General features: G+C 39.0%; 1 protein-coding gene across 2 annotated transcripts; it reads right to left on the bottom strand.

Moving 5' to 3' along the window:
- Nucleotides 1-121,527: 121,527 nt before the first annotated feature.
- Nucleotides 121,528-533,072, bottom strand: EPHB1 (EPH receptor B1). Of its 2 annotated transcripts, none has more exons than XM_063306816.1 (16): nucleotides 532,632-533,072; nucleotides 409,713-409,777; nucleotides 367,643-368,324; nucleotides 244,221-244,376; nucleotides 226,769-227,104; nucleotides 202,546-202,727; nucleotides 200,086-200,248; nucleotides 192,465-192,573; nucleotides 190,131-190,195; nucleotides 182,921-183,043; nucleotides 168,257-168,504; nucleotides 167,418-167,633; nucleotides 158,707-158,856; nucleotides 155,378-155,571; nucleotides 153,738-153,893; nucleotides 121,528-121,920 (listed from the first exon to the last, which is right to left on the bottom strand). In XM_063306816.1, the coding sequence occupies exons 1-16, from the start codon at nucleotides 532,702-532,704 to the stop codon at nucleotides 121,653-121,655; spliced, it is 3,186 nt and encodes a 1,061-aa protein (XP_063162886.1). In that variant the 5' UTR covers nucleotides 532,705-533,072; the 3' UTR covers nucleotides 121,528-121,652. The 2 variants fall into 2 exon arrangements, with proteins under 2 accessions (XP_063162886.1, XP_063162887.1); XM_063306817.1 differs by lacking the exon at nucleotides 121,528-121,920 and adding an exon at nucleotides 152,501-152,686.
- Nucleotides 533,073-576,716: the final 43,644 nt, after the last annotated feature.

Genomic DNA, 576,716 nt, shown 5'->3' with positions numbered 1-576,716 from the left:
CTGACATTTACTGTTTCAGTGTAGTGAATACATCACATGAAGGCAGCATCTTTTCTTTTTTCTTTAAAAAAAATCTGTATAACTGCAGAGTATGAATGACATTTGGTTTCAGGTATTATTGTGTAACATTGTCAATGAAACCAAATCACAATGAGGACAATGCTTCCTTTCTTCATTCTGGTGTGTTTGGGGCTTTTTTAGTTCTATCACCGATGACATGTCATATAGTCCTGCACTTTATGTAGTCCCTATTGTCCAAATATGCCCCCCCTTCAACTTCATGGGAAAAGATAAGGAGATATTTGAGGTTGGCCAACTCAAAAAGCATTCTAACTAATAAAATAGATAAATTTATTTTTATTTATTTATTTTAGATATATTTTTATCACTGCCCATCTCCCTCATACGGGGGACTCTGGGACATTCACAATAAAACAGTTTAAAATTAATAAAATCATAATAATATCATTAATCTACAAATATCTATATCAATAAATACATATAAAATGTAATGAGATCCAAGTAATGGGAGATCTAATACCACCCAGAGGGGAGCAACATCGGCCTCAGCAGGACTAGGGAGCCAACCAACCCCAAGAGTGGCTCTTCCTCTCCCCACTCCGGGCATGGTGACAAAGGCAGGTCTTCAATCGTTTCCTGAAGTCCAAAAGAGAGGAGGCTAGCCTCACTTCCAGGGGAAGGGTGTTCCAAAGGGCAGGAGCTGCTGCAGAGAAGGCCCGCCTCCTTGACCCCACCAGATGGAATTCTCGTGCAGATGGGGTCCACAGCATGCCCTCTCTGCATGAGCGGGTGGGACGGGTTGATGTAACGGGGATGAGAAGGTCCCTTAGGTAACCTGGACCCATGCCATGTAAGCCTTTAAAGGTGGTATCCAACACCTTGAAATGGACCCAGAAGCAAACTGGCACCCAGTGCAGCTCGCGCAGCAACGGGGTAATATTTGTTGATCTTGGAGCACCCAAAATCGCCTGCGCAGCTGCATTTTGGACCAGCTGTAGCTTCCGGATACTCTTCAAGGGTAGCCTCATGTAGAGCGCATTACAGTAGTCTATATGGGAGATGACCAGGGCATAAGTGACCGTTCGAAAGGCCTCTCGCTCCAGGAAGGGATGTAACTGGCACACAGCACATTGTGCAAAGGCCCTTCTGGCCACGACTGCCACCTGCTCTTCGAGCAGGAGTCATGAGAGAGGACCCCCAAGTTATGCACCAGGTCTGTCTGGGGCAGTGCCACCCCAGCCAAGACTAAAGATGGCAAGTTCCTTGGAGCAGAGGGGCCATTAACCCACAACCACTCCATCCTACCAGGGTTCAGCTGAAGCCTGTAGTTCCCCAGCCAGGCCCCTGCAGCCCCCAGGCACCTGGAGAGGGCAGTCACAGCATCACTTTCCCCAGGATGGAGATATATAACTGAGTATCATCAGCATATTGATGATACCTCATCCCATGGAGATGGATGATCTCACCCAGCGGTTTCATGTAGATGTTAAAAAGGAGAGGAGAGAGTACTGACCCCTGCGGCACCCCACAAAGGAGGGGCTGTGAGCCCGATCTCTCCTCCCCTATTAACACTGACTGGGACCAGCCCTGGAGGAAGGAGGTGAACCAGTGTAAGACTACGCTACCCACCCCCAACTCCCTGAGCCGACCCAAAAGGATACCATGGTCGATGGTACCAAAGGCCGCGGAGAGGTCAAGGAGAGCAAGGATGGATGCACTGCCTCCATCCCGCTCCCGCCAGAGATCATCCATAAGTGCGACCAATGCAGTTCCTGTCCCATATCCTGGGCTGAAACCTGACCAAAAGGGGTCTAGATAATCCACTTCCTCCAGGATCCTCTGGAGCTGCAGTGCCACCACCTTCTCAACCACCTTCCCCATAAAGGGGAGGTGAGAGACTGGATGAAAATTATCCAGCATGGTTGGGTCCAATGATGGTTTCTTGAGGAGGGGGCATACCAACGCCTCCTTAAAGGCCACCAGAAATACCCCCTCCTGCAAGGATGTATTTGCCATCAACTGGGCCCAACCACACAGCACCTCCCGAGCTGCCTTCACCAGCCAGGAGGGACACAGGTCTAATTGACAGGTGGTGGCATTTACAGTCCAGAGGATCTTGTCCACTTCCTCAGGTCCAACAGGATCAAACTGTTCCCAGATAACTGGGTAAGTACACTCCCCAGGCATCTCCCCAGACTCCGTCCCATGCTTGGAATCCAACTTAGAGCGAATCCAAGTGATTTTATCCTGCCGATGCCCTGAAAATTCCTCAGCACAGCCCCATAGATGATTTTCCGGATCCCCTTTCCCCAACAGGGATTGGGTGACCCTAAACAGGGCCATTGGGCAGCATTCTGCAGATGCAATAAGAGCGGAGAAATACTGGCATTTTGCCACTCTTACCACCACAAGGTAGGCCTTAATCGTGGCTCTAGCTTGTGTCCCATCGGGTTTGGTCTTTGTCTTTCTCCGGCGGTGCTCCAGGCATCTCTTAATCCTCTTCAGAACCCTGAGCTCCTCCATGAAACACGGGGAGTGTCGGGTTCGCTAGGATAAGAGAGGCCACACAGGCACAATCCTATCCAAGGCCCCGGCTGTCTCCCTATTCCAGGCAGCAGCCAGGGCCTCTGCTGGACCATGCAGCAGATCCTCGGGTATAACCCCCAGCTCCCTCTGAAACTTGTGCTGCCCCACTCTGCAGGGAGGCAGGGCCCATTCAATTGGTCCACCCGCCGGGGGTGGACCAATTGAATGGGCCCTGCCTCCCTGCAGAGTGGGGCAGCACAAAAGAATCTCAAGGCCACCAGGGCGTGGTCTGACCATGACAACAGGGACAGATTTAACTGTTCCCTCAGATCACATTGCCACTGCTCTGACAAGAAAACCAAGTCCAGAGTGAGGCCACTGTCTCGAGTCAGGTCCCAACTAATTTGGGACAGGCCCATGGCTGCCATGGTAGCCATGAACTCCCGAGCTGCCTCCGAAGCCTGCCCCAGGGACCTCAAGTTGAACTACCCCAGAACCATAAGCCTGGGGAACTCCACCCCCAAACCTGAGACCACATCCAGCAGCTCAGGCAGAGAGGTTGCTATGCAGCAGGGAGGCTGGTACAGCAGCAACACTCCCAACTGCTCTCGGGCACCCAACTTGAAAAACAGGGTCTCACAACCAGCTACTTGTGTAGCAGTGCCCCTGAAGGCCACTAGAGACTCTCTGATGACAACTGCCACCCCTCCTCCCTGCCCCGGCATCTTGGCTGGTGCCAGACCAGAAAGCCAACCAGGCACATCTCCGATAAAGCCACGCCCCTTCCGGGCCCAGCCAGGTTTCGGTCATACACGCCAGATCTGCCCCCTCCTCTGTGATCAAGTCACATATGAGGGGAGCCTTGTTGTTCACTGACCTGGTGTTAAGAAGCAGCAGTCGGAGGCCAGGGCCCCTATGAGTCTGCTGTCCGGGGCCTGGGTTTAAGCCTGGAGGGTCAGAACATGCCACAGGTAATAAACACCAGGGGCATCTTCTTCTATGATTACTCACCCTTCGGCTTCCGTCATAACACCCCCTGCCCATCACCACCTCGATGGTGAGGATTTTCTATCTAATGTAGCAGTAAGATGATTCCCTTAGATAAATGAGTTTCTTCTAGAAGATTTTGCAATGAGAGAAAAGGCATATCAAACACTTTCTATTTGGCCCAATATACGTGCTAATGTTTGTCATGAAAACCATTTAATTTCAAAATTGGATTTTTTTCATTACAATGTCACTATACCATTTAAATATTAGAAAGGAAGACTGTTACATAGTCTTAAGTTAAAACCATATTTAGGAAGCTGGAAAAATAGCAGTTCATATTTAATTTTTGCAGCAGGACAAATTTCCATAGGTTTCCCCACCCATTGTTTATACACACAAATCATGATGTTTGTCTGATATTAGCTTAACATGACTTGGTCAACTGTAGTTACTTCAATAGATTGCGATTAAGTAAACCATGCCTTAGCCGGATGAGTCAACCTAGTCACTTATAGAAAAGCAGGTTAAATCATATACAGTGTATATATTCTATAAAATTGAGGTTTATGTATAATAACCACAAATTCTAATAAATATTAAATAATATTTTTCTTCTGGATATTTTATCCAAGAGTATCTTGACCCACTATATTGTATTTTCTCCCTCCTTCTAAAATATTTCTGTATTTTCTATTCCACTTTTGGTAGCTATTACATAGCGAAAGCCCCCATAGGCTCTTCTGACAATTCATTAATCCAGAAAAGGTGTGCATCTGCAAAATTCTGCCAGGATATGCATAAAAAAGGGAAAAAAAGCGGCAGATAACAATCTATGAATGGCTTAACTTGCTGAAAATCACTCAGATCCTCTCCTGCTTTCAAATCTTTTCCCAGCCTTGATAATGATCTTGAAATTCTAGTTTTTCAAAAGTCTATTGTTGTTACAGACCATTTGGTTTAATGATTTATTGTACTTAATTATTAAGCAGATAATAAATAATAAATAAGAAGAGAAATGTTATGTATTGCTAAATGAAGACATCACTTACCAGGAAAAATGCTTTAAGAGAAGCTGTTATTCAGAGCTGCCAGGGAAATCTATGCATTAATCAAAAAATGCCTTGGCTTCTTCTTCTTCTTCTTTTTTTTTTTTTTGGCAAACTCCCATGGGTGATTCAAGTGCAGCTTCTATCAGTAGTGAGCTCAAACAGACAGCTGGGAATTCAGCCCTAAGGGAGAAGCTGCTCAGAGAAGAAAGGCAGAACCATGTGTGCATTTTCTCCTTTTCACAGATCTCTAGGGACCTGCCATTAGATACATGCAGGTAGCTTGGGTAATATAGAACTGGTATGTGGGACATAATTTGGGGTGGGAAGTAAAAGCACTCAATGTGCTGAAACAGACAGAAAAAAAAAGAGAAATGGATGTTGAACATAGTCTTAATCCTGTTCAGTAGCTCCTGATGCTATACCACAATTGCTAGTAGTTTTGGATGTTGCCTTCTTAACTGGAGATCTGAAAATCCTCTTGCTGAATGGTGGGTAGAAGTGAAGGCTACGTCAAAACACACTGGGAAATTATTTAATTGTATGGAGAACTGCTAAACTATATTTAAACCAGGGAATGAGTAACCTGAAGCTCCTGTGCCCTTTTTCTGTACCTTGTGGAGTCCACTACTGATGGAGTTGCCCCCCCACCAAAAAAAGATAGTGGTTCCCATCATTTCAGATTATAAACAGGCATAAACTGTTACATAAAAAGTTCATAATCTTTCAGCTTTTCTACCCCAAGATTCCTAAATTAATTTGTGCTTGAGGAAACTCTAATAATAGGGACTGTGATTGGACTATGCTGCTTACCTTTTTTAGATGGTTCTATTTTATTTAACAGGATTTTAAAATGTGGACTACAGTTACTGGCTATATGGGAAACAGAAACTAAAAAAAAACTTGTTTTACTTTTATGCTAACCGATGTAATATTTGTTTCCAAAATTATTTAATGCTTCCTCAGAGTCTTTCTCTCACTCCCTTGCCCCCAAAAAACTTGTGATGAATTATGTGGGGAGAAAGAAGCAGGATTCATTTCCAGGTCAATTTTTTTTTTCATTTAATTAAAGGCCCTTTAGGTACATGAAAGTACATCACTGTATCATGAATTTTGTAGTATTAGGACATGTACAGTACATTACTGTCCTGCATATGTCTATTTAGAAGTAAGTCTCATGGATATAGCATTGCACCCAGAATGGCTTCACACACATATTCACACTATTTCCCTCTCTCTGTCTCATAAACATATACACCACACATAAAATTGTGATTTGTTATAGCAAATTAAATACCACATGAATGAAAATAGTATGACATGAACCATTGCTAGAATAAAATATGAAAAGTTATTAATTAGTATTCACATGTTGCATCAACAGCAAATGCTCATTTATATAAACAGGCCAGATTTTGGGATGACTACTAGAATAGGATCTGGGCTGCAAACATCTAGATGACCAATAGATGGCAGCAAAGAGGTACTGAAAACTCTAATAGACATCCAGGTTTTTTGCAGCCCACATCTGCTAGCCCTATACCAGAACCCAGAGGAGGAGTCTTTGAAGAGATCTTTATGTTTGGCTGCAAGCTAACATCCTCTGAACACCCACTTTCCAAGCTCCAAATTCACCATACTATATTATATGGAGGTTACATTTCTATTGGGAAAATAAGATGCAGCACTTTTGAATGCTTCCCCCTCACCACATAGATCAAAGCAGATATTATGCTGATTGCACTGAAGACATCTGCAGAAAACCATACCTCCTAATCACTGAAGCACACCTGTGTACCATGTTCCCAGGCCAAACAAGGTTGCATAGTTAGGGTGAATGGATATAATGAGTATTGCCCTCTTACCTCAGGTAAATGTGCAAAGCCTCTAACTATATAATTTATAGAGTTTAATGTTTTACCTTTTGGAAATCACCTTGCAGGTTTTCAACCATGGCTTTTCTTGTGGCACTTTCTCATCATTTCCTTTGTGAAGAATTAAATAATTAGATCAGTGTTTCTCAACCTTGGCAACTTTAAGATGTATGGACTTCAACTCCCAGAATTCCTCAGCCAGAATTCCCCTCTGATTTAGATTAATGCCATGTTGAAATTCGTCTTCAGATTTCTCAGAGGTTTTTGTTCCTTGTCCCTCTCTCTTTTTTTCCTCTATCTTGTTCTCAAAGTGTTTGAGAAGTTGTTTTGAATTTCTCTTGGTATTGTTTTTTAGAGCTTATTTTATAGTTGGAGATGCTGGAGAGTACTCATGCTGGTGTTTTCTCTTTCACAAGTTTTCACCACCCTAAAAACCTCCTTTGCTGCCGCACTGCCAATCTGAAGAAGGCCCATGAGAAAAGGGCCCTCCAGTGGTCTTTCCTTGGGTTTTTAAGCCTGGAATCCAGGGATACTACAAACCGCTAGGAAAAAAAAAATATTGTACAGTGGAACATTGGACATTCACACATACTCTTTGGCCACCTGCAATTCAATACGTGCAAGAACACCATATTTGATTCATGAAAATTTCACCAAAATTGTATTCCCCTTTGAAAGTAAATTTCTTTTCATCATATTGAATAAGAATTGGTAGGGAAACATGCAAGCTTTAGTTTAGATCAGAATGTAAAATATTTGTTTGCTAAATTAACACTGTGAGCATGGAATGATGTGCAAGCAAGTTGAACTTGAAACCTTGGCAAGTGAACATGCTGAACACCAGCAAAAAGTCACTAAAGAAACTAATCCACAAAGGGTATTCTCCATGTTTTAAAATGATGTTTCTTATTAAGCAACCCCAAAATGTCCAGTAATTATTAAGGCCTCCTATATGTGAGGTTTCATCCAGCTTCTGACTCAGAAAAGGAAATTCATTCTGAGTCAGAAGGGGAAACAGAAATTTACCAGGCAGAAACTGGGAAAGAAAAACCCAGAAATGACTCAGCAGTGTGGGAGAAGTTACAGACGCTGATTGGCCAGTCTTTGGAGAAGGATTTGAATCCTCCAATCAGTGCACATGAAAGATATGCAGAAAAGCACACAAAGGAGAAGGCAGCCCTATTGGCTGCAGAAGGGAATAGGTGTGCAAGGGATCAGCATAAAAGGCAGACGTGCTAAGAGCAAGCTGCCGGAGACAACCGATCCTTCAAACTCACAGCTTTCATGGAAGAGTCCTTACCTGCAGCGGAAGCCTCACCTGTAGCCAGAGTAGAATCAGTGCCAGCGTCTTCTACCTCCGAGGAACTGCCTTCTATACTAGCTGCTCCAGAGGATCCTTTCCCTGCTGCCTCTGCCAAGCACAGCCTCGTGTCCAGCTCTGGACTTGCTGCCACGTTCCAGCATGATCCAGGTTTGCACCCAGCCTTGCTCCTAGCTCCCAGTTGTGCCTAGGGTTTCCAGTCCAGTCCAGCCATGCTTCAAGCTCACAGCCTTGCCCAGAATCTCCAGTCCAGTCTAGTCGTGCTTCAAGTTCTTAGCCTTGCCTAGGATTTCCAATCCAGTCCAGTCCAGTCCAGTCTTGCTTCCAGCCCGCAGTCTTGCCTTGAGTCTCCAGTCCAGTTCAGTCTTGCTCCTGGTTCTCAGCCTTGCCTAGGATCTCTAGTCCCATTCAATCTTGCTTCCAGCTATCAGTTTGCCTAGAATCTCCAGTTTGGTCCAAACTCACTTCTGGCACTCAGCCTTGCCCAGACTTTCCTGTGCAGCCCAGCTTACTTCTAGAGACCAGCATGGCCCAGACTCTCCAGTCCAGCCCAGTCCTGCTTCTAGAGATCAGTGTTGCCTTGACTCTTCAGTCCAGGCCAGCCTTGCTCCTAGAGGTCAGCATGGCCTTGGCCTTCCAGGCCAATCCGGCCTGTCTTCCAGAGCCACGTCCTGTCCATTGGCTCCAGTTTGCTCATGCCTAGCCTCCATGTGTCAGCTCAATCCAATCTGTGTGTCAGCTCACAGACCCTTACCTCCAGTTCCTGCCTTGCCATGCACTCTAGTTTCATCAAGCTCAACAGCTTTGATCAGCGAGTCAGTTGAATTATGCCCTGCTGTTCTGCCACAGTTTGACCCTGCATCATTGCCTGTTTTTCCATTATTGCCTGGATGGTCTTGAGTGGCATAGTCTTGCCTTATTATTCATCAAGACTTTATTATTGTAAATAGTTGCTTTTAATAAAGAGTTTTGATAATAATTCTGTCTGGCTGCCTCATAGTCTGAACAGGACACTATATGTAAATGTTCAGAGAAACTGGAAGAATTCAGAGATAGATTTGATTATGTCAAAATGATGAAATGTGTGTCAAGATGTAGTAATCATTAAAGCCTCCTATATGTAAATTTTCAGAGAAACCAGAGGAATTCAGAGGTAGATATGATGATGTCAAAATGATGACATGTTTTTCATGATGTAGTAATACAAGATTCGCCCCTTATGTGCTTGCATGTGATACTGCAACACAATTATGAAAGGGCTGAAGTTTGTGTCATGACATGTTTTATCACTTGGCCATTCTTGCTCCATTCTGCAGATCCCCATACGAGTAATGTAGTCAGTCAGATAAATTTGGCTACCTCAGCCTTCCCTAACCTGGTGCACATGAGATGTGCCTGTCTATACATCTCTTAGTCTTGGCCATATTGGCTGTGATTATTGGATTTGTAATCCAGTTTACCTGGAGACCACCAGAGTGGGGAAGAGTGGCATATAAGAGTGGAAGCTGCTTAGCCTCCTCATGAACAAGTTGCTAAAATCATAGCAGCAACTGTCAATTTCTAACCTACAAGTTGAGTCTCCATGTTTTCATGTGCAAGCCTATGTATAATAACTAGACATAAAAAAGAGGCCAGATATGTGGAAAAGATTTTCAGCCTTATGTTATTATTACTGAATCCTCAATTGCGAAGTTTTATCTGGAGAGGTTTTCATCCTCCTAACTGTTCTAAAAAAATGTTCATCCGGCAACCGCTGCTTTTTTTGTAGTGGGAAAAAGAATAGCAATGAATTTGCTAAACACATCCTTTTCTTCTATCCCTTACCCAGTGCTTCTCCTTACCCTGTAACTAAAGAAGAAACAGTGATTGCAATATAACATACAAGTTGCTTCTAAAGGGTATGACTGAAAGTGGAGACTCTTTTAAATGAAATCTACCAAATGTTTTATTGTCTACTTGTTGTTTCTGCTTAGAAATGAAGATGTTAGGGGCTAAATCTTCATTTACAAGATTGTCATCCAAAGCAAACACTGATCTTTGCTGATAAGTCTTCTGGCAGAAAATGCAACCAAGTCTTTGTTCTGAGTCACTTCTATTGTCATAGCTTCCTTCACAGTAGCAAATATGTAAAACTATCTTTTGCCAAAACCAAATTACTCAAAATCGCATTTCACCTTTATTTTACAATAGTATTGTGATTTAGCCATGATAATTTGGAACACACTATATCATATACAAATCCAGAGTGCAGATATCTGAAATTGTTTCCTTGCCCAGAAGAAATCTGAATCTGTTATGTTCTCAATATTTCTGCATTTAATCAGATCAGACCTTCATAGTTATCATTCTGCTTCTTTCATCCTTTTGATCAAAATTCCTTGTGAGTAGACACTCACTTGCAGATTATCTGGTCACATTAGACCTTCCTTCTTCTTTAGAAAGCCAGGTGGCATCTGTTCCTTATATCCTCATGATTTTCCCTCAATGTTTACACTGTCATTTGTGGCTAGAATATATTATCTTTGCTTGACTTTATGGAAGCCATTAAACCTAGAGAATAAATCTTGTGAGAATTATACTCTAGGGCAACCCTTCCTAATCTTGGGCTCCTAGATTCCCATTATCCCTAGCAAACATAGGTACTAGGCAGGGATGATTGATCTTGTGGTCCAACAGCATCAGAGGATACTTTAGGATAGTTCAGTATAGCCTTCTTAGAGTAGATTAAAACAGTTCTTCTTTTGTCCAGAATTGGTAAGCTTAAAGCATAATATGAAATATGAAATTGCTTCTCTAGGTTAAAGTATCTCAAGTAGTTAGGCTGGGGGAGAACTTCAGCTCAAGATGAACCCAATATCTAACTCACTATAATGCAACTCTGTATGTTTTCAGGAGATAATACAAAACAAATAGCAACTTTTCTTTCAATGGCATCTGACAGTCAATATTACGCCACCATAATATTTTCATTCATGATGAGGAGCAGCACGTAAGGGAAAGGTTTTTCTCCCCTACTGGAAGGAAAGAAAGTAAGTTTCATGCCGCTGAACTAATCTTCTATCTCCGCAATAAATGTTTGCATATTTAAATTCTCTCCTGAAAGCCCACCTGTACAATATTGCCTATAAAGCATCTGATTGTAATTAAGCAGCTGGTGTGTTGCATTGTTTATCTATTGTACCACTCCTAACAGAATTGCTTAACTGTGATTGTATTCTTCTTCTTGTTGAATCCAGTTGGTGCTTGTTTCTCCACATGGTGAATCCTCTGAACATTTCCATGTCCCCTTGTTTCTGGCAATGAACCACTTAATGATTACATAATGCAAACTGCAATCTTACAATAATCTAAATCAGAGCACCATAATTCTAAAGACCATGTGAAGGAAAATATAGCATACAACTGGGAACTGTGTGTGCCAGCTTTACTTATTATACATATACTTGTGATAGATATGTTGAATCAGTCATGCATATAACAATACGTAGTTTGGTGGCAGAATGCTAAGCAACACAAAGTTATTTCTTTGTGTCATCAGTGAGGTCCAGTAAAAATATAAAAAGGCAAAACCTAATCAAAGTAATTTAATAAAGAATATTTTGATCTGATAAAAGGAGTCCCAATTAACTGAACACGATATTTTTTTACTTTATAAACTAATATAGATTACTTAAAATGATTGTGAGCACCATCTTAAAAAATACATTCTATAAGAAAATGATGAATGCCTTTTTTTAGAGAATGCCTGCTGTGATGCATGCATGGATCGTCTGCAAATGTAACATGCTTCTTTCCTTAGAATGATTGTTTTTTACTAAATTGTGCAGATTTAATTAATTAATCAAATAAACATGAATAGTCAAATAGCTTCCCCATCCAACACTTGATAAGAGCTACAACAAAAACTAAACCTCTGCAGATCATATGGAATCTGCCTCAGTGAGGTACTTCATCTTGCAGAGAGTGGTAATGCACCTCAACATAAGGAGGCACCTTCATCATCACTGCACCCTGATGAAGGTCAACAAAACATCAACAAGGCACTTGGCTCTATTGTTAGGGGCTTTTGTGCATAAGCCAAAGATGTAGAAGCTGCTGTTAGAAATGACATGACTGTTCTGGTCCACTGCAATAATTTCTCAGAGGTGAACACTGATGAAGCCTTTGACAAGAAAGCTCCCCATCAAATATCCACACAGCCCTGAGATAAATCACATTTCTTTAATGTGGAACATATTGCCATAGTGATAAAGATCCCATTGCTTGTTATTTGCGTGAGGAGAAGGAGAACAGGTCCAGGTAGCAATGCTATCCCCTCAATAGCTGGATATCTGTAAAGATGTGCCTCCATATGAGCAGTAGCTTTCATGTAAACTAATGTGCAAGTCCGGGAGAAAGAGGGCTACTCTTGGCATTTGAGTGGCATGTCAGGGGCTACACTCCAAAGAGGTGGGTGATATCAGAAAAAACTAAATTTGATTTGATGTAATGTAACTTGAGTTACATTTAAAATATTTCAGTCCTTGCATTTAATTATTTTTCACTTCTGTCCCATTAAAAATTGAAGTTTGGCAACAACTTCTGGAGGGGATCACAGCCAAGAGTTTGGAGAAAGGGCAGAAACTGCATGCAAACCTAGGCCACAGTTTCTCCACATGAAGCAGACCATTGTCTGTTTGGCAGCCTTCATTTGTGAAAGGCATGCAAAAGAGAACCTACTTTATAGACAACCCTGCTCTATATGGGAAGACTAAGTGAGGTGGGCCTAGCATGGCATAAAAGATTAAAGATCAACAGGATGAGTGCTCTTCTGACTTCTATATATGAACTCTATATATGGAGGAGCACATGAAAAGAATTTCTTAAAAATCTAAACTCTGTGATATGTGTGGGATTTATCAGTCATTTATCCATAGAACTGCAAAAGACAAATTGTCTCAAACAGAGAGCATAACACAGAACAATCATTCAGTCTTAAAGTGCAACAACTGGTAAATTTGCTATCAACAGTGTGTTCTTCAAATCTGGGAAGACTCTGCTGACTATGTAACCTTGTAACAATAAAGGGGATGTCACCATGACATACAGACTTTTTTTTTTTAATTTAACAATAAGGTGATTTTTCTTTTTTGAGTTCCCTGCATCATGTGACAATATTAATTAAATGCATCTCTGACCTGCTGGGTTCTTTAAATATTTGCAGTTCTCCACAGCACTGTTTAGTAATGAAATGAAATTAATGAGCTCATTAGATTCCGCCTTAATCTTTCAAATATAAACATGACAACCAGCCTCTGTCTTCTTATTCTTCCTCTCCTTGCAGTGAAATGAACTTCAAGAAAGCCAGGCTAATGCTGGAATAATCTGCTATATCAGTATTTCTCATCCATGGCAACTTTAAGATGTATTGACTCCCAGAAACACTATGCTATATGAGCAACCAGGCATGGCTGCAGTCTAAAAAAAGTTGGGGATTATGTACTGGAATTCTAGCACTTTCAGGATTCCATGCTACTATTTAAGTATTAATACTTTTTTAAGCCTCCCTTTAAGTGTTTTGCCTCTCAAAGATAGCAAGCCTACAGTGAATTCTGAAAGAAAATGGAGTATAGCGTGAACTAGGAAACACTGAGATCAGATGCCTAATCAATACAGATACAAATGCCATTTTCAGCCATATAAATGGACTTGTTTGTTGTAACTGTAATCACAGTTGCAATGTTGAAATATAGCTACCAGGCAAATTCAAGGGAAGATAGATTATTTCAATGACTGTTAGTCATGATAACTTCTAGGAATCTCCCAAGTCCAGTGGAAATGGCTGAGTTCACCATGCCAAATCTCAGATGTGTGGGCTTCAACTCCCAGAATTCTCAAGAATATCTGGCTGGGAAATTCTGGAAGTTACAGTCCACACCATTGGACGGTACTGGGTTGGCAAAAATTATGCTAAATCATAAAGTGCTTTATTTGGTTTTGGCTTATTGCTATGAACCCAATGAACCTAGAATGTTGGCTTTTCCAACAAAACAAGATTAACAAATCATATCTTAGTATTAGAATTTCTTTTAATTGTTAATTAAAGTTAATTGTTCATTTATTTACTTAAATACAAGTGGTTTCCATCAAAATAAAAGCAAGACAATCCCTGTTCTCAATATTATAATCTAAAAACACATGATACCAAGAGGATAAAGTGGGAAAAGGAAAATAAGAAACAGGGTAACCAATACTTAATGTATCTTATAATTGACTAGCAATGGGGAAAATGAGGACCCAAGTTACACACCACTAAGAGCAAAATGTCCTCCTGCCTTTCCTCCCAGGTGGGTTGGTTCCCATGCCCTCCAAGAGGAGGGAGACTCCAAATTAGCTGGTAATAGAAATAGCAAGTACTATACTATATTTATATAGTACAAGACATGGTACTAGCATATGCCTATGGTCTATGCACAGAGTTTACAGCAGTGATAATGGGAGGCAATATCTGAAACAAATCTGAATATTCTGTTATCATGTGGAGTAAGCAGCAATGCTGCTATTGAGTTGTGTTTGAACTTAGTGCTTCAGAAATAACTCTGCCTATGCTGTGTTACAAAAGTTCCAAGCTAGAAGATAAAAAGGAAAGAAACATAAAGCTGCTAACGATGAGCAATCTATAATCCTTCAAGGAAAACATGTGCATAACATTTCTGATGCTTCAGAGATGAACGCTGCACTTGCTGTTTCCTGAAAGAATCTGGCCTATTGAACTGAAGTTTGTGAAATTATTATTCATAATCTCCAAATCACAGCATAAAACAAAAACAACTCATTCAGTTGGGGAACCCATTTCTGGAAATCATTCATTCATTCATTCATTCATTTATTATTCACATTCCTATTACCACCCATCTCCCCCCAAAATTATAATAGAAGGAGGTTTGAACATTCACTGACTTCTTTTTTTATATAAGTTGCTCATAGACTAGTGTCACAGTGTGAAGCAGAGAATGTGTTAGATGGGCACATCTTGCAGGGAAGTAATCCCTGTTTATCATAAACTTTTTTTGGTTTGCTCTATATCACTGATATAGAATTACACAACTGCACCTCCCCTGCCTTTTTTTTTTTTTTTTGTACTCCTGCATTAGAATTGGGAAGTAAGTGATCATTATTGGTGAAACCACATGGAGCAATCTCTTTTGCTTTTCTTCAAGAATATTTATCTTGTTTCATATTGTTCCCACCCCCAACTCATTCCCAGCCCACCCCCAATGCAACATTCAAGAAGGAACTATTTTCCATGATTGGTGAATCTGCCTCAGTAAGAAAAAAACTGCTATAAACCAAGCAAAGCTGTAGCTCTGCTTTACTGGTTAATGTCAGCACTTCACTTCATTTCACATTGCTGTTGCAAATATGTGTGACACTCAAATATCCAATCAATTGGTACCCTTTCAGAGATCTGAACAGCCACGGTAATTGTTGCAACTGTTTAATATAATTTAAACTGATGCAAACTCTGGAATGCTTTGGCCTGTCCTACGATGATATTGCATGAAATTATTAATATTCATGGCTAGCACATGAAAGTGGCTGGGAAAAACAAGACAGTGTTAACTTGCTTCTCATTTTCTTGTCCTTCCTCCTATTTTTAGGAACATAGATAGGAAAATAACTAGGAAGTCAATAAAGAAGTAAGTTACTACATTGCTTAGGAAGAGAAGATAAAAGCAGTCCTGGTATGTATCTTTGATATTGCTTCAACTACTGCCCTGGACACATTATTTTTCCTCTGAACACATATATTTAATGGCAGACATGCAAACATCACCCCCCACCACGTGACTCTAACATCCAGCAGCTCATAAAAAATAAATTTCACCAACTGTTCCTTTTAGTTATTATTATTTTTGTGTTGTTGTTTTCTTCTCCCTAAATCAATAAGTCAACCATCATGGTCTAGAAGAAAGCCCAAATTCCTGGCTGTTTTTTGCTGTTTGTTTTTGACATTAGAAATAAAACAGTGAGCAAGTAAGTCTAAGCAATGTTACAGAAAGTAAGATTAATGAAGGATTCAAATTAAGCAGAAACAACCCCCTCAGTAGTACATAAATATATATGCACTCATAAATGGATTAAAAGGTATATCTGTGTCTGTGTGAATACAGGGCAGGATATATGCCTTATCAAAATAAGAAAGCAGGTGGAGGAAAGCTGACTGTGGAAATTCAGAATATGGTTTTATAACTGAAGTGCATTTTTCTCTTATTGGTGCGGTTTCCCAATTTGTTCAATAAATCATTAGTTTTTTTTAATCTGATATGATTCCTATGCTGCATTTTAAGTAAGATTTATGGATATGGGAACTGCAGAATATACAGAATATAAATAATCAGGTAGAGTTGTGGCTTAGCTATGCCTACTAAGGCTGTTAAGTTTATCAAGGGTTCTACTGGCATTCCAACTGTGTTAGGAAAACTGCATTTTCTAGACTCATACAACACAGAAGTTGGAAAAGAAGTTCAGATGTAACCAGTTTGTATTACTTTCTCTCCAGCTAACCCAATCCCTAGCCAGCAACTCATTTTTAATATTAGCAGTAATTGTATTTTGAGCAGTCAGCCCTGGTGTCTTTCTAGCCTTCAGCAAAGATTCATTGACTGGGACTACACAATGTCCAATGGAATGAGATTACCATCTCATTTTAATGTGTTCCCATCTCACTAGAAATTGAAAATGATCACATATGGAAGGATAGTTCAGGTTCATTCCCTTGCCTGGTGAGATAGTTTCTATTTAGAGTCTAAATAGAATAGTAGGATTTTTAAAAGTTATTCCTGCTTGACTTGGAGTCAGAATTGGTATAGTCCATGCGGGGACTTCCGTATATATATGAAAGCTGAGCAAAGAGGTCTTTATTCCCAGCCACAGCTTTAAGTACAAGAGCGATTGGCAGATTCCCTCAACTCCTGGATCCTATCTTCTCTATGGAAGAAAGCAACTTAGGGGGTCAAAAGGGAAATTGTATGAGAGTTTTGGTTGTTCATACCAGAAGAGAGAGGACTGAAGTATCTTTTGTTTGCTTTCTGATAATGGCTGAAGTATAGAAAAATGAAAGGCACTGCCAGACTGCTTTTTGCTGTCCTTGTAGTCAAAAGTTCTTAACTTCTTTCTCATTTGTGCAATAGAAAGTAGATGAGATTTAGAAATTATTATTATTATTATTATTATTATTATTATATTATTATTATTAATTATTGAATTTACATGTTGCCTGACTCCCAAAGACTCTGGATGGTTTATAATTGTTAAAAACAAAGAACAAGACAAAAAAACACAAAAATAGCACAAGACAAAAGAACAGCGATGGCAAAGACAACAAATCCAGAGGGGAACAAAGAGGAAGAAAGGGGCATCAGTCATCCTTGCCAAAGGCCTGGGTGAAGAGCGAAGAGCCAGATCTTCAGGGCTCTTTGAAATTCCTATAGGTTGGGAGCCATTCTCAACCAAACATTCTTTTGCCATTCATATTGGGGCAAGGGTTGTGAAAAGCCAGCCGTGCAGCCAGTCTAAATGCTAGACAGGACTGAGTTCCAATACACACTCAAGGCATGTGTATTGAATAGCACAAATGCTCAGGAGAGTCCCTCAGCCTCTCCCCTCACAGGTAAAGAAAATGTATTGTTCCTTTAAATGCAAAGGCAGAACTCCATGGACACAGAACAAAAAGTTTCTGCCCTGAATTGGGAAAACAAGTGGAATGCACTACCTTCCCAATACACCTAGGACCAAGCAGCTGCTTAACACAAAGAAAGCTAGATTCTCAGAGTTCTATTAACTAGATGTATTGAAAGGAGTAAAATGGGTTAGGTTATAGAGCTCTTGGCAACTGGATACATTTATTTCAATATCTTTATCATTAATTTTGTTAGGGCATGGATTCCTTGACCACTTAATGATGGTGGGAGAGGAGGTATTTGTAATGCTGGTGGTTCCACCAGAAGATTGGCAAGAAGAAGTTGAGTAGTGGTGTGTATCTTTTTCCATTAGGTGCTTGGTACATAGAATTCTACAGGATTTTATATTTTCATGTAATGGTTCAGTATTGTGGTGCAGAGTGAAGCAAGCATTTATTTTAGTCACTAAAGGGTCATACTTGAATTATACTTTGTTCTGCCTTGTCCTTGATGTGAAACCTGTGTAAAGCAGGATGATCTATCTCATGTTCAATCTAATTAACCTTGAGAAACATATAATCCTTAACTCTAAGATGGTCTCATTGCCTGGTATAAACAGAGTTGATGGTCTCATTCTTGACAGGAATCCTCAACCTTGAAGGTCTCATTCTTGGCAGGAGGGCAAAATATTCCAAGATAAGATAAGCTTGTTCTTCATAAAATCCAGTGAGATGAGACCATTGAAAAGCAGGTGTGCTTAATTATGGGACAGAGTCTATATAAGCATGTCAGAAACCCCCATGGGATAGAACTTTGATGCAGACCTAACTGGGTACTGGATGTTTGTTGGTTTTGAAGGGGTCTGCCCACCATTATCTCTTTGGAGTTCCCTCAATGGCAGAAGTGAATTGAGATCTATCTTTTTTTCTCTTGTTGTATTCTTGTATTCTTGAATATGTTTAATTGTTGTCATATGTTAATACTTCTTGATTGCTATCTTGGGTTATATTATATTCTTCAGTATTCCTGCATATTCTTTGATCGCTGTCTCATGTTATGTGATTATGCTATTTTCTGATACTGCCTTGGAGTAAAAGCTTAAGTATTCATACTGGTGTGGTGATTGCTTCTGAATCCAAAAGAACCTGTGAACAAACTTTGCTGATCTGGCAACAGGGTAATATGCTATTATCCTGATAAAGAAGGATTCTGCACATATTCTAAACTTGTAATATTTTGCAAACTGCCATCCTTTTTCCCAAGCTCTAAGAAGTCAATTACATTTTTTTATACTCCAAGTAGAGTCTACTGAAATCAAGGTTATTTTTTCTTTATTAATTTATTGAGATCTGATATATAACCTGAAATCCATCTCCTTCCTTTTTTTAATTTTTTTTAATAGTAAATTTTATTAAGATTCAAGAGAAGAATAAAAACTACAGAAAAACAAAAACCTACAAAGAAAGAAAAAAAAAACTAAAAAGGTGCAGAAACACCTGGCTTCTGACTTTTAACAGCAAGGATATACAAAACTTTCCATAATCAATCTCTTACTCTATATTAAACCAAAACACCACATTATTTCTATAAATCATTCCACTTTAATACATAATAAAAATCACTAAGTACAGTTACTCTTCCCCCTTATATTAAAATAAAGAAAAAAAAAGTTCATATAAACCTCCTAAACATCTTTCTCCCCTCCAAAAGATAACACCTTTTTAATTAGGGGCCTGTTACACTCAAGGACTGATTAAGATCTTTTTGCCATGTAGGTTTTATTATATTTGTATTTTTACTGTATTTGTATTGTAAGGGTTTTGAATTTTAATCCTGTTTTACTGTAAGCTGCCCAGAGTCCCCCCATAGGGGAGAGATGGGTGGTGAATAAACTTATAAAATAAATAAAATATTCCCTTCCTACCACGATTCTATGTGTTTCTGTCTATTCTAATAAGAATCAAATTAAAAAGCACCTAAATTGTCTGCTATTATACTTAATAATACAACAATTTTAATAATCCCAATCTTAATAAACCCAAAAACCAAAGACAAATCAGAACAATAAATCCAAATCTTTAAAAGCAAATAGCATCAACCAAACCCTAAAAGCAATCCAGATAAACATTCTATAACCCTTATCCCACTTAAAAATAAACCAGAGCAGTTACATATTCCCACAAGGTGCACAGAGCTTTTCTCTTGAAAGAAAACAGCCCAACTGCCCCCCTCAAAGATTCCAGGTTCTTTTCATGGCATTCCACCAGGAGATCAATTTTACTTATGGTTTGCAGGTCACTCTATCTCCTTCCTGAGATCAGAAGCACCTTGCATTTTGCCAAGACCATCATGTCATGAGTGCCGTTGAGCTGAAGACATCAGCGCAATGGCACACATGACAATAACGAGGAAACAGGGGAAGGGGCTCAAGATAAGCAGCCATCAACTCACAAAGACGAAAGAAGAAGATACAATGGCTAAGCGGATCGCGAGGCACACCCAAGCTGTTAGCGCTAGTGCAACGGAGATCGCCCAGCTGACAGCAATCACCGGATGAATAGGGAAACTGATGATGGGCGATCCCGGAGCGCCAGCGGGGCCTCGCAACCCCTCACCTACCGGCAAGACAGCATGTTGGACAAAGGGGGGGTGACGTAACCTCGAGTGAGGGGGCGCTGACCGGCGCGGGGTATTTAAACCCCGCACCGGCGCGCTCCTGTCACTCTCAGCTTTTTTCTACAACTGTAACTACGCTATGAATAAACCAGAGCCTGCTTCATCTGAACCAGTGTCTGTGTGTTACTCGGCGGTAGGCAGTGCATGACACATCACATGCATTTTTGCAAATTGGGTTTCATATATCATATGTTTTGAGTAACTTTAAAAAACTTTGATTATGTTTATGCCTTGTCAGATTGATGCACCTCCCCAAAGTGGGAAGGAAGGCCTGAAATCACTAGTTGCATGCCTTTATGCTGCCAGGCTATATGGTTATATTATAGAAGTTATTTTATTCCCCACCCCACCCCCCATTTTATTCACTATAAGAGCAGTACAGTTTGTGAGAGCCCTATCATGTTCACAGACTGGGGTTCGGGGAAGGCTGTCAGGTGAGGCATCCCCTGGAAGATAGGTGGCAGCATCAGTAATTACCAAGCAGCTGCACCAGGGCAGGAGACAGGATCAGGCTTTGTGGATCCTATAGGCTTCTGGGAAGAGATAGGAAATCTCCAGCCTTTCACCGTATGAGCCCAGTAAGGGACTTTTGGGCTGCTTTTTAAAGTGTCTAACTTTTTTTTGCACTAGATTTGTATGTGAGATGCAGTGTGTCAGAATTCAGAGAAGTCAGTGCAGGAATATTCAGTTTCTAGTTCTTTAATTTTAATTTTTTAAAAAAGAGTTTTTCAGACAGTAAAATAGTCCCAAACATTTATCTATCTATTCCAAATTTCAGGAAGTCAGGTTGTTGGGCGAAGGAAAGACAATTCTTTTGTGAATGGTTTGTCAAGGGCAAAGAATGGTGAGAAACCTCAGAGATTAGTTCATTTATCTTTCCCTTTAAAAAGTCTCTGAACTAGTCAAGTAGATAAGACAACCACAACATTTATTCTTACAACTTCTAAGAATGAGAGATGAAAACAGTGAGGTAAACAATGGCTAGACAAAACTTTTCCACCTAGTCTAACCTCTTGATTTGAGACCAGATCTGCCAGTCGCTGAAGCCAATACTCCTCTCCTCTACACAAATGTTTATAGAAGCAAGTACCTGTCCTCAATTCCTGGCAATGAAAACAAGCATTATTGTCACTCATCTTGTCCCTCTTCCTTCATCACTTATAATAGCCTCTTCAAGATGAATTGTAAAGTTTATAAATGTTCATCCTTGCCTAAAGCTAAGGGCACAGAGAGTTAAAATGAGAATTTAGTATAGTGATAGTCATCTCTCTTGCTATAGGGATAGTAAAACTTGCTATAAGTTTGTTCCTGGTGTACACAATGGTACTTTTTCTCTGAAACTTCATAAATAATTTTCAGAACTTAACAGATGTAAGCAGAGCCTAATCTGACTCTGACATCATGAAAAAAACAATATAAAAACAACTTATACTATGGCACTGGCTTAGTGTAAAGATGCTTGAGAATTCCACCTTCACAAAATGCAAACAGATTTGATCAGCATCCCATCACTCAGATCAATGTGTAGATGAGTTGCATTGATCTGAACACAGGGATACATTTCATGACAAGTTTAAAAACTATTGCTACTACTTCCCTAGGCCACAACAGCATGAGCCAGATGTAAACAAAGGGCACTTTAAAACTGTTTCTTTATTGTAGTGAACCTCTTCTGGTGAGTAACAGTTATGAAGCTGCCTTCCTTCCTTCATTTTTAATGTTCTAATTGTCCCACACATTTTGTCTCATCCCCTCAAAAAAAAGTTCTAGCCATTTACTTTTCCCATACTAGATAATGGGGGTTTCAGAATCTGGGAATGAGTCAGAATGGGTTACCATTTGGACTCACACTGGGTGTATTAGACTACCTTTGGAGCCAAGGATTGGCCCCTGTGCTATTCTAATTCTTATGTGTTTAAGTAGTTACGTGTTGCTATGAATATGTTAGTAATGACAGCTGGTGTCAGTCTTGCTTTAATTAAAATAATGGGTGATCCCCCCACTCCCCCACATATTCTTTTTAATTGTTGTTAATTGTGGAAATCAGGACAAATCCAACAATGGTACATACAGAGGTGAAGATCATAGGTTTCTTCTGATTGCCCTTTAGTTGTCACCCTGATCTCTGCTTTGTAACCCTAGGGCTGCACTTTAAATCTCATTTGCAATGCTGAGAGAAGTGGGACCAAACCTTTTGAAAAATCAGTTATAGCACATCTCTAGCACAGGCAAAAAAGAACTGTGACATCCAATTTCTGGAGAAGGGGAAGCATAACAGTAATTAAATTTTCTGATCTTGTTAGCCAATTTCTCCAATCACTGCCCCAGAACTGGAGATGGGGAAGAGAGAAGGGACATACTTGCGTCAGCAACACTGGTGAGGCAAATTAGGTTTTCACGGATTATTGGGTTAGTTCCACTTCTCCCACTTTTTAATTTATTTGTCTGCATGTTCCACAGAGCTGAAAGGCTGAGAAATTTTCCCTATTTTTTTTAAATTAAATTTGGGAAGGGGGAATGATGAAAACTTAGAAAAGGTAGGAGAGGTATGTTTGAGGATGGGAGGATGACAGACAAAAATCTTTTTTTCGCTAACCTCTTTTCACTTGCAACTTATATCGTTGTTTTGCCTTCAAAAAGAGGAGAATCTTGTTAAAAATGCTATTTAGAACTGACACCATTAGAACTGACACCACTGAGTCTGTGGACATTTTCACCTGGAAATATCTTCTCAGTAGTGATATGATTTAAAAAATTAAAAAGATTAAACTAGACTAATGTAGTGAAAGGAAAGTCTGATTCTGTAAAGAACAATATTGCATAGGAACCTGGAATGTAAGATCTATGAATCAAGGTAAGCTGGATGTGGTCAAACATGAGATGGCAAGACTGAACATCGACATCTTGGGAATCAGTGAACTACAATGGACAGGAATGTGCAAATTTAATTCAGGTGACCATTATATCTACTACTGTGGGCAAGAATCCCTTAGAAGAAATGGAGTAGCCCTCATAGTCAATAAAAGAGTGGAAAAGCCATCCTGGGGTACAACCTCAGAAACGACAATGATCTCAGTTCGAATCCAAGGCAAACCATTCAACATCACAGTAATCCAAGTCTATGCCCCAACCACTGATGCCGAAGAAGCTGAAGTTGACCACTTCTACGAAGACCTACAACACCTTCTAGAACTAATACCAAAAAAAAAAATGTCCTTTTCATCACAGGTGATAGGAATGCTAAAGTAGGAAGTCAAGAAATAACCGGAATAACAGGCAAGTTCAGCCTTGGAGTACAAAATGAAGCAGGGCAAAGGCTAATAGAGTTTTGTCAGGAGAACATGCTGGTCATAGTAAACATTCTTTTCCAACAACACAAGAGATGACTCTACACATGGACATCACCAGGTGGTCAATACCGAAATCAGATTGTACTTTGCAGCTAAAGATGGAGAAGCTCTATATAGTCAGTAAAAACAAGACCTGGAGCTGACTGTGGCTCATATCATGAGCTTCTTATTGCAAAATGTAGGCTTAAATTGAAGAATGTAGGGAAAACCATTCAGGTATGACCTAAACCATATCACTTATGAATATACAGTGGAGGTGATGAATAGATTTAAGGGATTAGATCTGGTAGACAGAGTGCCTGAAGGACTATGGATGGAGGTTCGTAACATTGTACAGGAGGCAGTGACTAAAATCATCCCAAAGAAAAAGAAATGCAAGAAAGCAAAGTGGCTGTCTGATGAGGCTTTACAAATGGCTGAGGAAAGAAGGAAAGCAAAAAGCAAGGAAGAAAGGGAAAGATATAAGCAACTGAATGCAGATTTCCAGAGAATAGCAAGGAGATTTAAGAAGGCCTTCTTGGATGAACAATGCAAAGAAATTGAGGAAAACAACAGAATGAGGAAGATCTCTTCAAAAAATTGGAGATATCAAGGGAATGTTTTGCGCAAAGATGGGCATGATAAAGGACAAAAAAGGCAAGGACCTAACAAAAGCAGAAGAGATTAAGAAGAGGTGGCAAGAATATACAGAAGAACTATACAAGAAAGATCTTAATGTCCCTGATAACTATGATGTTGTGGTCACTGACCTTCAGATGGACATCCTAGAGAGTGAAGTCAAGTGGGCCTTAGGAAGCATTACTATCAACAAAGCTAGCGGAGATGACAGTATCACAGCTGAGCTATTTAAAATCCTAAAATATAATGGTGTTAAAGTGCTGCACTCAATATGCCAACAAATCTGGAAAACTCAGCAGTGGCCATAGGATTGGAAAAGGTCAGTTTACGTTCCAATGTCAAAGAATGTTCAAACTGCTGCACAATTGTGCTCATTTCACATGCTAGCAAGATCATGCTCAAAATCCTACAAGCTAGGCTTCAGCAATATATGAACCAAGAACTACCAGAAGTACAAGCTGGGTTTCGAAGAGGCAGAAGAACTAGAGATCAAATTGCCAACATTTGCTGGATCATGGAGAAAGCAAGAGAGTTCCAGAAAAACATCTACTTCTGCTTCATTGACTACACTAAGACTTAGATTGTGTGGATCACAACAGACTGTGGCAAATTCTTAAAGAGATGGGAGTACAGGACCACCTTACCTGTCTCCTGATAAACCTGTATGTGGGTCAGGACGCAACAGTTAGAACCAGACATGGAACAACCGATTGGTTCAAAATTGGGAAAGGTGTACAACAAGGCTGTATTTTGTCACCCTGCTTATTTAACTTATATGCAGAGTACATCATGAGAAATGCCGGGCTGGATGAATCACAAGCCGGAATTAAGATTGCTGGGAGAATTATCAACAACTTCAGATATGCGGACGATACCACCCTAATGGCAGAAAGTGAAGAGGAACTAAAGAGCCTCTTGATGAGGTTGAAAGAGGATAGTGCAAAAGCTGGCTTGAAACTCAACATTAAAAAAACTAAGATCACACCATCTGGTCCCATCACTTCCTGGCAAATAGAAGGGGAAGAAATGGAAGCAGTGACAGATTTTATTTTCTTGGGCTCCAAGATCACCGCAGATGGTGACTGCAGCCTTGAAATTAAAAGACGCTTGCTCCTTGGGAGGAAAGCTATGGCAAACCTAGACAGCATATTAAAAAGCAGAGACATCAGCTTGCCAACAAAGGTATGTATAATCAAAGCTATGGTTTTCCCACTAGTAATGTATGGCTGTTAGAGCTGGACCATAAGGAAGGCTGAGTGCTGAAGAATTGATGCTTTCGAATTATGGTGCTGGAGAAGAATTTATGTATTATTCAAATTTCTTTTACCGCCCATCTCCCCACAAAGAGGGGGACTCTTAAGAGTCCCTTGGACTGCAAGGAGTCAATCCTATGGGAAATCAACCCTGACTGCTCAGTGGAAGGACAGATACTGAAGCTGAAGCTCAAATACTTTGGCCTCCTAATGTGAAGAGAGGATTCGCTGGAAAAGACCCTGATGCTAGGAAAGACTGAAGGCAAAAGGAGAAGGGAACAGTAGAGGATGAGATGGTCAGATAGCATCACCGATGCAATGAACATGAATTTGAGTAAACTCCGGGAGACAGTGGAGGACAGGAAGGCCTGGCATGCTATGGTCCATGGGGTCATGAAGAGGCAGACATGACTTAATGACTGAACAACAACAACAATGTATCTTCAACGTTCTGCTTCTTTGCCATGTCTTTTCAGAATCAACATTTCAACCTCTAAGATATTTCTTAGGAGTCTCTAAATGTTGTACTTTTTTCAATAGTTTCTGAAACAAAAAATGATATTACAAAACCACATAACAGAAATATCATCATCATGTTTATTACAGCACTAAGGCCAGACACAATAAAACTATACAATAGCAACAATCGTACATACATACATACATACATACATATAAACAAAAGCAATTAATATACTACAATCCAAAATTAATTAAGAATGAAAATACAGAATGAAAGTACAGAAATGTAAATGAGAGCAGATGGGTGGGGACAAGTTTAATAAATTAAATAAATAAATAAATAAATCATGTGTGATTATTTAAGACTAAATTGGGAGTTTCCTAAAAGTAATTTAGAATCTGTTGTGTTTGAAATTCTGTGATTTAAGCCTTCTTTTAAACAAAAAAATTAAAGTGATTGCTTTAGGAGCCTTTGGTATAGGAAACTTTGGCATACTGCATTTCACATTATAATAGTAAAAATTAACTATCTAGTATGTTACAACTGATATAGTGATGTGTTTCTTGGAGCATAAAAGATCCAAGATGAAATGTAAGATCAGCAATGAAATTTATTTGAAAAAGTTACTATGATATAGCCAAAGATATTTTACAAGTTTGTTCTAGGAACAAACATAGAAATAAGAATTAAAATCAACTTTGTACACTAAGATATATTAAAGAGGGAGGTCATGATCCAATAATGGTAATGCATATACAGAAAATGATTTTTCTGATTTGTTTTTTTTTCTTGCTGCTGCATCTGAAGTTTACTTGTATGGGCTAGCCTTCTTCTTCTCATCTATTAAAGCAGCAAAAAGTAGTGAGGCAGCCATATTTACCTCTTGTCAGGGTTAAAAGGGTCTTTAACAAGAGCCATTCCTGGGTATCCCCTTCTGATACATCTGTTTTTCTTTGCCTTTCCCCACCAGTTTCTTTCTCTTTCTACCCCCATTGCTCTTTTTCTCTGTGTGTTCATCCTCACTTCCCTTTAACCAGGCACCTCTACTTTCTCTCTTTCAGTTAACCAGGTACCTTTGCTCACATGCCTTTTGTCAGAGATCCCTTGCTTCATACTGCAAAGCAAAGCACAGCCTCTGTAAGAATGTCTTGGACCCCCAAAAGGACCCACTGGGATGCTAGAGAGCATCTGGCATGGGAAAATTCTTTTTTTTTTTCCTGGTAAATGGGTGATTTGTGATTAGCATTTGGGAGCATTTTATGAATGAGCTCACCACATGTTCTCAAAATCTCAGAGGTGTTTCTGGTTCCAAAAGGTTGCCCACCCTTTCTCTGTAGTGCATCCATTGAAAGGGGAATGGGAGGGTGACAGGAGAGAACCTTTATTGATTTACTGTAAATATATGTGTTACTAAACTTGGTGGTCTGGCCCTAGCAGTACTACTGTCTATTATAACTATTACCTTACCTTAGAAAAGCCACATCTTCCCTGTTGTAGGGGGAACAGAGAAGAAATGCTGTAGAGTTGTTACAGTCAAGCAAAACTATTACCTTACTGTGATGAATAAGAAGAGAAAATGTGACAGGCAAGGTTACCTCAGTTAGATTTCAGAGCATGTAGATATAAACTTCAACTTCCTTTCCCCATCATTTTTGTATGGAAACGCTTGAAAGCTGGCACCTCCTGAGCAATGCCTGGAAGCAGAATTTGGGTTTTTTTGTACCGCTACCCTGAATTTAAAATTTCACCCTTTGGTTTTGTTTTGAAATAGGAAATCTGATCCTAGTAGCTACAAATGGCTGCAGACTGCAGTTCCGATTAGAGAGGCCCTGGCTGTCTACAACTACAGTCAAAACCAGGGAATCCTAAACTGTAGCAGAGTGCATGAGAAAAAAAGTGAGGAGAAAGAAGATACACCCTATTTAGGTTTGGAAGCTAATGGTTTTACTCTACTTTCAGCAGCATTAAGGACCAGAGAATGAGGCCATTGGGAGCAGTAGATCACATTGTCCATGTGTCTGCTATAAGGAAGGAGAAATGCTCCAGATTTTCAAGATGCATTTGCCAGAAAGTTTAGCAACTGAAGTTCAGTTTGACCTCTGAGTGCTTGTCAGCTCTATGGGAGGAAGCAGGGAGGCTGGGCATAATTGCAACAAGCTAGTAATTAAAAGCTTTTTAGCCTTTATGAGTTCCCAGCTCACAAAGCTGTGGCAGGAGGAGTTGTTTTCATTTTACCTCATTATGTCTGGAGCAGTGAAACCGCAATGAATATAAGTGGGCTTTGCCAACTGTTGTCGCTTGTTGAACAAAGGAGGCATCAGGGATGTGAGCAACTGAAACAGAGTTCGCATAAATGTTTGGGTTGCAGGCAGAGATTAACTGCCACCAGGAAGCAATTTGCTAGGGTGGGTGGCAGGGTGATGGAGACAGTGAAATAGAAATTTAGCTCTCCAGGGCTATAGATTGGCAGTCCCAAATCCTTAGGCCAAATCAATAGCAAGCACAGTTGATATTGTCAAAATAATGTGCTATCCACCTCTGCTGATCTGGAAATGTTAACCATCAAGTTTTGGGAGCAGAAGCAAAAGAGAAATAAATCTCTCTATGATTGTATAAATGACTTATCACATAGAGAGAAAGCAGAATAAGCAGAGTGATTTGCATGCTGTTGTGACAATAATCACTAGGAGGCAAAATGATCTATAGTCTCAAATTGCTACTCAGCATGTTCACACCCTCCCCTATAAGTCTGTCTTCTTTTGTCTGGTGAGCTGAAGCAAGTTCTCCATTAATTTTCAAAAGATCACTATTGAATGAGTAGTGATTATCTGAATTTGTATTATTGCCAAGATGCAGGGCAGCATTAGGGTAAGCAAATCAGAGAGATTTCTACATTTTATGTCACTTCTTCCTTTGTCATGTGGAGATTTCAATTTATACTGCATTAGACACTGAATTGTTTGATCAGCACTGGACAGTCCTCACCATACAATTGCCAGGTTAGGTCCCATAATGTTCTGGAAATTTCATTACAATATCACTTTGAAGTGTTATGGGAAATTCAAAATGTATTATATGTCATAACTCTCTGAAATTCTAGAAAAATTAAAATAATGGTGTCAGTATCAATGGGCTATGCTAAACAAGATAAGAATATTTCTGGGTTGTCTGAATGGTATTTTGAAGCTGTGCAACAACAGCCAAATTAAATTACTAATTATGCTTTTGGATGCAACTCCCATATAATCTAATATATCTAATCTAATCTAATATATATAATATAATCTAAAGAGTTCCCCATTGGGGGAGATGGGCGGTGATATAAATTTAATTTAATTTAAATAAATAAGCAAATAAATAAATAAATAATCTTCTCTCCTTTAATTCCAGGAGAGGAGCAGCAGACATGGGGGATTTAGACTAAACCATATTCTTGAGAACAGGAGAGAAACATCTGAATAGGACTGTAGCTTTAATGCTGGGGAAGAAAGAATTATGCTCTACTGAGAGGGATTGTTCTAAGGTTAAGGAGAAGGAAGGAAGGAAGGAAGGAAGGAAGGAAGGAAGGAAGGAAGGAAGGAAGGAAGGAAGGAAGGAAGGAAGGAGTCACAGAACTGTAGTGCTGGAAGGAATGACAAGGATCATCTAATCCATCTCTCTGCAACATGCAGGAAATAATCCAATGCAATGTCAAATACATTATCCTATGATACTGATTGATTATATGCCATCAATTGTCATGAGTAAGGATGGTGAGCAGGGGACTCCCATCCAGGCTGTAAAGTGCATGCGTAGCACTGAGGAATTAGGTGGCCATTCCAAGAGACACAGATCGGGCCTGCCTTAACCTTTGGGGTTTATATGTCTGGGTTTTTCCCACGCTTCTTCAGTTTGTTAGGATTTTCTGTTATGTAGCAGTAATAAACACTAGAGACCTATTCCTTGTCTCAGCATGATTCCTGGCTGTTAGGACATCAATTTTGTGTCAACTCTCAGTAAGCACATAGATTTTTCTCAAGACAATCTGTCCCCAACCTACTCCTTCAGATCTTCCAGTGGTTCATTTGAATATCTTTTCCAAGGCCTTCATGGCTACTATACCAAGTGTGGCATATTTCTTGGCTGCAGGTTCCTTTACTGTTGACAGTTGATTCTAAGAGGCAGAAGCTATCCACCACTTCAGTATCATCACTGTTAATTCTAAAGCAAATTATTGTAGCTGTTGTTATTACTTTGGACTTCTTTGTATTTAATCTTAGTCACACTTCTTCACTGTGCTTCTTGACTTTCATTACTAGAGCTTGCAGATCATTTGTATTTTCAGCTATCAGGCTACTGTTATCAGCATAGCTCAGGTTATTGTTTCTTCCTTCAGTTTCAAAATGATACTCATCTGTTTCCAGGCCAGTATCTTATGATAGACTTAGGTGCAAACTCCATACCCTATGAGTAGAGATCTAATTCTGTAATTTTGGTTGAAATGTCAGGCAGATACAGAATCTGGTAGAGCCTAGAATAGCAAACAATTTTCATCATGCACAATAGTGGCTGACTATTAGACCATCACAGAATGAATGAGAACAACCTGCAAAACAACAGAAATTATCACATGTGACCAAAACATGGCATCTTTGTGTCATGCAATAGATTAGTGTTCCATGAATATATGAGAAAGCTTAGCAGCTGCTGCAAAAATTTAACAAAATCTTGCAATGCACTTCAGTATGATTTGATTCCAGACCCTCAAGCAGAATTTGCATATTGAAACACTGTTTTGAAACATAAAACTAATTATGTTATCAGCAGAAGTTGGCACTGAAAAACCAGTGTTTCCAAGGCTCTTGAAAGCAAAACAAAAGTCAATAGAAAAGAAATTCCATAGTATTGGGGCCTCTACCAAGAAGAGTCTCCTCTTGTCTTTATCAATTTAGTCCATCATAATGGCAGAAATTCAAGAAAGGCCCATGGGATAATCCTGAATGGCATTAATCTATTAAGAACTTGCACATATACATGTTAATTTCAGTCTTAAGGCCTCAGTGCTACTCCTGATGTTGCAACAATTGAGCAGCAAGACTGTTACTACATTAATATAATCCTAGTCCTATTCTGAGTATCCAACACAAGGCGGTAGCACTCAGAAAATGTGAGGCGAGACACTTTATCAAAGAGGTAGAATCAAGAATATTTTACTTCTCACAATTAAGTTGTGACTGATACCAGGCAATGGATGAACCTGGAAGAGATCTACCCAAGTTGTAGTCACACAGAGTCAGAATGTTTATATGAATAAGGTCACTGATGGAAGACACCTTTTGATTAGCTGACTTTGCAAATATTTATACATAATCCTTTTGCTTTCAGAAAGCCATTGGGCAAAACATAGCAAGATATTTCAGAAAAATAGCATGCTTATAAGGAAGGAAATTATGACAGGCAAATGCATTCTGATTCCAAAATAACAAAAACACACTTGCAATGACTTGCACTGGATATAGGAGCTCTGTTATAGTAAATCAAGGCAAAGAATTTACAGCAAATTAATGAAACTAATTTTCTGACTGGAATCATCTTCTGTGAATTATCATGTCCTTACTCATTAAATAAATAATCTGTGTCTTCCAAGACATTAAGAACACATCATAAATTACACTCCTTCATAAATAGTTTCTGCATGGGATAAATATATCATAAAAACAGAATATAAAGGAGTGGAATACAAGTATGACAGAGTCCAAATAGTCAATGTAAATAACAGCAACAAAAGAAGAGGGCAAAATCAGATAATTGGAGAAGAGAATTGTCATAGATAGAGACAATTAAAGATAGCAAGAACCAAATGAGAAGACATGGATAAAAACAAAAGTGTGTGTGGTGAGGGGGGGGGGGCGTTTGACAAAACCATGCAAGTCATATGTCAATGAATAAATCTGATAGGTTGGGGTGTTTAGAAATAAAAGTTTGGTGGCTAAGATCTTATTTGGACGGTAGGGACAAAAATTGCTGCTGTTGGATTAATATGTTGGCATATTAATCCAACATACTTGGCAGATACATTGGTTTGACATAATATTGAGCATCCTGGTTGTCTTTTGACTAAAGGTGGTTTGTCTCCAATAATAGCAGCCAATCAGGAATGATCAGTCAGGTTCAGGGCTATTTTAATGCAATGTAATTTCAGCCTAAATAGTTACATTAGTTTAAGAATAAGTAAGTAAATACGTAAACACAAATGAAAATTTAAAAATGCAAGTATATATAAGTATGTGTGTGTGTGTATACAGACACACAGATGTATATTACAAAGGAAACCTACCAATATTTTATTTCTATTTTGGGCCTTTCTCTATTTAATTTAAACACATTATTGTTTTACAAATATTTGCAGCAAAAGCAGAGAAAATTGGTAACTATAATGTTAAAATGTTGCTACAGCTACAGATACACAATGACTAGTATCTAAACTTGCAAGCTTATCTATAGGTTTTTCACAGAATGTGATCACGATGGCTTGTGGCTCAGTTATCACAATGGTCTTCCCTACATCTGATCTTCAGAGAAATTATTCTACATAGACATGCCTATGGAGAAACCTAAAGCAACTATTATGAAATCCCTTTTACCTATGGAGGTTTATGAATCTTATTTAAGAACATATTTCTCATATGTAGGGAAACTAACAAAGCTAATGGAAACCTACAATTGCCCTCTCTGAGTTGATTTTATACCTTAAAATGCACCCAGTGTTTTTCCTCTGTGAATTTCAAAGAAAGAATAGTATGGGAAAGCAAAATGTCTTTCTGGAAAACCTGTCCATCACTGATCTTCCCAGCTAGATACTTAGTATGGTTTCCTAGACTTTTGGAATTCCCCAGAAAACAATTTGAACACAACTGAATTACCAGTTTGTTGACTTTCCCATGAAAAAACTTTGGTACATGGTATTTAGCACAAAATACTGCTGAATGTAAAGTTGCTGCTGCTATTGACTTGTATTTGCTGGTTTGAGGTGAGAATCTACCAGCACACTATTGCTATTGACTGGTTGCTATTCTTTACAGGAATGCAACCTTGGCATCCAGTGGATACAATTGGTGGCTTTTTGAATTTGTTTAATACCCACAGGGTGGCACAATATGCCAAGTACCAAAACAGCTTTGAATCCCCCAAAGGACAACAGGAGCTGACAAAAGGTTGAACTTCTCAAAACCGTAAATCTAAATTTTTAAAGACAAATAACATCAGTCAAATCTTTAAAGCAAACCAAATAAACATTCTTCAACCCTTATCTCACTTCAAAATAAACCAGAACAGTTACATATTTTCAAGGTATGCACAGAGCCTTCTTCTTAGGAAAATCAAACAGCCCAGCTGCCCCCCTCCAAAATTCCAGGTTCTTTTCATGGCAATCCATCAGGAGATTCACCCTACTTATGGCTTGCAGATCACTCCCCTAGATTTCTCCAACTCCATTATCCAATCTTCATCCAGCATCTTGACAGAAATCCCAGTCTCAGTCTTAAAAAAAACCTTTATATCACTCTTAGATTCCTCAGTTTCATCCACCACATCCCCAACCTGATGGCACATTTTAGCTCTCATATTTTCCACAGTGTTCTGGATATCTTGCATAAAAGTTTGATAAAAGTCAGAAGATACATGTTTGAAGTCCTGGTGAAGGTAAGAAAGAATCTGTTTGAAATCCTCCATGTCTCACGCAGTAGATTATGATGCCCCCTAGGAACTTAATCAGCAAAAGTTGAAGATATGGGAAAGTTCAAAAGTTGTTTACACAAAGTGAGAGTGAATAGCAGACTGTTCTCAAAGGAAAATTAAGACAGCTGAAGGTTCAAATCAGCTGATTCAATGTGTAGGAAAATGCTAATATCTTAAAATTTAATACAAAAATAATAACAGGAAAACAATTACTTATTCAATCTTTGAAATTTCCTGGCAAATAGAGGAAGAAAATGTAGAGGCAGTGAAAGACTTTGTATTTCTAGGTGCGAAGATTACTGCAGATGCTGACTGCAGTCAGGAAATCAGAAGACGTTTATTTCTTGGGAGAAGAGTAATGACAAATCTCGATAAAATAGTTAAGAGCAGAGACATCACACTGACAACAAAGGTCCGCATAGTTAAAGCAATGATGTTCCCCATATGTTAATATGGCTGCAAGAGCTGGACCATAAGGAAGGCTGAGCAAAGGAAGATAGATGCTTTTGAACTGTGGTGTTGGAGGAAAATTCTGAGAGTGCCTTGGACTGCCAGAAGATCAAACCAGTCCATCCTCCAGGAAATCAAGCCAGACTGCTCACTTGAGGGAATGGTATTAAAGGCAACAATGAAATTCTTTGGCCACATAATGAGAAGACAGGACACCCTGGAGAAGATGCTGATGCTAGGGAAAGTGGAAGGCAAAAGGAAGATGGGCCGACCAAGGGCAAGATGGATAGATGATATTCTAGAGATGATGGACTCATCCTTGGGGGAGCTGGGGGTGGTGACAACCAACAGGAAGCTCTGGTGTGGGCTGATCCATGAAGTCACGAAGAGTCAGAAGCGACTGAATGAATAAACAACAGCAGAGCCCAGTCTGCAGACAGCCATCAGGAAAAAAGGAAAGGTGAAGCTGTCAAGGACTGATAGTGAAACATCTGAAGGGGTGGGGAAATACAGAGTACCAGGCAGGGTATCTTCAGAGGCTGTAAAGTTTGGAAGGGAGCAAGGAGGGGAGTTTGTCTGTTCTCTCTTAGTTGATTTGCCTGCATATTTGAATAAAGGGACTTTCATGTTGGAATGGAATGCTCCATTGTTAGTGTTTCTCTTGGTCAGTCTTTTCCAAACTGGAACCTCTTAGATCCATTGGGATTACAAGTAGCAAGCAACTACAAATTCTGGGAAGTTGGGGAAGATGGCAGTAAGTCAAAAGTAGGGCTACTGGTCTAGGATGCAAAAATCCAGACAGCTACTAAATGACAGCAAAGAGTTTGTTTTCTGTATATCTTTGCTGCCATTCAGTAGTAAAGCAGATTTCTCTTGCCAAGATATGGTAGCCCAAGGACATATTTTTTTCTTAGAGGATGTTTAAACATTGGTATTTACCAATTGCAGAACAAGTTCCCAAGTTAATAATACATTATTATGTGATTATTTTTTCTAGGCCTTTGACAATATTTTGAGCAAATCCACAAGCAATATTTGGTCTAGTGGTTAAGCCAACGGGCTAGAAACCAGGAGTCTGTGAGTTCTAGTCCCGCCTTAGGCATGAAAGCCACCTGGATGACCTTGGGCCTGTCTCCCTCTCTCAGCCCAACTCACCTCACAGGGTTGCTGTTGTGGGGAAAATAGGAGGAGGAAGGAATATTAGGTATGTTCCCTGCCTTGAGTTATTTATAAAAATAATAAAGGTGAGATAAAAATCTAGAAAAAAAGATAATTTATGGTTGGCCACATCTACAGTGGCAACCAATCTGTAACAGAGCCCACAACACATTCATAACATCCCAAATGTGCTTCCCTGATCAGTAAGATTCTTACTGGATTCTTTTACACACATTTTGTATTTCCACCAAGAAGCAGGTGTGTTTCACATCTGCCCAGAAACTGGAACTTCTATAAATTCCTGGAAAAGCAAGTAAGCCTAGCTGGGTATGAAACAAATTTCTTTCTCACAGCTTTATCATTTTGTACTATCTGTCAAAATGATGACAGAGGCCAACCCAGTGGGAGATGCTGAAAATGTTGCTGTAACACCAGTTGTTTTGCATGTGTTTCTTTTGCATAATTACCCCCTTGGAGCTAGTGATCGGGAGGGTTTCCCAGGGGTGCCTGAATCCAATATGGTGACTCTCGGCAAACTCACAAGCTCCGTACCAAAGGGCTGAAAGGATTTGGAAAAGGGGCCTTGTGCTCAACATTTTTATGTTCTTGAAGTCTCTGAGCAGAAAAAGTTAGCTGCTTGTGAAATCCCTCCATCTGTGATCTTATTTATCCATGCTGCCAGGGCTATTTGTTTTGTTTCAGGCTGGAAAGTATGCTGGGATCAAGGCTTAATTGCATTGTTTGCTGAATTAATTGTTTTGTTTGATCTGCCTTTCTCTTGGGATGCCTGTGAGAGCAGGATGATTTGCCTGGCACAGAAGAGAAGGGTGTTTATTTTTTTCCCCAAGGGAACAAAATACAGGGATACACAGCCAGGAATGTGGAGAAAATCATTATGAATCCCCTCAGTTAATGAATGTGTACTGTAAAGCTCAACACCATGGGAAAGATGTACAGATCAGGGCATAAGAGTGGAAAGAAAGGCTGTGTGTTCAGATTAACATTCAGGATGTGATATAAATTGATTTTTTTAAATAGCAGGAGATAAGAGTAATAATTGTGGCAGAGATCCATTCTCAATAACCTTGATGATGAAGTTTAATCCCCCCTTCTTACACACACACACAGAGACAGACATCCCACTACACAAACATGGAGCTTAGCAGTTTTATGCCTGAAATCTATGAAATATGTAATTAGAAAGGAAGAAATACTTTCTTCAAAATGTTGTCAAAATACTACAAAAAGGTAAATACTACAAAAACAGAATAATTCTTATTAATAGCAGCATAGAAGGCAAGTACTTTTAGTAAATTAGTTCAGATTTTAATTATACTGCAATTAATAGTTTATTAAAAGGGCTAAGTGATTTTTCAAACAACTACTCTTCCCTCTATCCCCCAGTCTTCCCAATAATTAGAAAAATTGCATCTCCGTTGCAAAGAGACTTTCCTATGTTTTTTCCCCACACTTAGCCTATGTCACAAACATATTTTCATGTTAATTCGGAGAACTTTCTTTCATTTATATAAATGACAATATTAGTATTTCTTTGTTGAAAAATGTGGCTATTTGAGGCATTGTGTGCACTGTGAGAGATTACAGACTCTGGAAGCCAAGACATTTGGTTTTCATCTCAAACCTTCTCATTAATTGGCTGAGTAAATGTACAGAGCATGATTTCTAGGAACCAAAAATTTGTGAATTCAGCCCTAGGAAGAAGACAATGGCAAGCGATTTCTGAAAGATGCTGCCAAGAAAACTGCAGGGGATAGTCACCATGGTCAAAAGTTACTTGAGGGCACAAATTTGATTTTTTTGAATTTGACTGAAATGATAACATAGTTGGCTTCTCAAACTATATTTTCACTGAGGACTTACTACCGATATCATAACATGTTCCAGAGATCCAGACTTGATGGCCTAGAATATACATTTTTCACACCATGGATTTTCAGGGATTGATTCTTAGAGCTTGACCTAAGAGTGAATCTGAGCATGTGCAAAATGTCATTCCCCCATCAAATGAAATGAGCAGTCATTTCTTCTCCCTCAAAATTCATCTTAGATTAGGAATGGGCTAGGTAAGTAAAAAGACTTATTTGAATCCCAGTCCTTTTCACTGGCTTGAATAAACTTAATTTCCAAGAGAAAATCTAGCTCACAAGAAGTCAAATGTTGCCATGGCCTGATTCCACTCCCCTAATTTTGTGCACAATAAAATGTCATAATTGCAGAGGAGTTGAATGATAAACACAACTATTTATTGCAAACAGCCCAGAGTCCCTCTTTTCAGGGAGATGGGTGGTGGTGAAATTTGGAATATAAATAAATAAATAAATGAAATAGAGCAATAACATTAGAACAGGTTTTAACAGCTGCCTCAGACTTTCCATACATGCCATGCAAAATTGTCCAGTAACCAGTAATTAATGAGTCAGTCAAGTAATTGCTTTCTTAATTCCCAACATCAAAATTCATATTTAAGGCAGAGAATGCTGATTGGGCGACATATAAGAAAAGCAGTCTGTTAGGTGACACCATTACATATTCAAACAGGCTTTGGAATAATTTCTCAACAAGTGAAAAAAAATTGCTTGCTTGTATTCTGTCTTGCAATGAATTAATGTCATTTTTTTTTCAACATACAGGGTAGAAGGAACCTTAAGAATTTATTTAACTGGCTCTTTGTGCCATTCTTAAAATGCTGATAATATGCTGTTTGAACTCTAGATATAATTATTGAGACTGGTCTTACACCCCCTTTCCCCTACTTCCCAATAAACTCAATCCTAGTCCTTGCTATATAAATAATAGGGCTGTGAAAACTTTGAAGAAGTGATTTGATTTGATAAAGCTTTGATCAAAACACTCCATCCAAGCAGATTCACAGATTGAAGCAGGAACCTGCTTTAAACAGCACATTGAATCAGGTGGCTTTGAAGCACTTTGCAACTTCCTAAGGGCTTTCTATAGTTTCTGGAGTTGGCAACACATATTCAGTTTTGCAGCCAATTCTGAATCTGGAGAATGTTGGGTTGGATGGAGAGTGGTGTGTTAGGCTGTCTGACCCTGACCTGAGTAGACCAGAAGAATGTAATGAGCCATTAAACTGATTAGCTATCAGAGCTCTGTGGAGGTAGCAAGGCAAGGCTAACACTATTTGGGGCTTCATTCACTTTCTCAAGTCTCAACATTTTTTAATTTTTTAAAAATTTAATTTTTAAAATGAATTTAATTTAATTTCACAAACCTCTGCTGTCTAGGCCACAGTCATTAAAACTTGAAGTTCAACACTGCCAGCAGATACCAGCCATGAAATCCAGATACCAGTATGTCAAAACCTCAACTTTGATCTCTGTAGCAGTAATGGAATGTTAGAACTTGTTTGTCTGTGTTACATGCAAGAACTAGCCTTTTCAGAAACTAAACGATAGGGAGCATATTATGGAGTCCTTGAATCCACTTGCAAGTGTTAAGAAACTAACTAACTAGACTGGGACAGGGAATGATGTAACCCATAAATTTGCCACGTGTGGAATGTTACAGTATCTAGAAACAATGTCTTCTATTGTTTAAATTTGCATGTCTAATCAATGTCTGTTATTGTTTGATTAGTTGCTTTCTGACACATCACATATAGTGAATGTATGTATCATTTGTTTCTGTACCCTATATAAAGACTTGACCCCCCCCCCCTTAATAAACACTTTTCACTTTGCCTGAAGTTCTGGTTTGTACTGTTGGGTAGGGGGTGAAAAAGCCACTTGGCAAAGGTATTGAGCGTTTCTCTCTCAAATTTCAGGGACTAATTTCTTTTCAGCTCCATGCCAACTTGGGTGCCTGAGTTTTAAAAGTAACAGAAGTATCATGTGCTCTTTCCTTTTCCCTCTGTTAGAGTTTTAATTGGCAGCAAGTATCCTTTTCTTGTCAAGTCAAGCCCTATCACATTCTTCTTACACAGGGGACATTCAGAAGGAAGAGACAAAAAACAGAAACTCTTTTAGCAGATGAATAGTGAAATTTAACTGAACCCCCTGCAGTAGGTTACTGGAGAACAGAGCACCATGTGTTATGCTTCATTTCAGAGACTGGCTTTTTGCCTCCACAGCAAACATATAACGAAAAGCAATGAAGTGCTATGAAATGTCTAATTTTCCAGATGAAATGGAAAGGAGGAATAAAATCTATAAAGAAAATGAGTTGTGATGCAGAGACAGCAGCTGGAATTAGGGCTGCCCTTCAATGGGAGAGTACATGCTGTGGATTCAGAAGACCTCAGGTACAGTTTCTGGTTGCTCGAAGAGAAAATCATATGCTTGAGAATCCAGAGAGCTGCTTTCAACCAATGCAGACAACACCAGGCTTTGTTAAATGGATCCCAGTGTGTTTGAAACAATGTAAGGCACCTGCTGGAGGTTACAGGCTCACCTGATTCCACATACTGCTTCCCACTATGGTCAAGCAGGCACCACCGAAAAGTCCATGAGCAGGACTTCAAGACAAACTGAGTGTTTGATGATTTTCAGCAGCATACCATTTTTTTAACCAGGAGACTCTGGTTGTAAACCTCTCAGAGCCCTCCCTTTGGGGGCAGATGGGCGGTGGCAAAATTTGATGAATAATAAAATAAAATAAAATAAAATAAAATAAAATAAAATAAAATAAAATAAAATAAAATAAAATAAAATAAAATAAAATAAAATAAAATAAAATAAAATAAAATAAAATAAAATAAAATAAAATAAAATAAAACAATCCTAACTAAAAAAAATATTTCCCAGTATAGGATTGTAACTAGAATGAAGACCTTTGATGCAGGATAAAGTTCATGCCTCTGTGAACCTTAGTTGTTATTGAGGCATCCAGCATAGTTTCTTTGCAATACATTGGAGATTATGCCATGTAAATTATCTACAGTTGTTGACCAGCCTGGTGCAAACTGTTCTTGGAGATAACATTTCTGGCCACCCCTTAATAGATAAATCTTTCTCACTTTGTGGTCCACGAAGCCCTAAATTCAAGTTCTAATATTACATGAAAGGTAGAAACACCTGGAGAAGATGCTGATACTAGGGAAAGTGGAAGGCAAAAGGAAGAGGGGCCATTGAAGGGCAAGATGGATGGATGATATTCTAGATGGACTCGACCCTGGGGGAGCTGGGGGTGGCAACAACCAACAGGAAGCTGGTCCATGAAGCCACAAAGAGTCAGAAGCGATTGAATGAATAACAACAGAAACACTCTTATTCTGTCCATTCTCATTTTAATTATACTACCCCCCTTAATTACCTTTTTCTAATGAAAAGACCACATGAGTTTTACACTTTTGATATCTTTTCTTTGGAAGGTTTTAGACCCCAGCAACTGGTGTCTGTATCATACATTTATAGCAGGATACGTATACATATTGTATATCCATATATGTATTGCAACCACTGTATATGACATTATGCCCTGTAACTCAAGACTGATTTCTTCAGATTTCTTCTTTTAGATATGAAAGATCTCCTTTCCCCCCAATATGCACCCCCTTAGATTATCAATTTCATTTATGAAACTGTTGTTCTTTACAGTTTTGTGAGATCTAGTGGAGCCCACTTGAAGACAAGATTTTTTTTATGAGAAGAGTAGGCAGTTGGTAAAAAGCCAGAATAATTGGCACTGGAAGTGTATATTCACAGAAAATTGTCAGAAAATGCAGGTGTCTTGTCACAACCACAGAATTCTCCAAAACTATGTAGAACAGCACAGGAGAACACCAGAACCAAAAAGATGACTATGAATGAATCACTCTCTTTCAGTATAACTCACCTCACAGGGTTGTTGTGAAAAAAACAGGAAGTGGGAGTATTTGGTATACAGTACCAAATCAGTTGCCTTGAACTGATCAAAAGAAAGGTGGGGTAAAAATCAAATAAATAAAACATTTCTAGTTTGCCTTCTCTTATGTTATCCCTTCTTTTCTGATATTAGATAGTTTTCAATTTCTTGTGGAATTCATTTTTATGGGGATTCAGGAGAAGCCATGATTGTTTTCAAAAAGGAGTAAACATTAACAATGCTCAAAGTACAGTGGGACAGTCCCCATAGCAAATCACAGCAGAAATCCTAGGACGTTTCACTCAGCATTGCTAAGCTTGGCCACTAGACTTGAACTCAGCTAGAAACTCTGAGATAGCAATACATTTTACACTGGGTCCCAAAAGATGACATTGCTTAATTGAGGGGACCCAGAACACTCCAACTGTTACCAGCTGGGAGAGACTGCAGGAGACAGGCGGTCTCACAGATAAAAAGGCCCCATAATGTAGGGCTTTATAGGTGATAACAAGCACCTTGAATTGCACCCAGAAGCCTACTGGTAACCAGTGCAGTCTGCACAGCAGGAGCGTCACGTGGGCATGCTGAGGCAGTCCCACTGCTTGCCTTGCTTCATTCTGGACCAGTTGCAGTTTCCAGGTAGTTTTCAAGGGCAGCCTTGTGTAGAGCTCATTGCAATAGTTGAGCCATGAAGTGACAAGGGTGTGAGTGTCTGTCTGGAGGGCCCCCTGTCAGGAAGGGGCCCAATTGGTATATCCAGGTGGAGCTGTGCAAAGGTCCTCTTGGCACAGCTACCACCTGCTTCATATGGCATACGGTGCTTCATTTGGTTTTGGCTCACCATGCTGTGAGAAACCAATTATTGCAGTTTTAAAACTATGATTTATACCTTAATGTGTTGTGTGAAAGTCCAGTTTGATTTGTTCAATAAGCTAATTAAGCAAACCTGACTTATGTTTGAACATAACCATTATCTTATGCCTTTTTACACAATGTCATGGATTGTATTTTGCTCCAGGTGAATAAATTTTCCTTTAGTGGGGTTATATATACCATAATATACCATAATAACTGATCTGCATATATTTTACTATTCCTAATTTCTTCTGCTGTGAATTCATTTTGTGGATCTATTCTAGCACTCCTTCTGTTAGAACCAAAAGTTAATTTAAACAATTTATAGCTGTTTTGGAACATAATAATAATAATAATAATAATAATATAACGATAATACACTGTACTTCTTGCACTTCTTGCAGTGAATGATCAAAACACTGTTCAACATCTTAATTCTTAGTTTACAGAAGAAGGATGTCAATGAAAACAACCAGATGAAGTAATGCTTACGCAGTCATGTTTTATTCTTCTTATGCTCTACTGAAAATGATTCTCCAGAATGAGAAGCAAGCTGGAGTGACACTAAACCTGTTTTTAATGAAAGGGAGCAATATCTTTTAAAAAACATTCCTTCATCAGCCTAGCAAAGTGCATTCTTGAGCATTAGATGGGGAATAATTTAAAGCCCTTTAATAAGCAAGTGTCTCTTGAGACTTATGTGCTCAGTGAGATCTTTTTTTATATAAAGAAGAAAAAGAAATTCTAGCTCCTCCGGCTGTACATGTAAGTTCAAAACCCTGCCCTCCTAATGTTGCAGAAAGCATCCAAACTGTCCAGGCTCATGTAGGATTGCAACTGACTTTTATTAGAAATGAAACTATTAAATTCTGGTACAGCTCTATTGAGAACTGGAGAAGGAAATGTTATAAACCAATGGGTGGATGTTACATCTAATGGGAGATGCATAGTTTGTCTGGCCTGTGTCACCTCAATAACCAAGCTTTTTTCCAGGGGTATTGTGCTACATTTTATGAGCATTTGGAGGAGAAAGATGCTGAAGTACATGAGAGAAATCACCAGAGAAAATACACATCCTCCTCTATGTCTCTTTTGTAAATATTATACATTTCAGGGCCTGACAGTATAAAAAATGCTGCTCACTGAGTGCTAGGTTATTTCCCAAAATCTGGCACTTTCAATTACTGAAAAATAATATTTCACTATATCCTCTCCAAATTTCAAAACCAAGATAGTTAAAAGAAGCAAGGCCACTATATTTTAGGTTATAAACAATATTTCTACCCATTGCATTTCAATTAACTTCAATGTTTATTTATTCATAACTTAATTTCTATCCTGCCCTTCTGCTTGTAAAAAGAGCCAAGTCTGTTTAGGCTAAACTTTAAATTTGGCAGTAGGTCCCTGGTAGGGAAGGGAATCAGTATGAAACATGGCTTCAGTGAAAGTGTGCCAGGCTACTTACCTTCAAGCTCAGAATGAACGTCGTTATTCTGCAGCAGTTTACTCCAGGGTTCTCAAGCATTTTGGGAGTTGAAGGTTCAAGAACAGGGCGTGGGTATTTTGGCAAAGTGGCTGAAAATCGAGTACAGGATTGCCAGAATTCTACCAAATATACAGTATTCTCTGTTAGAACATTCAATACCACTTTGACTTACCCTTGTCCTTTTTCTTGGAAAGTGGAGATATTTCCAAACAGAGCATAGTGATGCAGCTACTCATTTTATTTTTTTAATAAAGCTTTTGAAGCCCATTTGGAACCTAGAAATATTCTTTGAAATAAACATGATACTAGAAACTGGTGCCTTGCAGCATGTCCATTTCTTTTTACATTTCTTCATGAGTTTAAAAAAATCAATTATTTCTAAACAGGTGTTCATTATCATATTGGTTCCTCCTGGTAACCATAGTGGAAATCCTATCTGTACTCATATTTAAGCTACCCAGGTTACTTCCTCTAGCTTACCTAGGACACTGGCATGCAAACATTTTCTGGTAAGAACTGCACTCTCTAGAACAGTGTTTCTAAACCTCAGCAACTTTAAGATGTATGGACTTCAACTCCCAGAATTCCCCAGCCAGCTCTAGAGGCCCCATGTCATAAATAAATTGCCCATTAACTGCAATGAGATTATTGTATGCACAAAGATGGAAAGATTTGGCACTACCCACAATGGAGAAATGGTTGGTTGATGATGGAACTTGCTGAGACAGCTAAATTGACTTCTTTGATCAGAGAAAAGACAATATCTATGTTTATTGCTGACTGGAAACCCCTTATGGACTTTTTGCATAAAACAGAAAAAAATGAACGTATGATTTATGGTTTTGATGCTTAGACAGGATAGATTATAGAAAGAAGAGAGTTATGTTGTAACCATAGAGTAAGAGGCAAATTTACACTTATAACTGCAGTAAAGAAGATTGGAGACTACTTCTTTGTATCTTTTTTTCTTTTCTATTTTTCTTTCACTTTTTCCCCCCATTTCTTGCGGTTTTAGCTTTCTGATTTCTTTCTTTTTCTTACTTTATAGTTTGGATTAGTTTTCATCTTCCTTTTAAAAATATTTAATAAAATTACAATAGTCCATGTATCCAAAAGTAAAAGTGGGTGATGCCACCTTCTCGCCATCTTTCTGATAACCTTTTCCTTCACCACTGCCACTGCCTCCCCATTTTCCCATTGTTAGGGAAGCAGGATTTTTTCTTTCATGTAGCATTTGTGATTAGGCAAAAAAATCACATGAACTCACTCTAAAAACACACCTCTACTACACAAAATGCCTTAGTGACATCTTTTTTCCCCCTGCAGGATTCCAGTATTGCTTGCCATAATATTATCCCCAGCCCATGAGTGAAACAGCCTTAAATCACAGAAGTAGTAGTAGTAGCACAGCAATACAGTAGTATTTTCTGCCACAACTGACAACATCCAAGGGCAGCCTCAATGTATGTGAAATCTGTTGAGCATTTGTCTCTTATTACTTTGGAGGGGATTCAGGTGACTGCAATGAGTGAGAAAAGAGGCAATAGAAGCAGGACAGAGAACATCAATGGGGAGAGCAAATCTCATGCCCATTTAGTTTTCTGCTAACTCAAGGACGGATGGAGAGCATTATGACTCGGCTGTGGGAAGGCCATAGGTTGTTTGTATATATATTTCAGAGGACATGCTTTACTACATCCAGTTAAAGATGTGGCCTGGGAGCCACATCCAGACGCCACAATCCTTGAACCCTAAGGCAAACGGTTTACTGAACAATTTCACCTCTCACCTAACTCCTGGAACCTAATACCCAGGCAAAGGGTTGAAACGTTTTTTAAGCTCTGAGAAACAAGGTAATATCCAGAAGTGGACCAGGTAGACACCTCCCTGATTCACTGCAGTATAAGAAGGGAGAGGGGAGGAGATACAGCACAATCAGACTTGCAAGATTCTGTTATTATAGCCAATCTCAATAAAGGTAGTTCTAGTCTTCCAGTGCAAGGGCTCACTGTGCAGAGAGGAAAGCAGAGCAAAGGTGCTCTGTAAGGCTCCTTGCAAGAAAGGAGCCATGCCCTTCCTAATAAGCAACACTGGAGTTGCTTCTTTTTAAGAAGAGCAGCCAGCTCAAGCCTCTCCATTGGAAACAACCTACTGTTAACCCAGACTCTGCGTGCCTTGACTCCTGACTTTTAATCCTTTGACTTTGGACCTGGACTGGCTGATGAACCTTCTGCAATGTGTGGACCATTGGACTTTGCTTGATCACTCTTGCTGTTTTGGATTTAGAATTCTTGTAAGACAAGCTTGCTGGACTTCCAGGACTTGTTTTCCCCACTGTGTGTGCATGTGCATTTGTATTCACATTTTCTTTGCTGCTTGATTATTTGTTTTACAAACTTATCAGTAAAGTTTGCAACCTCCTCTCTGTGTTTGTGCATGCTTGGCCTGGGACAGGACAGCAGATCCAGCACATTTGCCCAACCACAATAGCTGCAGGAGCTGGAAATCTGGCAAATCTCACTTCCCAGTACCCAGCATCCATTCCACTGTTTCCAGTCACCTGCACAGCATTGCCAAGTTTCTTCCCTGTTGACCTTCTACCTGCTTCTTCCTTGCTGACCTTCCACCCACTCTCCTTTCCTCTCTTCTGACTGCCATGTTCTCTGGGCCCAGTTTCAGCTATCAAGACTCATCCACTATGACTGCCCCTGATTATCCTATCTCTCCCAGATATTTCTCCATTCACAACACACCCTCTGGTCTTTCACCCTTCTTTTCCACAAATCTCACTTTCCCCTAACATTTACTTCTTCAACCAATTTAAGTATCCCTTCCTTGATAAATTGAGAATGAAGTTCTCATTCTCATTCATTTACTTTCAGTTCCCTTCACTTTCATTTCAACCTCTTGAACTGAGTACCTTCTACACTGCACAAAAATTATAGCCAAAGAAACCTGGGAAAACTTCATACTTTTTCAGCAGACACAGCCCCCTCCACCTTTAAAGACATCATCAATTAGGACAAACCTGAAAGACATTAGGTTGAAAAAGGCTGATGCTATAGAAAACCAGGTACAATCAACGGTGGAATAATTAAGCTAGGATCTTTTTACCAGATTGGGCACTTTGGATTATCTGTGTGTCATACTTAATTTAGAGATTCAGTGTTAAAGAATAAATATCTGTTTATACACCTACTAACTCCTGTGGATGGTTTTAAGCTAAAATACAACCTAGTTAGTCTAGTACCTAAAGTCTTGGGCTGCAAATGATCTTATGGGGACTTACAGAGGGCACTATTGTAATGATTGCCTATTCTAAATACCATCAGACTCATAAACAGGATCACAAAGATATCTGATTTATTAAAGAATAGTATGCAGGTTCACAAAGAAAGCTGAGAATGGAAAAAGCATGCCAAATGCAAACTAAAAACCCTCGGTACAAACGAGATCCCTCCCCCCATAGAATCTTCCCAGGCTCACAATCCCAGGTGCTCCTAACGGCTTCTGATGGTCCACGGGAAAAGTCCTTGAGCCAAGCACATAACCTAAACACATTCCATTGAAACAAACACAGATACAGAGCTTGGCACAAGGATTCACAGCAGCTCCCTCCCAACAGAAACGCGCGTCAGCACCATGGCATGTGAAACGTTACGATGTACAGTACACATTGAAACAGTGAACATGACAACTATGCTGAGTAGGGGGAGCCACAGAAAGTCTTAGATTTCCTCCTCCCCATCTGCTGCTGCTGCTCTGAGTAGGTTGTTTCAGCTGAGTGTAGGGCAGGGCTTGTCCTGCATAAGATTGCTATACTGTAAATATGATTATGCACAAACTCTGACTGTTGCATGTTGACCACTTTTTCATCTCTTGAGACATTGTTTTGGACCTGTGAAGAGACACTTGACATCATTTAACTGATTTTATTCTCCAAAAGAAAGGTAGAAAATCAGGTGTACCCATGGGGTTGATACAAAGAAATATTTTCCAGATCTGGATATGATACAGCACTATCTTGTTATGGGATAGATACAAGGAAGCATAGGTTGGTCAGAAGGTACAAAATATGGAATAAATGTAATCTTAAATGGTAATTAATCTTTCTGCATTTGTTATCTCAGCCGTTCATTCTTACATCAGTATTCTCGGTAGCTAGCTCAAATGAAGCTGAGGCAGAACAGAGAATGTGGGTTGGTGCATCAGTTTTCCTATGGTTGAAGATGGAGTCTTCTCTCTTGAGTTGATCAGCTCACATATGTTGTTGCATTGTTCCTCCAACAATATCTTTTATAGCTACTGACCTGGAAATATATCACTGTGTTTCATTCAGTTTATTGACAATATCATGCTGCATCCATGCCAGTTCCCTTCTTATTGATTTCCTTTGTGATACTAGTTTCTCATAAGTTTTGCCACAGTTAGACTGAACTACACTTTTGTATATGCTGCTGGGTAGATATAAATGTATGGGTTAATGTATGGGCAAAGTTATTGCAAAGTGCACAGTTTTAGATTTAAATGCTCGGTGGAGCCATTACATCAGCAGGCTTTTCTCTCTTCACAGGGCATATATTTTGGAGGACTGTTGTTTTTTTTTTAATTACTTTTCTTTTGCTTAAGTAAGGCTTCCCCAATCTGGATGCCCTCCAGATATGTGGACCAACTCTACAGAACTAAAGGGTATCCATGGTGAAGAGGTTTGCTTAAGGAATCTGGGCCGCTCTGCAACTACACCATCTTGTTCATAAAATTTTATTATGGGAGAAGTAGGAATGGTCCAAAACCATTTTCAATTTGTAGGGTTCCCCCTCACCCCCACTCTTTCTGGGACACTTTCAAACAACCAGTTTTTCCAATTTCCACTTTTCTGAATCCAGTTAAAAACACACCTGAGACTGATTTTGTCTGGGCTGACAATTTTCCGATCTATTAGGACAACTGGCTGCTATGAGCAGAGAGATGTTTATATGGTTATAAGTCTGCGGAGCTCACAGAGACCTGCCATTCAACCTCTACTTGCTATTCTTACCAGTAAATTAACACAGAGAATTGCCATCTGATTAGTCCTTCCGTTCTAATCAATGACCTGCTCCCTCAGTTTTGCTGATAAATACATATCCATTCTCATCTTTACTATTATAATAAAATAAAATAAAATATAAAATAAAATAAAATATGCTAACATTTCTATGGTTGCCATGGTGGCAATTCTGCATGGCTGTCAAGACTCCTTCTGCTGTTAGTTATGAATTTCCTTTACCTAACTATGCCAACCCAATGCTATGATGGGGGCCCAGGAGGTTGGAGGCAGGGACTGCTAAAAGTCTTTTCCAATGAATGCAGACCCCTCCTTAAGCACCATCATTTTCAGAACAGCATTCACTTCCCTGAAACTACATTTCTCCATCCATGGATATAACATCAGTAACGCAGGGATATATTGAAACGGCTTCTAATTGCAGGCCTGCTTGTAATGATGACACCATGTGAGAGTGTGGGGCTCACCTTGTCAGGTACCAAGACTGCACTTTCATCTGGAAAACCTGTCTGTTTTTCAGCTACTTCTTCTGTTTATTATCATACGAGACACACACAAATGCACACACACTTCAGTGAAGAAGGGAAAGATGTAATAGCTCATAATGCCTTTTGAATGCTAGCATTAGGAGGCGTCTATCTGGAAGTAACCTAAAAAAGCAAAGACTGGTTCCCTCAGTAAGATACTTCAATGCAGCAATGTTAATTTATATCAGTGTAACTTGGGGTATAATATTTTTTACACAAGGACAAAGGGATGAAGAAGGAAATACCTCTGACCTCAAATGTCCTGATGGTAGAGGAAGTAGGAGGAAGCTAGCAAGCAGGCAATAAAGCTGACAAATCCTTTTTTATGATTCAGGGAGAGCAGCTGCGATTGAGGCTCAGTGTTTAACATAAACAGGGAGAGAGGAAGCAAGGAGAGAAACAGCAATTAACAATTATCTTTCCTTATGAATTAATTGCCCCGTTTATTTTGGGAAAAAGATGCTCAAAATTCATGACTGCTTAGTTTGGAGTGTGGAACCAGCACTTCTTCCAATTGTCCCCTCCCCTCCTTGTTCTCAAACTGTGGCAATTATTACATGATGTGATGGATCAATCCTGGGCACACACACTTTTTAAAAATGAAAGAGGAGATACATATTTTCCTTTGCTTCTTGTCTTCCCTAAAGAGACCTATGAGAGTAATAATAAAATGGCACTTAGCTAGAAAAAGGATATTGTTCTCTCAGGCTGGAAATAAGGTCCATGCAGAGGGCCAGATACTTCTTTCATCAATTCTTCTAAAGCAAAGTGGCCTCAAGAGACCCATCTCAATATCCCCTTGGTGATGAGGAAAAGGAGTACAAGGTCCTCTACAACAGCATGAAATTATTTGGATTTACCTGCAGAGCCTAAGTTTGTTCTTGAAGCTGAGGTGCAAAAATATTTGTTTATAACCTTGGACCAAATGTTATGCCAGATCCAGTGATCCTCATTCTGCCCTCAGACATTCCTCATTTAGTCCTTTAAAAACAAAATTTCAGAACACCTCTTTTTGCTTGTTGATCGGCATTAAACCATACTGCTGTTCGCATTTACAGCCTTTGCACACAGCAGTTCCTGTATCCCAAAAGTGTATTCCGCTTAGGTTGTATAGCAGCTATATAGCCTAAAATTAACATATTCAGGTCCTAGATATTAGTGCGCTTTGTATAGGCATAGAAATATATTCCTTCTTTCTTAAATGATATTTAACCTGCAACTTGTGCCAAGCTCAATGTGGTCTGAATTCGGTTAAAACACACATACACACACACACACACTTCAAACCTAACATTTTCAAATCATTATTTGTTAAATAAAAGCTCTTGCACAGCATTATGTACATGAGAGAAAGCTGTAGCAATCTGCAAATTTTATGTTAAGCAGAGATCAAAGATACATAAGGTAAAAGCTTTCCTGTACAATCTAAATGAAAGGTCCTGACCTTTGGAAAAATGTAAATATCAGTGCATGATTTGAGATGGAAAATAGAGAGTGAAGAAAGACTAAAGAGGGTTAATGACAAAAGATTATATATATATCAGAAACTTTGTTTTAGAAATCAACAATTTCATTTCCTAGTCAATTCTTCCCTTCCCTGCTTTCCTCACTCCCTCTCTGTCCCTCCCATGGCTGATCATTCTGCATATCAGTTCTATTCCATACTCTGTGGAGTTCAGTGAACAATGTGGATTCCAATATTTAGCGTCATTTTCTTACAAACCTATACATCCAGTTTATTCCTAGGCTCAGTTCAAGGTGCTGGCATTAATCTATAAAGAGATTCACAGTCTGGAATAAGAGTACTTGCCATATGTTTTTATCTTAGTATATTGAGTTCAGAGTCCCAACTCAAGGTGTCTTATCATGCTTGCTGATGAAGAGGCTTGAAGACTCTGATTTCCTAAATGGGGGTTCTGATCAGAACATGTGTTAAATTGGATGGCCTCCCAAGCAATATGAGTCAAATCACTCTTCTTTCCAAAATTCTAGGCAAGGACTGAACAAAAACTCAAGATATGTCATTTTCCCTTGCCACATTCACCTCTGTAGCTTTCCAGCTGATAAAACTACCTTTATGCTCCTAATGCTTATTTCTACCCTCTTGTCCAAACTGCTTATCCAGTGTCTGGATATTATTTTTGCTCCAGTATGTGATTTGTTTTACTTCCTATTTATTCTCACTTAGATAAAGATGAATGATGATGCTAAATGTCTTTTACCACTAGAATAAAATAAGTTGTTAGCCATGAATACAACAAGGAATATCGTTAAAGTTCTATGGTTAAAACACCTTCATATTGTGGAAGGTTCCTGAAGCCTCATGTATCTTGTAGAGTTGAGGGCTGAAGGGAACATTCAGGCTTGATAAAGAAAATCTGTTTCCAATTTTTAGAGCTCAGTGGAAAGAACTTCAAAAAATTATGATTAGCAGAATCAGCTTTTAGACTTGTGGAATGGCAGGCAAAGTTGTTTTGGGGCAGTTGCTTTCTAAAATAAAGAAGTTCAGTAAGAGGGGGAAGGTATTATGATTATGATTATTGGTATTGCTTCAATGGTTTTGAACTGCTTTGAAAAATGAAATTTATTTCAATTTTTAAAGTATAATTCTCCAAATTTTCCAATGCAATTCTTCAATAAAGTGATTAAATATTTACACTAGCAACCAAAACTGAGGATATATCAAGCAAAATTACTTAAAAGTGAGGGTATTAAGAAAAATATTTAATGGAAACCTTCCAAGCCAGACGCGGTGGCGCTGCGGGTTAAACCGCTGAGCTGTCGATCGGAAGGTCGGCGGTTCGAAACCGCGCGGCGGGGTGAGCTCCCGTTGCTCGTCCCAGCTTCTGCACACCAAGCAGTTCGAAAACATGCAAATGTGAGTAGATTAATTGGTACCGCTTCGGCGGGAAGGTAACGGCGTTCCGTGAGTCATACTGGCCACATGACCCGGAAGTGTCTATGACAACGCCGGCTCCAAGGCTTTGAAACGGAGATGAGCACCGCCCCCTAGAGTCGGACACGACTGGACTTTACGTCATCGTCGTCGTCCAAGCCAGAATTCTCAGATTGTTTATTAAAATGAGATGAAAGGACATTGCAAAGAGAGATGTGTCCATCATGGATGTGTCCATCTAGATAATCCATGTCTAGAAGATTTTGCAATTACTGTAGGTATCTTTCATGTCATTTCATTTTTCTCTTAAGCTCATTGTGCTTGAGTTGTCCCCAGCCCCCAGCCCTACACCAATGAACTCATCTTAAAAATGAATATAGGGATGTTTTCCTGATAAAGCAACCTAAGTATCCAACCTATACTCTGTCTCTTGCCCTTCCTGCTCCTCTGATGTCCTGTCTGAATTTTCCCAAAGGAAGCCATCTCATTCCTTTCATTATACATCTTGATCTTTCTCCTTCCATCCTGCCCCCTTGCTCCTGATTCTCAGACTGCTTAGAAGAGAAGGCTGAGGTGAGTGAATAATTTCTTTCAGAGATACAAATCCATCATGCAGCCAGTGATTATTTGAAAAAAAAAAAAAAAACCTGCACAGCATGCATTGGATAAATTAATGTAGCCTCAACAGCCTTAATTTGTCTGGTCCCAGAAGAGTTATAATGAGATGTGACTCAGAAAGGGAAGGTACATGGAAAGCTGAAGGAGGGCTTGGGTTAATATATGCAAATTGACTGGCATGTAAATTACCACAAAGTTAAAAATAATCCATTGCATAAGAAAGAAGCCCAATTTAAAAGAGTTGTTCATTCATTAAACTCTTTATTTAGATGTCTTGGGTTTTGTTTCGTTTCTTCTAGTGTTTCACTTTTGGGAATGTTGAAAAAAATTGATTTCTTTCTATACATTGTCTCTGCTGATAAGGAAATGGGTTGGCAAAGCATATTCTCCTACTCTAGACTTAGCTGCTTTCTAAAAGCACACCTTTGCTCAAAGCAGTAGGATTATCTGTCTCCTATACTGAGATTTGAATTAGAATTCCTATGTGATGGGAGAAGCCACTCAGGAATCATAAAATTTTCAAAGTAGAATTTGAATTATAATGTTTTTAAAAAATGCCTTTACATGGAACTATTCTGTATTTTCAGTCCATAAGGAAATGGAATGGCTGGGAAGACAAGCTTATCACATCTTCCTGACACTTCTTGCATGAACCCAGTCCATTAATAGCATTGCAAGAAATGCAAATGAACCTTTCAAAAAATATGACTTGTTTTTAAATAATATTTTAAAAAATGCCAAAGAACTGTGCCTTCTGGAACTTCTAAAATTTCAGCATAAATCATAGTTTTAAATCATGCTGCACAGCAATGGCTTCTGAAATTTGTCTGCTTCCTACCCTAGTGGCACAGTGGTGATACAGCTGGGTCTGGGACTTACAGCCAAAATAGAGTGTGATGGTTGCCTTATTCAGAAAAAACACAGACTCACCAGCCAGGGCTAAGGATATCTGGTTTATTAAGAATAGAATGCAGACACGGAGAAAGATGGGAATGAGCACATGGCGTGCGAGGTAGCCGGTAAATACCCGTGGTGCGGACCTGATCCTTCCCCACCCCCCATTGTCCCAAAGTCCTGACCGACGGTGAACCCGGAGTCTCGATGGGCGATCAGGGGGCGATTCCGGAGTCTCGATGGGTGATCAGGGGGATTAGTGCTGATTACCTCTGTCCTATTCCTGTGTCCGGAGCAGGTGTGTCCCCCGTGGTAATGCAGAGATGTCAGGGAGATAGGATGATGGCTTCCCAGGTCAGGGCAAAGGTATGGCTCCTTTGTCCTTTATCTGTATTGTCTTTCAGTGCTTATGGGATTAGCACTGATTCTTTCCTCCCCACTCCCCTTCACCAGAAAGGCATGTTCCCCGTTGTGATGTATGTATACATCACAATGGGGGACATGACATACTGCCTCCCCAAAAACTTTAAGGTGCCGGTTTGGAAGGATACGCTGCATGGAAGCGTGTGACTAGCCATTGCGCTGAGATATCCTGGGCATGCACCCACTCAGGGTGGGGGAAATGTCTCCAGCGGACCAGGTACTGAAGGGTGCCCCATAGCCTTCGGGAATCTAGAACCTCCTTTATTTCAAAGTGCTGCTGCCCATCGATCATGATGGGAGGAGGCGGGGGGGGGTCATTATGCCACTTTGAGGAGGTAGCCAGTTTCAGTAAGGCACAATGGAATACCGGGTGTATGCGTTTCAAGTTGTGTGGCAATTCTAACTTAAAAGTTACCGGGTTGATTATTTCCACTATTGGAAAAGGGCCAATGAACTTGGGGGCTAACTTCTTTGAGGGCTGCGGAGACTTAATGAATTTAGTGGAGAGGTAGACTTTATCTCCCACTTTGAAGTCTGGCTGTGCAGCCCTGTGGTTGTCCGCATAATGCTTGTAGGTTGCTTGGGCTTCGGAGAGAGCCAGCTGAATGATTGGCCAAACGATGGCTAGCTGAGCAGCCCAGCCATCTGGGGAACAAGGCGGGGTAGCTGGCTGTGGCAACTCCGGGATCGGGATGAAGTCTTGTCCATAGACTACCTGGAAGGGGGTGTGGCCCGTGCTCTGGTGCACTGCATTGTTGTATGCCACCTCAGCAAAGGGGAGTAAATCTACCCAATTATCTTGCTGGTAGCTTATGAAGGAGCGCAAAAATTGCTCCAGGGTGGAGTTAAGGATTTCCGTAGAGCCATCCCTGTGGGGGTGCCAAGCAGTGGACAATGCCTGCTTGGTGCCAATCAACTTCAAAAATGCTTTCCAGAATTGTGAAGTAAATTGTGTACCCCTATCTGTGACCAAGCGGGAGGGGGTACCACGTAATTTGTAAATGTGATTTAAAAAGAGGCGTGCCAGCTGTTGAGCGGAGGGAATGGGGGCGCATGGAATAAAATGGGCCTGTTTTGAAAAGTAGTCCTTAACCACCCAGATGACCATTTTCCGCTGGCTGGGTGGCAAGTCTACGATGAAATCCATCGAGATTTCCTCCCAAGGGTGGGAGGGGCTTGCCACCGGCTGCAATAGTCCCTGGGGCTTACCCACTTTTTGCTTGGCCATAGCGCATGTAGGGCAAGCAGCGACATAATCTTTTACATCCCTCCTAAGTGTAGGCCACCAGAATTGTCGCCTTACCAGATGTAACGTTTTTACAAAGCCAAAGTGCCCTGCCGTTTTGTCATTGTGAGAACATCTCAGAACCTCTGCTCACAATTGCTCTGGCACGTACAGGCTATTTTGTTTCCAGGCCAAATCATTTTCAAAAGAAACATTGTTTTTATTGGTTTGCAACCATGTATCCATTTTTAAGGCTTGCACGAACTGCTGTTGCAATTGCGATGAAATTGACATGCGTCTCCCTCCCCTTGCGGGTGGTTGTGCCGGAGTACGCTGCATTCCAGTTTGGCTGCACGTGACAGCTTGGCAACCCAGCTGTGTGTCGGTCCACACAGTACCTATAATGTCTGATGCCTGACTGGCATCCTGGGGCTGCCTAGAGAGAGCGTCAGCTAAGAAGTTCTTTCTTCCCGATATGAACTTCAGATGAAAATTAAAGCGGCTGAAAAATTGAGCCCAGTGAACCTGCTTGGGGCTGAGGTGTTTCAGGGTACTAAGCACTTCCAGGTTTTTGTGGTCCGTCCAGACCTCAAAGGGGCAAGTGGCCCCTTCCAGGAGGTGTCACCATGCCTCTAAGGCAGCTTTGACAGCAAAAGCCTCTTTCTCCCATACATGCCATCTCCGTTCTGTTTCAGAGAACTTGCGGGAGAGGTATGCGCAGGGCTTCAGCTGATCATTTGGATCCCGCTGAAGCAAGAGAGTCCCAATTGAGAAATTGGAGGCATCTACTTGGACTACAAAGGGCTTGGTGGGGTCGGGGTATTGTAGAACCGGTTCGGCTGTGAACAGGCGTTTGAGATGATCAAAAGCCCTTTGGCATTCAGGTGTCCAGTTAAGTAGCGCTCCCGGGTTTCGTGCCTTGCGCGTGTCTCCCAACCCCTTGGTGCGGAGTAAATTAGTTAGGGGCAAAACGATTTCTGCTAGTCCCTTGATGAACCCCCTGCAAAAATTAGAAAATTTTCCTGAGCACCTGCTTAACCAAGCGTTCGTGCTCCTCTTCAGTCTCAGAATATATCAATACATTGTCTAAATACACAAGGACCCCCTTGAACAAGTGTTCGTGCAAGACCTCGTTGATCAATTGCATAAATACCCCTGGTGCCCCTGCCAAACCAAATGGTAATACTTTATATTGGAATGATCCCAGTGGGTAATTGAAAGCCGTCTTCCACTCATCCCCCTCCCATATGCGTATGTGGAAATAGGCTTCTCGCAAGTCCAGTTTAGAGAATATTTTCCCCTTTGCCAGATGTGCTAATATGTCTTTGATTAGGGGCAAGGGATATTTGTTTGATATGGAAACCGAATTCAATCCATGGTAGTCCATACAGAATCTTAATGTCCCATCCTTTTTTTCTCTGAACAACACTGGGGCTCCAACTGGCGAGTTTGCGGGCTCAATGAAGCCTTGTGCTAAGTTCTTGTCCACAAACTCCCACAATGCTGCCAGTTCTTTCTGGGTCTGTCCTAACAATGACAGGGTCATTGCATAAATTTTTGGCTTTGGCAAGGGTGTGTTGGGGACCAGTTCTATTGCACAGTCAGTCTTTCTGTGGGGTGGGAGTTTGTCTGCTTTGTTCTCCCCGAACACATCTGCAAACTCAGTGTACTTGTCCGGCAAGCCTTCCAGGGCCGCTGCAGCCAGATGTGTGGTTGTAGACGCTGCCCTCCCCACCACAGCACGGGGAATTCGGTCCCCTGTAGGTGCTTGGTAGAAGCCGTCTGCAAACGTGATCATCCTGGTTTCCCAATTTATGTATGGGCTCCTTTGTACCAGCCACAGAATGCCTAAGATGATTAAAGGGTGGCCCACAGGTGCCAAGACAAATTTCAGTCTCTCCCGGTGGCTGCCTAACTGCAGCGCCACTTCTCCGGTGAATTGGGTGACCAGGCCCCCTCCCGCTGCTGAACCGTCCAATTGCATGAACACTATGTGGTGCTGAAGTGGAAAGCAGGGGAGATTTAAATCGGCAACCACGTCCGGGTGCATTAGGCACCTAGAACAGCCCGAGTCTATTAGGGCCCAGACTTCAACCGACATCTCAGTGGAATCTAACTTAACTTTTACATACAGGGTGGGACAGTTGGCACTCACCCCGATGTCACTGCACCCATTCTCCTCCTCCACCTGCCCTCCGGTGCTTCTCAGGGCAGGTGGCTGGCGTTTCCCGCTGGTTCTTCCTGGTCGTTCTCCTCCTCTTCACTGGAGTAAGGTAGTTCTTTTGCTCCGATCTCTCCCCTGGCCGCTGCCATCTTTTTGGGCCCTATGGGTGGTTTGCCCGGCATTTTTCCTGGCCTGTCAACTACCTTTGTTTTCGGGCATGCCGCCACTTTGTGGTCCTCTTTCCCGCATCGAAGGCACTGCCCCTTGGCGAACCATCGCTCCCTCTCCTCTCTCCAGGGTTGGGATGTTGGCCTCACCGGTCCTGCAGCGGTTCGGGGTCCCTTTACCGTCGCCATTTGTTGTGCCGCCCTCTTGGCTTGTAGGAAGGTTTCCTGGGCATTTTCCGCCTTACCGGCCAGCTGTATCCACTTGTGTAAAGTGTTTGGGTCGTCTCTGCATAATGCCCACCTCAGAACGTCCAAGTTCAGTCCCTCTTTGAAACGTTCAATTAGGGTAGACTGCGACCAGTCCACCACCTTTCCAGCCAGTGCTTTAAAATCCATGGCATAATCTGCTACAGATCGTTGCCCTTGGCTGATTCCCCTTAGGGATCTCTTCTCTCTCTCCTTTTCTAAGGGGTCTCTGAAGTGCAGATTTAGTGCCCAGAGGAACTTGTCGAATTCATTGAGCTCTGGGGCTTCTGCCTGGCATAGCTGCACATACCAGTCAGCCACCCTTCCTTTAAGTTTGTTAGCAATGGCATTAATTTTGCCCTTTTCTGAGCGGAAATATGGCCCAAATTCTTCCATGTAGTTCTTGGCATTTGTTAGGAAGAAGGATAATGTTGCTGGGTCCCCGTCAAATTTGACCCCAAAGTCTTTCACCCCCACTCCTGGTGGGCTCCAAACCACATCTGGCCGTCTGGACGTACCTCGGGCTGCTGGGGTTCTCCGGTCTCGGTGGGGGGATTCCCCAAGCCAGACTCTGGGCAGCATTGCCTCAGGTTTGTGCTGGCTCCAGCCTCTTCCCAGCGGTCGCGTCTCCAGGGTGGGAGGGGGGGAAGATGACCTCCTGGCGGATTCTGCGAGGTGAACCCTGCCCGGCGCTGCCTCAGCCTCCTGCCATCTCCTTCCTCTCCCCGGCTGTCGTGTCTCAGGGGTGTGTGTGATGAACTTCTGGTACCTGGTTCCACCTCACCCCTTCCTCGGGATTCCCACGCCACCGACCATCTCAGGAACAGCTGTTCAATTGACTCCAGCCTCGCCTCCATTATCCTCAGCCTCTCAGCTGTCTGGGAGCCTTCCTTGGTTCGTCCGATCTGGTGCCTTCCCTCGGCTCCTGCGATCGTCGAGGACAGCAGGTCCCATGGCTTCCTAGATGCCCCGAGCGTCCCTGGCAGGGATCCCGGCGTCTCGTCCAGGGTGACCCACTCACCCTGCGACTCTCTGGTGTCCTGCTCCTTCTGGCCTCCTCCTCCTCCAAGCTTGATCTCGAACCCTCCTGGATTTCGTACCGTCTGGGAATAGTGTTCTCACCGATTGCCCATGCCGTGGAGTTGGGTGCCCCGTCGCCGGTCCTCTGGTAGCCACCTCTTCGTGGGTTGAGTCTTTCCATCGCCAGCTTTGATCCCTCACAGACGAAATCTGGAATGGTGCTAGTGGAAAATTTTTTTTTTGATTCCCGTCTTTATGTGATGGTTGCCTTATTCAGAAAAAACACAGACTCACCAGCCAGGGCTAAGGATATCTGGTTTATTACGAATAGAATGCAGACACGGAGAAAGACGGGAATGAGCACATGGCGTGCGAGGTAGCCGGTAAATACCCGCGGTGTGGACCTGATCCTTCCCCACCCCCCATTGTCCCAAAGTCCTGACTGACGGTGAACCCGGAGTCTCGATGGGCGATCAGGGGGCGATTCCGGAGTCTCGATGGGCAATCATGGGGATTAGTGCTGATTACCTCTGTCCTCTTCCTGTGTCCGGAGCAGGTGTGTCCCCCATGGTAATGCAGAGATGTCAGGGAGATAGGATGATGGCTTCCCGGGTCAGGGCAAAGGTATGGCTCCTTTGTCCTTTATCTGTATTGTCTTTCAGTGCTTATGGGATTAGCACTGATTCTTTCCTCCCCCCTCCCCTTCACCGGAAAGGCATGTTCCTCGTTGTGATGTATGTATACATCGCAACGGGGGACATGACATAGAGTCCCACTTCAGAACTGCCCCTCCAGAGAGCAGTAGATGATGGGACAGCAGCAAATAGGCTCAGTGTCAGCATCTGGGCTGGCATTAGCATGCCAGAGATCACCAAGTATTGAGATAGATAAATCATTTCTTTTAAAGAGTAAACTTTTTACAGCTAGATGAAGGCAACTCTGTTCATGGTTACAGATGTTCATTTTATTAGTTTTATTTAAAAATACTAGCTCTATATATTATAGGATGGTGTTTATTTCCATGTAGTTGTCTTTAGCATACAGGGATAAAAAAACAACATCAAAACCCTATGTTATTTCCATAGCAATACAGATGCCAAGATTTAATAGTATAACACTGTACATGCTCAGGGAATTTATTTTTTTCAGCAGGGCTGCCAAACTGCTTTTTGACTGATTGTTGCTATAACATATCAGAATGCAGTACCAGTTGTAAAGTATAAAGTGGTAGAGAGGCTGGGAAGGAGAGCTGAATGTTAATTGTCTGCTTCACAATTGCAACATTATACATGGCTGTCTAAAGGAACAGCCCATAATAAAAAGAGAATCTAGAATGGCCTAACTGCATTGTGGCTGCTGAAGCTGTCTGGGTACTCATGAAGTTCTCCATTCTCTCTCAGATCACAAATTGTCAGGGTTTCTCTATTGGAGCCAAAGGACACTTGTGCTCTCTGGGATACACTCTCTCTCTCCCCCACCCCCCACTCTTTAAGAATTGGCTGCAGAAAAGAGACAGTTCTATATCTACTGGTGTTTCAAATTCAGAAGCAGGGATATGGTTGTAACAATGTGCCTTGTGTGCAATGTGTAAAAATGCTTTGTGTGTCCCTCAAACCCAAGAGATGCTGTTTATATAGGCCAAACAGAACTTTATAATAATGATTTATTTATGTTTACTTCTTATGTTCATATCAGAGGCAGATAAATGTTTAAAGCCCAATTTGAGGAAAGGTTTTGAAGATCACATTCCAATTCTAAGGAGGCCAAAGTTAAACTGGAGTTAAACTAGAAACAGCTGGTGTCAGATCCCTCCGATCAAAGGATTCACAGAACCCCTTATCGGAGCATCTGCCATCAATGGCTTAGACTCTTTGTCGCCAGATGGGAGGGGGTGTGAAGTTGGAGTGTGAAGTGTATTATTATGGCTACACTTTCATGATGGTAGACATCAAGGACAATGGCTTGAGATACACCAGGAACATCACCGGTGACATACTTTTGTGGGAAAGGGAACCAGTTAGCGGCAGGTAGTTTTAAAATCTAGGTTTGAGTGGGAACTCTCCATTCGCAGCTTTACCTCTGTACTATTCATTTCGCTTCATTAAAACAGTTAAAGGGTCCCAGCCTTCTGGCTGTTATTGTGTGAATGCTCGAATGAACAGGTGCTGGCAGCTGGTCTGCAAAAGGGCCTGTCCTAAAATGTGCAAAGACATCAGTACCTTTTCTCTGTATGCCTCCTTAGAAGGAACTGAGGGCATGACTTGTAAATACCACTTCCTTGCATATCAATTGCATATAGTTCCTCCTGCAGGCTATCTCATAAATGAGCAAAGACATGAGTTGAAAAAGCCATGCTATGTGCTTATTTAGAAATTATTCTGACTAGATTCAGTGCAGCTTATTTGCTGGCAAGCCTGTATAAGAGTTCAGCCTTCTTACAGATAATTAAGCAATAAACTCAACCACACAAACAACATTGCAGCAAGTTCTCTCATGCCCTTTATTTCTTGTAAATACAAATCTATCTGTGGAAGCACTTTTACTTTTGTATAAAAAGTTAGGATACATCACTATTTGCCCAATGCAATTCTATTTGTACCTATTCAGATGTTAGTACAGCTGACTTCAGTGAAGCTTATTCCCAAGAAAGAGGGTACTGGAATTGCAGCCTGCTTAAACAGAATTAAAACAAACAAGTAGAATCTTCATTCCCCCATCTCACTCACACACACACACACACACACACACACACAAATACCATCAGGAAAATTGGATTTATAACTTGTTTCTCATGTTACATGCATCAGAACTTTATCAGAGACAGTTGGACTCAGTCAAAATTCTTTCTGATCAGCTGATAACCTTGGCTTACATCAGTGTTTTCCTTTTTCCCCAATGGTCCATAAGAACGTCCACAATTTCTCAGACTTCAACAATAGGGTCTTCCTCAAAAAAAGGGAACATATCTAAATGCTACAGTAGAAAGTGTAGGAGAGGAGAAGCTCAGGATTAAGACAGCTTTTTCTTTTAGTGCCAGGCAGATAAATTCTATCTTTTTTAGTTGTATTTCAATTTGATAGAATGGAATTTGCTTTAAACATCCTTTCAAAGAAAAAGGGAAATTCAGAGAAATTTCCCCAAGTTTTGTGTCATGTTCTTAACCAAGGTATATGTTTGAATGACCTGCCTTTTATTGTACAGTTCTCTCTTGAGATTGTCTATCTCCCTGACTTCTTATGCTTCAGTTAAACCCCAAGAGAAGGTATCATAAAGAAGCTCTCATGAGTTTTAGGTTGTTTTCTTTTTCCAGGAGCAGTGCCACTGTCGCTTTAAGGAGAAATTCTGGCCTTAAGAAGTTGTTGGACAATTTCTGTTTAGGAGAACCCATCCACCAAATTTTGCTTTGAGTGGGTTCTTACCAGAAAAATAAATCTCACCCAGTTTTCCTCCTCTTGAATAGAGCTAGAGATCTGTACTGAACTGCTTCTCATAACCACTCTGGCTGTTCATGCTTTCCTCATTCGCCCGGCATACAGTTGGTAAAACAAGCCACAATTTCAGAGATAAAACCAAAACTAAAACCAAAACCTGAGGTATGATTTTGTATGATGAGCTATTTGACAAACTAGAATAAGAAACCATAGTTTGAAGATTTTGTTGTTTATTTGTTTAGTCGCTTCCGACTCTTCGTGACTTCATGGACCAGCCCACGCCAGAGCTTCCTGTCGGTCGTCAACACCCCCAGCTCCCCCAGGGATGAGTCCATCACCTCTAGAATATCATCCATCCACCTTGCCCTTGGTCGGCCCCTCTTCCTTTTGCCCTCCATTCTCCTTAGCATCAGCATCTTCTCCAGGGTGTCCTGTCTTCTCATTATGTGGCCAAAGTATTTCAGTTTGGCCTTTAATATCATTCCCTCAAGTGAGCAGTCTGGCTTTATTTCCTGGAGGATGGACTGGTTTGATCTTCTTGCAGTCCAAGGCACTCTCAGAATTTTCCTCCAACACCACAGTTCAAAAGCATTGATCTTCCTTCTCTCAGCCTTCCTTATGGTCCAGCTCTCGCAGCCATATGTTACTACGGGGAACACCATTGCTTTAACTATGCGGACCTTTGTTGTCAGTGTGATGTCTCTGCTCTTAACTGTTTTATCAAGATTTGTCATTGCTCTTCTCCCAAGGATTAAGCTTCTTCTGATTTCCTGACTGCAGTCAGCATCTGCAGTAATCTTCGCACCTAGAAATACAAAGTCTTTCACTGCTTCTACATTTTCTCCCTCTATTTGCCAGTTATCAATCAAGCTGGTTGCCATAATCTTGGTTTTTTTGAGGTTTAGCTGCAAGCCAGCTCTTGCACTTTCTTCTTTCACCTTCATCATAAGGCTCCTCAGTTCCTCTTCGCTTTCAGCCATCAAAGTGGTATCATCTGCATATCTGAGATGTTTCTTCCAGCGATTTTAACTCCAGCCTTGGATTCCTCAAGCCCAGCATGTCGCATGATGCGTTCTCCGTACAAGTTGAATAGGTAGGGTGAGAGTATACAGCCCTGCCGTACTCCTTTCCCAATCTTAAACCAGTCCACTGTTCCGTGGTCTGTTCTTACTGTTGCTACTTGGTCGTTATACAGATTCTTCAGGAGGCAGACAAGATGACTTGGTATCCCCACACCACTAAGAACTTGCCACAATTTGTTATGGTCCACACAGTCAAAGGCTTTAGAATAGTCAATAAAACAGAAATAGATGTTTTTCTGAAACTCCCGGGCTTTTCCCATCATCCATCGGATATTGGCAATTTGGTCCCTAGTTCCTCTGCCTTTTCTAAACCCAGCTTGTACATCTGGCAATTCTCGCTCCATGAGTTGCTGAAGTCTACCTTGCAGGATCTTGAGCATTACCTTACTGGCATGTGAAATGAGTGCCACTGTTTGATAGTTTGAACATTCTTTAGTGTTTCCCTTTTTTGGTATGCAGATATAAGTTGATTTTTTCCAATCTGATGGCCATTCTTGTGTTTTCCAAATTTGCTGGCATATAGCATGCATTACCTTGACAGCATCATCTTGCAAGATTTTGAACAGTTCAGCTGGGATGCCGTCATCTCCTGCTGCCTTGTTATTAGCAATGCTTCTTAAGGCCCACTCAACCTCACTCTTCAGGATGTCTGGCTCTAGCTCACTGACCACACCGTCAAAGCTATCCCCAATATTGTTATCCTTCCTATAGAGGTCTTCCGTATATTCTTGCCACCTTTTCTTGATCTCTTCTTCTTCTGTTAGGTCCTTGCCATCTTTGTTTTTGATCATACCCATTTTGGCCTGGAATTTACCTCCAATGTTTCTAATTTTCTGGAAGAGGTCTCTTGTCCTTCCTATTCTATTGTCTTCTTCCACTTCCATGCATTGCTTGTTTAAAAATAATTCCTTATCTCTTCTGGCTAACCTCTGGAATTTTGCATTTAATTGTGCATATCCCCCCCTATCACTGTTGCCTTTTGCTTTCCTTCTTTCTTGGGCTACTTCTAGTGTCTCAGCAGACAGCCATTTTGCCTTCTTGGTTTTCTCTTTCTTTGGGATGTATTTTGTTGCCGCCTGTGTTGATCCTTAGAACATCGGATTCGCCGTTCACCACCAGCACTGTCGGCCAGTAGCCGTCCTTTCGGCTTTGAGCTAGCTGCGTCATCACGTCTGGGGCTAGTTGAACTCATCCTCTGTTCCTCCCCAGTAGCATTTTGACCATCTTTCAACCTGGGGGTCTCATCTTCCAATGGTATACCGACATATCTCTGGTTGTACTGATCCATTTAGTTTTCACGGCAAGAATACTGGGGTGGGTTGCCATTACCTTCCCCAGGGATTGCATTTAGTCTGACCTCTCCTTCATGACCTTCCCGTCTTGGGTGGCCCTTCACGGTTTAGCTCATGGCATCATTGAGGTGCTCAAGCTCCAGCACCATGACAAGGTAACGATCCTTTGCTGAAGAGTTTGAAGATAGAGGTTTGTAAACCATGATTTCTGCTATATTTTGTGATATTATATCAATTTTACAACCATAACTGTGGTCACAGATCTGCTTCTAGAAGCCAAAGACCCAGTGATAAGAATGATGAACAAACAAGCAATGAAAAGGAATAGGATTGCTTTACTCACTGTGAACCGAAATAGTGTTGGGTAGCAAACTATATACAGCGGAGTTCAATATGTTGTTTAAGCTGACTTAGGAAACTCTCCCATTCATTTTTATCTTTTTATGAAATGCCCCAATAATGCTATCTCTGTGTTTATGTTACATTCACAAACTTACTATATGTTGAAACTCACTTTAGGTCTGAAAGCTAAACCTGTTCTGATTAGATCACATCTGCAGTCAGTGACAAAAATATATGTATATTACAAAAGTTATACACTTGAGACTCAGTTACCATTCTTTTTTTACTAGACAATATTCTGAGTTAGCCTTCTCATTCTAGCTATCATTTAATATATTTCTTCACCACCCTGCACCAAAAATAATCCCAGGGAGTGAAAAAGAGTGAATAGAATTCCAATTATGAATTTTCTGCCTCAAACCAGTAGGGCCAAGAAAAAGATGTGTTGTCACTTATTTGATACCTGCAGTTTTATAACGCAGCAACCCACATTAGAATTTCAGTGTTCTCTTATTTATGCTACCTCTACCAGCCGGACAGTGACAGAGATGCTATGTTAGCACATCTCTGCCTCACCTGCTAATAAGCTAAGGATTTTATTACTGTACCAGTTAATTCCATCTCTCTTGAGAAAACCTTTCTTCTGTCCTGTAAGTGATAAGGGCTGTGAAATTCATAAGGAGACTGAAGAAGTCTAATTATAGTAATTAGCATTGCTAATTTTATTTCAGCTATAGCCCTAAATCAGTGTACAAACAGAATTTTTTACTTGCAAACATTAGGATCTAGATATAAAGGGAAGGTAGAAATGAAACTGGGAATTAAGTATGAGCCATTTAAAATTGACTTCTATATGCAGATAAAATAAGACCACTATCCTTTAATGTATAAAATGAAAATAGGCATATGTAAACTGCATCAAATTCCGTTGGCATAGCCCATTAAAGAATTATGCAAATACAACCATTAAAAAGTACTTTTACTTAAGAATAAGGAGAAATATGGTAACTATATTCAAATATCTGAAAATCTCCATGTAGAAGATAGAAATATATCATTTATAGTAAATACTACAGTAGATATAGGACAGATGCCTGAGCATGCATTGACTTTCTCAGGGACGGAATTAGAACATTTAATCCAACTGAGATAACAAGAGAAGATATTTTAGTACATCTTGAGAGACTATACAGTAATAAATCACTGGGTCCTGATAGCATCTAGGTGAAGGTCCTTAATAACATAAATGTAATTTTTTTTGTTTATTAGATTCATATTCTGCCTACCCTGTAGAAGTTGAAGGAATGTATGCAGAGCTCCCTCTTCGTTTTGCTCCACAACAACCTGTTAGGAAGGTTGGGGTGAAAGAGAGTATAGTAGGGCCATTGTCACCCAGTAAGCTTCTATGACTTGAGCCTGTCTCTTACCCAATCCTAATTAAAAAAAGGGACAATTGGGAAATTATAGGGCAATCAAGCTTAACGTCTGTTCCAGACAAATTGATAGAAACAGTAATGAAAGAAAAGATAACTAGGCACATAGAGAACAAAATTTGGTAGAGAAAAATCAGTATGGATTATGCAGAGATAAATCTGATTGGGGGAAGGATGTATGAATGGATGTATGAATGGATGTATGAATGGATGGATGGACAGAGATGGCCCCACTGACACTTGGATTTTTTAAAATGTTTGACAGAATTCCTCATCAAAAGCTCTTAAGTAAGGAAGGAAAGTGGAAGGAGGACCACCAATATTCAGAAACTAAGGATTATGGTGAGTTTTGCTAGGGAATACAAACTCTGTAACAGTATTTTATTATCACCTTCGAACACCTTATCCTCTATTTTATGGAACATCTTGTCTCTGGAGATTCAGATGTTGCCTTCCTTGATAGTTTTTTTTTTTTTTGGGAGGGGGAGGCATTCAAGGAGTCTTCCATAGAGCTTTTGGTTGCTGAAGAATGAAGTCGTTCTAGATGCCAAGTTTTGTTTTGGGGTGGGGCTGTTTTATGATTTAATGGCATTTATATGGTTTAATTAGCCAGGGATTCGTGTGAAATCAGCAATATAGAAGTACAATCAATCAATCACTTAATAAAGGCCAATCTTTTATATTCTTAAAGAAGAATACAAAGCTATGAACAATAATTACACTGAAGGTAGAAAGTCAGCAGGGAAAGGGTTGTTTTTCAGTTCATTGCATAGGGTATCAAATGTATTACTGTCTATCAATTGGTCATTAGTCATGAATTTGTGCTCAGTGAAATAAGCTTCTGATTGTCATGAACCAAATCTATTCCCTTGAAGCCAAGGTGACTGGAAATGCCCAGAGAGGCAGACAGGTTTGTGGATGAAGCCTTCCAGAATTGATGTAACCTGTTCCATGTGCAAGGACAGCTAGACAGACATAGCTCAGAGTTTGCAATGGATGAATAAGAGTGGTGCCAGGGAGAAGGATGCTTTTGTTAGACACTGGGGAACATTTGGGGACAAAATGAACCTGTTCAAGAGATGGGTTTCACTTGAACTGAAATGGAACAAGCATGGGAGTACACAACATAAAAAAAAAATAGGCAGATTTTGAAATGATTCTTGGGGAAAGTCAACAATGCTCGGTAGCATCCAGAGAGAGCCAGTTTGGTCTAATGGTTAAGGCAGCAGGCTAGAAACCAGGAGTATATGAGTTCTAATCTCACCTTAGGCATGAAAGCTGGCTGGGTGACCTTGGGCCAGTCATTCTCATTCAGCGCAACTCACCTCACAGGGTTGTTGTTGTGGGGAAAACAGGAAGAGGAAGGAATAGGTATGTTTGCCGCCTTGACTTATTTATAAAAATAATGATAAAGTTGGGATAGAAAATTAATTAATTAATTGATTAATTAATTTCAGGAGATTATAGATATTGCAGTTACTACCATAAGATATAGGACTAATGTTAGCAGTGGGATTATAGGTGATAATACCCAGCAAGGAGATTAAAGAGACCAAAAAATTGTTAAAAGAGGGTCATGCCAATGATTTTTGGAAAAAGTAATGCTGTATAGTTGACAAGTCTAAAAATCTTCAAGCCAAGAGGGAGAAATCAGAATATATTGATATAGTAGGCAAGATTTACACAATCTGAAGAGAGACCAGAGTTTAAGTATTGGGCATATTAGTGCCCAATCTATTCAACTTCTGTATGGCCAAAGCCTTAGGCAAGCCAGATTTCTATCTTCCCCAATTTGTGGGCCTCAATGTTCCTATCTTGCTAGATGCTGATGATGAAGTGATCATTTCATGTACTCCAATTGACCTTAAGAGAGCCATAAAAGCTATAATCCAATACTGCAGGGAGAACATGTTGGTCATTAACCTGAAACCATAATAAAAAATCCCCCCCCAAATTCTTTATGGGGCAAAAGTGGGCTGTTACATAAATAGAGGGGAAATTGAGAAAGTGTAGGCTAAGTTTTTAAGGCTATTCTTTCTGCCCTTAGATGCCTACACTTTGCCATACTTAGACTAGAGATTGGGAGGAAATCTTGGAAACAGACAGTTAGTTATTAGCTTAAGATCAGTTTGATCTTTGACTGTACAATTAATAAATAATAATAAAGATCCAGTTTTTTTCCCTTGGGTTTAGTCCAAATTGTTTTGGCAGATAAACATCTGTCAAGGTAGAAGGCTAAGATGGGTAAATAGCTGCTATCTTGTGGGCTTTTGGTTCCTTACCTCTCTAGGATATACCAGGCTAATTAGATTCTCCTGCAAAGAATCAAAGATATGAAACACCAAAACTACATGCATAGGATATCATAGAATTAGGCTTGGGCTAAACATTCTACCTGGAAACCAGGAAACCATTTAACAGCATTCACCTTTCCAGAACTACAGAAAGAGTTTTTTTAGATCTAGATGTCTTCCCATCTGTGTTTTTGAAAGGTAAATACTTTAAAATTCTTCTAGACAAAAAAACATGCCTGTGTGAATCCAGGGAAATTGAATCAATAAATCACATTTTATTATCCTGCCCTTTTTATAAGTATTTGTGGTTAAAATACATTAGCTCCAGACATAGGATTACCCAGGCAAATTGGATGGATTTTACACTATTCTGTTCTTTTTGGAAGTAACGTAGCACATAACTCTCAGGGTAGCCAACTTCAGGAGTGACCTTTGGGTGACCAAGGAGGAAGGGATGTTCACCAGCCTGTTTGATAAAGGCCCAGACTGGACTGCATGGCTGACTGGATCATCTTGTGATCTGGCACTGGAGTGGTGAGGGCAACACCACTGTTGATCAGCTGTTCAGCAGCATATGGTGCTGGAATGAAGGCACTGCCATTCAACTGTGGAAAATTAGGTAATGTGGCAGTGGCTATGGCAGAGATTTAAAGTGTTAAATCCAGTGAGTCCCAGTGAGACTGGAATGGTGGGGGATGGGAGGGAAACTGTTGTGGTATATGTATGGATGGGGATGGGGATGAGGATGCTGCCTGTCTGGAACTAAGGATGTTAAGCACTACAGAAAAGCATCCCAGAGAACCAGATTAATTAACTGTTTGAGTGGCTGTGCTATCAGAGTGTGAGATGGGGTCTTTGATTTGGGGAAGGGATGGTGGAGGGCAAGGCAGGCTGATATATCAGTCAATAACATAATGGTGGTGATGGATAGAGAGAGATATGGTGGGAGACTGAGGGCAGGTCACTCTCAGGAAAGGTGGTTTTGGTGTTTTCTACTGGTTCTGTATTTCAGCCCCTCTCTCTGCTCTAATGTCTGGTCACTGGACTCTCAGTGGCCCAGGCTTTTGGCTACTGCTACTGAATACTTTTTAGATTTGAAATTAAGAAACAAAATGATGTTTCATGTATATAGAATGCTTAGTGTCTCTCTGGAAACATCCTACCTAACTTCTGCAAATTTTGGTATTGCAGCATTTACAATGCTTCAATAATACATATGATGTAGGCATGCTCCATGGAATCTTATTCCAGTCTAATGTAATCCTATCCTGCATTAATATTGTCCAAGAAAACTCATAAACATTTACAGATATTCATATACTCCTACATTATTTTTAAAATGTATCATGAGTGGTCTCATAGTTGCTAAGAAAGTTGTCTTTAATGCTAATTTTTCACCATCTATCATCCAACAGACTGAAGTCCTTCCTTTTATTTCAACAATGAAACAGGGATATTATCCCCATCAACATCTCCAAGATATTTACTCAAATATTTGGACAGCATATATTGAAATATAAATGGCACTACCTCTTATTTGTTAGCCCAAACTGAAGTTAATTTTCCCAATCTGATGTAGGTAAGTGTAGATGTAGACTTTTACACACACACATGTGCATACACACACACAGAGGTATATTTACTTTTCCCCTCCACCTCTCTAAAGTGAATGATTACCATGCATTTCTGTTTGCTTGTATAAATAACATAAATGTGGTAGTCTTTGGAATTTTAATGTTAAATTTAAGTATGCATATTGAATTAACTCCTTCCTACAGCTTATGAGCTTTGAATGTGTGTTGAACTAGATTACTGTTAGTGACTCAAAAATAAATATTCTTCAAATAGCAAACTCAGTAGTGCCTAATGTTATTAAAAGATTATCTGAGTCAGCTTTTGACAACATATGTGAATACACACAGGACTGTGAGAATAAGGGTATCTAGCGGTAACTGAGTTCTTAAATGTAAATGAAAGCTACATTCCTGGGATCTGGTCATCCAACCTTGCACAGAAACAGACAAAAAGTGTCAGCATTAGGTTGGCAAATATAAATGGCTCAAATTCTATATATTTCAGAAAACAAGCATATTTACCCCAAATTTATCCAAAACTCTTGAATTTAAGAGATTCCCCTTTCCCAAAAGGGAGAGTAGGCAGGAAAAAAAGAAATAAAGAAATATACAAAAAACTGGTGTAGTGCCAACTACTTTTCCCATCTTTTCAACCTAAGATCACCAGCTCCATCTGAAACCAGTCCTGGAATCTGCTCTCCCCCAGTAATGTGTGCATATTACACATCTGTATTAATGTGTGGCCGCATTCCCAAATAGGCTAATAATAATAATTACAACTACCTTAACTACCAATTGAAATTATTTCCCTGTAAAATAAAGTAGCCCATATATAAAATTAATTGATCTCTCAGCTATATATACCAACCATTCTATCTCTCATCAACCATTCTATGTATTCTTTCTCATACACAGAAGCATACAAGTATGCATGCACACATTCCCTTTCTTCCTTCCAATAGAAACAGCAAGAGAGAAGAAGAAAATAGGAGGGAAATTGGGTAAAAGAAAGGATTGGAAAATAAAAGGGAAAAACTGATTAACAGTTATAGCAAAGAGGGTGCATCTGTTGCCAATACCAACAAAGCCTGCTGGTCCCCTTCCTGGGACCTGCACCTCCCCAACCTTTTACCGATGTTCTAGAAGTTGCAGTGTGGCTATAACCCTAGACAAAAAAGTTCCATCCAAGTAAACAATTATACTGTTACCACCCATTCTTGATTGAGGAGATGCTATCCTCTCCCCTAGAATCTGGATCAGCCAGCACAGGAAAGCACCTTTCCCCAGGAATAAGGTTTTAAAGAAATGGCTCCAGTTTTCCCTTTCAATCAGGATTATCATGTCCAAATCAGTTGGAAGTCCATGGTGCTAAGGACAAAGCTCCAGACTGGGTAAAGAACTTTTATTTTAATAAAGGCTACAAAATAAGAAGATGAGAAACTAGGTTAGCTGCCCTCAGTAACATGAAAGATAAATCTGCATACCAACATTAGACATCATTTACTGAGCAAATAGAGAGTAGAAACACAGAAAATAGGAGCAAATAGAGCAAAGCAGCACTGAAACAATAGAAAAGATCCCTCACTTGTCAACCAGTACTTTTCATGCCAGCTTTATCATACTGGATTCAGTTCTCTCATGGCTTTTTAAGTATTGAATCTGAATTCCAGATCCAGTCAGGAAAATTACATCTACAGTCTTCTTTGCTGCTTTCAGAACTTTCCTGCCCACCAAATTCCCTGGGATAAAGAAACTTCTAACTCCTTCTCTCCTGAGATCCCACCTCCTATCTCTCTCTGGAAGAGAACAGGGACTTTAAATATTTTATGAGTTGCCAGCAGGTTGCAGCTAACCTGCAGACTCCTAGAGCCACCACAGATAAAGACAAAAGAGAAACCCAGATCGTATGTTATAGAAATAATTGAAATTCACTAAGCAAGCAGTCTAGCAAGGGCTAGACTTTAAATTAATTCATGCTTTTCAGTTATGATACCTATGCCCACTACTCAGTCACTTGTTTTCAATAGCATCTTCTATTACCACCAAATATAAAATAACCTTGTCCCTGTCCCAATTTGCAAGTAATAATTTTAAGCAGGGATTTGTTTTCCTATCTGGTAAATTCCGTAATTGTCTAGCATCCCCTATCATTATTGGCTTCAGTTATTATTAAAGTCTAAGGAGAGGAAATCACAATATTATCAGAGAGTTATCATCCACATCTCCGGCTACTACCAGGCTACTACCAGGTTTTCCAGTCATTGTTAATTACCCAATTCAAAATACTTAAATCCCAGCTTCGAAGTCAGCATTCATATAGCACTGGAAACAAGTCAGATCTGTGTGACCACCAAAAGAATCAAACCATCATATAATAATTTGTTCATACAATTGCAGCAGCAGCAAACCCACAACATTGCTCATAGTTGTGTGTAAATATAGTGTTGGAAAATATCTAGGTGTTTTAAACTTGTAAGGGAGAGGCTTTATCAACTACACTCTTGCAGATTAGATGGTCCTGTCTGAATGGTGGCTGTTGTCCCTTGTCTGTGATCCGCTGCTACTGTTTTCAGACATTCCAAAACAGAGAAATTGCGCACGTCTTACTGTTATTATCATTCAGAAAGTAAAACTGCCTTGCCTTTGACAAATCCAGCTCGCTATTCTTACAAGCATGTAAGATACCATGTGGAAAATAGTGAGAGTTTGGCAGCTTAGCCAAGATGAGAGAGGATGCTAAGTGAAATATGGGCTCTAGCACTCAGCACTAGGTTTAGTAATCTAGGGCGCAGCAGGTGACTATTTTCATAAACTAGAGCACCCTCCCAGGACCTCATAGTGGGACTGGGAATCAGGAGCCTTTACAGCTCAGAGCACAAAGCTATGATATGTGAAATTCTCATTTTACAAGGCTGCAAGGCAGCTGCTAGAGACACCTTCAGTCACCCCTCTGCCTGCTATTAACTGAATGGCTGGCTTCATTAACTCTGGCAGGATCTCCTTCTTTCTGCTGAACATGACTATTAATTTATGCTAATACAAGGATATCAAAGATGTATAGAGAAGATGCAACACAGCCCCCCACCCACCCATCCAGTATAAGCCTAATTTTGGGAACCACAAAACCATGTTTTCTAGGGGCTAACTGCATTTCAGCTGTAGCTTTGTTTTTTTATCCCTACTGGTACTGAATAAACAGCTAACTAGAAGCTGGACATGGTCAGTATTTCAACTCTAGTTTGATTCTACAACATTCCTAGTTCCCTTGGCTACATAGAAGGCTTCCACTAGAGAACAGTTCTAGGATGCAGATGGCCAGAGTTGACAAACCACATCCATCCTTGTGTTCTCCTTTCAGTAACCATTCAGGTATCCATTGTAGCAGGTTCTGAGTGTGCTTCCAGATAGTGGACCCAATAAAACAGCACACTCATGAATTCTGGAGGCAATATAAGCCTTGCCATATGGCAGTCCAGGAAGCCAGGGCCACAACTAGCGAGGGGGGGGAGTGGGGCATTTGCCCTGGGCGCTGCACTGGGGGGTGCCAAAATGAGCACTGGGGGGCGCCAAAATGGGCGTGGAATCCATGTTTGACACAGACCCTAGTTGCGGGCCTGCAGGCAGCAGACCAGAAATTAGGATCAAAACAATTGGCATTAGTCAGGGTCTTTTAGCAGAGGTACTTGTCAGAGCTGTTACTCCAGGAAGATCCCAGCCTAATTTGTGAGAATTATTTAGACAGGAGATCAGGAGGGAAATTGCCTTTAGACACCCCTTTGCTGATGGATGATTTGGCAGCAGGCTTAGCTAAAATAAATTTCATAGGAGCTGAAAGAGATTCTGCTTGGGAAATCTCTGGGGAATCAGCTCTCGAACATAGGACTAACTTCTGTGTTACAGCAGGTTCTAAATTTGTAATATGTAGAAATGATTCATAGATCATTGCATAGTTACCCCACTACACCACAATTCATTTGTTTCCATGCCAGTCCCAATGTACTGTAAGCCCAGTCTGTTTTTTTTTTCCTTTATTTTGTCCTACTAACTTCAGATCACAAATACTTTCTGAGTTTGCTACTGCTATCTGAATGAGTATAAATGCAAGCTGAGAGGCAAGGGACACTGCTGTTAAGAAGTCTCACCAATGAAAGAACAAAGCACAGAAGAAATGTATTCAGCTTGATGCAGAGGTGCAGAAGAAAGGAAAAAATCCGGTTCCCAATGTTGCAGAACAACTGGAAATTGTTTGCTGCTCACAATATACCAGGCACTGGCTTGCAGTTACCACCATATGATTGGTGGAGATATGATTTATAGCAGACACAAGATCTAGGTCTTGTTTCTCAACTTTGGCAACTTTAAGATGTGTGGACTTCAAATCCCCGAATACCCCAGCCAGCCTGAAGTTCACACATCTTAAAGTTGCCGAGGTTGAGAAACATTGATCTAGGTGATAAACCTCATAAATGAATATTCTATCCCAAAGCTTTCAGATAGTACTATATTCTCAAGAAATGAACATAGTTACCAAATTGATGCAGGATTATGCAGCAGCCCTGGAAATATCCATGTTTCTTTTAATTTATGCTCAATGCCACAGCATAGCTTTTGGGTTCTGAACAGTTACTTCTTAACTTCAAAATGGTCTCATTGCCACCTGGTATAAACAAATATTCCTTAACTGTGGTGGCAGGAATCCTCAACCTTGAATGTTGATGGTCTTGTTTCTGGAAGAAAGGCAAAGCATTCCAAGATAAGATAGGCTTGCCCCCCTTGTCCTTGGCAAAATCCAATGAGATGAGAGCACTGAAAAGTAGGTGTGCTTAATTATGTTCAGGGCCTGGGATGGAACTTTGATGCAGACCTAACTGGGAGGCTATTGAGTGTTTGTTGGCTTTGAAGGGGTTTGTCTACTGCCATCACTCTAGGGTTCTCTGACTGGGAAAAAGGGCATGATATCTTTCTTTCTTTATATTATTGTATTCTTCAGTATTCCTGAATATTCTTTATTACTCTCTCATGTTATATTATTATGCTATTTTCTTATATTGCCCTGAAATAAAGCCTTAAGTACTCATATGGTGTGGTCATTGCTTCCAAATTCAAAAGAACCAGTGTCTCAACCCAGGTGGGCTATGGACAGAGAAATCCATTGAGGACACAAAAAGAGCAGGGGGGAAAAAAGCATGTTTGTTGTTCTTACTGCCCCAAGGTAAGTCCAGAGAAAGGCTCTTACTGTACCTATGCCTGGATATTGAATTGATATTGGGGGTGAGATATATATATATATTAATTCTTCTTTTTTAGTTTGTATCATATGTAAGCTACTCAATTTTTTTAATTGACTGGCCTATAAACTGCAGCAATAGATAAATTCTTATGAACAAACAACTTCCAAAATTAAATCAGCTTCCTGATCTGGCTATGAGAGACCTGGCCATTCTCAACATGGTTTTCATTACTGTTCAGAGAAACAGTTGTTGAAATCCTGATACTATTTGTGGCAATCCTGGGGGAAGAAGTGGAAGAATGTGAATTCAGCTTCTAGAAACCACAAGCATATGGTAGCCATATTAGACAGTTGACAGCCTCTGAGTAGGCAAGAGTGACATTACAGTCTTATCCAGTCTTACTTCAAATCCTTTCTATCTTTTTACAATACTACAAGCAATCAAGAAAAATCTTGGCCTCCCTTTTCTCACTCTTCCTCATTTTGTGCAATGGTGACTGTTGCTTTCCTTCCACCTGGCCCATCTGAACCCAATCTCTTTCTAATCCTCTTGGCTATCCAAGTCTCAAATCATTTTCAATTGATCCATTGGATGATTCTCTCATAGGTAAAAGTCCCAACTTCTTATTGGTTGGCCAAGATGTCAAGTTATACTCTGGAATTCTTGGCACCCCATGTCTTCTTCCTTCTAATCTTGCTAATTCATGAATAGTCTGCTGGGGTGAGATGACTCTCCATTTTGCAGGTTCCCAATACTCTTCTATTCCTCTTTCCTTCTTCTACTTTGCCATTCCCAAGGTGGCATCCTATATAAGTTTCTGAGCAAACTCTCTGGCTATTCTTATTCTTTTCTCCTCCATTCTATCCCCTCCATTCTGTCCCCTTCTCACCACCTTACCTACTTAAACCTGGGTAAACTATAACCTGGTGTATTTGGTTAAGACATCAGGCTAGAAACTGGGAGACCAAGAGTTCTAGTCCTGCCTTAGGCACGAAGCAGGCTGGGTGACCTTGGGCCAGTCACTCTCTCTCAGTCCTAGGAAGCAGGCAATGGCAAACCACATCTGAAATCTTGCCAAGAAAACTGTAGGGACTAGTCAAAGCAGTCGCCAGGAGTCAACACTGACTTGAATACACATACATACACATGCACATGCAAACACATACACACACTATAACCTGGAAACAGCAGGTATTACAGGAAAGACTGCCCAGCTCTTTGTTCTTATTTCCTTTACATCTTGCTTTTTAGCTTAACATTTTAACCTTTCATGCCTTGCACCTATTGGAAGGGGACTTTGGATATACTGAAATCAAAAGACAGAGAGAATCCGTATTTGAACAGAATGTAACCTCTGCAGGCTTGCCCAGCAAATGACCTTTTCTATTGATTATGATGGATAGTGAACATAATGAACTGTATGATGAATACTCAGCCTAATGAAGTACATACAGTATAGTCCATCCTAATACACAGCTGCATGGAAATGCAACAGCATGCTAGACTGGTCTAAAACAATGATGTGCCAAAGACCAGGAGAAGAACACAGTATGCCTGATCACAGTATGCCAAAGTACCAAGAATCAGGACACAGATGGTCAGAGTCAACATTCTTAGAATGTAACTTACTGTAGATAAAGAGGAGCTTTGTGTGTAAGCTAGGAAAAATATGTGAAGTGTATAAGAGTGTGCATGGTGTGTTTAAGAATGTCTCCATTCTATAGCTTGCTATTTGTTCATTGCTTCTTCTCTTCTACTTCTTGTGCTATATTATCCATACTAGGAAATCTTTCTGAAATCTTGGAACTACAAGATAACTTTTAGTAGCTATCTAATCTAATTACTAATTTAGATAACATCTCTGCTTACATTAGTTAGGAAAATCATGTTGATATGGAACATGTATTGTACTTCTAATTAGTCATGCTGGAACTGAGAAATGTATTAAAGGAACAATTGTATTCAAACTTTGATTCAAACTTTGCAATTGTTGAATGAACTGTATATTGTTGCCTTATGTGGTGATTGTGCCCATCAGGGACAAATATTCTGACAGAAGAGGAAATAAATTCTCTATGTTTCCCTCTCACAAGAACCCAATTTCACTGCAACTGTTGGGTTGCCCAAACATTATCATCCTAAGTCTATGATTTGTACTTAAGATCTAGAAATTCTCCATCAAATTTTCTTGGCCATTCTGGTTGGTAATTGTGGTAACACAGAGAGAGTCATAAAGATATAATATTCATGTTTTATTTTCTATTCCAATATAAGGTATATCAGAACCATTTTTAAAAAGTCTGTCCAAATTTCCATCAATGTCTATGTTTAACCACATAGGATTAAAATAAATTTGGTTCAGATAGATGGACAGGTAGATTCGTTGTTTTTCCAGGCACATGGCAGAAGGATTTCTCCTCTAGTTCAGAGTGAAACCCTTCTTAACCTTCCAGGCACTCCATAGCAAATCTCAAAGTGACTGTTTTGGAAAAGTAGAACTTTAATAGCACCACTGAGTAAGAAATTGTAGAATTCACATACATCAAAAGGTTTCAGGCAATATTACAAGGTCTCAACATACACAGTGGATTCTCAACACATTACAACTGTTAATTTATAAGGTTCTTGTAATCTGTCTCACAGTCTAACCTGCATCTGCATAACCAATTTAACTTCCCTTCCCTTTCCCCCTCCCTTTTCTACCCACATCATCCCAGTTTAAATCCTACATCAGTTTAGCTACTCTGTGCATCTGATGAAGTGACCTATAGCTCACAAAAGCTTATGCCTTATAATAAAGTTTGTTAGTTGGAAAAAGTGCTACCAGATTCTTGATTTATTCTCCATCAAGTAATTGGAAAAATAATAAAATGGTGCACTGATGGACTTAGTTTTTTAAAAAGTCCAAATTTATTTAGGGAAATAACATATTTCAAAACCAGCAACTTTCAATTTACAAGGCAAGTATTACAGCTATTGTGTTATTACAGAACTCCTGGTAAAGGTAGCTCTAGAGACCAATGGGGCAATTAAGAAAGACATTTTTATTTTAAAGCTGGTTGTTGTATCCACATACATGAGCATTCTGATGCTTTAACGTTGATTATAAAATGATTTATGTCCAGTAAGTCCTGCCTCCAGGAAGAAAAGCAATTGGAAACTGCTTTCCTGGAACAGCAAGGTGGGAGGGCACAATAGAAGGGGAGTTGTCCAACAGGATATCATGGTAACCTGCTATCCAGATGCAATACTTTTCAAGCTATCTCCAAGGTGTCTCAGTCTGCACAGGATTTTTTAAGAAAACTGACTCAGAGTCAAGCCAGCATGAGCACTGGATAGGATATGAGCAGCTTAGGAGTACAGTGTAATTATGTCCAAATAAACACAAAAACAAAACAAAAGAAGATCCAGAGAAATAGAAAAGAAATACATTTTTCTGTGGTACTGAATCACTTCAAAAATATATTGACCCAGCAAGTAAATTATATCTCAAGTGGCCCAATAGGGTTTTAAAGTCAAGGATAAACTTATGAGTATTCATAACATCTGCAGCTATGCAAGCTTATAAAATGTTACAGAGCTAATCATGCTTCAGTGTACAAGTTGATCACCTGGGGAGGGATTTCTTCTTTGCATACCTGAATAGAAATATTATTGTTACAGTTCTTACAACAAATTCATTTATTTGCCTCCCTCTGAAATATCATAGGTATGACTAGATGCTGGGAATGCCAGTAAGGCTCTGACCTTTTACTTCAGTGGAAGAAAGGGTCAAATCCAAAGACAGGATGCAGATCTAGGTGGTTGACAGTTTGTGTACATACAGCCCACAAAGATCACCTCTTCATTTCCTGAGATGCAGTATTATTTTTCTCTCTTTTTTTCCTTTGTTGTTCATGACACTGAATCTAGGTCTATAAAGTGAAGAGTGAAGGCTATGAGAGTGGGAACCTGCATATGTTTTAGGCTGCATCTACATGTGGCCATAGTGTGCCTAATTATCTCCAGAAAGTGTAAATTTCAGTCCATGCCTCTTGGCCTAATTTTCATGAAAAGAATGCTGGCTTCCTTGTTTTCCACAGCACAGAAACTAGGTATTAAAGAGCTCTGTTGCCTTATGCTCTCAGGTATGACAAACAACCAAACTAATTGTGTTACCAAAAACAGCTAATTTTTTTTGTTCAAATACCAGCTGTGAGAGTCAGGATTGAGACCCTTCAGCATTGGGCCGCTAGTACATGAGGAGGGGGCCTTAACTCTCCACCCCTTTCATGCCAAAGTCCTAATAATAATTTTATTAGGCCTAGGCATCTGGGACTTTCAGTTGGCATCAATTTGGGTTCATGGACTAATAGCATCTGGTAAATAATGATACTGACAGAAATGTTGGCCATCTGCCTTGCCTACTGATTTATTTATCTAATTGTGATTACTGCACAAGAGACCAAATACTGTGGGTCTTAACAAAATAGATTTTATACCAGATTACATATATAATTCTGTCTGCCCTTAATAAACAGATAAACTATTTAGCGCAGTCCTGCAAGATATGCAACATTCTTATGGACCTTATAGTATGCCTGTGAAAGACTTGTAATTCCTAGAAAATGTCAAATAAAGTTATGCAGGGCTGGCCTGCTGAGGAAGTGACCATAGATCTTGAATATCGATTCTAAATCTAACATATTATTTGTTGAATCCCCCTAGCTCTAATGTATTGCCAAAACTTACACCCCATAGAAACAGGGTCTCTGTCTTAGCATTCCATAAGATGTAGGTAATTTTGTGAATAAACAGACATTTGAAAGAAATCTGAGGACTTGGCTTTTTCCAGAAAGATTTACATAGCTGGAAAATAGAAACATTCCTTCTTGGAAAATATTCCATAATTATGCATCATAAAAATAATTAGGTTATGGTGAATTAGTACAAATGTTTACAACAAAATTGCCATGCACAACATTATGGGTAATAATATGCTAATTGCCGCAGAATCAAAAGCTGATTATGTTACAGCAGTATCAGAAATTGCCAACTCTGTGATTCTAAGCAAGGCTTGGTACTTTCTATAGCATCTGGGAGACAAAGAAAGAAAGCATCCAGCAGACTGACCCAAGTGGCAACCTGGCAAGCCTTCAAAGGCATACACTATTGAAGAGGGAGACAGTTTGGTGTAGTGGTTAAGGCATCAGGTTAAACACTGAGAGACCAAAATTTCTAGTCCTGCCTTAGGCACAAAGCCAGCTGGGTGACCTTGAGGCAGTTACACTCTCTCAGCCCTGGGAAGCAGGCAATGGCAAACCACTTCCAAAATCTTGCAAGAGAACTGGAGGAATTTGTCCAAGCAGTCATGATTCGAAGGCACCAAAAAAAAAAAAAAAAAACAGTGGCATCAGAAGGCTTCCTATATCTGCCCACATGCTAAAATTATATAGTAAACAATGTAAGATGTAGCCATTTCAGACATTTTCAGACAACTAGCTCAAGCAAATATCTACTTTGGGAGCAACTTTTCTATTCTTATAAACAAAGACAGTAAAACCTCAATTAATGGAATATTTGGGGTGGGGAGTGGTGTCTGTTAACTCAGAATGTTTGTTAAATATAATTATTGCATGAAAATGACTTTAAGTGATGTAAATGATATAAATTAACAAAAGTTGAAATGTCCTGCCCATTACAGAAACAATGGATTTGTCCTTTGTTTGGGAGTAAAGTCCAAACAAAAATGTTATCCATTAATTAAAAATCTAGTTAAAAATAATTTTTATTTGGATTTGCTATTTCTTTTCTAAATTATTGATTTAAAGTTTTTCACATTGTAAAAGTCTTCCCCAGCTTGAGGGGATGTCTTACTGCTAAAATTCCCAAACAGCATGGTTGGTAGCCATACTGGCTGGGAATTCAGGATTAAATAAGCTTTCAAAGAAAAAAAAGTATGAAAGAATGAAAAAGTATGAAAAAAGTATGAAACTATGAAAAAAGTATGAAACTATGAAAAAAAGTATGAAAGAATGCTTGTTTTTGATAACTGTTTTTTTTAAAAAACAACCTTGTTTGTTTATTTTTTGGTGGGAATTTATGGTTTGAGAATTTAGGCCTCCTATATCTGAGCTGCAAAAATCCAGATGACCATTAAATTGTAGCAAAGCAATCCATACTGTACCTCTAACTCCCTAGTAGCCATCTGGTGGCTATGTAGATTTTTACAGCCTTGAGATGGTAGCCCTAAAGATCTAGAAGAATTCAGTTTGTAATACCACACACATAAATTTTGGGCAAAAGTGAAGGAAAAGACAAATACCATGGAGTGGGCAGATGTTATTACAGGTGGTCCTTGTTTGATAACCACTTGTTCAGTGACCATTTAAACTTACAACAGCGCTGAAGAAGTGGTACTTATGACCAGCCCTCATACTTACTTTGGGCTCAGTGTCCCCACAGTCACATGATTGAGATCCGGGTGCTCAGCTTGCAATGACTATGTCACAGCATTACGTGGTCACATGATTGCCTTTTGCGACCTTCTTTGCTAGCTTCCTATAAGCAGTCAATGGGAAGGCCAGCGGAAGGTTGCAAATGACAACCATGTGCTTAACGATAGCAATTAGAAGTGCCAGAATTTCCATAGCTAAGCGGCATGGTCACATGATGTCATGCTTGACAACTGTGTCACTTAGTGACAGAAATTCCGGTCACAATTGTGATTGTTAAGTGAGGACTAGCTGTATTTTCATTGCCTTCCATTGGTTCCTCAAGTTACTATAGGATGAATATATCCTATTAGTATTATAATAGGATGTTTATATTTATATTTGTACTGTGTTATATTACATTACATTACACTACACTACACTACACAACATTACATTAATATTACATTAATATTATAATATATTATATTAATATTAATACTAATAATACTAATAATAACTTTATTATGGTCTTTGACCAGCCTTATACTAATATTAGTATGTAATATTAATGTTGATAGGGAAATGAAAGTATTTGAAAGGCAGTAATTATTCAGATTCTTGAAACCATTCAGAAATTTTGTTGGGAGGGTTTTATTTGCATATACATTTCAAAAATCTGGCAAACTGTTTTGGGAACTCCATGGGTGTATAGGATGTCGCCTCTGGTTTAAGTTAGCAATTCTATACATGTTTGGATTAAATGTAATTAGTTTGAAAGTCACGGTATAGAAAAACAATCATTTCAAACCCCCCTAGATTCCAGTGCAGAGATTAGAAACCAGTTCCACACAGATGTGAAGTGAGCGTTTGGAATGCATATTCTTATTAAAATTTGTAGATAGTGCCCTGGGGAAGGAGATGTTTGTTATTTTCCCTCATATGTTTTAAAGCCTCTGCCATCATCAGTATTTCAGATACTCCAAGACAAAATGCATAAATTAGGCCGAAGGCTTTCCTTACTCATAATCCAATTAAAACATACACACATTCTGAACTGGTAAGCAGCAGCATTTTAATAATGAAACTTCTTAGGTAGTTTCTGCACAAAGCTTTTGAATTCCCTATTTTTTAACAATAAGCAAGCAAGATATTCCCCAACTACCTGTTCTCCTGACACCAAGAACACAGATTTCTGTTCCTAAAACTGGGTCATAAATCCTCTAGATTTATTGGATCACAAATCTCATGATTCTGAGACAATGTACATAAAGCATGATGCCTAGGAATTATGGGAGCTGTAGTTTATTCATTTATCAAATTCATATGGCCACCCATCTCACACAAGGTCACTCTGGGTGGTGTATGATAAAACCAAGAGTTAAAACCATGTACAAAAACCAATTAAAACAAATGTAAATAAAAAACAAGGTGACAAAAGAGAACAGATCAGGATATTGTCACATCATGCAAGATGGACAGTGATGAAATTTGAAATATAAATAAATTAAATAAATTAAACATAATGCATCCAACGTATGGGCTCACTGTTGGCAGGGGGTCCCCAGGCTTGCTGGAAAAGCCATGTTTTAAGGGATTTCCAGAATGTCACAAGGGTCAGGGCCAACCTTATCTTGTGGGGGTGGGGGGTGGGGGTGGGGGGTGGGGAATGATGTTCCAAAGAGTAAGTGCCACAGCAGAAAAGGCTCATGTCCTAGACCCCATCAAGTGCAATTCCTTGGCGGACGGGACTCACAATACGCCTCTCCTGCTGGACCTGATGGGATGGGTAGATATAACAGGGGAGAAGTGGTCTGGTCCCATACCATGTAGGGCTTTAGAGGTCAAAAACAGTACCTTGAATTGGACCCAGAAGCAAACTGGTAAGCAATGCAGCTCATGGAACAGAGCTGTAACATGTGTCCTCTTAGGGGCACACATAACTGTCTGTACTGCTGCATTTTGCACCACTTGAAGCTTCCAGATACTCTTCAAGGGCAGCCCCATGTAGAGCACATTACAGTAATCCACAGTTGAAAGCACTTGAAAGGGCACCAGGTTGGAGAAGGATGACAAAACCTCTTGACATTGTTTGCAGTTCATAATCCTACTCATGAGCTCTATTTTAGTCCTAGTTCTTAAGACTATGTAAATCCTTTGAAGACGATGCCTCAGAACGCACAGGTGCAAGTACAAAGCACATCTTTTCACATGGTTAAAGAGCAACCCTGTTTTCCAGACTTGTGCATGTATGCATCTTGCACACACTTGCAGACATATTGGGAGCAACTACCAAAACAGCAATGTAAGCCTGGATTAAGTCGTCTTAACAATTTGAAATATGCTCTTATGCCTGCCAAAGCACCTCTTTCAAAGGGTTTCCACAGTCCTATCAGTTGTCATGTTTGCTGAGATAATTGTTGCTGATCTTACTTAATCAAAGGACTACATAGAGAGATGGTATGACTGAGGATTTTTAAAGTGAAGCAGATAAAAGATTTGTCATATGATGTATGAGTAAGAAAATCTCTGACTCTCATAACAGCACAGCTAGGTTTCTGTAAAGGAAATTAACTGGCAGTAAATTAAAGAGATAAAATATAAAGTATTGATTCATGCAATATATAATTATGGAATTATATATTCAGTGACATACACAGGTTTTGTAAAATATACGACTAGATATTGTGTGCAAAATGTACAAATATATAGCAAACCATGCAGTTTCAAGGCCTGTGATTCAGAAATCAGTGTAGTCTCGGCAAAAGTAGCTGGGTACGTCAAAATGTTACATAATATCTTTCTAGGAGAGCAAAATAGTAAGATGATTCCTTTTGTGCCTATGTAGATCTCAGTGTTCAAAGACATCAGCATGGAGGATATTGAGAAGGCAGGCATAAATTAAACTATGCCAGCCAAGGCCAAAGGCAGGATCAAAAATAGGAGACCACTTACTTATTTTTTGTACTCAAAAATATTCAAGTTATATCTCAATCTTTTTTATGTGTATGCTCTTTTCATGCAACTTTTCTTCTTCTTTTTTTAAAGGCTAGGGGCTTCAAACCTAGACATGTCTGGAAATCTGAGAGGATCTGCAGTCTTGAGAACATTATCTGTCCCTATTCCGGCATTTCTTGTATCACATACCAACTATTCTCAGCAAATCATCCCTGTACTACCTACTATGATATCAACTAAAACTGGCTAGCTTCATACATTGCAGTACATCATAAACTGGTCTGATGGATTTTGGCTCAGCATTTTGTATGAAGCCAGCCATTATGGCTTGTAAAGTTAGTTAAAATGAACCCAGCCATTATGATTTATTCAATAAATCCTGGTTAAAACAACCCTTGGCTTAGCACAGTGTGTGATCCCAGCCAACACATGGAATGATGGAAGACAAATCTACAGCACAGACAGTGCTTAGATCACCACATAAATCACAAGGCTACCCAGTTCTATTTGGAGATAAGGCTTTAGGAATTATTAAATGTAAGAATGATAGATTATATTCATTGTTTCATTATAATCCATTACAATTATACAGCAAAAGGAAGCAAAGCTACATTTCCTGCCTACAAATCTAGAAATATGAGGATCCATGCAAACTAGCCATTGTAAGTCTCTATGTTAACCTAGGGTTAATTCCAATATTAACTTTTTCAACACAATGGCATGTAAATTTGTTGAGTGCTGATCAACCACATGTCACACATTAAACAATGCCTTTTCCTATTGCAGCTAGCCTACACTGAGCACCCTGAGTGGAGATGGGGTGGTTCCACAGGCTCTGAAGGAGGTGGTGGTCCATCCTAGCCAAACCCCCCAAGAAGAAGGCATTGCTGTTAGACCACTTTTGTCCTGTCTCCAGACTTCACTTTCTAGGGAAGGTTGTTGAGAAAGCTACAGCTGCAGAGAAATGGATTATCTGGAACCTTTTCAGTTGGGTTTCACACCTGGGTACAGGACCAAAATTGCATTGATTGCACTTGTGAATTACCTCTGGCAGGAGGGCAGGGTGATAGATAATTTATTGATAGATAGCTTGGTGGGGAGGGGGTGCCTATCCTTGCTCTCCATGGCCTCTCAGCAGCCTTCAATACCATTGATCATGGTATTTGGCTGGCGTTGGAGGTGGGAGTTGGGGGCACAGTGTTATGCAAGTTCTCCTCCTTCCTCCAAGGACAATTCCAGTCAGTATTCATGAGGGAAAGAGGTCTAGCTCACAGCCTTTGCTTTATGGTTTGCCTCAGGGCTCTCCTCACTCCTGTTTAACATCTACATGAAGCTACATCTACATGGGTGAGGTAATCCATCAGCATGGGGTGATAATATGACCTACGTTGACAATACCCAGCTTTGCATCTCTGCTCCTGGATGACCAAATGACACAGTGGAGGTTCTGCCCTGGTGTCTGGAGGCTGTAGAGGTCTCGATGGGGAACAGCAGGCTTCAGTTCAACCCTAGCAAGATGGAGGAGCTTTGAGTTTTAGGGTCATTTAGATCCTGCTCTGGATGCACTTGCAATACCCCAAACAGAACCAGTGCACAACTTGGTGGTCTTCCTGAACTTGTGGCTCCTGGTTGAAGAACAGGTGGCAGGAGGGCTTTTGCACAACTCTGTCTTGTGTACCAGTTGTGCCATTTCATGAACTGGGTGGCTCTGCTTATGGTCACACATGCCTTAGACACCTCTTAAGTGAATTGTTGCAATGTGCTCTACAGGGGGCTGCCCTTGAAAAGCAGCTTGAAGCTGCAGCTGATGCAAAATGTAGCAGGACAGGCAATTATGAATGCACCTTGTGCACATGTTACACTTCTGTTCTGTGAGCTGCACTGGCTTCTAGTGTGCTTATGAGTATAATTTAAAATGCTAGTTGTCACTTTCATGGTATAGGGCCAGGTTATTTGTGGGGACACTTCTCCTTGGTTGTTTCTACCTGTACCATAAGATTCCGCACGAAAGGCATGCTGCGGGTCCTGTCAATAAATTAATATTATCTTGGAGGACCCAGGAAGCATGCCTTTTCTATTTCTGTGCCTGCCCTATGGAATACTGTTCCTCCTGAGACTGATTGGCCTCCGCCTGCTGGCTTTTGGTCTTAAGATATGGATGTGTTCCCAGGCATGGGAGTATTAGTTAGAGCCTGTAGTATGGTTATTATTTATTAGATTTTAAAAAGCTAGCATGCCATAGTGGTTGATACAAATAGAACTGGTGACACCCAGGTTCACAAGCCCACTTCACCAAAAAGTTGACTTTTAGCTCAGGCCACCTTACAGGGTTGTCATGAGTTAGGGGACAGAGCTATACAACCATTCATGTTCCATAGAATGGTAAAATATAAATATAACTTAGTGAAAAAAATGGGAAGAGAACACACAATTCTATAATAATATGTTCTGCAGGTTGTAACTGCACTTCCCCCCTCCCCCAATCTTTGAACCATTTCTCCCTAGGAAATCAGTTAGTGATTTAATAATTCATTTTCCTAAATATTGTCCTCTGGAGAAAGAATAGCCTGACATTGGTGATGCAATTCAGCAGCAAGAAATGCAGCCTGAGGGTGGAAATGGAGTATTTGGTTACCATTCTGACAAGCCATGAATCACAAGTGAGTGAAATTGCTCTGGGGCCCCTTGGCCCGTCAGTTGACAGCCCCTGTTTGGTAAGCCTGCGGTCCTGTAATTCGGTGCTCTGCTGGTGCTGGGCACAAAAGCAAAGAGTGTGATGTGCAAATTGATGGCTATTGAATTGTCAGTGTGTACTGGCTGCTAGCCATAGATTAAGACTGACTGTTTTCTTTCATAGCTAGCACGGGCAGCAGGTTTACTCAGGCATTCTTGATGGATTTTTCCCAGTTGTCAGGCTAGTGAAGTGCCTCTCCCTTCCATAAGTCACCCAATGCATTTTCTTCCTTAGACGCTAATTGATTCTCCTCCATCTGAGCTTATAGAAGTTCTCATTAAAGGAGTAGGAGCGATGAAAATTGGATATGGCTGAAAATCCTGAATCAGGTTTTCCTCCTGAATTGTACTCTGAAATTACCACTAGGAAGAAAGGCATATGGGATACATTAATCTGTTCAAATGTTGCTGTTCATCCTCAGAAAAAGAAGAGGACAACTGATGCTGGACTTGCGATAGGTGACTGAATGCTGGCAGAAAGGGGCCTTTGGGCCTCATCTGGAATGACTCTTCTTATATTGTTATTGAGGAAAATCAACCAACAGAATTGGGGGTTCTCTGTCAATTCCACAGGGCTGGATCTGCTATTTATCTGCTATATATACCTATTTATTAGGTATAAATCCTTCAGGAGCTCAGAGTAGTGTACATAGTCCTCCACCCATTTTTACCTATACCAACAATCCCATGAGGTAGATTGGGCTGGAAGAAGCTAGTCCAAAATTACCCAGTGAGTTTCCATGACTAACAGCAGACTTAAACTCCCCAGTCCAACACCTTAACTGCTATGTCACATTGGCCTATTAGGCAGGATGAGACAATTGAGTCACAGATGCTGGGAGTAGCTGGGAATCAGTTCTCAGCTAACCTTCCCATACTCCTGCCTTGCCTTTCCATTCCCCAATCACTAACATTAAGTTATCTCTTCATTGGAAATCCTGAGAGCTTATGTGGAATGAGAGGAAGGCTCACTACTTTGACCTTCATCATGAGAAGAAACTTTTCTGAGTTCCTCTGCAGTAGATGGGAGGTTTTTTTTTTCCATTTTATGTTCCTTTAGATTTTTTTTAATCTCAAGGTTATTGCTTCCCCCCTGCATCTCTGAGATTCGCTGATTTGAATTATTATATTTTCTTTAATCAGAAAATTGATATGCATATCTACCATTCACATATGTATACATGCAGAGATGCATATATGTGTGTACACATGCATGCACACACACACGCACACACGCACACACACAGAGCAAGGTAATCTTTAACATGGAATGTAAATAGGATATTCTTGTAGCTAATGAAGCAGAACCAAGTTTAACACAGATACAAAAGAATGGCATTTAGAATTTGTATTTTTTAAAAAGTCACTTACAGGCTATTTGTTCCGGGAGGAATGGAAAATGTACCATTATTCCCTCTTCTCCACTACGGTTAATGATAAACTTATCATTATATTAAGATACATTGGTCCTGAAGTGAGTAACTGTTACTTTCTGTTACATAATATATTTAACATATATGTATTCTTTATGTATTTACTACAGATGCTACAAATCCAGCTGTGATCAGAGGAGAAGATTTCAGAGTTAAGGGTTTGAGTTCCTTTAGATAAGTAATGGCTTTTGAAAATAAATCTGGATGAAATCTTAATTTTAAAGGCTAGTTATCTCATAAACCTATGCTTTGGAAAATTGCCTTCCTTCAGGGATGTTTTCCTACAGATTTTCCACATCAAAGAGGATAAGGGATGGAGATAGACATACTGGAAATACTCTCATCTGCAACATGGATTCGCTGGCCATGAGGACATTAATACGTTAGTCTTTAGCCTTCTGGAGTGGTGTCTGCTACATAAGTATGGTTGGTCTCCAGGGCACATTAATTCAGTACACCATAATTTTTCAGAGCTCAGCCTAAGAAAAGGGTTCATAGAAGCAGGGACAACAGACTGCTCTGTCTATTTGCTGTATTTATTGTACATCCTCCAAAGAGGATTTTAGCCTTTGAGTTGAATCCTATAAAAGCAGAGTTGCAAGATCTTTAATTGTAGTTACAGGGCTGGGCTGTGGGTATATGTATGTGGGATTATCTCAGATATTTACCTTTTGATATCATATATCTATATCTATATCTATATATCCCTTCCTAGGCTCCTGGACTGGTCACCAGGTTGTTGGTTGACATATAATCTCAAAAGCTTTTATTCTGGAACTGTAGTGTGACATGAAATTGAAGATTTTCCCACTTTCCCACTTTGAAGGAAATTAGTTTTCAGCTTCCATTTTTTCAGCAATATTAAGATGATACTTGATAATGTGTTTTTAAAAATAATAATAATAATAATAATGCATATTTGAATAAAGGGAGTTTCATGTTGGAATGGAATGCTCCATTGTTGGTGTTTCTCTTGGTCAGTCTTTTCCAAACTGGAACCTCTTAGATCCATTGGGATTACAAATCCCAAAATTTGTAGCAAGCAACTGAAAGTTGGGGAAGATGGCAGTAGGCCAAAAGTAGGGCTACTGGTCTAGGATGCAAAAATCCAGACAGCTACTAAATGACAGCAAAGAGTTTGTTTTCTGTATGTCTTTGCTGCCATTCAGTAGTAAAGCAGATTTCTCTTGCCAAGATATGGTAGCCCAAGGACATATTTTTCTCTTAGAGGATGTTTAAACATTGGTATTTACCAATTGCAGAACAAGTTCCCAAGTTAACAATACATTATTATGTGATTATTTTTTCTAGGCCTTTGACAATATTTTGAGCAAATCCACAAGCAATATTTGGTCTAGTGGTTAAGCCAATGGGCTAGAAACAAGGAGACTGTGAGTTCTTGTCCCGCCTTAGGCATGAAAGCCACCTGGATGACCTTGGGCCAGTCTCTCTCTCTCAGCCCAACTCACCTCACAGGGTTGTTGTCAGATCCCCCCAATCAAAGGGTTCATAGAACCCCTTATCGGAGCATCTGCCATTGTTTCCTTCTCAATGGGTGTAGACTCTGTGTCGCCAGATGGGAGGGGGTGTGAGGTTGGAGTGTGAAGTGGATTATTATGGCTATGGGAGACATCAAGGACAATGGCTTGAGATACACCAGAAACACCACCTGGATGGGAGGGTGGGTGACATACTTTTGTGGGAAAGGGAACCAGTTAAGGGAATGTAGTTTTAAATCTAGGTTTAAGCGGGAACTCTCCATTCGCAGCTTGACCTTTGTACTATTCATTTCGCTTCATTAAAACAGTTAAAGGAACACAGCCTTCCTATTGTTATTGTGTGAATGCTCAAATGAACAGGTGCTGACATTAAGCTGCGAATCTTTGTGTTCAAAAACTCTTCCTGAGAAAGTAACTCAGCTGAGAGGTAACAAAGCATGCTGAAACACGGGAAATCCCAAAGCAAAGCAGCCGTCACCCCTGCTGTCATTGGAGAGGACAGTGCTGTACGCCAAGGTGGTAGAAGAGAAAATTGAGTCGGAAGAGAGCTCAGGAAGTGGGGAGAGTGAGTGTGAGACAGAACCCCGACTCAATACAATGGAGTTGGAAAGTGCGCTCCTCTCACTCAATTTCATACGAGGGCCTCAGACTCCAAGCGTGATAATAGAAGACCCAGGGATGGGACCTTCACAATCAGGTGCCAAGGAAGAGGAGGGAAGAGCCCCTCCACCTCTGGAGGCACAAGTAAGGGTGCTGAGCCCAGGATCCCACAGAACGGGGTCAGACCACAACGAGACACCACAGGAAATGTGGGGATTAGAGGCGAGGATGTCTGCTATGGAAGTGGTGCTGCAACAGGTGTCAAAAACCCTTGAGACCATGGCGTATCCTTTGGCGGAGATTTTGACCCAGCTCTCCAGAGTGGCATCACCCGACTCGCGAGGAAGGCACCACACCCTAACCCCAACCCGAGACTTCGACTCCCCTGTGAGGCGCCGGCAGAGCAGAGGCCACCAGGAGAGCCACAGCAAGTGGGGGAGAGCTGCAACCCGTGAGACACCTGCAGTGGCCCCCAAGGAGATACAAGTTAAATTCAATGGCGATCCACAACAGCTGGCATTCTTTTTGACCAATGTGTCCATCTATATGAAGGAATATGGGTCCTGCTTCCCCACCGAGTACAAAAAGGTGAGCCAGGTAGGCGCAAGGCTTTGCGGAACTGCGGCGGATTGCTATGTGCAGCTGCACGATGCCATGGCCCCGGAGATGAACAGCCTGCGAGATTTCATGAGGGCACTGAGGGAGCAGTTCAAAGACCCACTTGATAAGACGAAGGCGAAGGCGGCCATCCAGCAACTTAGGCAAGGGGGGAAAGTGTGGCAGAGTATGCCATGGAATTCAAAGCCCTGGTTGTTGTGGGGAAAATAGGAGGAGGAAGGAGTACTAGATATGTTCGCCGCCTTGAGTTAATTATAAAAATAATAAAGGCGGGGAAATAAATAAATAAATAAATAAATGAGAGATAATTATATGGTAAATTGTCTGTTTAGGACCCAGATTGAGTGGAATGAGCTGGGCTGCTTGTATCTTTCCCACTGACCTCCGTCTAAAGCACCATAATTGGCAATGAGAGTCTTCCAATGGCCCAACCATTTTACGCCAATATTACCTCTCCTGCTGAACGAGGAGGGAAATCACGTGTGTTTGTGTGTGTGTGTGTGTATCATCATCATCTTCATCTTCATCCTGAATCAATCCATTGCAGGATGAAGCTTCTTTGACTGCCCAAAGTTGCTGTTTGACTGAGATGGGCAGTGACAAAATTTGAAATATAAAAATAAAAAATAAATTAATAAAAAATAAAATTGAAGATCATAATCTACCATGGTCATCCAGTGGGGGGGGGTGGTAAATAGATTTTTTTTTTTTTTAACTTCCTGGTCTAGGACTGAGAGACAGAGTGATTTTAGCTGAGGAAAGGCTAGACCTTGGGTCTCCCCACTCCTAATCCAGGGCTTTAACTACTATATCACACAGGCACACATTTTCAGTACATTATTTTCAGAACTATGAGCAGTGTGGTATGGTTGATAGATAGCTTTTCTGTGGAGAGGCTTAACAGAAACTAGAGGCATGGCCTCCTTGTGTTGCAATGCTCAAAGTTTTGTTTTCTGGCAGAGGCACGCTGGCATGTTACCATCTGCTGTGCCCTGTTCCTTACGCACCAAGACTCTGCGGTCAGCTCCCAGCAGAAAGTTAAGACAGAGGTAAACTGGTATTTGAAAACAAGGGGGGACTCTCTCCATCCTAATTAGCAGCAGGTTGAGAAGTTCAGCAGTGTGGGTGAAAGGTCATTTTCCCAAAGGCTTTGCTCAGGATTCCAAAACACCCACTTAATTCAAGCAGCTTAGCACACAGAGTCAGACTAGAGCAATTGTGCTGTTTGAATTTCCCTAAGGATGGTTTAAACAGTACAACTCTTAGAGAAAGATTATTGCAGGAGCTTTTTTATTCTGCCACCTTGGAGCAAGAGAAGGTGGAATATAGATTGCTCCAGAAGTGCTCCTTCTTTGTGCCTCTTGCATTACAAAACAATAATTTTATACTTTTATTGGGACACATTGAAGCATTTTAAGAACTAAATTCATCAATAGTTTCTTAGTTTTTAATATTTTATGTCATAATCCCAGAACAGTTTTTCAGGATTTGGATTTTACCCAGATCAGGTTTTACTTTAGTCCAGCGTTGACTATATACCTTCACGAAAAAGAGAGTTAAACATTTTTTTTAAAAAAATCTGAACTAACCTTACCCCTTACTCATATAAGGGGAATGAAATCACTATTTCAAATCACAGAATCATAGCACATCAGTGCTAAACATTTAGGCTGACTTCTAAAGTTACATTCTCTTGGTTCCAGGAACCAAATCACCAATATTCTTGGATGACCAATCAATATTCACGGGTACTCAACCTGGCCTTTTAAATTCTTAGACTGATGCTTCATCCAACTGGAAAAATAGAGATGGTTATCTGGAGGAGTAGCGGGTGTGGTGTGGGTTTGAGGTAGAAGAATGAAGAGTTGGAGGGATGGATTTGTTTGGAGGTTCAGATTTAATTTGCATGTTTGTTAGTTAGGGGACTCAGTCTAGGTAATTTTTCCTATGTGGTGAGGGAGACTTACTGGACCACTGGAGGAAGTTGTTTGGTCTGCAGATGGAAGAAGTGAGCAAACCTGGAGTGGAGCTGAGCAGTGGTGATGGTGATATTATGGTGGGGGCAAAGTGTGCTGACCACCTCTGTTGGAGAGCAGCTGGCTAGAGATAGTGGGGTAGCAGCAGTGACAGCAACAGATGGACCATGGCCTCCATCACTGCCATTATTGGATGTATTCTTAGTGAGGAGTGGAGCCCTGGCAGACTGGCTGCAACAGTGGGATGGCAATGGAACTGGAAGAACATCAGAATGGCACACCCACTGCATCCAGGAGCCACAGGCTGGAGCCAAAATAGCAGCAGCCACAATGGTGGGAATGGAATGGGGAAATGAGGCATTTTCTGTCATCCAGGTCTGCAGTGACTACAAAGGAGAAGAGCATTGTAGCCAGACTGGAGGCAGGAAGTGATCTTTGGGTAGACCTTAGGCCTTGTGATGGTTGCCTTATTCCCAAAGAAACACAGAATCACTAGTTAGGGCTAAGGATTTCTGGTTTATTGGGAATAGAATGCATACATGAAAAAAGACGGGAATGAGCACATGGCGTGCGAGGTATCTGGTAAACACCTGTGGTGCGGACCTGATCCTTCCCCACCACCTATTGTCCCAAAGTCCTGATCCGGAGTCTTGATGGGCAATCAGGGTGCGATTCCGGAGTCTCGATGGACGATCGGGGGGGATTAGTGCTGATTGCCTCTGTCCTCTTCCTGGGTCCGGAGCAGGTGTGTCCCCCGTGGTAATGCAGAGATGTCAGGGAGATAGGGTGATGGCTTTTCAGGTCAGGACAAAGGTATGGCTCCTTTTTCCTTTATTTGTATTTGTCTTTAAGTATTTGTGAGATTATCACTGATTCCTTCCTCCTTCCTCTCCTTCCCCGGGAAGGCATGTTCCCCGTTGTGATGTATATATACATCACAACGGGGGACATGACAGGCCTTGACTTGAGACTTTCCAGAAAGGGGAAGTCCTCCCCAAGAAAGCTGGCCACAGTGAGCAGACTAGAGGGCATAAATGGGCTAGCAGAAGGGGGAAAGTTCAAAAAAGTAGGTCTCTCACTGTTACATGGGTAAGCCACAAGGGTGCCCGAGAGGTAGCCTGTCAACAGAGAATGGAATGAGGGGCATTCCCTTACCTGGGAGTCAAGCAGGGGACTGGAGACTATGGTTGTTTGAGGCCCACTGTTGCAGGGTCTCAGGTGGTCAGGTGTGGATTTTAGAGTTGGGTGGCCCTTTGGGTGGGAGTCAGGGGAGTGATGATAGCTTGACTCACGGTGAGAGTGTAGGCCAGATAAGGAAGTTCTCAGGTCTTCTGGGAAAGTATCTCTGTATTAAACTGGAGGGACTAGGAGGTGTTGGAGGTGGGTTTTAAGTATTTGGTTAGGGGATCAACTTCAGTCATTCACTGGATGGTTGATTACATTTCTTGATTGGTGTGAATGATGATTGTGTTTTATGGAGAGAACTGGGAGGATATTGTATAGTGTAATGGGGAATACAGCTGCTATATCCCAGGAGTGTTAGGCCAAAGGTGATATAGTCGGAGTAGACAGGTAGGCCATTACAGGGGAAGGATGATCTCCTGTTTGGTGACAATCTCCTCTTCTAACCCAAAGCTCCATCCTATGGACTTGATGGGTCCATTTATTGGAGCACCTGGCCTCAAAGTGTTGCTGGTAAAAAAACCAGATCTATCTGTAATAAAGCTAGGCCCATTCATGATTTGGTGCTGGATACAACCTGGCTGAATGAGGACAAGATGATGTCACCCTTTTGGAAATCTGTCCAGTCAGGTTTCAGGTCCTATATAAATCTCAACACAAGGGCTGGGGAGGGAGGCATCTATCATGAGCCTTTGTCTGTCCCAGTGTCGCTATTTCCAAAGTGGTGGAGTGTGACTGCCTTTATATTAAGCTGGGCCATAGGGACAAGCTAGGGGTCCTGCTGTTATACTGGCCACGCTTCTGCCCATTCTGGATCCCTTCCTGGATTCCTGGACTGGTCACCAGGTTGGTAGTTGAGTCTCCTAGCCTGTTGGTGTTAGGGGAACTTCAACCTCCATATGGTGAGGGTTGAGTCTAGTAGAACCCAGGAGTTCCAGATAATCTTGGACTGGACATGAATAAGTGGCCACATATTAAATCTTCTTTTCATTTTGGAGCAGCTGTTATGTAATATGGATATTAACATCACTCCTTTGTCACTGTGTGATCATTTCCTGGTCCAGCTGTCCAAGAATCCACAGGGGCAAACTCATTCCAATGGTCTGCCCTAAGTGCCCCACAGATTAGAATGGTTTTGGAAGGGCACTTGGGGATTTTCCCATTTATTTGATGGCTAAGTTCATTGAGGGCTTGCTTTGCTGCTGTCAACAAGAGGCATCTCAGACCTTTGACAAAATCTCTCCTGAGTGGCCTCTCTCTATTGGCTGATGTTGAGTGGTCCAATGGTTTTTGGATGCCTTCCAAGAGATGAAGTGATGCCTAGCACATAGGCAGAGGAGGTATTTCTTGCTGTTTGGGCCTACTGCATGGAAATTAAAAAGGCGAAGCATTCCTACTTCTCCTCTCTTATTGCAAACTGTTGTTCAGCGTCCTTATTTAGGGTGGCTAATTTCTTTTTGGGAAGGAGCCAATTGCAAGACTATTGGCTACTGTGACCAGTTACCACAGCATTTTTGCCAGTAAAGTTGCTCGAGTTTTGACTTCATGTGGGCAGGCTCTAGAGTATGTGAGATTTTGTGACCTTCGTGGAACTGGCTTGGGTGCTCTCTAGAATGGGATCCTTGCCCCTCTTGGCTTGGAATTGTATTTTTTAGCTGTTCAAGTTCTCTGACTATAATTAAAAATAAATTCTGATAATTCTTCCTTACTTGTAGTATGATATATCTAATTTCAGAATCTAATCCACCTGAGCTAATCATAGTATAAGTTTATAAGTATGTGTTTATTGTTTTGTCACTGCAACTCTGAATGATGACTTGAATGAATAAAATACCTTTTCCAATTTGGGATCTCCAGAGGTGTTGAATTTCAGTTCCCATAGATCCTACTAAGGGATAGGCTTGTAGAATCTTGGTGTTCCTATAAAAAATTACTGATCAACTCAAGTAAACTCTCCCACACATACAGAACAATTTGTTATTAAAAACTCTATTCCACTCTTTAATAATGTTTTTACATATATTATATTCCTGTGTATTTAAAAGCCACAGGATGATCGCTTCTTTTGGTTGAAAGTTTAAAAAATGATGATTCTACAATTGATTATCATCTATTAAAATATATCTCAAAAACTACATTAATTATTAATACTAATGTATTAATGTACATTTCAATGTACTAATAATTTGTACATTATTTTTATTATATCTTTCTGCTCTCTTTCTTCAAAGAACTCAAACTTATGCATAAGCACACACCTATTTAATTCTCACAATATGCATGTGTTTGGTAAGATAAAATGAACATGCCATACTGGTTGTGTTCACACATGTACAAGCTGATGACTGAATTAAGCCTTTCTGTGGATTCACACAGTACATTGAACTATATAGTAATCAAACATACAGTACTGAGTTTACAAAACAAAGTAGCACAAACAAAATCCTAAGGTTTCACTGAACCAAGCTTAGCATGTGTGTGAATACTAATTCATTAGATCTCTGGCTGATCTGCCATAATATCACAACTTGGCAAGCTACTCTTTGGCATGGTTTCTTAATGTTCATGGCTATAATCTGATATGAGAGACATGCATCTGCTCACTACTTAGAGATATATAGTAAGATCTTCACTACGTATTTTAATAAATAAATAAATAAATTTAATTTAATTTAATAATAAATATTTGCTTGCAAGTAAATCTTCTGCACCAGTAAGGCTTAAACCAGGATGGTGCTTATATAATTACAGCCTTAAATGTTAGAGAGTGTAGAGAAAGCTGTACCCTGAAGAATGACAATTCTGGCAGCTCTCACAATAGACATTAATAAGACATCTCTAAAAGGTAAGAAATGTTTGAGGAACACCTTTGTGAAATACTGATAACTCCTCCTCTTGTCAGTTTTAAATGGCTCTTGGTGACTTACATTCAAAGCTACTTTTAACTAATGCTGTAATGCTTTGTTTTGGGGTTCTGTTTTACTGCTGCTGTTTTTATGAGATGTTATAAGCTGCTTATAAATTATTATACAAAGTGTTTTGCGGTACTTTAAATTGCTGTGGTGTCACAGTGTGAAAATGTAAATCTATATGTGCCTATGAAAATTAAATCCCATTGAGTTTGGGGGGATTACTCTAAGGTGAGTGGGAAGAGTTTTCTTTTTAGCTAACATAATTACAAAGACCATATGTCTGAGTCAGGATAGAGTTTGGTGAATGAATAATTTATTTTTAAAGCATATACTTCATCTTTCTCCTTTTTAAAAAATCAAGGTGGCTATACCGATTTGGGCATATGTGTTATTATTCTGAGTATTTTCAGTTAGGACTGTATGAAACTTTCATTTGAAGGAGATTCAACTGAATCAGATGCCTTTAAATTGCCTTAGAACAATCTGAAAATGGTTTGGAGAGCTGATGGATTTCCTGGCACTTCCTAGTTTCCTAGAGTTTCAAACATCATTGCAACTTTCCTTCTATATAAAAGAAAACCAGGCAAAGTGGTGGGGAATGAATGGTGTGATGGGTTATCTCTGAGTAGCTGCTAATAAGTTTCATTACATCCGCAAACCCTACCTGGGGAAGTGCTGTTCTGTTTTTCACTCTTCTGATAGAATTTGTTTGGACAGATGCAATTGAAATAAGTGAGAAAGAGAGAGCAGATTTATTTTGCTACTCTGTTTTGATCTGGTTTGCTATTTCCTGTGTGTTTCTCTACCTTTGCCCAAATCCATGGACTTTTATTTTTATATTTCCTTAACTTTCAGTCTATTTGTCTGATCTGTAATATAGTTCCTGTTAGAATTTGGACTCAGTCTGTTCATTCCTTTTCATACTCTGTACTACCGAACCCCAATAAAAAGAAAAGGAAGAAAACTGCTTTATTTTCTTTCACCTACTCTCTTGTTTTGTATTTTGCTTCATAGACACTGGGGGGAGAGGAGCAAATGACAAACTGTGCATGAAGTTATTACCATGCAAACACCATAACTTTCATACTTGCATCAGATGTTGGAAAACAAGCATGTAATGGAGACATCTATACGATGATGTGCCTTCACATGTGTCATTTTGGCATAATTGTGGTTTACTACAGTTGCTACTGGCCCTTTTCAGTGCATATATATAATTGCAATAGAATATTTGCTGTTAGACAGTCATATGTAACGGGCTATTTTTTATATAAATTGTGCATTATTTATACAATAAAGAAAACATACAGTTTTCACATTTTTTTTAAAGGGAGCTAATGCAGGCATTTTGATCCTTCTCTTCATTAGCCTAAAGCTCTATTTTGATTCAGTTCAAATTTAATTGTGTTGTTTTCAAATCTCAAATTCAAGTAAAGCCATGCTTCCTTTACATCTTGAAATTAAATCAGATATTGACTGATTCACACATCCCTACTTTTAATTCCATTTTAACAGTTCCTTTTATTTATTTATTTATTTATTTATTTTTTATATTCAACATCACCCCAAGGGCCTGAGGTTGATAGAAAATGAAATTCAACTTTAAATAAATATGATCAGTTCAGTATTAGATATAATGTCCATTGTTTTCAATGGAAAGTAGAAGCACGTAGAGTTCCTTAGCTGTGCCTGCTGTCTTTAGGCTACCCCTGGCATTTGTGCAGTTACTTGGTGTCACGAATTTTTTTTTTCCTCAACAAACTCTGATGTAGGGCCATCAGGACAACCTGTGCAATAAATCATTTTCCCACCAAGCCAACCGAATCAATGTTTTCCTAAGCAGGAGTGCTTCACCAAAACAGATACTGAGCCATATTAAATAGACACACACACATGCACACACAGCATAAGAAGAAAATATTTCTGATTATTAATGAGCAAAGTTGCACTCCCATCCTAGCCTTTTCCTACTTACTCTTTCCTATGGGAAACACTTTTCCCCCTAAGGCAACAATTAAAGTTCCATCAATTCAACTGGCTAATATAAATCCTGTTTATTGTGATTGTTTCTCTGTATGCTGGACATAAAACAAAAGGAAAATCAATCTGACGGGTGTGTCTTGATGACTGTGCTTTTGACTGTTCCTTTTGTTGCTAGATGAGGCTATTGGTACAATTGCTGTATATTAATGCATCAGTGTTGTCCAATTAACCCACGGAACATGGGCTTGCTGGAATTTGCTGGGTCTTTCTTTCTGAAACCTCTCCCTCGATCAATATTTGATGAGGGTAATTTCAAAGACTTATTTAGTATGATCTCCACATAAGGAGTCCTTCAGAGTATTTATCACATTGGAAGGATAATTACATTCAAATCCTGAGACACTGTTGCTAGGTTACAGCCGCTTGCCATTCCTTCAGCTTTTGTGTATTCAGAATTCCATCCCCCTCCCCCTCGCTCCTCCTCTTTTGCACAGATTCTTTCAATATTATATTAAAAGGAGGAGGAGGAGGCCTTACACGTAAGCCAAATATCCTTTTAATGGAGAATATAGGGTGCTTAGTGCCTCCAAAAGACTATAGTTGTCCACACTGGACAACCCCAGTTTCTAGGGGAGGAATCCAATTTGGGAGTGAAGGGCTGTTGAATGATGTTGCTTGAGATAGATTAGGGAAGTGGCAGAGTGATAAAAAGGACCTATTGCCCCCTTGCTTAACCTTTCAGAATGCTTTATTGGGAAAAAAAACAGCACTGTATTTTCAGATGTCACTTAGCTAGCTCTCAGGATTTTGTTGATTTCCACCCTTCTCTCTGGGGGGGAAAAAGTCCCTAGACCAGTCATGGCAATAAAACTGGCAGTTGAACCCCATGCTATTGAGCAATGCAGACAGCCTTGGCTGGGCCATACATTAAACTAAGACATGATGTAGTTTGGTTGGCTTTGGCTTACCATGTGTGAAGCCAGCCACTTGTGGCTTATTCAGCTGATTATGGCATAACATGGTATGTCAACCCAGTTTATGTCTTCAGTGCTATTTTGAATGTCCTGACAATCTCCTTTATGAATCATGCACTTGTCAGAAAAATGTATGTCCAGCTGAGAATATTATAATTAGGTCAAATCAATCCATGGTGTATTATAGTTTCTCTCAAACTACAAATTAAATCCATGCTTTCTTTCAACATCCATATTATAATCTACATTTTGTCACATTGTCCAATAACTCTATTGCAACATTAAAAGAAATATGAAATATTATAGGTAACTAAATTATAATTAGGTTAGGAAGTACTTAACAGAATGCTTCATATGGAGGTGATTCATAAATACTACATTCCTCAGGCTCCATGGGGCAACTGTGTTTTTTTGTTCCAAGCTTAATCTATGTACATGCACATAAATTTCAAAGTAAAAGTAATTCTAGTGAGTAAAAGGGAAGTCAGCCAAATATTGGCTATGATTGCCAGAGGAGAAAATATTTTGAGTATTAAGGAGATCAAATTAAAATAGTACTCAGCTGAAACAAGAATTAATTTTTGCCAATTGCAAATAAACATTTCTCTTCCACTAAATATATTTGAGAAAGATTTAAAGAAAGAAGGTAGGGGTGAAAGCATTCACATATTCATTGCAAACTCTAATCCTAACCCTATTTCCATTCTCAGTTGGGTTTGTGACATTCATTACATGGCCAGTGCTGATTGGCAAGCCACAGTGTTGTAATGTTCATCACACCTGATTATGACATCTACTGATAGGCTGAAATCTTAAAGGATAGAAGGAGAAAGCACAGTTTTACTTTCTCAGTTGCACCAAGGATATGTTCTGGACAGTGAATAGATACTGGACAACTGTGAAAAACATGAACAAAGAAATAGGTGGAAGAAGATGTCACTTTTTCAGTACCAAAAAAAGTTGCTTTTTGCTAACTTTCAGCATAATCTTAGTTCCAATGTGACTTTCTCACAATCTTGGAAAGTTTTGTAATACATATTACTTCATCCACATTTTATCTCTCCCTGTGCTGCCAACTGCTATTCATTGCAGATTGTTAACACATGGCTTAATATGAGATGAAGCTACCAACACTGTATGTGCCTCTGGGATCCAATTTCATGCAATATTTGGACAAATGCTTGCCCACAGATGGAAACACTGTACTGTGTAGCTTATGCTACTTCTTGCGTGTTGGGTGCCTTTTCACCATTTACTGTGTCTCAATATGTTTAGGCCTATTTTTATAAAAAAAAAACCATTTCTTTGGATGCATAGAGTTTACCAGAGGTTATTTAGATTTAAAGCAAAATGATACTTCCTTATAGCCTTGTAAGATGTAGCATGCATAATATGGTCAGTGTGCTGACCTTGCTAAATAAATCTTGCCTCTATTGGCTCAGAAAAAATGTTGTGAATGTTGTATTCTATCACAGCCTTCCTCCAAATGGCTGCCCTCCAAATGCATTTAATGCCAACGCCCATAATCCCTAGCCAGCATGGCTAACGGCTGTTATTTCAGATGACATATTTCCATTAACCTACCTTTAAATAACCTAACTGAATACCTTCGTTATATCACAAGATTATTCTGGAGACCAGCAATATATATGAAAAACTAATTATAATGCTTCATAATCTAAATATCATGTCCTCTGCTGGCTAAGATAATCAAGAAAAATAACAATCCGTCTGAAAAATAGGATGGAGGCTTTTCAGCAAACATTTCCAGGAAGTATTATTTTATTCACGAGGTGCCACATGCCTTTTGTTCTCTTTAGGGTTTTAAATAATAAGGCACACTGTACAGTAGGGAGTGTTATCACTAATCCCCAGTCAAGTTTGAAATGAGCTTACAAACTGCAGCAGGCACTGTGGGAACAGCAATTATGCTAACAGCAGCAGCTACCAAAAAAGAAAAGAAAAGGAAACATGCTCAGGTATGAATTCCCCAAGTTATATGGAGGGCAAACGTGACTGCTGTCCATTTGCAACAGGAATGAAAAAGACACCCACTCTCCCCCAACACACGCACATCCTTGCATGCCTTTGTACATAAACTGAGCCAAGAGAGAATGGATTCAAACTGAATCTATTAGTTTACTTTCCAAATCAATCCTTTTGCTCTCAGTCTAATTTCTTCACATCCAGTTGAGATAGGACACCCATTGGCATTCATCATATGCAAGCACGATGGAAGGATGTGGGGTCAACAGTTCGATGAACACTGAAGGGAAACTGTTGCTGGTTGGCCATGCAGGAAAAATAGCTTTTCCTTTTGTTTTGTTGCTTGGCTTCCTCATATTTGGAGCGAGTGTTGTGGTCTGGCTTCCAAGCAAAGGGATCCCACTGGAAAGGAATTAGGCTATTCTATTACTGTAATTCCCTTGCTTACATTGTATAAAAGAGTCCTAAAACAGATGTCTTGCACTCTGCTTTTGCACCAAGGCTAATTGCTGTTGTAGAAATGCTAACTTATATATGAAATGGTCAGGTTGTCTGTGCCTTTACAGGATCAGCATGAGATGAAGTGCATTGACACACAGGGCGACAGCACTTGGTCATCCTTGGTTGATCAGAAAAAGGGCTCAGCAGGGTCAGGTATGGTTAGTATTTGTTTATTTATATCTACAAATTTTATTAAATGTTTTAAAAAGAAGATTAAAAAAAACTGACAAAAACTAATATAAAGTAAAGAAAGAGAAGAAAGGAGAAGAAAAAGAAAAAGGCAAAAGTGCAAAAAGAAAAAAAACAGAAATAGAAAGAAGTTTCTGATTTTCTTTGCAGCAAATACAAGAGTGATTACAAAATTACCTCTTACTCTTTAGTTACAAAAAGAAAAGCTCTTTATTCTATTATCTAGATTTTTTTTTTCTAATCATCAAAACTACAAATCACAAGTTCATTTTCTTCTGTTTCATACAAAAAGTCTATAAGGGATTTCCAGTCAACAATAAATGTAGACATTGTCTTTTCTCCAATCAGGGAAGTCAGTTTAGCCATCTCTGCAAGTTCCATCATTTTCATCAACCATCCCTCCATTGTGGGTAGTGCCAAACCTTTCCACTTTTGAGGATATAATAATCTCATTGCAGTTGTCATATATAAAAACAAAGTTCCATGATTTCTTTCTAGCTGTCTGTCCATTAGTCCCAAAAGAAAAGCCTCTAGTTTCAATTGTACATTAGTCTTTAAAATCTTCTGAATTAGTATATGTATTTGTATCCAAAATTTTCTGGCTTTTTTACACACCCACCAAACATAATAAAATGTCCCTTCATGTTGTTCGCATTTCCAGCATAAATTCAAAGTATCTCTATATATTCTAAACAATTTTCTTTTTCTTTATCATAGGAAATCTATTTAGGAGGGAAATACAAAATAGCTGTACGATGTCTTTTGGTGGATCATGGCAAAAACTACATATTTGGAAGTATCCTTAGTCAGAGTACTCTCACAGAGACCAATGGGTTTTAATCTCATCAATTTCAATGTGTTGATTCTCAGTTATACATGATCATCCCAGTATAAGCATGGCGGGATTTGGCCATTTCAGTTTTCTTGATTTCTCATGTGTCCAGTTTTAAGTTCATCATGTCTATTGCTGCATTTGGAATTTTAAGAAACCTGTATAAAATTTAATGTGCTTTTCTGGTGCACATACATGCTAATATATTGTTCTATACAATTTTACCAAACATGCACATCACTGCAAGTAATTTTCTACAATGTAAAGAAGTTTACTTCTAAAACTTTCTTCTCATTAATGTGTGAATTTGTACAGTTTCCTCTAATATAAACTTTTTGCTTATGATTTTGTATGGAGAATCCCATCTCAAAATTCTGAAACATTCAAATATCAAAAGAAAATAATCAGTTGTCCTAATTTTTGGAAAGTGTAAATTTAATAAGTTCTTCTGAGAATTCACAATGAATGAAATTCTCTACTTCCTCAACTTCAATACAGCCAGTTAACCTCTAGTAAGAATTGAGCTAGAAGGCATTTCAATCATGTTGGAAAGTAAATAGATGCATATTTCTTGGCTACACAGTATAAAAGGGTTCTGTTTTGACTTCCGGACACAACGATGTGATGGATGCTGTTTATCATCTGAGAGAATGAGAACACAATAAGACAAGAGCATGGCCAATAATTCAATTTACAGCAGAGGCTTGTCAAGATTTGATCTGATGTTTAACTCTTCTGTTTGCAAAGCTCTTAGCTTTCATTTTTGCAAGAGATTTGCAGATATAGACTCCTTTTCTGATGTGTGGAAAGTATTTGTAACCATGCCTGCATTCTGTAACTTGTTTTGCTTGCTCATAAAACAAGACAGGCAATGTGGAAATCAAGAAATAGTTCTGGCCAAGACTTCTGCTGCAACAATTAAATTTTTGTTTTAAAAAGCACATCTTTTTAATTTCATCCTGACAACCTTAATCTTTACAGTTCTCTACTTTAGCTGTGTATACATTGAGTTCTAGAATGGGCAACATGATGCTCTTCAAATATTTTGTACCTCAGCACCCATGAGGTCCAGCTAACATCGTTAATAGCAAGAATTTATGGGAAGTGCAATGAAAACTTACAGAATATGCAAGATTACCTTTCTCTGATTTAGATGGCATAAATCTCATTCTTTGTAACATCAGCAGGTCTCAGCATCAAATAAAGTTAGATCAGCTTACTGAAGCAAAGCCTTTCTTTCTGAAACTGCAATGCTGAAAAATCAGGTCCCTGAAGGTGCGAGCCTTGGCATCTAAAAAGTACAGTCCACTTTTTAGCATTCTGTCATAAATAGATTTTTAAGAATGTAAGTGATTTTGTGTCCCTCTATTTAATAATTTATTTTAATCCTTATTTCTATTATGAAGTTTAATTATATATCATAGTCTACTAACTTTTTTTAATAGTAAATTTTATTAAGTTTCAAAGAAAGAATAAAAACTACAATAAAAAGAAAAAACTACAAAAAAGAAGAAAAACTAAAAAAGTACAGAATTTTTTTTTAATTTACAGGAAGAGGTGGCTTCTGACTTTTAATAGCAAGGATATACAAAGTTTCCATAATCAATCTCTTATTCTATATTAAATCAAAACACCACATTATTTCTATAAATAATTCCCCTTTAACACATAATAAAAATCACTAAGTACAGTGACTCCTGCCCCTTATATTAAAATAAAGAAAAAAAAAGGTTCATATAAAGCTCCTGAACATCTTTCTCACCTCCAAAAGATAAATCATATACAATTATTCCCTTCCTACCACTGTTCTATACATTTCTGTCTACTATAATAAAAATCAAATTGAAAGGCACATAAGTTGTCAGCTATTACTGTATACTTAATAGTATAACAATTTTAATAATCCCAATCTTAATAAACACAAAATCTTAATAAACACAAAAAAGGTAATTCAGAACAGTAAATCCAAATCTTTAAAGGCAAATAACACCAGTCAAATCCTTAAAGCAAACCAAATAAACATTCTTCAACCCTTATCTCACTTCAAAATAAACCAGAGCAGTTACATGTTCCCAGGATATACACAGAGCTTTCTTCTTAAGAAAATCAAACAGCCCAGTTGCCCCCCTCCAAAATTCCAGGTTCTTTTCATGGCGTTCCACCAGGAGATCGACCCTACTTATGGCTTGCAGATCACTCCCCTAGATTTCTCCAACTCCATTATCCAATCTTCATCCAGCATCTTGAGAGAAATCCCAGTCTCAGTCTTAAAAGAAACCTTTATATCACTCTTAGATTCCTCAGTTTCATCCACCACATCCCCAACCTGATGGCACATTTTAGCTCTCATATTTTCCACAATGTCCTGGATATGTTGCATAAAGTTTTGATAAATGTCAAAAGACATTTCTTTCAAGTCCTGGTGAAGCTCAGAAAGGATCTGTTTTAAACCCTCCATGTCTCATGCGGTAGATTATGATGCCCCCTAGGAACTTAATCAGCGGAAGTTGAAGATATGGGAAGGTTCGAAAGATTTTACACAAAGTGAGAGTGAATAGCAGACTGTTCTCTAGGGAAAGTAAAGATAGAAAGCTGAAGATTCAAACCAGTCGATTCAATGTGTAGGAAAATACTAATATCTTCAAATTTAATATAGAAATAATAACAAGAAAATATTATTTACTCAATCTTTGAAATTTCCTTTAGAAGAAAAACAAAATCCAAAACTTAAAAAATAATTAAAAAATAATCCCAAAAATAACATTAAGCACCAAGAGGACTGGTTTCTTCCTTGCTGTAAAAAGCCTATTTTGGGGTACATATACTTAAAAAAAAAAACAGATTGGTGATTTAGAAATGGGGTGGCTGGACTTAGTGTCTCTTTAAGGCTACAGCATGGCATGAAAATGGTGATGTCCCTGCCTCCCAGGTACTCTTACCAGTCAAAAGCAAAACATGATCTTCTGGCTGCAAGCTGCCATTTTGGAGGACAAATTGGATAATTCCAGGTATTCTCCTTAATCCAGAGAATGTTTGGGTTTTAGGAAAGCCTTCCTGAGCCCAAAAAAGTTGCCGTCTGCTGCACCCACCAAGCCAGCAGGCGTTGCTGTTCAGTCTGCCATTCCCACTGGAAGCCATATTTTGTTAACTTCATATTTTGCAAGTGTGTCATAAAATAGTAAGTGGGGTTATCAGGGCTTGCACAAACTGTAGGCAGCCCTAAATAAAACAGGAGTATGCAAAGCTGGCCAAAGACATTCTATCCACATGATGAGAGTTTCCCTTTTCCTAGCAGCAGCAAACAGGGAGATGATTGTCAGCATAACATATGTATTAATGGTTCACATTAACTTCAACGATTTATGCAGGCATTTGTGTACTTATGTGTAGAACTAAAGGGACACATACACTAGCTCCGCATCCAACATCCCTGTGAACGCAGATGCTTCAGGCGTCTTTCTGCTTCTACTATGAAGGACTATAGGGGGACACAGGAAAGTTCATATAAACATGCTTAAACTCTGCCATAGAAAACATTAAAATAGCAGAGTTCCCAGGCACAATGACACATCCCCTCCAGTAGGCGTACAATCTCCTTTCAGATATTCATTCAATAAAAGCAAGGTGATTGTTTTTTAAATGGCCACACATGCACAAACATTAAGAGCAGGGGATGATATATATGCCTGATCCCCACCCCTATCAGCTGCACATGAATTCATATGCATATTATCAGTCTTTCACTTACTTGATAATCTTACAATAAGGAGTCTAATATAGGTTTCCCACTAAAATACAAATGCAGCTTTTGAAAGTGCCATCAGCTTTTAGAATGTGACATAAGATCTATGTCAACATGGCCAGATAAAGAAATTGCAGTCATATTTAATTGACATGCTAAGCTTGATTGGATTTTATCCTGTTTAATTTTCCTTTTTCCTATGATACAGCATGTTGTGTAAATTCAGCCTACAGTATTTGGTTACCTAATGATTCAATGTATCGCACAAACCTAGAAAATAGATTAACTCCATAACTAAGTTACAATGCAGTGTGAAGCCAAACTAGAAATAACCACAGGAAGTCAAAACTCTCCTAGTAACCGAATAGTTTCTTCTATATTCTAGTGGCAAAAACGTGAAGTCCATTTCCTTGTCATCTGAATAGCAGTGGTAAAGTCAATAAATTAGCATTCCAATGGGCTGATAATGACAGCCAAGCTTTCATCTATTATGTGCTTCCAGCAACAACACACTGAAGCACCAAGCTATTGTTTTGACAGCATCATATATTTTATAACTCCATTTGGCTGCATAATGTGATTGTAGAACATCAGGAAGGAGGAAACATAGGAAATATTGAACAAGTAGCTACACAGAGAAACTGAATCTGCATGGCCTACCTTATGTTAGACCAATTTCAGCAAACTGGTCTTTGTTGTCATACGCAATAAAGCCCCCCCCCCTCTCATATATGGGAAAATGGTTTTATTACGCATGAACTTTTGAGTTGCCTTGGGGTTAAAGCAAGTTTAAGCCCTAACCTTGCCCAAACTTTTCTACTCAAATATGAAGTCAGCTGATTATTACACAAGGGTTCTGTTCCAGTTGGAAAGCAGCTCTATACCTCTGTCAGCCTATGATGTCAGCATTGATTTTGAGCTTGGTCTACTTATTTTTGGTTTAGCTGTTGTGTATTTGAAACTTCAGTGAATCTAGCATTTTTCTTTGCAACATTTAAGAAACATGGAAAATGTAGGCAGTCCATTTTCCACATTAGCGGTACCCTTGAACTCAAAGTAACCATTACTTTCTCCCTCCCCCAACAGAATATATTTAGTTTAGAATATATCTTTGGGGAACTTCCATTTCAAGACAGTCAATCCCAATAAAATTAATAAAATTAAAAATAAACAAGCAAACAACTCTTTCCAGTTTTGCCAAAGAGAAGGTAAAACAGAGTTAAGGCATTTTATTCTCAACACTTATACTGCCTGCTCCCTTCCTTCCACAGCCTGAAGATGTCCAAGAAATATTTAACATAATCATTTGATGACCTATCAAAGTCCTTGCCTTCTGCAAGGTAAGGGATCAGGTAAGGGATCTGAGAAGGAAGGGGAGACTCTAACATCACATCCCCCTTTCTCACCTGCTCCCCATTGGAGGGCCCCAAGAAGGGGCTTCTCACCCTTCCTGATCCTCCTGGAATGTGGGGTCATATATGTGGACCCACTCCATCAGAGATGCAGCCCAACTATTTGCTCCTTTGCCTTTCCCTTGGGGAATCTGCAGAATGAAAAATAACTGTGTCCCCAGGAGGATATAATATTTGGCAAAGCCAGTACAGAAGATCAATTGCACTGACTGGAGATGGAGGATTCAATGCCCAGCACTTCGAGCTTCCATCCCCTCCAGTGCCTGGGCCATCTACTGTAGCTCTGATGGCTATGAGAGGTATGCAGTTTGTGACTGGCAATTCAGTTCTGTGGGGAATTACAATATGAAGTTGAGAATGTTGTTGTCTGACTCCTTGCTTCTCCCCCATAATTAGAAATATCCTCTGAGGAATTTCTGTATGTTAAGAGGAATGAACGATTGTCCATCTTTTCAAAACAGGAATACCAGTGCAGATCCTTTAACCCTAGGGCTACCATATCTGGGCTGTAAAAATGTAGGCAATCACTAAGTCAAGCATAGCCTTCATTTTTCTCTATCTCATTGCTGGAATCTAGTTGTCATCTGGATGTCTGCAGCCCAGATACAGTAGCCTCACCTTTCACAGCTGAACCATATAACTGAAACTAGGATCATGAAATCTATCTAGAGGTTTAATATTGTTTGTCTGCATAATTATTTATAGAATATAATAGGGAGGATAAGGATTTTTCAATGCTTTCACAATCTGAGAATATAAAAAAGGAAGATGTTTGTAATAAAGAAAGTGAACCAATACAATGCAAGGCTAAAACAGCATTTTAATAATAGAATTTAAACTCCTACAAAACAAAAACAATACATTTAGGGAGGTGGATCAAAATCTGACTAACTTTCAGAAGGTTAAAGCTTACTTTTGCTTATGAAACTCTCACATTTCCTGACCCCAAAGCCCTGAAAAAAATGCACAAATTGCTTTGTGAACAGTCTTAAACCAAGCAGCTATTAGTATAACAGGCAAGAAGTGGGTGGTAGCTGAAAATGCCCAATGTAGGAAGGAGAGAGGTGGGATTAACTGAGATAATCTCTTCTGATTAATTATAATGTACCTAGAGCTTTTGAAAGTACCAAGATTCACATACAGTCTTGATTTTGTTGTTACAGCCAATTTTGAAATAGGTCTCTGTCATTTCCATTTAAGAGAGAGGAAATGAATCTAAACAGCAGAGCAGCTATCCTCAATCTGGCCCCTTCCAGATATCATGGGACTGGATGCTAGCAGCAAATTCTGGGTTGTGTAATCCCAACACATTTGAAGGTTCTCAGTCTGGGATTTGGCTAAAAGAGGTGTATATGTTTAGGTGGATTTGTCCTTGGGCCCCTAAATTCAGCAGTAGTTTCCCTTATAATAGCTTAGGCTGGAGGAAATAGTAGTCTTTATTTGTGGGCACATCCCTGTTATCATCTCAAAGCAAGAAAGCCCGGACTATCAAACACAGAATGGAGTCTGGAATGTGTGGCAGAAAATCCTGTCTCTTTTCCATGTCCTTCCTATCCTGGTTATCACATCTCAGGAATGGAAGAACCCAGGAAGTCTGGTAGAAGCAGAACACTCTTTATGGATCAGTTAGCATCCAGGCTTGGCTAACGCCAGAGGATATTAGAACTTAACTATGATGCAATGGTATAACCATTACTTTACATGAGGGAATCTATGGGAGCCAGTGTGGATTACTGCAGTGTTTCTCAACCTTGGCAACTTGAAGATGTGTGGTCTTCAACTCCCAGAATTCCCTAGCATGCTGGCTGGGGAATTCTGGGAGCTGAAATCTATACATCTTCAAGTTGCCAAGGTTGAAAAAAACTGGATTAGAGTCTGAAGGCTAAAAGGCAATCGGAGACAGAATGCTTGCTGTCTGGAATTTAAAGAACTACTATTCAGTTATACAGTTTTATTATATATACTATGGGGGTTATAAGAAAGGCAGGCCAAAGACCCTGCACATGTGTATGCATCTACAGCCACAAACTTCATTACTACACTTATTCCATCTGTCTCCATCACTAGGAAATGGTTTTTCCTATAACAACCTTTTCTATATTCAATTTAGCCTCATCTTACTTATTTTCATTCCATTTTTCTTCATTCCCTTACTTAATAGTGATTTTTTTTCCTTTTCTGCCTTTAAATGTAACTTCCCTAACCTGTTGCCTTTCAGATATTTTGATTTACAATTCCCACTGTCTCAGCTAACAGAGCTGTCATTCAGGAATGATGGAAATTGGAGTCCTAAACATCTGGAAGATACCAGGTTCAGGAATACTATCATAAAGCTATTTTAATTCTTTTATATTCTGTTTTTTGTCATTTAAAATATCTTTATCCCAATCAATTTTAATACTCTTACCCTTGATTTTTTTTTTATATCCCGCCTTTATTATTTTTATAAATAACTCAAGGCGGTGAACATACCTAATACTCCTCCCTCCTCCTCTTTTCCCCACAACAACCACCCTGTGAGGTGGGTTGGGCTGAGAGAGAGGGACTGGCCCAAGGTCACCCAGCCGGCTTTCATGCCTAAGGCAGGACTAGAACTCACGGCCTCCTGGTTTCTATCCCAGACCAAACTGGCTGTCTTTAAACTTATTCTTAAACTTAATTCTTTAAATTTATTCTTTAATTCAAAGATGTCTGTGTGTGTGTGTGTGTGTGAGAGAGAGAGAGAGAGACATGATTGTTGGAGTAGTGATGATAAGGAATCACACTAAAAATTAATTTCTTCTTAGAATCTTATAAATGTATAGTAACAAGGGTCACACACAGTGCAGACTTAATTAAGCAAATCTGCTTCCAGGTTGCTTGGTAACCTGGTGGACAAAAATACATCAAACCAAAGATAAGTTTTGTTATTAAAGTAAGTGATGGATAGTGTGCTGTTTTCATTCTGCAACATGCCAACCCTGATCTGCTCCAAGACCTTTTCCAATTATTACGCTTATGCTTTGGAATGTGGCCCACTTTGCTTCAAATGCAGATAAAATTTGCCAAGTTCTGAACTGACTGGGTTTATCTTTTTTTATTTAGATACTCTGCTAACAGTACTATGAACATGAGTTCCCAACTATCTGCATCGGAATTTTCAAAGGAGGCAGCACAAGTGAGTGCTAAGCTGAACATTGTTTAGTTGCATGGTCATGAACAGCTCTTAATGTAAAGAGATTTCATTGAATCAGATCAGGAAGGAGAAATTCATAGTCTTCTCCATTCTGCCACCCTTTTTCTCAGAGTTGAAATCCAGCACATGTGATGGGTGTTGGATTGAGGAATACTGGCCTACCAAATGAAAGAGCTTGAATGGATTTGGTAAAGTCATATAACATCCCCATCAAGTTTTTTGACATACAGCAGCAATTTGGCTTCGTCCAGCTATCACAGTTAGATAAAATCACATCCTTAACCATCCACACTTTCATTAAAAGACTAGATTTAACATATCTTTCCTCAAATTATAGTTCACCTGAGTAGATAATTAAAAGACTATTAAGGAAGATACATTTTCATATGTAATTATACCTACTTCTCATGTGGCAGCAAGATTTTGGAAATGTTTGCAAAACCGCTTCCACTGTTGATTTTAGCAGTGCAGTAATTGCCACTCTATATAAGGTTTGTTCTTTGGTAACAAAAATGCCATTTCTCAGGAAGTAAGAACCAGAAGATCAAAATGTAATGCCAGGTTGATGTGGCTTCATTCACTACAATAGAATTTGGATACCTAAGGCATAAACTGAGCTGATTGGCCACTTATAGACTCACTGAGCTAATTAAGATGGGCGCCAAAGCTGGTATTTTCATTCACCCAAGGACTATGATGATGAAAAGAAGACGGAGACTGCTTAGCATCTAGGGCAACAATATTTCTTTTTATCTTAACCCTCTGTGGATCACAGCTTTAGTATTCTCATCATTTGCAGGCTATAACCCCTATTTAAATTGCAAGTTCACCATACTGGTAGCCCATGATGCAGAATTACTCTGTCTGCTTGCCGTGTGATGTACTGTCTCATACAGAAGCACTAAAAGAAGTCTATGCCCCTATAGAGCTGAGAATCTCACACTATGACAAGATTTCAGAGGAGGGAAGAACAGACAAAAGAATGGGCTGGCCCAGTGGGAGGCAATTCTCCTGCCAAAGGTTCTCATTATCAGATGAAGATGGCTTCTGTACTTGTAGCTAATAATAAAGATTGCTTCTAAAAATATGGTTGAATAAGCTCAGAAGTGGTCTGGGGGGGGGGGGGGTCCTTCTCCTTTCTAGTTTGCCACTGGAACTCTGGGAAATAATTCTTTCATCTATATTTCCTATCTGCTGGAAGGGCTTGTGCTAAAAAGAAAGCCATGTGGATGACTGTAGTTGTTATTGACTTCTCACTGTAGAGATGCAACTCCTGCCCACTGTGAAGGGGTAAATTTTAATAAGCCTCATGGCAAAATGGTGCAACAGCCAGCCAAATTAAATGCCATAATAAATACCAGAAAAGTTTGTTCTGACAGAATATTTGCAATATGGGATAAGTATGCTCACAATGCTCACCTAGCAGTTTGAAAACATGCAAATGTGAGTAGATCAATAGGTACCGCTTCGGTGGGAAGGTAACGGCGTTCCGTGTCGTCATGCTGGCCACATGACCACGGACGGGTCCTTACGGACAACACCAGCTCCCAGGCTTAGAAACGGAGATGAGCACCGCCCCCTAGAGTCGGACACGACTGGACTTTACGTCAAGGGAAACCTTTACCTTTACCCTATGCTCACAATGCCTATTAGGATAATCGATTCCCGGCCTTCCCAACCTCTTTGTTCTGGTGTGCTGGGATTATGCCTTCCAGAATTCCCAACCATGATCACTGTTTGAAACAATCTAAAGAAGTACAGTCGAGAGTCGGATGAAAGCATGAAACCCCTCATAAAAGCCTGTACAGATGCTTATTCCATGTCTGTGTTGAGAAGACAATGAAATGCATGTTGGGCCAGAGGGTTTCTTCAATTAAGATAATGAATAAGACAGCTAAAATGAAAATGGAAGACTCTTTTCTTTTTGCTGTTTATTAGTGTTTTACTCTACAACTTATCCAAACTATCTGGAAACACCATACTGTATAAGGATGCTTTTACTTAATAAAGCCATACCCCCTTCCCCTTTCTCTCCTTCTCTCCTTATACTAAGAGATACATATAATACAGAGCTTTCCTTTGGAATGCTGCTCAAAAATTAGCTGCTGCTGTGCCAGCCTCTAGCTCTGGGATAAGAGAGGAAATAACTGGATCAAGGTGTTTCATATGAGGCAAGTAAATGCATCCCCTGGGCTTGCAGGCTCTGAAAACAGCTGTTGTCCATGGGGGCTGCCAAACAGCAGCAGGTCACTTGGGCCTCCTTTCATTAAGATGGTAATTGAAAACCAGTCATAACAATGGAGTCAATATAACTGCTTTTTCTCACAGCATGCGCAAGAGGGGTATGCAAATTCCAGGGACACAGCTATTGCCACACTCCACAATTTTCATTGCATACGCATCTGTAGATACTCAAGTATGACTTGTACTTAAGTTCCATAGGGTAATAGCAATCAGCTCCAATAAAGAGTTCAATCTGCAGGTGTACATGCAGGAATGACTGGATAAATTAGAAATTCATAGTGGAAGAAAGTGTGCTTCATTTGTCTGATCAATTAAATGCAGGATCTCTGTCTCTGTCAGCCCCATTAGGTAGACCAGATCAAGAAATCAACTCCACATGAAGGCTAAAACTATTTTTCTTTTTTTTTGAGATTGTCTATAATATTGTGAACCTCCCAGGGTCCCCCAGTGTGGGAGATAGGCGGTAATAAAAAATATGATAGATAAATAAATAGATAAATAGATAAATAGATAAATAGATAAATAGATAAATAATAACCGAATCTTTCAAGTCTGATTGTGCTATACCTCCTCCACTTTCTTATACTTCAACAAGTTAGGGAGATGTCTGCCTGGGCAACTTCTGAATGTTATCTCATTATAGACATAAAAAATGTTTCAACCTCTTTTGCATAGGTAACAATTCCTACATATCTCTGTCAAGGTCATCTTCTTTACTCTCTACAACCTTTACGGCTGTGTTGAGCCTGGAACACTTTAAAGTGTGGCCCCTCAATACATTGTAAATAAATGAACAAAATAGGGTACAGATCTGCATGCATTTTGCATATGCTAATTTAAATGTTCAACATATTTCACTTCCCAATAACTATTTTCACTACTGTCATTCCATTTATCAGATTCCCCTCACTAGGCAGGGAGGATCTTTCATAACTACAGTATAAATCACATGTAGTAAGCAGGTTGAGGGCAAATATCTGCAAAGAAGGAATCTCTCAAATAATTTGATATGATTCATTAAATATTCAAAATGGGGGCTATTTATTTATGGATGAAACTGCAAAAATATTTTACCCATCAATCAATCTTAGCAGAAATCTACTTAATAGCAATACCAGAAAACCTGCTATAGACCTTAGCTTCATTCATTCTAATCCTGAACAATTGGAAGCTAAGTATGTACATGGCAACAGCTGTCTCCCAAACTCTATAGGACATGTAACTGGCTTCAACCAAAAGCCTTCACAGCTGCCCTTCAGATTATTCCACAGAGGGAAATCATAAATATCCTGGATATCCTTTTAGGAAACTTGCTTTCCGTAAGACTGACTAGTTGCCTCAACTGCTAGTTCACAATCAATCAACAACACCATGCCCATACCTTCCTAATTCTATCCTGGAGCAAATAGTTTATTTCCAACAAACAGCTCTTCCACACCATTTGCCAAACTTGCAGGTTACCTTTAGTATAATATGTACACATTTAGGAATAATTAGTGTAAGTTCAAGAGAAATGCTGTACATCTCACTACAGCTGAGCCTTGGGGCCACTCTAGGGCCTTTGCAGCCCATGGTACCCAAATGGCCCCTCAGCCAGTAGCAGATGATGAGGCTGGCAGCAGAAACTATGGTATCTTCTTTTTAATATATATATATATATTAAAGGGGCAGTTGGCTCAATATGAAGATAATTATAGATACTTATTTGGTACAGTTATTTTTAAAGCATTATTTTTGAGAACTCACAAATAGCCATCCAAAGGGGACATACACACCATGTATGACCATTATGTTCTGGAGTTTTACTTATTTTGTTGTCTAACTTTTACTTATTTCATTTCCTTATTCTCACTATAATATTAAGGGCTGTTGGCAGCTGACCTTTGTGTCTCCCCAAGTGCTGTTAAGATTTGTTTGTTTGTTTTTAAGATTTATAAGGGCACCCAACATAAACAGTGTGACTCTGGGCAACATCCAGCATAAAAACAAACAATAAATCGAAGAAGGAAAAAAACCCCACATAATAATAAACAATACAATATATAAACAGAAAGCTTTGAGGCCATCATGTTCTTTATCATTCAGCTAAATATGGATTGATATTCCTTTCAAAAGGAAGGGTGGCCTTCAAAAGAGAAAGCAGTTTCTGTAAGCTAGGTATCACAGCCATACGAAATAAGTCTACCAAAGCTGATTATAGACAATATTAAAAACAAAACAAAATATAATGTCAGAACAGACATCATAATAAGGATAGTTGAAAGAGAGAGAGAGATGAAAGAGAGAGATAGAGACACTCAGTTAAAAAAGAAACTTATTTTTAGCCACAAATACTGTACAAAGTATTTGTCAAATACAGAGGTAAGCAGGGTGAAATCTAGACTTTCAAATGAGTTTAAATAGGTTTAATGTTGTGTTATGGCTGCTTCTGGACAAGTGGCATCTTACATCAGTACTCCATGAAAATTCTCTGTTTGTTTTGCCTGATTGAGAAGAAAAAATCATATTGGTTACAAACTAGGTAACATACAATATGGTCTATCTTTTAACTTGTTGGAATTAGTACAGGACTGAATGCACATTCAAGTGCATAGCCTCTATTGATTTCCAGTAAGGTTTAATAAAACTTTCCTGCAGGAAAGTTGCAGCTGCTTCAGTATGCAACTTTTGATCCAGAAATCAATCTGTGTGTTAAAAACAAGGAACTACACAGAGTGCCAATGTTCATTCAAAGACTGCCACTACACACAGGTATATACTTTACCAGCCACACAGCATTTCTCCTACACACACACACAAATACACAGACATTCATTGCACTATCGTACCCTCAATCTCCACTCCAGGGGTCCCATTCACTCTAAATATTGTTGTTTTAATACATTTCTGGAATCTAGTACTCTGTCTCTGCCAACCATGCCAGTTAGTTACTTGGGGAGATGATTTTTTCAGCAATGTGTGTTGCAGTTTTTGCTGTTGATGGCTGCATACAACAAAAAGTCTGCCCTATATCACAGATGTTCACTTTGCCTACATAAAACCCCCTAGTTAAATATTCTCAAGTCTCAGTCTATTCTTTCTGACAGGCAGAACTCTCACACCCCCTCTGCAGAAAAGTATGCCTTACACAAATATCAATGATATATACTTTGGTGCAATTTTCTGTCCTAATTTCTGTTTTTATTTCTAATCTTGATTAGTCAGCTGTAAGAGGACCCATATTGCATAAAACGATGCCACAGTGCTGCCTGGTCAGATCTGTATGTGATGATGTTTCTGAGAACAATTGAGAATATGGCATTCATTATTGCAAAAAGTCCTGTGAAATTACTAAAGCTGGAGGTGCTGTTCACTCTTCTCTCTACCCACACAGGTTCACTGTTGCTCTATGCCATAATCTCATTTGTTCAGTTTGACATGCTGTATGAACCCAAACTGTGACTAATAAACCATGTTTTATGATTTAGCATGTAGTACAAACCCAGATAATTATGATTTACTCAATGAACCATGGTTCAAGAAACCACATCCTAGTGTGACCTGTAACTGCAGGGAGGGGAAGTGACATCACATGTGATGTGTCATGACATCATCACACAAAGGATAGAAATTACATATATTGTTTGTATTACAACATCATAATGCAAATGATATCATTCCTGTCATTTGTTGATGATGTCATGACACATCACATGTGATGTCACTTCCCCTCCCTGCAGTTACAGGTCACACTAGGACGTGGGTTTTTTTTTTTTTTCTCTCTCTCTCTCCTCTCTCTCTCTCTCTCACACACACACCACTTAGTCCCTCCTTGGAGGAAGAAAGCTGCTTTAATTATTAGTGAAATACTACAAATAGTCAAAGCAGATTCCCCACAGAGACACTTTCCCTTCAAATTGGCAAATACTTTTTGCCATCAGACCATATTGTTCTAATTACAATCTAACTGCCAGCCCTACTTGGTATACTTTATGTGTGTGTGTTTGTGTGTGGTGTGTGGTGTGTGATGTGTGGTATGCAGGAAAAGTGGATTTTACTGTAAATATGTATTTTATCTTACCCAGAATCTTGCTTCTCTTCATTATAATTTTTTTCCTGAAGAGTTGCCTGATTATTTGGCAAATGCAACAGAACCAAACATTGGAGGGCAGAAAAAATGATGGGCAATTCCAACAAAGCTTTCAAAAAGCTCACAGATGGTTTTCAGACTACTTAATTTTCCAAATGGACTGGCCTCTGTCCATTGTGCCTCTAGCATGAACAGGTTTTCTCTAAAGCTGTGCTACTAAGGTGAGAATGTTTTATTTTTTAAAATCAAAATAAGGAGATTAAAGTCTTCTGTAGGGTTTACAGTTCTTGGCTTCAAGGGAACTCTTGTTCATTGAAAGAGTCACATTTTGTGACTACCTCATCTTTGCAAATACGTTTCAGCAAACAAGTTGATCCTCATCCTTTTTAATCTACTGCTGACTAGAACTTAAGCTGGGAAAGCCTAGGCTGATTGCAAACTGGCAGACAAAGCTTACTTATGCAGCTGCCATTATCTAACTATAAACAGGATTAGAGATTTTCTGTAATCAAAATCTGAACTAAGGCAGTTCAAACATTATGACAACTACAGTAGATGCAGTTTGCAGCCTATATGAATGTTACAAGCATCTTTGCATTATTTCTGTTTTTAAGAAAGTATTTTATATTAGCATACATTTGTACATACTATTCTGTTCTAATCAGCCATCCAGAGTAGCAAAGTCTATACAGAGATGTATGATGTAATGAATTCTGATCAACAGAAACTGCTTTAGAAACTGCATTGGTTATTGAGTAGAGATATCATTATTTCATTATCCCCTGTCTTAGAATATGAACATTATTGTCCCATAATCTTTACCAATGAGCATAATTGGTAAAATAAATCATCCCCATTACATCCACCCATCCCACCTGATCATGCAGAGAGGGCATGTTACGGACCCCATCCGCAGAGAGTTCCATCTGGCGGAGTCCAGGAAGCGTGCCTTCTCTGCAGTGGCTCCTGCCCTTTGGAACATTCTTCCCCAGAGATAAGGCAGATTCCATCTCTTGCGGCTTTTCGTAAACAACTAAAAACCTGGTTTTGCCACCTCACTTGGGGCGGAGGGGAAGTAATCACTCCTGGAGATGGTTAGCACCCTAAATGGTCTCTTAGACATATGTGAGCGATTTCCAACTAGCATCGTCATCTGGATTGCATACTGTATTTATTTTAATATTATATTTGTATTTATATTTTTTATGGTATTTTAATGTTTTATCCTGGTTGTAAACCACCCAGAGTCCCCCCTTTGGGGGCAGATGGGCAGTGGCAAAAATCGATAAATAAATAAATAAATACTCTATGAGCTCCAGTTCAGAATTTAATTTGAATCTGATAAACCCCCCCACATGGGTTCTACTCTGGCAGCTGTTAGGAATAAGCTTTTGCGGTCTCCTTAATATACCTGATTATTAATTTATTTATTGAGTAACATTTATAGCCTGCCCTAGGCATAATAGACCTGGGTAGCACACAACATAAGAAATAAAAATACAAAGTAAAAATACAAAGTAAATTCATCCAATCATTCTTCAGTACTTTATTATGATGGTGTCTCAATCAGGTTGGGTCAAAGGCCTGGTTGAATAGGATTTTTTTTCATTTGCTTATGAAAAGAAAGGATGGTTTCAGTGATGTGCACCTCCAAGAGATGAGATTTCTCTAAAGTGGAGGCTATTACACAAAACCCTATCATTCACACCCTCCAAGAAAAGTGGGGGTACACCCAACAGGCCCTCATTTAATGACTTGATTCAAGAGGAAGATTCAACTTTGGTAAGCAGTTGCCTGATGTATCCCAGCGTTGAGCCATGTAAGGCTTTGTAGCACCAATATGAATTGGGCCTGGGAAACTCCTGGTAACCAGTGCAATGCAATGCCTTTAAAATAGGCATTTTTCTACACTGGTGGGATTGTCTTGTCACCAATCCCATCACTGCCAGCTGCAACTTCTATTCCAAAGGCAGTCCATATAGAGCATATTACAGTAGTCCAACTGAGTGATGATCAAGGCATGAGTTACAATTGCCAAAGGATTCTGGTCCAGATGGGTCCATAACAGGCGAACCAGCCAAAACCTAGCCATAGTTTCTTCCTGCTGTTTGAACAGGAACACTGCATTAACCTCTATTATAATTGCCAGTGTTTGCAGTCCAATGAAATATTAGTTGTTGTTTTTTTAAAAAATCAGGCAAGAGAAACCCCTTGATACAGTTCTGCAAATATGAGCTAGATTCATTTTTAATTGTTAACATTAGGGGCAGGAAACACAGCATCTCAGTCTTAACACTGGTTCTGAGATCAGCCTATTTATTATTATTATTATTATTATTATTATTATTATTATTACTATTATTATTATTATTAGCCTGCACCTGAACTAATGCCATTCATTACTAACAAATAAGCAAACCTGAAATATAGCAGAATCAAATCTGGCAAATAACCATCCATATATTAGATGGCCCTGCAATCAGAAAAGTGTGGGTATATACATACATGCAAACTGCAAATATGTTAAAAATATAGAAATACTGCATGTAAGTAAATCCAGTCATTCAACTCCTAAAATCCTTTATTTCTTGGCATCCACAATAATCTAATCCATACACTTCAGACACATCCCCTTTCTTATCTGGTGTATGGGTAATCTTAGAAGGTAGGAATGACCCAACATTATTTATTTTTTTAATATTATCCATGTGCAGGCAATAAATAAGCAAAGTTGCACCCTATGGACATTAGTCTTGGCTTTCCACTGAAATTCAGCACTAATAATTTCTAGATCTATATAGGTTTTAACAAACAATCATTATCCCTTGACATTCTCTTTTTTTGTTTTTTTTATTATTGTGGTTAAAAAATACACTAAGATTATTTCATTTTTTATTGAGTGCAATTTTATTTTTAGTACAATAGTTTTGAAAGTTACTATTACAAACGTGGACAATTTTGACACAATCAATGAGTTGAAAGAGAAAGGGGGCAATGTACAAGAGAATGCAATCCTTTGCAGATATCTCATTGGCTATGTACATGACAGGACCTCTTTTGGCTGGAACCGTGCATGTGACTGCAGGTTGACTCCTGTTGTCTCTGCTCTTCAGGCCAGAGCATGTCCTTGACACAAGAGCCTGACAGCATCCCCAGGAGATCACAGCTCATCTGCAGAGCATCATGGCTACCTTGCCAATGGAAATGGAGAAGGGGACTGCAGTGGTAAGCTTGACTGTCCAGACTGGCATCTTTCCATATACTTCTGACATCAAATAAAGGCATAAAAAGATCCCTAATGATAAAAAAAAATAGAAAAATAAAGAAATAAAGAAAGTTGTGGAGAGTGTCCATACTGTATGGGTCATCACTCATTTACTCACTTTGTAGAAGACAACAGAGATTTAACCTTACCAGTTCTAAAAAAAGAAGCAACATTTTCATAATAATTACTTAGTTTAAGGATGGATACATTCATTAACTAGCTTATTTCATTTGAAAAATATAACTTTTTAAAAGAAAAAGCTTTTTTTTTTAAAAATGTAAGCTTTTGTATAAAGTTCAAATGCAATCCTCAAAGACTAGTAGTCCCCAGGGCCACAACTAGGAGGGGACAACCGGGGCATGTGCCCCGGGTGCCGCACTGGGGGGGCGCCTAAATGAGCATGGGGGGGCACCAAAATGAGTGCTGGGGGGACACCAAAATGGGCACAGAATCCATGTTAGACCCTAGTTGCTGCCCTGGTAGTCCCTTTCTCTCATATATAGTGATTTGGAATGGGGGGATCCATGGGTGTGATAAAAGTCATAAAAGTCAAGATGACAGGTGGGATCATGCAATCAAAGCTCCATGGCTTGTTTACATGCCTGCAATGCATATGGCACACATGAAAAAGGGGTGGGGTTTTGATCTCACAGTCATGCCTGTCATCTTGACCTCTTTGATCCCTCTCCCTTGCAGAGACCTCTGATTCAGAAGGTACTGTGTAGCCATCAATAGCTCAGTTCTGCACAAATCAGTTTGGTCTCCTTTTAAAACAACCTAAACTTGGGACCATTACTGATGGCACTGAATTCCATTATTTAACTATGCCCTGTAATGTGTAAATTCAGCTGCAGAATCAAATATCTCAACTAAATTCTCAGGATAACTTTTTTTTAAATATATAATAGGCCTGGAAAAGTTGCAGTACAGGTACACAGGAAATTCAAAACGGCTAAGAAGTCTGTTATCCTTCAATTTCTGATTAGCTGATAAGATCATCTAAACTTAATATTATCAGTTAACATTCACATTAGTGGAACAATAGATTCAGAATATAAAACATTCAAACCTTCATACATTTCTACTCACATACATTTTAAATGTTCACATTTAAATGACCCCCTGATCTAAATCTTCATCCTATATACATAATTACTCAAGCTACCTTTTCATTTTGATTGAGCAACATGAATGGTAACTCTTCTGAGGACCACTAAAGAATTAAAGATATTCCCCAATCCATATCCTGTAAAAGTGATCCCTCCAACTAAATTTTGTACACTTTTGTTCATTGCCTATAAAAGAATTCCTGTCAACATCTAATATCTCAGGTTAGAGGAAAATGTCCCCCTTTGACAGTTTCTGTTTACTATGGAATCCTTGGTGCTCTCTGAGCCTTGTTGACAGTTTCTGTTTACATCAATTCAGCCTCTCTCCCTATTTTCAACTTTATTATCCATTCCACCTGAAACAAAACAATTATGCTTTTTAGGTCATTCTTATCTTACCCTATATACATTTTCCACGAATGTACTATTAGAGCAATCTATGAAGGGTGAATATTATTGCAGCCACAATATATCTGTTCCTTGGCTACACTGATTTGTTAAAATGTCAATTTGTTAGGAAATTGGGGAAATATATAAACGTTGTCATTGGTTTTTTTTTCCCCTTCCCGTTTTCTGTTTTGGAACACTATAGTTTTGCTTGACTATCCCTCCTCTGGTTTTATGCTGGACTGAGGTAATTACCCCTGGCCTCTACTCTAAGCTCAAGATTAGCACTAGCTCTTGGAGATGTTTGCTGAGATCTATGCCTTTAGGTAGGAAAGTTAATAACAGAAAAATTGACACCTCTATTGCCCCAATGCCCGCATGAGCCATTCGTTTAATAAAACAGGACTTCCTTAATGTTGCAGCAGTAATAACTTCTGTCCAAAGGTTGGCTCTTTCCCTTCTTTGCAATTCTCTCACAAATTGCTCAAACTGCCTATATTTTACCAAAAGCTCTGCAGAGCCTTTGTTTCATTTCTTAATGTCAAACTCAGAGTGGTCTTAAAGGTAAACAATAAAAAGTTTAAGAAATCTGTAGTCAGCTTTAAAAATCTGAAGTCACCACATGGCTTTTATTTGTGCATTAAATGGGGATGAAAGAATATCTACTCAAAAGCACAGTAAACAAAAGAAGGCACTAGCGACATGCCACTTGTGATCCAATAATCTAAATACTGTGCACCCATCTGTTTAGTGGAGGAGTAAATTTGTTTTTGCTGCCTGACTGTGGTGGGGTGAGGATAAAAAAAAACATGGACAGGAGAGGTTGGGAAGCACATACCAGACCATGATCCACATTTCATTAACAATCCCCTTTAGGGAATGGCCATAGCTCAGTGATAGAGCACATATTTTCCAAGCTCTCAAGATCAATCTGTGGATAGTACTGAGACAAACTCCCCTGTCAGACACTTTAGGCAAGTCTAAAGAGATCCAACAGTCTGTCTAAGTCGAAGACAGCTTCCTAGCAAAGGAATTAGGCCAAAATGCTGGGACAATGTAAAATGACTGCTCTCCTCCACAGTGAGAAATGGTATAACATCAGCTTGCAGTAGAAACTAGCAGTAGTTAATACTGAAAAGAGCAACACAGAGAATGCCTATCACCCTTGTTGTAAAAGAGAAGTGCAACCCAGCAACAAAATCCCATTATTTCATGGTACATGAGGCAGGGGGGAGGGGTGGCAAACAAAGATGCTTTTAATATGCAATTGTACTCAGAAATATAGTTACCACATTAGATAAGGCAACCGGCTAGAAACCAGGAGACTGAGAGTTCTAGTCCTGCCTTAGGCATGAAAGCCAGCTGGGTGACCTTGGGCCAGTCACTCTCTCTCAGCCCAACCCACCTCACAGGGTTGTTGTTGTGGGAAAAATAGGAGGAGGAAGGAGTATTGGGTATGTTTGCCACCTTGAGTTATTTATAAAAATAATAAAGACGGGATAGAAAATAAATAATAAATAAATAAAATAGTGTAGTGATTGACCACTATGTCCCCTTGGCTAGTCTTCTATAACTAGGCTGGCAGTACAATTGTGCTGGAACTTACATTCCACTATCCTGACTTATTGAAACTTCAAAATGTCTCTGCTGTGCCTGACATTTTGCATCTGTTAAAATTAATCAATTTGGGGAATCAAATCATTCTTTCAAACCTAGATAGTAATGAAATTTTTATTTAGTAATCTTGAATTCACCAGAAAAAAAAAAAATGAAAAAGAATGGAGGGTATAGACCAGACAGAGAAAATCAGGGAAATAGAAGTGAAAACTATCTGACAGAATACATGCACAAACCAAAGTTAAGCAGACAATATTGCTGTCCTAAGCATATTAAAAATGAATGAAAGCTCAGCTGAAATCAATGTGATTTACTTCTATATTTTAGGGGCAGGGAATAAAGAAGACCAGAGAATGTACAAGAGTACTAGATGAAGAAATGAAACGAAAGAAACATACAGACCAATTCTATGCACCCTATATTTTAATAAACTAAATTTCCCAGTTCTGTGCATATTTATTGGGAAGAGAAGTACATGTAATTAACTGAGTTACTTTCAAATACCCATTTATGGGATTACAGCCATAATTATCTACTCATAAAAAAATCTGTGATGGGATGTGTATAAAGCTGGAATCCCTGAAGGTATAATTTATATTTAGAATTTGAGGTGCATAAAGATATTACAAGTAAGGACAGATTTTTTTTTTCTTTTTCCCCATTAAAATGGCATCCAGGTATACTCAGGTATAATACTGCCATGGGGGTTATATTTGCCTGTGGTTCCTTAGCAGGAATATGTTGATCTTTATGTACTATTTATATATATATATATTTAATTTAGAGACCAGCCAATTCAAATACCTTTGGCAGCTTTCACTTTGAAAGCAAGAACAATAAAAATTAAACAGATCACAGACATCCAGAACAGGACAGAAACCAAACCCAACAACAAAAAACAACCTACAGGGACTCAACAGCCACACTACCCCAAGGTCTGGGAGCACAGCCAGATTTTCAAAGATTTTCAGAACATCATTATGTCAGAGCCATATAGATCTCTGGGGGAATATTAATCCAGAGGGAAGGCACTGTGACAAAAAAGGCATGCTTCCTAAGTCCCAACAGATGATATTATTTAATTGAGGGGACCTGGAACTTACCCACTCTGCCTGATCTTACTGGACATTACCAGATGGGCTAATTACAGCTAATCTTCACAAAAGAGTCTGATCAAATCTCTACCCATTATCGTGTCATCAAAGTTCATCAAATGTGTAAGGTCCAGTTCTTACTCCAAACATCTTGAAATTAGAAATCTGACACAGGGAGACAACAGAGAGGCAGATATAAACATGTTTTAGCCTTTGTCACAGTGGATACAGGGAACAAATGACTGTACCAAAGATTTAACAGAAAATGGATTTTGAAAAGGTATTTGAAGAAGGAAAAAAAAGTCATCATCTGAGTGTTCTGGGAATAGGTATTAAAGAAATTTTCCACAAATGCTTCAGAGAACAAATTTAGGTCCTTCCCTCCCAGTGGATCAATTGTAGGGCCAATCAGCATGATAGAGTGATGAAGGTATTGGGTTAAGAGTGGGAAAATCAGGTTCAAGTCCCACTTCTGCCACTAAAATCCACTGACTGACTTAGCCCTGCCAATGTGTGTTAACACAACCTCCTGTACAGGACAGGGTTGTTGTTGCTGTAGGGAAAAAGAGGAGTGCTGTATTTGCTATCTTAAATTCCTAGAACCAAGGTGGGAAATATTTCTAACAAATAAACATAATTTTTTTTGGGGGGAAAGACCAGCAGTAAATAAGGATGTGTTAATGAAGGTAACTGGAGGAAGACAAAGACTGAATCTGACCGAACACAAGCTAGAGCCGCTATTAAGGCCTACCTTGTGGTGGTAAGAGCGGCGAAACGTCAATATTTCTCCACTCTTATTGCATCTGCAGAATGCTGCCCAATGGCCCTGTTTAAAATTACTCAATCGTTATTAGGTAGGGGAGGCTCTGTCTCCCACCTACAGGGCCGTGCGGAGGAATTTGCTGAGCATCTGCAGGGTAAAATCGCTCAGATTCGGTCCAAGTTGGACTCTAAGCATGGGGCAGAGTCTGGGGAGATGCTGAGGGAACGTACTTACCCGGTTATCTGGAAACAGTTTGATCCTGTTGGGCCTGAGGAAGTGGACAGAATCCTCCGGATTGTAAACGCCACCATGTGTCATCTAGACCCATGCCCTTCCTGGCTTGTGAAAGCAGCCTGGGAGGTGACATGTGGTTGGGTCCAGGCGATGGTTAATGCATCTTTGAGGGAGGGAGTGGTTCTGGTTGCCTTTAAAGAGGCACTGGTATACCCCCTCCTCAAAAAGCCATAGCTGGACCCTACTGTCCTGGACAACTTTTGTCCAGTCTTCCACCTTCCCTTTTTGGGGAAGGTGGTTGAGAAAGTGGTGGCGTTACAACTTCAGAGGATTCTGGTTGAAACGGATTATCTAGACCCCTTTCAGTCAGGTTTCAGGCCCGGTTATGGGACAGAGACTGCATTGGTCGTGCTTATGGATGATCTCTGGAAGGAGCGGGATGGAGGCAGTGCATCCATCCTCGCTTCCCTTGATCTCTTAGTGGCTTTCGATACCATTGACCATGGTATTCTTCTGGGATGACTCAGGGAGTTGGGGGTGGGTGGTGTGGTTCTGCGCTGGTTCACCTCCTTCCTCCAGGGCCGGTCCCAGTCAGTGGTGATAGGAGATGACAAATCCGACCCTCGACCCCTGCTTTGGGGGGTGCTGCAGGGTTCGGTTCTCTCCCCTCTCCTATTTAACATCTACATGAAACCGCTGGGGGAGGTCATCTGTCACCACGGGATGAGGTACCATCGGTATGCTGATGATCCTCAGATATATATCTCCATCCTGGGTGAAGTGATGCAGTCAATACCCTTTCTCAGTGCCTGGGGGCTGTGGGGGCCTGGATGGGGAGCAACAGGCTTCAGCTGAACCCTGGTAAGATGGAGTGGTTGTGGATTGATGGCTCCTCAGTATCCGGGAAGTTGTCATCTTTAGTTCTGGATGGGGTTGGACTGCCCCATTCAGAACCCGTGCATAACTTGGGGGTCCTCCTGGACTCACGACTCCTGCTAGAAGAGCAGGTGGCAGTCGTGGCTAGGAGGGCCTTTACACAACTTCAGGTTGTGCACCAGTTATGCCCTTTTTTGGATCGAGATGCCCTCCGGACAGTCACTTATGCCTTGGTCATCTCCCATATAGACTACTGCAATGCGGTCTACATGGGGCTACCCTTGAAGAGTATCCGAAAGCTTTAGTTGGTCCAAAATGTGGCTGTGCGAACAGTGATGAGCGCTCCAAGATCAGCACATGTAACACCTCTGCTGAGTGAGCTGTATTGGGTTCCAGTTTGCTTCCAGGTCCAATTCAAGGTGTTGGTTATCACCTTTAAAGCCCTATATGGCATGGGGCCAGGCTACCTGAGGGACCATCTCATCCCTATAACATCAACCCATCCCACCCAATCATGCAGAGAGGGCATGTTGCGGATCCCGTCTGTAAGAGAATTTCATCTGGCGGGGTCCAGGAGGCGGGCCTTCTCTGCAGTGGCACCTGCCCTGTGGAACATTCTACCCCCCGAGGTGAGGCAGGCCCCTTCGCTCCTGACCTTCCCGAGGGGCTTGAAGACCTGGTTTTGCTGCCTCGCCTGGGATGGGAAGGGCAATAGCTCTTCCTGGGGATGGCTGGTGATGTAGAGTTCTCCTGATGGAATGGAAATCTCCCACTTGGATTTTATATTTATATTTTTATTATTTTAATAAAATTGGTGATTTTATGATGTCAGGTTTTAAGGTGAATTTTATTGTAAACCACCCAGAGTCCCCCTTTTAGGGGGAGATGGGCGGTGATAGAAATGTGAATAATAAATAAATAAATAAACATATGATACTGAGTTTTCAATAAAAAAGGAGTATAAATTTTGCAGTGTCATATGGGAAGAAGTATTAGATTGAATACAGAGAGGGAAAGTAAGAACACTGTAGCTGGTTTCCTGGCCAACAGAACAAAAGGTGATATTGATACCAGGATAGTGTTGTTTTAATTGATTATTGTAAACCGCCCAGAGTCCCCCGATGGGAGGAGATGGGCAGGGACAAATTGGACAAATAAATAAATAAATAGTACAGCTTCAGAGGAAAAATGAGAAATTTAGTTTCAGACATAAGAAAGTATCCCAATAGAACAACAGTGAATTACAGAACCAGGACTGGATGGAGAAAAGTAGCTTTGAAATAGGTAGCTTTGGTTAAGTATCTTTAACATGAAGATGGTGCCCAAAGTATTGGCCTTTATGTCACTTAGAGACAGGCTGTAAAGAGAGAAGGATCAGAACAAAGACAACCCTCAGTGTGTCACAGTGGAGAGTGCAAAAGAGACAAAGTTTGGAGACTCATGGATAAGGGAGAAAGAGACAAAGATAAACTATGGTGATAGACAACATGTGCGAGGTTAGTGAAAGAGAAAGTAACTTTGTTTTCTAGTAAGTTGGCAATTTGAGACAGTCCCATACTGTTGTGTGGCAGCCATTTTCTAAGAATGCCCATGACACGCTTTCATAATTCCAAATGTGCCCATGCCCTTAAAGATTGGGAACTTATTGTAAGGAGGAAACCTAGATGGTGCTTGGAGGTTTAGCACCAACCTAGATGGTGCTTAGAGTTGAAGAGGTTTGTCTGAATATAGGTAAATTAGTGGGGTATTTTGTTGGAGGAAAATTCTGAGAGTGCCTTGGACTGCAAGAAGATCAAACCAGTCCATCCTCCAGGAAATAAAGCCAGACTGCTCACTTGAGGGAATGGTATTAAAGGCAAAACTGAAATACTTTGGCCACATAATGAGAAGACAAGACATCCTGGAGAAGATGCTGATGCTAGGGAGAGTGGAGGGCAAAAGGAAGAGGGGCCGACCAAGGGCAAGGTGGATGGATGATATTCTAGAGGTGACGGACTTATCCCTGGGGGACCTGGGGGTGTTGACGACCGACAGGAAGCTTTGGCGTGGGCTGGTCCATGAAGTCAGAGAGTCAGAAGCGACTAAACGAATAAACAACAAGTGGGGTATTTGAAGTATTTGAATACAGAAGGACAAAAAGCTACAGAAGAAAAAAGTGAATATATGATCGAATGAATGATAGGGCTGATGACCGGGGGGAGGGGGGAGGACTATTAAAAAGCTGCACAGAAAAGAAGTTAGACTGAAAGTGACTTACCCATTTGCAAAAAAAAAGAAAAGAAAAAAAGCTCTGTAACACAAAGAGTGTACAGGTAGTCCTTGCTTAACAATCATTTGTTTAGGGACAGTTCAGACTTACGACGATGCTGGAAAACTGACTTACAATGCTGGAAAACTGGCTTCCAGCAAGCAAAATCAATGGGGAACTGCATGATTTGCTTAATGAGCACGTGGTTCACTTAATTACTACAAAAAAGATAATAAAATCAGGTCAGATTTGCTTAATGACTGCTTTGCTTAGCAACCAAAATTCTGATCCCAATTGTGGTAGTTAAACGAAGATTACCTGTACGTGTGTTTATGTATGTGTGCATGTGCACAAGTGAGAATCGATTGTATTTAATATGCACACATGAGAAATTATCCTGATTTTTTTTTAAATGTTCCTTGTTGATAGCAATAGCTGAAACAGTCAAAAATAAAACTTAATGGATTTCAAACCTATATCCTGGACAGTACTCTTCCTGTGGAGAGATTGCAGTTGAGCTAATAGTGATAAAACCCACATTATTACAATTTACTTGGGAGTAAATAACCCAATGAAAGGATAGTGTGATTAACACATTGTATAACATTTAGGCCATCCGGCAATTCCTGCTTCAAATTTCATGGAACAAGCAACTTGGCAGACTAGACACAGATGTTACACTCCAACATAAAGTCAACATGGTTTCTTCACTGCAATAAATTACAGTGGAAGAATGGAAACACAGACTGAAAATGTGTCTCTGCATATGGAGGCATGGTAGGAAGGATGCATTAGCTAAAAGAGGGGAGAGGGGAAAGGTGGGACAACCCTATCCCTGGATAGTTGTTCTAATAATGTCTTCTCCCTGGGGAATCCCAGTTGTCAACAGAGTGCAGAGTCATACGCGTAGGGAAGATAGTTTGTCAGCCAACATGATCTCAAATGGGGTTTTGATTCCCTGAACAGAAGGAGACCATCATGCAGTTAAAAGTTAAAACAGACTGTTAGCATTGCTCCCGTGCTATGTACAAGACAAAGCTTGTCAATTTTCAGAAGTATTTGGGAGGGGGAATCCAAAAGCAATGCTATAAAGACACAAGTCAGACACCAAAGGAAATTTATATAGATGGAACATTACCCTCAGTGTGGCTTCAAATTCCTTTCTGGTTTCGCTATACTGAATGATGACATTTCAGAGAGATGCTGACTATGTATTTAGCAGATGGTTAATTTAATCCTTTTTAAAAGAATGATGAGCCAGGGAGAATATGTCCAAGTCCAGAAAGCATATGAGCAATGGAATGAAAAACCAAACCCATGATTTTCTTAAATACCTACATGAGAAGGCCATACCATAACTACTCAACTGCAAACTATTTCCAGGTCATTTCAACCCAACCTGCTTTTCCCTTTTTTGACCTCATCAACTGCAGATCAGAAACTCAGCAGCTCATTATTGTCAGGTGAGGAAACGAAAAACTAGACTGAGAAGCAGGGAATGTAGGAGGCAGGCAATGTCTACAGTGGGAGAGGGGAAATCCCACCCAGTGCAGAAGCACAATGCGAAAGCTAGCTTCTTCAGATTGCAGAGGAGTCAAACCTTTTTGTTGCTTATAATGAACTAGTGTTGGTTTGAGCTGGGGCTGCACATTGGACCTAGGCATATTCTGCAGCATACATGAGGTGCAGTCCTCAGGTGATAGATGTGGTGAATTATTCCAAAGACAAGCTAAACAAGCTCCTTGCAAAGTATCGTAATCAAGATAAACAAAATGCACTAGGATTACAGTGGCAGGCCATGTCTGTTCTCCACAATATGGATCTTGCCTTGCGCATAGGGTGTAAGCTTTGGGATTCCAATATGATGCATGGGGATGTTTGAGTACTTTGATTCCCTGCCAGGATTTATAACTCTGCTATTTTTTTTCCATTAGAAAAATCAATTAAAACAAATGGGAAAGCAACACAATGCAAAGCAAAGTGTGAATTTCCAGCATTATCTTTATTTCCAAAGATCCCCTGGGTCCCATAAACTTAATATTAAATCTAATATGGGCTGTAGTCCATCTGTCAGTTGGAAGTGTGCCCACCTGCCTAGGAAAAGAACAAAAAAGCAGGGGTAATAGGGTGTATCCTGCAGGCGCAGGAGAGCTGGAGTGGGTAGCATGTTGCACTGTAGTAAGTCAGGGCTTTGAAACTGATCATAGATCTCATGGCATTCATTGTGGGAATGGGAGTCCTGCTCACAAAATTTCAAATGTGCCCACCAACCAGAAAACTGGGGACCTTGAAAAGGTGCTAATCCCTTGGCAAATTCAGTCTCAGGCTATGCAAATGTGAGAAACACGGCTGTAGAGGTACCTCCCTCACCTCACTTTCATCAAAGGCGGCCTATATCCTTATAGAAAAATATGAAGAAAAAAAACAAATTAAACCTATTAAAAAGACCTTTCTTCGCCTCAGATGAGCCTTGTTCATTCAACTTTTCTGCAGCCTCTAAATCCCTAAAAATATCATTACTGAGGATGCTCAAGGCAAAAGATATAATGATTTTGATTTAATAGATCAGCAGTTGTTTATTTTTATATTTGATTTATCATACTGAAGCAAAGGTTACCAAGGAAGGAATTGTTATTCGAAATAATATAGCACTTCCAAAGATTACACATGATCAAGCTATTCATTTAGCTCATTTTTCTCTCTTCAGGCAATTATAAACTTTAAAAAAATCTATAAAGCTCCAGGTCCCAATAGTTACCTTATTGAATGGTATAAGACAGATATAGGTACATAGATTACTGAAGGTCTATAATGACAATTTTTTGAATAAAGTTTTTGCAACTTACATAACTGATTCTGAAGGCTGGTAAAGTGTCTACTGACTGCCAAGTTATTGCCTGATTTCTTTATTAAATGTTGATGCCAAAGTTGATAGCAACTTTGACATGTAGACAGATGATACTATTTTTAACAGTCCATCCAGTGCAATCTGGCTTTGTAAAAGGGGAACAAGCCTCAGACAGGAGATTACTGTATTTAGACAAATACAGGTAGTCCCCAACTTATGACCATTTGTTTACCGACCGTCTGAAGTTACAATGGCATTGAAAAAAGTGACTTATGACCAATCCTCACACCTACAACCATCACAGCTTCTTCCATGGTCATGTGATCAAAATTCAGGTGCTTGGCAACTGGCATGTATTTATGAAAGTTTCAGCATCCCAGGTCACACAATTGCCATTTGCAACCTTCCCAGCTGGCTTCCAACAAGCAAAGTCTATGGGGGAAGCCATATTTGCTTAACAACCATGTGATTCACTTAACAATTGTGGCAAAAAAGGCTGTAAACTCAGGTATAACTCATTTAATGACCAACTTGCTTAGCAACAGAAGTTCCGGTCCCAACTGTGGTCATAAATTGAGGACTACCTGTAGACAGAGATGTAACACATGAGTGCACACACACATGCACACAGACTCAACATGTTATTTTGTTACACAGAAGAAAATGCAGATCTTTTCTGTAGTTGCTGCTGATAAAGGGGTTGGAAAGAATTTCAGAAGCTACATTCTGCATATTTCCCCTACCTTGCTTTATTAATTGGATTAAAATGTATTATTATAACCCTTCAGCCAGTTGTTACAAATTGAATTATTTCCTCATCTATTATGATACCTTATGGAATTCCTCAAGGATGTCTTTTACCTCATCCTATATTTAGCATGATGCTGGAACCATTGACCTACCTTATCAGGTAATCAAAGGACATTATGGGCATAAATGTGACTGGAGTACAATTTGATCCTTATTCACATGACAGTTACAGTTCACAGTAATAGCAGTCTGAAAATTCCTGTAAACTTTTTCTTAAAAAAACAAAGAATCATGACCCAATAAGGGTATACTTCCATGGTAAATTATCAGAGACCATCACTTTTAATGGTTGTTTGTAGAATATCAGGATGGACAAGTACTTTCACTTTCCACTCCTCCTTCTTTGCTACTAATTATGGGTTCCCCATGCCCTCCCCACTCCAAGTAGGTCTGTACATATTCCTGAGATTTCCAAATGCACTATCATTTTATCTACTCTATTTTTCAAATTTTTAAAATGTTGCTTTTCATTCTACAGTACTTAGTATATGTATTTGTAAATAAAAAAGGATTTGATTGAGGATTCCTGCAACATAGGCATTAAAAAGTAGTTTATATAAAGATTTCTTAAAATTAGCAATAAAGAGACAAGGTGGAAGCTGCCAAACTGCAAAGCAAAACAGCTGTCTCCAGAATCATCCTTATTTCCAAGAGTGCTCTTGGAGAGGAGGGGCAAGACATCTGGCAAACTGAAGTTTTGTGACTGGCCACACCAGCCAGGAAATCCTGTTGTGAATAGGCAATCTCCCAGAGCAGTCATCTTCTTTGAGAAACCACAATGTGCTTTGAAAAAGGTTAAATGTGCTCACTGACAAAAACCAAACAAAAATAAAAAACAAAACAAAATCTGGAGATGCCACCATAATCCTGTCAATCTAGCCGAAGGCCAGAATTACTGTATATATGTTAGTTTTTCAGGCAACCCCTAAGTGTGTTTGCAACATAGGAAAGCTCTAGGAAGCAGAATGGAAATGAGAAAAATGGCAGACTGGACCCATCCAAAATAGCACAAAACATGGTAAAATTAAGGGCTGTAGAGAATACCATGGAAACATTTCTTAGTGAATGTGTGTATAGAATATAAGTAGAATAAACAAGTGGTATTGCTACAGACTGCTTGGCCAGTTACACACATACACATACATATTCCAGTTATGGATTCTGCCTACAGATAATGTTAAAAGAGTAGAAACACAATAAGCTCCACATTATCACAATGACTCATTGCGTGCTAATTTTGTCTTTGGAGGCTACAACAGAAAACAAGGCTCACAAATAATCTGTTCTTCCCATTAAAGCTGAACAGAGTTTTTGTTCCTTCTTCACAATGATTTGCTGTTTCAACCCACACTAAAAAAATTCATATGTTCTAAACTAATATTTTATGAGTTCCCCTATAATAACATTTTCAGATTATTATTATGCTTTTGGAGATGACTACAGTTCACATTCCTGATAGTCTTTGGAAAGCATGATTTGCATTTTAGATAAAATAATCTCCAGGCTTCCTCCTTCTGCAACATAGTTCTTGGCATGAGCTGTATTTCATGCTGTCAGTTCCACTCATTGCTAATTAGCATGGAGAATTGCAGTGATGTTAACCATCATTTTCATCCGTTCTTCCCACCTTCAAAACAAGGGTTTGGTTGCCTAATGAGGCTCCTGAGGGTAATCAGAAAGGCAACAGGACACATTCATTTACGGTGTAGCTCAGCTACACCGGGGCTATCATACCCAAAGTGAAATGGTTCTACGGTAAGTGAAAATTACAGACACAGGGTGCCCATGGCAAAAAGGGTTATAGTGCAATACTACATATGGAAGAGATGTGCTGCATAATATGTGCAAACAGAGCCTATACATGGGAAGCTTGCTGGCTGTTTGTATTGCTGCCTCGAATTTGGTGATTGGGTCCCTGTCACACTGATTTTTTTTACTGCAAATGAAATAAATGTTCATATGTTCAAAACTAAGTACTTAATGACAAACATATCTTGCTTCAAACTGATTAAGAAAATACTACAGACACTTACTGAACATAATAAGGAGATGCTATTTAATTTTAATGTCTTCATACTAGAATATACTGAGCAGGGATAAATAATAGGGCTGTGCTGTGATCTGGTTTAAAGGTAATTCAATTCACACATGCCTCACCTGTTGACACGTTAAATCAATTATGTATTTTCTGGGATTGCATAAGCCCAATAAAGCACACATACTTTCAGGAGCTAGTGTGAGGTATGATGTGTGTGCCCCTGGTGCTCTGAATTATCTTTTCCCCTTTGAATCAGGATCTCTGCACAGCCCCAACAAATATTCCTTATATAGAAAGCAGTCGTGGCAATTCTAGTGATACCTTCTAGACAGCTGATGTTTATGGAAAACTTGGAAGTATTTCCTTTGATGTTATACTGAGAGAGGGGACATTGATTAGCAGGCATATTACTTTTTGTGATCTTATACAGCTCATTTCTCCCTCTTGTTTGAGAAGTAGGAGAAATTAGCCAGCAAAATACTGACAAGGAATCAGTCAACTGTGCCATTTTCTTCATTAACATGATGTTAAGATAAACACGGTGACGCGGTGGCGCTGCGGGTTAAACCGCTGAGCTGTCGATCGGAAGGTCGGCGGTTCGAAACCGCACGGCGGGGTGAGCTCCCGTTGCTCATCCCAGCTCCTGCTCACCTAGCAGTTCGAAAACATGCAAATGTGAGTAGATCAATAGGTACCGCTTCGGCGGGAAGGTAACGGCGTTCCGTGAGTCATGCTGGCCACATGACCCGGAAGTGTCTATGACAACGCCGGCTCCATGGCTTAGAAACGGAGATGAGCACCGCCCCCTAGAGTCGGATTCGACTGGACTTTATGTCAAGGGAAACCTTTACCTTTACCTTAAGATAAACACATCTGTGATTTTCTCAGATGTCAATTATCTAAACATCACCTTCAGCATTTACAGAGGCCAGAATCTGCCTTCCCATATGATAAGGACAACATATAGTCAGGCTCTCAATGACAAGTAAGAGATTCTCCCATTTGTCTATCGTTGTTTTGGAAGATGGCTTGTACTGTATCTTCTCAGGTAACCATCTCTCTTTCTCTCTCTCCATTTCTTCTACTCTTTCTTCAGATTTTCCTTTTTCCTTTAGAAACTAATGTGAACTTTTAGATTCTGCATGCATAGCTACTGAAAAATTGAATAAAAGTGACTGAATACAAAAACAAAACTGTTGGGGAAAAACTTGCTTCTACAGCCTGCCAAAGAACAAGCATTTTTTCCTGACCCATGCACATGCATCCATTCTAGATATGTAACATTTTCACATATGCAAGAACCAGAGCTTTGAAATGATAAATCTGTTAAATCTGATTTGTTTCAATTTTTTCCAAAACTACATCAAAAAACAAACACCACCAATATGTCTAATAAATGCATTTTTGCTGGGGACACTTGTATGCACCTCTTCTGAAGTGCATATCAAAATCCAAGAAAGTATAAATGTTAAATGAATGAACTTGGGATCCAATTTGGGAATGATCTTGGGAAATTCTCATTAACTATATTCACATTAAAATACAAACCTAGCAAGCTGCTGATCATGCCTTTTCTGCATACAATTTAAATGAGCATGTGCAGTTTGAATGACTGTTTCAAGCAGTATTTCCAACAGAAATAGGAAGGAAAACATATGATGTGCAGCACAGGCAGATAAAAGCATTGTGTGAGTGAAGGAAAAAGACATAAGCAGATGGAAGTGGTAATTAGACAAGCCTAAATGTGGTAATTATTTAAAGATCTATATGTACAGTTGGTTTGGGAAACTTCTGGCTTCCATTTGTTTCTCTTCCTTATACTTTAGTCCCTTGGCCTTTTCCTAGGAGATGGCCTATCTTCTGTTGTGTACAAACAGCATCCAAATATGGCATGAAACATGAATAGGACATTTTGTTTTATTTATTTTTATTTAAAAAATTTATTCCAAAGTTCAGAGAGCTTTCAGTTTCTTTTAAAAATGCTTTGAAAGACTGCTTGCTTGTTACTGGAAAATGTCCATATTGGCAAGATTTTATGAAAGAGAGTCACAAAATCAGATCATGATATGTAAATAATAATAATACTTCATAGATATTTTGTTCACTCAGCTTTCAAGGGAACCAGAAGCAAGGTGTCTAACTGGAGTGCATGAATCTAGGGTTAACCTCTTATTACAAAACCAAAGCCTGTTTATGTTTTACAAAGTGATCTGCTTGCTACCAAACCACACAGGCACAACAGACCCTGCGTGGAGAACTGGTATACATTTAGGTTTATTTGCTACAGTTTGAAAAGCAATTCTAAAAAGGGAACCCAAAGATGTGACAGCTTTCCAAGTGAACACATTGTAGTTAAAACTTATTAGGAGCATTTAGAGATCAAGGGGAAAGTCTACCTTGCATTCTTAAACTGCAAATGTGTAGCCTGCAGTTGCCGATCAACATCAATAATTGTAGTAATTCACTCAAACCCATAATGCATAAATGATGCTCTGTGTTCCTCTCCCTGCCAGCTGGAAAACTCCTACAGCATCAGAATCAGCTACAGCCTGCAGTTTCTCTGCCAACATATTGTATTACAAATGTTGTTCCTCCAAACTATGGGAAGTCTGCTGAATTGTAGTCTTTGACAATAGCTAAGTATCAAGTTATGCATCTGTTTATCATAAGCAAAAGTACCATGGTCTTGTAAGAAAGCTTTGTCCTTATGAAATATTATAAAAGTAATTCTTCTGTATGGGATTTTCAAATATTAATTATCTAGTTCTTTACCTGTGCCTAATTTTGCTCATAAAGATAATAGCAAGGATATAATTATTGCTTTGTTCCTTATTTACTTGTAACTAGAAGAATAAATGATGCACTTTTACATAGCATTCCTGAGATGTTATGGCACACATATTTGGGACCTATTTAAAGAATGGCTAAGAAACAGTCATTAGAGGGTAATGCTATGAGCTTCAGATATTCTTGAGGTTTCATGTCTGTGATGTTTCCCACAGGCTGCTGCTGCTGCTGTTGTTATGGTTAATCGCATAGTCAGCCAGATGTTTAGACTGGATTTGACATTTTTGTCCACCTATCAAGTTATTGTTATTCCAGTTGATCTGCAAAGTTTGCTTGCATTTTAATTGCATTTATTTTTATGTTTAAGATAGGTGTGTTTATATATATATATATATATATATATATATATATATATATATATATATATACACATACACACACACACACACACATACACACACACACACACACACACATAGTTACATAGTGGTTTAATGAAGGATAAACAGCAGAATTGTGACCTAACAAGATAAGGAAAGTCTCCTTTGAGCTGACCAAAGCTTAGCTAAATTTTAAAAAAGGAAACACTAAGTGGAACATTCCATGTAGAGAAACTAGAACTGATGGAGTCCAGATACATGTTTTAAGGGAATAGACTGTAAGACTTGGGAATTTAATCAGGAGAACAAAAGATTATTCAGAATTTTGATAGCAGCAGTAAATAACTAATGAAGTGTCATACTGAAAATGAAATAAACCTGTTTTCTTTCGCTTTTCAGGACATACTGTAAGTAGATGCAGTGGGTAGAAAGTAGGTGAAATAACCTAATGGTTAAGAAGTAGAAATGTCTAGCTTAGAAAGTAAAAATCTCTCTCCCTTGCTGGAAGCACTTAACCAGATGCTGGATGGCTATTCATCAGGATGCTATAGGTATTATTTGCATTGCAGATGTAGCACCAGACAGAGAGTTGGACTAGATAGCCTTCAAGATCCCTTACAACTTTATGATCCCAGGAAATATATATAGGGTACACTGAAAGTCAAGCCCCATACTGTAGTCCAGTCACAATAAATAAATGAATTCATAAATGATCATCCTGAGATTCAGTTGTGTGAACACCTGGAGAGCTTCCAATTTTATCTGCAAGAACTGCTCAAAGGATACAGTGGGAAATATCTGGGCATGAAGAGAGCATTTCTGTTCCAAGGTAAGAAATGAAAGCTTCTAGACACTGAAGCTCTAATTGCTTTATACTGCAAGGACATTATGACACAAAGGCCGCTGCATAAAGCACCTTACAACTTATGCATCATGCCTGTCACGGGCCAGTGAGTTGCAAAATCTATTGCAGGAAATAATCCTGTGATGATGCAGCAATTATCACAAACTTGCATTCACTATTTAGGACACTGGAGAAGCCTAATCCTTTGTATACCCAAGAGTGACCCATCAGTAGAAAGCTGATGTGATACAAAGAAAAAAAAAGACAATTACATACAGCCCAAGGCTGCTGCTGCTGCTGTTACCTACAGAGCAGGATCCTGGAGAGCTTTAAAGCACAAAAGAGGAAAGAAAAGGTTTTTCTCATTTAAAAATTGGTACATTAAATCCAAGGAAACCTGACAGGCTGAGAAATAATAGCCTGAGTTTACTCTTATTTAAAAACTGGCTGCCTGCTGCTTTTGCTGCAATCACCACTCAGGCTTTCAGCACAATTTCAAATTAAATATACATAAGTGCTTTCAAGAGCTGTTAATTTGAAGGTCATTAAAGAGCATAAAATATATTCCCTTTATTTATAAAGAGGCACACGATAATGCTATGCATATGGACTCCTCTCCCGGTCCCTGCAGCATTTATTATCTCGGATGTGGAAAAGAATGACTTCCTTCAGACACAGATATCACAAAAACATCCCCCCACACACACACACAGTCGCACACACACATGTACACACCCTTTGCAAGCATCCACTGCTCAGCCTTTCCTGGATTTCGAGCACAAGGAGAATGAGAAAACAGCAGTGTAATATGTGCATTTGATACAGGGGAAACCCTCCAACTCAGGGGCAAGCATGTTGCCTGGTGTCAAGGTTCTAGCTCCACTTGGCACATTCTAGTCAGTGCCTTGATATACTGCTCTGTAACAAAGCATCTTGCCTGCCAGGTCTGCCTTCACCTACTTCTGAGCTGTGCTTACAGGGTTGCTGCGCTCAGTGGAATTGTAAACAGCCATTTAACGAACACTGCACAATCGGTGTCTATCGGTAAGGGGCATTTTAGCACTTTGCCTAGCCACTCAGCACAGGTTTTATTCTGGCTGCTGTAAGACTCCCCCTGCCAGCAAAGGGTCCACCCCTGACCTTCCTTCTGCCCCCGTCTTGGCAGTGGCAGCCCCTTGTGGCCACCTCTCCCAACCTCCTTGCCCTTCTTTTCGCTTCTCTTTTGCCACAGCTGTCATTTTCTGAGATAAATTACCTGGTGCTACAGCCTGTTAGCATTCTCGCAGCATATCTGCTGCACAGGAGGAGGGAAGGACAAGGTTGAAGTGGGTGGGGGACGAAGAGGAGATGGAATAGATGGGAAAAATAGGCCATTGCCACAGAAATGCAATTAAGATGCGTTTCATAGATTTAAAGACATGAGAGAAAATAAGGCAAGTTTAGTCAAAAGGGATACAGAAAAAAAGTGAGCTTTACAAATAGATAAACTGATAAACAGGAGAAAAAAAATGACCATGCCAATGTCACATCTTGCTAGTTATGGAATCTCAAAATATAAAACAATTATATTTGCATGGTTTTCAATATTAATAGCTGAATATTATTAACTTGAGAATATAATCAGATTGCTATTAACGCATCTTACTAGGCTTCAGCAGCTACAGTATATTCTCAACTACTCTAGAGAATGGATGTTGGACTAGATAATTACATGTAGATCACAGACCAATAGCAATACTGTACATTGGAGTTTAGGAAAAAATCTATGACATGAAAGTATCTTCTTTCCAGACGTTTATTTATTTATTTACTCTCCTGCCTTTTTTATTTTTATAAATAACTCAAAATAATTCAAGGCAGGGAGCATACTTAATACTCCTTCCTCCTCCTATTTTCCCCACAACAACAACCCTGTGAGGGGAGTTGGGCTGAAAGAGAGTGACTGGCCCAAAGTCACCCCGCCGGCTTTCATGCCTAAGGCAGGACTAGAACTCATAGCCTCCTGGTTTCTAGCCCATTGCCTTAATCACTAGACCAAACTGGCTCTATTACAGTAGAAACAAAACAAGAAAAAATAAGTATGTAGCAAGAATGTGACTATTTATTACTTCACTTTTCCCAGAACATCACATGAGAATTTGGGCTTTAAAATGAAATATGGACATGCATAGAAGATATGGCTTTTTTCACAGTAGTCATCATAGTATGTATGATTCAATAAATACTGTAGCAACCTAGCAGGGTTTCAGCGGGTATTAGACTAAATATAAGTTAGCATAGCTTTACAGTCTCATAGTGTTTAATACATCCTAGTACTTCTTATGTCCATTTATAGTTAACTATTTTAGTTATCTATAGCATTCAGACCATTGATTGTAATTTTATAGGTCTCTCCCGGGTTTTAATCCCTGTACTTTGTAATTTTACATTAACATTTTTATTTTTACATCATTTTATTCTATGATTTTTTTAAAAAAATTACTTTTATTTTAGAGAGACTGTTATGTTATTACTTTTATGCTGGTCCATGACCAAAATAAAATAAACAAATACTATAGCCATATTTATAAATGAGTCGAGTTTGTCTCCTAAGTCACATTTTCTCAGAAATGTTGTCTTCCTGTAACATGTCCTCAGATATCAATAGACCAACTTAGTTCTTAGTCCAACCTTCATAATGATACCATACAGTCAGTTAATTTAAAGAAAGGATGTCTTGTAGTAGAAACATTTCTTTGCTTATTTTAAAACATATTTTATATTGCTCTTTAGTCATATTCCTAATAGAATTTGCAAGAACAGCCAAGCAATTTAAAAAATAAAGCTAAAAACAAGCCAACAGATCTTAGAACAGGCACCATCATGATAATTATCTCCAAAACTCTGAGAAAAATTTTAAAAAGCCTTTCTCTAATGCCAAATACTAGACATCAGATGAAACTGTAACTTGGGTGTTACCTCTAAAAATGCTCAGTCTTCAGTATCCACCTGCCAGTAATGGTGGGGAACACTCTAGGAGGCCCTCAATTGGACAGCTTAATGTATGATAAGGTACAAGCTAGCTTTCACTTCCTTAAAGATTCAAAAGGTCAAAATCAACACTTTTTATTGATCCTGGTAACAAACTATGAGCCAGTGCATTGGGCAAAGCATGATCAAAATATGATCCTAAAATTCAATCTCAATTATTCAACATAGTTTCATTCTGAAATAGTTTTCAAAAAGTCTCAAAGGTATCCTCATGTATAGTGCATTAAAACAGCCTAGCACCAAATATATTATAGCATATGTCTGAGGCCAGACAATCTCTATTAAGGCAGGATTGTAACTTGTAAACCACTCTAAGATCATAAAAGCACTTCATGCCACAGAAACAACCTGTGGCTTTAGCAACAATATTGAATCAAGACACATCCTCTAGCTGCTTCAACAATACACAGTACCTCTGAGTTATCTGAATTGATATTTTGTTGATTGATCCTCATATAGTCCATTACCACAACTTAGTATTGATTTAGCTTTCTACTACTTTTTATGAATTTGATGAAAAAGAGTAGATAGGAATCAGAACTGAAAGATCTAAAAGAATCAGCCTTGTCTCTTTCTCAGCATAAAAGCCACAGCACCAAAATTAGGTCTGAATGACATGTTCTACCAACTCCATTTTGTTCATCGGTTTCTAAAATTGTGCAGAAATCACCCATATAAGCAAATTGCTCAGGGAGACAATTAGAAACCTTGATTGATAAGGGTCCAAGGCAGTGCACATGGCCAAGAGAAAGTGATTAGTCCAAAGTAACTTACAGAGTTCTATCATATGTGGTATTGAACCTAGGCCTCCCAATCCAACACTTTTACCACTATACCACATAATTTTCCAGATTTAGAATAGGTGATATGTTGGTGACTTAAGATGCCAGCATCCATCCTCTTCTCCTTGCCAGACAATCTTTCCACACTGAAATCTTACTACGCCACTGTTTGTGGCATAAAGTCTGAGTAATAACCCACATCCAAGTTTACTCTTATCAGCTGACAAAGGCTCTCATTAAAATTATGAAAATCTTAGGGTCAATTCACATTAGCATTATGGCATGTACAGTATGTTTTGCAGCCTAAAAGCTGCTCACCTGAGACTACATGAACACTTTGTTTCTTGAAGTTCAACTTCTACATTTGTAGAAGAATTTAGCTCTGACCTTGAGAAAGGGGTGTGGAAAAAGAAGTGTTTACTCAGTCCCAGGAAAGCAGAAAGTATGAGAAAGAGACTCAGAACAGCCCCGCCTTGACCTTGTTGTCCTTAAAAGGGGGCAGTGGAGCTGTTGGCTTTCAAGTTTCTCTTTAACAGACCCTACAACAATAAAGTAGCATTCTAGCAATCCCTGGGGTGTCTGTTTCTTGACCAGGCCTATCTTTGAGGCAGACAAGACTCCACATCCCTCACATACTTTTGGTGCAGAGAAGTAAATCCCACTTTACTCAGCACAGAGCACAATGTTTTAAGCAAACATACAAATAAGTATACAACTAGGATAAACTGAAGAGTAGAAAATAAATTATGAATTAATATGGAATGGCCAGGCACAAAGAAGGGAGAATTGGTCATTCATCTCAATAGCCATTTGGACCTGCCTTCTTCTGTGGGGCACAGAAAGAAGTAGTCCTCACAGTAATGCACACACACACATGTGCATGCACATGCGCGCGCACACACAGAATTTACATTGAATAGTGAGCAATATGGCAGATAAGAAAGTCTTTAAATAGGAAAAACCAAGGAAACACAAATTAAGTTATTGGTATAATTGAAATAAATCAGCAGTTAGCAACTTTCAGGCATTGTGCACTATCACACTATTTTGCATGAGTTTATGGCACACTTTTTTTAAAAAAAAGGCTGAAATATCATTAGATTCTACTTTTTCTAGCTCAAATTTCCTAAGTTTGATAGTCATACCCAACATTTTGCAAGATTTATGGTGAAACAATATCTTAATCTCATGAAATTTGGTGACCTTGTAAAATTTCAGCCGTTTAAAAAATATTTTTATTTTTGGGATCCCAGAGATGCCATTTGAAGATCTCATGAAACCACAAGTAGCACATTGCTAATTACTGGAATAAGTGCAAGACAAATGAAACCTACATTTCTTTTCTTCTCCCTAAGTTCCTTTTTAATTCAAATAAGCAAAACCTACTGTATATTGACTATCTTTTTAGTTTCTTTCTAGTTCGGTAGTTCTGGAAGTGACAAAGTATTTATAGATGACTTTAGGCATAGACCAGCCATTCCCAAACAAATACCTTATCTACATGACTCAGTAACCACAGATGGGAAAAGTCTTAGCAGCCACAATGTGAGGGCATGAGTGGACTTAGTTTGCCCCTATCTTGGCACAGATGAAGCCTGCAATCATGTTTTCCTGCTCTGCTTCCCAAATGGTGTTAGAAAACATGCACCAACATGAGTCAGCATGCTGTTTCTTTGCTGCATTTTAATTCAATCTAGGCAATCTCTGCACTCCTACCAATTGCTTCAGGAGCAGCTGGCATATACCCTCCCCTTTGGTCAATGGTTGCTGTCCTCCATGGGCATGTTTGGGATGTCTGCATCTGAGGAGAAGAGCATAACCATGTAAAGCCTGGATCCAACTGTGCTTTGCAAGGTAAATCTCAGGCATTATGTGGATTCCTTATCTATTTCTGATAAGTGTGCTCTGACACACCGGTTCACCAGTTTTTATCTGCATGTGAAACTGGTGTACCAGTGGTTAGGGCAAGCAGCAGCTGGTCAGAGAAAACACTAAACCACTGTACTTTTTTCTACCACCAGTGAACCATGAAATGTTACACTTTTTAAAGATTCCCTAATGGATCAGTGAAACAATTGACTTTTCTTTTTACCAGGTGAAACCAGCAAGACTACTGCCAGGTTTCCTTTCTATTCCAAATGGGAACAAGAAAGGTAATATTGTAGGGTTAATTTTTTTTTCCCCCCCAGTGGTCCACTGGAAGATACAGTACATCAGAAGGGAAGGGAAGTATCACTATGTACACAATACAACAGGAATAAATGCAATGCAATGTAGTAATATAAAAGTGGATATATTGTATATGCAATGTGTGAAAGTGAGAACATGGTAGCGTTAGTAAGTATGAAAAGAACTTCTTTAGGTATGTTCAAAATTAAAAGGAAAGAATCAGTATATGCGCTGCCTAATGGCAGAACAGGGATAATACAAAACTCAGTTACTTACTTCTTCTTTGGTTCAGTTTTCTCCTAAAGAGGGCATGTGTTCCACTAAGTAACTGGGAGGAGCAGGATTGAAGCCTGAGACTGACAGAATCACGGTCAGAGAAATATTTACTCTGAATAAATTTAAGTCTTCAGGGTCAAGTGAATCACATCTTAGGATACTGAAGAAATTCTCTCATGGCCTGGCTGAAACTTTATGCATTATTTTTGAGAAATCCTGAAGAGAAGGACAAATGTCCTTATCTTCAAAAATGAGTGAAATGAGGATTCAGGGAATTAGTCCTGACACAGTGATAAAGATATCTGGGAAGATTCTACAGGAGATCGTAAAGAAACTGATCTTGAAAATAATATAATAATCACTGGAATTCAGCAAGAATTACTGTTAAGAATTAGTCTTGCCAGATTAAGCTTATTTCATTTCTTAATTGGGTAACTTTCTTCCAAACTTGTGGAAGTTCTGTAAACATGGTATCTTTTTATTTCGGCAAAACATTTGGTAAAGTATTCCATGACATTCTAATTAACAGGATAGTTCAGTGAGGGTTGGATGGTGGGACAATTACATGGATACATAGCTGACTGAAAAGTGCATTTATCAATGGATCCTCATTGAATTGGAATGTGCTATTGACTGGGGTGCCACAAGATTCAGTCCTGGTTCTATGCTCTTTCACATTTTTATTAATAATTTGGATGAAGAAGTGGAGGAAATGTTTATCAAATTTGCAAATGATACAACATCGGTTTGGATAGGTAATACCTTAGAAGACATGCATTAAAAATGAGAAATGATCTTGATAGAGAAATGTGTTAAAAATAGCAAACAAACAAAGCCAAATATATATATTTTTAATTTAGGACACTGAAACAAAATGCATAGATATAGGATGGGCTTAGTCATTGTACTTGTGAAAAAGACAGTTCTTGTAAAAATAGGTCTTAGAGAAAAAGATCTTGCACTGGTAGTTGATTGCAAGCAATATGTTTCAAGAATGTGATTGCCTGCAAAATAGGCAAGTGTATATGAAGGCTGCATCAAGAGAAGTATAATTCCTCCCCATCCCCCCAAGAAAAACCCAGGAAAATATAAAAGTTCCACTTTATTCTGCACCAGCGATACTACACCTTCAGTATTATGTCCAGTATAAACTGGAACAGGCCTGAAAAAGGCAACAAGGATGACATTCAACAGGAATCAAGTCCTATGAAAGGAATTGCAGATGTTTAGCCTTAAGGGAAGAGGTAGGATATGATAGCATTCATTAAATAGCTTAAAGGTTGCATGCAGAAGGTCAAGACCTGTTCTTTGTTCCAGAGTGCAGGACATAGATTAATGGATTTAAATTATAGGAAGGCAGATTCCAGCTGAACTTCAGAAAAAAACTTCCTCAAAGTAAGAGCAGTTGGACAGTGGAGCCAATTTTGGGGCTCCCATTCACTGCATGTGTTAAGTGGAAGCTAGCAGTCATCTGTTGGGGATACTTTTGTATGGGTGAAATTTTTTAGCCATTACTATTACATATTGAATTTGCCTTTTTCCCAAATTAGGATGTTGTGATGAAATTATGCTTCCCAAAGGATGTAGAATACTAATTGCTGCCTATGGTGGCAGGTGTATATGACTAGGTTACCATGTGCTAGAGGCCAAAATGGGCATTTTCCTGTTAGCACCAGATAGATAATAAGGTGATTGCTCTGTTTCTTCTGTGAAAGGCTAATAAATTTCACAAATGTGATGAAATAAGGCTTCAGAGCTATGAAAAAATGTCATGCATTCCATTAACTAAGTAGTCAGACAGGTAAAATGTTATGTTTATAAATTCAGCCATCATAGTCATGCTTTTCATATTTTTTGAATTTATTGTAATAAAAGCAAAAGTCATAAAACACGAGTGCAAAAGCTCCTTCAGCCTACCTTGTGTGAATTTCAATGGACCTGTATATAAGATTAATATTCAGAATACACCTTTTCCATGCATGTTGCATTTGGTTTGACAATATAGCTGAATACTGATTTTTGCACACATTACTCCGAGGGATTCAGGACTAGTTATTGGACAGGGCTCTCTCGTGTTGTTAAACAAGGGACTTTCTCTCTCTCTTTCTCTGCTAGTCTGGGGAGGCTATGCAAGATAAAATATATTCCTATTATTTTGCATCTTGTTAGCATTTACTAACAAGGGCAGCAGGGAAGTTTTTGGGCACAATAAAACTCTAGTGACATAAAAACCAACAGCAACAAAAAAACATTAGGTAATTTGCCACAAATGAGGTGGCCCCTCCTATCGCTTTTGTTTTCTGCAGACACAATATTGCTCTGGCCTATGTCACATTTTCAGAGCATCACAGCCTTGATAAGGAAGCTCATCTAGAGGTAAACATTACATGACTTATCAGATGCACAGCAGATCTAGTGAATCTTGCTTACTATGAAGCAGGGAAAGGCAACTGTAATCTTTGAACTGCATGTGGCTTCCCAGAGGCTTTTGGAGAGCCTCCAGAGAACTCTCCTAAGCTGCTGCCTAATTTACATTACCTTCAACTGCTGGTTTCTGGCAACACTAAACATGTAACAGAATTTCCCAGAATAGTTTAAATGAAATCTTTAAAAAAACCTTCTTTGTACAAGCCATTTCTGCTTCTTACTTCCTGCAACCTCTCAACAAGTCATAGGCAGAGACATAGAGGCACACAATGCCAATAATAGTGTTGATGTTGCTGTGCTGAGATGTGCCTCTTAATGTTCAGATTTACTGTAAGAAAGAGTTTGTTTTGATGGTATTTCTGGTTTGTCTTGATGCTACATAATAATTAGCAATAGCAGTGTTAATTATTTTCTGTTACCTATTTTTATTGCATTCTGAAGCCTAGATGGTGGCTCATACTGCCTGATGTGCAACAAGCTGCATGGGAGTTTTCTTGTAGGGTGTTTTCTTGAGATTTAATTGAAATGTGGGAAGCCAGGGAAGCTGCAGACCATGGAGGCATGACAGTACAGTACAATGAAAGACAGGATTTACATAAATAAATCTGGCCACCTCACAATAAACCAAGTGCAAGGACAATCATATTCCACTCAGGAGAATTTCAATAACATTTGTTCTTTCTCTGGTTTAAAAAATTAGAAAGAAGTTCTCTTTCATGAAATTGAATAGCAACTGGCAAAAAAATTTGCAGGACATTTTTCTTCAGGATGCCAGTAAATAACGCTGATAACAATGACAACATTAACAATGAAATGTTGATAGTATGAATTATGACAATATTATTGAAATGAAGGTAACTATAATACCAGCAGTATTATAAAATTAACTGTAAAGATAATAATGATGCTAACCACAATAGAAACCATGATGATTAGTGATTATTATCCCTTATTTTGGTCCTACCATTTTGGCCCTGTTTACTTCTTGGAATATAGTCCTGGTCCCCAAAAGTCTGCCCACCTCTGCTCTAGAGTAACTGGAGAAAAGGATTCAAACCAGATGTGATCCATCTTCTGTGAGTTAGAAAGGGTAAAACCTGTCTTTCCCCAGTTGCCTCATTTTTAAATTCCCTCAGTATGGAATGTAAAATAAAATAAAATAATAAAACGAAATCCTTTACTGGTGTGCCAATGCTAATTGTTTACTTCCTGTGGGGAAAGACATGATTCAGAAATAAAGCAACCGATGGAGGAAAGAAGTAATTGATCTAACCTGTAGAAGGGTCTAGAGCAACAGTCACAAATTCAATTGCGTGCTACTGTATATAGATAAAATAATGCATAATTCAAGCCCTGTTTCAGCTTCATACCATAAATTATAATCATTAGCTTTCCATGGAATAACTCAAATTAATTCTGACTGGTCAGCATTTTATAGCTGCAGAGCACGTAGCTTCATACGTGTTATCCAAAATCTCAAAGTAACAATAAAAGTGGATAGACCTTGTTAGATAGACCAGACAGTATGACTCATCCTATTTGGAACAGTGGTAGGTTCATGTTTCATTAGTCAATCCTTTCCAACCTCAAATACAATGATCAGCTCACTGCTGAGTTTTGGTAAATATTAGATCTGCCTATCGCTAAAATAAGTGTTACTGGGCACAAGACCTGTTCCACCAAATGTCCTGCCACTCTTTGTTCTGGTCCTTGATCACTTTGAGGAAGGGTGCTCAGAGCCAGCAATTTCAGAGTTGGGGGATTCTGAATGGTCCAATGACAAAGGACCAGAACAGAAAATATTAGGATCATCTTCATAGCATCATTCAACTTTGAAGTAAATAACATTTTTAGTTTCCACAATGAGGGTGGAGTGGCTGCAACAGCAATGCCTACCCTAGGAAGAAAGATTGGATGTGCCCCCCCCAAAAAAAGTCTGCGCAATGCTCTAATGCAGGGTTTCTCAACCTTGGCAACTTTAAGATGTGTGGACTTCAGTGCTGGCTGGGGAATTCTGCGTGTTGAAGTCCACACATCATAAAGTTGCCAAGGTTGAGAAACCCTGCTCTAATGTAACAGAGATACAAGATATTGTAGAAATAATCTGCTTGGAGGCAACAACATACCTATATTTAAGGAACAAACACTTGCACCACAGACTCCTCCCACATCCTACACTTAAGTGTTAAGACATATATATGAAACAAGCATGTAGGGTATGAGGGACAGTTCCTCAGCTTAACTCCATAGCTTTGCTTCAGCAATATTCATGGCAAGGAAGCCAGGTACAAAAGTTCTTGATCTCTTGTAAAGGAGTGGGGAGCCCTACTATAGGCAGTGGGCACTACTATCAACCCTCTCATCAGTTTCTTATTTGACATTGGTTCTCTGAGATGACCTAATAGATTGTTTCTGATTCTGAAAGCCAGAATTCAGGTTGTCCTTGGAAAAATGGATAAGTAGCCATTGATGCCAACCGTTATTTATGTTCCTTAGATAGTGGCAAGATTAAATGATAATATATCCAGCCTAGGAAAAAGCCTCCCTGAAAGATAATTGCTTTGCATAAACTCTCCACATACTCCATTATGTGGGTTGGCAGAAGAAGAATACTGCTTTTATTTCATAAAGCCCTCTGAGATAAGCAGAGAAATTCTGTTTTAAGTTATATATTTTTAAATATAGAATGGCACTAGTAGCTTAATTAACAATAAAATCAAATATAGAAAAAGAAGAGCTGAATACAAGTTAGAATGTTAAGGAAACAGTGAGAAAAGACTAGTAAGAAAAGGGTGGGCAGGGGGACAGAAGTGGTACAGGAACCTACCTCTGATGCCATGAAACCAAAATCAATATACTGTATATCAAAATCCTGAGGTCCAAATAATGGAACTAAAGATCTCCAAGCCATCCTTTACAGGTCACTGGAGGACTAAGCATTCTGCTATCCAGTTGCCTTTACAGTTGAACATCCCATAACTGTTCTACATGAAAACCTTGTTGCACAGTGCACTCTTCTGCTTCCTTTCTCCTTAGAAATTCATTTGCTTTCTTTTTCTCTTTTCATTTCCCAATACACACATTCCATGCACAGTTGAACTAGACAGAAAGCAAAGCACAACACTTCTGTCTCCCAATGGATCCCCAAGTTCCGTGACAGTGATGGAATTCTCAGCCGTCAGTCCAACTTGATTGTTTTTTCTTCTGTTATGGACAAGCTGTGAGTGACTCCACAGTTAAGGTGACATACAGACGCTTGCGGGAACATCTTTTTTTTTTTCCCATGAGGATATTTTTTCCCTTTTTGCAAAAAAATGCAAGCAAAAGAAAAAAACAGGGTTTTCTATTGAAGGTACAACTCTTCTTCAATATGAAGACATTAACTGGATTGGTCTGGATCCCCCATGCAGTGGTCAGTGAAGTCCTTTGTAACTGATGGCACAATGCCTTGATGTTCTTATAGTTAACTGTAGGGACTGTTGAAGAACATTCTCCATAGTTTATGAGCCAAAGAGGGAAATGGGTTGATAAGAGTGACTCTGGAAGGAGAACTAAAGAAGAGAAGGAAGGGAATCTGACTGCTGAAGATTGTTGCTCTGGGTTGCTTCTTTCTTCTCCACTGGCCTCTTGACTACTGCTCGCTGGTGGTGGGATTGAAGTCTCTTTTCTTCCCAACACACATTGGTTTTCTTCACCTTTTTTAAATATATGATTTGTACATATTTATACTTATTTATATGCTGTTTCCCATGGCATCAGTAAATGTGCTTCTGTTGGTGTGAGAAACATAATTTGCCACTTAAAAACAAGTTCCATATATTCTTTGTCTGCAGCACATAAGAGTTCTCAGACAATTATCCAATCTCTACAGACATCACACTGCCTTGTCAGCCTCCCCTCCCCTCCCACATCCAACCCTCCTCTGTCCTCCCCTCTTTTTTCCCATTGTTGTAAGAAGACACGAAGCATCATGCCATCGCAGTTGGTGACTGGCTCATCTGTACTCTCATAGACTGGACACTGCTCAGGATCTTCTTCTGGTGTCCGGCTAAAGTCACCCCTATTCTTAGAAGATCTCTGCAAAAGATAAGAGACAGGATCATACTTGTGGAGCAGAGGCCTTTGTCTCCTCTGCTTATATGGACAAGATACATGAGCTGGCAAATTCAAAATGCAGTTGCAGAAAGTGAAGCCCAAGATGAGCAATCAGCACTGATAAAAGATGTTGAATGAATGTATATGTGCATGATTCAAAAGAATATTTTTTCTGAAACCCATAACAAATAGATGCTTAAGTAAAGGATCAGGGAGTTTGTTTTCCTTTCCTTGAAGATGCTAACTTCCCAGGTATCTTGAGATGATAAGCTACTCTGTTGTTACAAGAGAGGATAATGTAAGCAAGGAGAAGAATTTCTGAGCTAAATTAACTGGTCACTACATGAGTCCTCTGTATTAAATGTTAGAGTTGTTGTTATCACTGAATGAAAGGAACAATGTGAGACACTCCCCAGTTTATGGACTCAAATTTCTCAGAGATCTGCTTGGAAGCTGGCAGCTTATGCATGAATACTAAAAACTATAAGGTGCTGACTGAAGAATTTGTGAAGATGCATGAGACTGATGGATATACAGTATGGTGGATGCAAGGAACCTGTGGGAATTTCCAGAGCACAAAAGGATTATGGAGGCACATAGGCCTACAAAGAGAAGCAAAGGAAGAGTGGGAAAGTGCTTTTGGATGGAGGCAGGTTGCCTTGCAAGTTATGAATGATCTGCTTTCCTGATTTTTATATGTATTTCTTGTCGGTGATTTTTTTGGTATTAATTCCAAAAGCAGTTAATAATAAATGAAGCATCGATTAAACAGTTTAAATAAATCCATCTAAACAAATCAAACCAAAATGATAATAAAATCCATTTAAGAGACAAGCATAAATCAGTTAATTTTCAAAGGCCTACCAAAACAATAATAAACAATATATTTCTGCCTGTTTTCAGAAGATTGGCATGTTCCTGATGCCAAAAATCCTGTCTCTGATCCAGAGTTAGTCTGTTGATGAAAACAAAAGCTGGATCTCATCTTCTTCCATCACTGAAGCAAACAGGGAAATGAGAAGGTGCCACTTACTCTGATGTCATTTGTGCAACTAACTGAAGGGATGTGAAGCCAGCAGTTAGAAAACTGTCTCTGTACTGATTCATTTTGATGGCACTCAGCCAATCTTCTACTGAGGTAAAGGCAGTGAAATCTGGAATGGAGCGATCCAACAGTGGCTGAGAAGGCCTGGAACAGAAGGCAAGCAATGGGTCAGAGGGAGAATTATGGGATTTAATTTAGAACAGAAATATAGACAGTAAAAGTGGAGTTGTTAAATTTCATTTTAATGTTTAATCTAAATGTTCATTTGAGTCTCTTTCTACTAACTTTCCTGGTCCTCTGCTACAGTTCATTTGAACTGAAGCAAATCTGGTGTCTTCTAGGCAATACTGTGGCTATTATGAACTTGACTGTTTTGCCACCTTCATGAAATTTGGCTCATTCTACCTCCTAGTTCCTAGGCTTCGGCCTGCCTAACAATTGGAAACTTTTTCAAGTAGAAATATGACTTGATGGTTTTGCATCTCCCCTTTTTTCTTTCCTTGCATATGACCAGACAAATGCACATAGATTTAATTAATAACATTGATTTGGATGAGGGGGGACATTGCAAGCAATGAGATTTGTTTCCTTTTGGTATAGAGTGGTGATGATGACCCAAAGCAAGTCAGGGTGCATCAATAAATGTTTCTTCCTTAAACATTATATGGAGTGGGTTTTGGGGGATTACGAAGCAGAAATGGTGGCAGTGAGAACATGCATGGATTGTATCAGCACTGGAGATAGCCTGACTGATGCATATATTGATGTAACATCCCCTTGCGTACATACATACATCCAGAATTACTTAATTGGGAGTTGAAATTACAGGAAGGACTCAGAGTGTATCACATTACAGTATTTGCAATCAGTCCAGAGCACTCAGAGACTTTTGCATATATGGAGTTATTTGGCATCAAAGGTTGAATTTTCTATACAGAGATAGGTATTCCCAACCATTCCTATTCCTCAGCTGGTGAGGGAAGGAGAGGATATAATTTGATCCCTGGATGCTTCTGGTTTAGTCATCTAGCATTGTGAACATAATTCTTCCTGTGGGCAAGTATTGGGCTTTCTTGCCCCTTTTTTCTCCTGCAGGAAATGCAAGAGAAGGGCAGAAAGAGCTAAAGAATCAGCAAACCGTGAGTGAAAATAAGGCCAAATTCACTGAATACCGACTTGCACATAATTCAGATTTGTCTGCTCTTTTTAGCTCTCATCTTATAATCATAATCTTGGTCTTATAAAGCTTGAATTGATTAGGCAAACTGGAATGAGCAAGAGTACATTTTAATCAGTGGAACTGAAGTAAATGCACAGTTATTTGATTGTTGATAGTTTGGGGATTTAAATGTTCTTTAATGTTACTGTAATAGCAGCTGAAAAAGAAATCCTGGTCATTTCTTGCAACAACAATTAGAAACTTTCATTAATTAAAACTATAAATTTTCTAATGCTACTTTTTCAGAAAGGAGCTTTGATACTATGCACATTTATTTAAATTTAACTGATTAATTAAAGAAGGATAACTGATCCTCTAAGAATCCTTTAACTAGCTACAGTTTTATTTGCAAATCTCAGTATGGTGTTTTAGCCCTAGTTAAAACATAGGAACACATGTGGAAACTTACACAGCGGTGATGGTAGCCATAGTTTTGAGGCTTGCTGGATTTCGGATCATTTTATCTAAAGTGTTAACTATTTCAGCAAAGCGTGGCCTGGTGTTGCGGTCTTTCTGCCAGCAATCTAACATAAGTTGGTGTAGAGCGGCTGGGCAGTCCATGGGTGGAGGGAGTCGGTAGTCTTGCTCAATTGCATTAATTACCTATAAAAAAATATATGTCAATGTATTAGAGAGAAATATAAATCAGAGAATCATTGCTGTTAAAGTAACAGTTTAATCAGAATGTAAGTCTCTTTAACCATTGCTACATATGTATAGCCTTCCATATTTATTCACTCTGTAGTAGTTTTTGTTTTACTTTCTTTATATTTGTCTGCAATCAGGAACATAAAAAGATCTGAAAGTTCCAGGATTTAATATTCAGTTGTGTTCTCCATCTTTCTCAGAATGTACTATTTATCAAAGGTAGATTTGTTGTAATGGTATGTGGGAAAGACCTTGAGAGACAGGGTGAAGAGATGCTGTCCAGGGAATGGTCAGATAAGAGACAGCATAGCCTGCAGCTGGATAGTGGGTGGGGCAAGAGACTCAGAGGAGACTCTCCCTAGTTTCCTAGGGCTTTAAAGAGATGGCAGGACAACTGTACTTTCAGACTTGCAAGATTCTGTTAATGTAGCTTTACAATATAGTAGAATTAGCTTATCTGGTCATGTTTCCTGTCTGGTCTACCTGGTAAGGCTGACACAAAGGTAGATTTGTTTCCTCCATGTTTGAAATCAGGGGTATGTCCCAGCAGCTACAAAGGTTGAATCCCCAGCCAAAGAAAGAAAACAAAATAGGTAGTATCTTAATGAATAGCATGATATACACACACATGCAAACTTACCACAGAAATGTCAGTGAATTTTACATGTGATTCAAATTTGGCATGTTTTATAGACACGCTTCTTTCTTGCTTATTTTATTTATTTATTTGTATTTCAAATTTCTATCACTGCCCATCTCTCCCCAAAAGGGGACTCTATTTATACAATAATGGCAATGAGATGGAACTCTGATCACATTGTTGGTTGTGTTGGTAGCAACTACCACGTGGGATGAATCATCTGAATTTGGACCATGACACAGAATCCTCTGTAACTGCCAAGATCCTGATCATAAGTATCTCCACTTATGACACTCATTCGCTCTAGTAGGAAAACTTGCACTGGCACCAACAGGATCTGGATCCGCGTACATCCCAAGGTCCTAACCACAAGCTGGAATAAAGCTTTAATAAGGATTTCTATCATTTGCTTATCTGAACTGACATATGGACTATGGAATATTTTTAATATTGTGAACTCAAAACTAGATTAAACCAGCTGGAATTCCAATTCAGTGGTCCTACCCTTTGCACTCCTACCTTCTTTACTCTCAAAAATGGAGCCCTTTTTAAGTTGCATCATTTCAGCACACTAATGGCATGCAATCAGGGGTAAAGGAAATAGTTTGCCCTCTGCACATAAGGAGCGACAATATAGTGCTGGCTCTGGAGAAAAAAGGGTATTCAGAGGTTAATTTGACTTCTGTTGCTTCAAGATAAAGGCAGTCCCTTCCCTGTTAGCAGCCACTACACTAACTGTTTCTGCCTAGCATGCTGTAGTGCAGAACTTCATCAAGGCTCAGTGTCTAGCTGATAAAGTCTGTGAAATATTTCAAAAGCCTACCGGGCTCCTAGTGTCCAATTAGCACACATTGGCTCGCTTGCCTTTCCAGTTCCTCTCCACTTCTCTGTTTCTTTCATCTTTGACACTCTTTCTTACAGCAAAAGTTCAAGGGGAAAGAAGCAGCAGCAGCCCAGGGTTTGTATCTCCCAGTTAGTATTGCCAAGGGTGTCTCCATAGCTCAGCGTACACTGAGGCTGGAGCCAACAAGTTACGTCTGAAAATTGCTAGTATGTAAAGCACATATACTCACCATGCTCAGTGTGTTTTAGGTATTACAGACAGGGGTGTTTTTTGAACTGCACTTGTACAATATACAATTACTATATAGTGTACAGGTAGTCCTCGACTTACAAGCACAATTGGGAACAGAACTTCCATCGCTAAGTGATGCGCTCATCGAGTCGCTCCCAATTTTACAACCTTTTTTGCCATGGTTGTTAAGCAAATCTGGCTTCCGCCACTGACTTTGCTTGTCGGAAGCTCCCTGGGAACGTTGCAAATGGTGACCACGTGACCCCGGGATGCTGGTTCCATTGTAAATACATGCTGATTGCGAAGTGCCCAATTTTTTTCATGAGACTACAGGGATGCTGCGACAGTCATAAGTGCAAGGACCAGTGGTAAGTCTTTTTTTTCAGTGCTGTCATAACTTTGAACAGTCATGAAACAAATGGTTGTAAGTCGAGGACTACCTGTGATGCATGGTTGGCTGCTAAATTGCTAATGAACAGTCATCTTAACTCTAGTCTTCTTTGCAAATGGAAATGGGACTACCTTTTTTTCCCCCAGCCATTAAGGCAAAACTGGGCTGTTCAATCCAAAACAGAATGAACTCACTGATTGCAAAATTGCCACACACCTTCTTCCTTTATGGTAAACTCAATTAATGCTTGACAGGAATTTATTATAAACCAGAGGAGCCGTAGGCCAATGATAGAGTACACATTGTGCATACAGAAGGCCCAGAGTCATCCCATATGGGTGAGAAAGCCTAACAGAGTTCACACGCCTTGAAAGTGCACTTGGATGGTATCAAAATAAAGGGGAAAAATGTGCTTTCTCATAATGTAGCTAAGGATGACTTAAGCCTGTCTCATTCATCACAGGGGAACAAGATGGAGGCAACATCATGGCACATGGTAGAAGGAAAAGAAGTTTCAGAGGTGTTTGTGCTTTAGTTAACGGAAAATGGGGAAAGCCCTCATACTTCCACCATTCTTTCCTGAGCCATTACATCAATAACTAAAAATAACTTCTGTATTCAGAAGTGCCTGCAAAACAAGCACTGGGGACCTATAACAGAAAAGGATTTTTAGCATCCTATAGGCAAAGGTCCTACTTAATATGGATGTGTTTGGACAAGTTGCTGGACTAAATGGATCCAAACTCTTCTTTTCTTCCTGTATGAGAAGTCTGCCCTTAGACCAGGCAGAAATACATCTAACATGCTGAGGGGGAAAAAAGAAAATGTATTGTACAAGTATCTGCTGTAAATTTCCTCCTAGCTACACGGGTGTATTATTGCAGTCTTCAACATACAGGTGTTTAACAACAGTGCTATCTTTCCACCACCACAGAAATCTGAGGAAAGTTTTACTGTGATGTGCAGAAGGCATCATAAACTTACATCTTGGTTGGACATATCCCAATAGGGTCTTTCTCCAAATGACATTACTTCCCACATAACAATACCATAACTCCATACATCACTGGCGGAGGTGAATTTGCGGTAGGCAATAGCTTCTGGTGCCGTCCACCTCACGGGAATTTTCCCACCCTGGAAGAGAGTAATCATGAAGGCAGGAGTTAACTTCAAGCAGTGGAATATACTGAGGGTTCCCTGTATAAGGTTTCACGTATTTAATAGGTACATATTTATCTAAATTGATTGCAATTTCCAAATATGTTCAAAAACAGCATAATCTGAAACTCAGAAGGAAAGTAATTCAGTTTTGTGATGTGTTCCACAGGTAGGGCACACTTTCCCCTCTTGTCCCCTCTCTCTCTTGCATATGAAGGCAGACATTTTTCAAATATTACATTTATACTGATTAACACATCAACACCAACAAATTACACTGGATTCTCTTTAGGGGATTACTTCATCAATACTAGTACCAATGGCAGATTGTTAGTGTTAGATACATGATCCCCATCCACCAAATTGTTTTTTCATGGTGTAGAACATAGAAGGGAGCACCTACTTCTTTCCATCTCTGCTACTGCTACTGCTTCGGCTACTACTATGTATATTTGCTTTTTGCTGCTGGGAAATTAAATTTAAAAAGAGGAGCTTTTTGCTGCAAAAACATTACTAGGCCATGATCTAATGATTTAAGGGAACTGAGGTTTGACCTAACACCATTTGTTTAGTTTTGAGTTTGACCTTAGCTATTGTACTTTGTAAATCATGGTTTGTATCTTAGCATATTGATCCAAGGCAATTGTGATTTAGTAAATAAATAATGGTTAAGAAAAATATGGTTTAATGCAATATGTGACACCAGTTATTTTCTAAACACAACTGAGTTACACATAATCTGCTCTATGGAGAGCAGGAAAATGTTTTCTAGTAGCAATTATGATTGTTATTCATTAGATATATATCCTGTCTTTCCCTTAGGAGTTCAAGGTAGCATATATGTCATTCCCTCCTACATTTTTTGTCTACGTCCCTGTGAGGGAAGTTGACTTGCAAAGAGAGTGATTGGTCCCAAGTCCAGTGAGCATCTCAGGAGAAGCTAGCTGGGCAATGAAGACTGGTTATTGACTATGGTTGGCTTTTACAAGACTTTGATATATTCCCAGAAATAATCCTAGAAATTATAGTCATGTACAAGTAGCAAATGGTTTCCGTGAATCATAATTTCCAGGGTTTTGTAGATAGAGACAAAACAATTCAACTGGTTCAAATTATTGTAATAATGCAAGCCCAAGAACAGAGCTTGGTTCATGGCGGTAGCTAATATGCTTCATTTGTTTCATGCCAGAGACACTAGTATTTTCTGCATGAGAAAAGAAATTAGCATTGTGACATTTATTTCAGCTGTGGTGTTCAGCATAAACAGTAGCTAAGCTAACAAAATCTCATGCTTATGAATGCCAATGGACAAGCAAGTGTTTTGGAAAGGACAGCATGTTTCCTACAGAGAATACGTAGGTGAGCTCCCACTTCTAGGCCCAACAGCAGACGTCAAACGCTGACAGCAACAGCTGTTTCCTTGCACCTCTTTGCATATCAAGTAGCCACAATGGTCTTCAGGGTTTTATCCTGAGTGACACTTCCTCACCCTTGGCTGTTTGGTATTGTGAAGCACGAATACTTTTTTTGCTTCTGGCACTTTCCCCTAAGAAAGATAGCAAGGGAAGGGCAAGGAACTGGGGTTGCCTTTGGCACATATATGACAGCTCATCACAATTTTGTGAGCATACCAGATGAAGCAAAGCAATTGTTTCAGTTTCTCAGTTTAAAATTATATATTTCCATTGATATGAGGTAACTAGTACAGGTACCCTTTCATTGTACTTCAGAATACATTTCTAAACACCAATCACCGAATGAACACATCTCATCAGTATTAGAAAGGAAAAAAGAATACCTGTGGCTTGAATGAAGTGCCAAGTAAGATGACTGGCTTCTTTGAACCATTTTTTTTCTAATGCAGAAACTAGCCGTATGCGTTTATACATTGCATTATACTATAATGTGCTTTGCTTAACTGGTTTGATGACTGGTGTGACATTGCTGTCATTTGTAAACCATGGTTTTAGCCTAATATTATCTCTCTCTTCCGCCCCTGCATGTGCTGCCACGTATACAATTGTATGTAAAAGATTAGGTATCTCTGGTCAAATGGTGTGTTTCACTGAATCCCTCAGGGGGTGCGGCGGGAAGTGAAGCTGAGAAGAGAATGGATATTTCAGCAAGACAGCACTGAAACATGCCCCCAAATCAACTATGAAGTTCTTATAGGAAACAAACATAAAGGTTTTTGAATGGCCTTCATAGTTCCCAGTTATGAATATTATTGAAAATCTGTGGGAAGATATAAAGATACCATAGGATATTTTTCATCTAGAAGACTTCTTCTCCTAACAGTCAGGAACCATGCTGAGACAAGGAATAGGTCTCTAGTGTTTTATTACTGCTACATTAGACAAAAAATCCTAACAAACTGAAGAAGCGTGGGAAAAACCCAGACAGATAAACCCCGAAAGTGAAGGCGGGTCTGTTCTGTGTCTCTTTGAATGGCTGCTCAACTCCTCAGTACTACGCATGCGTTTTCCCCCCTGGATATGGGGCCCCTCCTGCTCACCATCAGTACTCATGACACTTCTGCAAGGAAGAGTACAATGCGAGAATGGGAAGACCCTTGGCTAACTACAGGAAATGTTTGGAAGGTCTTATTTCTTCCAAAGGAGGTGTTACAAAGTAATGACTGAAAGGGTGTCCAAACATTTATACCCACCACAGTCACTATTTTCTTATTTTGAATCTGTAAACAACTGAACATAAATGGTAAGTATGAATTCAAATTTGCAGAAAGATTGTACCATTAGCAGTTATGTGAGCTCCTGTTCACTGACGGATACATTGCAACATACAAGTTGACCGGGGTGCCTAAACTATTGCATGCAACTTTATCTCCTTTTACAAGAGAAAGGGTTTGATAGGGTGGGATGATGGTTAACAGGCATAACTGATGAAAGAGATGGCAGAAAAACTGAATAGTAGGGGAGCTGGATGGGAATTTTTTCTCTGATCAACAGAGACTTTTCATATATTCAGAGTTGTTACCAAGCCTAAGTAAAGGTAAAGGTTTCCCTTGACGTAAAGTCCAGTCGAATCCGACTCTAGGGGGCGGTGCTCATCTCCGTTTCTAAGCCTTGGAGCCGGCGTTGTCATAGACACTTCCGGGTCATGTGGCCAGCATGACGACTCGGAACGCCGTTACCTTCCCGCCGAAGCGGTACCTATTGATCTACTCACATTTGCATGTTTTCGAACTGCTAGGTGAGCAGGAGCTGGGATTAACAACGGGAGCTCACCCCGCCGCGCGGTTTCGAACCGCCGACCTTCCGATCGACAGCTCAGCGGTTTAACCCGCAGCGCCACCGCGTCCCTGTTACCAAGCCTAGTTCTGCTGAATTGCAACAGAGAGCAAGAAATTTTTTCCTACTGTCAGGAGCTATGTTCCTGAGAATGGGAAGAATGTATAAAGGATTGCCTGCAGACACTGCCTGGGAGAGAGCCATGTCAATCTTGTCAGAAGATTACTTGTGGAGGGCTGTGAAAATTAGACTCACAGCCCTTCCCCATTGCTTTACCAAAGTGCTGTCCATCAATTCGGGAATCAGCAAAAAATGATACTGGCATGAAATGTGCTGTCCCCATTGTTGATCCCTATCCTGTCTCTATTGCCTCTGGTCCCACTCACTGCAGTCGCTGAACGTCCCTCCAAACCAACAGGTGACAAAGCCTAACAGATGTTACACACCTTGAGGCTGTTGTGATACAGTGTCAGAATAAGCTTTAACAGCTAAAAATAACCTAAGGCTGTCTTATTCATGAGCTAGAAACAAAATGAAGACAATGTCAGGAAAAATGATATAGCCAGGTCAGGTTTGCATTATAGTTACAGGCAAGAGGGGAAAGATCTGCAGGTTGCTCATTCCTTCATTACCATTAACTAAGGAACAATATGAGAAGCAACCTTTGTTTCTCAGCTGATCTGTTTACCCACCCCAACAGGAAACATAACTCTGCATTTTCACATCCTATTTGTGCCATCATAGTCAATGGGTGCATATCATATCACCTTGAACAGACTGAGCACCAAGGAGAAATGAGCAGTAGTTAATAGTGGTTGGCTTCATTTTTTTAATGACCCTGCTTTCACATCAAACATTCATGCCACAATTAAGCTTAATGTGAAAGGAAGGGGAAACAGATAAAATAAAACATCGACTCTGAGAAGAATTGGTTATTTTGGTTTTCATCTCCTTTTCAACAATGGATGGCAGAACAGATTTGGTCACTGTAATAAGAGTTCCATTTAAAAAGAGACATTTGCTTGAAGGTTATTTTCTCTTACCTTTCCCCCCAGAGCAGAATTATGAATCTACCAGGGGAAGCAGTGATGTAATTGCAAGCACTGCATCACTTTCCAGCTGCTTGAAAGGCCATTTGGAGCATAAATTAACAATAAAAATACAGATGAGAAAAATCTGCTTTTTCTCCAGACGTAGGAGAGGCCCTATCATGTTCAATCTAGGCAGCAAGCAGTGGACAGTTTAAGCTCACATTGATTTATTTAAATGGGCTGCAAACACAGCCTGGAGAAGAAACAGAGTTCCTGGTTAAGCCATGGATGGCTGGTTCACTGCTGATATTCTCATTGTAAAGCAATATCGCTCCAGTGATGGCAAAGCTACCAATTCCACTGATAAAACTGGGGTTTGGGGGGGAGCAATGACATTTATGCCATCTGGCTTCTCCTTTTCTTCTGACTTGCTATTTTAGTTGTTGGAATTTAGTCTGCAAGATATAGTGGCATCAGTTATGTGCTTCAGTTTCAATTTAGACAATGCCAAGGGTAAATGCCACATCAAGTTTCTAAACTTCGCACAGCAAGGATCTCCTCTTTTTGCTAACTGAACTGGTTTAATAGCTGTGCAGAATATACTGAGGCAAAGATGTGTTCAACTGAGAAGAGAATTCAGGACTGACATATCCTTCCAATTATACCAAGGAGGCACAAATTAAGTGGCTTTCTATAATTCTGCAGGGCCCCAGTGAGGTACTCTCCAGCCAGTGAGATGTAGTCATTAAAGTTTGGACTTTTCAGATTATCTGCCTTTAAGCATATGTATGCAGGAGAGAAACAGATTAGATGTAATTAATATAGAAAATGAGAGTAGACTGATTCCTTGGAACTGCTCCAGGAAGAGGATGAGAGATTGCCCACATGTGCTCTGGACAGGTACACCTCACAAGGAGACGGCAGGACAGCAAATTTCTGCAGATTTGAGCACTGGGAGATGAAGGGATTGGCCATCTTGCTCACAACAGCAGTGGAGCCGTTTAAAGGACACTAAATCCGCAAGCCTCACTTTATAATCACTTTTGGAAATTGCCTATTAACCACCTTAAAGCTATTAGACACCTTCAGAATGACAAATCTGAAAAGTCATTGGGTGAGTTTATCTTCAATTTTGAACAAAAGAAAAAATAATTATAAGCTTAGGAACTTAAAGAATTTGGGAAAAAAAACAGCAAAATGCTAACTAAGATTTTGATCTAAGAAAGTTTTAAATGGATTAAGGGTGCAGAAAAATTTGGAATATTAACATTTATTATAAAATTTTGGAATTAACGATAAAAATAGTTTCTCATGGGAAACAGACTTATTTTGGCTATCCTGGCTATTTTAAGTCATAACAAAGTTACTTTAGAACCTGGACACTAGAGGGGACTAAAGATCCTAAGCAGAAAGAAAAAAATAAATAAAATACAAGCCTGTTCTTGATGTCAGTTAACACTGGGACTTACAAAATGACACAAAATGTTGTAACACTGGAAACATTAAAGGAGATCTTTGAAGAATGGAGCCAGAAATTAGTAACTACAATATTGACACTGTCAGTAATGATGTCTGCTTCTATGGATAGGCTATGTCCAAAAGATGTTAATGAAGGAATGTGGGAAAAAAATTATCTGACAAGATAGAGAAAGTACTGAAAGTGGAACTGGATGTACAAAAGAAACTGGCTGAAGTTTTAAAAAATTAGAAGGAATATACAAATGATAAACCAAGAGAATGACCTGGAAAATGTTTTCTTATTGGATCTACAGAAGAGGCTTGTAAAGCCTTGAAGAAATCTGTGCAATAGGATAAAGAAGAATAGAAAAGAAGTCAAACCCTATGACAATATTTGATTGAATTAAAGATTGTTAGAAGTAAAAGGAAGGAATATAAAATTGGTTTATTTGATCAAGGTTAAAAATAAGACTTTCTTACAAAGTTCTGGCAACCATTTATGGACTTTTTGCTGACACCAGGATTGAAAAGTTGATGTTTTATGGATTTTCTTATAGGTAAGGGATGAGATATGGGATGAAGAGATATCTGTTTCTAATCTTACAGGGGAAAAGAGTTACTAAATGTGTTTATATTTGTTGTGATGAAGTCACTTCTTTATATATGCATATGTCTTTTTCTTTTTCTTCTTTTTCTTTTTTTTCCTGCACTTTTTCTTCTTTTTTTCTTCTCCTTCTCTAAGTTTAGTTTGAATTAGTTTTTTACTATTGTAATTAAAATTCTTAATAAAATTATATTTAAAAAAGGAGTTCTGCTTTCTGTTGACATGAAATAAAATAGGAGCTTCTCAAGACATTGCATGCAAACTACATCAGTTTTCCACACTAAGGGGATCCCCATATCTGTCTTTCATGCACCTCAGATTTTGATGGATATGCCTTAGTGGAAAACAAATACACTTCTGGAACATTCTCAGAGTTTGATGGTCTACAGGACCTTTTTCGATGTTAGACTGTGTGTGTGTTTGTGCATATAACATCACTTGGAATGTTGCTGAAATGATAGACAATTTAAAAACTGAACTCTTAACCAGGACAAATCAGGAAGAAACCAGTTTGTGGTATGGGAAAGCCAGTTTTAAGTTAAGAGAGAAAAATTAAAACTATACAATGCTAAATAAGCTTCTAGTAAAGTGACTGCATCCTTAAATTGGTGGTTGGGTGCAGGCCATGGCCCGTGGGACCTTTACCATCATATTTGGGGCCTATGGAGCAGCTCTGTAGTGGGAAAGCCATTATTGTTGGCCTTTTTCTTTTACATCAGAAGCTTTTTGCATCATTTCAACCTTTAAAGAATTTACCACCACCCAAAAACACTGCTGGGCTGATTTTTTTTTCTCTTGGAGGGGTTAAAGATAAAAATGGGTGCTTTAAGCATTTGCAAGGCTTATGGCATCATTTTCACTTTTTAATATCTCCCCAAATAGGGCAAAAACATGGCCCACATATCACAATATCACCAACAATATTATCTGCAGCTCCTGGGAAGTAAAAAGGAACATAACCAAACAGAAACAGTACAGTAGTTCATGAATACCAGTAGTTCATGAGCATCCCTGTCTTAGAGTTTCAAAACAAGAATTGTGGTTTGATAGGCATGTTTTAGGTACAGGATGATTCAAGTATAGGATATCCAAAAATTAGATGATCCTCTAACTTCATTCCAAATGTATTTTCTGAAATCTACAAAAATACAACAATAAGTAATCTCGATGAGTGATTAAACCTGCTAATAACCAATAGCTGCTGTTCATCCATACTGGCAATGTTTGTAGACACTAGCAGCTAATCTTAGGAAAATGCAGAGAGAACCCACCTGAGTCAATTGCAAATGTGGTCCAATAGTTGCTAAAACTGTTGTGATTTGAAAGTTTGTTGACAGAAAAAGACACTACACCTTTCTTAGATAGGAGAACTGTCTGTAAACCATATTTTAAATCAAGAACCAAAGACTCCTGGGTTTTGTTTGTTTTTAGCATTTTAATCTAATTTGTCATATTTGTTCTGCCCTGAACATTTGGCATAAATCTTCTGCCCTGAGCAGAACATTTATTGCCTTTATTAAAGAGGAAGAGTCCCATAGATACTTTGTATACACAAATGGTAACAACATCATGGTCGTAACCAATAGTGCCACACCACTGAGATTCATTATACTTTGCAATATGTAAATCTAAATTTAATGAGCTGTTGGCAATCTGAGATGTGACAGAGGAAACTGTATGATATCTCAGAAACAACGTAAGTTTCAGAAAAAGCAAATTTCCAGTGTCTTCACAAATTTCATTTTTTAGTTGAATGGCTCTGTGGTGGCTGCTGTGCTGAGCCTATCACAAGTCCTAATGATAAGTATTATTTTGTTATTCCCTTGGATTTGCCATCTGCTATGATCACCTGTTTGCTCACAGTTTAATTCCCATATCCTTAGAGCAGACACTATTATATATTCTAATCTCTTTTTTTATTATTTTTAGTCTTACCTATTTGGGATCAGGACAGTCTCTTGCAATATGCATGCAACTGAATTTTGGCTTTCTTTATTAACATCTATTAGCATCCACAGATTATGAATGTAATAAAGATTAAAATATATATTCAAGTTGGACCACTTGTATTAAAAATAATTAGAACAAGAGGATCAATGTAGCATGTAAATTATTATCACTAACTGAAAGCTAATTATTGAAAATGACACACCTGTTAACCTCCACAGGAGTTCTTACATGCAAACTACCTACCAAAGAGCTGGTATAAGTTGGATCTGAGGTGTCATCTTGCAGGTAGCGAGAGAGGCCAAAGTCAGATACTTTACAAACCAGGTTGCTGTTGACCAGGATATTCCTGGCTGCAAGATCACGGTGGACATAATTCATTTCTGCAAGGTACTTCATGCCAGCTGCAATCCCTCGTAGCATTCCCACCAACTGAATGACTGTAAACTGACCATCATTTTGCTATAACAGTGAAAATTAAGCACAGGAGTTAGCATTTTTCATGAGTCTAGTTAAATTAGAATCCAGGTTGGGAGTAGAAGTCTCCCTAAAATTGCTAAGGAAGGAAAGAGCTGGTTGGAAATGGAGGGAGGTTGATTTGGGGGAACCTAATGGAATAGTCATAAATTATAGGAAGTAAGCTAATTCAGAGGAAATAGAAAGAGAACAGAGAAACAAGATCTAGAGAAAAGAGATAGTGAAAGAAACTGCTGAGGAAAAAAATCAGAGAACTTAAAAAGCTGATGAACAAAACAGCCAACCAAGGGGGTATGCAATAAAAACAAAAGCTCCCATTGTCCAACAGCAAGAAAAATCACATATTGATAGAAGAAGGGCCAGGAACTAGAAGCAGGGTTATATTTCAATTCTCACAACTTAACAAGAAATAAAATGTGGAGTCTTTCAAGAAACGTGTATGGGTGATTTCATTATAAGAAGAAGGCTAGAGTGAGAGAGACTATTTTAGGATGGTTAATTTGGAGGAAGAGGAGGTGGCTTAATCTGCACAGCCAACCCTACCATAGTGGCTGATCTGGCTAGATGGTTCCATTCCATTATTACTTTAAAAAGGCTATTGTACTTACTCTCAGAAAAGAATCCAGGGCTCCATTTTCCATAAATTCTGTGATAATCATCACTGGCCGACTTTTAGTGACAACCCCCTCCAGCCGAATAATATTTGGATGGTCAAACTGACCCATGATGCTGGCCTCACTCAGGAAATCCCGTCGTTGTTTCTCAGAATAGCCGGCCTTTAATGTCTTAATAGCCACATAAATTTCTCTCTTGCCAGGCAGTTTCAGGCGCCCTTTATAAACTTCACCAAATTCTCCTGTAATGGGATCAATATAAGTTATAACCAGGTCTCGCCAATTTGGCATTTCAAAAAGAGAATCTAATAAGAACAATGTAAGAGATTTGGATAGGTGATTCTGAATGAGGTGTAGCTACGGAGTCCTATCTTCCCCCAAGATATTACAATTATTTCTTTGAAAAGGCAGTCTTTTATTAAATGTATTGAAGTTTTAAAGGCTTTACATGAGGAAAGAAGAGTTCCTGTAACTTCACTGCCTATTGAAAAGAGGAAAATGTTCTCATACTGTGAAATGGCACATAGTATTTGTTCTTCACAGCTATGAAGTAAGCAGATATCTCTAATCAGTTAGCCCTTTCCTAACTATGAATACTGTAGTTCTAAGCTGTTGTGTTGACATACAGCTATGTATATATGCTCATTTTAAAACAACACTAAATTAAAACAACAAAGAGTTTACCAGCACCTTCAAATAAAAACACATTCATTGTAGTACAGCCTTTTGTACAATCCAGACTAGAAAAGGCTGTATACAGTGGAATACAATTCAGAGAAAGCACATACAAGCAATTGTTTTGGGGGAAGTAAGGAGGGAGTGGAAATATGAAAAAAGAAGAAGTGCAAGACAGTGAGAATACTCTATAGTGATCACTTGTACAAGGAAAAGTTGAGCTACACATGTTATGCACCTGCCCAGATTCCATTAGGAATCTTCTAGAGCTTAAGGAATAATGAGTGGGAGTTCCCTGCACTATGAAAGGACATGGCCAAGCACGGCTCAGATTGAACCTCAATTCCTAAGAGGACATCAAACATCAAGTGGCGTAGGAAGGCAGGTTGTGTGAATTAATAGATGACCACTCAAATAATTCCAATTAGAGGTAAACCAATTACATTTTCTATTCATTGCGGTGTCGAAGATTCAGACACATGGATGTGTTAGCTGGCCTGTTAGCAGCAGAACCATCTGGTAGTCATACAACGACCCACTAACGAACTAGCCAATGACATATCTCTGAAAGCAGAGGTCTAGATGATACTACTGAATGAAAGTAAAAGGCTGAGCCCAAAGAGCTGCCCACCATAGCTCCGGAAGGAGGATAGCATTAAAAAAAGCTGCCAATTTGCCATCTCTCTTAAAGAATGAATGTGGATCTAATGGGAGGAGTGTTGTTTGGCCAGCTCATAAGAAAACTTGATGGTTGCCACTATACATTTGGACAATAACTGGGAAGAAGCACCTAACCTTTAAGTTGGTCTGGAAAGGGCAAAAATAGACACTGGTCTCTTTGGATTGATGCTGTTCAGTTTAAGCAGAAGGCAAACATTATTCAGGCATTCAGAGAATGTATCTGTCTCTTTGTTGGTGTCAAGGGACTGGGAAGAACAGCCAGCTAATGTCAAGTAGAATGAGGAGAGTTTTGGGAAGAAAGGAGATACAGTATCTGGGTGAAGGGCAATAGCTCTGTGAAGAATAAAGAAGGGCAGATTTCTATGCGAGCCACATAACTTCCTGATCAGCAAGCTCATGCTACAGCTACAAAAATGCTGCCTTCCATGAAAGATGATGAATGGGAGCAATAGCCATCAACTCCAAAGGATATTAAAAGGGAAAGAGTAAAGAAAAGATTCCAGGCAGGGACTATCAGGGATACCATAATGGTAAGCCAGATCCTTGTTAAAATGTTTATCCAGCAAATTAAAAAAGGAAGTGCTATCTACCAGGATAGAAGAAAGAAATGGTTGTAAAGTATGTTTTTATGGAGGTGAGTGCCAAGCCATTCTGTTACAAGCTTGAAAGAATTCTAGAGGGTTGAAGTGTTCTTTTTGTGCAAAGACTGCAAATGATGTTCATGTAGCTGTGGATAAAGTTTTTGTGAAGGGCATTTAAAAGCCAGGAAGTTTTCTTCTGGCTAGAATCTAAGGGGAGACAGAACTGAATCTTCAAGCCTTTAGATGGAATCCAGGTAGCATGCTTGCCTAGGATGGATAGACAATAGGCTGCAGTGGTTCAGGAGATGGTGATAGTCTGGTCAATGGAATACAACAAAGGAGTGGACCATCATAGCCTAGACCACTATGGTGTGATGAGAATGCAGTTGGCTAAATCTCACTAATCATTGTAAAAAAAAAATGTGGTCAGCAGGAGAACCAGTGGGAAATAATACAGAAATTCATTCCACAAGATCTCTCTCTCCCCCCAACCCTTTAATTTGTGCAGAAGCTTAGGTATTAAAGAACATTCCAAGATGCAAAGAGATTAACCTTGGGGTTGCCCTAGGGAGATCTGAGGAGAGCTGTAGTTGTGGATGTGGTCTCCATTCATGAATATGAATTGCTAGAATAAATATTGAATGTAGATCACAGAAATGCCCTATTTACACCATGAGATATAAAAGTGGGATGCACTTTGTGCCACCTTGTTTATGTACCAGAAACCATAGCATTATCTGATTTTATCTTGGCAGTTCTACCTTTGCAGAAACCCCCAAAGGGGGATTCCAAACCTTTAGCTCACGAATATATGAAAACTTCTTCAGTATGGACCAGTTGCCTCCGAGAATAAAGATGTGCCTTGCACCCACACATAGATACATGGATGATGATGACCTGTGTTCGGGAGTGAGGTGAAAAAATTAGAACTGGATACGACTGTAACTTGCCAGCAATGGATGGACTGCCTGAAGCCAAACTTCCCATAGTTGACCCCAAATCCCACATACTGTAAAAAGAGAAACACCTGAGAAATTTGGCAAAAAATCTTGGTACATGATGGCCCAACTAAAGGCCAGTCATCTAGAAAGGGAATATGATACCCTGGAGGTGAAGATACAACCCAAAAGATGTCATGCCCTTAGGAAAAAAGTCTTTAGATGCTGTATTTGATATAATCAAAACTGGTACATATAACCATCAACTATAAAGCAAAGGAAAATATAGTGATAGCACACTATAAATATATAAAAGCAGACTTTTTGAAAAATCAGTATGTGTGAACCAATCCTTTGCTGTAAGAGGGAAAGAATGATACTGTACTGAGATCATTCAGAAGCAAAACAACTTGAAGAAGTAGTTAAGGTGATGAAGATCTAGCATATTCTGGGTCTGCCATCCTTCTTGGAAATGGTGACATACATTTAATGGAAGGTGGCTATGCATAACCTCAGAAGGACATGCTCAATCACCCATTTTGTGGCAAACCTCCTGTTTAACTGTCATAGCCTGGTCCTAAGAGCTGTCCTCAGATGATGGAGGATCAGGAGGAGGTGAAACAAGAAGCAGACTCTGTTCTGCCATATCCCAACAATGATGCTAAGCCAACAACTGCCCCACCATTTCTGCCCTAGATCCAGCAGATTCTGACCCAGACCAAGAATTTCACCTACCCAGCCCTCAAGAATGCTGGTGTCTGAAGAGACAGCAGCAAAAGACAGAGAGGAACAGGAATGCAGCTGAACTTGGAAAAGCTTTTCAGGAATAAACTGTTGTAGGAACCCAGACTTACTCAGGTAGGATAAGAGCTGCTGCTCTTTAGATGTACTTGAATGGACTCTACTTGGGCTGCCTTTAAAAACTACTCAGAAACTACAATTAGTTCAGAATGCAGCAGCCTGTGTACTTACCAGCACATGATGCTGGGACCACATAACACCTATGCTGTGAACCTGCACTATTTACCAATTGTTTTCTGAGTACAATTTAAACTGCTGGTTTTGACCTATAAGGCCCTTTATAGCTTGGCACCTAGCTACCTGCAGGACCACCAACTGGAAATGACCCAGCCTACTAGATAATCTAGGGGAAAAATCCTTGTTGTTCTCCCTCTTCTGGGGGGAGATGGGCGGTAGCAACATTTGAAAAAAAAATAAATAAAAATATTTCCAAGAGGCAGAACCAAAGCCAGAAAGCACTGCTTCTCTGTGGCAGGCCAGTGCTCTAGAATAGTCTCCCTGGAGATCAGGCTACCTTCTCCTTATTGGTTTTTCAGAAGTTGTTAAAAACAGAATTACACTACACCATTTTTTATTCCATTATATTCACTTCTACTTTTCGAGTATGTTATTTCTATTATATTTTTTCTTTTGGTCTGGCATTGTATCATTTTATTTTATTAGCCTTTTTAGATGTTTTAGATGTAGATGTTTTAACTTTTTGCTATACTGTACTTGTGTGAGCCAGCAAAAGTCATTGGATTGCAATCCAAGAGTCATTTCATTGGATTGCAATGAGATATAAATTCAATCAATCAAACTATCATAAAAGAAAATTAATTCCTGTTCTAGAAATTCTAGCTGCCAAGACCTCTCCTTGAAATTTGACTTGGTTTGTCTTCAGACTCCAGACTCTTTGCCCACTGAGTCTGCTTATGTATATATGAAATTTGGACTGAACATTTATTTATTTCAAGTGTTTATGCTTCAACTGACAGCAACTTATAGCAGAAACATTATCAATAAGATACAAACAAGATTCAAAAGCATCAATAAATAACAACACTTCAAGAACACAATTCCCATTCCTATCAGTCACTGCTTACCTTCTATATTAACAGTGCCACCTATTCATCTCAGGTATATCCACCCTGTACTGTGCATTCCCAAATGCTCATTGAAAGACACAGGGTTTTAACAACTTCTAGAATATGAAGAGTGGAGGCACAGATCTTTTGTCCAGTGATAGGGTATTCCACAAGATGGAAGTTCCTGAAGAAAATGTTCATCTCTGAGTCCCCTCTCACCTCATATGGGAAGAACTCTCAGCAAATATTTTCTACAGGGATTCCTTGGGCAGGCAGATTCTATCTGGAGTAATCAGCATCAGAGATAACCAAGTCTCAAGCCATTTGTTGTCTATTTGTTCAGTCGCTTCCGACTCTTTGTGACTTCATGGACCAGCTCATGCCAGAGCTTCCTGTCCATCATCTACACCCCCAGGTCCCCCAGGGATGAGTCCGTCACCTCTAGAATATCATCCATCCACCTTGCCCTTGGTCGGCCCCTCTTCCTTTTTCCCTCCACTCTCCCTAGCATCAGCATCCTCTCCAGGGTGTCCGGACTTCTCATTATGTGGCCAAAGAATTTCAGTTTTGCCTTTAATATCATTCCCTCAAGTGAGCAGTCTGGCTTTATTTCCTGGAGGATGGACTGGTTTGATCTTCTTGCAGTCCAAGGCACTCTCAGAATTTTCCTCCAACACCACAGTTCCAAAGCATCTATCTTCCTTCTCTCAGCCTTCCTTATGGTCCAGCTCTCACAGCCATATGTTACTATGGGGAACACCATTGCTTTAACTATGCGGACCTTTGTTGTCAGGGTGATGTCTCTGCTCTTAACTATTTTATCGAGATTTGTCATTGCTCTTCTTCCAAGGATTAAGCATCTCCTGATTTCCTGACTGCAGTCAGCAACTGCAGTAATCTTCGCACCTAGAAATACAACGTCTTTCACTGCTTCTACATTTTCTCCCTCTATTTGTCAGTTATCAATCAAGCTGGTTGCCATAATCTTGGTTTTTTTGAGGTTTAGCTGCAAGCCAGCTTTTGCACTTTCTTCTTTCACCTTCATCATAAGGCTCCTCAGTTCCTCTTCACTTTCAGCCATCAAAGTGGTATCATCTGCATATCTGAGATTGTTAATGTTTCTTCCAGCGATTAACCCCAGCCTTGGATTCCTCAAGCCCAGCATGTCGCATGATGTGTTCTGCGTACAAGTTGAATAGGTAAGGTGAGAGTATACAGCCCTGCCATACTCCTTTCCCAATCTTAAACCAGTCTGTTGTTCCGTGGTCTGTTCTTACTGTTGCTACTTGGTCGTTATACAGATTCTTCAGGAGGCAGACAAGATGACTTGGTATCCCCATACCGCTAAGAACTGGCCACAATTTGTTATGGTCCACACAGTCAAAGGCTTTAGAATAGTCAATAAAACAGAAATAGATGTTTTTCTGAAACTCCCTGGCTTTTTCCATTATCCAGCGGATATTGGCAATTTGGTCCCTAGTTCCTCTGCCTTTTCTAAACCCAGCTTGTGCATCTGGCAATTCTCACTCCATGAATTGCTGAAGTCTACCTTGCAGGATCTTGAGCATTACCTTACTGGCATGTGAAAAGACTGCCACTGTTCGATAGTCTGAACATTCTTTAGAGTTTCCCCTTTTTGGTATGGGGATATAAGTTGATTTTTTCCAATCTGATGGCCATTCCTGCGTTTTCCAAATTTGCTGGCATATAGCATGCATTACCTTGACAGCAGCATCTTGCAAGATTTTGAACAGTTCAGCTGGAATGCCGTCATCTCCTGCTGCCTTGTTATTAGCAATGCTTCTTAAGGCCCATTCAACCGCACTCTTCAGGATGTCTGGCTCTAGCTCACTGACCACACCGTCAAAGCTATCCCCGATATTGTTATCCTTCCTATACAGGTCTTCTGTATATTCTTGCCACCTTTTCTTGATCTCTTCTTCTTCTGTTAGGTCCTTGCCATCTTTGTTTTTGATCATACCCATTTTTGCCTGGAATTTACCTCCAATGTTTCTAATTTTCTGGAAGAGGTCTCTTGTCCTTCCTATTCTATTGTCTTCTTCCACTTCCGCGCATTGCTTGTTTAAAAATAATTCCTTATCTCTTCTGGCTAACCTCTGGAATTTTGCATTTAATTGGGCATATCTCCCCCTATCACTGTTGCCTTTTGCTTTCCTACTTTCTTGGGCTACTTCTAGTGTCTCAGCAGACAGCCACTTTGCTTTCTTGGTTTTCTCTTCCTTTGGGAGGTATTTTGTTGCTGCCTCCTGAACAATGTTGCAAACTTCTGTCCAGAGTTCTTCTGGGACCCTATCTACTAAGTCCAGTCCCTTAAATCTATCCTTCACCTCCACTGCATATTCCTTAGGAATATTAGTGAGCTCATATCTAGCTGATCTGTGGGTCTTCCCTAATCTCTTGAGTCTGATCCTAAATTGTGCAAGAAGAAGTTCGTGATCTGAACTACAGTCAGCTCCAGGTCTTGTTTTTACCGACTGTATAGATGTCTGCCACCTTTGTCTGCAAAGAATGTAGTCAATCTGATTTCGGTGTTGTCCATCTGGTGAAGTCCATGTATAAAGCCGTCTCTTAGGTTGTTGGAAGAGAGTGTTTGTTATGCAGAGTGAGTTGTCTTGGCAAAATTCTATCAGCTTATGTCCTGCTTCGTTTTGTTCTCCCAGGCCATGCTTACCTGTAATTCCAGGAGTCATTTGACTGCCCACCTTAGCATTCCAGTCTCCTGTGATGAAAATAACATCTTTTAGGCGTGTTGTCCAGTAGGTGCTGCAGATCCTCATAGAACTGCTCTACTTCAGCTTCTTCAGCATCTGTGGTTGGGGCGTATATTTGGATCACTGTGATGTTAGATGGCTTGCCCTGAATTCGAATTGAGATCATTCTATCGTTTTTTGGATTGTATCCAAGCACTGCTTTAGCCACTTTACTATTAATTATGACGGCTACTCCATTTCTTCTGTGGTCCTCTTGTCCACAGTAGTAGATCTGGTGGTCATTTGATGTGAAGTGGCCCATTTCAGTCCATTTCAGTTCACTGATACCCCAAACGTCTATCTTTAATCTTGACATCTCACCAATGTCTCAAGCCATAAGGGGTTTTAAAGGTCCTAACAAGCACTTTGATTGAAGTGGTAGTCAATACAGGTCCCTCAATACTAGTGTTATATATATAGCTGTATCAGGTGGTCCCATTTAATATGTGGGCAGTCATGTTTTGCATCAGTTGCAGTACATTCTTCAAAGGTAGCACCATGTAGAGAGGATAACAGTAGCTCAACCATGATTTCAAGATATATTACAAAATTAAACCCATAAGCACTGTTGTTATGAGGCTAGAATAATAATTCTGGAAGTACTCTTAAACCAACAGGGTGATTTGGTGTGGTATTAGCCCAGAATTCAAGGTGATAGTTAACCTTGGAAAACAATACAAAAACCCACAGGTCTTTAGATATAGCTACATGTGGACTGTGTACTGAGGGAAGCTGAATTGGAAGAAGATGAGTGTGGTTTTCAATTTGGAGGGAAAAAATACATCAGTAATCTATCCTATGCTGACAACATTACTCTGATAGCTGAAAATGCAAATGATCTGCAAGCTCTAGTAATTACAATAAAAAAGCCAGTAAAAATGGGACTAAGTTTAAATATAAGTAAGACCAAACTAATGACAACATCTAATGACTGGTACATCAACCAGTCTTAGAAATGACAATGAAAATACTGAAGTGGTGAATAGCTTCTGCCTTTTAGGATCAACTACCAACAGTTTAGCCATGAGGGCCTTGGAGATGATATTCAGATGCCAAGATGTCCATACAAGTTGATGACTTAGTAGCCAGTTTAGCCCAGGAATGTGTGTCTTCAGCAAGTAGAAATATAACTATAAAGCAGTGGTTCTTAAACTGTTTGACAAATTATCCCTTTTCCCAGGCTCAAATAATGTTATTAACCCTCCTCCCCCCTTCAAAAAAAATGGACTCAGTTGTTTCACACAAGTGTCTTGGCAGCAGCAGTCCCAAACTGGATCCTTGACTTACAACCAAGGTATTATAAGTTGTTCCATTACCCCCAGGATATGCCCAAATTATACCCTTGGGAATAATTACCCCAGTTTAAGAATCACTGTTATAAAGACTGGAGAAGCAATCACATCCTGCATCAACTGGGTTCTCTTCAGCTTATGATGGTTGTTTAACTTAAGGAGACTGCACTATTTGACAAAACTGCTCACTATAAAGCTGGAGCCATCAAAAGGAGAGTATGAGTGGGCAATGAAACAGATGAAGAAGCCAACAGAACCAAAGTGGTGTTGTAAACTTATCTGTCCTTTTTGGATATACTAGTATGTACCTTGAAGATCCAAGAGTTAATGACAGTTACTTACTCTAGTACATCTGAAGACAAGGAACACCAAAATATACAGGTCAAACCACTGACTGTAAAGAAGGCAGCAATCTCTAAGGATGTGGCCATGCAGGATTGGTGAGTCATTTCCCTTGCTGCATGATAAGAACAAAACATTCCTGAGGGCATGAAAGCAACACCTCAGAAAGTGGCAGGTTATGGGTTCATTCGAAAAAAGCTCATAGGAGGAAAACAATAGTGTTTAGGTGAAGGAAAATGCTCCAAGAACTGATTGGAACCAGGGTGATGTTGATGCCATGGGGCCCAATGGCCAATCCTAGAAAAGAATACATCTAGTGGGATCTCATGGGATCAATGGAAATTGAGGATAGGCATTCCCCTAGGCAGCACAGCTGCAAGATATCCAGCTTTGAACTTGATCATTTTAAGATGGAGGTGGGGGAAGGATCGAGACTGAGCCATCTGAGAAGGCAGAAAAGTGGCCTGGAGAACAAGGAGGCTTAATACAAATCTCTCCCTCTGAAACTGGGTTTGAGGGGCAGCAAAGGGGACTGGATGGTCCAGATCAATGAGTCCTGAAACTGGAGTACCAGAAATATAGCAGACCAGGGTGGAGAAGGACCTGTAGCTGCTGGAACCAGTAGTGGAGAAGCCACAATATCCTTTCCCTTTTTTGTGCCATAATTGAAACCAAGGCAGGCAGACATTTTAGAAAGCTTAGGTTGGATAACAAGTGCTGATGGCAGCACAGCAAAGGGCTGGAGATTTTCTACCAGAGACAGAGAGCTTGAACATGACAGAGAATAGACAAGAGTTCCTAGACAACCTCTGGGACATGGTAGGAGCTTTGAAGAAAGATAAAGGAGATGCAGTACTTTCAGAGCCTGCCACGCTAAACACTTGTTTCCAAAGAGTGGCTCACAAATGGGACAAACAATCACAGTGAGCCTGTCTAGTAATTGCTTTGCAGGGCTTACAAGAATTTACCATTTGATCTTCCCAAAGGCAGAATAGGCAAAGACTGCTCCCAGCTGAGGAGGAGGTTTGCTTCCACAGTGCTGGTGCTTATGAAATGGAGCCTTTAAGACCCCAAGACTGAGACCAAAGGCTTTATAAGAAGAGGGATAATGATGTCTTGTCCAAAAAATCTTAAGGGGGGGGGGGGACCCAAAATGAAAATAGAGTAAAGGAAGAGAAAAAATATTCTAGGACAATTGTGAGCTCAAATGTGCTATCACTGCAGCAGCTGAAAACAAACAAAGGTGGTTTCACATGAGCTGCACCTAGTCATGTGCAGCACACATGGAGGGCTGGACTCCTGCCAAGGGTATGGACAGCTTTCAAAGACTCCAATGGGCTTTGTGCAGGTGCATTGCCTGTTTGTTTCAAGGTCAACGTTCACAGTGAAGAACCTTGGGCTACTGGGTTCCCCTCATCTAGTAAGAAGAAAGCAGTGTTCTTGCTGTCAGATTATATTGCCTAGATTCCTCCATATGTGGCTTATTTTGCCATGGCATTTTACATGCCCACTATTAAAAGCCATGGCAATCAGCTATGAAGGGTGCCCTCATTTAATATGGTGGCTACTCTGTACTAACTCATTGTATATCTACTTGTTTGCATCTTATTTTATATAAATTATATGTATTGGGGGTGCCCACTGAATAAACCTAAACTTTAAAAATTGTGACTTAAAACAGTAATTGGGTGCCTTTTGTTTAATCCCTGAGAAATAGGGTTAACTTTTATGATGCTAATTCCACTGTTTTGCACTGAAATAATTCTTAATCTTTTTTCTAAAGGACTGTCACCTTGTGGTCAGCAGTATAGGCCCCAGAGAAATTAAAAGTTCTCCCATTGTTTCACAAAGTTGATTGTGGTCCAAAGAAACATATGCAATAATAAATCTGTTAGTCAAAAATGCTACAAGAGTTTATTTTTTCTGCAAAATCTAAAATAGCTACCCCTCTGAAACTAATATTTCATTCAGATTTTCTCAGCCATACAATTACTGAACAAGCAGTTAATTTGATAATAGTACTTTAAGGACTGATTAATTTAGGAGAAATTTCAAAATAAAAAATAAATATCGGACAGTGGAGATTCCTTTGGCAGAGGTATTTAAGTAGAAACTGGATGACCATCTGTCAGATGTTGTATTTTGATAAACCTGCACTGAACAGGATGTTAGTTTATCTCCAAGGTAGATAAAGCTGTTTCCAAAGCTGTTTATCTATTACTTAAAGAGAAACATGATTCTGAGATTGGAATACATTTACAGTTTAGCCTCAGTTGTGCTGTATGGCATTACATTTTTATTTATTTGCAAGTTGAGCAGCAGATATAATTCCCTTCTCACCCCTATGGGTGGTATGTGTCTTCCTCAACCTCAGGTCCTCTACCAGAGGCCTGGGAGTTTGAGGGTTCTGTGCAGTATCTTAGCTGTTCCTAGCATTGCACTCTTCTGGACAGACAGCTCTGATGTTGTTCCTGGGATCTGTTGGAGCCACTCTCCCAGCTTGGGGAGTCACAGCCCTGAGTGCCCCTACCACCTCTGGGACCACTTTGGCCTTCACTTTCCACATCCTCTCTAGTTCCTTCTTCAGGCCCTGGTACTTCTCTAGCTTCTCATACTCCTTCTTCCTGATGTTGCTGTCACTTGGCACTGCTACATCCATCATCACCACTGTCTTCTGGTCCTTGTCTACTACTGTTATCTCTCTCTCTCTCTCTCTCTCTGTGCTAAATATACTGACTTAGCACAAAGTCCCATTAAATTTAATGGGGATCATTCCAATGTTTTAAAAGATTAGAGACTAACACTGTATAAGCCTAAGTACTGGAGTTTTTTTAATTCTGAAAAACAGATTAAGATTTTATTAAATAAATAAATGCATTGAATTTGTGAGACTTAGTTTTTTTTTTTAAAAAAGAGAGAGAGTCAGGTTTGAGATCAGGTTACAAGACAGACACAGTAAATTGAATGGTCACCATCAGAGAACAATGTTTAAAAAAAACAAAAATTATAGAAGCTTAAAGAAATCAAATGGTTTATCAAAGTAGATAAAAAATTTACAACAGATATAAATGGAAGAAAAATATAATTATAAGTTATTAGGTTTGCTCTTTGAGTCCTACTCTCAATTCCTTGTGAGCTGCCTCATCTTCCTCCATCTTTCTTAGAAAACAGGAAGATGACACCTGTTGTGCAATGGTAAGAGACTGGTGTACAGACAGATGGGGGGGGGGAGAGAGAGAGAGAGAGAGAGAGAACAGGATACTTCCAGATAAAAACTGTTCTGATTAGCACAGCAGCAACCTTTGGAGACATATCCAAGCAGAGATAATCCCCAGCACAGTAGTCTAGTGGAATGATGCTGCTGTAACTGCTGTGCTACCCAGTTAGATGCTGCAAGTCCCCTGAAATCCACCATGATTCAGAATATAAGTATTAAACATGCCAGTCCAGCCTATTTGATGCCCATAAACATCTCCATCTGGAAGCACCTTCAATGGGAAAAGAAGCAAAGAATGAAGCAATGCTGAAGGCAAACGAAACAGTAAACAACAATGAAACAATAAAGCAATTGGTTATGACTAAGCAGTTAATTCATTCTTTATTATCTGATTGAAGAAGTTGAGTATTACAGGTTGAAGAACATGAAAGCAACAATACAGCACATAAAAAAATATCACGCAAGCCCACACATGCTAGAGATGGAAAAATGGGAAGCAAATGTCTGCAAGCAAATGTTCATATAAACCTCTTTGAGGCTAATGCCAGAAATCCATGCATGTAATAAGAGCTTGGCAGAAAGTAAATTCTGGTTCACTCCTAGAACAATGTTAAATATTAGATAAAATAATATTGTATGGGGATTCTTAGAAACAATATGGCCTTTGGCTGACCGCCAAAATGCTTCATATCTTCTTAAGCAAGATTGCATGCTCTGGATTACTTATACCATCACTGTGAAAAATCCTAAATATGCTATCTTAGTTCGAGTGAAAAACCCAGTTGAAATCCACTGGGTTAATAAACTTGCTCCTCAGTTGAATTAGGTATAAAATATTTTGTCTTCAGCTGACAATACTTTTTAAACTATTAATTCAATGGACTTTAGGAAGCTTTACCTCATTGTAATTCCAGAGTTGCTGCTGTTGTCTTATGTAGATACTCTAACTAAGAGCGAGATAACTTTGTTCATCCAGAAAGAGGAAAATGCTGCCTTCTCCAGCTGCACGATACTTTCTGGGTCATAGAATCACAGAATTGAAAGGGACCTTTAAGTAATTGGTTCCAGCCACCCTGCTGTGTGCAACAATCAGGTTAAAGCATCCCTGAAAGTTGACTCTGCAGATTTGTCAACTGATTCAAATACATCTAGTGCTATGTCAAGAATAAGTAACACTCACAAACTTAGCATCCTTTTGGGAGATAAGGTACTATGAGAATTGATACATGTATAGCAACACCAAGGATGCACTGTTGATGAGTCCTGACATTAAATAAACTTACTGTATCTCACAAAGGTTCAAAAAGGCCAGTGAACTGAATAAGACCAAGGTTTTGTTTTGCACTGGTTTCCAATTGGCCATTTTTTAGGTGTTGTAAGACCCCAAAATGCTCAGACTAGGTTTTCTTAAGGAACCACTTGTTCCCATATAGGTCTAACCAGTCCTTGTACTCAAAATATCTTGCAAACTGTATCACAGTGTTCCAATATTAATTTAACTGATGAAGGCATAGGTTTTGTCTACTATACTGCCATCTAACATACTCAGTAAATCTTTCACATAGATTAGACTCCCTTCCCACCACTCTTGTTACAGTGTACAGTAAATTTAAAATTCTGTTTGACAGCATAGGCATTACTTTGATGTCCTATTTGCTGGATGTCCTATAATTATTGTTTTTTTTCTTTCTGTAATTTTATATCTCTTTGTATTCATTATGTAACTTTTAAAATGAGAACTGTTTTGATTTTTTTAAAAAAGAAAAAGAAAAATGGTTTATAAATTGTATAATTAATTAATCCTAAAATTTACACATTTTATGCAAATTACTTTTATGCAAAGTACTGATTTTGAATAACTAGATGCTTTTTTAAAATAAAGATCGCTAGGTTTGTTTGTTTTTTTCTCTATGAATTTTGCTAAGCTTAAAAAAGGTAGAGATCGCTGCTCTAGTGAATAGAGAGATGCCATAAACTAGGGAACAATTGCCCAACCTATTTATTGTTAATTAAACAGGGAGCACAACAATGTATTAAAGTGAGTCAATTAATTAAGCACAGTCTCTTCAATCACAGAAGATACAGTTAGACTTCCAATTAAAAAAAAGAAGAAGAAAAAATAAGAAGTGCCAGTCCACTGATAACTGAGCTGAATGAGCCAGAGTATCCATTGTGGAGGAAGGAAGGGAAGGGAAGGGAAGGGAAGGGAAGGGAAGGGAAGGGAAGGGAAGGGAAGGGAAGGAGAAAAATGGGGGTGGCACAGAGCACCTGCCCACTAGCAAATGAGTCACACCTGCTCCAATGACTTCTTCAATCTTCACGAAAGACACATCAATTTCCTTGGCAAATTCACGGACAGCTTCATTGGGGTCCTCATATGTAAAAGGATCAATGTAGATCTTCATTCCAGGGGAGCCTTCTCATTTTAGTGGGACAAAAGGAGAGAGAAAAAAAAGAATCACATTCATCTCTGGGAGGAGGGTAGAATAGCACCCTGAAGTTAAACCCTTCTTCCTTCCCTGATTTTTTTTTTTACCAGGATCTCTTTCTGAGCAACCCTGTTCACTGTCCCTTCTGTTCCAGGCCTTTGTTATATCATTCTCTACTTCCCTTACAATATCTTTCCTCTTGCAATCTCCCTGGAAATTCAGGACATATTCATTATAATGGACAGATTGGGAGCAAGACATGGATTACACCCCAAAAATGGGTGGACATTGTTACTTATCAAAGCAATACCAAATCCATTAGCAAGAAAGTCAAGGAAAGAAAAGTAGGTAGAGAACAATATGTATTAGCTCAACATCTTTTCTGCTTCCCTCTGATTGTAAGAGTTAGACCAGGTAGCTGTGGCATAGCCGTGAATGCAGGAAAGAAACAGAAGCAAACTAAGGGCAAATGAGTGAAAAGGAGAGGGAGGAGAAAAAGGGAGAGAAGAAAGAAATCACTTTGGAAAAGTAAGTTGCCTGAGAAATTAAAAACAAAACTAAAAAAGGAAAAAAAAAAACAAGAGAATACAATCAATACCTAAGAACACTATTAGTGTGATCTTCTAAAAGTGAAGTTACAGAAAGACAAAATGAAGACTGAAAAGAGGATAAAATCATTTTTCAACTGTTTAATGTTCTAGAAAGCTTTCCAGTTGATTCAGACTGACTAGTTTGCTGCCTTAAAGGTCTTCTTACGAGTCTTTCTTGTTCAACTTACAAGAGCAAAGTTATGCAGCAAAACTACTTTGCTAGTTCTATAGCAAAGATGACAGCAGATTTATGGTACTTCTTTTCATGCATAATTTAAGCCATTTCTATTTACTCAGCATACCTTTGATAGTTTTGTGGCTGCTACTAAAATGACAGAATGCAGCAATTACAAACAAGTGAGCATCCTAACAATAAAATACAATCTCCATAATAAATATTCCTCAGGTTTCTTTTCCCATTCTCCACAAGATCCCTTGTAGCTGACTGGTAAAGCTCTGCCAGACATGGCTGGAAGAATCTGACCCATGCTAAAAGGACTTTGAGAGTGGGGTGGAAAACTTGTTATTTCATTCATTAAATTTTACAAGAGATCTTACATTCAGGAATACAAATCATATTTGTAGAAGCACTTTCTGTTATCAGGAATACATTGTATAGTGGAACATATGAATCTAACAAATACAAGTGTGAGGTACCACTTGCTGTGAAGGTAAAAGGTGTCTTTTCTGTTAGTGGCTAGATGCTGTTGAAAAAAATAAGATTCTCGTCCCTTCCTAAACTTTTCTCCAGACTACAAGAGCCTTTAATTTCCTTTTCAAAATGTTTAATCTCAAAAGAGTGCTAAAGTAACTAAGATTGCAAGGCCTAGGTAACTATAACAGCTGCAGATCTCAAGCTTCTACAAATGAATGAAAGCTTTCCAAATAGGAAAAATGACCTGAACCAGTCAGGGTACATGCTGTAGGACAGGGTGGGCATCCTTCTTCAGGCAAAGGGCTACCCTTGGCTTCTGTATGATGTTTCAAGACAATACCTTAAATAGATGTGGGTGGGTATGGCCTATGTTTTATTTAAATATCATCACATTACATTACATTACATTCCCAGACCCATGTAGTTCTGATTTTCACCTTACAATCTGAACCTTTCAGAAGGGCTCAAGAGATGGGACTCAATCAAAAAGACTCAGATATTCTGGATCATCTCACTTAATAATTTTCAAATATACTGGACTTACTTCTAGCTAAAAGTGTCTAGTCTGAACCTATAATATCTAGATAATCCAACCAATTGCTTCAGATGCTATGGCAGGAACAGACAACCAATAATATATGGCCACATGCAATTCTTAATTTCATGCAGCCCCTGGCTTAATCTCCCCCCCTCCCCCTTTCCAAAGAAGCACTTTAGATCTCTGTATCTTTGGCAACTGGCCTGTGGGGAAGAGAAAGGTGTCCGAAAGATAAAGGGGAGAAGAGAGAAAAGGGTAAAAAGAAAAGAAGGGTGACCATACCAACGTTCAGCTCTGGCCTGAATCATATGGATTACATTACAGCTACTGCAATGCCCCAAACCTATACTAATTGATCACTTCCTTCATTGCCAGTTTAATTTTATAGCACTAAATCTGCTGTAGAGTAATCTCCTCTCTGAACAAGCTATTAGGTACACATTGGTCCAAAGCAATATTCTCCCATTCCCAGCAGTGAAATCTGCCATGGAGTCATCTCTGTTCTGGCTGCTTCATAAATCTTTTTATAGCTTCATCACATGCACTTTTACTGTTCCATAAATCCTTTTATAAGTGCAGCCAGTGCTCTAGCAGGATTACAAAGGAATTTACAAGATGATAACCAAGGCTGGTTTACAGATTAGAAAAGCAAAACAAACATATAATTCAGAAAGATCAATTTGAGGGCACAATGACCTTGTAACATACTACTAGCATACTCTCTGCAAGTGTAACATGGCTTCTAAATGCCCAGCAGTATAGAATGATGGGCCAGGGAGAAGCTGTATGTGCAACTGATAAATGGCTTTGAACTTGTTAAGAAAATTTGCTAGAGTTTGAAGCCACCCTAGGGGTGAAGGTGGGTTGACATAATTAGCACAGCATGAATGAAAGCCTAAAGATCAGAGGATAAAAAGCACATGCTGCTATGCAATTATATGCTACATGTAACAACATGGCTCTGTTACTAAGGACAGAGAATAGAGAGATGCATATTTCTAGCTGATAGCATGAGCTTTGTTCTTTCTTCTGTTATCTCCAGCAGATGGTGACCAACAAATAGATATATTTCCTCAGTTTTAGAATGCTTAGGTTTTTAAGGGCAATATCCTGCTTTCATGGATACTTAACAATAACTGATAACAAAACAATAACTATCTACAATATTCTCCTCCTCTTCTATAAACGATTCTACTAGAGTTCACCAAATGTTTTATTTCAGGAAACATTTAAACCATGAAAAATATTCAGCCTCTTTGGATCATGTAATCTGTACTCTCAATGTTCTTTTGATTATGACTCTCCAACTTTCAACTAAATATCACCTAGAAAATGAAAATTTAAGAGATAATTTGGTTCATTTACATAAGTTATGTCCTTGTTATAGTTTTTGCATTCTCCCCAGATTTCTAATCTTTATTTAACATATGTATTCATGTAACTTCCACTAGAAATCATTGTAGCCTTTTAACTTCCTTTCTTTCATATCACTATTCTCAGAATGAATGGGTTCTAAATGCTTAATTTTCCTTATTCTAATACATTCAGGAGTGGTGTAAAGACTATAAGCTAGCACAGAGATTGCCAAAGGGGAAAAAAAGTTCATAATGCTTATGTGTAGCATCTTTTCCATGTTAGTATCAATAGCCATCTAAGGTAGACTCTATCATTAAATTATAATAGATTTTTGTGCTGATGCATGGTGATACTACAGATATTTAAACATTACTCCAGTGATGTGATTGTTTCTTACATTTTGGGGGAGGGGTGGTGGCCTCTGCAAGCCTTAAGAATAAAACAAAAAACAAATAAAACATAGTCCACTGAAATGTCACACTAAACTAACTTAGTGAACAAAGAGCAAACAATAACACTCAAGTCTTTACCAGCATTTTATCATTTTCATTCATACTGATATTCAGATCTATCTATCCACACACACATAAAAGAAAGGAGCTCAGTCTGCTCTAGTTGTTTGGGCGGTTTATCTTTATTTATCTGAATCTCAGGGTCTTGATCAATCTGATCATCATCAGCCTGACCAAGGGCCACTTCGCTAACATTTTAATTTCCAATGTATACTATATAAATATATCAGAAATTCATTTTTTCATACTACTACAAATATCTGAATTTTGAGGACATTCATAGATGTTTGAGAAGTATTTATTTCACATATTCATTTAATGCATTATGTATCCCATCTTTCCTCCAAAGCTCAGGGTTTGTGAGGTTTTCAGAAAAAAACTTCTTATCCAGATACTGGCTAGGCTAAACCTCCTAAACTTTAAGAGATGAAATTATGAGTAATAGCTGAAAACTTCCCAAAATGAGGTTAATTTTAAAATTATTGTGAAAATCTGTATCTATTCCTTATTGGCCACCCCATCAGCCAACTCTCAAGGTGAGGAATGGGCAACCTGATTTTAAATACTCTCCTTCCTGATCATTGGATATCTGGCTGAAGCTAATAGAGTCCAACAATATCCACATGGCCACTCAAGTATGATGGCCTTTATGCATGACTATTTCAACATGATGATGATATTGATAATGGTGGTCTGGCTGTTTCCTCTTCCCCTGTACATTATTTTAAAAAAATGAAGCAAAAGAAAATAAAAATGAGGGTCATCAGGAGATTAGAAGCTAAGATTAGGGATTTAGCAAAGAAGAAATGAGATTAAACTTTCTCCCTTTATTTAAGACAAAGACTAGCCATGGAGTAACTTTAGGGAATAAATATGGCATTAGGGAGTGCCCATGGAGAAGGGTTAGCACACGGCATCCCATCCATGCTGCAGGTTCTGTAAAAATCTCTCATCAGTAATTATGAAAAGAAGGTAACCAAACTGAAAGCCAGTCACAAATCTCTGACATTAGGTTGCTCCAAAATAAGACAAATTAACACTGAAACCAGGTAATGGTAATGAGGAATGAAAGATGTCCAGTCACCACATCCTTCCAAATGATTTCTTTCCTGAGGTTCCATCTAAGTACACTTTATTTAAAGCATAATCTGCCAAAGACTGTATGAGACATGCTGTAGTATTCTCTGTAGATACGTTCCTCATATATATCACAGTTATAGCATAGAATTTCAGAGAAGCAACCCCTTGATTGCCCTCTGTAAGGAGAATGTTTCTTAGGCTGATTGCAGTTCTTCAAAGGCTGCTTATCAAAACTCCATTCCTGACATTTATCAGCACCATTTTAGAACCACATTCTCATCTTTTTATCCCTCACATGGTCTCTTGCCATATTCAGTCTAATGATGGATTACCTTAAAAACAGACTTATATAATATTGCTTCTGCTTATTTAAAACATCAGATAAAAAAATCAAGCATGATCTACAAAAATATTTTGGTCACAGAAATATCAGTGTGCTTGCTAGAAAGCTAATGCATCAGTGTAAACTGATACACCTAAAATGTTTAGGCTATGCATTTTTGACAATTAAAAAAATTGCCTATATTAACAGTCTGAAAGAAGTAAATGGTTAGGTATGTCGATGAAAATTCTCAGTCCTCCTGGTGGAATTGTCTGTAGGCTGAGTCATGGCAACTGGATTTCTTTCTTTTTTGGTTGAAACATTTTGCTGCATCTCCAGGAAGCTGCTTGGACAAACAGCAAAATGTTTCTACCAAAAAGAAAGAAATCCAGTTGCCATGACTCAGCCTACAGATAAATGGTTAGATGCTACAGTATTTTCATATTCACAACAGTAAATTATAGAGACCTGGATAAGAAGCTATTATTCTTATTCATACTGGTCTTGTTAAACTGATTTCAATTGGTTTAAAATTATTAACTCCCAACAGCAAGCTATGTTGGCCTGTATAATTTCAAGCAGAATTTGCAAATATACTGTATTCAAAATCTTAGGAATATACAGCAACATATTTGACAATCAGCAAACACAAAAGCATCTATGGAACTTTAATTCTGTTCTGTTTTACTATTCATTTGATTAACCTTTAATATCATGATAGCATATTCTGGCCCATCCATTTGAGGATGTTCTCCCCTACATTTTAGGCTCACATTGTCTTTTAAAAGAAATAAAATGTCTGGGAGGCTTCCCCTCTATAGTGCAAATTGGATTTCAGCTGCTCCCAGTTTGGTTTCCTACCTTTTATCTCATTTCCTGGTTTGGCTGGAGCTTACTTAGGTATTGCTGATGGCTGTAATCTATAGAACCCCAAAGAGTTATGCACATTTGTGTTAGAGATTTTCTCCAAACACCTGGGAACTATCAAATATAATTGTTTGCAGCTGGATCTACATGCACATAGCATAGAAAGCATGTATAGGTAGGCTGTGACATTTGGTGGTTAGGACTACAGCCTTGTGATTATCCTACTCATTTTCCTAATACATTAAAAAAAACCCTGATTGAATAAAAACTGATTTGCCGCTTTCCATGACCAGATTGAATTCAGGAAGCAATATGAATGTGATCTGTTTATGAAATGGGATATAAGAACATTTTCCAACATTTCACTGCCCCTGATAAATTAATACATTTGGACAAAGTATTTTTAGACTGAATAAAATACAAAGCTTTGCTTATTGTTGCTTTCAAGACCTTGCCTTTGCTTGCCAATCAAGCTATGAGAGGCATAAATGCAACTTCCCTTACCGTAATCTGTGACAAACTTGCATTTCAGGTGAGCTGCGTGAAGATCTGTTTTCCAGGAGTATTTGCAGAAAGATGGATGACAACCTCTTATTTCAAATAAACAACTGGCTCAGGAGCATATGGCAACAAACGCTGTGTATCTTGGCTTTTCATTTTTCCTAAGTGCATCTGGGTAAAAAGTGTTCTAAAAACTACTTCAAATATCTAGCTAAACAAATGCCAGGAGGGACAATTATCTTCTGAGGCTGAGGATTTCCTTCAGGGATTTTTTTGAATCCTTTCATTTACCCAGTTTCTATGTTCTCTGTTCTTAATTAGTTCTGTTGAGCATCTGCAAAGGAAATTCTGATTCTACTATATTTGCTCTTACTTTGTTCTCTGCCCAAAATGCATGTAAACATCCTTCTTGGCCAGAATTTATAAACTGCTTCTAACATAAAGGGACTACAGCATCCTTAAGAAAATCTCTGTTCTTTGCCCAGCATCCATCTTTCCTTCCTTTTTGCCTGCCCCTGCCCTTCAATATTTTTCAGTCTTCATCTCATCTCCAAATCAGTCCATAAAAATATGACTATTGTGAAAGCCTTACAACAAAGTACTTACAACTTTCCTGGCCCATCCACAACCTTCCAGACGCTTCTTGAACTCACCTCTACCAGTGCTGTAGTGCTGTAGCTTATCACTGTATACTGCCTCTTTGCTATATGCTCGCTTCCTAGGAAAATAAAAAGTAAACATCAGTTCAAACGATGTCCAAACTCTAAGGCTGTGCAGACTTTGAAAAGGATTCGGAGGAAGTGCTTTGGACCTTCTACATATACACCACCTCTCTAATATTCACTAAACAGCCCCTCTTTTTTTCAGGCTTCTTCGGGAGCCTGAAGGGGGGAAAAAAAGAAAAAAGTCAGCTGTTTAAAGCAGCCACTTCTCCCCCCCCATAAAAGTTTTACAGACTTTTTTTCTGAAACACAAGAAGATGGAACACAGTGCTTAGCAATACTGTTGACAAGTGTTTCTCAACCTTTTTTCACCCATGGCCCCCTTCCGACATTGTCTTTCTCCTGTGGCCCCCCATCCATGTCCCATTACCAGATACAAACATGGGAGAGCAACTGGAATATTTTCTCGCATCAACAAGACAGTACTTGCAGTATAATGTACTTTGCTTTTCTGTGGTCCCCCTGTTACATGTTTTTCATCTGTGGCCTCCTTGAAATATCCTAGGGCCCCCAGGGGGCCATATGGCCCCCAGTTGAGAACCACTGCTGTAGACACTAAGTACTATGTAATACTAGCCCCATCATATTGCCATCAGAAGACTTTGATGAGGATAAGGCTCAGCTTGCTTCTTTGAAGAAGAAAAATCAGTTCTGTGTTTAGGGCTTTGTCATCAGCCTCTGACTGAGAGAAGGGTCCATCAGCAGAGACTACATTGAACCATCCTAAGAGAAGTCTGACTCTGTAATATGACAGGAAGTTCCTTTTCAGTCTAGACAGCTCCTGCACAGGGGGAGAAGGTGATCACATGATGTGATTTGTTTGTTTATTCAACAAACCATAGTTTGTTGAATAAATCATAATGACTGAATTCACACATAGTGAGAGGCAGGTTATTCAACTTTTTTAGGCTAAAGGCTGCATTTGGCCCTTGGGTGATAAAATGTAAGTAGAGCCAGGACATAATTAATTTTTATTTAATTAAATGTAAGTTACTTAAATATAGTTTGTATATATTTAACGTATTTCATGCAATAAAAAAGTAAAAAATAGTTATTAGTTAACCCCCTTCTCACATATAAATATAAATATATAACTATGTTTTATAAGAAACATTTGAGGGGCACATTGAAGGAGATTTCACATTGTGTACCTCCATCATGAACCATGGTTTACAATTCACAGCAGCTAGCTTCACATAGTCTGTAAATAAAAACAATACAAATCACATCATGGCTCAGCATGATATATGAATCCAACCAGTAGGCATATTAGCATTGCAAAGTCTATTAGCTGATCACAGATTAAAATGAGTCCTACATTAGAGAACCCATTCCAGAAATGTATCAGGGGCACCTGTAGGGAGAGGGGTTAAAACCAGCCAAGATGACAGGCATGAGTGTGTGATTGGAGCTTCACATGCAACATGAACATATGTACAAAGGGGCAGAGCTTTGGTCACATGATCACTCCCACCCTATTAACTAACTTGATGCTTCCCTACAAATGCTCCTGGAATGCACTTTGCAGAAAACCACCACTGTGGGATTGTTTTTGACCAACAGTAAACAGATTTATTTTCTGCCATTGTCCTTCAAAATGTATTAAATGATTTAGTAATGTCTTACATTATTTATAAACCACCCTATTTCAGGTACAATTTCAGGTGGTTTACAATTACACCTACACCTACAATTAAAACTAAATAAAACAACTTAGTAACAATCTGATAAAACCCATCAAAATAAAATAAAATAACCTTTTGTGTAGGTGGATAGTATAGGATAAAGAAGCAGAAAGGCAATGAAAATAGCAAAGACCAATTTATTGCACCATGGTAGCCGAACAGAAGGTTAACATACCATAAATATCCTCTGCAGGAGACCCAGAAGAGAATCGTTGGGACAAGATTAAGCTGAGGACAAACATTAGAAGGCAGTAGGCCTTGGGAGACGAGCTTCCTAAAAGCAAGGCCATCAAACAAAGGGAGTTATCTAAGTAATTTTGTTTCTTTTGAGTTGGTATTTTCAACAGAGGTGCATACCTGGAGCTTTCTGACCCAACATTTAAGTGTTTTCTAGTACACTTGTTTTTGCAAAGAAGAATCTATGTCTGTTGACACATCCACTCATTTGTGGGATGTTTTCTGTGCAATCACTGCAGATCAGTTTTGCCAAAAGTATCCTGCAGAATATGTGTTCCTACTATATCCTCTGGGAAAGTTCATTTTTGGAATGGAAAGAAAAGGCTAATGGGGCAAATAATACCTGCTGCAAACAATTGAAATAGCCACTAAGGAGACAATGAAGACAACTCCTGCTGCTGCAGAGCCAGCAATCAATGGCAGTTGTTCTCTCAGTTCTGACTTGTAGTCATCTGGGGGGAAAAAAATAAGAAGTTTTGTAGTTTTCCTGCCTGCTGATATAAGGCTTCCACTGTTAATAATACATCCTGATTATTTATTGATGAGATCGGTATTCTCCTATTCTTCCAGAATGGCATACACAGGTAATTGCATTTTACCCTACTGTTTGTGAAATGAGATAAGCTAACAGGCAGTGTTTGGTTCAAGCCCACCCAGGGAGTTGCATGGCAGATCAGGAATTGTAATTTGTAGTCCCCTTTTTAAGCCCCAGTATTCACTACCAGAACTATTACAATACCTTTATCAGAGGGCCTTTCATATCCTGAAAATAATTTTGTAGATGCTAATGGGACTCAGAAGCCTTATGTGGTACACAGTGGTAGGTGGCAGTATTGCAACTGAAACTCTCCCCACGACCTGAATTCAATCTCAGCGGAAGCTGGATTCTCGGGTAGCTGGCTCAGGTCGACTCAGCCTTCCACCCTTCCGAGACCTGTAAAATGAGTACCCAGCTTGCTGGGGAAGGTGACGACTGGGGCAGGCAATGGCAAACCACCCTGCTCTATAGTCTGCCAAGAAAACATCAGGAAAGTGGTGTTCCCCCAAAGGGTCAGACATGACTTGGTGCTTGCACAGGGGACCTTTTACCTTTCACAATGGAACTCAGGGTTGATTGCAAAATCCTCCTCCTCTTCCAACTATAGATAGCATTAAAGCTAGGAAAACACAACCCAAACAACAGATTCCACAATTAAGTTGAAGGCTCTAGAATCCTTGGTGCTCTCTGAGCTTGGTTGTTTGCTTGGAGACGTTTCATTACCAACTAGGTAACATTGTCAGTGTGAGTGAGTGTGGGGTTTGCTGCCTGTTTATACTTAGTAGCTTGCCCTGTCAGTTTTGATGGGGTCAAGCTACTAAGTATAAACAGGCAGCAAACCCCACACTCACTCGCACTGACAATGTTACCTAGTTGGTAATGAAGCGTCTCCAAGCAAACGACCAAGCTCAGAGAGCACCAAGGACTCCACAGTTCAACCCTGAGCTATATATATGCTCTTCTAAGTTGAAGGCATTAGTGGGATTGGGAAGAACACCTTACAAGTGTTCAGTTTGCTGGTAATGCCAATCATATTTTAGATTTCTCTTGGCATATTCTGTCTTTTCCTCATAGGTTCAGATTAATTATTACATTTTGGCAAACTTTAGTTTGCCATTATATCTGAGTTGGACAATTTATGGCTTCTGCTTGTCTTGAAATCCAAACACCCCTTGTAACATGCTCTGGCTTCCTCAAGAAATTATTCAGATAAAGGGCATTTCTCTGTCTACTTGTACTCACCTTACCACAACGGATTGCTAGACAATAAATTAATTTGATTAACAATACTGCTCATCTTCTGATAATTCTGCCATGAATACTTAACAGCTTAAAATAAATTCATACAAACAGAAATATTTCACACCTCCTTTTAATCTTCTTATTCTCATTTGCAGCTAATTACTGGTAACTGCTTTATCTCCTGCCTGATGCATAAATTTTGAATAAATTCCCATCTAACAACCAATTATTATTTAATAATACAATATCCATTCTTGTTAGATTTCAATTAGCTGCTTATGTTTCAGGCAGAATATTCTCCTTGCCTGTCTAACTGTCTAAGTAAAATGGAAACATATTAAAAAGGTGCTCATCTCTTCAGTCAGCAGTTGGTGTGCACACACTTCCCATTTCCTCTTCAGTTAGACATTGGTCAAGGACAGTAGGCTCTGGCCCAAGACAAGGAGATATATGTAGCAAAACTATGTTAAAATACTGCAGAGGGAAACCACCTGAGTTATAATATTATGATATGGAACATTAATACATATTAGTTAGAGATTAAAACTGGATTTATTCATTTGCTAAAAAACTTGAAGAGGGCAATAGGAGTCAATATATTTGATTTGCCTTCTGTCATGAGCATACTTTTGAATTAATATGCAATGAATAGTCACATTAATTGTTCCATCATGCATACAGACTCAAGGACACTGATTATAGTAATGTATTGCATTCAGATACAGCATTAGAAAAGTTTTGAAAAGCATCCAGTTCATGATAAAATATGCAGAATGTGCACAAATATCTGTGTAGCCCTGAACTTAAAGGATGAATGTAAAGAGACTGCCAACAATGAAGAAACAGAAGAAAGGAAACTTGATGTCAGAACATACCGTAGAAATTGTCAAGAAGAAAAGCCAAAGCCAAGAAAGACAAAAATCTCAGAAAAAAAACCTTAACAAAGAGTTCCAGAGAGTTGTCTCAAAAGATAAGAACCAATTTTACAACATCTGTAGACACAAAGGATGGAAACAGACATGGAAAAAAGGGAAAAGTCTTTCAAAAAATATCTGAACTCACAATGTTCCAACCTCAAATTGGTATGGTAGCACAGTGTTTCGCAACCTTTTTTTTTTTTTACCCATGGTCCCCCTCCAACCTTGTCTTCTCCTGTCCCCCTCCCCCCAATCCAGGTCCTATTACCAGATACAGACATTGGACAATAACTGTTGCATTTTCTGGCATCAACAAGACAACATTTGCAGTATAATGCACTTTGCTTTTCTGTGGCCCCCTTGGCACATGCCATGGCCCACCTGCTACATGTTTTTCACCTGTGCCCTCCTTGAAATATCCTAGGGCCCCTGGCTGAGAACGCTGTGTTAACAGATGCCAGGGGACAGATAGTAACCAATTCAACCAAGATCAAACAAAATGGAAGGAGTATACTGAAATACAAGTAGTCCTCGGCCTATGACCATTCAGTCAGTGACTGTTTCAAGTTACGATGGCACTGAATGAATGGTGGTTACGACTGGTTGCCAAGTGCCCTGCAATCATGTGATCACCATTTGCAACCTTCCCTGCTGACTTCTCCAGAAAGACAATGGGAAAGCTGGCAGGGAAGGTCACAAGTCACTGGGCTGAGTTTCTACCACCCGTGTACCATCCCCAGCCCCTCTGTGGTTGTACTGTGCTGGCCAGTCACACATCCCCATGAAAGCTCCCCAACCCATGTCGCACCTCTCACACACCCTCACCACCCCCAGACCCTCCCTGACCTGTGCCGCACCTCTCATGCACCTTCCCTGACCTATGCCTCTTGTGCACCCCCTCGCACCCTACCCAACCTGCACCCTGCCTTTTGTGCATCCCTTCCTCAACCCAACCCATGTGGCACCTCTTGTGCACCCTCATGCACTCTTCCCCACCCCTGCACATGCCTCTTGCGCATTCCTCACATGCCCTTGCACCCTCCCGGACTCACATGGTACCTCTTGCACACCCCTTGCACCCTCGCGCACCCTTCCTGCACTGCACCTCTTGCGCACCTTCCCTGACCCTCCCCCATAAGATGGAAATTCCAGTCCAGTTGCCACTGTAAGTGGAGGACTACCTGTACTGTACAGTAGAGATGTCAACATCCAAGATAACTTAGAAGATATTCCCTACTTACTTGAACCTCTAGTACTAGAAGATGAAATTAGATGAGCACTCCAGTCATTAACAAATTGAAAGGCTACAGGAACTGATGGCATGCCCACGGAAATATGGTGTGGTGGACTTTGGCATTGCCACTGATTCTCAGGAGGGAGGGAGCACATTCCAAGGGCAAGGAGGAGATAAGTGGACTCACAGTCCAGAGAGCAATGGTGGAAGAACAAAGAGGTTCAGATTAGCCCTGCCCTAGAGTTTCCCAGTTTATTTCCCCTTAGGTCAGTTAGAGTAGCTTTAATCTGGCAAGATTCTGTCTGTATGGTGAGAGCAAATAAAGAACTGGAGTTTGAATGCACTGACTGGTCATTGTTCTTAGGTTGGGCCTGACATATGGCAAGCAACAGAAGAAGAATCAATAAAGATTCTAACAAGATATGCCAGCAAATCACAGTGACCAAAATTGGAAGGGATCAGTCTACATACCAACCCACCACCCAAAAGGAGACTTAACAGAGTGTGCAAACAATTGTGCAATATCCTTAATTTCACATGCTAGTGAAATAATGCTTAGGATCATCCAATGCAGATTACAGCCCTACATGAAAAGAGAGATTGCCAGATGTTCAAGATGGTTTTAGAAAAGGCAGAGGAACTCAACACATTATTGCTGATACACAGTGGATAATTGAGAAAGCCAAAGAATACCAAAAAGAACTGCATAAATATGCACTTCATTGATTATAGAAAAGCCTTTGATTATGTTGATCATGTCAAGCTGTGGAATGTGCTTAGAAAAATGGGGATCCCAGAATATCTCATTCTCCTCATGAGAAACTTAAATACAGGTTAGGAAGCCACAGTACGGACAGAACATGGAGACATAGACTGGTTCCAGGTTGGCAGTGGAGTGCAGCAAGGCAGTATACTCTCCCCTTATTTATTCAATTTATATGAAGAATATGTATTAAGAGAAGCTGGATCAGAAGAGTAGCCTGGTTTTAAAACTGGAGGAAGAAGCATCAATAACCTGAGTGATGCTGATGATGCTACCCTGATAGCCAAAAATAGAAAGGATCTGCAAGCTCTAGTAATAAAAGTCAAAGAACACAGTGAAAAAATGGGACTAAAACTAAATATAAAGACCAAACTAAATACAACAGGTAGAACAACCAGTCTTGAATAGACAATGAAGATATCAAAGTGGTGGATAGAGGTAAAGGTAAAGGTTTCCCTCGACGTAAAGTCCAGTCGTGTCCGACTCTAGGGGGTGGTGCTCATCTCCGTTTCTAAGCCTTAGAGCCGGCGTTGTCCGTAGACACTTCCGGGTCATGTGGCCAGCATGACGACATGGAATGCCGTTACCTTCCCGCCAAAGCGGTACCTATTGATCTACTCACATTTGCATGTTTTCGAACTGCTAGGTGAGCAGGAGCTGGGACGAGCAACGGGAGCTCACCCCGCCGCGCGATTTCGAACCGCCGACCTTCCGATCGGCAAGCTCAGCAGCTCAGTGGTTTAACCCGCAGCGCCACCGCGTCCCTCTAAAGTGGTGGATAGCTTCAGCCTTTTAGGATCAACCATCAACAATAAAGGAACAAGCAGTCAAGAAATATGCCACATACCAGCATTTGGTAGAGCAGCCATGAAGACTTTGGAAAAGATATTCAAATGCAGTGATGTGTCTATACCGTCAGTGATCAGAATAGTGCAAGCCATGGTATTCCCTGTGACACTCTATGGAAGTGAAAGTTGGACTTCGAAGAAGCAGGATAGGAAGAGTATTGATGCTTTTGAACTTTGGTGTTGGCGGAGAGTCCTGAGAATACCGTAGACAGCCAAGAAGACAGACAAATGGATAATTGAATAAATCAACCCAGAGTTCTCACTCAAGGCATTAATGTCCAGGCTCAATTATCCTACTTCAGACATATTATGCAAAGACCTAGCTTCTGGAGAAGGCTCTACTGCTCGGAAAGGTGGAAGGAAGGAAAGAGAAGAAGAGGATGCCCAGCATCCTAGATAAATCTATCTATGTGGTCACTGAGTCAACAATGACTTGGTGACACATAATGAATCAACCTATGTTTCCAATAAGAATTACTCATGGACTGAATGCATGCAGTAGTAGTCAGAACAAGCAAAACAGGCTTTTTAGCTGAGGAGTTTCATCCCTGGAATGCTGTCACCACAGAGACTTGTTTGACATCTACTCCAATATCCTTTCAGCACCAGGCAAAGAACTCCCCCTCCCCATCTAGATTTAGGGGAAAATAGTAGTAGGTGAACTTTATTTTTTAATATTTGGTTCTCAGGGATTCTTATTACTTCTGCTATTTTGATCATGTGGCAATTATATGTATTTTATTGTTTTCAATCATTTCTTAAACATTCACTAATACTTTTTTAAAAAATCTATTGTTTAGGCAAGGACTGGTGTGTGTGTGTAATTAAAAGCAAGCACATCTGCCTACCCCAATTCACAAAGCTGTACTGAAGTTTATCAAGATGATTCGCACATTCTTCTTTTCCCAAAGTCTGAGGAAGAATTTTCTAAAACAATATTTTCTAAGCTAGTGACTTCCAGGCAGCTAAGTGTGGATGATGGGCATTATAGTCCAATGTACCTGGAAGGTCTCTCCTAGTCACAGCAGTACATTCCAGCTCTCCAGAAATTCTATCCCATAATCTGTTGCTAGGTAACAGTAGAGATTTCACAGACTTACATGGGTAGATAAGTTGTTTTATTGTAGAGAAGATCTGCCTGCTGCAGTTCACAGCAATCTAGATCTCTCTTGATATATGTCAGGGTTTAAATCCGAGGCTTTTCCTCCTGCCTTTCTGAGTCAACAGTATTTCATTGCTCTCTTTAAAACCATGGGAGCAACTGCTACGCAGACAGGTTTGCATAATGATTCTGCCTGGGCTGAGAATTGTAGTTTCCTACCTTGCCAGCTTCAGCTCTTACAGTGTATTACAAAATATATTTTGGTGCTTCCTATTATCTTGGATTCTATGGAGCTGAATTAGGTACATTTAAAATATAATTTTGGTCACTTTGCAAATAGTTATGATTCACCTGAAACATAGGTTTCCTAGCATTTATAAAAATTATTGTATTTCAAAGTCTTTATGTGCAGCAATAAGTTGATCAATTGCTGGCTTATTGCTCCATCCAGATATATTCTATTTCATTGTGTAGGTTTTCAAAATTTATTTTTCTTACTTACACAGTACACAGACATCACAGAGACATGTGTCATACACCTGGAAAAATACCTACTGAGATCTTTAATTCTGACACCCAGAATTACTATGAAATATTCAGTCCCAACTTCTTTTAATATTTTTTAAAAAGCTTTATATGCATACTTCTCTAATATAATGGGTCCTCTGAGACACTTCCCCATGTGTGTGTATGTGTGTGTGTGTGTATATATATATATATTTAAAAAGAGCTCAGCTATCTCTAACATAAGCCTTAAAAGTGCAACTAATCCTTAAACATGCTTATCTGAATAAAACATTTTGAAATATACTCTTTTCTTGGGTAGCAGGGGATGGGGAAATGTATGTTCTTTGTGCATTTTTTTTAAATCAGAGAATGACAGCCATAAGTAGATTCCATGCATTGGTGCAAATCATAGTTCATTCATTCCACACCCTTTGAAATCTGCACTCAACTTTATAAAAATGTGTTTTTTTTTCTGTTCACATGCAAATCCTTGATAACCTAGTACTATGCACTTTGGTGCTCCAACACAGAGTTGGGCTTAGCCCTCCTTAGGTGGTGGTGGTGGTTGTTCCTTCACAACCAGAAAGGAAGAAAACCTTGACTGGTAAGGGAGGAGGAGGAGGAGGAGGAGTTATTTCTGCCAGATTAGGCCTCCAACTGGCAATAAATCACACTCATCTGTAAATCACTTGCTCTTGCCATGCTAGCCTACCAGAGGAAGGGTTTGAACAGGTAAGATGATTTAATTCAATTACAGTGTGGAAATTTGACAGGGAGTGCAACCAACTTTCCCCACTTTTCACAGGCACTCACCATCTGTCAGGGTTTGGAAGCACATTTTCCCACTGTATTTCCCATAGCCAGCCACAGTCCGAGCCCGCACCTGCACTACATAAACCATCCCTGGCCGGAGCCCATCGATTCGTGCAGTGTTGGTCTGACTCTTGGCCATGGAGGAGTTGTACTCACTGTGGTCCTTCAGTAAAGAACAAATGAAGGAGAAGGTATGAGGGAAGAAGCAATGTTATTTCCAATAGCAACTGTAAATGCTGGTAAAGTATGAAAGTCAATCCCGAGTACCAACTCCTTTCTTGCATATTTCTTTACCAGCACAAAGGCAATTTGCCAGTTCCTCCCCCTGGTTTTAGTGAATGGGATGCCTGGAATGGGTATGACCAGAAGGCTATTTTTTAAACATCTAAAACAAATTGAAATTGGGGCTTTGGGGACATTCTACAGCTATCACTTCCATAATCCCTCGCAGTTGGCATGTTTAATGGGAATTGCCTCAAGTCATCTTGGAGGCTCCCTGATTGGGGAAGGCTGACCAGTGCTGCAAAGATTTACATTTTTGAGCAATGGCTGAAGAAGTTAGGGTTTTGCGTATCAGTATTACTCAAGCCCATTTTGATTCTTACAATCCTTCTGTATTAAGATGCATAAATGAAAATAACAACAAATAGTAAGTAATGAGTGAGAAAATTGTGGTACTTGTGCAACTTGCAATGAAGGTGTGCCTACTGTATAAGCAAATGAGTCATGTTTATTCTGCAAAAAAGAACACAATGGAACAGCTTTTTGTTCTCAGGGAATTCGTTTAATATTCAGTGGATATGTTTCTTTTAGCTATTCGCTCTTCTAAATGGGCAGAAAGGAGAAACCATAACTATATTCACATAGATATCTTCTATACCTGGCATGACCTGACTACGAAATGGTATAAAACTACCATCACAGTCCACGCACAAAGATAAGGCGTAATAAAACTAGCATTCTTCCTCAAACTTTTTTTTTAGCATGTAGATTTTTTTGTTACACTTTGCTGAAAACCTTGCTTCTGACTCAAAACTTTGATTTCATCCACTTTTCCAATTAATCCCTGGATATGGCCCCTCCTATGTCGTAATGTGGGCATCAAGGCCTAAAAGAGATTCCGGTTAAATTGTTCACATTCACACAGTGAGATGTGCAACAGGTCCCTTCATTCTATTGCTTCAAGACAATGAAGCTGGAAGAAAACAATGCAACTCTATCCAATTTTTCTTTGGTTTTAAGATCATCATATACTATTTCCTATGCTCCAACTGCATTTTTTTTTCTTTTGGACTGTTTCACCCCATGTAGTTGAATACTGAGGTGGAAGGATCTGCTGCAAGTGTGACAAATGCAAAGAAGTACAACACTATGCCTGTGACATCCCTCATTTCCTTAGGTAATTGTCTAATTATAAACAACATCAGGCATGGTTGGCAGGCCTGTACAGTAGCATGGCAGTTGACACTTGCTTCCTGACAATCTGGCATTGGACATCATTTACTGTACCCCAGGGCCTCATGGGCAGAACTAGTTCAATCTACAGCCAACTGTGTCGGATTATATCCATCTAGCTCTTACAAGGTAATAAAACAGGAGTCATCTGTAGAATAGCAGGAGCTTACAAGATAGTTTTGAGAGATAAGTATAGACATGAAGGAGTGTTATACAGTGCACAAAATACTATCCATACATCATCAAAATACAGTCAGGATACAGACTGGCATTCCTAGCAAGCTATCAGTTGCTAGAAACAATTCTTATTCAAGAACACAGGAAGTGAAATGAGTATACACTGCAGACAAGTAGGAACTAATGGGCAGTCCCTGGCTTCAACTGATTACTGTTGCAAAGGTTTTCTGCAGATTGATTTAGTGTAGCTTGTGACAGGAATTCCCAGTCTGCTGCTGTTTATCCCTAGGCAAATAACAGGTAAAATTCATGAAACTAGAAGGCCATCATAGAAGACTAGACACAGAATGATCCCAACCAGCTATTGAAAAAAAAAAAAAAATCCATGCAAGGTTTATCTCATGAGTTCCTTATTGCTAGTTGGAAAAGAAGCCAAAGGAGGGATAAAGTATTTTTTTAAAAAATAAGATTTTCACAGTGATAGGATTAATATCCAAAAGTAAAAATCTTAGGCTGGAGTGAACAAAGAAAATCTACAAGGTCACAAATTGATGCAAATACATCTGCAATCACAGTGTGAATCTGAAATCACAAAGTGGTTATGTTATTTAATTATAAGATATATTGTAAATACTGTTTAAAGTGCAGAAAGAGCCTGTTTCAAATCTCACTACCATTGCAGGATGCCTTTCCTTTAATTTCAGTTGATTTTTGGATTGAACCAAAACAATACATTACATAATATAAAAATAGCTGGCAGTTTCAATTCCACCTTCTCCTATTCCCAGCCCAGCCCAATTCCCTTCTTTGAAATACATTCAGGCTTACGGTAGCTGGTCTTGAGCCCATAGCGCTGCTAATCTCAGGGATGCAGATCCGGCTCACCTTCTCATAATAACGGATTTCATAGTCCAGGATGATGCCATTGGGCTGTTCTGGCTGAGGCCATGACAGCGTGATGCTCCTCATGGTGGCACTTACCTGGTGCATAATAGGAACTGTGGAAGGTGCTATGGAGAAAGGAAGGAATAGGAAATGCAAGAAAAGTGAAACATAACTTAGGGGAGGGTAGTGAGACACTCTGAAGAGATACACCTAAAAGTAAAGCATCAGGATGTGGACAAGGAGAGGCGGTCAGTGAGGATGTAGGAGGAGGAGGGGTGCCACATAACATAGTGCACTTCAATACAATAGTACAATAGAGTATTTCATGACAGGTAGAAAAGGTAACGATTCCCGTTTAGTCATGTCTAATGACACACCAGGGGGTGCTGCTCATTTCTGTTTCCATGGCCAAAGAGCCAGCGTTGTCTAAGTCGTCACATGATGACTTCCACGTCATGTGGCCAGCATGACAATCACGGAAATGCTGTTACTTCCTGCCGAAGCGGTACCTATTTATCTACTCGCATTTGCATGCTTTTGAATTGCTAGGTTGGCAAGAGCTGGGGCGAGTGTGGAAGCTCACTCTACCGTGCAGCACTCGGGTCTCGAACCACCAAACTTGCAACCTTCTGGTCAACAAACCTGGCGTCTTCACCACTGAGCCACCACGCCCCCCAATTTTATGACATAAAGAGATAAAATCTATATTGACAATACTGACAATTAACATAGGGGACTAACATCCCATGTTATTACTGTTAGCTTTCTGTGCTGGAAATGACTCTGGGCATAATTTAAATACACTTTCAAAAAAGTGTAGCACACAAATAAAATAATTGATGAAAGAAAGTTATTCTTGCCAGGGACCTTCAAAAGACCTCATGCAAAACTGTGTTCGTTCTACTAAAATTAGCAGGAGCAGCGTAAAAACAAATATCAATAGATTTCAATGATATTTTGACGGGAGGTTCTGAATAAATTACACCCTTAAAACATTAATTCCATGGCAGGCGAGTCTGAAGACTTCTATGAATCTATCAATACAGCTCTGCATGTCCACTAGGACCAATGTAATGGTCTTCTCAATCTTCCTTTCAGAACCGGACTCTCACTGCCCTCTCACCCCTGGTCTTCCCTGTTTCTGTTTACAGGCGTCCACACATCTCATCCAAACTGCCTCTGCTTTTGCATTCTCCATTTCTTCAGCAACAGCCCAATAACTGTTCCTCTGCTTTTCTTCTTTCATCATTCCCAGTGGCTGCCCTATGACCCTTACCATCTTTCATTCATACTTACTTACTTCAAACAGTTACCTCCTCTAAGATTTATTTTCTTTTTTATTAGCGATTACAATTATACAGATAAAAACAACAACAAACTACAAAAAATTAAGAACAAAAAGAAAAAATATAAAGTTTAAGAAAAAATGTAAGTATAATAGAGAAGAGAAAAAAATAAAAAACAGAAGAAGTAACTTCCCCTCTCGTCACAAGTATATATTTTTTTAAAACAACTCATCACCTTCCTTAAAAAGCAACAGAGAATCTCTTCATCCCATATCTCATCTCCTTATTTATAAACAAGTCTTAAAATCTCATCATTCAATCCTAATCAGCAAAAGTCCATTAAGGATCAGCAGAAATAACAATTTACAGTATCTGTTTTAAACTTAATCCAAAAACCCACTTTATAATTCTTTCTTTTTGTTCTATATCTTATCCTTTATCTATAAAGAAATCCCCCAAACCTCATTATTCAATCATAGTCAATCAAAATCCATTAAGGCTTACCAGAAAAAAACACATAACTATATTAGCATTAATCAAATAGACTTAAAATACAAAAGAAACTTTTCTTTTAACGCCTTATCTCTTATATGAAAACAGAACCTTAAAACCTCATCATTCAGTCCTAGTGAGCAAAAGTCCATTCATGATTATCAGAGATAACAACACATTATTTTACCTTTGATCAAATAAACCAATGTTATATTCCTTCCTTATTTCCTACAATCTTAGTCTTTAGTCCCCTCAAATAATGTCCTAGAACTTTGTTTCTTTTAATTTTTTTGTTGTCTCTTCTCAGAAAAACCTTGAAAACTTTAATAGATCTCTTCCTCAGAGCTTGATCTCTTTTAATTTTTGCTTTGCCTCTTGTCACAGAGTCTTAAAAGGTCTCTTTTGTACATCCAATATAGGACAATTATCTATATCACTCTTCTGGTTTATTATTTGTATGTCCCCTTTAATTGTTGAATCCTCAGTTTTATGTGTATATCCAGTATTTTATCTCCCCCATATCATTCTTGTAACTTGTCATTTCCAAATCCACATTTAAATCAGTTTCAGTCTTATCCAGTAGAACTCGTTCCTCTTCCACAACATCATTTACAATCCGTTTATCTATAATCGCAGATATTTTAAAAACTAATTTCTGAGTCTATTGTTCCTAAATATTCTTAAATACATCTGGCATTAAAATATGGTGTTCCATTCTTGGCAAGCAATTTAGGTGTTTCTCCTTGAAATGCAATCTTTAGTTCCTTCTGGTTCCCTCTAGTGTCCAAACTTCAAAGTCCCATCTTATCATGTTTCTCTTTTTAGAGTTAAAAAACATCAGCACTTTCCCACAGAAAGGATTCATAGAATTAATTTTAAAACCTTATTTCACATCTATCTGGACCCTTAGTCCATTTATAACTTTCCAAAATCCACACTCTAATCACCCTTTTGCTGTTTACTCCAAAAATAATTTTTTATGAGTCTTTAAATTCATATCTAAAAATCCTTTCGCTATGCATTGAAGGAAACTCACCAAGTGAATACCATGAAACTTGCTGTTCCAAGGGTTCTCAATATTTAAAAAACAGTAAAAAAGTAATTCTGAAAGTGGTTAAGAAATGGGAATAGGTTAAAATCCTTAGAGGCTACATTATGCGTGGGACCCTGATGAAATCTCTGGACTCCCAGCTGCTTGACACATAAGCAACCACAGAAATGTTGGTCCCTGCCATTTACTCACAAGTAGCAGCTGTCTGGAGTACATATGGACAATCTCATGATCTCTCCTTTTGGAGAGATTTCAGCAGCGTGGCTCCAGCAACCAGCTGTCATGCTCCCAGATCAAACGTTCCCAGAACATCTGATTGGACTCGCATGCATGAATAAAGCCATCACGTGTCAAGACTTGCGAGTTGGAGAAGTGGGAGGGGGACAAGCCTAGAGTGTGAAAGCATCTTATTTAGGCTATCTTTAGCATCCAAGGTCAAGCTGCCAAGCCATTGGAAACATCTGCACAGAACTGAACAAACTGGCATGCGAAGGGGGGCTGCATACTGAAGGAGGGAGGGGATTGAGTTCATTGGGCTGTTTAAGTTAGAGAAAGCATGGGAACTTCTATTCTCAACTTTTTCACTGTACTGCACACTACACTCCATTAAAGAGATTTCTACTTTAGCCATGTATGAATCGAATTTAATGGTAAGCTGAGTAGGCAGTCATCACACCAGCCACCAATTCAGCCATAATATTGTCCCTGCTGTTCAGGAATGTCCATTCATCATGTCCTCACGCAAAGTCCACCCATCCAAAACTTCTTTTCTAACCCTTTGAGTCACATTTCTTCTTTCTTCGTATCTTTTCTGTTTACTCTCTCCTCCATAATCTTCTTGTCAAAGTCTTCTTTACTCCTCATGTCTTTTCTGTACTTCCCTCTCAGCTTAGATTCTTTATCTAGGTATTGGCTTCTTGGCCCAGTGTGGTGTGGCCATTAAGGTGTTGGACTAGGATTGCACAGACCCAGCTTCTAATCAACTAGGTCACTTCGGTCAGTCACTGTCTTTCAACCTAACCTACCTCCCAGCATTGTTTGGGTATAAATTAAAGGAAGAGACTCATGTAAATTGCTTTGATCCTCTCAAGGAAGGTGATACATAACTTTAACAAATAAACAAATAAACAAAGTCTCTCTTTTGTCCAACTGCTGTGTAGGGATGTACAGAATGTTCCAACCTGGAAAAAGTCATTTTAAGCACTCTGAGTTTTAAGTCTTTGTTTCTGAGATCAGAAATTTCTATTTATTTTTGACTAAAATGTGGCCTTTTTGAGTGGCATTTTTCTCCCCTAGTATTCCAACTGTTCTGAGTACTGCAACTGTGCTGTTGGGCTGTACTGATTTTTTTTTTTCCTTTTCCTTTTTTAGTCAACCAGTCACATCCTTGCTGCTACTGATTTTTACTGGAGGGAATGTTATGAGAATAGATTGTGGAAAGGGAAGCAGAAGTTTAGAACATGGCCAGATGGAAGATAAAGTTTGTTTCTAGCTTCATCCCTTTCAGGTTTTTCAAAAATTATTTTGTATGGAGAAGTTGATATGGGTGAATGGTATGTACATGTACTTCAGAAAGATTGCACAAAGGTATGTGTAAGTATTCACATATCTGTGCTTCATTAAAATGGTGTTAATGATAAAACTGTGGAAATATGAAGACTACTACAACATTGGTTGGTTAGTTTGTTAAGCTCTTTCTGTGTGTGTGTGCGTGCGTGCGTGCGTGCATACATACCTGTTGAAGTTGAGCATCGGGACACATTTAAAATGTTAAGATAATGTTGGCTTAGGCTTGTTTGTTCAGCTTTTGGGGGGTACATTCTATGTATATTCTTATCCTAGGAGAAGTGGTATTTGAAAGAATGTTCAAGTGACTATCTTTTCTGTCACCTTAATGTGCTACCTCAGCACCTCCTATCTCTTTTAAAGAAGAAAAGACTTCTTTGTGGGGATAAGAAACCATGACTTTCTAAATAATGGTTTCTAATCCAAATTATTGGATTTGTTAGTGGATAAGAGCAGAGCTGAATGTTTGTTCGGAGGATGTTTTTTAATGTTTTCAAAAATATGTTTTTGCACCTGAGGTGGCTGATAGCAGTTAGCATTGACTATGACTGTGACCTCCTCTGCTGTTATGACAGAGTGGTGAGAAACCAGGGAGTGAAGAGTTGTTTTGAGTTCCCCTTGTTTCTTACGGCCAAAAATTTGAAACGTTTTAAGCAAACATTTAAATACAAACAACACAAAATATTCAATTAAATGTTTCAAGTTGGGCTGTTTATTCTGAGCTGAAAACAAAGTAAATTTTCCATGACATGCATTTCCCTTAATGCACTGAGCATCTAGAGCTGACCAACCTCTTGCTTTTGGCTTAGAATTGTCCAAGAATTCTCAAAATTTTCCATCTTATTTGTTGGCAAAGAAATTGGGGACACATTTCACCAAATTTCTTTAGGTGGAAGAAAATTTTCCCAGCAATTTGTTGGAAGATAGAGATTATATTAGCAATAGCAGTATTGCAGATTTATTATTATTATTATTATTATTATTATTATTATTATTATTATTATTATTATTATTATGAATTTATTACCCACCCAGCTCCAATGGTCTTTTTTCAATGGCTGTTCTTATGTACAATAGTAATAATTGTATTGACAACCTGGACATCTTTTGTATGACCACAATGCTCAAGAATTAGAATTGTACCAGCTTTATGTACTTAAAAAAAAAAAGGATAAAATTAGAAATTCTCCATGTCTATGTCTATACCTATGTCTATGTGGAGAGGGAGAGAAAGTTTTGTGGAGTCCTTGGTGCTCTCTGAGCCTTGTTGTTTTCTTGCAGATGTTTCATTGCCAGACTAGGCAACATCTTCAGTGCAAAGAAGAAGTGGGCCTTGCTCTCAGTTTATATACTGTGGCTTGCCCTGCTTGTGTTGGTAGGGGTGTTGTTCTCTCCTTGGGAGTTCCTTGATTGGGCTGTTGTTTGCTGCTTGGTTGATTGCCTGAGTTAATCGTTCCTTGATTAGGGTGTATTGTGCCATTTGATGGTTCATCTAGAGCTAATCCTAGTGTTGATATTTGTATAACTGGGCATTGATTGCTGGCAAGGGAGTGTACTGGTCTTTTGGCTTTTCTATTGTCTCTTTTGAATGGAGAAAGTTTTGCTGTCATTAGGGATGATCATATCTCCCATGTTACAGATATGCTCCATTTTACTCTTCCTACTTTGGGTACCCTTCAGATGCATGATTCAGATTTTTGCCTCTCAGAAAGGACAACCACTGGAAATTCCAAGAGCTGAAATTTGAAAATGTCTATTTGAAAATGTCATGGCATAGGGCCTGGTTATCTGAGGGACTATTTCCAGTCATTTCTGCTCATACAATATATTTGGGTCTAGTGGATACACTCCAGGTCCCTTCTATTTAAACATTGTCATCTTGTGGGACTGAGGAAGACTGCCCACTGCCCCTGCCCTCTGGCACAGCATCCCCCCAGAGATACAGATGGTGCCCATTCTCCTGGGGTTCTGGAAGGCCCTTAAGCCCTGGCTGTGTGCCCAGGCCTGTTCCCATACTTAGGAATTCTATGTAACTACAATCCTCAATCATGAGGAGGCCTGTAAACACATAATCTATATGCAGACTTTAACATCTATTTGATATAACTACCTTATATCCCCCCCATACTGCAAATCAAATTAAAGAGAGCTTGAAGCACCCTTTTCAGTAGCACAATTTGGAAAATATGGTGGTTAAATATGGAATTGCAATTTGATGCTACTTTTTAAAAAAACATATTTTTCTACTAGTTTACATAGTTTTATATTGTTTTACACTGGTATATTTTTATCTACTACTGTACTGCTATAAATTTGAGGTATATCATAAGTGAACTCATATTATCTTTTGTAATGCACCATTATAGATTGTTTTAATATAATGTGAACCTCCTAGGGAGGGATAACCCTGATGAAATGTAGAAATCCTGAAGAAACAGGTATTGATCTTCTTTACTTTCGGGTGTAGAGAACATTCACTCCAAAGCAAGTGACCTTAGCAATAGCAGATTACCAAAACTTAGAAAATATACCAAGAGTCACACCTCATTTCCATTTAGTGTGATTCCAAATCTGGGACTAAACAAAATCCAGATCCACCCAGATTCATGAAAACCTGGGATCCAGACTGAGCCCTTTCATCTTGCTAATCACTAACTAAGAAGACCTATTATCCAAGCAGACAATTCCTCGGTCAGACCTGTCTCCAAAGACTGCTCTGAAGGGATACCCAGGGGTTTCTTCCACCTCAACTGTAGCAGAAAAATCCTCTTCCAAGAGAGAAACATAATATAACTTCCCAATCAGGCAGAAAATGTAGGCCTAAGAGCCTACATTCAGAGGTACTGGTGAGTAAGGCCTTCTGGAGAACAGAATTGATTGCTTCTAGGTGAAGCTGGAAAGGATATGCAAGACTAAACTGAGGATTTATTTATTTATTTCTTATTCAAATTTATGTCACTGCCCATCTCCCCCAAAAGGAGGGACTCTGGGCAGTTCACAATAAAATCAGCAATTAAAACCATAAAAATATTTATGTATTTATGTATTTATTATTTATTTATTAATCAAATTTATCACTGCCCATCTCCCCCTGAGGAGGGACTCTGGAGGTTTACAATAAAACACAGTTAAAAATGCCATATAAAACTACAGAATAAATATAATACATAATAAAATATAAATATGGTAAAAACCCAATGGCTAAAAGTTCTCTATAACCTGCAAGTAAAACAGGGCCACTCTAAGGAACTAGCCATCCCCAGAAGTTACTATTCTCCCTCCCGCCCCAGGTATGGTGACAAAACCAGGTCTTTAATTTTTTTCTGAAGTCCAGGAGGGAAGGGGCCAATTCACTTCCAGGGGAAGGATATTCCAAAGGGCAGGAGCTGTTGCAGAGAAGGCCCGCCTCCTGGACCCTGCCAGATGGAATTCTCTTGCAGACGGGGTCCGTAGCATGCCCTCTCTGCATGACCTGGTGGGACGGGTTGATGTAATGGGGATGAGATGGTCCCTTAGATAACCTGGACCTGTGCCATGTAGGGCTTTAAAGGTGATAATGAACACCTTGAATTGGACCTGGAAGCAAACTGGCAACCAATGCAGTTCACGGAGCAAAGGAGTAATATGTGCTGATCTTGAAGCACCTAAGATCGCCTGCATGGCTGCATTTTGAACCAGCTATAGCTTCTCAATACTCTTCAAGGGTAGCCCCATGTAGAGCACATTGCAGTAGTCTATATGGGAGATGACCAGGTCATGAGTGACCATTTGAAGGGCCTCTCGCTCCAAGAAGGGATGTAACTGGTGTGCAACACAAAGTTGTGCAAAGGCCCTCCTAGCCACGACTGCCACCTGCTCTTTGAGCAGGAGTCGTGAGTCCAAGAGGCAGTGTGACCCCATCCAGAACTAAAGATGACAACTTCCCAGATACCGATGAGCCATTAATCCACAGCCACTCTGTCTTCCCCGGGTTCAGCCTCAACATGTTGTCCCCCATCCAGGCCCCCATAGCCCCCAGGCACTCGGAAAGGGTGGTCATGGCATCACTTACTTCACCTGGGATGGAGATGTATAATTGAGTATCATCAGCATATTGATGATACCTCACCCTGTAGTGACGGATGATCTCACCCAATGGTTTCATATAGATGTTAAAAAGGAGTAGAGAGAGTACCGAGCCATGCAGCACCCCACAGAGTAGGGGCCGCAGGCTGGATCTCACACTCCCTATCAACACTGACTGGGACTGGCCCTGGAGGAAGGAGGTGAACCAGCGTAGAACCATGCTGCCCACCTCAACTCCCTAAGTCAGTCCAGAAGCATACCATGGTTGATGGTATCGAAAGCGGATGAGAGGTCAAGAAGAGCAAGGATGGATGCACTTCCTCCATCCCACTCCCACCAGAAGTCATCCATAAGTGCGACCAATGCCATTTCTGTCCCATAACTGGACTTGAAACCTGACTGAAAAGGGTCTAGATAATCCGTTTCCTCCAGAATCCTCTGGAGCTGCAACACCACTGCTTTCACAACCACCTTCACCAAAAAGGGGAGGTGGGAGACTGGGCAAAAATTGTCCAGTATAGTAGGGTCCAGTGATGGTTTCTTGAGGAGGGGGCACACTAGTGCTTCCTTAAAGGCTGCTGGGAACACCCCCTCTCTCAAGGATGTATTTACCATCACCTGGACCCAGCCACATGTCACCTCCTAAGCTGCTTTCACCAGCCAGGAGGGACACGGGTCTAATTCACAGGTGGTGGCATTTACAGTCCCAAGGATCCTGTCCACTTCCTCGGGTTCAACAGGATCAAATTGTTCCCAGATAACATGGTAACTATGTTCCCTGGGTATCTCCTCAGACTCTGTCTCATGCTCAGAGTCCAACTCGGACCAGATCCGAGCGATTTTATCCTGTAGATGCCCTGAGTGGCATTCTGCAGATGCAGTAAGAGCAGAGAAGTATTGTCGCTTCACCGCTCTTACTGCCACAAGATAGGCCTTAATCGTGGCTCTAGCTTGTGTTCCGTCGGGTTCATCTTTGTGTTCCTCCAGCGGCACTCGAGGTGTCTCTTAACTCTCTTCAAAACCCTCAACTCCTCCGTAAACCACAGGGAGTGTCAGGTGTGGTTGGGCAAGAGAGGCCGCACAGGCGCGATCCTGTCCAAGGCCCTGGCTGCCTCCCTATTCCAGGCAGCAGCCAGGGCCTCCACTGGACCGTGCAGCACCTCCTCGGGTATAACCCCCAGCTCCCTCTGAAACCCTACCAAGTCCATCAGTTGCCGGGGGCAGGCCAATCGAATGGTCTGTAATAATCCACCATTGGCATGTAATAACACTGTAATAATCCACCACTGGCACAAGAAAAAAACAAGCTTGTACTTGATACAGTATAAGCAGAACTTTTAATAAAACTGCCTCCAGTTAAGCTAGTTTTTACAGCAGAATCATCCTCCCTTTGCTATGATGGTAAAATTTCCTCATCCTTAATTGTTCTTTGAAGAATATTATTATAGAAAGAGGAATGGTAAGTGAACAGTTTGTAAATAATTACATTTTAATATTTTAAAAAGCTAATTATTTTTAATTAGAATTTAAAATTCCTGGGGACTCCTCATCAAATGGAAGCTATGCAAACCATCTGCAAATGAACAAGCAATGCCAGAGTAGGGTTTTCACTCTCCACGAATTCCAACACAACCCTGACTTTTTTTGTCTCATGGACCCCTCTGTCCTTCAAGGACAGCCCAAACCTCCCATGGCTACTTCAAATTTTCATGGGGTTGACCTTTCACAAAGGGGCTGAGATTTTTTTTAAAAAAAGAAAGGAAGGAAAAAGAATCACATAGCAAGAGTGAGGGGAAGGGAGGGGATCTTATTACCACTTTTTAAAATATTGCTCTTAAAAGACTGTTTTAAAGGAGCCAGTTCACATGTATAGTCCTCCCATTCCCCAGCAATATCAAGGACTGTAACATCTGCATCTTCTTCTTTTGCACAACTGTTGTCATGTTGAAAGAGGTATGTGCAGTACATTTAAGCAGGTCAGCGAGGATCATAGTTACTGCTTTCATGCTGTTTCCTAAGCATGGTTGTTTTTCTTGTGGCTTGAGGTAGCAACCTGGTTTGGCTATTCATGATTGAGCATATTGTACTAACAAAGAAAATGGGTTAATTCAATGGCCAGGTTAAGCACCTTGTGCAAACCTAGCCTGCAAGTAACATGCTCCTTCCCTCTCTGGACAAAGCATTTGACAAAGCATTTTGTTAAGAGAGGATCAGGCAGCAGATGACTGGAGATATATGGCATGATAGGTGGTCTCAAAATATTTTAAACAAATCAATACATTAAATGTTGGGCAAAATGGATATCCAGTTTGTGCTCCATCCTCCCTATCTCATTCAATACTTTACTAAAATATATTTATGATATGGTTCAGTTTCACTACTCTTTTCTGGCACCTCATGACAGTTCAGACAACTAGGATAGTATGCTGAGAATATTTTTAACAGACCTATGCAGTCCATTTGGCATTTGGTGAGTTGTTGAGATGATTCATTTAGTATATGAAGTATAGGTAAAGGGTAAAGGTTTCCCTTGACATTAAGTCCAGTCGTGTCCGACTCTAGGGGCCGGTGCTCATCTCCGTTTCAAAGCCGAAGAGCCAGCATTTGTCCGTAGACACTTCCGTGGTCATGTGGCATGACTACACGGAACGCCGTTACCTGCCCGCCGAAGCGGTACCTATTAATCTACTCACATTTGCATGTTTTTGAACTGCTAGGTTGGCAGGATATCAAATATCAAATATCATTTGATATTTCACCCATGATATTTCATAACACTTCCTCCAATCATGTCTGAAACATGGACAGCCTTGGCTTGCACAATTTTAGCCCTATTAGTTCAGGAAAGAAATCAAAAGGGCAACTGATATGACAAGGAAGTAGGATGCCATTACTAGGATCTTTTAGTTTAGGAAAAGACAACTAAAGTGGTACATGGTAGAAGTTGATAAAGTTATGCATAAAATACATCGCTTTCAAGGGGCTGTAGCAAATGGAAGATAGTCCTATCAGCCATAATTAATCTTGCTGATTAATTTTGGAACATACACATCTGAGACACTGTGCCTCTGAATACCATTTTCTGTGCAACAGGAAACAGAAATAGGCTATTGCTTTCAGTTACTGTTGAGTGTTTGTAGGAAGTATCTCTCTGCTTAGGATGCTGGATAAAATAAAATAGGGCTTAACATCACAGCTCATAATTTCTTTATAGCAGTGGGAAATTAATGTAGGCATCATTGCAGAACTGGTGTCTGCAGAACACATGTGCTTTACTTTTCCACCTCCCTGCCAGTTTTCCTCTCAAGTCCTTGCATCTACCCCCCTCCACCCTGCTTCTTCCCAGAGATGCTTTTGCCTAGATCTCCAAAGGAGAGTGTTCTTTTTTTTTAAAAAAAAATGCAGATTAAAAATTGCAGTATGAATATCCAACACCATCCACCTGGAAGCAGAAGATAGATCATGTTATCAAATGTGAGAGCTCTTTTCTTTTCATTCCATTTCCATACTACAATTTAAAGTACTAGTTTTAACTAATGAAGCCCTCTATGGCTTGCTGTTGAGTTTGTTACAAGACCACATTTCTCCAATGGAATCAGCCCAACCACTTTGATCACTCCAGGAAAAGCAGCTGGTTGTCCCCTGGTGCGGGGGAGGGGTTCAAAGCCTGAAGGTGTTGTCTTTATGTAATTGGGCCAGCCCTCTGGAACAGCCTCCTGTGGGAAGTTTGATTGGCCTCAACTTCAGTCACCTTCCAGGAGCAGCTGAAAATGGAGCTTTTCCAGAGGGTGTTTGGGGATTGACAGCAAATGCTGTTTCAGGTTGTAAGTTTCTGTCTTTTTGATTTTTTATTATGTGTTGCTTTGCTACCTGTTGTGAGCTGCTGAGAGTCTTTTTATGATTATGGTGGGGTATAAACACAATAAATAAATAAATCTACCCAGTCACAAAGCAAAGGAAACATATGTTTGCTGGTGCTTCCTTCCCAATGCAGAGGCCAAAATCTGGAGATTTTGCCTTCAATAAACCAATGCTGGATTAGAAGCAGCAGCATGAGAGTGACAAAGGTGTTTTTGTAGTGGTGGGGAGTTTCTGCATGTCACAGCACTTATATACTGAATCAGTCCATTGTTCCAGCTACCAATAACATTTATACAATCATTAGCAGTAGCTCTCCAAGGTTTCATATGGGAAACTTTTCCTAACCCTACCCTATCCTACCCTACCAGGGGATGCCAAGAACAGAACATGGGATGTTCTGCATGTAAAACATGTGATTTACCATTGAGCTATACACCTCTCTTCAGACACTTCTGTGAAAAGGGACAAATGTGACTTAACCCCTTTGCAAGTGTTAGGGTCCATTTTTGGAGAACCTGGTTTTTGGAGGACAACAGATATGATACTATGCTGATAAGACTGAAGCTTATAATTTGCCAGATAGTGGTGAACAAGGAATCTACAGTATGCTTGCACTGTATGGGCCAAAAAAAGATTTTATGTTTCTGAGCCAGATTCCTGGAGAAATACTGACTTCATCTCCAAATCTGCCTACTGCATTTATTTTTTAATCCCTGCCAGGGATGGGAATCCACAAAGAATCAAGGCAATGTAACTTGTGCTTCATTAAACAAGTTAATTTCCTGCCTGATCCTCCTGAGACATCAAACTGTCTCATTTTAAAAGCCCACTGAAGCATGTGGTAAGAGCTCTGTTGGGATGAATTCTCAGAGTCTCCTGAATGATTTTCTCCATATATGCTTTTGAAACCCACTGTCCCTTAGGTCTCTGGTGAGCAGTGAAGCCTTTTGGTGAACAGAACAGGGTTAGTTACTGATAACTGGCTATTTTTTTGTGCAGTACATACTGTAATGCTTTTACACAAGTGATGATTCTAATGTGCTCTTTTTCTCACTGTGCTTACAAATCACTAAGCTTAGATTTCTAAGATTCACAATCAATTCCTTGTGAGTCAGAACAACTCACTATATTGGTGGTGTATGTAAACTATCTGAAAAAGGATACTAAATATTGTGCTGTTTGAATGTTCCTTTTTTGGAAAATGTCTTTTTCTTCTGATTTTAAAGCTGTCTTTGTATTTATAATACAGTGAAATTCAGATGAATGAAGAAACATTTGAGAAATATGGTACTACACATACAGAAACACACATATAAACATAACTAAAATTTGCTGGTGACATATGAATTAAATATGCACTGACTCTTTCAACCATGAGAGCTATTTCAGTGGAAAAGAAAAAAAAATACTTGGCACTAAAATGTCTCTGCAATCAACTACACAAATTGAAATAGCTATTTTCTAGTGCTGAGAGATTACCACACAGTTGTATCTCAAAATACATGACGCATCACATAACCTGAATCCTAAGAAAACACAGACTTTGGGAGTGGGTAGCTCCCAGCTTTGAGAATTGGGAGTTTGCTTGTTGTGAATGGGAGTGTGCTGCCTAAGAAAGAACACACACATAGTTTGGGATGCTCCTAGAATCACTGTTCTGTTTACTAAAAGAATCTAAAAACATGCCAGGTGGGTTTGCCAAAGGAATTGACTGTAAGAACATTGTCACCAAAACATGCCAAGTTGTTTCTCTTTGGGTAAGGGGAAGGTATCTGATTTGGTATGGAGTAGCATGGCCTCCCAGAGCACATCTGAATCAGTGGAATGGTTGTACAACATTTTTGCTTCGGGTTTTGGAGAAGCCCATAGCTATCTGCAGCCATAAAAATTATATGTATACAAAGAATTCTAAACTGTAATTAATGTGCATAATTTGGACAAATTGAGCTGACGAGTTGCCCATCATTGCATATTGGAATCATGCCTTTGTAGGACTGTTTTTCAGCTGTTTTTATATGAAAGCTTTTACCACGGCAGAGATGGTATGCAGCAGCAAGGGACTATCTACCATCCTTGCAAAGCTACCCACTGTTCTTTTAGCTGATAGCATAAATTGGAATAAGAAGAGACAGCAAATATTTCTCACAGCCGGAAACTTTCTCATATGAAATGGGAGTTGATGTGCTGGTCATGAGAATGAGAGGGCTGATAGACTTGAAGAGAGAAGTTTAAGAAAGGAGGAAAAACATAATGCCTGGTGACCCTGAATGATTCTAGGCAGCACTGGCTGCTGAATGAAGAGTTGTTGATTAAAGAGGAGCCTGGAGCAAGACTCCTAGAGGGGAGCTGAGTCTGAAGGCCATCAAAAAAAGAAAATGGGCCATGAGGGATATGTCTTCCTAATGCAGATGGCCTCTATGAGAGGCTCAGGATGGAAGAAAATGTCCTACCTGCATGAAAGAGATTGTCAGCCAGTGTAATTAAGAAGAAGAAAGATTAATTAAAGTCCTTACTTAACTCTAAGTGGGGAGGGTTTTAGAAATAGCTATATGCATAATACGGTACTAGTGGAAAGAAGGTTTACTATGCAGGTGGAGAAAGATTTAACCTAGTAATGCTTGACCAGGCATAAATAAATTTTCTGCTTTACCCTTTTGCTGCCACTTATCAGAAAGATTTGGGAGTGGGGGGAGTCCAGCAAAGACAGTTATAAATGATTAGATAAATGCTGTTTAACTTAAAAAGAAGCTGCAGTGCTGAAATAAATGCTTCCCATCTTGTTTATGCTAAAATAAAATAAAACAAGCAAAAACAAGTAGGATTCTTGGTGTGCTATTTGTTAGATTATTTCCCATGAATCCACAATGCCACCTCTCTGACATGTTTTATACTTGCCTCCTTTTTGTGATAGTTGCAAGTGCTATGATAAAATCTGTAGTAGTAGCCACACTGATTAGCTGCAACAAAAATAATAGTTATGTGGCATCGTAAAGACTGGTATCGCACAATCTAAGTGCCTTCCAGATGTGTGGACATCACCTCCCAGTATTTTCAGTAATGGTTACACTGGTTGAGACTTTCTAAGAGTTGGTCCATACATCTGGAGGATACGCAAGCTGCGGAAGGCATAAAACAACTACTGATAAGAGAACCATAGTCACTGGATTTGTCTTCCTTAGTTACCTTTTCTGTTATCAAGATCAGGAGTAGTTCTCCTGGTATTTTGGATCACTCAAATAATCAGCCCAGCTAGCATAACCAATGACAAGTTATTATTAGTCTAAGTATTTGGGGATGCCCGGATAAAAAAGCCAGGGCAGGACCAAGTTTGGGGTTATTTGGGAGTTAGCATTATTTGAAGCCAATTAAAGGTCTTTGTGCAGACCACTTGTTAGTGTGTAACACAATATGTAACACAAACTAAGTCTGTGTGCCATAAATTATACAGGGAAACATCCTCAGATTGTTTATATTTACCCAAATTTTATTTTGTGCTGCTATTTCTGTTTTGGAAGAGGCAGCTCATGTGTGTTCAGAATTCACTAAGTGAGGTGGCTGCTTATTCTTTCTAGTGGGTGATGTTGACAGTCCAGCCCTGCCTTTGTTTGCACAGCACATTTAATCCTGGGTTTTTAATTTTTTTTTATCTTTCCACATCCGCTCAGAGAAGACGATAATTTCCCAAAATTAAACACTTAGCTTGATTGCTGTTTTGTTAATTGCCACATTCACAACCCCCCTGGTGTTCCTGCCTATTTAACATGGATAATGCTGCAAAGATGATCGACATCAAATTGGTAGTCAGGTGGATGGGCAGCAGTACTGAGGCTTCCCCATCCTTGCTTATTCAGGTGGATTATCTTGCATTATTGCACAAAGGAAAGAATTAAACTGAAGTGGAAATCCCTTCCAAAAATCACACAGATGAACAATAAGCACAGGAATCAGAATCAAGGAGCTTCTTGTTGAATAAGAGTGTATGCAACAAATTGTGCAAGCAAGGAATTGATGGACTATTTGGGGAAGCTCTGCCAACCTCCCAAACAGTACTCAATTTGCTTAACAACAGGGAAATTTTAAGTTGAGATTGAAGAATTAATCAAACTTGACAGTCTCAACTCTAACCTATGATTTGATGCAGTCATTAGCACAAAAATCCTGATTTCAATAAGGATTTCAATAGGGTACAAGCACAGCAGATATCTTGGGTTGTCTTTGTGTTCTAGTTCCTGGATTCTGTAGAAGAACAATGTTGAAGTGACCTTCAATTATCCTGTAGAGCATCACTTTTTTAACTAATGAGAAGCACAAAGTTTAGGGCTTAACAAAAGGTGAGGTCAGAGCTGTCAGACAGCCAAAATAAGCATGACATTTGTTAAATGATCTTGTTAGGTTGCTGATAAAACAAAAATCCAAAAAATCTGTTTGGCAAGATAGGGATAGGAAGAGAGCCAGATTAGCATTGTAAAATAGGAGAAATGTCCCACTGAAGTCTCAGTTGAAATCAAACTCTCCTCCTATTTTTTCTCCAAGGCATGATCTCAGCCTAATGTTTGGAGGGGCATGTCAGCCATTCTATTGTAAAAGTCAGCTATGACAATCAAGCCATACAAAAATGCCATGACTAATTTATAAAAAGAGAACAAAGCCTGCCAGGTCTATCTCAGTTCCATGGCCAGAATTATATTTCAGCTGCAGGGATGCAAGTCAAAAACCTGCAGCAGGTGTATCCTAAGGTTTGTAAGGTTGTACACCTAAAGATACACCAGCGGAAAGGCTACAGAATTTGACAGAAGTGGCAAAATGTCAGATATACCGCTATTAGGAAAAATATACTTGTGGGATACCTCAGATGTGTTTTTAGAATGTATTATCATCATAACAGATCTGCTGGTAAAAATTCATCAAACAAATAATTCAAAAGGATTGAAATGTAAATGGCATCAGGATGTCTTATAGGAATGCCACAGGAGAAACTATATCTTATAATACTCCAGGTCAGATATTTCTCTGTTACTGCTAATAACATCACCAAACCTAGACGTATTCAACTGTCTTCAGAAGAGAGATGATCTAAAAACAATCATCCCTGCATCAATGACTAAACCTACCCATATCAATCCAATAGAGCATAATATATTAAGTCATTCAACACTCACTTATAACCAAACGAAATGCATAGATAACTCTTACATAAGGAGACTATGACCTGCTTTACACATTCCATTAAGACACAAACTAGCAAACTACATTATGGTTTAGTGCAGAGGTAAGTAAACTTTTTTTGTGGGCAGAGGTTGTGCTTAACAATTTGGAGAGTTAGGGCCACAAATTTCAGTGGACTCATGTCACATATATGGCTGGGGAGGGGCTTTTTTATTGTGATATGTCTTTTTTGGACTTGTACTATATCTGTCATCTGTGTTTCAGCTCAAAGTGGTGGGACATTGTGATACCAGTTTTCTGTAGCTGTGACCAGGAGAGGTGCCAAGGGCCAGAAGAATGAATCTGTATATGCCTTTGTGGCTACAGGTTGCTCTCCTGTGATTTAGGGCAGTGTGTGGTGCTGTCTATAAGTTGCAACATAAGGCATGGGACTGTATCTCTTTCAGACCTCTCTAAGGGGAAGGTTCAGATAAAAGTGTGAAGTAAACAGTGTGGCCTCACAACATACCTGGGAGCTCAATAACATTGATAATATTTCTTTGCCTAACACATACTAACAGGTGCCTAGCTTTAAAGCTTCCCAGTCATAAGCATCCAACTCTATTCTGACAACTGGGACCCAATTCCAGGATTAAACTACCCAGAATAATCAAATCAATGGAGAATGTAAGCTGAAATTTTCCACTGTCTCCCATGTCTTCAAGCCTGTACTATATTAACAGGTTATGCAGGTTACTGCTCTTTCTCTTGATTGTTTGAAGGGAATTGTTGAACAGGTAACTGTTATAGCAAGCAGGAGTTAGGTAGCTACTGTACAGCAGGACATCCAGGAGGCTCCAGGAACTGACAGTTTGACATATGGATTTCTGAAAATTCCTGATGATCCATAAAACTACTCCTGATAACCAAGAGATTTTTATCACAGGGGGTTTAATTAATCTCTTGGCATTTTTCCACACCCTACTTTTTTGGAGGAAAGCATGTATTTTTTTGTCAGAATACAGTTTTTAAAGTTTCAAATAGTTGAGTTTTGAAAGAAGATAGGTATGTCTGTTCCAAAGTGAAAAGGAAGGTTGGTCTGAGATATTGTATATGCCGTGGCCCAGGACTCTGAGTCTGAAGAAGCTGTTCCAGATGAACCAGTAGAATGTCAACCTCAGGAAACACCAAGCCAAGAATTACCTGAGACTGATCAAACACAGGCAGCATCAGAATAGTTGGAGCAGTCAGATGGTGATGTATGGCCCTGAAGCACTTGGACCCCACAAGTGGAGAGCAGAGCAAAAACGCTCAATGAAGCAAGGGCATGCCTGCCTTAACTAAAAACAGCTGGCTGCAGCCTTATTTAAGAAGCAGCTCTCATCCATGTTTCCTTGTTGGAAACAACTGTCCATTTCCTGTGTCTGATGTGTTGTTGTCTTCTGCTTGTGTAAGAAACCTGAAATTCTGACCCTTGGACTGACTGATAAACCTTGCTTGGCTTTCTGAATTTCAGACTGAATCTTGACTACTCTTCTGCATGTTCCTGTGGAAAATGAAACTACTCGGGTAAGCTTTATCTTCGAGAGTCTGATTTATATTCCTTTGCCTGTCTGCTCAGTCTTGAGTAAATTGCTTACCATTACCTAGCAACTCTGTCTGTGTGCCCTGTGTCTGTGTGTGTGTGTGAGAGGGGGGGGGGACCTGGAAGAGTACAGTATAGGAACCATGTGGCTGATATGCAGCTGGGCTACAGCAGCTGAAAAGGGACCAACACCATCTATGCCTGCAACCGTGTTCACATAGGAAATTCAGTATGTACAGTTGAGAACAGGCCCAGTTAGCAATGTTTCATAAAACAATTGCCTAGCCGGCAAATGGATGAAATTGTCAGCAGTGCAGAAGACCTCAAATCCATTTAGAGAGGCCTCCAGGCCTACCACATCAGCAAAAGCTGAAAAACTGAAGACAGCCCTGCAGATATGATCAATTAATAGGAATGTATTGGGTGGAGAGTTTTTCAGAAGGCAAGAGGGACAGATGGAGAGATAACTGTTTCCAAGAGATGAGAAATGCATGGGTGAATGGGTAGGCAGATGGCTAAGCTAAGGATATAGGTCAATTCTTATGAACCTGAGAAAAGCATTCAAGTTTGTTTCTGTTAAAAATGCTTAATTAGATTAATTAAAGAGAAGAGAACTGACATAAATACTTTTGGGGGGTGAACTCAGAACATGCAATTTCCCCCATCATTTGTCATTATTTAGAGTCTGTTACCCCATTTCTTTCCTTCATGAATTTAATAAAGACTATGCAGACTGTGAATGCATGCTGCTACTGAAGTTAATGTATGAAGATACAGCTGCCGATAATAACATGCTTTTCTGTTATTTCTTGCATAGGCAGTAATGCTTGCAGTTAGAGATACACTGCATTTTAAGATTAGCAGCAAAACAAAAAAATGAGACCAGCAAACCAAAATTGTTAGGCATAAATGTGTGAGTCAATGTCAAACCTGCACTATCTAGTCCACTTTGCATTCCTATTACTCTCCCTTTAAATGCCTGTAGTGCTCAGCACATCATTTCAACCTGCTTAAAAAGTGCTGAATGCTAAAGCCTCATTTCTAATTGCCAGATATGTGCTTCATCTTTGAGGCCTTTCAAACACTGTGTGCATCCTTAATGTGCTGAAAGCAATTGCGCTTTATCTGGATAATTGCAGAGAAAGGCCAGATACAATGCAAATGTATCAACTTTTAATAATCACAGCTTTGTGTCAGCAGGAATAAACAGGAAGAAAAGAGCAAATGGACAGATGGGGAATAGGGAGACTGGCTGACAGGAGCAAAAAGAGCAAAGGACATGCCACCTAAAAACAATGGGTCCATACAGAAAGAGGATGGGCAGAGATTTGGATATTGATCCATGGATTGCAAGTTTAGCCAGCCAAAGAGTAGAGATGAACTAGGGTTGGGAAATAGGTACAGAGCAATAGAGGAGCAGATGGGCAGGTGAAGAAATGCAGAGAATGAAAAGCAAGCAGGAAGAATGGACAAAAGAGCACCACTGCCAAGAATTACATTTCTGCTTTGATGTCAGTTGTATCTTTGGTGTCCAATTCAGTCTGACATGTCAAGCTGACAGAGTTCTTATTCCCTGGAGACAGAATGCTAAAATACTGATACCGAGGCTTTTTTGTTCTTGTGGTTGTTGTTGTGAACTCTTCAGGGATGGCAGTAATAAAAGCTTCCTGTTTTACATGTATGGCATAAAAGAGGAATTTTCATCCACTTGTTATAGCCAGACCAAAACAGATTGTTGTCTCATGTTAGCTTCTACTGTTAATTCTTCTCTTCATTAAGCTTTTGGCCAGGGTGACTACCTGGTAGCATTTCCATTCCCCACCTTCTCCTTAGCCTTACATAAAGAACACATGCACAAACATTGCAGACCCAGCACCATCTGGACACCTCCCCTACTCCATTTCTCCCCCAAGGAAGAGTCAGCAATTGATTCATCCATAATTATCTCTGGTTGTTAAAAGGAATAGGCAAAAAAAGAGAAGACAAAGTCCAGAAGAAATTCTGGCTCTTTCTGTAGGATGCTGTGGTTTTGTTGTTGCTGCTTAGATGGCTAATTGCATGGCTATTATTCAGTTTTCATGTGGATCCAGATGTTTTCCTTCCAGGTCATGTTTCTAGTGTGAGTATCTCATAAATCAAATTCTTTTTTGCTCTTTGGGAACATGGGATTTTTCCATCAGCTAATGACACATTCTGGCTCTGAGTACTGAGTGCCACCATGTGAGCAATCTAGGAAGCTACAGGGATAGCCTACATCAGGGTTAGGCATATGGGTTCTTATGGCCTGACATGGTTGCTTTTCTGCTGGCATGAGCAGAAGGGGAGAAGCAGCTCAGTTCCAGCCTTGAAGGGCAGCAGTGCTGTCACGAGGGCTGATGCGCTGACCTGGCTGCTAGCCAGAGTTGTTGTGGGGAGAGTTTGAGATGGCAGTCCCATTGGTCCAGCTGGTATATAGGTGTTGGGACTAGAGCCCTGGGGGGACACCCACTTCCTCAGTTGCTGGGGTACATGATGCCAGTCTGACTAAAAATTGGAGAGAGACAAGGAGAAGAGAGAAGGTAAAGAGAGGAAAAAGTTGTACAAAATGGAATGTATGGAGTGGCTGGAGAGTAAAGCTGGAGAGAGAAGTTAAGTGTGCAGAGCAGTTGTCAGTTCCCACTCCCACAACAGAAGAAAGGTCCATGGGTGGCTTCCCTGGAAGAAGGGAAATGAAGACCCAGAGGGACAAGAACTCTACCCAAGACTGAATGACGAGAAAGGGGAACCCGGCTGGTTGCAGGTGGTGGCTTCACCCAAGACCCAAGAAGGGAAGGAGGGGATTGGCAGTTGGTGGCAAAGCCCTGTTCTCTGGGGAAGGACTGGGCAGAAGACGCTCAGAGAGGTTCTTCCCCCAACAAAGGAGTGGTATTCAGCTGAGCAGATCCAGGAGAAGTTCAAGCCATGCTGAGCACACAACAATAAAATTCAAGCCTATTCATTTCCATTCACTCTCTCTCTTGTTAAGCCCAGAGTTGAAGAGAGTGAAAGGGAGAGGAAAACAAAGCAGCTAGCAAGAAAGCTAGAGGGAGACTTAGGAGAAAACCAGGACAGTGTTGTAAAGGCTTGTTGTAAATAGCTTCACTGTAAATAGAAAAAAAGGAAAAAGCATAAAAGCCTCCACTATCTTGTTTTTCTGTGTCAATTGCCACCCTAGCAGAGCAAAATACACCTCCAGTTCAAAAAGAACTTCATCACACTGTGACAGTTGGCAACCTTCTTCTGTGCAGGGGCCAGAGGCCATGCTGCTACTGCCACTGCCGTTTCCAGGGGACTTGTTGCTCTGCCACTCCAGGTGGTTGGTGAAGCAGTCACCAAAAAAAGCTCTCTCTTCTTCCCTCCTGTGGGCTGGGTTAATATATTTCATTTTGGGACCACAGGCCCAATGACTTTGCGTGGTGAGTCAGATCCAGCCTGTGGGCCATAGGCTGCCAACCCCTGGCCTACGTTATCATGAAGGAGTGACTTTCCCACCATTCCAAGGATGGTCAGGCTGTTTAGCCATTTTGTGGATTAAGGATACACTTATGGTTGAGGCAGACAGCAAACCAGGGTAGAAATGAAGAGGCCTTGGAGCAAAGCAATCACAGGCCTGTTGGGTAACTGATCATTCATGTTACTGAGACAGTTTAATTCTAACAGTACTTTTGTTTTTGTTTCATATGCAAGTTTATTATACACTGTTCAGAAATACAAATCTAAAAAAAAAAAAACCCTATCAAAATATTTTTAAGAACATATTTCTATGCCTCAAAAAGAGCAAAACAGAAGGATAGCTCTACTTGAACTTCTGATCGTGCCTGCTAATAATTCATAGCAGCAATGAGCTATTATAAAAAACAGAATTTTCCTCCCTTCTGATGCTAATTTTCAAACTTGCCTCTTGTGTTTATAACATGTTTATTCCCATATGACTTCTTGGATAAGATATATGATTACCCAATTCAAATTTCAGATCAGCCAAAGGTTTTTAGCATTCACCTTCTCTATTTGCATACAGACAGACATATTCCACCTTTATTATAAGTCAGCAACACTGGTCTTTTTTACTGTTGGTGTGAGGTCCATTTCTCCAACTTGTGTCCTCCAATTACATTGGATCCAGAATTTTCAGACTTCTCAGCCATTGGCTAATGTAACAGGGCATTTTGGGGGTTGTACTCCAAAAACACCTGGAAACCATCAGGTTAGGAGATGCTGCTGAAAGGTTTAGTGAAGGAAAACTTTCAAAAAATGCTTATGGTTTTTCAAGATAATAGTTCCTATTTGTCAGGCCTTCCACGTGGTCACTACCATGTGAATACAGGTATAATGTATCTTTGGCACACTGAATTGATTTCAGCAGCCAGAACAGCACTAAAACTTAGACTTGAGAGAAAAGGCAAGACCTTAAAAACAATGCTGAAGTGTATGAAAACTTCAACTGTCCCACAGATTTTAGATACAGTAACCTCTGGAGCAAAGATATTTTACAACATGGAATCATACTTTAAAGATTCCAGCACTACCTAAGATTCTACTACCTATTGCAGCTCATGTGCATCCTTATTCTGGCATACCTGCTCTAGAGTTGCATTTACTTGCAGTAGCAGCAGGAACCAACTACTATTTAATATGTATTATACTGCCCCAGATTAATACTCAGAACACTCTTGGTAACTAAAATACTAAAGAATTCACAGTCAGCTGCCTGCTGCACATCACAGCATGGCTGTTGTTTCTCCTCATTCATTCACCATCTCAGATAAGCCTACCGGGGGAAGGCAGTGTTGTTGGGAGCCATCAAGTATTACTCTGCTAGCAGGATTGTCACAGCTATAGTCATGCATGCCATGAAATCTCCAGTTACAGCAAATCCTGGCAAGAGATCTGCTCCCTTTTCCCAATACTTAAAAGGAAGGGAGAAGAAATAACAAGTACCAGGATCTTTAGATTGTCCTAGAACTTGGTTGCAATATTTAATGGTTCTGAAATCAAGACTATATTCAAAACAGTAGATGCAATGTCAAAGCATTTTCAATTTTCTCTCGCCATGTTCATGAAGAAAATCATACTGGAGATCTCTGAACTCCATCTTACCTGCTTGGTTGGTGGTGATGTTCACTGAGGCATGCTGTGGTGAGAATGGGCTTTTATTGGAAACCCCATTGACAGCTTGGATCTCAAAGGTGTATGGTGTATGGGCCCACAGGTTGCTGATGAAGACTCGAGTTTCCGTAAGGCCCAGCTGTCTTGGTACAAACTCCACATTGTCATCACAGCGGGAGCAGCTACGCCGATCTGACCGACACTTTTTGCAGACTATGTTATAGGTCACATCATCACGACCTCCTGTCTCCCGAGGTGGGTGCCATTCTAATATAATTGATGTCTCATTGACAATAGAGATTACATTGCGAGGTCCTGAAGGAACACCTGTTAAATAACAATTTGCAGATCAAGGCTGTGCAAGTAAATGTCTGACTGCAATAAAATGTACAGCTTTAGTGATATTTTAAGACATTAGAATACTTGGCTTCCTTCAGTTTGGGGTAAAGTATTTATTTATTATTTAAATCAGTTGCAATAATCCCCACCAGAGGTGACCACATGAGTGACTGATATATCCCTTGTGTTCTTCTAATGTGGCGCTTCTGTTGAGGACTGCTGAGATTACAGAGACTTTCCCATGTTACAAATGATCTTCATTGTCTTCTCCATGGTATGAGATAAACCTTTCACTTCCCCAAATGTTCCTTTCTTGAAAAACTTGATTGAGCTTTCTCTTCTCTTCCCCCACCTGCCTGATCCATTACTACCAGCAATCATGTAGGAAGAATTTTAGTATTTTATTTAAAAATATTTAGTTTTATTTAGTTTCTTATTTTACTTGTAAACTGCTTTGGCAGGATTATTATTTTAAAACATAGAATATAAACAACTATAACAAATACAATTCAAACACAAATTCTCAATGATCACCTTAACTAAGAAAACATTTTCATACATCAAATTGACAAGTGATGTTCCTAGAAGAATTTTGTACTGGGCTCATTTATTTCGGTTACCTTGAGGCATTTGATATCAGGAAATGTCTCCTGGATTATGTAGGATAATCATCTACATAGATAGAATAGCGGGAATGTTGTCTGTTTCCTTGCTTGTTTGTGTCACTGTCTTGTGGCCATAGATATGTCCCTCTTTAGTACATTCTCTCCCCATGCAGCATGGTACTAATTTGGTATCATTCATTTAGACTATTATTTTTTGATCATGTGGTTCAAACTAGATCACTATTTGTTCTTTCCAAACAATCATACCTAAGTAGAATACTCAAAAACTCTGTTTTCTGAAAGGCACATGTGTATGTGTATATACACAAATACATACACACATTTACACAACCCATGCTGGCTGTTGTTATTGGTTACATTTTCATTCAAGTGCTCACAAATATGCTGTTGAATAATCTGCTCAGGGTCTTTTCCTAGAAGAGAGGTCAAGCTGAGAGGTCTGCAATTTTCTTGGTCGTCCTTTTTCCCACTTTGAGGATAGGGACATTTGTTCTCCTCCAGTCTTCTAGACTTCTACAGTTCTCCAGGAGCTCCCAAAATTAATGTTAATAGTTCAGCAATCACCTCTGCTAGTTTCTTAGTATCCTAAAATATAATTCATCTGATCCTGGAGACTTGTATTCATTTAAATTAGTGAAATATTATTTAACTCTCTCCTTGACTTTCCTGAGGTACAGCTCCCTCCTTCTCCTAGTGACTAATGAAAGAAATGGGGATAAGTTTGGGAAAAAATGGCAGATGAGTATGACCCAATAGGAAAAGTTATTGTATTAGTTGACATGAATTGATGGATTCAGATGATCAGGCCATTATAAAGAATATAGAGTTGATCTTGGCCACAGGGGAACAATGAACAAACCATTAAGGAGGGACTTGCAGAAAAGATTACCAGTCCTGGAAAAGGTGGAAGTGTGAGAAAGAAATTTAAAATAACCCTGCCTTGATTTTGTTTAGATGAGAAAGGTTTTCTGAATTCTATTATTCCACCTTACTGCAATAAACAGCATTCCTGGAACCCTGTTGTGCTTGTTTCTTGACTTGGCCTACTTCAGAGGGCTGACAGCTAGGATCAAGGAATGAATAAGAACTGTAATTGTTCAGAGAATACTTTCTCTGTTTAAGCACAGAAAATGATTTAGGCAGAAGTCTTTATGTGTATGTATGGTAAAGGAGGGAATCCAAACGCACAGCTGATTTGACTGTGATGAAAGAATGAAAATATTAGTGAAGGATGCAAGTACAATGAGATGTTCTGGATGTGTGATGGATCATTTTTTTGAAAGCATCAAGGTAGGTTTGTTGGAAAAAATAGACACAGAAGAATAAGAAAAAATAAAAGAAAATAAAGTGAAAATAGAAATACTATTGAAATAAAAAATCTGAATTCTGTACAAAAGGTAGGAAATTAATCTCCCAACAGAACAACAGAAAAGAAAATGAAAGGGAAAAGTATGTGAATGACATAAAATGTAAAGATAAGAGAAATATGTATAATGTGAAATATGTATAATGTGGATTTTCTAGAAAAATAGTTGCAAAGAATATAGTCAAGGACAGGAAGGAATGGTTAAGATTAAAATTGGAGAGAACAATTTTGATGGAAATGAAAAAATAATCTTTTGGAAGTAGGTGAAAAGGGCTAAACAAGAAGCCTCCAGCACAGTGAATTGAATTAAAAATAAAAGTAATGAAATTGTATTTAGAGAATGCTGAAAGGAATATTTTAGTGATTTGTACATAAATGATAGTGATATGCCAAAGAGTAGAAATGAAATGTATGTTATAAATGTTATTGTCCAAAGAAAAGTGAATGAAAAGAAATGTGAGAATGTTGAAAAATGTTAAGGCTTCAACTATGAGATGGTACAATGGGAGACATATTAAAATACAGGTGTGAGGTACTTATGGAGCAGCTACGCAACTTGTGTACCATGTGTGAAAACCGTATTGGAAACATATTGTTATTGTTCCTTTAACCTATACGAAAGAAAGCAAGAATAAATGCAAAAATTACAAGGGAATTAGTTCACTAAGTCTACTCAGGAAGGGGTTTGGCAGAATTCTGATTGAAAAGGTATGAAACATGACAAGGAACAAAATTGAAAAAGTGCAGTGTGGCTTTATGCCAAGAAGTGGGAGTGCCAGCCATATTTTTGCTCTTAAGCAGATCATTGAGACTGTGAAAAAGGAAGTTTATTGTGTATTTCTTGCTTTAAAGAAAGTGCTATCATAAAGTAAATAGGTTTGAGTTATGGAACATTTGTGCAAATAGGGAGTTGATGATTGGACGCTGAATATGATATAAGTTTTATATGATGGAAATAAAACATGCATGAAAATAAATGGAGTGCTTAGCTAACGGTTTGACATTAATCAGGGAGTAAGTCAAGTATGTATGATCTCACTTAATGCATTTATGGTTAATTGTATGCATTAACCATAAATGCATTAACATTAGAAGTATGTTGAAGCCATCAATGTGTATGTGTATGTATTTCTGTATGTAGATGATGCCATATTGTTGCCTGAAAACTCAAATAATTTGCAACAAATACTAGAGTGTGTAATGAAACAGTGAGTATGATTCTAAAAAATATGTATCAAGGACCATGATAATTGGGTTAGGCAGAGCAAGTGAAAAGTATAGTAGAGAATGCTGAAGTTCCAAGGTATATATAAATAGCAAAAAATAAATAAATGAACAAATGAACAAATATATGAATGCCTTGATAGAATTTTTACTAATGATAGGGAAGTGTGTGGAGAAATGCACTAGTGGATAGTATGTTGTAAAGACTGAATATGGCTATGTATAATAACATATATCTTCTCATTTCTTATATGAAAATGAATGTTGGGTATGCCAGGAAAAATATAAATGTTCAATGGAGGGAATATATGGTACTCAAGGAGTATGTGTGATAAAACCAGAGATAGGGTTAAAAATGAATGGGTGCTGAATAAATATGGATTGAATACAAAACTGTGTGATCAGTACAAAACAAGTTTGTTGAAGCAGAGAATGAATGAGGATTGAATCACAAAACAGTTGTAAGTAAACGGGTTAAGAGAGAAGTGAGAAGTTTGAAGAAGAAAAAAACAGGTAAAGAGATCTGTGAATGTGGCGGAAGCAAGAATGGTTTGCAAGGATAGAAAGTATAGAGAAATATAGTGAACAGTGTTGATATAAACTGGATATAGGCATTTTTCTTTTTCTTTCTCCTTTCTCCTTCCTCGTTTCTTTCTTTTTAAAAAAATCTAATTTCTATTTGTTACTCCTTTTCTGTTACTCCTTTGCATAACTTTGCTTACTCTGATGGATGTGTATGCATATATATTTATGTATGTTAGTTTGTGTATTCTGTATTCTATTCTAGGAATACACATCCTTGGACTCATGTTACATGCAGCTCCCAGAGTCTCAAGTTACACTCCTAGCACCCTTCAGAAGTTGTCACCATGCTGAAATATCTAATTTAAAAAAGGGGAAATGATCAAATACATGGGGATTAATCATGTTGACTATACTTAAATTAACATAATTAATTTAGCTTTAATTAAATTTAAATCAAATTTAGTTTTCACTGTGGCCTTGTCCACCATTTGGAGTGATTAATTACACATTACTCAATGATCAGTGAGGCCCTTGAACCAAATACAAACTGTACGTCTTTGCATGCGTATAGGCTGGTTTATATGGTATATAGCACACAGGGATTGTCAGGATGAGACCCACGAACAGCATCACTCAACCTGAAGCCAGTATTCATGGTCTGGATTGAAAATACAGAAATAAACTTGTAGAAAAGGTCTTCAGGCACAGCATTTGTGCATCCTTGTCCTAAACTCTTAAAATGCTTATTGTTAGGTACATCAAAACCAAAAAAAGAAAAGGTATAATTTTATGAGAGCTGAATCTGCCACGGATGGAAAAAGAACCTGAGACCAGACATGACAATGATTAAGCATGGTGTAGGTACCCTCCACATCCAAGGCAGAGAAATCAACAACAAGAAGTTCATTACTGAATAAAGGGCAGGAGAAAGATGTAAGGTTTAAACAGTGGGGCTGTTCCAAAGGTACATCTGCATTAGGTGATTTTCATTATGTAGGGCTCCTTTTATATGTAATAAAAGCAAATTATTTATTCAAAATTTGTCCTTGGCTCTTCCTCTGCTAACTCCTGAATGCTGTTTGAGTTTATAGGGAGAGATTTATTGCCATGCCTTGAGCAAAAATCTGATAAGTACAAAGCAGCAATCCCAATCATAAAATAAGTTGTCTTTGGTTAGTTGTTCTTCACTGATAGTACAGTATCTCTCATGTTTCAGAGTCATATGCTGAAGACATGCACTTTAGCATTTTGAAGAAAAAATTAGGAAAAGAAAATGAAAGTTTTGACACATCTAATTCACAGTAGGGCCTAGACTGGCAGGCAAACAGAACTTTCATTTTCTGTCCATTCTTCTCTTCCAGCAAAATACCACGACAACTACTGTATTTCATTTCTGGGGTTTCCAAGCATTTCCCCATCTCTGTACTGACATCACACAAACACAGAAAATATGATTTGCTTACATTTCTGTGTCAGCTGATGCTCAACCAATCTATCTTGTAACCATCATGCTAATGGCCAGACTCCAACAACTTGGTGTCCCCCATATCTACTTGATTACAACTCCCTTTATTGTTTGGACAAACTTTTAGCAATTTAGTTGGCTTGTTTTGCTGAAAGACATTTTAACTGGTGAATATCATTAAATGTTGATTATTTAAGTATATTAAATGTATTTGCTTCTATCCTTTAACTATAATTCTCTTTTTATCTGTATTGGTAGCTACTTGGAGAAAGTTCTGGGGGGAAGTTAGGAAAAGGAAAAATGGATATCCGGGAAGATTGCCTTAGCCTGTGATGAGAATTCAAGCTGCTAAGTTATGCTGTTAGGTATCTCCAATGGAGCCATATTGGCAGAAATTAGACAACCAGAACAAAGGTGACATGGAACTATTATTTTTTTTCTCTAAATGTTCCATGAAACACATTTCAAATTTCAGAAAAATCCACATACCTTAAAAGAAGGCATAGGCTAGCAGAGAATGTCAGTTACAGTAAATTCTTATTAATACTTTAATATGTAAGATTGAAAGAATGGATATTTAGTGAGGTCTTAGAAGGATCTCCTTCTGTGTCTATTTTCTATGTAGTTATTATGTATGAGCAACATGGACACCAGAGTTCAGAATATGTACATCACATCCATTGGAAGTATCAGTCTAGGAATAACTGAGGCACTTAGCAAGAATTAAGTTCAACGCTGACTTTGTACACTGAGGGAACAGGATTAAAGTCAATTAACTGAAATTTAATAGCAATTTCAGTGTGGATCATACTGGAAAGAATAACTAAAGACACATGTACATACTGTATATAACATGAAAACTAAACAGGCAATTGTGCCCAGAAGAGAGATCTCAAGGCTAAGCAATGACAAATAGACCAACTTAACACTGGTCAAGCCACAAACAAAGCAAACAGCATATGGGCCAAACTCTATTTAAAAAGGGCAGTAGTTACTTGGTCTGAATAGGTCTAAATCAGATAACTGGATTCAGGCTAGAATATATTTAGTACTGAAATTTTCAAAATCAAAACTGAAGCCAAATGTTTTGGTTCTGGTATTATAGGGTTTAGGTAAAGGTAAAGGTTTCCCTTGACATTAAGTCCAGTCATGTCCAACTCTAGGGGGCGATGCTCATCCCCGTTTCAAAGCCGAAGAGCCGGCATTTGTCTGTAGACACTTCCATGGTCATGTGGCCAGCATGACTAAACAGAACGCCGTTACCTGCCCGCTGAAGCGGTACCTATTAATCTACTCACATTGGCATGTTTTCGAACTGCTTGGTTGGCAGGAGCTGGGACTAGTAACGGGAGCTCACCCCATCACGCAGATTCGAACTTCCGATCAGCAAGCTCAGCAGCTCAGCGGTTTAACCCCAGCTCCACCTCGTCCCTTTTTATATTATAGGGTTTACAGACATAGAAAATTGGCCATAATTTAAATAAACCTGAAACAAGAAAGTTTTAAAATAATTGTCATGACTTCACTAACAAGCATTCATATGGTATTGAACCAGATATATGTGCTAAATCATCCACAAGTTCACTTATTTTAATGCACTTTTATCAAGCCACATTCCATAATTTCATCTGATAATGATAATGGTGATGATTTGATCAGCACAGAATGTTTAAGACTCTCAAGACAATTGTGGAATGTGACTTGGAGCTTTTACCCAGAAACTGTTGATTTTACAAAAGTTACCAAAGAGAGCCAAGTCAAGTGAGGAATATTGTTTTTTAAAAAAATTATGGCCTCTTTACGCGGTGGCGCTGTGGGTTAAACCGCTGAGCTGCTGAGCTTGCCGATTGGAAGGTCGGCGGTTTGAATCTGCGTGACGGGGTGAGCTCCCGTGGCTAGTCCCAGCTCCTGCCAACCTAGCAGTTTGAAAACATGCAAATATGAGTAGATTAATAGGTACCACTTCGGCGGGCAGGTAACGGCGTTCCATGTAGTCATGCTGGCCACATGACCACAGAAGTGTCTACGGACGAACGCCGGCTCTTCGGCTTTGAAACGGAGATGAGCACCACCCCATAGAGTCGGACATGACTAGACTTAATGTCAAGGGAAACCTTTACCTTTACTACTCTTTCCTTGAATTACAAAGAAATACAACTGTCTTCTAAGGAAGCCCCTATAGTGTTATTATTTTCCCCCATACAAGAAATTATCTAACAAAAAGTGGTTGACCTCATTCTTCCAAATAACTTGTCTACATTTTCATGCTGATCAAATAACATTTATTCATGTATTTATTGTTTTTATATCCTGCCTTTCCTCTGACTTCCCCTCAACAACCCTGTGAAATAGTTTGGGACCAAAATAATCCATCAAGCTCCATGATTAAATGGAGATGTGCAGAAACAACCACCGGCTCCTCTTGTTTTGTTGAGAATGATGAGAGCAGTGTTGCAGCATACTGCTGCAAATTCTCTCTCTTTGGGCTGTACATGTGACATCACAATGCATATAAAAAATGGGTTGGGACTTGCATCATGATGCCACAATGATACTTGAATTATTCCCCATGCCCTGGCCCTCTGCCTCCCAGGAATGATTCCCTGGGACCTGGGACTTCCTAATCAAAACACAACACCTTAAACATTAGATTGCACTAGTTCTCAAAAGTAACTATCACAATAGGGTAAACATATGTCTCTGCCTTTGCTAAAGATTCTGCTCTCAGTGTGGAAGCTAAGAACTCTTCATAGGGAAAACCTTAAACTGCTTGTCTCCCATGCTGGAAATGAAGCCAACTTAAGAAATTGCTGTTCAAATTTCAATTCCTTCTTCAGCTTTGACAGCAATGTTGGCCGGATGTTCTATCCAGACAGTGGTTATTCACAGTTGGTGGTGGGTGGATTCCCTGATTTTCTATCCCTCTGACCCTCCAGTCCCTTTCTTTTCCTTGGCGGGTCTTTGAAGACATGGAGTTTCCATTGATAGACCTTTTGTATAAGCCATCTGACATAACCTTTTGGCTCAATACATGTTGATAAAGAAGCCCTGGAAGAATCTTGCTTTGATAAAGTTTATTTATCGATATGTATTAACCTGTCTGTGGAGATGAACAGGGCATTTAAACAGAAGGAACTGCAACAGGTAAATTGTACAGCACTACTTTCGCTAGCAGAAGTCAGAAACGTTACATTTGATGCATAGCAAGAGAAGATACATGGTAGACTGAGGGTGGGTTGAGGACCTTGCCTGCCTTCAGGCAATCTTTAAAAATTTGGTTTTGTCCCCAGGCCTGGGGCTAAGTAGTTGAGCAGATCCCCTTTTAGTGGTGGGTATAATGAAGGTGTGTTGTGTTTTGGGAGGGTCTCACTCCATACACCAGTTATATTTTACACTTTGCTATGTATTATTTTATAAGTTGTGTTTTTCATTCATGAAGCTGCCCAGAGTCATTCGAGAGTTGAGTGGCCTAAAAATGTGGCAAATCAATCAATACATAGATATTGTGTGCCCTTGTTCTTGTGCTAGGGCAAGTATGGTATGTAAATGAGTCCTAATTTGAATGATTTTCAATGGTTTCTCATTTATTTGGAGACTAATCCTCTCAGCACTAAGGATAGCTTTGCTGGACACCACCGTATGGACAATGGTGGTGGAAAGGCTGCTGGCCAGTTTGCTGTGATCAAGGGATATAATTAACAGGCAAGTGTTTCGACATCTTACTCAAAAGAAAATGAATCAAAAGCAATTCTGCTGAATCTGTCACAGCCTACCTCTGCTCAGGCCCTGGAGGGTTTTCCAGCTGCTGTCTCCATTCCAAACTCCCCACTTCCCTCCTCTTTCCCCTTTTCTTCATAATTACATTCAGAGAGGCACTTTGAGAGAGCTTTCTGATCTGTTGCCATGGTTACGCAGATGAAGCCATTTTGTTAAAATTGCTAGAAAAATGCTGTCCTTTAACGAAAATTCCATTCCATTTAATTTTTTTTTCCTATCAGCACAGTTAAAGTATTTGTCATGAGCCATCTAGCAGCAAAGGCTTTGCTATGTACACAGTAGACTAAAATGGTTAAGAGAAAGAGGGAGAAAGAGAAAGAGAAAGAGAAAGAGAAAGAGAGAGAGTGTTCAGATAGTGATTAAAATGAAGAGCCTTAAGAGCAGTAAAACTCCATGATTTCTCTTATAGTTTCTTATGTACTTATGGGGCATCCAAATCTGATTTATAGGGCAGTTAAAGTTGGACAGTGGTTAATTCCTCCTTCTGCCTCGCAGACACAGGGGCTGGTAAGGAACTTTTCTGCACATATGGTAGAACATGAGAAGGGCTTTTTAGAAGTGTTTGGCCTGTCAGACTGACTTATCTTTTTATCTATAATACATTTTAATCTATCATCTATCTGAAATGATGATTTAGATTTTGAACTTGATGAATCTCATTGAAACTCCTTGTGGCAGAACATTCTTTTTAAATGCATTTCAACAAGTCATCAAGAACTGATTATGAAGATAATGAATAGATTACACTCTACTAAACTGTAACCTTGCTGTGTTAAAATCACATAATAAAATTTACCTTTAAATTTGTATGGCAGGATTATAAACAAATTGGTATTTGTTTCCATCTTTTGTGACAATACACAACTACTCAGCTCTTTTGGTTGAAAGTTTTTAATGAAACTGAGAAAGTATTATCAGACTAGATGACCACTTGTATATGGAACAACCAGGAAATTCCAGATTGGGACATTTAAAAAAAAATCCTGAAAGAAGCCAGTACTAAAGTATTTCCACATTGTTGCCAAGAAAACTACATGAAGATACCTGGGTAGTCATCAGCAGTCAAGGCCAACTCAAAGAAATCTTCCCTTTTGTATATGCAGAGAGCTTTACATACATTGTCTATGACATAGGACACAATCCAGACCCTAGGCTACATGAAGTCACCAAATATCCTTTTTGTCCCTGGAGAACCCAGAAATCATACCATTAAATTTTGATGGTACAGCAAAGGAGGGGCAATTCCATGCCATTTGGGGATGAGCAAGAGCACTGGAACACTAGGAGAACACCAATGGTCCCCAACCCATTCTCAAAAATATCTGTCCAGTGTTGGCCTCCTCCACTTGCTAGATGTCAGCAGTGTCATTACCCCATTTTTTCACAACTTGCTGAACTTTGCTATCCAAAAATTACCTGTCTCTCTTCTATTGAAAGTGGAAGTTGGATGGGGTGAGGTGGGACAGCAAACATAATCTTACTGATGGGCACAAATACAATCCGTGCACACAGTTCATGCTTCACAAGATTAGTGCAATATATGGGCTATCCACTCTACCTTAGCCTTACAATAATTTCTATCTTGCTTTTTACTGTTTTGTGAAATGTATAGAAGTTAATGAAAACTGCATACCTAGTACTAAATGCTTCAGCAAAGGATCGTTACCTTGTCGTGGTGCTGGAGCTTGAGCACCTCAATGATGCCATGAGCTAAACTGTGAAGGGCCACCCAAGACGGGAAGGTCATGACAGAGAGGTCAGACTAAATGCGATCCCTGGGGAAGGTAATGGCAACCCACCTCAGTATTCTTGCCGTGAAAACTAAATGGATCAGTACAACCAGAGATATGTCGGTATACCATCGGAAGATGAGACCCCCAGGTCGGAAGATGGTCAAAATGCTACTGGGGAGGAACAGAGGATGAGCTCAACTAGCCCCAGACGTGATGACGCAGCTAGCTCAAAGCCGAAAGGACGGCTAGCGGCCGACGGTGCTGGTGGTGAACGGCGAATCCGATGTTCTAAGGATCAACACACCATTGGAACCTGGAATGTAAGATCTATGAGCCAGGGCAAATTGGATGTGGTTATTGGTGAGATGTCAAGATTAAAGATAGACATTCTGGGCGTCAGTGAACTGAAATGGACTGGAATGGGCCACTTCACATCAAATGACCACCAGATCTACTACTGCGGACAAGAGGACCACAGAAGAAATGGAGTAGCCTTCATAATTAATAGTAAAGTGGCTAAAGCAGTGCTTGGATACAACCCCAAAAACGACAGAATGATCTCAATTCGAATTCAGGGCAAGCCATCTAACATCACAGTGATCCAAATATACGCCCCAACCACAAATGCTGAAGAAGCTGAAGTAGAGCAGTTCTATGAGGATCTGCAGCAACTACTGGACAACACGCCTAAAAGAGATGTTATTTTCATCACAGGAGACTGGAATGCTAAGGTGGGCAGTCAAATGACACCTCGAATTACAGGTAAGTATGGCCTGGGAGAACAAAACGAAGCAGGACACAGGCTGATAGAATATTGCCAAGACAATTCACTCTGCATAACAAACACTCTCTTCCAACAACCTAAGAGACGGCTTTATACATGGACTTCACCAGATGGACAACACCGAAATCAGATTGATTACATCCTTTGCAGCCAAAGGTGGCGGACATCTGTTCAGTCGGTAAAAACAAGGCCTGGAGCTGACTGTAGTTCAGATCACGAACTTCTTCTTGCACAATTTAGGATCAGACTAAAGAGATTAGGGATGACCCACAGATCAGCTAGATATGAGCTCACTAATATTCCTAAGGAATATGCAGTGGAGGTGAAGAATCGATTTAAGGGACTGGACTTAGTAGATAGGGTCCCGGAAGAACTCTGGACAGAAGTTGGCAGCATTGTTCAGGAGGCGGCAACAAAATACATCCCAAAGAAAGAGAAAACCAAGAAGGCAAAATGGCTGTCTGCTGAGACACTAGAAGTAGCCCAAGAAAGAAGGAAAGCAAAAGGCAACAGTGATAGGGGGAGATATGGCCAATTAAATGCAAAATTCCAGAGGTTAGCCAGAAGAGATAAGGAATTATTTTTAAACAAGCAATGCGCGGAAGTGGAAGAAGACAATAGAATAGGAAGGACAAGAGACCTCTTCCAGAAAATTAGAAACATTGGAGGTAAATTCCAGGCAAAAATGGGTATGATCAAAAACAAAGATGGCAAGGACCTAACAGAAGAAGAAGAGATCAAGAAAAGGTGGCAAGAATATACAGAAGACCTGTATAGGAAGGATAACAATATCGGGGATAGCTTTGACGGTGTGGTCGGTGAGCTAGAGCCAGACATCCTGAAGAGTGAGGTTGAGTGGGCCTTAAGAAGCATTGCTAATAACAAGGCAACAGGAGACGACGGCATCCCAGCTGAACTGTTCAAAATCTTGCAAGATGATGCTGTCAAGGTAATGCATGCTATATGCCAGCAAATTTGGAAAACACAAGAATGGCCATCAGACTGGAAAAAATCAACTTATATCCCCATACCAAAAAAGGGAAACACTAAAGAATGTTCAAACTATCGAACAGTGGCACTCATTTCACATGCCAGTAAGGTAATGCTCAAGATCCTGCAAGGTAGACTTCAGCAATTCATGGAGCGAGAATTGCCAGATGTACAAGCTGGGTTTAGAAAAGGCAGAGGAACTAGAGACCAAATTGCCAATATCCGCTGGATAATGGAAAAAGCCAGGGAGTTTCAGAAAAACATCTATTTCTGTTTTATTGACTATTCTAAAGCCTTTGACTGTGTGGACCATAACAAATTGTGGCAAGTTCTTAGTGGTATGGGGATACCAAGTCATCTTGTCTGCCTCCTGAAGAATCTGTATAACGACCAAGTAGCAACAGTAAGAACAGACCACGGAACAACGGACTGGTTTAAGATTGGGAAAGGAGTACGGCAGGGCTGTATACTCTCACCCTACCTATTCAACTTGTATGCAGAACACATCATGCGACAAGCTGGCCTTGAGGAATCCAAGGCTGGAGTTAAAATCTCTGGAAGAAACATTAACAATCTCAGATATGCAGATGATACCACTTTGATGGCTGAAAGTGAAGAGGAACTGAGGAGCCTTATGATGAAGGTGAAAGAAGAAAGTGCAAAAGCTGGTTTGCAGCTAAACCTCAAAAAAACCAAGATTATGGCAACCAGCTTGATTGATAACTGGCAAATAGAGGGAGAAAATGTAGAAGCAGTGAAAGACTTTGTATTCCTAGGTGCAAAGATTACTGCAGATGCTGACTGCAGTCAGGAAATCAGAAGACGCTTAATCCTTGGAAGAAGAGCAATGACAAATCTCGATAAAATAGTGAAGAGCAGAGACATCACACTGACAACAAAGGCCCGCATAGTTAAAGCAATGGTGTTCCCTGTAGTAACATATGGCTGCGAGAGCTGGACCATAAGGAAGGCTGAGCGAAGGAAGATCGATGCTTTTGAACTGTGGTGTTGGAGGAAAATTCTGAGAGTGCCTTGGACTGCAAGAAGATCAAACCAGTCCATCCTCCAGGAAATAAAGCCAGACTGCTCACTTGAGGGAATGATGTTAAAGGCAAAACTGAAATACTTTGGCCACATAATGAGAAGACAGGACACCCTGGAGAAGATGCTGATGCTAGGGAGAGTGGAGGGCAAAAGGAAGAGGGGCCGACCAAGGGCAAGATGGATGGATGATATTCTAGAGGTGACGGACTCGTCCCTGGGGGAGCTGGGGGTGTTGACGACCGACAGGAAGCTCTGGCGTGGGCTGGTCCATGAAGTCACGAAGAGTCGGAAGCGACTAAACGAATAAACAACAACAAGTACTAAATGGGGAACTTTAAAAGCAGACTAGTGAAAAGCTCTATAAAGCAAAAAATGCACTGGCAAGGAAGTGAACAGCAGCGCTCACTAACAAACAATACTAAATTTATTTACTCCTATGACATGTAACAATTTGGGAACAGAACAGCTGGCACCTCAAATTAAAACATTTTAAAATTAGGTCTTAACGAGCAGAAATAAAAACCAACAAATTGACTTTTTTTTATATACAGTACTTCTCTGGTAAGGCATACTGTAAATCAGCTATATAACAAGAGGCAATAAAAAACAGATTTATTTACTACTACACTTTCTGCTACCAGTGATCAGGCAGAATATGGAAATTGATCTCTTATTCCAAACACACATTAGGCGACTCATAACCGTTATGCAATTAACTACAGAAGAATTTTGCTCAAAGTAGTATGCTAATGTACACTTCTGTGCAAGTAAGCTGCGAAGGAAGTTAGAAAGGTGAGAGATCAACCTCTTCCCCTGGAGACGCAGGGGAGGCCAGCAGTCTCCAAGTAGGGGAAAAATAATTTGCAAAATGTCTCTGCAATATAGTATTATAATAAATCACACTAATTCCAAATTTGTCCAAAACAAGATTAAGTTATAAATGAAATGTAAACTGAAATAACAGATAATAGTAGAAATCACACTGAATATAAGACTGAAAAATCAAGAAGGCTATCAAGGCCAGCCTTTCTCCTAATGTGAGACTGTCAATATATTGTCTTCTCTCATTTCATATATATTACAGACTACTCCATTTCTTTGGCAGGCTCTGAGTGCACACGTATTCAAGGTAAACTTCAAAGATCCTAAGTTTCTAGCTTTGGCAAGCCAATAGTCTAAGTACTACAATTACAGCTGCTAATAACAAGGCAGCAGGAGATGATGGCATCCCAGCTGAACTGTTCAAAATCTTGCAAGATGATGCTGTCAAGGTGATGCATGCTATATGCCAGCAAATTTGGAAAACACAAGAATGGCCATCAGATTGGAAAAAATCAACTTATATCCCAATACCAAAAAAGGAAACACTAAAGAATGTTCAAACTATCGAACAGTGGAACTCATTTCACATGCCAGCAAGGTAATGCTCAAGATCCTGCAAGGTAGACTTCAGCAATTCACGGAGCGAGAATTGCCAGATGTACAGGCTGGGTTTAGAACAGGCAGAGGAACTAGGGACCAAATTGCCAATATCCGCTGGATGATGGAAAAAGCCAGGGAGTTTCAGAAAAACATCTATCTCTGTTTTATTGACTATTCTAAAGCCTTTGACTGTGTGGACCATAACAAATTGTGGCAAGTTCTTAGTGGTATGGGGATACCAAGTCATCTTGTATGCCTCCTGAAGAATCTGTATAACGACCAAGTAGCAACAGTAAGAACAGACCATGGAACAACAGACTGGTTTAAGATTGGGAAAGGAGTACGGCAGGGATGTATACTCTCACCCTACCTATTCAACTTGTATGCAGAACACATCATGCAACATGCTGGGCTTGAGGAATCCAAGGCTGGAGCTAAAATCGCTGGAAGAAACATTAACAATCTCAGATATGCAGATGATACCACTTTGATGGCTGAAAGCGAAGAGGAACTGAGGAGCCTTATGATGAAGGTGAAAGAAGAAAGTGCAAAAGCTGGCTTGCAGCTAAACCTCAAAAAAACCAAGATTATGGCAACCAGCTTGATTGATAACTGGCAAATAGAGGGAGAAAATGTAGAAGCAGTGAAAGACTCTGTATTTCTAGGTGCGAAGATTACTGCAGATGCTGACTGCAGTCAGGAAATCAGAAGACGCTTAATCCTTGGGAGAAGAGCAATGACAAATCTTGATAAAATAGTTAAGAGCAGAGACATCACACTGACAACAAAGGTCCGCATAGTTAAAGCAATGGTGTTCCTCATAGTAACATATGGCTGTGAGAGCTGGGCCATAAGGAAGGCTGAGAGAAGGAAGATCGATGCTTTTGAACTGTGGTGTTGGAGGAAAATTCTGAGAGTGCCTTGGACTGCAAGAAGATCAAACCAGTCCATCCTCCAGGAAATCAAGCCAGACTGCTCACTTGAGGGAATGATATTAAAGGCAAAACTGAAATACTTTTGCCACATAATGAGAAGATAGGACACCCTGGAGAAGATGCTGATGCTAGGGAGAGTGGAAGGCAAAAGGAAGAGGGGCCGACCAAGGGCAAGGTGGATGGATGATATTGTAGAGGTGATGGACTCATCCCTGGGGGAGCTGGGGGTGTTGACGACCGACAGGAAGCTCTGGCGTGGGCTGGTTCATGAAGTCACAAAGAGTCGGAAGTGACTGAACAAATAAACAACAACAAATATATATCTTATGAAGAGATGGTATGTATGTGCTAAATGTAAAAAAAAAAAAAAGATAAATTCACATGAAAAGAAAATGACTACTAATGATGAAAAATCATTCTGGGTTTTATTTTGTGTCTAATATAACATACATGCCAATAATCTGAATGGTAGTCATTTAGAAGACTCAGAGCTTTAGTCCCCCTATTGTACATACTTATTTCTGCCTGTCATTAACATTAATGGTCAATATCATCCAACCCTAAATTGTGAGCCTTTGTTCTCAGACCTTGTAAGTTTTTGATGAGTTTTCTTTTCTTTTTCCTTTCTTTCTGCCATTGTTGTTGTTCTGCTGGGAAATACTAATTTTGATGAGATTCTTTTTTCTTGTTGGTGCATGATAAAAAATGATTTTTTTTCCTTACATGGGACTTCCTATATTTGTAATCAACTATGTGTTGATCTGAAAGCTAAAGATTAACAAAAGTTTTTCAGTCCATTAACAATCTTTTTAACAAGATTATTTTTATGTCAATGTACCCTTCAAAAATGATTTGGACATCATGTGAGGAATTCTCTGCTATTCATTAAAACAGACTGCTTCTTTTTAGGGTTCCATGCTAGTCTGAAAAAAAAATAGTTTTGGCTGTTTTCAAGAATTGTCTCATTAAAGTTCATGTCTCTTTTAAATCTAAGCCTGAAGAAAGTCAGAGTGCTATCATAAATAGCAGGTAGGTGCTATGCTAGCACTTGTTTGAAGTTCAATGCACTTCTAGATCATTTGCAAAGCATGATTATTATGATGATTATCATGCAGACTATTCCTGAACGTTGGTTTTCCAGACCTATTTAAGAAGAATGGATCCAATTAGTTTTGAAACCTACATGTTCTCAGAAATAAATGCTAGCACTTACTAGTACAAGCTACCTCTGACGGATCAAAGTCAGCCCGGTAGTACCCGTTGTGACAAGTGCAGATGGGAGCAGCTTCTGACATGGAGCGACTGTTGGAAGGACATTGTGTGCAGACTCCTGTTCCTTGGTTAGCTTTGAACATCCCTGCTGGGCAAGCTACAAGAGGAAAGAAAAGATGCTATTTTTAATCAAGATTATATCAGAGAAAGAAATTAATCTTGCTTTGATACACGTTACCAAGAAAATATTTAAAAAATTACATTATCATAGTTAGTAATAATGTAGCATTTACTTCTCTTATTTTAATAAAATTCATGAGGAAGTGTTTTGAAAGCAGGGAAAGGGACTAAACAATTAATCTATGAATGTCTTGGGACTGACTTTGTTGCTTTTTCATTTTGCTTCTAAACCACATAATAACTACAGCTCTCTGGGTAATACCCAGAAAAGTTAAAAAACATAATATACAGAATAAAACCAATAATGAAAAAAGGACAATAACCAGGATAAATCATCAACTGCAGTTATAATACATACAACATTTATAATGTGGTCATAGTAAAACAGTGCGAAGTTCTAAAAACACTAAGACTGTATTAGATGCTTAGAAAAATGATACGATCTTCCCTGGGTGTTGAAAAGACTTAAATGTAGTCACCAGACAAATCTTTGTAGGAAAGGAATTCCATAAACATGGCACTTCCACTGAAGTATCCTTTCTCTTTTGGCCTCCAGTTTCATATAATTTGGCAGAGGTACCCATAGAACAGACTCAAACAAGCATATATGTTCTAGATTAGATAAATATTGAGGAGATTTTTTTTCAGAGAGCTTCTCCCCAAGCTAACTGAAATGGTTAATGTACTGCACTTTGTACTGAACCTAGAAATGGAATGGTAGCCACTGCAGTTGGCAAAGGACAGGCATATAATGTGATCATGCTGGCCTGTTCCAGTTAGCAATCCAACCGCCCAATTTTAAAATATTTGCATAGTTCTTTTAAATTGTAACTTGATTCACAACTTTTTGGTACATATGTTACTAAAGCATCCATAAGTCTCTAACAGTAGAAGGAGAAAACATTGTATTTGCAGCCATCCCTAAGTAGTTTGAACTAGTTCTGAGTCTCCCTAGTGTCAAGTGTCTGTTATATGAATAGCAATTTGAGGGAGATGCATTCTCTTGGGGATTTTTGCATTTATAATTTATAATATTGAATCTGAATAGTTATCTGATCAATTTTTTAACATGGAAATTCGGGGCTGTGAACTAGACTGTGAAGTGGAAAAAAAATTCCAGAAGAAATGGCAAATCACTTCTCTGTTGTTTGCCAAGAAAATTGCATGGATATATCTTTACAGTCAGTAGGAATTAAGTTCAATTCAAGAGTATATTTAATTTTTTAATAGTATAATGTGCAATTCTTCAAAACCCAGTGCAATTCTCATTCAATTTATTCTTGTACCATTCTGCCAACAGTTGATCAACAGTAACTCCTGAGAGAGGTCATCCATCATCGGCATACTAATGATATCTAGATAGATGTTTCTACCCCAGGGTGAGCAGGTGGAAATCCTGACCAGGGCCTGGAGACTCTGAAGATCTGGACAGGGACAAACAAGTTGATGTTGAATCCCAGCAAGACTAAACTGCTGTTTGTCTGGAAATCATCTGGCTTTCTATCTGCTCCAGTGGTGACTCTAGATGTAGTAGGCCTGTGACTTGGAAGTCCTCTGAGATGCATGGTAACTGCTAGATAGGCAGTTGGAAGCTGTGCTGGTAGTGGCTTTGCTCAGCTTCTACTGGTGTACCAGTTGCAACCCTCTCTGGACAAAGAGATCCTGGTGAGAGTAATCCATGTCCTTGTCATCCCTCATTTAGATCATTGCAATGTGCTCTACATGGGGCTGCCTTTGAAGAGTACTCAGAAGTAGCAGTTGGTGCAAAATGCAGCAGCCCACTTGTTGGCAGATAAAAGCTGCTTTTCACATATAGCACCAGTACTTTAGGCTCTCCATTAGTTACCAACACATTTCTCGGTACAATTCAAAGTGTTGCTTTTCACCTATAAAGTCCTATACGGCTTGGTGCCTGGGTACGTGAAGGATTATTGCTTTGCATAGACCATACCCATTCATGTGGTGATCCAGAAAGTTCTTTACATGGGAGATTTGGGGGCAAGAGCTGTAAGCATGTACATCTCAGTAATGGTCTCAACCTTCTGGAACAGCCTTCCCACAGAGATCCTTATGGCATTCTCATTTCCCCATATTTGGGTATGTGTTCAAAACAGAGTTGTTAAAACAAGTTTTAAATGTTTAAACAACTGTTGATTGGGGATACATCATCATATTTTGTTTTATGATGTAGTTAACTTATTTTGGTTTCTGTTGTAAATCACCATGAGTTTTCAGGGGGCTTAGCAGTATAAAAGTTAAACAAAGACATTTCAGAAATATCCTACTCCTAAAATAATTTGAATAAATATCTGTCTGAAGAATTCCAGTTAAATATCATTTTCAAGCTTGCAACTAACTATTCCTATTTTAATGCCTTCTAGCACGCTGGTAGATACGGCTGGTTGGTAACACTTTGTATCTTTCACAAATTAATTGAAACTCCTATTATTGTAATCCTTATTCAACTTTTGATACAAACATAAATGGTGGCACTGGTAACTGGTATAACTAAAATCATTTCCAAGTTGATCAATGCTTTGTACTAATCTGATAGGCTAGTAAAGATTTTTCCTATTCATTAATGGCAGACTGATACTGTGAAACTCTTGCAGTTATAATCAATAGCATTAGCGGCTGGTGTTCATTTGGATTCCTTTGTTACTTCTCTTTTTTCAGCATGGAGGCCTTGGAATCAGGCATCTAAATATCCATGCAAAATTGCTGCTACTAGCTGTAAATATTTGCACCTGATATATAACTTTACATGTCACATTCCTTCAGAATTTCGGGCCATTATGTTTAGCTGACCCTGCATAGATGACCAGCTATCAAGATTTTAGTAGCATGGCATAGCAACTGTAGCCTCAATCCAGATCTTCTCACACAATTGACTGCATTATAAATACTAATCTTTTCAGTCTAACTGGTACCTTTGGCACTGGTGCAGATTTTTTTGCATTTGTTTTTGAGCAAGCCACTGGGATTCAATATTCTGAAATGCCTGGTTCTAGTTTTCTAATTCTAAGATGCTAATGTAGAATGACACAAGGAAGACTGAGGCAGGTGGGATATTCATCATAATGAGATATATGTGCTGAAATGAGTTGTTGACATGAGTACAGTGTGAAATTTTTGCTTGGAGTGGGAGGTTTTGAACCTGAAATAAACAAACAAATCTAAAACAAAGATAAGAAACATTAACATGACATGGAATTGTCTCAAATAATCATAATGAAGGATGATTTGCCATTAAGAATAGAGAATCATACAGCCTAGTGTCACACATTTCTCTTCATTCTGGTTGGCTGTGAGTATTTGATTTACATAATCACTGAATAATAATATGCCTTTACATGCAGAATATCCACATTGTGTGACAATAATCAAGATTCAATCCTTGTCACGAGAGGTAGATACAGAAACAGGAATGGTGAAGGTGGGTGAATAGAAAGAATGAAGCAAGAAGCTGTCTGGAGAATTGTCACATTCAACCTTCAGTTGTTCAAAGATCTCTCCTTTGATTGCTTTTAAATACTTTTTCACTATTCATTTGAAAATGCCTATATAGCTATGAAAGCCACCTATGAAATCTTTTGATTATCTTCTCCCAAATTACAAGCATTTCTAGGCTATCACCTAAGAATGTGTTCAACAGGAAGCTAGCAATAAATTCATAAATAGAAAACTAGAGCATTGATCATGCTTGGATCTTTGCATATATCTACCTACTCTCCATACCTTGTGATGTTCAACACAAAATGCCAATGGATGGACCAAATTGCTTGCTCCAACTTCATGGAAGATGCATAGCCCAAAGCTGAATTAGTTGTATTTCTGTTCCCCTTCCTGCAAAAGTCTTTCTTTATGTATCAGTTACAATATGAAAGAAAACAGATGGATCAAAGGTTCTGTGAGATAGCAGTTTTGAAGTTTATAATCTAAAGTGCACATATAACTGATTAAGAGAGAAAATTTGAAAGATTTAACTGAGCAGAGGAGAACACCAACCGAAGTGTTATGTAAGCAGAAAGGAACATTTCTATTTGCTTATTAAGAAACAGACGTCTATGGAGATAGGAGCTAAGAAAAGAAAGATTTGAGAAAAGAAAAAATGAAGTCAGCCCTTATTCTTGAAAATGCTACTTTGGGAGTCCCAAGTGGTTCAAATACTGCAGCTATTAGCTGAAACAACAAAGATGATCCTCAAGACTCTACCAAATGGAATCACGTATTCTGGCTTCAACTGTTTGCACCATCCTTTTATTTCTCAGTAGATCTGGGGGTGATTTATGGGTAAAGAAATTAGTGGCAAATTAAACATTCCTCAAATATGGTCAGTCAGACAGGATAACTGAGATGGCAACCTAAGAACAGGCACCCCAATTATGAAATTTCTTCTGTGCCCTAAGCCACTGGTGTCACTAGGAAGATTAATTTATTCACCCAGGTGTGTTGTTTTTAATTTGTGCTGCTAAATGTTTGTTGGGTGTCAATGTTGTTACTCCTGCTATGCTAAAAATGGTTGTAGCCCACTTATTTTTTCCCCATATTTTAGGATTTATTTATTTATTGTATTTTTATACCACCCTTCTCAAAATAACTCTGGGTGGTTTACAAAAGATTTAAAACAATAACAGTTGAACAGTTGAATATCAATTAAAATACATTATAAAAATATAAATCTACAAATATAATAATTTTATGCTTTTAAACTGCTTGAGCTTTTAGAGTATTTTAAATGATAAAAAGCTGGAAATAAATTCCATAAATCCATATCTACATTAGGTCTATACAGTGTTTTGGATTTGATTCTAAAATGTACTTGGGAGAATATAGGGGTACAAACATAGCACCTATCTATCACTGTCAATCAGCTGCATCTTTTTTGAGGTTTATGTGCACTAATATAAATATTAGTATAATTGGTTAGTTCTTGCTTATTTCCTGTAATTCTTAGAGTCCATAACTGCTCTATTTAGGGTTACCAGATATCTGAACAGGCAAAGGAAGACACAGGCAATTGGAAAGGAGGACAAATGGGAGGAAAAGGAGGACACACTGTTCAACTTTCTTGGCATCCACAACAAAAATTACAGTGAAAAACTGCCCCCCACAAAAAAGTACTTAGGCCTACATGCATATGAAATTACTTTTCACAGCATCAGGAAGACTATTCTTTTCAACCACAGGAATGTGCTAGAGTTAGTTTGGAGGCAAAGGCCTTCAGCATGTAACTGATTAAGGTCTTGTCAATTTCAGGAAGCAGCACCTGGAGGGTACTAATCAAGGTCACAGAGCAGAGCTGGTTAACTTGCCCTTAGCACTGATTTGGGAAGCACTGCACCATGGAGAAAGGCTGCTCAGGAAGAGATTGCTCAAAGAGTTGGACAATACTTGATTTCAAGGCTATTACTGCCAGACAGAGGACATGAGGACAAAAAGGTGGACATGTCCTTCTTTTGTCAGACACCTGGTAACCCTAGCTCTATTCGTTTCCCACTGTTCCTAATGCACAGGAATATCCAATACCCAACCTCCAATTAAGGCTAGAAACTATAAAACTATAAAATTTGGAAGTATAAATCTCCTCATAAATGTCTGTGAGAGGGAGAATGTCAGAGGGCACAGTGGGAGAAATCTCACCAGTTGACTTTCTAATTAATGGATGTTTTGCATCTGGCCAATTTTATGTCAGTGCTCATGCCTTGTTCTCAACATTCCAAAAGTCCCACCAATCCAAAATATTGCCTAGCCCAATCTGGTTTTTTTTTTCTTTTTTAGTCTTTTCTCCAAAATAAGGTAGCAGAGAGCTTAGAGATAAGATGAGGGAAGATTCAGGTTGGTAATTAAGGAGCAGAATCTGGGAATTGAGGTTGATTAATACTGAATTCCCTGGGGAATTCCTTGCTAGCTTAGCAGAAATCATACCATTAGGAGGGATGGATAGACTTGCTGTTTTTGATTTTGCTCAGTTCCTTACTTTTCCAGTTTCAAAATAATATTATTTCATAACTCTGAAAAACCCTCAATATAGTTTTATTTTATGTGTAATAAACTAGTTTTCCTTTATAAAATCCATTTATGTACATTATTTGCACTCATTTGCCTTTGTGCATACTGCAACACTGTGTCTAAGTTGTTTTAGGAGACTTGATCTACAAAAATTGGAGAAGTACAGTATAAATATTAAAATGTAATTGCATTTCAGTATGCACAGAGGTTTGGAAAGTGCAAATTAAAAGAATTCAATCTAGGGAAAATCAAACAATTTTTTCTCCCCATCCCTTATTGGAGAACAATTATAATCAATATGCTGATAACACTCAGTTCTACTTTTCCATTATATCTGACTACGCATGTTTTGTACTAGTAATGGAGTAGATGAGGGCCAGTAAACTGATGTTAAATCCTGAAAGCATAGCAAATAGAATCAGTGATTTGAAAACTCAGGGCAAAAGTACTAGTATAAAGCATTAGAAATTAATGCTAAAATAATTCACCTATTAAGATTCTATAAAAGAAGTGGTTTATTAACCCACTTGCTAAATATTGAGAGAATAGGAGCAAACTAGAATTTTAAAGGAAGTATGTTCCATAGCCTAAGATCAATGATGGAAAAGATCCTCATGTATGAGATAGATATGCCTCTGTGGCTCTGTGAGTCTTCTTCCAAACTTAGTGGTTGGACAGGTTTGCAACAGGAAAGGCAATGCCTCATGTACAGCAGTCAGACTTTAGGATCCTCGAAGCTTTAGAGGTCAACTTAAATTACCTACAGTAAGCAACTGGTAACCAGTATAGATTTTCAGTGTAAGCATTATGTGATCCCTGCTGCTTGTATCAATTAGTACAAAAGCCACCACATTTTCAATCAATTGCACGTTCCAGAAACTTTTCAAGAGAACAAAAGAACAAACACCACACTGCAGTACTCATATTGGAATGTAATTAAGCGTGGATATCTATTCCCTAATCTGACCAACTCAGGAAAAGTCACAGCTGATTATGCTTTAATTATGCAAGACTGCTGCTTGCCACAGCTGTTACTGGTGAGTCCAGAGGCAGCTGGGAATGAAGGAGCACTTCCAGAATGCAACTTTATTATCTCAGGGTGAAGGCAGCCCTATCCAAAACAGGTAAACCTCAGTCACTGAGCGCAGTTTTCTACTTACCAATAGCACTTCCATCTTGTCTAGATTTCACTTCATCTTTGTTTACTTTCACCCACCCCATTATCTAATTCAACATTCAGGGTTTCTTCCCTGAAGTTTGCTCACTTGTAGTTGGACAGTAAGAAACAGAAGGCCTGGGTATCATCAACAACCTGATGGCACCTCACTTCAAAGCTTCAAATGTCTGCTCCAGTGGTTTCCTATAGAACCCACAGAGGACAAGACACTGCGGACACAGCCCAACGTAAAAGATTAGAACCACTACAAAACAGTATCTCAAGACCCAATGCTGCCTGATAATTTAAAAGAATAACATTATAAATAGTATTAAAAGCTGCTGAGAAGTTTAAGAGAACTAGCAAGTTATGCCTCATCCACCCTCTGGTGGAAGTCATCTACCAAGGTAACCAAAGCAATCTCAGTATATTATCTCACATGAAAGCCTGATTAAAATGGGTCCAGATAATCGATATCATCCAGATACATCTGGAGCTATGTGTCCATCGCCTCCCCAATCACCTTCTTCCTGATATACAATGTTTAAGACTGACCCATAATTGCCCAGAACTCCCAGTCCAAGGAAGTTTTCTTCATCAGAACAACTTTAGGAAATGAGAACACTTCTCAACCACAGTGAACTACTGATCATTTCCCTTAATCATAGATGCAGTTTCATCCTGGACAATTTTAGTAGCCAGGGGATAAGGGTTGAGTCAAAGGGGATGCACTGTCCACATCCTTGAAATTTAGAAGATGAAAATAAGTCAAAATAACAAGACAAGAAGTTGCTGAGATTACATCCCTATGATTTCCCCCAAATCTGGAATCCATCTGAAGGTAGATCTTGTCCTGTTCAGACTATGCAACCAGGCAGAATAACTCTTTATTAAATAACTATTTACAATAAATAAGTCCTTAATATACAAAGACTTGGGTTCAACGAGTCCAACTGGCCACAAAAAGGCAGTGGAACAGGAATTCTAACAGGAACTGTAGGCTGGATGAAATGGGAACGCAATGTGCTGATGAAGCTGAAGGCAACAGGTCTCAAACTGGAACAATACTGGAGCTGTTCTGGCACTGGATCACTGGATCGCTGGAGACTTGCATTGGACTGGAAGCAGCAACTAGGACCCCAAAGCAGGACTAGGAACTGGGAACAAGGCTGAACTTGACTAGAAACTCTGGACTGGGTTGAAGACTTGAAGCAAGACTGGAACTTGGAGCAAGGCTAGACTTGGTTGAGAGCCCTGGACTAGGCTAGATCTTCTGGACTAGAGACTTGGACCAAGGCTGGGAGCTCAGAACAAGACTGGACTCGGCTGGAAGCCCCAGACTGGGCTGGATTCCAGATCCAGAACAAGATAGGTGTGAAATACCTGAACATGGCTGAGCACATGAAGCACGGTTGGATGGAACAGAAGGCACAAGGCAGCACTGGAGTTTCAAGGTATGAAGAAGCTGCTTGGAAGATAGTGGAGTTTCAAGACTGGAAGCAAAACTGAGACTGCTGGGCTCTGTGAGCAAAGGATCCTTGATAGCAGCAGAAGCAGGATTCAAGTCCTCTTCAGAACAGAGTGAAGGGGCTGATTCCTCTTCAGCAACAGACGCTATCTCTGATGCAGGTAAGGACTCTTCCATGGACGCTGGAGGATTGGTTGTCTCCGGCAGCTCACTTTTTGCGTGGCTGCCTTTTATCCCGATCCTTGGTGCTCTTGGGCCCTCCTGCAGCCAATTGGGCTGCCTTTTCCTTTGTGCGCTTTTCAGCCTGTTGTTGGCGCACGCTGATTCGTGGATTCAAATCCTCCACCAAACCTTGGCCAATCAGCACCTTGGACTCTTCCCGTGCTGCTGATTCATCCTGGAGTTTCGTTTTCCCATTTTCAGCCTGGTAAGTTTCCAATTCCTCCTCTGACTCAGAGTTTCGCTTTCCAAGTCAGAGACAGGCTTGCCTCTGACGGATCTGATCAAATACAGTATAATAAAAAATAATGTGAATTGCTCACAATGAACCAACCAACATTTTTGCCCCTCTCTCTCCAACATATTGGTGATGGACATGCCTTTTACTGTGAAAAGCTACAGTTATTTATTTTGATCAAAGATCATCAGTTTACATAGAAATGTAATTAATGTGTTAGCCTTGCATCAGCTTCTGTCTTTTGTATTGTTATTGGTTTTGTATTGCCTGTTAGTGTTGTATTTTCATACAACACCACAAAAAATAGCTATCCTATATTTGATGGAAGGCTTGCATAATAACTATCCATTCTTCTTGGGCATTGACACATCACAGTCTCCAGTCTGATCAGGGTATTTGCCACCCTGGTATGTATGTATGTATGTATGTATGGATGGATGGATGGATGGATGGATGGATGGATGGATTTATTTTTCAAATTTCTATTACCACCCATCTCCCCCCAAAACGGGGACTCTGGTATGGAAAACTAAAGCCAGCCACAGTAGAAGCAAAGAGTAATCACTTTTTGCTGCTTCTATTGCTACATTAGTGGCATACCATCAGTGTTCTTTCCTGGCAACCTAACTGTGGATATCCATGTACTTGTAACATCCCATTTGGATTATTGTAATATGCTATGTATGAACTATTCTTATGCTTGATCCAGAAGCTGTAGCTGATGCAAAACACCAACAAAGTTGCTAAATGGGGTACCTGGTCATCCACATGAACTTTGCTGAAGCAACTTCACTGGCTACAAATTAACTACAAAGTGAGATTCAAGATTTTGTTTTTGACATACAAAATCTATATATAATTTGGAATCTGAATACCTTTCATGCTTCAGCCCTACCTCTAAGATCATTGGAGGTGGTCCCTTTTGATTGAATGAAACCTTGCAATTACTCATGAGTAAGCCTTACCTGGGGTAGCATTGCTACACATGTGTTTCACTTTTCACACATTGTTTTTCAACCATTTACTTTTCAATTTTATAATTTGTATGTGTACAGGCTCAAAAGTCCACTTAGTCTTTGGATAGTTTAGAAGGCCTCTGATTCAATTCACCTCATCAACCAAAGCTATAGACAGCTCTATTTTCTATGTTCCTATGAATTTAACATACCTCAAAATGGGCACAGAGAAATGGCAAGTACTTTTTCTTATGGGAAAGAACAGTAATGTTCTTCTTCAGGCTGCACATGTACAGTTGAACAATATATGTAAATATAAATCTGGCAGCAGAAAACTATGCAGATATGTATATACACAGAGTGAAAAAAGTATTAAGAGGGAATGACCACTAGACAAGAAAGAACACAGAATGGAGTTAAGAGTGAGGCAAGCATTCTGGTCAACTATTCTAAAAGTGGTAAGCCAAATTTCTAGAATTATAGTTTATTTGTTCTGTCATGTGATACATGACTTGAAGTTTTTGCACATTAAAAATACATTTTAATATATATTTACAATATGTAAATGAAAAAAGTAATAATATGTAAGAAAGATGTGCCATAAAGAATACTCAATAGAAAATAAAATTAAAAGGCAATGTTTATAAACAAAAGGAAGTTATGTTTAATGTACACAAGAGAATGGTGACATCTAATCAAGAAATAACAGGAAAATACACAAACCACCTTTTTTTACAGATATCAACTTATATGAATATAAAATCCATAAATACCATTTTGTCTAGCATTTACCTCCCTTTCACAAATCCTTGCCCCCACATGTACAGTAATACGTTACCCACAGTGACATTTCTTCCTTAAGAAACATGTTAAATGTCTCATAAACATTGCAGTGATTGAGATAATAGAAAATAACTCTCATCTCTTGTCTGCTCATCAGGATATAAACCATCTCCTCACACTGAGGGAGGGGAAATTAATAAGAGCATACTGAAGCAACCACTTTGAAGCAATTTCCTTGAGAAAGAGTAGGCCACCTAGTCTTTATTGGAATTCTTTAACATATAATTCAAAACATAGAAAAGTGTCTTTTTATCCCAGCTCTTTCAGATAGTAAAAGGGATTTAGATTGTGCCACATAAAGATAGGCAAAAGGATCACAAATGCTTTTTGATAAAAACTCAGTTATCACTACAGTAAGTGAAAACATTCTTCATAAGGCATTCTACTGTTCATAGAGATGTCTGTTAGCTTCTCTGATAGCTGATGCAGCATTCCTCAGCTTGGAACTCTCTAGATATTTTGGACTACAGCTTCCATAAATTCTCACAAGCCCTGGCCCCCTGGGCATGCTGATATTTAAAGGTTTCTTGCCATCATGAAAGCAAAAATCCTGACACAAATATAATTCAATTTTTTTACTTTAAAATGTAATTTTCACCTGCTGAATTGCAGCGCTCCCTTCCATATCAAGCTACTTAAGGACCAAATATTTATTTGGAAAATAGTTCAGTGGAAATAGCTTTATTTTAAAAAAAAATATTACAGATATTGGTTGATCAATATATCTTTGTAATCTCAGAATATGGAGTGGGTGGGAAAAATGTAGCCACTTTATTAAGAAGTAGGAAGAGAATAGCAATTGGAAATGCAAACTTAATGTGTATGCTATGAGATTGAGACTGATGCAAATTTTTGTAAGCCACTTTTAATCCTCTGTGCATATAATCCTCCTTTTCAGGGAAAGAGACATTCAGAACTATGCTAAAGGAGAAAAAAATTATACTTATTATGATTATTTTGCTGCTATTGTTATTTACCTATGACCACTTAGGAAATTGGTCTGAAGTGAGATTGAAGAAAGATCCTCTGTTATTACAGGTTACAAGCACTCTTAGCCACTCTGCTACACCAGCCCTCATAAGCCTGATGGAGTTTGCTTGCTCTTTTCCACATCTTTGCCATTAGCTAATTGAAAGAGATAACAGCAGCTTAGATGGAGTTGTAGGTATCATCAAACACATCCAAGACTGCTTTAAGAGACAGGGAATGGCTAGAATTTGCAGCATGCATATTCATCAGAGCATGTATTTTCAGAGATTATACAGCAGATAACAGTCAGGTGATGCTTGGCTGATGGATATTTCTTCAAGGATCTTGCAAACATGCTTATCCACTAGTCTCTCTTCACTGAATACTCTCTTTCAGCCCTGCATGTTTGTGTTCTTATTTTACAAGCCATACAATCTGACCCAGGAATACTTCTCTTTGATTAGTACAGAACAACTACTTATGTGGTGAAAGACAATTCAGGTATCTCCTTATCTAAAGACAAACAGTATCTAGGGTGATCACTTACACACTAACAAAATGGATAACAGAGGACATTGATTTGTATAATATTTGCAGGTGCAAATTATAAGTATAGGTAGAAATTTAGAAATAACTGCTATACTTTAAAGTGAAATGCAGTTGTTTTCAGAAAGTGGGAAAGAATATGGCCAGCTATTTCTGCTGTACAGGTGCTAACTGTTGGAGGGCAATTTATAAGCTGCTGCTAGCCCTATTAATTGTAAATATAAAAGAGACTTAGAATGGACAGCTGTTCAAATAGAGAACTGTCCTCTGTAAAATCAAAGACCACCATAGTGATCAAGGCTCAGCTGTATGCTAGAAAGAGAATTGTACAGAGTGACAGAGTATCACCAAAGGAACATTTTTCAAAGACTGTAGGGTTAGTCAACACCAAATCAATCTTTCAATAATAGTTGTTGAAGGAAGGGCATCTTATAACCATAGGCTTAATTTAATGCCCTCATCATTAAATTGAAAGTTTGAAAGCCTTTTGTAAATGATCAGTTCAGACATCTACTAGAGTGATCTGTCGCTACCCTGCCAACCTACTTTATAAAGAGGAAGAGAGAAAATGGAAATGGTTATGCCTTCTTTTGGTCCTGGTCCCTCACTGTTTGCTTCAGAACCTTTGACTTCTTTTGAAATGAGGTCCTCAAAAAATAAAAATTTTCTATCTAATCTGAGGTCCAAATGTAGAAACCTGTGGTCCTTCCAGATGTTGCTGAATTGCAATTCTCAACAGTCTCAGTCAATGGGGAAAGGTGCTGGGAGTTGTACTTCAGCAATATCTGGAAATTCACAAGTTGAACATACCACTGGAAGAGTGGGTGCTGTTGAAAAATAAGAGAATGTTAGAAGGGCAGAACCTGAGGTTTGGATGGCATGTTTTTTTGTGGTACAATTACTTAAAAGTTAATGTAGATTTTAAAAATCATGTTAGTAGTGCCATATTAAGAATATGAAATAGATATAAACCCAGGCTGTGCCCCAAAATACCTTTATTGGTTTCAGCACAAGAAACATTTTATAGAAAAGAAACAATGGGCAAAGAGAAATGCTTAACATATCAGGATTTGCTAGTACAGGAAAATGGAGAAATGAAGATGAAGTCAAGAGAACAATTGACTGCACAGGGATTTAGTTTTCAATGGTTTTCATATGCACAATTAAGACAGAGATTTAGTATAGATAAAAAGGTAACTGGTGCTGAACAACATCAGACAGAATTTAAAATTGAATTATGTAAAAATGATGAACATGTGATTGCTGAAAAGTACAAACTTTTGCTGAGTTTTGAAATGGCAGAAGAAGAAGTTAAAGAGTGCATTATAAAATGGGCTAAGAATTTTGGTTATAACATACAGATGGACCAATGGGAAAGAATGTGGCTAAAAGAACTGAAATTCACATTGTGTTACAATGTATGAGGGAACTTTTATAAAAAGATGCATCATTGGTATATGACACCAGAGAAATTATCTAAGATGTATAAAGGTACTCCTAATCAACGTTGGAAATGTGAAAAACATGAAGGGACATTTTACCATGCATGGTGGACTTCTAAAAAAGCAAAAAAATATTGAATACAAATACATATGATAATACAAAGAATTTTAAAGACTAACATTCAGATGAAACCAGAATTTTTTTTATTGGGACTTATGGAAGACTGGTTTTGTATATAGTAACCGCAGCAAGACTACCATATACACAAAGATGACAAAATAGTGAAATACCCACAATGGAGGGGTGGATTGTGAAGATGGTAGAACTTGTGGAAATGGCAAAATTGACCTGTTTGATCAATTTGATGGACTGTTTGCTGAAAATAAAAAAAATGAATTGGTGATCTATGGATTTGCTGATTAAAAAGAGTTGAATATGGGAAGAAGGGAACCATGTTGTAATTTCAACGAGGGAGGAGAGATAATAAGTTTGTTTGTAACTGCTGTAAAGAAGTTCAGAAGTTGCTTCTTTATATATCTTTTCTTCTGTCTGTACTGTTTCTTGTATTTTTTTTCTTTTCTTAATCTTACTCTATACAATTTCATGTTTATCTTTTATTTATGTGAAAATCTCTAATAAAAATTATAAAAAATTGTTGAACATATCACCTGTGCCTGAACAGTAGCATTTAAACAAGAATGCTTATAGGCATGGTATTTTTAATAAAAGCAAAGGAGAACTTTCAGCTGTACTTTCCTTGAAATTATGTTACTTGTCTCCCTCCACATAATAAAAACTTTCAATGGCTTTTTACAGATTCTGTATTTTACCAGACATTATTAACCAGATATTTTCTGGCATAAGCATGAATAAACTTACAAGAAGATTATTGAAGGAACCTATTTTTGCATTAAATTGCCAATAGTTTGCTACATCTTTTATGGCAACAACGGACAGCAACCAGCCAAAAGCATTTATTCTGTTTTCCTTCCAGTCTTTGGATTTTTTCTTTTATAACAACTCCATTTTATTTTGGCTGCTGTTGTAATGGCAGGAAAGGAACAGTACAATGTAACTAATTGTGCACTGACTGGCTCAGATTATAGCAATCAATGAGGATATTTAGGGCAACCAATCTGTCACTGGTCAGACTATTCTGATCTTGCTTTTCATGTGTCTGTCAGTTCATCTCCAGAAAGATTGAGTGAGCTCACTTATGTACTACAGAAGCAAGTGACTTAGTTATCCCTTCAAAACAGACCTTTACATTTATATTAGTACAGGCAATATATATATTTCCTATGTATGAACACTAAATATCATCTTTCATTCATATTTTAAAAAATTACACACACAAAAGAAATAATGTTGAAATCCTATAATCACAGATTATAAAGGTTGGAATGGATCCTGGAGATCATCTGGACAATGCCATGCCCATTAATATAGCTTCCCTGACAGATGGCCATCCACCCTCAAATCCTTTTAAAAATGCGAGGGGTTTTATAGACATCCTGAAGATGCGTTATCTAGTTAAAGAACAAACAAGCTTCAGCAGCACTCGCTAGGTTTACTTCACGTAGCTTGTCATAAAGCCACTAGTCAACAGGCTGAGGAAGTATTGGATCTTGATTTAAAAAGAAACTGAGGGAGAAAGACAGCAGTATAGTAAGTTCTCCCTTAATCTGCTTGATACCCAAAAGATTCACCAATGTTGGGAAGGAGGTCAGTACTAAGGGCTTCACTGTCACCTCTATGTATTCTTTCAAAGTGCAAAAGTAAATATTCTGAAGGGGAGCTGAGTGTTAGGACGACTGAGAAATGTGGCCTTTCTATCTCTTCCTCATCCCTGCTCCTTTTTGCAGTCCCTGTCAAGTCCTGGGAAAGCTTTTCAGGGAGGCTAGGAGACCTTTCTGACCAGCACAATCTGGTAGTGTTGGGAGAACTGGGTAGAGATGCCTTGTGTACGACAAGTTATTTTCCTGCATGTGTTTCAACCTTACGTTACTAATTCCTCCTTTCAATTTCCATCTCCTGTGCCACATCCCATTCCATTCAAGAAAGTTACTCAACCCTCTGAAGAAACATTTTAGAAGCTGCAGAAGGAAATAAGGACTGGGCAATATTCGCTGCAAGCTGCCTTCTGAGTGCTGCAGCTAGTTAATTGTAAACTTTTCTCTGGCCTAAAGGTTGTAATAAAGATTTTGATTTGATTGTAAACCCTGGATTTAATGGGCTTCTGCTTTAATGGGAAATTAAGCACAATTTATTTTGCAGTCACAGATACACAAAAAAATATGCATCTGTAACTACAGTATGCTTGGCCAACTATTCCCTGAGTATAAAATCTTTTTACGTAATAAGAATAAAGGATGTTGCAGGAAACAACATCAGCCTCAGTGAGTCCCAGCATGTCCATGTCATTTCTGGAGGTACTCAAATTTTATCCAGCTTTTCTAAAGATAACTTGGGTGGGAAAGAAAAGAGAAGCTTGTCTTCTAGATTTAAACTCTGAAATTTGGAAAACAATGAAATAGGAGATAAAGGGAGAAGGATAACAGGGGTATAGCAGGCCTCCTGTCTTTGCCATATGTACCACTTGGTGGCTTATTTAATGGATTGTGCTTGCTTTTGCTTACTGACAATTCATCTGAATGATTCATGTCAAAATAAATAAGCAATGTGCATTTAGTATTCCACAATGCATGGGTTTCTGTTAACCGCTTAACTTGCTGATTTGCACACTTTTGTAGTCTGCAATGTTAGTTATTATTACCACTCCTGATAATTATGGTGTATCTGTGTCCCAGTAGTTCCAGTTGAATACATAATCTTTCACTACCTGTTCTAAATAGCTGGATATTATTACAAAGGGTTTCTGTGTCCTTAGCTTCATCTCCCATTTAGTCAATGGTGCTTTCATTCTGCCTTAAGGATAGAGCTAGTCTGGTCTAGTGGTTAAGCTGCTGGGCTAGAAACCAGGAGACTGTGAGTTCTAGTCCTGCCTTAGGCATGAAAGCCGGCTGGGTGACCTTGGGCCAGTCACTCTCTCTCAGTCCAACTCACCTCACAGGGTGGTTGTTGTGGGGAAAATAGGAGGAGGAAGGAGTATTAGGTATGTTTGCCGCCTTGAGTTGTTTATAAAAATAATAAAGGCAGGATAAAAATTAAATAAATAATAAATAAAATGGCAAATGTTAGATGTTTAATTACTGTTCATAAATATTATTAATTATTAATAATAATTACCCAATTAAATATTATAAGAGGAAAATACTGCCTTGTATGTAATAACCATATTGTGTTCCTGCAAGAAAAGCTTTCTTTTGTGAATCAAATATATATAATGCAAATACATGCTTAATTTGTACCTATGTGGCCACAAAAGCTTCAGATTTTCTATATCTATTAATATTAGTCAATGAAAAAAGAAGCCTTTAATCCCTAAATGAATTGTCTGGTAAAACAAAACACTCCTTCCCCACTGTATCAACTTTACTAATATCCAACTGTTCATTTACAATTTAAAGCAACTGTTTTTGACAAACTATCCAAAATCTTTCATATCTTAGTTTGTTATCATGCAGTAATTTCCTGAATCCATATGTAATGTGAAGGTTACAATCCCTTCTCTTGAATCCCTTGCAAGCAAACCTTAAACAAACATTTATAAGGCTGCTGGTAGCCATAGTTAAGATTGATCACAACCAAAGATTTGGATTATGAGTTTAAGATAAAAAGTAGAAGCTTCTGATCTTCTTGAGGCTATATGGGAAAAGGGAAGAGGAGAGCATGTGAGACTTGGGCAATCTTACTGCCTGTTTTATATTGCAAAGGATTTTTTTTAAGATTAAAATGTAGCATTCCATTTCAAATTATTAAGAAATAAATTTGTTCTTGGGGGACAGATCTTGAGAGAGATGCAGCATAACTGCAGAAAAGCTACTTTAATATAACTTGCCATATTTGTGATAAAGTAGCATTTAAACTTGGTTACTTATGAAGAACCATTTCCACTGAAGAAAGAAATGGCAACTCATTCCAGTATTCTGTCAAGAAAACCAAATGGACATTCTCAGTCAAGACAATGCCAACATGATACTGAAAGATGAGCCAACCAACAACCCCACCCCCCACAAGGTTAGAAGGTATCCAACAAACTACTAGGGAAAAGCAGATGGCAAATATGAGTAGCACTGATGCTTGTGATCTGACTACATTATACTGCATCATACCAATATGACCAGAGGCAAAAGGAAAGATTGATGTTACAAAGACATGATTACCAATCATATGTGGAATATCAGAACCATAAACCAAGATAAACTTGATGTTGTCAGAACAGAAATATCAAGACTGGACCCTGATATTCTGGGAATAAGCAAACTGAAATGGACTCAGATGAATCATTTCACAAAAGAGGAACATCAGATCTTGTACCAAGGACAAAGAAAATCATAGAAGAAATGGACTAGCCTTCATTATTAACAAAAGGAGTCAAAATCAGTGTTTTGGTTACCAACCTCCTTCCAAATGACCAAATGATTCCAATTCAAGTCCAAGCCAAGCTAATCAATATTATAATGATCTAGGTCCTTCAAATGTATAGGAAGCAGAAGTTGAACAATTTTACCGTGACTTCCAACACTTTGTAAACTTACCACCAAGATTCATTATAGAAGATGGCAATGCTAAAGTTGAAAGTAAAATCTGGACCCATTGCAGTTGGGATTCAGGACAGGAAGGCATTGATTGAACTTTCTGAATGATCTCTGGTAGGATGGTGATAGTGTATCTCTCCTGGCCCTTCTTGATTTCTCAGTGACTTTTGACACCGTCTATCATGGTATCCTTCTGTGTTGTCTGAGGGGCTTGTGAATAGGAGGCACTTTTCTTCAGTAGCTCTCATCCTTCCTCTGAGGCTGGTTCCAGTTAGTGTTGGTAGGGTGGTGATGGGGAAGATCCAGCCCCAAGTTTCTTAATATCTACATGAAATCACCAGGTGAAGTTATCTGTCAGCATGGGATTATGTTTCATCAGTATGCTGATGTTACTCAGTAGTACATCTCTGCCCCAGGATGTTCAAGTGATGGTTTTCCAGTGCCTGGAGGCTATGTGAGTCTGGATGGTAACATGCTGGCTTCAGCTTAACCCTGACAAGACTGAGTGGCTGTGGGGTTTAGGACCCTCTGTATCTGGTGGTTTTCCACTGTTAACACTGAATGGGGTTACATTCCCCAAAGAAAAGCTAGTGCACAATCTGGGGGTTGTCCTAGATTTGCAGCTCCTGCTTGAGGAGCAGGTGGCAGCTCCAACCAGGAAGGCTTTTGCACAAAGACATCTTTTGTGCCAGTTGTGCCCATTTGTAGATCAGGAAGCACTGCTCACAGTCACTCACATCTTAGTTAACTCCTGTTTGGGCTATTGCAAACGTTCTATATGGGGCTACCCTTGAAAAGCTTTTGAAAGCTTCACCTGGTCCAGAATGCAGTGGCATGTGCACTATTGGGTACACCATGGTATGCCTATGTAACACCACTGCTACATGAGCTGCAGTGGATCCCAGTAGGCTTCTGGGTGCAATTCAAGGTGCTGGTTGTCACCTTTAAAGCTCTGCATGGCATAGGGCCAGGTTACTTGCAAGACCACATCTCCCCAGTCGTTTCTGCCCATTCCACCAGATCTGGCAGAGTGAACGTGCATTGGTGAGGTGGTGTTATCTGGTGGGTCTTAGAAAGTGCCTCTTCTCTGTCATGGCACCTGCCCTTTGGAACACTCTCCCAAGAGATACTGCTCTTTCAGAAATCTGAGAAGACTTGGCTCTTCCCCAGCATTGGGAAAGTGCTAGTTCTGGAGTTAGTGTGGATGTACTGTATGTTATTGGTATCTTTTGAATTTTTATTAAGGGGACCTCCACTCGGGGTTTTTTTTGTATTTTTTTACTATGTCTTTTATTTTGTTTGCTGCCAAGTTTCACTGCATAGATGAGTAGCCTTATAAATCTGATAAATAAATAATAAAATAAAATGGCTGAAAGATTTTAAAAAATGGCTTCAGTGTACAAAATGAAGCAGATTAACAGAGTTCTGCCAAGAAAAATTAATGTTTATAAGAAATTCCTCTTTTCAAACAACCTAAAAGATGATTCTACACATGGATCTTAGCAAATGGACAACAAAAAAAAAACAAATTTACTGCAAGCAAAGGTGGAAAAGCTCTATTCAGTTAGCAAAAAATAAGACCAAATACTTACAGTAGCCCAGATCACGAAGTCCTACTTGCAAAATTACCACTTCAACTAAAGAAATCAGATCAATGAGACAAACCTAATATTATTTTTTTACTTTTTAACTCTTATTTATATTCATTTATTAGAGCAATTTTATATTTGTATATTTTATTATTGTATGGTTGTTGTTTTAATTAATTATTGTAAACTGCCCAGAGTCCCCTGATGGGAGGAGATGGGCAGGGACTAAATAAATAAATAAAACCCCATATGATTATGTAATAAAGGAAAAGAGTAGATGAATTGGGTCAGATCTGAAAAACAGAGTGCCTGAAGATCTCTGGACTGAAATTTGTGACATTATTAAAAATGAAGCAAACAAAAAGATACGAAAAAGAAGGGGAAAAAAAGCAAAATGGCTCTCTGCTGATATGTTGAGAAATGAAAGAAGGCAGAAAGCAAAAGGCAACAGAGAGGAAAAGTTGCCCAATTAAATGCTGAGCTCCAGGGAAGTTCAAAAAGAAAGAAGGACCTCTGTCTAAATAAGCAGTCAAAGAAATCTTTTGTACTGAGATGGATATGATAAAAGAAAATATGACAGCAATCTACTGAAGAGAAGTTATGAAGAAGAGATAGCATGATGGTATGGAAGAACTGTACAATATTTATGATACGTATGTAGGCTGGATCACCAAATTACAGCAAGCTTTTCTGAAAAGTTGTTCTGGTTAGACTCAGACAACCAGTAGAATTCAATCAGAAATCTTTATTTACAAGCAAACTATTTACAGTAGCAGAGTCCTTTATTAAATGTTAGTTCAAACCCAAGTGGGCAATGGTGGAGCACTGGGCAAAACAATGTTGCTAGGATCAACTGGGAACTGCAGCAAGGCAACTGGACAGGACTTGGCCGACGATGGCGGCAAGGCTACTGGATAGGACTCAACTGGAGACAGCGGCAAGACAGCTGGAGATTGCTGCAGGGCGGCAAGACTCAACTCAGCTCGACTTCTGGGCATGGCGGCAAGACAGGACGTGACGGGGCTTCAATGCAAGGCAGCCAGGCAGAATTTGGAAGGATGGGAAGGCTCTGGTTCTATAGCAGCAATGATGATTCTGGCTTATCTCTAGAAGAAGCTGTTAGCTCAGTGGAACGTTTGTCTCCTGATCCATGCGCTGGCTCTTTTTTATCTGGTTCTTTTCACACTGTTCCCCTTTTGGAACCAATTGGGCTTCTTTCTGTTTGGTGCGCTTTTCAGCTCGCCTTTCCCTCATGCTGATTGGCGGTTTTAAACCGGCCTCCTGTTTTCCTCCAATCAGCTGCTCAGGACTTTCCCACTCTGCTGAGTCACCCTGAGTTTCAGTTTCCTTGTTTTGCTCAGCATAAGTTTTGGTTTTCCCCTCCTCAACCTCAGAGTCAGACTCAAACCTTACAAAAGTGAAGGTAAGTAAACCCTAGAAAATAATGCTAAAAACAAAGCTGCAGGAGTTGATGAAATGCCAGCAGAACTGTTTAAAATCTTACAAAAAAGGACACAGTTAAGGTGCTGCTTGCTCTTTGTAAGCAGGCACAGAACACAGCAGTGGCCAGGGGACTAGAAAAGATCAATGTTTATATCAATACCAAAAAAGGGCAGTGCTACAGAGTGTCCAAATTAGCAAACAGCTGCACTTACCTTACACACTTGAAGATAATGCACAAGATTTTGGAATCCAGACTTCAACTATACATAGAATAACAATTGCCAGATGTATAAACTGGATTCAGAAGAGGCAGAAACCTCACTCACTCATGATTGATTGATTGAATGGATGATTATGTGCCATCAAATCATTGTTTACTCCTAGCAATCATATAGAGAGATTTTCTCTATGATGATCTATCCCCAGCCTGGTCTTTCAGGTCTTCCAACAGTGCACTCAATGCCACTCTAACTGAGTCCATCTACCTTGCTGCTGGGCACCCTCTTCTTTTCTTTCCTTTTACCTTTCCCAGCATTAGAACCTTCCCCAGAGAGCTAGATCTTTGCATGTGTCCAAAACAGAGTAATTAGATAATTGCTAATTACCTAATGGATAATGGGAAGGACAAGGGAGCTCCAAAGAAACATCTAGTATCCCCTTATCTGTCTTTTGACATTGCAGACCACAGGAAATTATGAGTAACTCTTAAAAACATAGAGGTACTAGGCCATTTCATCTGCCTAGTGAAACATTCAAATAATGACTAAGAAGTAACAGCTAGAATGGAATATGGAGAAACTAACTGGTTCAATATTGTCAAAGGAGCATGCCAGTGTTCTATACTGTCACCTTATTTAACTTATATGCAAAGGGTGGGGGGAGAGAGGGGGGTGGAGAGAAGAAAGAAATGCTGGATTAAAAGAGACAGAAATTGGAAGTAAAATTGTTGCAAAAAACATCTACAATCTTGGATACACTAAAGATTTAAGGAATCTTTTGTGGAAGGTGAAAGAAAAGAGTCCAATCACACAAGACAGATGAACAGAGAAACCAGTGCGATTTTAGAGCCACACTTGTGTTGCTATGTTTGAGAGAGATTTAAGAGAAAATATAGCAAACTACTATTTGTATTTTAAAGACTGATAAAATGTGATTTGTTGCTTTTTCTTAGCATTTATCTCTCATGGTTGCAGGGTCCACTTGTTTTTTAACTACATGCTTGCCTAGTTCTTACAGCAAAGCTATCAATGCATGATGCATTAGTTGGCTTGTCACAGAATCTAGGTCTGATTAGGGCTAAGAGCAAATGAGTGCCCCAAGTCACCCAGCTGGTTTCCATGCCTAAGAGAGGGCTAAAACCTGCCTCTCCCTACTTCTAATCTGGTACTTTAACCACTATACCATATTGGCTCTTTGGCTCTCATTTTAGGCTTTGGGCCAAGAGAATTTTCAAATGAACGTGTTTAAGATTCCTCCTTCAGACTTAAACATGAGGGGGAAAAAATCTCAATAACGATTTATTAAGATGGTTGGTTGTTGTACTGACTAACCTTATGGGGCACAGGATGAATGAAGGTTATTATTATTGTAATTCAAGAGTGCAAAATATTGGGAAGAGGGAAATTCTCAATGATCAATGCTAGGAGAAAGGTGCTAACAGACTGGAATGTAGAAGGAAGACCAATTTTAAAAAGAGAAAAGGTAGAAACAGTGGAGAAAAGTGGAAAAAACCTTAGAAAGAGGAAAAGAGGTGTCTATTCTCTAAATGTCAACCTCATTTCCAATCGGTCATCATGGATTGGACAATTATGAGAAAACTGTAGGATTGGGAGATCTGCAAAGTGCGAGCTTTCTAAAAACAAGCAGTTATAAGAATATAACAGTTTCTATCATCGAAATACTATGCATGTTACAGAAATACAGTTACAGAAATTAAAGGCAATCAAGAAGGATCCAAAGAGATGATAAACTTGCTAAGGCAGCAAAGATGGAAGTGAGTTCTATTTAGAATTCTTAAAGCTGTTGTTCTATTAATATGCTTGATTTTATGATTCACTCTTTATTAAGATTTTCGTTTATTTGAACACATTGCTTTTATGTACTACACTAGTTTATTCGGGATGTTTATGTCTCTGTCTACCCACCATAGAAATGACCTGTATTTCCTCTATTGCTTTGTTAATATGGGCATGCCAGTCATATTCTCCAGAAACCTGAAGGTGATGCATGCAGTACAACTCCCCAGGTGATTCTTACCTCCAGAAATATAACATAAGTTATAAAGGCTTTCACTATTATTTGGTACAAGCATCACATTTTGATTGATCTTTTCTGTCTCATATTACTCTATTGGGATAATATAGTAGGTCTAGAAAACCTAAGAGCAAAAAACCCCCAGGTTTTGTATTTCTTTGCTGACATCTAGTAGTCATTTGGATTTCTGCAGCCCAGATATGGCAGCTCTACATATTACACTGTTTGATTATACAATTTTGAATGTGGATTTGTTGTTTGAACTAAAGTTTCTGAGCATTCCAAACAAGGTTTCTCTTTGTGCTGGATTAGCAACCCTGATTCACCTATGTGTACCTAAAGATAACAGCAAACTCCTTCTAGTTGGTTGTCACCCATCCCAAACTGTCAGCCCTTCAAGGTAGAGTAGATTAAGAAACCAATGCCATGTAAGTCAGTACTACTTCTATTGTAATAGCTATAGTAACAAAATATTGCTGGTCTGAATATGCTTCCCCCTTCCTTCCTTTATCTTTGTGTGAACTAGGGAGGGCCTTGTCTGAGATTTTATTCACATTACTTTCTTGGCCTGGACTCAGGAACCTTTTATCTGATGATTAACTTGGTAGTGATCCTTTCTACTGTTCTTCGAGGCCATTCCCTCTTCCCTCTATGCAAATAACTTAACCTTCTAATGAAAGTCAGGAAAAAGGAGAAATGTGCACAATCATCCTTTTTCACAAAACAATATAATTGCCAAGGATTTTAGCATTCCACTATGATCACACTATATATAATTGATTCTTCCACATTGAATAATGGATATGTCAACATTTTCACAGCCTTGGCTTCAAAGAGGGATGATCGAAGGAAGTAGTATGCTTTTTTTTTTAACCTCAGTAACCACTCATAATTTTAATAGACATTTTGAAAGTCCTGGCAATCTTTAAAAGATTTCAGTAACACCATCTGTGCATGTGTGCTTTATATGCTTATTACAAAAGTGCTATTCAGTTATTCTCCTTCGGTGTAAGCATTACATACAAGATAGGAATCAGCGTACCTGTTCTCCTCCCTATCACATTGTTCTTACTTCACTTTATCCATGGAGTCATACACTTAAGGAATACATTGCAGCTCTGCACTCCTAATGCCATACTTGGTGTCTAAACGAAAACTAGAATGATAAATTCAAGTTTCCATAGCTCATAAAAGAATTGCCAATCTTCTGTTTTACCCAGTACCTAGATACCATACAGTCCTTCTCTTTTAGCATAAATCTGAATCTCCCAAGGGTTAGGGTTATTTATGCTTATTTACCAAAGATGGTGTTCAATGCAAATGGTAAATTAGAAGGAAAGACATGATCATGAAATAACAATATAGTGTTTTTTTTCAGTCTCCCCTAAAGTACACATAATGGCTTAGTCCTTTAAATCACTCTAGATGTATGACTTACTTTGTTTTAAGGCAGATGAAGTGCCTGCTTTCAGTTTCAAAATGCATTCTTCACCAATCTGTCATCCTTTAAATTGGCAGAGAGTGCAGCTCCAAAAAATCCTTGTTAGCATCTAAAGAACACTAATCTGGGCAAAACTGTTACAGTGGATTGTATATAGCAACACTGCATAGCCATCACTAACCTACAGATTTTTAAACAATGGTTTATTAACAGAGTGCCTGGATTCAAACAACACCCTAAGCTCAAACCAAGTAAACTGAATTATGGCTGAGCATGATATACGAATTTAGTGTAAAGGTACTTTAGTCGCAATTGAATCAGCTAGATACAAAGGATGAAGTTGTACAAAGAACTTTATTTTGACAGTTCTCCATCAGCGAATACAGGCATCTCATTTTACTTCTGAAATCTGAAATAACTTCCACTAGAGAGTGTTTATGTAAATTCTTGGCTGCACTGTATACAACAGTTTAAGTTTATGGGGGTGTTCCTTCTCTTCCATCAACCTCAATGATAGAAAATTGTGCCTAGTTTTCCACTAATGGCAATTGCTAAAACACCTTACCATTTCTGCCCTTGAAAACTACCTCTTGCATGAATTAGTGTCAAAATCTATCTGTGCATCAAATTTTGCGGAGTAATGTGATTTCGTTCACAAGACCGAAAGGCACAAAGAACCATTAAACACTTTGACAACATTACAGAAAAGACTTATAGTTCTCTTGATATATTCAAAATTTTCCAAACGCATTCCCCTTGTCAGTAAGACTTAAATAAAAGCATGGGAAAAACACCTACATTTTACTTCCTTGCCAGAACTACTATGAAAGCAAATCAGTTTAAATCTGTTGGGCAAAGAACCCTTTGACTTGCCTTCCAGCAAGTCAATTGGCCAACTCCACAGCAAAAAAGGGAAGCAAGATTTAAAAAGGGCTATTTCTTCTCTTGCTCTGAAGATAAATTATGGATAACTTTTCTTCTTCCTTGGCTCTCTGTTTCATCTTTTATAGCCAGACAGTAGCTTAATCCCACCTTTAGACTCATGAACAGAACTTCACTTCCTACCAGGTTCTGAATGTTCCTAGTTGTCGCATTGGTAGAGTATGTTCCCCTCCACCTGGGCCTACTACTTCTAGAATCAAATAACTGCTAGTTAATTTGAAAGAAAATGCCACATACTACAGCTTAAGGGAGTAGCTTTCACCACAAATATGGTGCAAGAGAGAAGGTTAACCTCTTATTTTCCATCAACAGTTTCAAAATTACCTCTTCCTTCACCTCTGCTTTTTTATTGCTGAAAAGCAACACACTCAGTCATTGTCCATTAACCAGGGAACTCAAGAGGCTCATCATCACAACAGGAAACCAAATAAGAGGAAGAACTGCAGATAGTCATTGTGTTTATCCCTGTCATATAGAACACCTGTTAGAATTTTCTAACTCAGAACTAGTCCCTGTATCCTTGCATCCTTTTCCTCTCCCCCACCACCACTTTTTTAAAAAATATATTCTAAGTCTGAGAGCAGGGATGCTTATTACTAATTTTTGTAAGCCACTGTCTTTTTTTATGCAGGACAGCAAATTAAAATGCTTGAAATAACTTAAAATGAATGAATATTATTCAATGGAGTGGGGGTGGGGAAAAACAAGAATTCCAATTAAAAATTTGACCTCTGCTTCCCCAAGCTCCCCAAACTGGCAAAGACCCATGGTTGTCTATGTCTATGGTTCTCAGACTATTATTGGCAGCATGAAACAACACACAGTTGCATTCATTTAGAGAAGCCTGGCAGTTTGGGTGGCCAAAGTATGTGAAGCAGTATGCAGGGGACCTTCTCCTTAGTTAGGCTTTCCTGCATTTATTACTGAAAGCTCCAAAAGATGAAGTGACAAAAGTGACACCTAGAGTGTCACTGGCAAAAGATGAACACCAAAGGTTCTTGCACACAGGTAAGAACCTTTATTAGGACTACCTTGTGGTGAGAGCGTGCTTCAGTTTGGGTCTCTTGCCACTCCTCTTTAATATCTACATGAAACTGCTGGGTGAGGTATTTAACGGCAAAGTATACTGATGATGCCCAGTTATACACCTCACCTCTGGCCAAGCAGGTGATGCTGTCCCAGTGCCTGGAAGCTGTGAGAGTCTAGATGGGGAGGAACCAGCTTCAACTCAACCCTAACAAGATGGAGTGGCTTTGAATTTTTGGCCTCCCTGCATCTGTTAATTGTTATCCTTGACCCTTGACAGGTTAGCACTTCCCCAGAAAGAGCTGGTCCGTAATTTGGGGGTTCACCTGGACTTGCGACTCCTGTGCAAGAAGCATGCAGCAAATTTGCGAGCAGACCGTTTGTATAGATCTATCTTGTGTGCCAATTGCACCCATTCCTGGACCCGGAGGCCTTGCTGATGGTCCCTCATGCCTTGGTCACTTCCTGGCCAGATTACTGCAATGAGCTCTACATGGGGTTGTCCTTGAAGACCGTCTGGAAGTTACAATTGCTCCAGAATGCAGTGGCATGTGCAGTTTTGGATGCCCCTTGATTTGCCTATATTACACCACTGCTGTGCAAGCTGCACTGGCTTCCAGTTTCTTTCTGGGTGTAATTCAAGGAGCCAGTTATCACCTTTAAAGGCCTGTATGGCACAGGGCAATATTACTTGTGGGACTGCCTCTCTCTGAGGGTATGTGCCTGTTCTACCAGGTTGGCTAGGGTGGGCTCACTACAGATCCCTTCCCTAAAATGGTCTTATCTAATGGGACCTAGGAAGGACACCTTCTCAGTAGCAGTCCTTGCCCCATGGAACACCCTCCCTCCTGGGATCTGGCAGGCCCTCACCCTCCTAGCCTTCCAGATGGCTGTTCCCTGAAGCATTGGGATAGGGTGAGACTGGAGCCCAGTGACAGTGATTGCTTATGGACTGGGGAATGTTGTTTGGGGTTTGTACTTTTTGGGGGGGTATGATTTTATTGTTGTTGCTGTGAACTGCCCAGGGTTATGACATATAATATGGATGGTCATGTATGTCTTTTAAATAAATAAACAAACAAACCTCTTTATTTTTATAGACAACTCCATTTAATTCTATATTTTCTTCTATACACTTTAGGTGTAAGCCTAACTCTAAGAATGTGCATGATTGAAGATGTCTCTTGGACAAATTTTACCTCAGTATAAACAGACAAAATGGTTTTAGGGGAAAATATATATATATTTCTGATTTTTAAAGATAGGATATATTTTTCTTCATTCCCAAAATGGATTCTTAGATTACTTATAAATGAGGCTTTTATTATCTAATGCCATCTTTCAAGCAGAATTTTATAAGAGCTCAAGATGATGTCTCCTCCATTTGTAACCCTCCTGTCTTTCCCACATTTAATTAAATGTGAAAAACCATGGACTCCGAAGACTATGCAAGAGATGATTGTTCAGTGAAGGACATTCATACAAGCCCTTTGATTACATTATAATGCCAAACAAACAAACAAGGCCATTCTACTCCACTTATGAGAATTTCAGCAATTTTTTCTTCTCTGAAAGAAGAAAATCACCCAGACTTTCTTTTCCTTCAAATCAAAATGATATAGCTGGGACAAATATAGAAGAAAATTTCAGTGTAATTCTTTTTTGTGTACATACAAAACAATTGAGATAAACAATTGAGCTTCCCAATGAGAAACCTATTCACCAGTGTTATGATTTATTATGGACGCCAGCTGCAACCACAACCAATAAACAGTGATATGTCCTCCTTAACTTGCCATTATCAGCCTTAACTAATCAAGACCCTCTAAAATATTTGCCAGGGTAATTCAGTGCTGTGAAATAAATATAAATCGTGGATAGAAGAGGTTATTAAAAGGTACACAGAGGTCTTTGCATAGCAATTACTACGCTGTTGGAGGGGAAATCTTTACAGGTAAAATTTACTCTTGAGGAAATGTTAACAATAGTTTCATAAATCTAAAAATGCAAGTGAATGTATGATAAAGTGTCTGATGCTGTTTCCTGTCCCTGTTCTTCCTCTCTGTTGCAGTTGACTTTAATGGAGCAAATCCAATGAAAATGTCATTTCAGCTAAGATAAGATAAGAAATCCTTGGTTCTATCCATGAACTCAATAGAAGACTTTAGACAAAGCAGCATGCCTTTGCCTCAGTCTTGCTTCATTTTTTTCCCCTTCATTAAAAAAAAAAAACATCCTAGAAGAAGGCATTGGCAAACCACTTCCATATTGCTGCCAAGAAAACTAAAAGGACATGTCATTGCACAAAAAATTGAGCTCCTGTTAAAGGACACTTTACACATACACACAAACATATATATATATAGATTATAACACAATCTGATATAAAAATGCAATTAAAAGGGAAAAGTTAAAAAGGACAGAATTCTGAATTTTTTTCCAAATTAATCAAAAGTTTTATTCTGTGACCTGTGTAAAAAAAAAACCTAATTTAAATGTTGACAAATAGCCAATGTAGACAATCCATTGGTGTAAGATTTACCCTTCCAATGTTGTATAAGAATTATTTTGCCCTCTCCCCACCATTGATGAAGGGTAAACAATTCCTGATGTCTTGATAAATTCCAAATATTGAAGGTTATAGCCAAAAGGAACCATGTGCATTGCTGATGGGCAATGATTACTCTAAAGTCATTATTAGACCTGTGGTTTTCAGTTCTAATTATAGTAGAATAAATCCAAAACTCTATCAGTTAATACTCTGATTCTTGAACTGCTTTTACAATAGGAAGTGATCATAGCCAATCCTTACTGAACAATTGTTGGGGTATGCTATCTACGTGAAATAAATCTTTTCTTTTCTATCAAAGTGTTTTAGATCAAAATAAACTATTTTCAAAGTTTTTAAGATAGACTGTTACTGGCTTGCAAAAAACCTTCCCTTTGTTAGGATGGTGTCTTGCTTTAAGTTGCTTAAATTGCAAAAAAAAACCTGTATATGCTTAGAGTATATATTTTTTAAAAAAATAAAAATCCATGTTGGCAATTTTTTTTGCTCTATCCGATCAGGAATACTGAAACTGCTATACAGTAGGGGATGGCTGTGCTGTGAAACAGGAGAGAAGAGAAAAGTTAAATACATATTTCAAAAGTGAATTAATACTTATGACCATCTGAAAGGAAGCCCATAAAGTCATTTAAATTAGGATATAAATTTATCTAGTTGTATCGCTCATTTAACATCAGTTTATTCATTTTGTTATTGAATTCAGGAAATTTTCATAGGTTATTGGATGACCAAGAACAATATAGATAGACCTGTGGCTATCTCATTCCAAAGTTTCAGATAGGCAGCTTCATACAAATCAGGGATGACAACATTGTATGGAATCCCTTCATACAGATAAGAAACTCTAACCCACCTTCTGGAAATGAGCCAAGAGAAAGGACTTGAATGTCTGCAAATAATGTTCCTATTACCAACCCTGAGAAGTGGCTCAAATCAAATCCATGGTTGTGTCAAAAGCCACAAAGTTGTCTGGGAGAATTAATCAGAATAACTAATAATTGCTTCAGTTGGCATCACAAGTACTAAGTTATGTGACAGGGGAGCAAAAGGCAAATTCTTACCTTAGATTTAAGCAGCTTGTCCTTTGAAAAGTCTGCAATGAACATGAAGCTTCCAATGGCTGCAATACACAACTGATTTTACTTCCCATGTTCTGCTCACACTGACAATAGACTGGTGTGGCACATTTGGTAGGATAGGGCAGTGTTTCTCAATCTCAGCAACTTTAAGATGTGTGGACTTCAGCTCCCAGAATTCCCTAGCATGCTGGCTGGGGATTTCTGGGAGTTGAAGCCCACACTTCTCAAAGTTGCTGCAGTTGAGAAACACAGGGTTAGGGGATGAAATTCATTTCTGGTGTTATACTCAGAAGCCCCAGAGTGCCTGTGGAATTTTTCTCAGAAAATATAGATCTAATAAAACAAATTTATGAATTTGTTTTAAAATATAAGATTCATAAAATGTCACGAAACAAACAAATTCCAGGTACCTGACTAACTTGGCACATGCTGGCATCCCAGCCTAAAGGAGTATGCTTCTGGGATAGTTTCTAGGAAAAAGTGTTTGTGTGTTTGTTCCCAGGTGAAAAACAGAGAAGACCTCTCCAGCAGCATAAATCTTTCTTTCTTTTTAAAAAAGGAACCATAACATTTCTTGTTAATCTCATATAAAGCTTTACAGTGTTAATCCACCTTCACATAATTTCATTATAACATTCTCCAAAGACTATACAGTGGCATCTTTCTGATCAAATTTGAACATGGAAGTAAATTATGGAAAGGACTTCACTTGTTCCAGCAACTGAGCACCCCATTATCAAGATCCCACATGCTGTGGTGAAACCAATAAAGTCATCCTAACAGTAGTAATTTTTATGGTACTGTTTTCCCCACAGGGCCAACTGCAGCCACGTAGATTGACTTTTTTTTAATCATGCAAGAAGAAGGAAGTGCTTTCTCATTGATACAGGTCTTCATATGGGCATTTCCCCTTCAAATCAAATGAAGAGAAGCAATCAAAACTTTGTACAGTATTTCAATTCTAAATGCCCACCTCTCTTTCCCTTGCAACTGCTAACAGTAAAATCAGGGGATGTCCATATGATGCACAGCACTAATCTGGCTTTTATACATTTTATAGCAGCTGATAACCCTAATTTAGCAAATGTCTATAGGAGGCAAACAGTTACTACTCCATACATCAAAAACGGAAGTGTTCCATAGAATAGTTGGTCTATAATATCACTGGGAGTGGTTGCTAAGGAAGGATACTATGATAGTTTTAATGGAGTGATATTTTGTTATATATAAACAAACACATTCAAGTTAGAAGACAAGTGATACCTAAGGATTGTTCCAAATCTCATCCTTCAATAATAAATTATTGAAGCTTAAAGTATGATGCTCTGCAGCTTCTGCTCTTCCCCAGTTCCACCCAACATTTTAACTATTATACCATGCTTTCTGACATATAAACAAAATGGAAGGGATTTGAAATAGTAGAAAGGATTATGGAAGTGGGAAGAAGGTATATTTCTGAATATATATAAAAAATCCTTAAGACACCTATCTTTTTATACATAGCAAACTAGTGTAGCACAGACAGACTTTTCTCCCAGATTCTCCATTTTTCTACCTGAAGGGAGTTTTAACATGGAAAAAAGAACATCTGTTAACAACCCACAGTTCTGCAGTCCATGCTATTACATAGCTTTTCGCTACCTCATTCCACCAGATATATGAACCAAGATTTGGCAGACAGGTCAATGGACAAGGCATTTGCATTCTCTTCCATTCTGCTTCTCTCTTTTTTAATGGTTCTATTTTGTTTCTCATATTTTATAGATCTAGAAGCTGTTATTTCAGTTACCTGTATTACATGGCATTGCTTTCCACTTCTCTGATTAAATGCAATAAGTCATTCTGGTGCCCAGAAATGAAAACATACTCTGTAATAATGAGGTAGCAATTACTATACAGCACAGTATTCATTCTCCCACCCTCCCATTCTTTATATATTCCTGTGTAGGGAAGAAAATTGTTCCCCCTGATCTCATGATACCATCTTTCTCATCTGCTTCCTGAACCAGACAAATATTACTGTGACTCACTGGCTAGAGGGCTGACATAATGCTCTCCATAACTTACTGCAGCAGTATGAGCAGGTGAATCACACAGGTAGGGCATGAGTGATGGCCTTCTGAACACAATATAGTAGAGGGAAACCAAATTGCTACACTAAAAGCATTTGTCTTGCAGCAAAATAACAGCACTGATCAGTCTTCCTTGCACTTCTTTCTTAGGTAGCCAGCTTGGTAAATTTTGCATTTGCAATCAGGATAAAAGTATGAATGATGTGAAGCTTGATTTTTTTTTTTTCAGTACAAACCTCTCTCAACCTAAGATGGGTTAGTTCTGATTGGGTTGTATGTCCACTGTCATAAAGACATAAAACAAAATAAAGTGTAAATACCAAAGCTTCCTTTGTTCTGAAAAGTATTTTTGTTCACTTTCATCTCAATCTGCTCATTAAAACAAATGTTGTTAACTTATTTTCTAGGTGTTACTGTAACTGCTCTTTCATGTTTTGGGAAATTATTTTAATTTACTGAAAACACACACACACAGTCTAAATATTATGAATGGAGGCAAGAAATCAAGATGTTTGAAATCAGAAATTACTACCAGGAAAATATAGTCACAACACCAAAGACATGGTTAGGGGCTAACTGTGGCATAGATCACAAACTGCTCATGTGCAAGTTCCAAGTCAAGCTACAGTGGAAGAAGAAAGCTAACCAGTTTCCACAATACAATCTTGAACATATACCCACCATGTTCAAGGATAACATCGAGAACTGTTTTGAAATCCTGAACCGCATTGACAGGAAACCAGAGGAACTGTGGAATGAAATCAAAGAAGTTGTTAAGAATGAATGTGAAAAAAGACTGAAGACCAAGAAACAGAAGAAACCAAAGTGGACGTCACAAACTGTGGAAATTGCCAATAACAGAAGAGAACCCAAAGCCAAGAAAGGCAAAAATCTCAGGAAGGAACTTAATAAAGAATTTCTGAGAGCTGTTACAGGAGACAAGAAATAGTATTACAACAGACATGAAAGAACAAGGAAAGTTTTTCAAAAGATGTCTAAACTCAGAAAGAGGTTCCAATCTTGAATTGGTATGTTAAAGAATGCCAGTGGACAGATACTTTCAAAGAAGAATCGAACAAAGATGGAAGGAGTATACTAAGTTCTGTAGAGTAAAGATTTCAATATCCAAGATACCTCGGAAGATATTCCCTACTTACAAAAACCTCTAGTAGTAGAAGATTAAGTTAGATTAGCATTCTGGTCATTACCAAGGCTACAGGAATTGATGGAATAGCTACAGGAATAGCAATAACGTATAGCAAGCACAGAAGATGAATCTGCAAAGGTTCTAACCAAGCTATGCCACCAAACCTGAAGAATGACACAATGGCCAACAGATTGGAAGAGGTCAGTCTACATACCAATAGCAAAAAAAAAGGAGACTTAACAGAATGTGTAAACTATCATACAGTATCCTTAATGTCACGTACTAACAAAATAATGCTTAAGATCATCTACATGGAAAGGGGGATTCCAAATGTTCCAGCTGGTTTTAGAAAAGGTTGAGGACCAAAGACATTATTGCTGATGCATGCTGGATAATTGAGAAAGAATACCAAGCATAAGTTAACATGTTACTATAGAAAAGCTTTTGATTGTGTTGATCATGTCAAGCTGTGGAATGAGAATCCCAGAACATCTCACTGTCCTCACACAAAATTTATACACAGGTCAGGAGGCCACAGTCCAGGTGGAACATGGTGAAACAAACTGGTTCCAGGTCATAAAAGTAGTGAGACAAGGCTGTTAATTAAAGTTAAAGTGGCTAAAGTTTGGATATCAGAGAGGGGATGAATGATAGAAGACACTAGGATGATTATAATTAATAAAGATGTATTAATTAAGTCCAGGTATTTATGTTGAAGAGATCCCTCCTCAATCAGATGTGGTGAACAAAAAATATGAGCAAGAAAGGTTTGCCATGTCACACCCCTCAAAGGGGTTGGCTTCGTTGGGCAAGTTTTATAGTCCTTCAAGCTCTCTGTTCCCCCTACCCACAGAGTTTCTTAGTTTAGCAAGGGAAGATTACATGTTAGTGAGGATTAGCTATGTTGTTAATGTCCAGCAGGTACTGGGCACTTAGTTACAGCAAAAGAGGGAAATAATTATCTAACTGGGGTCAGAATAGCTTACGCTTAGCAAGCAACTGGTACGCCACTCAGGAAAGCAAATAGGAAGAGCTAGCTTGTCTAAGCAGCCTCTCTTCCTGGTGTTAATTAAAAAATGCAGGTCAATCACAGAACAGCTGTACATTCTCCCCTTATTTATTCACTCTATATGCTGAATAATTATTGAGGGAAGCTGGATTGGAAAAAGAAGAGTGTGGTTTTAAAATTGGAGGAACAAACATCAATAACCTGCACTATACTGAGGATACTACTCTGGTAGCTGAAAATGTAAATGATCAGCAAGATCTAGTAATGAAAGTCAAGGTGCACAGTGAAAAAAGGGGACTGAAATTAAATATAAAGAAGGCCAAACTAATGACAACAGGTACGGCAACCAGCCTTTGAATTGATAATAAAGAAACTGAAGTGGTAGGTAGCTTCTGCCTTTTAGAATCAGCTTTCAATAGCAAACGAACGAGCAGTCAATTATTATGCCAGAGACTAGCACTTGATAGAGCAGCCATGAAAGCCTTGGAAAAGATATTCAGATGCCATGATATGTCTATACCTACAAAGATCAGAATAACAAAAGCAATGGTATTCCCTGTGACACTCTATGTAAGCAAAATTTGGACTGTAAAGAAGCAGGATAGAAGGAGTACTGATACTTTCTAACCTTAATGTTGGAGAAGACTCCTAAGAATACCATGGACAGACAAGAAAACAAACAAATGAACTGCAGAACAAATCAATGCAGAGGCAGAAATGACCAGGCTCAAATTAGCATAATGTAGATACATTATGCAAAGACCTAGTTCTTTTGAGAATTCAGTAATGCTGGGAAAGATGGAAGGAAAAAGAAAAAGGGGATGACCAGCAGCCATGTGGATGGACTAAATTACAGAGGCAATGGGTACACCATTAGAAAATCTGAAGGACCAGATTGGGGACAGATCACTCTGGAAAAAATCTGTATGATTGCTAAGAGTCAACACTGACTTGACTGGCACATCATTATCGTCACCAGGAAATTAAAATCTGGTTCTTAATCATTATTTACATTAAATATTTCCAGGTGTTCTAAATTGATCTTTCCCTACAGAAAGCATCCAGAAAGGCCAGCCTGTGCTGGTGGCCTTGCAAATTGAATATAGCTGATAGTTAAATTCAGACATAGATGGCCTATTACCAGAATGAGTGAAATTCAATATTCTTCCTTTAAACATGTGTTGCATTCTGTGTTTTAGTACGTACAACATTTTATTTTATTTTATTTTAAGTATGCACTATTTATTATTTTATCTGTGGGCAATGTATTTCCTCAGAATATGATGAAGATGAAAAAATGCTGATGAAATTTTCTTAGCTAGATTACAACAGCAGAATGACTGCACCAAAAGATTCCTTGCAATATAGTAGTCTTCAGAACAATATTGAAAAATGCACATACAATATCAATTTACTCCATACATTACTGGAGCATTTGGTAGATAACCAATTATGTAAATTATATAACAAATTATGTAACAGGAATTGTACTAGATTTCAAAGACTGTCTATATATCTGATGCATGCATATTAATTTTTACAAATATTAATGTATATATATATATATATATATACTGTATATATTTGTCTCTACAAGAGATTTATGTTTAGCTTGTCAATATTTAGTATAAAACAGTGTCTTTCCAAATATTGCAATTATTCAGAAGAATACATTCCTTAGCCATTACCATATGCTTTAGATCACAAAGCCATTTATAAAACCCTATTGGCATGCATTTTCTAATATTTAGTAATATTCAGTCACTTTTAATCACATGAATAGATTTGGCTTAACTGATAACAAATTCATGCATTAAGAATTTATAACTAACCAACTGGCACAAGATGATAAATAACTGTTTGGCAATAATATGGGGCAACTTGCATACAAATTGTGCAAGTCTAAAAAGGATTACAAAGTCAAAATCATTGCATGCTAATTGATACAAATTTATCCCATGGGAAAATTGTATTGAATAAGACATGTTGTAACCATAAAACCAAGTGGTAGTTTCTAAACTTGGCACTAGCTTTCTTTTTAATTCTTTCTTGCCACACAATTTCTTTCTCAACCAACTTTCCTCTGCAGTAAGGTCCTCGACTTGTATTTTCTACACATTTTCTATTTTACTCACAGCTATATTTTTAAATGAAATGTAAACTAGCTAGAGAAACCCTTCCCAACCTGTTATACAATCCTCCAGATACATCTGGATTGCAACTTCTGGAATTCTCAGCTGGCCTTGGTTTTGTTTACTTTTTGTGCTGAAAACAAATGCTCACGTTCAGACTGTTCAGCAGCAGCCTGTTTTATTTTTAAGTGCATGGTTTTTCCACTTGCTTCTGCTGGCTGGCAAATTCTGAGAATCTAATAAAACAGCAGTAACAACAACCATGCTGATCCAACAAACCTAGAGTCTACCCATCCTTGCATTAAATCTTTACCTGGGGTGACAATAGCACAAATCAAAGTTATTTAGCATGATGTCACCACTAGGTAGGAAAAGCTACAACTCTAGCAAATTCTCTGAACTTACTTATTTTCACAGAACCCTTTTTCTGTCCATAAAAGATTTACCACTTTGTAGTTATTTTGAGAAGTCTTAGATGCAAGCAAATGAAATTCTCCTGTCAAACTCCCTCCATATTAAAGACCCCAGAAAAACTGACAGATAAGAGAACCTCTCCCAGACAACGTCTGCCATTTCCCCAGTCTTCAAAAGCCAGCACGGACTTCAACTGTTGGGATCTCTTCAAGTTATCATTATTTTTCAATGGAATAAGGGAAGTGAATTGTGGGTGCTGATGAGCTGGAATTAAATTAACTTTGGGAAGGCCCTGTTCTGATTTCTCACAATTGCATTCTTTTAAAACCATTTTTGATACTTTGATTCACTTCTGTTTCCAGCCAGCTTCTGCCTGCGTGCTCCAAATCCATATGACACCACTGGACCATACATCGTAGGAAAGCCTACAGGATGGAGACTGCAAGCACTGTCAGATGCTGGTTGCAAATGGGCAATCATGTTTCAAACTCCAGAAGGCAACTGTGAAATAGCCCTAAGTTCTGCTGTGAGACAATGGCATCCTAACAGAAAGAGACAGAAATGTTTATCATTTAAAATTAAACAAAAGCAGGAGTGAGAACTCAAGGGACTGTGGAGTTCCATTTCAAACAAAGCTATTAACTGCCAGTCTCGGTGTTGACTTTGGAATTCAGCCCTTTTACTGTCTCCTTTATATTTTATCCATTCTTCTCCCCGCAATCATTTAACATTTCTCTGATACTCTAATGGTTATAATCAACAACCAGTTTAGGGAAACATCATCATTGTAAAGGAAGGATTAAAGAGAATCTATAAATGAAAACATTATTAATTTATGGTCTTCCAAAGTTATATTTTTTTCTTTTCCTAAACAGAGATGCACAACCCAGGAGAAAGATATCTTCCCCTAACAGTAAAATACAGTAATTCACTAACCCCCTTCAAAGTTGTAGTAGCATTTTAGCTATGCTACTACTATTTCACCCAGTAGTGGCAGGTAAGAACAGTTATAGTGGCCTATGTCCTATAGCTGTCAACCATTACCTCATCCTCTAGCTATATCAAGCTACTTCAAGTTAGGTTGAGCTATGCTGCACTGGACTAGACACTACTCTCAGAAGAAGGTAGATTGAAAACACAATTTTTTGCTCTGGACTGCACTCACTCTTTTGACCAAAGGGCCCTGTAACTCAGAAATAAAATGAATCCAGGAGAGGGAAACCGTGGTTTCTTTGCCCCTAAATTAATCCTATCGGTGATGTCAGATCAATGCTGAAGTACTTATGTCCCCATGTATCTATCTAAACATACATCTTTTTTCTCTCTAGCTTAAAATCTATGTGAAGTTTCTGTCCGAAGACTTGATTTAAAGGCAATTCAATGGAATCTTGGAATCAAAGATTTCCAAATGATAAATTAAACTATTTTAATTGATTCAGAAAATCAAATAACATTGACCAAATTTGATGTTTCAAAACAAATGAACTCAGTTTGCAGAAACATTTGGAATCATTCAATCAAATATCCAAGTAGACTCAAAGTAGGAAATTTGATCAGAACGAATCACACTTAAGAAGTTTTAAATACTGTCTATTGAGATATGCGCTATGAGCCCCTAACAATGTTGGATTTTTTTCTGCTCAAGTCCAAATGAAACCAATGCTTCTGGCCATGAAACAAAATAGCATGCCCTCATATATAAGCTAACAAAATGTGTGCAACACGTAAGTACATACATGAGGAAGAGAGGGAAAATTGTAAGCTTGATAAATCCATAAACCAATTAAAATATAACAATTCAGCTACCATACAAAAAATGTAGGGGTCAAAAATGTGGTAACTGACTTTCAGTGATCTGTCATGTATAATCTTTTAAAGTTGCCATCACAGCAGTTTATTATATGTGATGCTTTAATTTTATGGCATGGAATATTTACTAGAGAAAATGTAACATAACATTGTATTTGTCCAAGATGTGATTCAAGCTATTTTGAGTTAAGCAGATTTACAGATTTGGAACAAAAAGTTCTATTTAACTGCAATCATAGCACTTTTTGTATATTTTCTTATTTTCAAAATATTTAAAACATTTTCACAGAGACTCATGATAAATATCAGATTATGAGCATCTGGTTTTGTCTTCTGTAGGTTATAGTATGCAGTATATTTATCAAAGATATGAAAAACGAAGAGAAATGGATTAGTTAGCCGGACTCCTTTATTTTATTTATTAATTTTATCAGATTTAAATCCCACCTTTCCTCCAGGAATTCAAAATGGTATACATAACACTTCCTCCTTTAATTTTCATCACAGCCCCATAAGGTTGAATTGAGAGACACTGAAATCACCCAGCCAGTTTCCACGGCTGAAATTTGACTTGAACCTGGGTCTTCCAATACAGTATCTTAGGCCAGTGTTTCTCAACCTTGGCAACTTTAAGAAGTGTGGACTTCAATTCCTAGAATTCACCAGCCAGCATTCCAAGCACATGCAATTAATTTTAGAAGCATTAGGTTGCATTTGCAGAACTACCATTCACTTCCTATGTAATTAGGCATATCAGAAAGTGGGGGCCACTTTTCAACTCCTCTGTCCCACATTAAAGTTACAAGAAATAGTCCTTGCACATTTCTGTTGGGATAATTTTAAAGGAATATTATTTAATTATAACATCAGCATTCTGAAAAAGCCAGTTGTTATTTACTCATTTTGTCTACATACTAATCTGCATATAATAATACTAATAAGAGATAAAGATTTCAGAGATAAAGATTTGAAATCCCAATGCCTTGATTATCATGATATGATCTACTATGGCTGATAGATAGATGGATGGATGGATGGATGGATGGATGAATGGATGGATGGATGGATGGATAGATAGATAGATAGATAGATAGATAGATAGATAGATAGATAGATAGATAGATAGATAGATAGATACTCAGAGGATGCATGCACACAACTGGTACCTGAGCTAAGCCTTGATTTGCAGAATGCAATGAATCATAAATTGAACAGACTACATTTCTCCAATACGCTAAGCCACAAAAAATTACCCGAGATTACCATCAACCAAGTTTAACATGCTGTGTGAATGCAGCTGCTTCGCAGTTAACTGTCCTGGTAAACAGCCAGATAGTGTGGAAAAGGAAATAAAGTTTTAAAATGTAAAATGTATTTCAAGTATCCTGGGTTTTCATCACCCATTATATTATCACTGTACCAACCACAGCTAACTGAATGTAGTTATTTACACAGCTTATATTTTACGTTCTACATGCTGTGTTAACACTTTCCTTGTTTAATTTTGTGAGAGGCAGAAAGGAGTGTTTAATCATGGGGTGGGGGAAGGAATGGAAGAAGAAACAGACAATGGAACTAATGCTCTCCTGTAGTTTACAAGCTCCCTACAGTTCCCCAGTCTGCATATTATTAATCCACTATGTTGGGGGAAAGAACATAATTCTTATATTTTGACAAAAGCAATTTCAATTATTAATGATAACACTTCCATAGCATACATGTAAGTGGGCTGTAGTATAATTTGTAAGACCGTAAAAGGTTTTAAATCACGAGTAATGTGCTGATTCAGCCACAGCACTGAGCACCTACATTCTCATTGACTTCAGTAGTAATAAACCCATTCAGCACCTTTAGAACTTAGTGCTTCATTTGCATATGTATATGTTTTTTGCACTGTTACAGTAAATGTAAGAAACCAATTGGTTAATACAAAGTCAGGGGTTTCTTCCCTGCTAAGTATCTGTTCTGAAATTGGCAGGGACACAGGCTTCCATGTCTTTTGATACAAAAGTCTGGATGACCACTAACTAGACGGCAGCAAGGATGCGGTAGCCCTGCTGAGATTGACTTGGTCCATGATCTGGTGTTGTTCCTATCCCTATTGCCTAAAGACTCCACACCAGATACATCTTGATGCCACCAGTTAATTTATCTCAACCAGCTGCAGATGGCTGGAATTGCAACTCTGTGAATCTTATGTGGCAGGTAAAAAGGAGTCTAACTCTAGATGGACAGCCACCAGATAGGCTGGGTCATGCTGAAACACTCTGAGGCTCTAGACCAAGGATGAATGACTTTTTTCTGAGAGTAAGACAAAGGTAAATCCAATTTCATTTTCATGTAATTAATATTAATCTTACTAATAGTTTTATTGCTCACACTGTCAAAGGAAAAAAGAAACATAAAAGTGCTTTAACAATTTTAAAAAAATACAACAAAGAAAAAACATAACGTGATATATCATTATAACAGTAAACAGTTACAATTCTATATATGCTTATCTAATACAAATATTACTCAAGTAAGTATATCTTTCTAATACACTTATATAACTATCATGCTTTTTTAACCTACTGTGTTTTGTATAAATGAGTCTCATTTTTTCATTATATTTGTCCATACAAAGTCTACGTCTATAGGCAATCTGCTCATAGGTGGCAAGTGCAATCAAGTCTTCAATCCATTGAGTAAATGGCCATACATTTATCTTTCCAATGCTGCAATATCAGTTTTTTTGCCATAGTAAGGGTATGGAGAATCCATTTACGTTGTCTGGTTGTCAAATTCCATGTACTAGGTACATAGTTCAAGAGAATCCTCTGAAAATTTTAGCTTTTGTTGCACAATCATATTTGTATGATCCACTACTTTCTCCCAAAATTTAGTATATACAGGACACATACGTTTTAAAGAATTTTAGAGTTGGTAGGGTGAACACCCACGATTTTGGAGTTGAAGTTTCATATTTTATATTTTGTGTACAACCAGTGCCAAACCGTATCAAATTATACAATCAGAATGGATTACTTTTTCTTTTTTTTAAGGACCCCAAACACCCTTGAACTATCAGGTTTCACTTTCCCTGGTTCAACCTGCTTTATAGCTGCAGTATTTAGTTATTCTTAGTCTTTCCTCTCTTCATTATACCTTCCCTATAACAGCTCGGTAAAAGAAAAAGTCCTTTTTGTAGCATCTAAACTCTGGAATAACCTCCCAAGACAGTGGTTTCAATTTTTTTGCCATTCAGCTCAAGAAGACCAGAATAGTTGGTTTGTAGTACATTAGTTTAAATAAATCTAAAAAGAGAGTTATGTGGTTAATTAGCGATTTTAACCAAATTCTGTCAGGAATCTTGAGATATCTCATTAATACTTTGCACATTTAATTCTGTTCTGTAAGGGAACTGATACCAGAATATATGCATAGTATTTTAAGAAACAGAGAACCATTCAACTCTTTACAGCCTCCACTTGCATTGATTAAATGTTATATAATTCAGTGCAATTCTGCTGTCCATGTCCTAGCTAAATTGTTGCTGCTTAGTAACACCACTGATTACCACCTGCTTGTGCTGACTGCTGTACTACTGATCAAGGTTATTAATCTGAATCAACAAAAGGCAAGTGATTAAGTTCTCCAAAAATATTTCAGTGTACTTAACCTTCTCAAGCTTTAATATATACATAATCAGCCCAGCTTGGCAGATTAGTATTTCCTTATCTATCTTGTAATGACAATTCCCAATTACACAAAATCACTTTGTAAATGGTCACACCCCAGCCTTTTAAAATGAATTAGCAGTGTAAAATGAACACTAATCCTTCATAATCAGATGGATTTAGTTACTATTCCCATTGTGATTATTTGACTGGTTCTAGAGGTTCAAGATTAATTAAATTGTCAATATTGTAAAGAAAGGTAATTTAAGAAGGGAAATAGTGGTATAAAACATACCTTCCATATAGAAGGATCTGGGTTGAGACTCTAGCCCAGTGTTTCTCAACCCTGGCAACTTTAAGATGTGTGGACTTCAATTCCCAGCAAGGCTGGCTGGGGAATTCTAGATGTTGAAGTCCACACAACACCACAAAGTTGCCAAGGCTGAGAAACACTGCGCTAGCGTTTCTAGTTTAAAAGTGATAGGGAAGACTTCTGGCGGAGAGCCACAAAGCTGGATGGACTGAATCAGATGAAAGCAGGTTTATATGTTCTCTGTTCATTTATACCAGCTGGCAGACCTGTTTTGTTTCATGATATTTGGTCTCTTCTGATGTGACCTTCAATAAACTTATTTAACAGATTCTATGATATCTCAGAGCCATGTTTTAAGGTGATTTTTAAAAAAATTTAGGACTCTATCATGCAATTAAATGAATGTGATAAGCATTAATTATGAGGATTGATTGCATATATAACTTGTAACTTTTGTCAGTGGAAATTGCAACTTGAGAGTTAATATTTTCCTCTTTAGAGTGATTAGAGTGGCTACCTGGTATATATGTGTTGTTCACACATTCTGTATATTTTATATTTAATATTAGAATCCAAGTTTCAAAATTAATTGGTTTGCAATTGGTTCCTCTTTGTTTATCATCATAACCACACTGCTAAGGCAGTTACATAAAGTGGAAGTATATTTTTAATGTTGTTCTACATTTATAGATTTTTTTCTGCTGGAATCTATTACAGTCCTAGCCACCTTTCTGAAATGCTGTGTGGACTTTAACTGTGTCCAGGATCTGGGAGCTAAACTTGATTGGACATATTTGGGGCTCCAGCTAGAATTGCACTGATTTTTTAAAAAAAGCTTGAATGCTAATACGTCAAAAGTTATACTATTTCATTTTTTTCTGTCACATCATCCATATTCTGACAATACATTAACATTTGAAATAACAGTTTTCAAATATTTTCAAACCTAAAACTAAAAACACAAATATTATACTTATGTACAAAACACACATGCAGCCTTAAGAGTATACACAACCAAGATGCTAAAGTTTCTGGAAAGCAGCTATAAATAAAATAAGAAGCCATAGATCTCAGTGCAGAATATAAATGCAACATCAGAAATACATTCAAGAGAGAAAAGGGTTAACCTTCATCCTATACTCTTATCAAATCACCATGCATTTGTAGCATCAGTAGCAATCAAGGACTTCAGTTTCCTTAATGATGGATGCGCATGTAAAAAACAAGTCTTATTGACCTAATTGCTGTGAAAGAATTCTCTCCCTGAGAAGCCTTTTTAAAAATGAAAAGAAACTCCTTACTTTTGAGTTTAAATGCAGAGCTTGCAGCAACCTTTGCAATTAGTTGAGAATGATCACTTCCTTCTAAAATAAGTGCACAGGATGAAGAAGGCAGAGTCATCAGAAGATTTCCATTTGAACTAAACTGAATCAGCAGTTAAATGGCCACCCTGCATGTCAGTAAATGGGGATGTCTTGCAATAACAGTAGTTAATCAAAATTGGGGAAAGTAAACCCAGATAGTGTTTGATGTCCTGAATGGCTCTGCATTTCAGAGCTGTCGTCCTTATCATACCCATCTGCTCAAGAAAAATATTGCCATTTCCATGCATAGCCTTTGAAGTGCCATGTACAATAAGATTGTGTCTAAAAGCAGCAGAATAAAAGCAGAAACCATAGCCTCCTTGCACATCTCACCCGATCAGAGCATATACATCACAGTGACTATATTTCCCAAATGGAAAATTATTAAAGAAAAACAAACAAACAACCCAAATTCAATGAAATACACAGCAGTGCCAGACTGAATTGCCAGTTTTCCAATGATGCATCTCAGTAACGCTTTCTGTGCTGTCCCCACTAAGTGCCTGCTTATCCATAAAAGGATCCCTGGGCAGCTTTATGAAGTTTTTCTGTGGTTATTTCTGGGGTTTCAGCAGTCTAGGATTTACTTCTTAGATATGTACATTTCAAAACCCATTTCTAACTCCCTTCCATTTGCAATAACAACATAGCTGATACAATATGCGTTCTTACAATAACTCCATTTGGTTCGTGTGAAATTATATAAGAATGTTGGGGTTTCGTTACACCATTTTTATCTGGGGTCTAAGAAACCCATGTGATAAATCTGACTGATGTTGCATGAATAGGGAGCTCTAAAGAATCAAATTGGCCAGACATGCAGTCCCTCAAGTAATCAAGCCCTATGCCATGTAGGGCTTTATAGGTACCCACCTGCACCTTGAATTACAGCTGGAGGCAAACTGGTAACCAGTGCAACTCATGAAACAGAGGTATTACATGGGTATACTGAGGCCCCTTATGGCTCGCACTGCTGCTTCTGTAGTTGAAGCTTCTGGATGGTCTTCAAGGGCAGCCCCATGTAGAGAGCACTGCAGTAATCAAGCTGTGAGGTGACTATGGCACCTGAAGGGCCCTCTGATATATGACTTTTTAAGTATCAGAAATGTGGAAACATATTTTAAAAGTAGGGAAAAAACTATTAACTGAAAAAAAACTCTATATAAAGAGAGACAAATAATTACATGAAAGAAAGAGACAAAATGGAACTGGAGAACACTATAATAGTGCAATAAAAATATTGCTCAGAAAAATCTGGCCATTGTGACTTCATCTTCATGCATACACGATGACTATTTGGTAAATATTGACTGAGATAGTGCAGTGATAGTTCATTGTAGCTTAGAAAAATCTGTATGATAAAGGTGGTTGACCTTCAGAGTGTGGTCAGAGGATGAGCTGTGAACTTCTGATGAAAGTCAGCCAGAACAGAAACCAGGCAAGAGATCTGTTGGAACTCATACCTCCAGCCTCAGGGCCACTCCCAAGGGTATACATACACTGTCTAATGCTCTGCACTAGTGTGTTACCATTGGCAACAATCTGCATCTCTTCTGGATGACTCTTTAAATAGAGTTTGGGGGTCACAGAATGTGGAGAGGGGAATCAGTCATCATCAGTCAGCATTAAGAAATCTGGTGAATATTATACAGAACAATACAATGACAAAGCCTGTGCAACACAGAAAAGGACATCTAGGTCATCTAATCTCTTCACTTTTTATTGGCAAGAAACAGATATTGGGAAAAATATGAAAAGGCACAATGGCATAATGAAGACTTATAATGGCTTAATTCAAGTATCCCTGAGCTCACATAATACAGGAAGCCAAAAATCACATCATGACTTAATTTGATGCAAGAACCCAGTTATCTGTGGTTTATTTCACATGTCTAAATGAATCATGGGTTAGTGTGATATAGGAACCAGTTCCATGTGCAATGAAATTCCATAAACCATAGTTTAGTAAAAACAAACAACAAGGCCTAGGAATGTGATAGATTGATTAAAGAATATCATCTTACATAGCAAATCCAAAAGACAGCAGTATATAGTTATTTTATTTATTATTAGATTTCTTTTAATCTCACCTTTATTTTTGGTCAACTCAAGGTGGTGTGTGTATCTAATGTTATAGGTATGCATGTGCCTGTGTGTGTGTGCATAGACATACACATATGGAGGACGATGCAATGCATCTGGCACAGCTTCTTAGAAGAACCTGAAAAAGAGAGGGGGCTTGGAAGCTGCTGTCACTATGCATAAATTGGACCAATCCATACAAATGAAATCATTTTCAGTGGCCAGTGCAAACCCTATGAGAAACTAGGAAGGGAGGACTCCTACATAAGACAAGTGTTTGATTCTAATTCTCTTTTTCCTTTCTAACGGGGAGCTATTGTGATGAGAACATGACATGAACATTACTTGTATACAAAGACATGTGACTTTCTGAGCATGTGGAGGTAAATATTATGCCATTCCTTCTTAAAAACAAATCATGACCCTGGTGAATAGGTATCATAAGACACATGTAGCTCAGTCTGAAATATGTATTTTCAGAATAAGTCCCACTAGGTCCACTGGAAAGTAGTTTTAAGTAGGATTGTGCATCAGTTTATATTGAGTTCCAAAAAGTTGCTTTAGAATATGTGGGAGTGCAAAAGTAGAACCTGTCTGCAAGTTTTTAAAGCAACTATGGCTTTTCTTAGAATTGCAATGCCGCTTTAAAGAAAAGACATGGTTGCTTTAAATATTTTCAGGCAGGTGCTACATTCATGCCCGCATGTGTTCCAGAGCATCTCTTTGGAAATGAATACAAAGTATTGCACATCCTTAATATTAATTAAATAGACAGCATTCCAACCTTACATAGTTATTATATGATCTGTGAATAATATTCATTGGCTGACAGAAAAGCAGATAAATATAGAAGCTCCAGTCAAGATTTTTTCCTGGTGTTTTGCCCATCAAAGCTCAGAGTAAAGGGGTAACCCTTTGCTGTATCAGACATTTTGAGATTATTGCTATTTTCTCTGCATAAATTGTGTTCATATGGATTGGAAGGTGATCAATCAATCCTGTGACTGTGATTAATTGCACTAAATATACACTCAACATGCACCGAGGTCAAAGCATGCAATTGGCCAAAGGTAACTCATTGGTCTGCTATTAGCAGAGAGCACCTTCATGTCAGTGACATCATCCAGGAATTGGATTGGCATTTTTTCTTTTGATTAGCTCTCATTTCCATATATTTTGGGATTGCAGGCTATGATTTTATCTTGCTCCTGATTTCTGAGCCATTTGGATACAATACAGTACATGTTCAAGGTTGTAAGTTCAAAAAAAAATGGATTTATTTTAATTATATGTTTGGAAATATATTTCAATAATAAGTTTCTTTTTCTTTTTTCTATCCAGAAAAAAGGATTGTTTTGGAAGTATGGTTCCATTTTATGTGTGATACAGTTAAAGACAGCGGGGGAAAAATTAAGTTATACATACTTTTTTTTTCTTAAGAGGAAATACTAATAATAAAACTTTAAAACCAAAATGCTTTGGATTTTAAAAGTTTGAAAGTATTTACACTTCTAAGACAAAACTCAAAGGAAGTCCATAATTTCATGGTACTGGCCATATGCTGAACAGCAAGAAACACATTTATTCATGCAAAACAAATTAGCAAACCTAATATCCCACAGACTTCAATGGAAGAAGGCTCTATAGCCAGATAATTATGGACTGTTCTGCCTCCTACAAAGATCCAGTTTTTAATTACCAGTATTTCCTGTTCTTGTTTCCAATTTTGCTCTAAGTTATTATGCAGTTCTCCCACAGATACATCAGTGTTTCTGGGAGTTCATCAACGCTGAGCTGAAACTTACCAAGTACTAATACTGAGAGTTCTCTGCCAATACACATATGATACATAGCCTTTGTTGCAAACCTATATAGACTGTGAATCACACTTGTCTCACAAGTCCCTATAGAATTCCTTCTATTCTTTGGGACTCCTTTGTATTTGTTTCTTAGAAAATAACATCTGAGTTGGAGTATAGAAAGTAAACAGTTTATCAAATAAAACTGATCTTGCTGATCACTGTTGATCTTGTTGACTAGGGCTGTTCTGTGAGGTTTCAGTCCACATCTGACTCCAAAAATGAAACTTATCCAGAGTCAGAGGGGGAAACCAAAACTGCTCAGGAGAGGCTTGAAAAAGCAGAACCAGGAGGTGACTCAGCAGAGCGGGAGAAATGGCAAATGGGGACTGGACAACTTCCAGTGAGGGATCTGAACTCTCCAATCAGTGCTTGAGACAGGAGACCTGAAAAGCACATGAATCAGAAAGCAGCCCAATTGGCTGCTGGAGGGAAAAGGCGCAAAAGGGGTCAGCATAAAAGGCAGATGAGCGCAGAGCAAGCTGCCGGAGACAACTGATCCTTCAAGCTCACAGCCCTTGCAGAAGAATCCTTACCTGCATCAGAAGCCTTGCCTGTAGCCAGATTGGAATCAGCACCAGTGTCTTCTACCTCCGAAGATCTGCACAAGCCATTTCAGAGGATCCTCCTCCTGCCATCCCAGCTGAACACAGTCTCACATCTAGCTCAGGACCTCATCGCCACATTTCAGTGCGAATCAAGTGTGCACCCAGCCTTGCTCCTAGCCCTCACCATGCCTGGGATCTCCAGTCCAGCCCAGTCTGATTTCAAGCCCACAGCCTTGCCTGGGATCTCCAGTCCAGTCCAGTCCTCCTTCCAAGCTCCAGCCTTGCCCAGGATCTCCAGTCCAGTCCAGCCTTGTTCCAAGCCTACAGCCATGTCTAGAATCTTCAGTCCAGTCCAGTCTTGCTCCAAGCTCTCAGCCTTGCCTAGAGTCCAGCCTTGCTTCCAGTTCTCTGCCTTGCCTAGAATATCCAGCCAAGCCCAGCCTAGCCTCCAGAGTCAAGCCTTGTCCAGTGGTTCCAGTTCAGTCTCACCTAGCCTTCACGTGTCAATCCGGTCCTATCTGTGTGCCAGCTCACAGATCCTTGCCTCCAGATTCTGCTTTGCCACACACTCTAGCTTCAACAAGTCTGACAGCTTCCATCAGAGAGTTAGCTGAATTCTGTCTTGCTGTTCTGCCACAGTCTGACCCTGCAGCCTTGCCTGTTCATCCATCATTGCCTGGGTGGTCTTGATTAGAACTACCTTTAGCTGTTTTAAATAAAGAGTTTTGATAATAGTTCTGTCTGGCCACCTCATAGTCTGAACAGGACATGTTCACAGTTGCAGTTCAGAGCTATCTGAAAGGACACAGGTTCCCAACCTCTGATCGAGGTTCACTGAAGCATATCTAAGATGAGTGTGTGTGTATGTAGAAGAGAATGCTTTATTTTCATGTCAGCATTACCCCATTTCCAAATGGACTAGAGGTGCACTGTGGAATTGATGAATCTTTTGCCAATGTTTTCTAGTCACTCACGCTCCAAAGGAAAGGAAGATTTGATGAAAACTGAAAAACCTAAAAATGTGAAACTTTACGGTATGAAGGTCTGTATGGGGCCTTCTTATGGCAAAGGACTGGGTAAGAATTTGCAGCTGACCATGCTTGCGGCCCTGCTCAACTTTTTCAAGCAGAATCAAGACTTATAACTACCATGCCTTGCAGCTCTCAAGCACCACATCTACCCAAAGGTCAAAACTCTTGCCATTTTTCCAAGAATATATCAGCATTTTCACAGTTTAATAAAATATCTCTTTTTTCCTGCTATGCTATATCACAACCACAAATACCTGAACCAACTGGGTAGTAGGCAGAAGGGGAACCACTCAGGATGTTATTTCCCACTGAAGATCTCAGTGACCCATTGTTTCATTCTGCTTTTCCTTGCAAGAGATCAAGATGACTATCTGCTTGCTCCAGGACTCCAGCATGGTAAAGTGATAGCAGTATTTGTCTCTGATCAAAGGAGTTTGCTAAGAGTTCTCTTGCAAAAATAAAAAAAGCCTTGAATAATTCCATGGCTAACAGAAGGGCAATTATTCATCTCTGCATATGTTGCAAAGAGTGAAGAGAATATGCAAACAGAGGACAGAAAGCAAAAGAGGATAACAGAGAGCATATAAAAATGTACTCTGCCTGATAATAAATTAAGCCATGGGTCCATTAAGTCCAACACTGTCTTTTCCAGTTCATAGTAATTCTCCAATTGTTCCAGTCATGCTGCAAGTTTCAAGCTGTAGTTCTTCCCTATTGGGCTACACAGAGATCTTTTATCTGGGGATTTCAGAAACTGAACACAGAAGCAGGTGTTCTGTCACTAAGATAAGAGAGAGTGTAATTACAGAACGAAGAGACCAAAACGAGAGATCACATTGTACAGAACTCTGTGCAAAGCCACAGAGAGACCTTTGGGCTGGAGAAACAGGGGAAAAAGAGAGGAGGATGCAGGAATGAAGTACAGAAATAAAAGAAATTCTGTGACTAGTTTAGAAAGGTTGTTGCAGGAAGAAAAGAGGATATAGTAAAGCATGGAACACAGAAAAGAGAGACTTAATACAAATGTAGCTAAAATAAATCGCAGGATTAACATTATAGCAGAAATGCATCTGTCTTTAATTTGTAAGAAAATTAAATGTATCCCTCAGAAATATTTGACTTGTGCAATTCTAGTCTGGATTAAGTGCAAGAAGTAGACCAATAAATAAGCAAAAGGATGGCCATCTTGCCTGAACTTTTTTCTGCTTTTTACCTAACCCCAAGTCTTCTTCAAATTCCATCATACATTCCTGCAAACCGCATCTGATTGCATTAAGAGTAATAGTTCTCTTCCTTATAAGTACTGAAATGATCATTTTAAGATCCTCTCATTCATCCCTCCTTCACCCCTCCAAGTCTACCTGCTATAATTACCACTCGGTGTTTGCATGAATAGGAATATGGTGGCTGGGAAGCAAAAAAAGTTTCAGCCTTTCTTCTTCTGAGTATTTGATAATCAGCCTGAAGGAAGAAGCATTTATTCACCATTATTATTCTTTCATGGTCTTGAACATTTATTAGCTTCTAAAATTTTATATAGTAACCTCAAAAAGAGTATCTCACTTTCCCCTTATATTCAGTGCCAAAACTTTAATATTCTCAAAATTTCAGAGAATAAAGATTGATAACCAATGAATATTGAGAAAGCAAGCCTTGGGCAACAAGAAGGTTGTGCAATAAATAAATAAATACAGATGTTCCTTGTCAAGCAAGAAAGGATAAAGAAAGATGTTTCAATTTACAATGTCAACAATGATAAATAACAAGGAAAAGAATATGAGTTATATTTTTAAGATGACATAAATAATAGGACAGTTACAATAGGACTACTCAAGAGTAATCATACAACAGCTCTTATAGGGCAAATGAGGCTCAAGGAAGATAGACTATAATCCTTTACAAATGAGATCATGAAATCACAGAAACATTGGTAGAGATAGAATATATTTAGGAACTCACTCCATTAGAAAGTGAGGTTTGACAGGTGATAGACCAGCCATCAATAGGAAAGCATCTGGTGTAGATGAATAACCCATTGGAAAGTTTAAAGGTGCAGGAAAAGAGGCAAATAAAGTGCTAACTCTTCATGTTGACATAGAAAACATATGAAACAAGAATGTATGGCCTACAGATCAAAAAAGACTGGTGTATACAACCCATACAGAAGGAAGGAGATTCGAGAGAATGTGCAAATTGCTTAAGTAGTACACAAATTGTTCATGCAAATAAATTTTTGCTTAAGGTCTACCAAAATAGAATAGAGCCTGCATGGACAAAATGAACAGGCAATTTTCAGAAAAGGCAAACTAAGGCTACATGGGAATTAGTTTGTGCTTGGAAAGGTATTTGGAGAAATTGGATAGCAGACTGAGTATGAATTTCTATGCCTGCCATCACTGTTCCTCTGCTTTGTTTACTTTACAAAATGTAGACATTCTTGACAATTTTTCAACATTTTAGATGAATTGGTAGGATTATAAACTGTATGGAGTAGCATTTTCAGCACAGCAGAACAATGCAATTTTTTTTTTTTTAGTTGTTTGCGTGCATCTGAAACTATTCACTGCACTCTAAAAGTTATTTATAGAGAGAACAGATTTGAGCATAGCCTTGTCTGGGAACTGCAAATTCTTGCTTTCTTCACCTGGAGCTCTCTTTTATTTTGTTGCATGTTGCATGGCACATTAATATCCTTTCTTACCAATTTTTATCCAATTGCTTCATACAAGATAGAGAAACACGCTGCAATTTATGGTAAACACTATAGTGCTTAGAAACTGCTTTGACTATTTCAACCCATTTTCCTTATGTGAGAATTATCTAGCTTCTGAAAAGTGGTAAAAGCTATTGAACTCTTTTGCTTAAATTTGCATTTGAAGGGATTGTGCACTGATTTGGAGCCTAGCCCATTCTTGCACTGCAGAGCAGTGTTTCTCAACCTTGGCCACTTTAAGATGTGTAGACCAACTCCCAGAATTCCCCAACCAGCCTTGCTGACTGGGGAGTTCTGGGAGTTGATGTCCACACATCTTAAAGTGGCCAAGGTTGAAAAACACTGCTGTACAGACTCTATGTAAAAGTATTCCACCATGAATTTCTCAAGGATCAGAATATTAGCCAATTCTGGTTAGCATTCATCCTTCCTGCCCAGCTCCCAAATAGCCATATAGGGGCTGAGAAATGGTTTCCACAAAAACTATGAGATGGCTGAGGAATTTTCTTCAGTCTTATTTTATTTTATTTTTTAAAAAGCTTGACACATTAAACCAGCACTGGGTTGTGTGTAGAGAAACTCGACCACACATTCCTAATGGAAATTTTTCAATGGAAGTTTTGGACAGAATATTCAGGGAGACAGTATTCTGACTTGGCATTACTCTAAAGGTTTTCCTCTGTTATTCTATTTCCCCCTCTATTATGAAAACAAGAAGAGAACCTACCAGTTATTCTGATGCTAGGCTGTGGTGCACCTGTTGTACCCATCAACCTCTGCTGCACCTGCACACATGGGCCTTTTGCTACTGGAATGAAATAACCTGTTTCCTTTCTGGCTGACTGTTTCATTTCTTGAATATTTTCCTATTTCTCAGGATTGCCTCTTCTGTATAATGGACAAACTTTGACAGATTGATATGGATAGAATCAGTGGTCTACAGCCACAGTAGGCACCCACCCAGTAAATGATTAATAGTCACTATACACATCAAAATTCCATACATGGATACATAGGGTTGACCGGTCCCAGAATTGAGGTGAAAATACACAGATAGCCTGATTGATGGTGCTAGGAGATGCAGATTGATTAGGATGCAGTGTAATAGACCAGCAAGCAGAGACAGATTTATGGATAGCTTTTAAGTACATAGATGAATCATTGCAGTCTGACAGAGATAGAGTTGCAGAGCAAGTCAGGCCTCTCCAGTGTCATCTGCCAAAGCCATCATGTCCAACAAAGGAGAGGCCAACCGCATGTTGCTGCTCTTCAGTCGGGTTTGGAAAATATATTGAAAAAGCAAGCATTGCCTGCTGCCGGGCAGTCAGTGTAAAGAAGCCTCTGCAGTCATTTTGCCAAAGAGCTCCACTTCTCTGATTTGAGCTGATCAGAATCAAGAGACAGGAATGGCTGTGTGATCTGCCTGTAGCCATGGATTGGAGAAGAATGGAGGGAAAAAAGCATGCTATTCTCCAGTATTATTCCTTTAAGCTTTTAGTCTAAATTGAGCAAACTCTAATTTATATTTTACGGAGATTATTGTTGCTTGATCATTGTAATTTCTAGTTGTCTGAAATAATGGAGAATCATCTCCAGCTCACAAACACAAGTTTTAATAAGGTGAGAAGTGATACAATGTTACCTTATAGAATTTTGTTAATGTCTATATTATCATTAACAGCATAAGAGATACAATGTCCTGTAAGAGATAAGGAGGCCTATCATCTATCCGTAAAGAAAGGTTACCATTGGATGAAATACGTACTTATAGATCTGCCGCTAGAATTATATGTATCATATCAGTATGTAGTGGTTTAACACAAATGCGCACAGGTTCAGGAAAATATACCGCTTTGTAACCAAATATTGCATACCCATGATAGGAAATAATTTGCGGCCTTAGGTTCTGCTGACTTCAGGGACATGCCCATGAAGTTTTCTTGGCAGCAATACCAACACCTCTTTTCAGGTTTTTTGTTTGTTTTACTTCTTAGTCTACTCTAAGATTTCCTGGTGATGTCCTATCAAAGTACTAACCAGGATCGATCCTCCTTAGCTTTTTGAGATCAGCAAAGGTTGACTAGCGATTGCTACATCTACTACTTCATTAATTTTTAAGATTAATTAGTTGCCATCAAGTTAGGTCCACCCCCTGGTGACTGTATGATAAATACCTGTCATCTTGATCTATTTCTAGAGATAATCCATTACTCTTTCAAAAACATTCCAGTGACTTCTTTGATCTTGTCCATCTACCTTATCCATTGTCTTTCTCCTCTTCTACTTCTTCAACCTTGACAGGCATAGTAGGGTTCCCCCCCCCCAAATCCATCATTTGCTCACCTTATATACCCATCATATGGCCTCAAACTTTATTTGGACCAGGATCAACTAATTGGTTCTTACTGCACTCCACAGTACTTTTAGTAACCATTTCCAAATCTGTAATTTAAATATATCTAACTTCTTTTAATTTTTTTCAATATCCTTCTTTCACACCATACAACATCCCTGAGGAGAAAAATAACTATTCTGAGTTTTGCTGTCACTGAAGTAGCCTTACCCTTCATGAGCTTGTTGAGGTTTATCTTTGCCTTCTTCTCTTTACCTCTTGAGCACATGGTCTCTTTTTGAGGTAAAGAAAATAAACTATGTACCATCTTCCTGTCTATGTTATCAGTTCTTAAATTCCCTAAGCATGCTGGGTTTTTTTTCTTTTCACTTTGTGTCAATGCTTAATATTAACCTGGATTTTTTTGCTTTTCATTCTGACTTTCATAATGAGGTCTTTATTCCAAGTAAAAAAGTGCTGAAATCTGAGAATACAGATAAACTTTACTGAGGTCTCTAGACCAACAATATCTTAATAATTGCCAGAAAAACAGAATATAGATGACAGTGCTATACTGGTTACATAGATCAGTCTGACCTTGTCAAAGATAATATAATACGGTTAAGTCCTTGAAGCTAAAAAGCAGTACTTTACAATTGCATAAGTCACCTTGAGTCTTTATCTATTGATACAAATAAAAATCATCTAAATGCCCAGGTATCTTTGTTAGTAAGAACTGCCTTAATTTGCATGAAATTTACATCTCAAAATCATGTATTCAATTGACTCAACCTCCCCAGATTTACAAAGGGATAATCTCTGCTTGTTTGGATTATTATTAAAACTCCTATCTAGAACTGCTTGGGAGAAGGCTCTGGTAAAAACTCAACAATATTTAGCATGAGTAAATGAGTTTAGTTAATTGAAAAATTACTCTTTCTCTAGATATTTGTGGAAGTTTGACTAAATTCATTGTACCTCTATATCTTCAATCCTTTGCTCAATCTGAGCCAGAGGCTACCAGTTGCTCTGGAGACAATCCATATATTTGTGTTTGGCTTCAATACTGTTTATCTGCATACCTTGTTAGTGCTACAGACTCCAATTTTTATTCCAGATATTATCACTTACAATACTGCCTTTTTAATGACATATTGGATGTGCAACTTAAACAGATATGGGGGCAGTGCACATCCTTGAATTTAGAAATAGGACATCTGAAAAAGAAAGTACAGCTAATCTAATTTACATCAACAACACTCACTGTACCTGTCCGTATCTTTCTGTCCTCATAAACTATTTTTGCTTCCACCACATCCGTCCACTGTGTTATATATTACATTTTGTTCTTTAAACTTCTCATCTTTTTCTTTTTGAGGGTCAACTCCAAAACATAATATTCCCATTTCTCTTGACCCAGTTAGTGTTCCTTCACATAATTGTTTTTTGATCCAATCCTCATTCATTCTCTCTGATCAGCCACCAACATTCTTGATTTGTACTGGTTACCCATCTTTATATCTGACCAACATTTATTCAGCAACCATTCATTCTTGATTCTATCTCTTCCTGTTTTAGCATTTAAGTACCCACCCCCACTTCATTGTTTTTACCTTTATATTTATCCTGATGTACCCAACACTCATTTCCATGCCACAAAGTGAGCAGAAGCATTCTTATATACACACCCATTTTTGTTCTTTCATTCATTCTTCACAACAAACCACATGCTACCTACTGTACTATCTTGCTACCAGCACTTGCATGTCTTAAAATTTCTCCATCTATTTCCCATCTTTAATAAATATTCCACTGGGGTACACAATTTCAGCAAGTTGCTGCAGGATTTTTTGCCATTTACTATAAGTTGTGTAGTTTGCTCCATTTTCCCTGCCAAGCACAACTACTTTAGTCTTTCATACATTAATTTTCAGATGCATACTCCTTGCTTCATCTTATAGTCTAACATTTGCTGTTGACGAAGTCTCAGTCAACAACATGGAATAATCTGTATACATAAGTAGATGTACATTCATGTACCCAACCAACATAAGATCATAAGTACCATATCTTATACATTGATCCACAATATGTTAAACAATGAAGGGGATATCACATATCCTTGTCTTACCTCTTGCTCAATGCAGAACCATTCATTTTGCATTTAATTTATTTTCATGCATCCTTTGTTTTCATCACATACTGCTCTTATTGAATTCAGCACCCAAGGTTCAATTCATTATCCATGCAAAACTTTCCACAATTCAAGCCTATCCACTTTAGCATACATTTTCTCTAAATCAATGAATGTACAATAAACTTCCTCACATTTATACATTTTTCAGTGACCTGCTTTAGAGCAAAACGCTGGTTTGTGTACCCTCTACCAAGAGTAAAGGTTCACTGCACTTCCCAGATTTGCTCAATGTGACCTCTTATTTTCTTTCAGTCTGAATTGTGTCAAACATTTTCCCAGACACAGAACAAACTAATGCTTCTTTTGCTTTTGCATTCACTTTTGCTATCTTTCCCTTTGACTACATCTCCCCTTTCCCCTCTCTACAGAGCAAACACGGGCACTTTGTGCACTTGTGATGGTAGGAAACCACCAAGCTGATGATACTGCTGTTTTAACCCCTTTACCCAATTTTGATATCCAGCCATCACACTGGGTGACTAAGAGTTGTGAGTCAGGGCAGGTCAGAAATCCCTTGCAATGACCAGCTGGAGCTCTTGAGGCAACACTACTCAGCAAAACCCTATCACTTCTGCTGCGGCATTTGCTGCTTGCAGTTGGAGTTGCCTATTTGATAAAAAGACTACAACAGGAAAAATGGAATTTAACACAATACTAAGCTCCTGGCAATGGCATTATTTAATTGCCAGGAAGGTGGGATCAACTTGAGTTGTGACTGAATCTGAGCCTCTACCTGAACTTATCATCTGTATGAATCAATTTTCTTGGGAATTTATTGCAACCTTCCCATAAGCATTTTGACTGCAACTCTTAGAATTCCAAGCCATCATGGAGACTCTGAGGGACCTTTTTCCAATATATTTGAAAGTGCCACATTGGGTAATCTTACTTCAAATATACTCTCTGCACCAATTCCCAGGAGGTATCATAAAGTGCACATATGTCCATCAATATTAGCATGCATGAGCCAGGATTACCAGCTAAGGAATAATTCTCCAAGGAAAGTGAAGAACTTTCATCAAGAAACCTCATAAACAATTCAGGCTACATCAGAGCTGTGGGAAGCTTATACAGGGCAAAGGAATCAAGGAAACTCTATTACAAAATACATTTTCTTGATCTATTTGATATCCTGGTACAGAGTTAACCTGCTGTCATAGAGTAACAAAGTTAATGTACTGAGAGGTAAAATGTTGGAATCATGGAGTTCTACAACTCTATTCTTCCACTATTTTTTTTTAAACAAAGAAGTGGCATGAGACCACCAGGTGCCTCTTTTATAATTATCCATTTTAGAGATTAGTAATGTTCTATTTGAGAAGTGTAATTATCCAGCAGCATGCTGGACTCTCCATGCAGAATTAAAACCAACTGCTTGAAGTGCTAACAACCTTCCTTATTTTTGTATCAGCCTTAACAAATCATTAATAAACCCCTACCATTATTACCACAATTTAAGATGGTAAGATTAGAGTTTGCATTTCTTCCAATCCCTCTACCTTGAGATTCTCCCAGATGTTTGGAATCTTGATATATTACCTGAAGGTAATGCTGTTGGACATAGCATGCTCATTTTTTCAATGCTCCTGTTCTTACTTCAAGGATAGCTCAGTTTTAAAAACTTTTGCTCATAAGATAGTTTGACTCATTTAAGAAAGAAAGTATCTAGTTTATTTGTTTGTTTATTACACTTCTATTCCACTGTGATCAAACAGCTCTTAGCAGTTAGAGTGATATAAACAAACTGTTTAAAACATCCACAGTAGGAATAAAATCATCATCATCAAAGCAAAACAGCATAATAAAATGACAACAGAAGAATAGAGAATCAAAAAAGTAAATCAGAGATGGTCCAATGAAAAGAATGTCCTCCAGGACAGTTCTGCTTTTGGCAACTTTCTGAATGTAATTAGGGAGGGAGCCAGACTGATTTCCATAGGGAAGCTTTTCCATAGAATCAGCATTGCTCTGAAGAAGCAGCACCTCCATCTCCCTTTACCTCAGGAAAATAGTCCTGTAAGTACCAAAGTGCCAAGCCACACAGGGCTTTATAGTGATTCTTTACTTTTCACTCAGGAACTAATTGGTGGCCAGTAGAGACCTGTAGCAAAGGTATATTTTCCCAAGTGGTGGGTGCCAATTAGCACACAAACCAATTAGCACACTGCAGTTAATCCACACAAGTCTGGACTAACTGCAGCTTTCAAATGGTCTTTAAAAACAGCTCCATTTAAAGCACATTGTGGTAGCCCAACTGGGTGGTAATAATGGCATGAGTTACTCAAGCAAGATCTTCTTGCACCAGGTAAGCCTGCAATGGGTACGCTCACTGAAACTAGGCACAGGCCGCTTTAGCACAGCTTCCACCTGCTACACCTTCTGTGACTCTAGAAGGACCCCCAAGTCTCAAACCTGCTCCTTCAGAAATAGTGTCTGCCAGGCCAGAGACAACACTAATGCCAGTGGAGAGCCTCAACAGATGAACATACTTGTTTAGGTTCAGCTTCAGCCTGTTCTGTCCCATCTAGACTCTTACAGACTCCGAGCATAGGACATCAACTCTCCCCAACAGTCTGGGGTGATGATGTAAGTTGAGTATTAGCATACTGATAAAACTCCTTCCAAACTTTGCAATGACATTAACCCAGTAGTTTCATATAGATGTTAAAGAGCAGGGCAAGGACCATTGATGCCTGGGAAACTCTGTAAAGCAGGGTCATTGAACTGGTCTCCTCTTTTCTACTACCGCCTGCTGATGAAGCAGAATCACTGCAAAACAGGTCTCTAATGCCTGGCTCCATAAGGCTGGTTGGTTTCGCAGTCTACTTTGGCTTCAGCCAAAAATATGCTTATCATAAATCAAATCTACTTTTTTTTTACATAGCCTTTGTATTGCATTGAGAGGAAGCAGGCAAATAGCAGTGTCTAAATCAGTTTTCATCCAATAGACAAGTTTCAAGGCTGAGACTTGAAGGTTGTCAGGGAGTCAAGGAATCCATATTGTCAGGCATCATGTATCTCCAAAATTGGTCCAGCAATTTTAGGCCTTAAAGTGCCAAGACCCCCTTACCTAGGCACAGCTAAAACTAAGTAGCTTTGTTTTACTAGGATCAGACTCTGCAACATTTTAGGTCCCATTAGGAGCATTCCCTTATAGACAGCTACTCCTTTGCTTTGATAGCTTCTGGTTTTGCACATATTGCTACCAATATTCTTAGGGGTTGGGGAGCCATGCCTCTGGTTCCTTAGTCCTATGTATTAGGGTCAAAACCAGTAGGGGCTGCTTCTGGTCTTTCAGTTCTGTATTCTCTAATTCTCTATTCTCTTGTCTCCTTCCTATTCTCTTGATCAGCAGTTCTCCTTCCCACTCCCTCCCTTTAATGTTTTACTTTGTGAAATCTTGGCATATCAAAAGCATAATGCATGAAGTTATTCCTTGGCTATAATGTGTCTGGGAAGAGGGAATCCTCTTCATTTGAGTTTAAGAATAACCAAGTGGAAAGCAAAGAACAGCTTTTGTCTAGGCAAAGATTAATCCTTCCTCATCCAGCAACATACGTTTGATTGCCCCCATTTCTATCACTGATTTTAACTTAACCGTATGTGCCACCTTTAATTCTGTTAGAGGAAAGCTAATAAATACAAGATATAAATATATAACTACATCATTATTTCCTGTGTGTATGGTTAGGTTAAAATCAGTGATAGAAATGGGAGCAATCAAACGTATGTTGCTGGATGAAGGAGGATTAATTTGCTTCTCACTCACCATTTTCTAATGGAAATCAAGGCTATTTCTGCCGCTAGAAAAACACCGCTGAATTTCAGTGCATATACCTTTTGTTCCATTGATAAATAAATGTTGCAGGGGAATTTGATGTTTGTGTTTGTGTCTTTGAGTCAGTTTTGGTACTGCTGATGACTGCCTGGACAAGTCCCTGCAGTTTTCTTGGCAAGATTTTTGGTAGTGGTTTGCCACTGCTATCTTCCCAGGGCTGAGAAAGAGTGACTGGCCCAGGGTCACCCAGCTGGCTTCATGCCTAAGGTGGGACTAGAACTCATGGTCCCATGGTTTCTAGCCTGGTGTCTTCAACCACTACACCAAACTGGCTCTCTGGATTTGATGTACTTTGTGAAAATGTGCAGAAAGTGTTTTCTAAAATAAATATACTTTCCCTAATACTGTTATCCTTTTAGTCCAAAGCAAGCTGGGATATTCAATCATGGATTTACCATTGTCTTGCACAGCTGGGCACTTCTGATTGTTGGAAACACAGATAGGCCTTCATGGCACTGATTCTGCTCAAGTCACTGCCAGATTGTTTGGTGGTCATCCAAGACAGAACACTCGCTGTGGACAAATCAACGCAGATGTCAGGGGCACAAAATAACTTTCCACATGTGCAGCAGCTGCTATGCAAGTGACTTGTAACAGTGACATTATATGAAGTGACCCCCAGAAACTGAAATTAGATGATTTTGCAGAAAATAATTTTGCTTAATGGCAAGATGGCAGCAAAAGATGTGCATAAGTTATCTGCTGCTCAGATGGTTGGAAATAAGGGGCAAAGTACTAAGAAATATAGAACGTTTTCAGATAATCGACATCTGTTAAGACAATAACAGAACAGTCATGTTTAAAGCAGAAAGGATATTGGTATAAAATGACTATATTTGACTCCAGACTCTTAACATCATCAGTGGGTATAAAGAGGAATCTTTTTACTTGTAGATGTGACAAGAAACAACACGTTTTTTTAAAAGGGGGATCTGTTTCTCTCATTCTCTCAATATATAGATAGCTCATATGCTCATGTTTCCCAAGTAGGAAATAAAATTTATTAACACTAGTAAAATAATAGAAAACTACATGTTGGACCATGATGCATGCACTAATACCAAGATTTTTTTTTATAAGAGTTCTCACAGTAAGGGGGAAAATAGAGTTCATACAGGATAATAGAACATTTTAATGTAATGCTGCAGTAAACAGCAAGGGTCAACTAGGAGAGTAATGTAAGAAGGAAAAACTCATTAAGATGGGAGATGGGTCATATAACTCCACTCCTTTTGGAAGATTTCTTCAGTATAAAGGTCAACATAAAGGTAAATGTTCAAGGAAGCAAATCTCAATGTAGAACTCTAATTGCATTCTTGGTTAGCAACTTAAGTCTTCTACAGTTTTTCATATAGGCTATTTTTGTCCAGTAATAGTCAAATGCTATGTCACTTGAAATAAAACTGAATTTTTATAAGGACAGGAAATATAGTTCAGGCCTATTGGTTTATCAGTACTTTTCACCTTGAAAAGTAAGCTTCTTCTCTTAAATTGGGAGAAAAGTCCAATCTGTATTTTCTCCCTGAATTGATTTTTTTAAAAAATGGCTAAACAGAGTTTCTTAGTGAAGGGAATAGTATGCTCATAAATAGTCAACACAAATATTTTCCCAATAGTGCTTGGGGAGAAACAGTGTTTGGTTTTGGCTTAGCATGTTATGTAAAGCTGTCATTATGGCTTATGGTTTATGATCTAGAATACTGAGTAAACCCAGTAATAAACAAACCAGGGCTTAGCAAGATGTATGAAGCTGGCCATGGAACTGTTCCCAGCTGCCATGTCTCCTACTAGACTTCAAACTGAAGAGCCACCACAATCTCCCTATTAAGTGTCTAGCCCTGTGCAGAAGTGGCCATGAGTTTATGATGAATGAATTGATTTTTTTTAAAAAAATGGCTAAATGGAGTTTCTTAGTGATAGATGTAACTGTGCGTTATGAAGTCAGCAGAACTGATAAAGGATCAAGTACTCAAACTAAAGTCCATAAGATGAGAGGTGGCTTTTTAAAAAATACAAGCAGGCTGAAATGATGAGTAATAACATGATCAGAAGACAGCTATAAGAATGCACAGTCAGAAAGTTTAGTTCTGTAGTGATACTGATGCTGGTTTAGAAAGAGGACAGAATAAACTCCTGAAATCATGGTGGGAAAGAAACTCTCAAATGCTCTCAGATACAGTATATGTGGGTAGAATCCAAATACATAGAAAAAGTATGCAAATATGCAATGGCATCCCATCAGAGGAGACTTGTGTTACAACTAAAAAGCACATGTAAGTTACTCTGGATAATTATAAATATGAATTCAGTGTTCTAAAAGTTTCCTATTTTTTAAATGTATCTAAAAGGTCATTGGACAAGTCTGAACATGTTAGTTTATATAAATTTAAAATCAAATAGCAATGGATTTCCTTGGATATTAGAGCATACTGGAGATGTGGGGACAAAATTTGTCCAATATAATATCAGATGATGGTTGGACTGATTATATCTGAACCAGTTCTGCTAATTACAAAGTGGATTCTAGGAGCATAAAACATGCTGTTTCAGAAAGGAAGAAGAAATGGGATAAAAAAGAAATGTGATTTAGGACATCCAATAAAAGTCAAATTCCTACATAGTGTACATTCATGTTTCACTCCAAAAGACATCAAGCATTCAATCAATTGGCCATTTTAGCTGACAGATTGCAAACAGTCCATTACAATCAGTCAGACAGCATATATTTACACATATTCAGATGACCTTCTTGTGACTAGTAATTTGGGTGATAGCTGTTTAAGTCTCAAACAAGAGGTATGTGCCATGTTTATTGGCAAATGATGGACATTCCTGCACTCATTAACATATATATTACCCTTGTCTTACCTGGATTAGCCTTACATTACTCTGCCCTGCTTCTACAAGTTTGACAAAAAGAAGATTGATCACAGCATAAATCTAATTCAGGAGGTCCAAAAAGGTTAGAAAAAGTTCTGACTGTTCCTTTTTGAGATCATTCACAAATGGGCCACAAAATCTGGCTTTATTGCTAGTATACTGCTGGAGCCTTCACAACAAGAATTAATTCACCAGGGCTGGAACTAATCATCTGGGATATAATAATTCTCCCATATTTTTACCCCACTCACACAGTCCTGTATATGTAATTAATTTCAAAATAATTAAGAAACATTCCCCCTTGAATATCAATAATGGAAAGTCCCATAATTGTTATTACTTGGAACAACTTTGGTGGGGGGGCTGGGGGGGGAACGTTGAGTTAATCAAGTGATCAGAGCAGCAGAATGGCTATTATTGCTGTGCAATGTATTCACTTGCATGCATACCCCATTTATCACAGGGTGCCACTGCTGCTGGAAGCTCTAATTTAGCTTCACACTAGAATTTTTACTCTCATATCATGCAAACGTGCAAAGGACCAGATGACACAGCACTGAGAACATGTGTTCAGAGATACTAGAGGGCTTGGACGGATGGGGAAAAAAATCAACAAACAGCACTACTGAAAATGCTGTTGTTTCTCACTAATACTATGGCAGGCCTACATAGGGTGCAGTTCTCAAGGCTACAAAGGGAAAGCAAAAGAAAGAGCTATTGAGCTATTCCTAATCCACTGTTAGTGATTCACATACAAAATTGGCAACTTAGTCTTCTCAGTGCCATGAAGAGACCTTTATTCCTGGCTCAGGACTGATATATCATCATTCATTTATATACATCCCTTTTCCATTTTTTCCCCAAATGCCTACACACACACACACACACACACACACACTCCTCAATAGCACATTAAAAAAAAAAAAGCACACTGCACATTACACTGAATGTCTCGGTCTCAGAATGAAATCTGTCTGGAAACTATTCTCAAAAATATTTAACAGGTTAACATTCATGCAACATTTAACACCTTAGAAAAATCACTACTGCAACAGCAATAAGATTGATGAAGAATTTAAATGGATGCTCTTCAGTACTTTGCCTGGACAATCTGATCTTATCAGCAACTGCACGATCAACATCAACTGCAAAGTTGAAGATTTCAGTTGCAGTTTAAAGACATACTGATGACTGTCACCAAATTATCCTGCATTTTTGTACCATTCCTGTTCAACTTGTAGGAAAGAAAATACTTTTTTTTAAAAAAGAAAGAGATAGAATTTTGGTAGTCCTCATGCGTGACATATGGAGTTTCTGCGTCTATCATTTCTGGGGTGGTCAAGATGTGAGTGTGTGAATGTGTCTGTAGATGTGTGAATGATTTGTCCTTCATTATATGAATATACAACCTTCTCAGTGGTCTGCAGCATCCCTGGTTTCCCACATTTTAATTAAATCCCAAGGGATGACCCCATGAGAGGGCTTCTCCCAGGGGGTTCAGATCAAGAAGGCTGTAGAATAATGGAGAGATGATGTGTAACAGAGACAACAATAACATCCCCTGCTGGTTCTCTGTAAAAAAATAACTTCAAAGATGTTATGGAAACAACTCCAGAAGAAATTCTAAAGCACCATGAGGTTAATATAGAATGTCAGAGGATTCTTTCAGATGGGGAGAAAAGAATTGTGAAATTGGAAGCAGTATTAGGAACGCTAGCAGATTTTACAACCAAGATAGCAAAAAAAAAGCTATATGCGATATGCTGAAGGCAAAAATTGTCTACATGTGTGGCAGTTTTGGAGACACATAAGAAGGCACGAATATCCATGTTTAAATCTCATTTGTCTAAAATGCTGCCCCAAAGCAGGTTTTTTCTGATGGTGCAAAATATTAAATTAAAGCACTGCTCATTTCAGCTGAACTCTATCTAATAGAGTTACTCTATCTCCTCTGTCTGGGGGAGATGGGCGGTGATAAAAATTTGATAAATAAATAAATAAATAAATAATAGTTTAAGATGGCTGTCTTCCTTAGATATCACAAAGGCTTAATAAGCTTCTTTAGTTCTTGTATCTTTATCATTTAAAATCTATGGAAGTGGGAAAGTAGCTATCCAAACAATTCTTCATCCATCCATCCATACTTTATTTATAGGTTCATTTGCAATGTGTCTTGTCATGCCTTTAATTTACTCTTCAGTATTAAGCATTATAAATTATTATTAAATACACATATACTTTGAATGTGAAGCTGTATTTTTGGAGTTTTGGAGATAAATATATAACTCTTATCAACTCTGCATAGGTTGATATCTCATTTTCAACTATTTAGGGAAAAATAATATACAGAAGCAATTTCTGAAATGTCCACCTGATTTCTCTCCTTTCTACATATTTTATGCTTGCCTTCCTTTAATTTTAAAGGAACAAACTCTAGGGTCAGAGTAAGGGGTTCAGGAATTACAGTGGTGTGATCTCAAGGTGTTTCAATGGTCATAAAATAAGGCACTGAGTGGGGTGTGTATACAGTAGTCTGTTGCCCATCCCTGATGTAAAGAACCCACCATTTTACAAGAGTACAAAATTTTATGAATTTTGAGGCAATTTGTTCTTTTCCTGTTATTTCTATGTATGGACATCATTTATATAAATTTTGTGTAATTTGTTCCATTTTTAATAATATCTTCTATTCTTCCCTAAGCGGTTAAATGCATCTTCCACTTCCATTGATTTCAGTTATTCCCATGGAGAAGCTATTATCAGCCTTAATCTTAGTAACCAATGGGTGCCAATAAAGCCTAAAAATATACAGAAGCAATTTCTGAAATGTCCACCTGATTTCTCTCCTTTCTACATATTTTATGCTTGCCTTCCTTTAATTTTAAAGGAACAAACTCTAGGGTCAGAGTAAGGGGTTCAGGAATTACAGTGGTGTGATCTCAAGGTGTTTCAGTGGTCATAAAATAAGGCACTGAGTGGGGTGTGTATACAGTAGTCTGTTGCCCATCCCTGATGTAAAGAACCCACCATTTTACAAGAGTACAAGATTTATATTTTCCCATGGCTTGATTTCTATAAAAAGAAAAGCTGTGGCTCAAGGTTATTTGGAAGCCATATTTTCAAGCCCTTTTGTTTAAAATTTGCAGGGGTGCATTGTAGTTACTCACTGGTGTTAAAGCATTCAGTACGTTCTCAGAGACACTCTCTTCATTGTACCTTTCTAGGAAGTGCTGTAGTTAGGTCTATCAATTGCTATTTTTTCACACTGTGAAGCAAGGTGCTACTGTTTTCTGAACCATAGGAAGTGCCATAAAGGAATTCCTGTTCTACTAATGACAATCAGTAAACCAACCAAATCTGTTTCATAGCAAGTTTCATTGCAAGCACCAAGTTTCTTGGATTTATGACCAACCACTTTCCTGTAAGTGCTTCTGAACTGGAAGCAATAAATTAAGCCAGATTCATGTATGTTAACTGAATGCAGCTCTTTGGGAAGAGATGTGAGAAGCAGTCCCTCTGATTTAAAACTGGGGAGCATGCAGTGGTAATTATTGCAATGATCATCAGAAATTAATTCATCCAGAAAAATATTGGGTCTTACAAATGGTTGGTCAAGGGGATAAGTGTATTTAAAGATGGACACTATGTAAGTTTCTACTAGTTTAAAAAAGAAAGAAATAGCAAAATTATAATCATAAACCCACCTTGTAAAATACTTAATTATTCATTTAAATGTCCAAAATTGTCACTGATTGAGAGTTTCCGTATGAGAAAGCTGTTCTTTTTCAGGACTGGATTATCTGCAGTAGTGACATAGTTTTCCACTTCAAGGATATCTGTGGGTGAGGGATAAGAACTTTGATCTTCTCCCTTTCAACATTTAACAACACCAATGTCACTAAGAGCAGCTATACATTATAGGAGATTGCACAGGTCAGAACCATCTGTTCATTTCATTTCAAATAAAATTTGAAATATAGTCAATGAAAAAATGAGCAGGAGCAAGAAAGAGGAGAAAAGGACAAGGCTGAAAATAAAGGTACACAGAAATGATTAATCAATGGTTTCTGTTCTTAAATTAGGCCTTGCTATGTTCTTCCCAATGTGTTGCCTATTCCTGTCCTTCCGAGGAAACCATCAAGTTATCCTTATTGCACATTAAGCAACATTAGCAGGGTTTCTTGCCAGATGAAAGACTTCTCAGTGCCAAATTAGTTCACTCAGAGGGACTTTTTCCCATTTAGCTGTTGGTCACATCTCCACCTTGCAAACTTTTAAAAATGTAATTATCATAATGTGAAAGATACATCAGCAGCCAGGGAATTTCTCTTATATCATTTATAGCCTTGCAACTTCATCTGAACTTCATTCTAAAGGAAAGGAAAGCTGGAAGGGAGAAATACGGGGTACACATCCAGCAGTGCATCCTGTGTTGAATCAGAACTACTGTCCATCGGCACAGCCTAAGAAGATAGTGCAGAAAGAAAATATGGTTGTTTTGGATACGCTTTCAAAAGTGCAAGTTGGAGTCTTGTATTTTATAATAACTAATTCATTGGGAAAATATCCCTAACATTTTCATGAATACTAAAATATTAAACCATACTAGAAATTCCCAAACAGACCATTCTCAGTAAAAATTTGGCTACTGAAAATTCCCCCAATGAAGTTACAAAGAGTCGGGAAGCATCCTGCACAATAATTTACAAAGGATTCCTTGCCCGAAGAATGCAACAGGCAACCCAAAGATAAAACTCAGTAAGGTGTCAGCTGACTTCTTTTAGATAACAGAGGGAAAAATTTATTTATTAATGATTTTATTTAATTTCAAGCCTTTCTATTGAGAAAAAAATAGTGCTCAAGGAAGCTAACTATAAATATAGATGAAATAAGAAAAGTGAATGATACAAATTTATAAACATAATTTTAATGTTTTAATATTTGTTTCAATATTTTAAAGCTCATCAAATAAATAGGAATCAAGTAAAACTCATCGGTAAAAAAAATAACAACAGTACCCATCAGATAAAATATCATAGCAGCACATGGCTTTATTGTGTGTTTACCAAATATCTCTCTGATAGTGACAGGACAGAAGATGAAGCCCTTTTCCAAAAATCTGATAATCTGGGTAAGAGCAAATGGGACAATGCAGTATTTCAAATCATGCCAAACTTTACAGGTCCTCACCAATATATATTCTTGGAGAGTGCTTGGACAAGTCCCTGCAGTTTTCTTGGAAAGGTTTTTCAGAAGTGGTTTGCCATTGCCTTCTTCCTAGGGCTGAGAGAGAGTGACTGGCCCAAGGTCACTGAATATTTTAATGGATCCTAAATGCAACATTTGGGTCAACTCATTGATTTCTTAACTGAACATGGCCAGGAATGTTTGCTGCCAATTATGGTCCTGTACAACTGAACTAACCTTCAGCCTTTTTACACAAAATCTCTCCTCTGTCCCCTATGCCCTCCTTCTAATTGACTCATCTGTCACCCATTCTGACTTAAGCTGCCATTCCCTTTTACTTCACAAAAAGTCATCCCCATCACATATAAGTCTGATTTTCAGAGATTCTATTCAATTAGAAGCCTAAATATATAGAAGTTCCCTTTCACCTTTGGCTTCAAAAGAAGTAGACAGATTTTTAAGGATGGTAAGCATGTATCTGACTCTGATAAGATTCTTGAATTGGGTCATTTGCCTCATTCAGAGAAATACTTAACTTACCACATTTAATTGAGTTTATTCATGCTGCTCTTCTTATATTTTATCATATTTTTTATTGCATTTCCTTGGCAGGTACCTTCTGTTACCAAATTTGATGATGACTTTTTGAATATTATTACTGTGCAGTTAATAGTGAACACTGCAGTTAAACAAAACAGTTTTCTGGGTGATTTCTTAATCTCTGTTAATTAACTCTTTGGAGGAAGTGTTCAATTTTTTTCCTCATAATCCCTCCCCCCAATTTGGCAGATGTATTAGTAGACAGCAATAATGCCATTCAGCACCAATAAATATCATTCACTTTTCTGTTTCCCAGATAATATGCAATTTATCTGGCCTTAAATTCCCTAGTTTACCATACAGAAAACTTTTGTGCTTGTGTTCTCAAGAGTAACGCTAGGGCAGAACCTCTCCTTTTTCCAAATAAGAATCCTCCTTTCCATTCAGGGACTGTCAACATGCTGTCCATGGGTACTAATACTCCTATGAATGCTTCACTTGGCACATGCAAGCTCCCTTCCCCTTCTTTCTTAATACTCTTTTCCTCTGTGTGTGTGTGTGTGTGTGTGTGTTAACAGGCATATTACAAACCAAAGCACTAATCTCTTGCATCATCTTTTACACTGTTGCCCCCAGACCTGACACAGAGGCCAAAGACATCAATCTGCACATACCACTAGAGGACTTGAATTTAAAATGGCTAATCTCATGGGCAGCAATAAGATCATATCAAAATCTCCAGCTGAACTGCTTTTTAAAAATTGGATTGGGAAATTATTGATCATGGAGACAAGATAATACTCTCACTGGATGTGTTCCACCTTTTATGTAGAAAGAGATGAATAAAGGTGATACTTTGAGGTAATACCATGTGCTCAATTTTACAATGATCTGTTTCTTTATGTTTTTGTTTGAATGGCTGTTTAGCCCAACTTCAGTTCAAGGAAGGAAGAAGGCAGGAAGGCAGGCAAGCAGGTAGGCAGGCAGGAACCTTTCTGACTCCATTCTTTAGGTTCACTAGGCAACAGTAAGAATGAATATTTTTCTGAGAAGGTGGGTAAAGACAGCTTTGCTCAGGGTTTGAGTGCTGCCAACCCTGCCACCATAGAAATAAAGACATGCTGGCAACAGGTGCTGGGTGCTAATAGGCCCTTTGAGGTAGCATTTATTCATGTTGCTGATTGTTAATCTTAGGCCTATCTTTGAAATGGTAATTACAAATTGCTTGAGAGTGACCCCTTTCCTTTTCCCCCAGATCTATCTTTGGGCAGGAAAAAAATGGTCTGGGAAGCACTCATTGCTCTGAATATCAATAAATACTGGAAAAGATGGTCCATTGGTGGTTATTGGAGATTTAGCACCATTAACTCTTTCTTTTTCCAAACAGGTTTATGAACCTCATAAAACGAAGAGGGGAAGGAAATACTTGCAGAATTGAGTGATCACAGACCTGTGATCCACCAGAAATGCTCACAGCAACATATCTTTCAGGGAAGTTTGTTCAACATTATTTACTTTTTAATGAAATCCTAATGAACTTCCAAGAATAGTTTGAAAACTACATATTTTAAAAGGTCTATCCATCAATATGCACCATTTTCAAGAGTTTGAACTAGGGATGTCGAGAATTTCTCTAAGGTGAGAACTCAGATTCTTTCCGTGGCATGCCAAGTCCACACTAATAAGAATGGTTGGGATGGGACTGAAATGCAGACAGATCCAAATCTAATAGCTGTTGGCTGGCCAGAACAATAACAGTAACAACCAAAGAGAAAACTTAAACCAAAATGCAAAGAAGTTAAATATTAAAATAATGCTTTCCAAGGGGTAAACACTGGAAAAAAAGTCACTTTCCTTTCTGCTAAACTGCAGTAGCAAGGGCTCTGGAGGTGGCAGTAAGAGGAGGGATGTGTACAACTTTGAAGGGGTGCTTTCCTGTTGAAGGAAACATCTCCTAGAAGCAAAATTGGAAAGTGTCCCCTGATTCTAAACAGTGGGGTGGCCATACCACTTCACTTCATCTGATCAAAGTGGTAGTGAAGCTGTCTGATGAAGCAAGTTGGCCCTAGCCTGATGTTTTGTGAAGGAGAGTATTTTCCCTCAACCACATATGCTGATATTGCTTCAACCACATATGGTGATGTTGCTTCAACCACATATGGTGAAGCATTGAGCATAGCACTATGAAGTGTAGGACAGAAGTGGAGATTCCACCTTTGAAATCTCAACATCAGGGCATGCAGGAGGTAGGGAGAAAACACTAGTTATCCACTCTTTGTCTAGAAGATATAATTCTGCAATACTGAACCACTGTCAACCCCTGTGTCTACATTCGTATTTAGTACCCACTTTCACCACAGCAGAATATAATGATGAAAAGCTTGCAATAAAAGTGGTTTATTTAAATGACTAAAATGTTTATTTTTATCTATTTAATAAACTTGTACCTCATCCCATTCCCAGTGATTCTGGGCAGCTCACAACAATCAAAACAAGGAAATTACAATAAAACAAATTAAAAGGAAGAAAAAAAGAAAGAAGATGGCATTTCAACTGACCTTCTAACTATACCCAAGATATAATAAACTTTATGTTTCTCTAGTAAGTTTTTTATATCTCAGAGTTTGTCAATATATATAATAGTAAAAACCCTGTGAGCATAGTTAAACTTCATACAGAACATTTATTCTTTTAAGTGCTTATGCCAGTTACAGCTAATACACACAAGTATTATCTTCAGTCTAAGCCTTCCTCCTGCTCAGGCAGCTGTGTTCTGCTAGCATGTGGTCATTCGGTTCCAGACTGGCCTTTCTGTGGGGATAAAACAGTTGGTGAAACAGCTCTGGTAGGTGGCTATGGTGTGGATTCTGTATGCTGCCAGTTTCTGATTTATCAATGAGAATAGCCAAGGTGATAAGGTTATATGCTTCCCATCTCTGCTGCTATCTGATGGATAGGAGGCCTAAGGCAGTAAACCAAGTAGTCATGTCACATACTGCTATTTCTTCTCTCTGTAAAAGATAACGTATAGCCACTTTTGGTGTTTGTTCCATGAATTTTGTTGTACTGAATGCAGATATCTTTAAAATCAGAAATATAACAAAGGGTAAAGTTTACTCACTCACATACTCAGACACACAGAGAGAAGACCCCCACACACACACACACACACACACTTGGTAACTGGACTGGGAACGTGAGGAGGGCTTAAAAAATCAAAGTGCAGCACAGCAAGTGATTTCCAGCAAATCACAGTTACATTTACATGGCACTAAAGCACAGGCTCCCCACAAGCAGCATCATTATATGCTGTGTACACAACCATGTGTTTCAATAGCACAACTTGCCCACTGAGCTGAGGATGTGGGATGAAGTTGTAGGTTGTTCTCCTTTTGATATGGACACAGCACGAATGCAACAATCATGGAAGCTATAAAAGGCCCCTCAGAATATCTTGATACATACCACCCTGCCAAAGTTTTCAGACACAGCAAGCTGACCTGCTACATATTCTCCATGAAAAAAATGTGAATGTAAGCTGTGAGGTTGCACTCTACCTCCCAGTTTCTCCATGTCACTAGTGCGACAGACAGGAAGAACTCTGCAGTCAAAAGATTCCAGTGCTGGAGCTCAGAGCCAACAAAGAACTGAATTTGGGATGTAGTCCAGAAAGGAGAAGGAAATAGAAGAAAAATAAGTAGGCATCTTTTCAAGAGATTGGGCAAGGAAGAGCAAAGAGAATGTGCTAAATAGCCAAACAACCTCCCCTAACCATCACTGGGTTGCTGATTTGTATTTTGAGAAACCAAAGGCAGTGAACTTCCTTTTCTCAATCATAATGATTTTCTTCTCTTTTGTTTTCTTTTCTTTTTGAAAAAGCAAATCAGAATTGCAGGTGGAATTATCTTTGGAGCAGCTTAGAAATAGGTTAGAAATTGATTGTTTGGCAATGGAGATTTTTTAGTAAGCCTCCTAAGAATTTGATGCAAGTGTTGTTTCTCAGATGCCTAGAAGGGTTCCAGGATTGCTCAGGCAATTTACCATTGGGGACCACAATCGGCACAGGGTAGGACTTTGTCTTTGTTGTATAGGCAATGTAGTACCAAGTTTGTCCCCTTGGTTACTTCATAGAAACTGAGTCCATCCCTTTCTAGGTATACACCTACAGAGCTTTCCCTAGCTTCACAACAGTGAATACTGCCATAATAGCATAACAGTCTGAATTATAGATCTTGTTCCATTTGGGGCTTATTCACTTTGACATTGAACTTTGTTGAACTGAATTGTTGAATTTTTGTCTTTGAAATTATAGATATATTTTGTAACAAATTGGTTTTTTTAATGTCTTTTTGGTATGTTAATTATGTGTTGCTTTAGTCACTGTCAAAAGACTTTAAAGAACATGCCTCCTCTTCTAAAAAAAGGGGGCACTCATGGCTGCTCCATTCTAAGCCCTTTGCCTTTGGCTGCTTTCTATTTCAACCCCGTCTCATCTTGCTGGCCTGTGCCAGTATAATTTGAGGCTGCAGGGCTGCTTGAAGTCCCTAACAGTTCAAGCGTGTTTCCAAGAAACTCTCCAAAAGTGAAAGTCGAATTATAATTTTTAATGTTACATAAGGGAGAAATTGTTAAATATATGGAGAGTAATCTTATTAACTATATTTAATTAACTTAGTTTAATTTAAACTACAATTTGATTAAATCAAATTTAGTTTTCTCAGTCTCACTCATTCCTTTGACTTAACCTTATATGCCACTCAAAGATAAAATATAGCCTTCGCTCACCCCATCAAATGTATGCATCCGTGATACACATCATGAAAGCCTCTACAGCAGCAAGCCTTGTTATAGATCCTTGCAGATGTTCACAGTTCAGCTACTTACTTACAGCATTTAATTTCATAACAGCCAAATCTGTTCTGAGCTGCACCATAAACTATTCCATCAGATTACTATACGATGATTAACATCCCTGCAACAAAGCCCATCAGTTTTCACTCTGACAAACTTTTTGACAAGATGGAAGCTTGACACCTCCCTGCAGCCAATCCCATCAGACCGTACAGTGGTCCCCTGTTGCAACAAGACTTGGTGTTTTAAGTACTACAGTGGTATTTTAAGTAGAAATATTTTGTTGCAACCTGGCATACTACAAGGAGAAGCTCCCTGCTGTGATATCTTTGCGATATCTTGATCAGTTATACCAGACACATTAAACCACATTTCCTTTTTCCTCCTCTCCCTGTTCAACAAATATTCTTCTCTGAGTAAATAAATAAATAAGTTCTGCTGATTTTCAAATGTGCTCCTCAACTTAAAGAAAGGGGAGGACATAATCAGTAGGTGTGATGGAATGCGACAATGACCTTGGAAGATGTGGGGGGGAAGAGATGCCATCTAGGGAATGGTCAGATAAAAGAGAAAGAAACTTAGGAAGGACCCGCCCTAACAACTCAGGTAGTAAATAAGGAAGGCAGGAGGTTTGTATTTTGAGACTTGCAAGATTCTGTTAATGTAGCCTAACAGTAAAGCAGAAGTAGCTCATCTGATTGTGTTTCCTGTCTGGTTTACCTGGGAGGGCTGATATCAATCTTGCAAGTCTCAAAGTACAAACCTCCCGCCTTCCCCATTTACCACCAGAGTACTTAGGGCGGGTCCTTCCTAGGTTTCTTTCTCTTTTATCTGACCATTTCCTAGGCGGCATCTCCCCACTCCACCCCGTCTTCCAAGGTCACCCTCCCATTCCATCACAGTAAGTGAGAAATGACATCTGGTTGCTGAGATCAAGAACATATGAAACCAATTAATAATCATCTGTTAACAAAGATACCCTGTATCATTACCCCCACTGTTAGAAATATTCTTTAAAGAAAGGCCCTGGCAGCTTTCAAGCTTGCCTTCACTGACTCTCAAATATATATTTCTCAAAAAATTATAACTAGCTCTGGATTCTCTAAATATTTACATTCTGCAAACACAGTTCCCATGTTCCATATAGAATAGGTTTATTTATTTACTTTGTTGAACCCTCAGTTCTACAGACCTTTATTTAATTGACTCTTAATATATCCCCAAGGGAGTTGTGGACAGCCCACCAGATAAGTAGATTCCTTCTTTTAGCATCCTCATTTTTAGAGCCAAAGACAAACTTAATGTTCGCTTATAGAGAAGACATTAATTATACTTTGCACACAAATATATAATTCCCCAGGTGAAAGACTCAGGATTTTCCTTCTTTTTCATGGCTCATCAAGCATTCCTTAAAGATGAAGAGTGTGGCGTAATTAGTGGGGTTTATTTTGTCTTTTGGATTTCATGATAGGAAGATAGCTTTGGGAGACTATCATGCGCAAGGTTTTCGGAGTGGTGGGCAAGCTGCTTTCAGTGAACTCTCTCTCCCAAGTCCAATTACTGTCATTTCTCTCCTTCTCACTTTCTCTTGTATATCACACTGCAACTTCTATAAGTGAGGGTCAGTCATTACTCAATACAGATCAGTGAGGTTTGAAATCTGTGGCTCTGCTAATGTTACTGAGCTATCATTTTCAGCCTCACAGTCAGCAGGTTGAGGTACACTAGGAGTTGTAGTTCAGCAACTTCTGGAAAGTCATAGGTTCTCTATCTCTGATGTCAAGAATAATTCTTGGTTGCAACAACTTAATCCTGAAACTTAAAAAAACTACAGTAAATATAAGTCATTGTAGTCTTCATCATCCCACTTGTAGGCCATTTCAAGTAAATTTTATTGCTTATCTTAACACAGTATTGAACTCTCACAAAACAAAAAGTTAGAAATGTTCCCACCTCAATAAAAGGTCACACAATTAGCAATCATATAAACTAATGTGAAAGCTTCTCATTATTATAAGTACATAGTCAGCATAAGGGCAGATTTCCTACAGGAAGCACAGTGGAAATTATGTAAGACAAGTTAATTAACCCATCATGGGGTTCTCTAAGGTATGGAAGCACCAACTAAAGACGAGGAACAAGAATGAATGCCATCCGCCTGCCATCAAAAATTGTTTTCCTCTAATGTTCAAACACTGTTTCGTAAAAGCAAAATGAAGCCTATAATGTCTCTTAGAATGGGCATTACAAAGTGCTCCATAATCTACTGTTTGGAATCATTTCACATGCAAACAGATACTAGGCAGCTGCTTCAAAATGTACAAAAGATCTGTGGTCCCCCCCCCTCGCTTTATTAGAGTTCGTATAATGGAAATAATGCTAATAGAACATGAGTTTGTAGTCCAATTACAGCCAGTGACTGCATCAAAATCTGAATGTCTTAGCACTATTGCCTGGAGTTTTTATCAGCAGTGGCAAAGCCCATTATGAGGCACAGGCTCACTTCCATTTATGTCGTTGCTTCAGCACAGCTAGAAATGCTGGTGCTTCGTACTCTAGCCAAAAATGAAGCTGGAAGAGTAGAGGAAGCATCAACTTAAATTTCAATAATTACAGAAAACAAAACACCAAGAAAGTCATGATTTCAAATGGCCAAGTCTACAATGTCTCTGGTCATATTTCCTAACTCCTGGTGTTCTCATCTCTGGAAAGTGCTTATCCCATATGTCTTTGAATCTTGTTAGCTTATCTGGTACAGCAATATCAGAAAAGCCTATCAGAGAATTACCCTGTTAAACATGTAAAAATATGTATAAAGGAATCCTTCAGGCAAATAAATGCCCTAACCAGAATTTACATGGTGAGGCATTTGGTATAAAAATGAAAGAGGACATTATTTCCCCAAAGATACATAAGGTTGCAGCTGTTACTACTCTGCAAAAGGTGTGTTCTGAATAGAATAATGGAATAAATCCTGTAGCAAAACTGTAGAGTCTTTAGCCCTGCCACTTATCCAATTAAGACAAAAAGACTGTAGGCACAGACTATACAACAGTATGTTGGCTTCAGTTCACAATGCCTTTGGTGCTAAACAAATTACAAATGACAGCTGAACAAGGTAAGACACTGTAAAAAGTTCCATTTGAAATTGTCTATATAAAACTCTATAGGTACAATTTCTTAGGCTAAGAATATATAACTGTATATTTTTAAATATAACTATAAATAGAGAAGAACTGTGTGTCTGTTCCTAGAAAGTTCCTGTCCATTTTTCCCTCCCTCCAACACAGACCTTGGAGAGGCAGGGATTTCCAACACTGAGGGACTGGTTGAGTAGCTACAGTGTGTGATCTTGCATGACTAGTCTTTCCCAAATATGCTTCCCCCTCCCCCAATATGTGGACTTCAGTTGCCACAATTACCAGATAAGCAAGGCCACTGCTGAGAATTCTGGGAGTTGAAGTCCAATATGTCTGGAGGCCCCAAGTTGGGGAAGAGTAGACTGTATGGCTGTCTCAGACATCCCTTTCCCAATCAACCTGGACATGCCAGGGACAGAAGCTAGATGTTGTTGCATACAGCAATATGCTGTAACTAAACTTCAGCACAGTATCACCTATGATTGCCCAAGACATCTGAAGATACATGCACCTCTAAATATACTTCACCCTAGTCTGAGTATTGTCCCACTAAGTACATCCAATCCTCATGCAGATTGAAAGCTTGAGGCTGCAGCTGGACAGTATTGTCAATCTGGTGCCAAGAACAGGATTTTTTTTAAAGTTGGACAATGGGGCGATTGCTTGAGAATACACACGTGGAGGGGTCTTTGTCCAAAGTATGATTGCTTCAAGTTATTAGATAGATCAAAACTCTAGTTCAAGGCAGTAAAATAATCAGTTCACTTACAATCTCAAAGTTATTTCAACGTTTTGGATTTCCTTACACACTTCCCTTTGATAGGCCATTGATTTCAGTCAACAAAGAAAAAAGGTGGAGGAGGAGAAAAATCACCCTGATGGGGACAAAGGGGTAGCACTTCAATAGTGTATTTTCCCAGGCCATCAGTCTGTGCAAGAGTATTTCACAGGTCCTATGTCCATATATTACTTACACAGAAACACACACAACCCCTGAATATGTCCTCCCACCACTAAAGAGTTTGGGGTATTTCACAAGCTCATCCTATTTATTTATTTATTTATTTATTTATTTAAAATGTTTGTATATCACTTTTCTAATTAAAAGGCACGCAATCTGGTATTTCTGTATTCCTTTCCCTATGGTATAGAGTCCCATGTGACAACAGCAAGCATCAGTAGCCATACCCTCGCTCTGTTGCTGAGGCTGCAGACCCATATCCTCTTCCTGATGCATAAGTGCTACTTATTTGTAGGAGGCTATGCACAGAAGAATTGTTCCTAGGCAAATATGCCTAAAAATGTGTGCATATTTGCCTAGAAGCAGATATAACTCAATTAAATTGAACTTGTTTAAGTTTCTGCTTGGAATAAGGCAAAAATGAACTTAGTTCAAAGAAAGCAAGAGCAGTTTCCTTTAGGCTTCATCACAAATTGATATTAAATTTAGCATTTTGTCCCCTTAGCAATCTCTTTTTTAAAAAAAAAGTTCTTCTCTTCCATCTTGTCAGAAAAAATCAGTTGTTTTCCTTGCTGAAAATGAAAAATGAAGTCTTGTTGTTGTTTATTCGTTTAGTCGCTTCCGACTCTTCGTGACTTCATGGACCAGCCCACGCCAGAGCTTCCTGTCGGTCGTCAACACCCCCAGCTCCCCCAGGGACGAGTCCGTCACCTCTAGAATATCATCCATCCACCTTGCCCTTGGTCGGCCCCTCTTCCTTTTGCCTTCCACTCTCCCCAGCATCAGCATCCTCTCCAGGGTGTCCTGTCTTCTCATTATGTGGCCAAAGTATTTCAGTTTGGCCTTTAATATCATTCCCTCAAGTGAGCAGTCTGGCTTTATTTCCTGGAGGATGGACTGGTTTGATCTTCTTGCAGTCCAAGGCACTCTCAGAATTTTCCTCCAACACCACAGTTCAAAAGCATCGATCTTCCTTCGCTCAGCCTTCCTTATGGTCCAGCTCTCGCAGCCATATGTTACTAAAATGAAGTCTAGAAGTCTAAAATTGTATGTTTATTGATAATTTTCATTATTGGGCTCTTATGTTCTAGATTCAATGAAGTCATTTATTAAGAAATGATTGGTCAAGTAACAGGATTTGCCTAGCTTTGACTGATCTCAAAAAGCTAAGTAGTGTCAGACCTGGTTAGCACATGGATGGGAGACCGTCAAGAAATCCCAGGGCTGTATGTTAGACTGGAAGTACTGTAATTAAAAAAAAAAAAATCCTGAAATAAGGTAATTCTGTACTGCTACTGTACTGCTCTGTGTGAACATTTCCATGAAACAACTAGCAGTCAAACCCAACTCAAAGGAGACTTTACCTGTAACTTATTAGGAAAAATAGTTTATTTCCATTTTTATTTTGGAATGGTACTTGAGACCTTTTTTAAAAAGATGAAAATAATATGCCAAAGTGGAAGTACTACTTTGTGAATGATCCTTTCACCTTTCACTTTGGCATATTATTTTCATCTTTTTAAAAAAGGTATCAAGTACCATTCCAAAATAAAAATGGAAATAAACTGTTTGAGAGGTTTATTTTAATTTAACTGATATCCCATCTTTCCTCTGGGAGCTCACTATGATTTCATAGCACTCCATCCTTCAATTTACCCCATAACAACAATGCTGGGAAATGGGTTGAACTGAGAAAGAGTGATTGGCCCAAAGTCATCCAATGAGCCTCCATGGCTGAGGATGGACTTGAACTTGGGTGTTACCCACTTCAATTTTGTTTTCCTAGTTACCTTGATCAAAGATAAGCTAATATTGGCATAAAAAGCCCCAATACTGTTTTTTGCAGGAACCAACCCCCAATTCAAAAAGCATTGGAAAAGGAACACAAGTTCCCAATACCATTTAAACCATTGCCAAAAAAAAAAAAAGTTTACATCCACCCCTACTCAATGGAACAAAGTAAATGATTCTGAAACAGCTTTATTGCGCTATTTTTAAATAAGCTTATGAAAACTCCTGGGCAGGGCAGGGGATCAATAGAAGGTTTTTTAAAGTTAAAAATCAATATGACATTCAAACGTTCTCATTAAAACAAGAGAAAAGCCCCCACAGTATTTTGCTCCTTCTAGAAGAGCAATGAAAGGGACAGCAAAGTCACCTTTCAGGTCATCCTTCTGACTTGCAGGGACGAATTAAATTTTGCAAAAGAAACATAACATGTTTGAGAGTATTTTGCTCTGCCAAGTCTGACTGTTGATTTTATTTGTGGAGCAGACAGACACATCTCTGATCAAAGGAATCAACGTTACAGCATCTCCTCCATGAAAGCATGTGCTTTCATATGGAGGACTGGCTGCTTTATAGAATTCCCCTTTATGCTTTGAAGCTTTGCTCTGCCTAGATTGTTTCTGTTTTTTTACTTTCAGCTTAAAACTGAAGACAACTAAGAATATCTCCTCACCACCACACACATACACACAAAAGCCTTGATCTTGACGCAGGCTTGGACTTAACTACAGAAGTACATTTTTCAATGTACTCCTAGAATGTGATGATGACTTCTGTAAATAATAGGAAGAATAAGAACAACTATCAACTATATTGGACATGTAAGCATTCAACTTACATTGTTATGAATAATATAGGGCTATAGTGTCAGATCTGTGAGGAAGTGGACAAAGTTGTCTTGACATGACACAAAAAAATTGTATTTATGCAGAAGAGAAGAGAATTCAGCACAGAGATGCTGTTATTTAGCAACAGCTTAAATAGTTAACTGAAACTGAGAATGTCTACTAGAGCCATCTTCCCCAACTAGATGCCTTCAAAAGGATTAGATTACAATTCTCATCACTACATCACGGCTGGACAGAGTGGAAATTGTACTCCATCCTATCCTAAGGACAGTTTTCTGAGGGTCTATAGCCCTGGCAGCTGTTGAGCTCTATAATAAATCATAATCAGCAGAGATGACCTACTTTGCAGGACCAGAAAAAGTAGAGTAGAAGAAGACGTTAACAACCAAAGATGCAAGGAAATTACAAAGATCTGATGTAAGGCACCCACATCCAACAAATTTAATGCATTATGCATTCACACTATATTCAATTTAAACATGCTGTCTTCTATGTTAAGGTAATATGAGTTAAGCAAGGGAAGAAAACCTATCCCCAGAATGTGTTCTCCATGACATATATGATCAGCACAGAATGCACACTGGGACAAAACTAGGCTCTTATGTTTGAAATGAAAATGAGTATGCATTGTGATAATGGGAATTGTTCAAAGATGGTTTGCTTTCAATAATACCCAAATCAGTATGACATTCTTTCAGAAATCCACAAACATTTTAGTTCTTCTACACTGGATTTTGCCACACTATTACATAGCACAAGCATATTGACTTAATAACTTTTGTTGAAGCCATAACCAGATTTCTAATATCTCTCAGTGTTCAGCTGAGAGGATGGTTAGCAGTCACAGATTTCTCAGGAATTAGAAATGTACTGTAACTGAGCAGAGATCGGGACCTCAATTCTCTTTCTAGTGTCAAAAGGAAAATAATTCCCTGAAAACTTGGTATCTCATCAATAACCTTTGTTTACATAATTTTTATTAATTTTGGAATTTATATGCTACATTTCAAAATAAGCTTTCCCACTGTGATACACAGCAAGATTGGTATTCTTTGTTGAAACCATAGTGCTTCAGTGATTTTCTGGGAGCTGGAATGCCAATGAAATATGGAATAGTTCTCCAAAAACATGGTAGTGGAAAATGGAAAAGTAACACGGCAATTGCCTCACTATTTATCGTCATGTCACAGGACTGTAAATATAGTCAATATTTATTCCTCACATTTGACTTTCTTGTGCTCTTAAAGTAATAGGAAAAACACTGTTTTTCTGTAATGCTCTTATAATATAGACAGCAATTCCAGGACCTAAATATTTTAAGGTATATAGTGTGCATTTACAGGGATGGGATGGAAGGTGACTTCAAATCACTCATGTAACATTTGAGGTAATAATGTCCAATTAAGGTCCCTGTTAAAACTTGGTTCTCATTAATAAAAATGGTAACTAGGTTTTCCTGATAATTTTCCTCATGAAATTATTATCAGTGTTAATGGATATGTTCATTAAGGCATCATTTAAGAAAAATTACATCTGTTTTTTTTTTCTTTCCTGAAGTATGATGCTTCAAAATTATTCACTAACTAAAACTTGAGAAGCAACCTGAAAAAGAGGCATGACTGTTCCACCCAGTGGTGAAAATGGGCAAGCATTGTATAAAAAAAGGAATGGGTTGGAGAGCAACAATACAGTTATAAGGAGATTTAAATGTTGTCAATGAGATGGTACACTTACACACATGCGAACACACACACACACACAGCAATAGCCACCAGAAGAAACTTAAGTATGAATAATCAGAATACCTCCTCTCCTTTTCTAGAATTGCATGGAAAAAAAAATGAAAATGGCAATGTAAGGAAAAGCAATTGGATATACTGGAAGAGATAGCCAAAAAACAAAGGGGGGTGGGGAGGAGTCATTTTATGAAATGATAGTTGGGAAGTTAGAAAAAAAATGTGTCAATTCTTTTCTCTTGTTCACCCTTTAAATACAATTAACATGTCAGAACATAGAATCTACATGCCTCTCAGTTCAATGCTTATCTACTGCAAAACAAGTTCAACTGATGTGAATAGAAGTTATTTTCAGAGTGTCTTGTATGGTACACATCAGTATTAGATGCAGGATGTGAATAATTACCTCTAGTAGATAATATGCTTTACAGAAGGCATGCATAGCCTAAGGCCACTGGACCACCTATAGCCCCTGAAATTCCTGTATTTAGCCCCCAGAGCCCCTTTGATGTTTTTATTTTTTAATGTGTCCAAAGGAGGATATTTTGAATAAATAGGAAATAACATATTGAAATTATTTAATTAATCTAATTTTAATTAAATGCAAATATAAATTAAAAGAAGTCTAGTTCAGTTTTTGTTCTTGCCTCACCCAGTTCTTTGTCCTGGCCTACCACCTTTTAGGAAAATGGCCCTTGGCCTAGTGCTTAAAGATCAAGTCCTGACTTCAGTTCCCCCAAAACTGTGCATTTCTGTGCATTAAAAATGTGCAGTTTTCATCTCAGACAATGGACCTACACCCTGGCCCATCTCAAGGCACATCCAACCAACAGGTTTAGCCAAGTCTAACTATGGTGAATTGGTGGTGGTGGTATTACTTGAGCTAATGCTTGAGGTAAAGTAGTGACTACTAAGGAGCCACTTTAGGCCTGCTTACCCTATTAAGCTTGTATCTCAAATCACAAATCACAAAGCTTCATAATCATAATCAGGAATTCATAAAAACCAAAGCAAGCATTTTAGTTCTTCTCCAATAAGAGCACAAGGGGTAACACTTACTGCCAATAGAAAAAGTTGGGGACATTTGTGGCTCAATACCACATGAAAATGTTATTGTGATGAAATAACAACAAATTACAGGAACCACAGGGGAGTGGGGAAGAGTTAGAACTAACTCAGCAAATTTGATTTTTTTGAATTTCTACCAGTTCTCACCATCTGACTGAATCTTCAGCATTTTATCTCATATGAAAATAGTCAGGAAAATCTACAGTATTCAAATTTTCAGACAGATATTGTTGTGGGTAGGGGGTTGGAAGTAAATAGGATTGGAGAAGTATCCACACACATATAATATGGACACACAAAGCCTGTGTGAAAGCAATACACTTTACAGTCGTTTTAATGGAGTCAGTTGCAGAATGGACCTATTGGAAGAATTTAACCGTGGGAGTTTGTAAGAAACACTTCCTTTTGTATCTTTTTTTTTTAAAAAAAAAACTTTCCCCCTTTTTATGGTGATTTTTTTCCCTCCCTTAAAGCCTGCTTTTCACATTGGAAAGACCTTTGTCACTTGTTTTGTCAAAATAACCCACTCCCACTTCTTTGGAAGAAAGCCTGCTCCCCATTATTCTCCCCTCTGCTTTTAGGGATTGATTGATTTGCATGGAGACAGAATTACTCCCTGATCCCCTCTTCCTGTTCTCTACTCTCTCTTTCTTTTGCTCTAATTAGCAATTCCTTTTCTATATGGATGTTCATGCACACTCATGCACCCTCTCACACAGAACACAAGCGCAGAATGTGTGTGAAAGACAGAGGCAGATGGCTCTTCTTAAACTCCTCTGTATGCCTGGGCCATCCTGTTGGCAAATAATATATAATGTCTATTTAAGACCACAGTCCAGCAATTGCAGTGGGACTATAGTGAGCTACATTAGTTTCTCAAATGAGGCAGCACAATGAAATGCTACAATGGGAGGGCACAGAAAGGGAAGGATGAATGAAGAAGCTAGCCTGGAAACAGAGTTATTTCCCAGCTGCCTATAAAGAAGTGGGTCATCAGCACAAAGGCAGGGTCCTAGTATCGTAGTATCCTTTAAAACGAGTATGTAGCCACCCTGGAAAAAATGTGTTTTTTGTGGTTCTTAAACCTACCTGTAAGTTGTGGACTAGGAATAGCCCTGTGTGAGCACTTTAAGGTTATATATCCTAAATAGTCAGTGGATGGCTTCATCATTCCTCATTTAGTCCTACATTATAATACTGGTGAATCAAGATGTTTTCATATCTGCTTAACTCTTGATATTTAATTGGTTTTCAAATGAGATCAGAAATAAGTGTCCCTAAATGATCCCGAAATGATGGAATCTTTACCACCATTCCTGTCCCATTGGATACCCATCATTTACTCTGAAATGACAAAGCCATTCCATTTAGTTATCAATAAATAATCATTAAATTCCTGAATCCTGTGATATCAAGTCATGACATCCTGTCAAAATCATTTTCAAGGTATTATACTATTCTAAAGTAAAGTGTATGTGCCTTCATGATAGGAAAAAATAATAAACTGAAGGATGTAAACTAGTCAGTGATTAGGACAATGCAACAGCAACCAGAAGAAGTGCCCTATAAGAATGAAGAATAGATAACATTAGAACATCGAACACTATGGTTGTTGTTGTTATTTCATTTGCAGCCCACCGTTTTACCCAGAAATCCTTATAAAGGCAGGCGACTCAAATCTTAGTAGAGAAGACACTAATAATTTTCTGATCTGTGACCATATTTATTAAATAAGCCTAAAATCCCTTCCAGCATGAACAGTTAACTTCATGTTCTGAGCTCTTCTTTAAGTATGATTTTGACTATTTTGTCTTTATCTGAAAAAGCAACATCTTCTTTATTCATTCATTCTGTTCAACAGTATTCCAAAATAATAAAAATGTCTTGTTCAACCTTATCTTTACATGTCCATTTATAATAATGTTTTCATTTGTGAGGTTTTTTCTCAAGATTATGTGAACTAGTGGCCTTCGAAGAGGTGACATATGGCTGGATCTATGTGGTAGTAGATTCATCCTTGAGAAAGGGGATAGTTCTCTGATTCTGAAAGGTACTGTGCTGTTTTCCCTCCTCAAGAAACCATCCTTGGACCACAGGTTCTGGAACCAACTTTTGTCAATTTCCATCTCTCAGCAACTTTTGTACCACTTACCGCGGCATCCTTATGAACCAGTTATGGGGTCTGGGAGTGAAATTCATGGCGTTGTGGTGGTTCTCTTCATTTCTCCATGGCCAGTTCCATTGGGTGTTGATAGGTGGGAGAAAGTCCAGCCCCACCTTGGTTTGCAAAGTGTCTCAGAATTCAACTGTCTTGTCTTTCCTGTTTAAACATCTACATGAAACCACTGGGTGAGATCATCCATCAACATGGAACAGGTATCATATATATCTCAACCCTTAGTTGACCAAGTTATGCTATTTGTGCCTGGAAACTATTAAGTGAAAAACAAACTTAACCCTGACAAGACCAAGTGGCTGTGGATGCATGGGTCTTCTGATCCTAGTGATTTTCCATCTTGGTTCTGAATGGAGTAGCAATTCCCAGGTCAGAGCTAGTATGCAATTTTGGGGTCTCCTGGAGTCACAGCTCCTGCTCAGGAAGCAGGTGGCAGATGAGGGCAGGAAGGCTTTCATACAAATTCATCTGGTCCACCAATTGCACCCTTTCCTGGATTGAAAGTCTCTTCTCACAGTCTTTTATACTTTGGTCGCCTTATGACTACTACAATACACTCTACATGAAGCTGCCTTTGAAAACCACATGAAAGCTACAGATGATCCAGACATAGCAGAATGAGAAGTTATTTCAGCATGCCCGTGTAAAATGTCTGCTATGCAAGCTGCAGTGGTTACCAGTAAGCTTCTGGGTGCAATTCAAGGAACTAGTACTTCATGGCATAGGATCTGGCTATCTGAGGGACTCTCTCTCTCCTTCCTGGGCAGCAAGATCTGATAGGATGGATGTGCCTCATGTTTCATCTATTAAGCAACGTCATTTGATGGGACCTAGGAAGTTCATCTTCTCTGTCACAGTGCCTTCCCTCTAAAAAAGAGTTCTCCTATAAGGTATGGACTGACCTAACCTTAAAAACTTGGCTTTTTCTCCTAGCTTTAGAAAAGGTTAGTAGTGATTTCAGTTGGAACAGTCTTGTAAATCAAAATTATAAACAAACAATTCTGTGTTTAAATACTTAATTTCATGACCAGCCCTAGGTGCCCAATAAAGAGCAAAATAAAATATGCCCTAATCCTGCATCATTTCATAATGGAAAAAGCTAGGATTCTTGTATATAATTTAAATTTTTAAATAATGCATATTCTTATTACAGTATGTGTTATGCTATATATTATACACACACACAGACAGACACACACACACACACACATATATATATACATGACAAACAAAAATATATACCATATGTATATGGTGTGTGTGTGTGTGTAGATATATAGATAAATAGATATAACACAACCCCAAAGACATTTAAAATTACTCAACAGCATAACTAGTTATGTATAGCATGTAACTGGCAATCTCCAAAGCAACTATCTCAACAGCACTGATGGATAAAATTTTGGAAAGTACAAATTTACAGATGTAATTATAGCAAACAAGGAATCCTAATTATCAAACATATAGTGTGGTACCATTATTTCTGTTTATTTTCTATGCAGAAGTCCTTCAAAGTTTAATTAAATTCCAGTCAAACAGAAGACCAAGACACACATACACTCACATTTACAGCATATACCATCTGTCTTTTATTAACCCTTATAATAAAACAATGCAAAGTTTATTCTAATTGTTCCTCAAGCACATCCATTGATACACTAAAGATTTTAATTATTATTTCTCCTGTGACCTTATTGCAGAGATCCCCAATCTTTTTTTCTTTACCTGAAGGCAAACTAATAAGGATAGTTTACACCAAAAAAAACCCCACCCACCCTATGATCCCACTCTTTTCTTCTGGGCAGGCAGTTCTAAAGCACTGGGCTCATTAGTTTTATTTTCCAAGAATGATTAGGAAGCCCATAAGCAGAGTAGAGAGGTTCTTGTAATAAATATAATGGTTTTCCACATGCCAACTTCATGGGTTGGATTTTTTTTTTTCTGTTGAAAAAAATATATTGTCAAAAGACTCAGATGTGTTAAGAAGCCTAAAGATGTTTTCCACAGGCATATTGGTACACGTAGAGTACAACCCAGAGGACCCCATCCAACTTTTTGTTGCCTAGGATTTTCACTTTATTTTGCAATAAAATAAAATTCCATTGGGAGACCTTTGTACACATTCATTGCAATTGTGCAAAACCCTGTGCAATATTTTAATGTGTTATATTTAGTAAGGGAATGTCTTCAAAATATGTCCAAATGAATGGATCAAACAGATCAGGTATGAATAATCTGTGGCCCTAAAGCTCTATATGGCTCTTAATTTCTTTGCGAGTTCAACACACAGTCACCTTCGATGAATTGCAGTCCTCAACAGACAAAAATATTTCTACTGCTGATACAGAGCAGTGTTTTGATTGTGGGTAATTAAAGCTCACCACCTACAAATTGCAAAGAGCAGCATAATTATTGTGGTAAGAGGAATTTAATATGTACTGTCAAGCACAGCACAATATGTAAGGTTCCTTGTGGCACAAGAAACATACCAATATAGAGAGGCAATATTGAACAATAATTGAGAAATAAAACACTGAGAACTGCAACAAAAGTGTGTTACATGCTGAAAACAAATAGGGATATTCTGCAACTCTAACCACTTGATTTCTCCTAGGCCAAGTATTTATTTATTTATTTTATTTACTTACTAAGTTCGCTACGCTGCTAAACTGCCATAGCCTCTAAGCCGTGTTTCTCAACTTTGGCAGCTTTCAAATGGGTGGACTCCAACTCAAGTCTACCCATTTGAAAGCTGCTAAGGTTGAGAAACACTGTTCTAAGCAGCTTACAGAATATCATGAGTTAAAAAAACATCCAACCCTAAACACCAACAACATACAATGACATACCATCCCACAGAAGAATGCTAAGACTCTACCTCCTTTTAGCTTTTGCAGACTTTTTGAAGCCCAATAAACTGGCGGAGGACCAGATATCCAGGGGTAAGATGTTCCATAGAAGAAGAGCCACAGCTGAGAAGGCTCAGCCCAGGGTCTCTGTAGATGACATTCTCTCAAGGAAGGGACCCTAAGCAAGCCTACCCTTCCCGATCCCATTCCAGATTCAATCTGGGGAAGGCAATCCCATATGAATCCGGATCCTAAGCTTTAAAGGTGACAACCATGAGCTTGAATTGCACCTGGAAGCTAACCAGCAACCTAACAGATCTGAAAAGGGCAATATTACATGGGCAGATGTTGATATACCCATGACCCCACAGAAAGCTGCATGCTGTACCAGCTGAAACTTCCAAATGATTTTCAAGGACAGCCCCTTGAAATGCATTTTTTATGAATTTGCCATTCTTCATAAGAGCCTTTACTCCCTTGACAAATATGAATGTCTATATGTATGAACAAGGAATCAATGACTTGGTGCATTTCTGAAATTTTCATATCAGTTTCACATGTGTTTATGCAAAAGCATATTTCATTCAGTTTCTGCATTAATTAACTTTTTAACAAAACCTCCCAAAAGCCTCTTGTATTTAAGTATGCACATTTGTCCCTATTCTGTCATTAAAACACTTTCCTATTTCATGAGAAATAAAGAAAAATATCTAAAATATGGATGTCTAAATGTATTACACTTGATATACTTTTATGTATAGACTGGTATTATATTTTATATTTTTAAGACAAGAACTGGATTACAGATTTGATGTATAAAATTTAAAGAACTGTCAAGTTCTACCTACTAGGCTAGGAGGTAATATCAGGTTGTGTCAGCCATCCCAGATAAACCAGACAGGAAACACAATCAGATGAACTACTTCTACTTTATTGTTAGGCTACATTAACAGAATCTAGCAAGTCTAAAAGTACAAATCTCCTGCCCTCCCTGTTTATCACCTGAATAGTTAGGGCGGATCCTTCCTAAGTTTCTTTCTTTGCCCGTTACTCAGTTGCAGACTCCTCCCTCTTATATCAAATCATTCTGTAGGCAGCATCTCTTCCCCCCTATCTTCCAAGGTCATTCTCACATTCCATTACAGGTTGTTTCATTCTGAAGGAAGACTGGATGAAATAGACCAGCACCCTTGTCTTTACCTAAGTCAAACTCAACTATCACTATTCAACTACTAATAATTTTATTTTTTCTATGTCTATGTGAGAGAGAGAGAGAGAGGGAAATGAAATATGACCAATATGTGCATTATCATTAGTTCCGAGGATAGGGTGGGGAGGAAAACTGAGATATTATTGGCTAGGGATGTAGCCAGCTGTCATTAACATTCTATCAATAGAATATGCTGCCCCAGAAAATGTCCTGTTATCATGAATCTGACCTTAGGTATAAACCAGAGGCAGGCTAGACAGAAAAACAAATGAGAATGGGAGACAAAGAGAGCAAAGTGATTGCTGGAGTGGGGGAAAGATGAAGAATAAGGCAAGAAATAACAAATCATTAAAAAAAAAGTAGAAAGGGAGATGGCTTAAGCAGAAAACCAGATAGGCATAGAAAAGGAAAAAGCATACCACTTCCCAGTGCTGTGGAAGAAGGAAGTGAGAAATCTTGCCAAGTCCATTAAAATCTTGCCCACTGAAAGTAACGTCATAACTATTGGCCAAAGATGAAGCATTATGAGATGAGATGAGCATTATGAGACCATCCCTGGGGCAGGCTAGAGCAGAGGGCAAAAGAGGATGAACCGCTAGTCAAGAACATATATTTAAGAGCCAATTCCAGCTAATCATCATCAGGAAGCTGCCTTTGCTCCTCCCCTCACTTTTCAGCAAATGGAGAGGAGCTTTGCAAATTAAAACAGCACTATCAAGCTGAGGTTTGAAAAGTCTCCTTTCCTCATACAATCTCATACAGTACTGTACTTCTAATGCGTTGAGGCTGCAAAACTCTGGTAAAAGCATTCAGGACTCAAACAGAACAGATAGCATAGGCATCTTCTCTAATATAATTATGGTGGAAGCATGACAGAGCTGAGGGAGGGAGGGAGGGAGGGAGGGAGTGATTTTCCTAAAATCTTGTTCCTCAGTTATCAAAGTACAAGCCACTCAGGCTAGCTACTAGGGCTACATTTCTCCTAATGTCTCTGCACTTCCACCTCTCAGCTGCTTTTGGAATATCTGACCTCTGGAGAGATTTTCCAGAAATTCAGGGTGTATGAGTTCCACCAGACTTGATATCAGACTTCTCTCTGTATCTGTTGCAGAGAGAAATTGGGCTATGCACAAACTTTTCTACTTCCAAAATACTTTGCTGCAGCTCTCTGCTTAAAAAATGGGAAACTGTTGTAAATATATATTTTGGGATACAATATATTTTATTATTGTTTATTTTAAAAACAAACCTCCAAAGTTCTTCATTTCTCATTCTGAATTACCTGTTCTGATCCTAGTCTCAATCCTTCCCTGCTGTTCTTAAATAAAATGGAGAAAGGGGAAAGAAATAAAAATGTTAATAATAAATAAATACATTCTGGAAAAGAGAAATGAAAGGAATCTCCTATAATGTCCTCTTTTGTGTGATGTATTTCTATTATAGCTGTGCAGAGCTTCAAAAGAGTGATTTGATTAGAAGGAGATTCAATCAAATTATCCCTTTAAATTAAATCGTTCAGAAAGATTAGAAGGCAATTTTGAGATCCATGGTTTTGCAGTCTCAAACAGTGTTGCAACTTTCCTTCCAGATATTGACAAAGCAGGATGGATCTCAGCAGTTTGATGGACTCTCTGATAGTTCTTTATTTATAAACCACCTTACTCCTGAGGCTCTAGACAGTGTACAAAATCAAGACACAATACAAGGAACATAATAAAAAACAATATACAATAAAAATAACACCATATACAACAACAAACAATAGTGGTATGGTAAGACATGACTGCTAAGATGTGACCGGTAATGCTCTGTTAAATGTGAGCGTATGTTAGACAACAGATGCAGTATACTGTCCCTTAATTCTCCCTTTAAATATGAGTGTGTGTTAGTTAATAGCTGTAGTATTATTTCCTTCAATTTTTCTTTCTTTCTTGATTGTATAGTTTTAGTAAATAACATTATTACTTTACTATTGTTTATTTTGATGTTATGTAAATATATTGAGAGCTCTTCCACCGAAGTTAAATTCCTTGTATGTCTAATCATACTTGGCCAATAAAGTATTCTATTCTATTCTATTCTATTCTATTCTAGTCTAGTCTAGTCTAGTCTAGTCTAGTCTAGTCTAGTCTAGTCTAGTCTAGTCTAGTCTAGTCTAGCTGTTTAAGCACCAAAAACCTTCTGCAAAAGTCAGGTTTTAAGTATTCTCTGAAAGGCCATGAAAGGGAGACCCATACTCATCTCAGCAGGAAGACTGTTCCAAAAGAAGGGAGAGGCCACCATACCTCTAGATCAGGCCTGCACAACACATGGCCCACCAAGCAGCCTTGTGTGGCCCATCAGCATTTTTTAAAAACTCAATAAATTCACCACTGCCAAACATTGCCACCCCCACCCTGAAGGATGCAGTGCTGCCTCCAATGCCTCCAGGCCTCAGCAATACCAAAAGCTCCAGCAATGCCACCAAACAGCTCCCGGGCACACCAGGTATTCCTTTGTGGCCCATGATTATTTTTAATTTATCAATTTCCCTTCTACAAGTTGTGCAGGTGCTGAAGTTTCAGCTAGGTTAGGCAGGTAGAATTTACTTGAGATAGAAAGTCTCTAATATATCCAAGCCTTAAGCCATATCGGATTTTATAGGTAATAATTAGCACCTTGAATTGCACTCAGAAACAGACTGTTCCAGGGCAGCTCCTGAAACTACAGTGTTATATGACAATACTGTGATTGTTCAATAAGTACATAGGCAGCTGCATTTTGCACCAATTTAAGCTTCTGTGTGGTCATCAAGGGCAGCCCCATTTACAACAAGTTGCAGTAATACAAGTGCAAGGTAAGAACTTCCAGTATCCTCCCATGCTGCTTTAACTAGCCAGAATCACAGGATTCTATCCATTTCTTTGGGATCCAAAGACTCAAAACCTACCCAGGTAATGTATTGTCTTTGTCACCTCACTGAATCTTACCCATTAAGCTTCCAACTTGGTGCAAGTGCAAGTGGTAGATCCTCCTGCCCATCCTTCCCTAATAAAGTCCAGATTACTTCAAACAGTGCAATTGGCTTTCACAAATGCTGTAATTTCACTTTTCTGCTTAAATTGGTATCCAGTCATATTTGCTTCTCATTTTCTGCCAGTGTCACTCAAAGTATCACTTCAGTTTGGGGAGCTTCTAGGTAAATGAAAGGGCTTCTCAGGGTCATGGGAAGAGACCATACAGGGACAATCCTATCAAGCTCCCAAGTCATCCAGAGGTTAACCTGATGCCCAAGAAAATTGCCCTCCAGCTCATTGGGAAATTCCCCAGATGCTGTTTAGAAATCCTTTCGATACATCAGTCATCTATGATAAGTCACTTTAATTGGCTCAACCTCCAGAGGAGTATGATGGCTCCCGTTAACTCCATGTTCATGAGGAAATGATCTCCAAGAAGACAGACTGATAGGGAGATCTCCCACAAATCGCATCTTATCTGCTCTGAGATGAAAGCCAGTCCTAATGTAGGTCAACTAGTGTTGGCCTGGGACAAGCCAATGTTTGTTATGGTAGCCACAAAATTTCATGTTGCATCAGTTCCCAGAGAGGAGAAGTAGAAATCACCCATGACTAATAGCCTAGGTGTCAAGCACTGTTTAGCTGGCCAACTCAGGAAACAAGAACTACTTGGATTTCTGGAAAGAGCTATATTGCTAGTAGGGTAACATAACATAATCTTGAAAGCCTATCAAAGTAATTCACCAAACAACTTATAACTAGAGTAATTAAGGTGGAGTTACTCTGAGTCTTTTTTCTTATGCTTCTTGTTCTTCTGGACTCAAGAATCTCTTCTATAATGGTCCTTTTTCCTCCCTGAAATGTTTTGCTGCTGCCTTTGTGTTCTCAAACAGTTAGACATTCCATCACCTTCAGTGAATCCAGAACCTCCACCCCCAATGATCCTCCAGAAACTAAGAGGGGGCACTGCTATGCAGCTAGGAGGATGGTACAGTACTGGCACCCTAGCTTGTTCCTCAGGCCTAGCCTCACATCTGGCTACTCGCAGATAAGTATTCCTCACAATTGTCAAGATGTCCCAAGGTTGAGGCTGGTCAAATCCCTGTTGAAACCCACCCAAAGAGATCTCAGTGAGGGGAACTCTCCATTGTTTGTCCAGCCAAGTTTCAGTTATGCACACCAGGTCTGCCCATTCAAAATGGACAGCAGGAGATTTGTACTTTCATAAAGCTTTATTAATTTTTCAGAACATAATTAAAACACAAAATACAGAATATAGAACAGATAGAATACAAGTCTAAAAAAGAAACAATAAAAACTAAAACAGTGCAAGAATAGACAGAAAAACATAAAAAACAGGTGACTTCTGACCTTCTCCAACACAGATATAAAAACACATAAAAGTTAATTTCTTGCTATTAATGAAACATTTAGTAACATTATTTCTCTAAAATCAAACCATTTAATCATCAAAACCCAAAATCAGAACCTCATTTTTTTTCCATTACCAGCAAATAGTCCAAAAGCGGCTTCCAAATAGAAACAAATCCAGTTATAGTATTTTCTGTTATCAATGCTGTCAGTTTAGCCATTTGCGCCAGTTCTATTAACTTAATCATCCAATCCTCCATTGAGGGAATTTGTGGATCTTTCCATCTTTGAGTGTATGAGTCTTGCGTCTGTTATATATAAGAACAGAGTTCCATGACGCTTCTCAATCTGTTGGTCCATTGAACCCAAGAGAAACAGCTCCGCTTTCAATTGTAAGTCCACTCTGAGAATCTTTTGAATAATAATAATATATTTGATTCCAGAATTTCTTAGCTTTTCCACAAGTCCACCATAAATGATAGAAAGTTCCTTCACCCTGTAAACATTTCCAACAAACAATTGATACCCCATTATACATTTTGGATAGCTTATTAGGAGTTAAATACCAATGGGACATCATTTTATAAAAATTATCTTTCAAGTTATAATTCAAAGTAAATTTCATACCTTTATTTCATATATCCTCCCATTGTTCAAGCATAATATTATACCCAAAATTCGTAGCCCATTTAATCATCCATTCTATCGTCCTCCCAATCCAATAATTTTGCCAAAGCCTGTAGGATTTTTTCAACAATATTCTCCCCTTTCACCTCAGGAACTCCTCTCAGTCTCAGACAAAAATCCATGTCCCTAAGTTCTAACAGAGCCATTTTATCAAGCTCTTTTTCACTCTCTTGCCCAGTATTATCCATCTTAGTTTCTAACACCTCCACTCGATCCGTTACTTATTTCACCTCTCCAGCAGTTTTTTCCATTTGGTGTTCAATCTTTTTCTCAGTCAGAATATTTACTTTCCATCGTTTTCTCAAAGTCTCCATATTTAATTTCCATCTTTTTCTCAAAGTCAGAATATTAATTTTCCATTTTCTTCTCAAAGGCATCAAAAGATTGTTTAAAGGTAGTAATAATTTCATCAATCATATTTCTCATCATCTCCACATCATCAGAACCGTGACGAGGTGGTTTCCTAGAAGCCATGATTAATTCCCTCTAGTGGTTAAAATTAGCCAATACAACCAAATCTTAAAGCCAGTGGAAAAATACTAGAGACTGAGATCGTTCAAAAGCGAAAGTCTTGCCACCAGAGGTGTTTACGGGAAGTATCCAATTAACTCATTAAGAAAAAGCAACAACACTCACTTTCTCACAATAGACATGAAAGTTCCAATTCCAACAGGACAGATTCATTAAATCCCAAAAGGAAACAATAAAAGTACTGCCAATTAAATCCAAAAAAATGTATAGTTTTTTGCTTCTATAAAATAAATCCACAGTTCCACTTTCAGTTCTTTTTGCCCAAAACATAAAATATGCTCAACAGTTAAGTTTCAAAAATAATGTAGAAGTTACCAAGCCAAATCTCATCTCTGTGTTGGAAAAAGCTTTTTTTAAACAAAGAAAAGGCAAACAAATTGGTGCATTAAGAAATGGGGTGGTCAGTTTTAAAGTCCATTTAAATGGCAAAGCGCAGCTTGGGAAAGGATGACAATCCCACCTCCCAGCTGATCACTCACCGCTTGATCTATAAACTCCGTTTACAATCTTCTGGCTATGACCAGCCATCAGGAGGACACAGGGGGTAATTCCTAGGGTTTTCCTTTATCCAGGGAAGACTTCTGGGCTCCAGGGAATCCTGCCCAAGTACTAAAAACGCCATGCTGCCAGGTGTACTTGCAAAGCTATATCACAAAGAGATGCTGTTCAAGCTGCCATTCCCACCGGAAGCCCCAGGAGATTTGTACTTTGAGACTTGCAAGATTCTCTTAAGGTAGCCTAACAATAAAGTAGAAGTAGCTCACCTGGTCGTGTTTCCTGTCGGGTTTACCTGGGAGGGCTGACATCAATCTTGCAAGTCTCAAAGTACAAACCTCCCACCGTTCCTTTTTACCACCTGATCAGTTAGGGCGGATCCTTTCTAAGTTTCTTTTTCTGTCTATAACTAAGTTGCAGGCTTCTCCCCCTTTTCTCTGATCATTCTCTAGGCAGCATCTCTTCCTCCTGCATTCTCACATTCCATTACACATACAAAGCAGGCACTAAAAACAATGAGCCTGGCCTTCAAGCAACTCAAGATGCTTAGCTCTTAAGTTGCAAATGGGGGTGGGGGAGAGAAGGAGAGAGAGAAGTAGAGATTGGCCATAAAATTCCAAGCTCTATTCCTCTAGAATAGCGTATCCCACATTTCCCAACATACTTCTGCCAATCCATCTTTACCATTATCCTCCCGTTCATATAATCCATAACAACATTCCCCAATCAATTTCATTCTGCTCCAGTTATTCCCTCAACCTTCCCTTCATTCTCACTCCCCTTAATCCCCGCACACCCACGGGAAAAGAAAAAGGGGGACCCTCCCTGTTTTCTGACTCAGAGTAGGATACTTCTTTCTTCCCTCCCTGCCATTCTCTCCCAAGGTCTCCCCCATTCTCTAAATTCAAAATCCAGGTAAGACAAAACTAGGCTGGGCTTAATTTTCTTGTGCTGGATTTACTCAGCCTCCTCTGCGGTCAATACAGTTTGCAAATTTTCAATCCAATACTCTTTCCTCTGGCTTGTCTACCCTGCTTCTTCCTACGTCTTCACCTTTGCTTCTTTTTCACTCTCAGCCCTTACCTGCTGCACAATACTTTCTTTTTTCCTCCTCCTTCCTCACTTCCTTCCTCTCAACCAGTGTCATGGTGGCAGTTCTGTCACTATCTGTTGTCATCTCTGCTGCTGCATGATACATGACCCAGTCCCAGAAGACTACTATCACCAGGTACTGGATCTCAAACAGTAGCTCCCATCAACATTGGTCCCACTGTACAGAGCATGCAACCCCCCACTCTCTAAGCTTTTGAGGCTCCTTAGGGGCAGTCTTAATCTGCACTTTGGCGGTGCAACACAGTCTTTGCGGATCTTGCCTGCCTCCTTGCAGTCCACTCAAGCCCTTTGAGGTATAGCTTTTCTTCTTCCTTTTCCAAAAGTCTTTTAAACAACATCCTACTTTAGTTCTTCCTTCCAATCACATCCTGCTTGCCACAGTATATCTCTCATTATGTGAAGCTCAACTTAGGAGCATCAAAAACTTTGAATGCATCACAGATTCATATTCAGCAGAACTAATGAACAAACAGTAGTCATCTCAATGCCATCTTTCTTCATATTCACATCTTGATAAAGCCAGTGAGCTATGACAATAAGCCTGCTAGACCAGAAAAGCAAATTATCAGAGAATCTTTACCAACGGATCTGCTTAGCTAACCAGGACAGCCCAGGGTGATACAACAGTTATTGCCTTCAGTTGGTATTTGCTGCCAACTACTTTTCCAGCCCTCAACCAGAGTTATAGGAGCAATGCCAACCCACCCCTCTTCACCTTTCTGCTAACTTAAAAGCATAGGGCACTTTAAGCCAGGTATCTGTAGTCACTGGGCCTTCTGACAACAACTGTCTGATTATAGCAATGTTTCTCAACCTCAGCCACTTTAAGATGTGTGGACTTCAACTCCCAGAATTCCCCAGCCAGCCATGCATCTTAAAGTGGCTGAGGTTGAGAAACACTGGATTACAGCATACCAAGCACAAATTGGCACCAAAGATATCTGTTTAAAATGATAGACTTAATTAAGAATCCTCAACAACAAGGAAAAACACAGATAGGTGTTAAGGTTAAAAAAAAAAAAAAGATTGGTCCTCAAAAGAGGAAACATGAAAAATGTAACCATTTAAGGTGGCAGTTCCTAGCTTTGAAGAAAAGTGGGTCAGGACTGATTTGAACACATACAATATACAACTCAGCCATCATGCCATTCTCTCTAGTTATGCACTGCAGAACTCTAGATGGGTTAAATTCCTTTCTGCATCCTCAGCGGGTAGGGGGAGGTTAGATTTTGTTTCCTCCCCACAATCAGCCGCTACTCCCAGATAATTTTTTTTAAAAGAGCCTTCAGCAAACATATTCCTCACTAGTTTAACTTCAGAAAGTGATGAATTGTTCTTTCTCAAGGATTTAGACAACTGACCCCCTAGGCTTACCATAGTAGAAGTAAAAAGGATCTGGTTTACAGGTCAATTTTGAGTGCAATCTGACCAGGATTGGTCAAGAATCTCTAGAGCAGTGTTTCTCAACCTCAGCAACTAAGATGTGTTGCCTTTCATCCAATTCTGCCAAAAAATGGAGCAGTTATGGACATGTTGATCTTTTCCTATTATGGCCTACAATTTTTTCCTAATCCGTTTCCAAATCAGCACAAATCAAATCTTGCCACCCTCAAATCTTGTACATTACTTGAATTATATTTTGACTGGTTTATGCACACCTAATTCCTACTATGTTTAGTTCTGACTCAAACTATTCTGTGTAGAATCCCAACAGATCATGCCTTATCATCTGAAACTTCTCTTACTTCTATAGTTTGGTACAAAGGATATTTTTCCTAATGGACAGAATTCTATTAGAGATCATAAGCAAAGTTAGACATCTTAGTACTCAGATGAAATAGACAATATATTTAGAAGCCTATCTTAGCATAGATTTTCTTGCAGATATATAAAAATAAATCAAGGCTTAATGCAGAAACAGGACAGAACTGATTTATTAATGAACATATATGAAGGTGATAAGGATAAAAATAGACTGAGTCATCTATCCCTAATCTTCAGTATCATGTCTTCTTAATAATGAGTAGGAGGTGGAGAAGGGAGAGAGAACTGACAAAATAATTTAATTGATCACTATTGATCTATATTTCAGACAAGTTCAGGATCAAGTATTGAATAGTCCTGGACTATTTGTCCATATAGAACTGGAATGCAATCATGCTGTCAAAGCTGATGAAATGATAATTATACCTGTGAAATAATAAAGAACTTTAACCCCAAAGCAGATAATTATTATGAAATATAGATGAAGGATCTTGAAAACTTTCTAATCCAAGAAAAGTATGAAACATTTAGTTGCTTTCATTCCACAAGGACAGGGTGGAATTTAGATGGTCCCAAAGTACTTTCAATGTAACATTATTCAGTCTTCAGCAGCAGAAACTTTAACTTAAATTCTTGCAAGTAGTCCTTGTAATTGCAGTAATTTCCCAAGCAGCTACTTGCCTTATTATACTTCGCTATTGCAAGCTTCTCCCCAGCTGATTTTCTGTGAAACTGTGGCACTTCCATGTATGTTACTGGCAGGAATCAGAAACTGCATTTTATCAGCACTCATATGCACAGCATGGGATGCTCCGAGTCTCACCTGCTAAAAATGCACCTGCCCACTCAAAGAAGCCAATTACTAAAATCAGTCTTAGATACTAAGTGTAGTAGTCTTGCACATTAATCACAGGAGACTAACAAAGAGTGCAGGGGGCAAGGAATAATATGTTATTTATAGAGAGCCAATTCTGAGCACTTAACAATGATCAGAATGCCTTTGACATGCCTACAGAGGAAAGAAGTATCTTTTCCATTCTCATGTTAAAAGCAAAGCAACAGAAGGTTCTGCTTTAGGATGTACCCACAGGCAGCCAGCAAGGAAACAGCTAATCACATGCTTGTTTCAAGGGAATCAAACCAGATCAGCAGCAGCATGCTTTTTTCCCAATTTACTGACCCCATTGCTTTAAATATCCAGCTGTGTTGGGTAGTAAAATCTGTATTCAACTCTTCAGATTGTCCCTGAAAGTCCTTACTTGTGTTACAACAAAAACTAATAAGAAGCAGGTAGCCATGACCCCATTAGATTATTTAGTCATTCTCTGCCTTTTCTTTTTTGTACTGAAACTTCAAACTCAAAATGTAAATTCATATTCACTCAGGAATTGTGATTGCTGCATTATGGTACACAATTCAGGGTTGAAAAAGAGGTTTGTCTCTCTGAATATTTAAATAATATTTAAAATATACTATAAAATTACAACTCATCACCACCGCCCATATCATGCACTACTGTGCATGTCTTCAACTGCTTCATTTTATACAACAGGAAGCCTCCTGACCCTCCTGCTCTTTCTCCTTGCTCTGGCTTCCTGTTCATTTGTTCTATCTGAGTGAGGGGAAAAATAGCAAGGAAGGAAAAGAAATGCACTTCTTAATTTGCCCATCCAAAAAAGATACTCCAGGAAAGCACTGGCCTGCCGCCACCCTTTGGGCTTATTTTAAGAAAGGGCTATGGGATCTGTCTGGGATCCAGGAAAATTCTTGCCGATAAATGTTTTCTAGAGATTGGCACTTTGCTATGCAGAATGCTCTGCAGCTTTCTACTTTATAAATCAAAAGAAATTTTAAAAAAATACAGGAGACAAGGAGCCAGGAAGGTACTATGAAGGAGAGGCTGGCAATGATTTCATTGATGATCATGGGCACCACATTACCAACCATTTTCCAATTAGCTTTTGGGAACATTGCAAAATTTTATTTCCTTGAAAACCATCTTTCCCAGTGATTCAAGAACTTAAAAGAGGGGAAAAGACTAGGATTCCTTGAACTAAAGATGGGCAGAAATCAGTCAATCCATTGGCAGATTTCTGATTCACATCAGTAAATGGCCAGTAAAGCTTTCTGATTCCAAACATTTTAACAATAGCTGTTAAACTAGACTACTTAAATGAAGAAAGTTTGGGATAACCAAACTTTTGTGGGAAAGGATAGTGAACTTACAACCAACTTAGCAAGGAGGATAAATACCAAATATAAACAAAGACGGTTCTCTTTCTAGAGAACCTCTTTCACCCCTTTTGATGACCCCAATACCCTGATAGAAAATCATCCTATGAATTTCCCCAGGACCTGAAAAATATTTCGGATGAAGATTGTATTCTGCTTCTGTGATTCACTTTGGGTCTTTGAGTAAGCTGCTAAGTGAGGATAAAAGCTGGTATCTGAGTTTGGCTGTCAGCATGAAGTTCTCTGGGCTAATAGCCCATCGTATCTGCTGCTTTTGTTCTAGGAAGGCAGGGAACAGAGAGAGGGGAAAGAGAGAATGCTAAACAATGTGGGCCTATTTTTCCCCCCAGTGGTGGAATTAGGCTCATTTTCCCAACCATCAAGTAATAAGAATTTTTGAAGATGATTATCTTAGCTTATAAAGTTACTTTTTCAGCTGCTTAAGTTGAAGATGGCTTTGAGCAACTATCATGCCAAGAATATGTTTTGAGAGCTTGCAAGGAAGTGGGAGGACATGCTCCCTATAATGTACAAGGTGAATCCTGTCCTTGCTGCAACACAGGAGCAACAACAAAGCAATCTGGGTGGCAAGTCACTTGCCAACTCTCTTCTGCACAACGTGAATCAAAGTAAATCAGGAACTGATTGATTGATTCATAGATTTGCTTCGATTGGATTCATAGATTCATTCAATTTTTAAGGCTCAATTCAAAGTGACTTAGGGCACCATACATCAAAGACAATTAAAACACTTCATAATAACAAGGAAGAACCAAAAAGATGGAACAATTGCATGGATTTGTCAATTGGGCATAGAAATGAGCCTATTTAGATTTGACTATTTCGTTCTAGGGAAAATATGGATTAATTTCAGCAAATCTAACTTTCATAGTCCTAATGCACAGATTAGATCAGGCTGCTTATTCTTTGTGATTCACAGGAGTCTACCAAATTTGTATGTCCAGCTTTTTAGAATGATGAAAAATGTCACAGGGCAGCTGTCTCTTGGAAGAAGGTATATTTCTCCTTGTACTTTCTGTGGCATTCTATGATGCACAACTGACCATTCAAGAAGTTATGGTCCAGACACAACCTGAGAAGTGATCCAATGAATTCAAGAAGTAATATAAACCAACAATACACTTAGTTTAAGCTGTCTGAAACAGCAGTATGCCCACTTCTTTCTGTTAGTGAGAGAAATCAGCTCTTCCATTCTCCACACCTTCAACTATTATAAAAAACAACTATTAAACCTGGGAAGAATCATATATTAATGGCTATGCCTTGATGAGAAGCTGGGGCAAAGAATAGATAATACTAATGGCAATTAATCCCATATTTCTCCAATCCTGAAAATATGTCTGCACCTCATGGATGATTGCTTGGATTATTTTAGCAAGGGAAGGCAACCTGTAGCTCCATTTCTGTAGTCCATAGAGCCTCCTTTTCACAATTATGCAGCCAAATTCAGGTAATTCAGTTGGGTTTGGGGCAACACAATTGTTTGTTTCTTTTGACTGAAACACTCCTCCAAATCCAATTGTCTGCTTTTAAAATTTCTCTCTCACACACACAAGTGGGGTCATTATCACAGTTACATTGTATGTTGCTCTCAGAAGTATAAATGTTTTTTAAAAGATAATGTAAGTAAAAAAGGTATTTGCCCTGCTTTATAATTAGTTCTCCTTGTCCTTCAGAATCTATAGTTACCAGGCTATTGTGTATGCAGGCTAGTTGTCCAAAGTCAACTGTTATTGAAGATTCATGCATGGAAGCTTTCATTGTTAATCCCTTCCTCTCGCTAAAACTCACATGAGCTATTTCAAATGGGTGTGCAATTTACAAAGCAATTGTCTGCTCTGCCAATATAATCAAGTAATAATTTCTGCACCATTTCATGACTGAAAACTCTGTAGCATCCATGAGATCTACATGAGATTTACAAATGCAACTTTGCATTCTACTGATATAACTTGATCCTAATAGCCCTTTCTACTTGTCATATTCTTCTGTGGGAATACTTCTCCCAGGTTTGGTTTTGTAAGAATGATATATTGCTCCTAATTCTAATCTGTTTCTGGTTTTGAAAAGGGAGGGCTGGAATCCTCTAGTGTAATGTTATTGCATTGCTTTTCTATGTCTTATTCTGCAAGCGCATCACATATAACATATCATTCTTTCCCTGCTTGTTGAGGACTTTAACAGCTTTTGGTAACCTGAATATGTTAGTAAGAGAAAGAGAGAAAGAATAATTCACTTAAAGATTGCCTACAGAAAACATGGAGTGCTCTTGACCAGTGCAGACATAACTTATCTTTTGCCATGATATGCACATAGAGTGGAGCCAAGAAAGAGGTTGCTGTAATATAAACTTGCTTAAAGGCAAGCAAAATACAATACAATGCCAGAATTTTACAGCTGTTTAGGATTGTATTCTCTATTGCTTATAGCACATAGAATCCTAGTTAAAGGGGAAAGAAAAGAAATAAATGCTATTGTGATGAATTCTCCACAGTTTCATCAGTTACAATGGAAGAAAACTACGGTTGAATGATCCTGCTATAAAGAGAGCAAATAGCACTGGCTATGATCCAACTCTCTGAAGTCAATTGTCCTTGCTGAAAAATGGACCAAAGAAACAGCAAGCTAGCAGTCAGCTTTTATGTACAAAATGGAAAGGAGGAATGCCCACAGAATGGAAAACTAGACTTGCTTATGTCTTAGAGCCTCTATCCAAACAAAACTCAAAATGTTTCTAGCGTTTCAGCCATAAGCAACAATGGGGCCTTGGAACAAGCACCTTGCAAACTTCTGTTTCATCCCATGGACACAAGAGTAGATGGCATAGTAATCCATGCTGACTATTATCCGTCAACCAGCTTGCAAAGGAAAAAAAAATACCTAAGGAATTATTTTATGACACTTTTGAATATGTTTAAAAGAAATTCCCAAAGGAAATGATGAAAATGTTACTCTGATCTCATCAATGGAAAAATCAGTTTATATTAGTTTAGGATCTTACTTTAACATAGAATGCTTTAAATAAACCCTAAGGTGGTAAGTCAATACATTAGCAGGGCAAAAGATCTGATCTGTTTAACATTTCTTTCCATTAGCATCTCTCCCAGGTGCTCAACAAATAAACATAGTAGTCTTTGCATTTACACAATAGGCTGGTAAAGGTAACTTAGATGTTCCTTCATGAAGAGATTCACATCAGAGAAGCCACCTTGCTTCTTTTTGTCAGGCTAGAAGCAAGAAGATTTGCTTCAATGAAGCATTTGCTTTGTCTTAAAGCTTCTGCCTGTCTCCTGTCACTTGCCAAAGCCAGGAAGAGTGCATCGGCTTTGGAGAGGGGCATTGATGAAGGCAAGAAGGAGAAGGTGGAGTTATGTGTTCTCCCTTACAACTCACCACTGACAAACAAGGTAAGTGGTCTCTCCTCTTTGGACAAGGGCTCACCAAAGCTTAGGATGAGCAGGGTCAAAGATGGCAAACGACAAATGACACATCCTTCAGCACTGCTTGCTATAGCTTGAGGCAAGTGGTGCTGGAGGAGGCAAATGACACATTCTCTGCAGGGCCTACCAAGGCTTTTTGCAAGTAGTCCAGCATCTGCTCCAGCTGTAGAAACTTATGGCGAGCTGTGAAGAAGAGCAAGAAGCAAGGTAATCACATTACTGAGGTAATCACATTGCCTTAGAAGATCTGTATAACCTCAACAGTACTAGCAGCACTCATGTGTTAAATGCATGTTCACGCAGCACACATATTTTTTCAGTAATTGATTGCAAAACAAGACACAGCCCAATACATATGAAACTCATCCATCATATGGAGTAAAGAAATGGGGAAGCCCTCTTGCCTGACAAGACAAATGGGAAGGTAAAAGAGTTTTCTCTCTCCCCACTTTTTTGAACATAGGTGGTAAGAGAGGGGGAAGAGCAGCAACTGGGAACAGTTCCTTGGTGCCAGTCTCCTGATCCCACGGAGCAAATGCTTGGTAGGATTAAAGAACTGAGAAGCAAGAGACCCACTTTCCCACCCCACCTTTCTCCTCCCTCCACTTTTGCATTGCCAAGATAGGTTAGGAATTGGAAGTACAATCAGATCTCTTTAAGCTAGTGTACTTTTCTGCAGCTCCCACATTGGGTAACAGCACATTAGTGCTGCCATGAAGAGGCTGGAGAGATGCAGATTCAAGAATTCTATGTATCATATGGTATGATGTAGATATGATACATGATATGATATGATGAACTCCTGAAGAAGGGTAAATAAACAGATTCCCCAAACACATAGGCACAGAGTATCTGTCTTCCTTTTTCCTTAAACCATTTCTTTTTACATTTTCAGAGCTCAATACAACAATATTCTACTTCAATGTTTCAGCAAATGTGAATTTATTGCTTTAATGCCCTCTTCCCTGATCCATATAGATGTAAATCCAATGTTTCTGCCTGAATGTAGCTTAATTAAAAGAACTAATTCAATGTTTCATAGTGTTTCTATAGATAATCCAAAATGATCTAACATCTAGTGCTGGGTATGATCTAATTTACCATGGGGTGTCAGAAGTAAAGTTGGATGATCTTGTCATTCAATATTATTTGCCTTTTTTACAGAATGAGCTCATTTCATGATATTTATGCATTTTGCAAATGTTTTCTGCAGTCTACATGAAAATGTGGATCTGTGTTAGCATACATTGATATAAATCTTTTTATGCAATTTTCCCCAACACACATATTTTCCAACAATAGAATAGGAAGGACAAGAGACCTCTTCCAGAAAATTAGAAACATCGGAGGTAAATTCCAGGCAAAAATGGGTATCATCAAAAACACAGATGGCAAGGACCTAACAGAAGAAGAAGAAGAGATCAAGAAAAGGTGGTAAGAATATACAGAAGACCTGTATAGGAAGGATAACAATATCAGGGATAGCTTTGATGGTGTGGTCAGTGAGCTAGAGCCAGACATCCTGAAGAGTGAGGTTGAATGGGCCTTAAGAAGCATTGCTAATAACAAGGCAGCAGGAGACGACGGCATCCCAGCTGAACTGTTCAAAATCTTGCGAGATGATGCGGTCAAGGTAATGCATGCTATATGCCAGCAAATTTGGAAAACACAAGAATGGCCATCAGATTGGAAAAAATCAACTTATATCCCCATACCAAAAAAGGGAAACTCTAAAGAATGTTCAAACTATTGAACAGTGGCACTCATTTCACATGCCAGTAAGGTAATGCTCAAGATCCTGCAAGGTAGACTTCAGCAATTCTTCAGGAGCGAGAATTGCCAGATGTACAAGCTGGGTTTAGAAAAGGCAGAGGAACTAGGGACCAAATTGCCAATATCCGATGGATAATGGAAAAGGCCAGGGAGTTTCAGAAAAACATCTATCTCTGTTTTATTGACTATTCTAAAGCCTTTGACTGTGTGGACCATAACAAATTGTGGCAAGTTCTTAGTGGTATGGGGATACCAAGTCATCTTGTCTGCCTCCTGAAGAATCTGTATAACAACCAAGCAGCAACAGTAAGAACAAACCACGGAACAACGGACTGGTTTAAGATTGGGAAAGGAGTACGGCAGGGCTGTATACTCTCACCATACCTATTCAACTTGTATGCAGAACACATCATGCGACATGCTGGGCTTGAGGAATCCAAGGCTGGAGTTAAAATCTCTGGAAGAAACATTAACAATCTCAGATATGCAGATGATACCACTTTGATGGCTGAAAGCGAAGAGGAACTGAGGAGCCTTATGATGAAGGTGAAAGAAGAAAGTGCAAAAGCTGGCTTGCAGCTAAACCTCAAAAAAACCAAGATGATGGCAACCAGCTTGATTGATAACTGGCAAATAGAGGGAGAAAATGTAGAAGCAGTGAAAGACTTTGTATTCCTAGGTGCAAAGATTACTGCAGATGCTGACTGCAGTCAGGAAATCAGAAGACGCTTAATCCTTGGGAGAAGAGCAATGACAAATCTCGATAAAATAGTTAAGAGCAGAGACATCACGCTGACAACAAAGGTCCGCATAGTTAAAGCAATGGTGTTCCCCGTAGTAACATATGGCTGTGAGAGCTGGACCATAAGGAAGGCTGAGAGAAGGAAGATAGATGCTTTTGATCTGTGATGTTGGAGGAAAATTCTGAGAGTGCCTTGGACTGCAAGAAGATCAAACCAGTCCATCCTCCAGGAAATAAAGCCAGACTGCTCACTTGAGGGAATGATATTAAAGGCAAAACTGAAATACTTTGGCCACATAATGAGAAGTCCGGACACCCTGGAGAAGATGCTGATGCTAGGGAGAGTGGAGGGCAAAAGGAAGATGGGCCGACCAAGGGCAAGGTGGATGGATGATATTCTAGAGGTGATGGACTCATCCCTGGGGGAGCTGGGGGTGTTGACAGGAAGCTCTGGCGTGGGCTGGTCCATGAAGTCACGAAGAGTCGGAAGCGACTGAACGAATAAACAGCAACAACAAACATATTTTCCCCAAATATTTTCCCCTAATATATTCTTTTTCACAAGCAGCTTTTCCTAGTGTATGCATTTTTGTATCCTATTTTCTACTCTGCATTTCCTATGCACTTTTAGGGTTATACTGCAACATTTGAAGCATTACTGTATTCTAGTTCTGAAATATAAATTATGTTGGCTCATACATTTAAGGCCTACCATGATATACTGTACAGCAAGTTCAATCAAACAGCAGCCAAACTGCAAATCCCCAAGAGCATTGATAATGCATCATGACAGAACAGGACTTTATAAGAAATTCTCCTGTTTCCAATCACCTGATAAGCAGGTTTAGTAAGCTTAAGATCAAAGCCAAAAACAGAATGACAAGAGGTAAGGTAGGATGGGGAGGAACCTATCCAAAACCAATCCAGCCAGCATTTAAATTGATTTATATAACTTAAGTTATATCCTGTCTCTGCAAAGTAGTCAGCAAGTCAAAATGTGTGTGTGCGTGCATGTTTTAAAAAGGCATCTTGTAATTTTTCTACATAAGTGCTCATATGTTCTTTTCATTCAATCTCTCCTTCCAGGAACTAGACAATTTCTCCATCCTGGTTCTTTATAGATATGTTCAACTCCAATAAGCCCACAGCCTAGCTCCTAATTCTCTGTGCTAGCTAGGAATTATAGAAGTTGGTATCCAACATCTCGTAGACACCAGGTTCAAAAAGACTGTTACAGATACTGATTTTATCATCATTAGACAACTTGGTCTATATTGAAGTCTGCTACTTTAAAGAGAATCTACATGGCCATGATGAAATTATGGATGTTTTCAATTTAGTCAAAAGAAAGAAAATGCCTACTACAATACTTCAGAATGCTAATAGTAGGTGAATCCAAAAGGAAAATCTATTTCAGCATGCACAAATGTTAAAATTTCATATTTCCAGGCTCCACGGTGATATACAGTAAATTGGAACAAACAATGTGTAATTTGTTCAAAGGGGAAAGCAGTTTGATCAGCAGTATATCATATTAAATTATCAATTAAGTTATTTTTTGTAGCTTTTGCAGTATTGAAAGTAATCAATTATTGTTCTCTTTGCTAAACTTTTTTTGTAGTGCAGGCAATCCTAAAGCTAAGATAAAAAAAAGAAAAAAGGAGGGGAGGGAATCCTTCTTGTTCAATAATATCACAACATGAGGAGTTTATGCGAAGGAAGGAAGGAAGGAAGATATTGTGGCTTTTCAGATTTTGTTCCCAAAGGGTTGTTGTTAAAATGGTTTTCCTACTACCAGCCTGAATTAAGGAAACACATTTTCATCTGTGCATGGTTGACTCCATCCATTCTTCTATTAGACCTCTTGGCTGGCAAACTGTTCAAGGTATGACCCATCTGCTGTAGCTGCTGAATCTTACCATCACCTCTGCCAACAGGATAAGGATTCATGGCCCAAGCTGTGAGTCCTTTGGATTCATTTCTAAGATCTTACAAAATGAAGCAATAAGCACAATTCATGAGAATAAGGCCAACATGCCAATATAAACAAATGTTTAAAGGGTGCTCTGCCTTTCTGTGGGCACCTTAGTTTTGGGCCTCCAAGAACCCCCTTCTATTGGTGCAACCTTTTTGTTGCTATTATTGTTGTTCTTGCATCCCAAATGTTTAATATGGTCACTTGGGATTTGGCCACAAAGCCATCATGAACCTGCCTGTTCCATTTTTGCATTTTCTTACTTATAGTGCTTATGATTAAAGCTGTAACCAGATAGTGACTGCTAAAAGGTCAGAGTAGAGAGGACACAATACAGTACTTCATTGAAAACACAGCTTAGAACCTTACTGCCCATTCCTTGTTTCAAAACTTCTGAACTTGAGAGCCTTCCTTGACCACTATTGCTAAAAATCAGTGGCATGGTTTCCCAACAGTTTCATACAGAAGACATATCAGAACTACTAGGCTTCACAAAATTTAAGAAACAAAGAAAAACCTTCTAACCACTCAAAAATACAAAGACACTCCCCACCCTAAAAAATGCCCCACCCACTATAGCATTTTTTTATCCTAAAAATGTTAGGTATTGCCATCAAGTACCAAAGCTTTACCCACACCAGCTTTATAATTTCTGTATGAAGTAATCCATAATGCCGTATTTATTTATTATTTGATTTATTTGATTTATTTTCTATCCCGCCTGTATTTTTATAAATAAATCAAGGCGGCAAACATATCTAATACTCCTTCCTCCTCTTATCTTCCCCACAACAACAACCCTGTGAAATGAGTTGGGCGGAGAGAGAGTGACTGGCCCAAGGTCACTGAGCTGGCTTTCATGCCTAAGGAGGAACTAATACATGTATACATTAAAAAATGATCACCAAATAGTTACAAATAAAAAATTGTTTTCGAATAATGTCAGCTACTTTAAAAAGTAAGAAAATATCTCTACTGTCACAGATCTCAGAATGCAGGATGGCATATGTGCCCATAACAACCATGGTTTTTGTCAATTCGTATCAAAATAATTCAGGAGAAGAACCGGGTCCTCTTCCCTGAATTTACTTTTTTACCTAGTAAGTCATCCAAAAGTAATAAATAGCATTGCTAATGTAAAGACTGGTATGTTTTCTCTTTACTTTTGCTCTCTGCCTTACAAGACACATAACCGAGGCACAGATATATGACTGGATTACTAATCTGGATGACTACACTTGGCTCACTTTGCCAGATGTATCAGGTTACACATTTGAAAAATGAAGAAATGAATCAAGCATCCTATTATCAACTCCAAGAGTTTCCCTAGAGTGGGCAGGGCCAAAGGTTTTCTGTCCATTTTTCATGGAGACGTGGAGGCAAGGGAATGGGTTTAAAAGGTGAAATAAATCCTTTGTGCCTTATAGAGGCACTGTTACGTCGCTTAAAAAGCTTATAGACTCAAGCTTAATTTTCCTGTGTTTGGGAGGAGTGTAAATGGGTTTTGATTCTTAAAATCTTGAAAAGCTCTCCCCTCACAACAAAAATGGCTGAAAATGTTGGCTTTTCCCCTGCAGTCATCATACCACTTGCCATGTCCCCTGCAATCTGAAGGCAGGACCCAAAAGCAAACTGTGGGTTCCCGGCCAAAGGACGTTGCATCCCAAAGCTACAGCACCAACAAGGAGTGAACTTATTCAGTCAATGGTACTCAACAGCAAATGTTATGTTTTCATTCATTTTACCTTTTATTTCCACCAGATTTTTGTAGTGTTCAACTTGATAGAAAGTTGTACAGAGTACTCAAAACCGCACAATATTTTGTGACATTTTCATGGTTCCAATATTATTTTTGCCTTACAGTCAATTTCACAAAAAGTTGTTTTGTTGAAGGACCAACGTGGCCCCTTTCTATTTTTTGTTGTTTATTAGCAAAGGTACTATATCTATTTACAACAGGTTAGGCAGGAGAGGAGTAAAATTAAAATTATTTGGATGAGTTTATATACTGTTTATCTTTTGGACCCTATAAATAAGCTTTGAAGCTGCATAAAAAATTGCTGTAAATGGTTTATAAAAATGTATTTCCATCACACCAACAAGCGCACACCAACAATTTTAGCCATCGTTTAACATTCAAAATCTCTTTCATTATAATGTATTATATTAAAGTGGTGACTACAGGCAAGCAAATCATCTGCATGGAGAGGAAAGCACTGGATAAATGGCATATATCCTATGAAAGCTGTATGAAAAGTAGCAATTGTCCATTGGCATAGTCGACTTTTTCATTCCTCTATTTTGTTTCTCAAAAAACACTTTTTACCATGAATTAAGCTGGTAAAAACATCATTAGTTTTGCTCAGAAAAACACTAAGGGGTAACTGCATGGCTGTGAGTTGTCTTCCAAGGCCATTTGGTCACTGACATGGGATAAATGTGAACAGATGGAACAAAAGGCAAGGAAGAGCAGGAGAAGTGCCCTTCTGTCAGTTTTAACACTCTTAGTCTTCTTTGAGAAGCACAAATGAATCCTTTAAGAGGATTATAGTTTCATGCCTTGCCTTGTTCCCTCTGGAGACTGGGGGGACTTGGAAATGTGTGTGTGAGAGAGAATCATACTTGTTTGGCACAATGATCATGGTAATTAAATATACGGGATGATGTCTTTTGTTTTTTATTAAAAGGAAATACAAATTGCTGCTCTTCTGTTAGTATAAAGCTTTGATTTGCAAGTTTGTTCAAGTCTTTGACTAATAATTTTATAACCAATAGGAGTCTCTGTCATTAGTTTTACAGGTAAACAGAAAAGATTTCAACACCTCATGCTATGTCTTTTTCTTCTTTGTCTACAAAGGACACACCCTCTATTTAACTCTGTAGAGTGCACAGAGACCTCTGGTGACTGAATATCATACTGCAAGTATGTATTATAAACATAGATGCACACATAAGCACGCACACACACAACACCCTATTGTGACCTTAAATTGCAATTATATTTCTCAAATATGATTTGTGGAGATTTAGCCCAGAAACCCTGCTGCTTATTAAGGAGAAAGTCATTTTTTGAATGAAAATTCTGTTACTGGCCACTATCAATTTATCAAAATTCAGACATTTAAACCTTCAAAATATTAATGCAATTAACAGGACATATTGCAGCTACTAAGTCATATTTTCTGACATACCTACAAAACCGAGAGACAAGCTGTAAAAATGAAATCTTAAATGGATCTTTTCTTGCAGGGTGTCACTGTTTATGACTTTGTAATAGTTTATGCAAGTATTATAGTAATAAAAGACTTTGCACAGCTAAACATGACAAGTTTTAAATGGTAAAATGGTAAATCTGGTAAGTCTGAACACTACACTTTGAAAGAGAGGGATATAGAGCATAATCATCTCTTTCAGAGTTTAATTTTTATTTATTACCAAACTCATGAGATCCATACAAAAGCTGTCTGACTGTCACCACATCAAATGCAGCAAAATTCACTTGCTTTGGACTAAACTCTTTCAACTGAATGTTATTTCAAAGAGGGAAAGTGTAAGTAAAGCCATGAGGCATAAAGAAAAATTTAATATAAATTCAGAAAGCAGTGACAGAAGAGAAGAAATCACATAATTTCCATATTTATACATCCAACTCCCTCTGAGGATTCCAGCAGGCAGTATCAAATTGACAGCATGCATGGCAAGGCCCAAAATAAGAGAGAGGAAAGTTCCAATTAAGAGGAAGAATCAGAGTGTTGTTCCCAGAGTTCCATTTAAATCAGAACCCATCAAGGCTTGTTCTGATTCCTGCAGCTTTGCTCAAGAAGTAATGAGAAAGATGAAAGAGGGCCAGCCAGCCAAAGCAATCCTGCACAATCCTTTGAAGCCAGGAAATCACAAACCTTGCTTTGGAGAGTTTGTGTTTATGTGGCAGCTGTTGCTTGGCCTTCTTTGAAAGAATGATCTGCTGTTTGATTTCCCCGTACTTCAGTGCTAATAAACAATAAGGCCTTAGGAAAGCCAGTATGGTACAGTGGCAAAGAAATTGGACTATGACCAGGGAGACCCAGGTTCAAGTCCAGCCTTGGCCATGGAAGCTCACTGGATGACTTTGATCAGTCACTCTGTCTCAGGTTAACCAACCTTATAGATGGCATTTTCCCACATTAGGAAAGTGGGATATAAATCAGACTTCTGGGGGGGGGAATGGTGAACTGAAGATGGCTCCGCTATAAGTGGAGCCAAAGACCACTGTGAAATGAAAAGCCGGCGAGTAGACCAGCTCTTTGTAATTACTCTCCAGACAAGGAGAAGACTTGAGATCACCCACAAGTGCTCCAGACAGTTCTCCTCATGAGGAGACTGCAAGACAGCAGTCTCTGGTGGGTTTAGAGCTCTGCGAGATGAGGGAATAACCATCTTGCTAAAACCATGGTCAGCACCTTCAAAAAGGACACTGGGTTTGCCTTCTTACTTTCCTAATCACTTTTGGATATAGCTTGTTAACTGCTTTTCAGCTTTTAGGAACCTTCAGATTGACCAGTTTTATAGCACTGGGTGAGTTTCCTTCAATCCTTAGTGAAAGAAGTTTAAAATACAAGTTTAAGGACTTTAAAAATATATTCTTTTGGAATAAATAGCAAACGGGTGGTTAGAACTTTAATTTTGGAAAGTTACAAACAGACTAAGGGTCCAGATGGATGTGAAATAAAATTCTGGAATTAACCATAAAGCTTTTGTTTTGAATTCTCTTAAAAAAAACATGATAGGATGAGAGTTTGAAGGTTGGACACTAGAGGGAACTAGAAGGAACTCAAGATTATAATTAAAGGAGAAGAACACTTAAATTTGACTTACTAATACAGAATGAAGCAAAGTATTTTAACACTGGAATTATTGAAAGATGTTTTTGAACAATAGACCCAGAAGTTAATTTTAAGAGTGGCTATCTCTATGGATAGAGTGTTTTTAAAAGATGTTATGAAAGAGGAACAATTTATATCTGACAAGATTGAGATTGATCTGAAAGTGGATTTAAAAATGACAGGCTACAAGAATGATACGGAAAAAGATGCTACACTGGACGTACAAAAGAAGCCAGCTGATGTCTCAATAATTAAAAGGGATATACAAATAACAAACCAAGAGAGTGACCTGGATAATTTCCTATATTGCATTTACAAAAGAGGTTTGTTAAAGCTTTGAAGGATTTTGTGAGAAGGGAGAAAGAAAAATGAAAAGAAATCAAGTTCTAGGATGTTATTTGAAGGGACTAACGATCAAGGCTGTTAGAAGTAAAAGAAAAGAATATAAAGATGGTATATTTAATGAAGGTTAAAATAGATACGTTGTTATCTCTGGTAACCCTTAATGGACTGTTGCTGACATCAGGACTGAAAAGATGAGGTTTTAAGGATTTGTTTATAGATAAGAGATGGGATATGGGAAGAAGAGATTATCTGGGGTATTTTAAGAGAAGGTGATAAGTTATTAAAATTGTTTATACTTATTGTGATAGGAGAAGTCATTTCTTTAAATATTTCTTTTTCTTTACTATATTCTTATTTTTTCTTTTCTATTTTTCTTTTCTGCAGCTTCTATTTTTTCTTTTTTCTTTTACTACTTTGAGTTTGTATTAGTTTTTATCTTTTTAATTGTAATTTTTAATAAAATTACTATTAAAAAAAGAGTCAGCCCAAGCTAACTAGATCCATCATTTATTAGAAAACTAGACTTCAGTAATATAACCTTTTTTAACAATAAACATTTTAAGGTCAATAGACATATTTAAGTAGCATATCTATATAGGCAAGGCAACTCAGTGAGAAGTTAGCCTTGCCTATATAGATATGCTACTGGAACTACAGAAGGGTATGGGGATTAAGGATAAGACTCAGCTACTAGAAAAAAAAAATACAAGGGCCTGACTCCATTTGAAGCCCTAGAGACTGCTAAACAAAGGCATACAGCACTGGCTATCAGGCTAAGGAGGTATACTAGAAAAGCAAAGACCAAGTAAATAAATGCCATGTTCTCCAAAGAACCATCCAAGGTATACTCCCAACTGCAGTGCAACAACACAGTAACGGCAGAGCCACCAACAGCAGAAACTGAACAGTACTGGAAGAACATATGGGAGAAAGAGAAGACATGTAACACCAGTGAAAAGTGGTTGTAGATAGAGCAGTCGCCAAGACTTAAGGTCTAGATAGACCCGTCTGAGAACAGCCTGGATTGTCTACAGGAAAGCATATGACTCATTGTCCCACACATGAATCTGTGAATGCCTGGTGTTATACAAAGAGTTCTTGAGGAAGGTCCCACAGGACACTAGGAGCCTTCCTCAAGAACTCAATGGGACTGTGAACGACAACACTGGAAGTCAACTCAAGACAGCCTGCACAAGTGGCCATCAAGTCATATACTAAGGTGATGCACTGTTCCAGCTGCTGTTCTGCATAGGCTTGAACCCACCCCTCCTCAGCCAGATAATCACAAGGACTGGATATGGATACAAGTTCAAGAGTGGAGCTACCATCAGCCACCTCTCCTACATGGATGACATCAAGCTGTATGCTAAGAGTGTTCGAGACATTGACTTGCTGATCCACTGACATGGATCTACAGTGAGGATATTGGGATGTTCAGACTAGAGAAATGTGGCTGGATGGTAGTAAAGAGAGGCAAGGTAGCCAAGACTGATGGGGTAGAACTACCAGCAGGCCACATAGCAGACACAAAGACCAGCTACAAGTACCTTGGTATCCCACAGTCACATGGGAACCACAATGAGTAGGCAAGGAAGGCAGCAACATCCAAGTACCACCAAAGGATAAGACAGGTCCTGAAGAGCCAGCTCAAGGGGAAGAACAAGACCCATGCCATCAACATGTATGCCCTGCCAGTCATCAGATACCCTGCCGGTATCATGAGCTAGCCAAAGGAGGGCATGGAGGCTGCTGATATGAAGACCTGGAAACTCCTCACAATGTACAGAAGTTTCCACCCCAAGTCCAACACCCGGAGACTGTATACCAGCTGAAAAGAGGGCAGGTGGAGTCTGGTGAGCGTCAAAGCCACTGTTCTGGATGAAACCCAGATCATCCAGGACTGCATCAGTAAGATGACACCTAAAGATGAGCTGCTGAGAGAATGCCTGAGGCAGCAGCAGACATGGAAGGAAGATCAAGCAGAAGAAGTGCCATGGCAAGACAAGACCCTGCGTGGGATGTACCATCAACAAATAGCTGAAGTGGCTGACACTGGGAAATCCTACCAGTGACTGGAAAGGGCTGGACTAAAAGACAGCACTGAGGCACTGATCATAGCAGCACAAGAACAGGCACTAAGCACCAGATCCATAGAAGCAGGGGTCTACTACACTTAGGCAGGACCCAAGGTGCAGCCTGTGCAGAGAGGTCACAGAAACAGTCCAACGCATAGTGGCAGGGTGTAAGATGCAGGCAGGAACAGCATTCACTGAATGGCACAACCAAGTAGCTGGCACTGTATTCAGAAACATCTGCACAGTGTATGGGAGATTCCACAGAAGGTTGTGGAGAATAACAGGGACTTCCAGATCAAGATGGACAGGCAGGTACTGGCCAATCAACCAGACATTGTGGTAGTAGACAAGGACCAGAAGACAGCAGTGGTGATAGATGTAGCAGTGCCAGCTGACAGCAACATCAGGATAAGGAGTATGAGAAGCTGGAGATGTACCAGGGCCTGAAGGAGGAACTAAAGAGGATGTGGAAAGTAAAGGCCAAAGTGCTTCCAGTGGTGGTAGGAACACTTGGGACTGTGACTCCTAAGCTGGGAGAGTGGCTCCAACAGATCCCAGGAGTGCAGTGCTAGGAACAGCTAAGATACTATGCAGAACCCTCAAACTCCCAGGCCTCTGGTAGATACCACCCATAGGGGTAAGAAGGGATTTTTTTATAATTAGGAAAGTGGGATATAAATCAAATTAATGAATACAAACAAAAAGGAGGAAGACCAAAACTGTTCAAGCAGTATACTCAGATTACACTGTGCCCATGGTCTCAGGCTGGGTATCTGAGGTCATGTTCTCATGAGCCTCAGACATTGCCTTAATTATGAACAAAACTATACCCACATCAAAGGATAGATACCATTATCTGTTTTGCTTTCTCTCATGTTTATGCATTGTGGAGGTATTTAGGCCTGGTACTAAGAAGGAGGAGAGAGGGGGGAAATGGTTGATCAGTCCTAGGAAAATAGAAACTGTAAGAAGGAAACTCAGAACAGCCCTGCCTTGACTTTGTAGTCCTTAAAAAGGAGCAGGGAGGTTTTGGACAAGCTCTCAAGATTCTGTTATTTTACCTTACTACAATAAAGAACATTCCAAAAATCCCTGCCAGGCTGTTTCTTATGCTGGCTTACTCAAAGGACTGAAAAGCTTTCATCTTGATTTCCTCCCTACTGCATTCATGAAGAAATATGCAGTTTCATCTAAAACTAAAATCTCACCTGTATGCAGGTGGCCAAATTCAGTAGATATTACTTAAAATCACTCCACTTGCTACTTCATCGAATGCCATTACTAATAGAAGAGTGAGTTGGACCTGCCTAACAAATACCTGTTAAAGATGAGTGACCTATCAGAAAACAAAAACATGTGGTAAGTCTAGTGTGTGACTTTTGGTAAATTTCTCATTTAAAAACTAAACAAAGCAAAACAATCAAATAACAAAGCTCTCACACATCCCATGGCTATTCCTCAGATCACACAGGTCCCAGTGTTTTCTCTGCTTAGCTCCAATGTTATTTCTTGCCTCACTAATCTATTTTATTCAGGAGTATTGTGAGCATTTTGCAATTACAGATTTGCAAGCTGTGAGAAATCAAGGAACTGGAATATAATAGCAGTCAAAGAAGAGCAGGGATAAAATAAATTGACAGAAGAATTAAGTATTCACACCTGGGCTACAGGAAGAGATATGCAAATGTCTTCCCAAGCATAGGTGAAGTCAAAGGTGTTAGGTCCTATTCCAAAGAGAGGTGGATCAACCATACATTAACTCACAATATCAGACATCAGTTCTGCTATCTTAAACATTTAATACAATGGGAAATGAAAAGAATGGCCAAAGAAAATACTTTGAGGAGGATAATCTTAATAAGACACATAGTGGCAGGGTGAGCTACATCAGCAGTGCTTTGTCTATCAATTTCCCTTTCTGGTCCTGCCAGAATGCTGATCATCATCCAATACAGGGAAATGTGTTCCACTCCACCTTCAGAATGCCAAATCTCTTCTGTTCATGCAATAAAAGAGATACTATTTCCAATTCTCTCATCATTAGCAGTTGAAAAGTTTACATCAGGCTCTCCCAACCTGATGCCCTCCAGTTGTTTTTGGATTTCAGTTCCCACAATCCTTTTCCAGCACACCAACTGGCTGTGCTGATTAGGAGATTATGGGAGCAATCATACAACATGGACTGAGAAAGGGCAACTTACGTGATTTTTCTCAGTTGTTAGCTTTTCCATTGGAAACGTATCTACAAATCGTAAATAAATTATGGTCCCACCCAGCTACATTCTTTTGTTTTGTATCTCTGCAGATGAAAAACAGCAATTCTGCTGGAATATCTGCCAGAATTAGGTGTGCATTTTGTCATGTTATGAGCACAAATGTATAGAAAAGTTAGGTCAAAATGGGAAAACAGTACAGAATCCTTCCATGGGGAACTGAAGAATACCTCATAATTAACTTTTTTGTATCATTCACAAAAAGTGAAAGTTTACATTCCAAAACCCATCTAATATGGGGCAAATGTTCAATTATTGTAGCCTTCAGCAGGGCATGTTCTCACATTGGAAGACTTTCCTTTTTTTATGCAATATATGAGCAGATCTTGGTGGTTCCCTTTCAAATAAACATTTCTTTAACACCAATCCTTAAAGGTATTTGAGAATCTATTCCAGATATACCAAACCTTAACGATATTCCAGAATGTAGAGAGTCTGAATGTTTCTGTTTTATTATGCAAAACAACTTCCAGTGTTTAATTACAGCGATGAGATCTAAACTATGTTACATAGGTGGCATATATATGACTAGGAGAAACTTTAGACTGCAAGACTATGCCCTGGAAAATAGTGTTATCTTTTTTAAGAAACAATGTTTATGTTTCTACCTAGGTAATTCTAGTATCAAAATAAAAGCACGGACAGCTGTCATTTAAGACTTTCTAAATAGGCTTTAGTTCCTGAGTGTTCCAGGATCTACAGAAACTCACTGAAGTCCATATTTTTAAAACAAAACAAACAAAAACAACAAAAACACTGGTCGGAACTTTAATTCTCATTGGATAAACCAGCATGGTCAATCACAAAGGGTTATGGAAGTTGTAGTCTGAAACACCTGGTGGGTAGCACTGCCTACCCCAATACTGTGTGGAAACTTCCTGTAGCAGCATAAAATCCTTCTATTCTGTTTTCTCTTCTATCATTTTTCCTTCTTACATTATTCATATTTAATCTTTCTGTGTTGTAATTTGGTTTCAATTTATTTCAGCACCTGCTCATGAAGCCACTAGATGGTGGGCATGATAATGGCCATCAATTACATTTTAATGCCTTTTTATAGCTGTGATACATTTCCAGTGATATATGAAGAACCATCACCTGTTATTTTACTGTTTTTATTTCAATGCACAGTAACTTGCAAGAGACCACATCACTTGTCTGATTAAATCCAATAAACAGTTAGAGCTTCTGCAGTATGAATAGCCTTCATTTTCTGTTCAGCCGTAGATCAACTGCAGATTGATATGCCTTCCAGATATGTTGGAATAAATCTTTCCCATTTTCAGCTAGCATTGCAAATCCAGTTTAAGGGAAGTGTATCTTAACCCATCTCAAGGCTGGATAAGGATGATGTGTAAGTTGAAAACCAGTTTCCGCAGATTAATTTCTAGAGCTGTGTAGAGCTTTGGAAGTAATTTGCAAAGGTTTTCTGGAGTGCACAGGAGAGAAACTGTAGCATGTGTCTGCAACTCTTTAAAGCACCCACATCTTTCCTCAAGATTGCATAGCTGCCTTCTGTAGCTGCCATGCAATCCTGGGAAATGGTGTGTTTTAAAGAGTTGCAGACATATCCCACACACTCTGAAGTACCTTTTTGGAATCAAGTCCAAAGCACTGCACATCTGTATTATTTTCCTTAGACACTGTTTTCATCTTAAAAATAAACCACACAAGCAGCTAGGCATTCTTTAGAAAACATATTTAAAAGCCAAGTAATATGTTTTCTATTATTAGATTTTGTTGGCAGGATGTTACTTGGGAGATAATTTTGAAGTGTGAATGAGACTATAAGGTCAAGTAACTTTTTACACAGTATGTTGTATGTAATGTACATCTTTTGCAACTTGAGGTATTTAGCAAATATTTGCAGGTCTTTCTTTCAGCTTTTCACATACAAATACTGTGTACATTGTGAAAAATGAGTGTTCAGACTAGACTGTGTTGGGCACCTAGCCAGTGATTGACTGCTGTTTACATATACTCATCCATTTATAGACATGACATTATGACATGCACAGCTCTCCTTTCACAATGAACAATTCCCAGTATGTGGTTTTACTCCTACAGAAGCCATGCAGATCCCCATACTCCACCCACAAAGTACAGTCTATGTTTGATCATGTCCATGCCTTCATTACCAAATCACCAATGAAGAAAACAGAAGGGCATGGATTTCCATCACAGCCTATCCTACTAATGTTCCCATCTCTGATAATTCTTTGGCTTAGAGAAATGAATTCTCTGGCTCCATTCACACAGAGGGGCAAAACCCAGCTCACTTAAAGCAGTAAGACAGCCTCATTAATTTAAGTTTAATTAAAATACATACTTTCCATAATGAAGGGTTCATAGCCAAACTAGTGGCTAGGCTCCAGATTTAGAGAAAGGAAAAGATCTTTCTCTCTTTCTCTTTACTGAGTAAGAAAGGAAAACAGCTATTTACAGAATGGCCAGCATGAAGCAAGCTGCTGGGTTATTTCCTAACACAACAATTCTCTTCACATATCACAAAAATATCACTGGAACAGATATTTGTCACATATTTATACATACCACTATTTGCCTTTCTTAAATACTGGTGATCACAAAACTGGTCCCCCATGAAAGCTTTTACTGACCAGACATTTTTAAAAGGGTGTAGCATCACTAGATGTACACAGAAAATGATTAGCTGGCAAATGAGGCAGCGGATCTAGAATTCACCCAACAACACAGAAGTTGTTCATTTCATCTAAATTACTCTTCTCCCATTTAATACATTGCACTGTAGTTCCTATCAGTCCAAGGCAGCATGACCACAGATGGTGGGAATTAGGTAAAGGTAAAGGTTTCCCTTGACGTAAAGTCCAGTCGTGTCCGACTCTAGGGGGCGGTGCTCATCTCCGTTTCTAAGCCTTGGAGCCGGCGTTGTCATAGACACTTCCGGGTCATGTGGCCAGCATGACGACTCGGAACGCCGTTACCTTCCCGCCGAAGCGGTACCTATTGATCTACTCACATTGGCATGTTTTCGAACTGCTAGGTGAGCAGGAGCTGGGACGAGCAACGGGAGCTCACCCCGCCGCGCGGTTTCGAACCGCCGACCTTCCGATCGGCAGCTCAGCGGTTTCTCAGACTGGAACTTTGGGGATAGGAAGGGGAAGGCTGCTATAGATAATCAAAGCACAGACTTCAGGATTGGTATAAAATAGATGGTTCTATTCTGGACAATGCATAAGCATCATTTCAGCACCTGGAGGATGAAGAAAGGAAGCAAAATATATGGAAAAGCACTTCTACCTATATCAGCCTGACTGAGGTTCATCAACAAAAGAGAAAGGGAAAGAGAGAGCTTTTTCTGTTCTGACACTCAGATTGTAGATCACCTTCCCTAAGAAAGTATAACTAACACTAACATTGCTGTTGTTTTGGCAACAGCTCATAACAATTGTGTTTGTCCAGGCACTTTAATTTTATGTTTTTTTCCCAGTTCCAATCTATTTTCTCTTTTCCATTAGATTTTGTTCTATAGCTTTTTAACTGTATTTTTATACTACCTGTTATCTACAAGGACAAAGGACTATTTTTTTAAAAAAATAAAAATAACTTCAAGGAAGGGACTGCCACTCATCAACATATAACCATTGTGCCCCAGTATTATGTTACTTCTGCCTTTTTTTAGCTTGGGGCAGATAAAGTCTACCTTAGAAATCCTTACTGTAAGAGAAGCAGGTATGGAGAGGACTCATTTCAAATCTACAGTTATAAAAAACGAAGAAGGTATGCCAATTTGCAATTTCTTAGGTAATCACAATGATGTTGGCCTTAAGAACATGGTGCTAATAGTGTTTTACCATTGGCAAGTCCTTTACAAGTATCTCGGCCATTATTTAATTTCAAGGATTTCTGATCAGTTCTTTGATAAGGCAATGGCCATCAGACAACAGCAAATCATCATCTTACCTTTACAGGCCACATTGTTCTCAGGCTCATATCCAGCCTTGCAAGTACAGCGGCCAATGGGAACCATCCATTCCCCATCACCATTGCAGTACAATTTAATGGGCACATCCACCTCCTCGGCATTGGGAATGCATGTACCTCGTGCAATCACTAAGGAGGTGCTTTCTGCTCCTGTCATAGTCTCTGGGAAGATGGCAAAATTTTGCACCACACTTGGGCATTTCTTAAAGAAGACCCTTACTGACAGCAACGACATGCATGCCCCATAATCCTGAAAGGCAAGGTAAAAGCCATTCCGATTGAGGGGCCCAAAGCTCCTCACCTCTGTGTTCACCTTCATTAACCTGCCACCGAAGTCCACCTGAGAGAAGCTCTCATCTGCAGCAATAGTGTCCACCTTGAGGTAGGGGGCTTCTGTCCAGAAAGCTGACTTCTTGGTGGCAATAATAGAGTCTGTTTCATAGTAATACAGGTTGAAAGTTTCCTTACAGGAACCAGGAACATTGGGAAGGCTGCTACAGTCCCGTACAGTGAAGCGCATTTCTGTATAAATACGGTGTGCACCTTGTCGATTTATGAAGGTGGTAAGCAACCAGTTGTTCTGGTTGGGTTCAAAGACGTTGCAAACTTGATAAGTACGGATTGTGTTGAGGTTCTCATCGTAGCCACTGACTTCCTCCCACTGTATGGAACAAATAAGAAATGGGGAAATCAGGCAATTAAACAGGATGAAAAGAAAGAAACACAGGGATGGCACTTTAACTTGGAGAATTATTAATTATGACAAGATAACTGGGATATACAGCCTTGAAGAAGTCTCATGCTCTACAGCCATATTGCTAATGTTAGGGCCTATTCCAGTTTTTATGAGCTTGAAATCAGCCAACAAACATTAAAACAAGTAAACTAAGATTATCCACAGCTAACAGAAAAGGAAAAAAGTCAGTATGCATGAAGGTATGCATACACAGAGAGAGAACCACTGTGGCCCCACAGAGTGAATACACTTCTAGTATTTATTGTTAAAGCTGATGTAACTCAGAATCATCTCTGACAAGGTTCTCTGACAAAATTAATAAAAATCAACTAGTTTCTGTTGCTCTGGTAGTCTGACCTCTTTTAACCCCTAATTGACAGAGCCACTTAAAGCTTGGCAGTTTCCTGACAACACTTACCTTGAAAAGAACTGGCAATCTCAGTGTATTTAAAAAAATAGGCTAGAACTGAATTCAATATGATTAACAAGGTGGTCTAAAGCAATTTTTTGAAAATTAGTCTGCAATCTACTTGTTCCTTTGGGTAAAAGGAAAGAATCTTAAAGTTGTCATGAGATATCAACCAGAAATAGTATTTCTGAATAATAAAAAAAATTACATACTAAATTTATTTATTGCAAATCTTTATACTATATAGTTCAGCTTCATGATTCCAAGGCAGGTCACATCTCAGTAAGAAAAAATGATTCTATAGATGTCTCATTAAAGCAACTGCATGTTTTTTTAGGCTTGTTCAGCAGCTTTAAAAAATATGCAGCTGCTTTAAAGAGGTGCTGCACTTGCATTCCCATGTATTCCAAATCACCTCTTCTGAAACATTTCTGAAGCATGCACAGGCCAAACAATATATAAATAGAACTAGAGCAACAATAGTACTAAAACTCAGGAAAACAGCAATAACATCTATTTAGCATAAATTAAAAGTCCTATGCACACTTACCCAAGAATTACTAGAGAACTTGCAGAGAGATAGCCTTAAAATCTCTTGCAGCCAAAACAACTAAGTGTCTACTGTCACTTTAAAGATTCATTGTTTATTATCCCAATGCCAGAAGATTTTTTGTTGTTGTTTCTACATAGGAGTTGGTTCCACTCATTTTAATAGGACTTACCTTGGATAACCTTTAAAATGCCACGGAAGTCTTCTTAATTTTTATCTTAGAGCACATCTTATCTAACTTAACATGACTTAAAGGGACTTCCTCCAGAATAGACAATACAGCTTTGTATTATAAACTTTTAAATATCTGACCAAAACTGTTCTAATTTGTTATCTAAAGCCTACTAATGTTGATGTCAAGCAAATCTCATGCCTCAAAAGTCCCACATTCAAAATAAATATATATTTTAATTCCCCTATTCTGAAGTAAGGTTTAAGACCAAACCTCTCCCTGTCTATTTCCCTAAAATTACTGCAGTGCTCTGTTTTGTATTTTAAAAAGGGTGATGTTCTATAAATTAAAGTTGAGCTCTAGTAATTAAAGTTATGGAGCACACTGAAAAAATGGGACTAAAATTAAATATAAATAAGACCAAACTTATGACATCAGGGACAACACCCAGCTTTACAATTTACAATGAAGATATTGAAGTGGTAGATAGCCTCTGCCTAAATAAATAAATAAATAGATGAAATAAATAAAATAAAATAAAATAAAATAATGCAAGCAGTGCAAGCAATGATATTCCCTGTGACACTCTATGGAAGTGAAAGTTCAAGGAAGTAGGATAGAAAGAGTACCAACACTTTCAAACTTTGGTGTTGGAGAAGACTCCTGATAATACCATGGTCAGCCAAGATAACAAACAAATGGATCATCAAGCAAATGAACCCAGAGTTCTCACTTGAGGCACAAATGACCAGGTTCAAATTATCCTACTTCAGTCACATTATGCAAAGACCTAGCTCCTTCAAGAAAGTTCTAATGCTGGAAAAGGTGGAAGGAAAGAGAAGAGGACAGCCAGTGGCAAGGTGGATAAATTCAGTTACAGTGGTGAAGGGCCAGGTTAGGGACAGATTGTTATGGAAAAAAATCTATGTGGTCACTAAGAATAGACACCAACGATGGCACATAATCAAAATTAAAGTTGTAATTGCTTCTTAGTACATCAGAATAAAACTGCTGTATGAGACCAAAGGCCTGCCTAACCATGTATACTGTTCCCAAAGTGGTCAACCACTAGATGAATATGAGAGGACTACAAGCAGGGCAACTTGTATAACAGCACTCTCCCACTCACATATTGAAAGACATATTGATACAATTAAAAAAAAAAATACTGGTAGCATTTTGCACCACAGGGGCAATGCATCCTGTCTAGGTGTTTCAGTTAGGAATATCAAGGTGGAGCCAATCCACCCCTACCAGCCACCTTGTTTTAGAATTTTTTTTTTTTTTAGCAAAGCAGCACAGATGCTCATATTTAGAAGTGGGGGCTGCTCTTTGTCATCCAGGCACCTGGAAAGGATACTTTGATCCAAAGCTTTGCAGAGTCCTAGTAGATATTAAGAGGGTTGTCTTCCTCACATTTATCTGTTTTCCTTTTAGATCCATGCAATTTAGTAGCAATCACTATATGACAGCAAATTCCACAATTTCTGTGTGTTGTGTGAAGAAATGCATCATTTTTTCTGCCTTGCATCTTGCATATTTCATCTTTATTGGATATTCCTGGGATATGAGAAATTGTAGGGAGGTGGGGAAAGTAATAGAAGGGAGACATAAACAATTGAGAGATCGAAGAATCTGTTGGCAGCTTATGTCATCAACAGCAACTCAATCCAGGTGGAAAGAAATTTGGGAAGAAGCATTTCAAAGAAGAAGCATTCAAACAAATGCTGCCTTAATAAACTCACTATAAATAAGGGTAGGAAATTCCTCTTCCAGTTTCCAAGATTGTGTACTGGTATTATAAATGCCGTACTGCAGTCTGTATAGCTCTTGCTTCCTTGATCTTGCCCAGCTGTACAGGCTCAACATTATTATGAGATGGAGGGGGAAAAAACTCCTTATTCACTTTCTTTACATCAAATTTATATCCTTTTTAATGTTCCTCTCACATTTTGGGAGGGAAGGGGGATTGCCCTTTTCCATACATATTTTAAAACTTTGCAATAAACTTTTGAGTTAAAAATCTTGAAAACCTTCCACAGCTGATGCTTTTTGAGTATCTCCTATCTCTCCCGTAAAAGAAAAATTTTGCTCCTTACTGTAGTAAGTTTGACAGTAGAAAAGTATCCCTTAGATCTTCCTGCTCATTCTTTCAGTTGCAGATTAGTTCATGATACACCCAGACCAGAATACAAATATAGCATACGCCTTGCAGAGCCAAAACAGCATGTCTGTGCATGGTACTACAGTACTTTCAAGTTGTTTGGGGAACCAAGATCTTCCACAGAGCATAGTTAGATGGCTGGCTGGGGAATTCTGGGAGTTGATGGCCACACATCTTCAAGTTGCCAAGGTTGAGAAACACAGCTCTAGATTTTCCAAGGTGAACGTTGCATGGCGCTATCCACGGTGCTACTTTTTTCTTTTGCATCAACTTTTCTTTATTAGAATCTGAATATCACTTTTTCAGAACCTGCCTTTCTTGAAGTTAGTCTAGTGGGCTCTGATCAAAACTTGTTTGACTTTACCTAATTTATCTTGTTAGAACCTCAAGTTGCTTTTTGTAACTCTTTCCAGATCAGACTTGAAATCCATCTGATTGAAACCACTACTTAGAAGAAGAAAATCTGCTGAACAGATTTGTTTGTTTTCTATCCTGCCTTTATTTTTATACACACACACACACACACACACAAATAAATAAATAAATAAAGCAAGGCAGCTAACATACCTAATACTCCTTCTTCCTCGTCCTTTCCCCACAACAACAACCATGTGAGGTCAGTTGATATCTCAGAATCACAAAAGCTTTGGAAAAGTACTTTAAAAATGAAACTTCTGTGCAAAATGCTGAACTAAAATATTTCACCCAATCTGATTTTATTATGTACTTAATTTAACATTGAATAAAATTCTGAATTTCTTTTTTTATTAAAGGTTATAAAGTTTCATATTAAATTGACAGAGATAAAATTGTCACTGAACTGAATCTGAAGATGCCACTAGGTTCTTATTTTGGATACATCTGGATACAGCAAACAAATACTGCAAAAGGACTATTAGTATCTCTTGTATTTTATGACTTTTTAGACCTTTTGCATGCAACAATAAATGTTTGTGCAACTATATATGCTAGCCTTTATAGTGTCAAAAAGCTCTTTATTTCACCTGCAACAGATTAACACTACTGCCTTTTGGAAGGGTTCAGTAAATTGATTTTAACCAATGTATTTTAACAAAGAAGAAGGAAAAAGATATAAAACAACATCATTCAAATTATGGCTATTTTGGAGGAAAATTCATACCTTAAGGGTTTTCAGCTACAATAAGCTAGCTTCAAACAGAGTAGTGAAAATAACATCTGTTAAATACCCTGCCAACAATTCAAGAATTTTCTCTTCCTTGTCTCCATCTGCCAGTGTGCTGCAGCACACATTCCTTGTTCTTACTACAGTCCACAAATAATAATTGTATTGACAGGTGAATGGGGATAAGGTCATCTCTGCAATCATATGTGGAAAGTGGAAATATTATATGTAGCTGTGATTCACATGTGGTTTGAGGAAGAAGGAAAATATGATAGAACTTACTCTATGCATTGTTCCACAGCACATCCATCAAAACTGATGTGAGAGTATGACCACTTTGAAGTGAATTAATGAGCAGTCATTAATTTAATGATGGCTATTGTGACAATTAAGAGGAAGGAATAAAATGAGTTGGGCCTATGACAGTATTAGAGAATTGCAACCCAATCTACAAGCCATCCAATTTTTTGTTTACAGGACTTGGGGGGTGGGATGGGGTGGGGGTTGGTAGCAATTTTGTACTGAAGCCCTTAAATACAGTCAGGAATGTGATGCATAATTCCAAGGTGTTCCAGTACCTTTGAAGCATGAATTAATGGCTACATCACAGTATGTTATCAGAAGGATATTAATGTTTTATGGAGATGAAAGCACTACATATATAAGCAAAATTGTGTAGTGTAGTGTTATGCCATCACACAAGCTAAACTTAATGTGGTGGCAAGGGTGTGGATTAACACACATCATAGAATGCATATGTCTGAAGCCTTGGGTGTAAGAGTTGGAAATCTAGTTATGACAAAGAAAGCCATTTTTACAGACATTTTAAAAATGGACAAAAGACATGAATAGCCACCTAGGCATTGACTTGAAAAGGTGGTGATTCAAACAGTTGGACTCATATATAGAAAGGGCAGGGTTTCTTTGTGTTAGACAAATTCTTGTATGTAAGGCGTTCTAATTCTCTGTAATAAATCTATGTAAACTAACCTTAGTGAAACTACTTGGGAAAGGAGGAATGGGGAGGTGTGAAGCACTGGCAGCAGATTCTTAAGTTCTTTTTAGTCCACTTAAAAAGTGAGAAGAGTATTCCTAATCACTAATTCATTGTGTTGGTACAAAATGCTTAGCCATAGCAAAAGTACCAAAAACTGTTATGCAGCCACCAATTAAACTGTTTGCTTCTTTCCTGGGCAAGGATAATAATCTTAATAAAAGATTCTATCTCTGCTTATATGTGTTAACAGTATAAAACTGTTTTAAAGGCATGTACACATATCATTATGCTGCATTTTTTAAGTTCATCTGGTGATGAAGACATACTTTCTAACCACTGCAAAACATGTTTAAATACATATTCTATCATCAGTCAAAAGAAGGAAACATAGAATACTCTACAGAGTTGTATATAGAGAAACATATATACCCCCCTAAAAAACTCTCATTTTCCAACTGTTTTGGATTATCACTAAACCATTTCTTTACATGCTACTAAGGAAGAGGTATTAAGGTAAATGGAGGATGCTATTAAAATGTGTCTACTATTTTTATCTCCATATATAAGCAAAAAACAAATAGGGAAACCTTCAATCAAATTATATTAAAAACTATACTAGGCTTCTAATGGAGGCTTCTTTCCTGGAGATAGGAAATTTGGTGCAGTCAAATCTTAGTACCCATGAGAACCATCCTGATACGTCAATTAAGACTCCATTTAGTTCAGCATCTAGTCAGATGCTTCCTGGATTCCATGGCATAAAACAAAAGAAAAGCTGTGATGGATGAATCACAGGAACAATTAGCATCATCTTGTTTCCAACAATGGTCAACTTGATGACCCAGGAAGCTAGAAGTAGGCAATGATGCTGCCAGAAGTCCAAAATCTACTTCATAAAATGCTCATGAAGAAACCTCCAGTGCAGCATTGTTGGTTTATGAGATTTTGATTAAGAGATGACTAGATCAGACTATTTAAGATCAGAGTCTACCTCAGCTTTCCAGATGTGTTGGGATTTCTGCTTCCAGAATTTCCAGTCAGCATGTTAAAAGAGAGACAGATCTTGAATGATTACCTCATTAAACTAATGGCTATTTCCATATCTTGTGACAACAAAATCCATGAATTTATTTTATGCTGGGAGAAAAGTACAGAAAACCGATTGGCCATCAATTTCACTGTGTGATCCTGAATTATATTATGTGAGAGAGAACACATACTCACTTTCTCCCCAGCATTCACAATTTTATAATCCTCTGCTTTGTTTTCCCTGAGGCTGCAATTCTAAACTTTCTAGAGAATAAATCCCACTGAATGGAGCTTAACTCAGTTTTGAAAACAAAGTAAAAATGACACTGCATATCACTTTTTTATATTCATAACTAAAAAGAACTCCCAACATTTTAATTTTGGATGAACAATATGGTTATTGATCTGTCCAGAAAATAATTTTGAATAATAGATTTGTAATCCTATGTATAACTCTGGCGAGGTGGTTGCTTTTTGGGTATTTATGCTGGAAGATCAACATGTCTCATATTAAACTTTTTGAAATGCATGGAGATATATTGCTCAAAGCCAATGATGTTAATTTTCAATTCATTAGTCATTTAACTCTACATTTTATCTTGAGCCAGAACTTTCTTAAAAGTTAGTGTAATTAATTGGTTTTGTTGTTTATTCATTCAGTCGCTTCCGACTCTTCGTGACTTCATGGACCAGCCCACGCCAGAGCTTCCTATCGGTCGTCGCCACCCCCAGCTCCCCCAGGGACGAGTCCGTCACCTCTAGAATATCATCCATCCATCTTGTCCTTGGTCGGCCCCTCTTCCTTTTGCCTTCCACTCTCCCTAGCATCAGCATCTTCTCCAGGGTGTCCTGTCTTCTCATTATGTGGCCAAAGTATTTCAGTTTTGCCTTTAATATCATTCCCTCAAGTGAGCAGTCTGGCTTTAATTCCTGGAGTATGGACTGATTTGATCTTCTTGCAGTCCTTTTCATATATAAAAACTTTATAAAGGGACTTTTCCAAATGAAATCTCAAACATAATGAAAATTAAATAAAGACCCATAGAAATAAAGTAAGGATTATAGTAATGACAGAACTAACATAGCTGTGGATTTCAGTCTGTCATCTTACTTTAAAAGATGTTTATGATGGTACAGCAGGGAACAGGTCATACAAAGATCCAGTGGCAGCAAAATCCCTAGAATTTTGCATTTTCTAGAATTATTTAAAACACACAGAGCATCCAGTGATCCATGCCAACCATGATGGAACCTCAATCAATTTTATTACCTTCCTCACTCAGAGTGAAATAGAGGACATTCTCACTGATTAGTCTACTGACTTAATAAGCCTCATGACTGAAGGGGCAGCCAAATTGGCAATCTCCTTAGTGATCCAGGTCAGGCCAGGCCAGGCTTGCAAAATTATACTAACTTTATGCCATGTTTGAGAACTAACTTGACAATACTATCAAGCAAGAGATAGCCAACAGTGAAATTTTCTGCCTCCAACAGAGTAAGTGTTCAGAGTTTCAGCTGCTGGCAAAGGATATGGGCTAGAAAAAGAGAGGCTTGACTGACCAATTTGAAAATGGGCAGTTTGATGAAATTTGAGATGAGCTTGTGTGACAATGTGAGTCTGATCTAATGCTTCCACTGACCCAAGGGGTCCTGGAAGAAGTGAATCATCTGGATTCTTTTCAGTCAGGTTTCAAGTTGGGTTATTAGACATGCTTTTGAATGACCTTAGAAGCATTCCAGATGGGGATGGTGCATTCATCCTTGCCTTCCTACATCTTTCAATATCTTTTAATATCATCAAACATTTTATCCCTCAAGATTGGCTTTGTGGGGTGGGGAGGCACTGTTTTGCAATGGTTCTTCTTCTTTCTCCAATGTGTGTTCCAATTAGTGTTGATAGAGGGGAAGAGATCCAACCCCAGCCCCTGCCTCAGGCTCAACTCTCTCCCCGCTCCTATTTAATATCTACAGGAAACCACTGGGTGAGGGCATCTGTCAACATAGGGTAAATGGCCATCAATATAGTGATGTTAGTCAGCTATATATTTCTATCCCTGGCCATACAAGCAATGCTATGGAAGTTTTTCCTCAGTTCCTGGAGCAGCCTTTCTCAACTTTTTGACCCTGAAGGAACCCTTGAAATATTTTTCAGGCCTATATTTTCAAATATAGGCCAGAAGTTACAAAATTATTATATATGTTTCATGTGTAGGCCTGTATATATGCATTAACAGTGTTCTTAAACTAAAAATAAAGAATGAAACTTACCTTTTTAACGTGAAGTTGCCCAAATTTGAAATATTTTTTGTAATAAATTGTGCTTTCCCAGGGAATCCCTAGTGACCTATTGTGGAACCATAGGTTCCATGGAACCCTGGTTGAGAAACCCTGGCCTGGAGGCTGTGAGGTTCTGGATGGGGGAGAACAGATTGTGACTCAACCCTGGCAAGACTGAGTGGCTTTGGAGTCCCCTGGATCTGGGGATTTTTCATTTTTAACTCTTTTTTTTAACAGTAATTTTATTAAAGATTATAATTTACAACAATAAAAACTAAATAGAAACCTAAAAAATAAAGGACTAAAAGAAAAAAAATAGAAGGTGCATAAAATAAAAAAGAGAAAAATAGAAAAGAAAGAAAAAATAAGAATATAATAAAGAAAAAGAAAAGAACTATATAAATAAATGACTTCCCCTTCATCACAAGTATAAACAATTTTAGTAACTTATCACCTTCTCTTAAAATACAGCATGTGATCTCTTCTTCCCATATCCCATCTCTTATCTATAAACAAATCCATAAATCCTTGTCTTTTCAATCCTGATGTCAGCAACAGTCCATTAAGTGTTACCAGAGATAACAACATATCTATTTTAACCTTAATCAAATAAAACAACTTTATATCCCTTCCTTTTACTTCTAACAGTCTTGATCTCCCTTCAAATAATGTCCTAGAATGTAATTTCTTTTCATGTTTTCTTTGTCCCTTCTCACAAAATCCTTCAAAACTTTAACAGGTCTCTTTTGTAAATCCAGTATAGGAAAGTTATCCAAGTCACTCTTCTTTCCTATATTTATTTTTTTCTTTCTTTTCTATTTTTCTTTTTCCTTTGCCTAAGGCAGAGCTGAAACTCCCGGTCCCTTGGTTTCTAACCTGATGCCTCACCACTACACCAAACTGGCACTCTTGGGCCAATCTACTTGTTGGCTAAAATGGAACTATGCCAGCCTGCCCCTGAAAACTCTTCAGCCTGATCTACTCGTTACCTAACATGGCCCTATATTAACCTAAGGGTGGCTTTACCAGATTGAAAACCGGATCAACCTGAGTACCTTATATTTTTGAGAGAATAAAGAAAATCCAACAAAGAATGTTCCTCCAGCTGGCAGTGAAAACAATATACTTTCTTGGGAGCAAAGTGACAGAGACAGGCAGATGTAGCCTCTTTCTGAGGTCAGGTTACTTACCTATAACTACTTCTGCCTGCTGATGCCTTAGGAGGCCCACCACTTTTCTGAGATCTGGTGCAGCTGATATTGTGTGGCCAACTTAAATTAGCCCTGTTCATTCCCTTTCTCTTGCACATGAGATTTAAACTAGGAGGCAGTACAATTTCTATTCTCTAGCAAGAGAAGTTGTACTGTTGTAACCAGTCCCTGCTATGGAGAGTTTGGCCATTCCTCACAAGGGTGACCAGCCAAGCCAACATCTTACCCTCAAAGCTTCTCTCAGGTGTTACAGATGTAAGGAGGGGCATTTTGCCAGAGCTGCACTAACTAATCATGACCAGGATTTATTCAGGGGAAAAATGTGATGCTTACCACCAGTGACTCCTACGCTGGGCAACCAGAAATTAAGTAGCTCAGACTTACAGAGCAATTCACCAATATTTCACTATTCCAATCACACTGAAGACCCAAACTAACACTGGAATCCAGCTGAAGGCTTTAACAGATTAAGTCGCAAGTGACAAGTTCACTGATGTCTCCATTTAGGTAAATATGCTGTATTTATTCAACCTGCCTAGCCTCCCACCCTCAGTTCTAGAGGAGAGGCCTATGGGTCACAAAAGGAATGCTAGAAGCTCACATGTAGACCAGGGGAATACATTTATTTTTTCCTCCTTGATCTGTAGATATTTCATATTTTATCACGGGTTCTTCATGGTGAACTAAAGCAAGTATCTCTTATGAAGTAAATGGCATGAATTCCTATACTTTTATTTTAAAATATGAATAAGCCACTCTTCTATTACAATATCTAACATACATTTTAAAAAATAATCACCTTAAAAACAGTAATATCAGCAATTAAAAAAAAATCTCTCCCAAGACTTGTTTTACAACAATAATGCAACACATAAAAGCAGTAATACAATCGCACAATAATATCTAAAAGCAGCAGATAAGAATAGCAACACCAAAAGCAATAATCAGGAAATGAAATGTTCTATTTAAAAACATGAGAAAATAAAGAGATCTTTGCCTGGTGCTAAAACAATCTAAGATCAGGTGCCAGGTGAGCAATAAAAATAACATAATTGGTAGAACCAATGAAGAAGCTGTCTTCATTTCAGAATCTAAACTCATTTTTGTTAAAAAAAAAAAAAGTAAGAACAGCAGCCACTATACGATAGCCATCAATCATAGAATGTAAGGGGTTGGAAGGACTTGGGAGACAATTTAATTCAATCCTCTGCATGGTGCAGGAATCCACTATTATAGCATATTCTTGGCTTCTAAATAGGTCTGAAGTGGGTACTCCATATCCAGAACTAACCAAGGACATAAAGCCTGTTACCACAATAATGATTCATCTATTGCAAGAGTTTACAACTTGCTGCTCTGTAGCCACATGCAGCCCATGAACTTTCTCTCAACCCTAAAAATCCTTTGACCATGCCTTGGAAGTTTGTTTGTTTTTTTAAACATATGGCATAGCAGTTTGGTGTTAATGGTGCTTTTTTTTGCTAGGAAATCCTTATGAGGTCCAGCAGCCAGATGTGTAGACTATTTAGCCATGACAAGTCATGTTACCCGGGGTGCTCCATGAGGAGGCTAGTCTACATTGCACTGAGTTGGGCTGAGAGAGAGTGACTGGCCTAAGGTCACCCAGATGGCTTTCATGCCTAAGGCAGGACTAGAACTGACAGACTCCTGGTTTCTAGCCCAGAACCTTAACCACTAGACCAAACTGGCTTTCTTTGGAAGTTAAATGATTTGATTGCAGTTTCCCCAGTTTTGAGGTGAGAAATACATGAAACATATGGTGTAAACCCTTCAGAATTTCTTTGGATGGGTTTTTTGTGCCTACTTTATTGTTGGAAGTATTGCTGCTTTCTGCTACACATCTGTAGTGACACTGCAGAAGTTTGGTGAGGAGAACATGGTGTGCTCTGCTTTTCCCCGTTGCATATATAAGATATACCTATGTAGAAAAGGTTACTTGAGGGACCGCCTGTCTTCTATGGAATCTGCCTAGCCAGTTCAATCTGGCAGGGTTGGCACACTCCAGGTTCCATCATTTAAACAATGCCATCTGTTGGGACCCTAGAAGTGTTCCTTCTCTTTAGCAGCACCTACCCTTTGGAATGAGGTTCCCCCAAGAGTTGAATGGCCCCTACCCTACTGAGATTTTTGAAGGGCCTTAAAGACCTAGCTCTTCATCCAGGCCTTTGGAGAGGATGATTGATGCCCCTTTCTTCCTTTCTGTTTCTCTCTGCCATCGTTGTCCCTTTGTCTTGTGCTGTTTTTGTGTTTTCTGTATTGTTCTCTTTTCAAAAATGTTTAACAATTGTAAACCTCTCAGAATCACTGGGAGTCAGGCAGCATATAAATTTAATATATTATGGTTGGTTGCACAGACAACTTTATTATGCCGTTGTTTGTAATCAGTCTGTGCAATCTTCTTGCAGCAGCTAATTAGGTGATCCACTGTTTCTTCAGCTTCTTTTCAGAGATGGCATTTGCTGTCTGTTGCTGTCTATTATTATTATTATTATTATTATTATTATTATTATTATTATTATTATTTAGCCAGGTGAGGTAATATATGTGTATTTGCATAATTGTATTGTAAACTTCTTCACATACGGCTTAGAAAGACTTACTTTGCAATATCTGTGGATTGCCTCATTGTATTATGAATTACTCTTGCCTTTGAGCCTTTTATGTATATTGCTACTTCTAACAATTGCAGTAAAGAGGAAAACATGAGTTCTCTCATTTAACACCTGCTGGGGAGAAGTGAATAGCTTCATACTAGAAATAATGTTTCCCATAAAACTATTCTTAGTAAAGGGTCAACTCTCTGAATTCTCATGTTATTGACAAGATAGGTCACCAGTCCATTGCCAGGTATTGTCTGCTAGAGACAATGTCTAATTTAAAACATCTCTGGCAGAGAGTCAACTCTTCGAAGTTGTGACCAAGTCACTCATAAGTTATGGTATCAAGCCTCTCCAGGTGTTGCTGTTTATACTCTCTGTCCCTTAAGAAAAGGAGGCAGAAGCTCCCAGACACTTTGAATATTTGTGTAGGCCCAACAAAAGGTGTGGTACAACTGCCAGCCGGCTTGGGAGGGGAGAGGGGAATCTCCTGCCATTTCTTGGGGGTTCAGGGCAAGCTAAAGGACATGAATTGGTATCTTTTTCTCTGAAACTGTCTTTATTCAATATACAGTATTTGGCATTTACTCCTAGTTTGAACCTATTGGCTACCAGCTGACGACTTTTGCCAACAAACAACTTCTCATCACTCTGAAGCAATTCTGGAAGCCCACACTTTCCAGTGTGAATAAGTCCATAGGAGGTGGTCCCCCATGGTATTTTCCCTTCAGGAGACTGCAAACCACTTAGAAACAGAACTATACAGTACATTGACAAACAGGACATTTATATAGTCCTGTCAGTCATTTAGTAACTAAATAACGCATAAGAATTTCACTTAAATTCTCCTCTCTTTGAAAGAAATTTTGAAAGCAAATTCTTTCATTAATATGAAAACTGGAAGAAAAAAATGCAGGAGAGTATTTCTACATGGCACTAATAGCAGTGATAGGTGCTTGGTATCTGTTTAGCAGATCTGTGTGAGGCAGCTAAGCTATCTTCAATAATATGCTTTATAACATGAAGGCAATGACATTCCCTTCGGTGAAGCACCTCAACTCTATCATCCATTTCCAGTAACTGGAAGATCCTTCTGTGCCTGCATTGTGTTTGTGCAGAAGCCTCTTCTGGCACTTCCACATTCTGACCCAGATGATAGTCTCTCACTTAAACTTCATTTAGTAGAGTTGTGAAAAGGAAGAAATTAAACAAAGACTAATATAGACCCAGGAAAGATGTTCATCATTTGTTGACTTTGTGTGTTGTTTATTCGTCTAGTCACTTCCGACTCTTCATGACTTCATGGACCAGCCCACGCCAGAGCTTCCTGTCGGTCGTCAACACCCCCAGCTCCCCCAGGGACAAGTCCGTCACCTCTAGAATATCATCCATCCACCTTGCCCTTGGTCAGCCCCTCTTCCTTTTGCCTTCCACTCTCCCAAGCATCAACATCTTCTCCAGGCTGTCCTGTCTTATCATTATGTGGCCAAAGTATTTCAGTTTTGCCTTTAATATCATTCCTTCAAGTGAGCAGTCTGGCTTAATTTCCTGGAGGATGGACTGGTTTGATCTTCTTGCAGTCCAAGGCACTCTCAGAATTTTCCTCCAACACCACAGTTCAAAAGCATCTATCTTCCTTCTCTCAGCCTTCCTTATGGTCCAGCTCTTGCAGCCATATGTTACTACGGGGAACACCATTGCTTTAACTATGCGGGCCTTTGTTGTCAGTGTGATGTCTCTGCTCTTAACCATTTTATCGAGATTTGTCATTGCTCTTCTTCCAAGGATTAAGTGTCTTCTGATTTCCTGACTGCAGTCAGCATCTGCAGTAATCTTCGCACCTAGGAATACAAAGTCTTTCACTGCTTCTACATTTTCTCCCTCTATTTGCCAGTTATCAATCAAGCTGGTTGCCATCATCTTGGTTTTTTTGGGGTTTAGCTGCAAGCCAGCTTTTGCACTTCCTTCTTTCACCTTCATCATAAGGCTCCTCAGTTCCTCTTCACTTTCAGCCATCAAAGTGGTATCATCTGCATATCTGAGATTGTTAATGTTTCTTCCAGAGATTTTAACTCCAGCCTTGGATTCCTCAAGGCCAGCATGTTGCATGATGTGTTCTGCATACAAGTTGAATAGGTAGGGTAAGAGTATACAGCCCTGCCGTACTCCTTTCCCAATCTTAAACCAGTCCGTTGTTCCGTGGTCTGTTCTTACTGTCGCTACCTGGTCGTTATACAGATTCTTCAGGAGGCAGACAAGATGACTTGGTATCCACATACCACTAAGAACTTGCCACAATTTGTTATGGTCCACACAGTCAAAGGCTTTAGAATAGTCAATAAAACAGAAATAGATGTTTTTCTGAAACTCCCTGGCTTTTTCCATTATCCAGCGGATATTGGCAATTTGGTCTCTAGTTCCTCTGCCTTTTCTAAACCCAGCTTGTACATCTGGCAATTCTCGCTCCATGAACTGCTGAAGTCTACCTTGCAGGATCCTGAGCATTACCTTACTGGCATGTGAAATGAGTGCCACTGTTCGATAGTTTGAACATTCTTTAGTGTTCCCCTTTTTTGGTATGGGGATATAAGTTGATTTTTTCCAATCAGATGGCCATTCTTGTGTTTTCCAAATTTGCTGGCATATAGCATGCATTACCTTGACAGCATCATCTTGCAAGATTTTGAACAGTTCAGCCGGGATGCCGTCGTCTCCTGCTGCCTTGTTATTAGCAATGCTTCTTAAGGCCCACTCAACCTCACTCTTCAGGATGTCTGGCTCTAGCTCACTGACCACACCATCAAAGCTATCCCTGATATTGTTATCCTTCCTATACAGGTCTTCTGTATATTCTTGCCACCTTTTCTTGATCTCTTCTTCTTCTCTTAGGTCCTTGCCATCTTTGTTTTTGATCATACCCATTTTTGCCTGGAATTTACCTCCGATGTTTCTAATTTTCTGGAAGAGGTCTTTTGTCCTTCCTATTCTATTGTCTTCTTCCAATTCCGCGCATTGCTTGTTTAAAAATAATTCCTTATCTCTTCTGGCTAACCTCTGGAATTTTGCATTTAATTGGGCATATCTCCCCCTATCACTGTTGCCTTTTGCTTTCCTTCTTTCTTGGGCTACTTCTAGTGTCTCAGCAGACAGCCATTTTGCCTTCTTGGTTTTCTCTTTCTTTGGGATGTATTTTGTTGCCGCCTCCTGAACAATGCTGCCAACTTCTGTCCAGAGTTCTTCTGGGACCCTATCTACTAAGTCCAGTTCCTTAAATCTATTCTTCACCTCCACTGCATATTCCTTAGGAATATTAGTGAGCTCATATCTAGCTGATCTGTGGGTCTTCCCTAATCTCTTTAGTCTGATCCTAAATCGTGCAAGAAGAAGTTCGTGATCTGAACTACAGTCAGCTCCAGGTCTTGTTTTTACCAACTGTACAGATGTCCGCCACCTTTGGCTGCAAAGGATGTAGTCAATCTGATTCCGGTGTTGTCCATCTGGTGAAGTCCATGTATAAAGCCGTCTCTTAGGTTGTTGGAAGAGAGTGTTTGTTATGCAGAGTGAATTGTCTTGGCAAAATTCTATCAGCCTATGTCCTGCTTTGTTTTGTTCTCCCAGGCCATGCTTACCTGTAATTCCAGGTGTCATTTGACTGCCCACCTTAGCATTCCAGTCTCCTGTGATGAAAATAACATCTCTTTTAGGCGTGTCGTCCAGTAGGTGCTGCAGATCCTCATAGAACTGCTTTACTTCAGCTTCTTCAGCATTTGTGGTTGGGGCATATATTTGGATCACTGTGATGTTAGATGGCTTGCCCTGAATTCAAATTGAGATCATTCTGTCGTTTTTTGGATTGTATCCAAGCACTGCTTTAGCCACTTTACTATTAATTATGAAGGCTACTCCATTTCTTCTGCGGTCCTCTTGTCGACAGTAGTAGATCTGGTGGTCATTTGATGTGAAGTGGCCCATTCCAGTCCATTTCAGTTCACTGACGCCCAGGATGTCTATCTTTAATCTTGACATCTCACCAATAACCACATCCAATTTGCCTTGGCTCATAGATCTTACATTCCAGGTTCCAATGGTGTGTTGATCCTTAGAACATCGGATTCGCCGTTCACCACCAGCACCGTCGGCCTCTAGCCGTCCTTTCGGCTTTGAGCTAGCTGCGTCATCACGTCTGGAGCTAGTTGAACTCATCCCCTGTTCCTCCCCAGTAGCATTTTGACCATCTTCCAACCTGGGGGTTTCATCTTCTGATGGAATACCGACATATCTCTGGTTGTACTGATCCATTTAGTTTTCACGGCAAGAATACTGGGGTGGGTTGCCATTACCTTCCTCAGGGATCGCATTTAGTCTGACCTCTCTGTCATGACCTTCCCATCTTGGGTGGCCCTTCATGGTTTAGCTCATGGCATCATTGAAGTGCTCAAGCTCCAGCACCACGACAAGGTAACGATCCTTTGCTGAAGTTGTTGACTTTACTTCTTCATTATTTTAAAAATAGGAAAAAGATGCTCATCTATATGTGCATTTTACTAGAAGCTTTAAAAGGCAGACAGGTTCCATTTGCTCTCAGATGCTCATGTGGATCTGCTTTTACACACAGCCGTAAACTGCAAGATAGCACAATTCCTAATTGTTTAATGGATTCTGGGGTGAGACACATCTTAACCCTTCACAGGATAAAGGTTCTATTGGGAATTGAGCTCATATACCATGTGGCTGGGGTTGTACATTCTTCTAACATCTCTCTCCTTGATTCAAAACCTAGATCAATGGAAAACACATGGCAAAAAACCTTTTTCTATTCATCCTTGCAGAGGAGGCCTTGCACTCTGTACTGCTGGCAGCATGGAGGTAAATAATGTGCACAATAGAACTGTTCATCATTTTGATCTTGAAGGCAAAAAGGTCCTTTGAGCATAAATGTAGCCACTATCTGTAACTGCATTTAAACAAAATGCATCATTTCTTGGGTGGATGCAAGAATAGTCATGGCTGCTTTAAGAAGTTGCAGACAGTGCAATGTTCACCCCTCCAAAATTTCTTTTTACACTCAAATTCAAAATGTTGCACTGCCCTAATGCTCAGGTCTTGGATCTGCTTGATTTCTGAGACCTTAGAAATAATTTCTGTCTGTATAATTCAAAGGGTCCTTTCAATCTTCTGCACCTTGTATATCCATCCCATGTGGCTCTTATTTTACAAATATGCAAGTAATATGTCTTTCAAAAATAAATATTAAAAAAGCTAAATTTAAATGTCCAATGGCTATTTCAAGTTTACATATACTTGTTAACCTCTACAGTTATTGCAAAACTAGATTGTCTGGTTTTCATGGAAATTTGTTCAATAAACACTAATCAAACAATTGTAAGGCACCTCTTCTTATGAATATATGTTGTCTCTGGGCATTTCCTATGACCGCCTGGCAACACCAGGAATAAACTGGCAAGTAGACATCAGATTCACATTTCAAGAAGCAACAGGGTGGTGCACCTATTCAAGAATAAGCACTTTAGCCTGTTGTTTAACTGTTGTTATGACTTTTGTCTTTAATTATACTGGTAAAGTCCTTTGCAAATGCCACTTGCACTGATTTTCTTAATTAATTACCATACAGGCAAACTGCACATTATGGTAATCATGCTTTTAAGAAAGTATGTTTAATGTCCCCCTTTTGTTTCAATGGAAAAGCAACTGAAGGGTTCTTTGCTACAGATATTGCTTAAGGCCTTATCTTTGTACCCTATTGAAATCTCCTCTTTACTCTCAAAGGTGTGATTCACTAATATCAGCTTCAGAAGCAAACATATGCCAGACCAGATTTTAGGTGGACAACTGATACAGGATTCTGTACAATTTGCACTTTTCTTTCACAATAAAGATGTTCAGGTTACACCGTTTTTTTAAATGGCTGCTTAAGACATGTATAGCTTGGCCTTTAAAAATTAACAATACAGTGCAAAAATTCTGGAAAACAGTATTATTTCTTCACAGTTCTGGATATTTTCCAACCTGTTATGGAAATAGTTCTTGAGAAGTGCTAGTGAATGTTTGCAAGAGCCTAAGAGCAAACTCTAAATGGCCATCTGGAAAAGCAGATAAAGGAAAAGCAAGAATGGATAAAAGTGGTGATTGCATAAAATAAAGATACAACAACACAGATTGAGCAACAGGAGTCTGCCTCTCATTTTTGCCAAGCTGCCTGAGTCAAAACTGGGAGGACAGGATCCAAATTGGAAGATCAATTTGAAAATGAGACTCAAATACAGAATGTACATTTAAAAAGTCAAGGAAAAGAAACAATGTGTGATAAATTTGTAGGGAAAGAAGCTGTTTTATGAGGATCAAAGAGACCTGAATTTTATCATGAAGGGCTGACACCTTAATGAAAACCCCAGAATTAATTCCCTGACTTTACCAATGTATACTGCTCTCCATCCATCTCATAGAAGCAGCATTTGGCTGTAGCCTGGTTGCACATATGTGTATAACTAGCCCATGTAATCTAGGCTGAAGGGAATTATAGCACCCATCTTCACTTAGCATCTGTGAAACATGCTAGGTTTCCCACCATGATTCAACTCTACATCATCAATGTTCACTAGGGAGGTACAGCCAAGATCTCCCTAAAAGAAGGGGAACTGAAATGTTACTAACACTGTAATTTTTGTTTGCTTGCTTGTTTACTTCTAAAGAAGTAATCTGCAGAAAGAGGTAATCTCAACAATCTCATCTGTCCTTCTGCAAGTGACCTGTCTTCTCCAAGCATCAGCACTTATTTGTGGCCAAAAAAAAAGAACAGCCATTCTGACAGCTGCTTGTGCTGTGGATACTGTCACAATGACAAAGTCATTGTTCTGACAAGATTCCTTTAAATAATTCACAGAGAGCTGAGAATTGAGGCAGTGTTTTTCCTCTGCCTCTGTTGAGCTTTAAAACATTTCCAGATGGGAGATCTAAAAAAGTATAATGGATTTTTCCATCCCACAGTTCCCCTCCCCCTCATTATCCAAAAAGGTAATTCAACAATAAAACACATACAGAAAATTTCAGCAGGAGAATTAGTGAAATAGGAGTGGGAGGGAAAAGTGTAAGAAAGTTTGGCTGGTAACCATGGCAGTATTAGCCATTCTATTCAGCTGTCATTTTTCCAAAGATGCATATATGTTATTATCTCAATTATAAAATAAATACTCTCTGTCATTCCTAAGCCTTTTATATTTGGGTTGTAAGAATCCAGACAACCACAAGATGCAAGAAAGAGACACAGAAAACTCTGTTGCTTCCTAGTGGGTCATCTAGATTCCTATAACCTAAATCTGGTAACCATAGTCATCTCTAGGATAAAGGATGAAGAAAAACTGGGGGAGGGAGCCATCTAAAATGGCTCCTGTCACAAATATTTGGGAACTTTGGAAGTTCACAGAACTCACCTACCTCATGAAATCATTTGTCACCATAACATAGGTGTGTGTAGAAAATCACAATGTTATCAGAATTACAATTCATGTATCATGATACAAATGATACAACTTGTGTATCTACATCAGCCATCATTATGCAAGTACATAATTGTGTAATTTATAAGACAATGTCATTTGTCTCCCTTGCCCTCCCCCTCCCAATGCCTGTGTGCTCAGTCTTGCAAGTGATCCACAGCACGAGCCATCTTGACTCACTTCAAATTCTAAATTATTTGGTCTTATGGATAGGTTGTACTAAAATTGCACAGAAGACCAATTTGTTACATATTCACACTAGGAAATGGTAATCTGTCACAGTTTTCCATTATGCACACATGCTGCAAAACACACATACTGTTTTCAGCAATACAGACAAGAATAACATATTGCTGTAAGCCATAATGTGGTTAGTATGGTTTTGGGCTTAGTGTTTTGAGCAAACTCAGTGTTATAGTTTGTAAGACATGATTTATTGCTTAGCATTGATGTGTGAATCCAACAAATCATAGATCATTCACACTCCATACATGGCAGTTACCCCATGCAACTCCGCATTTAGGAAGGAGCGGGGGGCAGACAAGCAGTTGCAAGTGTCAGAAGGCACTTCAAAGGAATAAAGACATAGATTAATTTATTCACACCTGTCCCTTTAAGCACTCAGGGACAGGGCTTTAAAACAAATGCAGTGTCCCTTGAAGCTTCAACCTGTCAAACTATTAAACCAACCTATAATTTCTAACTAAAGAGATAAGCTGTCTTGGCTGCGAAGATTTACATCCTTTAGTCTCTCCCTCCTCAACAAGTCTGGAACAAGACAAGTCTGGAATGCCAGCCTCCACTGAGGAAGCTGAGGCAGTTCTTTTCCTTACTTTAGGTCAGTGTTTCTCAACCTTGGCAACTTTAAGATGTGTGGACTTTAACTTCCAGAAATCCCCAGGCAGCCTGGGGAATTCTGGGAGTTGAAGTCCACACATCTTAAAGTTGCCAAGGTTGAGAAACACTATTCTAGTTGCTCTTTGTTTTCCCAGCTGGCATTCCCTTTTGAGGGATAGCTGTGCTCTCAGGCAGGAGAAGTGAGCTGAGCCTTTCTGAAGGACTGGGGGAATTTTACAGACCTCGAACTGGAAAGTCTAGCAGCAGTGTCTTCTATCTTTTGCTTTCTCTGTGTCATCTGGTTGTGCTTCTGGTTTGTCTTGGTTGCCCAAGTACAGTCAATTGCCTGCACTCTCCCTTGTGGAATCTATCTAGGGCTACCAAATCTAGAATGCAAAAATCCAGATGGGTAGCAATAAGCCAACTCTTGCTGCCATTGAGTTTCTGATGCCCAAGTATGATATCCATAATATATCTGCTTTGATTTTGTCACTCCAATTCTCACCATGAGGATCAGACCCTTAACAAACCCCAATGAAGTGCAAAACACTTTGCAGGGAACATGTGTTAGATTGGCTCTCCCTTTTTGAAGGGTTCGTTTAGTCAAAGAAATCTGAGTGATGGAAATTGGCCATTAGATGCATGGATTAATTAGGGAAAGGCCTGTGGTAGGTTTTGTCTCTTGCTGTCAGCTTTCCATCACATTAAATATGAATTAACATCATTCCCCAAAGTCGTTAAATAAGAAAAATGTAGGTGTTATATAAAATACTGTTATTAATTCTTCATTGTTCCTCTATGTTAACCTTAATACAGTAATATAGACCTGTGGAAGAGCTTGTAGGAAACAATAAAAAAAAGTGTGCTATTGAACAAGTCAATAGCATTCTGGAACAGCGTATATGAAATTCGTATTCCAGTCCATCCCCCTCCTCCCTCTCCCCAAAACAAAGCATCTTCTCTTCCACTGGTGCATCTACTTCTTCCTTCTGCCATTCATTTACACAAGCTGCACATCTACCCTCTCGGAGCTGGTGTCTCCTTTAGCAGATGGTTATCCTGATCTGGCAGGCTTTTATTATTTTTAAAGAGAATAATTACTTCCTAAGGCTAGGAGCTGCTGCTGTGTTTCCCTTTAAAGACACAGATGTTAAGTCCTGTTATAGTCTCAGTAGGCTGCATTAGGTTTGCTCAAATCAAAGCAGTTATGGTTCCTACAATCTATCAGTACAGAGGAACCAGTAATATATTACCACATAAAACAGGACTCGTCTGCCACAATGCAGTTGTAAAGATATTACAACCAATAGAAAACGAATCTTCATGCCCTACCTGGGAATTAAGGATTGTAGCCAATTTTACACACACACACCCCTGTACTACAAGAAGTAGTTGGAAAGGGCTCTCAATAGGTCTCTCTGTAAACCTCTCATAAAGTGTGCAAGCATGCCAAGCAATCGGGAAATTAATGTTTTGTATATGGCAAAAATTCATGGCAGGGCTGATTCAACTTGTGGACTTCAGGATCCTCATTTGTTGGGCAAAAATTTAGAATTCTTGGGTAGTGGAAAAACTACAAACAAATTAAGCCATCCTTTGAAAAGGTGATGTTTGAATAAATGTACATTTACAAAGACTATAGTTGGGGCAGGGGGGTTAAGTTATCAGAGGTGAAAAATATTTTTTCTTAAGATGCTGGAAAGTAGTCAGTTGGATAGATGGGCAAATAGTCTGTTTTGATATAAAGCAGATTCTAATGGCTCTGTGATTGATAACCTATGCCATAAAAGCTTTGTTGATTCTCCTGAACTTTGGCAGGAGTATCCAAGTAAGAAAACAGCCAGAATCTGTGCAGAAAAAATCCAGATGACCACTAGATTGCAGGAAAGAGCTATAGGGCTCTTTTGAAACTGCCTTCTCTGTGGGCCTCTTCAGTGCTCCCTGCAGTCCCGTCTCCTATTTAACATCTACATGAAGCCAGCTATGTGAGGTCATTTGCCAGCATGGGGTAAAGTATCATCAGGGTATCAGTTATACATCTCTACCCTGAGCAGACCAAGTGATGCTGTTGGGGTTCTCTCTCAGTGTCTGGAAGCTGTGGAGGTCTGGATGGGGAAAAACAGGTTTTAGCTCAACCCTAGCAAGACCAGGTGGGTTTGGGTTTCAGGACAATCCAGAACTTGTAACCTTAATGGGGTAGCGCTGCTTCAGCTAAGGCTGGTATGCAATTTGGGGATTTTCCTGGACTTACACCTTCTGTTGGAAGAGCAGGTAGCAGCCATGGCAAAGAAGGCTTTTGTGCAAATCCATATTGTGCACCAATTGCACACTTTCCTGGATTGGGAGGCATTGCTCACAATCACTCATGCTTTGGATACCTCCTGAGTAGACTAACACTATGCATTCTACATGGGGCTGCCCTTGAAGGTCACTCAGAAGCTACAACTGGTCCAGAAGTTATGGGTACACCTCACTACACTCATGGTACACCACTGCTCTGGGAGCACACTGCCTCCTAGACGGTTTCCAGATACAATGTAAGGTAGTGGTTGTCACCCATAAAACCCTTCATGGCATGGGACCAGGGTATTTGTGGGACCATCTGTCCCCAGTTGTTTCTGCCCATCCCACTAGATCCAACAAGATAGGCATGCTCCAGTTCTTGCCTATTAAACAGTGCCATCTGGTGGGACCCAGGAAGCATGCTTTTTCTGTTGCAGTGCCTGCTCTCTAAAATAGATTCAGAGCCCTGACCCTGCTAGCATTTTGGGAGTTCTTCAAGACATGGATGTTCCCTTGGGCATGGGGTCTGGAGCTTAGGTGAGGCCGTCACTGTGAGTTTGTCCTTCTTATGATTTGAGTTGGTTTTGTCCTTGGCCACCATTATTTAGACTTACTCTTATTGTGTTTTGTTTTATTAAGTTATTAAGATTTAATCTTATGTAGACTGCCCAGAATCATATCTGTGCCATAAGATGGGCAGCTACATAAATTGATATTTATTTATTTATTTTATTTATATTTCAAATTTCCATCACCGCCCATCTCCCCCAAAAAGGGGACTCTGGGTGGTTTACAATCAAAATTAAAACACATAAATTACAATATAAATACTCTATAAAATAAAATAAATATACAGTAGAAAATATAAAATCCAGCAGTGTAGATCTTGTTTGTTGGGGAGAGATCTATAATAGCCACCCCCAAGATGAACTGGTGCCCCTCCCACCCCATGCGAGGTGGCAGAACCAGGTTTTTAGGTTCTGTCTATAATAAAAATAATAAATAATAAACCTGCTCATCTGGATTTTGTTTAATTTTTCAGTTTTATTGGTAACAAACAACAACAACAAAATATAGTGATTTCTGTAGTGATTGTACAATATATGTATATAAATGGATATGGTAGCCCTAGGCTAAGCTCACATTTGGAATTTTAAGGGCAAATACATAAAATGCCTGTCATGGAAAACTTGCCTATTCACAAAATGACCATAATTGGCAAGGCTGGCCACAAAATACACATTTAGCAGAAGGTAAATTAGCCCCAGGATACTCTCTTCCACCCTACAGGGGGCCAAAGGCATTACTGCAAACGAATATGATTACAGAGCCTGGTGTTCTGTTCTGCAACACACCAGCATCTTATTTATTCATTTATTTCCCATTAAAAAGTCAACAGGGAACTCATGAGCACCAAAGAAGGTGTCTAGGGGCACACTGGTACGTGCACAATGAATGCTCATTCTGATGATCTGGAGAGAAGATGGACCCCCCCCCAAAAAAAAAGTATAGATTGGCAGGGGAATAAAATCATGAAACAAAACCCTTAGAAGATCCCCCTACCAAAATGTGTGCATGATAACAAATCAAAGAGACCATCATGTCACCACATATTTACTTGAGGAGGTTACTGTCCTCTTGCTAAGTACTCCATTTCCTGTAAGTGTTACCAGAACCAATGCTAAAAATTGTTTAAACAATTTAATTTAAAGTGATTCTGTTTAAATTCCCCATTGCCAGGGTAGAGAAAATTACTGACAACTACATATCCAAACCGTGAAGGGCCACCCAAGATGGGAAGGTCATGACAGAGAGGTCAGACTAAATGCAATCCCCTGGGGAAGGTAATGGCAACCCACCCCAGTATTCTTGCCGTGAAAACTAAATGGATCAGTACAACCAGAGATATGTCGGTATTCCATCAGAAGATGAGACCCCCAGGTTGGAAGATGGTCAAAATGCTACTGGGGAGGAACAGAGGATGAGTTCAGCTAGCCCCAGATGTGATGATGCAGCTAGCTCAAAGCTGAAAGGACGGCTAGCGGCCGACGGTGCTGGTGGTGAACGGCGAATCCGATGTTCTAAGGATCAACACACCACTGGAACCTGGAATGTAAGATCTATGAGCCAGGGCAAATTGGATGTGGTTATTGGTGAGATGTCAAGATTGAAGATAGACATTTTGGGTGTCAGTGAACTGAAATGGACTGGAATGGGCCACTTCATATCAAATGACCACCAGATCTACTACTGTCGACAAGAGGACCACAGAAGAAATGGAGTAGCCTTCATAATTAATAGTAAAGTGGCTAAAGCAGTGCTTGGATACAATCCAAAAAATGATAGAATGATCTCAATTTGAATTCAGGGCAAGCCACCTAACATCACAGTGATCCAAATATACACCCCAACCACAGATGATGAAGAAGCTGAAGTAGAGCAGTACTATGAGGATCTGCAGCACCTACTGGATGCCTAAAAGAGATGTTATTTTCATCACGGGACACTGGAATGCTAAGGTGGTCAGTCAAATGACACCTGGAATTACAGGTAAGCATGGCCTGGGAGAACAAAATGAAGCAGGACATAGGCTGATAGAATTTTGCCAAGACAATTCACTCTGCATAACAAACACTCTCTTCCAACAACCTAAGAGATGGCTTTATACATGGACTTCACCAGATGGACAACACTGAAATCAGATTGACTACATCCTTTGCAGCCAAAGGTGGCAGACATCTATACAGTCGGTAAAAACAAGACCTGGAGCTGACTGTAGTTCAGATCACGAACTTCTTCTTGCACAATTTAGGATCACACTCAAGAGATTAGGGAAGACCCACAGATCAGCTAGATATGAGCTCACTAATATTCCTAAGGAATATGCAGTGGAGGTGAAGAATAGATTTAAGGGACTGGACTTAGTAGATAGGGTCCTGGAAGAACTCTGGACAGAAGTTTGCAAGGTTGTTCAGGAGGGGGCAACAAAATACATCCCAAAGAAAGAGAAAACCAAGAAGGCAAAATGGCTGTCTGCTGAGACACTAGAAGTAGCCCAAGAAAGAAGGAAAGCAAAAGGCAACAGTGATAGGGGGAGATATGCCCAATTAAATGCAAAATTCCAGAGGTTAGCCAGAAGAGATAAGGAATTATTTTTAAACAAGCAATGCGCGGAAGTGGAAGAAGACAATAGAATAGGAAGGACAAGAGACCTCTTCCAGAAAATTAGAAACATTGGAGGTAAATTCCAGGCAAAAATGGGTATGATCAAAAACAAAGATGGCAAGGACCTAAGAGAAGAAGAAGAGATCAAGAAAAGGTGGCAAGAATATACAGAAGACCTGTATAGGAAGGATAACAATATCAGGGATAGCTTTGACGGTGTGGTCAGTGAGCTAGAGCCAGACATCCTGAAGAGTGCAGTTGAATGGGCCTTAAGAAGCATTGCTAATAACAAGGCAGTAGGAGATGACGGCATCCCAGCTGAACTGTTCAAAATCTTGCAAGATGATGCTGTCAAGGTAATGCATGCTATATGCCAGCAAATTTGGAAAACACAAGAATGGCCATCCAATTGGAAAAAATCAACTTATATCCCCATACCAAAAAATGGAAACACTAAAGAATGTTCAAACTATCGAACAGTGGCACTCATTTCTCATCCCAGTAAGGTAATGCTCAAGATCCTGCAAGGTAGACTTCAGCAATTCATGGAGTGAGAATTGCCAGATGTACAAGCTGGGTTTAGAAAAGGCAGAGGAACTAGGGACCAAATTGCCAATATCCGCTGGATAATGGAAAAAGCCAGGGAGTTTCAGAAAATCATCTATTTCTGTTTTATTGACTATTCTAAAGCCTTTGACTGTGTGGACCATAACAAATTGTGGCAAGTTCTTAGTGGTATGGGGATACCAAGTCATCTTGTATGCCTCCTGAAGAATCTGTATAACGACCAAGTAGCAACAGTAAGAACAGACCACGGAACAACAGACTGGTTTAAGATTGGGAAAGGAGTACGGCAGGGCCGTATACTCTCACCCTACCTATTCAACTTGTACGCAGAACACATCATGCGACATGCTGGGCTTGAGGAATCCAAAGCTGGAGTTAAAATTGCTGGAAGAAACATTAACAATCTCAGATATGCAGATGATACCACTTTGATGGCTGAAAGCGAAGAGGAACTGAGAAGCCTTATGATGAAGGTGAAAGAAGGAAGTGCAAAAGCTGGCTTGCAGCTAAACCTCAAAAAAACCAAGATGATGGCAACCAGCTTGATTGATAACTGGCAAATAGAGGGAGAAAATGTAGAAGCAGTGAAAGACTTTGTATTCCTAGGTGCGAAGATTACTGCAGATGCTGACTGCAGTCAGGAAATCAGAAGATGTTTAATCCTTGGGAGAAGAGCAATGACAAATCTCGATAAAAGAGTCAAGAGCAGAGACATCACCCTGACAACAAAGGTCCGCATAGTTAAAGCAATGGTGTTCCCCATAGTAACATATGGCTGTGAGAGCTGGACCATAAGGAAGGCTGAGAGAAGGAAGATCGATGCTTTGGAACTGTGGTGTTGGAGGAAAATTCTGAGAGTTCCTTGGACTGCAAGAAGATCAAACCAGTCCATCCTCCAGGAAATTAAGCCAGACTGCTCACTTGAGGGAATGATATTAAAGGCAAAACTGAAATACTTTGGCCACATAATGAGAAGACAGGACACCCTGGAGAAGATGCTGATGCTAGGGAGAGTGGAAGGCAAAAGGAAGAGGGGCTGACCAAGGGCAAGGTGGATGGATAATATTCTAGAGGTGACGGACTCGTCCCTGGGGGAGCTGGGGGTGTAGATGATGGACAGGAAGCTCTGGTGTGGGCTGGTCCATGAAGTCACGAAGAGTCGGAAGCGACTAAACAAATAAACAACAACACATATCCAAATGATGTATATGAGAAAGGGAAACATTTCCAGTCGCTTCCAGTTTTTCTTTATGGTCTCTCTTCTGCTCTATAACTGCATTTGTTTTGCTAACTAGTTTTTTTTCCCCCTACCTGTCCTTTTTCTGCCTCTCTACCATCTGCCTTCCTATCTGCTCTGCCTTCTAGCTCTGCCTTTCCTCTCTCCCTCTTCAGCTTCTGGCTGTGCATGCATACCTGTCTATCCATATGTTTATTGCTAGACACTATATCTGTCTACTCACCTGCTCAGTCTTTTGTCTGCATTCACATCTCCCTACCCCACCCTCCAGTTTTCCTGACAATTTCAGCAAATCACTTTGTTTTATGACATCAGTAAGTTTTTCTCCCCCATCAAGTACTAGGCAAGAAATCTATGCTAGTTCACCACAAGAATGGCATATACAAGGCAAAACAACGTTGGTTGAAAATGACTGTGCATCTGCCAAACCTCTAAAAGTGATGGAGAAAGATGGGATTGCAGCATGCAGCGGTGCATCTCTAATTCTCTAATCCCAAGAGAAATCCTAAGGAAGGTTGGGAGCAAAATTTTTGTTGTAGAGGTTTATGAGCTAAAGCCTGGTCAGAGCAACAATCAACCCTCTCCCCCGCCACCACCATCTTCACCACAGAACCCTTCTGATACTTCTTCCATTAAATATACCAATTGATTGACAATCAGACCACCACCTCCCTGATGGGCTTTCACAGAGCTGTAAATATATGGCTCTTTGAAAGAGCATTTGGAGGATGTTGAGTCCTAGCCTGTTTTGTGGTGCTTTGATTGTTCTGAGACTACCTGGTTACTCCTGTGTATTGTTTTTAATCTGTTTTTTATGATTGTAAGCTGCTCAGAGCCTGCAGGAATTGAGCAGTATAGAAATTTCAGCAAATAAATCAATAGGTTCAGTGTTTGGTAGGGACTAATTCTAAAACCCAAGTTTGGACCTAATGTCTCTTTAAATAAAAAAGCTAGATTTATCTATTTATTTGGTCAATGTATATAGCCACTCTTGACAAATGACTGATAGCAGCATACAGTTAAAGTAACAATAATACTTCACCACAATAATACAAAAATGAACAATTATAAAATATAATAAAATTTAAAACAAATTATGCTGGAGATTATTCAACAATTAGAACATCTGGATGGGTTCACAGATCTCCTGATCTAAAGCCTGGGGGAAAAAAACAAGTCTTCGGAGCCTTATAAAAGGCAGGCAGGATTGGGGCCATCCTTCTTTTCCTGGAATAACACAGGGGCTCCAACTGGGGAATTAGCAGGTTCAATAAACACCCTTGACAGATTTTTGTCAATGAAGTCCCATAATGCCTCAAGTTCCTTCTGGGTCATCGGGTAAATTTTTGGCTTCCACCATTCTTAGTCTCTCAGGGGTTTGAGAGTCCCCTCTCCTTCGCATGCCCGGTCTCATCTCCATTGACACCGTAGTAGATGCTTTGTCTGGGGTTAGCGGGAGCCAATACTTCCAGGACGTCCCCGACATCCCTGGTTGGGGTTCCCCCACTTCATCCAAGCTGATCAACTCTGCGAGCAATTCACTGGGTGCCGGTTGCTTTGGCTCTTCCCCATTGTCAGATTCCTCTGCATCAGAATTGGAACTTGATTCCTCCCTTGACAGGTCTCGGGATTCTGAATGTTCTGGGGTGAGATCCAGTTCTCCGCTCTTGACCGTCGACTCGGGCATCAAGCTAGCCGTCTCCTCGAGTCCCCCGGTCGTGAATTTTGACTCAGCCATCGTTAACTATTTTCCCTCACAAGAGACTGATCTTGGTAGGAGCTAATGGTACAACTTTGGGATTCTCAGCTTAATGTAATGGTTGCCTATTCTAAAACACCATCAGACTCATGAGCAGGAATTCAAAGATATCTGATTTATTAAAGAATAGTATGTAGGATCACAGAGAAAGCTGAGAATGATGAAAGCACGCCAAATTCAAAGTAAAAACCCTCAGTGCAAATGAAATCCCTCCCCCGTAGAATCTTCTCAAGTTCACAATCCCAGGTGCTCCTAACGGTCTCTGATGGTCTGCGGGAAAAGGCCTTGAACAGATAACATAACCCAAACACATTCCATCACACTGATTACCCAGACAGAGCTTGGTACAAGGTCTCACAGCAGCTCCCTCCCAAACAGAAACGCGCGTCAGCGCCACGGCATGTGAAACGTTACGATGTATAAACTACATTGAAACAGTGAACATGACAGGCAGTCACAGCAACACAAAAGCCATGTCTCTTCATTCCATAAGATGGCATTGTTTAAGAGATGGGACTGAGAGTGTGCTGGTCATATTGGAGTTCAGTGGACATTTAAAACTGATCAAAGGTGTGGGTCCCACAAATAACCAGGCCTGTGCCATGAGGGGTTAAAAGCGATAACCAGAATCTTGAATTACACTTTGGGATGAAATGTCTAGCAGACCTGGGAACATGGAGGAGTAGATCTATTACAGAAAAGATTCCTTAGTCTAGGAGTGAGGAAAGTGTGGGAAAGAGATTCAGAGTAAAAACCAAGATTATGGCAACCAGCTTGATTGATAACTGGCAAATAGAGGGAGAAAATGTAGAAGCAGTGAAAGACTTCGTATTTCTAGGTGCGAAGATTACTGCAGATGCTGACTGCAGTCAGGAAATCAGAAGATGTTTAATCCTTGGGAGAAGAGCAAGTAAAATTCTACTTTAATTACATTAGGTAGAAGCTAATCTGGAGAATTGATTTGACAGGCTTCCAATATTCTGTTACATTATTCTACTAGCAAGAAAGACTATTTCAGAAATCCAAGTGGTTCTTGTTTCCTAAGTTTGCCGGCCTTGACTGGCTTGAGACACCTGGAAGCCCACTGGAAATCCTGCAGTTTGAGATGTACTGGTGTTACGTGGGAATGCCGAGGTGCAGGCTTAATTACCCATGCCACTGCATTCTGGACCAGATGTAGAGCATGTTGCCATAAGGTAGACAAGAAGTAGTCAGGGCATGAGGAAGGCCTCCTGATCCAGGAAGGGGGGCAAAATGGATTTGTGCACAGGCCCTCCAAGCCATGACCGCCACCTGTTCTTCAAATAGGAACCATGAGTCCTGGAGGACCCACAGATTGCACACTGAGTTTGTCTTGGGGAATACAACCCTATTCAAATCTAGGGATAGAAAATCTCCAGATTCAGGAGGTCTCAAAATCCACAACCACTTGATTTGCTAGAGTTATTTCTTTCCTATCCAAACTCCCACAGCCTCCAGACACTGAGACAGACACTGATGGCATCACTTGAGCAACCAGGGGTTGAGATGTATAACTCCATACCAATGGATTACTTCATCCAGTGGCCTCATGTAGGGGTGGAGAGAGGCACCCCACAAAGCAATGATCAAGGGCCAGAGCTCTCCCCCCAGCCCCCCACCACACTGACTGGATTTCTGACTGGAACACTGATTTGGTGAAAGAAGATTACCACCATTTGTCTCCCACTCCCAATCCCGTAAGCTGGTCCAGATGAATGATGATCAATAGCATTGAAGGCTGCTGAGAGATCAAGGAGTGTCAGGATGGATGCAGCACCCCAATGCTATTTCCATACAGTCATCCACAAGTGTAATCAGTGTCATCTTGGTACTGTGCCCAGGCCTGAAAGCTGACTGAAAGGAGTTCCATATAATTTGTTTCCTCCAGAGCCTTCTGGAGCCGCTGTCTGACTACCTTCTCCACAACTTTCCCCCCGAAGTGAAGATTAGAAAGAACTCAGAAATTATTCATCATCATCAGATCTACAGATAGCTTCTTCAGGAGGGGCAGACACATTAGATCCACACACAAATTGCATTCAAGGATTAATTCACACCATCTGGATGCAGCCACATGTCACCTCCCATGATCTAATAAACAGGTGGTCACACTCATAGCTCTAAAGATCTTGTTCACGTCTTTGAGACTAACCTGCTAAAACTGCAGATGCAATAAGAGCAGAAAAATGCCTCCATTTTGCTGTTATCACCGTAGTGTAATCCTTAATTAATGCTCTTACCCATGTTTGGTCAAACTCGCTCTTTGTCTTCCTCCAGTGGCATTCTAGGCATCTCTTCTGCTGTTTCAACTCTTGAAATTCCTCTGAAAACCAGGAGGACCTTCAGGATCAATGCAGAGAGAGAGACTACAGAGGTGCAATCTAATACCAAGGCTACAGCCACTGTCTCATTCTAAGAACAGACTCAAGCCTCAGTCAAACTACACATCCTCAGCAACTTCCCCAAGCACCCTCTGAAACCCTATGGAATCCATCAGGTTCCTGGGGCAGAACAATCAAATTGGTCCTACTTGCAGTGGAGAGAACATGTTGAGAGCTCCAAAGCAATCAAAGAACAATTTGTCTATAAGAAATAGATACATCTTCCACCTCCATATCATGACACCACTGTCCTAAGACAAGAACCAGAATTGTGTGATCCCCACCATGTATTAGGCCCTCAAAAATTTGGTTATGTCCATGGTTATCATGGTTATCATGATGGCCATGTACTCCCAACTGCATCAGTCTCCATGTCTAGGGAAGGCAGCTTGAAGTGTCTCAGTACCATAAATCTAGAAAATTCCATCATCAACTAAGCCTTTCAGCAATTGATGCTGGGAAGCTGCTATGGATCAGGAAGGTATAGTAGCAGTAATTCCATCTATTCCCTAGAGCCCAACTTCACAAACAGGGTGTTACCTATAAAGCAGTGTCTCTGAAAGCCACAATAAACTCTCAGATAACAACAGCCATCCCTCACCCCTGCCTCTGTGCCACAGTCAATACCGGGGGTGGGGGAGCATACTTTCAAGAAAGCCATCACTTCTGTGCCCATCCAAGTCTCAATGGTACATGCCAGAACAGCCCTCTCTTCCATGATAAAATCATGGATGAGGAGCACCTTATGACAGGCTGACCTGGCACTGAGCAGCAACAGCCTGAGTCCAGGCCCCTGAAGATTCAGTGACCAAGGGCTAGAAAGAGGAATTGGTACAAGATATTAAGTACACCTTCTCTAAGAGGCCCTACCCCTATCTCGCACCATATCTCTCTCTGCTCATCACCCCAGAAATGTTACAGCTGCCTGCCCCAAACCCAAACCCCTGAACATACTATCTCTTTCCTGGGTCCATGCCATTAGCCACTCCCAGACTAACAATTTAACTGTGCAAGACTTTGCAAATTTTAGGATATTTGTGCAAGGCTAGAATTTGAACGATTGTAAATGAGGACATGTTTATCTACCTTGTTCCAAGTTTTGCTTTCTCATTTTAAATTATTACAGCCTTCTAATGCTGGAACATGATGTGCCAAATGTACACCTATTTCTCTTCATTCTGTGAATCTCATAACATTTTTTGCTAGCTATGCTCTGTAAAATATAAATGGCATTTTTGAAACTGTGCAGAAAAATAAACTTGCTTTAAAATGACAGAAATAAAATTGAGGAATATCTCTTGATTTTAAATCTTCCAAGGACAATTAAACAATCTGATCATATTGTCTCAAAGTTTACTTCCCTTTTTGAAATACTTCCAAGGCTTTGAATGTAAATTTTCTTTTAACTGTGCTTCCATATCAAACTCAATATAGATTATTGAAAATATCCTTCAAATATAATATTGCAAATTGTAATACCCATTGACCATTTATTTCTATTTGCTTATACTTTGTATACTTCTTTCACCTTTTATCAACAGAAATGTAGATTAACAATACAAATCTGATTTGGGTTTTCTCCTTTCAACATTTAGCACCATTGAATTTAATAGACATTTTACATTTTATGGGATATTTTAGATAGCAGAAAAGTTTGCATGCAAGCAAGGCTGTAGATTAGTTTCAGGTGTAGCCTGTTTGATGCCCTCCAGAAGTTTTTGGTTTCAATTTCCATCAGTCCACAAGCAAGATCTTTGGTGGTAAATTTTAGAATCATAATGCTAAACCCTGGATTAGCATTAGGAAGATAAGTCACAGTGAGCTTTGGGTTCCTCTGCTCCCCTCTCAGGCTGTCATTTTTCAACATGACTATAAGATCGTAAACTTCTTGTTTAGATTGACTGCAGCCTGAAATTGTCAATGGAGGGAGGAGCAAATGAGATTTTGCATACCACTAATATTGGTAATGTCTTCCAAGATCTCTGTCCTGATTATAATGGTGGTTGCCTTTATGCTCTTTCATCTTTTATGGCACATGGCCTATGTAGGACTATTTATATTGTCCCTATATTTTTTATTAATTGCATTTGCTGCCTATGTATTTCCAAGCACAAAGATTGATTTTGACCTACTGTATATGACTCTAAGCAGACTGGGGCATAATTATCTGAAGAACTGTTTTCCTCCACATAATCCTGCTAAAAATACAGGAGCTTCTATAGACATTCTTTGATCTTCTTCCAGGAATTAATATAGTGAGGGTCCTTTCTGGGGTGGCTTTCCATTCCTAGAATTCTTTCCCAAAGCAGATCTATGTAGCTCCTTCACAACGTGGATATAGAAAGACAGTTGACCTTTTATTTTTAATCAGTTTTCAAGCCCTCCTAGTCATTCTAGCTTTTGAAAGTTCTATATTGTTTTCTTATTTCAAGTATTTCAAGTATTCCATTCTGGTCTTTCAATTGGTTGAAACACACTGCTTCTTCTTTTACCAGATTTATGTTACACGATTGCTGTTAGGAAAAAACCACAAAATGCAGTAACCTAAAGTGGATTTTCTAACAAATTCCATCTGGATTTATATTATTACTTTTTTGTTTTTGATTTAGCATTCTCTATATATGTTTCCCTACATGAGAATAACTCCAAGGCACTTTTATGGACAGAATTGCAACAAAACTAACCCGAAGGTGTGAAGTCTTGTGGAAAAATGAATCATTGCTGCAGCACCAACCAGTGATGGCCTTCAAGGTGTTTCCAAATTGCACAGAGAAAAGAAAAACTGGGCAAAGGCCAATTAACAGCCAACTATTTGTTTTCTTTTTTTGCTAGGAGTCCTTCATATTTCCTTTGCTTTGCCATGTCTATCTATCTTGCTAATCTTTCCATTGCTTTGCAAAACAATAATTTCTGGTACAGCCTCTCTCCCTAGCTAGCCTTCTATCATCTGCTCAAAGCTCCCTATGAAGCCAGCACCATCTCTCTAAGTGATCTTTTTCTCAGGTACCTGTTCAAGTCTTTGTTGATCACTTCTCTGTCAGGGGAATGCAAGTCAGGTTATTTTATGCTCCCATTCTTCAAACACTCCTATTGTATAAAAAAGGTGTTTTAAGTGCCTGAAGGTGGTTTGTTCCTCATTGCTTCACAGAAGTGACATTAATAGCCAAAGAAGAGCACTGCTGAGTACAATTATGAATGGGGTTCAGGTATGAAAGCTGCTGCAAGCCTGCTAATGTTTCCTAATTATAATCCTTTAGGTATAGAGTGCAAGGGAGGCAAGCCAAGGGAAAAAAGTATGAAGCACTGACTGACTATGTTCTCCAAGACAGAGGGGACAGCCAGCAAAGTGGGGCAGATTTTGGTTGCTTCATTTTGAAAAGCATAAGTTCTCTGTGATATTGATAGTAACTTATTAAGCCAATTGGTATTGTGCAGCTAATCCTGATACACCATGCAAACACACAAGGCAAACCACAGACATACATGAATCCTTTCCACGTGGACAACTGCCTGATAAACCAAGGGATCAGTCAAGGCAAACTTCCAAGAACAAAAGACACAGAGAACAGCAACAAAGACATTTTGTTTACAGACAGCCTGTCATATTGATAATAAAAATAATTGATAATAAAACATCTCATGGAAAGTATAAATACATTCCCTGGTTCAACAAGAGAGATGCTACAGGGTCAGTTAGAAAAAAGAAGGTAAGAGCCCTCCTGATCAAACTAAAGACCTGCCTATTCCAGCATTCTGTGTCAGACAATGAGGTACCAAATGCATCACAGATGCTCACAAGCACTTGAGCAATAGTCATCTTCCACTGTTATTTCCTAAATCCTGGCATTTAATTATGTTATCTTGATTCAGGAGGTATGGCTGTCATCAAGAGGATCATGGATAGTCTGATCCTCCATGCTAACTCCCTTTTCAAATTATCTAAATTTATGACTATCATCCCACACGATGGCAGCAAATTCTCTGGTTCAATAATATATTGTGTTTAGCTATAAACAATTGTGAGACATGAATCCATACCTCAAAATTTGGAAACAGAACAATCAAGGACATTACAAGGGAAACATTATCTTGGATGCATGCATTATGGTACCATACACAGAATTATCTTTGTAGGAATATTGTAGCTCAACCTTCACAATTTAGTCCCTTCCAGATGCTTTAAAGTATACATCCATAATTCCAAAACCAGCATGGGAACCATATTCCAGCATGTCTAGAGGGCACCAGGATAAGGAAGGATGTTTTAGATCCTAGAACAGTAGGATCTGTTTAGGCCCAGTAAAATCAAAATTTTAGTTAACCATCACAACTCTGTCATGAAAAGTAGATCACCTTGGGTTAAGGTTTCCGTAATCAGAAGATATTCCCCCACCTTTCATGTGCATGAATGCATATGCATACAATCTAGCCTACCCAGTGGGGTTGCTGTGAGGATAAAAGGAGGGGAAATTAAATGCTATTCTAAGCTTCACTGAAGCAAGATGGGATAAGCAACCAGACTTCTTTTTCTCTTCATTCACTACTTAACTGCTTCCTCTCACCACAGATGATTCTTTCTGAACTGGTACAGTTCATACGCAGGACTGTACCAAGTATACATATGTCCACACAAGAAGTGATCCTACATTTTATCACAAAATGGCAGTGGACCTGCAACACAATCCCATAGCATGCTCATTCTGAAATGGGTATAACTAGGCATACAGGGATGTCCTGCCATGCTGCTATGCATGGGATTGCCCTTTTTCTCTATTCATGCTCCCAGTACTTTCATTTTCCATCTCCAGAATCAACAGTTTCATAATTGCCACCATCCATCACTAGAATGTCTCACCTCTTCTCTCGCTAACACAATTCCCACATTTCTGTTCCATGAATGCTAAGTTCAAAGTCAATGTGTGAAGGAATTTCCTCATGATCCCAGGGTATACTGCCAGTCTCAACAAATCATACAAGGTTGCCTGTTAAAATTACATTTTGAGGGGTATTTAGTATACCTAAATGGGACAGTAACTCACTGCTGGCTGTTGCATAATGTGATTGGGATCATAAATGCAGAGGCCATTTAAATCCTCTTCCAAGCAGCTGTTTGTACAACAGCATCCCTCCCCAGCTATACACAATGTGTTATCAGAAACTGGGATCAGCGAAGGCTGCAATCATCTGAATACAAGCCAGGAAAAGAACCACAGAAGGAAAAACCAAATATGCAGCACGGCCAGCTTTCCACAGCAGGGAAAATCATTGCTTTGGAGGTGACTGAAAACAGAATAGGCAGCATCCAGTCTGCATCACTCTTATATCAAAAGGTAGGCTTGGAAGCTGAACGGCGGGGACACTTGTCACAACATAGTCATTCTCAGAATGAAGATGCCATACAGCAAGAAAGAAGGATCAAGTAATAAGTTATTTATTTTTGGTCACATCATATAGCCAAGAGTTGTTACGGTCCTTCAAATTAGTCTTGAATTCTGGTTACTGCATGGAGACAATCCTGCAGTTTTCTTGGCAACATTCCACTTGCCACTACCTTCTTCCTAGGGCTAAGAAAGAGTCACCCAGCTGGCTTCGTGCCTAAAGCAGAACTGGAATTCACAGTTTCAAATGTGAATTTATCCTAAATTTATTTTTTTTCCCAATAGGAAAAAGTGGGGAGACTGGGACTGAGTCAGAATTTGGGATCCCATCCTATTTGCCACTTCAGTTTCATAATCAGTCCTCAGTTCTAGGGGAAAAAATCAGAAGTCAACTCCTAAATCATAAGGTTGCTTTTTAAAAATGCAAAGCACTCTGAAAGGGGACAAGAGAAAGTGACAAGAATTCACTTGCTCCGTTCAGGTGTAGAGAAAGAACACACAATTCTGTTTGCAGATAATTAAATGTGTTGGGTTTTCCATTATCTGAGAAGTGATCAAAAATAAAAGCTGGTAAAGATTTCAATAAGATGGGAAGCAAATTTCTTCCCCTGCCCCCTCCACACACATTTATAATATTTAACAGAGGTAAAAGAAACACTTATTCAGGTCTCATTTTAATATGAACTTTACCAAATTTGCACTTCCACAACTTCAGAAATAAGAATATTCTATGTGCAAATCCACACTGTTCTCAACTACTGTATGTGTTAAGCCCTGTAAGGCTGGCAAGCTCAGGAAACAAGAACCACTAGGATTTCTGGAAAGATCCTTATTGCTAGTAGGGTAGCTAATGTGCAGAATCTTGAAAACCTACTAAAGCAATTCTTCTGCACAATTTATACCTAGCATACCTAAGGCAGAATTACTCTGAGACTCTTCCCTTCCTGCCATAACAAGTGTCAAAAGGCTGTTAAATATTCATGGCCGTTCTTCATCCAAATTAAATTGTAAGCTTCTCTCAAGCCTGTTTAGTGAAAATGTGTGCCTTCTGAAGGCAGTCCAGCAGAACCAAAATAAGAGGCAATAGATAGTGATCTCTAATAGTTCAGAAATGAGAAGTCTATAATCACGTACAGATCTCAAATAAAACATATCGTTCTTTTTTTATCAAAAAACAATGGCGAGATAAAGAAGGACTAATAATTCCTTTCTTCAGATTTTTGTTCAGAAATTCCTTTAACGTTCCTAATTCTTCAGTAGACATATATATTGCCATTTAGTTCTGAGATCCAAGCTCCAGGTAGCAAGTTGATAGTATAATTATATGCCCAATTCAGAGGCAAGGTTGCAGCTTCTTCTTCCCCTGAGGCATTGCCAAATTCTACATACTTTTCTGGCAAAGAAGGAGGCACAGGCAGTGTAGCAGGAGGGAGATGCAAAAAAGAATCTAATGCCTGCAATCAGTGGTGTTGGCATTTTTTTTGAGAGGAAAGAAGCAATCTCTTGTTCCAGTGAACATCAGGACTACATGTTGGATTACCGGTCTATGGCCAAGACAATTGGGACATATATAGAAGCAGTCAAATATAGTTGCAATAATTATTTGTGATCATTTCTTCTCATCTGCAAAGGAGTTGCATGTTGCAGGATGCGACCTGATTTGAGGCATTTGCCATTGATCATCTCCATTTGCGTAGGCTTTTCCAGTGGTTGTGTGTGCAAGCCCAATTGCCGCACAATAGCCTCAGCTTAGCAGTTTCTCCAGAGTCCAAAAGAGATGATAGTTGGAGTTCCAAGCCCATGGATATACAAAGACAAATTAGGATTATAAAATGCAATTGCCTGTATCACATGTCAGAACTCTTCTTAATTATCTGAGGACCCTCCTGATAAGCTCTTCGGGTGGGGGGCTATAAAGTTTCCAAAGTCAAGACTTTAGAGCAATTTGGGCATTTACTCACAAGATGTACTAAATCTCCACAAGTACAATACTTTCCAGCTGATTCAAAGGAAAAGGCTTAGCATGGCAAGCCTCCAATAAATGACCAAGTGCTCCACAGTTAAGAATACAATCTGAGATGTCATATTCATTGTTTTTCCACTGCAAACAGAAAACATCCTTAATCATCCCTATTTGCATGGGCTCCATACCACTGGAATCCAAGGAGATTACTGGGAGGGGGAAGGGGGAAGAAAGGCTCTGAAACTGTCTTTTTCTGTTATTTTCTCCACACTTCAACTTCTCTAGACTGCAATCAGTCACCACACAATGTTTAAAGAACTCTTCCAAGGTCTCTGGTATGCCTTGTCACACAATTTCATCCCTCAATTCATCAGAAAGGCCTCCCCAGAAATGGATGATTAGGGAAAAATCATTCCAATGCACAACCCTGGATTATACCTGAAAATCTGCTGTGTATTCACATTCTCTGCATCCTTCTTGTCACAAATCTCCCACTTAGCATCCGCTCTCCTGATGGAATTATCAAAGGCAGGTCTGAACTTCTGCATAAAATCTTGATAGCTGACTAGTGTGGCACCTTTGCTTTCAGTGAGTAGTAGTGCTCATCTACCTGCTTCTTCTTTCAAAAGGCTAAGAACAAATGGCGCCTTGATCCAATCTGTAGGGAACTCCCAACCCACCCACCATGAATAATTCACACAGAATAAGAAAATAAAGAATTGGTCCTGCATTCCCTAAATTTCTCAGGCAGGGTTCCAGGAGAATGGAGTATAACTGCTGCTCAGCCACCTGTGGTGCTGCGCCTAACTGAGGTAAACCCTAATTGAGTGCATAATATAACTGCACGATAGCCTTGGGTAAACTTGTGATCTGTGTGATCTACTGCCTATAGTGCAATAACACCACTGCCTTCTACCCTGCCAACAATAGGGAACCTCAGAAATCCAAAGCCACATCTAGGTCCAGAATGCAGGATCTGACCCTTCTCTTGTGAAACAGTAAAAAGGCTTTCAAGATTCATGAATAACCTTGTGAGGCTAGCCAGCTCAGGAAATAAGACCCTATTGGATTTCTGGAAAAATCTTTACTGCTAGTAGGATAATGTAACAGAACTTTGAAAGCCTACCAGAATAATTATCCCACACAACTAATACCTAGTGTAATTAAGGCAGAGTTACTCTGGGTTTCTTTCTCATGCTTCCTCCCTCCCTTGGACTCAAGAATCTCTTCTGTAGCAGCCCTGTTTCCTCCCTTAAGTGTCTTGTGCCCCCTCTGTGTTCCCAATGTCTATTACGCATTCTATCACACTATGTTATACAGTTCTCAGTTTAAGAAAATGTACATATTCATTGGAAATGGATACAGAAATGCACCATTTTATGTTAAACTGCATGGAGAAAGTGTGCATATTATAAAAACATGTTTAAATATATTTAGATTAAAAAGAAAACGTTTCATGCAGACATTTCAAACATATTCAATACCAATGGGAGGAAAAATGGAAGAGAATGTGACTGGAAAAAAATAGTAAAGTAAGGAAAACCAAACTTGACAATTTGACTGTTCCTACTTATTTGAAAGTAAATAAGAACCAACACCCCCTTTATAAACCATTTAAGTAGCTGACATCTACTTACTCCTGATGGTGGGTTTGCTGTCCAACCAAGTTCAGCTGTGGCTGTCCGAGTATCCATTAGTGTTTCTGAGGGTTGACAAAGAAAGGGGGGGAAAGCAAGTTAGGAGTCTGAACATAAGTACCACAAAGATATATTGGGATGTTATTTGTTTTCAAAGTTGATATATAATTCTCACTGCTGCTCTGTAGATACAAGTTTAGGCTTTTACAGTGCTTTGAACTCCCAGTACACAGAATAATGGAACTGGAAGAGAGTATTTAGATTAGCGAATTGAGTTTAAAGCATCCCAGGAAGATGACAGTCCAGTTTATACATTTAATTTTTCATAGCATCTTAAAGATTAACAAATTATTATGGTATAAGCTTCTAAGGACAAGAATTCACTTCATTGGACATATCTGAGGAATTGGACTCAAGAAAGCTTATGTCATAATAAACATATTGGTCTTAAATTACTATAAAACACTGTTTACATAACAAAAATGACTAGTTCACGTGCACTTCCTTTTGAATCAAGAAGTCTTTGTTTCCAGAAATGTTTGCTTATTCTCCTGTTGTATTGACAAATGCTTAGGGTGTTTTATAGGAATGGTGCTTACTCAGTCAGAAGCATCAGAGACAGCTGAAGACCTACTGCATTTCCTGAAACCCCCACTACCAATAGGAAGGCAGTATTGATTATTTTGGTCTCTTGTAATGTGCATGAGACAACAGTATCATCTTCATTGTTTCTTTCTATGTGAAACTGCACAATGGGTTAGCTCCAGATTTGTGTTGCATGTTTAAAATAATGGGCCTTAAAGTCGTAGCTAACTTGTCTCACTGATTTAAGCGGTGCCCCAATTCAACTTACTTTGTTGCAAACCAGCTCAACTTTTACTACACCTCAATCAATCAAACTCAAACTTGGTGTGATAATCAAAAAGCCAAGTAGGGTCTGGATCCAGCCTGCAGGCAGATGACATTCTTGATGCATATGAACATCTATTTACCTGCTCATCTCCAAATGGCAATCTCAACTGACCTTGAATTTGCAGGTTATTATATGCTTCATCTCTTTAGGTATAAATTCATACTGAGCTTTCTTCAAATCATCTACAGATACACAAGATTGATTCATACCCATGACCTCACCATAAGGCTGGATTTCAGCTAACTCTTCTACAAAAAGGCAGTGCCAGTTCCAGCAGAACAAGAATCACATTTCTTTACAGCATAACTTTGATGAAAAAAGCTGAAGTACATAAATTAAAATCTTTCCTGCACCCAAATGAATGGCTCTAACTTCTAGTACTGTGAATTAATAGGATTATAGATTGGTCTAGTAGATATCTTTAAACGATCATCAGTCAGAGCTTAGCAACCAAATGAAAATATGGAATCACATCCCAGGTTGTCTTAACATCTCAGATATCATACTTTTAGATTGTTAATAGATATAGGATTTAAGGGGAAAAAAAGTGAGAGGAAAGTATAAAGAAATCAGAAGGATAGGAAAGGTAATATAAATATGCCAGCTGCTAGAGCTTGGCCTACAAATTCCATTGGTTCTCCAAGCAGTGAGGTTGAACGTGCTGTTGTATGCATTTCCATGAGTACTTGATAGCTGCCTAACTGAAACAGGAATGTTGGTGACTCGATCTTTTGGTATACACTGATTTGTTGCTTAAATGTCTTGCCAACCTAGGCAGAAACCAGAAGCATGAATATTAAAACAATGTGATTGGACTCAGGGTTTCATAAATGAAGAAATAGATTTATTTTATGTTTTGAAAACATGATAAAGCTGTTCTAGTGTTAATATTTTCCCAGTCTCTCCTTTTTTGAAGAGTAATAATAGTAGCAATGACAAAAACAGAAAAACAGATGAGGTAGGAGGAATCCCCCAGGTTTTATTTATCTGTTTAAAAATTAAGTTGCCTGTTGGCAATGTTTCCACCAAATGTTGGGGAAAGAAATGACATGTGTCATCAATCTATGGTCAAGCAGTTCCATGCTGGGCACATTTCCCCTTTCTTTCCTGCAACTCAGATGACTCTGTTTCAAAGTCATCAACTTATGCCCTGAGGCAACTCTAATCATCATTTTAACTATATTTCAACACCAGTAGCTTCACAACAAAAGCTACTGCACCAGAACACTTTTCTTCCTCTTTTTTCCCAAACATTAAAAATCGTATTACTTCTTTGTCTTCCATCTTACATGTTTTCTGGTGCCTAGAAGCACTCCTTACTGCTTAAGCCCACTCTCCTATCTATCTCCCTTCACAAACCTGGAATTAAATATATTCTCCTCTTCATGAGCTATTTGTTCTTTAGCTTCGAGCAACCAAGCTTGTGGCAGGCTCAGGCAACACCACTAATTCTTTTTGTTTATCCCACTGTCACTCAAAATTTGGGAAATTTTGAATTGTCCAAAACCCAGACATATAGCAACCCTCAATTGTCATGTTATCATCCCATAGAGGGTTGCTGTATGTCAGGGTTTTGACTAATACATCTGCCTTTTGAATGCCGAAATCAAAGAAGAATGCTGACATGGAAAGAGATTAAGCAATAGTCATAACATACTTTAGCAGCAATCAAAACTAAATGATTCAAGATAGCTGAATCAGCTTAGCCTCTAAGTTGTGTTAGTCACCCTCATAGATTGACCAAAAAAGGCTTCAGAATCCATTAAATGAATGCACCAGAATGCACTTCGGAGGCATCCATCTAAAGCTCTATGACCTATCAATATGTCCAGAGGAATGGATCAGGTTTGACTGAAATGCTTATAAAGTAGATACAAAACCTATTTATCTATGTTTGACCTATGACAATAATTTCCAACCTAGAAAACATGTTCATCTCAGCTATTTTTTTACATATTCCATCACAAATCATTATATTCTGAGTTGTATTTCTGGAAACAATTGGTATAATCCCATATCCTGCCCTTCATCAGAACTTCACTGCTGTTTTGGTTCTGTATCTGTCTTCTAGACATCAGGAGGAATATTTTTCCTAACAGGTTTGTGGCTGAAAACAAGCTAGAAAGCAGCTACTTGTGACTAATCTACTGAAGAAGAAGTTTGCCACCCTGCAGTGCCAAATCACAAGCTGGCTTACTTAAACATGAACACTTATTAAGTGCTGAGGTCGGGCACATAAAACAACAGGGAGGGATACTTCCTTGAGGCTCAGTGTGCTATCAGGAAAGACTCTAGTCAACCACTTCAAGTAACAGCTGGAATCTTCCTTACAATTGCATTACATCAAATAAGCAAACACGCCTGCTTGTCATTTGACTCAACATGAAGCTTGGGCAGTAATTCACAAGTACTTCCCATGCAAGACCTGTAAGTTAAGAGCTTTTACAGATGACTTGGTGTTGGTTTTGGAAGATCCTTTAAAGGGAATTGAAGTATTAATGGGTAAATTAAAAGAATTTGGTGCATTAGCAGATTTTAAGATTAATAAAAAGGAGACAAAGTTATTAACAAAAAATATGAAAATACAAGATCATGTTATTTCAAAATAATTATGTTAAGACATGGAATGAAGTTAAAAAACGGTATGTTAAGATGGGAGAAAATACAATTGTCATTGCTGGGGAGAATTTCTGTGATCAAGATGAATGTCTTACCTCAAATTTTTGTTTCAAACAATACCTGTTTTGAAAACTGATGCACCATTTAAACAATGGCAAAAGGACATATCTAAATTTGTGTGGCAGAGAAAAAAACCATAAGTTAAAGACAAGGTGTTACAAGATGTAAAAGAAAGAGGAGGATTGGGTCTACCTGATTTGAAAATATATTTTGCAGCCTGTTGCTTAGTTTGGATAAAAAAGTGGGTGTTATTGAAAAATACAAGGCTTTGTGAGTTAGAAGGACATGACTTGATATTTGGGTGGCATGGATAGTTATGGTACAATAAAGCTAAGGTTAATGTCAATTTTAAAAATTATTTTGTTAGGCGTGCCATATTGAGAATATGGAATAGATATAAACCCAGGTTGTGCCCGAAAACATCTCTGTGGCTTTCAGCACAAGAAGCATTTTATAGGTGAGAAATGATAAGTAAACATAAATGGCTAACTTATCATGAGATATTAGAATTTTGTCAAGGAGAATGTAAAATAAAATTGAGAGAAGATCTGATGACAGAGGGATATATATATTTGTCAATGGTTTTCTTATATACAAGTATTAGAAAGATTTAAAGTACAAAAAAGAATTTTTGGTTTTGAACAGTGTAAAACTGAGTTTTAAATAGAACTGTGTACAAATGATGATGCTATTGTTAAAATGTACAAACTTTTATTGAAATTTGGATCAGAAGAAGAACAAATGAAAGAATGTATGATTAAAGTGGGCTAAATATTTTGGTTATAATATACATGTAAAAAAGCAGGAAAGTTTTGGATTCAAATACACACACTAATTCAGAAGTTATAAAAGATTAATATACAATTGAATCCGGAGGTCTTCCTTTTGGGTCTGATGGAGAAACAGTTGGAAAAATGTCATGGAACTTTGCTTCTATACATGATAACTAGGGCGAGGATTTCTATGACCTAAAAATGTTAGAAATATGCAAGCATTTATGACCTTAAAACCATTTAAATATGACCAATTAAACCAAAAATATGACTTTTAAAGCAAAAATATGACTTTACAATTTTTCTGAAATTAGCACCCAATTTTTAAAAATCTGTGCTTACACACACAAATTAACAGGTTTATTCTTCATTTCCAGTGCAGAAGCACTAGTATTGAAGGAATCAAATGAACATTTTGAGAGTAAAACTGTCATCCCTGGATTACTTTTCATTAACAGCAGAATTGCATTGGATGACCATGTGCATCTAGAGGTTACCAAACTCAAAACTCCTTGTGTTGTCCACCAGAATCTTCTTGTATCTGGAGAAACTCCGTTCGACATCACAAGAGGTTATAGGAAGACATTTGAAAAAAGCAAACTCATCTGGAGAAAATTCTGGCTCGAAGTCTTCAAATTTTGCTTCAAGTCCATTTAGAACATTACTTATTTTGAAAAGTGTTGAATAACCCAGATTAGATTGCAGCACTCTTTGCAGTTTATCACTAATTTTTTCAGCCACTTTCCCTTTTGCTTGCTTTAAATCACTCTCAGTTTGTTTTACAATGTTCAGTGCATCACTAAGTTCCATTCCTACAGTTTCAGGGTGGGTGATTGCTCTCGATAATACACTGAAGTGAGATCCTATATATGCTAAGTTTCCAGCCAAGGTTTCAGAGAAGGAAGCTTGCACAATCTTGATGGAGGAAGATTCACAACAGTCAAATTCTTTAACTAGCCGCTGCAAGGAAGCATAATTTGTGAAATAATACATAGCTGCATCCAGCCAAGTCCCCCAACGTGTCATGACAGGTTGGGGAGGGAGAGCCAAAGTAGGAGCAATTTCTTTGTACTCAAAGTGGAGCTTTAATGAACATTTTTTTCCCCATTCGAAACTATGTTATCTACATCAGCTCTGAATCTCTTTGGCCACTCTGTGTAAACCATGTGCAAGGCATGTGATATGGATCATTTTTGGATAAAGAAGTTTAAGTCCCTTGGCTGCTTTAGTCATGTATGGAGCAGCATCTGTTACAAAGAGAAGAATATTTCCCCTTTTTACACCATCTGGCCAGAGTAGTTTCATAGAATCATCAAAGAGCATAGCAATAGTGGAATTGTTTACTTTTTGTAGAGTTTCACATGTTAGAAGAAATACTTCACCAGGTTTGTCACATTTCAGAGTGCCAATAATAACAATGGCTACATATCTTCCGTTTACATCAGTTGTTTCATCTATTGAAACCCATATCTTATTGTTCTCAACAGCAGATCTTAGCTTTTCTAACACATCTTCATAGCAGGCAGAGATGTAATTTTTCCTTATAGTTGATTCATTCGGAATTGGGTGACTGGTGTACTTCTCCAAAAAATGGCTGAGGCTACCACTACCTAATTTCCTTAAGGGAATATTTGGAGTAACCATCATTGTACAGAGATCCTTACAAAATTCTGACTGGGTATTTGATGAACCTGAAGTTGAAGAAGAAACTCTTTCAAAAAGGAGATGTTGCCTGTTCTCAGTGAAGGTAAATCTTGCTAAACAACTCTTGTGTTTCATGGTGTCACAATGCTGTTGAATATTAAAACACTTTTGGGCAGATACCTTAACTTCACATAATTTACAAAGCAAAGTATCACTGCCGCTACTGAAAATCTCCTCCCCAAATTCTTGAACAAGACACACTCACTGAACATCTACCTTTAGGCATCTTGAAATCAGATTGCAGCTCTCATGTGACTCCACCACCTTGAACACACACACACCTGAGTTGGGGAGCAAATGAGACAGAGAAAAAAAAAGGCAAATTCTCACTCTTTTTTTCAGGCCTGGTCAGGGGAGACGCCTCTGCCTGCTGAAGTCATTTTAAAAAAGGTTGCTCTCCCTCTCCTATACACACACACACACACACACAGTCCTGAGTTGGGGATTAAATAAGAAAAAGAAAACAAAACAGGCAAATTCTCACCTTTTTTTCAGGCCTGGTCAGGGGAGAAGCCTTTGTTACCATCACTTTCTCTCTCACACACACACCTCCCTGAGTTGGGAGTGAATAAGGAAAAAAAAACAAAACAGGCAAATTCTCACTTCCTTTGCTGGCTCAAACTTGCTGGCTTATCAGGAGGGTTGCCAATGGCCGAAATATGACATTTGTTACAAAATTAAGCAGAAATATGATATAACACCTTTAAAAAGTCAAAATATGACTTTTCAGGCAAAATAAAAAGCATCTAATTCTCACCAGATTACCCTAAAACATGTTTTAACTTACTTATAAATTCAAATAAAGGTTCCCGAAAAAATATGACATGTCATAGAAATCCTCGCCCTAATGATAACTGCAATGAGATTATTATATGCACAACCCTCAATGGAGGAATGGAAAGTGAAGATGATGGAATTTGCTGAGATGGCCAAATTGACTTGTCTGATTCAAGAAAAAACATTTTCTATGTTATTGCTGACTGGAAACCCCTAATAGACTTTTTGCATGAAACAAAAAAAAAACCTGAACTTATGATTTATGGATTTTATTAGAAAAAAAATTAATTATAGAAAAAAGTGAGTTATGTTATAACCATAGAGTAAGAGGTAAATTTATACTTGTACTTATGACTGCTGTAAGTAAAATCAGAAACCACTTCTTTATATTTTCTTTCTTCTCTTTTTTCTGCACTTTTGCCTTTGTCTTTCTTTTCTTTCTTTTTTTTCCTCTCTTATCTTTACTCTATATGAATTTCTGTTAGTTTTTGTTTCTTTTTAAAAATTTTAATAAAAATTTTATAGACACACACACTTAAAAAAAAATACTTCTCATGCATTTCCCTATCTATATCTTTCCATGTATCTCACATAGATCTACATACATAGATATACATACAGAGGAAGTGTGATGGAATGTCTCCCTGAGGAGTGGGGTGATGTGATGGATCTTGGAACTGAGGGAGGACAGAATGCATTCCAGGGAGATAAGCATTCTCACAGCATTGAAAGCATTGGGAGACCAGCAAAGAAAGTTAGGCTGGACCTGCCTTAGAGGCCCAGGAGTATTTTTCCACTTAAATCAGTTAGAGTAGCTTTAGTCTGGCAAGATTCCGTATATGGTAGGAGCAATAAAGAAACTAGAATTGTAACTTCGACTCAGCGTGGTTCTTCCCCAGTTTTCCTGACAGGAAGCTGACCTAGATCCATCCCAACAGTTAGCAAAACATCATTATCTGTTTTGCTTATTCATTTTTAAAAGTCAATTGTGTCCAGTCTCTCTTACTTGTTCACTTTCATTTTTTATCTTGTTTTAAAATTATTTACACCAAAAGAATTTCCCTTCATCTGTCTTTCCTTCCTGTCCAACAGTTCAGCACAATCCTGACTGGTTTCCCAATGGGACTTTTTTCTGACTGAGCACTGGCACAGGAATGTGCTGATGCTAAATTTCAACCAGCCAGCAAGGTGCTTCCTCTGCAAGCGGTCCTTGGCATCCTCAAAACTTGGGGATAGCCAGTATTCTTGGAAATGGTTGACTCATGCTATAAAGGCAACATAATAATAACAATAATGATAATGATAATAATAGGAATGTTCCTGTTGAATGAATGCTTTTCCCACTATCCACTACTATAAAAGAGAGGGAGACTAATATTGCTTTTTTTGGAGCTCAGCTTCTTATCTGCGCCACGGCCCATGACTGTAAAACACAAGGGGATTAGTGTTAGCAGCTATAGCTTGTCACACGTCTTTGCTCTAACATGACAAATGAGCACTCCGTTCTATTACTGCCCCATATTTTCCTTTTCTCTTTTCATCTGTTCAGCCTCACTCATTTATGATGGATAAAAGCTTCTGAAGACACAGAATTAGAACCTGACCTCCAGTAAGTCTCTCCAAGGCAGGGCAGAATGTTAGCTCATCATAGGTCACACCTGTAGTCAATTAGAGTGCCCCTTTTACTCCAGGGTGTCATACAGGACATCTGTAGAACATTACAGGGAGTGTCTTGCCCAGTGACTGAATGTATTAGAAAGGAAGAGAGTGTCTGGATTGTGTGGGTGTGATTCTTTTGAAAAGAAGGTCAGTTCATTGAATGGCCCTGCCCCTGCCCCTATAAAATCCGCTTAAAGACAAGCAGGTGACATGCTTCAATATGGGGAGATAAAAAAAGATGGGCAGAGTTTCATAGAAGAACCCCAAGGTCATCTGGTCCAGTCCACTGCTAGTACAGCAAATCCACTACCACAATAGGTGGCCATTCAGGCTCTGCTTAAAAGCCTCTTTCAAAGCTTTAGTTGCTTAATTTCCAGACAGAAGGCTGTTGTTGGCACAGAAGCAAGCCAAGTAAGAAAATCTAGCAAATGTAAGATCACAAGCACACATAGGCTGTTTGAGCAAAGATTAATTTCTAATAGAGACTACATGTGCTGGAAAAGATTTTAGGTATGCTGGAAGCCACACACTTGGCTGTAGATAGTGTTATGCTCTGAACGCTGATCTATAGAATCCAGTTTTGTTTTCTTTTTTAAATGGGATTTAGTGAAGATTTCAGTTATAACTTATATTGCCAAAGCTATAATACTCTTTAACAATTGACTTGCTTCTGTTCATGCATGCAGTATTTTCTCTCTTTTATCAATGCTGTGGGTTAAACCGCTGAGCTGCCGATCGGAAGGTCGGCGGTTCGAAACCGCACGGCGGGATGAGCTCCCGTTGCTAGTCCCAGCTCCTGCTCACCTAGCAGTTCGAAAACATGCCAATGTGAGTAGATCAATAGGTACCGCTTCGGCGGGAAGGTAACGGCATTCCGTGTCGTCATGCTGGCCACATGACCCGGAAGTGTCTACGGACAACGCCGGCTCCAAGGCTTAGAAACGGAGATGAGCACCGCCCCCTAGAGTCGGACATGACTGGACTTTACATCGAGGGAAACCTTTACCTTTTTTAAGATAGAATTCAAGGCCCAAAATTTACCTATAGTGAAATAAGCAGTTTCTATAAACCTAAAATAAAAGTTTGGTTTGGAATTGAGCTTGGAGATCAGTTTGGAAGTTACAATATTGGAAAATTATTTTTTAGAATCCTGTGTTTGTTTTTATGTAAAGAAACAGAATCCCTATTTTCCTTCTCCCCTGATTACCATAACTGCTGCATAGAAAAGGAAATTTCCATGATTTCTGCACATTAAGTTGTACCTTCCAAAATCCTCCTTTACACAATGTATGAATCACATCCCTTTCCATTTATTATTTGCCTATCTACCAGTTGCCAGTCAGATTTTAATACATCTACCATGTAATAAGTAGCATAAAGTTATTGTGAAATCTTCTGGAAGACCATCCCATCACTCCATCAAAATGTTCCTTTAAAAAAAAAAGCATCTGAGAAGTACCTGGTTTATAAGATAAGTCTGATCTCGAAGGAACTAACAGTTTAATTTAGAGGAATGTTGCACGGCCAATAAACAATTCAGTTAAATGCTTTCATGTGAATACAGGAAAGATCCCCAACCTTTCATGTAAACTGTGCTGCCTCTTCTATTGCAAGACAGTGAGCCTATCTCTTCCTCAGAGGTAGAAATTTACATTCCCAAAGTTAAAGAGTGAATTCAAGAGATGTGTTCATTTATTTTTGAAACGTCTTTATATTCTAAAATGGAAAAGATGGTGTAATGTATTTCTATATTGTCTAGCTCTAATATGTTAAAGGATTGAACTCATTTTATATTATTATTATACAAATCTTTTCTTCTTTTTTCTCCCCTTAGGTTTTATTTTTAATGTTTATAATGTGTTTATTTTATTGTACTATAATTGCTGTATTATTTTTGTTTGTTGGTTATATTTCACCAATAAAAAGTCATTAAAAAAGAAAGCCAGCCAATCAAAGACCATAAGATACTGCAAGCTTCTGAATTCTTCAGTGTAACACTTGCAATGGCAAAAATTCACCTGAGTTCTTGCCTTTGGGACCACTCTTGAATTCAGTTCTGAAATATCCAGATAGATTCCAGACACTGAGAACTCTGGATGAGCATCCTACTTTTGGGGCAGGTAGCCCTGTCAACTTACTACCTGGAACAGGCTAGACAATTGCTAAGCATCCTCTTCATTTTGGCAGAGTTCAGCTGGCTCCTTGGTGTTCAGAGGAGCTCGGCATAATTAAAAAAACTGATACAATATTAGAAGAAATATTGTGAACAGTCCAAGTTAATATGGGTTAGAGCAAATTCCAGAATGATGATTGCATATGGAAAATGTACTTTACTGCCACCTTCCCATATGAACATTTAATTCTGCGCAGGCTGTTGAATAGGGTTTGTACACATCTGTCACTGCCCACAATAGTTCAGAGGCTGGGAATGCATGATCTGTTTTTTCCATGGCAGCAGAGTGTTCATTACCCAAGGTTACCTGCTTAGGTTCCTTCGTGGGTGAATTCAGATAGTAGGTAAAAGCCTCACTCTTTGTACAAGCTTTTTATGGATCTGCATGCTGCTGGTTTTCATTCTGGCTGCTGTTCTAGGCTTGATGTGCTGGTGATCCACTACTGAATATTTATTTGAGTTATATCCCACTTTTCATGCTCAAGGCATTAAAAAGCTCCCCCTCCTTTCATTTTTCCCCACAGCAACAAACCAGTCACTTTTTAACAAGCATTTGTTAGAAGCTACCCTGAATGTAGAAATATTTGGATGAAAAATTCAGCACATAAATGCAAGTTAGAAATACATAAATAACTTTCTCTGGCACTAATTCCTGTCACGAGCACCCACAAACTTCAAAGGCCAAAAGCAACAGTCAATTAGCTTGATTTAAATCTTGGCATCCTTCCAAGAGGGGCAAAAGATTCCACATGAACTCAGTGTTCCACCTTGGCCATGTGTGTGCATCTGGACAGCAAAGAACCTGCAAGGAACATCAATCCTAGATAGGAAAGGATTGCAGTGGGAAAGGTGGTCAGGGGCCACTGTAAAATTACTTTTCTCAGCTTGCTAATGAGGAGATTACTATGGATCACAGCCTGAACATCATTAATCAGAACAGAAGCTTCTAAGCCATCTCCTCTCCTCTCCTGTATTTCTCTCTTTCATTTCCAGTAGCTATTTCATCTACTTCAGCACTGTCAGATGTTTCATGCCCCCTTCTGTCTTCCCTCCCCCATATCCGCAGTTCCCATCAAGCTTTTCTCTATTCCAATTTCAAGGTCTTTCTAACTAGCTTGTTTTCTAACTCTCTAATTAAAGTCCCTAATGCCATTTGTTGGTTTGTTGATGGGATGCATTACCCAGATGCTCTCACCAATATCCCTTTCCAAGATAATTTCTTTTGTAGCAACAGCTCATTTAGGCAAGAATATATACAAAGTTGGATTTTGTTTCTTGCCTACCCCCTCACGTGCCAACTCCACATCCCAGGAGCTTGAGGCAGTTTGGTAAGGAATATGTCCGCGGCTGTTATGGGCAACCCACTGGAAGTGCCCAAAATTGTTGAACATCTTCCCTGTGGAAATTTTCCCAATTTATTTTGTACTCCCAGTGCAGGTGGTAAAAACAGGCTGTACTTTTCCAGAGAGCCCTTCATTTGAGGAAATACTCTGCTAATGTATGCCTCTTTTGTTATAGCCTTTCCTTTTATTTGTTATGTAATTTAGTGTTTTAATTTTTTTTTTTTAAAAAAATTGTGAGCTGCCTCAGAGATCATGTTACTGAAAACGGCATGGTAACATTGGGAAAAAACCAACAACATACCTGAATGCACAATGTGAAGAACAGCTTTTAAAGTGCTCTCTCTACATCTTTGGCTTATTACAGTTTAAGATATCCACATTTATATATAAGGCACAGAACTAAAACCACCTCACATTTACAAAATTATAAAAAGTTTAATTTCTGAAGTTAGACAGTGTCATGCCACTCCAGTAGACTTACATCAAAAACAAGGATTAGGTAGATATTCTAACCTTATTCAGGCATTATTATTTGTCTATAATTCTGGCTGTAAGAAGGCTTAGAGTCCTACTGAATTGCTTACCCCAACATCATAGGTATTCAGAGTGAAAACATGTGCAGTCAGCACAGGCACAGGTTTGAATTGCTGATCTAAAAAAGGTATGATTCAGTTTCAGTTTGTGCTTCCAGATTTCAGGATAAATCAATTCAGTTTGAACTGTTTCACCATTTAAGAACAAAATTATTTGTCCATAATCTATGAGAAAAGCACCCAAAAACTACAACTACTTATTTCTTGGGAGAATGAGATGAAAATAGCAGGAATGGTGGACTCTTTAGAGCAGTGCTTCTCAACCTTAGCAACTTTAAGATGTGTGGACTTCAACACCCAGAATTCCCCAGCCAGCATCTTAAAGTTGCCAAGGTTGAAAAACACTGTTTTAGAGGATATTAGCCTTCCAGCTTTCAGCTGGATTCCTTCAAGGGTTCCACACACATATACACAAAATGTGAATGTTCCCCCACACCTCTTTCAAGGTAGAGGTAGCACGAATGTGGAAAAGACAGCTCAACAGCTTCCAAAGAGCAATGCAGACCCAAAAATGAAGTTTCAAAAACCTTGAAAAGTTCCTACTTTTCCATTTGCTCTCCTGTGATTTCAGGTTTAGTGTGACACTGACAAATGTCCCACAGATTGCTCTTGTTAGTGCTGCCCCTGATCACTCAGTTTTATGGGATTCCAGGAGGGTTGTCAAGCTTGGCCCTTCTGGGAAGAACCTCCTCTTCATTGGCTTCAGTGGGTTGCTGTGGAGGTGCAATGGAAAAGCTTCTCCTTGTTTAGGCAACACTCAGTTGTTTCTGGGATGTGGCTTGTTGGCAAAACTGCAGTTAGTTAAAATAGGTAGCAGAAGGATGGTGCAATGAGATATGATGCCACGGAAATAGGCAGGGAATTGAGAAAGTGGCATTTGTAACTTTGCTACACCCATTCAAAAAAATAATAAATGATAGTGTTAGTAACTGTAATAGGTACAGAACTGAATGAGGTGCTTGAACACATGTGAAATGTCACGTGGCTCTTCTCCTTCTCCAGATATAGAAGTGAAGTTTTAGTATTGTATATGGTCTGTAACAACCTCAGAAGCAGTAGAAAACCCAGCAAATCAGTGAAGCACTTCCTGAGAGGGGCAAAGCACTTTGCAGCTGCCTAATTCAATTTGATGCACAAATGAATCTGCTTCAGTTAATTGGTTGTTGAAAGCTTTGTCAAATCAAAGTATCCCTTTGAAGTTTTGCAGAACCCCAACATTTAGTTGTTTGTTAAATTTATATCTCATCTTTCCTGTAGGAGCAGAAGCCCTTTTCCAATTTCCCTCCAAAACACCAGTCCCATGAAGTAGGTTGGCTGAGGGACAGTGAATGGCCCAGTCACCTATAAGTTTCCATAGCTCAGGTATCCCTGGTGTAGCACCTTAACCAGTACACAACCTATGCATACAGTAGAGATGGGGTTAACACAGATGTGAACCCTGTGTTAACATAAGCCTAGGAAAGAGCTACATCACAGCACTATTTAAAGAACTGGGGCTATCTGTTACAGTCCTATTCGTGATTGTGCACTGACCTACTTGGCATCTGTACAGGATTTCTATATTATCAGCCAATATCCATGACAGGTCCCAGCTGCCTGGTAAGTTTAGAGGCTTTCAGTGTGGCTTCCTATGGGTGCTAACATTGTTGCTCCTACATTGGCAGTCAAATTTATGGCTTTCTCTGATGCTACCAGTACTGATTTTGCTGCACAAGCCACAAAGGCAATATCTTCCTCTGCACAATCAAAGTTCCATCAAAACAATGAACAGCTACTTAGCAGGATGTCAGGAACATGATGTCAGTGAGGGAATGGTTAAGGCAACACAAAGTCATTCTCATACTGGTAACGGAGAAGGGATCTGGAAACGATCTCAGCATGCAGAACTGGAAGATTAAAACATCTCCCAACAGTTCAGTGTGGAAAAGAGTCTCTCTCTGCATATAAATATATACAGGTTTGCTTGTCTGTTTCTGTGCCTGTAATGCACAAAGATGGAAAGGATGAAGTGAATGTTGTGTCAGGATGTAAGTGTGCATGTATGCATTGGCTTGCACATACATGTGTGTCCAGGTTGCTCAGTCCACTAAGAAGCACTCTATTCTTGCCTCACATTGATGCAAGATTAATTGTTCACAAAGATCTGGAAGTTGTTTTGCTTGTTTAATATATGTTAAGTAATCACTCAAATACATAACATGCTCTTACAGTACATAGGAATAAGTCAATGTGGGCTAGCTGTCTTTAAAAAGAGAAATCCAAGCATCAACAGAAAAAAAAACTCTTGCATAATGACAAGCTAAGCAGATTTCCTGCTTCTATAAAATGCCTTCTATGTGGAAGTGCCATATATTGTACGATGATGATGGCGATGACAATGACAGGACTAGTACAGAGTGAAAGCCAAGATAAGAAAAATACAGTTATTTCCCAAGGTGTAAAAGAATTGGGGGAAGGGGATATCTCTCAGGCTGAACTCTTGAAGGAACCTGCCATTCATCCCAGCCAACAGAATTATTCAAAGACATTAGCCCATCCTATTGCAAGGTCATGGCTAACAGAAAGAGGAAGAAGGAATTGCAGGCATGTAGTTTTGAACCAGATGATGGATGGATGGAAGGACAGATCTTTGCCAGAACTAAGTGTATGATTTTCAAATACTGTATAATAAAAGCAGGATGTGTGTCGCATTAGTACCCCTCTTACACCTTAAGGTAAGACCCTGAGAGGTAGGGGGGTTGGAAAAAATGATACTAGAAGGCTTAAGTTTGGGAGTGGCTGTTCAAGTTCAATCTGAATATTTTAGCATTTCCCCATTCCTGAGGCAAAGAATACACAAGAACTAAAGTAGAAGTTAAAATAAAAAGTAGAACTTCTACCACCACCCCAAAGAAATAAAGGAAAATCATATCCGTGTCCCTTTTGCATTGTTATCTGATTTACTGTAATACCCCAAAACTTAAGTGTTGCCCCAAGAATCAAAACCTCAATCCTCTGTTGTGCTATTTTCCCACTGAAAATCCTCCATGTGGTAAAGAAAGATTAATCTCATGGTGTGTATTTTTCCCCAGCTCTTAATTTCTCTTCCCCACTCAACTAAGACATTAATCATTAATTAACTGGAAAGTATATGCTTTTCCCCCTCCCCCCCAAAAAGGAAATCACTCATTGGGGTATAGTAATATTTTAAGAAGCATAAAAATAAAGGTTGAGTAAGTTATTTCATTACTGTATTCCTTTCCTCAATAAGCTCAATTATCATCAACATTGCACACATCCTAGAAGTTCACTGTTCGTTTTTTTAAAAGGGTTTTTACAGTTTCTTTCTTCTATCAATGTGCAAATTTAGGACACTTCATCACAGCTACTAGCTTGATAAACTCAGCGCTGTCTTTAACTGCCAGGCTACTGGCTCTATTGCTTCACTCTGTCCTCTTACAGAGCTGGTTGGTGTTCCTTCTAGCTGACTAATGGGGAAATGCCAGGAATGACAATCAACCAGCACCTTTCCTTGCTTTACATGATAAGGAATAAATGAGGGGATAACCACTCCATGGTGAAGTAGCCAAGCCATTCCTCTGAATGACTGTAGAGTATGGTGACCAAAACCCTTTTCTGACTAACAAATTATATTAAAAAGCACAAGCTTTCATGAACTACACTTCACTTCATCAGCTTTATGGAATGGCTAAACTGATGTAGGATTTAAAGAGTGGTGAGTTGTGGGGGGAAGGCAGGGAAAGACAACTTGGTTATGCAAACACAAGACACATGTGAGACAGCTTACAAGAACCATACCAATTAACCATGTGACATTTTAAAAGCCTATTGTGTTTGTGGAGACCTTGTGAGATAGGCTGAAAGCATTTGATGTACAGGTATGTGGGTTCAGCACTCTCTCACCCATTCTTGTTTTAAGGACTATTTCTTCCAAAATAGTTACAGTAGTTTGAGATCTGCAATAGAGTGTCCTGGGATGTTGAAATGCTTTAATATTACTTTGTCCTTGTTTTGAGTCCAGATGTCAAACTTGTGTCCATTAATTCTTTTGCACAAAATCTGTCCTCTTTGCCCTACATAAAATCCAGAGGGACACTGCCAGCAGATGGTGACATATATCATATTAGAGGAACTGTATGGAAAGGCACCTCTAATCTTGTTGTATACTCATTGAGGCCCATGATGGTGCTCTTGGCATAAATGTGGGGGCAAAGTAGACATTTGAGTTTGTTGCAGGGTTAGGTTCCCAAGTTGGCATCACTATCCTGTTTGTTGTTGCTTGTGAGAATCTGCTTCAGATTGTGTGGTTATCTGCAAATATGGGACTGCTACCAGATGCCTGTTGCATAAATGCTTCAATCTGTTGCATAAATGCTAGAATACAACAACAAATTTACAACTCCCTATTCTACTTCTGTAATGGTATGTGGGAATGACCTTGGGAAACAGGAGGAAGAGCTGCAGCCTAGACAACCATCATGCAAAAGGTACAGTATCTCAGCCCACAGAAGGAAATGAAGTGTGGGAAGCATTTCAGAAGGGACCTTCCCTAGTTTTCTGGAAAGTAAAAATAAAGGAGAGGAGAAATGCTTTCAGACTTGCAAAATTCTGTTACTGTAACCTTACAATAACGGTAGTATTAGTACTCATGGGTGCTTCTTGTATTAGGTAGTTTGTACTACCTAATGTTTGTACTAACTCAAAGGGCTACAACTTCCTATTTCATATTGACAATATCCACACATGTACATAACATGCATACGCTAAATGAAGCAAACCAAAACACAACAATAGGTCCTGAGTTTCCCTGAGGTATAACACCTCACAGAAAATATTATCTCCAATGTTGCCTTCAAGTTGGCATTCCTGGCAGCTCTATCAAGGCACACATTATTTCAAACACAATATCATCAAAGCAGAAGATGTAGGGACTGGCGTCCTAACATCCTTTATAATTCTTCAAAATGTTTTGCTTACATCCCAGTTGTCATAAACTTGCCTTTGCTAAATGCCAGGATACCATAAATGCTAGAATACAACATCTAATTGTATAAGCAGCATGCCAAATACAGACACAAAGTAAAGTGTCATACACCTCATCTCAATCTGGAAAAGAAACAGGAAGGGAGAGAGTTTACACAGAACTTTGTACATTCTGGACTAGTGGTTTCCTGATTGTATATCCTCTATAACAGTTCTAACTCATGCTTTGATATCAATACTCTCCAAAGGGAACATGGCTACTTCTGACGTACTGCTCTACCAGAGTGTTTGCTAAAGGGCTATGACTGTTCAGTTCCTGCTGTGGGAAACTGGGGGCATGGAGCAGGTTTCTTTTAAGGCAGTGATATAATGAGGGATGAATCTTGGGCCATTTATAATCTAGAGTGCCACAAAAAAATGGGATGCAACAAAATAAGATGAACACACAGTATTCTATTAAATTTGACTGATTATGTGCCATCAAGTCAGTGTCAACTCTGAGCAGATATGCAGACAGACCTTCTCCAAGATTAATTCTATTAAATTTGCATATCTGTAAATGCAATTTTTGCTCAGGGAACTCAACAGATTTAGAGCAGACTCTCATTTTCTTTTCTCTGCTTGAATCTATGCCAAGCCACATGCCATGGGTTCATAAAAATCATTCCCTTAAAAAATCTAGTTCCAGATGCAAGGAAATATAGTGCCTGGACTGCCTTGACCACAAGGACCCAGGCTAAAAATTAGTATTTACATTAGTTGGAGCAGTACTAATACCATCTTTTGTCTATCTTGTGCAAGTCTGCCAAGACAATGAGTCCTGTTAAAAGCAGTGATGTTCTGCAACAGCAAAGATTCTTCAGCTGCATACAGTAGATTTTCTTTAATGGACACATTACTTTAAACTAAACCTTCACCATCTGTTCACCTCCCTAATTATCAATACAATAACAAAGTCTACTCACAATTACACCAGTAACAAGTAAAGATGCCAGCAATTAAAATGCATGAACATACTCTTTGAAAAGCAGCATATCCATCTGTGATGTTATTCTCACGTTCCAGACACAAATCAGTTCAGGAGGGAGGAAAGCAGAGTGTTGAGGGTGGAGGGGGAACTCTTCATTCCCAAGAGACATAAAGCCAACTTGCATGTCTTCCTTCAAGTGGCTTCCTTTTTATATAGTTCTGCTTAGATGGGATAGGTTTTAATGAAAATCTTAGCCACAACAATCAATATAGCAAGGTCAATGAGAGAACAGAGGTATAATGCCCAAGCTACCAAATGAAGTGAGGTAACAAGAAACTGTCAAATGAAAGACAAAACTAGTCAGTACAAATAATATAATTGTAGAGAGTTAGGGAGGTGGCCTTGAGGGAAATAGGCAAGAACCATTATATGAGCAAAGAGGGCTGAAACATTCTCTAAGTCGTGGGAGGGAAGATAGTATTCAGAAGCCACTCAGGCAGGCTCCTCCCTGACTTACTGGAATATACTGTAAGAAGAGGGGGAAGTAAAGCACAATCAGGCTTGCAAGATTTTGTAGCCAATCCCAATAAAGTATAGCTCTACTCTTCCTATGGAGTCAGATTCCTGATCTGGTTTACCTTGTGGGGCTGAAATCAGTCTTCTAAGCCGTATATGTAACTTCGAAGCACAAAAAACAAACAAACAAACAAACCAGGATCAGTCTCTCTAAAAGCAAACTTCAACGGCTGAGTGATAATCAGTGTTTGGAAGCAAAAGGTTACCTTCCCCACCCCACCCCCAAAAATAATAGCTTTCTACATACTTGGGATTAAGGGAATTCCAAGTAAATTAAAAGAAACATGAAAGATTAGAAGAAATTAAAGCCTTTATAAACTAAAAGGGAAAACATGCTTTCTAAAATGCCAAACCAGAATGTTGAGATGTTGAAGGATGGGAAAAACTGTTGGGATGGGAGAGGAAGATATAGAAAGGCCTTCTTTGCACTTAACTGTAAACATCCCAGAAACAGGGGAGGAAGGCAGAAGGTGGCAGGTGAGGGAAATTCCCCCTCCCACACTATAGAGAGAGATATCCTAGAAGATGATGGAGGGCCATAACAGAACCTCCAGGAATGCCATGATGATAAAAATAATTTGAGAACAATAACAATATTCTATTGCTGTGAACTCAGCCAAGAATTTGTATAGTCCCTCTTGGGGGAGAGATGAGCAGTAGCAAAAATTTGAGAAATAAATAAATAAATAAATAAATAGTGTTATTAATGTAATTAGTTATTCTTCAACAATCTAATATACATAATTATTTGAAACACTGAATATTTCCATTTCGCACATACAATGAAAAAAATTTCCTGTCACAGCATATTAAAAAACATCTGACAGAACACCAAACTGAGCTACAGTTTTATGATATATAAAGAGGAATGAAAGCATGTGCAGATGAGAGGGACGAGGAAGAACCTAAGGCCTACTACAAAGAGGAAGATTAGTCCACTCTAAAAATTCATACAAAAGCAATTAGCTTCTTCTGAATCAATAATATTGCTATAAACAGATTTTGTACTTCAATATGTCTTTTATCTCTTTTTTTAATTCTAGAAAAGCATCTTCTTTTTTAAAAATGATTTTATTTAAGCAGAGAATGTCTGCAGGTGGGTAGAACCCTACGGTATCACTGTTTAATCAATTAATCAGTTTAATCTTCAGGGGGGGCTGTTCCATACCTGGCCTACAATAAAATCAGTGTACCATATAATAATCCCTTTAGAACTTTACCAGTGGTTTCCATATATATTGACTACCATGGAAGACAGTATGTGCCTTGTATTATCCCTGTTGCAACCTTCAGCTCTCAGAGCTTTCAGGTCACAGCAGACTTTGAAGATTAGGCTCAGCCTAAATCTAAAGGACTTGCCATTATGTTGCAGGATGAATTGAACACAAAAAAACTACCTCAGATTTACAGAAATCTGAACGATCAACAATATGCAAGAGTACCTTAAGAGTCCGACCAATTCCTTCAGAAGTTGTAATTGTGACCACGCTATAGAATCTGGCCATTCATTAAACAATGATTCAGTTGGCTTTGGAGTGACTTTTTATTGTTCTAATAGGGGAGAATTTCAATTATTATGACTCCCTAACAAACATCTGAAGTTCAGCATCCTGTTATTCACTTGAAGAGCTGTGCCTTGAGTGCAGTGTCAGCAACCCACACAGAACAGCTGAAGAATCTCTGGCCTATATAGGCCTAATCTGGCCAATTAGCCATCCAGCCTGAGGGTCCATCTACAGTACTCCACACTATTCCCTTCCCATCCCCTGCTGTGAGAGCTGCCTTTGTCAGGCTTACAAGTACTGTTCTGCCTCAACACCCCCATAACTTCCCTTAACTTTGTCTGGCAACCATAATTTCTAGAGTGCATTGCAGGTGAACCAGGAGGTTCCTGGAAATGTTCCATGTATCAGCCTGCCCTGCACTTTCCCCAAGAAAGAGCACCAGAACCATGTTCACAAGTGCCTCAGCTGGAGCACTTGGGAGCTTGGCTCAGATGCTTTGGCAGGTGTAGTGCAACTGAGACAACAGGCAAACTTGCCAACACACTACAATGGGTGCTTCCCAGATGAATTTATAGGGAGTAGAATTTGAATTCTGGCCCTACCTCCCAAGATGCATCTACCACATATGCTGGAAGTTGGGGAAGGATATGGCACTTCAACCTGATGTTGCTCCCTCCCTGATTAAAAGAGTAGCACCATGCACATTTGTTTAAAAAAGTAGGATCTGTTTTGTAAATATACCTTTAGCAATTATTTAAAGAATAAAGCATACTGAATAGCCATGAAGATATATCTTACTCGTACAGATTTAATATTTTCAGATGAAGTCATCAAGAAACCCCCAACCCATGCCCATACTTTTTTTTAACATTTCTTCCTAGGGAGAAGGATCAAACATGGCATGTGGCAGGGAATTAAATACATACAATATTCATCCTGTATTAAACATTTATTTTACCTTTTGAATGTTAAATATATATTTTACATATGTCATATAGAATATATGGCATTTTAATAATATTTTTAGAATGGGTTTGTTTGGGATCTGCCTTTATGAACAAAAACCTCCCCAGAGAACTGTAGCCATTTTTACTTAGAAATAAGTTTTCCTTGTGGGATGGACTTTAGCTAGCTGTAAGCATACATACTGTTAATGTCTTAGCTTTCTAAAAAAAAAAAAACTGTGAATATAGCCTCTGTGGGAAAGAGAGGACTGCAAACTGCTATATCCATTGTAACCTCATCATATGCATCTTTGTTTCTCTTATCTGGAAAGGACAAACATTTCAGAGCAAACAAAAAAAATACTTAGTATACTTAGATATACTTATTCATTCCAGAAGAAGGAGAAAAAAGTGAACATAGGAGCTTTTTTCCAGTATATCACCAAATTCCTAAGATTCCCATTGGAAAAACTGGGGAAAAAAGAAAGAGAATGAGAGTAATATACATACATATACCATATTTTCCATTCCCCACCCAAGCCTTTTAAATCTTTAAACCTGCAGAAAGAATTTTTGCAAAAAAACCTGAGTTTTTTCTTGACCCTAATTTGGAGAGAATGCAGCTGCACTCTCTACGGCCCATCTGTTGCATTCTGAGTGAGCCGGCCTCTCTTAAAGAATAGCCATGTTTTGAGCATTTTGACATGATTATTCCACAGCTCTCTCATAACTGCCAGACATTTTAATTATGGCCCTGGAGAGGCAGCCTGGGTAAGTGCAGGATGACCCTTTTTCATTTACTAAGCACCGTTCTGTTTAACTGTTCCCTAAGAGCACTGGCTCCCAAAAGAGCTGCTTACAATATCTATACACATTGAATCAAAACGATTACAGTAACATCTAATTATGGTCCACCATTCCCCTGGCTCTTTGCCTCTAATGGTGCATTTTTGCCACTCCAGAATTATGACAGAGTAACTTGGCAAGTACCTAAGAAGCATCCCTGTCAACCTCCCATGGATTCATTTCAATCAGGAATTACCTCTAGAATAGCTATACAACTTCAATGCTTTGCAAAGGCTTAAAGCACTCTGTAATCCATCAGTAGACATTTCTGTGAGCTCTTATACGGATCAAACCCCCTCTAACCTCTCATTTTTACTGCAGATCTATTATAGGTCTCACCTGAAGTGTAGGATGAGAGGATATTATCAAACCATTTAGACCCTGGAATTCATTGCATAGACCATGCATGATCTATTTTGTGAATAAGCAGAGCAAAGAGAGAATGAAATAGAAATGGTACAGGAGAGGGGGAGGACCCTAAACCTTATTTTATTTGGAAAAAAAAAGAAAGAACTATTATGTGCATCAAGGGTAGGACAGTCTTCAGCTTGGGAATTCTGGGATCCAACAGCCATAAACCTCAGAAAGAAAAACTATGGGCAGACATGGAAAATAAAAAATAATCAAATTACAAATGTGGAAGAAACAAGTCGGCAAAGGAAATGAGCACTGGGTGCTCTTATGATTACAAAACATTACAAGGATGGAACAATATCTATTCTCTATCAATTATACAGAGCTCTAAAGTATTTACTTCATTTTCTGTGTTCAGGAGTTTCAACTGAATGACTATTTAGAAATTTAACCTACCTATTATTCTATATATTAGCTATCCATATGTTTTTCCTCTTTTAAAATAATACAAACCTAATCAGATATAAACAGATTAAATATGTCATAAATATATGAACATATATGCAAGACTAATTGAACAGCCTATGAGGAATAAATATGCATTCTTTTTCTTTTATTTTTTTGTAACTAATAATTTGAAAAAGTGGGAAGAAGGTGGGTAAAACAAAGTTGGTATTTTTTTCAACCTTTCAGTATCTGAAGACAACTAACAAAATCAATTAATAGAGGGACTCAGGACCACGACAGGGAAGGAAACCTTGGGGATGTGATGGTGTTTACTAACATAGGTTTCTTTAAAGAAGGAATAGGTACATTATAGGTATTAACTGCAGCAGTTAAGCAGAATTTCTGTGATCATATAAGTATCTGATACTCTAGGCAAACCATAGGACATGGCCATCATGTATGTAAGGATGCTTTCCTAGGCTATGGATTTTTCTGTGCCAAGGTAGCTATAACAGGGAACATGGTTATGTACATGATTATGTACAATGGTCTTCCTAACCTGGCACTCCTTCAAATAAATTGGGTACCCCACATTTCAGTCAGTACAGTTGGGGGTAGAGCTGTACCCCCAAAACTTCCAGAGGGACTTAGGCTGGAGAAGACTACAGTAGGGGGAAAATGTATAAACTCCTTTCTGCAATCTCATTATGACATTAAAATTTATTAGTGCCTTCCATGTACAATATTTGATGTTACTAGGCTGTCATGTTCATCACGTTTCTCTCTATTGTTCCTATAACGTTGATTATTTTGTGACTCCGGATGGCTAACAACAGTTAAAAACACAGCATAATATGTAATAAATATACTATAGAAATTGAACAAATAAATAAATTAATTAATGCATAATCAGCAGCCAAGATAAAACAACAAACAGCCATCAAAATAGCCACTTCCCGGCTCTAACTGATGTTCCAATCCCCATGCCCAGGAACAGAGCCACATCTTCCGGGTCTTACAAAAGGCCAGCAGGGTCGAGACCCATCTATTCTCCAGGAAGGGGATGTTCCAAAGGTCATGCATGCATACCAAGTTTCCATTTAGAGAAGAGCAAGCGTCTGGTGTTCCAACCTTTCTAATAAACTGTTTTGAACTATTATTTTCCCAGCACTCACACCATCTTCACAGGAGCTTCAGGTTTCACTTGAGTTGAGATTGATCTTCATAAATGCCTACTCTGATGATTAACCTTTACCCAGAATTGCTAGCAAAGGACATTCATATAGTGTCAGAAGATAGCAGTTGCTAAAGGAGAACAGGTTTATCTTCATTCATAGGCAGATGCTCCATGGAACACTCTTCCTCACAAAGGTCTAATCCTGTGTCATATTCAACATTCGGTAGATTGCAGGAACTGAAGGACCTTTGTTATGTTATCTTAGTGGTTCTGTTTATTGTACGAAAATGGGAATAAATTACAAGTATGGAGCATGAGGGGAAAGGTAGGATGAGTGCCGTTCATCTGTTTACATGGGCTTGACCTACCTGTGTAAATAGTGTAGTTCTCACTGAGCAAGCTACCCATTTATCATAATCTTATTGAGAAAAGACACTGTAAATCAAACAGACAACCTGCCTGCAAACAAATTACAAAGCGAGGTTTTGGTGAGAGGGGAGATAAGAAAGCAGGAGGAAAAAAATAAAAAAAGAAATTGAGAAGCAATGTATCTTGGGAGAAAAAAGGGAAACGAAGAACTGTTTGAAAACTACCACAAAGTAATAGGGAAAGTAATTTTAAACCAAAACCTGAACCATTCACAGAGGACTCTCTAATTTATGTCCAATTCTATACTGGGTAGTCTTAAAAGACATTTTTTCAATCACAGGAATAAGACTGTAAAATAGACACCATCATTACAAGAGAATACTCACACTTTCCTATATTAAGTCTGAGCTGTATAGTTCATTCATTTTCTCTCTCAGAACATCCTACTGTATTATATTGTACTTCTTATAAAATAAAGACAAAACACTTTAGAAGATGAAATATGGTGTGCATAAAGTTTTGTGCCATCTCTAGCAGCAGAGCAATTTTAGGAATATTTTGGGCCATTTAACAGAATACTTCTGTTAAGTACTCAAGGCAGTTTTCAACCAAGGTGCATTGTAAAAGTCTGCATTTGATATGTTTTGGGGATGAGTTGCAATTTACTGGGCAATCACTACCACCACTTACAACATTTTGGAAGAACTTTATATTCTTAGTATCTTGCAATTGGGACATACACCTTCATATCTCACTTTGGGGTAGTAGGGTGGCGGGGGAAGAAATAGCCAGACACATGTACCAAAAACAAGGAGAGGAAAGAGGCAAGCAATGACTTGTTTCCCCCCTCTGTGTGAAGTGAAATGGAGGGATTTTTGTTACACCAGGACTTGCCATAATGGGCTAAGACACTGTTTCATTAACAAAATCTCTTTCCTCCTGGTCATGCTGTGACTGGTTTATTTTCTTCCCTGCCAGTTCTCGGTAGTATTCAGAGGTCAGCAGGAATAAAGACAATCACATTGTCAACTTCAGCTTTCTTGGAGACGTGACCTCCGTCTCAGCCCTTACTATCTTCTCAAGCAGGGAGAAAAGCAGTTCGTCCTCTACAGCCTACACCACTGGGGGCATGTTTGGGAGGGCATCCAGATAGCTACCACTACCATATCTTCTTCAAATCAGGAAGGCGACACCTGCCTATTCCTCAATCCATCCTACTCAGCCACCAGGCAGCTGAGGCCATAAGGGATGACCCCCCTGCCTTATGTCCTCTGCTCAATATTCACAGCCTTCATTTTCAATTTCCTGGTGCTTTGAAGCATGAGTGGCAGTCACAGCTTAAAGCTTTCTTTTTGAAATGAAGGTCTTTTTAATTGTATATATTTAAAGCGAACTCATACAAATAACATCCTTAGAAAAAGCTTGGGTACCAGCAAATCCCATTACAAGGGAAACAAGCCATCCTGTCATGAGTACTGATGGTGAGCAGGAGGGGGCCACTGTCCAGGGGCAAAAACGCATGCGTAGTTTAGAGAGTTTGAGCTGTCATTCAAAGAGAGACAGAACAGACCTGCCTTGACTTTTGGGGGTTTATCTGTCTGGGTTTTCCCACACTCCTTCAGTTTGGTAGGATTTTCTGTCTACTATAGCAACAATAAAGCACTAGAGACTTCTTCCTTGTCTCGGCGTGGTTCTTGCTTAGTCAGGACACATCCTGACTGACAGGATGTGTTATGTTCACAATACAGAGAATTTTAACTAGGACTAGGAGACTCAACCAATTTCAACTTCAGTTCGTTTTTTCATTTTCCAACTGCAAATTTGTTTTGGGCCCATGTCCCTTTTAACATGCAAATTTGGCAAAAATTAATCTCCTTAAAACTTTGTGCATACAGCAAATACAGACAATCCTCTACTTACAAACTTTTGAGTTATGAACTTTCACCAGTACAAACAAACTTGTCTGCAACTCCAACCTAGAAGGTCCCGGAAGGCAGGAGAAGGCCAGAAAGGGTTAGTTTATGGTGCACCACATAGGTATGCTTGGTTGGACTTACAAATAAAATGGACTTACGAACATCCTCCTGGAACGTAACCTGTTCATAAGCAAAGGACTGTCTGTATCTGTACATTGTTTAACTGAAATGCCCAGTTTCCTCCTCAATCTATGTCTTTTTGTGAATACAATTACATACACATTTCAATGCACTTTTCCTTGATATACTCATTTTTGTGTACACTTGAATACTATACACATTTGTGAATTCTGAGTTTCATCACAACATTCTATGTACCAATTCTGGCACGCAGGTTAATTTTAGTTCATATATATAAGTTTGGTAATGTGAGTTGAGTAAATTTGTATAAAAATACTGATAGAACAAGTCTCTTTTCTGTCACTGATTTTAAGCTAGAACCACATCTTTTCTGTTTTCATGAATGGACAACCTCCTAGATCTGGAAAATGAAATAATACATTATTGTTCTTGTACAAGTTATATTGCAAGAGTTTAAAGAAATATATCCTGAAGCGGTCTGTTATTCTTCACCTTAGATATTTCTCAGAAATGACTAAAATCTGAAATATGTTCTGAATGGGCATGTGGTTTCTGTATTTGATACACAAAGAGGTCACCCTTTATTAATGTAGGGATAAAATAAAAAACTTCATGGAGATAAAAAGCTCAAGGGCTATAGTAGGGCAATCTAGTCAAAGAAATCCAATACATTTATATTTCTCTTATATAGATGGTGAAAGCTATATCCAGAAAAATTTTGTCTACAGAAAACATATTCCATTATTTGCTCCAGGAAAAAGAACACAAGGAAACTGAATCAACTATAATCTCTATTAAATATAACTGGGGGGAAAAAATCAGGGCAATTTAAAAATAGTCCTGCTTCCTCTGAATGTGTTTTCATCCTTCTAATTTACCCTGTTAACAGTTCCCTGCATTCTCTTCTCTCCTTTCTATCAAAATAATGAAGGCCTATTGGCCAGCAATATAAAATTATTCTTTTCATACAAGCAGGCTCAACCAAACATATCTTATACAAAAGCACATGCTAAAGTGCTAGGGGAACGTACGGTAGTCCCAAAGAAAAGAACTGAATTATTTGGAACTGTCTTCTTATACTGTACTCTATGCATGTGCTGTTTTGAAAATCTGGGGCTTATTTTTACAGTACTGCTGTGGATCCATTAGGAGCACTCTTGTTATTTTGCATATAATGCTGCACTTTTAATGTATAAAGTACTATAGTATTTTCAACTTATTTAGCAGTGTTTCTTGGGAGGCTCCACCTGCCAGACTTGGCAGCACTAAGAACCCATCTACATCCAGACTGATCATGCTATCCGTTGTAACATATTAGCTCTTTCCCATTTTTTTCACATTGCTTCTGTGGTAGCAAAGAAAAGGCTAAAGAGCACAATGATGTCAAAATATTTATCCAGCATTTCTTGACATTTCACAGTTTACTTAGCAATTTGGAATGATTCATTTTCTTCCGCCATTTTCTCTAGTAAAACTTCACAATTTTGATACATACAGGTACCATTCCCTGCCCCCTCCCTCCACACACACTTTACTACAAGTGCTGGAGTAAAGAATGGAGGTAAAACGCATTTACTATAATAACATGACTGCAATTATCTTCCTTCACTCAAGGCAGGTAGGTAGGTAAGTAAACCTTTATTGCAGTCTTTGACCAATGTGTACACACACACAAACACACACACATAAAATACACGTTAAAATGGCAATTAAAAGAAGTTAAATGATTTAAAGAGGAAGAAGGGAAGGGGAAGGGGAAAATTTAAAAGTTATTGGACAATGTTTATTGCCTCACTCCTGTAGCAGGGCAAAGTCATTTCTGGAAGTGAATATTTTGGTGTTTATGCTGAAGGGGGTGCAGGAGGCAGGTAATATAATAATTCTGCAATAAAAAATAAACAAAAGCATCGACCCTTCGAATGGTCGCTCATGTCCTGGTCATCTCCTGCATAGACTACTGTAATGCGCTCTACATGGGGCTACCCTTGAACAGTATCCAGAAGCTGCAGCTGGTCCAGAATGCAGCCACACGGGCAGTCTTGGGAGCCCCAAAAAGGGCACATATAACACCATTGCTGCGCAAGCTGCACTGGATACCAGTTTGCTTCCGGGTCCAATTCAAGGTGTTGGTTATCACCTTTAAAGCCCTACATGGCATGGGTCCAGGTTACCTGAGGAACCACCTCACCCCCATCACATTGACCCATCCCACCTGGTCAGGCAGAGAGGGCATCCTACAGACCCTGTCCATGAAGGATTGCCAATTGTCAGGGTCCAGGAGCAGGGCCTTCTCACCCTGTGGAACAGTTTACACCCAGAGGTAAGACAGGCTCCCACTCTCCCGGCCTTCCAGAAGGGGGTGAAAACATGGCTATGCCACCTCACTTGGGATGGGAGGGGGGATGGCCATTCTTGGGGGTGGCTGGTACAGTGATTGTGCCAAGTACAAAATCCAATTCCCATCTTGAATTTCACATTTTATATCTGATATTTTTATATTTTTATTGCTATTTAAGTATATTCATATGGTACTGATTTTATATTGGATTGTTTTTTACTGACTGCTATTTTATTTGTAAGCCACTTAGAGTCATTGCGTACGAGAAGGGTGGCAGAGAAATTGGACGAACAAACAAACAAATAAATAAATGATCCAAAATCCACTGCACATGCTGAAAATTATTGCACAGGTTTCAGCTCATCACCTTGTAGCTACTCATTAAAGCAGGTATGTTTTTTTCAGGCTTTTCTATGAACTAAAAACAAAATCCAAAACAAAAAAGGGGGTTGCTTTAAGAGTTATATTGAAGACAGTGGATGGGCTTTTTGGTGTAAGTGTCATGCAAACACAGTGAGTGACCTAACTATTTCTGTGGTAGTGTGCTGGGTACATTTCAAAAGTGAGAGAGTTAGAAAATAATTAGGTCCCAGTGAAGTCCTCTTGGTTGTTATAAATAACTTGAAAGGTACATTGTTGGTCTCTTCTCTTGAAGCTGCTTTGTTTCCCCAGTTTAAGTAGAGTTCTCCACCTCATAGGGGAGGGGAAACATCCGTCTATCGATAGCGTGTGCTTGCTGAATCCAACTAGTCAACAGAATTTACTTCTCCAAGTTACCATACTGTAGTTGCTGCAAGGTAGATGAATCTCTGGAGGAGGAACGGCTCTCAGGAAGAGGGTCATGTTCATCCACCTCTTTGCATAGAATTCCAGCTGCACCAAAATTCCTCTGATCACTTTGTGCCTGATGGAGAAGACTTGCTTTTGAATCATGCCTGACTTTAAAATATTATCATCCTGTTTTCTCCATTTTAAATAACAGGTTTTATTGTGCCTTAGCTTTCATTATTATAATGCTTTAATGATTTCAATTCATTGATGCAGTTTGCACAGACGCCTGGAAAAAAGGGCTGCTTTAATGAATAGTAGAGAGGTGCCGTCCTTGTACAAGTTCTGAAGCACTTCCTCGGAGTCATCGCTAAAACGTGCACAGCCCTTTTGTATAAGCATCCAAATGGACAACTCAGGGTTTAAGGATGCACACCTATCATTATTTATTTCTTTGATTTATGTCACTTCCTATCTCACTTTGGTGATTCTTGGCAGCTAACTTTTAAAATCATAACACAAATAACATAAAACCACACTACATATAATGGCAACCAAGACAAAAAAAAATGCCACAAATCAAACAAGAACCTCATGAGCTTCGATTAAAGATTCCACCCCCATGCCAGGAAACACATCCATATTTTAAAACCTTTCTGAAAATCTTTTAAACCTTTCTGAAAATCTTTTAAACCTTTCTGAAAAGCTAGCAGGATTATGTCAATCCAATCCTGGGGGAATGGTGTTCTGAAGGGTAGACACTGCAACAGAAAAGAGATGCTTTCTGGGTCCAGAAAAATGACAATATTTAATCAACAGGATCTTCAGCATGCCACTCCTGCCAGACCAAATGGGACACACAGAAACAATCAGGAGAGGCAGTCCCACAAATAACCTGGTCTCATGTTATAAGTAACAGCCAGTACCTTGCATTGCACCTGGAAGCATACTGGAAGCCAATGCAATTCACAGAGGTATAACATGAGTGCATTGTGGCATTCTGAACAAGCTGCAGCTTCGGGATGCTCTTCAAGGGCATCTCTTTGTACAAGGCATTGCAATAATCCACTTGGGAGGTGACCAAGGCATGAATGACCCTAAGCAGAGCCTCTCAGCCCAGGAAAGGATGCTGAGAGTTGGTGCACAAAACCAAGTTGTGCAAAAGCCCTTCTGGCCATGGCTGTTATCTGCTCCTTAATAAGAACCACAAGTCCAGGAGGAACTCCAAATTGCACACTGGTTCTGTTTGTGGCACTGCAACTCCATCCAGAGTATGACATGGAAAATCCTCAGGTAAGGGAGGCTCTAGAACCTAAAGCCATTCCATCTTGCTAGGGTTCAGTAAAGCCTGTTCTTCCCCTTCTAGACCCTCACTGCCTCCAAACACCTAGACAGAACCTCCACAGTATCATTTGATCATCCAGCTGTGGAGATACAAAGCTGAGTACCATCAGCAAATTGATAATACCTCATCCTGTGCTGTTGAATGACCTCATCCAGAGGTTTCTTCCAAATATTAAAAAAAGAGTGGGCAGAACGTCGAGCCTGGAGGCAACCTACAAAGCAGGGGCCATGAGCTAGAACTCTTCCCCACATCAACACTGACTGGAACCAGCCCTGGAAAAAGGAAGAAAACCAGCAGAACACTGTACCCTCCACTTCCAACAAAGCGAGTCTGGAAGGATATCATGATCAATGTACTGAAAGCCACTGAGAGATCAAGGAAAGCAAGGATGAACACACCACGTCCATCCTGCTCCCACCAGAGATTGTCCACAAACCTAATCAATGCTATTTCAGTCCTGTGCCCAGGTCTGAAACCTGAATGGAAGGGAACCAGATAATCTGCTTTCCCCACAGTTCTCTGTAGCTGCAGCATGAATATCTTTTCAATAATCTTCCCTAAAAAGGGAATGTCGGAGACAGGATGAAAGTTGCCAGCCTGGTGAGGTATAGTGATGGCTTCTTGAATAGGGGGCAGACCATCACCTCCTTAAGCACTGGTAGGACCACACCCTCTCTCAGGCATGAATTTACCACTACTAGGATCCAACCACATGTAGTCTCCTGGGAAGCCTTAGCTAACCAGGACGGACATGAATCTAATACACAGGTGTAATGATATGTAGGACTGTAAAAGAGAAAGTGGGACATTTGTACACTCAGACTTGCAAGATTCTGTTAATGTAGCCTTACAATAAAGTAGAATTAGCTCATCTGGTCATGTTTCCTGTCTGGTCTACCTGGGAAGGCTGACAACAGGTGCCCAAGCTTACAGTTCCAAGAACCCTGTCCATTGCATCATAACTAACAGGATCAAACTCACCCCAGGTAACCAAGCCAGACTGAGCTTCAGTCACCTCCATAGGACCTGCTTCAAGGCCAGAGTCTAGCTTGGAGCAAATCTGAGTTACTTTATACAACAAGTGCTTAGCATATTCCACATATCAACCCTGCAAGTGTATCTCCAGCTCTACCTTCCCCAGGAGAGCACCTTAAACAGGGCTGCCAAACAGGTATCCACAGACAAAGTAAGAGTGGATAAATATAGAAGTTTCACCACCCTTACCACCAAGAGGTAGGCATTAATAGCAGCTCTAACACATGCTTAATCAGATTTACTCCTCGCTTCAGCAGTGCTGTAGGTGTCTCTTCTCCTGTTTTATCTCCCTCATCTCCTCTGTAAACCAGAAAGAACCAGCGATCAAAGAGATAAGGGACCAGCCATACTGGTGCAATCTGATCCAAAGCCCCCACCACCTTGTCTTTCCAGGCAGCGACCAAGGCTTCAGTCAGACCTTCAGAAAAAAAAAACAAGCTACTTCTGGAACTCAATAGAATCTACCAGGCACTGGGGTGGACTGATCAAATGGGTCTAGTCACCTGCTGCATGGACCAGCACTAGAGGACTCTAGGGCAACCCAAAAGTGATCTGACCATGACAGGGGAATGACGGTAATCTCCAACAATTCCAGATCATTCCATCACTGCCCTGACAATAAAACCAGATCCAGTGTATGACCACTGATATGTATCAGGCTCTTGATGACCTGGGTCAGGTCCATGGCTATCACGGTGGCCATGAACACCTGAATTATCTCAGACCCCCTCCCCAGAGAGGGCAGGTTGATATCCCCCAAAGTCATAAGCCTAGAGAACTCCACCTTCAGTCCAGCCATAGAACCAGGAGGTGAGGTAGAGAAATTGCTATGCAGCAGGGAGGCTAGTGCAGTTGTAACAATCTCAACTGATCCCTAAAACCCAACTTACAAGCAGCCTCATATCCATATTATCTGTGGGGCAGTGCCTCCGAATGCTAGCAGAGTATCCCAGATGATCATAGCTATTCCACTAACCTTGTCCTGGATTCTTGGTAGATACCACACCTGAAACCCAGGCAGGGATATCAATGAGAGGGGAACTCCCCCCATCATACTCATCCAGCTCCTGATAATACATGCCAGGTCAGCCTTCTCATCTGTGATCAGGCCACAAATGAGGAAAGCTTTATTACAGACTGATCTCGCATTCAGCAGCAGTAGCCAAAAGCTAAGTTCCTCTTATCATTGATGCACAAAAGCTTTGGTGTACAACAGTGTTTCCAGACTGAAATTTAGTTGTGGTATCTCTCCAAGGCAGTGATTCTTAATCTGTGGTCTTCAGACCACTGATAATCTACAGAGGTTTAGCAGATGGTGCACTGCTGCTTCCTCATATTCATCACCAAACAGCTGGCCAGGCCAGAACCTGTTTACTAGTTCAGCTCCCAACTCCTTGCCAATTATCTGGTTCATGAAAATACATTAGTGGGCTGAAAACTGATTCATTGAAGCATACAAGGGATAATACAGTTAGCAGAGTAAGTACTGCATTTTCAAAAAGCCCTCACAATAGTGAAACGGTCTGAAGTAAAGTTCTTGACTAAGTGTTCTATGTGGAAATATAACTCAGATAATCAACCCAAAAAGTAAAGTATGAAGGAAAATTGAAAATAAACATTTTTAATTTTTATTTTATTTCCTGTTTTATTTTATTTTATTTTTCCCCATTTTAGAAGTTTATTTTAAAAATGGGGGGGGGGGATACAGCTATATTCATTATATTATTTGCCAAAAAAATGCTATGAATGCCCATGCTGTTGAAGAAATAACCCAATTATTTGCTTAATTGAATGGTCCCCACATTCTTTGAACATTTATTTAGTGGCCCACAACTGCAGAAAGTTTCAGAAACACTTCTCTAACAACATAAAAGGTGGACTTCAGCACCTATTTGAGCAATCCCACTTTTTAAAAAGGAGGGTTTTTTTTCAAAAGTGTACATCCAGATGCATCAAAAAGAAGAAAGCCAGTATTCAACAGAAATTGTCACCTTCCAAATATATCATCATTATCATCTAAAATGATAGGCTTCAGCTCAACCCTGGCAAGACTCAGAGGCTTTCGGTTTTGGGGCTGCCTGGATCTCCTGGATGGGGTTGCACTACCCTAGATAGACCCGGTGCATAATCTTGGGGTCCTTCTGGACTCACAATTTCTGATTGAAGAGCAGGTGGCAGTCATGGCTAGAAGGGCCTTTGCACAGCTTTGAGCTGTGTGCCAGTTGCACCTGTTCATGAATCAGCAGGTTCTACGCTCAATCACTCATGTCCTGCTCTCCTCCTGTATGGATTATTGTAATGCACTCTACATGGGGCTGCCCCTTAAGAGCATTCAGAAGTTTCAGTTAGTGCAAAATGCAGTGGCGTGGGCAGTTATGTGTGCACCTAGATTTACGCACGTTACACCTCTGCTTCATGAGCTGTATTGACTACCAATTTGCTTCCAGATTCAAATCAAGGTTCTTCTGATGACCTATTAAGCCCAAATGGCATGGGGCCAGGTTATTTGAGGGACTGCCTCTTCCCTGTTACATCTACCCATCCCATCAGGGTTGGCAGGAGAAGCATGTTGTGGGTCCCATCTATGAGAGAGTGCCACCTGATGGGACCCAGGAGGAGAGCCTTTTCTGCTACTGCACCCACCCTACGGAACATCATTCCCCTCGAGGTCAGATTGGCCCTGACCTTGCTGGCCTTCCAAAAAGGCCTGAAGACATGGCTTTGCCATCTGGCCTGGAGAGCAGGTAGTGGTGGTGCAGTAGTGGTGATACAGAGCCTATATTGTTCCTGAGTTGACTGTGCTCTCCAGTTGATTGAAAAGTATGGTTTTATTTTTTTATTCTTTTCATGTTTTAGGGTTTATATGATTTTTTGTTTGTTTGTTTGTTGGTATCGTTTGTGTTTTAACCTTGTAAGCTGCCCAGAGTCATGTATGTGAAATGGGTGCAACACAATTGGATGAAATGTCTTCCGTTCCTGATAAACTAAACATCACAGCAGTCCATTGACCATAACATAGAAACTATGTTTTGAAAAATGAAAAGGAATTGATGTCCTTATTCATTCATAACTGTTATAATTCAGCAAGAGGTTGGGATAGTTATGTGCATCTTTTTCCATGTGTATGTCTTCAGGTCTCTATCAGCAAGGAAAGATAGGAAATAAATATATGTATAGGGTTTACAAAGGCAACTTCTCATTTCTACCATTCTTATTGCTATCCAATCTCCTCAGAAGCATATCTCCACTGATCTAAATCAGCACAGGCTTCTTCATTTTTCCCAGTGGAGGATCTTTCTTCTTTTAAAAATCTCTTTTAAGCAACCTGGCAAACAACTGAAGGTGGTTTATGTGGAGCATCTGAAACCAACATTTCTACTTCAAGAGACTCTACAGAGATGCTGGAGCAGGAGCAGCCAAATAAGATTGTGCTCTGAATCAATGCAGGGCCCTTCATCTTCCATATCCAAGTTACTTTATTGTGAGCCCACAAACTGTCTTTTTGCATCATTGTCATCTCTGAGTTGTGTAAGTTATAGTCCAAAAACAAAAGTCTTTTGCAGGCTAAACAACAGATGTCCTTCAATCTCAACTCACCCGCTTTTTTTCAAACAGGGAACCTGAGAAAATCACTACCATTTATATTTTTCAGCAAGTTGTTTGTTATTTATACTTTGATGTCGTTTTCCTATTCCTAAGGAAGAAAACCAACCAGATTATAACTCCCATGCCACTCAACAAAATTTAGCTCTTATGTCATGTAGACAGAGATTCAGATTGCTCCCCCTCTGAAAAAAAGAGCAAGTCACTGAAAGCTACTTCCAGGCACCTTCCTAGATCATTGCTTTGCTTCCAAATTTCAGTACAAACCACAAAGCCAAATGTCACTGGCAAATTGTACCACTAAAATCACTGGCAAGATGGGAAAGGGCTCTGGGGTCTACCTACCCTTCACCTAAACATCAAGGAAATTTAAATTCTTTTAATTTGTATGTTTGCAGATAACAAGGATTTTACTATGCTTACTTAATGAAGCATGAATGAAATCAGAGAAAGTATGAAACTTCTCTTCTTTTGTTTGAGGATTTCTTGCTTCATTCAAACTGGCTAAATGTGTTCATCCTTTATGCTCTGAAAGAATATAAGAACACCCATATAGACAGACAGAACAGCCATTCAGACTAAAGGCCTATCTTAGTCCAGAATGCTGATCTCATACTAAGCAAGCAGGTATTTTCAAGAAGCCCACAAGCATAAGCTGCAAAAATCCAGAAGACCACTAGATGGTAGTCTGCAAAGAGTAAATTATTTCTGTGTCTCTCTTCTGCCATCTAGTTATCAGAGAAATGTACCCCAGGTATGGTAGCCTTACACAAGTTGGAAATAAGTGAAATAAGATCTTTAGATGCTATCAGTTTACCTATAAAGTTAGGAATCTTTTCTTCAATGTGTAAAAATTGTAAACACTGAATTATGTCTGCCAGGGGATTATAGGAGGCACTGTATTCTAAAATATAACCCAACATGCACAGATCTGAAGCACATATAATATCACCTTCCTGTTTATAACCCAGGTATTTCAAGATCACCTTATGCAATTAGTGCACAGCTGGTTTTCCTCAGGATAGGGTAGCATTTGGTGACCTCATCAGTATACAATGAAATGAAATGTGACTCCTGAAACTTGCAAATACAATGATCAAAAAGATTCTCATGTGTTAGTAGAGCATGAAGGATTTACTTTATGTGCAAAATTTAAGATCAATACGACAGGCTCTTGGTGTTTAAGGGATTTGCTGTGTAGAGAAACATTGTAATGTGCTTGTTAAATTTTCATCTCCAGCCATATAATATCTTATAATTCCACCAAAGCCTATCTGATTATTTACTTTTCCAATATTTTTCTAACACAAGACTAGCTCTTCCCAAACATTTGCTCCGGGAAAACAACTCTCTTTTTTTGATGTTGTCCAAGTGCAGAAAGTGCAGAACCCATAGACCTTTCCAAAATTTCTTTTATGTTTGAACTACAATCACTTATTCTACAGAAATCCCATCTGAATTCTGTAAGGCCTCAATAGTTTACAACCTCTTCATAAGGAAGATTTTAAGCATACCTCTTTGATATCTATCTATCTATCTATCTATCTATCTATCTATCTATCTCGAACCTGATGCCTTCCAGATGTGTTGGACTGCAATTCCCAGAATTCCCAGCCTTCCGCCATGTTGGCCAGGAATTCTGGAAGGTGCAGTCCTATCATATCTTGAGAGTAGTAGATTGACGAAACCTGCTCTGCAGGCTGACAATGATGAATAATGTATGCATACATATATGATTTTGAATTGTTATAGATCACAGATCCAAAATATATAAAACAAGCAGTACAAGTATCAGAGGCAAATGTACATGAAGCAGGAGGAGAGGACACCTCTGGAAGTACTAGCAAAGAAAACAACCTTATTTCTGAATGAAGAGTGATTATTATTCACTACAGCCTGGTATCCCCCAGTGAGGGACACCTCCTTCTACAAGCACTAGGCTTTTGTCTGATTTGAGTTCAAAAAAAAAAGTAAGGGGGAAAAAAACCTAGATACTGAAAGGCACTGAACTAACTTCAGGCATGATCTACACTTTCAGTACTGATTGTGCTATATTTGCCCATGATCTCAGAAGCATTCACAGTAAATCAAATAACAGCATCATGAGAGCTGAAAGAACTGATAGGAAGCAATCTGAGATTACCTTCTGGCAAATGGGCGTTTTGCATTGGCCATCCCAACCAAAGCAGTCACTTTGTGAACGTCACCATAATCTGCCTTCAAAATTTCAAATGTACTCACAAGCCCCAAAATTTTCAGAGTGAGCAAACAGGGCACGACAACAAAGTTTGATAGAGAAGGTTAAGGGGCATTCCTAACAAATGTTCTCTGTAAGCCAACAGTTTGTATATGCCACCCAAAAGCCAGAGAAGGAATAAGAAAAATAAAAGCCTTATTCTGGTGGTAGATTAAGAAGAAACTTAAAAAAAATAGATTGGAGTCTACAGTTGGGATCTGCAAAGTCTGTGGCATACTCATGTTGCTACCCCCAAAACAGCCCAATGTATATTTTGCAGAAAGTACAAGCTTTAGTGGTGCATCAAGAAAGTAACAAATAGCCACACTACAGATGATAAGATGGGATGAAGATCTATCAAATCAAACAAAAGAAACATGTTAACAGGAAGCAACAGAGGAAACATCTCTGTGTGAGGAACATGATCAAACAAAGGAGCAAGATCAGTGGGAAGAAGAATGACAATCAAAAACGAAAAAGTAAAATATATTCTGAAACTCAGAAGTAGCATTCTGACAAGTAAGTTTTAAATGTTTAATACTCAGAATGTAGGAAATAAACAAATTGAGTTTGAAGACTCTAATAGAGGAAGTCAGACATGATTTAATAGGATAACCAAGACCTAGTGGGGTGACTTGAAGTATAGTTGTTGGTGTGTACTATCACCTGCTTAATTGACAAGAAGATATGATTGATGCATTTCAAAAGCAAATGTCAGAGTTTCAAAGATATATGCAATACAAATGTGGAGAGGGTAATTGTCCCTTCACCTTCTGGCAAACAAACTCTGACAAGCATGATTTTTTTCAAAAATGCCTTGACTTGAAACTAACCAGTATGGAAGACTTAGTCATGGAAGTAGTAGAAGCACTGGGCGAAAGAGACCCTGTAATGCTCGAGTTCTTGACTTTAAGCAAAACTAAAACTGAGTGTAGTCAATTGAGTATCTTGGTCTTCAAAAATAGTGTATTTTTAATAGACTCAAACAAATGATAAAGGGATTCTAAAACAGAAGAAGCAAATGGAAAAAGGAGGTCAAAGGGGGTTGGAGCTCGTAACAGAGTGGGATGCCATAAGATTCAGTCATATATTCTTCACCATTTTTATTGATACCTTTGATGAAGAGTTAAAGTAAATGTTTACCATATCTCAAATGACACAAAATGTGGCAGGACAGTTAACCCCACAGAAAATTCAAAGATCTTGGAAATTTAGAGTTTAGGGTTCAAAAATAATAGAATGAAATTAAACACAGACTTTTGCAGAGATATTCACTTAGGAAATTTAAATCAAATGCATAGCCATGGGATGGGAATAACTGATTTAACAATATTAGCTGAAAAAAAGATCTTGGAATAATGGGTGTAAAGAACATGGAGATGACCTTGGAGAAAGAATGAATGAACTGTTAAGGGAGAAGAAACAACTCACTCCCGAGAAAGTGAAAAGCATGAAAAAGCAACTCAGAATAACTCACCTTGAATTTGTTTTCTGTAAACTGGGAAAGAGAGAAACTCAGATTTTCAAGCTTCTGTTTTATACCCTACAACAGTATAATACAGTATTCTTGGAATCCCTGCAGTGTCTGTTTCATGACCTGGCCTATCTCAAAGGACTGACAGTACTGATTAAAACTGAATATGAGTCAACAGTGTGATGCAAAAAAAACCCCAAGACAAAACAAATGCCATGTTTCACCTGTATCATAGGAAATATTATTTCCACATCATAGGAAGTAATTGTTAATCAGATCCTACTCCAAATAATTGTGTCCAGTTCTGGGTACTATATTTTAAAAAGTCTTCAGTCAAACTGGAGCAGGTTTAAAGAAGAGCAATGATGATTAGAAAACTAGAAACTAAATCTTATCAAGACAGACTGAAGGATTTAGAAATGCTTAGCTCTGAGAAGACTCAAGGGGGAATACAATAGCATATTTGAAATATCTGAAAGGATACTGCAAAGAAGTTAAGACATGATCTTTATCATTCCAAAGCACAGAATATGGAATAATGGTAAGAAGCACATTCCAACTGAAGGGGGTGGAGGGAGGAAATCCTAATAATAAGAGCATTTCAATTATCCAGAAGGATGATGGGTTCTTCACTGGATATGTTTAGGTCACTCTTTTTCAATCTTTCTACTCTGGAAGAACACTTAAAATAATGTTTAGGTCTCAGGGAACTCCTGAATAAAAATACAAAAACATCACAATACCATTCATTTCTAACCGACACAATTCATGTTTTACAATGTTTACAACAACAGGAAAGAGGCAGGTTGGCAGCTGAGTCACAGTGTGTACAAATTCCTGCCACTCTGAGAGCTAGCACTGCATGGTGCCCAAAATTACATCTATCTATCTATTATCTATCTATCTTCTCAGAGAGAAGTTAGCCAGCTGGTGCAACTACAGAAGGGTGTGGAGATTAAGGATAAGACTCAATTACTGAAAAAATACAAAAGTCTGACTCCATCTGAAGCCCTAGAGACTGCTAAACAAAGGCTCACAGCACTGGCTACCAGGCTAAGGAGATACACTGGAGAAGCAGAGGCCAAGAAAATAAATGCCCTGTTTGCCAAAGAACCATCCAAGGTGTACTCCCAACTGCAGTGCAACAACACAGTAACAGCAGAGCCACAAACAGCAGAAACTGAACAGTTATGGAAGAACATATGGGAGAAAGAGAAGACACATAACACCAGTGCAAAGTGGCTGCAGGACCTGAGAGCAGACCACAGAGATCTCCCAGAGCAGGGACCAGTCACCATCACAGTAGCAGACATCCAACAGTGGGTCATGAACATGAAGAGTTGGACAGCACCTGGTCTGGACATGACCCACACCTACTGGCTAAAGAAACTAACAGCAGTGCATGAATGCCTAGCAGCACAGATGAACCATCTGTTAGCAGCAGGCTCCCATCCAGACTGCCTAACACAAAGAAGGACAGTGCTAATCACAAAAGATCCCCACAAGGGAACAACACTGGCCAACTACTGGCCAATAACCTGCCTCCTCACAACATGGAAAGTCTTAGTAGGGGGCTTCCGGTGGGGAAATGGCAGGCGGAGCACCTGTGCCTGCAGGCTTAGCGGGCAGAGCTGACAATGTGGCAATATTTTGGGGGCTCAGGCAGGTTTTCCTGAAGCCCAGGAACATTCTCCAGATAAAGGAGAACACCTGGAATCACCCCATCTGTCCTCCGGATGGCTGCCTGCAGCCAGAAGATTGCAAACAGTGTTTTGTGTTCGACTGGTAAGAGCTATAGCTGGGAGGTGGGGCTGTCATCATTTTCCAAGCTGTGCTGTAGCCTTAAAGGGACAATAAGACTGGCCACCCCATTTCTAAATCACAAAATTTATGGGATTTTTAAGTACATGTTTCCTAAGAGAGGCTTTCTACAGCAAGGAGAAGCTGGCTTTCTTGGTACTTATCGTTATTTTGGAGGTTACTTTTTTTTCAAATTCTAAGTTTTGGACTTCATTTTCCTTCCAAATATAAAGGAGGATTGAGAGTAAACAATTGTCCTCCTGATATTTTGTTTGTATTAAATTTGAAGCTATTAGCATTTTCCTACACTTTGAATCGGCTGATTTGAACCTTCAGCTTTCTATTTCTATTTCTATTTTCCCATGAGAACTGTCTGCCCATATCAGTCTTGCTTGTGTAAATACAGTACATTCTGTAACTTTTCCATATCTTTGACTTTCGCTGGTTAAGTTCCTAGGGGGTGTTATAATCTACTGCGTGAGACATGGAAGATTTTAAACAGATTTTTTCTGACTTCCACCAAGATTTTAAACAGATTTCTTCTGACTTCTACCAAGCTTTTATGCAAGATACTCAGGACATCGTGGAAAATACGAGGTCTAAAATGTGCCATCAGGTTTGGGATGTGGTAGATGAAATTGAGGAATTCAACAGTGATAGAAATGTTTCTTCTAAGAGTGAGATTGGGATTTCTATTGAGATACTGGATGAAGATCAGATAGTGGAGTTGGAGAAATTTAAGGAAGAGAGGTCTGCAAGCAATAAGTGAAATTGACTTTCTGGTGGAATGCCATAAAAAAGAAGGGCTCATTAAGTGTGGCAGGTTTTTTGAAGAGAAGCTGGAATTTTTGAGGGGGGCAGTTGGGCTGTTTGATTTTTTCAAGAGAAAAGCTCTGTGCACATTGTGGGGATATGTAAATGCTCTGGTTTATTTTGAAGTGGGATAAGGGTTAAAGAATGTTTTAAGGATTTAAGGCTATTGTTTTGAATTGTTTTTGTTTCTGGGGTTTATTAATATTATTAAAACTGTTATACTGTTAAGTATAATGGCAGACAATTTATGTCTTTTTTAGTTTGATTTTTATTATTGTAGACAGAAATGTATAGAATAGTAGTAGGAAGGGAATAATTAAATAAATGTTACCTTTTGAGGGGGGAAAGTTGTTTAGGAGGTTTATATGACTTTCGCTTTTCTTTAATATAAGGGAGGAGAGTAACTGTACTTACAGATTTTTATAATGTGCTAAAGTAGAATGTTTATATAATGTGGTTTTGGTTTAATATAGAGTAAGAAATTGATTATGGAAATTTTCATATAATGCTGCTAAAAGTCGGAAGTCACACTTTTGTAATTTGGGGGGGGTGTGGAATTATCTTGTGTTTTCACACCTTTTCAGTTCTTTTTTCTTTTTGTATTTTTTTTTTGTAGCTTTTATCTTTGTCTTGAACCTTAATAAAATTCTTCAAAAAAGAAAGTCCTATTAGGCATCATAGCCGCCAAGCTACAGGGCCATATGGGCCACTACATAAGCACAGCTCAGAAGGGCATTGGGAACAACACCATAGGCTCAAAACACCAGTTGCTCATAGATAGAGCAGTCACTCAAGACTCAAGGTCTAGACAGATCAATCTGAGCACAGCCTGGACTGACTACAGGAAAGCCTACAAATGATTGCCACACACATGGATCTGTGAATGCCTGGCACTATACAAAGGTAACAGGATACTAAGGACCTTCCTCAAGAACTCAGTGGGACTGTCATGAGTAAGGATGGCGAGCAGGGGCTCTCACCCAGACTGTCAAGCGCATGCGTAGCACTGAGGAACTGTTCAGCCATTCAAAGAGACACAGATAGGGACCGCCTTAACCTTTGGGATTTATATGGCTGGGTTTTCCCACGCTTTCTCAGTTTGTTAGGATTCTTGTTAAGTACTACTAATAAATATTAGAGACCAAGTCCTCGCCTCAGTGTGTTTCCTGGTAATCAGGACAGGGACTGTGGAAAACAACACTGGAAGTCAACTCAAGATAGCTCACAAAAGTGGCCATCAAGTGTGGCAAGGTGATATGTACACTGTCCCTGCTGCTGTTCTGCATAGGCTTGAACCCCCTCAGCCAGATAATCACAAGGACTGGATACAGAGTGAAAGTTCAAGAGTGGAACTACCATCAACCACCTCTACATGAACTCTTTCAATCAAGGCCCTGATGGTAGACTGTAATTCTACCTTTCCAAGGCTTGGCTGGCTCATAAGCAAACTCTTTCTGTTTGCTGAGCCTGCAGGTCACCTTGGCTTCTTAAAGCAATACAGGTAATGAAGTTGGTAGGTTTTATTGCCGAAATGCCAGTGGCAGAAATAGAAAAGTGAACATGACCAAATATAGGGCACGCTGGAGAACCTATACTATGACAGCAAAGGAGGACAAAAAAAGTTTTGCTGAAAAATGCCTGAGGAAGCATTCTAGATGGTACTGATACAACTCAAGAAGCTCATGAAAGATCTTTTAGTGCTTTTGGTGGTGAACTGTGATAGCTTTAAGAAATTTTCCACAGATAAAGTTGCTCATATCTGAAGTTACTGTAGATACCACCACTGATGATGGTTGTGGGGGCTTCCAGGTGAGGATCTATGGTGGACTAGATGTCCCTGAAGGAGTGGGAACAGCATTGCAGCAGAGATCGGTGGCCAGATGGCAACTGTCTTTCCAAATAAAGGAGACATCATGAGATCACCCACTTGCACTCCGGACAACTGCTCCTTGTGAGTAGACTGCAGGAACTGAGATTTTTGCAGTTGACACGTGAGCTGAGCAGATGGAAGTCGAGGGATTTCAATCAAGCTCACAGCCATGATGCAGCCTATATGGACACAAGGTTTGCACAAGCCTCACTTTCTTATACACTTTTTGGATGTAATTAATTTAGGGCTAAAGAGAGATTTTCTTAGCAGCAGGATAAGAGAATTCCACTTGGTGAGTCAACAATCTTTCTGGATTAAAAAAAAAAAGGATTTTGAAGATTTAAAAACTTTGGCAAAAAATTCAACAAGGAGTGGATGTAAGAAAGTTTAAAATGGATAAAGGGGATGGGTTGTTTTTTGAAAAAATATTGTTTTGGTGAAAGTGCTTTTGAATAAATTGGGGAAAAAAGAAAAAAGAAAACCTCTTGATTCCCCTCCCCACTTTTACCAATTTTAGGCTAGTGTCTAATCTGCCATTTCTTGCCAAGGTGGTTGAGAGGATGGGGACAGAACAACCCCAAGCACTCCTATATGAAGCTTATGGATCAATTTAGTCTGTTTTCAGGCTGGATCATGGCACAGAGATAGCAACAGTCATCCTGATGGACAATCTGCTGAGCGAACATGACAGGGTAATTTGTCCTCCAGCTTGTGGTCCTTGATGTGTTAGTGGCTTTTGATACCATCAACCATGTGATGCTCCTGGAGTGCCTTAAGGAACTGGAAACTGGAAGCACAGCTCTATTGCTTCTGCTTTTATCTCAAGGGTCAGTTTCAGTGAGTAGCTCCACCTCATGGCCTTTTGTACTGAGGGTTGCTGCAAGGTTCAGTTCTATTGCCCATGCTGTTTAACATTTACTGGAAGCTGCTGGGTGCAGTCATCAGGAGTTGTGGGGCGGGACTGGGGTAGTGGTTCAGAGTATGTATTTTTAGCTGGATGTAATCTATGAGCTGCATCCCTTTGGGAAGAAATTTGATCTGGCATTAAACCACCACTACCCCTATTTAGGCTATTGTTATGTGCTTTGTGTGGGGATGCTCTTGAAGGAAATACCTTCTACAACGGGTGCTGGATGTGATGGTCAGATTTCTCTTGGGTACTTACAGGTAGCAGCATGTAACTCCTGTTCCAGCTAAACTGCACTGGTTTCCAGTAGACTTCCAAGTCAAATTCAAGGTGCTTGCTATTGTTTGTTGTTGTTGTTACTGTTAGTTGCTGACGAGTCGTTTATGACTCATGGCGACCCTATGTATAACAGAATTAAATGCTGTTTGGTCTTGTGACATACAGCTGACTGTTCCAATGTTTGCATCCATTGTTGCTGTAATTGTATCAATCCATCGCATTGAAGCTCTTCCTCTTTTCCACTGGCCCCTGACTTTACCAAACATGATGTCCTTTTCAAGCGAACGATCTTTCCTGACAATGTGCCCAAAGTATGAGAGTCTAAGCCTAGTTATCTTTGCCTCTAGGGAACATTTTGGTTGTATTTCTTCTAAAACTGATTTGTTTGTTCTTCTGGCAGTCCATGGTATTTTCAATAATCTTTGCCAACACAATTTGAATGCATCAATTCTTCTTCTATCTTCCTTTTTTAATGTCCAACTTTCACAGGCATATGTGGCAATTCAAAAGACCATGGCATGAGTCAGACACACCTTTGTTTTTAAACTGACGTCTTTACTTCTGAAAACTTTAGATAAGTCTTTGATGGCAGATTTTCCCAGCGCAATACGTTGTTTGATTTCTTGGTAACTACTTCCCTTGGCATTGATCGTTGATCCAAGTAGAATGAAATCATTGGCAACTTCAATTTCTTCTCCATTTATTGTGACATTGTTTATTGGTCCATTTGTATTTTCATCTTCTTCACATTGAGGTGTAGTCTGTATTGCTGACTACAATCTTTGATCTTCATCAGCAAGTATTCAAGTCTTCTTTACTTCCAGCAAGCTAAGTTGTATCATCTGTATATCGCAGGTTGTTAATGAGTCTTCCACCAATTCCGATACCCTGTTCTTCTTCATACATCCCTGCTTCTTGAATTATTTGTTCAGTGTATACACTGAATAAGTAGGGTGAAAGTACACAACCTTGCCACATACCATTTCCAATTTTGAACCACTTGGTATCACTGTTTTCTGTTCTAACGACTGCCTCTTGATCCATGTACAGGTTCTGCATGAGTACAATTAAGTGCTCTGGAATTCCCATTCTTCATAATATTAACCATAACTTGTTATGGTCCACACAGTCAAACACCTTTGTGTAATCAATGAAACAGCGGTAAACATCTTTCTGGTATTCTTTACATTCAGCCAAGATCCATCTGACATCAGCAATGATCTCTCTCATACCGTGTCCTCTTCTAAATCCAGCTTGGACTTCTGGTAGTTCTCTGTTGATGTAAGGCTGCAAACATTGTTCAATTATTTTCAGCAAAATTTTGCTAGCATGTGAAATTAATGAAATTGTTCAGTAATTTCCACATTTTGTTCGATCTCCTTTCTTTGGAATGGGTATGAATAAGGATCTCTTCCAGTCAGTTGGCCAGGTTGTTGTCTTCCAAACTTCTTGACATAGAAGAGTAAGTGCTTCCACTGCTGCATCTGATTGTTGAAATATCTCAGTTGGTAATCCATCAATTCCTGGAACCCTGTTTTTCACCAATGCCTTCAGTGCAGCTTGAACTTATTCCTTCAGTATCAATGGTTCTTGATCATATTCTACCTCCTTAAGTAGCTGAACATCGACTAGCTCTTTTTTATACAGTGATTCTGTATATTCCTTCCATCTTTTCTTAATACTACCTGCGTTATTTAATGTATCGCTTATAGAATCTTTAAGGATAGCAACTCGAGGCTTGAATTTTCTCTTCAGCTCTTTCAGCTTGAGAAATGCTGATCATGTTCTGCCTCCTTGATTTTCTAGCTCTAGGTCTTTGCATATTTCATCATAATAATTTTCCTTATCTTTTAGAGCTGCCCTTTGAAATTTTCCATTTAGCTCTCTTCATTCTTTTTTCCATTAGCTTTAGCTACTCAGAGTTTAAAAGCAAGTTCCAGAGTCTCATCTGACATCTGTTTGGATCTTTTCTTTCTTGTTGTTGAACCTGTTGTCATTAGTTAGGTCTTCTATATATTTAATTTTAGTCCCATTTTTGTCACTATGCTCCTTGATTTTTTTTAGTAGTACTTGCATTTCTGGCTATCAGAGCAGTGTCATCAGCATAGTGCAGGTTATTAATGTTTCTTCCTCCAGTTTTAAAACCATTCTCATCTTCTTACAGCCCAGCTTCCCTTTATAGCAATCTCTAAACATTTTGGAGGCTGTCTGCTTAAAGTAATGACTGCCCCCATATGTGGTATCCTCAGAGCTACAATCAGCAGCCAAAGATCTGTAAGAACATGCTATTGCAGACCTAAGGACTGCTTAGAAAGTACTAGGCCATTCCCCATGGTAGCTTCAGTGCTTTGGAATTCTCTCTCCAATTCTTCACTCTTAAAAAGAAGAACATGGATTTGTTTATCTTAACCTTTTCCCCAGCAGTTCTATGATGTTTAGTCTGTCATCCTGATTTTATATGGATGTATTTATATTTGTCATTTTTATTAAATATTATAATATTGTATGAGGCTGGTTATTTTTGACTGAGTTTTATTGTTATCAGTTGTTGCTTTTGTAAACTCCTGTGGGTTGGCTTTGCCAGAAGCAAGTAGTATTGAAATTTGATTGATAAGTAAACAAATAAATAAACTGCCTGACGTTTAAGAAAACATGTGTCAGCTGGTAGTGAAGAGGAAACAATTGGCAGGTAAAGTAGCAACATTTAAACAACGAATACTTAGATTAGGGAATGGATAGAGAAGGAATTGTTGTAGCCCTGGAGTGAAAAACTAAGTGGGTGAAGCCAAACAAAGGTTCTTAAATCTCAAAAGCAACTGAGGTTCCATTTACAGTGAATCCTTCGTATTTCCAGTTACCAAAAAAAAAAAAGGAGGAAAAAAAGCTAAAATAAAAATAATCAGAAGGATCTTAAATGAAGGACAGAATGTTATGAGTCAGAAAGTTCTTTTTCTGCACTATAAAGCCTATACATTCTGTTTTATCAGGTTAGGGTTGACAGTCAAGGTAGAACAATGATTTATCTTCTTCCTTCCCTTAAGCCCTCTCAAACCTGGTGCTTAAATACACATATACTGTTTTCACAATATTAAGCAAACCAAAAAAATGTGTTAATCCACTATGAGGATTGTGTGAACAGAGCAACATACTTTTAAATAATCTCAGCTGCCTTCCTACAAAGAAATCATTTTAATGTACTGTACTTTATAAGTCATTATGTGTAGTGAGATGAAGTTGCTCCCAAAATTCTGAAGTCCAACAGAGAACAGCGATAACTAAAAAACACCAATGCCCACAACAAACAGAGGAAAAGAAGAATAGATTGTGTTCTGTCAATGTTCATTCATATGTGGAAAAGGCGAAAGTAAAGGCAAGGATTGATCAAGGGAAAAAATAGCTAGAGGATAGTGGGGGAGAAAGGAAGGGAATTTCAAGTAATGCTTCATGGGCTAGCATGGAAGGCCCTGATGGATTAGATCTATGGAGGAGGAGGGGGGAAAGGAGATGATGGTGGTGGAGTTCAAACTAACCCACTGTAGCATGAAGACCTCTTAACTGAAGGTTATACACTTTTTTACTTCCCAGTCTAGGGCTTAGAGAGAGTATCTGGCCCAAAGTCACCCAGCCAGCTTCTGAGCCTAAGGGAGGACTAGAACCTGGGTCTCCCCACTCCTAGTCCAGCACTTTTGCCACTGCATTACACTGGCTCCCTAGGTCTACAGATTCAGAATTAAAATTATCTTTAAAAGATAAAATTACTGTTTTAATACAAATACATATATTTGCATTATTATAAAATTATTTTAATACAAATACTGATTAGAAGAACAGCAGAGGTCTCAGATGAGACACCCCCTTTCTCTTTCATACGCAGGTTGAAATACTGATTCTAAGATAATAGTACAATCAAAAAGAGCTCTCCTTGAATAATCACCAGATAGAGGATGAAATATCAATATAGATTTCACTATATATTATAGTAACAAATCTTTCTTATGTTGAAATATGGTAAATCTCAAATATAATATGTCCAATAAATCTAGAACAGTGCATTTTTTCTTCAATATGGCTAAGCGTTTTTATCTTGATTGTGGTTATCCGTGTTTATGAATTATCCAGCTGTACATTTTTATTCAAATGTGATTGTATTCAAATTTCATTGACTGATTAACCAGCTAAAATACATTGCTATTCAATTAATATCTCTTTATAGTACACTGTAGTTCAAAGAGTCAGTACATATTTCTTCCATCAAAAAAATGTCAATTCATTAAATTAAAAAATGCATTAAAATCATAAATGAAATGTTGAAATGAAACAAGAAAGCAACACAAATGCTGCTACAAAATCAAAAGTGTTATCACAGGATTGAAAGTGTTGTGTTGTTTCATCAAGATCCTGGGGGGGAAATATTCCTATTATTTTCACTTTATCAGCTCCCTCAAAGTTGGTGAATGTCCCAAACTTCTAATTTCTCTGCCATATGGAATGAGTGCCAAAAGAGTCAGGGAACATGGGAAGCAAAGAGAAATAAATCTGTCCTGATAGCTTGATGATTGCATGCCAGCACTTACTATTATCTGCCTTATGACAGCAGGCCAAACTAAAGCAGAAGGGAACCTGGATCCATATGGAACGATCCCAACTATCAGAATGTGTCCCTGGATTAGTTGTTGCTGTTGTTTTTTATGTCCCAAGGATTTCATACATGCCTTTTTCCCTTTCTAATTTCTCCATTCTACTCATTACGACTTCCTCCAAAATAAGTGTGCATAGGATTGAATCCCTGAAGTGAAATTCAGCAAGCAGAATCTGAAAAAATCCTTCTAGAGATTTTGCTGCCATAGTAGGATATAGAGTCCTATGTTGTTGCCAATACAACCCCATTGGATAAAGTTCTCGCCAGAGACATTTTGTTGCCCATAGTGAAGGGTAAGATGGTGTGCCCTGCTCATTCCACATAGATGGACTGGCAGCTGAATCATTTGACTAACAAAACGGTTATGTCTGTCACTACTGCCAAGACAGCAGGCTAATCAAGGGAACCAAAGACAGACTGTGTGGCTTACATGCTTCTGTCTTCTGAGCAGAATAATCAGGGGGCTCAGGAGAAATAGCTGAGAGTTTGCCATTTCTGCTCCTCAGCATCTGCTGCCTGAGGTAACATGACACCATCTAATGATATGGCCTACTCGGTTTAGATGGTTTGGAGTTTGCATCCATAGAATTCTTGACTAGCATCATGTATTGATAAACACTGGTCTGGCTATTGCTGTGGCTAATAAATCAGAATGGCTCCATCTCCCTCTCTCTCTCCCTTTTTTTACCATGTCACAAACAAAATGACAACTGAATTGCAGACAGAGTTGTCTGGAATTGTTAGTGGTGCCTGCTGGCAACAGAACATGTATTTGCTGATAAACCACGTGAAGATGGAATAGAGCTTGTTAATATGTTTTCTACTACAGGTTAAGGTTACTATGGTAACTAATCATTTTGGCCGGGTGAAGAGGTTGAATTTAATTGTCCTCTTTTCGGATGTTAATTTTTGTACCTGGGGAGAAGAACTTGCCTGGACTTGTTTTAGTTTCAGTTTCCCTTCTGTGTAGGCATGTAGACAGTTAAGCAGCTCTCACTGAGAGCCTGTAAGAATGCAGAAGCCTTTAAATATGTTTATTTTCTGTAAATAAAATTATTTTTATAGAAATGCCTGGTGTGTGACTTTTCTGATCTCTCCTGGGCCAAATGCTTTCTAGCACTCTGCCAACAGGTTATGGGCCCAGTAAGCAGCCCAGTAAACCCAGTAAGCCCAGTAAAACCCAGAGAGAATAGAGAGATCAGTCCACCTCATGCACAATTTAAAGGCAGGTAGCAAAGACCTGTGAAGATTTTCTTTGGAGCCAACTGGAGATTTTCCAGCAACTGCTGGTCTACAGGACAAAGAAGCCAGCTGAGGTGACTTGCAAAAGAAGGAAGAAGCCATGGCTACCTCCCAGCCCTCAGCAATGCCTCTGGAGTGCCTATCAGAGACCAACTATTTGAACTGGGCCCTGAAGATGGAGATGTATCTTTGCAGAGAGAATCTTTGGCTGCCAATTGGTGAGCAAACCCCCCAAAATCCCAGTGCTGAATGGCTTAGACAGGATGAGTGGGCTAGAGCCACCATTATCCTGGGAGTTAAGGACAATCAGCTAGTCCACGTGCGAGGTATGCAGTCTGCAAAGCAACTTTGGGACGCTTTGAGAGACTTGTATGTAAAGGCAAAAGCAGGGAGTAAAGTTACCCTGACAAAAAAGCTGTACAAAGCCTACCTTGCAGAAGGAGATAGCCTTCCTGAACATCTGAATTATATTTAGCAGCTGTTTGCTGAGTTGCAGGAGAGAGGAATGGAATTTACACCTCTCACAAAATCCTATATCCTCCTGTCCTCACTGAATGAAACATGGGACACACTGATTTGTACCCTGGAGGCTATGACTGAAGCAGACCTCACCCCATCGTATGTTATACAGCACTTACTCGCTGAATGGGAGAAGAGAGAGGAAAGATCCCCCCATCTCTTCTGGAAAGCTGCAGTACCAGAAAGCAAGGGAAAAGAAGGGAAAGGAAGCTGAGGCCACAGCAATGCTTCACTTGTGGTTCAGCTGGACATTTGCAGAAAGACTGTGCCTTGAGACCCAAGAGTAGAAAGACAGAGAAGAAGAACACAAGGGCAACACAGAAGAAGGCTCTTCAGAGAACCCAAATTGCACAGGTTGCTGAGAAGGGTAATTCTGATGTATGGGTATTAGATTCTGGGGCCAATTGTCATTTATGTAATTGTAAAAGCTCTTTTGTGTCACTGTCTAAAACTGAAAAACAAAGTGTATCTCTGGCTGATGGGTCTGTGATCAAAATTATGGGACAAGGTGACTTGTATTTATCCTGCTTGGGAGAAACTGTAAAAGGTGTGTTGTATGTGCCAAATTTACAATCAAACCTTTTATCTGTGGCACAATTGGCTGCAACAGGGTATGTCATAACATTTAAGAAAAATGGTTGTGAGATACGTAAAAATGGAAAATTGTGTGCTACTGGTATATTAAAAGACTCCTTGTACATTGTGCAAAATGCAAGGAAGCCAAGCTGCAAGGCTGCAGTTGGCAACACGCCATATCATGACCAATGTGTACACCTGATGCACAGGAGATTTGGTCATGCTAATTTCAAGTATATAGCACAAATGCCACAGCAGTGGGCTGACCTAAAGATAAAACCCTGTGATAAATACTTAGACTGTGTAGTTTGCAAAGAATACAAAATACTAAAAGCTCCTGTAAGCACAGTGAAAGAGTTACAACTAGACCTTTGGAAATTGTACACTCTGACATTATTGGTCCTTTTGCTCCAAGTCTTGGACAAGCAAGGTATGCAATGACCATCACTGATGATTTCTCAAGATACACATTTATCTACATCTTAAAACATAAAGATGAGGTATTTGAGAAATTTAAAGGTTTTGTGACATGGGCAAATAGAAAATTCCCTAGGCCTGTATCTGCACTCCAATGTGATAGAGGAGGAGAATACCTTTCTCACAAATTCAAAAGGTTCCTAATGGAAACGGGGATAGAACAAATTCTTTCTAACCCTTACACCCCTCAGCAAAATGGTGTTGCTGAAAGAAAGGGCAGAACCTTGCAAAATGTGATGGAATGCATGCTTAAAGATTCACATTTATCTTTTAAGTATTGGGGAGAGGCAATATCTACTGCCTGTCATGTACAAAACAGATTGTATAACTCTGTGATTCAGGACACTCCATTCCATTTGTTTTATGGTGTGAAACCAAAGGTAAACCATCTTAGAGTGTTTGGTAGCACTGCTTGGGTTCATATTCCAAAACAACAGAGAAGGAAAGGAAGCCCCACAACAAAGAAAGCCATTTTTGTTGGCTATGAACAAAGCCAGAGGATCTACAGGTTCATAGTGGGAGAGAAATTGATAATTAGCAAAAGCGCTTCTTTTGCTGAACAAAATGGGGGGAGATTAAATTCTAGCTCTCCAGTTGATCTGACCACCACAAGAGAACAGCAAGGACTTGCTGATGGTGATATTTTGCCTGATGAGGACATTAAACCAGAAAAGCAAGCTAAAGATCTGTCTGATGAGACAGACGCTTCTCAGGAAAGTGATAGGAGTCAAAATTTAAGCCCTGTATTACCTCACAGATCTCAGAGAAGTAATAAAGGCGTTCCTCCATCACGTTTTCAGGCTGAAACAGTAAAGGCTTTTCACATATTCACAGAACCTGAGTCTTTAGAACAAGTGAATGCTTTACCACCTGAGATTGCACAAAATTGGCATTCTGCCATGCAACAGGAGTTAGCATCCTTGAAAGAAAAGAAAATATGGAAACTACCTCCCAATGAACGCTGTCTAGGTTGTAGGTGGGTTTTCAAACTGAAAAGGGATGCTGATGGCAAAATCCAAAAATATAAAGCAAGGTTAGTTGCAAAAGGGTTCACTCAAAGGAAAGATTTAGACTTTGACAAGACTTTTGCACCAGTTACTAAAGGTGAATCAATTAGATTACTGTTAAAAATTGCTGCACTCAAAGGAATGTCAGTTCACCACTATGACATTCAAACTGCATTTCTCTATGGTGATTTAGACCACGAATTATACATGCAGCAACCCCCTGGCTATGAAAAAGGGGAGAAACTGCAGAAGTCAATTTATGGGTTAAAACAAGCTGCTAGATCCTGGAACCAAAAATTAGATGAAAAACTGCAGAATTTTGCTTTTGAAAAAGGAAAAGCAGACCCATGTGTATATATCAAGAAAGACAAACAAGGCTGTATGTATCTGTGCATTTATGTTGATGATTTGCTGCTGTTCACATCAACAGAAAAACAAAGGCTTGATTTTGAAGCCTGCATGAAAAGCCATTTCACATTAAAAAGCCTTGGAACTGTAACAAATTACCCAGGTTTGAAAATACACAGGGAGAAGGATGGTAGCTTTCTGTTAAACCAAAGGGAAGATAATGTGAATGGAAAGACACAAAGAGTTAACAAAGCAAATTGGTTTGCATCTTATTCTGTAGTATAAAAAGGGGAGTGTTAATATGTTTTCTACTACAGATTAAGGTTACTATGGTAACTAATCATTTTGGCCGGGTGAAGAGGTTGAATTTAATTGTCCTCTTTTCGGATGTTAATTTTTGTACCTGGGGAGAAGAACTTGCCTGGACTTGTTTCAGTTTCAGTTTCCCTTCTGTGTAGGCATGTAGACAGTTAAGCAGCTCTCACTGAGAGCCTGTAAGAATGCAGAAGCCTTTAAATATGTTTGTTTTCTGTAAATAAAATTATTTTTATAGAAATGCCTGGTGTGTGACTTTTCTGATCTCTCCTGGGCCAAATGCTTTCTCGCACTCTGCCAACAGAGCTGACCATTTGCTTTATTTAGGGTAAAGTAATCTATTTCTAGATCAAATACACCAGCTGTGGAGGGAGGGGAATTCTCTTCCCCTACTGCATGTATCATCTGAACAAACTGCTCTGTACTCTTACTAATCATCAGCTTAAGATACAATGAAATTTGGACCATATGTATATGTCAAATGTTACAATCCTGATGATATGTTAGTTCCTCCCATCCCATCACTAGATTTCTCTGGAAATGGTACACAAATCAACTGCTGGTTTTGCTCTCTCTGGGTTTCCAGAACTATTTGAACAAATAAAAAGTGAATATGGCCTCATGTAAAAAGTGAAACTGAGAGCAAACAAAAATGAATGAGAATTGGGGAAAGGAGAATAAAGGCAGAATATTGGCATACCTGGTGTCTGAAGGGAACAAAAAGGAGAAGGAAAATGGAAAGAGAAGAATGTGATTCTGTGTGAAGGAATTTTCCCTGATGCCTAGGTATTGAAACCTGAGTCCTCAAGCACTCTCTTTCACACTGGATGATAGCTGAGCACCAATAAGAACCTGCAGAACAGGAGATTAATTGGTGGTGGGAGGATGGGGTGGGGGTGGGTGGGGAGAGTAGTAGATCAGTCCTTGAGTAAAGAAAGTGAACTGCATCCAAGGCAGAAAAAAAAAGCTGCTGTGATGAAAAATATACCTCAGCAGTAGTCAAATAGAAAAATAAAAGAGATTTGAAACAATTTCTTTAAAAAAAAACCCTTACAATATTTGATTTGGAGATAAAATACCAGAACTTTCTTCCAATCTGAAATCCAGACTGAACTCAAATCAGGACAGCAAACTGATGCTCCTTGAATAAAATGCCATGATTTTTACTGTTTTTCTAACCTATAGAGACACACACAAATACCCTTTCAGAATATAGGTAAAGGTAAAGGTTTCCCTTGACGTAAAGTCCAGTCGTGTCCGACTCTAGGGGGCGGTGCTCATCTCCGTTTCAAAGCCTTGGAGCCGGCGTTGTCATAGACACTTCCGGGTCATGTGGCCAGCATGACTCACGGAACGCCGTTACCTTCCCGCCGAAGCGGTACCAATTAATCTACTCACATTTGCATGTTTTCGAACTGCTTGGTGTGCAGAAGCTGGGACGAGCAACGGGAGCTCACCCCGCCACGCGGTTTCGAACCGCCGACCTTCCGATCGACAGCTCAGCGGTTTAACCCGCAGCGCCACCGCGTCCCTGTGAATATACTGGTCTTCAAATTCAAACCCAAAGCAACCTGGGCAACCACTAATCCTGGTCTCTCCCCACCCATATTTGCCATTCTAAATTCCCTACAATTTCCCAACATGATATTTTCCTACATATACAACATGATCCATCTCTTTACCACTGCTACCACCCCCCTCTCATACCTGGAGTCAGCCTTGTTCAAAGCACTAGGAAAGGAAACAGAAGGCGTATCTGACATTAGCACTACAAGAGCAGATAAAGGAAGTGGTAAGGACAAAAGATATATGTTATATTCCTTAATTCTATTATTGTCTAAATAAGAAACAGCAGCATTGGGCAGGGCTCAGACCCAGAGACACCCTGTGGGAGAGTTAATTGAGGGGCTAATCCACCCTACCCTTAATCCCCCCAAAGTTGTTACTGTTATAACCAATTTTCCACTTTAGAGTATTCTTATTCCCCCACTACACCACTGGCAGAGAATCCAGGGCCCCATCTTGATCCTTAATATAAGCCTTAAAAAGATTTAATATAATCTTAAAATTGGTTAACGAGTGAATTCTGCCCAAGCCCATCCAATAAAATCCTGGTTCACCAACTTTTCATCACCAACTCAGCCACTGCAGCATCCAGCTACCCAAACAGTGTTACAGGCCTCCCCCTCCACCACTATCAAAAGGCTGCCAACCTTGGTGCTACATCATTGCAACCCCCCCCCCCACCACACCATTGTGAGCACAAATATAAATGCAGCAGTTTGAAATACAAGGAGTTTGAACATAGAAGGAGAAAGCCACCAATTAATCTTCTAGATTTTCATAACAAGTAAGTCTTTTATGGGGATTTTGATTGCCATAACATAAAGTTACATCAATCCTAGCATTCTTTGTAAGAAAAGGGTTGTATGACAAGCATGTGAGTGGTCTAGAGAAAGACTTGCAATGCCTGCAGTGGTTTGTTCTCTCCAAGTAGAAGTACTGTAGAAGATCAATCAATGACCTACTGAAAGTACTCCTTTACTGCTGGGTGGGAATGGGGGTCGATTAAAAATTAAAGGATGTAGAGATTTTATATAAATTTATATAATTAAATAAACCAATTAGAACAATTATTTATAATTATTAAATTATTTATGGATTAAATTTAATCATTTAAATAAGGCCCTTTGTGAAACAGGCAGCCATTATTATTTGCATATTTCTCTCTATCTCTCAAGTCAGCTCTATGCAGTCTTACTACCTATAGATTTCACTGTCAATTTCAGTAATCTTTAAATATGTATTTATAGGACAGCTGACTTATAGATTAAATAAAGTATCTGTCATGAAGTCTAAATGCTTGCAGACAAAACAGAGCATATCAAATATGAAGGGAAAGACATACATTTTGAAAACATAGCAATTGTTAAACCTGGTTCAGAAACCCCAGTATGACATTCAGTCCAGCTATAGCAGCCCTCAAGGCAGGGAATAGCCTTGCACCAAAGAGATAATAATGTCTCGGTCACTGATAAATGGGAGATGAGCAGAGGCTCTGTTGAGCACTAAAGAAGGTACTCAACCACAAGTAAATAAAAAGGTCTCATAAAATTATGGGATATGGGTAGGAGTAAGAGAGAGGGGGTACCTGTGATACAGTCTGGAATACAACCTGGTTCTAATGAAGGACACACCAGGAAATAATGAAGACATGGCAATAGCAGTGTTATCCCCAGTGCTTTACAGCATTGTTTCTCAACTCGCCAGCACATGAATTCTGGGAGCTGAAGTCCACACATCTTAACGCTGCCGACGCTGAGAAACACTGCATTATAGTAACATAGCTCTTAGCTTTGCTACATTGTGTTTAAAGTTAAATGTGGTACAGTCCACACTGGTACTTCCTTTGAATGTATATGAGGTTATAGTAGCGATAATTTTCCAGAGCACAGTTGCTGATCAGAACAAACACGGCAAACAGAAAATAGGTTTCCTGTTCTAGTTAGACCATGAATGAAAAGACATATACCTCAAAGCTGAAGGCAATGGAAAAGGCCATGTTTCTGGGGCTGTAACTATAGTTCAAAGTACTGCAGGGGCCACGTATTTTTATAGCTCTGTTTCCTGTCTGCAAATGAAGATGGGTTCAAACCATAATTCTTTCACATTTAATGGATACTTTTCTGAAAAGACATTGGTCCTTTGCTGTCCTGCAATCCCTTGTGGGAAACAAAGATTCAGAGCAGCTCATCCTTCCTATCATACCTTGGTGCTTTGGCAGGTCATATTTCATTGGCAAAAGAAAAAAATCTCTCCACTTGGAATAGGCAAGGGCCCCTCCCACCCAACCAGAACAGGAATGACCAGCTGTTGGTATCTGCTACATTGACTATTAGGCTGGACAGCGCAAGAGAAGGGGAATATGCTTTTGAAAACATGCTGACAGTTCCATCTCAGTCAGTTAAAAAAAAAGCTGATTAGAGTTGAGTCTAGTGGCATCTCTCCAAGATTTACAAGGGCCTCTTTCAAGAATATACCTTGCAGTTATGTTCTCCCAAACTCAGAAGTTGCATACATTCCCATAAGCTAGTGTAGTGACCAAGGTATCAGATTAGGACCATGGTTCATGTTCTCAAGCATGATGCTGAAGGAATGACCTTGAGTTATTTATTACTTCTGAGCCAGGATAAAATGAGGGTGAGGGAAAACTCCCACCTGCACTGCCATGAACTTCCAATAGAAGAACATAAATCTAAATACACACATACACACAAGCATAACTGAGGAGTAGTTGTAACTGTACACTTTCTAGGTTGCATATATTTACCGGGGCTCAGATATTATACTTGAATATAATTTATGGAAAGTTAAAAATAGGTTTTCTCTAATCAAGCTCCTATATAACATATTCACTCAGCTTTACTGCAGTCTGTTTCTGTTTTGCTAGCAGATTGTAGACAAGCAGTAACATAGTAGATGAAAAGTTGGATAAATGGGGTAGCTGATAAACCTATCTATCTGCCTACCTAGCCACCTATCTTCTGTAACAAAAGGGCTATGATAGACTAACAAAACTTATAATTTGAGAGTATGTCAATGCTGGTTTAAAATATCTCAGTTCTATGTGAAGTTGAATCACTTTTTGCAAGTTTTGGACATGTGATCTGAACTGCGCTTCAGGACCCAATGTTCTGATATCTGTTTCCTCCTCTTTTCTATCTCCTGCACACACATAATCTAAAGACTGTTTAGTGGGCTAGCTAAGCATAAAGGAAATGATAAAATATAAAGACATTTCTGCAAATCTTTAATTGCAGAAGATAATGTACTCTTGATTTATTCAAACCCTTGGACAGCAACACTTGTATTGCAAAATTTTCAGCTGTGCAGCCAGGTTTCAGGGAAAAAAACCCATTAAGACTAGCATAATATATATATTTTTGTTATTCCATCCCTCCTTCTGGTCCTGCCAATGAAGGTTTTGATTGGAATAAAAAGACTTCTTTTAGCCACCAAAAGAAAATGAATGAGACATTGCCTACTGTTTTTTCTGCAATCAACAGACACTGATTTCAGTGCTATCAAAAAGGTAGTTCTCAGAAGTTATTGTTTTTCCTGTTGGGTTCCCTAGTGAGAAAAAAGAGCAAGTCTACCTTAGTGTAGGACAGTTTTATGCATTGTTTATATCTGTAGAATGATTCATAATATGTATTGCCAGAAAACAAAGTCAATAACTTCTTAAGTCTTTAAACCGTGCATTTAAACAGTTTGCAACTAACATCTGCTGCAGTAAAATTGTATTATTGCCTGGCCAGTGAGTTTTCAGTTGCAATAATCCATTTTCTTTCTGTGAGGTCATATATATAAAGTATCCAGCAACAAAGTCTAAGATAATAAATATACAAGCCTAGCTCTCTGAAGAAGGCTCTAATGCTGGGAAAGGTGGAAGGAAAGAGAAGAAGAGGAAGACCAGCAGCCAAGTGGATGGACTCAGTTACAGTGGCAATGAGTGCCCTGGTGGAAGATCTGAAAGATCAGATGTGGGACAGATTGTCATGGAGAAAATCTATTTGGTTTCTAGGAGTCAAAAATGATTTGATGGCACATAATCAATCAATCAATCAATCAATCAATCAATCATCAATCAATCAACCTTTAAGGGAAGGAGAGCTTCTTTGCAGGTTGTCCTGATGCACATCAAGCAAACATTTGCCACCTGTGCTTTTTCACAAAAGCTCTGTCCCATGTTGAACAAGTGTCAGTCCTTCCAGGTAGATCAAATTAGGGAACCAAAGTGTTGAATGCTAATACTACTTTTATTGTAAGGTTACAGTAACAGAATCTTGCAAGTCTGAATGTACTTCCCCCCTCCCTCCCTTTATCTTTGTGTTAACTAGGGAGGATCAAGTCTGAGATGCTTTCTCAAATTACATTTCTGCCTTGGACTCAGTTTTTTTTATCTGACCATCACCTTGGTTGTGGCTCTTCCTCCTGTTCCTGAAGGTTATTCCTCCTGTCAATTGCAATAAGTTGTACATGAACTGATAAAATAGATCTTATAAAGGTCCTAACCCATTTTAGGATCAAAGTCAGATTTACTTTACAATCATCACTTCACATAGTTTTAGAAAAGCCCCTTGATATTCCAGGGTCCAGAGAGGTTTTTCAGGTTCATCGATGGAAAAGGAGGAGACAGAGAACTTTACTTCCACCTGCTAAATTTCTCAATAGATTTTACACTACGAATGGACATTCTGATTGGAAAGATGAAAGGAAGACTATAGGTAGAATTCAAATGAGTTCCAAATATCTGTACATGTTGACTTTTTAAGGAGCAACCACAGAAAAGATCAAATGAGGATCACTAAGCATGCCACAATGCGCACACACTTGCCTGTCTTTATGTCACACAATAATGTTGGCTTCCAGCAGCACTTCTTGCTCTTGATTGTTGAGGAACTGGTAAGAAAAAGCTGGCAGGACATGAAGTTTGGCACCTTTCCTGCAGAGCACACACCTGCTTCCAGGCTAGACGCCTATGTAAACCTCAGCGAGAAAAAGACTCCAAAGGAGCAAGCATAGGGGAAACCATCTGCACACTGGGATGGAAGCCAGATTGGAGCTTTTATTTGTGAGAACAGCTCCCATTCTGGTTATGGAAGTTAAAACTGCCAGAGGATGCAGCCCTCCTGCCACAAGTTCCTTATCCTTCAGGAAAGCTCCATACTTTGCAGTGATGTATCCCAGCTCTGTCACTCCACGTGTACTTCACAGACAGCTAAGGACAACCCTGGATTTTTTACTGACTCTCTCTCTCAAACACACACATGCACAACTATGTATGTTCTGTGTAAAGCGGACAAATGCCTCATGGACAAGGACATGACTTTATTGTGTTGGTTTGTTGTATTCCTCAACACTTCTTGAAATACCACCTAAAACAGAAGCTGAAAAGCTGTGAAAACTGACAGGCTCAGGAGCACAATTATCATTTGTGCCTCCCCACAGCTCATGCGCATATACATTCATATGCTACATCCTTTCTTTTTAGTGAATGCTGTGTCAGTGTATTTTTTCCTCAATTATTTGTTATACATTGAAAGTAATGGAAACAGTGGTAAATGGTAAACAGGAGAATGAAAAGAATGTCAAAATACTGGGGGGGGGGATCTCTTGGGAACCTTTTTAGCTGGTTTGTTTCACTGTCTACAATGAAATGGAAACACTGAACCATACTTTGAGAGCCCTGTTTCCATAGAGTAGGGTGTGGAGCAATTGCATCCCCAAAAGACTCTGGGAGCAGAAAACTGTTCCTGACCATGGGTGGACACATACTGAGTGGCCAGTAAGAAGAGGTGGAGGCAATTAAAGTTACCCCCAAACTGTTGTCTCTTATCAAAAGCAACTCTGATCGTCTTCATTAGGGTGGAGTGACCGGGAATTCATTTCCTGGATATAAAAGCAGGCTGCAGGTGCCCCCAAATCACAAGAGATGTGAGGAAGGAATGGGAACCTTGCAATAAATCTTGTTGTCAGTCCATTTCCTCTCCCTCCCTTTCTCAGAACAGAACTCTCCTCCATCAAACCAATTGCTTGAAATAGCTAAAATGATCTGCAGTGACCAGGCATGAAGAGTTCAACTTCACACTTGGTACTGTCCAACGGTTAATTTTTAAAGGAAATTATAGGAATGAAGCCATGGAAAGTCTGGAATAAATTATCAAATTCTACTTAATAGTACAGGCATTACATGTTTAGTTTATAGCTAGTGGCAGGTTCAGATTTCCCTTCATGCCAGCAAGCTTTCTTTCTACACACAGATTTCCTAGCCTATTCTCAGAAGTCCATTCAACATAAAGTGTCTTGTTCTATTGTGTTCTACAAGCCCATTTACCAAAGCTAATGAACTCTTGGACTTGACTGTCGCTATAATCTATAGCAAATTACAGATAGCTTGGAGAGAGGGTTATATTGTAGTCAATGCTATTTTGCTAATATCCTGGGGACTCTGCTCATTTCTAAATGTGCTATGATACACTTGGCAGTGTCGTCTTGTTTAGCCGTTTCCTGGATACACTGTAACTTTTTTGCTGAGGATTCTTTATGGTGTGCTATTCTTGATTTTGTTGTAGTTGTCACACCATTAAAAGTCTAGCCATTTACAGAATAAAACCATATGAACACCTCATGATTAAATGTAAGACTTATTACCATTGACACAGCTCTAAAAGGAGGATTACGCTAATGCATTGAGAATAATTTCAGTCTCCCCATGAACAGGACTTACCTGTAAATCTTAGCCTCCCAACCTCATACAGCCTAACTTGGCTGCTAGCCTTGGACTCAGCTCTCTTTCTGAAGTCTGCCAGGCCTGGGCTCAAGTCTCTCAAGTACAACACATAAATCAACCCGCTTCATCAGCCCGTCCCACCTGGTCATGCAGAGAGGGCATGCTGCGGACCCTGTCTGCAAGAAAATTCCATCTGGCGGGGTCCAGGAGGTGGGCCTTATCTGCAGTGGTGCCCGCCCTTCGGAATATCTTGCCCCCGGAGGTGAGATTAGCCCCATTGCTCCTGGCCTTCCGGAGGAATTTGAAGACCTGGCTCTGCCATCGGGCTTGGGGCAGGGAGGAGAATAACCATACTTGGGGTTGGCTAGTGCCTTGAAGTGCCCCTCCTATGCAAGGATTGAATGAGACCATTCCCATTGGGATTTTATTATATTTGGTAGTTTTTAAAATTGTTTTAAATTTATAATTTAAATTTAAATTTAAATTTATAATTTAAATTTATAAATTAAAATAATTTATAATTGTCTATATTTTATATCAGAATTTTATTGTATAGTTATTGTTTTATGCTGTAAACTGCCCAGAGTCCCTCCATTCAGAGGAGATGGGCGGTGACAAATTTGATAAATAAACAAACAAACAAACTTCATAAGAATCTTTACTGTAAACTAAAATAAAGGCACACTGCACAGTCAACTGCCTCCTATCAGCATGAGGGTGCAGCTCCCTTCTCATATCCATGGCAGTTTAAAACCTGTACTTTTTTCCCTGCCTTTTCCATTTTTCAATTGATTCTTTTTTTTTCCTGAGCTTTCATGGCCCTGAAGCCAAGGAGTTGTTGATAGAACTGACATCTTTCCCAGAGAACTACTGGCTGTCAGCTTATTTCTCACAGATAAGAATGTTAGAGGTTTGCTATATGTGGCTATATATAGTCTATAGGATCAGAGTCACTTAAGTTCTAAATACCTAAGCTCCCTAAGTTGTGGGAACAACAGGAGATAAATTTCCCAAAGGTACCTTAATGGGCAGGTAACAGAGTTCTAGGCTAGAAAGACCTTTGGTCAGATCTGGTACAGCAGCAGTTCCCAACCTTTTTGGCACCAGGGACCAGTTTCGTGGAAGACAGTTTTTCCACGGCTGGAGGTGGGGATGGTTTCGGGATGATTCAAGTGCTTCCTCTTTTTCTCGACCCTTTATTCTTTTTTCTTTGCACCGTTTGGAGATAGCAGCCAATGGGCTTGCTTTCTCTGACAGGAGGCAGAGCTCAGGCAGTAATTCGAGCAATGGGGAGTGGCTGTAAACACTCAGGCTGTAAATTTGCTCGCTCGCCCACCACTCACCTCCTGCTGTGCAGCCTGGTTCCTAACAGGCCACGGACCAGTACCAGTCCACAGTCCGGGGGTTGGGGACCCCTGTGGTACAGTACTTGTGTTCTGAACTCTTAGCAAGACATATGCAATCCAGTATTTCATACAAGAGAAGAGAGATAAATAAAATGGAATGGAGATGAAGATGAAGATGAAGATAAAGATGAAGAAATTAAGCCAATTCACAGAAACAATGATTTAAAAAATGAAGTAAAGAAGATACTGGTATGATAAGAAGCAACCAGGGAGAAAGAACATTTCTCATCATTTAAGAAAGCATAGAATCACAGAGTTGGGAGAAATTCCGGAGGTCATCTGGAGCAACCTATTGTTCAATGCAAGATCAATAATGCAGGATGCTATTACAGCATCCCTGACAGATAGTCATCCAGTCTCTGCTTAAAGCAGAGTACGGGAGAGCCTCACACGGATAAAAGTAAATTGCATACAATGTTATAAATTGAAAAGTATAACGTATAGTTACATAAAAAAGGAACAGCGTGATCTAACAAATATACTTTAAATTCAGGAACAGAGATCTGGCTGCCTTCAAACCTACCAAGTGTCGCTGGATTCATTATCAACTTGGCATAGTTCTTCTGCAGTAGTTCTGCAGCTAGGTTATAGCCAGAACAAAAATACAAAAATGAATCTTTAAATTCCTGAACTACCCAGATTTCTACATATACTGTAATCTACTGCATAGTTATAATCTACAGTTAGGGTGCTTCAGATGAGAATATTCACAATTTTGAAAGGAAATGTATTCCAGTCATATTACCACAACATAGCAAACACAGAACGTTTTGTAGGAATTTTCATAAGAGGTGACATTTGTTATAACCATTCAACCAAATAGGGCAGGAATATACAAATTGTAATCCTGGGATTACATGCAGTTTCCTAATTTTTAATGTGGCCAATATTAAAATAGGAATTAATAAAATACATGGGAAATTATACTATTAACTTAGGTAATTTCAATTCAATTTAAAAAATGTCTTAGATTTTTCCCCCTACTTCTTTGACCTGCAGTTTGCCCCACAGACCTTTTCTTCCTCTCAGCCACAGAACGATTGATCACCCTGAAATGGTACTTTCTAATTTATTTATTTACTTATTTATCTAATGTGGAAAGTACCAATGCTTAACCTTCTTTCAAACCTGTTACAGATTTGTTTAGAGAATTGGATGACTTCATACATACTAAAGAAATGAGAATAAGCTGTATCTAAACCAGAGGAAGTAGCACTTTTACTGTATATTCTACATTTCTATAAGTAGCCATCACGGTTTCAGAGAACTATATTAATCCATCAGCTACCTTCAAATGGAAATGTATACAGTATCCTGACATGTGCTAGTCTTGATATGGAAAGAGAAAAAATTGAATACATATGGCTAGTATAAAAAAGAAAGGCTATTGCTTATAATAGTACAATGTTTGTGAGCAACTGGAATTTTGACTGAAGCATGGTCAAAAGGACCTTTCCGTATTGAGCCATTTTGTGTTGTTTTAATGGCCATGATTAAGCTTGGATCAGCTGCAGCAGGCCCTGCTAGGCCTCCAGAATTCTGGCACCCACTCATATATCCTGAATGTTGGTACCTTTCTCAAATATGAGGAATTAGGTTTTCCATGCACCTTCTTCAATTCTTGTCTGAAGAAATGGCAGCTCCCCCTAGTGAAAAAGACTGGATAAAGATATGGCTTGATCTCTTGGTCGGCACCCTTCATTTTCTCCTATCTTCTTCTCCATTCTTTACTATCTTTTTTAATGCACCTCTGGATTGGCCATTATTTTTGTGAACAAGACAGGACTGCATGCTATAATAGGATTTACTGCTCCTTCTATCACAAGGGATACTAGGGTGAAACTATTAAATAAAAAGGAAGTAATTATCTGAGAATTTAGCAGTTGAAATGAGAAGGCAACAGAAGTACAAAACAGAAAATAATCAGGCCTGCTGCCACAACAACAAAATGAATCTACAGAAGAGCAGAACAGACCAAGCCCTCATTCTTGCAATTAAAAGGGAAAAACGCTCCGATCCTGCCAACAAGATTTCTTTCAATTAACCTTATGTGATATATTTGAATTAAAAAAAAGAATCTGCTACTAGCAAGACTAAGAATAAATATAATATACAAGAAGCATCAATTACATTCCAATTGTGGTCTGTTTTCAGCCTCATTGCATTTGGCAAGGACATCAGCATAGTTTACTATCAGAAAGTCTTTCACTTCACTGAAAAATTCAAGGAAGAGACTAAGCAGAATAGGCTGCAGCCATCCATTCCTTGCAGAAAGATTGCTTGTTAAAGGCCTGCACACTAGCTGGTTTGAAATATTCTCAGTGGAAGCTAACAGCTTGAACTCTTGAGAATTTTGAATGGGAGAGCCATCAGAATTTGGGAGACTTCACTCTCCTTTATTAAGGAGAGAAGAAGGGATGGCTCATGGAAGAGAGAAATAGATGCTTGTCAGCTGGATGTTTCTGGTGGATATTGGTGACAGTTATACCTTTTCACCTTTGTACACTGTAGCTGTATTCATATACAGTAACACACTAGATTAGGCTAAAGTGGAGTTGGGAAGATGTAATTCAGTGTGTTGTGAAAACCATTGTTGCATAAAACAGGCCATTAATATTGTTTATTCATTTGGGCATAGCATGTTACATGGACCTATCAGTTGTGTTTTAGGGCTCAGTATATTGTTTGAACCTAGCCATTGCATACGTATACCTTGTGAGTGTAGGGACTCTCAATAATGTTTCAATACAGCAGTAACAGGTCTGTTGTTCAACAGGAATGGCATAACTTGACTCTGCCAGTGTTCTTCTTCCAATTTGCTAGTAAAACCAGTATCACAAAATGGACAAGACTATCTTTTCCAAGATAACCCAGACCTGCAGTATGGGACAATGCCCCAGTATGTCTTGCTCTCAAGAGGAATTTGGGAAACTGTCACATGAAGGAGACAGCCACAGCCTCTGTGCTGAATTTTCCTTAAACCTTTAAGATGGAAGGACCATGTTGAATTTGCTGAGAGCACCCAATACAGGGAACAGATCACTTTTTCCCTTTCTTTCTTGAGGATGGGTCTTACATTCAGGCTTTCTTACTTTCAAGTAAATGTAATGTTTAGTTATTAAAAAGGAATGTTGTAAACGTTACTATAGCTGTAAAGTTTCATTTCAACAAAGAAGAGCAAAGGTTGAACAGGCTAGCAGCATATTGCCAAGTCTAAAAAGCTTATCCATTTGCCTGGAAAGAAGTGTTCAGAAATGAAGAGGAGTTTAATCTTACTTTCTCTGCTCATACATAGAAAACCACAGAATCCTAACATTAGTTTATTTATGTCTCAATTTTCACTAGGCAAACCTTTTGAAGCCATAACTGTTTTTGTCACTGCTTTGCAACTGCTGGCAGTATATCCAGCAATCAGGCCATGGCAATTCAATTCTCTCTCTCTCTCTCTCTCTCTCTCTCTCTCTCTCTCTCTCTCTCTCTCTCACACACACACACACACACACACACACACACACACACACACACACACACCTTTCCTGGCAGAGAGATCTCCTATAACTAAACAGAGCTGGCAAAGGTACACATTTCAGAAAACCGCAAGAGACTTCATTACCACAACCTCCTTGTTATGAAAAACATGTTCAGATCATTTATTTAGGCCACACATTGCCATGACAGATGTGCATGAAATACCAAACTAACCCCTATATATGGCTTAACGCCTGTGGACAATTATGGGTTTGACCAGCAATTCCCACAGAAACAAGTGGTGCAAACGTTTCTTTGTGTGTTCTGTTCATTCCCTTCCTGCAGAGACATCCCAGTTCCTTGTAAGCATTATCCAGAGGAGGGCTGGAGGGGCACAATGGAGGGCAGCCACAAGTTTTACGGTGCCTGTCTCCAATTCCTGAAGGGTTTGGAGTTGAAGACTCTGAGCTGTAATTTTTGTGGTATTGTTTCCCTCTAATTGTTTTGCTATTCTCAGATGCTGTACATGTCTGATCAGCTCTCTCGCTGCAAGGGAATGAGATCAGCCGAAATGAGACCTCAGCAAAAATCAAAAAGTCAGTCACACAAAGAGATGTTGAATATGCCTGTATGCAGAGTCTGTCACATACACCTTTTAAGAGACTTACAAGTACACCTAGGTAGAGAATACCTAGAAATAGCATGCACACAAGCACAAGCAATTAATCTGAGCAAACCGAAGGAAATGAAACCATCATGTCTGCGGCTACAACATCTAGGAGAACAAATTTCCTGCCGGGATAATAAATGGATTCTTTTGTTTCATGTTGGCTGCAGCCATGTGACTACCTTGGCCTATTCTTCATCTGGAAGGTTTTGCTGTATAAATACCCAGATGGCTTTGAATTTCCACTGCTAAAAACAGTATTGCAGATGATCTCCAGTCCCCTTCTCATGCCTCTTAAATGAATTCAGACTATTATAAAGATGAGAAAATAAGGCACAAGAACTACCTTGTTTTAAAAGTAGCTTTGTCTGACTGGCACACTGCCATAAAAAATAAATGTATTTATTTATATGATTTATACAGCCATCCATCGCACACAAGAGATTAAAACACAGAAAAGCCCACAACATATATCCCCAGACACCCAAGGATAAACAATAACCCCACTCACAGGGAAAAAGAAACAAAAACATCTGTAACAGCAAACAGAACAGTGCTGTCCATTTTAAAATAACTACTGGGGAGGGGATTGTCCCTGTTTCAAGGCTATTGTTACAAATCCATTTTTAAAGAAGTGATTAAAAAAATCTCTCAAAGTGCTGCTTTCTCAGACAGCTGAGATTCAGATGCCCGAAGACTAGTCACTAATTTTCAAGTTAAATTAAAAAAACAACAACAATGCATTCTTTAGGACTCTTCCAACATTTAGCTTGATATACCTTATCATATATATTTTATCATTCATGTTTTCACATATTTCCACAGACAGCACGTTACAAAATGATACAGTATCATTTTCTGGGACCAACTCAGACAATACAGAATATTTTCACAGTAAATATGAATTAAGGCCTTCACATACCACCTGGTATATATTGAAATCACCCCTTGACCTATTCCAATCATCAAAATTAAATATTTCATACTACCCAACAAGAAAAATCTATTGGTTCAACTTGGCTTTGATGCTGAAAGTTAAGGGAAGGAATTCTAAATGTTTTTGAGTTACACTTTAAGGAGTTCCTATGTCCACTCCTTAAAGCCCTGAGTGTGGCTCTCCAAAAGTTATTGCCAAATTGTAATTTGTAATGTGAGAAAAAAAGGAAGTTCTTAAAGATATGGGGATTAATTATGTTAACAGAGGTAACTAACCATTAACTATAATTAACCCTTTGTCTTAAAATTAGACTAAATTTATGCTATGTCCTAGCCTCCTTGCTTTTGTTTGTGCAGCCCCTGATCATTCAATCAAAGGCCAATAGTGACCTTCATCCCTGAAATAGTTAGACTCCCCTGCTTGGGCCATCAGTATGTAATCCAGTAGGAGGCACAAGTAAATCCTTTAGTTGGTTGGTGTCCAAACAGTAGTACATGTAGAGAAGTGCTGGCTTGGCCTTTGACACAAGAGCTCAGAACTTCATTACATGCAGCACACCATGTCCCAATGTTTCCCTGAGGAAAAAAAAAGGGGGAGGTCAATATCTTTCTCTTTTCTTAAAAATATCCAGAGATGTGGGCAGCTCAATTTAGATCGGTATATAGCTCTGGGATGGATGGATGGATGGATGGATGGATGGATGCTCTACACTCTCAATGTTATTATCTTACAACACTTCCCTTCATAGGTGCTATTAGCCTTCAGTGGAGAATAGACAGATAGTCTGATACAACACACTGATTCCTGTGTTGTAGGTAAAGGTAAAGGTAAAGGTTTCCCTTGACATTAAGTCCAGTCGTGTCCGACTCTAGGGGGCGGTGCTCATCCCCGTTTCAAAGCCGAAGAGCCGGCGTTTGTCCGTAGACACTTCCGTGGTCATGTGGCTGGCATGACTACATGGAATGCCGTTACCTGCCCGCCAAAGCAGTACCTATTAATCTACTCACATTTGCATGTTTTCGAACTGCTAGTTTGGCAGGAGCTGGGACTAGCAATGGGAGCTCACCCCGTCACACGGATTTGAACCACCGACCTTCCAATCGGCAAGCTCAGCAGCTCAGCGGTTTAACCCACAGTGCCACCGCGTCCCACTTCCTGTGTTGTACTTGTGTTTATTCCCCTCCGTAGCTAATATCAGCTGTAGAGTCAGTTTAAGTAAAGGGAATGGTACAGGAAGGAAAAGATTAATCATTCCCCCTCCCTCAGTGTCATGACATGATCCAACTCCTTTAAAATCTCCTTAACTGTAGTTCATTCCAACTACATCTATAATTCCCCTTCTTAATCCAATTTCCTTTTTGACTCACCCAAACAGCCCCATTAGACCTGGTGGTTCCTCTCCTTCCTTTCAAGGCCATTGCTGATGGAGCTGTTGCTGAGAAAGATCGATATAATTTATGGGATAGTATAAGAGGTTGGATTTGAAAGGTTATTTTTCATATACTTGCAAATTATCACATCTTTTAATATTCTGCTCTCATAATATAACTGAGTCAATAATAATGGAATGAAAGTCAAGAGTCCCTCTGGATACCATGTATTTCTAAAGCATTTTGCTCAGCTTATTGTGTTAGCATTCTTCAATCATATATATTGGGTTCCAAGTCCCCAGAGACCACAGCTAATGTGGCCCTACATCTATACAAGCTCTGTGAGTTTCCTAACATGCTTTGTTCACTCTTGTTTTGCAGATCTTGGAAATATGATTTAACTATACTATCATTTATATGAGATTGTGCTTCCAGGCAGACAATTTCTAATGCTACAAATCAGAAGGAATTACACAGCTATTCCATTGTTTCATCCTTAACAGATTTTCTATGGAAAGAAAAAAGAAAACAGAAACAATGGAAAAATACAAGAGGGTCACAAATGGAAGATGAAAACATCTGGAACTCCATGTCTACACAAGCACAAGTATGTATAAGCGAAGCATAGGAAATACACAGTAAAAACCTAATCTGAAATAACCTATGGTGCTTCAAGAGCCTTACCCTTTTCTATAGCTTTTGCTAATGCAATCTGTATAATCACTTGGGTTTTTAAATAAAGCAGGCTATGGAATCCACTTTTTTTCTCTATACATTCAACAGACTTCAGATACTGGAAAGATCATGAAGAAATCAAAGTGCAGATCATACCTTTGCACAACTTTCCTGCTGGAAAGCTGCAGCAGAAAGCTGGCTAGGACTTACTTTACATCAATTTTTATGGTATGAAATCAGGTTGATCTATTTTCATTTATTAGAATTCTTTGTTGTTATTCTAACTCTGGCCTTTCAAGTTGTTCTAGAAGAGTTGCATGTTCCTCTTCCATTTCAATGGAAAGAGGTCATTCCTTGGCACTGGCTCCAGGAAAGGAAGAAACCTAACCCAGGATTGCCCCTGTGAGTCATCCATCAGTGCAGAGCAAACAGATTGTGATTCATGAGATCATCACTCAGAATCAGCAAAAGAGCCTGTGAGATGTAGCTGCCCTGGAGGGCAGGAAACCAAGTCAAAGCAACAATGGTGGGGACAACTGGAAGATTAAATTAACAGGGGAACAGGGAAAACAGTATCCTGTCACTGTCAGATTGCATACTTCTGCAAATTCATCAGGCATTCACTGCTTGATATTTTCTGTTCTCCAATAGAAACCATTAAGATCTTTTCAGTATAAAATCAGCTATGCTTCAATATGATATATTTGGAAAATACATCAAGCCTTATCCAATCCAGTTTTTCCTAATAGCTACCCTAAATCTACCCTACAAAAGACAGTTGGATTATCCAGCCATCCAGCCATCCATGGCTGAAGCACCTCCTCTTTCTAGACTGTTGTTTAAAGAGATGTTTTCCTTCAGCCTTTGAACTGTATGAGCACTAATTTCATGTCACTGCCTGGCATTCAACATTCCCTGAAATATGTCACATTCCAAACTCTTTATTACCTTTGCTCTTCCTGAGTCCTCATCAGTGTGTGTTTACTTGAGACCAGAGGGTTCCAGTTACAGCCCCACTACTGTTAAGTACCTTGTTTTTACTAATAGATGTCAAAATGCCACATTTAAATAGATCCACAATGTTGCAAGATTACAGTCCAATATAGCACCCCAGGTAATATTTTGTGACCAGAGAACTAAGCAAATGCTGTTTATTTGTATGCATACATTAATCAGTTCTTCTAGATTCACACCACTTGTAAATATGAGCTGCTGAAGTAACAGCATTTTTGTAAAGGAGGCTTAAATCGCGGCAGCCTCTCATCTGCTATTCATGTTATTGTTTGAACCTTATTAATGGGAAAAGACAACAGAAAAGGGGCATCTGTAATATGAATGAGCAGTCCAGCCAAATAATTTTACTTTGCAATTTAATAGGACATAAGCTGCTTTCACAGTACATAAAGACATACCTACAACCAGGAGTGGAGAGAGGGATTTGAGCTAATACAGCACTTACATTGGTCTTCTAATTCCACAAGCTTTTTTTTCCCCTTCTGTGAAAAGCCTCTTGCTTTGCTACATCATTCTCTGGACCCTACAGAATTCTTCTTGGTAGTTAGGAGCTTATGCTATCACTGAGATCATGACTGTGTGTGTGTGTGAGAGAGAGAGAGAGAGAGATCCATCTCTCCAGCCTTCTGCAGCTTCCCTGGCTGCTTTGCAAAGACCCATGAAAGGAATTCAGTGTAAATATGGGAAGTCAGGGATGCCACAGGCCATTGGAGAGATGACTGTTACTCAGTCATCTTTCCAATGATCTATGGAGAATTACTGTGGAGAATTACTCAAACATTCAGATACACTAATTGTAACTATGACAAGGGCAAGAACCCCACACCCTATCCATGAGAATCTTAGTGAAATTGTCTTTTACTGCAATTTCCCCTCTGTCAAATTAAAGAAAAATGGTTTGGGGAAAATATAAAATAATTATTTGGCCCAGTACTGCTTTTGACTACAGTGTTAGATTAATTTCCTCCACTTTCACTTTGTTAATTGCACCGACAGGTAAGGTACAGTTTGCCCTGAACTGAGCTCTGCTCCTGATAACTTCAAGGATATATCCATGCAGTTTTCCTGAACACAATACAGAAGTGGTTTATCTTTAATTTCTTCCAGTATATTTTTCTCAACTTTTAAATCTACTCTAAAATTCTGGGATGTCCTAGTGGATTCCAGTCTCTAACCAGATCTGATCCTGCTTAAGGTTTTGAAATCAAGCCAAGTTAGCCAGGTGCTGTTTTTTTAACCCCTAAGTACAGCTGAAGCCACACATATATAACACACACACAATAGAGAAATCGGACTTAGAACAACAAGGTACCTCTGAGCACATGCTCAAAATAGAAGTTGAAGAACTGAAGTCACAGAACATATACATTAAAACATGCATATAAAAGTGCACAATGACTTTCCTGCCATCTCTTGGCAAGCAGTCGCATTTAGGATCCTAAGGGAAAAAGAAGAAGGAAACCCCCAAATCTGTTTGCACTGTTAAACAATTAGCAGCTAGAAAACCTGAATCACTGCACTTCAGCCAGACATCTACAACACATCCTCTCTGGCTTCTGCCCACTCCTACTATAAAGCCACACATTCATCCTCTGAACTGAATCAAAGGAGAGACTGTCCACACTGGTTATTTTCATTGAAATATCTTGCTACAAGTTCTTGGTAACTTAATCCAACTATGTTTACATGGTGCTTTTAATAAGGGTTAATATTTAAAAGTTGTTACTCTGTTTCAAGCAGTTTTATCTGTAGGGAGAGGAAGTTGGTTCCATAACTTACAGAAGAACTGGACAATTATTTCTATGCATACTCCTGATCTTGTGATCCACTCTACGCTGTGGCAAAAATTAAAAACGGGTTGCATGAGCCAATCTCAGCAAAAGAAAAACAAAAGGCCAGGATAGGTAAATTGTGAACTCCAGATGTTTTGGACAGCAACTATGGTAAGCTCCAGTCTATTTTCATAAACTGCAATAAATCAGATAAGATGGAAATTGCCATCTGAATAGCACCAAGTGTATGGTCTCTTCAGTGATAAATGCACATCCACAATGGATTCTTCGTATCTGTGTGAAGCCTGGTAGTAAAATACCTTTAAAACATCTCACATATACTTATGTCCACAAACATGCCACGAAATACAATAAGAAAATTTTAAAATTCAGAGTAGGAAAATATTACTTACTCTTAATTTACACAAATGTTAAGGAAAAGATTGTACATCAATAATGCAAAATATAAATAACCCTTGTTCTTAGGACAAATCCATGTGGTTTATTTGCCGTGATGTTTTATAAAGGATAGCAAAAATGGCTAAATCCAAAATAAAACATATTTTATCATTACTTTAAAAAACTTAAAGGGACAGCAGCTTTAGCTAAAGGACTTCTACATTCCTAAATTCCCTGCTTCCCCACTTTTTGGACTTCACAAATCAACCAGAACTTAATTTATCTTCCAAGACATTTCAAAGACAATTGCTAGGAACTCAGAGATTTATTCAAGTAATGCCTTCAACAGCCAAAATTGTAATTTGTCAGAACTTAGATTCATTCCAGAGGCCTGTATATTGGGGGGTCAGCTCTTGTCCTATTCTGAGCCTACTGCCAATTCTTAACAAAAATTATTCAATAGCAAGGATGGAAAAAAGATTTTAAATCCCCCAAAGCCTGTTGCAGTGCTCTAGATTAGCTATTCAGTCAATCAAGTTTTATTGTTCAGTTTAGGTCACTGCAAGGCTTCGTTAAAATATCTGGACAAAGAACTGCATTTCAGCTGATTACTGTTAGAAACACTAACATTTTATGGATATGACATGTTAAAAGGGTGGAAAATGGAATATAGTCAGTAGTTAAAGGGGATACAATGTATCAGGTGATGGCTATTTTCTTATATAAAGTTGTATGTTCTTTTTATATACAATGTTTTTGTCTCTTTTCACCTTGTGAAGTTGCCCAGAGTCATTCTGAAGTTGGGCACCTTAGATATTTGACAAATAAATAAGTGAATTATACTAACTTATAACAGGAGCTTATCAGTAGTTTTAGCCAGGGACATCATCAAAGTAAACAATCAAAGCCCAGATGATGCAAATGTCACCAAGTCATAAATCCTACCAGATTTAATTCCACCTGGAAAGGCTGCTTGCAACCCTAAATAAATGATTAACATAACCATCCACTTGATTGCACTGACCTCTAGTAACCCTTGATGGTATAAAAAGTCTACATTTTGAAGCAAACCCCATTTTGACCACTTTTGAAATAAAGTGCTAATAAAGTTTATTTTTGTTGTGTTTTTAAAATCAGCACCCAAATTGCAGGGAAAAAACGGTTTCAAAAGCTACACCCTGCTTTTTTCTCTTTTCTGAAAGTTAAATACATGCATATAATCTTGCAAAGTTTAACTGAAACACATGTGCTCGCCCCTCACACCCTCCAGCAAGCAATGAAAAATTAACGTACCAAGGAAACCCTACTTTGAACTTTTCTGAAAGAAAAGAAAAGCTAGTTTAAAAAACCTTTAAACACCTATGTGCAAAAGTTTAGCTACAGGTCTGCAACTGAGCAGAGGCACACTCTTGCAATGACTACAGACATGCACAAAGCACATTCTGCAAGGGGATATCTGTTATTGTACCTACTCCAGAGCATACTCTGCATGGATAAACATCTGTCACTTAGCAAAAGGGGTGCTGGTTGCATGTCCCGGCGTGCCTGGGCAGAAGTTGAGGACTTTTGTTCAAGCAACACAGAAGCTGATTTGTTTAGTATAAAATTGAGCTATAAGCCTCCAAACCAAAAGGCTAGAAGAACAAGACTCCACACTCCTGAAACATGCAGCTTGTTTGAGGAGAATGCATGGAGTCATACTGCCTTATTACTGTAGGTTCTGTAATGCATACATACATACAGGTAAATGTAAAGCTTAACAAAAATAGAAGAACTGTACCCAGTATCCCAATTTTATTTTATTTTGTGTTATTTTTAGAAACGATAAGGTCCAAGATGTTAGCCTGACCCCAAATTCTGAAACTCTCTCCATTAAAAAAAAAAAAAAGCTTCATCATTGTCCAATGGGTTGTCCACATGACCAAGAACAACAAATTGATGGCTGCACTGAAACAAAGTCATTAAAGGTTTTGCTACAGTCTTTCCAGACAGGAGGCCCTTTGGATCATTATAAATATTTCCACCAAGCTGGATAAATTGTACTTCACATAGGACACCTTTGTTGAAATGGCAACCATCATGCATTGCATTGAGGAGGACACTAATCTACTTTTAGATATGTCAAACATTGGAGCCAAACTGTCTGTTAATTTGAAAAGGCTGATGTGTCAAACTGTTACTCCTGTCAACTACAAAAAGACATAAAACATGCTATTTTCAAAATATATTTTATTATAAAATTCAATGGGAGAACGTCAAAATGTAGGGGACATACATCAGTATTTTGAACTTGCTAAAGTATACTTACTGAGGAACCGTTATTTCCCAGACTTATCTTACAAACCAAGGGATAAATTAATGTTTGTACGCAAACTGCACAGAAACACAACTGACCATTTTGTGTAGATACAATGATGAAGAGAAGGCCATGACTGTACCAAAGAATGAAATGTTGCTTTACATAAAGGGTACAGTACAGGTAGTCCTCACTTAATGACCATTAATTTAGTGATGGTTCAGACTTACAACAGTGCTGAAAAAAAAAAAACTTACAACCAGTGCTCACACTTTTGACCATCGCAGCATCCCCATGGTCACATGATCATGATTTGGGGACTTGGCAACCAGTTCACATTTATGACCGTCACAGCATCCTGTGGTCATGTGATTGCCATTTCAACCTTCCCAGCTGGCTTCTGGCAAGCAAAATCAATGGGGAACCACATGATTCGCTTAAAGACCATGTGGTTCACTTAACGCCCATGTTGATTTACTTAACAACTGCCACAAAAAGTTCATAAAATCAAGTCAGATTCATGTAATGACCGCTTTGCTTAGCAATCGAAACTCTGGTCTCAGTTGTGGTTAAGCGAGGACTACCTGTACTGCCAAAATTTATGAGGCCTGGCATTTTGAAATAAAGGTGAACACGTTATTTTCAAAATATATCAATATATATTTCAGACAAAAATAGGAGGCTAGGGGGTACCCTAACTGGTGCAAGATGGGACAAACACCAGTGCATTCAGGATTACAAAAGAATGAAAGCATCCACTTACAATGTGAGCATATCAAAATGAACCCAAACAGACTGCTACACCCTTTTTAAATGCACTGTAGAGTAAGTTTGGACAGAGCCCCAACCATGCAACCATAACGATACCGACAAATCTAGAGGAATTGTTCAAATATCTTGTTTCTTCATGTGAGTTTACTGACACAGAGACAGCGAACACATGAAAAGCCAACACATGAAAATCTTCCAGACACCACCCCACCAAATCCAATGGACTAACATATTTATTGCCTGTTTTACTACAGCTTATGCCCAAATGGAATTTTACAGGGCTTCTGGGGGGGTGGGTTGGACAAGAGATGACTGTATCATGACATCAATCCAGTCATTTTTATTGGCAGGGAAGTTGTGTGGACACCACCTTTAGATAGTAATTTAGGGCAACTGGCAAGTGAGATCCCACCAAACACCACAATCACCAAGTTTGTGTCAGAGTATCCAAAAACATATGGGAATGCTTTATCAAATGCAAAAGTGGTATTAAAGGTGAAGGGGCTTACACTAAACAGCACTAACTGTGATAACATTAACTGAGAGCCCAAAAGATGTGGTGGCTGCTTACAGCTTGTCTGAGGAGGAAGGCAAGAAAGAGATAGTGGTGGAACAGCCTAGGAGAGTTAGAATTAAGAAACAGTGGGTGCTAGAAATATGGGTTCTTCAGAAAAAGAAAAAAAAACTGTAAAGATTTATACAATAAAAGGGAACTAAAGGGCAAGAATTACTGCATGCTGCCTGTCATTAAACATAATTAAAAATATACAGTTGTTACATCCTTTCTCTTATGCAATTCGGGAAAATCATTTTTATCAAACAAATGTTGGAAAATGGTGGTGCTGTGTTGTCTATAATCCCACAGAATATTGTATGGTTTTAAGTTGTTGGCAACCTTTGCATAAAGAACTGCTCAATAAATGTCCTTATATTAAGTTTATGGAGGCTCTTCTACCTTCTTTTAAGATGTTGTTTCCACCAAATGAAGTTAACTAAAGTTAACTTGAAAAAGGAGAGTAAAACACAGTAGCTCACCATCTAGCACTAATTATACCCAGATATAAGAGAGGATGCACAGAAACTGGGAGATTTTAAAAGCATTAGTAAAGGCCTGACCAAAACAGAGGAAGGCTGTCTTATACAGTGCTAAATATGACCTTGAGTTGCTCAGGCTGTGGAGGATATCTCCAATGATTTTTAAAGATTTCTTTAAAATCCTTCTTAGTCACCATCTTCTAAACTACAGACCTTTGTTTTTCAAAAGCACACAGGACTTTAAGAAGTCAAAGTCAAAGGCAGCCCCTGACCAGGCAAGCCAGGATATGTAACCAAAACCTCCTTTACTAAGTGAGAAATGTTTATCCTTGCAGAGTATGCTCTGTGCATGCCTAGAGTAGTTACTCTGGACATGCTCAAGCATGCAACTAACCTCACCACTCAAACACAAACAAATTTTCTCTTTCAGGACATGCTTTATGATAAGAGATTCTTTTTAAAAGTCCTATCAAATTTATTGGACATTGCACTGGTTTGGCTGTCCCTCCCCATCCCTATGTAACATACTGAAAACTTAATTGGAGACCCCAAATATATAGTTGAATTTACGAGGACACACCATCGGCATGCTCCTCCATACCAAAGCACACTGAATGTGCATCGAATATCAAACTGATCACAGTTTGCACCTTCTGCATTTCATTTCTCTTGAACTTCCATTTCCATTTCACCCACCACCTACTCAGAGAAATAATTCTTGCATCTGATGAAGAGGTCCCAGTCTCAAAAAAATTGGGACATGACACACATTTCAGACTCAAAGGCACTACAAAAGTACCATTGTGATGTGGTTGCCTTTGTGTTAACAAAACATCTTGTCTACTTGAGTGGAAACAAAAATGACGGCATGTCAAGCTGTCTACTCGTAGTAGTGCTCTGATATCATACTACATATCTTTTTCTCATGCAACAGTATAATGTTTGCGAATGGTACAGATGGGCAAATGCACAAAGCCACAGCAGCACAAGGGCAGACTAAACTTTATGGGATGACAGAAAAGGACTTGTTAAAGGGCAGCATTTTCAGATGGAGCATGTGTCAAATAAAACATCTAACTCTACTGTCAGGAAGGATTTCTCTAACGACATACTGAAGGAGGTTGAATACTCCCATCCATTTGGTATTCAGTTCTCTGTTCATTTTCTCTCTGTTCATTTTGTCGGCACCTGTAGAACTTATATTCCATAATAACTTTCCAATCACTGTACAGGCCTTCAGTATATTTCTATTATAAAAAAGAACAAGCAAGCCTTTTTATATGTGTCATAAAGAAACAAACAAATAAAAAAGGACAAATCCAATTTTATTTTCTTTTGAGGTCACTTTTAAAGTGGCATAAAGAGATACAGCCTTGTACAAAATGTCTGAACAGCACAGCTGCTATCTGGTTTCAATTTTCTAACAAGGCTACCATTCTGAGAGCTTCATTAGAAACCAAATACAGACACATATATTTGTTGCTTGTACACGTGCCCAGAAGAACCAAGGAGTATGGCATTTATGGAAATAACCACAGTAAAAATAAGGAATTTATGATGAATCAATAATAATTTCAACAGTTAAGGCTTATTCTAATGGGATATTATACAAATGAATTCAGCTTCTTAAGGAGATGCTTTTTCTTTGCTCTTTGATGTTCATTTTATTGATGCAAACATATAGATAGTAATACACTAACTCTTATTTTCAGTAATTACAGAATCTATGCTGGAAAAGCAAATAAGCACATCATAAGAAATTGTAATTTACCATTTGTCTTTACCCTATTTTCTTATATTGTTTTCTTTATAAAATAACTTAACAAATGGTATAGGTAAAGGTAAAGGTTTCCCTTGACATTAAGTCCAGTCGTGTCTGGCTCTAGGGGGTGGTGCTCATCTCCGTTTCAAAGCCGAAGAGCCGGCGTTTGTCCGTAGACACTTCCGTGGTCATGTGGCTGGCATGACTACACGGAACGCCGTTACCCGCCCACCGAAGCGGTACCTATTAATCTACTCACATTTGCATGTTTTCGAACTGCTAGTTTGGCAGGAGCTGGGACTAACAATGGGAGCTCACCCCGTCATGCGGATTCGAACTGAACAAATGATATATGTAGGGATTAAAAAAGAAATGAACTATCCTAGCGTTGTTTTCACTTTTCGTTCAAGACATTCCCTTTGCAAAAGAAATAAGCATCATTCAACTATATACTGTAGCTACTTGTCTTTCCAGCCTCAGGGGCTGCTCCAGAGAAAAGTCAAGTCTAGTTTCACCTGAACATGTGACTTCCTTCATATGATTCAGCCTTAAAGAACAATTCAAACCACTTTGAAACTACAGTACCTCAATTAGCCATGAGTTGTATTTTCCTCTTGTTTTTCTTTTCAATAATACAATACATTTTCTAAGGGTATCAACCAATTATTTTTAGGTTTTTAATTATACTAATAGGTTTTTAATTATACTAATTAAAGTTCATTAATTAGCACGATTAAAACCTAATATTAATTGGTTGATAGACAAGATGGAAATACAACTCAAGGCTAATTATGTGGGAGGTATAAAATCAAGACTGGGTAGCAACTTTTGTATCTCTATTCAGTGTTTGAATATAGCAGTTTTAAAGAGGGTCATCAGGCCTCAGTTTAGAAGTATTACTGTTTCTTGAAATATTCAGCGGCTGAAAGAAACATGCACCTTTTGTATCTTCTAGTTCACATTCTAGAATGTCACTTACTCTGCAGTTCCAGCTCTGAAGCCCTTCAGTGGGGAGGACAGATGAAGGAAATGACGGTGGTCAGAGAAAGACAGAGAAGGAGCTGCTTGTCTTTAACGAGCCAGAGCTAAAGAGATGATTGACAAGTGGAACCCAAGTTTAAAGCACTTAGAATTTCTGACGTTCTACAAATATTAAATCAGTTCTGAATTAGTACTGAACCTTGAAAACCTGTGCTGTGAAGGCAAATTGTTCCAATGGTTTTGCCAAAGCAAAGGCAACACAAATGGAATACATTATCTTCCCACAGCCTGGCTTGCCCCCCACCAATTGGTTCCCTATTCCCAGTCTGAGGAATGCTTCAGATCAGCCTGTAGGAGATACTGTAAAGGAGAAGAGAGGAATTCCATAGTACAAGCCATGTAGTACAAGTACAAGTTTGCTCCCAGAATGTGGGTATCACTTTTTGTTGTTGCAATTGTTTTAATATATGGACAGAAAATCTAACATGTCTGAGTGAAAACAGTGGTTATCTTCTTATATGTTATAAAGCAGGAATGGTCAAATTAAAAAAAAAAATTAGAGGAATATCCGACAAGCAAATATATTGCACTGGGAATTAACTTGCTAGTATATTAAAATAAAAAAAAACAAGAATGGCATCAACACTTCCTTTTTTACTTCAAAGTTAAAGGCAACTCATTAAGATTGTGGAATAGTCACATTTCCTTTCAATTAAACAAGCAGGTAAATCATTTTGAGCTCAGTTAATGTGGTGAGGGCAAAGGCATACCACTTGCAAAAATCTTGCCAAGAAAACTAAAGTGACTTATCTAGGCAGTTGCCAGGAGTCAGAACTGACTTGAAGGCACACACACACAAATACACAAATACACACACACACACACAAATACACAGAAACACACGTACGCACACACACTATCAACTGAGAAACAAACAAGAGAAAAGAACCGTTACTTCAATTTGGAATGTAAACAAGCATGCCTCAAATCCAGAAAAGATAATGAATCAATTTGTTAAATATTATTCTCAACTATACAGAAAACAGACATTTGGACAACATTACCAAATATTTAAATACAACACAAATTATGAGGTTTATAGATTAACAAAAGGAACCTCTTAATAAGCTGATCACAGAAGATGAAACAAAAGAAGCAATACAGAAATCAAAATTAAATAAATCCCCATGACCAATGGCTTTTCTGCAATACATTATAACATTTTAAAGAAATTCAGACAAAACCTTAGCCCAGGTAATGAATAATGTATGAGGTCAAGTACTCCTTTCTATGTGGCAAGAGACTTTTATTTCTTTGATTTACAAAGAGAGGAATGATCCAACTTGCCCATATAGACCTATTTCTTTATTGAAAGTAAGTTTTTTTTATGGATATACTTACAAATAAATTAAATAGCCTGCTAGCTAATCTAATTTATCCTGATCAGGCAAGAGTTGTCTGAAGTGGTATATGAATCATAATTATCAGATATATCTTGAATGCTACTGATAATATTAATTAAAAAAAATTAAAAAGCATCTATGATTTTTCTTGATGCAGAGAAAGCGTTTGATAATTTGGAATGGTCTTTTATAGTCATGACTTCTAGCATCAGTGCTAGAGAGGATTCAGCTTCTCTCTGAGAACTTTCACTATTGCTGTGAAAATCAGGCTTCTCATACACACTTATGTATAGGTGATTGAGCCACACTAGATTTAAACAAATGACTCTGTTATCACAAATTAGCCACTCCAGCACAGTGCCACACATTAAATTTTGTGAACTTGTTATATGAAAAATCTGCTGAATGTAAACACACAAATAAAAATAATAATTTTCTAATAAGCTTAAATTTAGTATAGTTAAATGTTGTAACACTGTAGTCTGTCCCTTAATTCAGGGATAAGAGAGCTTATGATATTTAGAAGAATGTTGCTGCATCAATAAAATTGTTCCAGTATACTGCCAGCACTTTTAAAAAGTAATTTGAGTTTTGTTTGCCTCTCCAAATATATGCTTGGTGATTATTATTAATTTGTTGTTTTTGGCATTATTATTATCATTATTCCCACGTATTTTGTTTCACTGCCATGGTAGTATCTGCAAACATCCTAGTAGGGATAAGCACAACTATTTTGCATATACGTATATTAAGGATGAATATTAATTTTTAAATGGGCTCCAACACATACTGTAGATGGGAAATCCACCCTCAATGCCAGTGCTTGTTAAATTGATAATTTCAGTCCCTAAATGTTTGGAGATTTTGCAAATATATATAGCAAGTCAATACGAAGTAATTTTTTAAAAGCTTTTAAAAAGCATTTATAACTTTGGGTGACTTCAGTACTGAAACCAGCTTTTCATATATTATCTATAAAATGCCTGTCTTCCATCTGCACTTATAATGCATTCACTATTAAATCCATCAGTATGTCCTGAACTATGAAAATACGAGTTTTATATTACTCATAAATTAAGACACACTATCTGTTGTCTCTGTTGTTTTCAGTTAAGATTTGAATATACAATCTTTCAGATGGTATATTTCACCTGCAAACAAGTGATTTCAGGGTATTCAATATATTTTAGCAATAAACAAATTCTAAGAATGTTCAGTAGGGATGATCTTATCCTAGAAATCCAGATGACCGAGTACCCCCCACCACCACTCCATTTTATGCACTCTTCCAAGCAATATTTTGGCTTTAGTATCCTAGAAATTTTCTGGGAAGAATGTGCCAGAACTCTTTAGGAATGTGCTCCTCAATAAATACTCACACATGTATATTAAGTTGCCTTAGCAGTAATTTACATTTATTTATTTGTTTATTTATTTTGAGTGGTTTATATGGCTGCCCACTCCACAACTGCAATTCTGGGTAACTGAGAAGGATTTTAAAAAGTACAATATAAATGCAGTATATAAAAAATGCATTTCCCAACCAACTAAAAGTGGTTCCCCAAAACACCATACACCAGCAGTGTGGGCTCAACTACTCTCCTGGCCCCCATGTCTGGCAAAACAGCCAGATCTTCAAGGCTTTGCAAAAGGTGAGCAAAGTCAGGACCAGCTGAACCTTAAGCAGAATGGTGTTCCAGAGGGCAGGTGCAGCTACAGAAAAGGCATGCTTCTTGTGTCTCGGCAAGTGAAAATCCCTAATAGATGTGACCAGGGACCACTTCATCCAGGACCCTCTGAAGCTGTAAGACAACCATCTTCTCAACCATCAGCCAGTTTGGTCTAGTGGTTAAGGTGCTAGAAACCAGGAGTCTATGAGTTCTAGTCCTGCCTTAGGCATGAAAGCCAGCTGGGTGACCTTGGGCCAGTCACTCTCTCACAGGCCAACTCAACTCACAGGGTTGCTGTTGTGGGGAAAATAGGAGGAGGAAGGAGTATTAGGTATGTTCGCCACCTTGAATTATTTATAAAAATAATAAAGGTGGGATAGAAATAGAATAAATAAATAAATAATCTTCCCTAAACAGGGAGTTGGAGTCTGGGCAAAAGTTGTCCAAAATAGTTGGGTCTAGGGATGGCATCTTGAGGAGAGGATGGACCACTGCCTCCTTAAAAGAAAACAGAACTATCCCTTTTCTCAAGGATGCACTCATCACCACCCAGTCCCAACCACACACCAGCTAGGAGGAACATGGATCTAACACTGAAATGGCCCTAAGTAACCCCATCCACTTCCTCAAGATTAATAGGGTCAATGGGAGCAATGGCGTTGGGTTGAACTCTACTGAAGCTCCGCAGATAGAGTTCTCATTGTGGCTTGATATGACGAGCTGGAAGGTTTTTTCCAGATCGAAAGCAACTCCCGGTGAAAGGAGCTGTGAGTGTGAGAGCGCAAGTGTTCTCCGGACAGCTGACAAGCAAGAAAAACGGCAGACATCGCTTCTTTGCGAAGCAGAGATTCAGCTGGGAAGCACCTTCTTTTCAGTAAGCAGAAGCTGCAATTGAACGTCTTGTTAAAAGACAATATCCTCGGCCACCCCACCTCGACTATTTTACAACTTAATAGAAGAAAGAAGAAGAGACTAAATGTAGCTGTAGAGACTCAGGACAGCCTGGTGAGTCACTTTATTTCAAAACAGGTGGGTGAATTATAGAGAGACTAAAAGGAGAAAATAAGGACTACAGGAACAGAGTGCAAGTTAATTATTAATATATAGTAGCCATTTTCTTGCAACTATATTATCCACCAAGTCCGCCATATAGTGGACTTGGTGGATAAAAGCTGTATAGCAAGTTTCTTCTTATAACGTGGTGGATATAACCTTTAAAATACTGTGTATATTATATGAACGCTATAACAATGAATACCAGGAGGCAAAACAGAAAAGAATCGGGAATAGGAGAAAACGACAGACTTCGAGCAATGTTTGAAGAGTTTTCTGGAAAGACTTCACAAACAATCTTGAAAAATGTAAGTATAATGTTGGAAAAACGTTTTGAAGATTTTGAGAAATGACTGAAACAAAATTTAGATAAAATAAATGAGGAAATAGATGGGGAAATAAAAAAAGTGATTGAAAGAGTAGAAGAATTGGAAGTAGAGAAAGAAAATGAATTAGACAGAATAGCTCTTTTAGAACTAAGAGATAAGGAATTCAGTCTGAGGTTTAGGGGTATACCAGAAGGAAAGGAAGATGAGACAGAGTAAATAATAGTCCGAACACTAGCAAATTTACTAAATTGGGAAGAAGATAAGATGGAAGAGGAGATTGAGAAGATGTTTCCTATAAATTCAAAATGTGCACAGATGCATAATAAACCTAGAGACATATTGATTGAATTTTCAAGGAGAAAAACTAGAGAGATGATATTACATGCACACTTTGACAATAGAATTAGAATTAAAGGAAAGGATATTATAGTGCTTAAAGAAATACCGATAAGAATTTTGAGAAAAAGAAAGCAATATGTAGGTTTAACGGAGATGTTGAAAAGAAACAACATACCATTTTGCTGGGAGAAATTAGAGGGGCTAAGCTTTACCTTTCAGGAAAGGAGGTTTAAGTTGAACTCAATGCAAATTCAATGGTTAAAGAATTTCTAGAAAGATACAAAAAGGATTTAGATCATATTAAGACAAATATCAGAGAAACAAGCAGAGAAGAGCCAGCCACAACTTCTAAAGAATACGAAGAATTACTGGCGTGATGGGTATTAGTTATATATCTTGGAATATTAATGGGGCAAATAGTCCCCCCAAAAGGAAAAAAATCTTTCACCATCTTAAAAATTTAAACAATGATGTTATTTGCCTTCAAGAAACACGTATTTAAAAAAAGGATGTAAAGTATCTAGTTAATAGAAAATTGGGAAATGAATTTGTAACAGCAAATGATAAGAAAATAAATTGTATAGTATTAAATGTTAAATCTTACTTAAAACCATGTTTACTATTTTCTGACGATCAAGGGAGATTTTTAGGAATCGAAATTGAATTTCAAGATACGAAAATAACAGTAGTGGGAGTATATGCACCCCATAAAGATACAAAGTTTTTTTATGAGAATATAATGGAAGAATAAAGCCAGACTGCTCACTTGAGGGAATGATATTAAAGGCCAAACTGAAATACTTTGGCCACATAATTTGAAGACAGGACACCCTGGAGAAGATGCTGATGCTAGGGAGAGTGGAGGGCAAAAGGAAGAGGGGCCGACCAAGGGCAAGATGGATAGATGATATTCTAGAGGTGACGGACTCGTCCCTGGGGGAGCTGGGGGTGTTGACGACCGACAGGAAGCTCTGGCGTGGGCTGGTCCATGAAGTCACAAAGAGTCGGAAGCGACTAAACAAATAAACAACAACAAATGGAAGAATTATTAAAATATTCTTATACCAGTTGGATATTAATGGGTGACTAGAATGGGGTTACAATACCGGCATTAGACAGAAAATCTGTTTAAGGTTCCCGGAGGTAGCTCTGAGCAGCACATCTGAATGATTCTTGTTTAAAAGGAGGAGTTGCGCCGGGGGGGGCGCTTAACAGCAGACAGTTTGCTGGTCTTTGGCGAAGTTTTGATTGCGGATCAGGGTGGATGCTCTACGATCAAAACTTCACATAATATCAGTACCTATGTAATACCTCTCTCTCTCACACGCATACACACACACACCCGTGCAATAGGTGATTCAGCTTATCTCAATTGGGAAGGGGTTTTGAGTAGATGGGAAGAATTTGACCACTGAGCCCAACTCCAGATGACAATATCCAAGAATCCCCGGGAAGCAGAAACGAGCATTAAGCCCCTCTTAAGTCTATAATGGGAGCTGGGTTACAATACCGGCATTAGACAGAAAATCAGATAAACAAATTAAACATAAGCAGGGAAAATTACCAAAAAACTTTTTTGAATTAATGGAAAATTTAGCTTTGATAGATGCATGGAGACACAAAAATGGTTTAATGAAAGATTATACTTTTTTTTCTGATAGATTCAAATCCTTTTCAAGAATCAATATGGTTTGGGTATCTAAAAATTTAGCAAATAAAATAATAAAAGCTGAGATTTTACCAAAAACATTTTTAGACCATAACCCAGTGAAAGTTATACCCAAGAGGATCTCTAAATGTACAAAATGGAGATTGAATGAGAGTATCTTAAAAAAAGAGGGAGTAAGAGGGGAATGTAAATTAAAGAATTAAAAGAATGTTTTGATATAAATTTGAACAACGAAGTGGACATTAGAACAGTTTGGGATGCTAGTAAGGCAGTAATGAGGGGACATTTTATATCTTTGAACTATAAAATAAAGAAACAATATCAACAAAATGTTCAATTAATAATGAATCAAATCAAAATAAAGGAAAGAGAATTACAAGAAAATTCATCTGATATCAAATCAAATTGTTAAAACAACAACTTGAGCTTACAACAATAAAAGATATGGAAACAAAATTATGTTATGTAAAACAAAGAAATTTTGAATTTGCTAATAGACCAAGTAGATGGTTGGCTTACAAATTAAGAAAAGAGAGAGAGAAAAAAATGATTACTAGAATAAGAGACAGTGGGGAAGATGTGGTAGATAACAAAGGAATTAAAAAAGCATTTTTCACCTTTTTCTCAAAGTTACATTAAAAGCAGGAAATTTCAGAAGAAAAAATCGGTAAGTATCTTAACAATCAAAATCTTCCCAAATTAACACAAAGTCAGCAATTTAGCATTAATGGTCCGATTACTAACCAAGAAATTATAGATGCTGTAAAAAAACTTAAAATAGGAAAAACACCGGGCACTGATGGTATATCTATGGGCTATTATAAATTATTTTTGGAACAAATTTTAACACCACTTAAAGACTTAATGAACTCGATTCTGATGGGGTCTAAGATACCCAAATCATGGTCTGAAGCCAATATTACTCTTATCCCAAAAGGAGAACAAGATCCCACTTTAACTAAAAATTATAGGCCGATTTCGTTGCTTAATAATGATTATAAAAAATTTATGGCAATATTATCTGAAAGATTAAAAATAGTCCTCCAAGAAATTATAGATAAAGATCAAAATGGCGTTCTACCAAAAAGACAAAAGACAACACAAGAACAGTGATAGATATTTTGGAGTATGCACATCACCATAATGAAAGCCAAATAGCCTTAATATTGTTGGACGCTGAAAAGGCCTTTGATAATTTAAATTGGAGATTTATAATTAAGGTATTGGAGAAAATGGAGTTTGGAAAAGACTTTATGATGGGGATCAAAGCAATCTATTCATCACAAAAAGCCAGAATAGTTAAAGAAGAAATAACAGATAATTGTAAAATAGAAAAAGGAATGAGACAGGGATGTCCATTGTCACCTTTATTATTCATTCTTGTTTTGGAAGTTCTTATTAGAGAGATAAGATTTGATAAATGAATAGAAGGGATAAAAATTAAAAAACAAGTATTTAAATTGAAAGCATTTGCAGACAACTTGGTGTTTACTTTACAAAACCTATTAGATTCGATAGACTATTTATTGAAAAAAATAACAGAATTTGGAGAGGTAGCAGGATTTAAAATCAATAACCAAAAAACTAAAATATTGAGTAAAAATATGACTCAAAAACAACAAGAAATTTTAAAAGAAAAAACTGGCTTTACAATAGAAAAGAAAATTAGATAGTTGGGTATAATACTTTCAGCTAATAATGCATTATTCCACAATAACTATGAGAAAATGTGGTCTGAGATTAAATTAGATTTAGAGAGGTAGAGTATGTTACAATTATCTCTTCTAGGAAGAATATCTGCAATTAAAATGAATATATTACCAAAGATGTTATTTCTGTTTCAAACAATTCCAATTTTGATAAATGAAAAAACCTTTAAGTTATGGCAAAAAGACATCTCAAAATGTATATGGCAGGGGAAAAAACCAAGAATTAAATTTAAACTATTGCAAGATGCCAAAGAGAAAGGAGGCCTGGGATTACCTGATCTTAAGTTATATCTTGAAGCTTGTTGTTTTTTATGGATTAAAGACTGATTAACATTGGAAGATCAAAAACATTTACAGTTAGAAGGACATAAAATTAAATTTGGCTGGCATGCTTGTATCTGGTACAAAAAAGTAAAATTGAATAAAGAATTTAACAATCACATTATTAGAAAAACATTACTTAAGACCTGGGACAAATACAAAAGAAGATTACTTCCAAATATACCAAATTGGGTATCACCATTATAAGCCTTATCAAGATGAGAAAGTTTAGGGGACCAGATTAAATGGTTAAGATATAAAGATCTATTAAAATTTGATCAAGGTGGTCTGCCTATTCTAAAATCTCAGGAAGAATTACAAAATGAAGGCCACATGTGTAATTGGTTTACTTACCTTCAACTAAACGAACGATTTAAGTTAGATAAAAAGAACTATAAATTTAAAAAAGAAGAATCAGAATTTGAACAACAATTATATTTAAATAATGATCATATTATCACAAAAATGTATAAAATCTTGTTACAAACAAATCAAGAAAATGAACGAGTTAAAACATGCATGATTAATTGGGCAAGAAATATTGGTTATGACATTCCATTAGAAAAATGGGAAAAAATGTGGACTAAAGATTTAAAGTTTTCATTATGTTATAATTTAAAGGAAAATTTTTATAAGATGATGTTTAGGTGGTACTTGACACCACAAAAATTAGCAAAAATGTACAACAACACCTCAAATATATGTTGGAAATGTCAGCAAATGGAAGGAACGTTCTATCATATGTGGCGGACCTGTAGCAAAGCTAAAAAATTTTGGGCACAGATTCATGAAACGTTTCAGAAAATTTTTAAGAAAAAGATTGGAAAAAAACCAGAATTTTTTTTATTAGGTCTCTTTGATGGCGATCAACAAGAAAAATATAGTAATTTGATGCTTTACATGATCACAGAGGCCAGATTAGTATCTGCACAGTATTGGAAAAGGGAAACTATTCCAACAATAGAAGAATGGATAATAAAACCTATTGAATTAGCACAAATGGCAAAATTAACATGTCTAATGAAAGATAATATTATGAAATTTAAGGAAACGTGGCAACCAATTCTAGGTTACCTGTATTCAGTTGTTAAAAAATCAAATAATGATATTGGGTTTCTTAATGTAAAGAAGCTAATATTTAGAAATAAATAGCAAAATAAGAGTTCAAAATTATCAGGAGTTACATTAGGGGTTTTAATATATATCTTTAGTTGGTTTAGTCGGAAACCTTTTACCTATATGATTTTGTATACGTTGATAAAAAAAATTTGTAGAAATTTTTAATGAATAAAATTTTGTAAAATAAAAGGGTCAAATTCAGCCCAGATAATCAAATTAGGATGCATTTCAGTCAATTCCATGGGACCTGTGCCAAGGCCACAGTCCAATGGACTGAATTAGAGTGACTTTAACCTCAAGATGCCTAGCATGTTCTTCCTCATGTAATTTTGCCAATATATAATGTCCTTTATATGCATCAGGCTTTTTAAAAACCTTTTCGTACATATTTTTCTATTATACAGTTTGTCGAATTTGTTTAGAATGTTGCATTGCAAAATTCTGAGAACTACAAATATGATAATTCCATTTTGATTTTCATATGATTTGGAAAATATGAATTATGCATGTTTATAAGGGCAAACATGCAGAATGAAGTTCTTTACCCCCTCACCAATTACATGGTAATTTGGAGTCTACATGCTAGATCTCTACCTTTACAATTATGATCCCTTTAACTATAATCAGGAAAACAAAACCCATGTATTCCCAAGATATAATCCAGGAATATAGCATAGCCTTTCTCAACCTGGTGGCTTTCAGATAGCAGGACTGCAACCCACAGTATTCCCATGAAGTGTCTGGAAATTATGAGAGTTACAGTTTAAACACTCATGAAAAATTCTAGGTTGAAAATATATGTAGCAGATGCTACCAGATACTATGAATTCTTAAATCTACCCTTGGAATCCCACTTTTTTCAAGGATCAGAAATATCTAAGGGCAAAATTATTCATCATGCAGGAGCAGTCAGATCTCCAAAATTGCAATTTCCACTTTCAAAAGCTGTGGAAAAAAGTTTTCATCTTTTCCTCCCTATGCTATTTTAGTACATCTCATGGCCATTTTAGAGAAAAATAGAAATCAAGTTTATGGAATGAGGAGATTTATATCAGAATGGCACTGCAGGGAAGTATAAAACATAGGCATCCAGCACTGTACCTCTCATCAAATGCTAAGCTTCCTTCTTCCAAAATGATGATGATGATGATGAAAATGATGATGATCATCATCATCATCACCACAGAAAATGTAATAATGAATCTCCCATGTAATGGCTGGATCTGAACAAAACACTGATCCACAAATAAGATGAGCACATTTTAATCTAGAGTGTTGTGCATTTGTGAAAAAATGAGTCAGCAGGATAAATCAAGGCTCAAAAAGGTAACATTTACATATTTCAAAATACATCCAATTTAAAAAATAAACGTTGCACCAGGGTGTGCAAAATACTTGAATCTTAAATTTGAACCACTTCCATTCCAAGTCCAAAAGGGCTATTCCAGGCTGTTTTTCATCTGAAACTCGCTGTTTCAATCATCCTGGAACAGCTTTGAGTTCCTCAAATGATCAAAACATGTGTTTTCAACTGTTTCATACTTAAAACAAGGTGTTTTATAGTCAAAGCTGTTCAAATTTTAAATATTTTGCATGCCACTGCTTAACAATTATTTCTACCATATAATAAATATTAGAAGGAGTCTCTGTTGGCTACTGATCCCTGAAGCCAGGCAATCTTGCTTATTTACTCCCTGTAGAATCTTCAGGCAAGTAATATGAATGATAATTTCCACATGGCACCTGTTTCTCCACTGGGTCAAGCTGAGGCAGCAGATGGCAATGTTGTAGCTAGCTTTTGATATAAGCCTGATGTGACATGTATATTCTAGGAAAAGAAAAAGTAAGAAATGGAAATACAAAGTAGATTTTTTTAAAAAAACCAGCTTTCACTTGCTTTTTCTCAGCATGTCAGAAGTTTTTATATTCTGTCACAGGACGTCTTTACTGATGTAGCAGTTTCTCTCCTATCTGGGTTTGGCAGTACTCTAAAGTATTGCCTGAATACACCAAGTTGCCCATGGACATTTCTCATGGGACCTCCCAGCTCCACTGTTCTTACATTAAAATAAAAATAAAATAAAATATTGAAAACTTTCCAGAAAGCAAAATATCAGCTTATCGTTTTGTGTTTATTTCTAAGAATGCTTAAATGGGCCCCATAAGCTTTGTTAGAAGAATAAAAGGAGGGGAAGCTATAGTCCACTGCTTTGTTTGGAAGTGTGTACAACTTCCAAGAAAAACAACAATTTGTTAAGTAGGGAAAATCATGGCCAGGGACAGGAGCCTGAACAGATGTCAGGTAGCATTCCAATGAATTGGTACATCATGTTTGGTCATAGCCCCATGCAGCCATTTTGTAAATATAAATATCCAGAAGCCAGTTGTTATTGGATAAGCACCCACAATTACGTTCTGAAAATTCCAAATGTGCCTACAAGTCTAAAAAGGCTGAATACCTCTGATCTAGCCACTAATAAAATTGAATGTGACTGGAAGCACAAGAGCCATATTGTATCAGATTAAAGACCTACTTAGCCCCATCTACAAGAATTTGGAATAGGAGGTACCATGTAATGGTGGTCCCACATTGGCTGAGTGGACAGTCCCAGGTGGTAGTCATGAGGGAAGATGATTGTTCCATGATTGTCAGGAACTGGACATAAAGAAACAAGCTCAAATTAAACAAAGATGTTGCTTGTTCAGAAATATCCTGGCCTCCCTTATACTTTGATTCCAGTTGTAGCTTTGGATGGTGGTATATTCTACTTGAAGAAATAGGTCTATGACTTGTCTGTGGCTGGGACTAGTGGTTCCTGCCTGAACATCAGGTAGAATCTGAATCTTGAGGCTTTATTAGCTTCTGCTGGTTTACCAGTTATGGCCCTACCTGGACCAATAGGCTTGGGTGACAGACTTATGTCCCTCATCATGCAACTGGACTATTGAAATCACTCTGTGGGACTACCTTTGAAGATGACTCAGAAGCTACAACTGATACAGAATTCAGCAGCCAGATTTCTGATGGAACTCTGTCACTGCAGAATATGTTTTATAGTCACTGCATTGGTTGCCACTAGGCTTCTGGGCCCAATTCAAAGTGCTAGTTATCTCTAACATACACAACATGGCACTAGGGTATCTTAGGCACCGCCTTGCCCAAATAATTCTGCCCATTCTCTCAGGTCATTTGGAGAAGGCATTTTTAAGGTCCCACTCCCATGTGAAGTATGACAGAGGTGGCTAAAAAAGACCTTATCTGCGATAGCCCCAACATCGTGAGGCATCTTGACCCAAGGTTTGGTCTCCTCGCTCCTGGCTTTTTTAAAAAAAATGCTCAGCTCCATTTAACATGGTCCTTCAGTGTTGTTATGTGTAGCCACAGAATGGATATGACTATCTTATTTTACTTTATTCTTAATTTTTTAATAATTGTTTATATATTTGGGAAAATTGCTCTCGTGATTCTTCTGCATCCCACCCAGAGTTGTCAGAACAGGGAGGTATAAAACTTTGTAAATAAATAATTAATACTGATTATCTCTAGCCCACTTAGCCAATTGCCTTCCTTTTTCATTTAATGGGCATATACTCACTGTTAAATTGTTCATTGATCCCTTTATTGCAAAATTATTCAGTGACTTGTGAACATTATTTGGTGTTGCAGCTCTTTTGAGAATTGGCTTTCTGCGTCTCTTATGGTAGCAAGCAAAGATACAAAAGCCACTGAGAATATTGTTTCCATTAGCCTTTCAGTCAGAGCAATGTTTCTGAGGGCTCCCCTGATTTAATGCACAACTATCCAGTGGGACTCCAGATTGTATCTGTAGGGCACACAAGTCTGTATCTTGAGAAAGAGGAGGAGGAGGAGGAGGAACAGCTGCCCAGAGTCGTTGTGTATGAGATGGGCGGCAGAGAAATTTAATTAATAAATAAAATAAAGAACAACAAAAAAGCAGGACTGTCAACACCATGGGAATAAAACCTGACAATGAGATATCATTGCTCTTAGGACACAGAAGTATCCATTTTCTTACCAAATTGATGGATTTGCACACAAGAGTCTTAAGAGTCTACCAATTTTGATCAAGCTTGACTTCGACAGCAGAGAATTCCCAGACCTCCTTCCTCCAGCCCTTCTCACCATTTCATACCCAGTATGAAATAATTGTCATTGAAAAGGCATGGATCTTAGGATAAAGGCCAAATGGCCCAGGAGCTTAGCCCAGGAGCTTAATTCATGCAGGTGCCAGGACTAAGGATAAAACAATGAAATGCCACTGTATATAAAGCAGATGAAGAAGAAGCAGAAAATATTGGAGCAAGGCACTTATGGTTCTAAGATTCTATTATTCTGTGATTTCATAGATATACACCAATGAGGTTTGCATGCTATGAAATGCAGAATATGGTGTACATTTCAAAGAATTCTATAACTTCCCCAGTCCCCATACAGACAAAGAAGAAACTATTCAGGTTGGTCAATCTAATAAAAACAACCATTCTCACAAATGACCTGCTACAGAAAAGGGTAAGTGACTTATTTCAGGCTGCACAATGGGAATGAAATGAGTGTAGGTAAAGTCAGGAATTTTGACTGAACAGTGCAACAAGTTGTTGTTGTTCTTGTTGTTTTCAATGTTGGCCTCAACAAAGGAGTTTTCCTTCAAGTAATCAAGTGCCCTGAGCTCGTCCTGCCATCTGCTGAAAACAGACCTCCCCACGTACAATATAAGGAACAATCTTCACGCTAAATCCTAAATCATAAAACATTTTAAGACTCTCTGAGACTAATTTTCCCAACATGCTTTTCTAAATTTAGAATTAGACCTTTTCTAAATAAATATCTGAGTTTGGAATTTTAATCACTCCTGCAGATGGGCTTTAATAAAAATGTACAAGGTATACTATAAACTTGGGAGTGGTGGAGATAGTGGCCCCAGTCTGGCAAACACAATTCAAGTGGGAAGAGTGCTTCTAGTGCTATTAAGCCTACAAGTGGAATATTTATGCAAAGCAGTGTGGGATGGCAACTTCCTCAATCCCTTATTCACTTGGCAATTACTATATATTATAAACCCCAAGTCCTATTCATTTACAAATAAAAGTAATGCACTTCCTCTCCAGTAACTATAGTGCATTTTGCATACAAGAACACACACTCTTCTACATCCAGCTGGGCAGTTCTTTGCCTTCAACACTTGTTTTAAAAACCCACCCCTTTACCATGAGGCTATATTGGCATCATTACAGGTCTTCAGTACTAATTGATTCTCACATTACACCTACTTCGAAGTGAGCTAAAATGAAAGAAAATGTAAATGAGGTGTTAAGAGAGCTCAGGACATTGTACAATACATTTTCAAATAATACTTTGAATTTCAAATAATACTTGTGATTTTGTTTTGCCTTCGAGATAAACTTGACTCCTGTTAATTATATGGACAAGTCCATGCAATTATCTAGGCAGCATTTTTTCAGAAATGGTTTGCCATTACTTTTTTGTAGGGCTTAGAGAAAGTGACTGGTCCAAGGTCACCCAACTGGCTTTCATGCCTACAGAGGACTAGAACTCATATTTCACTGATCTTCCTCTAGCACCTTAACCAAATAGGCTATCCTTCCTTTTTTCCTCTTTTCCATATTAGGTTTGGTCTAGTGGTTAAGGCACCAGGCTAGAAACCAGGAGACCATGAATTCTAGTCCCTCCTTAGGCATGAAAGCCGGCTGGGTGACCTTGGGCCAGTCACTGTCTCTCAGCCCAACTTGCCTCACAGGGTTGTTGTTGTGGGGAAAATAGGAGGAGGAAGGAGTATTTGGTATGTTCCCCGCCTTGAGTTATTTGTAAAAATAATAAAAGGCGGGATAAAAAATTTAAAAAAATAATTTAAAAAAATTAAAATCTCCTTTCTTGGACACATGTGTTTCAGCAATATTTTTAAGATTATAGATTGGCTATAATTGGCCTGGTCCAATTGAAATGTAATTAAATAAGATGATATATTGACACAAGAAGTTTTATAAAAAAAACTTTGGTGGGATACCATAACTGCATATACTTTCAGCTGAAGTATAATTAAACTAATTCAGACAAGAAAATAGGAAAGGTGAATATTAACAAAATTTGAGAAACTCCTTTTAGGAAATTGAAGAAGTTTTCTACTTTTATTACAGATTTTATATATCAATAGATATAGAGATATTGATTTAGATTTAGGTATATACACATACACCACCACCACCCAAAAGAACAGTGAGCAGGTAAGGAACCAGTATAATGATGCTACTAAAGCTCGGCCTCAAACATATAATGGCATTTTATAATAAATGAAACTTAAGGATATTTTATTGTTCTTGGGAGATTCAAACACAAACAGAAACTTGCATTAGCGGAAAAGTGTGACTTTTGGCATATATTTCAACCTTTCTCATTTATGAAATAAGGCTCTCATTTTTATAAATTATTTCATAAGAATTGATTTTCCAAAAAATCAATTATATCAGTTTTTGGATGAGTTCAGGATGCTATTCTAATACGCAAGATCTGACAGTAAATTTACTGGCAGCAGAAAACATGTATCTGTACTCTACTGGAAGAACAATAAAACACAAGGAATTAATAAATAGCTTTATAAGTTATGAAACTCTAGCAAAAAAAAATGAAGCTGATTAATTGAACAGGAGCTTGCAAAAAGAGCCAAACTTTAGATATTTTCCAAGCAAAATGAAAGCAATTTATTTTTTACAATTACAATCTTATATTTTAAAATTATTAAAATAATGCTAATGTATGTGTCATAGTTTCACCATCTATTATTCACATTTTTTGGCTTCTGTGTCAAAAGTACCTTTTATTTTTCCACATTTTATACCACACTGATATTAAGAAAAGAAAAATCAGCAGTAGCACCAGGAGAAATCAGTGCCTATTAACTTCTTTGCATAATGTTTTTAATTGTTTACTTTAAAATGAAAATCACATTAACCAGAAAGACCAATTCATTCCACTGCTTCTCCTTAATATACAGTACCTCTAAATGCATTTCCTAAAATGATAGAATAAGAAATTCCAACTTCAGTAGTCTCTAGGAAACCTTGCTATTCCAAAACATTATCAAGGTTCTACAAGGTTCTATTATCAAGCATACACTTCATACAAGCATGGATAATTGCAAAAAAAACCCCAACCACAATAGCAAAAGGGTTCATGTGTCTGTCTTAAAAGCTCTGAAACCACTCAAACCATTTGCACCACCCAAGAATTATTTAAAAGCCACTGACTAAAATGCATGTCTATGCTGTTCAAATTACCAAGTTTTGCTCTTAATCCTCAGGGTGTACGCTTAGTGAGTATGCCATTCTTCTCAAAACAGCTAGTCCTTCAAGACAGAATTTCCAGTGAAACTGAAGGTGGTAAAAGAGGCAGCTAAGTCAGTTGCAATTGGAGGATTTGCCCTTGAATAAGAATTTCACCTGAAAGAATAGATCCAACAGGTTTTCCCAACTTTGCATGTGCCATCTTTGGTAGTGATTGTGAAAATTAAATCCATGGCCAACTAGTTTTATTTTTTAAGACCTCTTGACAAAGGTAAGTTATGGCACTTATGTATTCATGGGCATCTCCTTTGGTGCCCATTTGACTTTCTGATGTTTTACATTTTTCAAAAGAAGTAAGCTGTCATGCTACAAAACAAAGCAGCTTTGTTTTATTTATAGGATTGCTTTTGACCACCACATATGTTCTAGAGGCATTCTTAGAAAATAAAAATGATGGATGACATTCTAGCATGGCTTTGTTTCAAAGTGTGCCCATCTAGCCAGAAAAAAAAAGTAAAATAAACTGGGACAGCAGAAAGTACCTTGTAGCAGGGAACAATCTCACTTGTTTACTCCTGGTAAATGGCTATTATGTGACCAACCATACCAACTATATTAGCCACTTTGTGAATAGGCAAGAGACACTTATAATTGCCCAAAACCAGCAATATGATGTCCCCCCATTTTGAAGCAGAAAATCACAAAATTAGTATATACCCTAAACCAGACTAAAATAGTTTTAAAATGGTGAAAATCTAAAAACAATATCCTAGCCCTATCCAAGTATGACCTTGCACCATCCACACTGCACTATGGCCTCACCCACTGTGGTCCTCAACCCTCATATGTTAAGTATGGCTCTCTGCCAACAAGCATTGTTCACCCTTGCCTTATAGTCTCCAGGTTTGTGGGCCCTAAATAGGAACCCTGCAATAGATGCTTGCTTTCCTTCCATCTTCACGTGCCTATAAACATCTCTTAAGAAGACTTACTTTCCAAAAGATTTCAGCTGCACAACAGTAGAGAGGAAGATGCCAGATCAGTTGTCATACTGGCCATGGAGTTACCTTGGCAGAAAGCAGGCTAGGTAAAAGAACTGACTCAATTGCCTGATGATAGGGGAATGGCTTAACAATATTGCTGAGGGTGATGATCAGCTGTCTTTTACTGGAGATTTTTAAGTAGATGCTAGCATCCATCCGTTGGAAATGTCCTGTGTTTTCTTACATGAAGCAAAAGCTTTTAGGGACCACTTTAATTCTTTGATTCTGTGTATTTGTGATAGAAGTGGGGATGGGTGGGAAATCATACCAGACATAACTCTTTCAGATATTACCAAACCTTAGCACTCAGGTGTAGTAGTCTATTTATCATTCTTCCACTGAGTTCTCTGTTTGCAAGGGGATGAAGAGCTGAGTAATTTGATCAGCTCAAATCCTCCCTGCTAATTATAGATTTCAGAACAGTTTTCTTTGCATAAATAGGACCCCGGTGGGAATGGATAATGTTTAGTCCCCTCAACTAAGATTTTCAGGAGTGGGGTATGATCAAGTGTGAGCCTCTAAGAAGTGAATTAAATCTTTCCCTTGCTCCTGATCCTGCTGAAAAGCTTAAGAGTTCAATCACAGAATGTATTCCAGGATTGAATTAGGACATACATATACATAAACATATACATATACATATAATTTTTGTGTGCTTTGAGAATGAAGGCAGTTAACTGAAGTTATTATGATCTCAGCTAAGCCATGGAAGATAAGGCTGCTGATAGCTACAAGCAAGAACAATAGGCTGTCTTCAGGTTGCATAATGTTTCTAAGAAACAGTGTCAGAAGAAAGCTATAGAGTTTATGCCCTGCTTGTGAACTTCCCAAAGATGTCCACAGAAGAAACAAAATGCTGGACTACGTGCACCTTGGATCCAATTCAGCAAGTTCTCAACTGCTTTGACCAGTTAAGATCACAAATCACACTATACCCCGATTTTGACTTGTTCATACTGAACTCTCATTACAGCTTATACCAACTCAACATAATGCCCTCTTGAGTCTTTCCCTAGAGAACAGGTAATTATGATTAACCTTGTTACTTACCTAATAGGAATCATTCCCATAAATAAATAAATAAAAAGGGTGTCTGCTAAGCTAGAATCAATGGTGCACCTTGACCTCCCAAACTGGCATGGGGAGTGGGGGAGCACCCAAGGGATTTGAAATGGAGACCCAATCCTAGATGGCATTCCCCAAAACAAATAGAATTTGTTTGCATTGTTTTCTTTATAATAATTTATTATTCATTTTGCTGCTGGAGCACAGAAGGTTCTGGAGGTATGTTGTTGTTGTTGTTTTTGCTATTATTTTAGATATTATTGAGAAGGCCAGTTTGATGTAGTGGTTAAGACATTAGGCTAGAAACTGGGAGGCTGTGAGTTCTAGTCCTGCCTTAAGCACAAACTCAGCTGGGTAACCTTGGGCCAGTCACTCTCTCTCAGCCCTAGGAAGGAGACATGGTAAACTACTTCTGAAACCTTGCCAAGAAAACTGCAGGGACTTGTCCAGGCAGTCTCCAAGAATCAGACACAGTTGAATGGATATATACATATACATATACATATAATTTTTGTGTGCTTTAAGAATGAAGGCAGTTAACTGAAGTTATTATGATCTCAGCTAAAAACAGTGAAGCGGAAGATAAGGGACTAGTTGAGTCAGCAAGACATACAGATTGCAGAGTCAGAAAATTGAAGGAATATAGACCTGGCCTTGGGAATGAAGAAGGAATGTGCAAACCATCAAAAGGGACTTTCAGAAAAGATTCCTCTTTCTCAGTCCTCAGAAAGACAAAAATGTGAGAAACTCAGAACAACTTCACTTTGATTTTGGTTGGCATAAGATGGGGAAGAAAAAAAACTGAACAGGCTTTCAAAACTCTTGTTCTTCTTCCCTGTAACAATAAACAGCATTTCTGGAATCCCTGCTATGCTCCTTCCTTGACCTTGCCTACACTGAACACTAACCGAAGGACTGGATCTGACATCAAACTCCTGTCCCTCAACCACAGACATCTTTAGCCAGAAACCTTGAATGAAAATCAAGTTACCACAAATGCATTTGTTTGTTAATATTGGGTGTTTGCATCCCTCTTTTCCATGAGGTACTCCAGGCAGCATGCATAACACTCCTCCTTCCATAGTGTTATCCTTATAAACATTTATCAGGTAGTTCTGATAGTGTGATTAACTCAAAATTATCAAGTGAGTGTTATAGTTGAGGCACGTCTAGCACCCTAAGCACTATACCAGATGTGGGCTACCAATGACCTGCAATACAGTATGTGTTCATTGAAAAAAATTACGCATTGATCATTCTTCACTTACCCTTTATCTCCCTGGGCATCAAAATAAAAATCAAACATTGTCATACATGACAACAAGTTTAACCTGTAACATGTCAGGCTAAAGATCTCAGGAAGGTGGGGAAGAACTGTGTTATCTCAACATGTTTGGCCTTATTATAATTTTGTCTTGGCAAAGATAAAGCACATACAAAAAAGTTGACTGTAGAAAATGACAAGTATATTCTGGACAGTAAACTACCCATAAGATGAATATTCAAAAAGCATGAGTCTAAAACTAGAATGAGACAATTGTGTTCTTTGAGCTGCGGTGCCAGACATGTCTGAAAAGAAAATGAAGAGAAGCTCTTGCTTGTTGGTATAACTGGAATAGTTTTGTATTGTATAATAAGGCAACCAATACTACCTGATCTGGAGTACTGGACTCTATACCAGTTCAATATATATAACACAATTAAAGCAAGTCCAGAGGGAAAGAGAGATTTTTAAAAAGATTCTTAAAACAAAAAAGTAGGATAATGCTTCAAAAGTTTTAGGGAGAATACCAAAAGATAGCATGATACAAAGTGAAGTACAATGGATGTTCTGTTGTAGGAATCCAAACATCATGTAGCTAAAACTTCAAGGGTTTTTTGGGGGGTGGGGGGGATATCAGAGACCCAAAGATACATTTGGAGAATATTTATTTCTGGGTGGTTATAAATTCCTTTGCAGTATAGGACTGTAAAAGAGATAGAAACATTTTGCTCCGTTATGGACTACAAAACTTGATCTGATCACCAACCAGCATTTCAGCCACATACTGAAGTATCTTTGGATATAGAACTTCTGAATGCTGCTCAGATATTGAGCAGTATATTCTAGCTAACATATCATGAAAGCAGAAATTGCTTTTATTATCCAGTTAAATTCCATTTCACAATGAGGGAGAAGCAAAATACATTTAATGCTCTTATTTTTCTCTTACAGCAAATCCTTAAAAAGAAAGCCACCTGCTTATTAGGGGTATGATTGTCAAAGAAGATAAACAAATTACTGTCATTATCTGAAATTGTTCTTCACCCCCTCCCTTCACACTTTTTTTAGCTCTCCACCTGTCTTCAAAGTAGCATATATATTAAGAATGACACTTGTGCTTTCTAAAATAAAATTTATTTCAGTTCTTAGAAAGGAGTTGGTTGAAGAACTTTGCAAGCATTTGTGCTAGCAGGATGTTCTGATTTGTCTTCCTTACTCTTCAAGGGAACATTCAAAATAATGATGAGTTGTCCATAGAGGAAAATATGCAATATTTCAAATTTTAAATGGCTGAAAACAGACAGTGTCTTAATAAGAGCCATTAGAATAAATGGGCTGGCCAAACACAAGTAGCCAGGTCAGGTAAAGACCCAGCATAGCATGCAAACCTGGTTAGTTGTTTGTTTGTTGTACCATCAATGGGCAAACCCAGCTTTTTAGGTTAGATTATTGTGGATTAAGTTTATTGTTTGAACCCAGAATATAGGTTAATTCAGTAGCTTAGTTCAGCATGTCCTGCAAACCCATCTGATGTACCACATCCAGATGTATTGGAGAGAATCACCAAATACTAAAATCTCAGATGCCTTTTGTAACAAGTAGTTGTTATGAGATAAGCAGTAGACATTTTTCTTTGCAGTGCACAAGCATTTTTTTAAATTAAATTTATACCCTGCCTTTCTGCCTACAACATCCAGGGCAGCTTACAGCAATGATAAAGACAAATGATAAAACATAAACCTAATACAATTAAAATCAGTGTAGAAATAAAAGTATCATTAAAATCAAAATCAATTCAACTAGCAATAGCTAAATACTGACAGTGTGCAGGCCAAGTACATTTACCTGGAAATTGCATTCCATTGCCAGGCCCTATCCCACATACCAGAGAGCTGAGTTTTTGGCCCTGGGACAACTTGAAAAGGGCATGCTGATCTATGTAACAGGGCAGATTCATAGCAGGAGAATGGGTCATTCAGGTAGTGCTTTAAAGTGAATGCTAGTATCTTAAATTATGTCAGATATGCAATCAGCAGCCAGTACAGATACATCAGTTCAGTACAGGCATCATGTGAACCCTACAGCTTTCATATTAACAACTTAGCCATTGCATGTAGCACTCATTACAATTTTTGGACACTTTTCAAGGGTGGCCCATTGCAAAAGTCAAAATGTACACAAGGTATGGATAATCACTGGTAAGTCTGACCAGCACAGAAAAGGTTACATTAGCACACTAGCCATAGTTGTGCAAATCCAGCAACGGCTGGGATCAATGACCATATCTGCTGTGTTTGGGGAAGTGCCATCCTATCCAAAACAGACTTCACCTAAATCACAGATACAGCTTTCTCCTTACTAGCAGCTCCTTCATTTTGTTTGGATTAAATTTCAGCTTGTTCTCCCACATCCAGCCCGTTCTTCAGGTTATCTAATGTTCATAGGTGCTGGGCATCTTCTGCATCTCCTTGTTAAAGGGAATGAATGAACCAAGATCTTGTTTTGCATATACTAAATGCTCTGACATTCTCATTAGCAGACCTAATTTTTGCTGCCTATGCTGTGGTGATGATGAATCTGCCAAAACTTCTGAAAACACCCAGTTTATCACTCTCTTTCACCCAAGTAGTCTTCTTACCAGTGATTACTGCCAAAGCTCACTCTGTGTATTTGTGCATCCATGTATCTGCATGCACATCTTTATGAGCAAGACATAAAGATGAAAAAGATGTTCAGATAATTATCTCACAAACAGGGAATCCAGGTCCCTCTCTTCTATGATCAAAGAAATAACCACCCACTCTAGCGCTTTTTAACTAAAAAGCTTTGCTCAGCCGAATTATAAAAATAGGATAAGAACACATGAATTCTCAAAATAATTGGGTCACCTGGGGTTACTGGCTTTGTAGACAAAAGCTGTAATTATTTAGCCACATCAAGTTTCAATGTCTCTGCTTCTTAATTGAGCTCAGCTCATTAATCAATTTTAGCTAACAACTGATTAAATATCCATGGTAGGCTATAAAAAAATTGCCTCCTTTTAGGAATCTCTATCTTGCCTCTTCTCCTCTCCATGCCCCCTTATTTCTCATAGAGATCATCCTGTATCTGAAATAACATTGGGGCTTGTGCTAACTAAATATTAACAAAATGAAATATTCAATGGTATTCTTGTTCAATTATTTAAGGCAGGGATAACAATTGTGTTTATCATTAGTCCTTTCTTCAGCTGAACAGATGCTTTTCTCTTTGTGTTTTATTGGCAGGCACAAATTTACACTAACTGGCATGTTTTTATTATGATGCACTGAGATTTCGCCTCAAGACTCCCATGAATATTGTATTACTTCCAGAAAAACAGGCTATCGAAACAGCAACAAGTTGAAAGTCACAGGTCTCAACTGCACACCAAAAGCTCTTCACAGTCACCAGTCAGGCACCACATCTCTTTTGCTCCACTCTGTAAGCATGGTGGGCTCAGTATTGTGTATTAAATGAAGAAAGCATTCCCCTTCTCCTTTTCACAATGGCACTCAGGCACAAATCTGCACCAGGATAGGTTTTTGTAATTCTGATCACTTTGTAAATCAACCTTGAGTTCTTTCAAACATGTCCCAAATGGTAAGTGTGCACTATCCAGAGGTGAACACAGATGTTGCCCCCTTCATGGAGCAAGCAAGAGAAAAAAAATGCATTGAGGAAGAGCTGGGTTTTAGTGGTAGAACATTTGTATTGCATGCCAAGGTCCCAGGTTCAGTCCCTGGCATGTCAAGTTGAGGAGAAGCCTCCCTTCTGAAACTTGGACAGCTGCTACCAATCAGTACTGGCCAGCTTTTTTCAACATGACACTTCCAGATGTCAGGAACTCCCATAATATCTATCAAATACTGACTGGAAGTAATTGGGCTTGTACTCCTACCATCAGATGGGGAAATCCAACATAAACAATTTAAGTTAGATAACCCAGCAGAAGGCAACTTCCTATGATAATTCATTCTCTTGCTAATTCTGCTGCAGGGAAGACTAAATGATGCAATTGAGAAGTTGACTTGTGGTTTGCCACTGCAAAGATGTCAAAAGATTCCTGAAGTAATTCTCTCTGAGCTTCCATATCTCTGCCACTGCTACACACTTTACATTACTCCTAGAATTGCCAGTAAGCAGAGCCATAGTCCCAACACATAAGGAAGGCTTTAACAACAACTGTGCCAGCAATGCAAAATAGTAGTGAAAATTTTTATGATTCTGTTAGTGACCAACTCTAATCCTTACTCAGAATCTTAGATACTCCAGGAGTGCTGAAGTTATAGATATTAGCCAGTTGTGGAAAGTCAGCAAAAGATTGTGATCCAATTGCACACCAACTTTCAATTCCAACAGTTTGCTAACTAGAAAAAAAAAAAACCTTTAAAAAAATCACCTCTGACTATAACCTTCCACAAACTGGAACTGTAACCCTCACCATCGCCATCTCAGCTGGTAGATGTCTGGCTATAAGAAGCTGACCTGCTAGATCCAGCATGGCTGGCTGTGGAATTCTGGGAGTTGAAGTCCATACATCTTAAAGTTGCTAAGGTTGAAAAACACTGTGCTAGATTATGGTTCTAAGAAAAAAAGAAAAATGTGGCTGTTCTTAATCACCCAATTTGAAGAAATCTGAGGTAGCAGATTTTGGATGTCATGAAAAGGCAGCAAACTGTTGTTTATCTTACTATTACTGCTTCCTTACTGCAAGGGATGGAGAGAGGCCCTTGTGGGATTTACTGCCTCATCTGCCAAAATCATTTGGTTGTTTTTAGATATTCGGCACCTTACCAGGGTGGTTGAAGCATCATTTGCCATTCGGACTTGGCAGCAAAATGTCTTAGGTCAGCCACACAGAAGCAAAAAAAAAAAAAGTCCACACGTTTCTTGGAGTTTTGCTATTAGAGTAACAAGTTAAACATGGGACAAATGCCCAAATACCAAATTACTCCAGTGAGAATATGGCATGAATTTTCCACAAATTAAAAAATAGTGTTCAGGCAGGCAGGGTGGTGGTGGGTACATGAAAGACCCAGATGTATCATTACCTTGTATTTATGAATTGGCAATACTGCACAGGAAATTACAAATTAAGTTTTCAGCCAAGGAAAGTTTGATAGTTTGTACTAATCATGCAACTGTAGAACCTATGTAACTCTAGAGTTTCTTACTACCAGGGAAATGAACAGTAATAAATATTGAACAAAGGAAGTTAATCTTGATGCAGTGCTCTTCAATATTTCATAAATATAAAATAAAAAGGCTAGGCCCTTTCTTGCTTGTCCAATTTTTCTTACTATTTCTCATTTATGTGTATTCTTGGAAAATTAGCCATGCTGAAAGTTGCAATCAATCACATTGAGAACTAACAAAAGTTTACTTGGCAAGCTGTAGAAGGTGGAATGATGGGTCTTACCACAATCAGAAGCAGATGCAGTCATGTATTGGAGAGTGAAATATGATTTGATATAATGTTGCTTGCCCATGGGCAGGATTTGTTTCAAGTTTGCTTAAGTTTATTTCCCTGAAAGATGACACGGTATTATATAGAGAGATTATACTGTAATTAATCCGTTTGGTCCCATCTTCTCCATGCTGTTGGACTAGATAAAATCCCTGTAATACACTCAGTCTATAAATTCATCCATCACACACTATCCAGATTCAACCATTAATCTTGTCTTTCACAAGTCTCAACCTGCAAGCACCAGTACTTTTAACCTTTAAAGCCATTCTACCTACAAACCTTTTTCTTTACTCGACTAGAGATTCTATTCACTTTCTCCAATCCTAGTCTCCAGAAGACAAAACTGTCCAGAAATGCAGACCAGATATAAAGACCACAAATTGAAGCTTAGAGATTTTACAGTACTGTATAGGATTCACTTATTATAAACAGTTTTACTCCACCTTTGAGGATGCTCAAGGCAACTCACATTCACATGAATTAAATACCATAGCAAGGCCTAAAGCAAAGTTTCATAGTTTTGTTTGGGTTGAAAGCCACTCTTTGAATGGTATGCCAAGACTTGCAGTTCAGGCACATGATTAGAAGCCAGATAGATAAATGAACAGAGCCATAATGAAATGGTATTCCATTTTAATTTAACATCATTGTTCCCCATGTATTTAGTAGGTTTCCTCTTCTAATTATAATTATAAAAATTATAATTAGGTATAAATTTTTGGAGGGGGACTGTAAGCCATATCCAAAGTTGTTGAGGCTACAGGTGGTCCTATGGTCCCAGATTGTACATTCCTGGGAAAGGACCATGATCTATTGGCAGAACATAGGTCCTGAGTTCAATCCATGATGACTGGATACTAGGTGTTGACAGTAGAACAAAGTATATACTTGCATTCAAGGAACTGCACGAAAATAAAAAACTGACCCTAGTAAAAGGCAACTTCATCAATGATATAGAACATTGGAGTGCACCCTCCTTCATAAAGAATATAACCTATAAGAAATGGAGCCTATTTACTTCATTAATAAGAAATAAGTGCCAGAATAATACATTTATCTATTTCAAATACATAATAATACATTCATCCACGAATAATACATATTCATCCATTTAATCTGGAATTCATTTCTTTTCATTTATTTTTGAAACTTGGACCACAAAGGAAGGATTTGCTGTTGTGGTCATTCCCCCATTCAGCTGTGGTAAAAATACATTATTTAAGTGATGAGTTTTTGGGGGGCAGGCTAGCCACCATAGTAAGCAACTTCTCAGAACCATTAAAAAAAAAAGATTATCCCCATTCTCAACATTTCATTGATGAAATGCTGTTTCTCCAAATTGGATGGGATGTCAAACACAGAAGAGAAGATTTTATTTCAGCCTTAGGCAGCAAATAAACAAAACATATCACATAAACTGTAATATTTTACAAGTTAAATAGTTGCTTACTATTATAAGTTATATTTTCATCACAATTGAAATTTCCCACTTCTTGAATGTTTGAAACCATCATTGTGCATTAAAGCAGTTATTTAGGAAAATGTGAACCTTATCATATTCTTTTAAATAGTCCACATTTTCAATTTATTTTAAAAAATGATATATCAGCTTCTTTGCTGGACAAATAGCTTATCAATTCTTTTTTATCCCAAATGAACTCAAACAGTAAGTTTTACCATAGAAAAAAATATAAATAATTCATAGATGTTCTATCTCAGCTTTTACTTCAAATAATACTATGATCATAATACTGTTTTGAGGACAAAGCCGAGGTAGAAAAGCTATGAATTAATTATATTTTTTCTGAATTATTATAAAACTGAGTTTTCCACAATGTTTTGAGATCTTGCTGTGGTATAATTCAGAATTATTTATGACAACACTTATATATCTACTTTATTTCTTTATCTCATTTCATAACTTCATAAGATAAATTAAATTGAGAAGTCATGCAGCAGTCTTCATCATGGAGATTTAACCCTTAATCTCCTTAATCCTAGTCTCACACTGTAATGACTATATTTTTTTAATCAAAGCATTTTTAAAAAAATACTCCTATATTTAGAAATTATGCAACCTAATCTAGCCTTTCTTTTAACAATTCATCTCATTTCAGGCTTGGAATATACAGATTTCATCCTACTTTGAAATGAGTATCAAAATTAACATCTATGGGGCAGCTTCCCCAACTGGTACCCTCTAGATATGTTGCAATTTTAGCCCAGAATTCATTGCAGGACAGTCAACAACATACTGCATGGAAATTCTGGAAACTGTAGTTCTAACACATTTGGAGAATATCAAGTTAAAGAAGGCTGTTCTAAGGCATCAATCACCCCCCCCACACACAAAAAAAGTTTATTCAACTTTGTCAAATGCCTTTTCAGCAGTTAAGGAATACCATCACTAATTCCTACATCTTTATGTTGTATATAACTTGGAATATTCATAGTTATTCTAAGTATTGTTATTTTTTATTAGAAAACAAAATGATTTTTCTTTGCATATAATTTTGTTGTCAAAACATATGCTGCAAACATAATTTGAAAGCAATATAGCTTGATAGAAGAAACAATATGTAGATTCTCTTTTTGTTTTTATACTACTAGAATTCTGACTTCTTTCCAGCATTTGGGGGTGTTTTCAATATATCAACATTCATTCATTCTGGCAGTTATTGGCTTGGCATGCCTTTTGTAAATGTTGTATAATAAACAGCTGTCTTTCCATCTGGGCCAAGTACTTTACTTATTTATAACTATTACTTATTTATATCTATTTCTTGTTATTGTCCAACCCATTGCACCCCCCCCTTCCTATTTACCATTTTTTAATATTTTGATATTGGAATATAAATGTTACTTAATACCTTTATAGTTCAGATTAAGTGTTGAATATAACTGATTTTTCCTACATTGAGACACTTAGTTTTATTTTCTATACAATACTCTTCTGGGTTTTTTTGTTTTTTGTGCATGTGTGAAACTGCATTAAAAAGCTCTTTTATTTGGTAGATAAGTATCACAGATGGAGTGTCATCTCCACTTGTGCATTCATTTTTCAACTGGATTATTCACCTCTTCCTTTCGTGGTTACTAGCAGCCTTCATGGACATCAGAACCATGTTCTCAGAGCAGTGCTATTATAACCCCAGTAAGAACCAGGCAGATTCAGAGTCTAAAATGCAAGATTCACCTTGTAAGAACAAGTGGTTGTGATATTGCTGTGTTGGGTCTGTGTTTACTTCTTCTAAACCTGCTGTAGTCTCTTTTTAAATGACGAACATCCATTTCCATTGTATACTAGAAGAAAACCTGTATAAAACATTAAGAATTCATGCCTGCAGGTGTTTGCTTTTTTTCCTCCCTTCCCATCTCATTTGCAATTTGTAACCAAGGATCATCCTATTTTTATTAATCTCTGCACCCTTCAACTAAAAAGAGCAAGTGAAATGTTTCATGTAAATGTCTATTGTTGTTGTTTTACTTTTCCCAACATTCCTGTAGTTAGGGAAATACATTTTGTGATTGATTGTTTGATTGATTGATAGACAGGCAGATCACCAATACATAACACAGTACTCCTTCATTGCAATAAACATGGCTATAATCCTATCAATAGGCATGGGAATAAGTTTCATTGTGGGTCTAATTGAACAAAATTAATTTGCAAAACATACTGATTTTAGCACCTCTTCACACAGCTGAAATACATGCTTCAGCTTTTAATAGGAAATGCCCCCCTCAAAACATTCCCACAAGGGTTACCATTGAAAAGCATTAAAATGTAAGAGTGAAATAGGATCTCCATCTAAGGTGAGTATCTAATGTCTTCTTAATTACTTTCTTCATTCTCAGACTTGCATTTCTAACCTTTCCCAAAGACAATAGTAACATCTGAAATGTTCATTATTGCCTCCTTCACCTGCCAGAGCAATGAGGGTCCATCACTTTACATGGCACTCTGCTGATGGTGCCATTCCCCTGTTGTGAAGAAATCCTTTAGCATCAGTCCTTTGCATTACCCCTCCATTACTAGTGCAACAGTTGGAGAATAAATACCTGCATACTAATTTGTACCATTTCAAGGACAGCATCACCAAGGCCTCTGCCTCTAATTGAGTCTTATTTTCTGAGAGCCAAAACAAAGATCCTCTTTCAGTCTTTGCAGCACCTAATAGCACCATACAGCATGACTCATAGGGATCATCTATAGCCTATGAAAAGCACCTTTCCACTGTTCCATTTTCATACTAGGGCATAGCATAGCACCCCTGCATCTGAGTGCTGCTTTGTGCTACACACTCAAGTACCCCAGGTGAAATAACCTTTTCTTCTTTTCCTTCCCACTCCTCCAAATAACATGTTACATTATGAAAGCTAAATTCCATGGATAAAAAACCAATCTGCTGTCTCCCTCCCCTTTCAAATAGTCAGTGATGCTAGGCTGGAATGGAAACAACATAAATAGCTTAGGCTTGATACACAATAGTAATTCAAATGCTTTTTTTTGATAGGGAATTGTTCAAGATGCCAGCTGTGCTATTTCCACAACCAGTGGATGCATCACCTAAAATTTGCAGTATGAGATCCCTTTGGATTTATTTCAAAGCAGTTGCAATGCTCAGATCTCTTACCTAATTTGGGGATCTGGTATAACTATATGTATCTGGAGGTGAAAATATAAAGGCCCCTTTTGGGAGCTTTCTGCAAGAACTGGAAGAATCAAGCTTTTCCTTAACTAATGCAGAGATTAATGCTGAGAAATGTGTGAAATTAAAGCATCCTATTGAGATTTAAGAGAAGCAGGAGTGTAATAATTTTAGAAGGTGCTTGACTTCTGGTGAAGCAGTTTCCTATATATAGATTCCATTTGACTCCTCCTCAGCCAATGTCACTCAAGGGACATTTGCACATTGATCATAAATGGCTGCAGGAGAAAGATTTTGTGCACACAATTGTACATGTGTTGGTTTCCCTGTGAGCCATGTCTCCATATTATCAACGAAGTATATAATATCCTTTCCTGGTGCAGGGATGAAATGGGCCTTCTATTTTAATCCAAAGAGGAGGAGGAGGAGGAACTGTGCCCCAGGTAACAAACGTTTAAGAAAATCTGCACTAATGCTTAGAGGCTGATAGAATTCTCCTACATTCCAAAGTGTCTTTAACTTTACAAAAGCATCATTTGTGACTGTAATTCTAAGAGATGACAATGGCAGCCAAGCAAATCAGAGGACTTCACTCATGCTCAGCTGCTCCACTATTTCTTCAGGCTATAACAAAATAACTCAGATGCTATTTAAGATTCCTCCACCTGTCCTCCCCATTACTATTTCCAAAGTTGCCTAGCAAAAAGATGAGGAGGCTCCTTTAAAACTGCAGACTCTTAAAGCTGAAGCCCTCCATGATGGTGAAGGACCCAACCTTTGAGTCATTTGTATGGCCTGATTTTAATTGTTCTGTGTGAGCATGTTAGAAGTAAAATGAGAGATGGTGGGCAACTGATTGGAGGTTTTTAAGAGAAAGTGGGGATGTTCTTGGAAGTTATATTAACATACTTGATGGCAATGGTTTGAGAAGGATGCAATGAACATGTCTTCCAGAATTACAATTCAGTGAGAAGAGATGGCAACTAGTAGCCTCTGGATCGAATTTAGCTTTCTCAGTGTTGCTGTTTACCCTGTCCATTGCAAAGTCAAAAAAGCCCAGGGAAGGGACACAAAATATATGGATATTTGTATGTGGGGAGAAAGGGCCATCTCTCATCTGGCTCATTCACTAGGATTGGGGCAGGCACATTTTCAGTCTCAAGGGTTGAATTAATTGCCTAAGCAGGATTTGATCTGCGCAATTGTCCATTGCACAAACAGCCAACATCCCCATCAGGTTGCTGTGTCGAGGGAGGGAGGAAGTCTAATAAATATGTTAATTAAAATGTAGTAATCCAAACCAAGGTAATTTAAATCATTGATTTACAACATGATTTAAATACCACAGGAATTATTAATTGAAATAAAGATTTATATTGTACATATCTATAAAAATATGTCAACTGCTATAATAATGCACATGTATTTTTTGCAATGAAATAGTCTTCTATCTTAGTCAGGAACATAATACAATTAAAGTTAATGCGACTCTTAAAGCAGCTGCAACTTTTATAAGCTGATGCCGAAGTCTAGGGGAGAAAGGGTTGTTTCAGTGAATGATGGAGAGATCCTGTGCTCACACAACATTTCAAGAACTTCTTCCAAATCAGTTTTGAAATGCATACAGGCCTATATAACACAAAACCTTTGATCATGTACTAAATGTGCCTGTTTTGGTACTTTTTCCTTAGAACTGGGTGGGCAAAGCTGCAGTAGCCCAAATCAAATTTCAGTATGAAAGAATCCTGAACAAGATCAGTTGCATGTAAAGAGTTGCCGCAATTCCACATGTACATATTTGCAGAATTAAGCTCCATTAAACACAGTGGGACCAGTTTGCCAGTAAAAATGCATACCATTAGGCTTTAAGCACCAAAAAATGCTCAGGAAAGGAACAAGCTGGTAATTCCTGGGCAGAAGCATGTTTCTCCATCAGATGAAGAATAGAAATCCAGTTTGTATGTTAGATCACGTAGACATGGGGCACCAGATAGAAAAGTAAGATTGTATGAATGATTCTGTTAAAACATAGGATACTGTTGCCTGGAATCTAGTTTCCTTTCCACATAGGTTTGTTGTTTCATATACCTTTACCTTTGTTGTGTCATATTTCTTTACCTTTGAAAATCAGATTTAAGAATCCCAACTCCTTCTTTTACATACAGAGAAGCCTTTAACTTTCCTTGTCTCACAAAGAGTCATTTTTCAACATGCTACAGATAACTTGTTCATATTTAAATGTATATATGTTTTAAAGGCATGATAAAACAAAAGTGTGTGCATATATGAGAGTAAAAAGTATGTCACTTAAATCTCCTGTTAACCACAGGGTATACTAGCAATTCTTCAAAGGCTTCGCCCAAACCATTTTTCTTAAATGAAGAATAAAATGTATTCTTAGTCATATGGAACACAGGTTTATGCATGTTTTTTCACAATTAAAATCCACTGTTTTAGTGAAGCTTAGTCCTAAGCATTATATTTAAAATTACAGCTTAAGCACACCTTTTTTAAACATATGGCTATGACTAGTAACTCAAGACTAAACATACTCATGTACATACAGGAAATTTCACAGAAAACATAATTAAGCCTTTACATACCTGCTAAAATTTCAAGCACATTCTGAAGTTGTCCTTCAGAAAAAAATTATGGACAGTGTTCCTTTGCACACACCAAAAAAAGTATTTTCAAAGGGATGGCTTACTCACATCTGTAAGCACTAATTGACAAAACGATGTCACCAAAATCACTAGAGCTATTTGTTCCATAAAGGGTTCATTTACCTGAATTAGATTGGCATAATTGAGATATGCTAATTAATAAATGCATTTCAGAAGGAAAAATGAGAAATTAAGGAGAACCAAAACAAAATACAAAAAGAAAATGAAGTTATATTGTTAGAAGGAATGATAGACAGGCTTTAGACATGATTAGGTACAGATCAGTGTCCTTTTGTGTAGGGCCCTCCCAAACTTTACTGAGAAGAATATTTGTTTGTAAATATTTATAAAACCTCTATTGTTGGAAATATACATTCCACTATTTCTGAAGCCTGTAAAAGCAATCACCACAACTGGAGTTTGCCAGGCCAAATTATTGGCCCAATTTCATAATTCAAAATCTGACCTCTGTTTTACTTTTTGTATGAAATTGGGTCACCTTGCTTCTACATGAAAGACTAACAACAACATCTCACCTGCAAATTTCCTGAAATCCTTCAACAATCTCTGTTCCATTCTTCCACAGGTTTTCTGATTATAGATACATCTGAAGGCTATTTTTACTCCAGACTTCTACCCACTGGCAACTGTACTAGATTGCAAGTGTAAGAATCTGCATACAGCGTTTAAAAGATGCAAAATACCTGATACTAAACACAATTGGTGCTTGGTTTAATCTATCAAATGGTCTAAGCATAGAATCATAAAGTTGGAAGAGCCCAAATAAGCCAGAGTTCAACATCCTGATAGGTGTCTCCATGCCACAAAGGAAAGCATCAGCTGTACATATATATTATTTTACCAATAAACTAAGTCTTCTCAAAGCAGACAGGGAAGAAATATGAGGCAAGATGAACTTACCAGTCAATCCTTCACATTGGTTACTTCCTACAAATGCCCCCTCTTCACAGGGCTTCACAGGCAAAATAGCTACTCAAGGATCCACAAGCCAGGAATTCTCAATTTTAGAGAAATTTACCATTTTTCAGCATCCCAAAGAGGCCCAAATATACAGTACAAGAACTCAGAGCACATCAGTTCAATTGCAAGTCCTGCAAATTTTTAAATCACAGCCAATGTATCCTGGTCAGCTTATTCAATATTTAGCCCAATATGCCCCTGAATTCCCTAAGATCACATGGAACTTCAGCACCCCTTCAGCCTGCAGAAGCACATTCACCAAACAGTGGCTGAGTTGACATACTATGCTGAGAAAAGGGTGCTTAACTTTGCTTTATTAAATAAACTACAATCGTTGCCTTCATCTTTTGCATTGTCATAAATCATGGTTTCTAAACCATAAAGGGAGACTTAGTGCAATAAGCTAAGCCAAATCCAAATGAAGCATAGCAGCATAGGGTACCAGGGCACCTTTCTAGACAACCAACTCATATGTTGCTTAAGCTTTTCTAGTGCAACCTTAAATCCACTTCACTTCTGTGTGCCTTTTTACTGCTAACCTAATGTACTCTTAACCCAACATGATACAGTGGAACATTGGAATGCTTATTCAGCACATCTATACAATCAGTGGTTTTGTTTTTTGTTTTTTGTTTTGCTACCTCCAAACTAGCCAACTGGCAGGCCCAGCCCAAGTACAACAAAGAATCAGTTCATTCAAACGTCAGTTCTTTATTTGCTCACACCATACAGACAGTATCTTGCCAGACTAAAGCTACTCTAACTGACCTAAGGGGCAATAACCTGGGAGGCTCTAAGGCAGGGGTATCCTGAACCTCTTTGTTTCACCCCCATTGCCTCCCAGACTGTGCCTCCTCTTATTTCCTCCACCTCCTTGGAATGTGCTCCCTCCTTCCTGAGGCGGCACCACCGAAATCCACCACATCAACTGAGACATGTCTTTTGCGCTCAAGTTCAGATTCCACCCTCTTGCATCTGAGCACGCATGCACCCTTATGCACACACAATTCCCTTCATCCCCTCAAGGAAATGAAAAGAACCAATCAAGTTCCTTGCACCACCCCATCCATCCCAATCCATATATGTATCTAGTGTACATACAAGTTCTTGGGAAATTAGCTAATGATTAACAAAGGCCATTTGGCTGGCTATATTCATCAGAGGGCAGAAACAATAAAGCGAAGACTCAAAAAAGCATGGCAAAGCAAAGCTGGGGACCATATTCTGTAAACGGATAGTCTCATCCTCCTAATCTAGTAAATCAACAAAAATCCCTTCACCTTTTTCACTCAGCTGCCAGGAGTGAAGCAAAAACACTAAGCTTTTGCTAAGGTGAGAAGATAGCATTCTGAAGGGAGCCACGTGGAAGAAACAATTGAGAAGCTGGATGGGAAAAGGACTCACAAAGGCAGCCAGGCATTTTTGCTTTGCCCCGTGGCAGCTGAGTGAAAAAGGCAAAGGGTAGGTGCAGGGAACTGGGACAGGAGGCAGCTGGGTGAAGGAATGCAGGTGGTGGAGCTTGCTATTGGCGGCCTTGTGCCCGTGCAGATGGGACAGGATGCCTCACGCCACACAGGTGGGCTTCCCACCCCCAAGGCTTCCAAAAGGGCAGAGATTGGGGGAAGATAGGTGGGTGGGGGTAGCTGAAGCACCCCTGCAGTTGTAAATGCAGGCAGGCTGCCAAGCGCCCGATTTTTGATCACATGACTGCAGGGGTGCTGCAACAGCTGTAATTTCGGGCACATTTTCATAAGGCCATTTTTTCAGTGCCATGGTAATTTAAAACAGTCGCTGAACGAATGGTTGTTAAGTGAAGACTACCTGTAGAAATAAAATAGTCAAATAAAATCCTATCAATATACTGTGAAAGAGATATATAGAACAGGAAAAAAATCAGAAATAACATTTCAAGTAAGAACCATAAATTTTTCAGGTTCCAGAAATATTCCTGTAGATTACTTGGCAAAGTCTGGAAGATGAGTCCAAAGATCACATAGACATCCATCTGTCAGAGTTTATATTATGCAATCTTTATTGGCTTCCGGTCTGTTTTAAGCAGAATTCAAACTGCCCACTCTTTCTCACCTTCAAGGAAGTGAAAACCCTGCTGTGAGTCCTATTGCTAATATAACTGGCAGGCATACAAGACAGATACCTAGCCGAGGGAAATCTGTAACAGGACAGTTAAAAGGTCATCATTCTGTTGGCATTCAAGTGCCAGGTTATGAACATATGGGTTCATTACTGTTTGATTTGTAGTTCATCTGAAAGCTGTCTTGCTATTCCATATTATCATCATCATCATCATCATCATCATTTAAATTTATTGGCTGCCAAACTCCAGTGGATTCTTATGTATCTGAGGCCAATTTTAAACTATTTTAATGGTGCAGTATTGTTTTTTACAAATCAGCAAGTCACGGGAGGCTATTTTTTAGAATGGAAAAAAGGACACCAAAAACAAACAAATACGGTAGGGTTTGATTCATCATCCTGTTGAGATTCTGAGTCAATGTGTACTCTTTTCTGCCATTATCTTTTCCTTTACACACAACTTCAGAAGAATATTTTCTACATTTCCTTTGAAAATTGAAGTGCCCTGTTGAAAGATTTCATCCTCAGGTCATCATAAACTGCCATGAAAAATGAGGTAGGGAGCTGATCTCTTTTAGCGCTAGGAAATGGAACAGCCTTCCTGAATCTGGAACCCCCAGATTGTTATGACTGTCAACTCCCATAATTTCCTGCCAGTTGGGCTGGAGTCATCAGTGATAGGGCTCATGAGAACAAGCATCTATCAGTTGGGCCATTTATAGTTTCTAAACTGTTCAAAGCCCCAAAGCTACAAGGCATTTTCATTACATATTTAGAAAAATGATTTCCTAAATCTGCATTTTGAAATTCTGTAAGAATTATCAAAACTTTTAAGTCCATGCACACACACCCACACACCACACACCCTTTCACCTCATCCCACATGGAAAGAAAGTAGCCCTAGCTAAGAATTTTCCCTTAAATGTATTGGTCAGCATGCATTAAATCTCGGACTTACTGAGACATCTGTTTGGTTTGAACATTTCCTATGTAATGTTATGCTTTCTCCTCCAATGTCTGCTACAGATGCTGAGAGATACTCTTCTGCCACAAGCTCAGTCATGCCAACATAATATTCTAACAGCACGCACTCATTCCTTGCTCTCCCTCTCTCACTCCTTACAATGGCACTCCAGTCTATCCTATAATCCTGAAGCCACCCTGGGTCACAAACAAAGGGGCAGGTATTGTAAAACTATGCAGCACAACCAATCCTCACCACTCCCAGTTTATCCCCTCCCCCCCACTCCCCCTTTACCAAGATTTAAAACATTTTTCACTATGGTTACTAGGAATGAGCTAAGTAAGCAAAGCTATCTGCCCTGGGCTTAATTCTACACCCTGAGATTTCTAAAAGGGTGAGGTAGAAGGGAGGGGGATAAGGAGAAAATGAGCCGCAACCACTCATAATTTGTGATCGGAGTACCGGCTAATTCATAGGTCTGCTTTCCATACCATAAGAGTACCAGAAGGTGATCAGGTTATAGCCTTCAGAGAGCAAGTGAAAAGCCATCTTACTACCTTAACTTACTGGAGATGTTTGCATTTGAAAAAAATCAGCTTTCAGGAAACTTTCTCAACATCGTTTATAAAAACCTAAGTGTGCCACATATTAACTAATATGTGCATTTCAGAACATAGTCAGAAAGGGTACAAGCCTGTTTTTAAAAGGAACTTTTAAACGTAAAAAATACTTGGTGCAGAAGGGGAATAACAATGTTATAAAAACTGTGCTACCTAAAAGTATAAACACGGAAGGGACATTTCAGTCATTAAGTCCCCTCTGTTTTTCATCGTAGGAATCCAGATGGTGGATGGTGGTAGATGGCAGTTCAGCCTTTTCTTGAATATATTCAGTGAAGGATACATATCAATCTTTCTGCCTTTCTGGGTAATTGGTTCCACTACTGAATTGCTCCTACAATTAACAAGTTTTTTTTTCACTAACATTTAGTCAAATCTGCCTACTTATAACTTAAATCCATCAGTCTACCTCCTCCCATCCGGTACTACTGTAAACATGGCTTGGCCACATTCTGTATGACATCCTTTCAGGTGTTTGAAGAATGCTATCATATCCACCATCCCTGCCCTTGTCTCAGTGCTAAACATTTCAATTTCCTTCAATCTCTCTTTGTAGATTTTAGTTTATAGTCCCTGATCATCACTGACAACCTTCTCTGAACATGTTCCAGTTTGCCTGAACACTGTGAAGTATGGTGCCCAGAACTGGATTCAGTTACCAAGGTGGGGGACTAGCACAGGATAAACAGAACAATTGCTTCTTGTGAATTGTGAGAGACTTCAATAGAAATTATACCTCTGTTGATGCAGATATACATGTATATTGCAGCAACATCACACTGCTCATTCACATATGATTTGCAAGGCACTTTTACAACTACTGCTGCCAAACCAAGTATCACCATTCTACACCTTTGTTTTGATTTCTGTTTCTGAAGTATATAACTTTGCATTTCCTTCCATTAAATTTCAACCATTCATTTTCAGTCCATTTCTCTAACCTACCTATCAGCAGCATCCATAGGAACTCATTGCCTTTAGCAGAATGAAGATGAGAACACATTGCAAGCTTTGCCCCTTGAGCCATGCATGCAATGTGATGCATGCAAAAAAGAGGTGGGGCTTGCTTCACAATGCTGCCACGCTGCTGATGCCAGTCTGACCCCTTTGCCCACCCCTGCAGATGCTGCTACTATCAAGATGGTTTTGAATTTTACTTCTGCCCTTTAGAGTATCAGCTATTCTGACCAATGTTGTCTGCAAATTTGATGTGCAGTCCCTCCACCTTATCTTTGAAGTGATGTTTTGAAATGTTGAAAGGCAGAAGATCCAGGGCTGAGCCGTGTGCAACCTCACTGGATGTCACTCTGCCACTTGAAGACAAACCACTTTTGAGCACCCTGGGTACAGTCTGCAAGCCAATCACATATCCATTTAATGCCACCCCAATCCCATGAATCCTTTATGCATTCCCTGAACTGACACAATCTCATTTTTATTATTTCTTTTCATTTTCCAAGTGTGCAAAAGTGTACTGCCTCCACTTGAACACGTCTAAGAACAAATCCAGAGATATTAACGACTTCAGCTCTTCCAAGCTATCATGAAGATGCCTGACTATCTTCTAGGAACCCCTTCCTCTCTCAGGTCCACCAAATTTCATTCTTTTAATGAAACGAGTAATACAGCTGCCCAGTTGTCCTGGCCAGTTCAAAAGAGTTTACTCCCTGGCCTCAGTGCAGAATATGCCTGTTGCAAAAAGCCCAGGATCCAATTTCTTTGTTTTCTTTTCTGATAAGCCAGAATAAAACAGCCAAGATTCCACCGAAAGAGTCTTTCTTATAAGCGTCGCTGCCCCTCCTCCTCCTCCTCCTGCTGCCGCCGCCGTCTAATTGCCTGCAATAAAGCCTCCCTCAACGTCGAGAGGGCTCGCCTTCTGCTTTAGCGGCCAGCCAGGCTCCTCCCTTGCATCTAAGCAATTTTTTAAATAAAGAGCTCCCGCAAAGACAACCAGCTGGGAGAAGATCAGCGTGCAAAAAGAAAATCGCCTTCTGAGAAGGAGGGGAAGAGAGAGAATAGCGGGAAAGGATCGCCAAACGCTTCCTTCCAGTTAATCGCATCCGTCATTTCCACCGTGGATAAAGGCGGGGGGCGGGGGCGCGCTGCAAGGTGGATCCCCGCAGCCCTAAACAAAAAGGAAAGGGATTTTGACGGTCTTCGTGCGATTCATAGAAGGAGGTCCTCCTGGGAAGAATTATCAGCGGTCCCGGGGTTTAGGAAGGCAGGGATCGGGTCTCTAAGCTTCCAAAGTTTTCCTACCCTGTTGCATCAATCAGGGGGCAGCCAGCTAAGCGGTTTTCGCGGTTCTGTTTAATTGCACCCGGGGAACAGCTTCTGAATGGTCGCGTTTATCATTCATCATCAAAGCCACACCAACAGCGCCTCCTTCTCCGCGCCCCCCCCCCTTCTCTTGGATCCAGCCTTGAGTCTTTATTGCGATTCTGCCCATTACAACAGGGGCGCCTACCAATGCGACGGCCACCGCAGTTCACAGCGGAGGAGTCATCCCCACACCCAACCCTCCTTCATGTGAGACAGTAAAATCGCGGTACACCCATTTGGTGAAAGTTTATTTGGCCGGCCGCCTTCGATTTGTTTTGTTTTTTCCTTTTTCTTTTGGAACGAGGAGACTCCCAGCAACCCTCTAGACAGCAAAAACGAATCGCCAGGCAGCACTTAAGTTTTAATTCCTTCCCGGGGACAGCTGCAGCAGGTTCTGCCGCCCGTTCCCCAGCCCAGCCCCGAGGACAGCAGCAGAGGTGGCAGGAGAAGGGCCGGCATTCTGTTCCCAAGAAGGCGTTTGTCCGACTTAGCGCTCCAACTAAGGTGCAGTCCAGTGAACGAGAGCGAGAGCTCTGCTTAGAGAGGGCGCGAAAGAATGACTCGATCAGTAACGAAACCGGACTTCACCTCGCCACCACGAGAGCTGGGGCACGCTATAAACCACTTGGGTGGAAATGGCCTGAAGGCTACACATCTGGATTCTTTCCATGCTAAGCGCCATCCCAGGACCGCCGCCCCGGTTCGCTCCTTCCCCCCATTCAACCGATCGCGACAAAAAAAAAACAACACGGCCAAATCTGCGAGCGCCCGGTTCGTGGCCAAGGCGTTCAGATGAGGCGTTTTCTTTTTGAAACGCGAAGGGGGAGAACTAGAATCGGGTCCCGGTTACACCTCCCACCACGCCAGCCCATTCCCAACCCTCATCCATTGTAGCCCGACAGAGCTGTAGGCGGAGGAGGAAGGGCGGTGTGCGCACTAAGTTGGGAGCCGGTCGTCGCCCCTCGCTTGCTCTCCGCCGAACCTGCCCGCCTCCGCCGCGCCTTCCCCCGAGCAAAGGCACCTTTCCCGAAGCCCGGAGCTCCGCGAGCAGCCGAGTTTGCCCGGCTACTGCCCCCGCCGCACCGCGCACACCGCTCCGAGGCTCCCCTCCCCGGGAAAAGCCCCCTTCTCGGTGAGCCAAGCCCGTTCGGCAAGCTTCGGGAGAGGGGTCGGAGGGCCGCCACTCTGCAAACGCCACCGGAGCCCGCTTACAAGCGCCGGCAGCAGCTCTGAACTCCACCGCGGGAAGGTGTCGGGACTGGAAACCACTTCCCAGCCTTCCAGGTCTAGGGACAGGCGAGCCGCATTGCAGCCGGACTGGAAGGGAAACCTACCGGGGGACACGTCCCGCTAGAGTCTGGGCTCGCCCCCCGCGCCCTTTCTCCGAGCGGAGGTGGGAAAGCAGCAGGCAGAGCAACGGAACGGAGCAGGGCTTTCCCTCCCCCGCAAGCATCACAGCAAACGGAACAATCCGGCGAATAACGTCGTTTTTAAAAAAAGTTTTCTTTCCATCCGCCCACTCGCTCCCCTTTCGCTGATCGTATTTTGTTACCTTCCACAGCTGCAATTGCAGATGCCAGGCAGAAAAGCACAACAAAATCCAGTGCCATGGGAGCCCCAAACATGATGCAGGAGAAACAGGGACAGATTTAAAAAGAAAAAAGGAAATAGTTCCTTGTTGAACCAATTTAGTTCCTTTCTCGTCGCTTTCTCTGTCTCTCTCTCTCTCTCTATATATATATATTTCAATATATATCCTGTACAACTCCACTCCGGAATACCCAGTCCACCGCGTGGGCCGTGTGTGCGTGCGTGCATGCGTGTGTGTTTGTGTGCAAGCGTGTGTAGGTATGTGCGAGTGTCTGTATGCGTGCGTGTGTGTGTGTGTGAGGTGTGATGTGTGTGTGGGTGAGAAAGAGAGAGAGTCTATATTCTAGTGTCACATTGCAAGCAGTAGTAAAGAGTACAGTGAGAACAAAATCAGCCGCTGAGGCTGAAGGGAGGGGGAGAGAGAAGGGTTCCCCTCCCCACCACCCGCGCGCGCGCACGCACGCACCCCATCAATACTTTTCCCACCCCTAACGGCTCCCGTCCAATCAAGGAATCAAGCCCACAAAAATCCCCCGGCCAATCAGCAACGAACACTTCCTTACTTCAGTATTGTTAGTTTTAGAAAAACTTTTGCAGGAAGCCGTGGGGAAAGACCTACGCGATGGAGAAAAAGCCTAGAAGGAAGGAGAACAGCGCCCCCTGGTGTTTCCTGGGCCACATAGTTCGTCTCATTCTATTCACGCCGTCGTATTCGTTCTAGACACTGGTCGGCAAAGGCACTCTCGGCTTTTTCTCAAGCCACCTATTTCTACCTTCAGGCTTGGGCTGTAAGACGCTTTTATTTATAGTGAGTCTTTTAAGATCTTCCGTTCCGTTCTTCAATATGTCTCTTTTTCTACGCTATTGAGGAAATCACAGTATGGTAATTCAGCCCAACTACCCTGAGCTGCCTCGGGTAAAGGCCGAGCCTAGGGATGCTGAAAGGAGCAGGAAAAGGACGGGGGACTTTTGACAAGGCCTTTCTTGCGCTTTAGAGATTTTATTCGCATCAGTAATGCCTAGAATAAAATTCCTCTGTTGTTTTCTTAAAAAACAGCAACATGCCCACTCAAGCTGGGCTGAGAACAAACCATTTTTGCATTTGGTAGACCATAACATAGAAGGGATGCGGTGGTGCCGTGGGTTAAACCGCTGAGCTGCTGAGCTTGGGAAGGTCGGCAGTTCGAATCTGCGTGATGGGGTGAGCTCCCGTTGCTAATCCCAGCTCCTGCCAACCTAGCAGTTCGAAAACATGCAAATGTGAGTAGATTAATAGGTACTGCTTCGGCGGGCAGGTAACGGTGTTCCGTGTAGTCATGCTGGCCACATGACCACGGAGGAAGTGTCTATGGACAAACGCCGGCTCTTCGGCTTTGAAACAGAGATGAGCACCGCCCCCTAGAGTCAGACACGACTGGACTTAATGTCAAGGGAAACCTTTACCTTTACTTAGACCATAACATGGTAAGCCAAAGTCTGTATATGGCATATGAAGATAGATATTTGGAACATGTCTTTCACAATTTTGATCCTACTTTGCTTTGGAAAGGTTCATGCAGGTAAATGCTTAAGTTAAATAACATCATTTACTTGTTTGCTTTTGTCTGCAGGCTGATATACTTGGAAAAAATCCCATTAAAGTTAGTTGGGTTGAGTTGAATGGGGATGTATACCATTCATTGTAAAAGATATATAATTTTATATGTCGCCTTTTGGTAGCGCTTCCAAGGTAATTTACAACAAACAAGCTAAAATATGCCAATAACATATAATAGTGTGTTAAGAAGAAAAATACCTTGAATTTGTAATCCGAATGTCAGTCAATGGCCACTTGAGGAACACTGGGAACTATTTCAAGGTTGCTCACCAGAGAGATATATTTATTTATTTATCTACTATTTCTGTTTATTAAATTCATATGTCACACAACTCCCAACAACTCTGAAGGGCGTTTCTCCCACACCAAGCCAATATGTCTGTGGAAACCAATGCCAGCATGGAGATACTGCCCACAATACTTTTCTAGCAGTAGAGGCAAAAATGGGGAGCACTGGATTATCCTCACCAGTTAAATCCCTCTTTTTCAGCCTGAAAAAAGGGATTGAAAATACATGATTCATGGGAGGAGTCTGGTAGCACCTTTTCGGACTAACAGATTTTATTAACAGACATGACCTTATGGGAGCTACAGCACAATTCATCAGATGCAGAGTGGTTAGATTGATGAAGGGTTTAAAGAGGAGGGGGGGAGAAGGGAGAGGAGACAGGTGGATTATGCAGATGCAGGTTATGTGTGAGACAGATTACAGTACTTTATCAATTAACCATTGGAATGTGTTAAAAACCCATCAAGTTTGTTGAGACCTTCTGAGAGTACCGGAAATATTTTGATGTAGGTGGGTTTACTTATTTACTTAATTTTTATCATGCCTTTATTATTTTTATAAATAACTCAAGGCGGCGAACATACCTAATACTCCTTCCTCCTCCTATTTTCCTCCGTTTTAGCAACTTCTCATTTAGAAGCCTTAGCAACTTCTTATTCCCCCACCCCCACCCCCACCCCCCGGAAGTTACATTCCCATTTTTCCACAACAGCCACTTTGAGGTCTGCTATGGTGTCCTGGAAGATTGAAATGCTCTGATACTACTTTGTCCTTGTTTGGAATATTTATGTCAAATCTGTGTCCATTAATTATTTTGTGAAAAGTTTGTCCCATTTGTCCTACATAGAAACCAGAGCGGCATTTTGGGCAGATGATTTTACTTATACCCTTTTACTTACACCTATTGCAGTATATCCTACCTTGCATAAAAATGAAAAGGTATATGATAACAATATTAAAAGAATAACATTAGAGGCTTCCAGGATCGATTCCATGACCAGAGAGGCAGGCCAACAAAAGGGAGGTATCCTACCAGTATCTTAAGGTTATCCTCAGAGGGCCTGCTCCAGATGCCTTGCCATTCTGAAGCGTGGCAAATGCTACTTAGGAGCAGCCCTTTTCAGTAGTAGTTCCCATCTTTGGAGCATCCTCTGCAAGAAGGCACACCTGGCACCTGCCCTTACCACCTTTTCAGCAGCAAAGATATTTTTATTTTCCGCAGCCTTTTAATAATGTATTAATGCTGCTGTAATTGTTAACTTTCTATTGCTGTTTTTGCTTCGTGTCATTGTTTTAATACTCTTGTACTGTTTATTTTGTTCTGAATTTAATAAAATGTCTCAATGTATGTTTTTAGTAATTGTTTTAACCAAGTGTTTTAATTGTAAATTGTTTTTGAGATTTTTTTTTTTTATGGGAAGCAGCATGGAAATCTTTTAAATAAATAAATAAATATTCCACACATTTCATTTGATGGTTTCATTGTTTCTTACAGTGTTAGCTTCAAAAAAGAACTATGGTGCTGTTACTGTTTATCTTCTTGTATTACTCTTAGATGTTCTACACTGTGGGATAGACTAATTAAAGTCTCCTTCAAGTCAAGTTCAACTTCATGGACATATAGCTTTCTTGGCAACACTAGGAAAGTGGTTTGCCATTGCCTTCTTCTGTGGATATCTAGCCTACAACCCTAATATTTGTTGTGGTTTCCAAGTACTTACCCCATCTGACCTTGCTTACCTTTTAAAGATCAGCCAAGGTCTTTGGTTGCTGCCATCTAGTTGTATGATATTATAATTACAGTCATATAAATTAAAGTTTTTATAGGATGAGTGCTACTTCAAAAACAATTTTTTAATGCTTAAATAAGATACAAAATATTTTCTATACTTAAAGTGCTTGCAGCTTGAGACCCATTACCCCAGTTAGTACAGCTAGTCATCATGAATTATAGCTTACTGTAACGTCTAGTGATCCAGGTCTGGGAAAGAATGCTCTGAGTTCTCAAGGTCTATTGTACACAACTGCCTTGTGTTATGTCACAATAATATGTTACTGGTTTTTCCAGTTATTTATTTCTTTTCCAAAAAGTATTGTTCAGATACAAAAAATTCAGCAACAGCAAGCCACCGAGATAAACTTCCTTGCCAATTTTGTATCATATCCTTGTTAAGTTGCAGTAGAATGAAATGCTACAACCCTTCTTGTTATTGCCACACAAGCCATAAGACAGCTGACACAGTTTCTGAGAAAAGAGTAGAAAATACAAATGGATGCTTCCCTATTTTTTTTTACTTAAGATTACCTCCAATTCTGCAAACATAACTGAAAGCTGTTCATCTGATACAGCTAGAGTAAATGTAAACCACTGCACAGAAAAGGGATTAAGATTGCAGTGTTTTAATATTCAAGTCACTTGCTGAGATGGGCGGCTATAGAAATCAAATAAATAAATACATTCAGTCGTTTTTAAAAGCAAATTGCCATTTACACTCAAAAGTCAAATTCTGTTAAACAGGAATTAATTCCAAGGAAATATGTTTTGTTCATTTACATCTGTATCAAATAAAGTTTACAATCTTAGTTTTGTTCATTTTGGAGAAATGGGTCTGTCTGTCATGTGTCATAGATATTATGGATATTAAAAGGAGAAATGAGCTTCGGCTTTTCTCAGCCCGATGCCTTTTAAACGGATGGACTAGAACTCCCACCATTTCTCTGGCTATGGGAGTAGGGAATTCTGAGCATTGTGAGATCAGGGAAATGCTGCTATAAGGAATTGCAGGCTCAGTTTCGTCTAGGAAAGCGTCAAGAGCCTAACTCTGGGAGAGTGCAAATTAGGTTTCTCTCTCTCTCTCTCTCTCAATGACAACCTGGCTAGAGATGAGAGATGGGGAGTGATCGCAAAGCTGAGCCAAGCCTTATTATTAGTATTTGTACTGTGTACCTTGATTTCCATGTTGTACTCAAGAATAAAAAGGGAAAGGGATGCCATTAAATCAGTTTCTGCTGTACAATGCAGTAATGGTTTATGTCTGTACATGTGTTTTATGATAATAGACATTAGACATGTTCTGTTCAATCAAAATGCATAAATAAAAGGGAGTAAGAGGCAAGAAACATGTGCACACATACACACCATACCTGCCAAGCTCTCTTCATTACTCCAGGGTCTTTGAATGAAGTGCTTTCAGAGTACAGACTCATTGTGATTGAGATTTTAGATTTATACAAATGGAATCCCATATTTGGAGGCATGTGTTCCTGTACCTGGTTGCGTCCATATTTGCATCACAGGTAAGCACAGTTGCCACTTTTTATCTTTTGAGATTATTTGTAGCTCACTCTAATGTAGTGCTTCACTGGAATGAGAGGAATATATGTAGTTAATTCTGTGTATTCAAGAAGCTTTCCAAATTTCACTTCCTTGGCTTATTTTCCATGTCTCATTATGCTCAAGGGAGAAAATCCATTTGGATTAGATTATTCCACAATCAGATGATGAAAGGCATATTCTTGGAAAAGGAAAAGATGAGCATGCAGTATGAAAAAAGTATATAAAGGATACATCATCCAAAAAAAGTGGACATGATTCTCCCTCTGTTATTATACTAGAACCTGGTTCATCCAACAGAGTTAAATGATGGAACAGATAAAAGAAAATACTTCTCAAAGCACATTGTTAGGCTGTAGAAAGTGCTACCACAAGATACAGTGATGGCACCACCGTGAATGGCTTTAAAAGAGAGACAAATTAATGGAAAATAAGGATATCATGGCTACTAGATATGATGGTTATTTATTACCTCTAGTATATAAGCAATAGGGTTGCATGTGCTTAAAGAAATGATTCAGAAGAAGTGGCTTGGACCTTGTATCAGTGCTGCACCTTCTCAGCTATTCCTTTTCCTCCTTTTTTGGGATACTACGCCCGCCTGGAAATAAAGTGGAAATAAAGACCCTAACAAACACATTCACTAATGAATTAATTCCTTAAAGCAACTGCACTTTTTCTCAGATGCTTCAAACCTAACAAATGATCCATATATTTATCTGGAAAGCTAGTTCCATACAGAGGCACATGGTCTGACAGGAGGGGTCCCCTTTATGAAACAATGCCATCTAATGGGACCCAGGAACAGTGCCTTCTCCATTGTGCCACCTGCCCTTTGGGATATGTCCCCTGAGATTTGGCTAGTCCCAACCCTACTGATTTTTTGCAAGATGATGAAGGCCTGATTCTTCCCCTGGACATTAGGTCATGCTGTTGGGTAAGCCTGGTTGTATGTTATTGATTTTTTCTGAGTGGTCTGTGTAGTTTTCAATTTTTTCAATTTGTTTTTCTTTATTGGTTTTTTTACTCAATTGTTAGCCACCCAGATTCATGTGATGGACAGCCATATATATTTAAATAATAAGTAAAACATACATAGACACATGCATAAATCATAATGCAAAAACTAACAACCTGTGCCAACATTCACTAGTGAAATCCTGGAACACACCAAGACCATGTCAATGGGGCTGGGACCTATGGGTAGCCCACCCCTAACTTATAGATGGTCTCAATAGAAGAATTGATTGTACATTCAGATTTACCAGTTTGGATCTCTATATTTCTCCCAGAGGCTGTTTACCATGTTCATGACAGGAGGAACCCAAAAAGTAGTTTTCTCATTATGTCTTCACTCTGCTGAGTCAAGATGCAGCTGCTACTATTAAAAGGCACTAGGTTTCTGTCAAGAAAATGACTTTTCCCCCTATCTTGTGCATGAAGACTTGCCCCATTTAATGCTGACCTGCTGAAAACACATTGGTTGGTGAAGCCATATTTGTATTTAGGAGAGAGGGAACTTGTGTCCGAAGAGTGATCAGCACATCATATTCTATAATTATCCCCTTTGCAACTGAGATGCCCCTCAGGCATAAACACTCACACAGATAAACACACCAGCCCTTTGTATTTCCAAGGTGAAATTAAAGTTATTGTCTAAAAGGAAAGGGTAATTTATCTTTCTGATAGTGGTATTTATTCATCTTTCTGTTATTAAAGGAAACATTCAGTATGCCTCTTCTTCACTTCAAAATACAAACAGTGAAATAATGAAGACAACGTTCAGATAAAAGAAATCTCAGCCACTTCTGTTCTACCCTCACTTTGACCCTCAGTCCAACTCAGAAGTCACCCTGTCTTCTCACATCTTCCACGTACAACATATCCCTTCCCAACAATGATCAAGGATGATGAACTGAACCATGTGTCTCAGTGTTTTCTGTACCATAGTTCAAAATGAATCATAGTAGCAGACGTATTGCACTCATCTGTGATAAAATGTTTGCCTGATTACTCAGTTCAATTAATGACTTTGAAAATACACCAGTTTGATTGGGGAGGTTCAGTGGGATCTGACTGTTTGGCAAAAGGAACATGTTAACCTAATTTCTCATTGCCAGGCGTGTGGCTTTGATCTCTCTCTGAAATATAGATTTCTATATTTCTATCTGCACCTGTATCTACCTGAGCATTCAAAAACAGTTGAGTTAAGATAAGAATATTAAGATGCTTGCCATTTCCATTCATGTTCAAACCAAAGAAAGTACAATACAATAACTCAGTTTTAAATGTGTTACATACACTTATGATAGTTTTGCAAGTCGGGGACCATACCAACTCCACATGCCTTGAACTTTGAAGTCAACACTATCAGGTCAATACTGGGCAGGGGAGAGAGGAGTCCAGGTAGACATTCAACAGATTTAGCTTCCTCAATTGCTTAGTAGAGATGGAAGAGATGAATCTATGCTGATACATCTCTACAAGTCATACTAATTCCCCCAGTTCCTACCTAGTATACAAACTGTGCAAGCAGAAAATGTTATCCCCAGCAAGCCATGACTCTTGCCTATAACTGCCTGAACATTTGACATCAGGGTCCTTAATCCTTCCTGGCTGAGAAAGTGGAGTTAATCCAAGCAAAGCATTCTGGGCCAATACATGCTGCCCCAAAGAAAAGACCATCTGTTTTGGCATCAAAGGATTTAATTTGTCTTACAGAAGGACATCAGTGGCTTCACATCCAAACAAAGAAGCAGGCACAGCATTAAAGTAGCTGCCTAATGCAGAGTCAAAAATTTCAACTACAGCCTGTGTCAAAAATTTCAACTACAGCTTTCACATGCATGTCTCAGTATCTCAAACCACCCGGAGATATCCTGTAAGGTCTGAGCTCTATCAGAAAGTTTGTACCTAGAAAACTCTGCAACCATCAACACAGGAAGAGCTGCTGGCTAAAAGGCAGGAAAGACACCTGCTTATTTCACTCAAATAATTGTTATTTAAAATAGAATTAAATTACCTGTTTGGACATCCATGTCTTTATATGATTTTGGAAGGTGGGTATGAGCCATGATTCCCCAGGCAAATTAAAACTCCACAAATACCCAGGCCTAATCTGACCATTGAATTCCCCCCTTTTCCTAGTCCCCTTTGGTCCTCTCCAAGGGGAAACAGAGACATTTTGCTAGGGAGCCATCATTGTAAGATACTCTGAGCACATTGCAGCAGGGGCTCCTGTGAGTTTTCCCCCCATCTTTCCTGTCATGCTTCCTAGTGCACCTTTCAGAAAAGCATTTCAGCCAAGTTCTCCTTAGCATTCTTGGTAAGATGCTAAATGTAAGCTAAGCCCTGGTGGTTCCACTGCAATCATACTCAACCAGCAGGCAGTTGAAGAAAACCAGCACCAGCAGTAGAAGGATTCACATGCTTCTTCTGAGTGTTTTGGTTTTGGAAGTGGTAGCCACAACATTCATTTCTAGAGACTACTGGGGGTGGACAGGCAAGCTCCAAGGACCTGGCTGGGATGGCAGACTGCTCCATTAAGCTGAGTGGTAGATCAAATAAGCTCCCAAGATGCATTGTTTTAACATGGCAGCTCCAGCAGCTTCACTCCTCAAAGTGAAGATGAAATAAAGCCAGCTATGGAAAGCTGCTGCTTCAAGGCACAAGGATCCACAGAGGTTTCCTTGGGCTCATAGATTGACTCTACACAGTTTATTAAGGTCAACAACATACCCAACAGAGACTAAACCCATCCAACTTTTCTCAGCTGTTTCTATTTGTAAACCTGGGCTGGGCAGCAGGGAGCATGGTGGGTTTGGCTTCAGATGCCTTCAACTCCACCTACTGCTGTCATGCTGCAGTCAGGAGATATATTGATGAGGATCTAGTACTTCAGCAAGTAAAGGTTTCCCACCTTGCTTTCATCAGTATTACAAGCAATGGCAGTGCAGATATTCTCCAGACCACTTCACCACAATGCCTTGCTTTGAGGAAGAGCCCCTTGCTTGGAGCAAAGCATGAAATTGACACTCTGGAAAGTATCTATAGGAGTGCCACCAACCACATTTCAGCATGACGTTCCTATTTAAAAATTAAACAGATTAAACAAGAGTTAGGGGAAAATATCCTCTTGTACATATTCTTTTTTGGTTCTTGTGTGCTTTAAAAAATTTTCTAAAGCAGAGGAGAAATTCTCATGGGGAGAGTATGGTTCTCTTGCATATATTTGAGGTGGCCAGGGAGTGTATGTCTGTGTGGGTGTGCATCTCCTGCCTTTCATCAGACAATTCTCTCTCCAGTGGTCTGCAGCCTCCCTGCTCCCCACATTTCAATTCTCAAGGTAAGTCATGCCAGTTCCCTCCACTGGGCCTTTTTAGTACTGTAGGGCACTACCATCACTGCAAAGGGAGAATCCTGTCTTGAGAAATTGTTGGAGAAATTCTCCTTTCCCTGGAACACAGGGGGGAAGGAGAAGTCCATCCAGTTTTCCTACCCACAGTTTGGTGCAGAATTTCCAAAGCCCATTTGAGCCAAAACAAACTTTCGGTAGTATTTGGTGCTGCAGTAAAAGTAGCAAATGAGGCTCCTTGGCTGGTGGGTGCGGACAGCAGCTGGAGGACACATACAGTGTGTCAGAGCAATGATGGCATCATCACCGATATATAGCGCTGTGGGCAGTGGATGAAGATGCACCATCTGCCACCCCTCCTGAGTCAGCGCCTGAGCCACATGCCACATCATACTCTTGTGGGGCTGGTCTGGGCGTATGGGTGGGCACAGATTGCATAACAAGCCCACAAGGACCTCTGCTTCACTGGTCTCAGCAAAATCCTTTGTTCTGGCCATAAATCATGTTGAAGTTGCCACACTGAATTCCTAACCTCATACTGCTTCCACTACCCATTCATTCTTTCTACAGTATAAGAAGCAGCTATTGAGAGCCTAGAAAATACATATTCAGGTATTGTTGAATGCATGTTTGATCTGTATGAGTCTATTCAGGTCTTTTTTCTACTCTAGAAAAAACAAACTCTTCTTCCCCAATAAGAATTCAATGTATTTAACTATACCAAGACTTACATTTAAAAGAAAAAATCTGGAAATGTAGAGGGGGGCAATGAAGATGAAGGAGAATGGTTCTTTTCCAGCATACCCTGTGTTAAGTAACATACTCTTAACAAGGAACATACTCTGAATTTTAATTACTACAGCAGCCCTTATCACAGGTGCATTTTCTAAGCTGTCTCTGCAAGAGCCATTTTTTAAAAAATGCTTCTGAGACTGACTAAAAAAAGCTGTCTGGAGATCTGGTTACTTAAATAGTAAAGCTAAATGCATTAAATGAAGTTAAGACCCTTCTTTTAGAAGTAAAATCCTCTCTGAGGCAAGCTCACTAGCTAGTAATATGAGACAGACTTCACTTCTGCCACTTTAAGTATCACTCCCACTGTTTACTTCTTCATATGAAAGAAAATGATAATTTTAAACAGGGGTGATCAATGCTTTTTTTCCCCCATTAGGGACCTTTGTGTATTTACCCCCCACAGGCCACAGAGTGTATAGCAGGCAATAGGGTGATTATACCAGGTGAGAGAAGATGAAATACTCTAATCATTTTTCTTGGATTTGGAGGTACACACAGACATTAACAATACTGACAATCGACACTTGGCTGTCAAATTTCAGTAGCAAAATACAAGGATGTTTTGGTGAGCATCAAATGGGGTTGGGATGCTTGTATTTTATTTGCCATTGTCTGCCTGTAGAGAGTCAGGAAGATGACCTCGGTGGAAATATACAGGAACCATTACCTAGGCAAAGGAGCTGAAACATTTTTTAAGTCCAGAACAATGAGATAACGTTCAGAAGATGTTCAGGCAGACATCTCCCTAACTCGAAGAATAAGAAAGAGGAGGAGGTACAGCACAATTAGACTTCAAAGGTTCTGTTATTATAGCCAATCTCAATAAAAGTAGCTTTACCTTTCTGTGGAGGTGATTTCCTGGCCTGCTCTACCTAGTGAGTCTGACGCTGCCCACCCTGGTTACATGCACCAGTTCCTTAAAATGATTAATGGCCTTGGAGAAAATGGGTGAGCATCATAATAATTCAAGCATCCTTAAATTGCATGGCTTAACAAACATCTTTCTCTATTGAACACCTTTCCTAAACAGTTGTGATCATTGAAAATTTTGTTGTTGTTGTTTATTCATTCAGTCACTTCTGACTCTTCGTGACTTCATGGACCAGCCCATGAAGTCCAAGGCACTCTCAGAATTTTCCTCCAACACCACAGTTCAAAAGCATCTATCTTCCTTCTCTCAGCCTTCCTTATGGTCCAGCTCTTGCAGCCATATGTTACTACGGGGAACACCATTGCTTTAACTATGCGGGCCTTTGTTGTCAGTGTGATGTCTCTGCTCTTAACTATTTTATCGAGATTGGTCATTGCTCTTCTCCCAAGGATTAAGCGTCTTCTGATTTCCTGACTGCAGTCAGCATCTGCAGTAATCTTTGCACCTAGGAATACAAAGTCTTTCACTGCTTCTACATTTTCTCCCTCTATTTGCCAGTTATCAATCAAGCTGGTTGCCATAATCTTGGTTTTTTTGAGGTTTAGCTGCAAGCCAGCTTTTGCACTTTCTTCTTTCACCTTCATCATAAGGCTCCTCAGTTCCTCTTCGCTTTCAGCCATCAAAGTGGTATCATCTGCATATCTGAGATTGTTAATGTTTCTTCCAGCAATTTTAACTCCAGCCTTGGATTCCTCAAGCCCAGCATGTCACATGATGTGTTCTGCGTACAAGTTGAATAGGTATGGTGAGAGTATACAGCCCTGCCGTACTCCTTTCCCAATCTTAAACCAGTCCGTTGTTCTGTGGTCTGTTCTTACTGTTGCTACTTGGTCGTTATACAGATTCTTCAGGAGGCATACAAGATGACTTGGTATCCCCATACCACTAAGAACTTGCCACAATTTGTTATGGTCCACACAGTCAAAGGCTTTAGAATAGTCAATAAAACAGAAATAGATGTTTTTCTGAAACTCCCTGGCTTTTTCCATTATCCAGCAGATATTGGCAATTTGGTCCCTAGTTCCTCTGCCTTTTCTAAACCCAGCTTGTACATCTGGCAATTCTCGCTCCGTGAATTGCTGAAGTCTACCTTGCAGGATCTTGAGCATTACCTTACTGGCATGTGAAATGAGTGCCACTGTTCGATAGTTTGAACATTCTTTAGTGTTTCCCTTTTTTGGTATGGGGATATAAGTTGATTTTTTCCAATCAGATGGCCATTCTTGTGTTTTCCAAATTTGGTGGCATATAGCATGCATTACCTTGACAGCATCATCTTGCAAGATTTTGAACAGTTCAGCTGGGATGCCGTCATCTCCTACTGCCTTGTTATTAACAATGCTTCTTAAGGCCCATTCAACCTCACTCTTCAGGATGTCTGGCTCTAGCTCACTGACCACACCGTCAAAGCTATCCCCGATATTGTTATCCTTCCTATACAGGTCTTCTGTATATTCTTGCCACCTTTTCTTGATCTCTTCTTCTTCTCTTAGGTCCTTGCCATCTTTGTTTTTGATCATACCCATTTTTGCTTGGAATTTACCTCCAATGTTTCTAATTTTCTGGAAGAGGTCTCTTGTCCTCCCTATTCTATTGTCTTCTTCCACTTCCGTGCATTGCTCGTTTAAAAATAATTCCTTATCTCTTCTGGCTAACCTAGAATTTTGCATTTAATTGGGCATATCTCCCCCTATCACTGTTGCCTTTTGCTTTCCTTCTTTCTTGGGCTACTTCTAGTGTCTCAGCAGACAGCCATTTTGCCTTCTTGGTTTTCTCTTTCTTTGGGATGTATTTTGTTGCCGCCTCCTGAACAATGTTGCAAACTTCTGTCCAGAGTTCTTCCAGGACCCTATCTACTAAGTCCAGTCCCTTAAATCTATCCTTCACCTCCACTGCATATTCCTTAGGAATATTAGTGAGCTCATATCTAGCTGATCTGTGGGTCTTCCCTAATCTCTTGAGTCTGATCCTAAATTGTGCAAGAAGAAGTTCGTGATCTGAACTACAGCCAGCTCCAGGTCTTGTTTTTACCGACTGTATAGATGACCGCCACCTTTGGCTGCAAAGGATGTAATCAATCTGATTTCGGTGTTGTCCATCTGGTGAAGTCCATGTATAAAGCCGTCTCTTAGGTTGTTGGAAGAGAGTGTTTGTTATGCAGAGTGAGTTGTCTTGGCAAAATTCTATCAGCCTACGTCCTGCTTCGTTTTGTTCTCCCAGGCCATGCTTACCTGTAATTCCAGGTGTCATCTGACTGCCACCTTAGCATTCCAGTCTCCCATGATGAAAATAACATCCCTTTTAGGCGTATTGTCCAGTAGGTGCTGCAGATCCTCACAGAACTGCTCTACTTCAGCTTCTTCAGCATCTGTGGTTGGAGCGTATATTTGGATCACTGTGATGTTAGATGGCTTGCCCTGAATTCGAATCGAGATCATTCTATCATTTTTTGGATTGTATCCAAGCACTGCTTTAGCCACTTTACTATTAATTATGACAGCTACTCCATTTCTTCTGTGGTCCTCTTGTCCACAGTAGTAGATCTGGTGGTCATCTGATGTGAAGTGGCCCATTCCAGTCCATTTCAGTTCACTGATGCCCAAAATGTCTATCTTGAATCTTGACATCTCACCAATAACCACATCCAATTTGCCCTGGCTCATAGATCTTACATTCCAGGTTCCAATGGTGTGTTGATCCTTAGAACATCGGATTCGCCGTTCACCACCAGCACCGTCGGCCGCTAGCCGTCCTTTTGGCTTTGAGCTAGCTGCGTCATCATGTCTGGGGCTAGTTGAACTCATCCTCTGTTCCTCCCCAGTAGCATTTTGACCATCTTCCAACCTGGGGGTCTCATCTTCTGATGGAATACCGACATATCTCTGGTTGTACTGATCCATTTAGTTTTCACGGCAAGAATACTGGGGTGGGTTGCCATTACCTTCCCCAGGGATCGCATTTAGTCTGACCTCTCTGTCATGACCTTCCCATCTTGGGTGGCCCTTCACAGTTTAGCTCATGGCATCATTGAGGTGCTCAAGCTCCAGCACCACGACAAGGTAACGATCCTTTGCTGAAGGATCATTGCAAATAGTTGTGTATTTTCTGTCCCTTGGGAACTGTCTCCTTAATCACTTCAGGTGTTCACAGTGCAGCTCCTTTTTTAAAAAAAACAATTCCTGTTCCACATATGGACATTTGTTGTGTACCCTTTCCTTCACTGATTCCCTCTTCTGACAAAAAGGACAAAGCCAGGAGAAAGCCTGTCTTTCATATAAAAAGGAGATCTGAATATGTGTTCCAGCTTTGGTGCAACTGTGGATACACCAATTTGAAGAAAAGTATAAACAGACCACTGGTGAAATTAAAAATCCATCCCCTGGACCTATTTTGTCAATCTCAGGATATATTACAGTGTGGGGGGAGGGGTACGTCATGTAGAAAACTTCTCACTAGAATGTTCAACATATGAGCATTACAGATAAATGTTCCATCTTTCTTGTAACGTTTGCAAAAGACAGTTTATATAGTATATCCTCTCTCTTATTAGCGAAGCACTTAAGGCTCTTCTTTTTAACTGGAAGTCTGACACTCAAGTTCAGTGTTTACTTGGCAACGGTAACTGATAGTTTTTTTCTATGCTGGACAGGTTGCTGAAGTTGTTCTTTGTCAGATTAGGCCTGTTGTTGTTTATTCGTTTAGTCGCTTCCGACTCTTCGTGACTTCATGGACCAGCCCACGCCAGAGCTTCCTGTCGGTCGTCAACACCCCCAGCTCCCCCAGGGACGAGTCCATCACCTCTAGAATATCATCCATCCATCTTGCCCTTGGTCAGCCCCTCTTCCTTTTGCCTTCCATCAGCATCTTCTCCAGGGTGTCCTGTCTTCTCATTATGTGGCCAAAGTATTTCAGTTTTGCCTTTAATATCATTCCCTCAAGTGAGCAGTCTGGCTTTATTTCCTGGAGGATGGACTGGTTTGATCTTCTTGCAGTCCAAGGCACTCTCAGAATTTTCCTCCAACACCACAGTTCCAAAGCATCGATCTTCCTTCTCTCAGCCTTCCTTATGGTCCAGCTCTCACAGCCATATGTTACTACGGGGAACACCATTGCTTTAACTATGCGGGCCTTTGTTGTCAGTGTGATGTCTCTGCTCTTAACTATTTTATCGAGATTGGTCATTGCTCTTCTCCCAAGGATTAAGCATCTTCTGATTTCCTGACTGCAGTCAGCATCTGCAGTAATCTTTGCACCTAGGAATACAAAGTCTTTCACTGCTTCTACATTTTCTCCCTCTATTTGCCAGTTATCAATCAAGCTGGTTGCCATAATCTTGGTTTTTTTGAGGTTTAGCTGCAAGCCAGCTTTTGCACTTTCTTCTTTCACCTTCATCATAAGGCTCCTCAGTTCCTCTTCACTTTCAGCCATCAAAGTGGTATCATCTGCATATCTGAGATTGTTAATGTTTCTTCCAGAGATTTTAACTCCAGCCTTGGATTCCTCAAGCCCAGCTTGTCGCATGATGTGTTCTGCATACAAGTTGAATAGGTAGGGTGAGAGTATACAGCCCTGCCGTACTCCTCAGATTAGGCCTAGTTATGAGTATTTTATCTTTATGTTTTTATACTGTAGTGCCCAGAATGTTGTTGAGAGAATGCTATAGAAATTTCATAAAGTAAATAAAAGAATACAGCTACACATATATAGGCATTGTCCCCATAGATCATTGGGCTGAATGTACAGCTGCCTTCATAATGCTGAAAAACAGGAGCATTTTTTTTTGCTTTCATTTTAAAGTAGGAAACAAGTAAACCGTAGTATATCTCCTTAAAAAATGTCCAACCTGGTTAGAAATGAAAAGAATCCAGTTACCAGAAATTCCAGCCTCTCTCATAGGTATGATAGATCCCTACCTACTTTCAGGATAATTTCAAAGTGATCATTTAAATACTTGGAAAGTCACTGAATGATAAAGGTGTCTTCATTCTACTTCTGCAAGACATTAGGGTTACCCTGAAGAGGCCAGATGGGTACCAAATGACATTAGCTATTGCAACAATAGCTCTTTAGAGGGAGATGGGGGTGATGAAATTTGAAATACAAACAAACAAACAAACAAGGAGCTATGATAAGGCAGCAAGAGAAAGCAGCTCGTCCCTGTTATGTTGCTAATCTGCCAGCAACCAGTTAATGAACAGGCAGTGCTTAAAGCTTGATGTCCATCACCATCTGGGCAGGAAGAAAGGAATTTAGCTGACAATTTATCTCCAAAACCAGAGGATGTTGATCAGGGGAAAGACCTTTCCAAACAAATAGCACATGTAGCTGGCATAGTTTGGCCTGCAAGGAAGATGTCAGGGAGAAGAAATTTTGCATTTATTTGAGGCAGAACTAAAAAAGAAGTTCTGATCAAGTGGAATTTGGGATTAAAACACAGATTATTCTATTTCTAATATTTCCTAACTGTACACAACAACACAAGACACTCTGCCCATTTATCTTTTTGGTTGACAAGTGCCTCAAGGGAGAAGCTTTGAGGAACAGTCAGACATGGCTTTTCATAGTTAAACAGAGGTATAGGAATGAACTGTGGCATAAGGATAATATTCATATAGCCACAGTTCATTTTTTGTGGCATTGAACAATAGTTGGTAAGAGGCATCATTTATAATGTCTCTATGTCTCTATAAAGACATTGGGTATAATGCCAAGAGATCCTTGAAGCATTTGTTAGGGCTTGTATGCATCTGCCAGGAGTCTTAATTACTGGGTGTGTTTACATAATTCATTAGGTCAAGGTTAGCATATTGTTGAACTCACTTTAGGAACGAAATTTTAGATATTTGTAAGATTGATCTCACTTTTCTTCAAGATGACATACACAGAATTCATACTTCCAACTGTCTTGTGAGGAAGGTTAAATTGAGTAATAATAACTGATTTTTAATTACAGTCTTAACTGATAACATTTAATTAGCTTACTTAGCTTGGTTAGGGCTCTTCATGCTGTATGAACTGGCATGGGGAGTTAAACAATGGTTTACTCCTCTTTTGACTCTAGAACTAGGTGGCAGGAGCAGCTGCATAGCAGAAATTCTTCTGATTCGTTATGTCCACTCTGTCAACTACGCTACACTGCTGTCAACTCTTCCCTCTGGGAATGTGCAGGAAATTCTTTAGAATGTCTTTAGCTCTAGCGGTGGTAGTTGAGATCTATTTTACTTTTGATAGATAGCTTTTGAGTATCCACAGTTCCACTAAATCTCCGTTTCTCTAAACCTTACCAGTAATTTCTCTAAATCTCAGAATGCCATGTTTTATATTTTGACAATTGTTCCTCATATTCTGAGGTTCAAGGAAAAGTCAGCAGATACTCTCAAGGTATGCTATCAGAAACGAAGTACAGAAAGCATGCAGAGTGTGGCTTCTGAAATTTGTCCCTAATAGCTTACTCTGGATCACATAATCAGGCAGAAGGAGGGAGGAGGCTTAGAATGCAGCTGTCACCAACATCCCAAGCTGCTGCACCTCGCGTAGGATGCATTGGGTGAATTTTGCTGGATGTTTTTCTCACAGTCCCCACCTGGATCAGGCCCATTTTCAAAGTTGTTTTTCTTTTTGTGCTGCCTTCTCCCTTCCCACCAAATCTGGCCCAGTTCAGTTCAGCTTTCAGAGAGTTATGCTGCAGACAGAGACAGTCCTGAGCCCTTTACCTAATTCTTTCAACATTCCATTGGATGAGAAAGAAAGAACAACAAGGCAGGTATAGAGGACCACAGAGATGGCTTTGGAGAAGGAATGCAACAGCTAGCAAAACCTGATTTAAGCCCAGGAAAAGAAAAGTCTGTCAGAGTTGAGCAGCTGTAACAAATTGAATGAATGAATGAATGAATGAATGAATGAAATTCAAACTGACTCTGCCTTAACTCTCTTTGCTATAAGAGGGAGGAAGAGAAAATACTGTCCAGCTTTCAAGATTCTCTTACTATAACCTATTCCAATATTTATTATAAAGTCTGTTTCCTGACCTGGCCTACCTCAAAGGGCTGACAGTAGGAAAAGCATGCAGAACATGGTTTTTGGAATTATTTCCAACCCTTTACCAGTAGTGGCCACAGGAGGCAGTGTTTGTTTGTTTGGCAAATATATATGGTTGCCCATCTTAATCAAATCACTCTGAGCAGCTAACACAACATAAAACTGAAGCATGCATATAAAGCAGTGAAAAACAGTAACAGAAAACCTGAGTCCTCACTTCCCCAGTTCCGTGGAATGATCAACTCTCTGGGATCAGAGGAGAATCACCAAAGGAGCTGCTGTCTTACCAGCTTCTCTTGCCATGGGTGGCAGGTGGAAAACAGGGGGGGACAAAGGAAAAGAAGAGGGTTTCCTGTCACTTTATTGGAGGGGGGCTGATGAAAAAGTTGCTTCCCCCACTTCCCTTTGCAAGGAAAGAAAACACTGAGAGTAGCAACTCTTGACCCTCTACCTCCACTTTCCCCCTTTGGCCCATGGGAAGAAAAATGGATGAAGTAGCTCTTGATCTGTTGGATGAAGTAGTTCTCTTGAGCTCTTGATTTAAACTCCTCCTCCAAGATTAATCCCTACAGAAGAAGGGAAGTGGGGAAAAATGGTTCTTCAGACAACAGCTCATGGCTTGACTTGGGGGTGCCAGCTGAAGAGCTACATTCCCCCAGTACATCCCCCCCATACCATCTGCCATCAGCACAGCAGTGCCAAACCCATAGCTCTTTTAGACACGTGTGAAGGTGATGCATGTCCAGCAATCTTCTGGAAGACAGCTGAATATGTACAGTATGTAAATGGTGATATACAGTAAGTCTGGGAGAAAGTAACACATGACTGGTAAAGGTGAGATGTGTCCACCAGCTTTCTGGAAGATCACTGGGCATGTATATAAACAAAACCCTCCCATGCTTAGGGGCTGCAGAACACCTCCACAGCATAGCTTGACCAAGGGGGTGCCAGCTTCTTCTACCCCATTTCCATTGCCCTGTGAGAAGGGAAGAAATGGAAGCAACTTTTCAGCTGACATACCATGGAAGGAAGTGGGTCATTTTGGTGCCAAGAGAGCTGGTACTAAAAAGAACAGCTTTTATCTAGTGTGAAACAAGTAAGTTTGAACCTGTTCCATTCTAATGCTGGGCCTCCATGAAGCTCTACTTCCAGTCTCTTTCTCCAAAACACTGTAATGCTATGAAAGGCAGCATCACAGCAGTTGTAGCAGTTACAAAAACAATGAACAGATGCATTTCCACCTTCATGAAAATGATAAGCTTCAAGCCCTTTGCCATGAAAAAAACATGAGAAAACAGATCATACTTTTGCCACATTAGATTACCAACATAAACATTTGAAAGTAGCGTACTTATTGCCATGAAGTTGCCATGATTGTGGACTGTGGGTTTCCCACTATGCCCTGCTGCCTCCCCTTTGGGTAAGAGGCAAAGGAGGGGATTGGTGGGGCTGGGAGTGAATGGAAAGGGACCCTTAACCGGCTGGTGAGAGCAGCGGGGGAGGAGCCCTTGTGAGTGGGAGTGTTGTGAGTGTGTTTGTGTGGGTGGAGTGGGGAGGTGGTTGCTGGGCACCCTGATGGCGCTGAGAGCTAATGAAGCTAATGTGCCTCAGGGTGCCTGGCTTCCCTTTCCTGCAATAAATGGAGTAGAGGGCAGCAGGAGGTCCCTGGTCTCGGGAACTGGGGGGTCTGGATTGGGTATCAAGCTATCACTGCTTGCTGCAATCACAGCATTGTGTGGAGAGAGAGGTTATGGGGGCTGAGTATTTCTTAATTTTAACGTTTGCTCCCTCTCATTATTGCCTAATTTCTTGCCCTAAGAGGTTGGGTGATGTGCTCCATCAACTATAACTGAACTAACCTAACAAGTGATATGCTTTGTGGAAAAGACAATGAGTTACTGACAATGAGTTAGTCCATTTTACTTCAACCTCTAATAAAATCAGCTTTGAATCAACATTTGTGAATTTCCTTTTTTGCACAAATCCCTCTCAAAATATTTGTCTGAAATTGAGCAACGGTACTGTAGTTCTTTCTGTTTTTTTCAACCTGGTCACTCCCTTATAATCCAGCCCAAAGAGAGAATAGTTAAAGGAGAGTAAATAGAAAGTGTGTGTGTGCTATAATTTGCAAGGGGTGGAGTTGCTAATGTCCTTCCTTCCTTCCTTCCTTCCTTCCTTCCTTCCTTCCTTCCTTCCTTCCTGTTTGAGAGAGGTTGCAAGGAGTACTTTTTTTCTGTACTGTCAGCAAAAGAATAAAGAGTCTCATGAATATAGGAACAGGATTTATTGTAGCTTTATTTCTATCCCAGTGTTATGAAGTTAGGAGTAGTTTTTTTAAAAAATTAAATGAGTATAGCCTGAAACCTCCTGTAGTGATTTCTATGAAATTTAATACACTCCTCCCACCCACATAACAGTAAATTTGGCTTGCATATTTCAACAGTTGAAAAATATACATTTTTTACCTTGCTAGGCTATTGGAAAACAGAGTTCAATTTTTCCAAAATTTTCCTTGGATCTAGATATCAAGTGGAATTGGATTATTTCTGGAGAAACCTGAACCAGATCAGGCTGTTTCAAAGCTTTAGATTAGGGCACCTAATTGAATCTTTGCAGACACCTACAACAGAGCATCAGGAAGCTTTCCAGTTTACTATCCTGTGGTCTGGTAGGCAAGCCTAGTGCCTGACATCACTACTGAGTTGTGAACCATAATATTTTTACTTTTAGGCTTCAACCAAATCATAGATCCACAAGCTCATGAAAGCTCCAGCTGTTTCCAGTCTGACTAAAAAGCTTTCCAAAGTCCTTGATCAGTTTTGCTGTACATAAACAGATGATTACACTGAAAGATGCTCATATATGTATTTATTTATTTAAATTTATTATAGCTGCCCAATACCAATGGACTCTGTGATGTAGCACTGAATAGCTAAATCCTGCAATGTAGCAATCCTTTCTGAGTGACTTAGGTGCAAGGATCAAAGAATTGCCTGATCAAGTTGTTGTTGGATTATTAACTTGCCTAACTGGGGAGGGTTTTCAGAAAAATGGAACAGCTTAACAGAACTCTAAGAATTTTTTTTTACCGATACTTAAAACAGCATATCTCTTTGAAGCCTCTATGTATAGAATAATTTCAGGACTATAACTATGGCCCAAGTGACTCAGTTATTTGAGGAGAAATATTGTTTGTTTTGTAATGATAATGACAGCATCTTTCTGGCACCAGAGTACCAGCTGGGATAAAAAACAATCTTTTTTTTTCTGCATTAAATAGTATTTGTCATCTCTGGACCATCAAATGCTATAGCAACTAATAATATGTTATGCCAGCCCTACTGTTCAACTGAAGTTTACAACTTTGGAATATATATTTGCTAATATTTAAACAGGATATTCTGTTTATACTTGTACTTTACATTAAAAATACTGGTTATGAAATGGAAATTTTAAAAGTCACTAATAAATAGTTGGTTATTTGATAGAAGAGTAGCAAGGCAGAGTTATGTAGCGTACGGTAGGTCATATAAAAGGTGCTGAATGGATATAAATATACATATGGATAACAGAAGACATAAAGATCAACAATGAGCTTTATGAGTCTGCAAGGGAAACTATAAGTTTAGAACTCTGTAGAGGAAAAAGCAGATGAATAAAAGTTGAGAGCCTGGAGCAGAAAAACAAGGGCTTAACACTTCTTTCCAAAAAAGTGTGCTTTTTCTTTGACAACTGTGATCTCCCACACTGCTTTTCAGTAAAGTGTGTCAGTAAAGTGTGCCAGCAATCTTTTCTAACGTATGCCCATGCATCACCACCATGTTTGAGACAAGGAGGGATTTTTATCCCAGGCTGTGGGATCTGTTATCTTCCTTTATAAAGCAGGGCTTTTTTTGGCCTAAAAGCAGCTCTATAATACATCTGTTTGTGGCAGATGCATTACATGGATTTAAATTGTACACGGCTGCTACTGGATGGTCCTGCCCCTTAGCACAGAGTTATACTTAAGGCTTTGGGATGTTTCCCAACTTCATGAATTGTCATCATCTTTTGGCAATCAAGCATCTCATGGACAGAACATGAATTTGCAATTTGAAACTCTTCTTTTTATTAAAACTCACTCAATTTCTGGAAGAAGAGAAAAAGTCACCTGAAAAACCCAGAATATGACCCAGTACACACTTGAAATAATCAGGGGTTGAATATGCATAACTCTGGACTGGATTGCATCTCCATAATGTTTCCAGTTTTGCTGTAAATAAACCTTTAAAATATGACAATCTTTGCAATTAGATAAGCACTCAAATATCCTTTTCAAACATTTAAGACATGAGAGAGACTTTAAATTAGTCACTAGAGAAGGATTTTCACACTTTCCCTAGGAAATTAAACAGCTACCATGACACTATAGCAGAATTAACAAAATACTTGGTAATAAACTCCAGAATTTCTGAGTTATGATTCTAGATTATGTACCTCATACACAGTTTAATTTTGCAATGGGGTTCTATTTTTGCAGGGCAACAATGTAATGTAGTAATAATGCTGAAAGCATGCTAACTTTTATCTGTTACAATATAATGTACTTTTTATTTATTTAAGATTAGAGACCAATTATCCAAGGTACAATTCACTCGATACACACAAAGAAAAAAAACTCCAGCAAAAATAAAAAATAATTAATAGTTAAAAATTAATAGTTAATCAGCAGTGAAGTTGGGCTGTGCCACTATACCAACTCCTGACAATTTTAATGGTCCACAGAAGCAGAAAAAACTAAACTGCTTACCCTCTTACAGCAGTTGCAAGCAGCTCCTAGTGGTTTCTGCTGATAGGTAAGCTAGTAAGAAGATTATATTTTCATCTGATCTACCCAGATGATTAGTAGGTGAAGTGATTATTAAATCAAGGTGTTAAACTTGATAGAATGGATACCACAATAAAACATGAGAATGGATTCAGTCATCCCCACTGGAAAAAGGCAAAGCCTGGCTTTAAAGAATTTCTAAAACTTCCTCTACTGAAGCTAAAGCTGAAGAGAACTCTTTAAAGATTGTTTTTGTTTACCTCTGAAATGCAAAACAGGCTGAAATCCTTTAAAGTCTAAAAGTTTTAAATCAAGATTTGACTAGGTTTTATACATAAGTCAGTCCTCATAAATCTCTGTTAGTCTACAGCTCATAACAATCATACAATGTGAAAGAGATTCTGTTACCTCAGATTTCTCAGTCAGATGCCAGAATGACTTCCAGTGATCCAACAGAGGCTTATGTCCAGGGCCTACTGCTAATCAACCCCGATTTCCATCTTCCATCATACCTTTGTCAGAAAATTGTGAATTTGCTGGAATTAACCAGCTACCCACTGTCTGAAGTACTCAAATGGTTCTTAACTGAGACCATCATCATGGAGATTCAAATTTTGGGCCTATCCCTCCTCAAATGTTGCAGGAGGAAATCAAGCAGCATGGAACTAGGACTAAAATCCTCACTTCAATGTAGAGGAGACTTTGCTTTCTGTTGCCTTAGCCCATGATTCCCTGACTCAGAGGGCTTTTTGCCCCTTTGTCATGGCCTGAGATATCCCAGGAAGGATATCTCATTTATTTCCTGGAATATAATTGGCTTGCAAGAATTTTTAGCTGATAGAAACAAGAGGCATTAGAAATTCTTCAGGACAAACCTTTCTCTCATGCTAGAGACTAGATAAACGTCTGAGAAAGGAATGTACTGTTCCATGGAAATAATACATTCAAGGTTAGCTTCAGACAAATAGACTAGAACTAATGAATAGTGCATTCTATTCTACTGATAAGTAACTGTATTTTATTTCAAACTAAACCTGCCCTGAAATTACTATATAAAATATTAGGATGATAGTTAGATTAAAGCAGATTTGCAAATGAAATTAATGTATTCATGTGTCATTAGATGTATAAATACTAAATGATCTCTTTGTATGGTGCAGCCACCAAATGTGGAGTTATTCTGAGTTGCTTTGTATACTAATAAACTTGAGCTGCTTCTACAACTCAAGTAAGCTTAAAGCTTTAAACCTTTGCTAGGTATTGTACTAAAGAAAAACTGATCAACTACTTCAAAGAAAAGTGATTTTCTTTACTGAAAGGTGAGTGAATTATAACTATTTGAACAATCAACAGCATCACCCTAGAACAGGAGATGATAGGGATAGATAGATAGAGAGAGAGAGATGAGATAGAGAGATAGAGAGAGATATCACTGTTTAATTTTGCTGTTATGGGAGAAACAAACAGAAGATGTTGCTTTAAACAGCCAGTGCAGTCCTCCATTTTCTACCAGCAAGGCAATAGTCACATCCCTGCTTTTTAAAATCTATTTAGAACAATATTGTTGCTGCTGCTGCTGCTGCTGCTGCTGCTGCTGCTGCTGCTGTTATAATTCTGGATCTCTTTGGTGTCATATCAATCTAATTAATTAATTAACAAAAATAAACCAAGCAAGACACTGAGTCTTCTATTTTATTGCTCATATATTTGTTAGTATTATATTTGTGTGGCATATTTAAAATTTTTAATGCTTCAGCAGCTTTGTATGAGCTGGGACCCTTCAGACGTTTTTGCACTGCTGCAGCCAGGAGCCTCAGCCAGTACGGCTAATGGTAAGATAAATTTGTGGTCATTCAGCAACATCTGGAAGATCAAGGTTTCCCATTCTGTTCTATAGAACCATCCATAAATAACTTATAAGAAACATATGACATACATACATACATACATGTGTGTGTGAGTGTTTTAAAAAGAAGATAAAAACTAACAAAAACTAATATAAAGTAAAGAAAGAAAAGAAGAAAGGAGAAAAAGAAGAAAAGAAAAAAGTACAAAAAGAAAAAAAAAGAAAAATAGAAATAGAAATAGAAAGAAGAAGCTTCCAATTTTCTTTGCAGCAAATACAAGTATGATTACGCTACAGTTACAAAAATAAAAGTTCTCTTTTTTCTATTATCTAGGGTTTTTTTTTCCTAATCATCAAAACCACAAATCATGAGTTCTTTTTTTTAGAAACAAATGACTTTCTGAACGATACTATATACCATGTGTCAGGGACAGTCAAGTTTCAAGTGTACCAAATCTAACCTTTCCTAGGACTCTGAGGTCTACAAAGTGGAGTTAGATGCAAGTTAGTGGTTCAGAATGGGTTAGCACATTTAGAAGGAACAGAGTACTAATTTGAGTACATGCTCAACTCCAGTTTGCTTGCATACTAGAACAGAGCTGATAGCCTTTTCACATGCACATAGCTGAGTTAAAATGTTATCCACCAATCCTTGAGCCAGCAGAAAAAAAAATACTACAATAAATTGTACTGTCCCTGTTGCCAGTCCCCATTTGTCATAGTAACAAGGTGAGTGAATGGTGCTGTCCTTATTTATTGGGGCCCAAGTTTAGAAAAGAGATTGGTGGATTCCTCTGGCTTCATTTCCCCTTCCACCAAGCCTCATTGGCTGCTGGGAAAACAACCATCAATCATTCTTCTTAACATGGGGTGGATTGGGGTTTAGACAGATTCTTAAAATGGCAGGTTTAACCATCTGTCAAGTTGCATGACTAACTGGTGACAGGTGCTAAGGGGACATGCAGTTAAAAGCAGGAGAGCACTCTCCTGATGCTCCTTGCAATCCATCCTCCACACCTGTAACCTGTCAATAAGGCTATTTCTGAACACAGATATAGCACTCTTCTGAAAGAGTACTAAATGGGTGTTAAAAATTAGCCCACCTGGCAAGGGAAAAAAACCCACAGGCAAGTTGAAATGAGAGGGAGCCATTGATAAGAGTCCCCCATTGGGGGAGAGGGGCGGTAATATAAATCTAATAAATAAATAAATAAGCTCAGAGTCTCTCCTCGGGGGGAGATGGGCGGTAGTACAAGTTTGAGATATAAATAAATAAATAAATAACGAGTAAGTTCCTTCTCTGACTAGTGCTACAAGGGTGATGCTGGCAGCAGATGATTAAGCAGTCTGGTCCTTATGGCTGGCAGCACCTGGAAAAAGCCACCAGACAGTCATGGAGAACAATCTCACTAGAGCAGTATTCCAGATCCACACAGTTGTGATTGGCCTGTGGATAACAACAATAATCACCATGGTACCTAATGTTGCCAAAACTAGCATAATGTGAGCAAAATGGTACCAACCCCCCACCAAGGGGAACATTAAGCACTGTGCATTGCACAGACAGCTGCAAAAACGGACGCTGCATGAGACTGCGCCCAGCAGCCTTGCCTGGTCAGAGTGCAGTTTAGGACTCTTGCCCAAGTCCTGAGAGATGGCAATGATAACACAAATAATAAATATGCATGCATAAAACCCTGCTTCTCAACAGAAGCAGAAGAAAACCTATAATGTACCAAATGCTGACAGAGCCAGCACTGCACAGCTGGCAGAATCTGACTGCCTTTGCTGGTTTAAATAAGCTTTCTCTGCAGCACAGAAAGCGGTCTTTCAGAAGAGCGCTCATCCCATGTTGAAAAAACTGATCTAGTGCTCTTTCAAAAGAGTACTAAATCTATGTTTGTAAGGAACCTGTATGTGACCTAATAAATTTTATGGAAAGGACTGGTCAGGCATTATGCAGGCAGATACTTCTGCAGAATCCAGGTGTCCATCTCTTCTGAAGCCTGAGACAAAACAGCCTGGATGTTTGGTGCCCAGTGACAAGAGGGAAGAGAATGTACCTGCGGGGTATTAAAGTGGCCTGTAGGAAATGGGCAGGTCCTAACCATTTTGCCAGTGAAGCAGGCTAAAGCCTATCCATAGCAAAACACTGTGTTGGTATAAGAGAGAAAATGCTACTTTAAAATTGGAACAGTGAAGGACTGGTTGCCAGGCCACATTTGTGCCATGGTTAGGAACAACTAAGGAAGAGCCCAGAGAGAGAGAAAGAGAGAAACATCTTTATGGTCCTACCCTCAAGTTTTCTCAGTTTAAGGGGTTTGATTTGGAATAGTAGTAATATGATGTGATGAGAAATTGGGGGAAGACTAGGAAAACAATGGGAGGGAGAGTAGATATAAATAATCAAAAGACCGAAGGTGGCAGCTTATCTCACAAATGGCAACTAAGCCCATGTGGCAAGAAACCTGAGAAGAAGCATTTCAAAGCATTCAAAGAAACTTTGCCTTAATTAACTCAGTGTAAGTGAAGGTTGGAAATTCCTTTTGCAATTTTCAAGATTCTGTATTTACCTGAGACTAGCATTAATGATAGTTTACTGAAATATGTGTTGTCCTTGTTTCCTTGATCTTGCCCAGCTGCACAGCGCTTGACAGGCAGTGGTGGGGAAACTTTTTTCTTGTTAACTGTTGATTTAAAATGTGCTGTCAGAAGGTTTGGCTGGTCTACAACCAATCACCACCACTCCCATCTTACATTGAAATATCCTTTCTGTTCATCACTCCCAGATCACATGGATGTGCTGATTTGATCTTCTTCATCCAGCTGAAACTGTGAGATTGGGTGGAACATACTAGACAGCATGTCCAAGCCTTCTTCAGCGCCATCAATCTCTGGTTTTGAGACCATTATCTTCAGTGAATACTTTGGAAGATGTGTCCCTCTTTCTACCTGGCCTAAAACCAAATAGACAAGGTTGTTTAACCATGATCTAGTTTTGTTCATGATGTGATGCTGCTTCAGAAATACATGTTCTTTAACTGTCTTAAATGCTAGTATTTTTTATTGGCAGTTAGGACTAGAGGCAGAGAATCACATGAACTGAATCAAAGCAATCATAAAAAAGCAATGGTGGTGGTGGTGTAATGTAGGGGGAGATCTACAACTTTCCTACTGGCTTGCAAATGATGGGGAAATGGAGAGTGTTTATTCATTTTTAAACTAACCATTTTCCCTTTAATTTTTTATTCCTGTCCTCACTACAGATAAGACAATAATTATACCAGCTATGTCAGGGGTGCAAGGGGCTTTAGATCCAGTAGATACTAGGCTGTCCCCTACACACTTAATTTCAGTACCTACATCTAGTAGGACACCAGGGATGGTTCCCCTACATGCACAGAACTGTCTAAGGGTGTTACTGGACTGCTTCATATGGACATATCTTCTCACTGGTGGAGCTGCACTTCCACCACATCCAACCTACCCCTCAGCTGAGTTTTGGCATGGGTTAAATTTTTCTGAAATATCCATTTTGGTCTTTAATTAAAACTTCTGTTCAAACTGTGCAAGCTTTTAAATTTTACAGAGCAGTGGTACTGCAGAAGCTGCTGTTGTAGAACTGAGGTTATTACATTTTCTGTGCCAGCTAGCTGAAAGGACTTCTTTGCTAGAAACTAATTTGTCTCGATTTGCCAGGGTAAGAGCAATGAGAAAATTCTTTGTACCTGCTGTAAATTGGCAGATACGTGAAACAGGAAACTTCTGAGTCTTTTACCTTGTATGGCAGTTTTAGCCCAGCTGCACTAATTTGTAAGTTGTTCTTATCAATCAGTCAGAGTGCTATATTTGCTGAAGCATCAAAAAAAAATCACACCTTTTATCTTCACATTGCTTCTATACGCTTATTGCTCTCAGAGACATTTCCCCTCCCACTAGAAGAAAGAAAAACCTCTCATTTTACCTCTTTCAAGGGAAAAATTGGTTCCTTAATTATTATTGTAACATTATTAGTTTTTACCAAGGTAGCTTATTGTCTTCCATCCTAGACCCGATTCTTTCTCTTGGTTTTGTTTAGTTGCAAAATTAATATTCTAGTTAATGTTGTAAGGGGTGGTGGTGGTGGGGATACTTTTCAATCTTACCTCCAAATTGCTTTGGCATACAAGTAATTGTTCTCCAAGTGTTCCCCTTTGCCAAAATAAGTCATTTGATCTCCTTCAGTAGTAGTTATCAAGGTTAGTGCTATTCCAAGTCCATATGTCACCTAAGTCTGTTCTGTCTGGAGCATCTTCAGCTGTTAATAGGACAGCCTGTGAAATCACAGTGCTTTCTTGGAAATACATTTATATTATTAGCAATAATTAATACTGTGATTTGTCATTACTTTAAATGTTAGTAAAGGTAAAGGTTTCCCTTGACATTAAGTCCAGTCGTGTCCGACTCTAGGGGGTGGTGCTCATCTCCGTTTCAAAGCCGAAGAGCCGGCGTTTGTCCAAAGACACTTCCATGGTCACGTGACTACACGGAACGCCGTTACCTGCCCGCCGAAGCGGTACCTATTAATCTACTCACATTGGCATGTTTTCGAACTGCTAGGTTGGCAGGAGCTGGGACTAGCAACGGGAGCTCACCCCGCCACGTGGATTCGAACCGCCGACCTTCCGATTGGCAAGCTCAGCTCAGCGGTTTAACCCACAGCGCCACCGCGTAGCTTGTGGAAAATTAGACTAATTGAACACTGGGTAGAGAAAGAGTATCAATCTGGAGCAGTTACTCCTTTCCCTATTAGGCGAATCCAACTTACTTCATATTTTTCCAAATGAACTCAGTTGCCTAGGTCTTCATAGATATTCTGCTTGTGCTGATACTTTGTATATTTCATGCTAAAACAACAAAAGGTTACAGATTTTCATCTGATTCTCTTCTTCCTTCAAAGAGCTCAAGAGTGTATGTATTATTTTTTCCCTTCCCCTTTTTGTTATTAAAATGGTTTGTAGGTAGATTATATAGAACGAGATAGACAACTGTCTTGGGGTTGTTCATAAATTTTATATTTGTGTGGAGATCTTAATCTACATCTCTTCTGCCTAGTGCAATCTTCTAATGAACATACTATAGCGTAGGAGTGGTTAATACATAGTGTGCAAGTCAATTTGCCTCCCCAAAACATTTTGCAGCCATCTCCCAAATCACAGATACATGATTTTTCATTATTTTTCAGTAGAAAACAAGAGAAATTTTGTGTAAGATTTTAAAGCCATATATACATAATCCAGCTTCAAAAACTTTCCTAACCTCCAGAAACCATCATGAAAAACTCATTTGTATTCTATTATTACATCATAGTTCTACCACCTGTATTTATGCTTTGGGAACACAAGAAGTACAGAACTTAATCTGAGTCAGCAAAGATAATCCTATTTTTGAGTAGCCACTTCTTGTAATTTGGATCAGTTGGATGACCATTCGTAAGCATCCATTGCAAACAAAATTGTGTAGAGCAGTTTTCCTCAGCCTGGTGCCCCCAGCTGAGTTGGGCTACATTTCCCAGAATTCTAAACCAATGGCAATACTAGCTAGGAATTCTGGGAGTTAAAGTCCAATACATCTAGAGAGTACCAGGAGGAAAGGCTGCTTTAAAGAAATGCTATACTGGACTATTTCTTATCTTAGTCTAGTTTGACATTGCCACTATGGAAACAAACAGCTGGCGTATTACTCAGGTCTGTAATGCAGAGAATGCCTTGCAATACAGAGGGCAGGAAAAGGCTGAAGAGTTCATATCAAAGTCATGAACTGTATCATTATTGCCTGTAGATAATTAAAATGAATTTTCAGGAGCAACTGTTCCCTGCAGTATATGTTAACACTTCAGATTTCCTTTCATCAGACCTCCATATCTTAATCTTCTGGAAATAGCTTGGCATCACTTAAGACATCATCACAGAACAAAACCAAATCCATTAAGACAGAGCTGGTTTTGATATTAAATCACTGCTGGTGATTTAAATCACAGCTAGTTTAATTTGCTGCCCTTTGTTTAGAGTGGCAAATGTATAAGTCGCCAGTATGCTCTTGCCTTGGAGACTAAAAATAATTGGAATTGTGGAGCCACTGCCGGAGGAAATTGATTACATTTAAGTTTACTGTGCTTTGCTAAAAAAAAACAAAAACCCTCAAGATTCAGGAATTAACCATGACATCTCCTATCACCTTATTAGTTCAGTATTTAATACATTTCTTTTACTACCTAAACTAGCAAAATAATATATTGGAACATTCCCTCCATTCTACTTCATCATAATTCAACTTTTGAAACATACTTCATGACATAATTTAAAAGCCTTTTTAATAAGCATTTACTGTATACTTGCCAGAGAAGTGGGGAAATGATGAGTCTTATGAAGCATTTATCTTACCCTTAACCAATTAAAATTGGGGGTCAATTACCTTAAAGATCACACATACACATGAAGTGGATAAATTGCTGTTTTTCAAAGCAATTTGAGGAAGTATTTGTGTCTATGTGTGTGTATGTATATGTATATATTCCATTTGATGGAAGAAGATGTATTCCCAAAATGTATTTCAAAGATGCAAAAAAAGTGAAATTCTCATGGTCAGGATGCAGGATTCTTCCCTTTAATCAGGAGGTACTTGAGCAGTGCACATATCCTGGTCTTTCTTTGTACAGACATCTCTTTAGGGGTCTGCAGATTCCTTGGCTTCCCACACTTCAAGTAATTCCCAGGGAAATACATCATAAGATAACTTCTTATGTGCATCTGTGTGTTTCAGATCAGAAGCCAGAGGCAGCCAGAGAAACTGCAGAGTCTGATTGATTGATTATGTATCATGAAGTTGGTGTCAACTTTAGTGGCCACTTCTCTGGGATGATCTCTCTCCTACCTGGCCCTTCAGGTCTTCTAACAGTCATCACTGCTGTAATCAAGTCCACCCATCCTGGCTGGGGCTTCTGGATGCAGTGATACAGAAACATCTGAAAGGTCCCAGCTCCTACAAACCTGCTGAAGCATTAGAAATTTTAAATATGCCATGGCGTCACACAGCCCTGTTCCCTTCATTTTCCTGTGAAGTTGTTGGCCATTGATTTGAAAAATTGCTATCTGAGATGATAAAGGAACCACTCTGAAGAAACAGTAACTATGGATGGCAGCTTTTATTTGTTTGAACATAAATCATTCAAATGTTCCCATCTTTCTGTCTTTAAAAGATCCCCAGGACTGACAAAGTGAGATCAAAGGGCCCAGCAAGATCAATTTTATTAGGCTTGAGGTGACCAAAAGCAGGAATGTTTTTTCTGTGCTCTGAGCTGGAATCTCATGGAGACAGAAATGTGGGATACATAGTTTTAAAGTAAAGGTAAAGGTTTCCCTTGACGTAAAGTCCAGTCGAGTCCGACTCTAGGGGGCGGTGCTCATCTCCGTTTCTAAGCCTTGGAGCCGGCGTTGTCCATAGGACACTTCCGGGTCATGTGGCCAGCATGACTCACGGAACGCCGTTACCTTCCCACCGAAGCGGTACCAATTAATCTACTCACATTTGCATGTTTTCGAACTGCTTGGTGTGCAGGAGCTGGGACGAGCAACGGGAGCTCACCCCGCCGCGCGGTTTCGAACCGCCGACCTTCCGATCGACAGCTCAGCGGTTTAACCCGCAGCGCCACCGCGACATACTTTTAAAAGAACCTTATTAATAGATAAATCAAGAGCCAGTTTGGTGTAGCGGTTAAGGCACCAGGCTACAAACTGGGGGACCATGGGTTCTAGTCCTGCTTTAGGCATGAAGCCAAATGAGTGACCCTGGGCCAGTCACACTATTTCAGCCCTAGGATGGAGGAAATGGCAAACTACTTCTGAAAAACCTTGTGAAGAAAACTGCAGGGACTTGTCCAGGCAGTCACCAGGAGTCAACACTGACTCAAAGGCATGAATAAATAAATACATAACCAAGAAGTATGTGTACTCACACACACAAATTAATAAAACAAAACTTAGTTGTCACATTAATGATATACTGGTGTCATGAATTTCCCTAATGCTGATAGCAGAAAGCAGGGGAAAGAATAAAATTGTTCAAATTCTTATTAATAATGCAAAAGACCTGAGAAGTATTTGGATAAGGACTACTTGGACCTGATCACTCTGTATGTTTTGTCAACTGCTCAGAGATCATTATGCCAAGCACTGCAGACTGAGCTAGAATTTTCCATCAGTCTATAAAATCACAGCTCACACATTACTCATGATACAATAGTCTATATCACTGTAAAATGTAGTACAGATTCTTTCTAGTTAAGTTGGCTTTTTTTTTCCTGGCAGGACTTCTATTGTGTCTTAGACATACAGATCTTTGGGGTATTAAACTATTCTCATTGCTTCCATCTCCAGAAAAATCTTCACGTGGTCATTTTATCTATATCAGATTGGGAAAATGACAACTCTATGCAGCAATTAGGGCCACATGTTTGTTCCTAAAATATTATATTTAACATTGTAATAATTTATGTGGAATGGGAGGAATATGCTAGTCATGAAATCACTATGCAGATAATGAGAGAATTGGTGCCTATCATGAAGACAAAATTAATAATTTCAGGGCTGAAATTATCATACTTAAGATACATTATGTGAAGATCTAACTCTTTGGAGAAGGCTCTAATTCTGGGAAAGGTGGAAGGAAAGAGAAGAAGAGGATGACCAGCAGACTCAGATACAGTTGTGATGGATGCACTATTGGAAGACCTGAAGGACCAGGTTGGGGGAAGATTGTCATGGAGAAAATCTAAGTGGTTGCTAAGAGTCAACACTGATTTGATGGCAGATAATCAGTCAGACAAGAGTAAAACAGCCAGTTTAGATGTCAGAGCAAGATAGATGGTGGATTGAGGAGACATCCCTATCCACTGCCTTCTACATCTATGTCCCCCAGCATCTGCTTTATTGTAATTAAGGCAGATTGATTTTCTTTCTTCCCAGACAGGCTAGCCTATATGAATCTGGCTAGGGATTCAGTGATAAGAATCACTGTAAGGAGGCTACATCATCTCCCTGTACAGGCAGACTATAGGTAACTCACATCACTTCGAGGACCCCATCAGATTGTGTTGATAGGGCAGTCAGCTAGCTGGCAATCAGGGGTCAATGGTGACCTTTGTTCTACCAGAGAAGGCATGTGCAGGTAGGGAACAACAGTGGTGGAGAATGGCAGGCCTTTATTCTTCAGGCAGCAGGGCTTCCTGGGCTGGTCCTGAAAACGCAGCTGCAGTTTACTATACATTTGTTAAGAAGTGTATAAAGAGTTAGAATTCTACTGACTCATGAACACACCCATGTAAGTTTCCTGGCAATTTTACAGAAGTGGCTTCCCATTGCCTTTCTCCAGGAGGGGCGGGGGGAGAGATTTGGACTCCCTGATCTAGCCTAAAACTCTTAGAAGGTGTTAACCAGACCCAACACAGCTTAAATTCCAAGATCAGATGATGATGATGATGATGATGATGATGATGATTAATTCTACCTTTTAAAACAGTTTTATATTTATATTTTTATATATATTTTTATGTTTGGTCAAGTCAAGTAAACTCAAAATAACGTTGGTTAGGTGCTGTGAACTTCTGAAACTACACACTAACCTGGGAGTGAGTTCCACTGAGTTCATGTGCCATATTTCCAAGAACAACTGGAACAACTAAGATATATGAATGAAGAAGAGAGGAAACAAGAAAGTGGATTAATGTGGAGTATATGTACTGGTAAAGGGCTAGAGATGTAATCTCCATTTTGGTTCAGAATACATATGTGAGCAATCTGTTGAGTAATAACTCAGAAATAAAAAGCAAATGATCTAATTTTTTTTTTTTTGAAAATAGAGTATTCTGGTAAAATTAAAACATTTTAGTGGATAAACTAGAAGTTAAAGATAGGACAGTTGCTTTCAAGAGCAAAGATAGACACAGAAGGAATCCCAGCTTGGAGGGAATATGCACAGATGAAGAACTGCTGACATGTCCATCTGGGAACTGCAGTGACAGAGATGTGATTGATGCCTGTCATTATTGGAATCTTGGCCATTATAGAGTCCACACTGAGTGCATCACACTGGAAGGCAGGGTGATGATATCATGGCTGTCATGAGGAACAGGTAGAGGAAGCTTGACCCCAAACTATGTTACTGAGGAACAGAAAACCAAGATAATGATGATAGATAACTGCTACTATCCCTTCACTGCTTCAGCAATTGTGATCTGGGAAAGGGCACACTGAAAAAGATCATGACTTACAATTTGGTTATAAGACCTACTGGTTAACAGGCCATAGTTGAATATTGTAGTAAGACCATCAGTCCCTGAGGGTAGGAAAGTTGGGGTAAGGCTTGGTTTTTCCTGGCATTGAGAATGTAAGGGAGGTTCCCTCAATTAACTGAGCCTTAGTGGCACAAGGACTTGGCAGGAAAAGGCAGCACATCATTTTGGTATTAAGGGAAGATCAGCTAGCCAAGTGGTTGGAGAAGGTAGGTACCTGTAGGTGAGTTGCTGAATTTGAAGTTGGGCAGTAGGACAAATTAGCGGCACCATCAGGGTACCCTGCAGACCAGCAGCATTTCTACCTGAGCTTCTCAATATGGTGTAGGGTGAGGTGGTTGGATCTCTCAGACTGATATCTAAATGAAAATATCATTCTGTCAGTTCCTTAGGCTACCTTCTTCAGAAATATTTTATCCCCTGAACCAAAATAACAATAACATTTTGTACCTATCAAAGTATATGTTGCAGATTCAGTCTGTAACTAGCAACCAGTGAGATTTTTAATGTAACAACAAAAGTTTTCCATTGTATCAGTTGTATGATTGTGTCAGTTATTTCAGTTGTATGATTATTATACTACAGTTAACTTTATCACATATGCTTGGGTCTCTCTCTCTCTTTCTCTGAAAAATCTTTTCTTCTCTTTGATGATAACAGATTTCTAAATGCAGATGTAAATGTTAAACCTACTTCCTCTGAAGACGGATGGCTTTCTCCCATAATCTGGCTTCTGCTTTTATTTCCATCATATATTTTAAAAGTTTGAAAAATATTTTTAATGGATAAACTAGAAGTTAAATAAATAAGGAAAGAAATATTTCATGTTGTGGAATTTGTTGGATGGCTATAACCAGAAACTCCAAAGTGAAGAAAACAGCATTTTATATAGCAGCTCAATATACCTACCCTCAACCCCACAAAGATTAATCTTTCTAATTATAAAGATGGATTCAATTTTGATCATATTTAGAGTGGATCCACTGTAATTGAGAGGATTTAATTCAGTCACTGCTGGTGTAAGTCCTGCTGAAATCAGTTACCAAAGTTATGTCTAATTTATGTCCCATCATGCATCTGTCTAAATATAGCTAAATTTGGATCCATTCTAAACTTAGAAATCACATGTAATATATTTTAAAACTTTGGAATCAACCCCAGGAGATACTTATAATCTATGACAAGACATTCAGTTCTGGTTAGCCTAGCCTTCAACTCATAAGTTTCCAGTTATGTAAATGATACATTTAAAATGATTTCTAATGAAACAACTTGTTGTTGGAGTTAGAATTTGGCAGCCAGATTCTGCATTTTTAATGCCATTCTCATTCAGTCTGATGAAAGAGAAATTGTTTTTGAAATTCTTCTGAAGGCACATTTCAGATAAATGGAGTGTCACGATTTGGAACCTAATTAGGTATGAGATAGCCGAGGTGGGTGTGTGAATATTCTGTCTTCCATTGTATAATCATATTTCTGTATTCTGCAGCTTCTCTGGCTTTCTATGCTCAATTAAATCTATGGGAAGACATCATGAAAACTTTTTTAGAAGCAGTACTACAGCCATTAATAAAAGGAGAGTTCTGCCCTTGAGAAATTGTTGAAGAATTTCTCTTTCCACTGGAAAAAGTCAGAGAAATTAGCCACACAATTTTCCATCCCACAAATTAGTTTCAAAAGAGCTATTTAAGCTCAGCTCTAGTTGGAATTATTGGCTATATTTTGAATAAATTAAATCTTATTTCATTTAAAATGGATTCCTTCCTTTCCCTGTTATATTTCTTATTCTGACTTTGATTAATGGCCTTTCTTATACAGTCATAGTGATAATGTGATTTTCCCCTCTTCCTATCATATTTAAAGACTGAAAAATACATTTTAGTGGTTAAACTAGAAGTTAAAGATAGGAGGGTTGCTTTCAAGAGTAAAAATAGCATTTCTATGGACTTGTGTATGAACGTGAGGCCCAGTAATATAGGTTTCACAGTGACATGAACAATAACACAAAGAAAATGATAGATTTTCTTTCTGAAAAAATCTAAACAGATATCATCCCGATCACAGTGTATTCACCAAACCTGTGTTTATGCACTAATGCTCAGATAAATATTCATGAGCCAGTGGAAATACTAGTTATATCTTTTTCAAAAAAAAGTGTTGTTAAACAAAGGACTTAGAGATTTCTTTCAGCAAGATGAATAATTAGTTATAATTATCCAGAGACAAAGTATTTTGCATAACATAGAGAAAATAGTCTTAGCCATTGATGTTAGTTTTCAGCCCAAGAACAGTCTGGGTACAGTTTCTCTAAGGAAGATGTCGTAATTTTTTTCTTTATATTCCACATGATAATGGTCTTCAAGTAAAATAGTAATATATTAAAAACAACTTAGTTTAACTAAATCAGAAATGTATGCATTTTTTGCAGTCAACTGCTACATTTTACCAGAATACTCTATTTAAAAATAATTAGATCATTTGCTTTCTATTTCTGAGTTATCATTCAACAGATTGCTCACATATGTATTTTGAACCAAAATGGAGATTACATCTCTCACCCTTTACCAGTACATAAACATCTGCACAAAGTAGAATGCATCGTACTAGATAAAGCAAAACACACAATACATTTAGAGATGAAACAAAATCCTATTCCAGGCCATGTGACTGAGACAGGGATGATTTGGTTGACCATGTTCAAATCTATACTTTCTTTGTTGTAGGGTGCTTTTTTTCTTGTTGGGACTGTTGTTTAACATTTATTTCCTGATTGGGACAATCTACATGAGACACAGATAGAAGTAGGAAAAATCAGAAATTACATCTGATTTAAAAAAGGACATCTTTTTTTAAAAAAAATCCAGTTTGTCATATTGCTTGCAGTATGTGGGATGTTAATAAGATCAATTTATCTATCATGGTTTCCAGATTTCAACCACAACCATATTAGATTTTGATATGCTTTTCCTTCAACATCATGTATATACTGGCCATGGAGTGGTTGGCTTTCCCAGTTGTTAATCTACTTTTAATTACTTGAGTCTTGTATTCTGATTTGGTATTTGTTGTCTTAAAGATCCTTTCCTTTCTAACTTCTATAAGTACAGGCTCTTTATTTTTTCCTGATGTAATCATTCAGATAATGCTTTGTTTTATTTACAATAGTCCTCTACCATCAATATATCTGGATAAGCATAGTCTGTGAATGTCACTTCTTGAGTGAAGGGCATGATATATGGTCATTAGTTTCCTTGTTCTCCTATCAAGATTGTCCAATTTGGCTTGGGACCAGTCTATTATCTCTGTGGTATATCTAATTACAGGGAACTGCCCAAGTGTTTATTGCTTCAACAATATTTCCATATTGAAGCTATCGTATCACGGTCATCCAAACGGAGGAGGAGGAGGAGGAGGAGGAGGAGGAGGAGGAGGAGAGGGAAACTACTCTCCCACACACAGTATTTTATCTATGTGCTGGAGCTTGGGTCAACAGATGAACACAGAATAGATTGGTGAGGAGTACAGCAGAGCAAAATCTAGACTACAAATGGGAGCACAAGGACCTTTGGAAGACATTTCAAAAGGCCAAAACCACAAGTACAGGGGAAAGAAATTTGCTTAAAGCCTATCTGTATTCCAACAGCTTATGTTTTAATAGCACTAATGAAATCATCAGTGCACAGTGCTTTTCTTGCCCAGCTTCCATACTCTGAGATGTATCACCCCTGATCTCTGATAGCCTTTTCTCCCTGCAGGGTGATACTGGGGGAGATAAAGGGGGTAGAGGCAGGCAGAGTATTTAATGTTTTTGCATGATTAGAAATGAATATTGAACAGCGCATACTGCTCAGAGTGAGCTCCCAGCCTAATTAAATCACTCGAGAACATTGCTTGCAAATCTCAGTAGAGTCCAAGGTGGAGATCTGCATATGAAAGCTACTGCAGCAGTCAGTATGCTGAGCTCACTGTTCAAGTAGGGTTCTGATTCAAAGACTGCAATACTCCCAGCACATTAGATAAGATGTAAACACTGCTGAACTTGGAGACATTTCTGAATAAACGTTTTAGGAGAGGTTTAAGGCTGGGATCGGCAGAGTTCAGATATATGAGGAACTAGTTGTTGTTTTTATAGGAATCTCCAATTCTGCTAAACAGAGCAAGTACAAATTAGTGAGGATGGGAAGCAAGATCTGTTTAAAAAGTCTCTATGCTTGCTTCAGTTAACAGCTAGCCTAGGACAAGACCACTGTAATATTACTGTATGTTGATTCAAAGTCTTTTCAAATGAAGAATGCAGCTGATATTCTTAACCATCTCTTGTTTAGCTTACTCTGACTCTGATTGCCCTTGAAAAAGGTTCAGAAGCTACTGTTAGCACAAAATGTGGTGGATAGATTGTAGACCACATTAATTTGGTCTTAGAACAATGCTTTCTTCCAGTTTACTTCTGGGCACACTTCAAGATCCAAGTTTTGTCCTATGTGGTTTCAGATCTATCGGATAGTTTATTATCATCAGTGGAGATCTGTTACATGACCTGCCAGTTAATGAAGATAGAATGGTGTGTATATAAAAAAAGAATATTTACAATAGCTGTCATTCAGTTGAGGGAAGTGAACTTGAGTCCTTTCTGGCTCTGAGTCTTTTCCATAGGCAACACAAATATTTTGCCAGATTTAAATATTATCTGATATATTGTCCCTAATTTTAAGGCTCCACTCAGATATTGTTACATCATTTTTGCTCTTATTTTGATTTTATAATGTGTAAGATATTTTTTTTTCAAAAGTCTACATTGACCCAGATGCCTTCTAGGCAAGTGATGTGATTAGAAGTTTAATATTAAATGAGAGCCTTTGCAATTTAGGTGTTGAGGTGTTGGATGTGGACTGAGGAGACCCAGATTGAAATCCCCACTTGACTATAGAGCTCATCAGGTTGCTTCAAGCCAGTTATTCTCTCTCAGACCAACCTACTTTATAGGATTGTTGTTGTGGAAATAAAGATAGGAAAGACCTCCATGTAAGCTACCTTGTCCTGTTGGGGAAAATGTGGAATGGAAATACAATAAATGAATAAATATGATGATCCATTAATAAAGTGGTAGTTGAGCCATCCAACTGTCCTACAACTTCCAAGAGATGATGGCTAGAGAAACTGGATGGTCAATAAACTATGAGATGGCAGGAAGATATTATGCAGAGATCTGTGCACTGTCACTCATGCCCGGGTCACCTCCCATTTGGATTTCTGCAATGCAGTTTACTTGAAGACCTCCTAAAAACTGCAACTGGTCCATAATCCAGTGGCTCAGATAGATATGGGCATTATTCCAGCTACCTATGTAATATTTCTGTTATGAGAGCTGCACACAGTTTGTTTCCAAGTGTAATTTGAGGTGTTGGTTGTCACCTTTAAAGCATTTAATGGCTCAGGTCCTGGAAAACTGCAGGAACACCTTCTTTCAAAGATCTCTGCCTATCCTTTGAGATTTGGAAGAGAAGGTTCCAGATTCTAACCTTTAGGGAATGTCATTCAAGGATGGTGCACAATTTGAGGGTCCTCCTGGACTCACATCTCCTGTTCAATGAGCAGGCAGCAGCTGTGGTCAGGAAGGCTTTTGCCCAATTTCATCTGGTGCACCAGTGCCCCCTTTCCTAGATAGGGGAGCCCTTCAGACTGTCACCCATGCCCTGGTCACCTCATGGCTCCACCTACTGCAACATGCTGTATATGGGAATGCCCTTGAAGACCACCCAGAAGCTTCAGCTGGTCCACAATGCAGCAGCAGTAATGGGCATGCCTTGGTAGGGCCATGTAACACTTCTGCTTTGCAAGCTGCACTGGTGCCCGGTTTCTTCTGAGTGCAATTCAAGGTGCAGGTCACCACTTATAAAGTCCTATGTGGCATACAGCCTGGTTACTTGTGGGGCCACCTGTCTTCCATAGTATTTGCCTGACCAGTTTGCCCTAGCAGGGTTGGTGCCCTCCAGATTCTATCAATTAAACAATGCCATCTCTCAGGACACTGGAAGCAGGCCTTCTTGGTAGCAGTGCCTGCCCTCTGGAATAAGGTTCCCCCTGACATTTGAATGGCTCCCACCCTGCTACTATTTCGAAGAGCCCTAAAGACCTGGATCTTCACCCAGACCTTTGGCGAGAATGACTGATGTTCCTTTTTTGTTGTTGTTGTTGTTCCCCTCCGGGTTTGTTTTCTTTGCCATCATTGTTCTGTCCTGTGCTGTTTTTTGTTTTTTGTTGTTTTTAGGTTTTTATTCCACTTTTTTTTTTCATATACAACTGGCAAACATACAAATACTCCTGCCTCTTCCTATTTTCTGCACAACAACAGCCCTGTGAAGTGAGTTGGGCTGAGAGACAGTGACTGGCCCGAAGTTACCCACCTGGTTTTTTGTATTGATTTTTGTTCTTAAATGTTCTTAACAATTGTAAATTGCCCAGAGTCACTGGGAGTTGGGTGGCATATGGGTCATCTTAGTCTCTCCTGGCTGATTATTATTTTATGTTTGTCCTCAATGCTTCAGTTGTTATAATGTTCTATTATCTTTATGTGACTTTTTAAAAATCTTCTTACTACTCTGGAGGTGTATAAGCTGCTCAGAGTCAGACATGACTGAAGAGGCCTAGAAGCCTAAATAAATAAATAAATAAACCCCATGTCATCACTGAAAGTGTCCATGCCACATTAGCTAAGCCTTAGTTCTGTTTTAAATTTAATTCCAGACTATGCAGGGAGATGAACTGCAAGTAAAGCTTATACATTTAGAGAAGAATGATAGGACACAAAATAATTTCAGCTATATATCTAAGACTTTACTTGACGCTGAGTGTAGGGTGTTTTGATTAACCAACAACAGGGTGTAATTGATCATGGTAACTTTTTCAATATATCAACATCCTTTAATAGACATCAAATTTAGTCTAAGTAAAATTTGGCTCTGTTCTCATTGTCTCACATACACATAGTTTCTCTTTTCCATACATATTTTTGTATTAGGTATATTCATAAAAACAGGTATTTCCGGAAAGGGTTGGTTCGGATATTACATTTTGCTACTTTGAAATGCTAGGCCATGTTCCTAAAACAAGACATCAACATGTGGAAGGCATCAATTGTGCTTATAAGCTATATTTTCGTGGACTGAAACCCGTTTAAACAAAGGAAATTTGTTGCTGCTTTTCCTTTGCTCTTTACTCTGTGTAAAGAGTAGAACTGATATATGGATATGATATTGCTTATTCAGGCAAAGACAAAGCAATGACTAGGCATAATTTAAGTCGAGTCTCAGCCATGAACTTTAATTCTGGGTTTTGCAACGCACTGAGGAAAGCAAATGACAGCAGTTCCAAAATGAGGGAAAATATTTGGTATTTTATCCTACTGTTGGAAAGATTGAATAGACAGTAGCCATTTTACTGGCTCTCGCCATTTGAAACAAACGAGCTCAATCATATAGCAAAGTCCATACATAAAGGAAAAATATATCTTATGCATAGAAAAACATTACTGTTTTAGCTCTAGATAAAGAGACATCTAACTATAAATAAGGAGGCATCTGCTTTCACTCTAAGATAAAGAAAATGTTTGTTTGTAATAAGCTAATGCATTCCATTTCTTTGATAATGATTGGCTAAATTTCTAAACTACAGAACCCTATAAAAAGGGAAACGAAGAGCATTGCTGTGCAGCCACTCATCCAGAGCTAACAACAACTGTAGGTGAATAAATATCATTGACCTCCACTGATTGTCTGGTGTCTTTTATTCCTGGCTTGGAAATGAACCAAGGGGGAAAAGGAAGGAGTTTAATCTTTCTGACACTATGCTTTGCCTATCAGAGGGATTAGCATTGTAATTGTTCTTGAATTCAGAATATGAATCCTCTCATTCCAAAGAAACCTGACTAACAGCCCTTTAATTTTAAAAGGTTATGTTTGTTTGTTTATTATTCAGATTTAATTACTGCCCATCTCCCCCAAGAGAGGGACTCTGGGCGGTTTACAATAAAATCAAACTCGGAGCATAAACATTAAAGTCTCATAAAACCAGACAGATATAGCCAGGAAGAAGGCTGTAGGGAGACAGGTTCCACTAGAATTCAGATCTTCAGCTTACGCAAAGTTTCAAATTTCTGCTGAGGCAACAGCACTATATAGTTCCCCAGTAAGGGAGAGTTCTAGCCAACAGGGTCCCATAGCAGTGGTCCAAAATCTTGATTTCCCTGACTTTGAAATGATATGGCCTAACTGGACATGATTATGTCAGACTTGAAACTCTGAGGGTCATTTTAACAAGAGCAACTTCCCTAGTCTGTTGCTTTCCACATATTTTGCAGTTATGGCTTAATCCCAGTTTAGTATGCAATTGAGCTGTTACTGTTTTCTAAAATATCCTAATTATAGACCTGTAGAAATACCTTAAGTTACTAGATATAGACAGGTGCTGACCACTTCAAAAGGTCCTGATAGGACTTTAGACTTTAGAAGGAAAAGCTGTACAGGATATAGAGGTAGACCTCTGTAATGTATGAGATGTCTGGAACCGGCTTCAGACTTATTTCTAATGAAACATATAAAGTGATTTTCATTATGAGTGTATCCAATAAAGAATATAGTTAATGTGTTTAACACATTTTAGCCACTGAAGGCCAAGCTGAGCATTGTGAACATTGTGTATGTACATACATTGAATGAAAGAAATTAGAATAT

This window comes from Candoia aspera, chromosome 6, assembly GCF_035149785.1.
Source record: "Candoia aspera isolate rCanAsp1 chromosome 6, rCanAsp1.hap2, whole genome shotgun sequence".
Taxonomy (NCBI): Eukaryota; Metazoa; Chordata; class Lepidosauria; order Squamata; family Boidae; genus Candoia; species Candoia aspera.
Note: the sequence above shows the minus strand (reverse complement) of the source record. Positions and strands in the feature narration are given on the sequence as shown.

Excerpts from the sequence above, each read along its gene's own strand:
- EPHB1 (XM_063306816.1), bottom strand. The coding sequence starts at position 532,704 with ATGTTTGGGGCTCCCATGGCACTGGATTTTGTTGTGCTTTTCTGCCTG. Across the intron at positions 368,325-409,712 it reads CAGCAAACCCACCATCAGGA|TGGGAGGAAGTCAGTGGCTA; the intron begins GTAAGTAGATGT and ends TGTTCCATACAG. Across the intron at positions 168,505-182,920 it reads TGAAGAAGTCATTGGAGCAG|GAGAATTTGGTGAAGTTTAT; the intron begins GTGTGACTCATT and ends ATCCCATTACAG.